The sequence below is a fragment of the Malaclemys terrapin genome, chromosome 1 (assembly GCF_027887155.1).
Source record: "Malaclemys terrapin pileata isolate rMalTer1 chromosome 1, rMalTer1.hap1, whole genome shotgun sequence".
Classification (NCBI taxonomy): Eukaryota; Metazoa; Chordata; order Testudines; family Emydidae; genus Malaclemys; species Malaclemys terrapin.
Genome location: NC_071505.1, coordinates 336,410,665 through 336,855,172, shown reverse-complemented (window position 1 = coordinate 336,855,172; position 444,508 = coordinate 336,410,665). Strand labels below are relative to the sequence as shown.

The 444,508-nt window shown below is 46.3% G+C and overlaps 8 protein-coding genes across 20 annotated transcripts; 2 read left to right on the top strand and 6 right to left on the bottom strand.

Annotated features, from left to right (window-relative positions):
• Positions 1-4,872: 4,872 nt before the first annotated feature.
• Positions 4,873-58,798, bottom strand: INTS4 (integrator complex subunit 4). 4 transcript variants are annotated; one of them, XM_054015788.1, is made up of 24 exons: positions 57,959-58,798; positions 57,295-57,489; positions 50,402-50,519; positions 49,100-49,206; positions 46,084-46,269; positions 44,598-44,648; positions 43,137-43,225; positions 42,689-42,809; positions 41,889-41,960; positions 40,652-40,826; positions 37,938-38,143; positions 36,080-36,222; positions 31,660-31,775; positions 29,869-30,002; positions 28,902-29,059; positions 24,451-24,544; positions 20,251-20,331; positions 15,876-16,006; positions 14,551-14,610; positions 9,947-10,106; positions 9,538-9,681; positions 8,561-8,681; positions 6,897-7,086; positions 4,873-5,100 (listed from the first exon to the last, which is right to left on the bottom strand). In XM_054015788.1, exons 1-24 carry the CDS (start codon positions 58,010-58,012, stop codon positions 5,088-5,090), a joined length of 2,919 nt encoding a protein of 972 aa, XP_053871763.1. In that variant the 5' UTR covers positions 58,013-58,798; the 3' UTR covers positions 4,873-5,087. The 4 variants fall into 4 exon arrangements, with proteins under 4 accessions (XP_053871763.1, XP_053871764.1, XP_053871766.1 ...); XM_054015789.1 differs by having other exon boundaries at positions 57,295-57,486; XM_054015791.1 differs by lacking the exon at positions 57,959-58,798 and having other exon boundaries at positions 50,402-50,476; positions 57,295-57,368.
• A 5,576-nt stretch (positions 58,799-64,374) lies between these two features.
• Positions 64,375-71,085, bottom strand: KCTD14 (potassium channel tetramerization domain containing 14). Its single transcript, XM_054017418.1, has 2 exons — positions 70,727-71,085; positions 64,375-66,174 (listed from the first exon to the last, which is right to left on the bottom strand). Exons 1-2 carry the CDS (start codon positions 70,784-70,786, stop codon positions 65,503-65,505), a joined length of 732 nt encoding a protein of 243 aa, XP_053873393.1. The 5' UTR covers positions 70,787-71,085; the 3' UTR covers positions 64,375-65,502.
• A 16,598-nt stretch (positions 71,086-87,683) lies between these two features.
• On the top strand, positions 87,684-89,555 carry THRSP (thyroid hormone responsive). Its single transcript, XM_054017404.1, has 2 exons — positions 87,684-88,222; positions 89,223-89,555. The coding sequence occupies exon 1, from the start codon at positions 87,806-87,808 to the stop codon at positions 88,196-88,198; it is 393 nt and encodes a 130-aa protein (XP_053873379.1). The 5' UTR covers positions 87,684-87,805; the 3' UTR covers positions 88,199-88,222; positions 89,223-89,555.
• A 4,924-nt stretch (positions 89,556-94,479) lies between these two features.
• NDUFC2 (NADH:ubiquinone oxidoreductase subunit C2) lies at positions 94,480-104,289 on the bottom strand. The gene is made up of 3 exons (XM_054015787.1): positions 104,079-104,289; positions 100,722-100,865; positions 94,480-94,693 (listed from the first exon to the last, which is right to left on the bottom strand). The coding sequence occupies exons 1-3, from the start codon at positions 104,215-104,217 to the stop codon at positions 94,644-94,646; spliced, it is 333 nt and encodes a 110-aa protein (XP_053871762.1). The 5' UTR covers positions 104,218-104,289; the 3' UTR covers positions 94,480-94,643.
• Positions 104,290-106,943: 2,654 nt separating this feature from the next.
• Positions 106,944-131,051, bottom strand: ALG8 (ALG8 alpha-1,3-glucosyltransferase). Its single transcript, XM_054015778.1, has 13 exons — positions 130,941-131,051; positions 124,670-124,748; positions 123,452-123,645; positions 122,096-122,205; positions 120,790-120,857; positions 120,067-120,193; positions 117,955-118,058; positions 117,441-117,561; positions 116,928-117,067; positions 115,846-115,985; positions 112,035-112,132; positions 109,842-109,914; positions 106,944-107,967 (listed from the first exon to the last, which is right to left on the bottom strand). Exons 1-13 carry the CDS (start codon positions 131,030-131,032, stop codon positions 107,736-107,738), a joined length of 1,578 nt encoding a protein of 525 aa, XP_053871753.1. The 5' UTR covers positions 131,033-131,051; the 3' UTR covers positions 106,944-107,735.
• Positions 131,052-136,731: 5,680 nt separating this feature from the next.
• On the bottom strand, positions 136,732-160,561 carry KCTD21 (potassium channel tetramerization domain containing 21). Of its 8 annotated transcripts, XM_054015784.1 has the most exons (4): positions 155,575-155,652; positions 143,294-143,430; positions 142,167-142,298; positions 136,732-140,390 (listed from the first exon to the last, which is right to left on the bottom strand). In XM_054015784.1, the coding sequence occupies exon 4, from the start codon at positions 140,358-140,360 to the stop codon at positions 139,578-139,580; it is 783 nt and encodes a 260-aa protein (XP_053871759.1). In that variant the 5' UTR covers positions 140,361-140,390; positions 142,167-142,298; positions 143,294-143,430; positions 155,575-155,652; the 3' UTR covers positions 136,732-139,577. The 8 variants fall into 8 exon arrangements, with proteins under 8 accessions (XP_053871759.1, XP_053871757.1, XP_053871756.1 ...); XM_054015782.1 differs by lacking the exons at positions 142,167-142,298; positions 155,575-155,652 and adding an exon at positions 160,306-160,561; XM_054015781.1 differs by lacking the exons at positions 142,167-142,298; positions 155,575-155,652 and adding an exon at positions 155,730-155,815.
• On the top strand, positions 156,064-213,701 carry USP35 (ubiquitin specific peptidase 35). The gene is made up of 11 exons (XM_054015777.1): positions 156,064-156,145; positions 178,350-179,046; positions 181,444-181,579; positions 186,150-186,279; positions 190,939-191,040; positions 192,489-192,647; positions 193,129-193,322; positions 193,437-193,530; positions 204,764-204,870; positions 205,965-207,201; positions 211,737-213,701. The coding sequence occupies exons 2-11, from the start codon at positions 178,365-178,367 to the stop codon at positions 211,905-211,907; spliced, it is 3,012 nt and encodes a 1,003-aa protein (XP_053871752.1). The 5' UTR covers positions 156,064-156,145; positions 178,350-178,364; the 3' UTR covers positions 211,908-213,701.
• An 18,450-nt stretch (positions 213,702-232,151) lies between these two features.
• On the bottom strand, positions 232,152-428,775 carry GAB2 (GRB2 associated binding protein 2). 3 transcript variants are annotated; one of them, XM_054015776.1, is made up of 11 exons: positions 428,401-428,775; positions 313,444-313,744; positions 262,964-263,204; positions 253,949-254,201; positions 253,615-253,846; positions 252,460-252,554; positions 249,785-250,061; positions 246,155-246,245; positions 243,875-243,977; positions 242,544-242,669; positions 232,152-235,455 (listed from the first exon to the last, which is right to left on the bottom strand). In XM_054015776.1, exons 1-11 carry the CDS (start codon positions 428,470-428,472, stop codon positions 235,312-235,314), a joined length of 1,935 nt encoding a protein of 644 aa, XP_053871751.1. In that variant the 5' UTR covers positions 428,473-428,775; the 3' UTR covers positions 232,152-235,311. The 3 variants fall into 3 exon arrangements, with proteins under 3 accessions (XP_053871751.1, XP_053871749.1, XP_053871750.1); XM_054015774.1 differs by having other exon boundaries at positions 253,615-254,201; XM_054015775.1 differs by lacking the exon at positions 428,401-428,775 and adding an exon at positions 402,930-402,981 and having other exon boundaries at positions 253,615-254,201.
• Between the last annotated feature and the right edge of the window lie 15,733 nt (positions 428,776-444,508).

The following is a 444,508-nucleotide window of genomic DNA, read 5'->3' as shown; positions in this document are numbered from 1 at the left end:
AAAACACAAACTTCATTTTCATCTCTCTTAATTGCAATAATATCCTTCAACGCTAGGGCTATGTTGAGGCAGTAGCTCATCTAAAACAGCAGGAGCTTCTTTCTGGGTGTCTTTGCATTCATTGACATGGCAGCCAGTATAATGAGTAGATGGGTTATTCTCAAATGCTATAATTCTGAATAGTTGGTGTGGTGAACAATAAAAGAAAGCACTGACCCAGAGGCTTTAGTTCTGACAGAGGTCAATGGAACAAGTTCTTCTCTCCAAAGACACTACGAATTATGAAAAACTGTTAATGCAAGGCTGTACTTTAGTGCTTGGAGCAGGATATGGCCCCTACCCAAATCCAGCCATCATGATGTGCAATCTCCTGAGCTGCCAAAGCTTCAGAAAGCCTCAAGTAGTAGTTACTTGGCAGAAGCCCCATCACCAAACAATCTGAGCTACTTCTGGTGGTGCCCATAATGTGCACAGAAGTGATGCATATGAGCAACTCCGTTCCTACACTGATTTTCTTTCAATCTTCCCATTCACATAGCAAATGACATTTAAGCCAGTTTCAGGCTGGAGCCATATTTGTAGAACTGAGGCTAGATGAGAGCCAGCCCGGTTTATTTAAGGGGCTAACACATTACTGGCTCCTCAAGCTGCTTCAGTGTGCTCCATTCCCATCATGGTATTTGGGGCAATTAGCTCCTTTTACTTTTCCCTGATTGACTTTTATCAGACGCCTTCCCTGTACTGTACCTTCATGCTGCAGCCATCTTAAGTTTCTTCTCAGAGTAACTTCCATCCCTTTGAAGCTGGTGGTGAGGAAAGGGAGGTAGATTTCCTATATACAGTTAGACTGCATCCCCTGCCATTATGACCAAATTCCTGCATTAGCATAAGTCATCCAGACTAATAGAGCTTTTCTATCCCTATCTTCAGGGATCCCAGTTGTTATGTGAATCAGCATGGGTGGCTGTTCCCTTCAGCCCCATAAAAAGTAATTCTGTGGAATGCTAGTCACTAATGAGGCCAGAGCTTCCGTAGTCTCATAGGTAAGGTTAAGATTTTGTCAGTTATTTTTAGGAAATGTCACAGACAGGTGGTGGGCAATAAACAAAAATTCACAGGAGCGCTGGCCTGCCAGTAACTTTTACTAAATATAACAGGGGGAAGAGAAGGCTGGAGGTGGGAGGGGGAGGGAGAGAATGACATCTAGATCCCCATTGGAGGGGCTGACAGCCACAGCCCCTCCGCCATGGGGGGGGGGCACAGCCCTGGCTCCAGACCCTGCCGAAGCCACGGGTACACAGCTCCAGCTTGGGACACAGCAGGGGGCACACAGCCCCAGCTGAAGCCATGGGGAGAAGGGGGGCACACAGCTCCAGCCCTGGTTCCAGCCAAAGCCGAGGGTGAGGTGGGACACAGCCCTGGCTCTGGCCAAAGCCACTAACAGCTGAAGCCAAAGGCACAGGTCTCATAAAGTCACGGAATCTGTGACTTCCCTGCCATCCCTTACACATAGGCCAGCCAACACCTGGCTGAATTGTCATTGGATCAGGCCCCCTTGGGTTTGTCTATGCTGCAGTTGGCAGTGAGCCTCCCAGCCCCAGTAAACAGACTGGAACTAGCTAGACTTGAGCTAACATGCTAACAATAGCCAGGTGGATATTGAGGGGTAGGCTCTGAAACCCTCCAATCCCCTGGGTGGCCAACCTGAGCTGCCACCTGAGCCACAGTGTCTACAGTGCTATTTTTAGCACATGAGCGTGAGCCCAGCTAACACAAGTCTCTCTCTACCCAGCCCGGGGGGATTGCTTGCACCTGCAGTGTAGAATATCCATTGAGTCAACTAACCAGCACACTACGAATGTAAGAACTGCACAGTGGGTCAGGCCAAGGGTTTAGCAGTCCCCCCCGGTATCCTGTCTCAGACAGCGGCCAATACCAGAGCTTCAGGGGGAGTGTAGAGAACAGGGCAATTTTGGAGCTTTTGATGAAGCATTAATTAGGCCACGCTTCCTTAAACATCCCACATGGGCAGACTTGATAAATTGCGATTTCTGTCCAAAAAAACAGGCTAGATTTCAAAAGCTAAACACCTCAACTACCATATTACAGGTATGAACTCCCAGGGCAGGGCTCTCAACCACAGACACGGCTTCTCCTCTCCCTCCCACCTCCCCTCCCCACCACAGCTAGCAAGAGAGTCTGCCTCACAGCAGGCTGTGAACACCCACCCTAGAAAATTCTGTAGCACAGAGCCGCTTCTGGGCTCAATGCCAGCAAGACTCCATCCCAGTTCCTACTGCCACTGAGCAGCCCAGCCTACACATTCCTTATCTTTGTGAGGCAAGGTGCAGAATCAAGCAGCAGGGAGAGGCGGGACAAATCTGACACACTGACACACACACACTGACACACACACGATAGATAGACCGACCAGTGCTGCATAGCCCCTTCTCTGCACCACTGTGCCCTGTGAAGGCTCCTCTTAACCAAGAGAAAAAGGAGAGTTTTAACACTAGAATATCTCAGGGCTAGCCAAGCACCTAGGGTTTAATCTCTCCCTACTTTCGAGTTTATTTTCAGGCAAAATGAAATAGAAGATTTGTTAGCTGCCAGCCTCATGGAGCCCCCAAATCCATCTGCCACAAACACAGGAGCGAGTATTTTCTTCAGTATTGACTTGAATTCATCGTGGTTTGAGAGCCAGGCTTGGGAAGCAGTTACACCAGGACATCCTGGCTCTAGAAAAATAAATGGTTGCCAGGATAGTTTTAAGGGTTGCTGAAGATGTTTTAAGGGCTTCTAAAATATTCCTCTCTGTGGAGTCTTTGGGGAAGAAACCACCCCTCCCCAACAGATTGGTGCGTCTTACAAGGAATGCCATTGCTGCGTCAAACCTGGGAAGGATCAGAAGGGACTACCAGGAACCCTGTAGAATCTCACAGCTTGTCAGCTGCTTCACACTCCTCCATAGTGACCTCTATGAAGGGGAATAGCCTATTGTTTTAGTTTTCAAGAGGAGGTTATCTGCCCTTGGCTTTAGGCCACGCAGCCTCTCTCTGGCTGGCTCTCCATGGTGGCCACTACATTCATCTACACTGCTTCACACATCCAGGAAAACCTTCTACTTGTCTGGCTCAGTGTTACTGTGATCTGAAACCAAGGAAGGAGCTAGAGCTCACTGAAGATGAGGATCAGAGCTGCAAACATGTGCAGGTGCATGGCCTTTTTGGTTCTCTTTTCCCTCTTATGGGAAGGCTGCTCATCCCCAGAAGAGATCCATCCCTTTTCTTAGCTTGCACCAGGGTGGGAGGTCCCCAAGCTGAAAGGTCCACAAATAAGGTCGGAGAGCTGAAGGACTGAAAGCACGTCTGCCATGACACCAGAAGTAGTATGGCCAAGTCCCAATGCTTCATGGAAAAGTCTGAACTGTCTCCAGCATATCCCAGGATGAGAGCCTACATGCCTCAGAGCTGAGGAGAAAAAGGATCCAGAAAAAATTTACCCTGAATAGTATCAAATACAAAAAAGATGGAGTCAATATCCTAAAAGAAATAGTTTGATATGTTAAGTAAGTTAGCAGGAGTTATAAGAACTCCCATAAAACAAAAGACATAATAGGAGGACCTGGACAGATCAGAAATCTGTGCAGAAAAGCGTAGGATAACATCTGGGTGAAAATAATCCTCAGGACAGGCTAACTAGGAGGGAAAAGACTAGAAAAGCAACAGCACCCAAAAGAAAGCAAGGTCTGATAGCAAACTATAAAATAAGTGTGCAGTGCAAACAATAAGGCAGTAAGAGAGCCAAAGTAAAAATCACAGTTTGGAGCCACAGCAATTGACTTCAAGATTTGTAAAGAGTGAACTATGTATAACCATCAGTAGCTGAGCCAAACAATGACAAAAGGGGATTAGTCGTCATCTGTTTGAATGGTAGAAGACACCCAAGAGAGAGAATTCCTTAGGATTTTGCAATGAGGTGGAACTAGGAGTAATGAAATGAAAGAAAAATAGAAGATGAGCATCAGGAAGACTTTAAGGACTAAGTGGATGTGGAATCTCACAAGGACAGTGGAAGCCCCATTGCTTGAATCATTTAGAACCAGAGAACATACAGTGGGAAGCAAGGGAACAAATTATTGGCTCTTCATTCTCCCTCTGAAGTTTTATGATTCTCCATATCTGTAGTTTTGCCAATGTCTTTCAGGGCCAGATTTTCAAAGATATTTAGGTGCTTAAAGATGCATATCAGATGTGTTTTGTATTTCCCACTAGGCACCTATCTGCATTCCTAGGTGCTTAAATACCTTTGAAAATCTGGCCCTTGTTCCTTACCAAGATGGGGAAAGGACACTTTGGTCTCATATTTTACATGCCATGTAGCTGACTGTTAACACTACCCCAACGTAAGAATAAGGGATTCTCCATCATGTCATTATCTTCCTTGAGTTAAACAGAACATTTTCATTACAATGCTTAGCGATAAGGAAAGGATGTCCAGCTCTCCATTTACAATAGGACATTTCCAGAAAGGAGAATCTGATTAATCAATGGTCCTAAACCAGTTGGCTATCCATAGCTCAGAGCTTCTTAGCCCCAGAACAGCAAAAGTAACTTTTTCCCCCCTTTCCAAATACAGTGCTCATGCGCGGCATCTCACTAACAATGGAACATGATGATTTATATGAAAAACAGGCAGCAGCTGTCAAAGCTTCTTCTATTGCCCAACAACAGGCTTCACCCTGACATGGCAGGACAGCTTCTAGGGTTGATCGGGTAGTTCACTCTCCATGGCTCATTCAGTCCTTGGATTCTCATGTCCGTCTGCTAGCGAGGGTATCAGTTGTGGTGGCTTTTATAATATGGACATAAATTGAATCCAAATTTTTTATTGGGAGGACAAACTATACAAATATTGCCAAAGTGTAAAACAAGGGTAAGAACATCTGTCAGGAGGTAGCTCAATACATCAAGAATTTGCCCAGGATACAGCTTCATAATGAGAGATGTACATCAAACCCTGTCCGCTGGGAACTGAACTTAGGCCGCCACACAGCAGTTAGCTGGTAACTCTGTTGCAGGCTGTTTTCAAACCAGGGCCCTAAAGGTGAAATATAAAAACAATTTGTAAGAGCAATAATGTTACGAAGTGAGGTTTCATTCAGGAATACCTAATACAGCTGAGTGGTTGCAGGCATTTGGCTTTGTGCCTCAACTCCTGAAGTGTGCCAATATCTTAATCTAAACAAGTAGTGACCTCTTTTTTTCATTAGCACAAACCCCTACAGCAATACATGTTCACTCTTATAATAAATAGAAACCGGCTAGATTGGGGTTTTCAGTTTTATTGTAGAAAAGCACACTTAAAGGGAGTTTTATGCAAAATTATTTATGCTAATTTGTATGCAAGTGAAAAAGCATTTTTTAGCAATTCAGTTAACTTGCTACAAATACACATTTTTACAAATAATTTACGAACACAGGCAACATTTGGCTAAGTGCTTCCGGTAAAGCCTATCTGCCATAGCTGGAAATCACAAGAGGCACAGCCCTGTGTTACAGAGAGGTACAGAGACACCTTCCCAACAGAAGCATCTCTCAGGCAAGTAGAACACCTCCCAGAGCATGGGCCAGTAGACACGAGCCAAGAACAATCCTCCTGCTCCTTGACTGAAGGGCTGCAAACTGTGCCTGCCCCTTAGGTAAATCTCCATATACCTTTGATCCCACCACTTGTACCTTCTCAAAGGATAGGCACAATGTAGCTCAATGTCACTTAACTGAGTGTGACCAGCTACTGAAGCAGATCTTAGACTTCCTTTGACTACCAAAACTGATGCAGAGTTGCACAAACTGGAAGTCTAATTATCGAACCATAGCAAGATAAGCTCAGCACAAGATTACAAAAAGAGCCTGCATTATACTGGAACAAAACAGCTATTAACTCTTAAGCCTGTGCCACACATTCTTCATAAGGAGTCACACAAAACGAAGTTGAGAAGAAGAGTTTAAGTTCACTGGGTAAATATATATTGCCTCCCTATCATTGTAGGGAAAGGAAAGTAAGTCACTGATTTTACACGGATGTTGCATTGCTATTACTCTATGTTAGGTAACCAACCTAAGTCTTCAAAATAAAGTCTCATTGTTGGTGACAGATTTTTTGTTTTAAAACAGACAACATCCCAAACTTGGCATGGATTAATACCCCATGCAACGCCACTAATTTCAATGTGGTGCACAAGGTGTGAGCCAGCCCAAGTTATACAACTTTGAGAAGTACCTCCTGCACCGGCATGACAGCTCTTTAGAGAAGGACCTTTACTGGGCATACAAGGACCAATGCACGAATACACATTCTAGATATGCCTAAAACGCTGCCTGATTTATCATAGTCATAAGACACTAATATGCATCTACATCCTTACTATATATTTGCATAATAAATATTGCCAGCTGTACCTACCACTCGCTCAGGAAAAATCTCCCAGGGAAGCCACTGGGTGTTTTGCCTAGGTAGTAATTAAGGACTGCAGAATTTGGCCCAGTGGGAATATTAATGGAGGGAATGCCAATCTTAATTAAGAATTGTCTTGTTTTTGTTGCTTTGATTTAGAAATGTCTGTGTATTGAATGTAACTATTTGTGTCTTCAATGAAACCATTCACAACCATCTGCAAAAACTGGTACATTTTCTAAAAATCAACCAGCTTTTCGATAGGGGATGCCATTTGTTATTTTGTAGCTGTCTTCTTCTGAGGTATCTTTTTTTTTTATTATTATTATTATTATTAACGGTAACACTGTTTTGGTCTGATTCACTATCTTGAACATAGCAATTCGTTTACATATAACCCAACAATCCCACAAATAAAGTCTGTTAGTGATTGACTTCACCGTCTGGCAGGTTTTGGCATTATATACACTTTGACAGGTTTGCTGAATGGTATGGTTCCCTCAATGCCATATTCAGACGGTGGAAGAGCCTCCATGCTGTCAATCCAGGTGGATTTTGAGAGTCTAGTGGATGCTTTGCTCTTACTGGAGTTGTACGCCAGTAGTAACCTCACTTCAATCTGACAGGGCTCTGAAAAGAAAAAAATCCAAACTAACTAACACACAATACACAGTCAGCTGATTGACTGGACAACAAAATACCAAGCAGAAAGTGAATTTTCATCTGATTGATCTTGCATTGGTGTCATACATTGGTCACATCCAACCTCTGTGCTGGTTGTCTGGCCACTAGAGCCCCATATTGCCAGTTGCTGAAGCATGTTGCAAATGAAAAGCCAAGTAATATTGAACATAAATATCAAACTCACAGATCTCATCAGGGATAAATGCCTTTTTATATGGCATAGAGCAACAGTTCTCAACCAGGGTTGAGAGGCCCCCTGAGGGGCCGCGAGCAGGTTTCAGGGGGTCCACCAAGTAGATCCAGTGTTAGATTCACTGGAGCCCAGGGCAGAAAGCCGAAGCCCGCTGTTCAGAGCTGAAGCCCAGGGCCCTGAGCCCTGCCACCTGGGGCTGAAGTCGAAGCCTGAGTAACTTAGCTTTGCGGGGCCCACTGTGGCATGGGGCCCCAGGCAATTGCCCTACTTGCTACCCCCTAATGCCAGCCCTGGCTTTTATATGCAGAAAGCCAGTTGTGGTGGCACTGGTGGGCCACGGAGTTTTTATAGCATAGGGGAGTGGGCGCTCAGAAAGAAAAAGGTTGAGAAACCCTGGCACAGAAGAGTGTAAACATAAATCAACAGTAAATTTACTATGTGGCGTACACATAGTTCCAGAAATTCTCTGTCTTGATCTAGACCAATGAATTACCAGGATCATGTTAACACGACTGCTTGCATTTAAATCAGAATAGTAGAATCATAGAACCAGAGGGTGAGAAAGGACTGCAAGGATCATCTAGTTTAATCCCCTGCCAAGATGCAGGATTTGTTGTGTCTAAACCATCCAAGACAGATGGCTCTCCAGACTCCTTTTGAAAACCTCCAGTGAAGGAGCTTCCACAACTTCCCTAGACGTCCGTTCCACTGTTCTTACAGTTAGGAAGTTTTTCCTGAGATTTAATCTTCCCAGGTACTGACTGGTCTATAGTTCCCTGGCTCCTCTTTTCCTCTCTTTTACAGGCACTACATTAGCCCTTCTCTGGTCTTCCAGGATCTCACTACGTTCTGAGGTCTTGGGCGAATGCTCTGTGCTGAGAGGGGTGACCCCAGTTTAGTTTCTGGTGTCTCATTCTAAAGGCTATAAGGTCCATGAAAGTGTTGTGTCAAACAGCAGCCCCTCTGGTTAATTAACAAATAGTATCAGTCAGCCAGAGGAGTGCAAGTACCTGCAGGGTCAAGAGGGGACTAAGGAGATTCCTCAAGGATGTGGAAGCTCAGTGGGAGGAGGCAATGGCAGAATCCACAGAAGCCCTCCAAAAAGGTTATCTCGTGTGTGTGAGATGCACCCTATGTACCAAACCGCTGAGGTACAAAAAGATACATTCCTGTTTATAAAGATACAGCAACATTTAAGCATATAAACTCAATCTGATTATTCCTTACCTGTCCAGGCAGTATGAGAAAGGTAAACCTGAGTTATCAATCTGTGCCTTCCAGGACCAGGATTTCGAAAGTCAGATGGTTTAGGGTGGATTAACTGTGCCTGTCCATCTGGATATAATACCTATGGAAAAAGAGGCAAAACAATCCAACATTTACTGTACTTGGAATTTACACATTATGGGGGTACTTTTTTGCTACCATTAGGAAGGCAGGAATGCATAGTGTATCTTGTTGATAAGATTCCATATCCTCTAGTTTTACTGGCTATACACCAGCCATTCAGGACCATGGTATACAAAAAATATACTGAAGGTGGCACTCTCCCCTGCACCAAACACTGGGTAATTGTCCAATAGTGAACACTTTGTAGGGCTATATAATCTACTTAGTACCATTCCACATGCATCCTCTTGGCGACATTTACAAAAAATAATTAACTTCCTGCAGTTAAGTTACTTATCTCAAAGGAGAGCAATGGGCTTATATCTTTATATATCCTTGAGAAATGCCTCTTCTGCTTCCATAATTTTATTCATCCCACTACAGATTTTTCTATTGGCATTTATTAATTGTTTCTGCTAATGGTCACAATGTGCTAGGTGATTTTTGAATACAAAAGGTGGCACCATCTGAAGAGTCTGCAATCCAAGAGTGGCATGGCAGTGTTCCTGACAGACCAGTGTTGTGATCCAACATATCATACCTGATGTTCCTAGCTGTTATGTAAGAAGAGATGGGCTAAAACCAAACTCTTACAATCTTTGGGTAAGTGAAGATCTGGACTCTGTGGGTCAGGACAGTCTCTAAACGTACTGTTGTGTTTAGCTACACAAAAAAATTCCTCACTGCTGTTAAAGTTCATAATTGTTTATAATTTAGAAATACTAATATTGCTATGGTGCGCATCAGGGGAAAATGCAAACTTCTCCTCAAAGACTTTACTTTCTTGTTTCCTTTTAGGAAGAATCACTCATTACCTGAACTTTAACTGTGCTCTGAGGGTCCTGCACATGTTCCAGAGTTGCATCAACATCCAATGCCACCACGAGTCCTGATGTAAACCTCAAAGGGTTATCAGACTCGCCAGCAGGTTCAATAATAGTTGAAGTAGCTCTGTGGATCTGGGAGGAAAAGGGAAGAGGGTGGGGAGGAGAAAACAAACATCTAAGAAAACACGATGTCAACTTTTAGAAATTCCTGACATTATCTAAAAATTATTCAAGCTCCTTAACTTTTTGAGGACAGTCTTGGAAACACTGTGCAATAGCTGAAGAAATATCCTTCATGACTAGCCAACCAAATAGGCCATAAAAGCCTCCTGCTCCACCAGGACAGAGTTAACCCTGGAACCTCGGGCTGCTCTTCATTCCTCTCTGGATTACTGACCTGCTCTGGAAGAGGAAGGTGAAGGAAGGTGCTCTGTCGTAGCGTTGTTTGCAGGATCTTCACCGCTTCTGAAGGTTTGGAGGTCACCAGTCTGGGCATTAAGTCCAGCAGCTTATCCACAAAACTGTCTTGCATATGGGGCAGGTCAGAAATAAAACATCTGTGCGTGTTAAAAATATATTGAACAAAAGTCAAATGCTTATTACAGTCACTCAATGAGACTCTGCTGCTCAATTAAACCACTTATTGCTTCAGCTTTATCTTATTACCTCTATCGTGACAGTAGAAACATTCTAAAAATATCAGAATAAATGGACAAGTTTCAAGCTTGGTTTCAGCATTAGAAAAAATTGCTATGCTTCTCAGAGAAGCTGCTTGAGGCCGGGCAGAGTGGGATCTAACCTGCCTGTGTGGATCTAATCTAGCTAAGTCATCGCGTGACCTAATGCAACAAGATATTCATTTAAACAGTCACTGGGTAGATACTGCCTAACGTTTCACCCTATCAGTAAATGCTACAAACCTCTTAGGGGAGCTTCTGTGAATGGCCTTTTCTGTCAAGGCAATATGAAATAACGCTAACTACATCAAGGGTGAGCAGTTTGGCTTCCCCTTGATTGGAGTGGGGTGTAGGAAAGAACATCTGATTCAAATGAAAAAATTGAAGACAATTTTAGTAAAAAACTTAGGATGAGGTCTAATGGCCACTTTGTCTTTTGAGATGGACCAGCCATGAGGGCCTGAATTTCCTCTAGCCTTCAAGCTGCTGTTACAGCTGCTAAAAAAAGGCAGTTTTTATAGATAGGTATTACACAGAGCATGTTTCTAGGGGGCTCAAAAGCAGGCTCCATTAACCAAACTAAGACTATATTAAGATTCCAGGAAAAGAACGGGGGAGGACGGGAAGAGACACATAAATATGGTCCTTAAAGAATCTAGTTATTGCAGGGTGGTGGGAAAAAATGGTGCAACTCTAAATAGGAGGATGTGCTGATATTGCTGCTAAATGTATCCTTATAGAGTTAATGGATAGCTCTGAATGCTTTAGGGATAGCAAATAGTGTAGAATAATAGAGAACCTCTTCTAGTTTCCTGCGCAGGTCAGTTTAGTAGAGTCCTTTCTGCTACGCACCAATATGTTCCGGACCTGAGTAGCTTCTTTTAATAGTAGTTAACCATGCTGTCAGATGCAACAATGCTAGGCCTGGATGTAGTGGTGACTTTCCTTGAATGAGCCAATTGTCAAAGTACAGATATATCTGGATCCCTTGTCTACTCAGGTGAGCTGCCATGACTGCCAAGTGCTTGATGAATACCCCGGGTGTTGCTGAAAGACCACAGGGCAGAACACTGTACTGGTAGTGGAAAGTGTCCACTTGGAATCTCAGGTATTTTCTGTGTGCTGGATGAACTGCTATGTGAAAGTATGTGTCTTGTAAGTAAAGAGCCGCGAACCAGTCTTGGGGATCCAAGGATGGGATTATGGAAGCGACAGTTACCATCCTCAATTTGAAATGATGGATGAACTTGCTGAGACATCTTCAGTGTAGCACTGGGTGACAACCCACCTTCTTTGGGACTAGAAAATAATATGCGTAAAACCCCTCTCCCCTCTGAATTCCAGAAACAACTCTTTCCAGTACTCTCAGATTTAGAAGGGAGCCAACTTCTTGCTGTAACAGTATGTCTTAAGAGGGGCTCCTGAAGAGGAATGGGGAAGAGAGGTGGGGGGCAGGAAGAGTCTGAATTGAATGGAATACCCCACATTGATCTCTAAGACCCAGTGGTCTGAGGTAATTCAATTCCAGGCCACCCGAAAATAAAGAGGAAGCTACCAAAAGGGGTGTCAGGTGGGAAAGGGTACAGATCCTCCAAAGGCTCTGAAAAGCTCTTGACAGCAGCATCAGTCTTGCTGCTGTAATGGGGGACACGGGCTGTGCAACAGCAGAGGAAGAGGCAGAAGGCCTTCTACTTCTTCCTCAGTGGCTCTGATGATCTGTGTCAATTATACAGTAGAACCTCAGAGTTACGAACACCTCGAGAATGGAGATGGTTCGGAACTCTGAAACGTTCGTAACTCTGAACAGAACATTATGGTTCTTTCAAAAGTTTACAACTGAACATTGACTTAATACAGCTTTGAAATTTTACTATTTAGAAGAAAAATGCTGCCTTCCCTTTTTTGCCCCCAGTAGTTTACGTTTAACACAGTACTATACTTGCTTTTTTGTTTTGGTCTCTGCTGCTGCCTGATTTGAGGGGTGTGGTTGATTTGTCAGTTCGTAACTCTGAAGTTCTACTGTAACATGCGGAGGGCCTTCGTCTAGAGTAGTTTTGTTACCCGACATGCTTGGGGCTGGCATGCAGACTCAAGGAATGGAGAGTGACTCAAATCTTTCAGAGACCGCAGGACTTCATCAGTTCTAGCACTGAACAGGTCACAACCTTCAAATAGGAGGTCCTCAGCTGTTGTCTGGACCTCCCTCAGTATTCTAGAAGATTGTAACCATGAACTCCTGTGCATGGCAATGAAGGTGGCTATGGAACATGCTGCAGTATCTGAAGTATCTAATGTTGCCTGCAGTGATATCTGAGCCACCCAATGTCCCTCAACTACGAGAGATAACAGTTCCTCCTTATTTTCTTGAGGGAAGTTTTCAGTAAATTGTGATGCCTTGTCCCAATTAATGTAATCCTACTTTTGACAAGAACACCTGGTAATTTGCAATTTGCATCTGCGGGCTCAATGGTGTTTTCTTCTTCCTCCCAGGTAAATCTGATTTTTTCAGATCCTTCTCTTTGAGTCACTTTTGGGGATCCCTGCTATCTGGATTTTTCATGCACAGCTGCTACTACCAAGTCCCACAAACTGGGTGCACATAAAAATATTCAACCCACCTGAAGGGATTTGATAGTACATATCTGCCTTTTTTTGAAGAAGGTGCCATAGATGCCAGGGTCTATTATTTTTTATTTTGCTGGTTCTAACATTAATTGCCAAGGCCAGCCTTCTGGGCATGGAGGAGAGAAGAATGTCAAGAAGCTTATGCTTTTTCTCCTGAACTACCTCCACAGGAATTTCTACCCTATCGACCACATGACACACAAGTTCCTGAACTGTTTTGAAACTATCCGGTTGAGTGGAAGTAGAAAGGAGTAACTCCATCTGGTGAAGAAAAGGAAACCACTCCTTGGATCAAGTGCTCCTCCACTTGCCAGTGTTCTTCCTAGAGCACTCACAGAGGAAGCCTGTTCAGGTCCAGTAGGCCCTTCTTTTCCGTATCTGAGCGGCGCTTGCTGAGCATCCAGGAGAAAAAGTTAAGATGAGCCTCTCTGACTTTCAGTCTCATCTTGAAGAAGGATTGACAGGAGCAAGTTTTGAACCCAAAGGGCTTGATTGCAGCCATATGGGGAAGTCCATAACACTAATAAGAGGAGTTTTATTCATTCTAGTGTAACAATGTAATATCTTCTCCCCCATCACCTCCAAAATATATATATATATACACATACACACACATATATACACACACACTCAGTAAAGTCGCACAGTGTGCAGAGAAGTGGACATTGCAGGGGTTCCATCTTGCAGCCATGGATGGTAAAAAGGAACTGAGGGACAGTTGGGCTCATTCGGTCTTTATGCCCATGGGTGGGTGGTGGGCAAGGGCATCCAGCATGCAGGCACAACCCCAGTGGATACTGCTGGTCCAAAAAATCTGATCTGGCACATACACACCAGAAGTGGAATGCATGTGGACAATCACAGACACCACAGTGATAGACACTTTAAAAGCAAAGCCAAAAACTGCACAAGATTTTTAAATCTGTTAACTAATAATGTGAGAGGATTATGATCTTGGGGCATTTGCTACAAGCCATAAGAAGCTTTTTAATAATCCATATGGTGCATTCATTAAAGAAAACGGCGGGGGGTAAGAGGGGAAGCGCGGGGATTCTGTTTTCGGACCTACCCAGTGATTCTCTACTTACATGGTTATATTTTGTTTTTGCTAAGACCCCAATTCTACACGACTGAGCTAATTGAGTTCAATAGGTGCAGGATCAGGCCCTACATGCACAGATCTCATTGGTGGCAATAGGAGCTGCAAAGAAAGCCAGATATCCAAGATGAAACCCACTGTGTAGATTAGAAAAATTTTGCTCTCATACTATGCAACTTTGGATTTTTTTTATTTTTTAGAATTACATACATCTTAAAAGCTTAAGGTCAGTTTGACACATTCTATTTGAGATTAAAATTACATATAACATCAGAGGGGTAGCTGTGTTAGTCTGGATCTGTAAAAAGCGACAGAGTCCTGTGACACCTTATAGACTAACAGACATATTGGAGCATAAGCTTTTGTGGGTGAATACCCACTTCGTCAGACACGTCTGACGAAGTGGGTATTCACCCATGAAAGCTTATGCTCCAATACGTCTGTTAGTCAATAAGGTGCCACAGGACTCTTTGTTGCTTTTTACATATAACATTTATTTTCAGCTTTCCTGAGAAAGGATTTTGTATCAATGTTCTTGAGGGTTTTTTTGTTGTTGTTGTTTTTTTTAAATAGAAAGGGAAAGAGCAATGGGGAACTCACCTCTGAAAAGAATCCACTTCCTGTAAAAAATTTTCACACATTCCAAAAAGGGGTTCCACTCTGAAATGAAGATAAAAGGCTCTTTTTATTTTTCTCCCCCAATTAAAAACTGGTTATAATCCTACCAGCATTATAAAAGTATCTAGAGATTCTGGAACATCCTGTGCTTGTGGAAAGTGCAAGATCTTACAGATGAGAGGCCAGCAATGATAGTTTCATAAAATAAATCTTTGCGTTTAAACAGATTCTTTACCTCTGTGAAGAAAGTATTAACTTCAGCATTGTAACATGGGAAACTGAGAAGCAAATAGGTTAAGTGACTTCCCAAGGCAACTCTGTGTTACAGCTGGAAATAAAAGCTAAAAATCCAGCCTCCTAATATTGTGCCCTAACCATGACGAACTAAGGGTATGTCTACAGTGCACCTGGAAAGTGTACATTCCAGCTTGAGGAGACATATCTGCGCTAGCTTTGATTGAGTTAGCAACACTAAAAATCCAAGTGTAGCTGTGGCAACATGACAGCGGGAGGGACTAGCTGCCCAAGTACGTAATCAGCATCTTGAACTGGTATGTACTTGGGATGGCTAGACCCTTCTACCACTCGTGCCACAATAGTTACACTTCCATTTTTAGTGCACTAGCTTGATCAGAGCTACTGCAGGTATGTCTCATACACCTTCCAGCTCCAGTACAGACATAACATAAGACTCTGATTGTGCAAACACTTAAACTCGTGTGTAACTTTACTCACTTGAATAATCAAATTGAACTAAACAGGGCCACTCATCTGATCAAAGTTCTGCACATGCTTAAGTATTTGCAGTACTAGTGCCTAAAACATCCACTGCAGAAATAAGTCAGTCAAAAGATTTTTTTCTTTTCTAAAAGAAAAGACTCATTAACAAGCTTATAGAGTAATCCATTAATATAAATATGATGGTTTTTTTTTTAATATGCAGCTGACATTTTCCTATTTAAATAAACTCCAAATTTTCAGGTCTAAAATGAATGATGCTCTATCAAATTAGAAGCGATTAGATATGTATTTCATATCCTTTTGTCAGAGGAAAAAACCCAAGTGGTTTGTACACCACAAGTTGTACAGCAAGTTCATAACTTGACTTTATGCTGTGTAGTTCAACAGGTGCTTTGAAGATAAATGAAGAAACCATCTCATTCTCAACAGTCTTTTAATGACCTGTAATTCGCATATGATTATGTATTACACATGTAAGTTACCTTTGTCATTTGCAACCAAGCTTGAGAGAACTGGATTTTTGCAGTTAACCCGTTCAAGAAGCCTCCCCTGCAGGTAATTCTTACCCTCTAGTAGTACGTGCAGTCACTATAAGTTGTAACGCTTTGGCTTGCAGTCTCATGTGGTGAATAATGACCACTTGTCTATTTTCCACTCCACTGTACATAAACTCCATTTTGTAAGTTTCTTCCATAATCTACAATATAAACACCATGTGATTAACTGTGTCAGATTTTGTTCAGCTGCTGGGGGAGTGTGGTCGTCAGAGTCAGAGACCTTACTCATGCATCTCAGTCTCATAAGTCTGAGATGAATAGCATCTCAGTCTCATAATTTCAGTTGAACTATTCATGGAATGAGATAGTACCAAACATGTAAAGGGGATTAGAGTCTAGCCCTAAATAAATTAAAAGAAATACAATGCATGAAATCTTGCAAAAACAAGGATGTTCATGGGAGGTGTCTATGTGCTGTTTACCCATCCCTCTCTCTTTCCTGATGTCGTCATCTCTCCCTGCATCCTGTTTCAAACCACCCACACTGTAAGCTTTTTGGTGCCCCTAACCCACTCCTGTAATAATTGTCCTGATACAGTAGGCTAGCACAAGAGGTAAGCAAAACACAGCAGCCACAAAGACCCTGTTCGAGTTTAAGATCTAAATGGTCAGTTTCAGGTTTGTCTCGATTTTGATTTAAAAAAAAAAAAAAAAAAAAGCGTCCAATCCTCTTGCAATCAACTTTATAGTCAGGAATGCTCCTGTACGATTTCAAGCTTCAGCTACAAAACAAAACATAGACGTCATTCTGGATTCTCTAAAATATATAGTTCAAAGTTTAGGCAATAAGTTATCCCATTTGTGATGTTACATTAGTTGATTATAGTAGAACATATAAAATGTGCACAAATAAATTGGAGAAGTGCTTAGATTATTAAAGAAGGTTGCTAACTTCTCTGCAAGTAGCACTTCATATTGAAGTCAAGTACCACCAAGTTACACTGTAAGAAAGGTTGGCCTCTCCTCTCATTTTCTGGCAGTGAGCTGCATGTGCAATCAGAACAAGTAGCCTCGCCGAGGGGTCTGTGTACTGCTGGGCAGAGCTGCCAGTAAAGTTATTGCAATTAGAGAAAGATATACAAGCCTAACAGACTTTTGTTTCCACCAGTCTCTGGAGACAGCGGTTTACAGCACAGTGGGCTCTGACAGACAGTGATAGCTGTCTCTTCATTACATTTTAATTAACTGGAGACTCAAATAGTCAATATCTTCTCTCAACAGGACTAGACACTTGTTTCCGGCTTAGAGAGCTATTCAGTAACCTGGAAACAAACCTCTCTCCTCTGCTTCTACTTGGATTCTCCAGTTTGGGCTTTTCTGTGCATGTTCTCTGTCATTTCAGGGTAGCAGCATCATGGGTCTTATCAAAATTGAACATGGGAAAACCTTAGATTTGTATTTAGATTTTCAGAAAGCCTTTGACAAGCTCCCTCACTAAAGGCTCTTAAGCAAAGTAAGCTGTCATGGGATAAGAGGTAAGGTCTTCTCATGAATTGGTAACTGGTTAAAAGATAGGAAACAAAGGGTAGGAATAAATGGTCAGTTTTCAGAATGGAGACAGGTAAATAGTGGTGTCCCCCAGGGGTCTGTACTGGGCCCAGTTCTACTTAACAAATTCATAAATCATCTGGATAAAGGGGTAAACAGTGAGGTGGCAAAATTTGAAGATGATACAAAACTACACAAGATAGTTAAGTCCCAGGCAGACTGCGAAGAGCTACAAAAGGATCTCTCAAAACTGGGTGACTGGGCAACAAAGTGGCAGATGAAATTCAATGCTGATAAATGCAAAGTAATGCACATTGGAAAACATAATCCCCACTATACATATAAAATGATGGGGTCTAAATCAGCTGTTACCACTCAAGAAAGAGATCTTGGATAGGAAAGGTATAGCTAAAAAGACAGAAAATATCATATTGCCTCTATATAAATCCATGGTACGCCCACATCTTGAATACTGAGGTTAATGGTGACCAGATAATTAACACAGTTAATATTAACAAGGAGGAAGGAACACAACCCAAAACAGGGAAAGGACAGGTTAAAGAATAGTTAGATAGGTTGGATGTATTCAAGTCATCGGGGGGGCCTGATAAAATTCTTTGTAGAGTATACTATGAACTTGCTGAAGCCATCTCTGAACCCTTAGCAATTATCTTCAAGAACTCATGTAAGCACCTAGAGGATAATAGGGTTATAAATAATAGCAAACATGAATTTGACAAGAACCAATCACGCCAAACCAACCTAATTGCCTTCTTTGAAAGGTTTATTGGCCAAGTGGATGGGGGGGGAGGAAGCTGTAGGCATGATATAGCTTGATTTTAATAAGGCTTTTGACACAGTCCCACATGACAATCTCACAGGTAAACCAGGGAAATATGATCTAGATAAAATTACTATAAAATGGGTGCATAACTGGTTGAAAAACTGTACTCAAAGAGTAATTAATAATGATTTACTGTCAAACTGGGAGGACGTATCTAATGGCGTCCAGCAGGGGTCAGTCATGGGTGTGGAACTATTCAATGTTTTCATTAATGACTTAGAAAATGGAGTATGCTTATACAATTTTTTCCTCTTACTTAATTGGCCTCTCAGAGTTGGTAAGACAACTCCCACCTGTTCATGCTCTCTGTATGTGATATATATATATATCTCCTCAATATATGTTCCACTCTATATGCATCCGAAGAAGTGGGCAGTAGCCCACGAAAGCTTATGCTGTAATAAATTTGTTAGTCTCTAAGGTGCCACAAGTACTCCTGTTCTTTTTGAGGATACAGATTAACACGGCTGCTACTCTGAAACCTATAAAATGCGTGGATAACAACAAATGGGGAGGAGTTGCAAGCACTTTGGAGGACAGGATTAGAATTCAAAATGACCTTGACAAATTGGAGAATTGGTCTGAAATCAACAAGATGAAATTCAATAAAGGTAAGTGCAAAGTACTTCACATATGAAGAAAAAACTCAAATACACAATTACAAAATGGGGACTAACTGGCTAGGTGGTAGTACTGCTGAAAGATCTTGGGGTTATAGTGGATCACAAACTCAATACGAGTTAACAATGTGATGCAGTTGCGAAAAAGGCTAATGTCATTCTGGGGTGTATTAACAGGACTGTTGTATGTAAAACACTCCTGTTAATACACCCCAGAATGACATTGGCCTTTGTAATTATGTTGCTCTATTTGGCACTGGTGAGGCCTCAGCTGGAGTGCTGTGTCCAGTTCTGGGCACCACACTTCAGGAAAGATGTGGACAAACTGGAGAAAGTCCAGAGGAGAGCAACAAAAATGATAAAAGGTTTAAAAAAACCTGACCTAAGAGGAATGGTTAAAAAAAATCTGCTCATGTTTAGTCTTGTAAACAGACTGAGGGAGGACCTGATAACAGTCTTCAAATATGTTAAAGGCTGTTACAAAAAGGACAGTGATCAATTGTTCTCCATGTCCACGGAAGGTAGGAAAAATAGTAATTGGCCTAATCCGCAGCAAGGAAAATTTAAGATAAGTATTAGGAAAATCTTTCTAACTGTAAGGGAAGTTAAGCACTGGAATAGGCTTCCAAGAGAGGTTGTGGAATCCCTGTCCTTGGAGCTTTTTAGGAACAGGTTAGACAAACACCTGTCAGGGATGGTCTAGGTTTATTTGGTCATGCCTAAGGCAAGGGGGGCGGGCGGGCCTTGAGGACCTCTCAAGGTCCCTTCCAGCCCTACATTTCTATGATTCTATGGTGACTTTAGCACAGCTGATCTTGTGAGCGACCGTCAGACTAGTCAGACTCAGACTCAACTGCAACAAAATCAGCCTAGGTAGATCTTCCTCTGAAGACGACACGCAGAGAGCTTTTAGTTTCCTACAGGCATTTAAATATGTTGAATGTGGAGTTCTACATAATCATAATATCTTCAATCAGATGGTTGACTCATAATTTAGAGTCACCCAATTATCTGAGTGTGTGTAAAAAGAAGAACAGGAGTACTTGTGGCACCTTAGAGACTAACAAATTTATTAGAGCATGCTCTAATAAATTTGTTAGTCTCTAAGGTGCCACAAGTACTCCTGTTCTTCTTTTTGCGGATACAGACTAACACGGCTGCTACTCTGAAACCTGAGAGTGTCTAGTTTTCTTAAACACACACACACACACACCACCCCACAGCATCCACGCAATTCTGAATGTCTTCAGTACATGTGGAGTTACATACAAGTCAGCCTAGCATTCATCCCACACCTCACACACAATTCATGTTGCTTTTGGAATCCAAGATTACTAAAATAGTCTATTTTACTTAAATAGTAAGAGGCATATAGGGAAGGTCTTTGCCCAGAGGACTTGTCCTCATGAAGACATGGCTCCTACAATCTCACCTGTTTTGCAGCAGCTGATGCCAAAGCATTCTGTTTCAGGTAGAGAGGAGCTGCCACATTCCACAGTTTTTCCTGGAGGGCCTACAAAAGAAACCCATGGAATATTGATAAATGTCCAACACGATAATTTAAGAGTGAAAATGAAGTTATATTCTTGTGCTAACAGGGCTTGGGAACAACACAGGAAGAGGGAGTGATTTTTTTTGTCTCCCAGACAACCCCTCCTTGCTGCTCAAAAGGCAGCACTCACAGTTTCTTCATTCCTGGAGAATGTGTCGGCCTGATGCAGGGGTGCCTTTAAAAATATGAGCAAAATAGAAAATGGAGGAATCTGAAAACTCCATAAAATAAAGTAAACAAATACCCCTTATCTCCACCATAGGTTTCACATGTAAAAGCTATACTCCAAGTATGAATTTATTAGCTACTTGCCAGAATAGCTTTAGTATAAAGTATTCTTCAAAAGGTACAGGATATGGATATTGGGAAAACAAGAAACACTCCCCTATCCTGGATGATCACCACTTTCTCAGACCGAGATCAGGAACTCATCAGGTTTCAGGCAAGCATAACAGCCTGTTCTCAGAAGCTCATGGACCCACTAATATTCTAGGACACCTCTGTAGGCAGTTCCATCCCCACCAAACAACAATGGAGAAGATTTAGTGAGTTACTAAGACTACTGGATAATCACAGCTGCTGACACTGGTACCAAAGTATCTATTGTTTTCTGATGATTTGTGACAGAATCAGCAAGGGAGATCCACTGCCATGCTCCACCCCCTACACTGTCCACCTCTCCCACCCAATCTTCCCTTCCATCTGACTGCACAGCAACACCCCGGGAGCCAAGGTTCAGAACATGCAGGGTGTTCACTATCTGCACCAGCTCTTAAAATCCTGGCCCACCAGCCCCATGCACAAGGGAACAGCTTTAGTTCTACGTCTGAGACCCCCTTGATCCCAGAGAGGTTGGGAAGGGGCAGGATTTGCTCCTAAGTGCTTCTGTTCTGTCACAGAAAATACTTTAGTGGAGTGTTAATTTCCTAATGAAAGGGGCTGACGTGGCACTGGAGGGGTCTCACTTTCCAATCTGTTTAAGATTTTAAATTGTATGGTCTTTCCAGGTTTTATGAAATCATGAGTAGTTTAGAAAGATCGCTGCCTTTTCCCTCACCTGAGCCAACCTTCAAGTAGAATCTACCCACCTCCTACAAAAAAGAACTTATTTTTGCCAGGGGGTCACGGTAGCATATCCCCTTCTCCAATGTAAATAGGTTCACGTCAATCACCCCCCTGCAGGAGAGGGACTGTCAAGGTAACTCCCAAGCCCTGATTCTCTGCATGGGCAGCACATACTGCTTCTGCAAAAAGCTGCTGTCGCAGCTATTGACTAGTGCATTGAGTTGTATCTGCTTATATGTAATACTTTCTTTGGGTTGCAAATTTACTTGAAGATTTGCCTGGCCTAACATTGAGAGAAGCCAAATGGCAAATTCACACAGAGCAAAGAATGATTTTTTCCCCATTTTTATAACCATCCTCTATTTTACTAGGCAATACGGTTATTTTTTTAGAAGGGAATCATTTGCAAATCATTCATGCTTTGCACTTTTATAGTAGATATTCAAAGCATGTACACACATTAAATTAATCTTCACAAGATCCCTGGAATCTAGGTAAGTACAATAACTCCTCGCTTAATGCTGTAGTTCTGTTCCTGAAAAATGCTACTTTAAGCGAAACAATGTTAAGTGAATCCAATTTCCCCATAAGATTTAATGTAAATAGGAGGGGTTAGGTTCCAGGGAAATTTTTTTCGCCAGACAAAAGACTATATTTTTAATATATCACACACAATATAAGTTTTAAACAAACAATTTAATACTGTACACAGCAATGACGATTGTGAAGCTTGGTTGAGGTAGTTGAGTCTGGGATATTTCTCAGGGAATGCCTTGCTGCTAAATGATTAACTAGCATGAATGGAGGGAGGAGACACAACATGGCAGAGAGACACACACACACCATGTGAGAGAGAGATGCGCATTGCCCCTTTAAGTACGCTGACACCACTCTAAGTACACTGCCTTTTTAAGTAGATCAGCAAGTTGAGACAGCAGCTGCTGCCAGCAAGCTCACTCCGTCCTGAGCTCTGTCGTGTCCCCCCCACACACACACTGTGGAAATGGGGTACAGGAGCAGGGAGGCAGGGGAAGGGGGACACCCTGCCATTAGCACCCCTCTCCCCACACCCCTCTACACAGCAAGCAGGAGGCTCCTGGGAGCAGCTCCAAGGCAGAGGGTAGGAGCAGCACACAGCAGTGGGGGGAGGGACACCTGAACTGCCTGGCAATTGATAGCCTGCTGGGCGGCTACCACACAGGGAACTTAAGGGGGCTGCCGGTCCACCCTGGTTCCAAGCCCCCATCACCAGCTCCAACGGGCTGCTCTTCCTGCAAGCAGTGGACAAAGCAAGCGGCTGCCAAACAAAGTTATAAGGGAGCATTGCGCAACTTTAAACGAGCATGTTCTCTAATTGATCAGCAAGGTAACAATGAAACAATGTTAACCAGGACAACGTTAAGTGAGGAGTTACTGTATTATTCCTGTTTTATAGATGAAGAAATGAGGCAGAGAATTTAAGTTCTGCTCTATGCTAAGAAACTGACCTTCTGCTGACAACGGTTGTCCTAGTGGATGAAAACAGTTTACCTGCTATTGGGACTGTTTCCAATATGATAACAGAGAGCACAACGAAGACTCTGCTCCAAGTCTTAGGAATCTTCTCTGCATAGTACTGAAAATAGTTTTGTTCCATCGGCAGGCAAACCACTTTCACCACCAGTTCTGCTAGAACCATTACCAAAGCCCATCGTCAACAAAGGGTCAGTGATCTTGTCTCCACTGGAATTTCAAGCCAGTGTAGCTGCACTGTGCAAACCCCTTGTGTAGACAAAGTTTCCCCTGGTGCATGGTTTAGATCAGTGGAGCCACATCGGTGGCTGAAATCACAGTATAAACAAGGTCTAATTGATTTGCCCAAAGGCACAGAGGGGAAGCAGTGTCAGAGCTGGGCTAAAAACTGTAGCCCTTAGCGCCAGCTTAGCCTTGATTTTACCTAGCAGCAACTCAAGGAACCTGCAGGCCTGCATATTGTAAAACACTGGCTTAAGCAAATTAGCATAAATGAAGCATAGGCCTCTGACCTTTTGCATAGATAAAGTGGCCCAACAGTCACCCTAGATTTTGGGGAACTAGCTTGCTTAAGAGAAAAACTGGCATAAAATAAGATGAGGCAACCGTAGGAATACGGAACTGATACTAAGCTTGGATATTTTAGGATAGGATCGTTGGTAGATATTTAACCACAAACTTGCTTTAGCAATAAGGTAATGAGCATATAGGGATTAATATGCTAGCCTACCAGGTAAGGAACCCCACTATTATGAGGGTGAGGAAGTTGGATATAGACAGAGGAGACTTGGTACTTCTATGAATATTCATGCTGCATCCCTGGCTCTATATAAGCAAGAACCCACATGAAGAGGAAGCTAGCCCTCCACCCTTCAATATTTTAGTGCTATAATCTATCACCTATCTTCAAGCATTAGGGATCCAGTCCATCGGACCCCATTTGGCATGCCAGAAACAGGGCTGGTCCTTTGTCTCTTACCACTTTCTTGGCGATCTGGTGGTATGCATATATAAGCCTGTGAACATATGCTATACAAGAGATAACATTTAAGATCTCTCTAATACTCTATTAACGCTATTGCTTTGGGGCTTTCCCTTCTCTAGTAACTGTATTAATAAAGATGGTTACGGTTGTGTTTTGCTGTGTGTGTGAGTGCCCTGGCCATACACCCCAGAGTTCCCTATAAGATACTGAACTTGTCAATTTTGATTCTGTTGTATCTGATTCTGGGGCAAGAACCTTAGTACACTCCTCTCATTAAATGAGCCCCACTGGCAACCATTACAGAATCAGGCTACAAACCTCAAGAGCCCTTTACTTCCAGTCCTGTGCTCAGAGCACCACTGGATCCATGATTTCACATAAATCACTTTTCCTAAAGCAGACTTCATAAGTGGTTAGACTCACTAGCACACATGAAATATGGTAAGCACTGCGCTGGCAAACACACACAGCCAATTACAACATGATTCTAGGCCCTAGAAACACAGATGAAGCCTAACCTTGATGAGGAGCAGCTGACACCGAAGGTAAGTTGCGGAGAAGTCTGCCACCCCTGCCAGTTCTGACTGAAGTTCTCCAAGCCTCTGAAGGTCACTGGAGAAAATAAGAGAAAATGCAAAATTCAGATACCTTAAAACACCACCATAAAGCACTGTAAAAATGTCAATTTTAACACATTCCAAATCCTGCAGCAGTGGCAAGGCCGAAGTTACCTAATTCTGTATTTTACCTCTGCCCACCCCTATAACCACCCCAATTAACAGCAGCAAAACATGCACGGCAGAGCAGCCTGCACCTGGGGACCTGTTAGCTTCTCTCCCCTTCTTGTAGACTGACATGAGCAGCAGTTAATCTGTCATCCTGCATTACTCTGCATCCCTATGGGAACCATACAGCAGGGTGGCTCCAGATTTAACGCAAACACTCCAGATGTTTGTAGAGCAGCAACCAACCAACTTGTATTAAACTGCTGGGAAATCTTTCTTCTGATGCTAGCTAGAAGGGATAGCTTAGAACATACTGGATTCATATAGCCAATTATATTTGGAACACAGCTGCATTTCTTATTTTGTAAGTCTGATGCTGGGGTCGACAACCTTTCAGAAGTGGTGTGTTGAGTCTTCATTTATTCACTCTAATTTAAGGTTTTGCGTGCCAGTAATACATTTTAACATTTTTAGAAGGTCTCTCTCTCTAAGTCTATATTATATAACTAAACGATTGTTGTATGTAAAGTAAATAAGGTTTTTAAAATGTTTAAGAAGTTTAATTTAAAATTAAATTAAAATGCAGAGCGCCCCAGACCGGTGGCCAGGACCCGGGCAGTGTGAGTGCCACTGAAAATCAGCTCGCGTGCCACCTTTGGCACACGTGCCATAAGTTGCCTACCCCTGGCTGATGTAGAGTTTACAAGAGCCGGTTACTTAATGCAACACACAATAGGTAATTGCTCAAATACCAGTAGAGCAATCAGTCACACCCATGCCTAGATTATGCTGACAGGGCAAACTAAGGGCACATCTACAACACATTTTGTTTAGGTAAACTGGGGTGTAAATTTACCCCATACAAGCCTACCATGCACTAAATGTCAGCGTGGACACTGCTAATGTGCATAACAGTTCATTAGTGCACTTTAATCTACTCTTGTTTCAAAGTGGGATAGATCAAAGCACATTAATGAACTTTTACAGCGCGTCAGCAGGATCCTCAGAGACACTTAGTGTGTGGCAGATTCACACCCCAGCTTGCTGTGAATTAAATGTTTGTGTAAACAAACCCTAACTGAATATGCAGAGTTTTACTACTCCAGTTTGTGTGGAATTTTAAACAAAATCTGGGTTTCTATTAAAAAAAGAAATCTTATCTTCAGTTCTGTAGAAATCAGAGATACAAAATACAGAGTCCGCCTTCTAATTTTTCATTCTGCATTTTGCTTTGTAATTTAGTCTTTCCAGTTGTTTTTTAAATCATTGTGTTGGTTTCTTGCATCCCCCTGCTGTAGGTATGTCTGTGCAAAGGGTCTGAAAGAATCCCGATCTTTGTACCCAGAGAAGCTACTTCCTAATCAGAGGGGCACCTTCTTCCTTAGATGCAACTGCAAGAAAGCCAATTTGGGGTTTACACAGCCAGTCAAGTTTACCCTTCTCCTTGGGAAGGGAGGGGTAAAGGGAGAAGAACTGCAGACTCCTTACTGTCCAGTCATCATGTCACGCTCAATTTGTCCCCAACATCCTAATGGGAGGGGAGGGAGCTCTTCCCTGGCTAATAATCAGCCAAATAACTAGAAAACCATCTTCAAAGCTTCTGTGGTTGACAATTCCATACTTATTTCTGTATAAACATTATTAAGCCTCCACACCCTTGCAAGGCAAGCATGATCCCCACTGTACAGATAGAGAAACTGAGGCAAAGATATCAGAGATGTTAAGTGACTGGCTCAAAAACCTGTTATACCTCCACTCTCAGTCATGTGCTCTAAGCACTAGGGAATACCACCTCACTGGACTGAAAGGAAAATTGCTTCCCCAGCTACCAGTAATTACAAGAAAGGAGGAAGCCTACTGCTAGGAACTCTTTCTACCCCTCCCCACCCAACAGTCAAGGTAGCAGCATCTTGTCCACCCCCAAAATTTGTTTCAATATATTTTAAAAAGCACAGAAGTCCCTCCCTGCCTCCCAAAAAAGCCAAAGGGCAAGGATTTTAGTACAGTCCTTGTTCTGCAGTACTGCCTGTAGTCGCAGAAGGAAGGTAGATATGGAGATAATTTACATGAATTCCCAATGCACAGCTATGCTGTCTCCCGATTAAGCTGTCTCTTTGCACAAGCTGCACATGTGGCCCTCTGCCACATACACACACCAGAAGTGCGTCTTGTCGCCAGCTTAGGGAAGCATTCACAGCTCCTATGAGCTTTCCATAGCTGTTTTGTGCTTCAGAGATTTCAGATGTTCTGCTAAGAAATCACCTGCATACAGCCACAACATTTAGTTCCTAAAACATTCCCAAGACCATTTTTATTCTGTGTGCAGTAGTTTCTGAACAGCTGGGGACCAGAAACGCATCATCCACCTTTCACACTCATGTTTTAAAGAATGAATACCACATAGTTGATTCCTTACAGTGAGTAGCTGTAAAGATGATTTATGGCTACAAGTACAGCAAAGATAAGTTGGGAGAGAAAATAAACCTGTATGGAATGCTGCATCCACATTTGAGATCTTTTTCATTGCATTGTCCAGTACTTTCCTGCCACTCAACTAAGGATCCTTTTCCTGTCCAGGAGACAAGGCACACAGGAAAAAATTCTTTCCAAGTCTCTTGTTCATGCAAATCAATCAGTAGATGAATTGGAAATGGAAAAGGCAGCACAAAACCTTCATTTAAAAGCCATACTGAATCCTTATCTATACAAAGCAGACTGTGGTGCATAATAACGTTGCCTATTTGGGGGAAAATCTCTCCTGTGAATTTAGTATGGGTGAAAAGGACCAGACTATTTGACGATTGGGACTGGGGGGCAGAACCCACCAAACAGTGGAAATCTATACCCTCCAGTGAGCGAAGGGTCACAGAACTCAGAAATCAATGGAGTACAGGGGACAAAAATTGAACAAAAGGGAACAGGTGTGCAGGTCACAGGGTCAAAATGAGTGATCCAGAGTGGGCCACCGAGCAGAGAACCCATGGATATTATTGACCGTCCTAGAGACGAAAGTCCTATTTATCCCCTGCCTGCAGAGCCAGATTAACTCTCCTGTGGGCCTGGGGCTATTAGATTTTGAGGGGCCCCTGGGGGTTTGGAGTGGGGGAGTGGGCTCAGGGCTGGGGTGCGGGAGGGATGCAGCTCCAGCTGGGCGGGGGGGGCCCTCTGGGTTGGGGCCAGGGCTGGGACAGGGGGTTAGGGTGCAGTAGGAGGTTCAGGGTGCAGGCTCTAGGTGGGAATTTGGGGGCAGGAGGGGCCTCAGGGCTGGGACAGGGGGTTGTGGTGCAGGAGGGGGCTCTGGGCTGGGGTGGGAGTGCAGGAGGGGGGTGCGGGGTGCACGCTCCTGCTAGGAGATGCTTATCTCGGGTGGCTCCTGGTCAGCAGTGCAGCAAGGCTAAGGCAGGATTCCTGCCTGCCCTGGCTCCGTGCTGCTCTGCTCCCTGAGGTGACTGGCATGTCCAGCCTCTAGGCAGAGAGGCCAGGCCGTTCTGCACGATGCACACTGCCCGTGCCTGCAAGCACCGCCCCCGCAGCTCCCACTGGCTGCGGTACCTAGCCAAAGGGAGCTGCACAGATGGTGCTAGGGGCAGCGCGCAGAGATTCCCTGAACACCCCTCACCTAGGGGCCGCAGGGGCACATCGGTGAGCCGGTGCTTGCAGCTCCAGCCCGGGGGGGCGCTGAGACTCGGGGACTGGTGTCCAGTGGCACGGAGGCACGTGGCCCGCTGCTTCTTTTCATCCAGCCCGTGGCATCTGGCCCGTGGGCCTGTGAGGCCCCCCATAGCCGGAGACCCTGGGCTGCAGCCCCTAAAGCCCCTGCATTAATCCAGCCCTGCCTGTCTGTGCTGCTCCTGTTCTGTGAAGTGCAAGTTTCCCCAACGTTATCCTGTCCTGGAAGGACCTCCTCTCTAAATACAAGATGGTAGTTCTCTCTACATGCCTGTTAAAGCTATGGCCCCTATTGAGACTGTCACAGGTGTCAACTGCAACTGAACAGAAACAGGTCTGGGACCACCCATTTCACTTCACATGGGCCTAATCTTGTTCACTACATTCTCTTCAGAAGGTTCAGTCTAAGAGCCCAAACTGGGAAATCAGGCAACATCTAGAACCACAGTAGACATTTCAGAAAGCTGGGAATTAGAACAATTCTCCTGACAATGATTAATAATAATAATAATAATAATAAGCAGCTCTTATTTTCACCACTAGATCTCAAAACACTTAAAAGTACACAGCCTTACCGAATGGTGAATTCAAGCAGCTCCTGTGTGCTCTGTGGATCTAGGTGCTGAAGGTTGTAAACTCTCTCAAGACTCTGCTGCAGGAACTGCTGGGAAGGATCTTCATGAGGGGTAACACTGGGGGAAACAGGGGAGGATACTAGTTTTCTACCTGGCAACTGAGCAAAAAGGAAAACAACAAACAAAAACAAAAAAGCTAAATCCAGATGACAAAATTCACTTGGTCACAATTTTGTGTGTCACCATTTAAACAAGAATTCTACAAAGTGGGAACTACAACATACTTTTCTAGTTCAGAATTTGCATCAACACCTTCAGTTTCACATCTTCATTATACAAACACTTTGCAGTTCTAGAGACCTCGCCCCATCCAAGGATCTCAATGCACTCTACCATTAAACTTCAACCCCTGAGAAGGTGGCATCCCCATCTACAAAACAGGGATAGTGACGCACAGTGCAGTTAAAGCGTCTTTGCCAAGATCACACACGGTGCAATTCTCCCCCATGTAGAGGGGGCACACTAGGCCAATGGGGTATGTGGGCATACAGCTTGACGGGGCAATCCTACCCGTAAGTACAGGGCTTAAGTGGAACTGATGTCAAGCAGGGGCCTTGTTGCAGGTCCTCTGCCAAGGGGTGAATTTCACCCAGGTGCTGCAGAGCAGTGAAAAGAACTCAGGAGTCCTGCCTCCTAGTCACCTTTTCTATCCTCTAGATTATACTCATCTCTTTTATATGGAAAAATAAGTTGATTATTCTCTCAGACACCCCAAAATATTACAAAATCCACACTGTAATGAGTTAATATTTCATACACACGCTTCACAAATACAGAAGCATTCACCCCCCTGAGGGAAAACCAGTCTTCTGAAAACAAAAAGTTACACCAGTGGCAAGTGAACAATGTTCTCTCTAAATATTCACAGCGACTGAGAGAATGATTGGTTACCCCAAAAACAACTTACTCTCAATGGAGGGACAAGATGAGAGAGACTGTCACGAAGATAGGCGTAGTGTCTGAAAGTATGATCCGAGAACAGCGCTGGCATTGTTGGGCAAGTTTTAGCAGCATTAAAAATGAGAACCAGAACAGCAATATCTATTGAAGTGGGATGTTAAGGAAAAAATGGTCATTTTCAGATTCCTCCTGGGTAGCGAGTTAACGAAACATTGGACACTTCCTTTGCTGGAGATTATTTATAAAGTTCTGTACAACAGGAGAAGAATGCGGAGCAAAAAATCAAAACAGCTCTCTGCCTAGATACTAGGTACACCTCTACCCCGATATAACGCGACCCGATATAACATGAATTTGGATATAACACGGTAAAGCAGTGCTCCGGGGGGGGGCGCTGCGCACTCCAGCGGATCAAATCAAGTTCAGTATAACGTGGTTTCACCTATAACGTGGTAAGATTTTTTGGCTCCCGAGAACAGCGTTATATCAGGGTAGAGGTGTACTACGTTACAGTATGCTCCACTGACAGACTGGTGCAAGGACACCACCAGCATCAACCAGTTATAGTTAGGAAGTAATGTGAAGAAGATTTTGTAAACTAACATATTTTGGACTGGAGTAAGAGAAACAATTTAACTCAAATAGAGTCCTCTTTACCCAACTTTCTCCAAGCCTTTACTCAAAAGGACAAATGTATTCAATTAATTGCATTAGCCATCTGGTTAGGTGTAAACCCCTCCTTGCATTCAATTCAGATTCTCTTCAATTCCTAAAAGGGTTTATTCTAGTTATATTTGCACAGGAAGCTCTGGTGGGTGGTACACGAGACAGAAACTATACTTCACAGAAGCAGAGAGGGGAGAGAGTAGTTCCAGTGTAACTGTTCTCAGGCATTTTGAACAAAATTGTGTGTGCACGATTACAGAGATGAGCAGTGAGGAGAATGAACAGAAGAAAAATATAATTTTAAATTTCTATAGCATCTTCCTTTGCCAACGATGATGATGATTATGACGATAACACTTAGCACATACAGTGCTTTAGATGTCCCAGTGCAAACATTAACTTATTCAAGATTTAGGAGAGAAACCAAAGTGCCCCACAAACTATAAACTTATATTTCCACTATAATTTAGCCACTTCTGGAGTGAAAGACAGAAGTCAACCAGAACTGCAGAACAGTGGAAGAAGGGGAAGTTTTAGTTAAACGCTCCATGGCAAACCCTCCGCTCACTGAAAGGGCTAACGGATCTTTAAGGTTCATGCAGACTTTGATCTTTAAAGGACTTATCTGTCAGACACACACACAACAAATTGCAAGGTACCTAGTTTATTCACCTCAGAGGGATAAAGGACTAATTTGATCCTGCTGGCATTTGAACTAGGCAACATAGTTATTCCAAAACCTGATCCCACCATTGGATGGATAATAAAACAGAGTAGAACAACGGACACTGAAATAATATCTTTTATCAGACCAACTTCTGTTGGTGAGAGAGAGAGAGAGAGACGCTTTCCAGCTTACACACAGCTTCTTCAGGTCTGGGACACTAACTAACCCGAAAGCTTGTGTCTCCCACCAACAGAAGTTGCTCCAATAAAAGATATTATCATCACCCACCTTGTCTCTCTAATACCCTGGGACCAGCATGGCTACACCAACACTGCATACTGAAATAGCTGTAAGAGTTTACATCTGAAGCAGTAGAATGATCTGATTATTAGAAAAATACGTGTAATTATTCTACCAAGTCAGCAAGGACTTGTTGTCAGACAGGAAAAAAGAAAAACAGGATACAGGCTGGGTCGTCCATGTCAGGTTCTGGGGTGTCAAAGAACGGATGAGTACTCAGCAGCTCTGGGACCAGTGGAAGCACCAGAGTAGGATGCCTGCAGCCCAGGAACTTTAAGCACCTGAAAATACACCGGTTAAGAACATTTCACAAAACAGTGGTGTTATTAATACTATTTCATATTTATATTACAATAGCCCCGAGAGGCCCCAATCAGAATCAGGGCCCCAGAGAGTTAGGCACTGCGCATACACATCCAATGACAGTCTGAAGAACTAACAGTCGTAGTTTTGCTGGACCCCATGAAATGCTAATGAAACTGAAAATATAGCCTGAAAAACATAATTAGAAAAAAGAGGGAGCATCAATTAACACAGTCTACTTAAATTGTAATCACTTTGGGAGTAGGAACCTGTCTTGCTGCAAAATACCAAACACACTTTGGGGTACTATGTTACAAAAATTAATAACCATGCCACTTTACCAATCTTTTCTTTTCTTTTTTGTTAAGTATCCAGAATATGCTCTAAGAGGCTTTTAGAAAAAGCAGTTTAAAATAAATGCTTCTAAGCGTCAAAAAAAAGTTCAATTTGAATTCACATTTTCTATAGTAATAACTTGCTTGTCGCTTCTCATTTTAAAAAATGAGAAGCATACTCTCTTGGGTATTGTACATGAAAATCAATGTTTGATATAAGAACAGGAGTACTTGTGGCACCTTAGAGACTAACAAATTTATTAGAACATAAGCTTTTGTGGACTACAGCCCACTTCTTCGGATGCATAATTGGGCTGTAGTACATGAAAGCTTATGCTCTAATAAATTTGTTAGTCTCTAAGGTGCCACAAGTACTCCTGTTCTTTTTGCGGATACAGACTAACACGGCTGCTACTCTGAAACCTGTCAAAATGTTTGCTATGGAGCTCGAGTAGAACACACCCAAAAGCACAGTGTGCCCATAAACAATATAGCTGTCAACTGGTATAATAGGATCCAAAAACCAAGGTAACAAAGCCAATATTTAGTATAATCTTTTAAGTAATCAGAAATATATGGTTCAGTAGAGGTTAGTTTTTAGGTTGAACTAAACTGTACTGGAAACCATGTGAATACTTTAAAGTGGTTGTTTATAATTTGGTCACTAGGATGGTCCTTAGTGAGATTCTCCTTTATGCAAGCAGACAAGCACACATGCAGGTACAAAAAACAGTTACCCTCTCGTAACTGTTGTTCTTCAAGATGTGTTCACGTCCATTCCAATCAGATGTGTGCGCGTTGCGTGCACAGTCTTCAGAAAGTTTTCCCTTAGCAGCTCCCATCCGGTCAGCTGTGGAGCCCCATGGAGTGGCGCCTTCATAGCGCTCAATATATGACCCTGCCAACCTGGCCCCTCCTCAGTTCCTTCTTGCCGGCTATTCCAACAGAGGGGTAGGAGAGTGGGTATTGGAATGGACATGGGCAACACATCTCAAAAAACAGCAGTTACGAGAAGGTGAGTAATTGTTTTTTCTTCTTCGAGTGCTTGTTCATGTCAATTCCAATCAGGTGACTCCCAAGCTCTACACTGGAAGTGGGGTTGGAGTTAAGGAATCGCTGATTGGAGCACTGCTCTGACGAATGCTGCATCATCTCTCGCATGCTGGGTAAAAGCATAATGAGAGGTGAACATATGCACCAAGGACCACGTTGCTGCCCTGCAAATTTCTTGTATCGGGACTTGGGCCAGGAACGCCACTGATGAGGCCTATGCCCTCGTGGAATGTGCCGTAAGTGCCGGGGCTGGGATCTTGACCAGCTCGTAGCATGTGCAGATGCAGGATGTGATCCAGGAAGATATTCTTTGAGATGAAACCGGGAGTCCTTTCATCCGGTCTGCTACCGCTATGAACAGCTGGTTTGACTTCCTGAACGGCTTAGTGCACTAGATGTAGAATGCTAGCGCTCGCCAAATGTCCAATGAGTGTAGCCTCTGCTCACGGCTACTGGCACGAGGCTTAGGATAGAAGACAGGTAGAAAAATGTCTTGGCTAGTATGAAAGAGTGACACTACCTTGGGAAGAGAGGCTGGGTGAGGCCTGAGTTGCACCTTATCCTTGTGGAAGACAGTGTAGGGTGGCTCAGAGGTAAGGGCCTTTAGCTCTGACACCCTCCTAGCTGATGTGATGGCCACCAGGACGGCTAGCTTCCACGATAGATAGAGAAGGGAGCAAGTCACTATTGGCTCTACCCCCCGGCGGTGGGCGGGATTGAGGCAAGGGTCTGCCAGAGAGTCTTAATATTGCTCTGGATAATTTTTATTAGTGGCAGAGCTACCCTGGACAGTCCCTCTGGCCATGCGTCCTGTGGTCAATTGGGGGAGAGCCCAAGGTTGAAGCTCCCACCACCACTTCATCCGGGGACGAAGATGAGGAGGCCAGAGGTGGTACAGGGTCCTCCTGACCCTCTGGCTCTCTGCCCTCCTCCTGTTCAGCATCTGGGGCCCTGTGGCAACCGTAGCCGAGGTGGTAGTAGCCTGGCCTTGCAATGGGTCGTGCCTCGGAGGCGACCTGGGCTAGCTGTGGGGCTTGCGCCAAGGTCACCTCGGAACCACGGGGCATAGGCCAGTCTTTGGCTATCTGGGATGGTCAGTGCTCCGAGGCCACTGAACGGGAGCCCCTGGAAAAGAAGCCCTGGGCCTGTGGTAAGCCCAGGGGGTCCAAAAAGGCCATTGTGCCGGAGGCTGCCACTGGGGGTTGCCATGCCATTGGCGCCTCCCTCCGTCGCTTGTTGGATCTATGCCTGTTGTAACGGGAATAGTGCGAGTCACCATCCGAGTCCAAAGACACGGATCTCGACTGAGATGACCATAGTGACGCCGCATAGTGCTACGCCGGGGACCTGCGCCATGTTCATAATGCAGGGGCCAGGTGTCGAGATGCCCGGGCCAGGGACTGAAACCGGGAATCCAGTGTTAGGGACTGGTGTCTTAGATCTGTTGCCGGGGAGCGGTGCCAGGGGTATGGTGCTAGTCCTCTCTCAGAGCCGGGGATCACTGCTGCCCCCTCGTCGGTGCCAGGGAGCGTCGTGCCGCTGGTGCCGGGGAACCCTTCATGGAGTCCGCTGCTGGAGAATGGTGACTTGTGGATGGCGATCTGGAGCGGTGCTGAGGCGAACGGTGCCGGGCCGGAGAGGGTGACTGCCGCATCATGGCCAGCTTGCCTCTAGATGGCCTCTGATCACTGGGGGCTGAGGAGCCGTCATCTCTATCAAGTCTCTGACAGCTTCAAAAGTGTCTGGGGTGGACAGTAACTCCAACTCCTCCACCTGGCACTGCCCATCCCGGGAGTCGCTGTACACCGTACTCAACGGTCTGTTCATGGGAACCGAAGTCGATGGCGCCGACTCTTGTTGCCTAGACGCCGAGGGCGCCTTCACAGGACGCCCTGGTACCGCGTCTGCAGGTCCCGCTGTTTTCTGCGCCTTGGAGCGCCCCGTCGGCTTGTCTATGCCGCTTGTACAGCATCGGTGAATGTGAGCGGTGCCGGGTTGTCTGTGCCTCCTGCAGTGCCAGACAGCGCCGGTGCAGAGGGTCTCTTAGACTAAAGTCCTTCCTCAGCACCGTGTTACATACCGATGCCGGGGCACTCCGTACGGATGCGCTCGGTGTAGGGTCTTGGCAGTCCGCAGCAGACTGGGGACGAAGGGCAGATTCCATGAGCAACTGCTTCAATCGGAAATCTCGCTCCTTTTTAGTGCTGCGGTGGAAAGCCCTGCAGATCTTGCACCTATCTATCTGGTGCGTCTCCCCCAGACACTTCAGACACGAGTTGTAGGGGTCGCTCGTTGGCATAGGTTTGCTGCAGGTTCTGCAGGGTTTAAAGCATTGGGACCGTGGCACGCCCCGGGGCCTGGGATACCCCACTCCCAAACCTCACTACATACAATATATACACACTAACAACTAAGACTAACTACAACTATACTAGGCTAAGCTAACTATATGAAAGAACGCTAAGGGAAGCTCTTGCTAGGCAAGCGACCACAGTTCCAATGACCGTCACTGGCGGTAAGAAGGAACTGAGGAGGGGCCGGATCGGCTGGGTCATATACTGAGTGCCATGCAGGCGCCACTCCAGGGGGCTCCACAGCCGACCTGACGGGAACGGCTAAGGGAAAACTTTCCGACGACTGTGCACGCCCACACCTGATTGGAATTGACATGAACAAGCGCTCGAAGAAGAATCTCTATTTCAGATGTCAGTGTGAAAAATGCTTAGTACCACTTCTGTTCAGAATATTTACAGGTTAACAAGAAATCATACGAGTTGCAACTGTACCCCTCAGCTAAATACAACATTAATTGGCTTTAGGACTTGGTTATTAGAATAAATATGAAAACTAAAAAAAGTGGACAAGCAAGAAGCATGTAGAAAAGCAATACTTACTTCCATATGGACTCTCTGTCAGTAGGATATTTGGTTAGGTTTTTCAGCAGCTCCACCAATGCAAGATGGATGCCTTCTTTAGTTGAGACATTGGTGCAACACAGTAGTTCATGAAGTGCTTCCCGAATATCTCGGGAGGAATCCTAAAAACCAAGAGCTCTAACTATTAGCATGCACGTGTGTGTGTGTGGGTATATATATATTTTTAAAATATGTTGATTTTTTTACTTGGCTTGTAGAATTAGTCCCATAGGTTCCCTAAATTCAATGGCTATTTCTAGTAGGTTACAGCAAAACCCAGAGGACCATCAGTCCAGCCCACCTGCTGCAGGCTCTGTTTCTTTTGAACTCAGCCAAGATGTCTCACTTACACATGCGCTGCCTTTCACGGATGAAAACTTTTCCACTCTTCACTCTCTCAAATGAAAATCAGTAGGAGTGGTAAATATACCAACCAGTATCCTCAGGCACAAAGTCTCTCGTAGATATTTAGAGGTGCTGGGTAATTATTGCCTGGCCAAGCAGATGATGGCTGAAAACTACATTTAGCCATTTAGGAAGAAGTGTTCCTTTATTCAGCATTTGAAGCTAGAGCCTGCAGGCCCTTAATCAGGCAAAATTCCCATTCAATGGAAGAAGTTATGCCCCTGGCAGCATTGAATGGGTTTGCAAAGGTGTCACTGAAAGCCATATTCTGGCCTGCAAAATCTATTACTGGAGATGATGTATGGGATGAACAGAGCCAAGAATGACTCTCAGTTCCTAGGCTGAGTTTTCCAGGCTGGCAGTCGTGTGTGTGTGTGTGTGTGTGTGTGTGTGTGTGTGTGCGGGGGGGGGGGAGGGGGGCGGGGGGGTTAGATCTTTTTACTTTTGAACTGAACAAAGCTTGATATTGGAATCCAATGAGACAATAAATATGGAATCCCACAATGTCATTTTGCAGTCACCTTTTAAGGCTGAAAAACACTTCAAGAGGCACTTTGCTGCCAGAAGTGTCACCTTTCACATACACCGTAACATGGAGGTCCTATAGCTCTATTTATACAAGTGTTTACTATTGTACCATAGCTGAATTCCAATTTGAAAAATTACATTCTACCTGCCTAAAATACACTCTGTAGTTTCAAATGCACACATTATTCTTCCTCTTTACCAGTACTTATGCAGTGTTACTGTGTGCTGTTAAAAAGCTTTTGTGTTCTGCTCCAGAGGTGGCTGCATATCAGTGGTAGATTTTTTTCTTTTATTTACGATTTGCTGAACACCAACACCAACACCATGAGAAGAAACAGAAGCCTTGACATTAAGAATCTCAGTCTAACTAAACAAAGATAGTGCAATAGGTGATCAAAGGGTGGAAGTATCACAGGGCTGTGCAGAATGTTCGGTGTTGGTCTTGTTTTTTTTTTTTTTTTTAATAAAATAACACTGCTGAGTGGACAAAGCTTCACAAAGAAAGTGTGTTCTAAGGAGGGACTTGAGAGAGACAATGAAAACATCGCATGCAAGGTCAGGCATAGGGATCGCAAGGAAAGTATTAGCCAAAGTGCTCGGAAACCCTTCAGGATCAGAGATGCTATATAAAGCATCAATTATCACATTTTAGCTGGCATAACATGAATGATAAATCAGCGTAGAAATACAAACAACAAAAAAAGATGTAGGACTAAATTTTCAAACATCATTAGTGATTTTAGGTGCCTTGATTTTTGGGTATCCAACTTTAGCTTTTTTGACAGTTTAGACCATACTCTGTATCAGCATATATCTTGACTTTTCATACAAAAATCAAAGGTAATAAATTCTAGGAGAACAAAGACAATGACCATGGGAAGCTCTTTCCAAAGAGAACACTTGCCTCCAAGACAGCTAGCACGGTATCGAGCTGGTCCTCTCGCAGCGTTATGTTGTTGGAGATTTTTCTCATCGTGTGTATCGACTGCAATCTTACCTCTTCGATCTCATCATTAAACATGTCTACTAGAAAATCAAGACACTTCTCTGCAAAAGATTGTGAAGACTGAGCCAGCATACAGAGGGCCTCAACTGCAGCAATCCGAACCTCTGAAAGAAGGGAAAAAAAAAATCTTATTTGGGGTTATTTTTAATACTGGTCAAAAGCTATATCACCTAGTGGCCAGACCTCAAGCTATGCAAGGGTAAGAATTTTGATAGGAGACCACTAAGGAAAATCTAGAGACAGCTCTGGTGATTGAGTTAGGTATCATTCACTCCAGTTCTGAACAGCACAAGCTACCATTTGAAGTGACACTGAAGGTATTTTCAAGTGAGAAAAAAAAAAAAGTTTATTATTAGAGAGCCATGACGTGTTTTGCAGGAGTAGGGGTTTGGATAATTACATTCTGCCTCCCTGTAGTCTTCCTGCCATTTCGATTGTCTAGAGTGTTCTTCACATCCTTCCTTCACTTGCTGTGTAGTTCTCTACAAACGTTACATTTCACCCCAGGGTGACTGTGTTTCAATAGCAGAACAAGTGAACCCTGCAGTGGTTCTCAAACTGTGGGTTGGGATCCCAAAGTGGGTTGCGACCCCATTTTAATTGGGTCGCCAGGGCTGGCTTAGACTTGCTGGGATTCGGGGCCAAAGCCCAAGCCTGAGGGCTCGGGTTACAGGCTCCCTGCCTGGGTCCCCCGGCCAGGGGAAGTGGGGCTTTGACTTTGCCCCTCCCCCAGGGTGACGGGACTTGGGTGGCTCAGGCTTTGGTCCCCCTCATGGGGTCCTGTAGTAATTTTTGTTGTCAGAAGGGGGTCATGGTGCAATGAAGTTTGAGAACCCTTTGTTTAGAGCTGTGTGATCCCTCAGAAGGGAAGAGGTACCATGTGAATGATTAATATGCATGTTATTGGAAAGACCTGAAGGGATAGCCAAACAGCCAACGTGTATTCATGCTGTAAAAAACACTGTAGGTATTTGAAGTACCTCCACATGTAATTCACTAAATGAAGGCAAAAGACTCATCTAGTTTCTGCAAGCTTGTGTGTCATAAAAACGACAGAACCAAATCTGACATGTTATAAGATATTTCAATTTTTCATCCAAAAAAGCTCAGCTTGAAAACACTGAATTAAAACTTGCAAATGTAGCATGTTAGACCTATTGTTCTTGAAAAACATGGTGTGACTCCTGATGCCTCTGATTAACTGGAAAAAATACTATCACAGAAAGATGTCTGCTTATTTATAGATCCTTCCCCCTCATCCACCAACCTACTCACTACAGTCAAGGCAGCAGAGATTAAAACACATTTCATTGATATTGCTCTGACAAGGCAGACTAAGGTACAGATTAAAACTCAGTGCATGGGAAGGCTGCAATGCTGTGTATAAGGTGGGACTGTAGCCAATAGCACTTAAAGTGCAGTAATGGTCAGAGGGGTGACGGTGTAAATAATTAATTTCCACATCAGTTCACCAGATCTGTGTGTATTCTAAGTCAACCATTCTTCATTGATAGAAATGCTACCTTTGGCAGAGTATAAAATCTATGTGACAGCAAGTTGGATATTGTGGTATGGAAATCAGAATTGTTCCAAGTGAAAAATCTTTATTATTAAGCCAGAAAGAACCAAGGTTATTTTTCACATCCCAGAAAGATTTTTACAGAAACATCACGTAATTTTAATTGCAAATTGAGCAAGCCGAATACAGAAGTCATAGAGCAATGTGTTACAGAGTGATTTTACAGAGATACTTTTTAGAGCACACCGTGTACTTTCTAATGTCGCTCCATCCATGCGATAAATTTTAAAAGCAACAATCAGAAATTACAGCTCATAGAAATTTTCATGTTCAAGGCACTTCACTAACATTAACCCTCTCAATAGCCCCACGGAGATACAAGGAGTAAGAATTATTCCCAATTCACAGATGGGGAAGCTGGGGCAGAGAGGTGAAGTGACCTTGGTGAGTCCCATCAACAAGGTCAGTGTCATTGTCATAGCCAAGTTTAGAACTCCAGGGCTTGGGTCCCAATGTTGTGCTCCAAACTACAGCTGGCCAATAAAACTATTTCCAGTGAGAGAGGACAAACATGCTTTAAATTGTTGTAAGATTAACGTAGTTTCCCCCTTTCTCTAGACTCTAGAGAATCTGTCCACTTCCAGCAATTAAAATTTCCAATTTAGGACCCAATCTAGCTTACTGAAGTCAATAAAAACACATCAGTGGGAGCTGGATCTGGTCCCTGAACAATAGAAGTAGACACTCTTTTCCCCACACACGGACCTAAATTAACTGCTTATAAAAAATGATTGATTTCAGGGTACCCTAATACAGAATGCTTTGCCTGTCCAAAGTGCTGAGCTAACATTAATTCAGTCTTGCAAAGTCATGAATATTTACCAACTGGGAACAAAATCTACATGCTCACCCTCACCGAGATGGTAATGAAAAAAAAAAAAAAAAGCCTTGCAATGTATTAGTCACTTTTTTTTTTTAAATAAGATCTGTTCCAGGCAACATGAATTTTGGAAGGCTACATTATTCAGTATGTTAGCAACTTTACATTCAAATCCTCCTCTCTTTGGCTGCCACATACAAAGTTAACACTCACCATACATTTCATCTTCCAGGCCATGAACAAAAGCCCCACAAGCTCCCGATTCAATCAAGTTCACAGCGCCTGTGTCTATTTCTTCTTTGGGTGCATCGTCTCCCCATTTTCTGCCACTTGAAAACTCCCCAGAGCTGTAAAGCTCTTTGGCTCGTTCATGTGCAGTGCGCTTCCGCTGTGAAAACAAATATTATGATTGATTACAACCCAGATGTATCATAAAGACTATTACATTTTAAAGGAACTATTGGTGCATTAACTGACTTGCTCTGGTTCCATAACAAGGTTATAGCAAGAGGCTTCAACACTGATAGGAGGAAGAGATGTAATTGCAGAGAGACATGAAAGCTATCCTCCTCTTATGTGAAAAATTACTCAATATTTTGTGCTTTGTTTTCACCGGGAAAAGAATTATATCTAACGTGGTTTAATTAACATATCGTTAAACACGATTCTTTGGTTACCCCTGTTAAATTGCAGTTAAGCCCTACCACTTTAACATGACTGTCTGTCTATATTAGATACTAACTAGCATTAAACCATGTGTTAATCAAAATGTCTGCACATTTCCTAACACACTTCATTTGCCCAGTGCAGACAAAGCCTTACATTCACTTTCCATCCAACCAAGGATCTCAATACACTTTAAAAACTTTAATGAATTTAGCCCCATCATCCTTGTGAGATACAGATGAGTTAACCCCTCTTTTAGATGGAAAAATTGAGCCAAAGAGAAGAAGGATTTTGCCCAAGGTCACTATATGAATCAACTATAAAGTTAGGGTAAAACAAAAACAAAAAAAACCCAAGAGTCCCAATTCTAAGCATTAAGTCATTTGAAATGACTGCCAAGGAGATCCTGTAAGATCTTGTACTATAGCATGTTCCCAAAACATGAACACAATCTTTCTGTTCACAATAAATAAGAGAGAAACTCTAAAACAAGATGGTGTCAAGATGGCATGCTAATCCCACTCTCTCCTCAATGAAACCTCAACAGCCTCAGGAGTGATTTATTACAAGAACACAAAAGCTAATGAAGCAGTTTAGGCTTCATTTTCTGTTACATTGAAGTCAACCTGTCACAATCAATCAACTCTCAATTGCCCTGAGGCATGGAAAAGATAAACAAGTATGTTTGACATTAACATACCTGTTGTGCAATTTGAGTATGCTGGGGGGGGGGGGGGGGAGAAGAGGGGAGAGGATAAAATAATAAAAGACAAGGTTTATGTACCCTCAAATCTGACATCAGCTTCTTGTCAAGTGTCTGCTCCAAGAAATGGGAACTAACTTGCTGCATAGATCCCTGAAGAAAACAAACAAACACACATTATGTGAAGAACCAAGATGGTTATGAATGTAAGGCAATAGAAGCTGCTAAGTGACACATCCCAGCACAGCGACCACTCATTTCTGTATTTCAAGGGGGTTTATATAGTGCTCATCATTGCAGTATATAGGAGCTTTTAAGAGTTTATGAGTGTCCGCATATAAATTCATCACAACACCCCACTCTCTATCTATAGGTTTCAGAGTAGCAGACGTGTTAGTCTGTATCCGCAAAAAGAACAGGCGTACTTGTGGCACCTTAGAGACTAACAAATTATGCTCAAATAAATGTATTAGTCTCTAAGGTGCCACAAGTACTCCTGTTCTCCATCTATTAGTTGGTCCTAGCTACGGATCTAAAAACCTGGCTTTGAAGTTGGGGGCCATAAATGAGATTTTGGTTGTGCGGAGGAATCCATTCCGCGCAGAGGAGGGAACAGCTGTGAATCCCCAGCTGGGAAGCTATTTTCTAATGGAACTGCATATACGCTAGCTCCACCTCTCCCCTCAAAACTGCCTTGAAATTTTGGCAGAAATCAATTGATTTAGACACTGACATCATACACAGTATCAACCAGCAAATCCAGTAAACAAAAGTCAGAATATTAATGCTCTCCTCACATCCTTCTTTCCCAAACATAGGCAAAAAAGGCAACATACTGTGACCTTCTACCAAGAGGACATGAGAATAACAAGGAAACTTACCAACAGTTTAGCAGCTTGCACTCTAACAACCCATGAGCCATCACTGACCATGTGACATATTTTTCCAAATGCATCATCAACTAAGCGAATTTCTTCATTGGAAGAAGGAATTGGTACAATGCTGAATAAGACAAAGGCACACAATATAAATCACTGTGCTGAGACTTTGCCATGAAGGATAACACATTTTATACAAAGGCCAATGAAATAAACAGTGCTGTACTACTACTATATAACATAAGGAATCTTAGGAACAAAAAAAAAAAAAAAAAAAAATCATCTAGTCCAACATATCAACCCCCTTTTGGCTTATCAGGCTATAGGTATTTAATATACATAGCCTTTCAAACCACTACATAAGGGATTTCTCTAAGACAAAACCTTCAGAACTAGCATGCTTATTCCCTTCCTGTATAACTTTTTTAATCAGTTTGCATACAGCACATACCTCTCAGGATACAGCTGACTGAGGACCCAGATCAACTGAACTGCAGCACTGCGTACCTGTTCATAATCATCTGAGAGCAGTTTGCAAGCCTGAAATGAAGGTTTCCAAATATTAATCTTAAACCCCTGCACCAGGTTTACATTTAAGCTTCCATTAAACTCTCTTACATCTCTACCCCGATATAATGTGACCCGATATAACACGAATTCGGATATAACGTGGTAAAGCAGTGCTCTGGGGGGGTGGGGCTGTGCAATCTGGCGGATCAAAGCAAGTTCGATATAATGCGGTTTCACCTCTAACACAGTAAGTTTTTTTGGCTCCCAAGGACAGCGTTATATCGGGGTTGAGGTGTATATGATAAAGTACAGATTCTATCCCAGCTAGGTCAGGTTAGGAATCAAAATGCATTTGGTTATCTCAACCTAGTCCTACCAGACCTTTGTCCATTACACAAATCCAGTGCAATACTTATCAGATTGGTTAGCTCTGCTCAGGTGAGCTCTAGGACTGGCTGAACTACACAGAGACATGTGAAGCATGTTGCACAGCACCTGTCCTCACTACAACTGACTATGCTCCATATTATTCTCATTTTCATAGGCCTTGATCCTGAAACTTTATCCATGAAGGTAGACCCCATCCTCATCGGAACATCAATGAAACTATTTAATTCTGTTCAGGTTCTTATACTGCGTTCATCACCATAGTATGAGCACCTTCCAGCAGTACATTAAGCAATGTGACTACACACCTGCCACATGTTTGGTCGCTCATCCTCTCTTCGTGTGCAGTGGAGTATCTTGTTTTGGTAGGGTTTCCCCCCACCCCTCCCCATAAATATACCTGTTGCTATGAGTTTACATAAGAGAAGACAGGTAAAAAAATGCACTTTGCACTAGGAGCAGAAAGTGGAGGGATTTGTGATGGTGCTTAGCTCTTGGCGGCGTTCATTCCACAGTCTCAATCCCCCAGAGAAAGTTCTGTCTCCTGCACAGACAAGCTTTACTCTTAAAGTAGAGAGTTCCATGATGCCAGAGGAGCATAGTGGTCAACCAGGTCTTTGTCCCAGCGCGTCAGACAGTCTTTTAGATATCCTGGGCCCAGGCCATGGAATGCTTGGAAAACTCTGCATGTGTGCAAGGCTCCCCTTGCACAGATTAGACTGCAGGATCAGGCCATAATTACTAAATTGTCTCACCTCTTCCGCAACCCTCTTCCTCCTCCAGTAAAAGTAAGCATACATATCTGAACTATTGTAGCTGAGAAAACTAGGATTTTAAGAAGACTTGCATTTTCAAGCTACCAAAGACAATGATGCATTTAAGCTAATTACATGCGCTGACCGCAAATTACATCATCTCCACAGCTTCATTATCCTTGAACATACTTCCTTTCCTATTGAACTACTTTGTCACAGAAGCTAAAAAGGAACTTGCACAATATTTAATAAGGCATTACCTGACTGTAAATAGTCTGCTGCAATTTTAATCCTCTTTCATGTAGCTGCAGCTATAAAAGGAGAAGAAAAAACCAAATAGATGCATTACCACATGGTTTTAAATAAGATAGTCAATTTTCATTGCTATTGTCTCTGCCATTTGATTACCACTTGAATCCCATAATAATTGCTTGCTATAGTAGTTGATTCTCTGCTACATTCAACCATTACATGACCTCTGCTGAATTAAATATTCTCATCTTATTATAATAAATAATTATCTAGACTTTGGTATAAAGTTTGTCTCCATCATACTTGGTTTTTACATTAGTGCTTCCAATAACACCATCTTTCTCCATTCTGAAGAGTTGTGCTTGACAACATGAATTCTCAATAAATTCTTGTCCTGAAAACATTCTCAACTACTGACCCAGCAAAGCTGTAGAAACTTCTCTAGCAACCACAGACAATTTCTACACAGAATACTGTAGCTCCATATGAGTTTCTGAAGTATAAATAGTAAGATAGAATTATATATGTTCCCTATACATGGGAAGACTATCCGGTAGGCTGTCATCTGAAAGAAAAGCATTTATCTTTTCTAGACGGGCCTCTGCAGATTACAATTTACAAATGAAGAAAAAAATATTAAAACAGTAGCAAAATAGTCATGGGCAAGGTTTTTTGGTGCCTCCAAAGAATGCCTTCTGGTCTCAAACCACAGAACGATGGAGGCTTTTGTGCTGTGATAGTAAATTGTCCTGGCAATAAGAGTCTAGGTTTGGACATTCAATTTAACCATAAAAAGTCACATGAACACATTTAAAAAAATATCCGTAAAGAAATTTATTAAAATACAACAGAAGTGGATGGAAAGAGCAGAGGGAGATCCCAACCAGACCCTACTGAAATCCTGTATTAAACTTCTGAAAAAGAGGCAGCATTTAACAGGTGTTAATTTGAATATCCTCCATCCCCACATGGAAACGGGTTTACCTTACTAGCAGTTGCTGGACACCCAGTTAACATGATTACTGAGCACTGCAGAAACACTATTTTTAAGCATAAACTTTCTCTTGGATTTTTCAAGTTACTGAAGTAGTAGTTCTTCCATCAGCAACCTTCTGACGCTATATCCCAACAAGCATTAGTTGGAGTGGTCAGTATTGACCATAACCAAAGCTAAAGCAAGGAAAGCATATTTATTGCTAATCAGAATGTGCCTGATTTTCTTATATATACACACACCAAAAAATCTGAAGTCACTAAAATGATAAACTTCCAAAATATATATTTATCCTCTACTAATCTATTGTACAAGAATCTGGATATTCCCCTCACACTAGTTCTAGGCCAATTTAATTGAAACTTGGGTAACTTTAATTCTCACATTTACCACAATGACTTAATAAATCACCTGTTTGAGGTTTTTCTGGCTCAATTTACAACCACTTACAAGTTTTCTTGAGTTACTCCTAATACATTTAAGTGTGCAGCAGCATTTACCATAGCTTTTATAGCTGCAGTCCTAACACGAGGGTCCTGGTCATTAAAGTGGTCCCCTATTATCTTCTGGACATCTTTTGTAGCCAGGCTTTCAGCTTCTTTTGGGGCACCTTTTTCCACAGATCCAAGATAGCCAATCAGCTGGAGGCACTTGTTTCTGACACCATGGGACGAGTCCGTCAGATACTGTGTAATGGAATAGAATAAGAAATGTTTTTCTTGGTATTTTATCCTTTTAAGCAGCAAACTCTTTCACATGAGATGAAGTCTCCCAAATATGTGTGTTTTGTTTTAAAGTTACCACAGTTTTCAGGGAAAAAAATCCAATAGTAGCTTTCCTTCAAATATTTGATACTTATTTTATTCTATACTTTATCAATCCTACAGAATAACAATTTCATGAAGAAGTTTAATCAGAAATTTTACACACACACTTTACAGTTCTCTCCATAGAAAACTGCTATTTGGCAGCCAATTAAAATAAGCTGTCTCCTGGGGCATTACTTTCAAAAACAGTTGCAGGTGTAATTTAGGCAAAATATTGCACATCCTAAGCAGCACACACAAAATGAGTAACTGCTCATGCAGCAAAGATATTTGGCACTTAGAACCATCCTCCCCATTTTACAGTTAAGTGTCAAAGTTGGAATTCAAGAGTTCCTAGTTCCCAGTCTTGTGCTCATACCAAAACTGTCTCAGCGTTTATATGACTTCAGTACCTTCAAAGATACCCTTAAATTTAGTAGTCCTAACTAACTACTAGTTAGTAGTAGTCCCGCAACAGATTGACACTGAAATCAATGAAACATACACTATTAAATCCCTCCCAAAAAAGCATTTTAAAGATCTTTTAGTAGAATACAATTTCTTCTTATATATTCTCCTCCTCCAACACTTTACTAGAGGATTGATCATAAACCAAGGATAAGCAGCATATTTTAAAATTAAATTTAAAGAAGGGGAGTGACTCACTGACTCAGATAATTTTTTCATTAAAATACCAAACGGGAAATAGGTAATTATGGATAATTTATTAACTCACATGGCAACTCATTCTGTGATTTTTATTCAACGCGCTACTCCATGAATAGAATGTACTTTGGTTACAGACATAATTGTAGCAAATTCAGAATGGTCAAAAGGCTTATTGGTCAAATCAAACTTTAGAGTCGGTATATTTTCTCCCTTTAACAACAAGATTATTTTAGCTATAAACAGACACTGTTTTCTTGAGATGAGATGGGTGTGGTAATATTATTTATTGGACCAACTTCTGCTGGTGAAAGAGACAAGCTTTCAAGCTTACACAGAGCTTTTTGTTTCTTTTATCTTTACTAGGGCTCTTATGTGAGACATGAGTCCTGAGGGAAAGAGGTAGCAGGTGTGGAAGTCAGATAACATTTACTGCACAAGCTTCAAAAATAATACCCCCTAAAGCAGAGGTGGGCATACTACGGCTAGCCGCTGGCCTCTCCCCTACTGTCCCCCTCCCCCGCAGCCTCAGCTCACTGCGCCACCAGCGCAATGCTCTGGGCAGCGGGGCTGCGAGCTCCTGGGGCAGCGCAGATGCAGAGCCCGGCCTGATCCAGCGCTCTGTGCTGCGCGGCTGCCTCCAGCCGGGCAGCACGGCTATCTGTCCTGGTGCAGCCGGCCACCAGCCACCGATGCTCCCGGCAGCGCGGTAAGGGGGCAGGGAAGTTCGGGGGGTAGTCAGGGGCTGGGGGTGTGAATAGGGGTGGGGGCGGTCAGAGGGCGGGGAACAGGTGGGGTTGAATGGGGGCGGGGGTTCCGGGGGCGGTCAGGGAGAAGGGGTGGTTGGATGGGGCAGGGGTCCGAGGTGGGGGGGGGGGGCAGTCAGGAAGAAGAGGAGGGGTTGGATGGGGCGGTGGGTGGCAGTCACGGGTGGGGGTTCCAGGGGCGGTCAGGGGACCGGGAGAAGGGGTGGTTGAATGGGTACAGGGGTCCCGGGGGGGCCATCAGGAATGAGAGGGGGGGCTGGATGGGGCAGTTAGGGGTGGGGGGTCTGGGGGCAGTCAGGGAGAAGAGGTTGTTGGATGGGGCAGGAGTCCCACGGGGCAGTCAGGGAGAAGAGGTTGTTGGATGGGGCAGGAGTCCCACGGGGCAGTCAGGAAGGGAGAGGTGGGGTTGGATGGGGCAGCGGGGTGCAGTTAGGGGCAGAGGGGTCTGTGGGCAATCAGGGGACAGACAGCAGCGGGGGGTGGATGGATGGGGCAGGAGTCCCGGGGGTGGATGGATGGGGCAGGAGTTCCTCCAGTCAGGAGGAAAGAAGCAGGGGTGGTCGGATGGGGGGGGTGGGGGGCCAGCCCTCCATACAATTTCTGAAACCTGATGCGGCTCCCAGGCCAAAAAGTTTGCCCGCCCCTGCCCTAAATGCTGCAAACTAATGTCAACTAACATTATCTATGAATTCTGAGCTTCATTTCCTTTGTCTTTTTAAATATAAAAGGCCACTGTGGTCTAGTGGATTGAGGACAGGCCTACAAATTAGGGAATCTGGATTTACGTAGAACCATTGGGATGCTAGGTGAACTGCAGACAGGTAGAAAGACAATGTCCATATCCAAATTTAAGATCGTTCTATTCACCTGGCTTCTCCATGCACCAGTAATCCCATCAGGAAAACAGGAACAACTTTTGTACAGATTTGCAAATCTGTACGTGAACAAGTAAGTGGAGAGTATGAAAACTGAGATGAATACGAATTTTAACAGGTAGGTCGTAGCTGCTATTTTGGGGCTGCAAGAATCTTATTAATTCAGTTTTAGAGATTTTGAGGGTTTCCGTGTACCGGAAACTTTTTGTTATGTAGATTTTTTGCATTGCCAAACATAAAAATTCTGGTAACATCAATGATGCATGCACATATCTGGGAAGAGAGTTTCACTCTAAGTTTTAAATATGCAACTTCCTTTGATTTCAACACAAGCTACATGAGTACCTGGGAGCAGAATTTGGCCTTTAAAGCACATTTTCTTCATCAATAAGACTATCTTACCTTGCAGGCTACATCTAGCAGTCTCAGTCTGACAGCTGGGTTCTCTGTGAGTTTCGTCCCAATCACCAACAGGGTATCCAGCAGCTGAGCAAGAACTTGGTGGGACTCTGTCAGACAAAACAGTGAAGGGTTTCATCTCTCTTTACTAATGTCGTGAGCCTACAGAGATCTTACTGTCTACTGTGCAAGTAAACGGATATACCACGGTGCGTAGTACATAAATGATGTGCTCACGGGATGGAATTTCCCAAAGTGCCTAAATCCCACTGACTGGCAATTGAGAATGCCCTGAGAATGTCAGGATAGGATTTTCCACTGGTCATAAAAATAGAGAATAAGAGGGGGGAGGAAATAGTGTTCCCTCTGAGCAATAATCCCCAATCGTATACTTCGGCTGTTTGTGTTCACGTAGGAGTCTTGCCACAGTCCTTAGATCAGTGGTCACCAACCCGTCGATCGCGACTGACTGGCTGATCCTGGAGCCTCTGCCAGTCGATCATGATCTTCGCCTGAGCCCCGCTGCGCCACCAAGCTGCCTGTGGTAAACGCCTCGCAGCCGGAGCCTGCATCTCGCACCCCCTCTTGTACCCCAATCCCTTGCCCCAACCCAGAGCCCTCTCCTGCACCAAACTCCCTCCCAGAGTCCGTACACCTCATCCTCTCCTGCACCCCAATCCCCTGCACCAGCCTGGAGCTCCCTCTTGCACCAAACTCCCTCCCAGAACCAACACCCCTCAACTCCTGTACCCCAACCTCCTGCCCCAGGCTCAGCCAATGCACACCCCACAGTTGAGATTGTTACACTGATTTGTGACAATCCCTGAAGGATTTGGGATCTATAAACCACAAATGACACTAATAAAAAGTAAAACTCATGAAACGTCCAGTGGATTCTATGAGATTAGGTGCAATGTGACCATATGACCCCTGCATCCAAACTCCTTCCCAGACCTTGCACCCCTCACTCCTGCATCCCAACCCCCTGCCCCAGGCTCAGCCCGGAGCCCCCTCCCACACTCCAAACCCCTTGGCCCCAGCTAAGAGCCTGCACCCCCTCCCGCACCCCAACCCCCTGCCCCAGCCCGGTGAAAGTGAGTGAGGGTGGGGGACAGCGAGCGATAGAGGAAGTGGGGAATGGAGTGAGCAGGGTGGGCCTCAAGGAAGGGGGTGGGGTAGATCCTGGGTTGATCTTAAATTCTAAACGTGATCTTGTGCGTAAAAAGGTTAGAGACCACTGCTTCAGATGTACAAAGTCTGGAGGATTCTGACTTGATTTTAAATTAGATCTGAAGTGTGACTTACTCTCATTTTGAAGCGTGTTAATGGCATCATCCATAATGCAGTCTGGAGAAAATCCTGCCGTCTTCGATAACAAACCTAGCAAGGAAGCAATCTTCAATCTCACAGAGGCATCATTCTCCTAGGGATGAAAGGAATGATGGTCTCCTCTGCTCTCTTTTCAGCTTAAAGATCATAAAATAGTGAAACACAGGCCAGGACCCACATACAGCACAAAACCATGGATGTCAGGACTGGAGCCACCCCCTCACCAGCACTAATTACTGCAGCACAGCAATGCTAAATTTGATGGCATACGGAGATTCCCGTGGTAGCTCCCAGAACATTTCAAAAGAGTTCTTTCACTGAATATGAAATGAGTAATGCACAGACAGAAAGTATTCCCTGTTATTTTGATACTAAATTCAGATGGCTCAAATGGTTTCAGTTTTACACTGTACCTTTTCAGTCTTCAGCATGCAGGAGAGTTTTCTATTGACAACACGAATGTATTGTAACAATTATTGATGGGAAAGATAGAGGATTTTAGAAGGTGGGTAGAGGGAGTTGGGAGTTTTGGCACCCAGAATGTGTCAAAAAGTAGTGTGGGGTTTAGCACAAAGGAAGCAGCTGAGGCTTTTAGCACTGGGGAGGATGTGTGTCTTGTGTCATTGTCTACAAACACAGGAGAAAGCTGCCTCGCTGCATCCAAAGATAACAGTAAGTGTATTAGCTATGGATTTCTGCCAATTTACTCAATGGGGAAAGTTTCTGGTGATAATCACATTGCCATCATTAGGCATCAGAATCAACATCCCATCTAAATGAGTAGGAGCAGTCCACATCTCTCAGAGTTACTGATTCAGGCTGTCTGCAGAGTTAGGAAGACAACTATGCATCAGGTCATACTTGGAAATGTTCCCTACCGTAAGGGTATAAGAGAAATCTAACTAAGGGCTAGTCTACACCGGCAATGCTTTAACATGGCTTGTATAGTCGTGGCAGAGCACAGGGAGAGAGCTCTAAAAACCCACCTTCATGAGGGTCATAGCTACCACCTAGTGCGTTGTCTACATTGGCACTTTACAGCACTGAAACTTGCTGTGCTCAGGGGGGTGTTTTTTCACACCCCGAGCGAGAAAGTTGCAGCGCTGGAAAGTGCCAGTGTAGACAAGCCCTTAGACTGTGGAGTCAAGATCTGTAAGAACTAGAGTTACATTATGTGGCCAAGCAATCATGGGACCCTGAATATCAGAACTGCAATAATATCACACATTAATGTATGACATCCTATACCTTGGGAGAACGGTCCCACAGTCCCAGGCTGCACCCTGGGGATTCCGTCACAAATGGCTCACATGATTTAATGTTCTGCCTGAAACAGTGGACAATGGCAGAGGCTTCAGAGGCATCCACTCCATAATGCAATATGCCAATGGAGAACAATTCTTCATAATTCTAGCTGGAGAGCAACCTATGCCCTGAAGAATAAGGACTTAGTGCTCTTGCAATATTACTCCTGGGGGAATTCTGCGCTACTGCGTGCATAATTAATGAGCCGTGCATATTTTTAATTTTTTACACAGAAAAAAAGATTCCACCGAAATGTTGCTGCAGTTCCGCCTTTTACCCACCAAGGGCACTGCGGCAAAAGAACGCAACAGCTCCCGGCCATCAAGGAAAGAGAAAGAGCCTGCAGAGCCGCTTTCGCGGAGCCTGTCACGCCAGGTCAGGAGACAGGGGCTATGGGGAGACAGACAGCGTGGGATGCTGGGTGGGGTCAGACAGGGTCTCATAAAGGCTAGTGGTGGAGGACAGACTGGGGCAGGGGATGAATGGGAATGGAGGCACAGGGCCACAGGAGGCAGGGAGGTGCAGGGCCACATGGCAATGGGGTGCAGACCTACATCGGGACAGGGGAGTGGCTGGGTAGGGGCACAGAGACACATGGGGATAGGGGAGGGGGGTATAGAGCCACACAGGGGGAGGGGGTGCAAGGCCACATGGGGATGCAGGAACACATGGGGACAGGGGCGGATGTGCCCAACTGAATGGGAGAGGCTAAGGGTCAGCCAGGGTCTGCATGGGGGAAGATCTGGCAGGTAGTGAAGACATACTAAAAGATAAAATGTAAGAGAATATAGAAAGAAGCATGTTGAAATTAACAACCTATCTAGGTATTCATGAAGCAGTTACCACCTTGTTATGATTGCTAATGCTTTTGAGGACACTGTGGGAACAAGCTACCTCTCAGCCTGTGCACATGCACAAAAAGAGGGCAAGAAATAGTCTTCAACCAAGCATCTTGGAAAGGGAGTAATAGCAATTATAACAGGGAGCTCCCACATAATTTGATAAAACAGGATGGGGTTCACAAAATTAAATTCCAGAAGGATTGTTCTGAATTTCATACCTTTGCAGATACCAGGTTAGTTGGTTGAAAATGACCAAAGCAATTCCCCTTGTGACTTCATCAACAGGGGAAGTAATGATTACTTAAAAAGGGAACCATCCTGAGGATGTTCAGAAGCAAAGTTTCAGTTTGCTGTGCAGATCTATTATTCACACTGAGGTCTGGATGTATATATTAGGGAGAGGACTATTACCTAGGTGCCAACAAAGTATACATCTTTTCATTATTCATTTATTAGTTAGCTGAGAGCTGCTGACATGGGTCAAACTGACAGCCTAGAGTCTGAACTAAAATGTCCACAGAGCAGGTGCAACGGGGCAACAGAGCAGCTTTACAAGCTTCCTGCACACTGCCCTGCTAGTATGACACAACCATGACCCTTGAGTCCCGCGAATCTGAGGATATCTGCAGACCATGTTTGCGGATGTATGCGTATCCAAATTTTACAGCTAGAGCCCTGCAAATCTGCGGATATCCATTTTATATCCGCGGACCATGTTTGCGGATTGGATGTGGCTACAAATTTTCTATCCGTGCAGGGCTCTACCCTTAGGGACCATCTGCAGAGATAACATACAGTAGACCCCGGTTTATCCGACCCTACATTATCTGGCTCTCCATATTAACCTAACAACCAGCGCACACAGGTCCAGAAGTGAGCGATCTCTCCTGTGGCCACTAGACGGCGCTGCAGCCTCGCACTTTCCCATTCTCTGGATTATCCCAATTTTTGATTATCCAATATGGGCCCGGTCCCAATTAGATCAGATAAACGGGGTTCTGCTGTATTTCATCCTGCATGCCAACTTGCTTCTTGGCCTGTCTGCTGAAATTGCCAACCAGAATGCTAATTAACCACAAATCTGGGATGATGGTTTTACTCAAACTTTCCAGACTACTTTACTTCTTTCAGGAGTTTGATGTGTCTTGTGTACCTCAAGTTTCACTCACTTAAAACCACTTGATTAAAAAAAATCAGACATAAAAATACAAGTGTCACAGTCACACTGTTACTGAAAAATTGCTTACTTTCTCATTTCTAATTATCAAATCATTATTAAAAAAATCAACCGCAATATAAATATTGTACTTATATTTCAGTGTATAGTACATAGAGCAGTATAAACAAGTCATTGTCTGTATGAAATTTTAGTTTGTACTGACTTCACTAGTGCTTATGTAGCCAGCTGTAAAATTAGGCAAATATCTAGATGAGTTGATGTACCCCCTGGAAGACCTCTGCGTACCCCTGGTTGAGAACCACTGGCTTAGACCACCAACTCTTTTCACATAGGACACCGAGCAGCCTACAGTAGCAGCAAACAGGAGAGTTTTACAAGGGAGTTCTCCAGGTGAAGGAGGAGCAACTACGTGAACCTTGGGTGAGTTTGTTGTCTGTCTGTTTGTTGTTGTGTGCATGCTTGCTTGCTTGCTTGCTGTATGCCTGATTCATTGAAGTTTATAGTGGGGTGTGTTTGGAGGGCTGTGTGCTGAGCCTAGCTGCCTGCTAGGCCAAGCTGAGAGCTTCCTAACAAGGCTCTAGCCTGCCATCCTTTCATCCCTAATCCCTTTAGGATCCCCTGAAAAAGAAGTGGAGCTAACTCGGAGACCATGGGTTTAAAAAGCCAGCTTATAAGTGATCAGAGGAGCTAGCAAACAGGAGGCTTTTGCAAGGGAGTTTAGAGAACAAGCAGGAGAGCCAAATACACCTAACAAACATTCTCTAAACTTAGGCCAATAACCACTCTTTCCCTACCCAACCCTCCCAAAAAAACCACTCACACAACCCCCCCTGGCATCTGTACAAACAATGCAGCCAGAAGCCCAGTAACAGAGTGGGGGCTATCCAGTTTACTGCACTGAAAACAGCACGTATGAGTATCTGCCTTGTGGGCAGGTGGCATGCATATGCATTTGGTGCAAGCAGCTCATGGCCCTCAGATACAGAGTACAGGGTCTTGAGACCAGAGTGGCTGAACTGGAGGAGCTAAAGGAGACAAAGAGGTATCTAGACAAGACTTTCCAGGACACAGTAGAGAGGTCCCACCCCCATTCAAACAACCTCTGGGCCACTGAGGAGGAGGAAAGTATCAAGGAAGGAGAACATCAAACTAGAGCAGACGGAAACAATCTCATAGTGGGAACCTTCCTTCTTCTAGATTATGTCATGGCATCCTTGCACACTGACGATAGCACTCTGGGGGAGGGGACCCCTGTTATTGGGAAGCAACAGGTAACAGTAATGGGGAGGATTTGATTATTAGAAATACCGATAGTTGGGTTGGTGATGACCGAAAGAACTGCATGGCAAATTGCCTGCCAGGTGTGAAGGCTGTGGACCTCTCGAGACATAGACAGACAGACTTACGTGCAGTGCTGGGAAGGAACCAGTAGCCATGGTACATGTAGGTACCAATGGCATAGAGAAAGGTAGGTGAAAGGTCCTGGAGGCCAAATTTAGGCAGCTAGGTAATAGATTAAAGTCCAGAAACTCTATGGTAGTTTTCTGAAATGCTTCTAGTTACACACACAGGTCAGTTAGACAGGCAAAACTGAAGGGTCTCAATGTGTGGATGAGATGATGGTGTTTGAAGGAGGGATTCACATTTATTAGGAATGGGAAAACTTTTGGGAAAGGAAGAACCTATACAGGACAGATGGGCTCCACCTAAACCAAAACAGAACCAGATTGCTAGCATGTAAAATTAAAGCGGCAGTAATGCACTTTTCAAACCAAGGGCTGGGGGAAAGTCAACAGGTACAGAGGAACCAAAGGTGAAAGTAACTTAAAGGACTTACCGGTACGCCGGAGTCCTGAGCAGGGGGCATGGCCTCAGCCGGAAGAGGCGGGGCCTTTAAATACCCAGGCCCTTTTAATCAAGTTTTAAAGGCCCTGGGGCTCCGGCTGCAACTGGGAGCCCTGGAGCCTTTAAATCACCAGTGAAGCTCCCAGCTGCAGAGGCAGCTGAGAGCCCAGGGGCTCAGAGGCGATTTAAAGGGCCCGGGAATCCAGCCGCTGCGGGGAGCCCCGGCCCTTTAAATCATGAGCCCCACTGCTGGAGCCCCAGGGTAGCGGCGGCGATTTAAAGGGCCGGGGGCTCCCCGCAGCAGAGCCCTGGGTCCTTTAAATCGCCACCCTGGGGAAGCCAGTCCAGTCCGGCACAGCATACTGGCTCTTGCCAGTAAACCTTACCGTACCAGCTTACTTTCACCTCTTAGAGGAAAACACGGTTTGGACAACCACATCCATTGAGGAGGATTAAAAGGGATACTCTATAATCTTAAAAAGAACAGGAGTACTTGTGGCACCTTAAAGACTAACAAATTTATTAGAGCATAAGCTTTCGTGGACTACAGCCCACTTCTTCGGATGCATATAGAGTGGAATAAATATTGAGGAGATATATATACACACATACAGAGAGCATGCTTCTAGATGATGTCTAGAAGAAGCATGCTCTCTGTATATGTGTATATATATATATCTCCTCAATATTTATTCCACTCTATATGCATCCGAAGAAGTGGGCTGTAGTCCACGAAAGCTTATGCTCTAATAAATTTGTTAGTCTTTAAGGTGCCACAAGTACTCCTGTTCTTTTTGCGGATACAGACTAACACGGCTGCTACTCTGAAATCTATAATCTTAGTAAGGAGAAGAGGATAGAAGTTGATAAGGTACAGGTGGGAACCGAAGAGAAACAGTCAAATGAAAAAGAGTTCCATTCAATTACATCAGATGAAGGCAGACAACTAAATATTGACAGATTTTATAAGTGCTTATATACAAACACAAGAAGTTTAAATACTAAGGTGTGTGAACTTGAGTGCCAAGTATTAAATGAGGATATTGATATAACAGGCATCATAGAAACTTGGTGGACTGATGAAAATCAATGGGATACAGTAATACCAGAGTGCTCTGAAGTTCATCCACCTCCCTACACTTCAGATCCCAAGCAGCAACTTCAAAGCATTATCTATACAGTTCTTTTATTAGCAGGAGCCCGGCTAACCCAAGTCTGTCAACCCAGCCTGGGGAAGTTCGCTCCAAAACCCCATGTACTCTTAGGGCTTGTCTATACTTACGCGCTGGTTCGGCGGCAGGCAATCAAACTTCTGGGTTCGATTTATCGCATCTTGTCTGGACGCGATAAATCGAACCTAGAAGTGCTCCCCGTCGACTCCGGTAATCCTGCTCGGCGCGAGGAGTACGCGGAGTTGACGGGGGAGCCTGCCTGCCACATCTGGACCGCGGTAAGTTCGAACTAAGGTACGTCCACTTCAGCTACGTTATTCACATAGCTGAAGTTGCATACCTTAGTTCGAATTGGGGGGTTAGTGTAGACCAGGCCTTAGAAACTCCACATTCCATCACCAAACGCTTGAACCACACATCCCTCCAACCAGAACCATGTCAGGAAATATAACTGTACAAATGTGCTTCCATTTCTTGCTGCTGTAAGCGTCCTGCAGGTTGCTCCCCGGAGCCCTATTTCCCTACCTTGTAATAATGCTCCAGCAAGATTCTGACAACTCCTTCCACGCTTTCCGCCTCCACTGGCTTCCTGGCAAACTGAAGCAGGTACTGCAGGGCGTCTGCCGGCGAAGTGGCCTTACACAGATCTACGTGGAGCGCTGCCGACTTACTGGGCTTGGTCAGCCGCAGCTTCTTGGCGGAGATCTCTTCATGCTGCTGCTGCGGGGCAATGACGCGGCGTGAGGCGGCACATCCCAACAGCGGGGAGCCCCAGCCCCTCCGTCACTGGAGCAGCAGACCCACCGCTTGGGGCGGGCGGGCCCTGCCCTGCCCCAGGGTCCCCTGAGCCCTCTGCCCTGGGGAGACCCCGCTCCGGAGGCGTCCCTCGGGCCCTCACGGGGGCACCCCCCCACCGAAGGGGTCCCGGGGTGGCTGGCAGCTGCCTGGCTCCCTGGTGCTGCCCTCCCAGCACTAGAGGTCCCAGAAGAGCAGCAGCCGCCTGAGGCCTCTCCCGGAGCCAGGGCTGGGGCTGGGAGGCCCTTCAGTGCTAGGCCTCAGGCTTCCAGCGGGCTTTCCTGCAACCCCAGGCCGCCCAGGCGTCGCCCTGCTCGGGCAGGGGCCGGGCCCCTCCCCCCGGGGGAGTCCCCTTCCCAAGCCTCCCCCTCGTGCTCCAGACTTCGCCCATTACCTGGACGACCTTAGTGAACTCCTCATACACCCGCTTCTTCAGGTGCGCCGCCATGCTGAGCCCCGCCACCGCCGCCGTTCGCCTTCGGCAGGGCGTGAGCCGCCTCAGCCACCGTACGGTACCGTACCCTCCTCCTCCTTCTCCTTCCCCCCGCACCCGGAAACGAAACCATGGAGATGCTGACGATGACGGGAAAAGAAACGGTCCTTCCTAGACACTGGGAGGTCTCCTCTCTATGGCCAGTGAATCCCAGGCGAGAGGGAGGCCTGGAGCTCCCACCCTGGCCTTGAGTCAATGGGTCAGGCTGTGGTGCAGATCGGGATCCCAGGCCAGAGTCTCAGCTGGGGCAGATCCGCAGAGCTCAGGGTCTGGCTCCACATTTTTAATTTCCTGACAGATTTTTTGTTTTAATTCATTGGGTCTTTTGTTACCCCATAAAGAGATGTCTCTGGTCGTGTTCGGGGTGCTGTGTGTGTGTCACTAACACGTTTATTCCCCTCGTGGTCCAAGAGGGGCCCGAGTTGTTATGTCCTTCCAGGCATCGTGTGAGGACATTTCCTCGGGCTGTTGCCTGAGTGGGGTGACCCCATAGAGCAGTGTCCCCAAACTTTTGAGGGCCAGGAGTGAGGCTGCGGCTCCGGGGGCTGGGGCTGCAGCTGGGGCCAGGGACGGAGCCGTGGTCAGGGACCAAGGCTGGGAGTGGGAGCGGGGCCGGGAGTGGAGCCGCAGCAGGGCCATGTTGGGAGCCAGCAGCCAGGCCCCCAGTCGTGTGCAGAGCCGTGCTGTGGCTGGGGACAGGGTCAGGCGGAGGGTTGGGAGCCAGGGCTGTGACGGGATGGGGTTGGATAGGGTTACCATACGTCCGGATTTTCCCGGACATGTCCGGCTTTTGGGGGCTCAAATCCCCGTCCGGGGGGAAATCCCCAAAAGCCGGGCATGTCCGGGAAAATCGGGAGGGCTGGGTGGTGCTCGGCCGGGGCCGGCGGTGCGGGGCCGGTGCGGGGCCGGGGGCATGGTGCCGGGCCGGGAACTAGGGGCGCAGTGCCGGGCGCGGGGCCGGACGGGGAGCCGGGGGCGCGGTGCCGGGCCGGGGTCCGGGCTGGGAGCCGGTCAGCCGGGCCGGCGGGGAGCCGGTCAGCCGGGCCCGCGGGGAGCCGGGGAGCCGGGCCGGCGGGGAGCAGGTCAGCCGGGCCGGCGGGGAGCCGGGCCGGCGGGGAGCAGGTCAGCCGGGCCCGCGGGGAGCCGGGCCGGCGGGGAGCCGGTCAGCCGGGCCGGCGGGGAGCCGGGGAGCCGGGCCGGCGGGGAGCAGGTCAGCCGGGCCCGCGGGGAGCCGGGCCCGCGAGGAGCCGGGCCGGCGGGGAGCCGGGCCGGCGGGGAGCAGGTCAGCCGGGCCCGCGGGGAGCCGGGCCGGCGGGGAGCCGGGGAGCCGGGCCCGCGGGGAGCCGGTCAGCCGGGCCCGCAGGGAGCCGGGCCGGCGGGGAGCTGGTCAGCCGGGCCGGCGGGGAGCCGGGGAGCCGGGCCCGCGGGGAGCCGGTCAGCCGGGCCCGCGGGGAGCCGGGCCGGCGGGGAGCAGGTCAGCCGGGCCCGCGGGGAGCCGGGCCGGCGGGGAGCCGGTCAGCCGGGCCCGCGGGGAGCCGGGCCGGCGGGGAGCAGGTCAGCCGGGCCCGCGGGGAGCCGGGCCGGCGGGGAGCAGGTCAGCCGGGCCCGCGGGGAGCCCGGGGGTGCGCCGGGCCGCCGGGGGCCGGCAGTGCTGGGCGGGCCGGGGGTGGTCGGCCGGAGCCGGCACCCCAGGGCCCGAGCCGACCCAGGCTGGAGCCGCCGGGGAGCCAGCCTGGGCCGCGCCTCCTCCCCCCCACACCCCCATTACCTGCTTCAGGCTTCCCGCGAATCAAATGTTCGCGGGAAGCAGGGGAGGGGGCGGAGACTTTGGGGAGGGGGCGGGGTTGGGGCGGGGGTATGGGCGGGGCTGGGGGCGGGGCCGGGGGCCGTGGAGTGTCCTCCATTTGGAGGCACAGAATATGGTAACCCTAGGGTTGGAGCAGAGCTGGGGGCTGGGTGGCACTCCCTCCCCATCCCCTGTGGGCAATAGCCCAGCTGCCTCGCCACCCCCAACTGTTCCTCTGCTGCCCCCTAGGGGCTTACACCTCACAGTTTGGAGATGTCTGACATAGAGCAGTGGTTCCCAAACTGGGTTCACGAAATGTTACAGGGGATTCTCGGGAAAAAATTCCCTAATGGTGGATAGAGCTGTCCCTAGGCCCCCCTGGCAGCACGTGGCCAGCAGCCTGGAGCCCCTGAAATTCCAAGAGCTAAACAGATCAAAGCAAGAATATCTATTACACTGAAGAGATTTAAACTTCAAGACTCCTTATAAGAAATGGAAACGGAGGTGGATATTTTTTGCTATTTTTAAAATGAAATAAGCAGCTAGTATTGTTTTTAAAATTATTATGAAGAACAAGTTTAAGCTTTGTTGTAACGTGCGTTCTTTGCCTGGACTGCTCAAGACCTGAATGCTTGTGTAGGAGGAACTCTCTGAGTTGGCTTCTTAAATACTTTCATGCTGTTTCACATCTGATATTCCTTGATTCATAGATTCATAGATTCTAGGACTGGAAGGGACCTCGAGAGGTCATGGAGTCCAGTCCCCTGCCCTCGATGAAAAATAGGTGCCGTGTTTTATAACAGGCTTATTCAAAGTGATACAAGCTATGAAAGTGAGATCTTGGAAGAGTGTTGCCGTTTTCATAATGTAATAAAAATACTGTAATGATAAATAATTAATAATAAATAGTGTGTGATAAGCATGTCATAACAACAAATTTTATATTTCCAAGATCACTGCTTTTATCATTTATACTCAGGTAAAGGAGAAAATGCCTGGAAATACTCATTTTTAGGAGGGGGTTCGCGAGACTTGACATTTTAGTGAAAGGGGTTCACAAGTTGTTAAAGTTTGGGAACCACTGACATAGAGTCATAGATTCCAAGGCCAGAAAGGACCATTGTGATCATCTAATCTGACCTCCTGTGTAACACAGGGTGTAGGAGTTCCCACAAATAATTCCTGTTTGAATTGAGCAGATCTTTTAGAAAAACATCTAATCGTCATTTAAACTTTGCCACTGATGGAGGATTCACCACAACCTTTGATAAAGTATTCCAATTGTTTATTATGCTCACTATTAAAAATGAGGGTAGCCATATTTCAGAGGGGTAGCTGTGTTAGTCTGTATCGGCAAAAACAACAAGGAGTCCTTGTGGCACCTTAGAGACTAACAAATTTATTTGGGCATAAGCTTTTTTGGACTATAACCCACTTACTATTAAAAATGTAAGCTTTGTTTCCAGTCTGAATTTCTCTGTGGGAAGACTATTTCAGTTCAACTTAGTGATACAGAAGGGAAATTCATTCCTGTTACTGTTCTCAATAACATGTTTTCATAAATACCTGCACATGTACTCTGAGAGTAGCCACAAGGTGGACTTAAAAATGTTAAAATATATAAAAGACTGTCTTGCTTTTTCTTTTTTTCCAGGGGGAGGATATCTCAGTGGTTTGAGCATTGGCCTGCTAAACCCTGGGTTGTGAGTTCAATCCTTGAGGGGGCCACTTAGGGATCTGGGGCAAAATCAGTACTTGGTCCTGCTAGTGAAGGCAGGGGGCTGGACTTGATGACCCTTCAAGGTCCCTTCCAGTTCTAGGAGATAGGATATCTCCAAAAGACTAGTTTTACTGATTTCTTTATAAAATATGACTTTCAAATTCTAGGATATCAGTCTATGAGATTTACTATTATACTGTGGCAGGAGAATTATCTTTAATTGTGTTTTGTGAGTATTTGATGTAGGTTAAGTAAATAAGGGTGAAACATATTTGCTTAAGTTGTCCTGGCCTTGCCCCTCTGCCACGGTTCGAAAGCACTTAGACATACTTAACCATCTAGAGTTTACCCTTTTTCTTTTCCAAATGGAAAGATTTGAAGTTATATAAAAGTGACCCAAACTTTCCAGAAAAATTCTATCCTGGTATGAGATGTGGCATGCAAAATTTCACGGGGATGCATTTGGTTTTGCTGAAGTCAGGAGGAGGTGGAAAAAGCTTCCCATTGAAGTTTTGATATCTTTAACTATAGCCTTTTGTGAATACAAGAACTAAAAGGGGATCCAGACTTCAAGTCCCCTGCCTCCCAAAGAAATATGGCTCAGACATTAGTTCTGGATCTGAGTATGGATTCGGAACCCATTTCTCCCACAAAGTTTGGAGGTGTTCAGTTCTGAGAGGTTGATTCAGGCTCATCTCTCTCTTTCTTTGAAAAGATTAGATTCCTATACATTAATACAGACTATATCAGGCCAAAGTCATTCCTGTGTGAACCCACTGAAGTCAGTAGAGTTGCACCAGCGACATGTGAATTTGGCCCAATAATGTCTAGAAATAATTTCCCCCCCAAAAAAGAGGTTTTAATTCTGTGTTTGGGATGTGTTTTCCCCAACCTGAGCTGTGTTTTAAGTTTGTAATCAGACCCCAAACTGGGTATGTTTCATGTGCTTTTGGGTTTGGTTTGCAAACATTTTACATAGCACTGAGCTAGAACCAGAACCAGTGAAGGGTTGAGTGCCCTCAACTCCCATTGACTACAGTGGGAGTTGAAGGAGGGTGGTACATCTCAGCATCATGTTCTTTGACCATTGAAGTCAATAAAGGGAGGCTATTATTTCAATGGGCATTGGACTAGGCCTTGTAAGGAACTCCCCGAGAACTAAATGCACAAAGCATAGTGGATCAGGGCGGAAATTTTCAAAAGCGACCAGTGATAGTGGGTGCTCAGCACTTTCTGAGAACCAGGCCCCTTTAAGTGATTTTGGGCACACAAAATCGTTAGTCACTTTTTAAAATGTTGCCCAAGTCTTCAAAATTTTAGGGGGTTGAAGCTTCTCACACTTACACCAGTTTTACACAGTGTAACTGCACTGACTTACGTGAATTCAGTCCTGATTTACCCCACTGGAAGAACAATAACCAGAATGTAGGCATTTTATACTCCACTTTATGAAGATAGATTCTAACCCAGTAGTGTATAAGGAAAGCTTTGTGGTTTTTTAAGAGGATAATAAAGAAGGTAGATTTATACTATGCAAAAAGGCTTTTAAAAGTGTATTTATTTAGTATCCCAAAACACATATTGTCCTTTATAGGAGGCAACCCATATTTCAAGTGTAAAAGTAAACGTAACCATGATCTAGAATAACCAATATGATTTTCAGATATCCTGGGGGTAGCAAATAATTTAAAATCATCAGCTGTCTTGAGTATAAAAATAAATAAAAATAAATGTGTGAATATTAAGGTTTTAAAAAACAATAGAGGACCCAATGCAGCACCCTCTACTCAGACAACATTTTCACTGAAGTCAAAGGGAGTTTTGCTTTAGTAGAGACTGTAGGAACTGGGCTGTAGTTTGTACTATTGGAAGTACCTTATGGGACTCCTCCATCTAATAATAATCATGGGGTTTCATTATGTCTCCTGATGCACATATTCATTTGTAGCACTCAAAGAGATGTAACTGATGGCACAAAAAATAGCTAAACACTGCTGCATTAACAAGTAGAACATATTCAACTCAAACTGGAAAACCTTTGGGGCCGACACCATCTTTTTGTTCTGTGTTTGTACAACACCTAGCTCAATGGGAACCTCATGACTGGGGCTCCTAGTGCTACCACAATACAAATAATCAATAATAATAATATTTGCTAGAGAGTGGGTTGCCAACCTGGGCATTGACACCCTTTTCCTTTACCGCTAGAGGAGAGGTAGGGGTCCTTAAACCTTATCTGTTTTAACACAAGGTCCTGGTGTTAAAGAACCACTGTGCTAGAGCATTGGTTTTCTCAGCAGAGAGCCAAATTTTGCCTTGGCATGAGCGAGCACAGCGCCCAGTGGGTGCAGTGGCAGCTCATGTATAGAGGGTGTCAGGGCACTGCCCCACCCCCACCAAAGGCTTCAGAGCGCTCTGCAGTCACTGCAGCCTGTGGCTTGGGCAGTGAATCCAGCACCACAAACCCCACTCAAAATCCCCACCGCTTGCTTCCTCTCAGATCTTGACTGCACAGTCTGTAGGAGAGAAGCAGCAGGAGGAACTGACAAGGAGCTGTGGGAGGCCCTGGGGAATCAAGAAGAAAGGCAAGAGGCTCAGGAGAAGAGCCACTCTGCTGAGTGGGTAAATCTGTCAGTCACTCCTGGCCTAGGAGGTGAAGAAGCCTCAGGGGCTTGGGACTAATGGGGAACAGGGGCTGTGGGAGTAAGGAGAAATTCAGGTGAAGGGAGGAGGGAGACTTCAGAGGCCAGGGTTAAGCAAGGTGGGAATGAGGGGGAAGAGAAGAGCACCCAGAGTTCTGGCACTGGGGGGGGGGGGGGATTGTGGTGTGCGGGAGCCCTGGGGGTTTCTGCTATGCCCCACTTGCCCCAAAGTTCACCAGCTGCCCCTGAGTTGCATGTGCTCATATAACTCCTACAACTGAAGCCATATCATTGATCATGCACAGCTGTAGCTGAGAGACCAGTGAGTATGTCTGCACTTGCAGCTGGAGCCGTGTGATTCCCTCCTCAAGGAGTCATACCTGCGTGAACTCCCGCTGAGCTAGTCCACTAAAAATAGAATGTAGCCGCAGCAGAGCGAGCTGCGTGATGGGTTAGCCACCCTGAGTATGTTTCTTAGGATCTCGGAGGGGTATGTCCTCAGGGCGGTTAGCCCCTCCTGCCACTCTCACTACATTGTACTTTGAGCATGCTAGTTCAATCAGACCTAGCATGGGTATGTCTCCTCGAGCTGGGAATCACACACCCCATCCCTAGCTCCAAGAGCAGACGTACCCTTCAGAGTTAAGCTATATTCAGACTTAGGACTTGGTGTACTCACATATTTATTCTCTCTCAGTGACGCTTCCAGACCTAATTTCCTGCTTTACAAAGATGATTTTCTCCCAGTACTGCAAACACGACCAGAGATCTAGAAGCCAAGCCAAGTTCTTTTTGCCTATTATCGTATATGTGTAGCAACAGTAAAAATTCTGTACCAGATCCTCCAACTACTTTGTACTACAATGACAGCTGTTTCTGGCTGTAAATCTGGTTAACTCAGTCCCAGGACGATTGCCCCAGAGCTGGTGTAGAGGCAACACTACCCCCAGCCCTGGCTGCTTGCACAGAATGAGATCAGAGTAAAGAGGATGAGGCCAGAGCACCCTATATTGCTCTGGTCCCGACTGTGGTTTCAGCCCCTCGGGTCAGTTAGCAATCAGCCTAAGGCTGCTCTGACTTACACAGGAAGACCAGGCCTGTACATGATAGGCTCAGTTTTGGAATAGCATGGGGGCGGGGAGGCTTTACACCCCACTGCACACACATCTCAACTTGTGAGGTGTGCAGTTTGGCCAGATCCCAGAATCTGATCTCTGAGAGATTCTCTGTATTAAAACAACAGAAGTCTATTTATTTTAATAGCTGTTTAAAAATCACTGCCAAGAGTTCCCTTTTGCTACCACCAGGTGAACAGAAATTTGTAGAAGAAATCATAGGATTTGAACCGGAAGCCTTTCTCTGTGATGTGGGGCTGGAAGGAAATCTTGTATCCTTTGGCTTCAATGTCCATTTTAATGCAATCCAAAAGGTCAGAAATGCTCGGAGTCGCCTTCCAGGGGCCAAACTTCACCACCGATTTCTTATCCATGTCCAAGTTATTCAGGGAGTCGTGACACTTGGCTGCATCCTCCTCGGTCCTGACCACACACACTATGACGCTGGACTGGCGGGATGCTACCGCCTCCGCCCTGGCGATGCGAATCATCAGCTCAATGTTCTCGCTGTAGTTGGGCACGCGGGCCAGAAACTGCTTCCTTGCCACCACCTCCCCAAAAATCTGAGGGGAGTCCTCCAGCTGCTTGACCAGAGGCTCGATGTCATAGAACAATGCCTCTTTATACACGTCCTGGATGCACTGGGTGGGCACCTGGTTACTGCGGAGGTATTCCAAGATGTACTTAAAATAGGTGCCTGGCCTGTCAATGAAGAACCTTCCCTCTGTGTCTGTCCTGAGCTTGGGCTGGCCAGTAAACATGTCTGCCAGCTTGGAGCCAGGGTGTTTCTTCAGGGTGCTTAGCGTTGTTGTGTACACCTCCCCGCCAATGTTTAACTCCACGATCGGTGACAGCTGCAGTCACAGGGGGAAAATACCACACTCATTACATGTCAGAGCAGTGGGAAATTGGAATTAACTGTCACTGCCCCCTATTGGATGGACTCAGAACGGCTCGCCTCTGCATCTGAGTTCATATCCTGCTAATAGCTAACCAAGAGTCTGTCTAAGACATTTATATGATCCCAATTGCCATAATATCTAAGCACCTCACACTGTGTAATGGATTTCTCCACACAACACCCCTGTGAGGTAGGTGTGATGGTGTGCCCCATAAGGCTTCATGGGAATATGCTTATGAATGTATATATGATATAACTGGAATATGTTTTATGCTACATATGCCATGTAATATACCTATGTAAAGGTTATGATCTACTGAATACATTCCTCCTATTTGTATGCATGCATCATTTTTGTACTTTAAGTTAGGAATATTGGCTGTATACTTGCTTGATAGCCGTAAGTATCAGAGTGGTAGCCGTGTTAGTCTGAATCTGCAAAAAGCAACAGAGGGTCCTGTGGCACCTTTGAGACTAACAGAAGTATAGGGAGCATAAGTATAGGGATGCATCTGAAGAAGTGAGGTTCTTACCCACGAAAGCTTATGCTCCCTATACTTCTGTTAGTCTCAAAGGTGCCACAGGACCCTCTGTTGCTTTTTGATAGCCTTAGTAAAGCATTTGGTCAGCTTCTTGAGAAAGGAATGTGCAAATTAAGTGCCCAATCAAGAACCACTTAAGCCAACAATGAACTTGAAGATGCCAATCCACATTGGAGCTGTCCCAGGTATGTGGCTTGGGTGGTAAGAAACTCAGTCATGCATGAACATGTGACTTGCCCATGTGACTCCAAAACTCCATTTTGGAGCTGGACTTTGCATATGAGAGAGGAGGGGGTCTCCACCCACAAGAGAAAGTCTACTTAAACCCCTGGGAGACCCCTCCATTTTGTCTTCAGCTGGCTAAAGAGATAGCCTGTCCACCCCTAAGGATACCTGAAAGAAACTGGAACAAAGGACAGTAACTACAGGGGGTGTGACTGATTGCTGGACCCAGACTAGAAGGAGACTAGTCTGTAAAAGGAAGCTTACTGGAAGTGGTGAGGTTTTATCTGTATTCAGTTGTCTTAGACATAGACTTGCATGTTCTATTTTATTTTATTTGGTAATTCACTTTGTTCTGTCTGTTACTACTTGGAACCATTTAAATCCTACTTTCTGTATGTAATAAAATCATTTTTTACTTATTAATTAACCCAGAGTACGCATTAATACCTGGGGGTGGGGCAAACAGCTGTGCATATCTTTCTATCAGTGTTATAGAGGGCGAACAATTTATGAGTTTACCCTGTAAAAGCTTTATACAGGGTCAGATGGATTTATTTGGGGTTTAGACCCCATTGGGAGTTGGGCATCTGAGTGGTAAAGACAGGAACACTTTGGTAAGCTGCTTTCAGGCAAACCTGCAGCTTTGGGGCACGTGGTTCAGACCCTGGGTCTGTGTCAGAGCAGATGGGCGTATCTGGCTCAGCAAGACAGGGTGCTGGAGTCCTGAGCTGGCAGGGAAGGCAGGGGCAGAAGTAGTCTTGGCACATCAGTTGGTAGTTCCCAAGGGGGTTTCTGTGATCCAACCCATCACAGTAGGGAAGTGCCACTTTCCTCATTTTAGAGTTAGAAAGCTGAGGCACAGAGAGACTAAGTGACTTGGCCAAGGTCGCACAGGGACTTGAACTTGGATTTCAGGTGAGAGCCCTAACTGCTGGACCATCCTGCCTCTTTGCATTCCCCGTCAGCTCACATAACAGAGGGCTATGACTTGGTAATAGGAAGTGTTGAGGTCTCTCCCTGCTATTGTGAAGCATCAGGGAGGTGATAGCAACAAGCATGAGGACAACCAAGGATTTGTTACAGTATTAATAGCTAAAGTTTTATTTTCCTCTCCCCTTGATTTGGGTTTTCCCTTAAGAGTTGGGACAAGAGCTGTGTGTAATTTTAGTAACAAAACCCCAAATTAGTTTGACCTATTTTGGGGCATTGTTATAAATCCAAAAGCTGGACCAGATTAACTGATCACGCACCACGCAGCCATTTCTGGGGTAGAAGATAACAGTGAAGCTGTTTATCAGGGCACCCTAAAACTTTCCCATAGCATTTAGGCCATGAAGTGAAGAAAAATACGGCAACCTAAAACTACAGGGGAATTTACTCAGATTTGAATTCCTGCAGGCCATAATGTCACCACTTCTGTGAAAAATGCCTTGGGATCTTTGAATGCCCAGAGAGGTCACAATTTTAGTTTTACTTCTGATGGCTCCTCCAGCAGCACAATACCCCCAGTGCTGATTGATGAAGTGACACCTCACCCCTTTCTGCATAGCCACTTTATTTAGTGCTCAGTTAGGGTTACCATACATCCGGTTTTTCCCGGACATGTCCGGCTTTTTGGTAATCAAACCCCCGTCCGGGGGGAATTGCCAAAAAGCCGAACATGTCCGGGAAAAATACCGGCCAGGCACTTCCCCTCCCGGGCTCCAGCTGCTCTGCTCCTCCCCTGACTCTTCGGCTCTGTTTAAGAGCCGAGCTGCCTGAGCACTCCGGCTTCGGGCAGCCCCCTTGCCTCCGGACCCCGAGCCGCCGGCGGGGCGCTTCCCCTCCCGGGCTCCAGCTGCGCTGGGGAAGCGCTGGCCAGGGGCACAGGGTCTGGAGGCTGCCCGGCAAACCGTGAAGCCGGTAGCGCTCAGGCAGCCCTTTTCGCGCAGCTGGGAGGGAGGAGGGGGAGTTAGGGCAGGGACTTTGGGGAAGGGGCAGAATTGGGGCGGGGCCGGGGCTCGTGGAGTGTCCTCTTTTTTTATTTTTTAAATATGGTAACCCTAGTTCAGTGCAGCAAAATGTGTGTGTGGGGGGGGAGATGGTTTTCTTGTTTATTTAAAAGGGACGAAGCAGGTTTGTGTTCTCTAAAACAATTACACCTGGAATGCAAGTCACATGCATTATACTGCTACGACCACACCTAGCCACTCATCTGCTCTTTTTCATGCACACAGGGCTTGATCATGCAAGGATCAACTCCCTCAGAACTCATCACAAGATTAAAATTCTTTGCTAGGTCAGGTTCTGGGTGCTCAGAATTGAGCCTGTATCCAGAAAATGTAGGGGGAACATGAAGGTTACATATAAGCTTAGGTCCAAAGGAACAGTGAAATAAAAAGGGCCTGATTCTCCATTGCCCTGCATCTTGCACAGTCACTTACACCAAAGCAAAATGGGTGTACAATGGTGTCATTCACATGGGGAAGCATTTCACACCCACCTGACAGAGGCGTAAATGACTGCAGCAGGTGCAGAGAAAAGGAGATCAAGGCCCAGCAATATTTATATAGTGGAACCTCACTCCATGTTTTTACACTAGCCCACAAACCCAGTAAGTCCACCTGAAAACTAGCAATTTCACCCCACTTCCCAGCAAAGATCAAACAGCAGGGCCGGGAAGTAAGGTCTTATACTCCTGAGCCTTCGTTCCTTTTACAGAAACTTTTACAAAGGGTTGTCGTCAATGACTAACAGCAAACTACTCTGTCAAACGAAATTAACATGTTTTACATTCACTAGTGCAGCTTTCTTAACAATTTTACCATCTTTATTTGGTTATTCACTAATTAGTAACCCTTGGTAATGTGGCCTAGTGGTGACAGCATTGGCTTTGGACTCAGGAGACCTAGGTTGTCGTCCTGGCTCTGCCACTGGCCTTGTACAAGTCACGTCCCAGCTCTTTGCCTCAGTTGCCCAATCTATAAAATGGGGATTATGATACTGACTTTCTTTGTCAAGCACTTTGAAATCTCCTGATGACAACGGTTATATAACAGCTGGGTATTATTATTGGTGACTCTCACTAAGGGCTAGTCTACACTTAGTGGCAGCTATGCCACTGTAGCACTTCAGTGAAGACGCTACCTACGCTGTGGTAGGTACTCTGTCTCCCCAAGAGGCGAATTCTCCTGCTGACTTAGTGCTGTCCACACCGGGGGTTAGGTCGATTCAACTGTGTTGCTCAGGGATTTGGATTTTTCATACCCTGAACGACATAGTTATACCAACCTAATTTCCTAGTGTAGACCTGACCTAGGTGTCCTTAACATTAGCATGAATTAGCGAACCTGCTATGCTAGTCTGGTGTCGATGTTCTGCAAATCTAAAATGCTAGGATAACTTTGTTGCAATTGTCAAGTATATAACACCCCACCGAGCAAGCGAAGTTTGGGTCTTTTTTTTTTTTTTTTTTTTTTTAATTTTCCAACAAAAACAAGTTAAACCCTTCAGTTCAGGAGCAGAAATCACTGCCTAGTGCAGGCTGTGTCATTGCCAGAACTCTTGTGTCTAAGCTGGAGGCACCAATTTGCTCAGAATGGACTGGGTCCCATCTCTGGGTGCTGGCTGACCCCAAAGTCTCAGAAATGGCAAGCAGGCTAAAAGCAGTGTAACATCCAGAATGGGGCAAAGGGGGATGCTGTTCCCACCTGCAAACCACTGAGACCCCCACCAGACAGAACATTGCCATTGCCTCACCGTTTGTAGGCTGCTCGTGATTTGTTTCCCAAGGGATCGGTGCTCTGATGAAATGCTCATCTCCCCCAGGCCTGCAGGCAAAGGAAGGGAGCGGGAGGCTCAGAGGTACAAGAGGAACTTGCTGCTTGGCCCTCAGATCAGGGCTTCTCTCTGACTCTCTCCTGGCTTCTGCCAAGGGGTACAGGATAGCTCCAGGCTCCCCTCTCTAATTCTCCCTCCGCTTCTGTGCAGTGGCTCAGGTCTGTTCTCGGCTCCTGTATGTGACTCCAGTCCAGCCACTGTCCGAACGGCGCAAGTTTGCTCAGGTGCTGCTGTGCCAAAGCTTACAGGTGTGACAGAGCGGAGGGCTGAGCCTGCAAGCGGAAGTGTGTATTCATCAGTCCTCTGGCAAGTAGCGCACAACACCTTGTGAGGGGCAGGGTGGACCTGGGCTGGGTGCCCAGTGCATCCGCCTGTGATACCAGTGCAGTGACTAAACCCCAGATAATCCCTCCCAATGCACAGAGCCTGTCCGGGAGCACTGCCATGTGTGACGACTGTCTGGCTGAACTGGTTACACCCTGCTGTCCCAGCCCTTCGGCCTCCTCGCTCTGTTTAAAGACACAGTACGTGGGTTAGTCTGAACCATACATCCCATAGCTCACATGCGCTCTGGCCAACATGTTAAGACTCGGATGTCCATACGTGGCTGTGTTTCCTGGGGTGCTCAGACATTCATTAATTGGTGCAGGTAAAATAAGACCAGAGCCGAAGCTCAACTCACCCCTGAACCGTTTTTGAGAGTTCACAAATGTTTGGGTTAACATTCCCGCCTCACCCCGTTTTTGATACACCTGGATTCACCCTGGGATCAAAGGTGGAAAGTACCAGAAATTCCTTGGTTGTGGTATTGCCAGCCTAGCTGGAGTCAGGCAGCACCAGAAAACTCGTGAGGGGAGGGGATCTATGCTAATGAGATTTCCAGCCCAATTTTTAAACCACAGAGGTTCAAAGAAAAGTGAATATAAACAGGAACTCCAAAGGAGATAGGGTGACCAGATGTCCTGCTATTATCGGGATTGACCTACTATTAGGGGCTTTGTCTTATATATGCAACTATTCCCCCTCTATCTTGCAGGGGGGAAAAAGTATCCCAATTATTCCCACTTGCTATCTGGTCACCCTAAAAGGAGGGAGAGTGCTGAATCCAAGACCTGACCCAAAAACGTTGCTGAAATTCAGATCCATAGTAGAATCTTGCAGTACGGTCTCATCTCTGCTCCAGATTTTTTGAGGTGTTCCTGTTATGCTGGAGGCCAGTATGTCCTTTCCCTAGTCTGTCTGTCTGTCATTCTTTGTGCATCATTCCCACAGCTGGACTGTGTCAGTTTGCAAATGTTCATGCCAACTCTTTTTTGGTCTTGCTTTGTGTGGGTGTGCATCCCTCTCCCCCTGCGAGAACCGAGCTTTAAGGTTTGGTCCAGAAAGAAACTTGCAGCACAAAGTGAAAGAGATTTGAATTTGCCCCTGTGTCACTAGTTTTTGAAATTAAACCCATCATCAGCCAAGTCTTGATCAAAGCTAGGCCCAGGTTCCACTGAATGACTCATGCACTTGAGTGAACCTTTCATTGAACTTGGCCCAAGTCTGGATTTTATGATGCAACCCAGACCAGGTGAGTGTGACATGCCGCTAGGTTATGTTCAGAACTTCCTGCACAGCTGTAACCATTTCTCCCCAGAGATGTCTGAGTAACTATGCATTCTTTTTAGTGCAGTGCTTGGATTTTCTCTTTGCCATGCCTAAAGAGTTAACAGAGCTGACTGCAGTGAAACTTGAGATGTCCTTGGAGGTAGGAGGTTGTGTGAGTCTCTTAACACATAAACAATCAAGACTCACTGGAAAACAGTGAGAGTTGGCAGGTCTGAATTTTCTAGGTCACTGATTTTTGCAAATCCCATTCTTACATGGGGTAGCTCACTTATGCCTTTCAAACATCCTGGATTTAATTCACTTGTAAACCTGAAGCTGTTGACTGATATAAATTCCAAGTTTGTTCTGTACAGTGAGTTTTTGTTACTGGAGTCGTCGGCCTCTGTTCCAGCAGCTGGAGGATTGGAACCTCTCTACCCTTGCAAACTTTTAACTAGAGCAGTGGTTTTTAACCAGGAGTCCGGGGGCCCCGAGCAGGTTTCAGGGGGTCAATCAAAATAAACCAGAAAGGGGCCAGTGTTCGATTTGCGGGGCCCAGGGCAGAAAGCTAAAGCCCGAGCTCCACCACCGGGGGCTGAAATCAAAGCCCGAGCAGCTTAGCTTCGTGGAGCCTCCTGTGACATGGGGCCCTGGGCAATTGCACTGCTTGCTACCCCCTAACGCAGGTCCTGGCTTTTAATCTACTGGATATGCAGAAAACGGTTGTTGTGGCACAGGTGGGCCATGAAGTTTTTATAGCATGTTGGGGGCCCTCCAAAAGAAAAAGGTTGAAACCCCCTGAACTACAGCATGGCAAATAAAGGGGGGAGAGGTTAGCTTTGTTAAAGCTCATCAGCAGGATTTTGCAAAACCAAAATCAGGGGTGCTTATGGCCCTCCTCAGGATCTGAACACAGGCCCTTCAACAACACAGCACAGATCTCCCCCACTTAAGCAAAGGTGGTAGCAGTAGTAGGCTATTTTCCTCTGGTGGACCAGCTTCTTGAAGGGGTTACAGTTCCTGGGCCTCAGTCTCCATTTTCTTACTCCTGCTTTATGCTGGGGTTACTTACAGCAGCATGTGACCCTGAAGAATCCAGACCAGTGTTTGTGAAGCATTTTGAGTTGTTTGGCTGAAAGGCGCTGTGTCTCCTGAGATGTAGGATTGTTGTTACTCTGCTGCTGAGCTTGCATGGCTTGTTTTAAGATGCTGTTTCACCGTCTAGTATATGAGCTTCTCCCAGTTGGATTTTTTTGTTATGGGTTTTTGATTTCCAACTGCCAAATCACTCCTGTTTGAAATGGGTTTAAGGAACCTCCCCCGCCCCAGCTTTCTCCCCAGGGAGCACGTCACTGCAGAGTTGTGGGCATTGTACACCTGCCTCTGAAGCAGCTAATACTGGCCCCACCAGAGACAGTGGGCCCACTGGTCTGGCCTGTTTGGCTGTAGCCCTCCATGCTGCGGGGCTGCAATTTATTCCTGCAAGAGGCTTAGAACTGTCAGTGTCTGACTCCGGAACAAAGTCCTCTGCACTAGCACGATGTGGAAACAGTTGCTTTTGCAGCCTGGTGCTCTTCTCTTTTCCTCCCCATCAAAGGGAGGCTACTGGGGAAGGTGAGGGGAGAGCAAACAATGACCTGGAAGAGCACAGTCAATGTTTTTTGGGGGATGAGAGAGGCAGAGCTGAGAGAGATCTAATTCCCCCCAAACACTGACTGTGCTCTTCCATAGCTTCCCACAGCCTTTTGGTTCACGTCTCACTCTCCCTTGGGAAAGGGAAAAAAGGCAGAGAGCTTGAAAGGCTCCATAGTGACGAGGTTCCTGGGTTTCCCACCATTGCAGCTGCTGTTCTATGTGCCGCAGGGAAAGCCCTGGCAACCATTGTTAGGGCAGTTAGTTAGGTTCCTCCCTTTGGGGTAGTACAGCCTAGAAGCTGGAATGTGCATTGTATTGAACTGCAATGTCAGCCCGGATCTCTGTGTTGGGCTGTGCATTGGCAAGAAGCGCTCGGCGAGCAGTTACCCAGAGAATCATTGAAAGCTGCTTCCCCAATTGCCCTGTCCGCCAGCCTGAAGGAGAGGAGAGTTCTTAGAACTGTTAACTGAGCAGGCCCAATCTAGCAGGACCATGAAGGTCACAGCCCAAGCCTCAGGAACCTGAGGATGTGGCCAGCTGTTGATAGGTAAAACTGAGTGATGTTTGATAGAATATTGCTTTTGCCTTCCCGCTCCAACAAACTTAGCCCCCCTTGTGCCCGTGTTTGTGTCCTGGCTGGTTCCTCGTCTCTGCACAGAACCGTGAGTATTGTGTGCTGGAACTGTTCTTGGTGGCCAGGTGAGGCCCATTGTGTACATGTCCTCAGGAGGCCTGATGGCACCCTGCAGACATCACTAGTTGATTAAGCCAGTTCCAGTTGCTTTTAAACAGATGACACCACAAACCAGATCAACTCTATCTTGACTTAGGAACTCAGGCCCCCTCAGCAGGGCCGGCTCTAGGTTTTTTGCCGCCCCAAGCAAAAAAAATTTTGGCTGCCCCCCATCCCAGCCCTGGGCTCCTTGCCGCACCCCCCTGCTTCCCCAGCCCTGGGTTCTCCCCCCCGACCTGCACCCCCTGCTGCCCCAGCCCTGGGCTCTCCCCCACACACACACACACTCCCTGCCGCCCCAGCTCTGGGCTCCCCCTTACCCCCCCCCATTGCCCCACACACACACCTCCTGCCACCCCAGCCCTGGGCTCTCCCTCCCCGCCGCACCTGCACCCTCCTTCCGCCGCAGCCTTGGGTCACTGGTAACTCGCTCCCAGGGCCGGTCATTCAGCAGGAATTTTGGATGTGCACAGAACACAGACAGATTGGTTCCCATATGGTTACAGAACTACAGTAAAGTGGAACAATTTTCAGCTTGTGTGACTGGAGGATATCTGGATGCATATTATAAGACTGTCCTCCATAAATGAGGAAAAGTTGAGGTGCCTTTATTATTCTTTTGTTCCACTCTTTGTTTCTATGGGGAATTTGCCAATGCAATATCACTGTCTCCCTTTTAAACAAACAAACAAACAAAAAAGCAATGGCTGTTGAAAATAGCAATTCCAGTCCTAATAACCACTGGGAAGCATTTCTTGCTCAATTTTATCCTACTTTTTCTACAGCAAGTTACAGTGGATCAGTATATCTGATTTGGGAGAAATGAAGTAACAGCTGCCCAAACTGAGCTTGAGCACTCCTGAATTTTGAGGTGTTCAAATCTGGAAGGCAGGTGCTGGGGGGGGAGCTGTGGCTCCGCAGGGGAGCACGCAGCATGTATGCAGCAGCGTGTCTGGCGCTGCGCGAAGCCAGACATGCTGGTCTGAGTGGCACGGTAAGGAGGCTGGAGGGTTGGAGAAGGGGTAGGAGGTTCCAGGGGGGCAGTCAGGGGACAGGGAGCAGGGGGGGTTGGATGGGTCAGGGGTTCTGGGGGGCAGTCAGGGGACAGGCAGCAGTTGGATAGGCATGGGAGTCCCAGGGGTTTGTCAGGGGACAGGTAGGGGGTGGGGTCCGGGGGGGGGTCTCAGGAGGGGGCAGTTGGGGACAAGGAGAAGGGAGGCTTAGATGGGGGTGAGGTCCCAGGAGGGGACAATCAGGGGACAAGGACCAGTGGGGCTTAGATAGGGGGTGGGGTCCTGGGGGGCAGTTAGGGAGAGGGGTCCCGGGAGGGGGTGATCAGGGGACAGGGAGCGGGGGGGTTGGATGGGTTGGGGTTTCTGTGGGGGGCAGTCGGAGGGAGTGGATGGGGGCAGGGTGGGGCTACCCTCCCTCCCTGTGGAGTGTCCTATTTTTTGAATGTTAAAACATGGTATCCCTACTCACAGCGCAGCTCTCCATTCACAGCAGGCTGCAGCATGAGGTCTCAGCTACCTCACTCCCTCCCCCTCTTTCCGGTTGGTAGTGGCCAAGGGAATGCTGGGAAATGTAGTTCTTTCCCTGCTCCAGGGCTGGCTCTATAGGCAGGGAGCTAACCAAGGAACTACAGCTCCCAGGGCCCCCTGTTGGTTCTCAGCTCCCATGCTGGATCCCTGCCGCCCCTGCAAATGGGCTGCCCCAAGCATGTGCTTGCTTTGCTGGTGCCCAGAGCTGCCCCTGCCCCTCAGGGATATTCAGCCAGCTTTGTGTAGGGCAGCACTGCCTTCGTTTCTATGACCGGTGTGTCTGTAAAAAACCCACATCATCAATAAACACTGTACCGTTCCCCTTGGAAGGGGTGCTCTGGCTCAGTGTGAGGCTAAGTACAGACCTGATAGACTGGAGAGCGGATAAAGGACTTATATCCTATGACATGAATAATTTTTATGGGTTCTTGCCCCTATCTTGGAGAAGCAGTTAGTGTGTAGCCAGATGGGGAGTAGCCAAAGACTTATGAGGGAACTTTGCTGTTCGGGAAGGTTCACAGAGCAGTGAGATGGAGCAGGGCTGAGATCTCTAGGTTGTGCCCCACTTTCCCCATAGCTCCTTGGAATCCATGGTACTCAGAGGCCATCTGCTCCATGGAGCTGTAAACCCCTCCCCTCATGGACTTGTCACTAGTAGCTTTTCTCTTTTCCATGGCAGAGGAATAGTACTTAGATTGTAAGCTCTTTGGGGCAGGGAATGACACTTTGTTCTGTGTTTGTACAGTGCCTAGCACAAGGGGGTCTCAGTTCATGACTGAGGCTCCTCGGCACTACTGCAATACTAGTGTAGCATGGCCTAGTGGACAGAGCACTAGCCTGATACTCAGGAGAGCGGGGTTGTATTCCTGCCTCTGGTGTGGTGGGTGACCTTTGGCCTGGGTTTCCCCACCCATAAAACAGGGATAATGATATTCGCCTCCTTTGTAAAGTGCTTTCAGATCTTCTGATGAAAAGAGATGGGATCCTTGTGCCTATCCAATGACAAATAACTTGGCAATGCCTTTTATTGTGAATAAATAGGTGGTTTTTATATTGTATAAATATGTACTTAACAATAAACTGGAACAGCTCCAAGCTGTTATTGTGTGTCTGGTAGGAAAATAACATCAGCTGTAAACAGTTTTTTTTTTTTTTAAGCAGATGTAGTTGTCCAATAGAAGAACAGGAGTACTTGTGGCACCTTAGAGACTAACAAATTTATTAGAGCATAAGCTTTCGTGGACTACAGCCCACTTCTTCGGATGCATCCGAAGAAAGCTTATGCTCTAATAAATTTGTTAGTCTCTAAGGTGCCACAAGTACTCCTGTTCTTCTTTTTGCGGATACAGACTAACACGGCTGTTACTCTGAAACTTGTCCAATAGATTGGAACTGCCTCTTCTGTTCCAGATTGTTAGGTAACCAATAGGTAGATGAGTATTTTATAGCTCTTTCTAAAAATAAAATAAGTCCTGGTAAAAATTAAATACTTAAAGAAAACTGATGCTGTGACATAAAGTGAAATAAGAAAATTAAAGTATAGGAGAGTGGGTAGGCTAGAACTAGGAGGAACTCCTGTCTCTCTCTCTGTGTATCCACCTGTTGTCTCTTATCTTGTACTTAGATTGTCAGCTCTCTGGGGCCAGCGGACTGGCTTTTGACCTGTGTGTATAGTGCCAAGCACAATGGAATCCTAATCTATGACTCAGGCTCTCAGGCCTTACTGTAATGCAAATAATAATAATAATAATATATAATAAGTCTGCAAAGGAAAACTTGTAGACACCAAATATCAGGAAACCTCTCCTACCGGGGAGATCTGTTCGGCTGTACACTCCCATGAAAAGCCCAGGAGGTGCCCTGTTGCTTGGATTGTTTTAAGTCGGACTGGACAATAAAATGAACTCTAGGGGAGAAGCAAGGGGGCTAGATTACAAGGCTAGCATCTGTAATTCTATGGAGGTTATACCTGTTTTTAGCTCCTGCTGCTTTGTCTTTGATTTTGACAGGGCGTTCACTAAGACCCCAATTCAGCAGAGCTCCCCAACCAAACCCAATTCGGGTCACAACCCCCCACTTCCTTGGGCCATCTCTAACTTCTTTGAGGCCCCAGCATGTAAATTCAGGGTCAGATTTAAGCCCAGTGGCTCAGAGGGGGGCATACTGCCCCTCCCTCTGTCTGCAGGGGTAGCTGTGCTGGAGTTGGGGTTCACCCTGGTGATGGCAATTTTACATGCCAGCTGGGACTCTGCCATCAAGACTGCCTGGGAGATCACTGAGTCCGCTTATCTCTGGCTGGGCTGGCCTGGCCCTGCCCTGCCACCTCTTGGAGTTTTTCTAAGGACTGCAGAATGGAGCCTTGTAAGGGGGGCACAGTAGAATCTCATTAGTCTTCACTAATGTCTGGGAGACCTAGTCCAATTTACTGACATCTGCAAATTTCCAGGTCACCTTCGCAATAGGAGACCCCCCCTACACTGACTCCACTGCAGTTAACTGTCTCCTCAATTAAGGGTCATGTCATGAGCCATCATCTGTCACCACTGGTAGCTCCTAATCACTCCTGCGAGGTGCTGGCCCCACTCAGCTCCCACTGACTGAAGCAGTGAGTGAAGGATGCTGGATCAGCACCTTGCCTGGTCTGATCCTCAGTGAAACACCCCTAAATTAAACAGAAGCTGTCTCAGCCTGCACAAACATTGCTGTGGGTCCCACCCTTTGCTTCCCAGCCACTTATCAGCTCCACCCTTGTAGGTACACAAACCCCATTTGAGGTATGCCAATCCACCCCAAGCAGGCTCTGTGATGGACACCCTGGAATGTAGGGACTCCATTCCCACAATGGAAATTGCTTATCAGCATCTCCTTGCCAGAGGCGTGAGCATCACTGCTTGGTGACCCTGGTACAAAGAGCGTTATGGTTTCTGACCACCCTCTCGCAGCCGGCTCACCCTTAGCACTTCCAAAATTCTCACCCTTGCCATGAAGCCCATGAGAGAGGAAGAGAGCATACGAAACTAACAACTCCTGATATCAATTATACATAGCTCCACTGAGCTATCAAGATGTTCCTGTGCCTGAGAAAACCAGATGAGTTTATTATTGTCTCCAAATCCTTTCCTGTACCCATTTGTTCACACGCCTCCCTCGTGTCACATTAAACTTAGTGTGTAGGTGTATTGGCGCAGGGCCCATACCTTTATAACAGATGTGGGGCATTTAGTGTGTAAGTGTATTATCGAGGGTATGCTTTCCTCTGGATTATCTGCTAGGATCTGATGGGATCCCTACGAGACAGACCATCAATCTGTTCTGGTATTGCATTTCCTAGTCTCCTTTGTTTCAATTTTTCCTTCCTTCCCACGCTCTTTCCATTACTCAGTAGATGTAGCTGTGTGGGTGCTATTATTTATAACTCCCCCTAGCACAGCAGCCCTGTTAACTGTGTTGACATGAGCCAACTCGGCTGCTGAAAGAGATGTCTCCCTTCCAGTCTCTTTAGGAAAAGCAGGAGTATTCTAACACACTGGGCTGCCTCCAATCCCACATCAGAATCAGGTTGATGCTGCCAATCTGGACAGGACTGGGAAAACACATAGCATAGAGAATAGTGTGCGCCTCAAAATGGGTCAGTCCGAACAAGGGTTCAGCCAGCAGCACAATCCCTGACTCCCGCCAGACCCAATGCAGGCCACTCTGCATTGGCTGGGGTCCATTTTGGAGGAGGGCTGGGTGGGCCAGAGGATGGGCTGGGAAGAAGGTCCCCATCCAACCCCATGGCAATGAGGTGGAAAAGATGATACAGCCCCAGGCTGCGTAGCCCGCCCTGGGGGGCTATTGCAGCCCAGGGGAGACCCTTGTAGAGCTTCAGTGGAGCTGTGCCTCTGTGGAGCTGAGCAGCGCAGGCTGGACCAGCTCCTGCTGTGCTCTCTCACTGACTTGTACAGAAAAATACCCAGAAGGATGACGCAGCTACCAACCCCCACACAGTTTATTATGTACGGTCCTCACCCTGTGTGGGGCTCATTGCTGTATTAAGGCTTTACACACCTCACTCCCATTAGCGCTAGTCCAAAGCAGCACAGAGATTCCCTGCCTGTGCCCATCATCAGGGGCGGCTCCAGGCACCAGCGCAGCAAGCGCGTGCCTGGGGCAGCAAGCCACGGGGGGGCGGCCTGCCGGTCACTGTGAGGGTGGCAGCTTTCGGCGGCATGCCTGCGGGAGGTCCGTTGGTCCCGCAGCTTCGGCGGCCATTTGGCAGCGGGGACACTGATGGCGCGGCACCAGCGGACCTCCCGCAGGCATGCCGCCGAATCCGCGTGACCAGCGGACCGCCCGCAGGCGCGCCAGCAAAAGCCTCCTGCCTGCCGTGCTTGGGGCGGCAAAAATATGGAGCCGCTCTGCCCAACATGGGGGAGAATGTCTTTATTTAACCCTTCCTTGGCCCTGGGTACCTTATATTACCCTCTAACCAGTGGAATAATCCCAAGCCGGAATATAGAGTGTTAACACATTCCAGGAGAAACATCCTACTCTTCCCGCATACCTGGGACAAGCTCTGCTGAAGGGAATGAGCAACCCAGATCTGCCTGGCGTTGGGTTAACTGCTGAGGCAGCTGGAAGACAGTTGTTAAGCAAGAAGCACCTGAACCTGATAAACGGCATAGGCGAGCTTAGATGGGAGCTCCTGAGGAGAAAAGGGAGCTCCTAGGAGCCTGAACTTTGAAGAAGGGATGCCCCTAAGGCAGAGAGATAGGAGCACCACTTCTGCCTGGCTCAAGGGCAGAGAGAGAAGGGATTGCAGAGCTCTCCAGGCAGGGAGGCCGGGGAGAGAGACTGAGCAAGCAGGGGAAACACTACAGAGCTGCCCAGCCCATGGGGAAGCCTGCGGCCTTACAGCAGAAGGAACTGTGGCTGTCACTGAGGGACTTCCAGTTTGGAATGTAAGTTTTATCTGGGCTCTGGCTTAAAAAAGGCTCCTTTCAGAAGGCTTTATTAAAGGGACATCTGGGCAGAGTATTTGGCTTCTCGATCAGGCTGTTAAAGCAGAGCTGGGCAAACTACGGCCCGCGGGATCCTCCTGCCCCTGAGCTCCTGGCAAGGGAGGCTAGCCCCGGGCCCCTCTCCTGCTGTTCCCCCGCAGCCTCAGCTCACTGTGCCTCCAGCGCAATGCTCTGGGCAACGGGGCTGCGAGCTCCTGGGGCAGGGAGCAGGGGGGGTTGGATAGAAGGCAGGGGAGTTCGGGGTGGTGGTCAGGGGGTGTGGATAGGGGTCGGGGCGGTCAGAGGGCAGGGAACTGGGAGGTTGAATGGAGGCAGGGGTTCTGGGGGGGCAGTCAGGAAGGAGAGGGGGGTTGGATGGGGTGGCGAGGGGAAGTCAGGGGAAGGGGTTCCGAGGGCGGTCAGGGGACAGGGAGCAGGGTGTGTGTGGATGGGGTCCTGCGGGGGGGTGTCAGGGAACAGGAGGGTTGGATGGGGCAGGAGCAGGGGGGTGTGAGGGAGCGAGAAGCAGGGGGGGATAGAGGGTGGGGTCCAGGCACAGCCTCCTCTAACCGGCCCTCCATACAATTTCCGAAACCTGATGCGGCCCTCAGGCCAAAAAGTTTGCCCACCCCTGTATTAAAGGGACCTCATTGTTACCTCATTGACACAGCACACAAGCTTTGGTTTCTATTGCAAAGCTGCCCCATTTCCCTTACCATGTTTGCACTAGACATTAACAGCTGATTTAAAAACTATACCTGCTCTATTAGTCTTAATGGGCTGCAGAGCAGGCAGCTGAGAGCCAGTTGCTGAGAGCAGGGCTACACTTATAATGCTGCATCGCTACAGCTGTAGTGTTGTAATGAAGATGCTCCTACACCAACAGGACAGAATTCTGCCATTGGCACAATTAATCCGCCTCCTCAAGAGGTGGTAGCTATGTTGAGGGGAGAAGCTCTCTCGCTGACATAGCACTGTCTACACGAAGGGGTAATGTCAGTATAAAGCTATGTTGCTCAGAGGTGTGGGTTTTTCACACCCCTGACAGTTATACCATTGTAAGTCTGGAGTGGAGGCCAGACTTGAGAGGCACTGAGCCCCACATTCCCCCAAAATAGTTAGACTCCTCACTTCCATTGAATTCTGTAGGAGTTCGGTGCTGAAACACTTTGGAAGATCTGAATCCGAGTGCCTCCTTGTGAGTGCTCTATGCCCCGCTGGCTTGAGCCATTAGTGCATCAAACTGAAAAGTCACCTTGTTTAATCTTTTGCATCTTTCATGGGAGGATCTCAAATCACTTGAATTTTAGTTAACACCTCACTTTTTCCACAGAAGGACAAATGGAAACACAAAACATCAAGGGGCTTGGCAGTGACCACACAGCAAAGGAGTGGCAGAGTCAAGAATTGTGCCTCAAAGTCCTGACCCCCACTCAAGTGTTACCAACCCTAAATATTCAACAGCTGTGAGTCAGACTCCCCACATCATGTGTGATGTTGCACTCCATGTTTATGGAAATATGCTTAGGAGTGTGAATATAATGTAACTGGAATATGCTCTATGCAAAAGACAGGTTTCAGAGTAACAGCCGTGTTAGTCTGTATCCGCAAAAAGAAGAACAGGAGTACTTGTGGCACCTTACTTGTGGTACTTATGCATCCGAAGAAGTGGGCTGTAGTCCACGAAAGCTTATGCTCTAATAAATTTGTTAGTCTCTAAGGTGCCACAAGTACTCCTGTTCTTCTTTCTATGCAAAAGGTCTCTTGTAAGGTATCATTACAAAGCTTATAATCTACCAAGTGTGTTCATCCTACTTATATGAATGTATCATTCTTGTATCTGAAGCTAGAAATATGAAGTATTACTCTGAAGTCCTATTGTAATTATGCAAAGTGGGGGCCATTAATGATGGCTTGGAATCTTGATGGCTCCCATCAACTAGGACAATTGGTTGTGAATGGCTCTGTTTATTGCAAAACTTCCTGGGTACATGCAGGCCAGTGCTGGAAGAATGAAGGTTGGGGTCTCACAGGACATGTGAACATGTCACATGACACTGGAATCCATCTTTAACCTGGTGCTTTTCCATTTAGAAGGAGGGGTGGGAACCCAAAGAGAGACAAAGGATTCCCACTTTGGTCCAAAGCTATAAAAGAGGGTGGAAGAGAACAAAGGAGGTGGTCAGTCATAAGAAATCCCATAGTTACCACCTGAGCTGGAACTAACAAGGATTGTACAGGGGAAAGGATTGGTCCCAGACTAGGAAGAAGTCTAGTCTGTGAAAGAAGCTTATTGGAACATCTCTAAGGGTGAGATTTACCTGTATTCAGTTTCTTAATGTATTAGGCTTAGACTTGTGTTGTGTTTTATTTTGCTTGGTAACTTACTTTGTTCTGTCTATTATTACTTGAAACCACTTAAATCCTACTTTTTATACTTAATAAAATCACTTTTGTTTATTAATTAACCCAGAGTAAGTTATTAATACCTGGGGGAGCAAACAGCTGTGCATATCTATCAGTGTTATAGAGGGCAGACAATTTATTAGTTTACCCTGTGTAAGCTTTATCCAGAATAAAACAGATCTATTTGGGGTTTGGAGCCCATTGGGGTCTGGATACTGGAGATAGGTGACCCGCTGAGCAGCTTTTGGTTAAAGTCTGCAGCTTTGGGGGCATGGACCAGACCTGGGTCTGTGTTTGCAGCTGGCTAGCGTGTCTGGTTCAACAAGGCAGGGTTCTGGAGTCCCAAGCTGGCAGGGAAAACGAGCTCAGAGGCAAATTCCGCACGTCAGCTGACAGTCCCGAGGGGGTCTCTGTGACCAAACCCGTCACAATGAGATTTTAAAATAAACACATGGGGAGTTGTGGTATTTGCTTTCTGCTTTTTGAGTTATTAGGGAGCATTCAGGTCCTGCTTTCAAAACAAAACTTTGAAGTGATAATCAAGATGACCAGACAGGTTAAAGTGTTCTCCCACTGGTTTTTGAGTATTATGATTCCTGATGTCAGATTTGTGTCCATTAATTCTTTTGCGTAGAGACTGTCCGGTTTGGCCAATGTACATGGCAGAGGGGCATTGCTGGCACATGATAGCATATATCACATTGGTAGATGTGCAGGTGAACGAGCCCCTGATGGTGTGGTCATTCAATGACAGACCTGCGGGTGGCTATTTTACAACAGAAAAACTTCAAAAACAGACTCCAACGAGAGACTGCTGAGCTGGAATTGATATGCAAACTAGATACAATCAATTTAGGATTGAATAAGGACTGGGAATGGCTGAGCCATTACAAACATTGAATCTATCTCCCCTTGTAAGTATTCTCAAACTTCTTATCAAACTGTCTGTACTGGACTATCTTGATTATCACTTCAAAAGTTTTTTTTTTTTCCTTCTCTTACTTCATTGGCCTCTCAGACTTGGTAAGACAACTCCCACCTGTTCATGCTCTCTATATGTGTGTGTATATATATCTCCTCAATATATGTTCCATTCTATATGCATCCGAAGAAGTGGGCTGTAGCCCACGAAAACTTATGCTCTAATAAATTTGTTAGTCTCAAGTGCCACAAGTACTCCTGTTCTTTTTACAAGAACCTAAGTTACTAACTCTTTGCTATAGCCAACACCAGTTTATAGTAGATACTTTCCCCAGAATTCAGCATGCCTATGATAGCCCAGGTCCATCTCTAATTCCTCTGACACTCAGGATCAGGCCTTAACTTCTGTCAACAGCTGAGTTTTTAAAATGTTGAGGCTTCAGGGACCCCTAGTGGATGGAGTGAGGCCTCAGCACCTCTGAGAATTAGACCATTTTTATTTAGGAGCCTAAATAGAGACTATGGGGACAGATTCTCAGCTAGTGTAAATTAATATAGCTCATTGACTTCATGGGAGCAACACCAATTTACATCACTTAAAGATGTGGCCCTTACCTCAAGTTTGAAAATGTTGGCTAGAGGACAAGCCTGGCCTGGCAAGGAGGAGTGGGCGACTTGGTAGATCTTTGCATTCTTTACCTCGGTCTATATGACTATAAAAAAATAATTATTTATGGGATCTACAACTGGATGGATCCTGTTTTTCCTTTTAAACTGGCATATTTTAAAAATCTGAGTGCTGGTAGTCCATAAGCCACTTTATTTAAGAATACTGGGCCATATCTTCAGCTGATGTAAATTGGCATAGATAGCACCAGTGAAATCGATGGCATTGTGCTGATTTATACCAGCTGAACATCTGGCCCAGGAAGAGCACGCGTGCTAGGAAATCACAGGGAAGATTGCTTTGAGACGAGCACTGTGCCTTTAAATAACTGAGAAAACCTCAAAAGAATGGATGTAATAAAAAAAAAAATTCCAAGAGGATCCTTCCAGGAGATATTTTGGGGACTTGCTGGAGTCATTCATGCTGTAGTTTTATCATCAGTGAGACCAACCCAATGCACACAACTCGTGCTCATCTGTAAAATTCGTTCCCAGCTTTGGACTACATTTATTAGCCCACTCTTAACACCACAAACAGAAGGGAGTAACTAATGAGTCAAGCAAAAACAGGACACGGAACACTATAAGTAAAGAAGAGGTTGTCCATTATGAAAAGGATACCCTTCAAATACAGGACACCGTCGAATGCCTCCTAGCACTCCTGTGAAGTGGTGTTGTTCCCAATTCACAGATGGGGAAAATCAAGACAAAGAAATTCAGTGACTTGCCCAAGGAAGCACTGAATCAAGAATAGAGCAGAAGGCTGATGTACTAAACATGACTCAACACTTTATTTTCCCTTTGTTTCGGTGGGCTTAATTAATGGAGGCCAGGTGGGGCTCATTTCTCCCATGAATTTGAGAAGGATATTTTCAAGTGGGTTAGCTCCACTGGGCTGCTTCCCTTTCGTCTGCCACTTAAAGATCATTTGGAGGGTTTTTGGATGGCAACATAATCTATTGGCTAAGGCACTGCATTGGGAGTCAGGGGACACGAATTCTATTCCTGGCTCTGACCACAGGCATTTTACCTCTTTGTGCCTCTGCTTCCTTCCCACCCCTCATCTGCCTGCTCTATTTAGACCTCTCTGGTCACTCAGTAACAGACTTAAAAGTGGCAAAATTGCAACAGAAAAGCTTCAAAAACAGACTCCAACGAGAAACTGCTGAACTTGAATTAATACGCAAACTAGATACCATTAACTCAGGCTTGAATAGAGACTGGGAATGGCTGAGTCATTACACAGATTGAATCTATTTCCCCATGTTAGGTATCCTCACACTTCTTGTCAACTGTCTGAAATGGGCCATCTTGATTATCACTACAAAAGTTTTTTTTTTCTCCTGCTGATTATAGCTCATCTTAATTAATTAGCCTCTTAGAGTTGATATGGCTACTTCCACCTTTTCATGTTCTGTATGTATATATATCTCTTTATTATATGTTCCATTCTATGCATATGAAGAAGTGGGCTGTAGCCCACGAAAGCTTATGCTCAAATAAATTGTTAGTCTCTAAGGTGCCACAAGTACTCCTGTTCTATTTAGACTGTAACTCTTTAAGGCAGGGATTGTCTGATAGCGTATATTTGTACAGGGGCTAGCATCATAAGGCTCCAATCTCAGGCAGGCCCTCACCACACTACTATAGTACAATCCTCCAAAAAAAGTGTCTCTTCAAGCTGGCTAAAAATAAATCCTCTCAACCAGCTGGAAATATGGTTTGCCTGTGTCTGTTCTAACACAGTGAAGTCTAGGGTCACCTGATAATAGAGATCTTGACTGGATATCATATTATTCTGTCATCTCATTATTTTATTCCCCCTTTCCCCGCCTAGCTAAACAAACTTCCAACTCTCTCTCGGTCTCAATTTAATAAAATGTATCTGGTTTGCTGATCACTTGTGAGACACATGCTTGTTGAGTCTCTTGTTCTAGATATGCATATGGGTTTCAAGGTTACTCAGCTTGCCAGCAACGGCAGAGTTACGTGCCAACTTAATGAGTTAGAAAAAAGGGGAAATCATTACTCTATGAACAGCTGATGCAAGAGGTGAAGGCTGCAGACACCAGCTTTTCCAATTTGGTGGTAGGAAAGGGGGCAGGGAAAACTGTTCCAATCAGAAGTTATCTTCATGGCCATTTTCTTATCTTTCAATGACCAGATAACATGACCTATGAAATTCCTGCTTTAAGGTCAAGTTCTGAAATTTAGTTAAGTATCATTTGGGGTGAGGTCCAGTTTGCAAATACAGACACAATGCTGACCCTGAACCGATTACTAAGCAGGTTTTGAGACCTGCAGAGGCTCAGTGGTGTGATTAGCTGGAAATAGAGGAGTGTCTTTAGCTGGTATACACACCCCTTCCCTCCACTGTTAAAAGCCACCTGTCCCCTGTGCGCCTTTCACTCTCATCATAACAGCCAAGCAGCTTGAAAGGCTTCAGCACCATCAGCCAGCATCCCCGTTAAGACCTGCAGAAGCCAGCAACATTCAGAGCCGGAGAAGCCGTCCGACCACGGCCATGGAAGAGTACTTCTCTGCAATCCGCAAGATGGAACAAGCGGTTATGTTTCCCAGCCTCCTCAGAGGCGTCTACATGGAACAACAGGATGATGCATCCACTGGTGATTTTGGCAACAGGGACCTGTATGAGTATTACATGCAACTGAAATCCATCAAACTCGCGGTGGAGGGTAGACTGGCGCCTCTAAATGAAAGCAAACACCAAATCAGCAGCAGAGAAGAAGTACAAGAGAACGGAGAGGAGGCCGATCTTGAAGGACTGCTTTATCATCACTTTACAGGCTTGTATCGTGTCCTGACCCATCTGACCAGAAAAGCCAATGCCCTGATCAGAAAATACAATGAAATTATAGGACAGATCAACCAGAGTGAAATTACGCTTACCTGGTGAAACAGCCACCAATAACTTCAAAAGGTGAGACCTCAGCCATTATATCTCTATTGAAGTTTTCTGAGATGCCAAATTGTGTCCACTCCCCTTTCTCCAAAATCTAAGTGATTATCAGTCTAGTTTAACTGATAATTATGTTATCAGCACCTAAAAACAGCAGGACCCACAGGTTCAAATCCTATTTGGAGGATTAATCACTTTCTTCAAAGGTAGTGAAATTGTGCTGTATCCATTTTAACCAAATGGGGGTCTTTTACCTGCCTCTTAAAGATAATTTTAAAGAGGGATTTGATTATTTGTTTTAAGGCAGACAGTTCACATTGTCCACCAACATTCAGATGAGACCTTAATAACTAAGGTTCTTTCTTTTGCTGTGTGCAGAGACAAGAGAACATAGAACATTTGTAGTAAGACTAGTGTTTTGGGTGAGGATCCTTGGGAGTGCCATATGTTGGGACACCCTATTGGCTCTTGTGCAGTGCTGCTAGACGTACTGTACTTTGCAGAGTGCTCTGGGGTGAAAGCTGCTCTATAAAGATTACATTAATTTTCTGACATTAGAAAAATACAAGCACTTGAAATTAAGTTTCAAGTTTGAAATTACCTGATCAGTGAAAAGTTCAAATGCTTCCTTCCGTGACAAGCTCTTGGAGGCAGGGACTGTATTTTGTGCATGTGCACATGTACAGCGCTAGCACAAAGATTTTGATTCAGACCTTTAGGCACTCTCACAATATATGTAGTTAATAGGAACAGAGATCTGTTCCAGGGGGAACCTTATCTCCTGTACTTCTTGTAATAAACGGAGGATTAATGGGGGTTAGTATGTGGCAAAGATTTAAGAAAAACAGTATTGTGTAATTTAAAAAGTTAGGTATGATTCAAGCATTGGAACCTAGAAATGCCCTCCCGTGTTGGCTATTTTGAATGACAATAAATGCAGTATCAAAAGCAGTACTTCCTCAAACACATACAGAAAAGAGAACATGTCAAAATTGCTGACTATTTTGTGATTATCCCACAGGACACACTACCACCCCTGTGCTGCATACAGTTGACGTCCTGCGGCAAGTACTGCTGGTGAATTATTTGACTGACACCAAAGATGCTGGCCATCTGACAGCCAATGTTTTGTAATAACCAGAATAAATGTGATCATTCCTTGCTGTAACATGAACTCATTGTCCCTCTCAAATACCTCACATGCATGTTAATTTTCAACTACCAGGGCAAAAATCATTGTATTATGCTGCGGCTGTGTGAAAGATAATCCTCTTTTCTTACTTGTAACTAAACCTTTAAAAGTGGGCTGCTTCCACCCACTACTTGATAATAAAACATCACAAACTGAAATACTCCTCAGGCACATGTAACTCTGTACCTCAAGCATAACGGCCGTCTGTGAAGGAGACAGGGTTTTCTCAAGGGCTGGTCCAAGGCTGTGGAATGAACTCCCCCAGGAACTAAATACTTCACCAACCTCACCCCGTTCCACTCCAAGTATAAAGGTGCAGGTCTTCAGTTTGCTTCTCAAGCACCCACAGAGCACAGGGGATGTAACACATTAAATTACTTATTTAAAAACCCACTCAATTTCTCCTTTGAGAGAAGAAGAGGGAAAGAAAAAATGACATGTGATGGATGCTAGTCATGACTTCAAGGGGGCCAGCATTTTACTCATGGGTTTTTTTCCTCTCCCTACACCAGCAAAGTCATGGGCAGCCAATGATCCAGCCATGGGGGTAGGCTAGCCCCTGGCCCCTCCCCTTCTACCCGAGGCCCAGCCCCTCGCCCACAGGAGCCCAGAGCACCCCCGCCATGGCCCCCAGGCCCAGAGCACCGGGCAGCGCAGCAGCAGTGCCCCCAGCCCCAGAACACCAGACAGCCAGTGGGCCCCAGTGCCAGCTGCCCCAAGTCCCCTCGGCTGGCTGGCCAGCCCCAGCCCCGGCAGAACACCGGGAACTGCAGAAGACCTGGGGGCAGAGCATAGGTAGGACCACGCCAGCCCCCCCCGCCTATGATACCTACCACCCATGAGCAAAGGTCAGGTTGTCCAGGAATGAGGCAGGAGGGGACATACTTCAGCTCTTGGGAAGGAAGGTGATGACTGCTTCCAGCAGAAAGCACAGTGCTAGTTGATTCAGATAAGTGTTACTGGCAGATCTACTAGAGGACATTTGTCCACTCTCCCGGGTGCAGGATAAACCTATTGTTCACTAACCGCTTTAGCTGGCTGCTTGTACTTGCACAAAAGATACCACGCCAGACAAATGGAATAGTCAAAGGAGGGGAATAAAAATAAGGGGCTTCCATCACTTAACAAAAAGTTATGCCCCCTCCCTTTCCCCTGCCACGTTTTAAACAGAGCCAACGTACGCCTTGCTGATTTCACCATTTGTTACTTGTCAGTTGGTTTGCTTCTATAAACTCCCAAATTACTGTACATTGCACCATATACCCAAGCTTTTGGGTTGTGCAGCATAATTGTCTGATCTCAACACAGCTCTGGGGACGTTGTTTGTTCACTGCTAGGCAGAGGCACAATTTTTATAGATCACATGAAAGAAAGGGGTTCCGCTCTCCCATTAGGTTGTCACTGCATGGTAGTTATTTTACAATAACCCATATTCCTTCTTCCCCAGCATGTTTATACAGTAACGCCTCACTTAAAGTTGTCCTGGTTAACATAGTTCCGTTGCTGATCAATGCTCGTTTAAAGTTGCGCAATGCTCCCTTGTAACGTTGTTTGGCAGCCGCCTGCTTTGTCCACTGCTTGCAGGATTCTCTGGAAGAGCAGCCCCTCCTTGTGGGGATTAGAATCGGGGGGGCTCGCAGCCCCCCCCCCCCATCAGCTCCCCTAAATTCCCCGTAAGGTGTGTGGCTCGGCAGCTGTTCAGCTGTCCCTCCCCCCACTGCCCTCTGCCTTGGGCTGCTCCCAGGAGCTTCCTGCTTGCTGGGGGTGGGGGGGAGAGGGGTGCTGATATCAGGATGTCCCCCTGCACCTGCCCCCCCGCCCCGTACCCCCTTGTGAAGTTATGAGTGTAATATAATATCTCATTGAAAGGTGACAGGGCCAAAAAGAGTTAATTAACTCACAGACTGACCTGGCCCACAGCTGAACTTTAGAGACTGGTGAGGAAGATATGTAAGTGAATAGAGCTTTGAAATGCAAGTCTGCATTGTTAGAGATAGAAGGGTAGATGTTTGCTCAGGTCTTGTGATGTAAGCAAACAAGTCTTGTCTATTGCTATAGCTTTGATTCAAAGATCAAAAAAGGAGTAGGGGGAGGGATAGCTCAGTGGTTTGAGCATTGGCCTGCTAATAAACCCAGGGTTGTGAATTCAATCCTCAAGGGAGCCATTTAGGGATCTGGGGCAAAAATCTGTCTGGTGATTGGTCCCCCTCTGAGGAGGGGTGCGGGGTGAGGCAGGGGTGCAGGGTGCGGCAGGAGTTCGGGGGCAGGATCTGGCCCAGCGCGTACTGGGGGCAGGGCAGGCTCCTTGTCTGCCCTGCCCCCGCGCCGCTCCGGGAAGAGGTTGGAATGGGGGGAGGCAGAGGGACTGTGTGTTGCTGTTGCTGCAGGCACCGCCCCCAGCAGCTCCCATTGGCTGCAGTTCCCCGTTCCCGGCCAACTGGAGCTGCTGGGGGCGGTGCCTGAAGCAACAGCAACACACAGCCCCTCTGCCCCAGTCTTCCCGGAGCGGCGCCGGGCAGGCAGCATGCCCTGCCCCCGGTGCACATCCAGCCCGAGCCGCTCTATGTAAACACTGGGAGAGTGCGGGGGGACTGCGAGGGTCTCGCAGGCCGCAGAAAATATGCGGCCCACGTGTTTGAGACCCCTGACCTAAACCAAGCTTCACAATCATCCATTGCTGTGTACAATATTAAACTGTTTGTTTAAAACTTATACTGTATATGTATATAATGTCTTTTATCTGGCAAAAAAATTTTCCCTGGAACCTTACTCCCCCCACATTTACATTAATTCTTATGGGGAAATTGGATTTGCTTAACATTTCACATAAAGTCGCATTTTTCAGGAAGATAACTATAACGTTAAGTGAGGAGTTACTGTAATTCAAAATATTCCCCCCTCAAAGTAATATTTAGAAGGTAGAGAAAATGGACAAAGTATTTTAGTCTCAAAATTTAAAGATCACTTTTAAGCAGAAGCAGTGATGGAGGCAACCTAATTAAGGAAGGTTAATCAAGTTTCTGCCATGTGTCATCTGGAGTTAGGAATGATTATTGACATGCTGCACTGGAGCTAAACAACAAAAGCAGAGGGCATGCTAACTAAACAGAGATCAAATTGTAATGGCTCCTGTAGGCAAGAGGCATTCTAAAGATTAATTTCAGACACTGCAGGAAGCAAATGCAGTGCCTTAGATAAGATTGTTGTATGTTGGGATTCAGTAGCACTGGAGTAATCTAGACCAGATACAATTTGTTAACAGCACATCTCGGGAAACCAATTTGAGAGATTAGTTTACCAAGTGGTGTTCCCACCAAGGTCTGTCCTAGATCAGGCACTATTCAGTATTTTCATTAATTATGTGGCTGATGGAGTGGACAGTATGCTTATAAAATCTGCAGATGACCCCACGTTGGGAAGGGTTACATGTGCTTTGGAAGACAGAATTAGAATTCAAAATTAGCCTGATAAAATTGGAGAATGGGTCTGAAATCATTACGTGGAAATTCAATAAAGACAAGTGCAAAGTACTACACTTAGGAAGGAAAAATGGGGACTAACTGGCTTTGCAGCAGTACCGCAGAAAAGGATCTGGGGGTTATAGTGATCACAAATGGAACACGAGTCAACAGTGTGTTGCTGTTGAGAAAAAGGCAAACGTCATTCTGGGTTGTATTAACAGGAAGACTTGGGAGGTAATTGTCCCACTGTAATTGGCACTGGTGAGGTCCAGGTGAAAGCAACAAAAATGATAAGAGGTTTAGAAAACATGACCTATGAGGAAAGGCAGACGGAATTTGGAATGTTTAGTCTAGAGAAGTGAAGGCTGAAAGGGGACCCGATAACAGTCTTCAGATATGTAGAAGGTTGTTATAAAGAGGATTGTGATCAATTGCTTTCCATGTACAAGGGAAGGACAAGAAGTAATCAGCTTAATTTACAGCAAGGAAGATTTAGGTTAGATATTAAGATAATCGTTCTAATGATTAGGATAGTTAAGCACTGGAACAGGTTACCTAGGGAGGCTACGAAATCCCCATCTCTGGTGGTTTTAGAGAACAGATTAGACAAACACCTGTCATGGATGGTGTAGGTATACTTAATCCTGCTTCAGTGCGAGGAGATGGACGAGAACAGACGACCTTTTGAGGTCCGTTCCAGCCCAACATTTCCAGGATTTTATACAAGGATAAAGAAAAGTTTGAACAGTAACAGCAGCAAAATAGAAGGTTTAAATACAGCAACAAATTCTGCACCAAACAAGGGTCATGAGCTTAAAGCCTGACCCAAAAGTGATAAACTACAATGTGCGCCAAGGGCATGAGGGAGCAGTTTGCGCAAACTTGGAAAAGCTTATTCATGAGTTAAACTTTAACTAATTTTTCAGACATTTGTCTTGGATCTCAACTCAATATAATCAGTGGTGAGCCTGGGTCACACCACCCCATAGGTCAACAACTTTGTTTCAATGTCTAATTTTAGACACATCTGTATTTAGGCATTTAAATAAGTGGCCTGATCTTCAGAGATGCCAAGCCCCTGCAATTCCCACTGAAGCTGAGGAATTGTGGATACTCAGCATCTCTGGGGAAAAAGAAAAAACAACAAATGTTGGTGCCTGGCTCTGGATTTGGGGGCCTCACTCTAGGCACCAAAGCTGGTAAATTTGGATCTAAGTAATAACAACAGAGAGAAAACAAGTGGAGAATAGGACCCTAAAGGGGATCACGTATGGATGGATGCCTTGTCAATACTGCGTTCTCCCTCAGCCAGTATGGAAACCCTTCCTAGCAAGGCTAACTTTGGCTCTGATCCCGCAATGAGCTCCACTTCGGCAAGGCCACAGACGGAAGGAATGCGTTAACAGTAACAGAGGGCAGGGATTAAATTCTCTCTCGGGAAGAAGGGGACCTGTATTTTCCTCTACATCAACAGACTAGTAACTGACCTCCACCATTTTCTTTGGTACAGTAGTTCTCATTTTGCAATAGTTAAAAGAGGCAACTCAAAATTAACATTTAAATAAAATAAAAGCTAAATGCATTGCAAAATACTGAGATAAATATTAATAACAAATGGAACACACTAATTATTCATCGTTTTAATTATAAGAATACATGAAGGGTTGTTTTTTTGTTTTTCAACCAGTGGCATTTGAACAATAACTGACATACAATCTGCTCAAATATATTTGGGAGTGGTCTCACGAAACACGATCTGCTGAACAAGTCTGTAGTTCTTGAGAAGTTTTCAGCGAACTGGATGGAAGTCCTCCAGAACTTCAGCTAGGGTTTTCTTCTCTACAAAAGGTAATCAAGTACAATTAGGAAAGCTTATTCAGCATTTAAAGATGGTTTGTTTCTGATCAATAATCAGTAAGTGAGAACATTTGCTATAGGCCAGATCCAAAGCCATCTGAAGTCAATGGGATCCTGTCTTTCATTAACTCCAGTGGGTTTGGGATCAGGCTCTATTACAATAGCACTTTGCTTCACAAACTAAACATTTCTCTCTCCCCTTCCCAGTGAAGGTTTAATAGCAGAGCCCGGTAAAGAGATCTCATTATCGAGAACTTCATTACTTCTACAGAATGTTTACTGGCACATAATGGAAAATCATAACTAAACGCCACTTAACCAAATATATTTTGCTAGGCAGTAAACTTGAGTCCTCCTCCCTGTAATCATACACCTCTACCCCGATGTAACGCGACCCGATATAACACGAATTCTGATATAACGCAGTAAAGCAGTGCTCCGGGGGTGGAGGCGCTGCACACTCTGGTGGATCAAAGCAAGTTCGATATAACGCGGTTTCACCTATAACACGGTAAGATTTTATGGCTCCCAAGGACAGCGTTATATCGAGGTAGAGGTGTATTTGTTTGTTTACTTGCTAATTTTCTAAAATTTCAGTCACAATGGCTCTCCCAGGCAATGCTAGTTAGCAAGATTCTATTGTACTATGGAGCCATAATGTTTCTACTAATGCTTATTTCACCTGGCATGTTAGTCCACTTGAATATTCACTAAACTAGTTTGTCGATACAGTGACTTTTGCAATCAAGGTAAATTGAGGATTACTGCTCCTGGCCTAACGAAGAATGTTGCAATGAGTTCAATGGACTTTGAATCAGGCTTTTAATGCCCAGAGTTTGGGGAGGAAGTAATCAGGCTAAACTCCACTTAATATCTGATTCGGTCTGGAAATGAAGAAACCTTCTGAAGAGGCAGTTTTCCCCTCTGCCTGACTGGCAGGTTTTGGTGAACTTGGCTAGCAGAAGATGGGGTTGTAGGAAGGGAAATAAAACTATGGCAAAAGGTATGTCTTGAAAAAGTTATAGGAGGAGTTAAAACACCCCGATCCCCTCCATGACCCTTCAGAAAGGGGAAAACTCAAAATAGGTCTGTCACTAGCTTGATGCCTTTTACTTTTGTCAGACACACACAATGGAATCCTAGTGACTGATCAAGAGCTACGTTTCCATTTTTGCAAACAAATGTCATCTGTAATGAGTGCACACCAAGCCTAAATCAGAGACAAGTAGTCTATGGTTCACTATGTTAGTCTAAGTACAATTTCCAGCCTGCCTCTAAAGGGATCACAGTAGGTTCATTAGCCATTTTTCATCAGTTTCTGAAAAGAATGGTCACAGTTGCACACTAACTGCCCTCCTTTCCTACCTCTATGCCAACAGTTTTAGACTGCATGAGGAGACAATATTCCAGAACTATTAAAATTATAGCAATGGTACAAAGTTGAAGCCATGGGACAATCAAGATGCTAAAGGAGTACTTGAGGGGGATAAGGCTATTGTGGAGAAACTAAATGAATTCTTTGCATTGGTCTTCACGGCTGAGGATGTGAGGGAGAATCCTCAACCTGAGCCATTCTTTTTTAGGTGACAAATCTGAGGAACTGAGAGACTGAGGTGTCAGAGGAGATTTTGGAACAAATTGATAAATTAAAAAGTCATCAGGACCAGGTGGTATTCACCCAAGAGTTCTGAAGGACCTCAAATGTGAAATTGCAGAACTACTAACTGTAGTCTGTAACCTATCATTTAAATCAGCTTCTGCACCAAATGACTGGAGGATAGCTAAATTGACGCCAATTTTTTTAAAAAGGCTCCAGAGGCAATCCCGGCAATTACAGGCCAGTAAGCCTAACTTCGGTACCAGGCAAATTGGTTGACACTAAAGCAAAGAACAGAATTATCAGACACAGAGGAATACGATTTGTTGGGAAAGAGTCAACATGGTTTTTGTAAAAGGAAATCATGCCTCACCAATCTACTAGAATTCTTTGAGGGGGTCAACAAGCATCTGAACAAGGGGGATCCAGTGGATATAGTGTACTTAGATTTTCAGAAATCCTTTGACAAGGTCCCTCAACAAAGGCTTTTAAGCAAAGTAATCTGTCATGGGACAAGAGGGAAGGTCCTCTCATGGATCAGTAACTGGTTAAAACATCAGAAACAAAGGGTAGGAATAAATGGTCAGTTTTCAGAATGGAGAGAGATAAATAGTGGTGCCCCCAGAGATCTGTATTGGGACAAGTGCTGTTCAATATACTCATAAATGACCTGAAAAGAGGGGTAAACAGTGTGTAGGAGCAGGATTTTATAATTGTACTATGAGAATTAATGTATGATTTGATTTTATACTCTCAGCCACCCTTTTTGAATAGCAGAAAGGAATGACAGACCAGAACAATCCTTATGACTGATTATGGTCACCCTTTTGTTTTAGGATAAGTTATAATGTCTACTATGGTTTCCTATATGTATTACAAATTAGGCACTCTAGTTAAATATACATTTCTTTATTTTAAGGTTTAGAAAGTAAGAGACACAATACAAGATCCTGTCTATGTTAAGGAACGTTAGAGGAACGTTGAAGGCCTGGATCCCAATGTAAATTGTTTTGATAATAAGATTTAGGAAGGCTTAATTTACAATGCCTTTTCTTGCTCAACATAAAAACTGCTGTATACCTTTAACTGTAAAAGACTGTTTGTGTGAATGAGGAATGTATGCATCAGGAAAAGATAAGGTGTGAAGGCCACTGTTGTAGCCAAACGGTCAAGGAAGGAGTGAAGAGACTTAAATGACATCAGAAATCATCAATGCGCATCCATAATGAAGGGCAGATTGACGACCCTGAGGTGAAAGCTGGCACCCCAATGACAATTGATTAAATCGAAATAAAGGACAGGATGACCCTCTCAGTCTTTGTATAGCATAACAGGTAAGGTGGAAAATTTGTAGAGGATACAAAACATCAAAAGATACACCAATTAAGAAGTAACCCGATCACAAACTGACACAGCAAAATCCACAGACTTCAACAGAGAAAAAAAAGACTATAAGAACAGGGTGCTCTGCCATGGGGCTTTGGGTTCATCTTGCCACACTCCAGGAGCATCGGATCGTGTCTGACAGAGCCCGGCTCCCCTCTGCGACCAATCTGGCTGGCCACTAGATTGATCCAGACTCTGGACTGGTAACTGTAAACATCAACTGGCAGGACTCTGTGTGTGTGTGTGTGTGTGTGTGTATGTGTGTGTATGTGTATGACTGAAAAGCATATGCTAACTGCTGTAGTCTCAATAAATGCGGCGTTTTTGCCTTCTCCTCTATAAAAGATCCCATGTGCTTTGTATAGCATAACAGGTGAGGTGGCAAAATTTGTAGATGATACAAAACAACTCAAAATAGTTAAGTCCCATGCAGACTGTGAATAGTTGCAAAGGGATCTTTCAAAACTGGGTGACTGGGAAACAAAATGGCAGATAGAACAGGAGTACTTGTGGCACCTTAGAGACTAACAAATTTATTAGAGCATAAGCTTTCGTGGGCTACAGCCCACTTCATCGGATGCATAAAATGGTAGATGAAATTCAATGTTGATAAATGCAAAGTAATGCACATTGGAAAACATAAATCCAACTATACATATAAAATAATGGGGTCTAAATTAGCTGTTATGACTCAAGAAAGATCTTGGAATCATTGTGGATAGTTCTCTGAAAACATCCACTCAATATGCAGCGGCAGTCAAAAAAAAGCTAACAATCATTAGGGAAGGGATGGATAATATGACAGAAAATATCATATTGCCTCTATATAAATCCATGGTATGCCCATGAATACTGCATGCAGATCTGGTCGCCCCATCTCAAAAAAAAGATATTGGAACTGGAAAAGGTACAGAAAAGGGAAACAAAAATGATTAGGGGTATGGAACGGCTGCCCTATGAGGAGAGATTAATAAGACTGGAACTTTTCAGCTTGGAAAAGACTAAGGGGGAATATGATAGAGGTCTATAAAATCTGTTTGCCAGAAGTTGCGAATGAGCGACAGGGGATGGATCACTTGATGATTATCTGTTCTGTTCATTCCCTCTGGGGCACCTGGCATTGGCCACTGTCAGAAGACAGGATACTAGGCTACATGGACCTTTGGTCTGACCCAATATGGTCATTCTTATGTTCATGTGACAAAGAACAGAGTAGCTGGGCTGTCATAGTGATCAGCAATCACAGTTCAGAAAATTGAATTTCAGGAATCATGGGGGTACAAAAAATTGGCCAAAGGATGCTGTTGATGCAAACACTGCAGTTCATGGAGATTTAAGTTGAAGTGTGACTCTGTAAGAAGGCCTTCTGGAAGGGGGGCAGGGTCCATGATCACTCTCTCAATTATTCCAGAACAAAATATACAAATTTCCCCTTACCTAGTTTCCAGCTATCAAAGTGGATCTGAAAAACAAGTTGGGTTTGGTCTGCCTCATGTCATCACCACTAGAGCTCTAGTGGGAATTTAACAGACAGTTCCTACTGGTATCAAATAAGATCAGAGAATCTAGTAAAACCTTTGAAGCAATGGAACAGCCTCCAGAGGAGGTGGTAGAAGCTGATCAAATGGGATGTTTAAACCTAGAAACACAAGGGACGACACATATTCACAGAATCATAGAATATCAGGGTTGGAAGGGACCTCAGGAGGTCATCTAGTCCAACCCCCTGCTCAAAGCAGGACCAATTCCCAACTAAATCATCCCAGCCAGGGCTTTGTCGAGCTGGGCCTTAAAAACCTCCAAGGAAGGAGATTCCACCACCTCCCTAGGTAACGCATTCCAGTGCTTCACCACCCTACTAGTGAAATAGTGTTTCCTAATATCCAACCTAGACCTCCCCCACTGCAACTTGAGACCATTGCTCCTTGTTCTGTCATCTGCCACCACTGAGAACAGCCGAGCTCCACCCTCTTTGGGAACCCCCCCCCGGTAGTTGAAAGCAGCTATCAAATCCCTACTCATTCTTCTCTTCTGGAGACTAAACAATCCCAGTTCCCTCAGCCTCTCCTCATAAGTCATGTGCTCCAGACCCCTAATCATTTTTGTTGCCCTCCGCTGGGCTCTTTCCAATTTTTCCACATCCTTCTTTTGTAGTGTGGGGCCCAAAACAGGACACAGTACTCCAGATGAGGCCTCACCAATGTCAAATAAAGGGGAATGATCACGTTCCTCGATCTGCTGGCAATGCCCCTACTTATACAGCCCAAAATGCCGTTAGCCTTCTTGGCAACAAGAGCACACTGTTGACTCATATCCAGCTTCTCGTCCACTGTGACCCCTAGGTCCTTTTCTGCAGAACTGCTACCTAGCCATTCCGTCCCTAGTCTGTAGCAGTGCATGGGATTCTTCCGTCCGAAGTGCAGGACTCTGCACTTGTCCTTGTTGAACCTCATCAGGTTTTTTTTGGCCCAATCCTTTAATTTGTCTAGGCCCCTCTGTATCCGATCCCTACCCTCTAGTGTATCTACTACGCCTCCCAGTTTAGTAGAGAACAGCCCCACAATGGATAACCTACTATCATTTAGATTGTAAGCTGTTTGGGTCACGGGCCATCTCTCACCTTAAGTTAGCAAAGTGCCTAGTACAGGAGGGCCCCAGTCTTGGTTACCAAAATTAAAAAAATAATAAACTAGGTCTCTGACATCTCTAACATCTATCATTCAGTTTGCTCCTCCATAGCTATATTTCCTCTCCAGTGCTGACTATTAAAAACTTATTTCCTCAGTGAAGTAAATGGAAACAACAGAAAACCACCAAGGCAGCAGATCTGTTGAGTAAGAAAGGTCCATTTCTCTATCATAACTTTCCTGACTTTCTATATCACTTTAAATTGTGGCTCAGGTCACAGAGGTGATACTAGCCAGTTGTGGCCTATTATGAAAGATTGGATTCTGTCTTTGGCATACCAGAATTTATCACTTATTAACTAGTTTGCAAGGTCTTTCTTAAAACAGCAACTCAGTATACCTTTTTCCTTAAAATCTTCCGGATGTTGCCTAATGTATTCCATCAGTTCTCTGTCCAGTTTAGCATGAATATAGTCTGCACGTTTACTCAAATAATATCCAACACACCAGCCCACAGTGGCATACAGGACCTGACGGTGTATTCCTGCAATGTGGAAAAATTCCAGAGAAAGTGATAAGTAAAGTTATAGATATCATTGCTACACATGGAAGTTAGGATTTTTCTTTCCCCCTACTTTCAACATGCGTTTGTTAAAAATTCAGACCCATAAAAATAGCAGCCTTAGTCTCATCGGTGCTAGGGATGCATTCTGAAGGTATCAGCCTTCAACATGAAGGCTGCAACAGTCACCATGTTTAAGATCCCAACTTCGACAAAAGCCACCCAGATTGCTGAATATTTATTACAGGTGACTTTGCACAATCTGATTTTATTATTATTGGAGCCATGATCTGGAGATTAGTAACTCAGATATAGGAAGAATCCCCAGGAAAAAGAGGAATGATTACTTGGGCTATCAGGATATTGATGGAATTAGATGCCTAACTAGGATTAGGACAATGCTTGCTCACATGCACAGAGCTGATCACCAGGAATGGGGGCAGAGGGGAGGAATTTTCCCAGGTACCATCAGGGACTGGGCAGTGGACATGATGGTGTTACACCTTCATCTGAAACATCTGAGCAAGAATCCTCAGTCAAGATCAGATAGACATACACCTAGATCCCTGGGACTATAGAGGAGGAAGTCTTGACGGGCTCTGAGTCTGATCATATTCATCTTCCATAATAGAACCAGGGGTACATGATACAGATGAGACTGCCACTATCAAATGTTCAGGATAAGCCAAGTGGAAAACGAAAAGATTCCCATCAGAGTCCACACCTGTCAGCTGACACTAGCTGTCTAGAGGAAAAGCCCCTCACAGGAAATAAGGAAAGACAGAGGCATCATTGGTAAGAGTCCCACATCTGCCTTCTAGGCCCAGGGGCAGTGTCAGGACTGGGGGTGTATTGGGGGGGGATTAGATACTTCAATGAGGTGTAGATTCACCCCATCACAGGCACCGGCTTCCTCGAGGCCCCTGTGGTGCTCAACCCCCAGCTCCGCTCAAGGCCCTGCCCCCACCCGACTCCTCCTCCAAGTCCCCATCCCTGCCCTGCCCCAGGCCCTACCCCACCTCCCTTCTCCCAACCCCACCCCGCCTCTTCCCACCCAGTTCTGCCCCCTCCCCTGAGCATACCCCATCCCCGCTGTGATGCTCTGTACCTCGGGGGTACACCCAGCACCCCCATGTCCATCCTTGTAAAATGATTTGTGTGGTATCCAATGCAAAGTTTGTCATATTGGGTGTTTTCGGAAGGCTCATGATGCACTGAGCATTGTTGTTATAGTGATGTTATAGTAATTGTTACAGTAACATTATAGGTTATAATTTCATGTATATAGTTATGAGGCTGAAAATGTAGCCTCAGGGCTTAAAATGAGCCCAGGCAAAAAACTCTCCAAGAGCAGAAAGAAAGTTCACACCTCATCAGGGCAGGTATGAAACAAATCCAGCCCAGCCTCCCAGGAACAAAGGACGCTGGCCCAGGCAGCAATAAAAGAATCTGTTTGAGTGACTCACCCCCCTTCCTTTGGTCAGTTTGGGACTGCGATGAGGTAATGCTCACCTGACTCTGAAGGGGGGGGGGGGGGGGACAAAGACAAGAGGGAAGAAAGGACATGATAAAAGGGAGAGACGTTTGCCATGCTCTTCCTCTCTCTTCCACCTACATCTACAGACACCATACCAAGTGACTGAAGCGCTGATCAAAGGGGAGAGCCTGGCTGTAGAGCAACCAGCCAGCCTGTGGTGAGAAGCATCTAAGTTTGTAAGGGCATTGAAAGTGTGAAGATCAGCTTAGAACGTGTTTTTCTTTTATTTCATTTGACCAAATCTGACTTGTTATGCTTTGACTTATAATCACTTAAAATTTATCTTTGTAGTTAATAAAGATGTTTGTTTAATCTACCTGAAGCAGTGCATTTGGTTTGAAGCATGTCAGAGTCTCCCCTTGGGATAACAAGTCTGGTACATATCAATTTCTTTGTTAAATTGATGAACTCATATATGCTTGTGGAGTCCAGCGGGCATAACTGGACACTGCAAGATGGAGGTTCCTAGGGTTCTGTCTGGGACCAGAGATATTGGCTAGTGTCATTCGGTTGCACCATCCAAGGAGCAGCTTACATGCCAGAGGCTGTGCATGAACAGCCCAGTAGTGGGGGTTCTCACGACAGTGCAGGTTAAGGCTGGCTCAAAAAGTCAAGGATTGGAGTGACCTAGCAGATCACCGGTCCAGATAACACAAGAGAGGAACATCACACCCGCTCCTCCCCCTCCCACTCTGTGCCTCCTGCAAGCTGTGGAACAGCTGATTGCAGTGGGCAGGAGGTGCTGGGAGGGAGGGGGAGAGGAGTTGGCTGCCAGTGGGTGCTAAGCACCCACTAATTTTTTTCTCAAAAAGAAGAACAGGAGTACTTGTGGCACCTTAGAGACTAACAAATTTATTAGAGCATAAGCTTTCGTGGACTACAGCCCACTTCTTCGGATGCATATGCTCTAATAAATTTGTTAGTCTCTAAGGTGCCACAAGTACTCCTGTTCTTCTTTTTGCGGATACAGACTAACACGGCTGTTACTCTGAAACTTGTAATTTTTTTCTGTGGGTGTTCCAGCCTTGGAAATTCTTTAGGGCAGGCGCAATCTTCTTGTCGTGTGTTTGTACCATGCCTTGCACAATGGAACCCTGGTGCACAACTGGGGCTCCCAGGCCCTACCACAATAAATAAAATAATAATAAATCCCTTCTTCCACCAGGAGCTATTCACTGGTCCCTCCTAGGTCACTGCCTACAGAATCCCCTATCACACACACAATCCCCACCAGCTCATCCACCTACTGCCTCCCAGACAGTCTCTCCTAAAGCCCAAAAGGCAACCTCAGTCCTGTTCCACCCCCCAGGCAGCCTCCCTCCAGCCCCCCCTCCAAGAACCTCCCACCTGCCCCTCCCTCCAACAGCCTCATAGCCCCCCCCACCAGCCAGCCTGCCTCCCTCCCTCCAACAGGCTCTCAGCCCCCCCAGCCACCCTCCTACCCCTTCCTCCAACAGCCTCCCACCTGCCCCCCCTCCAACAGCCTCATAGCCCCCCCCAGCCAGCCTCCCACCTGCCCCCCCTCCAACAGCCTCATAGCCCCCCCCAGCCAGCCTCCCACCTGCCCCCCCTCCAACAGGCTCCCAGCCCCCCCAGTCCGAGTTCCAGCCCCACCGCAGGCCCCGTTCGCCAGCTCCCCGCTGCCCCCCGCCCCTCACCAGCTCGTACGACCGGGCGCCGGTTGAAGGCGTTGTCCAGGAGCGCCGAGCCCCAGCCCACCAGGCCCAGCCACACCGAGTTCTTGTTCACGATGCGGGGCGGCGGGAGCCCCCGCGACTCGTCGGGCAAGAACACCATGGTGCCCGGACCGCGCACAGCGACGCACCCGGGCCCACCAGCTCAAGGGCAACAGCCGGTCCCGCCCCCGATAGCGCCCCGCCTGCCCGCGGCAGCCGGGACACCAAGGTTCCGGCGCTCTTACCGTCCCCCACCCGGAGCGGTGTGCAGTGGAAGGGAGGAAGTGGGGGCTGCTAGGAGGGGTCCTCGTTTGGGGCCCCATTGCGGGGGAGGGTGTTTCTAAGTCCCCGAGATTTACTACGTGAATCTTCAAACCCGACCAGAAACATCCCCCTCTAATCGCCTTAGTGGTTCAAGCAGTGTCCAGATCGCCGCTGGTTCAGCAGAAATCCGGCCACAGCTTGCTAGAGGCCCCTCCCCGCTGAAACAGAAGAGGGCGCAGACCAGACGCATTTTAGCTGAAGCCCCTACTCCAAAGCGTGGGGATTCAGCTAAATTACAGAATAACCCCTACAGGCCGTGCTCAAATTTCTGAATTCAACCCCCCTTTCCTATGGCATCAACCTTACAGTTCTTGTCCTTTTCTGAGCTATTTCTGGCCCAACAACTCTTTAATGATCAGTATTAACTATTTGAGCCATTGGGCCAGACAGAGAATGACTCTGTAGCCTGGTGATTAGGGTACACAGCTAGGAGGTGGGAAACCCAAGATCCAGAGCCTCTGCTTCACTGACTATGTATCCACAAGGGAACAGCTTCATCAGATGCCCGAAGGACCCTGGATCAGAATATCCCATAGCTCAGTAATTAGAACATAGAATATCAGGGTTGGAAGGGGCCTCAGGAGGTCATCTAGTCCAACCCCCTGCTCAAAGCAGGACCAATTCCCAACTAAATCATCCCAGCCAGGGCTTTGTCAAGCCTGACCTTAAAAACCTCTAAGGAAGGAGATTCCACCACCTCCCTAGGTAACCCATTCCAGTGCTTCACCACCCTCTTGGTAAAAAATAATTTTCCTAATATCCAATCTAAACCTCCCCCACTGCAACTTGAGACGATTACTCCTTGTTCTGTCATCTGCTACCACTGAGAACAGTCTAGATCCATCCTCTTTGGAACCCCCCCTGAGGTAGTTGAAAGCAGCTATCAAATCCCCCTCATTCTTCTCTTCTGGAGACTAAACAATCCCAGTTCCCTCAGCCTCTCCTCATAAGTCATGTGCTCCAGACCCCTAATCATTTTTGTTGCCCTCCACTGGACTCTTTCATTTTTTCCACATCCTTCTTGTAGTGTGGGGCCCAAAACTGGACACAGTACTTCAGGTGAATAGAGGGGAACGATCACATCCCTCGATCTGCTGGCAATGCCCCTACTTATACAGCCCAAAATGCCGTTAGCCTTCTTGGCAACAAGGGCACACTGTTGACTCTCATCCAGCTTCTCATCCACCATAACCCCTAGGTCCTTTTCTGCAGAACTGCTGCCTACCCACTCGGTCCCTAGTCTGTAACAGTGAATGGGATTCTTCCATCCTAAGTGCAGGACTCTGCACTTGTCCTTGAAGGATAGGAGATCCCTTTTCAAATCCTTTCCCCCCTCCTGCTGTGGGGGAAATTGAACCTCACTCTTCCACATCCCAAGTGAGTGCTCTAACCACTGAGCAAGAAGTTATAAGGCAGGCACCTTCACTTCCAGCCATTTTGTGTGGTATGCAACCCATGTTTAACTCATTATCACAAGAAAAGATATAGGGCTTAAACCACCAGACTGCAGAAGAAATTGCTAGTTGCTAGCAGAGTTAGGCACATCCCTGCAAGCTGGATGAAGGAACCAGTCTTGGGATCATACAGCTATTAACAGCACTTCCCCTTGGCTAGTTTAGGCAGCTCCCCACCTACTGTGGTAGCTTCTGTGGTTCACATACCGCTCTTCCCCCCCATGCATTGTTTCCGGGGCCTAGGGACCTAACTCAGGCCTTATCACAATGCTAGTCCTGTGATTTTTTTCTAGGCCCCTATCAGGTGTTGTGACAATGAGCATCACAAAGCCGACGTCCTTTTGGGAATCTAGCCTTAAGTGTTAAATACACTTCAAGACCTATATATAAAACAGTGAAGTATTTATTCTCTCTTCATATATGAAGAGGTCTGTGCTACTAGTGACTGCTCTGATGTCCTTCCACCTTTATAAAAAAAAACAACAACAAAAAAAACAACCCCAACACATTTTTAGCACTCAAATAGTGACAGCTGAAAACAGAACGGCACCTTTACTTACCACATCAACTACTAATTTAGGTTCCTACATTCCACTCTAAATAAGGGCCGGAGTCCTCTTTCAGGCTAATTGATGAACTAAAAGTCTGTTTACAAATCCCCAAATCAGGGATTGGGGGATTACAAAGTTTGGTGCAGGGGGACTCTGGTATCTGGTACTAAGATTAGGGTATTTTAGGGAAGGAATCATCTCCTTCCAAGTAGTGAGGGCAAGCATCATGAGTTTAAAAAAAAAAAAGTGTTTGGCACAGTCCATCACCTGTGTAACTAGTTTACATACTAGCATCTTCAAGGATGTGAACATATCAGGTTAGATGAACATGTGCTCTACTACTGCAGAACCACCAGACATCAGTACACTGCCCTAAAGAAAAGGCATTTATGGAGAAATTCACATTGTGTGGATACACCTAATAGCATATCTAACATTTTTTAAATTTTCTTTTTTATTTTGTAACAAGTCATGCGAAATCATGCAACAGCAATAAAGAAACCCAATATTCCCAACAGGATGTTCCTTGTACTTTTATTGGGATTATGACATCTCTGTGTCAGAAGAATTGGCTATCATTTGGTAGCTATCATTCTCCAAGATGGTTAAGGATAGCCAGAATGCTGGAAGTTACCTGGGAGGTAGGGGGATAAAATGGAGAAAACCAGTGCAGCAAAAATAGACATAAATCAAATAGTGGCATCAGAAGTAGCATATAAGATTTCAGCACTGGGTTTCACAAATGAGTCTGGCAAAAAAACTGATCAGCATACAAATTCCACACTGTATATTAGTTTTACTCCTCATTTGTACAAATGCCCCTCCAGCTCCAAAGATACCCAGAAAGAGGTTTTAATGCAGAAATATAAAAAAGTATTTTATTTACATTTTCCACAGTACATTATTATAATTATGTTCTCTTCTATACAGCAGTGATCCCTTATTATAAGTAGCCATATGGGTTTCTGGCAAAATCCCTCATTAACAAGGAAACCATACACATTCTCTTCAGAGAAGTAATCTGGACATTTTAAATGGACAATTTTAATACAATATTATTTTCAATTAAATTTCACAATTTATTCAGGGCAAGTGGCATCTCACCATGCGCTGTGCAACATTTCAAGGACCTATTCTGATCAGAGGGACAATAGTTGACAGTACAGAGATGCTGAAAACCAGCAGACATGGAGAAGAACGGTACACAGTACCATTGCCTTTTCAAAATGTGCATGATCTTAGAAGACAGCTCCCCCTAGTGCTGGATAATCCTCCTGAAGGATTTACTTGGAATTGGTCCCAATGCTGCTTTATTCTGCCTTCTGTCTGACAGTTACCGATTCAGTCAAGACAGAGACATACAGTTTGAGCCAAGCATATGTGATGCCTAGAGCACAGTATACGGAAGTAAGCAACAAAGGGATAAAAGGGAACTTCAGTTTCCAAGGGGTCAAAGGAAACACAATTTCACAAAAGATTTCCAGAGGCACTAGTTCAATGAGGTAGATAGTTTCCAGCCAGTTAAGCAGAGGCCCCTCTTTTCTGTGGGGGGAAAAAGAAAAAAAAAAGATATTAAACATGTGATTTCAATTCAGTTTTCTGTCTTTTTCAGTGAGCATTAGATATGTTGCCCTTGTCAAGTCTTTGTCTTGCCTATCTGCTATGCACCAAGTCACAACATGTTTTTAAACAGCACAATACGCCAGGCAGTGAGAACTTCAAATATAGCCACTTACTAAAATACAGTGCTTGATAGCATGTAATTAGCATAACATAAAAACTAATTTCTTTATAATCCTGGATTATAAAACTCAAATACAAGATTCCATGTTTTAGCATCTTTGAATCTAGACCATAAATCGCATCAGTAATTATTTCACTTCACTTTGCCCCACACCAATCCTGCCAACATAAATGAGCCATGAGATCTTCCACAGCTTTTGATGCACATTCACTGCATGCCAGTTCTTCCACATTCAGGTAGTGGACGTCAGGTCATTATTTCTGGCTGTATATTTCTAGATATTATTAGATCACCATAACTGAAAGAAAGCTTTAAGATGGTTCATAATTCCTACACAAAGACAGATATTTCCACTCTAAATATTCTTTAAAATATATTTCTTACTACAGGTAAGCCTTTATTTAGGGAGGGGGTCTCATAGGACACCATCCTTCTTGAACAAATCAAGGTTTCAGATGATCAGGAGCATCAGCCCTACAAATCTCAAATTAAGCTCTATCAGAGGCCCTAAATTGTATAGGCACAGAACTTCAGCCCTGAAGAGCTTTGCAAAAGTGGATATTCAGTCAGTACTGTTCTGGAGGGCATAGAAACCATCAGTTAACTGCAACTCAGAAAGAATCAAGGTGCTGCTGTGCTCTGTTGAAAAAGTTCACCTCTGGCAACAAGCCCAGTTTTGTATCTCCATACCTCTACAAATGCTGCTTCATCCCATCTGCTAAGGGGATTTCATTAGAACTTAAGCATTGTCATTGAGATTATAACAGTTGCCTCATCTGAAGAGAGTCCCTTGCTACCTAAGACACTACTTCCCCCAGAAATCGCAGCTTTCCTCTTGGGCCAGAGACTGAATGAAACCTCTCCTCTTCAAAGCATTTGCAAAACAAAAAACAAAAACAAAACAAAAAAACCCCACCCAAACAAAAATCAAAAACAAAAAACCAAACAAGAACTGAAGAAAGCCTGGCAGAGCATTCAAAGGGTAGAAACCAAAGAGCAGGATGGAGAACGGATTGCCTTTTCCACACAGATTCTTCTGTTTTCTACAGCCCATGTACATCCCTAGACAGTATAGAGATATGCACGTTAGAATTGCTAAGAGATATGTTAGTGGCCTGGGAGATACTCTACAGTGGGGTCTTCAAGAAGTTAATGTTGATCTCTCTCGGCTGGTATTTGTCAAAACATTCAGCACTTTGACAAATTATACTGTATTGTTAATAAAGTACCACATGTATTATGCATCTTTTAACATAAATAGACAAGTATATGAAAATGTATGCAAATTCAGTGGTGATGAAAGCTGCCATATGACAGCTTTGGAGACTGAAATCCTCTAGCTATATAACAGGTACACCTTAGAAGGGGCATTACAATGCATTGACCCCGACGTGGACAGACTGTTTCCAGGGCCAAGTGGATAGTTCTGTCTCTGTGCCCATTCAAACTTTGGCTTCTCTTGCAACAGGAGTGTCAAATGTTTTTGATGTGGACACCTGCCTACTGCGAACTGAACTGACACCTCACATTTTGGCCATTACTGACATGGATTTGAACTAGGGGTATTTCAGTTCCAACCTCCTAAACCATCCAGCCCCACCACTACTGTCCCCTCCAGTAATACAGAGAGTGTTTCAATAGCCTAAAAATAAAATATTTGCTTAGTTGTTACCTGAACAGAGCCCTCAGTGAAGAGAAGCTATAAACCGTGAACAGCAGCATGAGCAGTATTTTAGTTGCGATTTCTGAAATAAAGAACATTTTTGAAAATTCAACTAACTTGCAATGTTTTTGATTATTTTATAACTTACAGTATCCTTAAATTACAGATACAATAATTTAAAGTACTTAGTACTAAAGTTTGAATTATTTATTAAAGGTAATAAGAATCATTCTCTCCAAAGGGGAGTAGCAGAAGTCCCATTTCTTGGAACATTTAAAATTAGACTAGTAGATGTACTATTTGTTAAGGAACAAACCTGCATAGGCAGCATGATGATCAGTGACACAATAGGTCCTTCCCCTTTGTAACATCTACTATACAAATTTCTTCATACTGAATCATTAGTTTCAGTGATTAGTGCAATGTATACTAGAACTATATAAATTAATGGATTGATACTTAGATTCTGTCTTGTTTGACTAAGAAAAAACAAGTCTACTGGAAAACCTCCCCCCGCCACCATAAAACCAATCGTACCCAATTATCTGATTAACTAGGAAAAAAGTATGTAAAAGGCAATGTAATATCAGATGGAACTAAGAGTGCAAAGGAAATTTCTCACTTCTCAACACAGCAACCTCTCCATTTTAAAGAGCAGCATCACCAGATATGAAAGGGAGTCCAAATCCAGACACCCTCCCAGTAGAAGGATGCTTATCATTATGTAGAAACTTGAAGGCGTAGAACCTCTAGAATGTGGCAGAACCAGGAGGGGATAGCAAAGACAGGCTACATGATTCTATGAGAATTTTCCATATCCATCTTTATTCAAATACTGTAGTAGTCTGATCACTGAAATTTTTGCCCATTGAACTAATTCCCCACTTCTCGAGGCTTGGGGATTTTAGATTTGAGGAAAGATCACACTTGTTCAGGGTAGATAAAAATCCATAATTTTTAAAAAAGATAAATCAGATTTGATTTAAATTGGATTTTTTAATTTAAATTAAATACAGGTTTAATCTTGAAAAAATAAACCTATTTAAAATTAAATTTGAAACAGACAACTTGTGTTAATACCGAAACTTATTATTTTTACAATTATTTAAATTAAATACAAAAATATTAAGCAGTATATGTTTGCTGTCATGGCTTAAAGAAATAAAAAAACTGAACTGGTGGAAGACACTAGCTAAACACCTGGACCAGAGTTTAATGAAGTGCTAAACCAGCTTTTGACAGCAGTAGCCTCTTCTGCAGTTGCAGAGAGACTATTTTCATTTTACTTTCTTCAACTATTTCAGTCCAATGACTAGTTCATTCATAGTTAAGAAACCAATCAGGAGTTGAAAAAAGCAGGAAAGCTTGTTTCCCTCTTCCAATCTACGAATAAAAACTGGGGTGACAGGAGGAGATCTATTAGTTTGAAAATTGTTTCTGGTCACCATGTCCTTCAAAAACAGATAACACCTCCTTTGCTTAATGAATCAGTAAGTTTTAAATGTAAAACATGTTTTGATAAACTTTTTGATAATTATTTTCTCATGTATCCAGTACATTTAAGATGCTGGTTTTGAGCATTTTTAATTGCATTTCCATCCAAACAGAGCTTGATGCAAATCACAAGTAAAAAATTAATCTAGTAAATAAATGCATCATTCACCATTTTCTAACATAATAAAAAATGGAAAAAATAAGAATCTGAATAAATGTAAGCTGAGCTATATAATTGCTTAAATAAATGTGTATAGATATAGTGTATCCTCCTGGTTAGCAAAAAGCACCAAATGTATTGTAAAGGCTATATTGAGTTGCAAATCAACATGTTTTAATGGTTATCAACAAATGAGAATAAACCTTTCTTTAGGAAAATAATTAAAAAGTACAAACATTATTTAAATTAATGATTCCTACTTGCTGATTTAAGTTGGCAATTTAAATCATCCATCCCGCACTTGTGTGCACAGCCCAAACCCTAAACTTCGCTCTTTAGTGTGTTTCTGTTACTGCCCAAAACCCAGTATCTCCTCCTTCACAGGGCACCTTTCTGAAAGTGGCTTTTGGACACACAATATAATGCCCAACACTGTGTACTTAGACGGTTTCTAGCAGCAGAGCGATCACTGGAAAAATGGAAATAAAAATAAATCAAAGTGGGGGGGGGAGTGGGAGGAGAGAGAGGGGAGATGCATGGGACTTTACCTGGTGGCGTAAACAGCAATGGGAAGAGTGAAAAATGTCCTGTAGTTGTCAGAATCAGATAAATGCCAGCACGTTTTGGACTCTCCACAGACAACAAACTAAAATAAAAGAACTTTGATTTACCATTTGCCTCTTAAAAACCAAGCCTAATTTTACCAGAGTACACAAGTCATAGCTGACAGACTGAAGCCAGCACAACAGCTGCACAAGCAGTTTAAGCAGCTACTGCTGCACTAGCGGTGGAGGAAGTAAAATGGTACCCAGCAGGGGCCACTCCTTACACTTGGCAACCCCTAGACCCAAAACTGTGTAAGGGAGACATGCTCCCCCACAGAACCCAACTGAAGCTGCTGAGTAGCTGAATAAAGTAGTTAAAGGAGGGACATTCAGGCTCTGATGTCAGACTTCACTCAGCGTTCTTTCCCGTGCCGAGCGAATGTTCATGCCAATCCCCTCCTGCCCTCTCCTTTGTTTTTCCAGTTATGTAATCCCCACACACCTAACACAACCTCAGTAAATGGATTTAAACGAGGGCTGTCAAGCGATTAAAAAAAATAGTGATTAATCATGTAATTAAAAAAATTAGTTGTGATTAATCACACTGAAAAAATAATTGAATACCATTTATTTAAATATTTTTGGATGTTTTCTACATTTTCACATATATTGATTTCAATTACACCACAGAATACAAAGTGTACAGTACTCACTTTATATACATTTTTGATTAGAAGTACTTGCACTGTAAAAAAAAAGAAATAAGTATTTTTCAATTCACCTAATAAATGTACTGTAGTGCAATCTCTTTCTACATTTGTAAGTGCAGCTTTCATGATAATTATGTACAAAAAACACTGCATTGAAAAATAAAAATGTAAAATTTTAGAGCCTGCAAGTCCACTCAGTCCTACTTCTTGTTCAGCCAATCCTCAAAAAAAAAAAAAAAACACCCACAAGTTTGTTTACATTTGCAGGAAATAATGCTGCCCGCTTCTTGTTTACAATGTCACCTGAAAGTAAGAACAGGTGTCTTCATGGCACTGTTGTAGCCAGTGTCGCAAGATATTTACATGCCAGATGCGCTAAAGATTCATATGTCCCTTCATGCTTCAACCACCATTCCAGAGGACATGCATCCATGCTGATGACGGGTTCTGCTCGATAACAATCCAAAGCAGTGCGGACCAACGCATGTTCGTTTTCATTATCGGAGTCAAATCTCACCAGCAGAAGGTTGATTTTCTTTTTTAGTGGTTCAAGTTCTGTAGTTTCAGAGCGTTTCTCTTAAGACTTCTGAAAGCATGCTCCACACCTCATCCCTCTCAGATTTTGGAAGGCACTTCAGATTCTGAAACCTTGGATCAAGTGTTGTAGCTATCTTTAGAAATCTCACATTGGTACCTTCTTTGCATTTTGTCAAATCTGCAGTGAAAGTGTTCTTAAAATGAACATATGCTGGGTCATCATCCGAGACTGCTATAACATGAAATATATGGCAGAATGTGGATAAAACAGAGATGGAGACATACAAGTCTCCCCGAAGGAGTTCAGTCACAAATTTAATTAACACTTTTTTTTAAACGAGCGTCATCAGCATGCAAGCACATCCTCTGGAATGGTGGCTGAAGCATGAAGGGGCATACAAATGTTTAGCATATCTGGCACGAAAATACCTTGCAATGCCGCTACAAAAGTGCCATGCAAATGCCTGTTCACACTTTCTGGTGACATTGTAAAGAAGAAGAGAGCAAGCATTATCTCCAGTAAATGTAAACAAACTTGTTTGTCTTAGCGACTGGCTGAACAAGAAGTAGGACTGAGTGGACTTGCAGGCTCTAAAGTTTTACATTGTTTTGTTTCTGAGTGCAGTTATGTAACCCCCCCCCAAAAAAAATCTACATTTGTAAGTTGCACTTTCATGACAAAGATCGCACTACAGTATTTGTGTGAAGTGAATTGAAATATTTTTAATAATTTTTCCAGTGCAAATGTTTATAATCAAAAATAATATACACTGATTTCAGTTACAACACAGAATACAATATATATGAAAATGTAGAAAAACATCCGAAATATTTAATAAATTTCAAATGGTCTTCTACTGTTTAATTGTGCGATTAAAACGGCAATTTATCGTGATTAATTTTTTTTAATCGTGATTAAATTTTTTGATTTAATCGCATGAGTTAACTGCGATTAATCGACAGCCATAATTTAAACAGAACCAAAAAACTGAGGAACTAACCTGAAGTTTACAGCCATCATGTTGTTCACTTTGCTTGTATGTTCTATCCTTCTCCCCTACCCTTTATCTTGTCTATTTAGTTGTAAGCTCTTTGGGGCTCAGATTGTCTCTGTCTGTACAATGCCTAGCACAATGGGGCCCTGATCCCAACTGGCCTCAAGGCAATGTCTTAAACAAAATAATGGTAAATAGCAAACTGCTGTTTCATCTGTCAAGTGACAGTGAAGCTCAGAGGCCAAAAGATAGGCCTTCACAAATATAGCATACTACAAAGTGAATCTCAAATCTTAGCTATTTAAAGAGAAAATCTGCTTAATCAACTACTAATGCTTATGGATAGGGATCCCTGTATTTCATAGCTACAGAATCCACTCAGGCCATAGAATTGTGCTGCAGAATCTAAACTTGTATTAAAAAATGAATTTTCAAGTCCTGTTTGTGAAGCAAACCTTGAAGTAAGTGTAATCCAATGCCCTGATGCATGTCTGCATTTGCAGGCAGCCTGAAACAATAGCTCAGAAGTGTGAGCTATCCCAGTCATCTCAATGCATTAATTCTAAAATCGGAAGGTGACAGGCCAAATGTTAATTTTGTTCCTGGTCATGCTTACTCAACAATTCTAAATCACTGACCATGCCTTCTTGGATACCAGAAGTCCCAAATATCCCTGTATCTAGCTACCAAGACTTCCCCATAACAGTTTCTATGATGCAGGTATGTGTGAATATAAAAATCTGTAGCACACAATGAATGTTATGTTGTGGCTGTAGTACTGATTTTCACATTAAATCCAATTAAAAGCTCCATTTTAAATTTAATGGAAACTGCCACAGGATTTCCAGCTGAATGCACAAGAGTGCCACTGAATTTAGGCTCAGTTTGCCAGCTAGCATTGCTTTTGGCAACCTAGTTAATGTTTTGTATTACCCTACAAAGTTTACTAAGTATCTGAGGCTAAACAAGTTAATTTATTGTCACACTATGTACAATACACATGCCCAAATGTTCAAATGGAAAGAAAGATAGAACTACTACATGCTTTCCTATCTGGAAGTCATGACTCCTGGATTCTACTCCTGCTCCACTCTTGACTTATTAAGCAATTTGTTGAAAGCCACACAGTTTCTTTGTGCTTCTATGCCCATTTGTAAAGTTAGTATAATACTTATCTCAAAGGGCTATTGTGAGGATAAGCCACCATTAGTAAAGCATGACGACGTCTTTGGATAAAAGGTTTTCCATGAATGCAAGGTATCTTTTAAAAGGAGATGAATTGCTAGGAGCACCTGAAGAGAAATGCTACTTTTTAGAGCAGATTTGTGTTATTTTGCACCATTGAACAGTTAATACGTTCCACTTCAGAGGGGGCTATATTTAAGGGGCGAATGAAATGATTCTTATATGTAAAGTGAATTAGCGTGCTTCAGTTTGAGAGGTTTTACATATGATATGAATTCTCTAAATTATCATACTGAAAACCAAGTGACAATCCTCCTTTGAAAAGCTCCTCAATCATAGCCTGCAAGCAAATGAATCTGAGGAACTACCACTTAACAGGTCACTTACCTCAAAGGAAGAATAGCGAGGAGTATTGCTTTTTCATGCACATGCCAGCCAAACATGAATGAGCTCAGTGCACAAAGTATCAGGCACTGAAGAAAGCCTCTGGGCCCTTGGGGTTTAAACCAAAGACAGAAAACAGAGGGCTAGAAACAACAGGCAAAAATAAGACTTCAGTGTAAAAATTCACAATCCTGTACATAAGCTATTGCCCATATGAAGCTTTATGATGTTATTATTGAAACACACAAATGAGCATCCAGCTCCTGCTTTTACCACAGCACCGCTTTGCAGCATCTCAGGAAGGTATATATTTCTGGTGTGGATATGTAGTGCTGATGGAAGGTGTCAAATAGCACAGAGATTGAAGTCTTCCATCTATATAACAGTAACAACATGGGCAGCAAAAATGCAGACTTCACTCACACTGCCAAATGAATGGTGCTTTCCTGATTGTGCGGAACTGCCTCTGGGAATTTAACTGGAACCACCAACACACTTCACATAAGTGAACATCTAATGGCTGTTTAGTATCCTTTGGCCACCAATATCCTGTTTGATGATCTAGGATGAAAGGATTCTACATCCAAATACCAGTCACCTGAGCCTTCTGCTCCTCACTCCATTAAAAAAGGTGGGGAGTTGAAAAGTGAGGGATCAACTCCATTATTCCTGGCTCCAGATAATGCTATTAGGAGCTCAGCAAGTTTTCCAAACAGCTCTGCCAATGCATCTCAGTCCAGTCTTGATACATCCCTTGAATTTTGCTCAAATCATTAGCTACAGAATTACTTCCAGCTCAGTAAGCAAAGTGGTTTTGACCAGAGTCCCTGTTATAGGTCTGTCTGTCTCTGAAATACTCTATAGTTGACATAGACCATGGCGTCTAGGAATACTCAGAGAATGCTTTGTTATGCAAATTACTACTGCCTCAACATCCACCCTGACTGCTCTTTTCCAATACAAAGATACCTAGTTCAAGAGCAAAAATATATGTAAGTATCAGGTACATTTATGTTATTCAATCAAGGGAAAAGGGGACATGGAAATTAAAAACATATCAAAGATTATAATTTTTTTGAAGTTACCAATATGGAGATGAAGGTACAAATGAGTGTGGCTAGTGGAGTCACAGAAGGAAGGACAGTGTGCTGGAATTCTTGAACCAATCCGCCTGTCATTGAGGCTTTAGGAATCTTTTCAGGATCAAGGAATTTATATTTTATACCTACAAGTGAACATAATGTTTGTCAAATAGCATAGGTACATTTTCAGCTATACATACACACTTAATTTTTATGAAAAGTGTATAATATATGTATATAATATTAATATATAAATCAATATAAACGGCAACAGTTATGTGAACACAAAGATACGGCAGAGATTTCACACAAGTTTCAATAATCAAGCTATTCTTCTACAGCAATTGGGAACCTACTGCTATGCAATGCATAGTGCTGAAAAGCAAATGATTAAATCAATCTTAAAAACAAGCAACAAAATTTCATTCATTACATGAATTCAGAAAGGGAATTTGAGTCCCACAGGGGGCATTATATGCAAGTAAGCACTGAAAATACAAAACTAGTTTACTGTACCAACAACTGCTAATGTTTTGTCCACTGCATTGTACAAAGCCCAAAAATTAGGGGCCCAATAAGCATGGCAGAGGCCTCTCTTGAAAGGGAAAAGACGTGAAATGACTTGAGGTAGTTGGCCCTGTAGGGAACAAAAAGAATATATGAGGACCCATGTTCAGAGATTCTTCACAATTTTTTTAAAATTGTTCAACTTTGTTTCTAAGAACTTGCGTACCCTACCGTTTAAGGCAATGTAACTTACGTTGCTCAGGCGTGTGAAAAAGCCACCCCGAGTGATGCAAGTTACATTGACCTAAGTGCTGTCCACCAGCACCAGGTTGGTGGGAGATGCTCTCCCGTAGACATAGCTTCCACCTCTCGTTAAGGTGGAGTAATTATGCTGATGGGAGAGTGCTCTCCTGTCGGCATAGCGCGTCTTCACCAGATGTGCTGCAGCTATGCCGATGCAGCACAGTAGTGTAGACTAGTCCTAAAAGAAAGGTTAGAGGGCTAGGGAATAAGGAGTCATTACCAGTACTGCAAAGGGTCCCAATGAAAGAGCAGAAACAAGGCAGACAATCAATCCCAGCAAAATTATGCGAAGAAAGCTGAAGCTGCTCCACTTGAGGGATCCATCTACAGAAAATTAATATTCGTATTAACAGAGATATTTGGGGAGGTATGGGAAGAGGAATGGGAAGCAAACAAATTGACTTTAGTAGTAAAGAAGCTAATACGAGTATCACCCTTTAAGTGAATATTTTCAGACAGTAAGTAGTATATTGTCCAACAACTAGGTTTACAAATCTCAAAGTTATACCCATTTCTCAACTGCTAGAGAGCTCTACTTTAATTTGCTAGTTTATTATTTGTATTATAACAACACCTAGAAGTCTCAGTCTTGGACCAGGACCCCACTGTACTAGGCGCTATACACACACAGAACAAAAAGACAGCCCCTGCCCCAAAGAACTTACAAGCTAAATATAAGAGAAACAGATGGATACAGACAAAGGAGTAAAAGGAAACAATGACACAATTCTGTCAGTGTGACAGTCAGAGGTCTGAGCACACCAGTAGCTCAACCACTGTCAAGTCTTCTCTAGGCTTCAGAGCAAAAGTAGAGTTTTAAGGAAGGTTTTGAAGGTGGATAATGAGGTAGCTTTGCAGATGTTTAAAGGGAGCTTCCCACAGCCATGGGAGAAAGCACAAAGGTGCTTGTTTGACCTTTAATAAGTGGATGATGGCATGATTGGCCAACTGGAGGTGGGAGTCTGCTTTTCAATAATTAATGAGGGAAGATAGATAGGGTGGGGATATATTGTGAAGGCCATTGAAAGTGAAGACTAGTAGCTTATGTTTGATATGAAGGGATGAAAGAGGGATTGTGAAGGGATGAAAAGAGAGGGGGTGACCTGGTCAAAACGACAGACTAGGAAAATTCTTTGCACCAGCATTCTGAATGGCTATCAGCAAGGCAAGACTGCATTTGTCAAGACCAGAGAAAAAGATATTCAGCAACATGAGAGATGGTCTCTTGAATTGAGACAGTTTGATCCAGCAAGTCTCTCTCATTTCTAACTATTTTGACATTAGTCTAACAGTCATTTTGAAAATGTAGCAATAATGCTGGTTTTGCTTTTCCAATAACAAATGTTATCCAGTTTTATAATAGATTGTGAAATACATAGATTTGCTATATTTATAGAAAATCTTAGGCAGCTATGGTTTAGAATGAGAATGCCATTACTTTCAGCTTAGAATGCTTACATTTTTTACACACCACTTATGAAATACTGTGCTCTAACTGCTGCTACTTTATGAGCTTGCATCTTCAACAGAATAGAAGGAACAAAGATAGCCCTTAGCAATATTTAGTGTATGCATGAGGAAAAGGACACTTATTGCCATGATAAATTCAAATGGACCATTATTTCAAAGTAGGTCTTATCAGGAAAAATTAAATTCAGTTTACCTACATCTATTCTTTCTGATACCTAACTTGAACTTTATGGTCATTGACTTTATTCTGGTAATACAACATAAATGTAATTTTGCCAGTGAAATGTAAATATCTATGACCATTAGTTTGAGACTGGTGACCCCTTTGGAAATCTTACACATAGCCTGCAGACCCCCAGGGATCCATGGACCACCGGTTAAAAACCACTGTTCTATGGTAACGACAACCTTTCACGGACCCCTTAGACACAGTCTGCGGACCCCCCGGGGTCCTTGGACCACAAGTTGTAGGATGGCTAGATCAATGGTTCTCATCTCTCCAGAACAGTTTTCTATAGCACTCAAATTGTTCCTAGTCTTGACTTGAGTCTTTAGAAGTACGGAAATGACTTGTGAGAAAGAGAAGCTTCTACCAGAGCAACTTCAAAACCAGTCTCCAATAAAATACTTTAAGTCAAAGCTTCTATTTCATTTTCATCTACAGAATAAATGTGGACTTATCACTACCCCATCACCATACTGCTTCATGCCAAGGTAATATGTCAGACTTATAAAAGAGAATTTCAAGGACAATAATGACAGGTTAGCACTTAATGTAAATGTCATGTCTTTCTACACCTCCTGGGCCCCCTTCTCACACATCATTAATACAAAACACATTGAGGAAGGATCAGTAACTTACCTGCCTTATTTTCAGTGAAACAATAGGATCGTAGCAAATATACACAATAGGCTGGGGCTACATAGATGTAGATGTGTTTGAAATGCAGGAGAACAGCAAAAAGAAGAGCACCCTCCAAATGCCTTTTCTAAATGGAAAAAAAAAGTTGTAGAGATGGAAACCCCATGAGAGCTGCATTTAAACTCACCCTACCTTAACACTAGCAGTTTCAAAGACGGCCTTCTTCCATTGCCTAAAGCATCAAAACATTTCATGTATGAATGCAGGGATGGGTATTCTTTCCATTTGCCTAGAATAAACAACTAGGCCAGCGCAGGGTAGATTCAGGTCACAAGATTATTCTCTTGACCTTAAAGGGTGTTTGGAGCCCAGGGGATCCCTCATATCTCCCCAGCCTCAGAGATAAACCCCCTTCCTCAGGGTAATCTTTCCTGCCAAAGGACTGGTAGCTCCCTCATGTAACAACTAGGAAGAAGTTGTGTATTTAAACAGCAATACATGAAGCTCATTCCCTCACAGGGGGGCAGATATGCTCTCTCCACAGCACAACTAATATTTTATGGCCAAGTGAACTAAAAACCAGAACAAATACTAAGAGATCCAATTCTAGTGGGCAGCAGTTCAGAACTGCTCCCACTTATTAGAATAGGAGCAGCCCCATGATTAAGGTTAAAAGTCTTGTCACAGGACAACAAAAACATTGCAACTTGATTTTATGGTTACCTGAAATAATCGAGCAACAGAAAGAAGCATCAATCCAAATAAAAAACCATTGTACTGAAAGTGAATATCTGAACTTGTGTCAAGGAAGAAGTTTTTTACCGTTAGTTTGCTTGGACAGAATCAGAAGTCCACAATCAGCAAACAGATCAAATGGAACTATAATCAAGGAAACATTCCTAAATTATTACTCCAAGTTGGCTATAAAATTACCTTTTTGTTATCCGTTCTAATTAGAAAATATAAAAGCTGCAGAGCTTAACCTCACTGAGAAATTCTTGGTTACATGCAGGTAATATAGCAAAGTGTTAGGTGTATTATGGAACTCAACAAAACACACTATAAACAAGGTTATTATGCTAAATGGATGCAATTATACTCCGCTATCCTCTTCCACCACCATTTTCACTTGATGAAAAATCCCCCCTTTTCGCTGAAGTTTTAAATGCTAGTCTCTTACCAGAAGGGACTTAAATGTTTGAAGCAGACATATTCAAGTGTTTGAGTTGCCTATGGAGAGGGCCGTGATGAAAACTATCACAAATGGTTATTTTCTGCTGCCATGCTCCTTCTATATTTCTTCACTACATATAACTGAAAGAATGGTAATGGCATGCTGGAAACTTGGCATGGAAACGGACCTCACTGATGAGTACATATTCACGGTAAAGGATGGAAAATATCACTTTAATCTAAAGTCATGGATGTTCAAAAATTGCAGCTAAAAATATAATGACAGAGTTCATACTTCTTGAAATGCACTGCCACTAACAAGTGCTCCTAACTAGATCAGTGCACATTTTGCCAAGACTGACTGATGCCTGCTAGATCTGTTAGTTAGCATTATCATTTTCTACTTCCTCCTTTCTTTTAAATGAAATGTTGAAAATCAAAGGCAAAGAAAGTTAATTCAAGTTCTAGGTTGCACACTAACAAATCAAAGTCTGAAAGAGTCTGCTAGGCTGACTGCCCCAGAGTCGTGGACCCTCTGAACCCTGGAGAAGTTTAACCGTCTCTGTGAAACTTCAGGTTTGCCAAATCAGTAAATAGCTCTAGTTGTAATCCAACTCTTTGGAGCTATATAATCATGATCAGAGAACTTTTACAAATAAACTTTGAATATATTGTTACAATGAAACTTTACTCAGCTGAGACCTCCCTGAAACCCAAACAGTAACACAAATATTGCAATCAAGAGTGATGTTATTAGTTCTGACAAAGATATTAGATACTGCCAGTGGTTTTTGTACATATTGTATATGATTTGTTTAAAATCTTGCTAGATTTTGACAATTAACTGAAAGGATACGATCCACAATTAATAAGCCAAAGTTCCATAAGAGCAGAACAGCAAGAACAAACATCGGTTTTTCCAGAAGTTCTTTTCCAGGTCGTTTCCCATTTACATATCTGCAGCATCTGAATGAAAGAAATCAAACAGTAATACAGAATTATTTATTTTAACACCAATTTATATTATTAACACGGAAGATGATCTCTTCAGGGAAGTTCTGCCACATGCCAGTTACTAAAAGTGATAGCAAATTCTTGATAATTCATTCAAATTATCAAAGAAAAAAATAATTTATAATGACTTATATGGTATAACTGGAAATATGTTTTTCCTCAAATAGGAACAGTTTATTTTTTTAAACACAAAACTCTGAAGGTCTGACAAATTCCCCAAGAAGAAAGTATCAAACAGAATTTAGAAAATTATAAGGGCTTTAAGGTTAAGAACAATAATTTTAGATTTTTTCCTTGTCTACGTTACAACCATAACCTTTTATTATTAAATCAAGGAATTTTTAAAATCTAATTTGTTTTTTTGCATTCTCTCACCTTGGAGAAGGAAAATATAATAGTCAGCATAACTTTTATTTACTTTACAGTCAGTAAGTTTTATTACCAGGTTCTCATGCATTACCACACTACAGTGTTTGGAATGCAACATGCAAGTTAGTATTTATTTAAAAGTTATTTCCATTGGACTTTAAAAAATACAGAATCTATGACCATACTCTTACTGAGTGGAATGTTGTTGTAAGACTTTGCTATTTCTAAATCACTCTGGTGGGCCACAGGTTTTTGTTCAAAATACATGCTCTCTCCCCGCCCCCAACGTGACAGATTACACACACTCTTTGCCCTCCCCCAAATCCATGGTACATTTAAATATGCTATGAACTTTTATTAAGACTGCTTAACTAATTGCCAATAAAAAGTTAAATTTGGAAGACAAGACCAACAGCAAAGAATGGTTTAATATGTGACAAGATGTTAAAATTACATGAATGAGATTCTTTCATGTTTAGAATCGTAACAGGGTGAAAAAAGACTTAGGTCATCCAGTTTGAGCTTTGAATTCCTTCAGAATTCTTAAACTACCAAGTACATTACATATAAGAGAAGGTAACTAATGTCTAAAATAAATGTAATTGTGCCCACAACATTAGACTTCCCAGATAAAAGAGGAAATAAGGTCTTCTATCTTAGCTACACGCCCCCACTTGTTCCTTTAATAGATTTAGCCAACTGTGTTCTTTCCACACATTTGCAAGTCTATATGTAGACACCTTTGTGATTACAACCTGCCCATTTCTGAAAACTCAATACTTTAAACAGACACCCCACTATCCCCAGAGAACAGAACACTGAGACTTACTCATGGGCTGCATACACAAAGAGAATATCTGTAAAGATGACAGAAAGTCTTTGGAAGAAGACTGTTGCCTGACTGGAGTAGTTCAAATTTTGGATAACCAGCATTTCCTGGTCAAAGTATTTGGCAACGTGTGAAAGTGCAAATTCAAACCAAGCAAAGAACGGAGGATAATCCAAGGTCCACTCAGAAGTTGCCTAAAAACAAAATAAGATTTACCAATTTAGAACTGAAGATCAAGACAGCTGCTCATAGAGATTTATATACAGAAAAGTTTGTCATATGGGATTAATTGGTATGTTCACTCCAGCAGTCAGTATCAAACAAAGGCTAATACCTTTGATTTCAGTCCTACTTCACAATGGAATTGAGCAATTGTACAATTCTGAAAATGATTTCAGCAGCTCTGCTATGAGATGGTAGTGTTTATGGAGGAACTGGAAGTCTTTTGGTGTTGGCAATGGGTAGGTATGGCAGAATTCACATTTCATTTTTTTATAACTGACTGATAATATCATTGTTTATTTAAGCATTTTTTCAATTTTGATCAGTTTAAATAATGATAAATTATTGGGACAGGGTGGACAGAATCTAGTGACAGTAGGCATTGAGATTCAAAAAGAAAGCTTTATAACTGTTAAAACACAAGTTATCAACATCACATGTCAAAATATACAAAGTAAATATCCTTAAAACCAACTAATATGTTCTCAAGCAGCATTTTTCTTATTTTGCTTACCTGTACATTTTTATTATTATCGATACTAGAGTGAAGGCAGTATAAGAACCTATAACAGAACAAAACAGCTGTCTCCTCACAAGCGTACCAATTATTTTTCTAATGTGAACTGATGTCCACTGTGAACTGCTTCATACGGGTTCTTTCATACTGTTCCTGCTAAGCTAACAGACTGGCATGGCAGTGAGCTGACACAGTTTAAGCTTTAGTAAAGCTCTCCCGAAATTTCTGAGACCAAGTAACACTGTGTCTTACAGTTCTGGGTGCCCTGAGGAGTAGATCTCACTAACACAATGAGGTCCTGATCCATGATTGGTATCCCTGGGCATTACTGCAAAACAACCACCAACTGCTGACCATCAGTATCCATGATGTATATTTTCTGTGAAGAAAGGACTTCATTCGGGATGTCAGAGTGGTGTCTCTAATAAGCACAAAATTCACAGACAATTAAAAAGCAAATGAACAGAGCAAGAACTTACTTCATAGTACCACTGAGAAACTGGTAAATTGTGAGTGATGGCAAGCCAGTTTCTATGTACTTCAAAATCTGTGGAATGACTGCAAAGAATATGGACATTAATAATAAGGTATGTACAGATTTAAAGATTAAAAAAATCTTTTTCAAAGTATTCAACCATTTATAGGTACACAGAAAAGAATCAGAAAGAAACTATTTGTGTTGCTAGTCCAGTGGATTTAGCTGCATTAAAATCATAGTAGTAATTAGGCAATTCTAAAAAAGCAGCCTGAGTAGTAACTATAAGAGAGCTTGGGTCATCTTGGTTTCTACAAATTGCTAACAAGCAGGAATATTAGGATCCAGTTATAGCTCTCAGTTTTGCTTGGCATCAGGAGCTGAAGTTCCTATTTTGAAGTAATGCAATTTTAAAGTAATAGAATCATAGAAATATAGTGCTGGAAGTCAAGTCCAGCCTCCTGTGCTGTGGCAGGACCAAGTAAATTTAGATCATCCCTGACAGGTGTTTGTCCAACCTGTTTGTTTGTTTGTTTTTTTAAACTTTGAATGATAAGGATTCCACAACCTCCCTTGGAAGCATATTCCAGATCTTATAGTTAGAAAGTTTTTCTGAATATTTAACTTAGATTTCTCTTGTAGAAATCTTGCAGATTAAGACCATTACTTCTTGGCCTACCTTCAACTGACATGAAGAACAACTGATCATTGTCTTCTTTACCACAACCCTTAACATATTTGAAGACTTATCAAGTCCTTCATCTTCTTTTCCCAAGACTAAATAAGCTCAGTTTTTTTTAAACTTTTCCTCATATGTCAGGTTTTCTAATACTTTCATCATTTTTGTTACTCTCCTCTGGACTCTCTCCAATTTGTCCAATCTTTCCTAAAGTGTGGCACCCAGAATTGGATACCTTACTCCAGTGGTTCTCAAACTGGGGGTAGGGACCCCTCAGGGGATCATGAGGTTATTACATGGGGGGTCACGAGCTGCCAGCATCCACCTCAAACCCCACTTTGCCTCCAGCATCCATATGGTTTAAAAGTGTTTTTAATTTATAAGGGGGGGGGAAAATCACACTCAGAGGCTTGCTATGTGAAAGGGGTCACCAGCACAAAAGTTTGAGAACCACTGCCTTACTCCAAATGAGGCCTCACCAGTGCTGAGTAGAGCAGAACAATTACCTCCCATATCTTGTATATGACACTCGTGTTAATATACCCCAGAATATTAGCCTTTTTCGCAACTTCCATCACATTATTGACTCATTCAGTTTGTGAGCCACTATAACCCCCAGATCTTTTTCAGCAGTACTACCACCTAGGCAGCTATTCTCCATTTATTAGTTGTGCATTTCATTTTTCCTTCCTAAGTGAAGTACTTTGCACTTGTCTGTACTGAATTTCATCTTGTTGAATTCAGACCAATTCTCCAATTTGTCAAGGTTATTTTGAATTTTAATCCTTTCCTCCAAAGTGCTTGCAACCCCTCCCAGCTTGTCGTCATCTGAAAATTTTATAAGCACACTCTCCATTCCACTTTCCAAGTAATTAATAAAAATATTAAAAAGTACTGGACTCAGGACTGACCCCAGTAGGACCCCACTAGATACACCCTCCCAGTTTCACAGCAAACCATTGACACTTTTGGAGTTCAGCTTTCACCCTGTTGTGCTCCCACCTGATAGTAATTTCATCTAGACCACATTTCCCTAGTTTGCTTATGAGAAGGTCATGTGGCACTGTGTCAAAATCCTTACTAATATTAATACACCGCTACCCCGATATAACGCTGTCCTCAGGAGCCAAAAAATCTTACCGCATTATAGGTGAAACCGCGTTATATCGAACTTGCTTTGATTCATAGATTCTAGGACTGGACGGGACTCCGAGAGGTCATCGAGTCCAGACTCCTGCCCTCATGGCAGGACCAACTACTGTCTAGACCATCCCTGACAGACATTTATCTAATCTACTCTTAAATATCTCCAGAAATGGAGATTCCACAACCTCCCTAGGCAATTTATTCCAGTGTTTAACCACCCTGACAGTTAGGAACTTTTTCCTAATGTCCAACCTAGACCTCCCTCGCTGCAGTTTAAGCCCATTGCTTCTTGTTCTATCCTTAGAGGCTAAGGTGAACAAGTTTTCTCCCTCCTCCTTATGACACCCTTTTAGATACCTGAAAACTGCTATCATGTCCCCTCTCAGTCTTCCCTTTTCCAAACTAAACAAACCCAATTCTTTCTGCCTTCCTTCATAGGTCATGTTCTCAAGACCTTTAATCATTCTTGTTGCTCTTCTCTGGACCCTCTCCAATTTCTCCGCATCTTTCTTGAAATGCGGTGCCCAGAACTGGACACAATACTCCAGCTGAGGCCTGAGTAGCGCAGAAGAATGACTTCTCGTGTCTTGCTCACAACACACCTGTTAATACATCCCAGAATCACGTTTGCTTTTTTTTTGCAACAGCATCACACTGTTGACTCATATTTAGCTTGTGGTCCACTATAACCCCTAGATCCCTTTCTGCCATACTCCTTCCTAGACAGTCTCTTCCCATTCTGTATGTGTGAAACTGATTGTTCCTTCCTAAGTGGAGCACTTTGCATTTGTCTTTGTTAAACTTCATCCTGTTTACCTCAGACCATTTCTCCAATTTGTCCAGATCATTTTGAATTATGACCCTGACCTCCAATGCAGTTGCAATCCCTCCCAGTTTGGTATCATCCGCAAACTTAATAAGCGTACTTTCTATGCCAATATCTAAGTCGTTGATGAAGATATTGAACAGCGCCGGTCCCAAAACAGACCCCTGCGGAACCCCACTTGTTATGCCTTTCCAGCAGGATTGGGAACCATTAATAACAACTCTCCTAGTACGGTTATCCAGCCAGTTATGCACCCACCTTATAGTAGCCCCATCTAAATTGTATTTGCCTAGTTTATCGATCAGAATATCATGCGAGACCATATCAAATGCCTTACTAAAGTCTAGGTATACCACATCCACAGCTTCTCCCTTATCCACAAGGCTCGTTATCCTATCAAAGAAAGCTATCAGATTGGTTTGACACGATTTGTTCTTTACAAATCCATGCTGGCTATTCCCTATCACCTTACCACCTTCCAAGTGTTTGCAGATGATTTCCTTAATTACTTGCTCCATTACCTTCCCTGGCACAGAAGTTAAACTAACTGGTCTGTAGTTTCCTGGGTTGTTTTTATTTCCCTTTTTATAGATGGGCACTATATTTGCCCTTTTCCAGTCTTCTGGAATCTCTCCCGTCTCCCATAATTTTCCAAAGATAATAGCTAGAGGCTCAGATACCTCCTCTATTAGCTCCTTGAGTATTCTAGGATGCATTTCATCAGGCCCTGGTGACTTGCAGGCATCTAACTTTTCTAAGTGATTTTTAACTTGTTCTTTTTTTATTTTATCTGCTAAACCTACCCCCTTCCCATTAGCATTCACTATGTTAGGCATTCCTTCAGACTTCTCGGTGAAGACCGAAACAAAAGTTATTAAGCATCTCTGCCATTTCCAAGTTTCCTGTTACTGTTTCTCCCTCTTCACTGAGCAGTGGGCCTACCGTGTCTTTGGTCTTCCTCTTGCTTCTAATGTACTGTAATTGACCCGCTGGAGTGCACAGCCCCGCCTCCCTGGAGCACTGCTTTACCACGTTATCCGAATTCGTGTTATATCTGGTTGCGTTATATCGGCGTAGAGGTGTATATATCCTATCTACTGATTCCCCCTACCAACTAGACCAGTAACCCTAACAAAGAAAGAAATTAGGGTGGTTTGGAATGATTTGTTCTAGACAAATGCATGCTGGCAATTCCTTTATAACCTTGTTATCCTCCAGGTCATGTATTAGCTATTAGAAATATAGACATAAAACAATAGAGAACATACAACATACATCGCTAAAGAAAGATCTATTTTGCATAGGACTAATTTAGTTTATAATGTTTTACCATTAGCATTACTACTTATTACAAACCTTACTCTAGTATCAGGGGGTAGCCGTGTTAGTCTGTATCTACAAAAACCTTACTCTAGTTGCTCGGCAACAGAAACTATTACAAACAAACAATTTGTACTACAAGATGACTTGAAAGTGTAAAGAATTTTTTAAAATTAAGTATTGGCATGAGATTTAAACATTTTGATAACACCATTCCCACCTTAATGAACCCATTGCAAAGACGCACTGCAGAGCATATTCATATTGTACAGGGAGCCTGACAACTGAAAACAGTCCCAATTTACAGAAAAGCTGACTCCTGTTACTCAGAAATGTAAAAGCTATTAGATACAATATTGGAAGATTCATGTCAGATGCTGTTCTGATCTGAAACAGCTGTCTGCCAAATTATTAAAGTTGCATTATAAATATGTAATGCTTTTGGTTACTTCAAGGGTAAATTGTCTTAAAGTTCTAGTGTTGTTACAAAAAGGTCAGTTTTTTAGTCCTTTGCTTGCGTTACAAAATTAACAAGAAATGTATTTAAAAATCAAACCGTTCTGCTTTATAATTGCAGAATCAAACTTCACATGAACATAAGAGAAAGCTTTTATGGAATACGAAACAGATCGAAGCATCAGACAGTATTAATAATGAGCTACTCCAACTAATACTTATGAACATACTAAGGAAATGAATATGCTCATATTTAGCAAATGGAAGTGTTCATACTTAAGTTTTAAGTTTGAGTTAAAAGCACCTGTGCTCCATTCATTTATAAACTTTTGAAAATCCCACTCTGTAAATGTCTGAAACAACTATGTAGTTTAAGAGTAGAAGCATCTTTTGTTTACTATTAAACTTCTCACAAAAAGTAAGAGACTTCACACTGTATCTTTAAAACAAATATTAAGAGAGTTAAAAAAAAAAAAAACAAATGGCCATAGAGGTTTTACTCAAGGCTGTCTATTTTGCTCTTCTTTGAGGAAAGAAGAATTCATACTTTGATCCTCTAGCACAGATTTGAAGTGAGGTTTTAAGAGGTCAAAACAACCATCAGGCTGCTTAGGAACATTCTTAATACCCTCTACAGAAGGTGCCAGGTAACATTGCTCTCAACTCTCTGTCATCATTACAAACCCAAATTTATTCCTAATCAGGACAAATAAAGAAGATGGATTCTCACTTATCATAATTTGTCTCAGAAGTGATAAATTATTAAACTGAAGTACAATATTAGAAAAAATAAATACTCCCACAACGCCACATCAAATAAGTGTGCAGTCCTATAAATAAACTAATGGAAATATCCCATCTCCTAGAACTGGAAGGGACCTTGAAAGGTCATTGAGTCCAGCCCCCTGCCTTCACTAGCAGGACCAAGTACTGATTTTGCCCCAGATCCCTAAGTGGCCCCCTCAAAGGATTGAACTCACAACCCTGGGTTTAGCAGGCCAATGCTCAAACCACTGAGCTATCCCTCCCCCCTATTAAATAGCCTCCTTCCATCTTGGGGCTTGGTAACTTGAAGTCATCAGTATCTGTGCTAAAAGCCTAGAAAATTTGAAACTCATATGCAGAATTTAGTCTCACTTTAATGGGTGACAGATAAGGCCACTAGTGTCAAGCACAAAGTAAACCAAACGTGGGCGTTGGAAAAGATAGTTGACTCTCAGGTGACCTGATGTCCAGCTCCTCCAGCACGGAAAGAGTTGGAGGCAATTTGCAGCCCAAACCAGCACAAGCTAGTACAGCATGTAACTATTTATGGGTTGCTTTGGGAGTGTAGCCTCACTGCCAGGCCAGGAAGTTGCCAGCTAACTCCATAAACCCCGGGGCCCCGTTCTCTGGGTGCGTGTAAGGTAGCTGCACCCGGCTGTGAAGAGCCGTTGCACTAATACAGGATCCCTGGCAGGAGCCCCAGAGCAGCCCCCACACCCCAGGACGGCGGCATGGGGAGGCTCGGCCTCACCGCAAGGCAGCGCCGGGAGGCAACGGGGGGTTCTCCCGCAAGGCGGCTCGCGCCAGGAGCCCCTGGCCCACCAGCGCGGGGAGGGGCGGCGGCGCCCGGGGCACCACAGGCTGTTACGGCCACGCGACACGGCCCGGCTGGTAACCAAGGCAACCAGGGACCGGCCGCCTGGCCCCTGAGGCGCCACAGCTCCCCCCGCCCAGGGGCTGCGGGGCGGGGGGGGGGCGGGTGGAAGCACTGGCCACGGCTGCCCCGGGGACGGGGCGGGACACGGACACACACAGAGACGTGGCGAGGGGGAGGCTGGCCCGGCCCGGCCCCGCGGCCCTTACTAGGTCGGTATGAGGAGACATTTGAGAAGGGAAACCCCGAGCGCCAGAGCCAGGAACCAGCAACCGCCGCTTCCACCCGCCGCCGCCGCCATGACACGCCGCTCACTGACAGCACCGCGACCACCCCTGCGCACGCGCAGAAAATATCCGCGCGAGCCCGCCCGCCTAGATTGTTTGAAAAAACATAATCTTGCGACCACATCGCGCATGCGCCAGCGCCCCCCCCTCCCCAGGACGCGTGCGAACTGCGCACTCCGCATGCGTTAGCTCCCTCCGTCTCGCGCTGAACGCTCCCTGGGGACAGGTCGACTGCGCAGGCGCTAGTGGGGTGTCTGTAAAGTGGGTTTTGCTTCAGTCCTGAATGAATATAGTACTATCACGCTGGGGCATGGGGTCAGTACTCACTGAAAGGGGAGAGCAAGCAGCACTCTTCAACGCCACTTCCTGCACCAGGTGGATTTTACCTGGTCTCCCACCCAAGTACTGGCTTGACTTAGATTAGGGTGAGATAGATATGAAAGAATTTCAGCCATGACGTATTAGGCCTGCAACCCTTAGAGGTGTGCAGCAGCTGCATAGTTTAACTACACATAAGCACATCCTACTGTGATTAGAGCGTCTTGTAAATGCTAATAATGATCACACCTTTGCAAAATTCTACTTGCCTATTGGAGTAAAAAATCATTAGTTTTCTCTTCCCCTATCATACTCACTCCCCAGGGGAAAGGAAGGGAGAATCAATCATATTCTACCTGCGGCCAATACACTTTAAGGACAGTTTTGCAAGGCTGCATTAATAATGATTAATATGCAGCTGACTCCAGTGTTCCAGTGATTGCCTTCCCAGCAGTGGAGGATAATGATGAGCTGAACTGGGTGGGAGAGCAGCAGGCTCCTCCCCTCCCCCTGAGCTGGTGCAAAAACCAGCCCTTCTCCCACCCAAATTATATCCTATGTGCCCAGAATTATTTGTGTGTCCAGTGGCTTCTGAGTAACTTCCAAAGCAAGGCTTGCACAGTAGGATAGAGGGGAAAGCATTGGTGAACTCACTGCAGCTGTAATGCTTACCGCTTCCTGTCATCATTAGAAAAAAACCCACTAAAGAACACATCAGTTCTGTTGGAGCTGAGCTAAAGAACTTATCCCCAGGAGTTGCAACTAATTGGTACAACTAAAGCCCTAGGTGGCTGTGAGATAGGGTGACCAGATATCCCGATTTTATAGAGATAGTCCCGATATTTGGGGTTTTTTCTTATATAGGTGCCAATTATCCCCCACCCTCTGTCCTGATTTTTCACACTTACTATCTGGTCACCCTACTGTGAGATGTTTTTTATAGGTTTGCAGGCTCAAGACTTTTGATGCCTACAAGAAATTGCCAACTGTTACAGAGCTGGGTGCGTTTGTGTGAAGGTGACACTTGCATGTCATCTTGTGAGCTCTCTGGAGCAGGGAACCATCTTATTACACATTTGGAAAGCACCTAGCGGGTGCTACATTAATGCAAATCATACAAACAGTATTTAAATTGGTTTCTTTTCCTTCAATGCAGCTGCAACATCAACATCATATAGGTTGTTGTTCAAATTTAGGGACTGTGAAGAGCCATGGGTTGAATAGCAGTGTTGCAGTATCTTTGCAGGAATTGGTGCTAGAGGACAGAATTGTTCACAGTATAATCGATCAAACCTTAAAGGGTCTAATGCAGTAGTTCTCAAACTTTTGTACCGGTGACCCCTTTTACATAGCAAACCTCTGAGTGTGACCCTCCCCCCTTATAAATTAAAAACACTTTTTAATATATTTAACACCATTATAAATGCTGGATGCAAAGCGGGGTGTGGGGTGGAGGCTGACAGCTCATGACCCCCCCTATAATAACCTCGCAACCCCCAAGGGGTCCTGGCCTCCAGTTTGAGAACCCTTAGTTTAATGCATCCATACTAGCCTAGCTTATAGCCTAGTATTTAAAATGGCTTGTGCTTCTGCTTCATGTCCACATTAGGATTATTCTAAACCAGTTTGGTTGCATTGCCTTCTGGGTAGGTATTGCAGAATTCCTAGTGCAGCTCTCAGCACTAGAGCCTTCTGGGTGGTAGTATTATGATAATATGCTATATAAAGTCCTAGAGAGAGGGAAATAAGCTACAGCTTCAGAAAAAAAGCATTACATTTTCATTTGCAAACAAATTTATGTCCATCACTGAATCTGGCGCACCACTCATTACATTTTATTTACTTATTTTTGAAATACACTTTTAGTAACATTATTCAGAAAAGAGCAATAGTCAGAAAAAGGTGAAACAAATTTAAAATGCACCATAAACTCTGTAAGAGTTAGAGGAAATAAAACAGCTTCTGATATTTTTCAGTTAAGCAGCTCTCTTAACAAATCTGGGACAAATTCTGGCCAACTAGAAAATCCTAAAGCCAGAAGCAAGAAAATGGGGAAGAGAGTGCCCAGCAGCCCATTCTTATACCCCTAGCTTTCTTTAGAATCCATGGATCTATTACACCACTTCACTCCTAATGTTGTCTAGGATAGGAGCCATCAAGGAGATTAGGGAGCATGATCTGCATGTTTATGGACCTGATATACAGCCCATCCCACCCAGAAAAGTTGGATCTGGATGTTATTTGAGAATTTAGCCTGTAGTATTAAGAGAGTTAAATATTTAAAAATAAATCAGTGTCATTTCCTATACTTTAAGTATAATGGCATCTGGGAAAACATCAGTCTCTTTCATAGCTTCTCCATTTGTCTATGAAGCATCAATGCATAAGATGATCCCAGGTTTAATTTACAAAGCAGTGTTAGTAGAGTCCTTATTGCATGGGTTGAAGATCAAATTTCCCACTCCCTATAAACCTAATACGTAGCTCATGGCAGCCCTTTCTCCATAATGGTAGAGTGAGGGTAAATCTGATTAATTGCAGGTGTTTATTGCCAGCAAATTCAAACAGGCAACAATTTCTATCAGCTATCAAGGCAGAGAGTAGTACAAGCAGCTAGAATTGTGCATACATTTGATTACATTAATGTATGTGCAAATTAGGCATTGGTCTCTGGCTCCTGGCAAGTTACCAATGTATCTCTCAGTGTCACATTGTTTGGACACCTTCAAGTTACAGAATGATAGATGATCTGAGCTGAAAAGGACCAGCAGGGTCATTCCAGTCCCAGCCTCCTGCCTGGCAGCCTTGGGAGCAGGATCGTCTTTGAATTATTAATCCCACTAGGATATTATCTACCCTATTTCTGAACATATCTAGGTCATTTATTCCCCTCTCTCTCAAGACAAGACCTCACACTTCCCATCTTTAGCTTTATACCGCTACTCCTTATGTCACCACCATCACCTACAGGAACAAACCCGACTCCTACCTTCTGTTCACCTCCCTTAATGCCTCCTGGTTATAGACATTAAGTTCCATCTCTTCAGATGTCATCTGTTCTAGTCCCTTCATCATCTCAGAACCGTCTCCAACTTGTCAATTTCCATTTTCAGTGAGCCCCGTAGCATATGCAGAATTACAAGAGTAGTCCTTCCCAGTCTCTAATAAACTGCTTCATAGTAACTTTGTCATACAAGAGATCCCTTTGTGTTGTGCATACAGCCCTGGCTGGCAAAGGCATTGCATTATGAGCTCATATTTGATTTATTAACTACCCTCTCTGGTGTTTTTCTGCCCTATTATTTCCTAATGGTCTCCCTTTGGTGGGGGTCTCAGCACTTTATTGAAGTATGATTGAGCCTCATTTTGCCAATGGAGGAATTGAGGCATAGAGAGATTAAGGCCATGTCTGTACTACCGCGGCCCAGCTATGGTGCTGGAATTGTGCTGCTTAGTACCATAGTGTAGATGCTTCCTACATTGATGGAGTGGATTTTTCCATCAATGTAGTCAATCCACCACTCTGAGACGCGGTAGCTAAGTTGATGGAAGAATTCTTCCATTAGACCTGGCTGCATCTACACTGGGGTTTAGGTCAACCTAACTACAACACTCAGGGTGCAAAAATGTTCATAGCCCTGAGCGATGTAGCTAGGTCAATCTAGTTTTTAACTGTGGATTAGGCCTAAATTACACATGGCGAGTTAACAAAAACAACAAAGAGTCTGGTGGCACCTTAAAGACTAGCAGATTTATTTGGGCATAAGCTTTCGTGGGTAAAAAACCCACTTCTTCAATAAATCCACTAGTCTTTAAGGTGCCATCGGACCCTCATTGTTTTTGTGGATACAGACTAACATGGCTACCCCTCTGATACATGGTGAGTTAGTGGGAGTCAGTCTCTATAATGCCTTTAAGAAAAGCAAGTGTAAACCTCTCCCATATGAGCAGGCAGCATTTTCCATCCACTTTGCCTAGATGTCAGTGACCCTAGTATATAGCAGTGGGGAACCAGGCTCAAGTGTTCTAGGCTCTCAATCCATGGTCTACAGTTTTTGTACCAATTTAACTTTTTCAATTGGAGTGGGATTTATTTTTTTACCAAATCAGCACAATGCCTGGTGGGCACAGTGATACCAGTACAAAATAGCCTCATACCGGTATAGCTTGTTTCCCTCAACTTATAGGAATAAGCTTCATTGGTATAACTGCATCCATATCAAGGATGGGGAGAGGTATAGTACTGATATAGTTAAAAATCAGTGTAACCCCCTCTAATGTGGATGGAATTTGTATGTGGGGAGTCTTTGAACAGGCCTTTATTCATTAAACCGAGATCTCCAGTCCCACCTGGATCACCCTGAATATGAACATTGGACTATAACCTATGGACTAATTCTGAATGATCTCTTTGCAACAACTACAAAGCTCACCATCTCTGCTATAAAACTGATCTCAGAATGGTACTCATGTCTGTATGTATACTGATCTTTTAACCAATATTCTCTCTCTTTACTTTTTAAATAAATCTTAGTTTAGTTAATAAGAATTGGTTGTAAGCATGATTATTGGGTAATATCTGAGTTATATATTGACCTGGGTATGTGGCTGGTCCTTTGGGATGAGAAGAACCCTTTTGTTTGATGAAATTGGTTTTAAATAAACACTCATCATTAAATCTAGGGTCAGGGTGTTTAATCTAGGACTGGAATACCTAAGGAGGCTGCATTTCTGACTTCTTGTTAGCCAGTGTGGTGAGACAGAAGTTTACATTTGTTGCTGGTTTGGTATATATCATGGAAGAATAACCACCAGATTTGGGGTGTCTGCCCTTTTTCCCAGCAGCTTGTCCTGAATTTGGTATTCTCAGTTGTGACCCACTGAGGCACAGTGACAGTATTCTCATCTCATTCCTAATGACATGGGTCTGTAGCTCTTTATGCCCATCTAATCTTTCTCAGACGCAGCATCTGCATTAAAGATATTTTCTCACGTACAACTCCCTTTACGTAGATCCTACCACAGAAGAAGATATCACCCTGATTTATTAGTACTAATACTTAGCATTTGTAACACCTATATGTTTCACAAACATTAATTAAGCCTCATAATACATTTGAGGCCCATAAGTACTTTCCCCTCCATTTTACAGATAGTGAAATAGACGTTGGAAATATTGGGCCAGAGTCTGAGCTGGTGTAAATGATTGGGGCTCCACGGACTGCTGTAGAGTTACACCTTTCAAAGCTTCTTGAATTAAAAATGTACAGAAAAATAAATTCCTACAGATTAATATTCCTTTTCTCCTGACAGATGAAAATGGTGTCTGCATATCAGGTATAATTGAAATTCTGTGGTTAGAGGGTAGGATAAAAACCTCCCCAGAAACTCTATAAGCACTACTTCCAAATTAATTTTATTTGCTTTATGACACAGCTTTGGTTAGAGCAGGCAGCTTCTGAGATCTTGCAGGTCAAACTATTCAGAGGATGTAAAATGATGAGTACTGTATAACACATTAGCATCCAGTTTAACTATAAACTCTTTGTATAAGATAGATTCACACAGGAATCACTTTGCTTCACCACTGACATGCAGCTACCTCTGGTGTGGAATATGGCCGTTGTTTAACACCGCACAGCAGTTTCAGACAAGGAGGGAAGAATGCTACTTGATCCATTTGAAACGGCAAGGGGATTTTAAATGGAAAGAACATCATTTTTCATGTTGGATCTTGGCCAGGAGATCAGGATTAAAATCCTCAATCTTCTGAAAGTTTCCAGATGATTTTTAATGGCTATAAAGGGTCAGGACCTCCATTTTACATTTCATCCAAAAGGCAACATCTCCCACAGCATGGTGGCTCCCATATCACACAGCTGCATTGGTACAGCACTGATTCATTGGGAGTGGTGTTGGTGGCTTGACATGTAACACCACTTGCTGCAGTATCTGGGGTTTTACCATCTACAGCCATTGCAGCTTGGGGTGGTAAAGTTGAAGAGGTCTTATACATTTTAACAAAATACAACTCCTATACCGTGGTTACATATAAACTGGGTTGGTACTGCGCCATATTACTTTAGGAAGCAAGGACTAAGATAAGGCTAAGCTTTGTAGAAACACAGACCTGATTTAAAAGCTTCTGGAGACGGTAAAAATGCTGGTATGGATGCTAGTTATTGGATGCCTTACAGATCACTGTATTCTCCCTTCTGTCTCATTACAGATGACAGATGGTGAGCGATATCCAGAGGTTTGCCAGTGTAGTCAGTGCTTGAGTGTGACAACCTTGTTCAGAAAGACACATCCCAGTGGCCCGCCACTTCCCGCAGCTCCCATTGGCTGGGAATGGCAAATCGGGGCCACTGGGAGCTGCGGCAGGCCATACCTGCAGATGGTCAACGTAAACAAAATGTCTCGCGGCCTGTCAGCAGATTACCCTGATGGGCCACGTGCCAAAGGTTGCCGACCCTTGGCGAAGCCCCATCGCATAGGGTTGAAGCCCAGGTCCCAGAGCCCCGCCACCCGGGGCTGAAGCCTGAGCAATGGAGCTTCGTGGGGGCCCCTGGGGCATGGGGCCCCAGGCAATAGACCTGCTTGCTACCCGCTAAGGCCGACCCTGGCTTTTAGATGCAGAAAACCAGTTATTGTGGAACAGGTGGGCCGTGAAGTTTTTAATAGCATGTTGGGGGGGAGGGGAGCTTCAGAAAGAAAAAGGTTGAGAACCTCTGGTGTAGACAAGGCCTTAGTTAAAGTGCTTGGCCATTTCCCCCCCTTCCACCATTTCTACTGGGCTGGTTCTCCATTTCCCTGCCCCTTGTGTAGTCATTTACACCCAAGCACAGAGGGTGTAAAATGCTTCCATTCTGACTGGGTAGTCTTTTACAACATGCACTTGGCACTGGTGTAAACAAATGCACATGGTGCAAGGCAAACGAGAATCAGGCCCCTGGTCTTTACTGAAGAACAGTAATTAGAAAACATATCATGCATAATCTTATAGAAGGGATGGTTTGTATTCCAAAAGGCAAACTATGTTTCGTTCAGCCCTTAATCCTTCATTACCCATCTGCCCTGGGGAGCATGTGCCCAAAGAGAAGGTGTGGGACATGGGTAGATGTGGATCAAACTATTTAGAAGACATTTGGGGCTGACACACTCTATTCTGTTAATTGTCTCCAGAACAAAAAATGTTTTCAGCAGTATCCTCCAGACACACATACCCTTATGAGAAAGACCAAATCTAGTTACCTTTCATGCATTAGAGCGTAATTGGTAAGGGTTTAAGTGTATCCACAGGGCCAGCACAACCCATTAGGGCACTACAATTTGGGGGGCAGTGACCGCAGCAGTATTTCGGCAGTGGGACCTTCCACTGCCTCTGTGGGGGGGCGGCGTTTCGGGGCAGGACCTTCCGCCGCCTAGGGCGGCAGGAAAGCTGGCGGCGCTCCTGTGTATCCAAAGCATGTTTAAACAAAACCCACATAGACAGCATTATTCTGTCTGCAATGGCATCCTTCGTCATTTGCGATACTAACTGCCCAGTGCAAACATGGCTACTTCAATAGAAGAACAGGATTGAGGATTCATTACAGGGAAAAGAAGACTTCAGTTTGAACACTCTAAGCCAGATTCTCTGCTTCCTTGCATGGTCATTTATACCTGTGTAAAGTGTGTGTGTGAAACCTCTATCCTGCTGACTTGGTAGCATTCTACATCCACTCTGGCCAAGTAAAATTGGCTACACAACGTGCAACGTGGTGGAGACTCAAACCCACTGCACTTATTACAACTCTGCAGCTCTGGAATGCTGCATTGGATGATCTCAAGGTGATTTGTAAACCTCATTATTTAAGCCTCACGGCATTCTTTTGAAGTAGGTTAAATATTACTATCCCTGTTTTCCGATGGGAAAACAGAGTCAGAGAGAAGTTAAGTGATCTGCCCACAATCACACAGTGAGTCAGTGGCGGAGGCAGAAATGGAGCCCAGGACTCCTTAATTCCTAGACCCTGCTCAAGCCAATAGACAGCATTCCATCCACCTAGAATACAGACATATTCTGAAAGGACATTGGTAAATTCAGTACAGGAAAATCAACTCACAGTTAGTGATTCTTAGTACAGATTATCACATTATTTTGTATTAGGCTGTTTGTTACAGTGTCTCGAAGTGGGTCTTAAAATAAAACACTGTGTTTGGTTATGTATTTCCTGATACCATCACAACAGGCTATTTCTACTTGTACCGAATTAGTCGAATAATCTTATTACTCATGAAATCAGAGGCATGGGGGTGGGAGGAATCCACACAAAACCCATCACTCATGGCTATTTTTAGCACCTCTTCCACAAATACCTGGAAGCTATTAATTTGTGTATTAGCTGGCACCACCCAAAGTCTCTTTAAGTTCTGTCTAGTGTACTCCTCTTCTGGCAGGCCTTCCACAGTCGCGACCCAATCCAAGGTCAAGTGGTTGGGGTCCTGCAGGTAGCTGGATATTGAAGACAGGTTGCCATTGAAGCAGTAGTAAAGTCTGGAACCCAGGAGCTTCAAGAACAGAGATGACGTGCTGAATATGTGGGCGCTAAATACTTCCATGCTGGAGGAAGACAGGCTGTAGATCTGGGGCGCTTCCCGAACAGTGAAGTGAACTGTCTGTGTCCTCTGATCCAAGGTGATGTTGAGCATGGCGTTCTTCTCAGCTTTGGAGAGCTCCACCTCCTTCTCTTGCAACGCTTCAATCAGTGGCTGAACCTGATAAAAATCTGCCTCCCGTCGCAGCAAGCCCATTTCCTGGAAGTCCTCAGGGAGGTCCAGGTGGGAAGTTCTCAAGAAGTTCAAGATGTAGCGGAACACTTTGCCATCTCGGTCAATGAAGCAGTTGCCTTGGCTATCCCTTTTGGTTGGCATCTTTCCACTGAACATGGCGCCCAGCATGGAGTCTGGAAAACTAGTCAAAGTAGACAGGGAAGTGGTGTACAGTTTTCCTCCAACGTTGAGTGTTATAGGTTCTGACATGATGGAAAAGTCACAATGCTGGGAATAACACTGGGGGGGAAAAACAAGACAACGCATTTAGGGATTCAGAACAGTCACTTTGGGGAATATCCTTGATTTACAAGGATATATATCTATTTCTATGTCGATATCAGTATGAAAACTACAGAAGTTAGAGATGGGTAAAGTTTTAGAGGTCATCTTGGACATATGGAGGAGAAAGACAATCTTGTTCTGGCTCCCAACAGACATTCAGAAGGGCTTTGTCCCGTTCATTTTAATAATGGTCTTAAATGAGGTGCTTCCATCACTTCCCATCCAAAATGAGGGCAAAATCCTGGCCCCACTGATTTCAGTAGGTCCAGGATTTCATCCTGGGTCCACCCAATCCCATATCCCTTATGCACCCAAAACTTCCACTGAGCCACACAGAAGTTTGGGGTGCATAAGAAATAAGAGATCAGGAAGCTTGCATATCTTTGGTGTTCCCTGCATGTGCTCCATTGAGAGTGCAAAGGTCTTACCGGACCCACAAAAGTTATCATAGCAGAACATCCCAACACTGCTTTGTGTTGTCTTCACCATATTACACAGGTGTGCGATGATGACAAGTCCTGATCACACAAATCTCGCAGTGCACAGTCAGGATGTTGTGCTGCCAAACACATATGGCTGTCGACAGCTCCATTCAATAATTAAGTGGCTCTCCAGTTCTTCAAGGTTCACTACTATCCCAGTCTAACAGGTTTCACCAGTCGGAAACATTCCGGGCCATATCTCCAACTAATGTAACTCAGTGTAGCTCCATTGCAGTCAATGAAGATATATGGATTTTCACTAGCTGAGGATCTGGTCCTCAACCTATTGTTTCCTTTCCTCCGTTTCATGTTGTTCCTTCTAGCTGGGCATTCACAGTCCAGTCTAATCAATGGCTCCCCCTCCTATCCAGAGATACAAGGTAGCTGTCTTCTATAAGCTCATGCTGCAATATGTGTGGTCATTCCATAGACAGCTGCCGAATTGCTCCCTGTAGAATACACTTTGAGTGCAGGCATTTCAGTAACTTAAATATGGAATAATGAGAGATACTGTGCCACCATTATTAGCTCTGTAGTCATAATAATACACATAGTGACAACAGCAACAGAGAGTCCTGTGGCACCTTTAAGACTAACAGAAGTCTTCTGTTAGTCTTAAAGGTGCCACAGGATTCTCTGTTGCTTTTTACAGATTCAGACTAACACGGCTACCCCTCTGATAGTGACAACACGATCTTATACTGTAAAATCAATTCTCCACTGGCTAATACCAAAGATAGTAATTGTGCTTGTCTCTCCTTTCATCCAAGGATCTCCAAGCACCTGCAGACATTTGTAAGTGAAGGTTCACAATGCCCTTGTGAGACAGGTGATTGTGATGACCATTTTACAGAGGAGGAAACTGAGGCACAGAGTGACTAAAGCCTCGATTTTAAAACATGTGCGCGCTCAACTCAAGACTCAGCCTGGTTTTGGAGAGCCACTGTGCATGCATTACTTAAACAGGGGCTGCGGGCATTCAGCACCTCTGATCAAGATGAGGTGTTAGATATCTGAAGCTGAGCACCCAAGAAGGGAGACACCCCTCATTAATGGACACTTACATTTTGATCTAAGCAACTTACCCAAAGTCACAGAGGAAGCCACTGCAAAAGCCCAGATCCAATTCCGAGCCTTTTGTCTAAACCACAAGTATAGCCTTCCTCCTTCATACCTGACATTTCATTAACCCGTGATGTACATTAACCCATTAATGGATGGAAGGAATCAGATCTGCTTGGGCACATACCAGCTCTCTGAGCCTGCGGAGCTCTTTGCGTAGAAGATCATTGGTTAGATGCCTGTGTATAGCTGGAGATGAAGGTCTTGAGCTTTAGTACCAGCCCCACATGTATTTAATAAAGTTGGGCAAGAAGGACTCCTGCATATAGACAGACACAATTCACCACAAACCCCACAGAACCTGTGGCACATTCCCATTATTAGCCACAATGGGATGTTTCCTGGGGAAAAATAATTAGTTCCTAGGATAAAACTATCTTTTCCCCAACCTTAAACTCTGCTCGCCACTGAAATGTCAGCATATTCCACTGCTCATGGAGAATTCTATCTACAGCTTTCTGCTTATGCAGAGTAAGGAGATGAGTTAAATTATACAAAGGGGTGGCCTGGCTCTCTAGTTCAATTGACAGCTATGTGTTTTTCCAAGAACTGATACTCTGGCTGTAAAAAATTGTTATGAATGAAATGTGACATTCCAAGATCTGCCCAAGATGAATGTTGGTTTTTTTTAAGTTTAATCAAAGAATAAAATCCCTGTATGCTATTGCATGGAACACAGAGAACAAGCCCATTCCTTGTGATACCACCACATTTCTCACCCTCTTTGCTGGTCCTGACTAGTTGAAGAGAGAAAAGTGTGATGTTTTCACTCAGTTTGTGGAACAATCTTCACTTTGGCACCCTTGAGTGTCAAGAATTATAAAGTGAAGGTGACTGGTTCAGATGATTAGTGATAAAATATAGAGCCTTTTGCCTCTAGGTCCTGGTTCAAATCCAACCAATGTTTATACCAGTGGTTCTCAAACTACTGTACTGGTGACCCCTTTCACATAGCAAGCCTCTGAGTGCGACCCCCCCTTATAAATTAAAAACACTTGTTTATATATTTAACACCATTATAAATGCTGGAGGCAAAGCGGGGTTTGGGGTGGAGGCTGACAGCTCACAACCCCCCCCATGTAATAACCTCGCGACCCCCTGAGGGGTCCCGACCCCCAGTTTGAGAACCCCTGGTTTATACTGACACAAAGGCTGTTTGGCACCCTATATATGAGGAGGGTCTCTCAGTCCAGTTCCGATGGACATCACATAACTGGCCCCTTTGTTGTAAGTCTGAGTGGAAGGGAAACTAACCTGCACTTTCATCCTTGAAGGTAGTTACTTCCAAGTCCATATGAAGAACAGCTATATCCCAAATAGAGCATGTCAGTCTCCCAGGAGATCATCATTTTTGCAAGCACTGGATTCATTTAAAAAGATTTCTGGATTGACTAAGACATAAAAATATTTTTAAAACCCTAAAGCGGATTAAGTTTTCAGATTTTTTTTTTTTTTTTTTTTGCACTCTGTAGCCAGTTGTCTTGTAAAATTGAATTTACATACAATGGGCCCAAGGTCTGATTTCGTTCCACTTTTCATTTCATTTATAAAGCTTCCTATCTTTGCAATGCTTTGCAAACAAGACAAATCTTATTATCTGGCAGCCCAGGACAACCAAAAACCCCAGTGCAAATGACATTTAATTAGTTGCTAGCTGCTGAACACACCACTGATTTGACCTTACTAACCAATGCATCTGACCCTAGGCTGAGAATGAAAAGGGGCCTCTTGCCTCACTTTCCCTGTAAACATTAACTAAAGGCAGATGAAATGGATGTCCTGGCAGTCTAACCTGCTGCTTTGGTGAATTTCTCACCGGGGCATGATGTGTGGGCCTCATCCTGTACTTTCAAGATCATGCACATAGCTAATGTAATAATAAATAACACCTAGCTCTTATATATCAGAGGGGTAGCCGTGTTAGTCTGAATCTGTAAAAAGCAACAGAGGGTCCTGTGGCACCTTTAAGACTAACAGAAGTATTGGGATCATAAGCTTTCGTGGGTAAGAACCTCACTTCTTCAGATGCAAGACTCTTATATAGTACTTCTTATCCAGAGATCTCAAAGCCAGCTCCTCCAAACTGCGCTGCAGAACTTAACTGTCATTCAGTAGCATTTACAAAGGAAGTGAGGTGAGCAGATGACACTCAGTCTTGGATCAGCAGCAATTCTCAGCAGATGCACCCACGATAACTAAGTGCAGTTTGAATCAGGAGTTTCTCTTCAAGTCAGAGACCTACCACATCACAACTTAGGGCTTGTCTATATGGCCACAGTGTGCAGGAAGCTGGGATGTAAATATACAGTGTAATAGTCTGCCGCACACGCACTGTCCACGTGGACCCTGGTAACACACACTAAAAATTCCATACTGTGCTTTGGGGTATGTCTACACTATGGGATTAATCCGAATTTACAGAATTCGAATTTTGGAGACAGATTGTATAAAGTCGAATGTATGCGGCCACACTAAGCACATTAATTCGGCGGTGTGCGTCCATGTACCGGGGCTAGTGTCGATTTCCGGAGCGTTGCACTGTGGGTAGTTATCCCATAGCTATCCCATAGTTCCTGCAGTCTCCCCCACCCATTGGAATTCTGGGTTGAGATCCCAGCGTCTGATGGGGAAAAACATTGTCGCAGGTTGTTCTGGGTACAGCCTCACCCCTCCCTCCATGAAAGCAATGGCAGACAACCGTTTCGCGCCTTTTTTCCTGGGTGAACACAGGAGACGCCATACCACAGCAAGCATGGAGCCCGCTCAGCTCAAGACAGCAGTCATGAACATTGTAAACACCTCACGCATTATTGTGCAATTTATCCTGAACCAGGACCAGAAAAACGAGGCGAGGAGGAGGCGGCGACGGCAGCGAGGCAATGAGAGTGATGAGGACATGGACACGGACACAGAGTTCTCTCAAACCGCGGGTCCTGGCGCTTTGGAGATCATGTTGTTGATGGGGCAGGTTCTATCCGTGGAAAGCCGATTCTGGGCCCGGGAAACAAGCACAGACTGGTGGGACCGCATAGTGTTGCAGGTGTGGGACGATTCCCAGTGGCTGCGAAACTTTTGCATGCATAAGGGCACTTTCATGGAACTTTGTGACTTGCTTTCCCTTGCCCTGAAGCACCAGAATACCAGGATGAGAGCAGCCTCACAGTTGAGAAGCAAGTGGCGATAGCCCTGTGGAAGCTTGCAATGCCAGACAGCTACCGGTCAGTTGGGAATCAATTTGGAGTGGGCAAATCTACTGTGGGGGCTGCTGTCATGCAAGTAGCCAAAGCAATCATTGAGCTGCTGCTATGAAAGGTAGTGACTCTGGGAAATGGGCAGGCCATAGTGGATGGCTTTGCTGCAATGGGATTCCCTAACTGTGGTGGGGTGATAGATGGAACCCATATCCCTATCTTGGCACCAGAGCACCAGGGTACCCAGTACATAAACTGCAAGGGTTACTTTTCAATGGTGCTGCAAGCACTGGTGGATCACAGGGGACGTTTCACCAACATCAGCGTGGGCTGGCCGGGAACGGTTCATGACGCTCGCATCTTCAGGAACACTACTCTGTTTAAACAGCTGCAACAAGGGACTTACTTCCCGGACCAGAAAATAACCGTTGGGGGTGTTGAAATGCCTATAGTTATCCTTGGAGATCCAGCCTACCCCTTAATGCCATGGCTCATGAAGCCATACACAGGCAGCCTGGACAGGAGTCAGGAGCTGTTCAACTACAGGCTGAGCAAGTGCAGAATGGTGGTAGAATGTGCATTTGGCCGTTTAAAAGGTCGCTGGCGCACGTTACTGACTCGCTCAGACCTCAGCCAAACCAATATCCCCATTGTTATTGCTGCTTGCTGTGTGCTCCACAATCTCTGTGAGAGTAAGGGGGACCTTTATGGCGGGGTGGGAGGCTGAGGCAAATTGCCTGGCTGCTGATTATGCGCAGCCAGACACCAGGGTGATTGGAAGAGCACACCAGGAAGCGTGGCGCATCAGAGAAGCTTTGAAAACCAGTTTCATGACTGGCCAGGCTACCGTGTGAAAGTTCTGTTTGTTTCTCCTTGATAAAAACCCGCCCCCTTTATTGACTCATTCTCTGTAGGCAACCCACCCTCCCCCTTCAATCACAGCTTGCTTTCAAAGGAAATAAAGTCGCTATCATTTAAAAATCATGTATTCTTTATTAATTGATTATAAAAAGAGGGAGAGAACTGAGAAGGTAGTCTGGTTGGGGTTTGGGAGGAGGATCAGAGGGAAGGAAAAGGCCACTAAAAAAAGGTTAAAATAATGACAACCTTTTGCTTGGGCTGTCCACTGGGGTGGAATGGGAGGGTGCACGGAGCCTCCCCGCCCCCACGTTCTTACACGTCTGGGTGAGGAGGCTATGGAACATGGTGAGGGGGGAGGGTGGTTATACAGGGGCTGCAGCGGCAGTCTGTGATCCTGCTGCCATTCCTGAAGCTCCACTGGACGCCAGAGCATGTCTGTTTGCTCACGCAGAAGCCCCAGCGTTGCATCCTGCCTCCTCTGATCTTCCTGCCGCCACCTCTCATCTCGAGCGTCCCTCATGTCCTCATGTTCACTGGCATCTTTCCTATACTTTGAAACGGTGTCCTTCCACTCATTTAGATGAGCTCTTTCATTGCGGGTGGATTCCATGATTTCCGTGAACATCTCGTCTCGCGTTCTCTTTTTCGGACGCCTTATCTGAGATAGCTTTCGGGATGGAGGAGGGAGGCTTGAAAAATTTGCAGCTGCTGGAGGGAGGGGAAAAAAGGAGAGAATTTTTTAAAAAGATACATTTTACAGAACAATGCTTATACTCTTTCACGGTGACCAACACTATTCACATTACATAGCACATGTGATTTCTGTGCAAGGTCAAATTTTGCCTCTTAATATTGAGTGCCTGTGGCTTTGCTGCTACAGATCACAGACGCAGGTCCGGGCAACAGAATTCGGCTTGCATGCGGCCATGGTAAGCCATTGTCTTTCGGCTTCTGCGCCCTCCTTTCCCACATACCAAGCAAAGCTCGTTGAGTGCTGCGGTTTTCCTGTTAACCTTCAGCAGCAGAAAACAAATTAGTCCCCCCCCCCCCCCAATCCAATTCTCTGGGATGATCGTGAGAAGCTCAGCGCCAATCCCCCTCCCCCCACACGCTTGGCTTACTACAGGGAAGGATTTCTTTTCAATCACCTCTGTCCCCTTAATTAAATTCCCGTATTTCAACCAGGTTACCATGAGCGATATCACTCTCCTGAGGATTACACAGCGAGATAGAGAACGGATGTTGCTTGAATGCCAGCAAACACCGGGACCATATGCTGCCAGGCTTTGTCATGCACTGATACCAGATTACTTGCTACTAGCATGGCGTGGTCAAGTGTCCTACCATGGAGGACAGAATAAGGCTGCACTGCCCAGAAACCTTCTGCAAAGGCTTTTGGAGTACCTCCAGGAGAGCTTCATGGAGATGTCCCTGGAGGATTTCCGCTCCATCCCCAGACACGTTAACAGACTTTTCCAGTAGCTGTACTGGCCGCGAATGCATCCCAAGTCCTCAGGGCAAATTAATCATTAAAAAACGCTTGCTTTTAAACCATGTTTTATATTTTAAAAGGTAAACTCACCTGAGGTCCCTTCCATGGGGTCATGGTCTTGGGTACTGGCTTGGGAGGGTACTTTAATCAGGCTGAGAAAAAGATCCTGGCTGTTGGGGAGAACGGAGTGCTGTGTGCTCTCCGCAAGCTCATCCTCCTCCTCCTCCTCTTCTGCGACCGCAGAATCCTCAGGTGTGGCTGATGAGATTACCCCCACCTCGGAATCCATGGTCAAAGGTGGGATAGTGGTGGTGGCCCCCCCTAGAATTGCATGCAGCTCAGCGTAGAAGCAGCATGTCTGCGGCTCTGACCCGGAGCGACCGTTTGCCTCCTTTGTTTTCTGATAGGCTTGTCTGAGCTCCTTGACTTTCACGCGGCACTGATCTGAGTCCCTATTGTGGCCTCTCTCCATCATGCCCTTGGAGATTTTTTCAAAAGTTTTGGCATTTCGTCTTTTCAAACAAAGTTCTGCTAGCACTGAATCCTCTCCCCATATAGCAATCAGATCCAGTAGCTCCCATATGGTCCATGCTGGTGCTCTTTTTCGATTATCGGCCTGCATGGTTACTTGTGCTGATGAGCTCTCTGTGGTCACCTGTGCTCTCCTGTGCTGGGCAAACAGGAAATGAAATTCAAATGTTCGCGGGGCTTTTCCTGTCTACCTGGCCAGTGCATCCCAGTTCAGATTGCTGTCCAGAGCGGTCACAATGGTGCACTGTGGGATAGCTCCCGGAGGCCAATACCATCGAATTGCAGCCACACTAACCCTAATTCAAAATGACAATATCGATTTCGGCGCTACTCCGCTCGTCGGGGAGGAGTATAGAAATCGATTTTAAGAGCCCTTTATTTCGAAAGAAATGGCTTCGTTGTGTGGACGGGTGCAGGGTTAATTTAACGCTGCTAAATTCGAATTAAACTCATAGTGTAGACCAGGCCTTGATCTACTGTGGTTTCAAACAGCGGCAGATTAAAGTGCATTAGAAAACTTTTAGTGCACAGTCCACGGAGTCAATCATCGCATGGCAGGCTAGTGCGCTTTAGAATTATCTCTCATCTCGCCACACACTAACTCTCGATGTAACAAATCCTTAGAAACAGCAACAATTAATTTCTTTTGTTGGTGTTGCTAAAAATATCCAGTCCAGTCATGTATTTTTGCAGATATTGAAATACGGAACCCAGGTTACCATTGGACATGTCACCTTAATAAAGAACTTCCTGCCTGTCCAACTGGATTGAGAAAGGGGGCCCAAGACTTCTAGATAAAAACGTAATGGGAGGGATTTTCCCCACTGTTTATACACTGCTGTGGCCCCTTAGGCAGCTGGGGGAGCATTCCATCAGGACAGGCATGACAGAGAACAGCTGTCGGCTGTCCTGGGCAAGGCCCAGAATAGCTGGTGTATTAAGTAGAGGGGAATCTCCATAGCTCAGAACATTACAGAGACCATGGAGCTGCCCACAGCTAGCCTAGGCAAGGCTGCGGAAATTTAGAGCAGTTCTCTAGGCTGCCTAGGTCACACCAGCCCAGAACTTAAAGCACCTTTGTGTCCTCTTCTCTCTGTGTGCTGCACCTACTGAGGTACAGTGTGACAACAGCAGTCTTGGCTGACACACTGGGGATGGAGCCTGAGACCTCCAGAGCTAAAGCATGAGTCTCTATAGCTTGAGCTAAAGAGCCAGGCTTGGTAGCTGGAGGCTGTGACAGACACACCATCCTTTGTGGATGGGGGACAAAAGAGTGGAGTGGGGACACATAACACACACTGAATAGTGGGTTACACCAGTACAGAATCTCACTTCAGTATATTTAACCCTTCTATAGCCCCTGCCATTCAAGGATCTCGAAACACTTCACAGTACAATCAGTAACTAACCCTTGGGAGGCAAGTAAATAGCATTATCCTCACTTGGTGACCAGATGTCCCGATATTAGGGGCTTTGTCTTATATATGCCACTATATCCTTCCCGCTCCCTCACTCAAAAAAAAGTGTCCTGATTTTTCATACTTGCTATTTGGACAGCGAGGCAGAGAAAGTTTAAGTTGTGTGACCTTGGGCAAGCAGCATTTCAGTAGCAGAGACCTTTTTCTCCCAACTCCTAGTCCTGTGCTCAAGTCACTAGGCAGCATTTCTCTTAGAACAGAGTGACTGAGACGTGCAGTGGATCTGCGGTGCCCGTTGTCAGCTGTAATTCTGAACTGCAGCCTCTTTGCTGAACAGAGCCAGGACATACTGTACGCATGATCTGCTAATACAGAAAACCATAGGCGCTCACTCCAGTTCTGCTAGCTCTGATGAGCTTTGAAACGGCATCTTTGATGGGTTTTTATCAGCACTCTTCTGAACATTGACCTCCTTTAGCAAAAACAAATCAAAATCAAAATCTCAGTTTGTGGGAAAAGCTTATTAGAGACATTCAGGCCATTTTCTATCTGTTTTGATATCACGGAGCTTTCTTCTAGTCTACTGCTTTTGACTTGGCAATAGTGTTTACAAACGTTGCAGAGGAAAGAGTTTATTTCCCAGATTCCTTTGACTAAAATCAGTGCAGTATCAGCTTAATACCCGATACATTCTCCATCAAAGGCTTAAGTCCTGTACTTGCAGGGGGACAGACTCCTTGATCCCATCTTTCCCCTAAAATTAAGCTGTTTCATCATTTTTCTCAGTCTTTTCTGTGTTGGAGTTTCTTCACACTCCTTTTGTGTTTTTTTCCCCACTCCTCCCCCCAAAATATCCTTTTTATTTCTGTCAGTTGTCCTTTCCTCCCTTCCTCTGCCCCATCCCCTGTATTTTCCCGTTTCCAAAGGTCATGTGACCCTCTCTTTGGTCAAGGCGGGCTTGACATGGATGGTGGAGCTCCCTCTGTTGCTCATGCAGTTGGCCTAAGGTAGTTGCAAAAAGGCCCATCTCTTCCTCTCCCCAGCCCTTGCAGTGGTCACAGTCCTTACTGGCACCGGGAGCAAGCTTGGCCCTGAATATGGAAGTGGTGTCACAGACCACCAGGCCAGCCCCACTCTGTACAAGTCTCACATCCCATGCCAGCTCCTTGATCCTCATCGTCTACCCTTCTGTCTCTCTGCTCCCCATATCTTTATATTCTCCCCCCCCTTCAGTGTATCTCACTTCCCCTCTCTACCCTTGGATCACATCAATACTAACAGGAGCAGAGTGAAACTGATGTGACGCTGATGAATTTCAGTCTACTGCTTGGGAAACAGCAGGTTGCTGGGTCAGTGGAAGATACACATTAGCTCATCTCTTCTCTTCCAGCTGTGTAACTCAGATTGCTCTGTAGGTGAATCACCCCACTGCTCTTGCACTACACTATCCAGCAGGAGCAACACAGTGAAACCGCCTAGTCTTGCATCAGTTTTACTCTGCTGTTGCCAGCCCCAGTGGGGAAATGCTTCATGTAGGATCAATGGTACATGCTTGAATCTCCCCAGTGGGATTTTCTTGCAGGAGAATTTTAGCAATGCACAGATGGGATGGCCACTATACTACACCATGTTCAACTCTCTAGATACTGGCAGACAGCAAATCAAAATGATTTAAAATGATTGCATGTAGGATGGGTTTACAAAAAGTACATACTGCCAGACGAATCTGACTGCATTACTGGAGCCTAATTCTAGCAAGAAAAGCAATCTGATCAATGCGGCCAGAGTCAACAATCAGTCTCATCAATGCAGCCAAAGTCTCACTGGATTCAGTAGGACACCTCATTGGCAAAAGGGCCTCCTTGCCTGGGTCAGATTGCACCTTAATGCAGGAAGGGAAAGTGGTACATGCAATCTCATTGGATTCTGGTAAAGCATTTTATACAGTGGACCACAAAATCTGACTCAAAATTCATTCAGATTAGCTTTGGTAGAAACATAGTCATATGGATTAAAACTACGTAAAGGACCAGCAAAGGACAATAGTAGTAAAACAGCATGTTATCAAGTCAGAGAAGGTGCCTAGTCAGATACCACAAGATACAAGTCTGGTCCTGTTGAACATCTTCACTGATGTTTTGGAGAAATGCATCTAGAGAATGTGAATGAAATCTGCATGATACCAGATAGGGAGGAGATGCAAATACCAGTGAGGAGAGAGGCAACCAAACAGATCAGAAAGTAACAAAGTGAGGTTTCAGTCTGGAAAAAATGCAAGTCGGTACCTCGGAGGACAAATACGAGTATTCACTGGGAGAGAGACCTATGAAAAGCAGTCATGCAGAGAGACGCAAAGGGGGTTATGCTAACATTAGACATGAATCTACATGGCAGAGAGAAAAAAGACCACTAGCATTTTGGGCTGCAGAGGCATTGTCTCATAGAACAGAGAAGTAACAGGCTGTGGGCCGTCTTATCATCAGGAGGAGTTTAACAAAAAAGGAAGAAATTCAGAGCAGTAAAATAACAGGCATCTGTGAACTGGTGGGATTGGATTATAATGAAAAGTTAAGAGCGCTAAATATGGGTAGTTTAAGAGAAATCTCTGGGTACCAGACAGTCGGCAAAGGATGTATACACCAGCAAGGGAGATGAATTATTTAGGGTGGTACAATGGAGTATAACTAGGAGTTATAAAATGAAAGTAAGAAATGGAACATTTATGCTAAGTATCAGGATGAACATCCAGACTAAAAATCTATTAGCCTTTGGAATAATGCCCAAGAAGTGGAATCCCAATCTCCTGAGTCATTTTAAAGAAGAATGGACAAAAAAGCTAGAAAACGTATTACAGGGAATAATTCTGCAGTGGCAAGGAATGGATTGGCTCCATCTAATAGGTAGCTGTGGAAAAAATTTTGAGCATCTGTTCATGGGCAGCTAAGACTTTAAATATGGTGGTTTTATAAGAAAACATGCTTGTTCCAATTATTAGGCTCTGGTCTCATTCTCCAGAGTACATTCAAATGAAATGTCAGGGCTGCTGCGATTGTTCAAAGGCAATCCTTAGAGGCATTATGCTTGTTCTGTTTTGGGCTATGTGCCAACATTTCTCATTTTTAGAATGCATTGCTCTCACTTGGTCTTATGCTTTATTTTGTTGCTTTAGCATTCATTAATTAAAATGTCACTTGCCAACAGGGGTCTAAAACTGTGCATCAGAACTGAGACCATTGCAATACTCTATTTCACATTCAGGTAAAAATTCCCATACTTACAAAATACCTAGATGCCATGATCAAGAGCCCCCTGCTTTGAAATCTAGATCTGGTTGGTCAGTCTAACCTGCCATTCATGCTCCCTGCTGCTGAGCACTCACCATGACTGTGTCCATCAATGTGTTTTATTCCCGGTCTCTGTTCAAGACAGTATTATTATTAGCAATCCCTAGAATCCCCCGTGAAGTATCAGGACCCCATTGTGCTAGGCGCACATCAGACAAACACCACAAAAGACAATTCCAGTCCCTAAGAATTTACAGTCTAGGTGTGAGGCAGGGTGTGACAGGTAGACAAGACAGACCAACAAGGTAGGAGTGGGAGGAGTACCAAAATGAGCAGAGTTTAGTTGAAGAATAGAAGTCTCAGCTCACCCCTTACCTAACCAATGCCAGCTGACAGTGATCTGTAGGTATCACAGCAGAGGTAGGTTTTATGGAAGGATTTAAAACAGCATCTGTAGAGAATAGCTTAATGGGGCTGGTAGGCAACTATTGTTGGGCCATTCACTCATATCTGCCTCAAGTCCTGAAGTGCAGGCTTTGCCGTATATATTTGCGTGGGCTTAGTTTGATTGAGCTCGTTGTAGAAGACTCATGCTCTCCCACTCCAGTGGTGCAGGACAATATGAGCACTGTTTCCACCAAGAGCTATCTAACTTGAAAGACAGAGGGCCCTGGTGGTTAACTGCTTTGTTAAACCTGCATGTGCCCTGTCTTTGCTATAGGTCTGATTTTGTGCAAGTGGAATTTTCGAGGCAGTCACTAATGCAGGGCCTTCACTTCTTTCCTTGCTCACCCTGGATCTTGATCCGGGGCGGGGGAGGAAGGGTTGGTCAGAAGCTCCCAGCAGGTCCAGGCTGGTCATGACCATCCTCCTTTTCTTTATGGCCAGACGAAAGGGATGTCCTCAAATTCTTTTTTGTTGTTACATGGCGCCACAATTTGGAAAAGGTTGGGATCACTGGTCTAGCAGATTGGGGAGCTTAGAGGAAAATATGGTGGGTATTATCAGGGCCTCATCTTGGAAGGCCCTTTCCCTAAGTAGACATGGGAGAAATTTCTCTGCAAAACAAGCACACAAGCAACATAAGCATGAATGTTCATTTCATCACATTCCCCAACTTCCTTGCCTTTAGCAGTCAGCTTGGCACCCTTCCTCAATCATCAATTTAACACTGAGGAGTGGCTCAGCATTATCCAGTGCCAAAGAGGTGCATAGAAAACTGCTTTAAAGCATCATAAGAGGTCACCAGCAGCGCTCAGTTCTGGCCACAGTGCAGGCAATTTCTGTTTAGAGGTAGACCTAAATGTGAAGGGATAAAGGTTGTGGATACTGAAACCAAGCAGAGGGTTACCCTGGATGGGGGACAAAGGAGAGGAAGACAGGATTGGAGCCCACTTGGGGAAGGGGGAAATGGAGAGGTAAAATAATGGGTCAAATTGAGGCAGAGGAGTGAAATAATCACTATATGGAGGACAAAGAAATGAAGCTCAGTAATTGCTGAGGGTGTTGGGAGGAGGGCAGGGAGAAGATATCATGGAGGAGAGAGAAAAGAACCAGTTGCAAAGTGATCTGAGGATCAGGGCGAAAGCGGAGTGTCACCCACCCCCTCAGAAAGCCTCAGGGGACCATTCCATTTGGTTTTTGAAGTCACATATTTAGGGAGGAAGCAGCCCACTGCCAAATCAAACCCTCAGTATATTCAAGAAGCTAAAGCAATCCCCCCTCCCCACATCAATTTAATTATACTTTCCGTAAAGCATTTCATATGCTCTTCAAAGTCCTGGCCAAATTTCCCATGGGGAACTGCATTCCACCCACCTAAAATCCTCCGGGTAGCTACAATGGGATACTATATCATCTCCTGTGCTGAATTGCTGGGGAGGGGTGTAGGTAGACATATTAAGTTTGTACTAATTGAGTGGTTACCTAGTTCCTGCCTATCCCAATCATTTCCAAAGGCAGCCCTGCCATCATAGATAAGATTATCACTGACACAATAAATGCAGTTAGAGAAAGAGAGAGATGTAGCTGTGTGTTAACACACGAGCCAACAAAAAACAAAGCTACCCTGGCCAGTTGTCATCAGAAACTAAACCTTACCAAAAGCTTAAAAAGTGCACATGGTTCTATACATGGACAACATCTCTCTGCCTGTCCCTATATGTTATTAACCGCCGAAGGTGGGCACAGTCCAGTACTAAGCAAACTGAGCCCTGTATGTAGGGCGTGATTCTCCTCACAGACACGTGTAAATCAAAAGTAATTCAAATGGCGTTACACTGGGGTAAAACTGGTGTGGGTGGAGAATCAGGTCCACAGCTTGGTATACGGAGGCAGCTGTTGCTAACGAACCCCCATCATCATTTCAGTCCATCCGGGTTAGTCACTGAGAAGAGGGATGTGTATAAGGACCCCAAAGCACTAGCAGAATTAGGCATCTCTAGTGCCTTAACGCTTCCTTCCCACATTACAAACTGCTACTATTACCCAGCAGCAATGCGGGATTGTTAGCACAAGGGGCTGGGAGTCGGGCTCGACTCCCAGCTCTGCCACTGGCCCTGGGCGAGTCACTCCACTGTTCCGCGCCTCAGTTTCCCCTTCTGCAAGAGGGGGGTGAGGACACTCACCTGGGGGGCGGGGGGGAGCGAAGGCTGGCACGGGGCTGTGGAGATCCCAAGGGCTAGTCCGGGGCTGCGGGGCACCGCTGTCTCCAACAGTGCACAGCACCGGCCTGTGGCCCGGGACCTAGAGCGCTCACCTAGGAGCCTTCTTCAGCAGGCTGCAGCGCCAGACCGTCCTCCCCAGCGGGGGCGGGAGCCAGGGCCGGGAGGGGACCCCGCAGAGCCCAGGGCTGGCCCCGTGACTCACCAGCCCCGCAAGCATCCCCCTCCTCGGGGGGACTGCAGCACCCACCTTCTCCCCCGCGGTCCGCTGGCCCCTGTCCCAGGCGCGGGCGGGGGGGAAGCGGGGCAAACCCAGCGAGGGTCGACACGGCAGAGGGAGACGGCTAGAAGGCAGGATCTGGGAGCCCCGCAGCCCTCCCTGGGACTTGTAGTTCTCAGGGCTCCAGGTCTACAGCCAGGCCATCGGAGAGGGGAACTACAACTCCCAGCAGGCCCCGGGGCAGAGCCTGCCACTCACCAGCTGGTGTTAAAGGAGACGCAGGCTGTTATTATTGTCTCGGAACAGCTCCAGCGGCGCCAGAGGCTGCGTTTGGGGTAAGTGCTGGGTTGCAGCAGCCCTGGCACCGTGGACTCTGCTGCTACTGCAGTAGTAGCAGCAGCCGCCGCCGCCTCCCCTTCTTTGCGGATTGTTTGCAGTGCAGTAAGGTATTTATTTGCATGGCAGGCAGGATTGCAGAGGGTGGGGTAATAAGGATGCTGAGAAATATTTCGTCTGTGGCATTGGGAGGGTGGGCGAGCGTCTGTGTGTTTTTTCGAATGATTGCATTGCATGGCACTGACAATGCAAGGCAGCATCCTGCTTGAAGTGGGTGGCTAACTTGGGCAAAGGTTTTCATCAGGACAAAGCTTGGGGGCGAAAGAGGTTGTCTTGCATCCTTTGAGAGAAAGGGGATTCTGGGGAGAGAGAGAGATGGGTGATATTCCCATTCTGTGGGGTGACACTGCACTCTCTAATACAGAATGTGACAAGTACCCCGTAATGAGCTCTGTAACAACAGCAGTATTGGTCTAGATCCAATCTATACTCAGGCTGAACTCTCCTTGACTTTGATAGGAGTTTTGCTGGAGAAATAAAAGCAGGCTTTGGCAAGTAATTTGTATGCCAGCTTATGAAGGATCTCGAAATGCTTTACGAATTTAGGGATGTATGATCGTTTGTATGTAAACATCCGGAGCCTTTGTAGAGTCCATTGTGAGAGATAGAAAAGGCCAAATAGACCATCAGATCTATCACCTGGCCAGGGCTGAAGCTAAAGGGATGTATCACATATTAATCTGTTATTTTATGTTTTATTATGGGGAAACATGATATAGATCTTTTCTGTAGTCTTTATAAAGTTGGCTATAGTCTCCCTGTGCACGTCTTACTTCTATTGTGAGAGAGAACCCCAGGGTTTGTGTAGGATGGGGGTAAATCTGGGTCTAAAATGAATGATGTATGTCATTGTTATGAAGGCACAGTTTACAGGTGTGTCTTCTCTCAGCCAAAACATTGGAGGCATCTATATCTTAGAGTTTTATACAGATAAAGAAAGACAGAAATTTTAAGGGAGAGGAGAGATGTTTAATCTATAAATACCTTAAAGAAACGACAAGCAAGACAGAGGGGAATTATTTACATTCTCCAAGGACGGTCACAGAAGGCGTGTCGGTGTGAAAGTCAGGGCACATTAAGGAAGAATCCAGTGACCCAAAGGGGTCCTGGGCACATCAACCAATCAGAGCAGTTTGATTGGTGCCACTGTCTTGCTTGGATGGGAAGCAAATCATGACTAGGGAATCAAAGGAAAATTAGTCTATCTGGGCGATCTGAGGACAGACTATGCCAGGAAAGCATAGTCAAGTGGTTAGAGCACATTCTGTTCTATATTCCCTGCTCAGACACTGATTTTCTATGAGACCTTGGGCAAGTCTCTTTTGAGCTTCAGTTTTCCTACCTGAAAAATGGGATAATAATCTCTCATGGGGGTTTTGGGAGACTAAATCCATCAACATTTGTAATGGTCCTTGACGAAAAGGTGTGTAAATGTAGAATATTATGTACATTAACTCCGCACTTAACGTTGTAGTTCTGTTCCTGAAAAATGCGACTTTAAGCGAAACAATTTTAAGCGACTCCAATTTCCCCATAAGAATTAATGTAAATGAGGGGGTTAGGTTCCAGGGAAATTTTTTTCATCAGACAAAAGACTATATATATATAGTATATATATAGTATGTGTGTGTGTGTGTGTATATATATATATATATATATATATATATATATAGATTCATAGATTCTAGGACTGGAAGGGACCTCGAGAGGTCATCGAGTCCAGTCCCCTGCCCGCATGGCAGGACCAAATACTGCCTAGACCATCCCTAGTAGACATTTATCTAACCTACCCTTAAATATCTCCAGAGACGGAGATTCCACAACCTCCCTAGGCAATTTGTTCCAGTGTTTAACCACCCTGACAGTTAGGAACTTTTTCCTAATGTCCAATCTAGACCTCCCTTGCTGCAGTTTAAACCCATTGTTTCTGGTTCTATCCTTAGAGGCTAAGGTGAACAAGTTCTCTCCCTCCTCCTTATGACACCCTTTTATATACCTGAAAACTGCTATCATGTCCCCTCTCAGTCTTCTCTTTTCCAAACTAAACAAACCCAATTCTTTCAGCCTTCCTTCATAGGTCATGTTCTCAAGACCTTTAATCATTCTTGTTGCTCTTCTTTGGACCCTTTCCAGTTTCTCCACATCTTTTTTAAAATGCGGCGCCCAGAACTGGACACAATACTCCAGCTGAGGCCTAACCAGAGCAGAGTAGAGCGGAAGAATGACTTCTCGTGTCTTGCTCACAACACACCTGTTAATGCATCCCAGAATCATGTTTGCTTTTTTTGCAACAGCATCACACTGTTGACTCATATTTAGCTTGTGGTCCACTATAACCCCTAGATCCCTTTCTGCCGTACTCCTTCCTAGACAGTCTTTTCCCATTCTGTATGTGTGAAATTGATTTTTCCTTCCTAAGTGGAGCACTTTGCATTTGTCTTTGTTAAACTTCATCCTGTTTAACTCAGACCATTTCTCCAATTTGTCCAGATCATTTTGAATTATGACCCTGTCCTCCAAAGTAGTTGCAATCCCATATATACTATACACACACACACACACACACACACACACATACTATATATATACTATATATATATAGTCTTTTGTCTGGTGAAAATAATTTCCCTGGAACCTAACCCCCTCGTTTACATTAATATACATATACACACACACACACACACACACACAGAGTATAAGTTTTAAACAAACAATTTAATACTGGTACACAGTGATGATGATTGTGAAGCTTGGTTGAGGTGGAGGAGTCAGAGGGTGGGATATTTCCTTTACTGCTAAATGGTGAACTAGCAATTGGCTGAGCCCTCAAGGGTTAACTCTCTCACTCTACAAGGCAGCAGGAATGGAGGGAGATATGCGCATTTCCCCTTTAAGTGCACTGCCTTGTTAATTAGATCAGCTTGCTGAGACCGCAGCTGCTGCAAGCTCCCTCCTCCTGAGCCCTGGTGTGTCCCCCCCTGCTCTATGGAAGATGGGGTAACTGGGTGCAGGAGCAGAGGGGAGGGGGACACCCTGACATTAGCCCCCCTCTTCCTTCCCTCCCTCCCTGCACAGCAAGCAGGAGTCTCGGGGATCAGCTCAAATGCAGAGGGCAGGAGCAGCACATGGCAGTGGGGGGAGGGACAGCTGCAATTGGTAGCCTGCTGGGCAGCTGCTGCACAGGGAACTTAGGGGGGCTGCTGCTCCACCCTGGTTCCAAACCCCCACCAGCTAGCTGCAACGGGCTGCTCTTCCTGCAAGCAGTAGACAAAGCAGGCGGCTGCCAAATGACGTTAGAAGGGAGCAATACACAACTTTAAACAAGCATGTTCCCTAATTGATCAGCAACATAACAACGAAACAACGTTAACCCGGACGACTTTAAGTGAGGAGTTACTGCATTGTGCGGGGGTTGAACTGAGAGGACGTATCCAGCGAGTGAGAGGATGAAATGCTGGTGGATCTGAGCTTTATTTAATGTTATCACACCCATGTGGATGAAAGAAAAAGTTTCAACTAGATGTTAGAACAAAGTTCATAGCGCCAAGAACTGTAAAGCAATGGGCTAGACTCCAAGGGAGTCACAGTATCAAGGGCTCATGGCACTATCACTGCAGAGATCTGAGGACAGGTTAGCTAAAATATTAGTGGGTGAGGTCCTGCAAAATGTTGAAAGTCAGAATGGATGATAATAATGATGTAACAAATCTCTGACCACCAGGACCTTTACAATGGTACTGTGCTGCCCACCCTGGCATTTTGGAACTTCATGGCACTCAGAGACTCCTGCTCCTAAAGCTGCACACCCCTGTCACTAAAGAAAATCTCCACCAGCTCTTTGCAATATAGGGCTTATGCTGCACAGTATGTTGAGGACAGATTCTCCTAAACAAAATAAGTCGATGCAGTTATTTAATTATTATTACCATACTGCTCATTTAGCATCATCGCTCCCCAGCTCTCCGAGCTCTGGTCAAGTGAAAAAATTACTCATTGCATTTGCTGACACTCAGTACTACTTTAAAGGTGAAATTGTAAAAGGAAGATCTGCCTATTTCAGCTATTTATTTTTTATCACAACTGCATCTAAAATGATAATACCATAGAGTAACAACTATATTTTTTGCTCAAACATGAGAATTCAAGAATAGTCCAGAAGGAAGACAGGCAGTCCTTAAGAAAGAAGTATGAAATAAAAAAGTTTACCAACCGGAAGATCCTGCATGTTCAGACATGTTTCTTTCATAATCTTCAATGCAGCTTCCTCCTGAGAAGGAACACTTCTCCTGATGTTGTTTCATTCGGGCAACCAGGCCTTGTATTTCTTTGTTGCACTGTTTGCATTTTGCACGCATGCCTATCTTACCCACAGGTAGAGGAACTTCATTAAAATATTCCCAAAGTGAGTCTCTTTTATGGCCTGCTGCCATTATAGGTTTTCCCTTCTAGTGAGAGAATGGTATGATAGATCTCAAATCAATGAAGGCTACACTCAGAAAGACCTCAAGACTTCTGGAATATGCTGCTTAGGGTTACCATATCTGAACTTTCAAAAAAGAGGACACTCCATTGGGGGGTAGCCCCGCCCCCTAAGCACTCCCTCCCACTTCCCGCCCCCTGACAGCCGCCCTAGAACCCCCGACCCATCTAACCCCCCCCTGCTCCCTGTCCCTAACTGTCCCAACCCCTCTCCACACCCCTGCCCCACTGACAGCCCCCCCGAACTCCTGACCCATCCAACCCCCCGCTCCCTGTCCCCTGACTGCCCCCCTTCTCCAGCTCCCTGGCCCCCTTACCGTGCCACTCGGCAGGTGTTTCTGGCTCCGTGCCCCAAGGAGCGCCCCGCTCGAGCGCTGCGGAGCGGCGTGCTGAGGCTGTGGAGGAGGGGGGGAAGCGGGGGAGGGGCTCTGGCCGCGGCTGCCAGCCCCACCGCCGCGTTCCCTCACAGGCGCACAGCCCTGCCCCCCAGCGCTGCCGGGCGGTGTGCTAAGGCTGCAGGGGATGGGGGGAGCCGGGAAGGGGCTTTGGCTGCCGAGGCCCCAATGCGAGCGGCGCTCGGCTGCCCTGTCAGCCACTTTTCGGTTGATAAATAGCCGACCGGGGGAAATCCCGGACATTTTTAGATTTTTAGAAATCCCCCCTGGATGGCTATTTAAAGAGCGAAAAGCCAGACATGTCTGGGGAAATCCAGACGTATGGTAGCCCTAATGCTGCTCAAACAGTTTCACTTTTGTTTCTACTGCCTGTCCCTCCCTTCTCACATTTATCTCCAGACTTCTTTTCCTTGTCCAGATCTATTCCATCCCCAACAATCTTTTATTCATTGAAATTTTTGAAACTTTGCACTTTTAGAGAGAGGTAAGGGATTGACTCTGTGTACACAAATTTGCAGAGGGACAATAGGGTTGAGGTCTGTTATTTCTCACCTCTATATAGTATTTATTTTTTAAAAAACATTTTTGCTGTTAACAAGCATGTTATCTCTGGAGACACAAATCCACAGTTTGAGAACTGCAAAACTAAGCATCTCTGATAGTATCTTCTAGACTGAGCACTGATTCCCATTGGGTAGATAGAAAGATTAACCTAAATAATCTATACAGAAGCCCCAGAAATCCCATAAAATTGGGTCCCTAATCCATGAACTATTGGAACTCATTTACAAAACTTTTCTTAAACATTAAATGAATATATTGTCTCATACTATTGAATAGAATTTATAATCCCTATTCCATGATGAGATATCTTTGAGCTAGAATGTATCTTAATTAAAACTATCTTTAGATAGGTTTTTTCCTCAAAAAGCATTTTATCAAAAAAATCTGATTTAAATAAAAAAAAATCTGATTTTTTTGATTTAAAAACAAAAATCATTGATTTTTATCCATCCTGGCCTGTGGCTTCTCTCAATGGTTTCATTGTACAGCTGATTGCCCTAGATGGGTAGGACCCTACCAAATTAATGGCTGTGAAAAACGCATCCCGGACTGTGAAATCTAGTCTCCCCTGTGAAATCTGGCTATTGTAGTGGGAGGGTCAAGGTATTGCCATCCTTACATCTGTGCTACCTTCAGAACTGGGGGGCCAGAGAGTGGAAAGCTGCGGCTGCTGGTTGGGCACCCAGCTTTGAAGGCAGTGTCACCGCCAGCAGCAGCACAGAAGTGAGGGTGGCATGGCATGGGGGCGTGTTGTCACATTTTGCAGGGAGAAGGGCCGGCCTTAATGGTGGGTGATGTGGGCAACCACTCAGGGCGCTGTGGTCACACCCCCGCCCCCCAGCCAGCCCAAGGCCCCTTTAACCTCCAAGTGCTGGGCCCAGAGCTGGGGAGGGGCAGAGCTGGGAGACCCCAGCCAAGGGCTCCTAACTGGCGCCGAGCTCCAGCTGCTAGTTCTGGCTGGGCTGGGGAGGGATGGGATTTCCTCTTTATCTGCAAGGGCCACTCCTAGGTCAGACCCACCTCTGGGAACCTCCCCCGGCTGCAGGAAGTTCTGCAGCTGCTGGTTGGGAGCCCAGCTCTGAAGGCAGTGCCACCGGTAACAGCAGCGCAGAAGGGTGGCAATACTACATCCCCTCTACAGTAACCTTGCGACCACCCCCGACAACCCACTTTTGGATAGGGACCCGCACGGTTACAACATCATGAAATTTAAGGTTTTAAAATCTTATGATGGTGAAATTTACCAAAATGGACCATGAATTTGGTAAGGCCCTATCGATGGGCCATGAAGCAGGCTGGATAGTGCTGATGCCAGTCTGTCTGGGGGTGTCCCCCAGATTCACAGCACACATTTGAGATATCAATATATCACTATCATATTTATAACTCACAGTCAAAAGATGATACATACATATAAATAAGCTTATCATATTTAGCAAATCATAACTTTTCCATTGATACCTTACATGGCATAACTTGTGTGACTCATTGCAATTTTGTAATATGGTTATCCGTAACATTCTAAATGGTGACGCATCGTCCATACAGCGTTACAGCTGTTTTTGTGCATTTTTAATTGAATTTGAATTTCTATCCAAGTAGCACTTGACAGACTGAAAGTAAAACATGAATCATTTAGTAAATAAGAAATGCATCATTCACCATTTTCTAACATAATAAAAATGTAAATATTAAAAAATTGCTTAAATAAATGTACCGATATACTGTATCCTCCTGGCTAGCAAAAAAGAAGCACCAAATTTAGTGTAAAGTCTACATTTAGTTGCAATTCAACATATTTTAATGGTTATAAGCTAGAGAGAATCAACCTCCTTGATATTTATTCCCTGATATAGAGAGCATTCATGCCCCCAGTCAGCCTTCGTTTTGCTAGGCTAAAGTACACCTGCAACATATAATTAAAATTCATTATTTAAATCAAGGTTTCCTGCTTGCTGATTTAAATCACTTTGATTAAAATCAATCCATTCTGATGGGTCTTAGGGTTAAGGCACTGGCTTGAAAATCAAAAGATCTGGAGTAGTTCTGATTCTGCTGCAGACTCTCTGTGTGACCAGGGCCAATCACTTCATCTTGCTGTTTCCTATTTGTATAATAGGGATAATGATATTTCTGTTGTCTGTTTTGTCCATTTGGAGTGCAAATTCTTCGGGGCAGAGACTTTCTTTTCCTATGTGTGTAAACAGTTCCTAGCACAATGGGGCCATGATCTCAATTAGGGCTTCCAGGTGCTCCTGCAACATAAATAATATGGTTTAACACAGGGATTGGCAACCTTTGGCATGCGGCCCACCAGGGAAAGCCCCTGGCGGGCTGGGCTCATTTGTTTACCTGCCGCGTCCACAGGTTCGGCCGATCACGACTCCCACTGGCCGTGGTTCGCCGCTCCAGGCCAATGGGGGCTGCAGGAAGCGGCGCGGGCTGAGGGATGTGCTGGCCGTCACTTCCTGCCACCCCCATTGGCCTGGAGTGGCGAACCGCGTCCAGTGGGAGCCACGATCGGCTGAACCTGCGGACGTGGCAGGTAAACAAACTGGCCTGGCCCGCCAGGGACTGCATGCCAAAGGTGCCAATCCCTGGTTTAACACCTTAGGCTGTTATAAGAAATTGAATGTAAAAATAAAAATAAAAGAATAGAAGGATAAAGAGCAATTGTATCAATTATACTTTGGGGCATATGCACAGGGCCGGCTCTAACTTTTTTTCCGCCCCACGCAAAAAAGAAGAGTGCCGCCCCACCCCCCGCAAGCGCAACGCTGCGCCGCCATACCCCCCCCAGTGCCGCCGAAATCCCCGCCCCCCAGCACCACGCCGCCTGAATCCCCGCCCCCCGAAGCCATGCCCCCTGCGAGCACCGCGCCAAACCCCGCCCCTCCTCCGAGCACCAGCCCCCGCCCCCTCAGCGCCGCGCCGGACCAACCCCCGCCCCTCCTCCGAGCACCAGGCCCCGCCCCCCCAGCGCTGCGCCACGCCAGCCCCCGCCCCTCCTCTGAGCGCCAGCCCCCACCCCCCAGCACTGCGCCAGCCCCCGCCCCTCCTCCGAGCGCCAGCCCCCGCCCCCCCAGCGCTGCGCCACGCCAGCCCCCCCCCCAATAAATAAATTAATAAAAACCTGAGCGCCGCCCCGGCCCAAGGTGCCGCCCCAAGCACGTGCTTGGTCGTCTGGTGCCTGGAGCCGGCCCTGCATATGCAGATTGCTGACCTGGAATTATTTTACATGTGTGCCATAACGATTGTGATTTTGATGGAATAACCAAGCCCCTCTTAACCTAAGATGATAGATGGGTCTGCAAAATACAAGAGATAAAAGACAGGTAAACTTAAAATAGGAGGAGATGTGGACATATTGGTGAGGGATGAAACCATGGTGATGGTATTTAGCCTCTGTAGGCAAACTGAGACTTCCTCAAATCTATTGCAGATTCTGTGAATTTTCTTTTTCAACTCTGTGACTTGATAGGAACAGTTCTCTGTGACTATCTGATACACACTAGTCAAGCTGGATTGGTTAGATGTGATTGGTGAGATAAATCACATGCTACTGTTTCTCTTCCCTGATTGGATGAGCATGCAAGCATCCTGGTCCAAATTTAAAATTCCCTTTGCATGTGACTTTGAAGTACACTTCCTGCCAACATTCATCAGCACAAACTTGATTACTCGGATGTTCCTCTGAGTGTGAGCATTGAGAGCTCAATCCTGCAAAGTGCTAAGTACTCCACTGAGGTACTGTACTCTCTCAATTCCCCCTGACCTCAATGGGTGTTGAGGGAACTTAGCACCTCACAGGAGCATTTCAGCAGCTTGCAGGATTAAGGTGTAATTGCCCATTATATTGAGTATGCATCAAGAATAACAGTAACATCTAGGTTGACATAGCAGAGACAGTTTGAAGTTAAGGACAAGACAAGGTAGTTGGGTGTGGGAGAGGGTGCAAGTGCGAGCTCCGGGAGGGAGTTTGGGCGCGGGAAGGGGTCCCAAGCTGGGGCAGAGGGTTGGAACATGGGAGAGGGTTCGGGGTGCAGGCTCTGGGCAGCTCTGACCTGAAGTGGCTCCCAGGAAGCGACGACATGTCCCTCCAGCTCCTAGGCAGAGGGGTGGCCAGGAGGCTCTGTGCACTGCCCATGCCCGCAGGCGCCACCCCCGCAGCTCCCATTGGTTGCAGTTCCCAGCCAATGGGAACTGTGGAGCCGGCGCTCGGGACGGGGGCAATGCGTGAAGCCCCCATGGCTACCCCTTCACCTAGGAGCTGGAGAGACATGTCACCACTTCTGGGAGCTGCAGGGAGCCTGCCAGCCCCTCTGCGCCGCCAACCGGACTTTTAACAGCCCGGTCAGTGGTGCTGACTGGAGTTGCCAGGCAGGGGATTGGTGTGCAGGAGGGTGTGAGGGCTCTGGCTGGGGGAGCGGATACCTGGCAACCCTAGTCATAGCCTTGTTAGATTTGAAATAGGAGAGCTGACACTGAAACACTGCAAAATGGTCTAAGGAAACTTTATTGAAAATCTACTGCTAGAAAGTGTGGGATGGGATGAATATATTTAAAAACAGCCAGAGGGATTTCAATTGAAATTAATCCCAGTTAAAGAAACACTGCCATTGTGAAAAATCCTATACTAAAAGAATCCCTTACTATGTTAAAAAGATCATCTTCGATTATTAAAAATAAAGCCGGGCTGCGGGGGAAGGAGGTGGTGAGGGTGGGCACAGAATCCAAGCTTCCTATTCACCGTTGATGCTGGTTAGTTACATTATTTTGTTTACAGTCAATTTAACTTTCTAGTTCTGGCATATTATTAAAGTGCAGAGGTATTTGTATGTGTCCAGCACTGCAGAGACACATTTTAAGGTAAACAAAGTACATATTTTAAATGTTGGTGAAAACATGTCTATTCATATTAGGTTTCCTATAAATCCTATGCTTAGGTCCTAAACTATGCCCCTTAACAATCTTTTTTTTTGAGGGGGCAGATGTGGGAGTACAACAGACCCCAGTGTGGCTAAATGGGAACATAGGGCTCCAAGCTGTATGGTGCTGAGTGCCCTCAACTCCTACTGATGTCAGAGAGAGTTCAGTATTCAGCACCTCCCAGGAGTGCCTGAGTAAGGGCTGCATACAATATGCAGAATTTGGCTTGCGATCATCTGGATTTGGAGATACGTAGTTAAACAACATTTCAGGAGCATGTTGCCTGGAGAGATACAAGATCCGGAATTTTCAAAGGTGCCTAAGGGAGGTTCTTTGATTCTTGCTTGCTGCTTGGCTGCACTCATGGACGTTCTTGGCTTTTGATCATGCCACTATAAATAGTGTGCGTGGCCAGAGGCATAATTTAGAACCACGCGGGGCAGACATCCTATAAATCTGTATTCCATGCGTTAGTACAGTGAGTTCTGGGGAGAGCAGGAGGCACAGAAAATATTGTGCAGACCAGGCCTACCTTGTTCATGGAACGTTCTCTATGCACATCACTCCTGTTCTGCTCTTTGAACATTGCCGCTCGCCTGGGGAGCAGACCGGCAGTTCCTCTTTCATGTGACTTTTATGTGACTTTTGCTGCAGAGCTTGCATCATGCCCTTTCCCCCTGATGTTGGATCCACCTAGTGGAAGGGAACCTCTGGCCCCTATTCTAATCATCATTAATACTTTGTACCTCTGTAGCATCTTCCTTCCACCCCCGGAACTCCACGCTCTCTGCGGGCATCAGTAAACTAATCCTCACAATACTTCTGTTACCACTCCCAGATTACTGAGCAGGAATGTGAGTATAGAGAATTCAAGAGCCACATTTTCAAATCTAGCCACTGACTTTGGGCACCTTGTTTTTTGAGTACTCAGCTTGAGACCCCTTGAGCCTGCATTTCAGAGGCGCTGAGCACCCTTATGGTGCTTTGAAAAATCAGGCCCTAAGTATCAGAAGCAGGACATCCTAAAATTGAGACACTCAAAATCAGTGACTAGTTTTTCCCCAAATGACTTGCCTAAGTTCATACAGAGAATCGGTGGCAGAGCTGAGCCTGAAACCCAGGACTCCAGGCTATCAAAACCACCATTATCATCTATCACATCAAAAATCTACATTAAAAGAATGTTGAGGTTGCAAAGTCAAGCACTTAAAAGTTAGGAAATGCCAGAGTTCAGGTTGCTTGTGCAATATTATTTCAACCTCTTGAGCATATGCATTATGATACAGGCTTTAATTACATGATCACCTGGCCTCTTTCACTGCGCAAGAAGGATGGTCCTCACTGAATGAGTAGCTGTTTATTATTTATTTTAATCTCCAATTTGTAGCCCCCGGCATTGTTTGCTGTACACCATCCAAACTCTGTACTGAGTACAGAATTATTAATGTTCTCATGGGCTTGTCTGTGGCACTGATCAGTGTCGCATCTGAGTGCTTCACACACATTAACAATTTTAGCTTCACAAAACCCCAATGAGGTCAGAGTGTCGCACAGTGGTTCTCAAACTTTTGTACTGGTGACCCCTTTCACACAGCAAGCCTCTGAGTGCGACCCCCCCCCAATACATTAAAAATACTTGTTTATACATTTAACACCATTATAAATGCTGGAGGCAAAGCGGGGTTTGGGCTAGAGGCTGACAGCTCGCAGCCCCCCATGTAATAACCTCGCGACCCCCTGAGGGGTCCTGACTCCCAGTTTGAGAACCTCTGGTGTAGTGTTATTCCCACTGTACACATGGGGCATTGAGTACATTGCATTATACAGCCCTTTATAAGTGCAAAGCATGGCTCCCACTGACTTCAGTTGCAGCTGTGAGGGCTCAGCGCTTCTACAGATCAGACCCGGGATCTCAAATTGGGCACCCAGAAAATGAGGAACAGACTATTAGTGACCACCTGGGAAAAGTTTGGTGTAAGTGACTTGTCCAATATCACACAGGTGCTCAGTGGCAGAGGCAGGGAGATAATTCAGTTCTTCAGGGCAGCATTCAACTGCCTTAATTATGAGATCATCCCTTTCTGTTCCTATAGGCCCTGTCCCTCATTCACTGCATTGCACACCTTCCAAATTCTGCAACAAATGAGGCAGAGACCTTGCAGACAACAGCCTCCTTCACTACATAACCCTGATTCTTCCCCAGAGCAAGTCCGTTCTGTGCACTGAATGGAGCAGGGGTCCTGTGGGACAAATAGTGCCTGATCATGTAATTAAAGACTATCATAAAGTAGATGCATGAGGGGAGCGAATTAAGGTAGCACAAGCAGCCTTAATTCTGGCATTTCCTAACTTTTGAATGTTTGACATTTCTGCCTGGATGTACTTTTAACATAGGCTTTTTTTGGGTGTAATACACGGATAGAGATAAACTATTTAAGGGCATTTTTAAGATCCCCTTGCCAACAAATTGAGGCAGAAGGCACCTAATTGGGAGCCTCTGCTGCTGCCCACTATTTTGGCTGTCACGGGTTCCAGTGAATGATAAATCAAACAAATTTTAATGCATCCAGAGCTTCCTCTAGAGCTGGCCAACGGCAGCATCACCTACCACAGGAACACTTTGTTTCAATTCATTACTCCCTTCCCTCCCCCATCCTCTGCTCCCATCAGCCAATCTCTCCAACCACACTACCAGCAACCTAGGTGGGGGGAGGGAAGCTCCTTATAGTATTTCCCACTAAGCTTGTTCTGAGGAATGGCAGAACTGTTTTAGCTGAAATTTTCCAGAACTGTTCAGTGTGAGGCAGACTCCCGGCATGGAAAATTTCAGCCCAGATGGTTAAAGTTTGGCAAAGTTTTATAAGCAACTGAAAACAGGGACTTAGACTGGAAAGTGTTGGACAACCTTAACGACAAGTGTTGCTGTCTTCATTGCTTATAAGAATTTATATTGCAATAGAGGTTTTAACTCATTTGGGGCCCCATTGTGCTGGGCTCCATACAAATATACAGTAAATGCTCCAGTGGTGATAATGATAAACAAAAGTGAGTAAACTAACCTTAACTAAACTCCATGTTCCCCAGCCGAGACGTGCGTAAACTCAGTTTGCCCTTGAGTATACTCCTGAAATACTTATAGTCTAAAGAGTAGACAGGGGGATGAAACAAACAGTCAGGGACAGGAAGGACGGTGTAATTAAAATAGGCTGTTTAGCAGTAGGATGATCCTTCCTCCCTGCTTTTAGTCTCTCTTACCACGAGATGGTCAGTTCTGTCATCAGAGCCAGCCCTTGGTCTCTACATCTCTTCCTCTCATTGTAATAGTTTCTGCTGAAACACCATCACGTGTGGGTTTCTTATTTTTTACTGCTACCCTGTCCCCATTTCCTACAAACCGAATGTGTGCTTGATCCATGGACATGATTCAGTCACTGAAGGCATTTAAACTAGGAGCAACAGCTAACTGTCTCTTGTTTACAGTATGGACTTAGTGGCAGAGCAGGACTGGTGCACTAGGGGAAAATAATCCAGTGAATTTGCACAGGACAGTCAAAAGCAACTAGCACAAAACAGAAAGGCCAGGATCACAGCTCAGTGGCCACATTGTAGGGCCAAGCACATTTGGGAATGATGCAGTCATGTACGTGCTGGGACCGCCTTGTATGATTTCACAGAGCAAAAGAGCCAGCTTCCAGCAGAAGGGAACAGAATGAGCATGGAGATGTTTCCTGGCGTGTGTGCAGTCATGGGGGTAGGTCATAATTTGGATAAGTGGAATGGTTTAGTTGTTAGTTTGCTGGTTAAGAATTCTGGAGACGGGGTTTTGTGTGTGTGTCTTTGTGTTTTGGCTTGGAATTTTTCCACTAGTAAACAGTTGCTCTATTCTTAGGAGAAAACGTTCTCTAGCTCGACCACAAGATATAGGCTGATGCAGGAATTACTGAGTGGAATTTTCTGGACTGTGTTATACAGCAGGTCAGACTAGGTGATCATAATGGTCCCTTCTGATTGGAAAAAATCTATGAAAAAACCGGGGTAGTCCAGAAAAAATCCACAGTTCTAATCTGATTCTATAATATGGCCAGAAAAGATCACTTGGGTCAAACAGTCTGACACCTTTTCTGTACAATATATAAAAGTTAGAGATGGAAAAGACCTATTATGTCATCTAACCCTGCCATTGCAGTGCTGCCTTCTAGTCTTCGATGTCAGAGGCACTCAACCTTTTTTGAATCACACCCCACTTTAGGATTTTTTTTAACTTGGAGGACCCCTCTCTTCCCTCCCCGCCCCAATAGTGAGAAGGACACTGCAAATATCTGTGCCAGGTTGCAACACCACTCACTCGAAGGCTCACCGTATCCTCTGAGAAAATTTGCCGTGACCCTTCTCTTGATAACCTTTGTTCTCTGGTATATTTCTATGCCATTCCCACTAATGTTTTGCACTGTTATAGCATCATACGTTTTAGGAGCTTAAATGCTTTACAAACATTAATTAATTAAGTCTTGCAATAGCCCTGTGAGGTAGGAGGTATTATTATCCCCATTTTACAAGTGAGGAAACTGAGGCACAGAGAGGTTAAGTGTCTTCCTCAGGGTCACACAGGAAGGCTGTGGCCGCACCAGGAACAGACTCCTCCGCTCCTCACTCCCAAACCTGTGCTTTGACCAGTAGAAAATGGTTTAACTCGGCTGTGTAGTCTAGTCATGTAGATTTGCAGTGCTGGGTAAAAGTTGAAAGGAGGAGTGATCTTCCAGTTAGGGGTGGGCTGGGCTGGGATGCAAACAATATAGATTCTGTTCCCAGTTCTGCTACAGATTTGCTTTGTGACCTTGGGCAAGTCAGTTTATCTACCCTACGCCTCAGTTCCTCATTTGTGAAATGAGGATAATTCTTCCTTTCTCCCACTCAGTGTCTTTCTTGTCTGTCTAGACCAGTGGTGCCCAAACTTGTTCCTGGAGCAGCGAACTGCAGCCATTGGGAGCCACGATCGGCCGAACCTGCGGATGTGGCAGGTAAACAAACCGGCCTGGCCTGCCGGGGCTTTCCCTGCACAAGCGGCAGAACAAGTTTGGGAACCACTGGTCTAGACTTATCTCTGCAGATCGAGAACTGGCTCTTACTGTGTTTGTACAGGTAGCAGCAAGGCACTATAATAGATTTGTCTTAAAAGATACAATTATTTCTATCTGTTTGATTAAATAATATTTTTTATTGTTTTCATCCAGTGCCTGGCTACAAATCTGACTTTAACGTTCTGAACTGTTCTAGTGAAATCCTTGTTCTTTCAGCAGGTCTCCCTTCTAATCCCATATATGGTGAGTTCAGGCAGTTACAAACGGCAAACTCCACCTGACTCGGCAGTCTCCATCTCTGGCTCTCTGGCTCCCTTATCACTTTGACTGTATAACACAAAAACCCAGCGTTTCCCTGATGAGCAGCCAGGATTTGCATTATTCTCTTCCAGTAAAGGCTGGGCTGGCTGGCAGCACTATGGAAAACAGAGAACCCACACGAGCTGAGCAGTATCCCGTCATAGGCTGCTGTACCTCAGTGGGAGTAAATCCAGCGAGAGCTAGAGAGGGCTCTAAACATTGAAGGTAGAGAGAGAGGAAGCCAAAGAAGATAAATGTAAACAGAGCTGAACTCAAAAACCTCAGACATCTTGTTCTGTAGTTAGGGGGATGGTAAATTATTGACCGGGGGAGGGTTCTAAGTAAGTTTGTTCATGGCAGGTGCTGCCCTGACAGCCCAGGAGACTGAAATCCTCTCTATCCAGGTACCAAGTTGCAGCCATCTAATCTATATGAGAGAGTGGGGGAGGGATAGTTCAGTGGTTTGAGCATTGGCCTGCTAAACCCAGGGTTGTGAGTTCAGTCCTTGAGGGGGCCACATAGGTATCTGGGGCAAAAACAGTACTCGGTCCTGCTAGTGAAGGCAGGGGGCTGGACTCAATGACCTTTCGAGGTCCTTTCCAGTTCTAGGAAATAGGATATCTCCATATCTATCTAGCCCCTCTGTTATAGGGCACACCTGCCATGTAGCACCCCCTGCTGGTCCCCCATGGTGCTGCAGGCACTCCCTGTCTTGGTTTCCCCTCCCCACACAGATTGGAGATGGTGCCATGGCTTAGTCCTCTGGTCCAACTTAACCCTTTCCAGCATAGCAAAAGTCCAACTAAAAATCCCAACAAACAAAAGGGGTCTTCTGTCCTTCCAGGGCTTCTTTAAGTTCAAATCACCCTCTGCACCCTGTTCCCAGCCCCTTTCTGGGCTTTCCCCTACTCAGGTATAGAGTACTGGTTCCCCCTGGAGTACCATTCTCCTGCAGACCCAATTCAGGATTTTCCACACCAGACTGATGCCCTTTTATGAGGAGCAGCTGGCTATTAATATATCACCAGAGCCCCCATAGTCCTGCCCTTTCAGGCTGGGAAGCAGCTAATTAATTATACCAGAGGTGGAGCTGGCCCCACCTCCCTTTAAAGGGACCAGTCACTCTCTGACACCTCACCATAGTATCTGAGCAGAGACATCTGTTGGTCCTGTGTTGATTAGAGGCTGAATCCACAGAGTTGTTTGCAAATCGCATATGTATAACTGCCCCTCCCCCCCGAGTTCTGATCAAATGTGCAGAAACTGTAAGACTGCTTGCCCTCCATGGAAATCCTCTGCCTAGCTTCAGAGCACAGAGCACATCCAGTAACTATCACACCCCTCCTCTGGATGTCTCTGGGCTCTTCAAACTGAGTTTCCCTGCGTGTGTGCAGAGACACAGAGGATTCAACTAAAATCCATCTCTCTCCTCACTGCTTGTCTCCCTTTTTTTGGACTTACAAAATGAGCATCAAACGGAGCAGTATAACGTCCATGCAGCTATGCCAGTTTACACCAGTAGTGGATCTGGCCCAGTTTCTCCACCCCATAATCCACCATGGAGTGTCTTGGTGTGTATGCATCTGTTGGTCTCTCGGTGCCTCTTGCGAAGTGTTAAGCACTCTCAAGGTCTATTGAAGCCAGCGGGAGTTGATGGCACTCAGCCCCTCTTAGGATCAGGCTCTTAGTATTTTATCTTGCATTTATTCAAAGGACAAATACATGACTCTGATGCAATCTTCTCTTGACGCTGATCATCTCTGGTGGCCTTTAACCTTAGTCTCATCTCAAGCTCTTTCCACCTCTGGAATGCTCTCTGGTGATTTGTTGCCTTCTCATGGCATGCCAGATTTCTATTCAGATTTTTCCAGTCCTTTGTTCCTGTAGAACCCAATGTGGCTGGAACATTCGACTGGAAGAGTTTGCAACAAAAACAGTATGCAGCATTCTGGGTTTTTGAGTACATAAGCCATGGCCTCTCCACTTTGTTACCATTGGGGATTTCACGCCAGTAATGTGTTGGATGGAAACTTCTATTTTCATTGTCTTTGGGGAACATGAAATTTTTCACTTGCTGTGGCCCATGCAGTACAAGAAGTCCCTCGGCTACTGCTCAAGTGGGTCCACAGTCCTGGATCATCTAGACTTCAGGAACTAAACTCAGCTGCAGCCATTTCTTGCGCCTCCACCACACTATTCTCTGATCTACACTTTTCTTCAGGAATGTGCATGGTTACATCCATTTGATATGAGATATGGATACTGCTGTAGCTGCCAGGTCACCTGCACTCTGTCTAACTGAAAGATCAGGCATCTCCTCACCACTCACATCCTCACTGGGGCCGGAAGGCTCACCGTGAACATTTGTGTCTATGTATCTCAGGAGAGCTCCTTCCTGCTTAGATAGAAAAGCTTCCTTTGCTTTCTTTCTTTTTCTGAATGCTGCCACAGAGGGGCGTTTTCTTCTTTCACTCATGACTGCTATATATATGTGCCAGCTATAGTGGCTCTCAACACTCAGTTGAAGGGGACAAATAAGCAGGCTGGTAGCAGGGCCTGAGTGAGGGAAGATATCAGCGTCTTACAGGCCTAACTGGCTCCTACTACTTCAGTTGATTGCCTGTTCTCCTCAAGTGGGTTCAGGGAAGCAGCAGGAAACAGGAAGCTCCCTGAGAAGCTGGTGTTAATTAGTCCAGGCTCCTGGGGGTGCTGGAGAGGTACATAAGAGGCTCCTCCTCCTCTCTCTCCCTGCAGCTCCTGCTGCTTTCTGTTATTCCCTCTCCCCTTTTCTCCTGCCTGCCTGTTATGTCTCTTGTCCCCTCCTTCCTCCAGCACAGCACTCCATCATCTCTGTGCAACTAGAGCAGAGAGAATACAGATGCACCAGCAGCAGACACAATTTTCTACACTCTGGGTCCTAGTGCGCCTCCCCACACACAGTCTGTCACCTGAGGCGGCTGCCTCAGTTCTCCTCATGGTAAAGCCAGCCCTGGGTCTAGTGGGCAGAACAGGCATCCAGGTTGGGGAATGAAGCCAAGGGTCAGCCCCAGAGTCAACTGCCAATTACCAGAGCCAGGTGTCAAACCAGAATCAGAACCAGGAATCGAAGCTGAGAATCAGAGCCTAGGTCAGATGACAAATGCCAGAGCCAAGGGCCAAGCTGGAGTCCGGGTCAGAAGTCAGAGGCTGGGGTCAGAGAGCCAGGACTGCTCATTGAGGATTGGAGGTGAGGTGTAAGGGCAGGAGGAGAGGCAAGGATCAAGCACAGAGCAGGAGCCCGGTGGGAACAGGAGCCAGGAGGCAGGCACAAGCAGAGTCCAATGCAGCTACAGCAGGCAAACCCCTTGTTGCGCAGACAAACGGCCTGTTCCTCCTCCTGGCTTAAGTAGCGAGGTTGGACCAATCAGTGGAGTCAGGTGATCTTCCCATCAGAGCTCCCATGGGTGGTGCCATGGCTGAGGTTATAGCTCTAGTAGCTTCTTAGCCCACTCAGTTTCAGTAGCCATTGGATGTGGCAGCTGCCTGGCGACTCCTGGGCCTGGGTTCAAGACCCAGAACATCAGAGTCACTCTCTCCCCATTGTACTGCACATCAGAGTCTAATATCTTGGCCTCACTTTCCAGGCCCTACATCAATGCAGGCCTAGCATAGGCTTCAGAGCAGGTCTCCTTCCATGCCACTCCACCAGCAAGTCAGTGTTTTCACACATCCCTCTGCAAGAACTTACTAACCCTCCTAAATCATTAACTGCTGATCTGTTAGATGGGGGCAGGGAGGGAGTCTCTCCTTGGAGCAGAGGTACCAGCCTCTCTCTCCTGGTAGCTCCTCCGGCTGGTGACCTCTCTCTGGTGTACCAGCTAGGAGACACAAATGAGGAGGCTCCTCACGCAGTCAGAGTGCTGAGGAAGAGGCAGGGCTGGGGATCCATGGAAGGCATTACCCATAGCTGCTTCCCCCACAGGATCAGGAGAACAGTGGGTGGTACGGGAGATGGCTGGTGGGGGGTGGTACATATCCCACAATGGGGGGAGGGTGGATGTGAGAGTGCAGGGCTTGAACATCCATATCCCCTGTCAGGGTACCCCAGCAGTGCCTGAAATGCTTGAGCTCATGTGGGACAGGTTAACATCCTCAGCATGGATGCCACTGTGCTATTTCTTCTGAGGGTCATACCTAGGGTTGCCAGGTGTCCGGTTATCGACTGGAACACCCGGTCGAAAAGGGACCCTGGCAGCTCCGGTCAGCACCACTGACCAGGCCGTTAAAAGTCCAGTTGGTGGGGCTGGCAGACTCCCTACCTGGCTTTGGGCAGCTCCCAGAAGTGGCGACATGTCCCTGCAGCTCCTAGGCACAGGGGCGGCCAAGGGGGCTCTATGTGCTGCCCCTGCCCTGGCTCCGCAGCTCCCATTGGCTGGGAACCACAGCCAATGGGAGCCAGGGGGTGGGGCCTGTGCACGGAAGCAGTGCACACCTTGCAGAGCTGCCTGGCCACCCCTATGCCTAGAAGCTGAGGGACATGTTGCCGCTTCCGGGGAGCCCCCCGAGGGAAGCGCCACCCTGAGCCCACACCCCTCATCTTCACCTGCGTCCCAACCCCCTGCCCCAGCCTGGAGTCCCCTCCCGCACCCAAACTCCCTTCCACAGCCTGCACCCCGCACCCCCACCACACCCCTGCCCCAGCCCTAAACCCCCTCCCACACCCAAACTCCCTCCCAGAGCCTGCACCCCCTCTCGCATCCCTGTCCCAGCCCGGATTCCCCTCTTGCACCCTGAATCCCTCATTTCTAGCCCCACCCCAGAGCCCACACCCCCAGCTGGAGCCCTCACCCCCCCTGCACTCCAACCCTCTGCCCCAGCCTGGTAAAAATGAGTGAGTGAGGGTCGGGGGAGAGTGAGCGACAGAGGGAGGGGGGATGGAATGAGCAGGGGGTGGGGCCTTGGAGAAGGAGTGGGGCTTTGGAGAAGGGGCAGGGCAGGGGTGGGGTAATGGTGTTCTGTTTTGTGCGATTAGAAAGTTGGCAACCCTAGTCATCCCAGTGCATCAGCCTCTACCAAAGCCCCAGGACTGGCTACCATTGGAACTGTTTATCAGTGTCTCACAGACCCTGTACTGCAAAGAGCTAAAGAAGATTCCTCTTAGTTCAGGTGGTAGAGGCCCATACTTCCGGAGCAGGGAGATCTGGGTTCTTTCCCTGCCGTGACGTTCCGAGTGATCATAGTGCCTGGCACAGAGACAACAAGTAGCCATGGATTTGTTATGGTTTTACTCCTAACAAAACAAATGGGAGGAAATGAGATTGCAGAGTCCGAGCCCAGGTGCAGAATCACGTGCGACAGATCTGCAGCTAACAGGCCCTTGCTCAGTCTCGTGCTGAGATTTTCCCAGGCTGACAGCTGGAGATGGGGAGTGAGTCACTGCAAGCTGTGCAGGGGAGTTGGTTGCAATGATGATCTGGAACGGTAGGTCTGCAGGCATGAATAGAAAATGGCCTCCAATTACGGGGACTGGGAGGCTGTGTGAACTCAAAAAAGAGTATAAGGGTGTCTTCAAAATTGGGAGTGTTTTCACCTGTGTCATCCCAGGCTGCTCTTTAAAATACATATCTGGCAATTTAATCATCTGACACACACAAAAAGACCGATGGATATCTTTAGCCACGGTAAAGACACTTCAGCACAGTGACCAGAGCCGGGCACCTCTAGGGGGCAGAAATGACACGAGATCGTCAGTGTTGTCCAGGAAGTAGATGTCGATAGTCATGCAGATGACAGCAGGGTAGCGTTGCAGAGCTCTCCAATTCTTGGATCTGGTCGAGCTGTGGTTGCTGCAGGACCCAGGTCACTTTTGCAGCTGCCTGATCTTGGGGCCAACTTGGCTCCTGGTAAGAAAGACCTCAAGGCTGGCTCTTCGTTGCAGCTGGCTGGCCACAGCCCAAAGGGGCTGTTACAGCACCCAGGGATTGCTGAAGTGCAGTGGTGCTCCGGCCACGCCCCTTCCCCAAGCCACACCCCCTTACGCCAGGAGCAGGGGAGGGTTTAGCGTAGAGCCAGTTTTACACTCTGCCAGAGGAATCCCCAGGGAATTGATTAAGACAGCTGTATGGCCCTACTCTAGTGATACAGTTTGGCCCTGTCTAATCTGAGGATCATCCCCGTATCTCAGAATCAGCTCCGAGTTGTGTCTTTATTGCTTGATTGTCACCCTGCATATTAGGAGAGGGACCAATCAAGGTGTTTCCTCCTCTAATAGGACTCTCTCAATGTAATATTATATAACATGGGAGGGTGAGGAGTGGGAGCCGAGGAAGGCATACAGGCTAAAATTTTACAATCTGACAACGCTGCTCCGAAATCAAGAATTAGGCGCCTAAATAAAAGTGGCTGGATTTTCAGAGGTGCTGAGCAGCCAACCCCATCCCTGCTGAAGTCGGCGGGAGCCATGGGTGCTCAGTAGCTTTGGGTGGTAAAGTAAAACTGGGCTAACGTGCTGCTGTTTCACACTGTTTCAGAGTCTGAAAGCAGAAATGGACAAGATACTAGAAGCTGTGATGATGTCTTCCTACCCCAACAACGTGAAACAAGGGCTCGTGAGACGCGTCATCGAGGCAATAAAGCAGCCCATGGACAGCGAGCAGTGCTGGTCCATGCTAGAACTCTCCACCAAGCTCTACCTCATGGGTGACACCAAGTTTAAGAGAGAGATCGGCAAAGAAGTTTTGGAAGTTTATGGCCACTACCACCCGGAGGAGTTCGAGGAGTTCTTCAACGTCCGATTCCTCCTGAGTCTCCTCCAGGAAGGTTACGGGCCTGCGGGGAGAAGGAGCCCTTACGTATTAGATTATATCCACCTGGGACTGCAGTTCATCTTGGAGAGCCCATCAGCTAGTGACATTTTCAGCCTGCTGAGGATTGAAGTGCTCCGCAAAGTCTGCGAGCGGCCTGGGCCCAAGCAGTGCGCTAAGATCAGTAAGCTCTTATCCCTGCATCCTCAATGTGTTCCCACAGGCAAACACCAGATTTTGTTTTGCCAGCAGCTGATACGGTGCATCGGGCAATTCCAGTGCATCTCAGAAGGAGAAGATGACATCATGGAGTTTCTAGACCATGTGAACAAAGTGAGCGGACTGTTGCAGAAGATCTGGAGAGCTCAGACTTCCTCCATTCTGCCATCCTTGAAGGAGCTTTTTACTATCATTTCTTCAACAGGTAAAAACAGTACAGTGTGTTTTCAGCCGTGTGCTAATAATGAAATAGAATGTCTTACATCAGGGGCTGGCAACCTTCAGCATGCTTCCCGTAGCTCCCATTGGCCGGGAATGGTGAACCGTGGCCACTGGGAGCTGCGGGGGGGGGGGGCCATGCCTGTGGACGGTCAATGTCTCGCAGCCCACCAGCGTATCGCAGGTTGCCGACCCCTATCTTACATTTTACATTGTCCTAAAAGATCTGGCATTTCAGGAACTTACTAAAACAGATACACAGCTGCATAGGCTATAAAATAGGAATGGCATCATCTGCTACTGACATGCAACAGTAAGTCCACTCTATGCATCTGAAGAAGTGAGGTTTTTACTCACGAAAGCTTATGCCCAAATAAATCTGTTAGTCTTTAAGGTGCCACCAGACTCCTTGTTGTTTTAGTAAGTCCACAGCCACCCTACCCAATCGTTTAGGTCAGGAAGTGATGAATATATTATCCAGTTGAGATTGCAGAAGAAATTTAGGCAGAATTTTAATTACGCAAGCTGAAATTTGACCAGGGTGCTGGTGTAAAACAGTGATATAGTGCCCAACTCAACTACAGGCAAAGCCAGTGGAAAGATTCCCATAGTGGGGCTCCTGAGTCCCTGTGAGCAGTAAATGCCCATTCTCCACTCCCACAAACTCCAGTGTGAGCTGGGCACCTCTCTGCCTGGGTGCTTTAGAACCTCACCCTTGGCCTTGTGCCTTGAAGCATGCCCCCGGGTGTAAATATCCAGGGATCATCCTGTGACGGGCCACCCTGGAGTGCAACCTGGAACTGGGGTACTGCTGAGCCCTCTCACATTGTGACATTGTGACAAGCTCCAAAGCCCTCCAAGCTTGTCCTCACACAAACATTCACAGGCAGGGATCACATCCAGCTGTGTTCATGAATGCTCTGCCAGCCACTGCATGAACCAACAACAGAGAGACTCCAGCCAAAATATCTCCAGCTCCCCAGCCTAAGACCCAGAGCTATACCGTCCTGCCCTGGTCAAAAGCCTGACCAGCATGAATTTATTACCCAGTCCACCCCTCCCTTGATGTGAAGAGGACCATGCACAAGCCTTTGTTAACTGAACTGAGGTTTTCCCTGCACTTCAGGCAAACCACACTGTTTAGGGTAAAAATATAAAATAGATTTATTAACTACAGAAAGATAGATTTCAAGTGCTTATAAGTGATAGCAAACAGATCAAAAATGGTTACCTAAGAAATAAACAAAATCGCAATCTAAGTCTTATACACTAGATAGGGTTTGAATCAAGCAGTGTCTCATCTTGTTAGATAGTATAAACAGTCCATCAAGCTTCCATGCACAGGCAGGCTTCCTTCTTCCCTGCCTGGGACCCCCCTTCCCCTGTTCAGTCTTTGTTCCACAAGTGTTTCCAGGTGTTCTCTGGTATGGAGCATGAGGACCCGTGGTGATGTCTCTTCCCCCTTTTATAGTTTCTTCCATATGGCGGGAACCTCTTTGTTCCAAGCCAAGTTTCCAGCCCAGTTTGTGGAAAAATACAGGTAGGAAAATGGAGTTCAGTGTCATGTGATCTGGTCACAAGCCCTTGCGTGCTCCCGATGAGTTGCGGCAGCCATTGTTCACGGGATGACTGAAGCGTCCCCAGGACAGTTCATCAGATGAACATAAGCTTTCCCCATGGCCCATTGTCTTTGTTGATGGGCCATGCAACTTGAATAGGCCATTCACAGTGTGCTCGCAGACTGTATGTAAAGCTTTATGAGTGTTACCCAGGTGCAAGCACATTTGAAATATAAATACATAGTTAATATTCATAACTTCAGATACAGAAATGATATATTTATACAAATAGGATAATCATATTCAGCCAACTATAACTTTTCCATAGACACGTCACAAGGCATATCTTGTACAAGATGCATCATAATCATATCACTATGGTGAATATGAGGTGTGGAGTGTCACATGTCCCATTGGAGGTTGTAGAGAACGAGTAGTATAAAGCGAACATAGAGAGGGAATTTGCTTGCATAGGAATCTAGGGGTTGGGACCAATTGGCCAGCTATTAGAAAAGCAATAGCACACTCCAGGGGCTAGCATTCATTCGCATGTGATCCCTGCCCCTCTTTCAATTGTGTGCCTCACAAAACACCCACGTGGTGTCTGCCACGACCGCATGCCTTGTGTGCCGTTAAGAACATAGGAACTGCCCCATCCCAGAAAAGATCAGTGTTGAGTCGATGGAGCTATGCTGATTTACATTAGCTGGCCCTTTGCATAGCTAGAAAGGATTCGACCTTTGCAGTAGAGACAGGATATTGTAAACTGGATTTCCCAGCGATTTCCAGCTTTAATGCTGTCTGTACTTACTAATGTCTTACAGAGGAACAGGAAGCTCCATCGAATGCCTTAGCCAGCGTGGTCCAGTACGTTCCACTAGAGCTCATGGATGGTGTCATAAGAAACCTAACCAATGATGACAGCATAACGGATATGCAGATGATGACTGCGATCAGTAGGTAGGAGATGTGAGGAGGTACCGGTGACTGAACGTCCTGGAAGATTCTTGCTGTGCATCCTCAGGCCAGAGAAAGACCTGCCCAATAGCTACATTCAATCCTTCCTAGCAATTTCATCCCAGGGCTCAGACTTACGAGCAGAATGCTCTTTGCTGGTATCCTGTACAGTCCTAGTGTGAAGGTTTGAGGTGCGGGGGGGACAGGAGAATTTTGCTATTCCTCCTCACTACCCTCCAAGCATGCAGGACTCTGGAAATAAGGACCAAGATTTTCAACAGGGACTTGTGATTTCTAGGTTCCCCACTTGAGACACCTTAAAAGGGCCTGATTTTCAGAAAGTGCTGAGAACCTGCCCTCTGAAAATCAAGTCCCTTTAAGGTGTCCCAAGCTGGGCACCTGAAGTGGAGGCACTGAAAATCACTAGGCACTTCTGAAAATCTTGCCCAAGGTGAGTGCAACTGCTGGTGCTTTTTCACTGGATCTTTATTTAACTGGGTGACGTATCCCTGGCTCGCACCCTGGCTGTGAAAATGGCTTCAGCCTGAATTCAGAGCTGCTGTTTTCCCTATGGAGGGTCTGGGCATCACAGATGCTGGTGTTGGTGGCTAGTAAGGCACAACTGACTGGCTTCTGGAGCAGCAGCTCCCTTCTACCTTAGCTCCTGTGAAAGTCACAGCGATAGAACGGGGAGCTCCACATGCTTGGAAAGCCTGGAGCACGGAGGAACTACAGAAGGTGGTGGGCTATTTAGTAATCTGTTGGTGACCTAGCTTGAGAGAGGTTATAAAGGGAAACCAATGTTGTACTGTCTCCCATTTCCTGCCTGCAGTTGAGCCCCTGCTGACCCTTGCCTGCATGCAAGGGTGCTTGTCTGGTCTGTCAGATTCTCTCTCTAATTGATGTCCAGTTCCCCCAGTGTCCCAGCTTTGCATTAGCACTTATGGTATCTGCCTATATCTGGGCCGGTCGGCTAAATAGCAGTTGCACAAGGGGAAAAAAAAATCCATCTTCCTAGCTGTGTTTATTCCTGAAATAGATTCCAGGCTCCCTTCAGCCAAACTTTGTATGTAGCATAAGGCTTACAGCAACCAAGGTTCAAAATAAGAAAGGGTAGAACTTCCCTGTATGTTGCCTGGACATGGTTTTAACCTCTAGTTTGCAGATTACATAGTAGGGTTTAGCCACTCAATGCACAGCCAAGTACATCTTTTATCCTAGAATGGCAGAACTATCTCTTTTGGTTGCTCCAGTAGTGGAATGAAGGGGGGCTGGATGGGCAAAAAGCCAGAGGACCTTTTTCTCCTGCAGGACAGTGGTTCAAATGTGCCCTAACTTGGTGAAATGGAAATTAGCTGCCATCTAATGGTGCTTGGCTGCCAACTAATGGTGATTGGTGGTAGTCTCGGTGCAGATCTTGGAGTCACACAAGAGGTAGCCCCCTTGTTAGCAGACTCAATGGAGAAGCCAAGGAGTGAATGAGCTGTGGAGGCTTTGATCACTAATCGCTTTAGCACCCATTAACCAGGGGGTGGGGCTACTCAGGAAGAATGAGGGTTTACAGAGCCAGCTCCTAAGTGACCAGAGGAGCTAGAGAACAGGGCTGAATGAACATCTGGCATTCTAGAGGTGGTCCTTCAAGGTCAGGCTTGGGATAGAGTCTCCTCTCTGGGGTCACCAGCGTCCTCTGCAGGCCTGTGTCCAAGTCCCAGAACTCCTCCCTCTCCCAGGTTCCTTGAGCAGGCTTGGCCTAGGAGAGTCTTCATCGTGGGGGCTCCTCAGAGAGGCCACTTCCTGCTTTCCTTTGATACCCACATCCACCTTGTCCTCCAGGTTAAGTGTGTTCTCTCATGAGCCCAAGTACAAACACTCCTCCATAAAGGGCAGGCTGAGCAGGTACCCTCAAGTGGAGCTGGTCTTCTCCCTGGCTCCCTATGCAGAGCATTAACCCCTTCCCTGACTGTTTTAGTGCCGGGTGCATCCATCCCATCCCAGGTTACATGTCGGGAGCTAGCACTGTTCACTGGCATAGCCGTTATACCTGGACTGTGGATAAATAAGAGGCTTCTGCATATACGTCCCTTTCACCTGCACAAAATTTTCTTTGACTTGCTGGGGTGGGGTTTGTTTTCATAAAGTCTAAAGTGATCCAAGTCAAAGCGCGTCTGTATTTCGGTGCTGTTTCCAACCCCCATGGTCCTTTCTTTCTTTTCATGGGGAGCTAATCCCAGATGCCGCTGTGGACTCTAATCGATAATTCCACTAAGAGCTCTGGATTCCAAAAATAGCCATCGCAAAATCAATTGCCTCTTTCCTGTAAAATCCTCTGTTACAATGAATGATTACTCATTGCTACCGAAACATTAAGCAGAGCTCGTGAAATGTAATTAGGCTCACTTAGGAGCCAGGCGGAAGTTTTGGTGGACTGTTTATAAACTGATGGCGCTCCAGAGAGCTACATTAACATCATTCTTTCTTCAAAGTGGAATTACTTTGAAAGTCACATAAAGGGGTTTTATTTTTGTGCATGGAACCATCTAGCTCAACACATAGCAAATATAGTAATAGTTTACATGTGTAGACAGCCCCTTTCATCTCAGAATGCTTTAGAAACTACATACATGGAAAAAAATCTTTCAGTGATGGGTGAAGGCAGCCACCTTTGGGGTGGGAAGGTTCTAGCTAGGGGATAATCAGCACACAGTACAACAGCTATGGGGGGAGTGAGGAATGGGATATTTTGGCCAAGGACATTGGAGAAAAATGCCTCTTGCAAAAATTGTCCTTGGACCTTCAGTACCTCTAAGGACTTTTGCTCCTCTGGTTATACAATGCAGTTCAGTGGATTGTTTCTATCTCTGTCCACATAGTATTTGTGTGGCTACCTTTCAGTGGCATTATATTTATTCCATCTGTAAAATGAGGATCACGATACTAACCTCCTCGGTAAAGTGCTTTGAGGTCTACTGGTGAAAAGCGCTGTCTAAGAGCTAGGTGGAGTTCTATGTAGAGCCGGCTGAAACTTAGAATTTCTGGTTCGTGGGAAATTTCAAAAAATTTCATTTCAGAACCACAGACACGTGGTGTTTCTGAAACAAAATGTGTTCCCAGGACCTGCGGCAACTGACTGAAATGAACATGATTCTGCTCCCTTCCACCGCTGCTCAAGCGGGGTCTCTCAGGGTTTTTTTTGGCTCCAGGTTTTGAATATGGGGACAGAGCCCAGTTAGAGCGGGGGCTTCTGCGCTCCTCAGCTCCATGGCAGGAAGGCAGGAAACTCTGCCATGATGGGGCTGCCCCAGAGCTGTGGAACCTGGAAACCTGGACTCCCCATCACCTGCCAGGAACCTATGCAGGGTTCCATCGGAAACCTGCCTGTGATTGGATGAAAGCTCATTGAACCCGAGATGGTTTCATGAACACACACAAATGATGATAAAATATTTCCTTTGATAATAATCTAAATTTACAAATAGGCAAAGCAAGAAAAATGCTGCCTGAGAATTGATTAGAGTTTGATTTAAGGTTATTTTCACTGTATACTTTGACATGTGATATTGACTAATAATTGTAAAGCTTTAACTTTTTGAATCTCAACAGATACTGTCATTAAATAATTAGAGTCTGAGCCCCCACATAATTTCCTGCAACTATACACAATTAAATAGCTAAAAATAGAAAAAAATGCTTCAAGATAAACATTGATATTATCTGTTGACGTTATAATAAAAAATATTGAAATTCTGCCAAGCCTAACTATAAGCTGATCCTAAATCCATTGAAACCCAGCTCAGGAAAAATTTCCTAACCGTAAGAACAGTAGGACATTGGAACAGATGCCTAAGGAGGTTAGGGATGCTCCTTCACTAGAGGTTTTCAAAAGGAGGCTGAAGCCATCTGTCTAGATGGTTTAGACACAACAAATCCGGCATCTTGGCAGGGGTTAGACTAGATGACCCTGGCAGTCCCTTCTAACTCTATGATTCTATGGAATCACCAGTGGAAAGACTCCCCTTCCACTTTAATAGGTTCTGTATCAGGCCTTTTTAACGGCTATGTAGTGCTGACTGAGGGTACATCTACACTGCCTGCCGGATCTGCGGGTAGCAATCGATCTATCAGGGATCGATTTATCGCGTGTAGTGTAGACGCGATAAATCGATCCCCGATCGCTCTCCCGTCGACTGCTGAACTCCAGCTCCGCGAGAGGCGGAAGCAAAGTCAACGGGGGAGCGGCGGCTGTCGATCTCATGCCGCAAGGACGCGAAGTAAGTGATTCTATGTCAGTCTAAGATACGTCGACTTCAGCTATGCTATTCTTGTAGCTGAAGTTGTGTATCTTAGATCGACCCCTCCCCGCCCAGTGTAGACGAGGCCTGAATTACCAAAATCCTAATCCAGCAGTCACTGGGCTTAGTGTAAAACATGGGATGGTTTATTTGGGGGCAGTTTCTTTTTGGGTTCTCCCAAGCTCCTGGATAGGATTTTGGAGGTGACGGGGTTGTCCGGGACATCCTGGATTTTATAATGCATATGTTAAGTCATTATTCCACATATTTGTTTTCCATTGTAGGATGATTGACTGGGTCTCTTGGCCCCTAGGGAAGAACATCGACAAATGGATCATCGCTCTACTGAAGGGTTTGGCTGCAGTGAAAAAGTTCAGCATCTTGATTGAAGTCACTCTTTTGAAAATTGAAAAGGTCAGTGTGCCCTTCAGACATGGCTGCAGCCAGAGTCTCTCCTTCCCTCTTAGAACTGGAGCTTCTCTGTCCTGCCTTTTGATCAAATTTGACTGAGACGACTATTGACATTAGTGCTGCAACCAGGTGATTAAAGGGGTCACTGTAGAATTGGATATTCGGTGCATTGGAGCTGTGCTAGTGGCTTGTACCCACTGGAGTTTGTAACCACCTTACCTTACTATCTACAGAACTGGTAGCCTGGAATCTGCCTTGTATGGCTTTCTAGCTAGCAGTTCTTGCCCCCACATACAATGGATATATAGAAGTGGGAGGCAGAGCTGCCTAATTGTTAGAGCAGGAGACTGGGAGTCAGGAGTTCGTTGCCCGATTCTCATTGGCTCAACGTGTTTCCTCAGACAAGCCAGTTACAGCCACCTCTAAAATGACTGTGGATTTTGGATACCTCATTGTTGGAGGGCCCAACTTGAGACACTTAGGACCTGATTTTCAGAAGTGCCAAGCATCCGGAGCTCCCATTGACTTTAACTGCTGTGGTGAATGCTCAGCGCAGTATGAAAATCAGGCCCTGGGTGTCTCAAGTTGGGTACCCAAAATCAATGGCCACTTTAGAAAATATTACCCCTGCATCTCTCTGCCTCAGGCTCCCCATTTGTACGATGGGGGACTGTGACAGGTTTGGTCACAGAGACCCCCTTGGGACTGTCACCTGATGTGCTGAGACTACCTCTGAGCCCGTTTTCCCTGCCAGCTTGGGACTTCAGAACCCTGTCTTATTGAGCCAAATACGCTAACTTGCTACAACACAGACCCAAGATCTGAATCACATCCCCAAAGCTGCTGACTTAACTGAAAATGACTTAGCGAGGGCTCCTGTCTTCAGCACCCAGACACCCAGCTCCCAATGGGATCCAAACCCAAAATAAATCCGTTTTACTCTGTATAAAGCTTATACAGGGTAAGCTCATAAATTGTCCGCCCTCTATAACACTGATAGAGAGATATGCACAGCTGTTTGCTCCCCCAGATATTAATCACTTATTCTGGGTTTATTAATAAACAAAAGTGATTTTATTAAGTATAAAAAGTAGGATTTAAGTGGTTTCAAGTAATAACAGACAGAACAAGTAAGTTACCAAGCAAAATAAAACAATACACGCAAGTCTAAAGCTTAACACATTAAGAAACTGAGTACAAGTAAATCTCACCCTCAGAGATGTTCCAATAAGCTTCTTTCACAGATTAGACTCCTTCCTAGTTTGGGCCCAATCTTTTTTCCAGTACAGACCTTGTTAGTTCCAGCAGGCATCTTAGGTGAAAAGCAGGGGATTCCACATGACTGGGACCCCTTTGTTCTGTTCCACCCCCTTTTATAGTTTTGGCACAAGGTGGGAATCCTTTGTTTCTTTCTGGGTTCCCATCCCTCCTTCTAAATGGAAAAGCACCAAGTTTAAGATGGATTCCCGTATCATGTGACATGGTCACATGTCTTGTGAGACCCCCTAGTCTCCATTCTTCCAAGACTGGCCAGCACGTACCCAGGAAGTTTTGCAAGTAAACAGAGCCATTCACAACCAATTGTCCTAGTTAATGGGAGCCACCAAGATTCCAAGCCACCATTAATGACCCATACTTTGCATAATTACAATAGGACTTCAGAGTAATACTTCATATTTCTAGTTTTAGATACAAGAACGATACATACATACAAATAGGATGAACACACTCAGGAGATTATAAGCTTTGTAATGATACCTTACAAGAGACCTTATGCATAAAGCATACTCCAGTTACATTATATTCATACTCAGAAGCATATTTCCATAAACATATGGAGTGCAACATCACAGGGACAATACTTACCTACCTTGGAGAATCAGCCATGGAAGGCACTATTAAAGTGTAAAGTGTTACTGTTAACTGCAAGTACCTCTTGAATGAACCAAACTGAGAATGGCAGGGGCATATTTAAAATTGGCTTGTGATGCGTTTAGCTGCTGGGATTGTGGAAGCAATGGGTTATAGATCAGCTTCGGGAGTGTTGGCATTTTTTGCCTGTTATCTTGTGAGATGCCGATCTTGAAAGAGGAGGATATGGTTACTAGCCCTCTGCTTTCAACGCACAGCCTCCAGTGATTTGTCTGAGGGGCTAAAGACATTTGAAACAACATGGCAAAGAAAGTGAGGATTAATTTAGAAAATGTAACATCGCTTTGCACTTGTTTAGTGCCTCCCATCTGAGGAGCTCATCTTGGCATTGTGGCAGCCCTGATGAGGGATTGGGCGAGGCACACTACACATTTGCAATAGAGAGTCTCTGCCCCAAAGAGCTCATGGTCGTGGTGGGTGGAGAGACACAGCGGGTGCCCACAACTGGCTACTGGGGGCAGGGCAATGCACAAGTGACACAGTTATGTTTGGCATCCCGAGTAGCAGTGCCAGCACCTTGTTGAGTGGTGAGCCTCCAAACGCTCCTGTGAGCTGGGAAGCTGTTATCCTCCCCTTACAGAGAGGGAAATTCCTGGCCCAGAGAGGTCCGATGACTTGCCAGAGTTCAAGCTTCGAGTCCATGGCAGAGCCAGGAATAGAAGGTGGATCTGCTCACTCTCACACATGTGCTGTAACCACAGGCTCATTACGGTCTCTTTTTGTGAGGGACTCCTTCCCACAGCACGAAAACCTCTCGGAGATCTTTCTTTGCCCCTGCCCTGACCCGTCCATCAAATCTATTGTTGTGCAGCCTCCCACATGGCAATCCCAGGAACGGGATGGGGCTTCTTGTCTCAGGAGCATCCCTTCGCACTAAGTCTATGCAGTCTAGGTCCTGATGACAGGAAGCCCCGCCACCCAGACCTTCCCTTTCTCTTGCCCTGTACCTCTCTCCTCTCCGTGATCTTCGGCATTGCAGGGTGTCTCTCCTTGCCATGCCCAGTGCCAGTGCCAGTGCTCCTCCTTCTTTCCTTCCCCGCTTCGCCTGCCTGCCAAGTGAGCCATTCCCTGTCTGGTACTGGAGAGAAACAGGGTGCTCTGGAGATGTGTTGGCTCAGCAGCAGCCGCCGCTTCTGGGCTGGCAGGGCAGCCAGGAAAGGAAGCCAGGGAATGCACTGGCCTCTGGGATTGCTGAAGCGTGAGGATGTGGGATTCAGCCTCTGTCTCAGGGAGAGGAGGATAAAGAGACAGACCTCTCCCCGCTGCTCGGTGCTCCTTGCTTTGCTGCCACTGAGCTGAGTGAGCCCCTCAAGGCCCAGTGGGGAGACAGCAGCCTCCGTCTCGTCTCACCCAGCCGCCATCAGCCGACGCACCTGGAATCGCAGCACTTGGGACTCAGCCGGGTGTGCTGGCAAGGCTGCTTCTGCTATAAATACACTTCAACTTGACTTCAAGAATTGCTCCCGCAGAAGTAGGAATCTGGAGGGTGCAGGGAACAGAAGCTGTTTCCCCTGGGAGCAGCTCTTAATTACCGTGCCCAGGGAGCTGAGCTGGGCAAGACGTTAATGAGATCCCTTTTATTCCACCTGGGCTGCAGTCACCATTTGTGCCTTCGTCTCCTCTCACGGTCTCCCCGGTGCTCGGCTCTCCATGCTGCTGCCACTCCCCGTCTCCATGCAGAGAGGTCTCCATATCAGGGCGGCTTTCTTGATTTTTAAAACTCTCCAGTCTCCCTCCTGGGCCTTGTCTCTGTTTTCATCACTCCCCTAATATTGACTTCTGCAGCTCCTGGCGTCTGGGTTGTGTTCATGGCTCTGCCACAGACTCCCTATAACAATATTTCCCACACAGTGGGTCCTGGCCCACCATTGGGTCACAGGAAGGTTGCCACGTCCAGGGCCGGATTAACCCATCACTGGGCAGGGGCCTAGGCAAACGTACAGTTCTTGTCCTGTACACAGGGGAGGCTGCGGAGTGGAAGGTGGGGTTTGGACAGCGATGGGGGCTGACCCCCACTCTCCTCTTCAGACACCGTTGCCTGGTGCTCAGGGTCGCAGCATCACACAGGTTTGGTCCAGCCAGAGGTTGGCGTCTGGTCGCAATACCACTCACTCAAATTTGGCCCTGCCTCCCTCCTGTCAGTTTGAAGGGTTGGCCAGGCCAAACCTGAGTGGCTCTGCGATCCCATCATGCACCAGGTCGCAGGGAGACCAGGACTGGCTCTGTAAGACGGGACGCTGCAGGGTGAGTGCAGGGCGGGCTCACTTTCCAAGACTTCAGTCCCCCTCCCCCAATTCTCCTCCACGCAGGGATTAGCTGGGAGTAGGCTTGCAGTGCTGGGATGGTGTGTACATATCGTGTCTGTTTAGAATGTAAGCTCTTCAGGGCAGGGATTGTCTCTCAGCCTCAACTAGCTCAAGGAGTCTGGTTATAGTCTTTCATCATCCCAGAACTAGAATTATCCCTAATCTTCCGGGCCTGCGTCTCAAGAACATCCCTCTACCTCTGCTGTTATTAGACCCTGTGCAGTCTAAAGTTGTATTCCATGGCACTCTCCCCATCCATGCACCAACCAGGCCTCACCCTACTTGGCTTATAAGAGCAGATCAGAGAGTTTCCTGAGTCATGCAGAGGTGTCTCCACCAATCTTAATAAGACCTGAGGCCACCATGTTTATGTGGTGCCTTGGTAGTGTGTGCACTTTGCATTTCTGTGCTTTTCCCTCCATAGGTCTTTTCCAAGTTGCTGTACCCCATTGTGAGGGATGGAGCGCTGTCCGTTCTACTGTACATGCTGCTGAGTTTCCAGCACTCGCATGAAGCATTCCACTTGGTAAGGCTAAATCCAGACTTTAACAAGTGTGTCATACAGAACATATCATACCTCAGTTCAGTATGATGAATGTAATAGCTAAGGTAGCTAAAAAAGAGCCTGGAAGCAAAGACACTAGAGAATCATCTTCCATGGCCAGAGGTTCTCAAGATTATTTTCATGGCATACCACAAATCTGAATCCAGTCCTTCCTCAGGTGCTCCTCAGAACCTTTTGCATCCATCTCTGCAGCAGATTGATGGTGGCTCTAGGGGAACCAGAGTTGGTGTATTTGGAGTGCTCTGAGCCTAAGGAGTTGATTGCAAGGGACCAAGCAAACATGCTACAGCAGGAGACCAGGGATGAAGACTGGGAGCCGGTTCCTACCTTCTCCCTGACAACTCCTCCCTTCTTTTGCTTAGCAAACATAGGAGGCAAACTTGTCTGGCTTCCTATCCGTTTATATTGGCATGTATGTGTTTGATGAAGTCTGAGAAATGCTCATACAAGAGCTTAGGAAAATATTGATCGCCAAAAGGTGTTTGTTTCCCTCCCCAACAAAATTTCCCATTTTTCTCAATTAATGAAATTGCCACAAATTAGCAAAAAAAGATTCATGCTTGAAATGAAAGAAGCATGCAACTGTTTTACAAGGCAGAGACGGTGTTAGAGATAATTTCATTCAAAAATAGTAATTCAGGACAGATGAGGTGAAATCACAGGAAACAAATTAGTGAGAAATGTTGCATGAATTTTTAAACCAGGGTCTAGCACATTTGTACATTTGGGAACAATATATTAGTTCCATACTGTTACAGACCCAGCAGGGGGCACTTGTGTACAATTCTTTTGGGCTTGGAATCTGTAAAATAAGAGCTGCGTTTTTGCTTTAATTTCCTCTATAAAGAGTGGATTTAAAACAAAATAATCAATTTGGCTATTTGGACATCTCTTCCCACCCATCCGGCTATAACAACTGTAGTGTAGTTTATAGAGATTGCAATAAAATGGTACAAATCACAGATTAATCAAGATAGGTTCAGTTAGCAATAGATGTAGCTCATAGTTTAAGGTTAAGCTCCTTAGTGCTCCATTCTAGCACGCAACATTCCATTCCCTAGTAGGTGTGTGTATGGCCAGATAGCACAGACTAAGAGAGAGGATGAAATTCACCCTTGTGCAAAGGCCTAACACAGGGCCTAGGTAACACAATTAAGCCCCAATTAAGCCCTCAAAATAAGGTTTAAGATCCTGATCCTGCACCACTGAAGACCAGGGGGCTTTGCTGTTGACTTCAATAGATTCAAGGTCAAGCCCTAAGTGGGATTTAAGTGGTGCACAGGCCTTGTGTGCTGGCCCTCTGGAAGGGGTGAATTTCACACAGATACCTTAATCCAGCGTGCTGTGTGTGGTGTAGATGCATAACTAGTCTGAGCCTTATGTCAATGACTTAACTTTGCTATTTTTAGCTTCTTCCCCACATTCCCAGACTGGTGGCCTCTCTGAACAAGGAAGACTCCAACTCCGCAACAAGCTGCCTGGAACAGCTGGCCGAGCTGATCCACTCTATGTTCTTCCGGTTTTCAGGATTTCCAGATCTCTATGAGCCGGTCATGGAAGCAATCAAAGTAAGGCATGCAGTTCTAGTCTAGTCCTCTGAACCGCATGTAAACTAGCTTTAGTTTGCTGTTCAGTACAGAGCAACTTTCTCATCATTAGAGATGGGCCTGAAACATATCTGAGCTCTCCTCACTCTGGGGGGGAAGGGGATGCTTCAGATTCTGAATCTGGATCTTATTTGGGTAGCATGGCCCTGTCTTTGGGGGAAGGACCATCTCTTCCTGTGGGTCTGTGCAGTGCCTAGCACTGTGAGGTCCTGATCACAAGTGTTGCTTCTAGCCACCTCTCTAATCCAAATAAAATAGAGTAAGTTATACTATGCTTAAGCAAGTCACAGTGGGGAGTCAATACTGCCCCCTATGAGTTTCCAGTGACCTGAATTTCCCACTGAAGCTTTGCCGACGAGTTCCACTGGTACCTGTTAGTGATTCTTTATTACATCACAGGAAGTAAAATGGATTTTGACAAAAATCTCTGGTTGTTTCTAAGGCTCTTCCAATTCCAAATGAAGACCGAATTAAACATTTACTGGGACAAAATGCTTGGACCTCCCAGAAGAATGAACTGGCCTGTTTCTACCCACGTCTAGCTTCCAAATCTGATACAGGGAAGATTGGGTTAATTAACCTGGGGAACACCTGCTACATGAACAGCATCATTCAGGCTCTTTTCATGGCCTCCGAGTAGGTTTCCTTTCCCTCTTCTCTATCAACAGTGCTGTGAGTTTGTCTGTTACAGAAATTGGGTTTCCCCAATGGCTAATTTTCTCTGTCTGTATTTTTGATTTGCTTTTAAAGCTTTAGGCACTCGGTGCTGAATTTAACCGAAAGCAATTCTCAGCCCTTGATGACAAAGCTCCAGTGGCTCTTTGCATTTCTGGAGCACAGTCAGGTAATTATTGCACGTTCTTGTTTGTATTGTTCACGATAGAATGACTCATCTGGGTGCTACACCCTGCCTGGTACAATTGCTGATAAGAGGCCTATGTGTCTTGGTGCAGTTTATAAAGTGCCCAATTTTGTTTCTGTTATGTACTCCTGGAGGAATTCTGTGCCACTGTGCAATGCAGAATTAATGTTCTGTGCAGAATTTCATGTTTCCCCTGCAGACCTGGGACTGTAGAATTGTTGGCTGCCAGTATGGGCTGCTGTACTCTGCAGAGCCTGACTCTCCAGCTCGCAGTGAGTGGCATGCCCAGCCTGGTGGGGATCTAGACTCTGCATGCTCGGGCTGCCTGGCTTGATCCTCATCTGCCCAGGGATGGGAGAAGGCATGGGAGACCTAGCTCTGGTAAAGGGTGAGGAAGGGCAGGGCCGCACCACACTGTTTCCCCCGACAGGACATTAAAGAAGTTGTGGGGAGTAAAGGCTCTGGGAGGGAGGGGGTGCAGGTGTCTCGGCCAGGGATGCCCTATGGCTGGACTCTGGGGGAGGGAGGTGCAGGTGTTTGGGCTCTGGGGGGCTCCATGGATCCCTCTCCAGTACCCTGCAACTGGAACTGGGTTGACATAGGGGTTTCTTTAACTCTCTACTCCTGGGAGAATCTTTTTTCTTGGGGTCTGTATTGTTGACATACTTGTTGACCGGTATTTTGAAATAAATTACCCAAATAATTGAAACTGGAGTGATTATATTGTGTTATTTTGACAAATAAAATATGCAGAATTTTACAGAAGTTTAAAATATTGTGCATAGAATTTTTAATATTTTGGCGCAGAATTTTCCCAGGAGTAATTATGGGTTCAGATTTGGAAAAATATATGTGGTGGTCTCTCCCAAACTCTCTCACTCATGAGAATGGGCAGTCTTCAGATTATAATCTCCCTTGGTTTGGTTGGTGTAATAGTTAATATTAAAATTTAAATATTCATTCGATTCAGTGGGTTTTAAAGATGAATGAGTTCGCAGCTTTTAGAGCTCTTGTTTCAGGCTGCCTGCAGACTCAGACAGACATCACAATAGTGTTGATACATGGCTCATAGTTTGAAGATTATTTTCACAACTTTAAAAGCTCAAGGCCAAGATTTTCAAAAGCAACTGACGAGTGATTTTGGGTGCTTCCGTTTTGGATGGCCAATTTGAAGCCTCTTAGAGAGGCCACTGAAAGGTGATGGGTACTAATTCCCAAGCCATGGTCATCAGAGAGCTGGCTCTTCCTCATTTCCAGATGCATTGAAAGAAGATGAGAATGCATCAGTACTTTTCTGCTGTTGCTTTTCCATGCTAGCAACTGCTGTGGTTGCCACACGGGTGTTACTCACCGGCTAGTGGGAGAGGAGGTGGTCTTCACAGTTCTGAATAGAAGGGCATGTGCTCCACACAATTGCATGGGAAGGTTGGTGTCCACAAACCAATGGGCCCAAAGATGTGGCCATGCTTTGAAAACACTTGAGAACGTCCAGCACTGGGGATAACCTCGGATGTACTGTCAATGCTGGGTAAGAACTAATGTTGTCACACTTTGCCTAAGAGCTTGCTGCTTCATACTGTCTTCCTTCTCATTCAATCAGCTGCATGCCTACTGGCTAAAATACGTGGTTACTCTTATTATCCATCTGACCCTGGAGCCGGGGGGGCATAACATGTGGCAGTGCTTATATGGTCAATCACACTGTCTCCCTAATAGCTTCTAACTATTGTCTCTTCTCATGTTGATCTTCTTTCAGCTCTTAAAATCTCTTCTCATGCGGAGCTGTGTCCCCATCCATATTAATTAGATAGCAGCTTCCTCAAGGCATGAGTTACATTGTTCAGTAATATAGTACTGCCTACAGTGATCAGAATAACGGGTGAAGTTGTTTTATTTTTATAAAAGGATTTGGATCAAATTTAACGAAGGATCAAATGAACTGGTGACTGAATTAAGTGGAAGTCTCTGTACTAGTATATAAATAGTTTAAACATGGAAAGAAGAGATGAATAAAAGGTGACACGAAGAAAATATATAAAATAATGAGTGGGCTAGAGAAGGTAGATCAATTGAATTGATGCTCCCAAGAGCAAGGAGACATTCAAGGAAATTGAGAGGTAGCCAGTTCAAAACTGATAAAAGAAAATACTTTTCCACATAATGTGCAGTTAGTCTGAGGAACTCATTACCACAAGGGCAAGAGTGTAGAAGGATTCAGCAAGGGGTTTGTTTAGGCATTTCTATGGACAACAGGAATATACAAAGTTACCCTCGTATATCATAGTATAAACAATTAGATGTTGGGGATTAGAAGTAAACTTCCCTCCGGCCAGGTTATCCGGTAATCTCCTCCAGCAGGGTTTCTTCCTCTGAAGCAGTGGGTACTGACCACAGAGTGGGAGATGAGATACAGGACTAGATGGACCCACTGGCCTGATCCATTACAATTCCTATGCTCCTAAGAATGAAGAGTATCAGAGGGGTAGCCGTGTTAGTCTGGATCTGTAAAAAGCAACAGAGTCCTGTGGCACCTTTAAGACTAACAGATGTATTGGAGCATAAGCTTTCGTGGGTGAATATCCACTTCGTCAGACGCATGTAATGGAAATTTCCAGAGGCAGGTATAAATATGCAGGCAAGAATCAGTCTGGAGATAACGAGGTTAGTTCAATCACGGAGGGTGAGGTCCTCTGCTAGCAGTTGAGGTGTGAACACCAAGGGAGGAGAAACTGCTTTTGTAGTTGGCTAGCCATTCACAGTCTTTGTTTAATCCTGAGCTCATGGTGTCAGATTTGCAAATGAACTGAAGCTCAGCAGTTTCTCTTTGGAGTCTGGTCCTGAAGTTGTTTTTGCTGTAAGATGGCTACCTTTACATCTGCTATTGTGTGGCCAGGGAGGTTGAAGTGTTCTCCTACAGGTTTTTGTATATTGCCATGCCTGATATCTGACTTGTGTCCATTGATCCTTTTACGTAGTGACTGTCCAGTCTGGTCAATGTACATAGCAGAGGGGCATTGCTGGCACACGATGGCATATATAACATTGGTGGATGTGCAGGTGAATGAACCGGTGATGATGTAGCTGGTCTGGTTAGGTCCTGTGATGGTGTTGCTGGTGTAGATATGTGGGCAGAGTTGGCATCGAGGTTTGTTGCATGGATTGGTTCCTGAGTTAGAGTTGTTATGGTGTGATGTGTGGTTGTTGGTGAGAATATGCTTAAGGTTGGTGGGTTGTCTGTGGGCTAGGACTGGCCTGCCTCCCAAGGTCTGTGAAAGCGAGGGATCATTGTCCAGGATGGGTTGTAGATCACTGATGATGCGTTGGAGAGGTTTAAGCTGAGAACTGTAGGTGATGGCCAGTGGAGTTCTGTTGGTTTCTTTCTTGGGCTTGTCTTGTAGCAGGAGGCTTCTGGGTACATGTCTGGCTCTGTTGATTTGTTTCTTTATTTCCTTGTGCGGATATTGTAGTTTTGAGAATGCTTGGTGAAGATCTTGTAGGTGTTGGTCTCTGTCTGAGGGGTTGGAGCAGATGCGGTTGTACCTCAGCGCTTGGCTGTAGATGATGGATCGTGTGGTGTGTCCGGGGTGGGAAGCTGGAGGCATGAAGTCTTTGTTTAATCCTTAGCGGTTGGTGGGTTTTCGGTATAGGGTGGTGTTAACGTGACCATCACTTATTTGTACTGTGGTGTCTAGGAAGTGGACCTCCCGTGTAGATTGGTCCAGGCTGAGGTTGATGGTGGGGTGGAAGCTGTTGAAATCGTGGTGGAATTCTTCCGGAGTCTCCTTCCCATGGGTCCAGATGATGAAGATGTCATCAATGTAGCGTAGGTAGAGAAGGGGCGTGAGTGGACGAGAGCTGAGGAAGCGTTGTTCCAGGTCAGCCATAAAAATGTTGGCATATTGTCGGGCCATGCGGGTGCCCATAGCGGTGCCACTGGTCTGGAGGTATATATTGTCACCAAATTGGAAATAATTGTGCATGAGGATAAAGTCACAGAGCTCAGCAACAAGTTGTGCTGTGTCATCATCAGGGATACTGTTCCTGACAGCTTGTATTCCATCTGTGTGTAGGATGTTTGTGTAGAGAGCCTCCACATCCATGGTGGCTAGGATGGTGTTTTCTGGGAGAGCACCAATGCATTGTAGTTTTCTCAGGAAATCAGTGGTGTCACGGAGATAGCTGGGAGTGCTGGTGGCGTAGGGTCTAAGCAGAGAGTCCACATATCCGGATAGTCCTTCAGTGAGTGTGCCAATTCCAGAGATGATGGGGCGTCCAGGATTTCCAGGTTTGTGGATCTTGGGTAGTAGATAGAATAACCCTGGTCGGGGCTCTAATGTTGATTTGTTCCTGTGTTAGTGTAGGGAGTGTCCTGAGCAGATGGTGCAGTTTCTTAGTATATTCCTCAGTAGGATCTGAGGAAAGTGGCCTGTAGAATTTGGTATTGGAGAGTTGTCTGGCAGCCTCCTTCTGGTAGTCAGACCTGTTCATGATGACAACAGCACCTCCTTTATCAGCCTCTTTGAGTATAATGTCAGAGTTGTTTCTGAAGCTGTGGATGGCATTGCGTTCTGTATGACTTAGGTTATGAGGCAAGCGATGTTGTTTTTCCACAAGTTCTGCCTGTGCACGTCGGTGGAAGCATTCTATGTAAAGGTCCAGACTATCATTTCGACCCTCAGGAGGAGTCCATGTAGAGTTCTTCTTTCTGTGTTGTTGGTGGGAGGGTATCTGTGTATCAGTGCACTGTTCCGTGTTATCTTGAAAGTATTCTTTGAGTTGGAGGCGGCGAAAGTAGGCTTCCAGATCACCGCAGAACTGTATCATGTTCGTGGGGGTACTGGGTCAAAAAGAGAGTCCCCGAGATAGGACAGACTCTTCTGCTGGGTTGAGTGTGTAGCTGGATAAATTGACAATATTGCTGGGTGAGTTAGGGGTACCACTGTTGTGGCCCCATGTGGCAGGTAGAGGAGGAGGAGAATGAAGAGGAGGCTGAGTTGAAATGTGAAGAATTTCCACTTCCACATGAGCCCTCAGAGAGACAGAATAACATTATCCATGATGAAATGTAGCCAGGACTCTGCGGTGAAAACGCTCCTGCTCATGGAAAATGCACCATGAGATTTTAAGGCATGTATGTGGCTGACACCTTCATTTCAAGTCTGATTTGAAAGAGTAAATAACACAAATGAAGCATGCACTTATACAACACCTTTCCCTTGAGAATCTCAAAGCACTTTACAAATGTAGGCCCATTTCAATGACCCTGCTTTACAGATGGGAAAATTGAGGCACGGAGAGGTTAAGTGACTTGCCTGAGGTCACACAGCAGGACAGTGGCAGAGGTGGGACTAGAAAACATGTTTTCTGAGGCCTATTCCCTTACTCTAACCCCTGAATGCTCCCTAATTGCAATGCACCAATGAAGTTTGCCCTGGTTCCTGAGTAGAAAGGCTATTTGTCTGGTTTAAAGCGGGACCGACCTAGTTTTGTAAAGTTCTGTCCCTGTCTGGGAGTGATTAAAACCAGACGTGGCTTTGTCCGGTGAAAATCTGTCTCCGCCGGAGGAGGCTAGTGGGGGCGGTGCCAGCTGCCCTTCCCTCTCCTTGGCTGCTAGAGGCTGCACACCAGGCAGCCAGCCAATACTTTGATGGGGCTAACAGCTGGTTAGACTCTGCAGGCCGGGGGCCAAACTGGCCTCTGTGCTGTCCCCTGTCAGGCTTTGGGAAGCCAGCAAAAAGGCGGTTACAGTAGTCAGCATTTTGAGATTATGAGGAGGGACCAGTGTTTGTGCAGGGTGCACAGGATGAAAAAGGTCAGATTTTAGAAACAGCAGAGAGAAAAACACAGCTGGATGTGGGGGCACGGGAGAGGGAAGAATCAAAGAGGACTCATAAGTTAATGGTCTGAGTGGCAGATACGAAAGATGGTGATATCTCAACAGTGAAGGAAAATGCAGGAAGGAGTTCCATTTTTTTGATCGTGTTAAATTTAAGATGAAAGGAAGACAGCAAGGGGGGATGTCAGAGAGAGATCGAGAGGGCAAGGCTGAAGTACAGGATTGAAACTGAATTAATTAGAAAGAATCATAGAGTATCATAAAATATCATGGTTGGAAGGGACCTCAGGAGGTCATCTAGTCCAACCCCCAGTAACTTTTGTGCATCAAGGCCAAGGACTGGGGCCTGGTGGCTGAGGGGAGGTTGATAGACTGTTAGAACGGAGGGCTTGATATTAAAAGTAACCTCAGATTCTAGCAGGAACTCATGTCTGTTCCTGGGTGGTACACCAGTAACCTCAGGCTCTAGCAGGAACCCATGTCTGTTCCCTGGTACTGCACCAGTAACCTCAGGTCTAGCAGGAACTCATGTCTGTTCCCTGGTGGTGGACCAGTAACCTCAGGTCTAGCAGGAACTCATCTCTGTTCCCTGGTACTGCGCCAGTAATCTCAGGTCTAGCAGGAACTCATGTCTGTTCCCTGTGGTGCACCAGTAAACTGTGTGAACAAAACCATGAAAGACAGTGTGCTTAAAAGGCTCTTAAACCCAGACTCCAGAGCCTGCCACACTTGACTCTCCCAAGCAGAACATGTGACTCCATCATGGTCACGTTGCTGCCTTGGGTTTATCGAAGACGTCAGTGATGCTCATGCGCCAAACAGAGGAGAAACGTATATGGTTTACAGCCAACTTCTGTTCTGGATGAGCAGCCAACAACGGAACAGTCTTTCTCTAACGGTGCCCCGAGGGCTCATCTGAAAACAGTGGGAGACTTTCTAGCAGAACTGCTGCACCTGCTATCAGCACTTGTGTGGCACCACTGCCTCTGCACCTATTCGGAGCAGTGGTGGAAGCAGCACATGGATGTATCTCAGAATAACCCGCTTACGTTAAATGCATATTACTGAGGCCATTCAAAAGCAGCTGGAATGTCTGGCTTGTGTTAGGATCACCTCAGTGGGCCCCACATGTAGCTATTCCTTGGAGAAAAGGGTCGCAAGTAGCAACATAACCAAAGGACTGGGGGATTCTAGGTTTGCTCACACCTGCTGCTTCACTTAGAGCAGAGGGTCAGATTCAGGTCTGGGGTAAGCAGGTGTGAACTTCACTGAAGCCAGTATTTTGCATACAAGAGTCAAAAAAGAAGCTTCTTTAGTGTACCCTGCTGGGCCTTTTGGTATCGGGCTCTTTAGGTTCTTATATTGTGCTTGCCCCATCACCGTAGTAGGGGAACACATGTCAGTCTATCTGAACCATAGGAAATCTCTGAATCTTTTAAAAAATCCTGGTCCCTGCTGGAAAATTAATAATCTCCATGATCAGGGTGACGACACCACTGTTCATACAGATAGCTTGTTCCCTCAAACACTGATTCACAATCAGTTCTCCGCTGTAGTCGATAAAGGCAACATCGTCTCGGAGTTTGTTTATAGTCACCGCGCTGTGAAACGCAAGACGTCTTTTAATCCCAAATGGCCGAAAGAATATGAGTTCATTGCTGAAAGTAGGAACGGAGAGCATCGCAGATCTTGCAGCCTGCGTAGGAGTGATGTAGCTGTCAGCAATCATGGAAAAGGAGATTTGAATCAACACATTTCTGTTTGTACTTTTCAGAAGAACTCATGCAGTGCAGCTACTTCAGCTGATATGCAGAACTTCTTCAAAGCAAGCGTGTCGCCTCATGCCGATAATGTGACTGCTGCTGAACTTTGCAAAGTGGTCCATGCTGTTATGCATCACCATTTTTAATGACGCATCAACGGTAGCGTAAAAGTTAATAAAACTATTTACCATGACTTGTCTGTGGCTAAAGACTTGACTTGATGAAAAAGCAAGGCAAAAAGCATTGAGCAAGAACATTTTAGCCCCATATTCAGTTCAGAAGCATTTAGAAAATATTAAGAGTAATGATCTATGTTTCTATTTGACCACTGATTCTTTAAATAAGGGAGCCAGCAAAGTGTTTTTCTTTAGTCTTAAGGTATTTCAGCTTTGAAAACAGGATTCTCCTGGATTTAACAGTGATAGTCAGGAAACTGTGCAAGCCTTTGCCACAGAAACATTTGGAAAACTCAAGGCTTTTGACCTCAGTTTGCTGAAGCTGTCAGCCTATGCAGCAGATAATAACAATGTTTACCCGAAACTAGGGCTGTCTATTAATCGCAGTTAACGCAAGCGATTAACTCAAAACAAATTAACTTGATTACAAAAATTAATTGTGATTAATTGCAGTTTTAATCGCACTGTTAAACAACAATAGAATACCAATTTACATTTATTATAAATATTTTGGGATGTTTTTCTACATTTTCAAATATATTGATTTCAATTACAAATATCCGAATACAAAGTGTAGCGTGCTCACTTTATATTATTATTTTTATTACAAATATTTACTCTGTAAAAAAGATAAACTAAAATTAGTATTTGTCAGTTCACCTCAGACAAATATTGCAGTGCAATCTCTTTATCATGAAAGTGCAACTAACAAATGTAGAATTTTTTTTTTACATAGCTGCACTCAAAAACAAAACAATGTAAAACTTTAGCGCCTACAAGTCCACTCAGTCCTACTCCCTGTGCAGCCAATCGCTCAGACAAACAAGTTTGTTTACATTTACAGGAGATAATGCTGCTAATTATCTACAATGCTTCTTATTTACAATGTCACCTGAAAGTGAGAACAGGCATTCATATGGCACTGTTGTAGTCAGCGTTCCAAGGTATTTACATGCCAGATAGGCTGAACATTCATATACCCCTTCATGCTTTGACTTGTAGATTGCAAGTCTTATCTTTTTTTTACAGTGCAAATATTTGTAATAAAAAATAATAAGATAAATAGTATAAAGTATAAAATATTTGTAATAAAAATAATATATATAGTATATATATAATATACATATGTACATAATATAAGTATGTATATATAATATACAAATAATATATTTGTAATAAAAATAATATATATGTGTATATATAATATACGTGTGAATATAATATATGTATGTATATATGATATACCAATAATATATTTGTAATAAAAAATAATAATATAACGTGAGCACTCTACATTTTGTATTCTGTGTTGTAACTGAAATCATTATATTTGAAAGTGTAGAAAAACATCCAAAACTATTTACAATAAATTTAAATTGGTATTCTATTATTGTTTAACAGTGGGATTAAAACTGCGATTAATTGTGATTTAATTTTTTTCGTCATTTGACACCCCTACCAGAAACTGAAAAATGCCAACCGGGATACTATGGCAGCCAGATGCTTAGCACACATTCTTCATAGCACAACAGAGTACGCTGCAGAAAAACGTTGTCCATGTCGAACATTTAATTCTAAAGGTTTATTCCCCCTTCAGCGTTTCTGCTACTGGAACAGAACAATAAAAGGCGATTTGTGACCGTGAGGTGGAAGAGTGCAGTCTATTGAGACACGTTACCAGGTGGCTGTCTCTTTTGCTGGCAGTCAATAGTTTACTGAAGTGCTGAAACCCACTACCTAGTGATTTCTAGTGTTTAGGAGAGGAGGAGTGTCCCAAAGTAATCTGGAAATACTTTGGTAACAAGGGGGCTACCAGTGAGGTGGCTGAATTATATTTTCTCTTTGTGAGCTATGCTCTGAAGCTATTCATGGGCTGTATTGAGGCTTTAGAAGCCAAGTGCTTTAGTGTTCTTTCAGAGTGGTGCATGAGCTTACGAAGGGACTGAATATGAAACTGGAGGGAAGGGTTAGGGACAAGTTCTTTGGATACATGTGAATTCTGTGCTCCAGGGACTTACTCAAGATATCCTTGGAAGGTGTAAAAAGGGCTTCACGACCTTTATGAAAGAACAAAGAAGTATCTGCATGACAAGTTTGACTTCATTTTGCCTTCACAGCAAAGTGTCCAAGTTAGCTCTTGAAAAACCCATCAGCTTTGAAGAATTTTTCTGAAGCTGTTTGCGCTTGTAGTGTGAAAGAATGAAGAATTTGGCACGATAGAAAGCCTAATCTCTTCTCTTGCATGAAAGAATTGCCTGCCTCGTGAAGAGAGGTACCCGGAAAATTTCACCAAAGCACAGGGCAACTTCAAGAACTTGAAGAAAATCAGCTGTTACATCTCTTCGGTACCAGGTGGCAATGCTCACACGGAGACGGTTTTCTTTCTGATGATCACAGCTTGGTAGGGTGACCAGACAGCAAGTGTGGAAAATCGGGAAGGGGGTGGGGAGTAATAGGGCCTATATAAGAAAAAGACCCCAAAATCGGGACTGCCCTATAAAATCCTGGGACATCTGGTCACCCTACAGGTTGGACAAATGAAAGGATGCAGAGGTCATGAGAGCAGAGCGCCATATATGTGTCAATTCAACAGAGGAATGCAAGAATATGTACGCTGAACAAGAACAAAGAACTTCTGAAGGCCTGGAATGGGCACCGATAAAGGGCTATGGTATTCTGTGAATCAGGCACACCACACAATCTGCTTCTTGCTAGCAAGCCTAACTGTCTTTACATTGTCACATTGTTCCCTACACACAAACGAACACCGTCTTTTATTGAGAAAGTTCTGAGTGACGTAATTTTTCATGCCGTTTTGTGTAATCATACACAGAGTTGAATGCAGGGTTTGCAGGCTGTTGCATTGTCGAGCTTGCCAAAAAAATCAGAATTAGTCTTTTACGATAATACACAGGAATGTGGCAATGTTTTGGTACAGGTTTTATTTGCTAACATATCCACATGTGGGGTCACGCCGGCGGGAGTGGGGTTGCCCTATATTCTGGGGATGTGTCAGTGGCCACCCTACTCCCGGAGTTTGCAGTGTACCGGCATTCTAAAGAAATCTTTTTATTGTCCTGCTAATGTTACACTCCAGGGACAGTTTTAAAACTGGAGTTTTTGTTAAACTTAGTATCACCTCCCCCAAAACAAACGCAGTTTGCACAAGCCCCGCTCAGTCTTTTCAGAGCACACACCACTCTGGTGTAACCAGAGCTGTCCCCTTTGGCCCCCGTAGCAGACCTTCAATCCTTAAAGGGACAAGGCACTCTATCCCTGACTTTCGCTGATGAGTGCTACACTGCCTCCCAACAGGTTTCACTGACTGACTGTCTGCAAGGGCCTGACCCAACTCTCATTGATGTGAATGGAAAGTGATGCCCAATGGGAGTGGGATCTGGCCTTAAAAGCTTCTCTTCCTCTCGTTTTGTTGCTGCCAGCGACCTGCTATCTCACCTGAAGGCTTCCTCTCGGCCTCCTGGCCTCCTTGGTTTAGCCCCGGAGCTCAGCAGGACTGTTCCGAATACCTGAAGTACCTGCTGGATCGGTAAGTGGCAGCCTTTGTACACATTTAGAGTGTAAACTCTTTGGGGCAGGAGGCAGTTCTCTTTGTTCTGGATTTGTACAAGGCAGGGCCTCCTAAACACAACATGATAAATTATAACAGAGATGCAAACAGCTGTTCGTCTGGGTCATTGTGCTCATCCCCTGCCAATGTGGGATTGTTTCCTAGAGAGAAAGTTGGAAGGTTTTCATGAATGATTTTGGACAACTAATATCAGTGATCATTTCCAAGGCTTTCTAAACATTGTATTGACTCACAGGTGAGTAATGTACTGGTGCTGGGGGTCTGAGTGAGTAAGGTTACCCTAGAATGGCTGGGCTACTGAGGCGATAAGGAAGCTAGTAATGTCAGCTAGGGCCCAAGGGGGTTCTTTTGTTCACATGATGGAGCACTGTGTTTGGAGCTGAAGGACAAGGGTTCTAGTCGCAGCTTCAATTATAAAGCCCTACTTTAGGCTCTCCTGTGTATAAACTTTGCCTTGAAAAATCAGTTTGGCCTGAAAATTGCCACATTCACCCTGAAGGCAAAGGGGATTGTCTCAGCCAAGTGTGTGGGAAAATCTGACTATTTTTGAATGACAAACGTTTAAATAAAAAAACGCCCCTTGTTTGAAATTTTGACTTTTGTCTAAAATTTCTCTCTCTCTCTCTCTGTAGCTCAAAAGCCACAGATCCCCTTCAAATCCCTCCCAGCTGCAGGTGGGCACGCAAAGTTGCTCTGGCAGAAATAGGGTGTGTAGCACATGAAAAGTGTATACACCCCAAATCCCATCCCCTCACCGCCACTCAGGCAGAAAGACCATAGCAGGCAGGATCCTCTGTGCCCACACGGGATGGAGCTGCCAATCTTTACAGTGTGGGGAGCCACCGGCTGTGCTGAGCCCTAACGAGACAAAACTCCATAGAGTGAAAGTCTTTGGCCGAAAGTGTTGAGAAGCTGAAAGTACATCAACCTCCTAGAGGGTTGGGTGTGAAACAAATAAGTAGTGAGAGGCTGTCTATGGAGGAGGGACCACACGTTGGAGGTTACTGGTGTGTTGTGTTATTTCTAATGCAGGTTTTTTTCCTCTGCCAAAGGTTACATGAAGAAGAGAAAACTGGGAAAAGAATTTACCAAAAGCTTAAAGAGTCCAACTTGATGCCTCAGGCTGAGGAGCGCCACTACTTAAACAAGACATTAATTGAGAAAATGTTCGGGGGTAAGATGATGACAAAAATCCGCTGTCTGAAGTGTCTAAATGTCTCCTCCCGAGAAGAAGCCTTCACAGACCTGTCCTTGGCTTTCCCACCGTCCAACAGACACGTGCGTCGGCAGAGCCACATAGCGGTTTTACCAGTGGAAGAAATTGGCCCACAGATTATTGAGCCACCCATAAAACCACAGAGTCAGCTAACGGAATCTCCAAGGAGGCAAAGGAAGCACCCCGTGTCTGGAGAACCTCCCATCCAGCTCTTGCCAATAGAAACAGTAGGGTTCCAGGAAGCAGAGGGACAAGAGACTCCTTTCATCTTGAGATCCGACAGAGATCATGTCAGCTTGGAGAAAGCGAAAGATCCACTGTTGGCTTTTGGAGAGCAGACCTGTGGCTCCGAGGACTCCAGATCTGTCCCGGACTTGATCAACTATTTCTTATCACCGGAGGTGCTGACATCCGAGAATAAATATCACTGTGAGAAGTGTGCTTCCCTGCAAGATGCGGAGAAAGTGGCCGAGCTGACGGAGGGGCCACACTACCTCGTCCTCACCCTGTTAAGGTTCTCCTTTGACCTGAGGACCATGAAGAGGAAGAAGATCCTGGATAACGTCTCAATTCCATTGGTGCTGAAGCTGCCGGTCCTGGTTGCCTCGGAGGACTCCGGTGAAGTAGGCCAGGACAGGAATGACAGGGCTGCCTCATGCAATGGATTTGTGTCCGTGGAGTATGATCTCTGTAGCGTGGTGGTCCATTCCGGAGTCTCCTCAGAGAGTGGTCATTACTATTGTTATGCCAGAGAGTGTACCAGTACTAGTGCCAGCAGCCAGCCAAGGGACGGGGCACAGAAAAGCACGTCAGACAAGCAGTTGGACTTTGAAATCCAGTGGTACCTCTTCAACGACACCAGGGTGTCCTTTTCCTCCTTCGAATCGGTCAGCAACGTGACCTCTTTCTTCCCCAAAGACACGGCCTACGTGCTCTTCTACAGGCAACGGCCATGCAAGCAGAGCTGGGCTGTGCACGAGGCCGTTTCAGATGCCGTCCGGCTGCACGGGGAACCTTCTCCCAATAAAGACTTGATGGAAGCCATTTCCAAAGATAACATCCTGTATTTGCAGGTAACTTCATTTACCTTCAGCACCATGGTTTAGGGGAATGATTCTGCTTCCATCGAAATCAGTGTCAGCTTTTCTCTTGGCTTCAGTGGGAGCAGGCCTGTAGGTTACACACGTGGCTCCCAAAAGCTGAATCTCACCTCCCTTTTAAATCCAAATGTAAAGAGTTTCATTATTATTTGTTTAAGAGTAGCTCCAACTGAGATCAGGGCCCCATTGCGCCAGGCAATGCACAAACACAGAGTGAGACACTCCCTGTCCTGAAGAGCTTACAGTCTAAATAGACAGGTCAAAGGGTGGGAGGGGGAAAATAGGCCCAGAGGGGGAAGCGACTTGCCCAAGGTCACACAGCAGGTTGGTGGCAGAGATAGGATTAGAACCCAGATCTCCTAAATCCTAACCTAGGGTCCTATCTTATGTGTTGCTTTCAACTGGGCTTGGTACAGTAAGCACCTGGGACTGCTATGAAGGATGCTATATACATGTATGCTGACAGGCATTTTCATTCATTACCATCAAATCTGAGTGCATTGCCAACAGCGGCGAAATAATCCCCTTAACACACCAGTAACGTAAGGATTATTCTCATTTAAAGATAGGGAAACTGAGGCACAGAGAGGCAAAGTGACTTGCCCAAGGTCACACACAAGATGGCTGTGGCAGAGAACATCCATTTCCTGCCTCCTCGTCTTATTCCTTAAGTACATTCCACCCATTGCTCTTGTGTGTGTCGTGTTTTTTATACCAGACAGACCGTAGGCATAAGGGCATTCACTTAGTGTGGCTACAGCTCTATGGCTATTTGGGGAGAATCATCCCAACCAGCTACATGTACATTTCTCCCTCTCATGCCCGCCTTGCTGTCAGCATGGTCTGTGCATTTGTAGCCAGACTTCAGCTGGTTTCTGGGACTAACAGTGCACTGTCTAGAGTGCTGCTGACCTAGCCTGAATTGTACAGAAGGTTTTGGCATGGCTTCGTTTAGGTGTTTGAGTGACTTTAGTCCTCAGATGAGGTGCTGCACTGCCAGCCCTTGAGCCAGAAGGCCTCCCTCGTACACGCAATGGCTACAGCAAGAGTAGCGGCAGCATAAAGCTTCCTCCCATCCTGCCAGAATAATAATGCCTCAGGGCCGATCCCTCCAGATCAAGGCTAAGGATGGGAGGGCAGTTCAGTCTCCAGGCTCACTCGGGTGGAATGGTCCTATGGAAGGTGAGTGGTAGGCAGGGATGCATGCTGGACCTCTCCGCACTACGGTGGGGTCAGTCACCCTCCTTCCAAGCAAGGCCGGCTCTAGGCACCAGCAAAGCAAGCAGTTGCTTGGGGCGGCAGATTTGCAAGGGGTGCATGAATCCAGCATGGGAGCTGAGAACCAACAGGGGGCCCTGGGAGCTGTAGTTCCTTGGTTAGCTCCCTGCCTATAGAGCCAGCCCTGGAGCAGGGAAAGAACTACATTTCCCAGCATTCCCTTGGCCACTAGCAACGGGAAAGGGTGTGGGAAAGGAGTATGGAACTGAAATCTGCAGCTTGCTGTGAATGGTAGGAACAGAGCCAGCTCTAGGTTTTTTGCCGCCCCCCCGCCCACACTCCCTGCTGCCCCAGCTCTGGCCCCCACCTGCACTCCCCTGCTGCCCCAGCCCTGGGCTCTCCCCCACCCACACCCCCTGCCGCCCCAGCCCTGGGCTCTCCCTCCCCCCCCCCCCCCATGCCTATCCAACTGCTGCCTGTCCCCTGACTGCCCCCCCCCGAACCCCTGACCCATCTAACCCCCCCTTCTCCCTGTCCCTTGACTGCCCCCTCCCGGAACCCCCTACCCCTTCTCCAACCTCCCAGCCTTCTTACCGTGCCACTCAGACCAGCGTGTCTGGCTTCGCGCAGCGCCAGACACGTTGCTGCATACATGCTGCGTGCTCCCCTGCGGAGCCACAGCTCCCCCCCAGCACCTGCCTTCCAGATTTGAACACCTCAGAATTCAGGAGTGCTCAAGCTCAGTTTGGGCGGCTGTTACTTCATTTCTCCCAAATCAAATGTACTGATCCACTGTAACTTGCTGTAGAAAAAGTAGAATAAATTGAGCAAGAAATGCTTCCCAGTGGTTATTAGGACTGGAATTGCTATTTTCAACAGCCATTGCTTTTTTTTTTTTTTAATTTTAGTTTTATTTGTTTAAAAGGGAGACCATGATAGTGCATTCCCCATAGAAACAAAGAATGGAAAATAAAGGCACCTCAACTTTTCCTCATTTATGTAGGACAGTCTTATAATATGCATCCAGATATCCTCCAATCACACAAGCTGAAAATTGTTCCACTTTACTGCAGTTCTGTAACCATATGGGAACCAATCCTGTCTGTGTTCTGTGCACATCCAAAATTCCTGCTGAATGACCCGCCCTGGGAGCGAGTTACCAGTGACCCAGAGCTGGGGCAGCAGGAGGGTGCAGCTGGGGCAGGGGGGAGAGCCCAGGACTGGGGTGGGGGGCAGCCAAAAATTTTTTTGCTTGGGGCAGCAAAAAACCTAGAGCCGGCCCTGCTTCCAAGGGACTCTCTGCTGTGACTGCCTGTACAAAGGCGGTGTGATGGGGTTGGGGCGGGAGCGGGGGGGGGGGGGGGGGTGAGCCCTTGTCTATAGACCAAGGGTCGGCAACCTTTCAGAAGTGGTGTGCTGAGTCTTCATTTATTCACTCTAATTTAAGGTTTCGCGTGCCAGTCATACATTTAAATGTTTTTAGAAGATCTCTTTCTCTAAGTCTATAATATATAACTAAACTATTGTTGTATGAAAAGTAAATAAGGTTTCTAAAGTGTTTAAGAAGCTTCATTTAAAATTAAATTAAAATGCAGAGCCCTCTGGACTGGTGGCCAGGACCCAGGCAGTGTGAGTGCCACTGAAAATCAGCTTGCATGCCGCAGGTTGCCTACCCCTGCTATAGACCAATTCAATGAGACTTTACTGCCAGGGCAAGCCAGACAAGGGTTGCCACAGGGCAAAAGAAGGGGGTCGCCTGTCAGAGGTGGGTATGACCCACTCAGGACCGTGTGAGGTTTGATCCCCTATGTCCATTTGTCATTCATGCCCACTCCTGTGTAATGGCAGGTCTGTACAGAGCCTGACCCTTCCCCCAGGGTCAGCAACAGCTTTTCATCATTGCTTTATAGTGTGACATAAAGAGAGAAATTTAGGCCTATCGAGGGAACTGGCGACTTTACTGAGAATATGTAACAGGAGAGTGGGCTTATGCGGTTAGGGCCAGTTCCTCAGCTGGTGTCAGATCAGTTAGTTTGATTGAAATCAGCTGCGCCAACTTACAGCAACTGAGGGTCTGACCCTCATGTTCTCCAAGAAGTCTGGAAAGCAGGAAGAAGATGCGTGAACTCGGAATAGAAACAGGACAATCTTCCTTAACAGTTTGAGTTTAAACTTTCATAAGCAGCAGGGGTATCCCATCAGAAGTAACAGGACCTGTTCCAGAGAGAAGAACCCAATAGGAAGGAATTCCTCCCTTTACTCAGTTAGGGTAGGTCTACACTTACCTCCGGGTCCGGCGGTAAGCAATCGATCTTCTGGGATCGATTCATCGCGTCTTGTCTAGACGCGATAAATCGATCCCGGATCAATCCCGGAAGTGCTCGCCATCGACGCCGGTACTCCAGCTTGGCGAGAGGAGTATGCGGCATTGACGGGGGAGCCTGCCTGCCGCATCTGGACCCGCGGTAAGTTCGAACTAAGGTACTTCGAATTCAACTACATTAATAACATAGCTGAATTTGCGTACCTTAGTTCGAAGTGGGAGGTTAGTGTGGACCAGTTGGCATTGACTAGCAATTGTCCCTCTTGTTACTTGTTCTCTGTCTGCTATTGTGGTATGAAATAGTCACTGCTTTTCATTTATGCTCCTCTGTCTGGGTTCTTCCCCCTCTCGCTGCTGTCTGTGCTTCACGCACCGAGATAGCAGAGCTGTGATCTCTAGAACAGTCAGAAGAAAGGACATAACTTTCTTATGTATCTCGGAGATGCAGACTCACCCACAGGAGGTCTTGGTTGGGGTATGTCCCCAAGGTCTTCACACCTTTTACAGGCTTCTAAAGCAGAGTCAGGTTTCTAGGGCCCAAGCCTGCCAGACACCGAGCATCCTCCGCTCCTGCTGACTTTAAACAAGTGTTTGAGGACCTTGGCGCCTTGCATGATCAGGGAGGGTGTTTTTGTTTCTCTTCAGCCTACTGTGAATTCAGTAATGGGCATTGATGGTGGCCGGGACCACCTTGCCACCTCAATCAGAGCTTCTACTAGAAATATCAGCTGTCGCTTCCCCCTGTCACGCAGAACCTAGGAGCCCCACTTCCACGTTTCATGCCTTATCCACTAGACCACACGTTCTTTTTGGTTTAGGGCCAGCAGCTCTGTGTCAGGAGCCAGCCTCTCTACCTCGAGAGAATCTGGGAGCAGCTTTCTCACATGCCGTCCTCTGATGTGCCTGGATCACTAGACTTCAGATAAACAGGCTTGGCTTGTTTTTTTTTTTTTTTCCTTTCTCCCAGGAGCAAGAAAAGGAAGCAAGGAACAGAGCTGCCTACATTTCCACCTTGCCCAAATTCCCTCTGTGGTGGAGAGATTTTGACAGAGACAAGGATGACGAAGGCTCCTCCGGGGGCTGCGGTCCAGCTGCTGGGGGCGGAGGCTCAGGCTCGTTTCATGGACTAGTCTTCTAAAGGCGCCACTGAACCCGAACCCGAACTACAACCAACAAGCAAGAAGCCCCGCTTCAACTTCATTTCTAACCAAGCCGCTGGGCCCACGGCGGCCAGCGTCTCCTCTCACCTCCTTTGAAGTCAGCGTTACCAAGGAGAGGAGTTTGATTCCTGTCTAAGTAGAAGGACTTGCTGCCGATTCAGGGAACACATTGCTGGCTGGAGTTAAATCACTAGCACATGGAGATTCCCGTTGCTTTCTATGCACTTGGTCTGAACGCCTTAAAATAATATTACTAGCTGCTGAGCTCTGCGGTGACGAGCTACCGACTGATAACTAAGGGAAGTGCCACTTTCTTAACTGTAGCATCGTCTTGCCTGCTGGGTACACCGTCGATCAAGACTGGGGCAGGGAGAGGTGCAGGGAAACAGGACTCTTTTGGAAGAGACCAAGTGCAGCGCCAGTGACCCAAATGCACAGCCCAAATCTTCCACACGGAAATGGGATCTATGGCCAACATCTTCCAGAAGGGCCTGGTGATTTTCAGATGCCTCAGGTTTTGGGTGCCCAACTTGCCATACCACTTAAAGGAGCCTGATTTTCAGAAAGTGCTGAGTACCTGCCCTCAGAAAATCAGGCCCCCTTTAAGGCATCCCATTTTGGGCACCCAAAACCTGAGACACCTTAAAATTGCTAGTCACTTCTGGAAATCTCGCCTTGTTGAGATCACTGGGTGCAGCAGCCACAGCTCCATCTTAATCCTAGAAGCCAGGCTCTTTGATTCAAGATGGAGCATGGGATGCCAGTATAATACACTGGCCTAGTGTCTGTGATCACGACTCTCTCTAGTGGCTGGTCCCCAACAACTCTTATAGTCTGCTGCTTACTCACTTCCTGCAGGGCTGACTCCTCTGGTGTGAGTGGGATGGAGTTGTGCTGTTTATGCCAGAGGGGCTGGGTTCAATTCCCACTGCTGACTGTGGTGCGTGTGTGAATATTGTGTATCCATAGAACAAAAGACCCCCCAAATCCTGAAATTAAATTCAAATGACAAAAACAGGAAGTCTATTAGAGAGGCTAAATGCAACAGATCAATTGTGGAAGGAGAGCTATTTGTTCAGTTCTGTTTGCCCAGCACTAGCACAATTTCCTCTCACTTCTAATCATTCCAGCCCCCGTTCGGTTTTTTCTGAAGGATCAGCAGATGCAGAGTCCCACTCCAGGGCTCTTATTCAGGCAAAACTCTCATTACAATTAGGGCGTCGCACCTTTCTGTAGTGAAGTGTGCGCATCTTTGTTCCACCATGAGGGAATTGCACTACACGAGAAGAGGGTCTGTCTGGCAAAGTCTCTCCTTTTCACCTCGTGTAGCGGTGGCAGGACCGCTCCATGCTCTGCAGTTGCAAGGGGGCTCTGGGAACTGCAGGATGCCTCTGAAATCCCTCCCCATATTTTATATATGCTAATTCCCAGGAAGAGAAAGCTGTGGTAAGATCGGCTCCTCTTCACTTCCATCTGGGAGCAACTGTAGCAAGATTTAGTTGCCTCCTCTTTACGCAGTCTGGAAGAGTGAGAACCCAGAATTCCTCCTTAGTCTTTCCTCAGTGGCCTAGCGGCAACTTCTTTGCTCATCTTGAAGAGAGGAAGAGTGGAGATGGTAACTCTCACTGAAGGCAGCATTCAGTGCGTGTTTGACCTCAGTGAAAGGAACTTATAGTTGAGTAAAACTAGGGTCACAATTTTCATTTTCAGAGGGGTAGCCATGTTAGTCTGAATCTGTAAAAAGCAACAGAGGGTCCTGTGGCACCTTTGAGACTAACAGAAATATTGGGAGCATAAGCTTTCGTGGGTAAGAACCTCACTTCTTCAGATGCAAGTAATGGAAATCTCCAGAAGCTCACCTCACCCTCCCTGATTGAACTAACCTCGTTATCTCCATACTGATTTATACCTGCCTCTGGAGATTTCCATTACTTGCATCTGAAGAAGTGAGGTTCTTACCCACGAAAGCTTATGCTCCCAATACTTCTGTTAGTCTCAAAGGTGCCACAGGACCCTCTGTTGCAATTTTCATTTTGGGTGCCCAACTGTGGGCCTGATTTTCAGAGCTGCTGAGTATGCGCAACTCCAGCTGAAATCAATGGGAGCTGCAGGCGCTCAGTACTGCTAAAAAATAACCAGGTTTTAAGATGGGCACCTAAATAAACTGAGACACCCAAAACCAGTCGCCACTTTTGAAAATATTTGAAAAGCAGTGAAATGGCTGATAAATGGAAAGAAACTCTCAAGCTTCTTAGAAGCCATTCAGGACTTTCACACCATTTAACTATATCAGAGTTCATGGTATTGCGAGGTAAAGGCAGGAAATAATGGGAAAATAATCAGGCTTGACTCGTGAAACTCTTAGATTTGGGGTGAAGTTTTCAACAGTGGCGTCTGCAATCACTGGGAGTTAGCTGACCTGCTCAGGCAGGTTTGAATTTCCCAGTAGGGGCTAGATCCACAAAGGGACTTAAACTCAGCGTCACAACACCTAACTTTTAGGTACCTTTAAAGGGGGTTCCACTCGCCACAGGTCCACCTCCTTGGAGGTAGGTCTGGAAATTAGCGCTCTCCCCATCTGGCTCCTCCTGCTGTTGGTTACTCACGCTGTGGCTCATCTCTCTCTTCACATCTCAAGGTGCTCTCTCTCTTTGTGACTCAGCCAGGTCACTATATGGTTCCTCCCCTTTCTGGGTAACAAAGTCCCACTGGGCAAGCTGCCTGGATGCTGTCTCAGATGGTCTCTGTTCCACATCTCCGGGTCATGTGCCACTTTGCCAGTTCTCCCTCTATGCTTCGTTCCAGCCCAGGGGCCCTATGACCAGCAGCCAAGGTCTGCACTGTCCCATTCCTTGCTACTGTTTCCCTGGGCTTCTTCCTACCCAGCCTTTCTTAGGCTGGTTTCCCTCCAGGCGCAGCATCTCAGGATAACTGGCCCTTCCTGGCCCATGTTAACCCACTCAAGGCTTGTGTGGGCTACACACCCCATCACAGAACCCTGCCATCTAGTGGAGTCTGTGGCCCTTTGTTAGGAGCCCAGACTCCCTATACAATGCGTGGGGAGAGTTAGGCACCTAGGACTGGAATCCACAAAGCCAACCGCCAGCGTAGGCTCCTAAGCCCTTCCTCATATGAGGAGGGGGAGGTGGTGGTAGCAGTCCCCGCCCCTCTGTGCAGCCCACTGTTTGAGCACTCACCCCACCTGTGGGAGGCCTGTATTCCAAACCCCTGCTCCAATGGATGTTTAGTTATACACAGTGGAACAGCTTCAACAGAAGAGATTGAGAGAGATTGAGGGGCATGCCTAGTTTGATAACCCTGTTGGAGCTTAGATGTGAGCTTGGTGCCCGGGCAGGTAGATTGCTGCATGCCCAGAGGTGGATTTTTTAGGCATTTTGGTGCCTTCCAGCGGAACTGTAGGCACCTAGAGAGACTGTAGGTGCCTAGAGAATTAGGCAGCAGCTGAGCAGAGCTTGAGGATCTCAGTTTTGGATTTAGATGCTTAAATGGCAGTTATGCACCTAAATCCCTTTGTGGAGCTGACTCTAGGGCCTGCCTGCATCTTTATATGCCTAAATACCTTTGTAAATCTAGCTGTAGGTGACTTAGGAGCCCATGTCCCATTTAAGCTGTTGACTTTCAATAAGGCTTCGTTACGCAACACACAGTCAGCCTGTGTCACTCATTGCCAGGGGATGTTGTGAAGGCCAAAACTATAACTGGGTTTAAAAAAGAGTTCAAACCCTATGTTTTGGGTTCAAACCCCATGCTCTGGGCGTCCCTAGCCTCTGACTGCCAGAATCTGGGAGCGGGTGACAGCAAATGGATCACTCAATAACTATCCTGTTCTGTTCATTCCCTCTGAAGCATCTGGCACTGGACACTGTCAGAAGACAGGGTACTGGGCTAGAGGAACCTCTGGTCTGACCCAGTATGGCCGCTGTTATGAGGCTCGTAAATGACTATATCATTTTGTGTTTGTAGTGCTGCAACTGGGCCACTGGAGCGCTTCAGTGTAGATCCTACCTACGCTGACAGGAGGGGTTCTCCTCTTGGCATAGATAATCCACCTTTCCAAGAGGTGATAGCTGGGTCGACGGAGTAATTCTTCCATTGACCTACCGCTGTCTACACCGTGGTTAAATTGGTTTAACTACAACACTCAGGGGTGTGGTTTTTCAAATCTCTGAGTGATGTAGCTGGGTTGACCTAACTTGGTAGTGAAGACTTCTTCCGTCAACTTAGCGACCGCTTTTCGGTGATATGGATTATCTACGCCAATGGGAGACTCCCGCCTGTTGGCATAGCTACTCTGCACAGGGGCTACACAAGGCCCCTGATTCTCCTCACACCCGTGTCAGGCCAGAGTCTGGGAATAATCATCACTGATTAGGCCAGTGCAATAAGTGGCTGTGTGAAATGGGTATTGTGGGCTAGGAGTGTGGTTTCTGCCCACTGAAGCAGGGCCTACTTACGGCAGTTGGGGGTCTATGGAGGTGTCATTTTGTTGGGGCAGGGACAGGAAGTGGGGGTGTCTGAGGGCTTGTACTACACTAGCATTTGATACCTCAGTGCAGAACAAGCTGATTACACTCCCCTAAGAGTTCATCTGAATCTGCTTTTAATTCCCTGCCAGTAACGCTTCATCAGCCTGCCCTGGCCTGCTCGTATGCTGCGCTACACTAGCATCGGAGCCATGAATGAGGGCTGTACTCCCAAAACAGCTCTGGGCACTCATTTGATCCATTAGCAACAAGGCGGGCGGGTGGGCGGGCAGGAACAGAGATGGCACATGACTCAAGGCAGTTTTCAGAGGACAGATGTGTCTCATCCTTTGAAACTCCAGGGCACAAAGGAAAGACCATTATTAAACCCAGGCTGTACTGTAAAATACTGAGCATCTACAGTCAGTTTTTTTCTTGTTATGTATATCTGTATCAATATAGATAAAAAACAAAAAATGACAAAGGATGCAGGACTGTGACCACTATCGCCGCAATTCTGCGACAGCCTCACTAGATCATTTCTATGGGATTATTGCTGCTATTTGACTGTGTCTTCTATTTCTTTCAAATCATTATGTAGACAGCTATGTCTATTGAGTGATTTTAAGGAATTAACAATTTCCCCTGCTCTTTACGGTTATTGATAGTAAGAATAGGGCTCCGGGGGAAGAGGTTTAAATAAACAGCACTAAATGATACACAAGTTGCAAAAAGGATCTCCGTTCCCCTGCTTTTATATATATCATAACAGAAATAAAGGACTTGCAAAAATCAGAATTGTATTCCTACTAAGTTATTAGCTGCGCCATGTTAAATCCAGTAGAAAAATTCTGCTCTGAATTACACTGTTGTAAACCTAGCATATAGCCCCATTAAGGCCACTAGCTAAGAACAACCATTTTAGTGGAAAGAACGAGGAATACTTGTGGCACCTTAGAGACTAACAAATTTATTTGGGCATAAGCTTTCGTGGGCTACAGCCCACTTCATCGGATGCATGCATAGGAAAATACAGGAGCTTGTGCCCAAATAAATTTGTTAGTCTCTAAGGTTCCACAAGGACTCCTCGTTCTTTTTGCTGATACAGACTAACACGGCTATCACTCTGAAACCTGTCATTTTAGTGGAGTTACTCCAGATTTACACCATTACAAATGAGATCAGAATATGGCCCAAGCTCTGTAATTATATAGTTTAAAAGTAACCCAATTAAAAAGTACAGATATACTCACTATTACCAGTATATTGTGTAACCCTTGTGTCCATGAGGGATTCCAAATGTTTGACTTCTACGAAACTTCGCTTTATTATTTGTCTTACAGTGGCACTAGAGGTGTCATCTGAGATCCAGGCCTCCATTGTGCTGGGTGCTGTACATACGCATTGTAAGAGACAGTCTCTGCCTTGAAGAGCTTACAATTTAAATAGACAAGAGGGACAACAGGGTGGAAGAAATGAAGTATGATCACCCCCATTAACAGATGGGAAACAGAGACAGAGTTTAAGGGCTTGTTTACACTTAAAACTGCTATCGTGGCACGGCTGCGCCTCTGTAGTGCTTCAGTGTAGACAGTACCTGCGCTGACACACTGTATATGTAACCCACACACCTCCTGGGTGTGCTGTTCTGTCCCATCTAGTGGCATTGAGACCACTTAGAGAGGGAGATTGCATCTACAGCCTTAGCTAACAGCCAGTTGGCTTTTAGCTCATGCAGTAGAGGCTCACGCACTAAGCTCCGTAGGCCCTAGGTTCGATCCTGCCTGCCCACAACTGGGGGCTGTCGGTGTTACATATAGATACGCCACTTCCCCAAGAGGCAGTATATAGGTTGATGAACTACACAAGGACTTAGATCAGCTTAACTATGCTGCTCAGGGGTGCAGATTTTTCACACACACCGTCCCCCCGACCAATGTAGTTAAACCAACCTAATTTTTTTAGTGTAGACCAAGCCTAAGTGACTTGTCCAGGGTCAAAAAGGAAATCTGTGGCACACCTAGCAATTAAACACAGATCTCTGCAGTCCTGCTACAGAGCCTTAACCATAAGGCCATCCTGCCTCTCTAAGGGTGGGTGAGAAGTAACTTCTAAAATGTCCCTTACTATAAAAAAGGAGGTTTCAATCTTGAAAAAAAGATGCCCTTATAATTGTATTTATTGCTAACTTGCTGGGTTCAATCCAGTTGTCCATGACCACATTGTTTTCAGTCTCAAGAGATGGGTCAGTGACTGTCTGGGATGGTGACTGAGCTACCCCAGAGGTGGTTCCTGAAGGTAAAAGCTGATGCGCAGTGAGAGAGCATGAGGAACTTTGCACTGGCTCTGGCCATGTGTTAAGCTTTCTGCAGCTCATCTCCAGAACATATTTCACCAGTACCAAGTTCACTTTAACAAGAGAAAGACGCCTGGTCTTGATTCTGTTTCTGATACGCAGAGGCATAGCCCTACCTACCCTATGCACCCCTACAGTCCTACACCTTTATTTAAGAACATAAGAACAGCCACACTGAGTCAGACCAAAGGTCCATCTAACCCAGCATCCTGTCTTCCGACAGTGACCAATGCCCCAGAGGGAATGAACAAAACAGGTAATCATCAAGTGATCCATCTCCTGTCGCCCAGTCCCAGCTTCTAGCAAATAGGCTCAGGATACCATCCCTGTCCATCCTGGCTAACAGCCATTGGTGGACCTATCCTCCATGAATTTATCTAGTTCTTTTTTGAACCCTGTTATAGTCTTGGCCTTCACAACATCCTCTGGCAAAGAGTTCCACAGTTGGCTGTACTGTATGTGAAAAAATACTTCCTTTTGTTTGTTTTAAACCCGCTGCCTATTAATTTCATTTGGTGGCCCCTAGTTCTTGTGTTATGAGGAGGAAATAACACTTCCTTATTTACTTTCTCCACACCAGTCATGATTTTATAGACCTCTATCATATCCCCCCTTAGTCATCTCTTTTCCAAGCTGAAAAGTCCCAGTCTTATTAATCTCGCCTCATATGGCAGCCATTCGATACCCCTAATAATTTTTGTTGCCCTTTTCTGAACCCTTTCCAATTCCAATATATCTTTTTTGAGATGGGGCGACCACATCTGCACACAGTATTCAAGATGTGGGCATACCATGGATTTATATTGAGGCGAGATGATCTTTTCTGTCTTATTATCTATCCTTCTGTTAATGATTCCCAAAATTCTGTTCGCGTTTTTGACTGTCGCTGCACATTTAGGGAATGTTTTCAGCGACCTATCCACAATGACGCCAAGATCTCTTTCTTGATGGTAACAGCTAATTTAACCCCCCATCATTTTATATGTATAGTTGGGATTATGTTTTCCAATGTGCCTTACTTTGCATTTATCAACATTGAATTTCATCTGCCGTTTTGTTGACCAGTCACCCGGTTTTGAGAGATCCTTTTGTAGCTCTTTGCAGTCTGCCTGGGACTTAACTATCTTGAGTAGTTTTGTATCCTCTGCACATTTTGCCACCTCACTATTTCCCCCTTTTTCCAGATCATTTATGAATATGTTAAATAGGACTGGGCCCAGTACAGACCCCTGAGGGACACACTATTTACCTCTCTCCATTTGAAACAGGTATCTCACGGATGTATGCATAGTGTGTTTAAATATTCGCAAGGCATCTGCTAAGTTCTTGCATTTCACTTGTTTGTGTCTGACTAAAGAAGAAATTATTCATATTTGATTTAATCATTCCACGTGTGATTGTAAACCTAAAGGAACTTTAGTATTCTTTATATATAGGTGGAGTAGCACGAGATAGGGTTGTCAACTTTATACTCGCACAAATCCGAACACCCTTGCTCCACCCACCCTGCCCCTTCTCCAAGGTCCCGCCCCTGCTCACTCCACACACACACCCCCGTCCCTCGCTCTCCCCACCCTCACTCACTCATTTTCACCAGGCTGGCTCAGGGGGTTGGGGTGCCGGGGGGGGGTGTGAGGGCTCCGGCTGGTGGTGCAGGCTCTGGGTTGGGGCTGGGGATAAGAGGTTTGGGTTGCAGGAGCGGGCTCCAGGCTGGGACCGAGGGATTCGGAAGGCGGGAGGGGAATCAGGGCTGGGGTAGGGGGCTGGGGTGTGGGAGGGGGAGGGGGAGGTGAGGGCTCCAGCTGGAGGTGCGGGCTCTGGGGTGTGGCTGGGGATGAGGGGTTTGGGTTGCAGGAGGGGGGGTCCGGGCTGGGGCAGTGTGTGTGTGGGAGGGGGGTTAGGGCTGGGGTGTGTGTGGGAGGCTCCGGGAGGGAGTATGGGTGAAGGATGGGACTCCAGGCTGGGGCAGGAGGTTGGGGTGTGGGAGGGGATTTGGGATGTGGGGTCCCAGTGGCACTTACCTCAGCTCCCAGGAAGCAGCCTCCAGGTCCCTGCAGCCCCTAGGCGCATGGGTGGCCAGGGATGCTCTGCCTGCTGCCCTCACACCTGCAGGTGCCACCCCTGCAGCTCCTAGTGGTCGCGGTTCCCAGCCAATGGGAGCTGCAGAGCCAGCACTCGGGGCGCGGGCAGGGCGCGGAGTCTCCCTGGCTGCCCATTCTCCTAGGGGCCGCAGGAAGCTGGCGTACGCTTCCAGGAGCCATGCGGAGCCAAGGCAGGCAGGGAGCCTGCCTTAGCCCCAAACCCCCGCTGTGCTGCCAACCAGACTTTTAACAGCCCAGTTGGTGGTGCTGACCAGAGTCGCCAATGTCCCTTTTCAACCAGACATTCCATTCGAAACCCGGACGCCTGGCAACCCTCGTTCCAGCTCCCTCTCACGCGCTCTCTGGCCTTGTCTTCACTACTAAAAACGTTGTGTTTTTACCTCAAGCTAACTAACATGCCTGAGCTATTCTGAAGTAAAAATACAGAGAAGACCAGGCACTTCAGCTTTACTGTGAGGTAACTAGGTGATGTCAATCACAAATAAGGGGCTAAGGCTGCCTTGTCTTCACTGTGTTTTTACCCCTGTGTTAGCTACCCACCACATAAAAAACACACGGTTTTAGTTGTAAAGACAAGGCTTGTGATGGGAAGGGTTTCTTACATAGCATCTCACTCGCTCTCTCTCTGCACTGTCCCATTCTGCTTAGAGGATCATTCCCACAAAAAGATAAAAGGGCCTGACTTTCAGAAGTGTCAAGTACCCCCAACTCCAATTGAAGTCAGTGGGACCTGTAGGCCTTGACACTGCACTGCCTGGCACCTTGTGTTTCTATTTACCTTTGTACCAAGTCAATGTAAAATATTACCCAATCCAAATGGTATTTGGCAGTCATGGTAGCTTGCCACAAAGACTAAACTCAACTGTAATATGAAGATCTGCACTAATCTGTGGTGAGTGGCATTTCATCAATAGTGCCAACCCCAACTGTTCAAAAGTCATGAATCAGGCTCACCAAAAATCATGAGATTGGCTTTAAAATCATGAGATTATGTAAAAATAATAGACTTGGTGTTCTTTTTATTTGCCTTCTGCTTTTTGAGCCTTTAGAATGCACTGGGGTCCCATTTTGAAGTTTTATCCACAGCCACTAGGGCTAGAAACTTACTTTTTCTTTAAGAATGAAAGCTGAAACCATAACATAGCCACTTGACTCCAGGAGCTGGGGCTTTAAGGAAAACATTAATTATCATGAGACTCATGACAATATCATGAGAGTTGGCAACACTGTTTCATTTTGGTATGAAAAGCAGTCAGAGATTTGGAGAATACCTCTGCGCCTGCCTCCCCATTTCCCCTTTTATTCTATTCCTAAGAACAGGGGTTTGCCCTGGTGCGTTGGGCCAAAATATCCCTCCCCACAGTTGAGACACGGGCTGAGCTCAGTTTAGTAAGAGTGAGACAGGGAAAAGCACAAACAAACTGAGACGGAGAAAAATCTCCACAGGAGGAAATAAGTGTGAAAAACTGATTGTGGCAGAGAGAGAAACTGATTAACATGCGGACAAGATCTTCTAAAAATGCAGCATGAAGGAGAGTGAAGAAAAGGCACATTAACCCATAGGCCAATGGCCTGTCCCATATTATTTATTACACTGAGGCTAAGCCTTCCAGATGGGATGCAGTGGCAGGCACCAGGCAGGGTTTTGGCATGCTGGGAAGCAGGGTAGGTTGGGACCCATTGCACCTTTCCCCTGTTGAGATTCCTTTTGTACAATAACCTGTGCTCCCAGTGCGACCCACTTTACCTCAGACCATGAGATAAGTGTGAGCCTCATTTTATACCCAGTCCTGGGTCAGATCTTGAGCTGGTATAAATCAGCATATCTCCATTAACTAAAACAGGACAATGCCAATTTACTCCAGTTGGAGAACTGGCTGGTTGTGTCTCACCAGAGGCCAATGCTGTCTCATTCCTGCCATGGTGCAGGATACATAAGAACGGCCATACTGGGTCAGACCAAAGGTCCATCTAGCCCAGTATCCTGTCTTCTGACAGTGGCCAATGCCAGGTGCCCCAGAGGGAATACACAGAACAGGTAATCATCAAGTAATCCATCCCCTGTCGCCCATTCCCAGCTTCTGGCAAACAACCTATAACTATCCATAATTATGGCTAACCCATAAGAGACTTCTTCCAACACAAATGATTTTATGAAAGGTCAAAGATGGTGCCTGAGTCCATTTGTTCACTAATTGATGTCTTTACCCTCAGATTCAAATAACATTACAACTCAGGAATTGTGGTTGTCAATTTTTTAATTTTTTTATTTTCCTGCTGCTTCTCTGCTGTGATACAATAGTTAAAAACAAGATCAACTTTGCTTCAGGCATGTACCATGTTTATTAACAGCAAAAACATATTATCTAGGGTAAGCTCAAGAGCAATTTACAGGATAAATAAGTGTTTCAAGTTATTCTTTTTTTAGAAAAAAACCCATGAATAAATTAATAACTTAAGTGATTAGTTGTCCACAGTGATTTGAAAAATTAATAACCAACTCAAACAGCGACACCACAAGACACACACTGTACATTTTGCCACTGATTATTTTTGTCCTTTCTGACTTCTACAAATGGAAAAAAATACCCCACAATCCTGTTTAAGAACAGTCACACACTTTGGAACACACAAAATATCACTGAGAATATGCTGCAGATTCAACAGCTTCAAAGCTGCCAGTCATACACGCCTCACAGCAGTTAAAAAAGCTATCCTAACGTAAATGGGTCCAGTTTAATTACCATTGACGTCAATGGGAGTCTGTTGAATTCAGTGGAAATTGGATTGGGCCTTATTGATTATTCAAAGGATCTGATCCTGAATTTACTGAAGTCAGTGTCAGAACTCCCATTAATTCCAATGGATGCAGGACCAAGTCCCTAGTTACATTCCCTATATTCATTGCTCTCCAGCCAAGAGCTCTTAATTGCTCATTAAAGTGGCAGACGTTTTCTTGTATGATATGACAGCAGAGCTTCAAAACTGTGTAAAAAGCCTTCTCCCACCACCTTTCTTCACCTGCACAATTTAGGATTAGCGCTTTTAACGGGTTTTTATCCAGTAGGACATCCTGGTTCCAGGATGGAATTGTGACATTTGGTGTCGTAACATTAAGGTGCATCATCATCATGTAGTGATCCAGTAATGTACAGACTACTGACAGCGCTTTGCATCTCCTGACATTAACTAATTAGCCCTCACAACACCCTTTGAGATAGGGAAATACGTACTACTATCCTCATTTTACAAATGGGAAAGGAAATGAGATCCAGGCAGGATAAGTGACTCACCCAAAGCCACAGAGGGAGTCAGCAGAAGAGATGGGCTGAGAACTCATGACTTGTCTTAGTGCCTAGTCTTTGATCAGCCCTCTAGAGCAGTGGTTCTCAACCTGCGGCCAGTCAGCACAGAGCTGCGGCCCATGTGACATCCTCGGGGCCATATAAGTAGTATTGGATGCAACCCACATAACACATTCTGGGCCGCATATGCAGCTCATAATGGTAGCTAGATTGAGAACCACTGCTCTAGAGTGTAGCCCACACTCCAATTTGTTTGTGCACCCTACCGTCTAATGAGTGGCCATACAGAATAGAAAAGCCCTACTACCGCTAGTGAGTTGACAGAAAATCTAATTTTGCTCAAATGATAGAGCTGACAGTCCTGGGTTCTATCTGTTTGTGTTGCAACTGGTGATCCTGCCATCTGTATGCACGGGGGAATAAATGTTACAATGGTGTCACATTGGGCTGGCTTCGAAAATATCTCACGACACTTTGGCAGCCCTACAAGCCTTAAATATTGGGTCTTTCCCATGTGAACCAGTGCTGTGGTGACCTTATCAACAATACATCCCAAAGAACTGTAGAGACGGACAAGAGGACAGGAGACCGAGGACAGACCAACAGAGGGAAGGATGCCACGGACGTGGCCATGGAAGAAATGATTTAATAAAACTACAGCTGTCAAGCTGCAGGAATATCATTAACAGTCATATTATCAGTGCATAAATAACAGCATCTTAGTGCTTTTCAGCTCTGAGCCAAAGTACTTCAACTAAAATAGCGCAGGAGAGCCCTGAAAGGAAAAACTGCAGTGGAATTAAGGTAGTGGTTGATACAGGGACAAGAACTTGGGGCGCACTGGAACCTTCAGGCTTCAAATATACAAGCTCAAATTTACCTCGACCCTGTGACTTGAGGGTGGGTAGGTCAGAATTCTCTCGTCACAGCTATGGCTACCAATCAGCACTGGTCCTGTTTCATACATGTTATACTGAGGAGGCCTAATAAGGTACTATATAGAAGCCAGGGCTGACTTTGGGCTGATTCTAAACAGAGCTCATACATTAGTGGAGAATCTCCACTCCTTTCTGTCCCCTGGGAGCTCCTTAAAACAAAGCACTGTGGCTTGATTGTGAGGTATGTTAGTAGAAGCCTTATTGATCATGTTGGCATTGCTTGGGCAGTCACACTGCAGAGACTAAAGTACTTTCCAGCATGTACCTGGTTCTCTATAAAACCTGGGTAGGATTCACTGAGGGGGGCCAACATTTTTTTTGGTTGTTCCAAAGGCCTGGCCAGGAATGTAGCTGGGATCTTTGCAGGACATTACTGTCTCTGCCCTCTTTCGGGGAATCCAGTCCAAATCCACCTTGGAACTGCACAGTTTATCAGCCAAAAGTAACTACTACAATATGGAAGTAAAACTCACAATACCTGGGTCTGAACTTCATCGTCTTAGCTGATTAGCTACATCATAAGATGGGATACAACAAGTGCGACACCATTGAAACAACATGTGAATTCCCCTTCTGCAGAAAATTCCCCAGTTCTCTCACTCCTGGGGCAGAAGGAATGCTCTAGAGATTTGGAAGTTTTCTCTGGCTAATTTTAAAGCACCCAAAACCCTTCACAGCAAGAGACACTAAGGCCTGGTCCAAACTAGCCCCCCATTTCGAACTAAGGTACGCAAATTCAGCTACGTTAATAACGTAGCTGAAATCGAGGTACCTTAGTTCGAACTTACTGCGGGTCCAGACACGGCAGGCAGGGTCCCCCGTCGATGCCGCGTACTCCTCTCGCGGAGCTGGAGTACCGGCGTCGACGGCGAGCACTTCCGGGATTGATCCGGGATCGATTTATCGCGTCTAGACAAGATGCGATAAATCGATCCCAGAAGATCGATTGCTTACCGCCGGACCCGGAGGTAAGTGTAGACCTACCCTAACTAACACTTGGCTCTCACCATCTGGTTTCCATGTGCACTCAGAACAGGGGGAACCAGCGTGTAACTGAACAGAGCTGCTGGGGGTCACAAAATAATTGTGATCCCCACTTCCTGTCATCACATCCCGAAGTTGCCCATTCACAACATGTCACCTAATGATGCAACGGGCAATCAATAAACAATAATAATGTGCAGGTCCCCAGCACCATCTGTCTGTGCATCTCAGTGTACTTCACTGAGGCCAGTCAAGTCACCTTTTCCATTTTCCATGGCAGGCAATTGAAGCACAGCAAGAGTAAGGGTATGTCTACACTGCATTCAATACATCGCAGCATGGCTGCAGCTGGCCTGGGTGAGCTGACGCGGGCTTGTGGGGCTCCGGCTGTGGGGCTATCAATTTGCAGTGTAGACCTTCAGGTTTGGGCAGGAGCCTGGGTTGCGAGACCTCGCAAGTGGGTGAGAATCTCAGACCTCAGGCTCCAGCCCGAGCCTGGATGTCTACACTGCTATTTTTAGCCCAGCAGCCGGAGACTGAGTCAGCTGACTGGGGCTTGAGACTCGGTGCCGTAGGTTTTTTTATCACAGTGTAGACAGACCCTCAGGGTACGTCCACACTACCCGCCGGATCGGCGGGTAGCGATCAATCTATTGGGGATCGATGTATCGCGTGTAGTGTAGACATGATAAATCGATCCCCAATCGCTCTCCCGTCAATTGCTCAACTCCAGCAGTGCGAGAGGCGGAAGCAAAGTCGACGGGGGAGCCGCGGCCGTCGATCCCGCGCCGCGAGGATGCAAAGTAAGTGATCTTAATTCGATCTAAGATACGTCGACTTCAGCTATGCTATTCTCATAGCTGAAGTTGCGTATCTTAGATCGATCCCCTCTCTCCCCCCAGTGTAGACCAGGCCTATGAGACTTGCTCAAGGCCACAGTGAGTGGCTGGCTCAGCTGAGATGAGAAGCCAGGTCTCCTGACTCCCAGTCCTTGCTCGTCTTGCTGATACAGACATAATAAAGCGATGTCAGGAGGTGGCACCACGTTTGTTATTGTGGGGCGACTCCCCTTGTGCCAGGTCTGGGCTTGGGGCTTCTCCTCCCTCAGAGTTGACTGCTGGGAGGGTGGAAAGGCTCCTCTGCATCTCAGCGGCTTGGGAGGAATTGCACGGACTCTGGCCTCTTTCCTCACAGGACCCTGGGCAGAGGGAGAAGAGCCCCTCTCGGCTCGGAGCAAAGCTCTGGCACCACACGCCGAGTGTCAGCCATGTTGTCTCCTCACAGACAAAAGGGGACACAGAAACGGGATCATCCGGAACGCTACACCATTCCCATGCAGATACCAGGGCGGCTGTTTATCCCTATTTCAAAGCACCTCTAAGAATCTGCGCCCCAGTGCTACACTGTCTGTTGGTGAGGGCTCCTCGCCCGCCACCTCTGGGCTGTTACCAAGTGTGCTCTTGCTGACAGCTGGCGTTCTGTGGGACCAGCTCACCTGAACTTCATGGGATAAGGCCCCACAGATGGATGGGGCTCAACTTGCAGGATGCCAAGCAAGTTCCGCTCCCCATTGAAATCAATGGAGCTGAAGGTGCTCCGCCCTTTGCAGAATCAGGGCCTGTGTTTTTAAAGGGCTTTAACTCATTAGCAATCCTCACCACATCCCTGTGAGTCAGGTCTGTTTTGCTGACCCCTTATTATTCCTGGGGGAAACTCAGGCAGAGGGGTTCCCAAAGGAAGGGGTTAAGTGTCAGGACCAGGACAGACCTAATATCCAGTTCTACTCTCAGACCATTAGGACTTGCTCCTCCTCTTACATAATTCCCCAGAGAGACAGGCCAGGGAACCCTTCACATGGCTGGCGTCCATAACTAAGCAGTGTTCTAAATTCATCCGGCTTGATTTAAATCACCCCAGCCGACAGCAACCACACAGTACAGGGCGAGAGCTTGGCTCTGTCTGTGAATCGTGCCACTCTTCCCCTGTACAATACACACACTCCTTTTCTTTCTCCTACTTCAGCGCAAGCCTAATTCTAGAACCCAAAGCAATTTATAGCAGCAGGCAATTCATTTCCCACCCAACACTGAACGTCAACCCTAAACAAATCAGCTACAGGCAGCTAATGCATTTCCAAGGGTGTGGATAGCTCATAGCTGGTAACTTGCAAGAAGTGATACATGCTTTCAGATACATGCGCCCTTAAAAAATATCTGCTGAACACGGTATGGCTGAGGGTTTTGTGCTATACCTTAACAATAAAAAAATGGCACAGCGCTTGACAAAAATTCAACCTCTCTTCATCACCACACACCCATTTTTTTTTAGGTGGGATGACAAAGGCGGGAGGCCTTGGCATGAGAATCAGGCCGAGCCTTTCACTGGCATTTAAGATTAATTATTTTCAAGGCATTGCACTCCCTAAAATACCCAGATCTAACCAAGAAGCCACTCTTCCTTGGCTTGTCCCACTGCAGATGGGACGCACTAGACTAATTCCCTCAGGGCGAAGTCATTGATGCCCAGGCATTTAAAGCTGTTAGTTTTCAGGCTGGGTTAAGCAGAAATGCTGCACAAACATTGACCAGGGATTGAACAACCAGGAGTGAGTTCTTTTGTCACAGCAGCTACCTAGATCAGGTCAACATACTTAGGCCCCTCAATGTACCTTTCTTTGAAGGCAGAGCACCATAATGCACAGAGGCTGCAGGTTATTATTGAGTATGCACTGACTATGTGCACTGTGCTGTGTAACAGACATGTGAGGAACACGCCACCTTCCTGAACAACGTGAAAGGGAGAACATAATGAGTGCTCACCAGTGAGCAGAGCAGGAGATGCACCCAGCAGTTTCAGGAGGTCTGTAGCTGCCTTCAAAGTAAAGCTGAACACACACACACACGTATGTACTAAAAATTTACTTGGACGGGGTGGGAAACTTTGATCACCAACTCCAAGTCTTGTTCCCAGTCACAACAGTAGAGATGTTTGCATTTGACTGAATGTTCTAGTGTGGAATTAAAGCAATCACGTGCACAATGGGACTGCCACACAGAACAGCTCATCTGCTATTGTATCTGATGTGCCACTGACATCAGTCATAAAATGCCCAGGCTGCTCCTGTTTCAACTCCCTGGCTTTCAAGATCTACAGTAGCATCCTAATAGTACGTGGCCATTTGGCAAGTTCAACTTCTCTCCAGCCTGGTAGATGTGAAGAGAAAATGAATTTCTGATCATGCATCTTCTGGTGAATTCCCAAAGCTCTGAATATACGTGCATGCAGGCTACAAGTCACACAGGCAGGGAGTGTATCAATGAGCACAGAACCTGCTCTAACATCCATTCAAATCAATAGGAGTCTTTCCATTGACTTCAGTGGGCTTTGGATGGGCCCAATATTTTGTTAAGTTTCCTGTCTGAAGCTGGCTTCAGTTTCATCTCTATAATAATGACATTTTGTTGAGAGGCCTGCCTGTCCGAAACTGTAGGGTGGTACTGCTGTGTGCTGTTAAAATAGCAGTTGTGATGCACACCAGAAGTGGCTGCATTCCACTGGTGGGTGAAATGAACCTAAAGGGTTAATAAATTAAAGGGACGTTGTAAGGCCAATAATCATATCTTGTTAAAAAAAGAGTCTTTTCTGTGTTAATGATAACATTTTAGAGCATTAAAATTGAAAGAATTTTTAAAAAGTTATTTGTTTCCCAATGCGTATGCCATTTTTGTTGTTACATTTTGCAAATCCCTTCAACTGGGTGAGTGAGAATAGCTGAATCAGTTTTGCTTTTGTTTCCATTTATTTCCACTTCCTGGGTCTCAAGAAGTACCACAGTGCTGCAATGTTTAGACTACAAGGGTTGCCAATATCCTGTTAATGGGACTATCGAATTTAATGGGAATCTTTACACTGACTTCTGTGGTCTTTGGACCAGGCCCACTGAGCTCTACGATGAAAGGGGCTATAGAAACACAACGTATCATGCTCTTCTTGTATTGTCTCACTGCAAAAAGATTCAGACGCTGTATGCAGGACAGAGTAGCTTGCTGGCAACAAAGCACTCACAGACCTATGAAAGACAGAGATCTATGCTGGCCCCATCTATTCGTTTTTTCCTGCAACACCACTGTGATTAGTATTCTTTTTATTTGGACCATTATGACACCTGCTTTATTTTTCCTGTAAATTACCATCATGGCAGCCTTGCAAAATTTCCTTATAGCTTCTTCATGATCATCAGCCTTTTGCATGGTCAAGGGTAGGAGAGTAGAAGATGTGCCTGGGCTGGTAAAATTTCTGGACAGTTTTGCAAGGCAGCATAATGGTCTCAAAGAGCAGCATCCTACAATGGGATCCATTAGGGTCATGCAGTGCTCATTGCAGGGTGAGGGGAGGGGCAGATCTGGAAGAGCTGTTAATACCCAAACAATAATAATTAGCAATAATTATTATCTTGCATAGGGGTGGGAACTCGGGGTACGGGGGGTGCTGCAGCACCCCCAGGTTTTACACCGGGCTCTGCTCCCGGCCCCATACTTGGGGTCCTGGCTGCCAGCTCCGGGGCTCCTCTCCTGTCCCGTGCCCACCCCCAGCCTCGGCCCCCCTACCCCCTCTTGGGGAGACATGGCCCTGCTCCCGGTCCCAGCTCTGGAGGGTGGGGGGGTCAGACAGGGGTAAGGGGGCTGGCTTTCAGCACCCCCCACTATTAAAAGTGTTCCAGTGCCACTGGTTGCTTGTTGATGCTGAAGGAACTTTATTTAAAAACTGAAAAAGAACAAACTCCTTGGCAAAGCTGCGCTCCCCACTCAAAGTGAAATGCACCCCAAAACAGAAAGCCCAGCCAAAGCCCTGCGCCTCACTGAGGGCCTTCATCTGGGTCCTCTGCCCTGGATTGCATGTCTTAAGGCACCTGATGGGCCCGATTCTCCTATTGCTTACACTGGACTATAACCAGGAGTAGCTCCACTGATGTCAATGGTTTGAGTTGTATGAGCCCCCCTCTCAGTGTGTAAACGTGGCTCAGTATTTTAACTCTCCTTCCGAGGCATTCCTCACAGCGAACACGTGGACTGGGCTTACAAGCCTGGAGCCAAACATCCCTGCCCTTCGGAGCCAGGAGGCGAGGCTAGACCTCAATTTCACAGCAGGGCCCTGTCCCAAAATAGGCCTTAGGCAGGACATAGGCCTCATGCTGGCCTGCTGCGCAGGGGCAAATTCCACCCAGACAGCTACCATGAAGCCCTTGGATGGAACGGCCCCTGAGATGAAGCTCGCTGACTGTTGAATATTGGGAGAGAGCTTGACACTGTTTGTGTCAAGCACCGTTCTGGAGCAGATACTAAATGTGAATAAGTCAGTCCAGGCTCAGGGAGAATTAATTAATGTCTGCTAAAAGGCACCAGATGGTCAGTCCTGGAGACAGACATTCTCTATGGATGCACGGGCCAGGCACGGTTTACCGCCATCCTGCCCTGCCAATAGACCTCAGCCCTATCCTGGGGAACAGAGGGTGTTCAGCCTTCGTATGTATTATTCTGATACTGTGGGTGCACCTGAAAGCCCCATAGCACCAGGTGATACATTTTATTCGGCCTAGTGGCTTTCAGAATGATGCTTCTAGGATTGCACCAGGAGTTATACAATTAAGGCAAATGCCTGTGTAATGAAGGCATTGGAAAAATGTGACCGGCGTCATTTATAGTGTCAGCCTGGGCTATGTTATTTGTGGTGTGCTCTTGTACGTTTCATTCTGTGTCTTTTAATAATCGGGCGTAGGGTTTGTTTTTAATTGGCATTCCAATTTGAAAGTGTTTGCAAATATCATGGTACGACCGTGCATTTGTAATACACTGGCCCTGTGTGTGCGCATGTGTGTTATCATGTCTCCCTCTCATAGCTAGCCCCAGGGCCGGCTCTAGGATTTTTGCTGCCCCAAGCAAAAACAATTTTGGACGCACCCCCCCCCGTTTTTTTCTTACCCCACCCCTGGCCCTGCCTCAACTCCGCCCCTTCCCCAAATCTCCAGCCCTGCCTCCTCGCCCCAGGCTCTCAAGCCTAGGAGGGAGGGAGGGAGAGGGAGAAGCAGCGCGTGCGCCGTGGCCACTCGGGGTCTCCTCCTCCCTCCCAGGCTCTCAAACCCAGGAGGGAGGGGGAGATCCCGAGCGGCCGCGGCGCGCGAATCAGCTGTTTCGCGCGCCACGGCCGCTCAGGATCTCCCCCTCCCTCCCGGGTTTGAGAGCCTGGGAGGGAGGGCGAGCAGTGGCGTGCGAGTGGCAGCAGCAGAGGTGAGTTAGGGCGGCCGGGGCACATTTTTAGGGGCGGCATGGCCCACGCCAGAATGCCGCCCCTAAAAATGTGCCGCCCCAAGCACCAGCTTGTTTTGCTGGTGCCTAGAGCCGGCCCTGGCTAGCCCCAGTGACTACAGCAGCCAGCTACTTACTACTAATGGAGAAACTCCTGTCGCTCAAGTGGTAGGGACCTGTGGTTTTGTTGCTGGCAGTTCTGCATTCTATCCCCTGCTGATGATGGCAATGTCTGTATGTGGCTTTAGTTCAGCACACGTGCACCTTGGCAGTCATACGAGCATGAGGCTGCAAGGAAATGCACAGCTCTCACTTGTAAACATGACGTGTGCATGATTTTATAGAGGAGCATTGGCCGTCCATCACGATCGCTGCCTCACAGGCATGCTGTTTGTGTATGCACAGTAGCAGTGCTGGCTACAGTCAAAGAACTGGGATTGGCACCACTACGACTTTAGAACCAGCCTTGCAATGTCCACTACTCTACTGCTTTTGCGTCAGTGCAACACAATATATGTGATGTTGTCTTGACAATCCCCCCCACATGTTACTCAGCCAGAGTTAGCACATTCAATGGGCATTGGGTGCCTAACAGAGCTGGTTGGGAATTTTCCATCGGAATGGTTTTCTGATGGAAAATGCCTATTTTGCAAAATCACAATTTGTTTTCTGTGGGAAAATTTCAATTTTGCCAAAAAATTTCAATTTTCCATTTGGAAAAATTAAAATGTCACTTCCCCAGCTGTGGGCCTGGAAGGCTTCTGCTGTTTCGCTTTCTGCCTGTGGGGAGAAAGTGAAAATGACAAGAGCCTTCCCTGGTGGGCAGCTGGGAAGCCAAGAAATGCCACTTTCAGTTCTCCCCCTGACTTCCTGAAAATCCCTTCCTGTGAAAATGTCATTTTGGACTTTTGATCCCAATTCAGGACAATTATAAAAACAAAAAATGAACTTTTTCATGGGAATGGATTTCCATTTTCTGGCCAGCTGTAGTGCCTAACTCGTTTAGGCCCATTTGAAAATCTCATCCTTTGTCATCCATCCCTGTTGCCAATGGGAGGGGGGAGTAGGGGCCGAATAGATACTCTGAGTTCTTTAATCATTGCGTTTATTATCTTAACCTCTTGGTTTATCCTTCTGTTCACTCTTAGCTTACAGCAATGCTGTTTGTCCAAATCAGCGCTTAGCATGTTTCTAGCATTCTGTTTGGCAATCAGACCATTACATGTCGATCATTGTTCCTCCATATTGTTACGGGGTCATGGATTGTTATCCATGCGTTTACAGATTATTATCCGGGCAATAGGTTCTCCCTTCCTTCTCACTCCTCTCAGAGGGGCAAGGGCTTAGAAGAAGATGAACCCAAAGTGCCGGATGAGTCAAGACCCTGGCCCTCACTGCCCTATGTATACTAGGTACTCATTGTTCATTTCAGCTGAGGATTGTAAATTTCATCAACACCAATTGCTACTGTAGTGTTGACCAAGTGTTGAGGCACCGCACTGTGCAAACCACCGGACTGAGGCAACCAGAGATGGGGGAAGAAGGCACAGGTCAGTTCTTAGGGTCCAATGCACAGTCGTTCCCTACAGCACGTTCCTCACTGCTTTAGGTTACTCAAGTGATGGGACCGCCTTGGCTCCTCGTGGGAGACTATTCCCCAGCTGAAGATCTCACCAGTAGCCTACATTTCTTTCACTCAACTCCACTGCATTACACCTAGCTGTCCCTCCTTGGGCCTCTTAAACAATTCCACTCCTTCCTTGGTACAGTATCTACGCCCTCCAGATCCTTGTTGACAGTCCCATATCCCATTCCTCTTACTCATCATTAAGCCATACAAGTCACACATGGGCCTAATTCTCCACTTGGACTCAGGGGAGCCTTTTCCTGCTCCCATTGCAATCAATGGCGAAGCTTTTGCTGACTTCAACGGCAGCAGAATTGTCTCCCAATGGGGCTGCAAATGCTGCCGCCCTGGGCAGAAGTTGACCCTCAGGGCCAGAGCCAGAGCCTATTGAAGTCAGTGAAAGGATTCCCATTGAGTTCAAGCCTCTAGTCCTTTAATTCTGCTTTCACAAGCTGATCCTGCCTTTCACAAGCCTTTCATTTTGGGGACTTTAGAACCCCCCACCCTCCCACATCAACACTCATTTAAAAAGAAGAGGCACCTCAGTAAATCTTGCTGTTTAATACATTATGTGTGTGCTGTGGGGGAGGAGAGGTCAGCCCTGGAGGTCTAAGGTCGTCTCAACCAGTCGGTCAGTCTGGGCGTTTTGCAAGCTACAGAATGGCCACAGGTATTGGCACACAAGCCATGCTGCCTGATGGAGAAGCGCCCCCTGCAGGTTACAAACGCATGTCGGTCATTATTGACAAGCGATTTGATAATAAAACAAGTACATATTAGACCTGGCGGTTGCCCATTGTTTTTGAAGAGGTTGAAAAGGTCAGGACCACCCAATGGTATGGAGCGGGAATCTGTGTCCTGTAAAAGATGCCACCAAACCAGTATACATTCGGCACAGTTCAGGTGTACAGTACGGAAGAAGACTGAGAAAGATACTACAGTGTTAGCAGGTACAAGGTGGCTTTAATAACAGCTGTAAGCAAAAGACATGCTGGGCATTTGTGACCCCAGTATTGCTAAGTTTGAAGTTCCTGAACAGTATAGCCAGCAGCTAAAGTAATAGCACAAACCCAGCCACTGCAAGTACTTGGTCTTTGTCACTGGCAAACAATATCTGCCAAGTCTTCCCCTGAAATTAAGTTTCTTAAAAAAAAAAAAGACCCAAACAACAGTACTGTAGAAATGCAACCCCAAAGTGAGCTCGCATACCCAGGGGAACCCCAGCCTGGGAAAACCCGTTGGACATTTGCCTGTCTGGATGGCTGTCCCCATCTGCCCCGTCCATTACTGCTTCATGCTCTTAATGGGCTCTGCTGATTGCCGGACGTCAGTCCACTCCTGCATGGTGTTCTGCAGGGCTTGTGTCTTCTCTTTGTCAACCTGCACATAATCGACCTTCTCGTCTGAGGCGACTGACGATGTGGAGGGCTGGGTACAGGGGAGAAGAACACAGTGTGACGTAGTGATAGTACATCTACCTACTCTGCTGGCCTCACCTCTGTCCTCTCGTACAATCTCACCCCTCATACTGCACGAGCCTTCTCTGCAGCTCTTGCTATCTGGAACCACCTGCCTATATCTCAGCCTTGGTAGCTCTTCATTTATATGACTTACAAATCCTTGCTTTAGATCCCTCTGATTTCTTAATGAGGCCTTCATCAAAAAACTCCTATTGACTTAACAGGCTTTGGAGCAGGCCCAAAGTGAGAGCCTGGTCTGAAAGAAGAGTGTAAAATGGCACCCTGGGTTTCCGTGTTTATTGTCTCTCAGTGACTCTGTGTCAAATGTGCTCAGTTTACAAGCAAAACAATATTGCTTTCTAACTGCCAGCGCTGCAAACACAGCCTGGGATCTGAGAGTCCAACTGGGTTCTTTCCTCCTCAGTAAGGCCTGGTCTACACTACGGGTTTAGGTCGACTTTAGCAGCGTTAAACCGAATTAAGCCTGGACACGTCCACACAACGAGGCCCTTTCTTTCGAATTAAAGGGCCCTTTAAACCGGTTTCTTTACACCACCTCCGACGAGGGGATTAGCGATAAAACCGGCCTTTGCGGGTCGGAATTGGGGTAGTGTGGACGGAATTCGATGTTATTGGCCTCCGGGAGCTATCCCACAGTGCTTCATTGTGACCGCTCTGGACAGCGCTCTCAACTCAGATGCACTGACCAGGTAGACAGGAAAAGACCCGCGAAGGTTTGAATTTCATTTCCTGTTTGCCCAGCGTGGAGAGCACAGGTGACCACGCAGAGCTCATCAGCACAGGTAACCGTCATGGAGTCCTCCCAGGATCGCAAAAGAGCTCCAGCATGGACCGAACGGGAGGTACGAGATCTGCTCGCCATATGGGGAGATGAAGCAGTGATAGCTGAACTCCGTAGCAGTAAAAGAAATGGAAAAGTATTAGAAAAGATCTCCAAGGCCATGAAGGACCGAGGCCATAACAGGGACACACAGCAGTGCCGCGTGAAAATTAAGGAGCTAAGGCAAGCCTACCACAAAGCCAGAGAAGCAAACGGAAGGTCCGGGGCAGAGCCGCAAACTTGCCGCTACTACGCGGAGCTGCATGCGATCCTAGGGGGTGCAGCCACCACTACCCCAACCGTGTGCTATGACTCTCTCACTGGAGAAACACACAGGGAAGACGGTTCGGGGAACGAGGAAGATGACGATGGAGGTACTGTAGGTAGCTCACAGCAGCAAGGAAGCGGAGAAACCGGTTTCCCCAACAGCCAGGATATGTTTGTGACCCTGGACCTGGAACCAGTAACCCCCGAACTCACCCAAGACCCTCAGGGCACACAGGAGACCTCTGGTGAGTGTAACTTTGTAAATATTTGTAAACATTACAAAAAAAAAGCAAGCAAGTCTGTTAACGTGTATGGGGATGGGGCGGAAATCCTCCAGGGACATCTCCAGAAAGCTCTCCTGGTTGAAATGGGGTGATTTTATTAAGGGGGACATTCAGAGGCGCCCGTTCCTGCTCTTCTGACCAGAAATGTTCCCCGCTGTTAACCACGCGGTGGGGGGGAGGGGTGAAGTGATCATCCCAGAGAATCGTGTGTGTGTGTGGGGGGGGGGTGGTTTACTTGTGTTTGTGCCGCATGTTAACCGGGAAACCGCAGCCCCCTCCTTTTACATTGAAACCCCATTTTAAATGGACAACCCAATTCATCCTTGATATGGGAAATGCGCTGCTGTTTGCAACCTTTCCCGCATGTTAAGAAGGTTAAAAAAGCCAAAACACTGTGGCCTACGATGGCTGCCTGCAAGCCGAAATATGCGACCTTGTAATGAAAGAGTGTACCCATTGTTCCCTAAAATGTGTCCTTTTTAACCACCTCTCCCTTCTCCTCCACCAGCTGCAAATGTTTCTCCTTCGCAGAGGCTCGTGAACATTAGAAAGAGAAAACGTAAGACGAGGGACGAGATGTTCACGGAGCTGCAGATGTCCGCCCAGGCTGATAGAGCACAGCAGAATGCGTGGAGGCAGTCAATGTCGGAGATGAGAAAAGCCCAACATGAACGAGAGGAGAGGTGGCGGGCTGAAGACGATAGGTGGCGTCAGCTTGCAGACAGACGGCAAGAGGCAATGCTCCGTCTGCTGGAGCATCAAAGTGATATGCTCGAGCGTATGGTTGAGTTGCAGGAAAGGCAGCAGGAGCAGAGACCGCCGCTACAGCCCCTGTGTAACCAACAGCCCTCCTCCCCAAGTTCCATAGCCTCTTCACCCAGACGCCCAAGAACACGGTGGGGGGGCCTCCGTCCACCCAGTCACTCCACCCCAGATGATCGCCCAAGCATCAGAAGGCTGGGCTTCAATAAGAGTTAAAGTTTTAAAATGCAGTGTGTCCTTTTCCATCCCTCCTCCCCCACCCATCCCAGGCTACCTTGGCAATTATCCCCCTACCTCTGTAAGGAACTAATAAAGAATGCATGAATGTGAAAAAACAATGACTTTATTGCCTCTGCAAGGGGGAGGGGAGGGTGGGGTGGGGTGGTTGGTTTACAGGGAAGTAGAGTGAACCGGGTCGGGGGGGGGGGTTGGAGGGTTCATCAAGGAGAAACAAACAGAAGTTTCACACAGTAGCCTGGCCAGTCACAAAACTCGTTTTCAAAGCTTCTCTGATGCGCACCGCGCCCTGCTGTGCTCCTCTAACCGCCCTGGTGTCTGGCTGCGCGTAATCAGCGGCCAGGCGAGTTGCCTCAACCTCCCACCCCGCCATAAAGGTCTCCCCCTTACTCTCACAGATATTGTGGAGCGCACAGCAAGCAGCAATAACAATAGGGATATTCTTTTCGCTGAGGTCTGAGCGAGTCAGTAAGCTGCGCCAGCGCGCTTTTAAACGTCCAAATGCACATTCCACCACCATTCGGCACTTGCTCAGCCTGTAGTTGAACAGGTCCTGACTCCTGTCCAGGCTGCCTGTGTACGGCTTCATGAGCCATGGCATTAAGGGGTAGGCTGGGTCCCCAAGGATCACGATAGGCATTTCAACATCCCCAATGGTCACTTTCTGGTCCGGGAAGAAAGTCCCTTCCTCCAGCTTTCGAAACAGAGCAGAGTTCCTGAAGACGCGAGCATCATGTACCTTTCCCGGCCATCCCACGTTGATGTTGGTGAAACGTCCCTTGTGATCCACCAGGGCTTGCAGCAGCATTGAAAAGTACCCCTTGCGGTTTACGTAGTCGGTGGCTTGGTGCTCCGGTGACAAGATAGGGATATGGGTTCCGTCTATGGCCCCGCCACAGTTTGGGAATCCCATTTCAGCAAAACCATCCACTATTGACTGCACGTTGCCCAGAGTCACTACCCTTGCTATCACCAGGTCTTTCATTGCCCTGGCAAATTGGATCACAGCAGCCCCCACCGTAGATTTGCCCACTCCAAATTGATTCCCGACTGACCGGTAGCTGTCTGGCGTTGCAAGCTTCCACAGGGCTATCGCCACTCGCTTCTCAACTGTGAGGGCTGCTCTCATCTTGGTATTCTGGCGCTTCAGGGCAGGGGAAAGCAAGTCACAAAGTTCCATGAAAGTGGCCTTACGCATGCGAAAGTTTCGCAGCCACTGGGAATCGTCCCATACCTGCAGCACGATGCGATCCCACCAGTCTGTGCTTGTTTCCCGGGCCCAGAATCGGCGTTCCACGGTATCAACCTGCCCCAGTGACACCATGATTTCCACATTGCTGGGGCCTGTGCCTTGTGAGAGGTCTATGGCCATGTCAATTTCCTCATCACTCTCGTCGCCGTGCTGCAATCGCCTCCTCGCCTGGTCCGGGTTTCGCCTTGGCATGTTCTGGCTCTGCATATACTCCAGGACAATGCGCGTGGTGTTCATAGTGCTCATAATTGCCGCGGTGATCTGAGCGGGCTCCATGATCCCAGTGCTAGCTATGGCGCCTGGTCAGAAAAAAGGCGCGAAAGTAGTATCTGATGGACCAGGAGAAGGAGGGCGGGAGGGAGGGAGGGAGGGAGGGAGGGCCAAGTGACGACATGGCGTACAGGTACAGGAACAGGGAGAAACACAAACAACTGTCACACAGAATGGTCCCCCCAAAGATTAAACTGGAAACCCTGGGCTTAGCAGGCCGTTGATTTCACGGAGGAAGGGGAAGCAAATGAACACAGAATAAATCTATTTTTTACATCTTAAGGTGGCAGCCGACGCTGCAGCATGAGTGACAGCCATACCAGTATGATGATGATGGGTACCAATCATAATATACCATCATCTGCCAAAAGGCAAGGGGCTGCTGCTGTGTAGCAATGCAGCCCCATGTCTGCCAGCCCCACGTCCGCCAGCACCCAGCATCGCCCTCGGCCTCTTCTGGGTGCTTAGCAGACAATATTGGGCAATTGGCAGAAAATAGTACATTATGACTGGTAACCGTCATCATCGAGACAGTAGCATGTCTGCCCAGGTGGCCATGATTGACAGCCACTCCAGTACGACGACGACGGGTACCAGTCATAATATACCATCGCCTGGAAGGGGCTGGTGCAATGCAGCCCTACGGCTGCCAGCCCCACGGCTATCACTCATGCTACACCGTCTACTGCCAAAAGGCAGTTAGCAGCTGCTGCTGTGTAGCAATGCAGTCCCACGTCTGCCGGCACCCAGAGGACATATGGTGACGGTGAGCTCAGCTGTGCTGAGCGGGCTCCATGTTGTCTGCACAGGTAACCCAGGTAACCCAGGTAAAAAGGCGCGAATCTATTGTCTGCCGTTGCTGTGACGGGGGAGGGAGGGGCCTGACGACATGTACCCAGAACCGCCCGCGACACTGTTTTGCATCATCCGGGCATTGGGATCTCAACCCAGAATTCAAAGAAAAGGCGTGAACCGCTTCGCGGCTCGAGCTGTGGCGCAAACGTAGTATCTGACGGCCTAGGGGAAGGAGGGAGGGGGGCCGAGTGACGACATGGCGTACAGGCACAGGGAATTAAAATAAAGAACGGTGGCTGTGCATCAGGGAGAGACACAAACAACTGTCACAGACTGGTCCCCCCCAAAGATTAAACTGAAAACCCTGGGTTTAGCAGGCCGTTGATTTGACGGAGGGAGGGGGAAGCAAATGAATACAGAGAAAATCTATTTTTTACATCTTAAGACGACGGTGCAGCGTGACTGATAGCCCTCGGCATCTTTCTGGGTGCTTGGCAGCAAATACGGGGCGGTGTATGACGATGGTCTTCAGGCCTATTGCACGAGCTGCTGCTCAGGGAAGACTCTGCTAATGTGCGATGACCCGACTTGTAATAGGCCGGCTAACAGTCATAATACACCATTTACTGCCAAAAGGCAAGCCCCACGGCTGCCAGCACCCAGATCGCCGATGAAGGCTACCAGTCTACTGCACCGTCTACCGCCAAAAGGCAGTTAGCAGCTGCTGCTGTGTAGCAATGCAGTCCCACGTCTGCCGGCACCAAGAGGATATATGGTGACGGTGAGCTCAGCTGTGCTGAGCGGGCTCCATGTTGTCTGCACAGGTAACCCAGGTAACTAACCCAGATAAAAGGGCGCGAATCTATTGTCTGCCGTTGCTGTGACGGGGGAGGGAGGGGCCTGACGACATGTACCCAGAACCGCCCGCGACACTGTTTTGCATCATCCGGGCATTGGGATCTCAACCCAGAATTCCAAGGGGCGGCGGAGACTGCGGGAACTGTGGGATAGCTGTGGGATAGCTACCCATAGTGCAATGCTCCGGAAGTCGACGCTAGCCTCGTACTGTGGACGCGGTCTGCCGACTAGAGCACCTAGAGCATTTTATTGTGTGGACATACACAATCGGCTGTATACAACCGATTTCAATAAAACCGGCTTCTATAAATTCGAACTAATTTCGTAGTGTAGACATACCCCTAAGACACTGTTAGCGACACAGTAGAAGGACTAGAATCCAGCCCCCCCTCTCTTAGCTGTGTTGGCTCTGCAGGGCTAATAAGGAGTAAAAGATTATTTTTGTCATTCAAAGAAGCAGGTGCGGCTCCAAATTCACAGAAGGAGCAGATCTGCTGAGTGAGAAGATGCTGTTTTTACGTAGTTGCTTTTCAGAGTACTTTAATTTTCTTGTCCCTCTGCAGTTGCTTAACTCTTTTAGAGAAACACAATCGAAAATCCCAGATCCAAACTTTGGAGGTTCAGAAAATCTTAAACTGGATCCAGACTAGATTTTGGTGGCTATATGCCACCTCTCAAGTATGTGTATTGTTTTGTTCTGTAATCCATGTAGTTGGCATGGAAGATACTATATAGCATACAGGTGAATTGTATTTAAGATACATATTTGAACATATTGAAAGCCACTAATTCCATTCCATGTTATCTAGAAGCCATTTTGCTGGTGTTTCCCCTCACTAGTCCATCTGCTCCTGCCGGCTAGTCCTCATTTGGCAGCATCTTAATTGGCTCAGCAGAATTTGGCTCATAGATGGGGACTTCACTTTTCAAAAGTGACTTGTGATTTTGATGCTCAACTTGCTGCACCTTAAGGGCAGCCTGATTTTCCATGGCTGGGTGCTCAGCACTTTCTAAAAAGCAGTCACCTTCAAGGTGCCTCAAGTTGGGCATCCAAATCACAAGTCATTTTGGATAATTTAGGTCAGGGCACTTTGGAGATCCTGATTCTGAAAATGTAAGAAAGGAATGAGGGGACCTAATCCAGCTCCCATGGAAAGGGGCATCTTCCCATTGACTTCAGTGGAAGCTGAATTAGGCCTAATATAGGATCTATAGTAGGTGGGCCAAATTCCGCTCTCATTTACAACCATAAAAGCCGTTGCCTCCAATGATCTTAGTTACACCTCCAGTACAGCTGCGAGTATGTGAGTAAGGGTGGAATTTGGCCTAGAATAATATACAGGGCCAGATCCAACACCATTGACATCACTGAAGTAGTGCCTCCTTATCTCAGCCGAGAATCAAGCCCCTATTGTTTGTTGAGCTGGTTTTAAACCATTAAAAATACATAATATTTAATTAAAAAATTAAAAAAAAAACAAACAAGATACCTTTCTGTGTGGCCCAGGTGAGTTTGGCTGGAAGTCCAGGGCTAGATAATCCACACTCCCCGAACTCTTTTTTGCTGCTGGGCTGTTGGTGCCACTAGGAACCGGAGAAGCAGAAACAGGATTTTGCTAATGTAGGAAAGAGATGGGAGAAAAAAAGGGTTAATAAAACAAGGAGAATACAAGGGACCTAAATCCAAAATCCATCACTGGTAGCACTTTAAGCGAGGGCCTGGCCTGAATTCTCCCCTCACTTACCCCTCTGCAATTTGGGTCAAGAGCCATGAGAACAGCACAGTGGACTGAATTCAGTGGGGTCCCACAGCCCAAATCACATGCTTAACTTGATGCACCTGAGCAGTCTCATTGACTTCAATGGAACTAGTCACATGCCTGAAGCTAAACATATGCTTAAGTGCTTTGCTGGAACCAGGCCTTAGCATGGCCATAATTGGGCCCAGAATCATCATTACACTTCGCTACACTGCACTGCAGGTAGATTTAAATACAACTGTATGCAATGTGCTGTAGGCATGTTGGTCCCAGGATATTAGAGAGACAAGGTGGGTGAGGTAGAATCTTTTATTGAACCTTCTGTTGGTGAGAGAGACAAGCTTTCAAGCTAACACAGAGCTCTTCTTCAGGTCTGGGAAATGTGTACATACTCTGAATACATTTCCCAGCATGACGAAGAGCTCTGTGTAAGCTTAAATACAGTTGATTAATAATAGGTCATGGGGTAGCAGTTTTGTAAGAGACACAAATTCTCCTGTCTCTTTCATCAGCGTCACTGGTTATAGCAATGGGAACCTGCTTTTTCATGCTTGGGCAGTATAGATGGCTCCTGCCCCAGACACAGTCAGAGAATGCAAGCACTTCCTGTGGGAGAAGGGTCTAAAAATCAATCTAAAAATAAACAGGTACAATAAAATGTGGCATGGAATTAAAATAATAGAGTTTTTGGTCCTCCAGTTCCCAGAGAGGACCATGATATGAGGTAGAGTAGTACTTAATAAAGAGAGGGTCATTTTTGAGTTTTCTGGTGCGGGAAGGAGAAGCACACGGCATGTCTGTGTCCACTCTCATTCTCTGCTCCCACAACGTAAAACAATAATTAAAAAACAATAGAATGTTCCATATAGATACATGTTAGAAGGCCATGTTACAAACAACCGCCCTGTAATCCATATAAGGATATATATTGTCCTTATCACCATAGATCTGAGTATCTTTAACACTACAGTCACTACCCGTGGTTTGCATTTATAGAGCCCAAGTCACTGCAGGACAGAGGTGCCTTGCTTAGGAAGCTTGATAGTGCTAACAGGACTTACCATGGCCACGTAGTTTTCCTCGCTGTCTCCCGAGTCAGTGCTGGTGATGCTCTGGGTGGAGACTGGGCGGCAGTATTGTGAGGCGCTGGAGTTGAAAGTCTGGCTGTAATGAGAGGTGCCGATGGGTTAGTTACAGTCGCAGGACCCCACTGCTCACCACTTGCTAGGGATGGGGTCAGAGTTGCAGAGACTGAACTCATCCAAGACTGAACTTTCCTGCAGCTCATGGATGAGATCCAGGGTTTTGGTGCCACTTAAGAAGGACCATTTCTAAAGTTTGTCTCCACAACCCAAGCTTCCCATAGTTCAGGGAGGGTCCAAATTTGGGCCTTTAGCTCTGGCTCATTTCTGTTTAATATCACTGTGTTTCTTTATGTCGCCTCAATTCTCCTGCTATCGTATTACTAGAGTCCAGGCTCCATAAACTCTTTTATCTCACAGGATGTATTTAATTGCAATCCCCTTATGACAGCACATAGAGCCCCCGAGCTTCTCGCGCCATTTCCCCTCCATACTAATCACAGCTTCAAGATTGCGTTTACTGTGCAGTAGCCTACTTGCATTTTGATGGAAGGCTAAACCTTGAAGGCCTCATCTTGTTTTCAGTCAACCAGATCTAATTACTGTATAAGGAATAACATAATGCAATCAGAGGCTGTTACTGAAGTCCCCATCTTAAAAGGCTATTGGTTGCCTGGCAGTAAAAAAGGGTCATAAAATTAGTCGATAAGAGAAAAATCCATTAGCTTCTGTGGGGTCAGGCGTCCTGTCAATCAAAACCCAAGCTCTGTATGTTTCCTAATGTAGTGATCTGAGCACAGAGCTCTCATGCCCTGCAGTCAGTCTCCAAACAATCCAATTTATTATAACAGTCATAACAGCTAATGTCCTCATATGGGACAATGTCAGACTATGAACTAGTGCCAGAACTGGAGTCATGTGAATCCCGGCACTTTTGGCTTAGAGGGTTTGGTATGAAGCTCTTTAGTTCCAATTTGCAGAGTTCCTCACAGCAGAGCTTTGCTTTAAGGCAGGGGTCGGTGTGCCGAATCTTCATTGATTCACTCTAATTTAAGGTTTCGCATGCCAGTCATACGTTTTAACTTTTTTAGAAGGTCTCTTTCTATAAGTCTATAATATATAACTAAACTATTGTTGTACGTAACGTAAATAAGGTTTTTAAAATGTTTAAGAAGCTTCATTTAAAATTAAATTAAAATGCAGAGCTCCCCGGACCAGTAGCCAGGACCCAGGCAGTGTGAGTGCCACTGAAAATCAGCTCATGTGCCGCCTTCGGCACACGTGCCATAGGTTGCCTCCCTGCTTTAAGGGCTCTCAAAGCAAAACTCAGTCAAAACCTTTTGAGTGCCATCCTGTTTTGCATTGACACTGTGGGTTTTAGCTAGTTTTGATATGAAACCATATATTGACTCCAGGTTCGGCTGAGTCTGGGATCACTCAAAGTTTTTGTAAACCTCAGCCAGCCAATGACCACCCTTGCTCTGAGTTTGGACCAAAACTATCTGACTTAGGAGTGGTTTGGTTTATGCACAATTCTGAAAAAGGCAACAATCTCCAAATGAAATTAAACATTGGACTTTTGGTAATTAGCACTTTGTAATGCACTGGATTTCAATGTGGAATTTGAGGCAATCCTCCTGTATTCACAGAGTTTTATCACACCACCAGGTAGAACATTAGCAAATGCTGATACATTTCTCTGAATGGGCTAGAATTGGGGCCAAGACTGGGACTTCAGATCTCAGCATCAACATGCTTTGAGAAAGTCTGATCCAGATCGAAACTTTGCAGCTGGCCGTGCTTATAAAACGGACCAAGCAAAAACCCTGAATCCAGACATCCTCAAGCTTTTAGAAAATTCAGATCTGGCTCCAGACTTTGCAGCTGGGGCCCATCTCCAGCTCAGAATCAAAACACAAGCCTTGCAAGACAGAAGACACATCCCGTTAACAACAAGAGACGTTAAAGAGACCAGCACAACAAGAACCCAAAGGCGCTTTTTGGTGCTGCCTACATTGGAGATCTAGGGTTAGTTACATCTCAGTGACGCTGGTGTAAATCCAGCGTCTCCATCGACTGCAATGGCCATATTCCAGAATGATGCAGATATTACTGAGACTAGAATGTGGCTTCGGGTGCATTAGCTATGCCATCACAATCTATCACCCTGAAGCTAAGTAAGTCCAGCTAATGTGGACACGGCCTGAGCTTGGTCCATGATGGTGTTGCAGGAGTTAAGACTCCCCCCAATGTACTCACGTTGGTCTGGACCAAGATTTGGTGACCGGCGATTTGAAGGGAAGCTCATCGATAACCGTGTTGTTCCTCAGGTCCAGAGGCGTTGGCTTTGCTGTCACAGAAGGAGGATTTATACATCAGTGAACGCGTTCTTTAAACTCTCCCTAACACTAACTCACTGTATTTTAAAAAATAAAATGCAAAGACGTCCACAGTCACATGGATGATCAACACTTTGATCATCAGATGATCAACTGTCAAGGAGCATTCCAAGCCACAACGTTCCGGCAGTCATTCATGCAAGGGTCACGGGAAATCAGAGCAGAATTCATCCCTCCCATGTGCACACCCGACTCCCACTGCCTCCAATGGGAGTTCCATCGTATGGGCCCCAGAGGGGTGAATGTGTCTTCTATGAGAATGATAGGACCCAAAAACACCCAGCAGGACAGCATGTAGGCATGGCTTATTAAAGAAACACTGATGCCCATTAGACTCGGAAAAGCCTCCCTCTATTGATCGTCAGTCAGAAATTAACATTATCAACATGCCACTTAATTGCAGTGGGCTCTGACCAGAAGGTTTTCCATGAAGCATTTTAAAAGGAAATCTGCCCTGTAACATGTAGCTCATTACAAAGGAGAGGAGAGCGCTACTGTCCAGAAAGAATGGGAATAACTAACAGTAATAATACAGCACTTTGTAACAATAGGCGGCTACCATGTTGATACTGTGAAAAAAGACAACTAAGGAGGGATATGATAGAGGTCTATAAAATCGTGAATGGTGTGGAGAAAGTGAATAAGGTATTTATCCCTTCATATAACACAAGGACCAGGGATCACTCAGTGAAATGAATAGGCAATAGGTTTAAAACAAACATAAGGAAATACTTCTTCACACAACGCACAGTCAACCTGTGGAACTTGTTGCCAGGGGATGTTGTGAAGGACAAAATTATAACTGGGTTCAAAAAAGAACTAGATACGTTCATGGAGGACAGGTCCATCAGTGGCTATTAGCCAAGATGGTCAGGGATGCAACCCCATGCTCTGGGTGTCCCTAAACGTCTGGGAGTGGGAGTGGACGACAGGGGATGGATCACTCAATAACTGACTTGTTCTGTTCACTCCCTCTGAAGCACCTGGCATTGGCCACTTCGGAAGACAGGATACTGGCCTAGATGGACCATTGGTCTGACTCAGTATGGTCGTTCTTATGTTCTTAAAACACAGACTAGTGGCCTAATCCTGTCATGTGCTGGGCACCTCGTTGCCTGTTGAAAAGCACCCTCACACAATCAGTATCTCACAGAGCCATAGATTTTATGCCCAGAAGGGCCCATTAGAGCATCTAGTCTGAATTCTTATGTAACACTGGCCTGAGAATTTACCCAGCGATTCCTGCATTTCATCCCCACCGCACTGGGCGGCAGCTTCCATCTGAATGTGTGAGAAACCAGGAGACTTTCCAAGGTGCTCTGAATTCCAGTATATTTCATTTTCCAAATGGTGAATTTAAGCCAGGGCCGGTGCTACCATTAAGGCAAACTAGGTGGTTGCCTAGGGCGCCAAGATTTGGGGGCGCCAAAAAGTGGTGCCCCCAATTTTTTTTTTACAGCATTCCTGGGCTGGGCTGCCAGCAGTGCGCTGACATGTGCGGTTCAGACTCCCTCTCCCAGCACAGCGGCCGCGCCATGCAATTATTGTCATTGCTGGTGGGGGCGGTGTGCTCGGGGAGGGGGCGTAGCAGAGGTGAGCTGGGGTGGGGAGTCCTGCGGCAGTCCCATCCCCCCGTCCTGACGCACACCCCCCCAGCGGCAGTTCCCCACCCCAGATCATCTCTGCTACGCCCCCTCCACGAGCGCGCAGTCGTCGCTCCACTTCTCCCGCCTCCCAGGCTTGCAGCGCCAATTAGCTGTTTGGTGCCACAAGCCTGGGAGGGGAGGAGAATTAGAGCAGGGGCGGCATGCTCAGGGGAGGAGGCGGAGCAGAGGCGAGCTGGGGTGGGGAGCTGCCGCATGGCTCCCCGGTGGGGGGGGGGGCGCCTCAGGGCAGGGGGAGGGGGTAGCTGCCGCAGGGGAAGGGGGGGACGCCTCAGGGTGGGGAGGGGCAGGGAACTGCTGCAGGGCTGGGGCGGGGGGAGCAGGGTGGCCTGACACTGGCCCTGATTTAAGCTAATGGTTAATTAATCAGTTATGACAATTGAAAAACATGACAGCCTAAAAGGTCTCCTGCTGTTTCCTGAACTCAGATGATTATTGGTGTTATGGCAGTGGCTACAGAGATGGTGCTAGGCGCTGTACATACCCATGGTGTACCTCTCCACTTTGAGCTGGAGGTATAACTTCCAGAACAAGGAGACATACCCGCGCCGCGTGAGCCCTGATGGAGCTAGCATGCTAAAAGTAGAATGCAACCACCATGGTTAGCTGCGCAAGCACGTACCTCGGGTAGCTAGCCCCTCCCACTGCTTGTGCTGCCGCGGCTGCACTTTATTTTTAGTGCGCTAGCTCGGTCAGAACTAGCAGGGGTATGTCTCCTCAATTACACTGCCGGCTCAAAGTGCAGAAGTACCCATAGCAAGAAACAATCCCTGCTGCAAGTCTAAACAGAACTGGTATCCCCATTTTACACAGCAGGACTAAGAGACTAACCCAAGGTCATACAGGAAGCCTGAGACAGAATCAGGGCTTGAACGTACAGTGCCAGACGCCAGTGCCTTAACCACACCACCACCTTCCCCACAAAAAGAGCTGTGGTGCCTAGTGGCACCACATGAGGAGGATGGAGCTCTGTACAGTATTTCCCACTTGGACCTTTCACTATAATGGCAGGTTCTGGGGAGAGACCATGCACAGCTATTAAGGCAGTGTTGTTCCACCTCCCTTTGAAGACAATGGGGATGTTAGCAGGCCCATAGTAGCTGATTTGAAGGTACATTTTTTGGTATACAGATTACTTGCTATGGGACAGATTTCTTCTGTTTCTTAAAGGATGAGGGAGGGGGAACAAGAACCTTTCCAATTATAGGGCCTTGTGTAAAGGCCAGGAAGAATTCCACTTATTGTGCATAAGGGCTATGAAGACTGTGCCATCCCTGAAGATGAAATTGGAGTAGGGAGGGGTAGGAGTAGGGGTAGGGGTAGGGGGTGGGGCTAAGGCTCTGTCCCTGTACACAGATCCTGGTTAGAGCTGCTCAGAAATTGGAATTTTTGTTTCATGGTAAATTCCAAAACTTCAGTTTTTTCCCCCAAATCAAATTGAAAAACCAAACTTTCTCATGGAACAAAAATTCCCCCAAAATTTTCGATTTGGAAAAAGGTTAAAAAGTTTAATTTTTTAGACATTTATATTCTGTTCCGTAAGTAATTTTCCGAGTTGCTCTAACAGTGGCCAGTGCAGCTGGCTGGCTGGCTGTGCTGGGGCAGGGACCGGTGCCCCACACAGGGCCATGGCAGTCAATATGTTCTGGAGGGTTCTGGAAGGCAGTGAGTTCCCCTCCCGTGTTTGCTTGGAGGCTGTGCACTACTGTTCCCCCATGGTTATGTGGCACAAGCTGATACCTCTATTCAGCTGTCTGTAGTATTATAACTAGTCACAGTAGAGTTCCTCTCAAGTACAGGTGTTTCTGTCCAAGAACTGGTCTTACCTTTCCGGTCAGGTTTGAGGTTGCGGTTGACTGGAGGGGGCTGGATTTCGCTCAGCCGCCTGTGGCACTGGGAAATGGCTCCTCCTTTATGGACTGGGAGGGTCGTCGAGGACAATCCCATCAGGTCAAAGTGGTGCGGCCCAGGGCTCATGGGGATGTAGAGATTCTGGGAATTGTCATTCGCTTTCTCCATGTTCAGCAGGGACGAGGAGCCTGGGTTCATTGGGACATAATTGTCCTCGCAGTCAGCGCTGTGGGAGCGAGCCACTGTGGCTTGCTGGAAAGCACAGGGGAGGTCAAGGGTCAAGAAGATATTTAGTGAGGTATGGGATACGAGCAGCAGTATTCAGCGTTACTCACTGTGGCCTAGACCCCAGAGTGTAATCCCTCCCTATCACAGTGAGCAGACATTTACACTGGCGATGGGGTCAAAGCTGCCAAATTCACACGTCAGCCATTGGACCTGAACGACAAACAGTTCCCAGTTCAGGGGAGTTCTGGTGCTGATCCTCAACCTCTCTTTGCTCCCATTCAGCTGTAATTTCTGGGCTAGCCTTTACTGATAGAGAGAGGCAGAGTTACCTTTAATATTACAATTGATTTCCAGCATTGCCTAAGGGGTGCTAGGCACTTTCCAAACAGGGAAAGAGGAAATAATCCCTGCCCCACGGAGCTGACAGTTCCTGTCCTCCTTAGCGGGTGTCTTTCCCTGACCCAAGTGCTCCATAGCACCTGTCAGCTTTCTCCCAGCTCCTGGTTTTAATAATCCCCCTGTGCTAGTTTCTACTTGGGTTAAGGTGAAGCCCATCCCTTTGGTATCAGGTCTCCCCCTTTCCTTAAGGAATCTCCAATAAATGTAAACCTCCCTCTACAACATCTTCTCATCCTCGCGTTGAGACCCTGATGGTTCTCTGATTAGCTGGCCCAGGTGTGGTCCAACACCCTAATTTAGCTTCCAAGACCTCCTTCCTACACCTCCCTATGTCATTTGTACCAATATGTACCACAACCACTGGGTCCTCCCCCAGCACTCTGTGGATGTTTGTCTTCTAGATGTCCATTGAGGCCCAACTTCACAGCCAATAGAGAAGTAAACAAGGCCACCTCACCACATTTCCACCTATCAGTATTTCTAATGACCACGTCTCCAACCACAACTCTATCCAGTCTCCGGATGTGACCTAAGTACATGAGGAATTATCAGTTTCCTCTACCTTTCCTGGAAAGCAGGTCCCATACATTGGCCCCTCCACTCCACCTTAGCCACCTCCCATCATGACACTGGCTCCTTCACAGGGATAGTTGGGACAGCCTGCTGTGAGGTGGACTGGCGTTACAGTGTCCCTATAATGTCCTGCAAATAACTCTGCCTCTCAATTCCTCCAGCTCAGGAACTCTGGCTTTTCAAGATGCTGTAGTAGGCTCTGAGTATCACAAGCAACTTGAGCTGGGAGGATGGTTTGAATTCCCAGATCTGGACCCCTTCTTGTGGCCTCAGAGCATGATTGCAGAAGCTTTGCAAATTCAGAAAGGAGTTTTTTAATTTCCACTGTGAATTTTGCACACAGCTCTGATAATGATCTTTATCAAAACATCTCACTGAGTTCCAAGTTCAGGGTGGGGATTAAAGATGGGATGGTGGAATCCATCCAGATAAACTCACGCAAATGTCAGACTGAACTGAACCTTCTTGGAGGTTAGAAAATACTTCGAAAATACTTCAGCTAACTGTTTTTCATGCATCTCTGCATGTCCTGGCTCCAGCCATGACAGAAATGCAGCGCAAGAGGCTGGTTTAATGGTATTTCCAGTTCAAAAGGAAGCAGGAAATATCAGAATTCTCATGATAGAGTCTGTGCTGGCAACATTTCCAGCCCAGCTCTGCAGAACCATAGATTCAGATTTATAGATTATATTTCCAGAAAAGACCATTAAATCATCTAGTCTGACCCCCTGTATATCACAGGCCCTTACATTTCACCCAGTTACCCCTGCATAACTTGTGTTTGGCTAAAGCATGTCTTCCATTAAAGCATCCCATGTTGACCTGAAGACATCAAGAGATGGAGAATTCATCACTTCCCTTCGTAGTTTAGTCCAATGGTTAAAACGCAGGATGTTTCAACAAGCATCTGATGCTTCTCTGAGCTGAAGCGTCAGTCAGATACGGTTTGTGTAAGCATCCAAATCAAATCTCAGTTCTGAATGGTGTGAGCTTATCTAGCTACTAGTAAACAACTGTTAAGGTGGTCATCACCAGGGTTGAACCAGAGACTTCCAGGGCTCCAGCATGAACTGAAGGACGAAGGCTTCAATTCTGCTTTCACTGAAGTCAAAGCAAAACTTCCCTTGAGTCAATGGAGCCAGCTCAAGCCCTAGGTCCCCAAGCTGGTAGCTGTAGCAGATTCACAGTGACATTTTCAGTAAGGCACGAAATTCTATACTTGCCATGGAAGGCATGACCGTGCATGTATGTTGTATGGACGCCATTTTGTAGAACAAAATGGCATCCTCCATGCGCATTCAGGGGCCGGTCGGAATTGTACCACAGGCAAAGCCAGTCCTGGGGCATGGAATGTGTGTGTCGCATACATGGATGGCAGACTCACTTCCTCTGTGGCTGAGAGGGACACAGGACACACACTGATGAGTGGGTGATAGTAGCATCAACTTACCAGATATGAGTTGAACCCATCATTCACAGACTCTGCTGACTGAACTGTGCTGCTGCCACCATGCTGGGGGTATTCGTAAGTCTCACAGGAAGAAGCTGAAACACAAATCATGGATTCACAATACACACGGCGCCTGCTTGTGACTCCTCTAGTTCTAATAGTGCCCCTGACACATGTAGCCCTCAACAGCTCACCTTTAGCTATGGCTGGTTATTGCTATACAGAAAATGATGTGTGTTTAGGTTAGCAGAGCATGGGTAGCTGGGCAAGGAGTTTGGAAACTGTGCAAGACTTCTCTCTTTTTTTTCTATCCCGTCTCAAACAGCTCGGTCTAAGTACTCCACAGCCGTTTTATTCATTTATCCTCACTGATGGTAGTGAGGGCGGTAGCAGCATTTGGCTGCAGCTGACCTAGCTCAGTCTGGAATGGGTGTCCTGGAGGGAAAGGCCTCACCTTACATTAACTATTCTCCTCGGCCAGTTAGTTCCTTGCAGCTTCACAATAAACATTTTAAAAGTCCATGGTCATGTGTGTGTCCAGCTGGAGAAGGCCTGACTCTGATTTTCAGAGGTGCTGAAGAACCGCAGCTCCAGTCAAAGTCAACAGGAGCTGGAGCTGTTCTGGAGTGCTGAAAATCAGGCCTGGAGGGCACTGAAAATTACCTTTAGTTGTCTCAGGTTGGGCGGCCAAACTTCGAGGCCTCCAAAATCAGTGGCAACTTTTGAAAACTTTGGCCATAAATTGAATTAAAAGTCAAATGTACCGGCAGGAGCTGCAAAAACAATGGGCCTGAACGGCGGCATTTTGATCTAGATCTGAACTTCCTCAAAGTTTGGGGGTGACTGAATCTGGGGTTTCGGTTCAGCCCTTTATACAGACAAGAACCAACTGCAGAATCTGGACATACCCAAAAATTCAGGGGTGTTCATATATGCCACAAGCCCAACCTCTTAATATGTAGCACCAGCTCCTCGGTTGGAATAAACCAGTGCAGCTCCATTGATTTCGGTTGAACTATGCTGATTTACACAGGCTGGGCATCTGGCCCCACCTCTCTTTAATGGAGTCAGCATCTTTGGCTGTACTGTCCAACTTGATATCTGGGGAAAAGACGCCTTGCCCCACCCCCACCCCCATTTAAATGTAACACTTACCTCGATGTAGTCTGCTGTTCTCCACGGCTGGTAACGTGTTCCTCCTGGGAATGGTAGCCGCCACAGAGACCATACCTATGCTTTCACCATTCGGAGGGCGCTGCTGGGGGCTTCCCCACCGTGACTCCATCTGCCCTGGTTTAGGGGGCCGGGGTGGGGGAGCAGCGGGTGAATCACTGGAGGCCACGGCCAGCGTGTTGTGGTTCTTGTCCAGCGTGAATGTCCTTGGGATCTGGTATACAGAGAGAGGGGTGACGGGAATGTCATAGGAGTCCGTGGAGAGCTCCCCAAACTCCTTGCACAGGGTGTTGTTGGGAGTCTTAAAGGTATAGACCTCCTCATTATCCGTGTCAGAGCCCGTGAGGCTGGCTTTGGTGTGAGCGTAAGAGCCAAAGCTCCGCGGGAGGTCGTAGGCGCTGTCCCTGAGCTCCGAATTGTGCCTGCTGGGCTTCGGCAAGCTGTAGAATCCATGGACTTGCCCACCGACCCCGTTCACACAGTGTCCGTTGCCCTGGGAGAGCTTCTGAACCGCCGTGTCGCTCCTCATGAAGAACGAGGACCGTGTGGCTTGGGAGAAACTGGCGCTCCTAGGAAAGAGGAAAGGGTGTGGCTTAGATCTCCGAGGCAGTGTGGCCAATGGTTACAGTAGGGGTCTGGGAGTCAGGAGAGCCACTGACTTGCTGGGTGACCCTGGTCAAGTCACGTGCGACACTCCCTGTGCCTCCCCAGCCTGTACAAGTGAATAAAGACACCTGCCTCATTTGGCTCCACCACAGAGCGAAATCCCCTGAGGGGAAACCTGGGGGCAGCAACAGGAGGGGAGGAGGAAGGGAATTCAGAGGCACAGAGCTTTCATGGTTAACCTGGGATCTGAGGTGTAGGGGGCCAGCCCTCTGCTGTGTACTAGGTTGGGCAAACTCCACCTCCCTGATGGTACAAGTCAGAGCCCTTCCCTGTGGAAGGAATGACTTGGTTGTGACAGAATGCACTCCTGTGTTCACACCCTTTTGTTATCATTTTTGTACAAAGAATGCCTTGTGAGGTACCATTGGAAAACTCATAATTTGCGGGTCAGTATTGTCCTGATAAAATATGTGTGGCAACATTGTATGTGAAGTTATAAGATTTCCCTGTGTGATGTTATTAACCTATGTTCCAAACCCCACAACCCCACCCAAACAGAAGTTGGCAAACAGGTCTGTCCGAAAACAAAGGAAAGTATGCTTTGCTTCATTTGCATTTAAGCAGTAAACAGAGTCATCAAACAGGGAGGGAAAACAAAGGAAGTTCAAACAGGTGAAAAAAAAAAAGCTAGCAGGGAACATCCTTCCACATAGACTCTGTGTCTGCTGGGTCTCAGCTGGAAATGTTTTTCAAGAGGGGGACTGAACCTATAAAAAGGGACAGGGCACCTCCCTCCTCCAAGCACCTGTCTCTCTCTCTCTGTCCCTGTCCAGCGCATTCACCGCACCTGAAGAGACAAAGGAAGCAGCGGTTGGACTCTGGGAGAAGGGGTCCTGACGTAAAGAGTTTGGTCAGTAAGCCTGCTGAAATCATGTGGTGAGAAAACTTTGCTTTGAATCGAATATAGTTTCTTAAGTTAGGCATCAGGAGGCGTTTTATCTTTATTTTTCTGGTAACCATTTCTGATTTTTATGCCTCATTACTTGTACTCCCTTAAAATTTCTCTCTTTGTAGTTGATAAACTTGTTGTATTGTTTTATCTACTCCAGTGTGTTTAAGTTGAAGTATCTGGGTCACTCCATTTGGGGTAGCAAGCTGTGTTCCCTGGAAGGTACACGCCTGTGCGGCCCCACAGGGGCCCATCAAGGGCTGCACACCAGCAGTGCTGGCATGCAGGATGTGTAGGGTGGGTGGGGGCAGTGGGGTGAGGTGGGGGTGGTGGTGATGGGGGTTTGGAGGAGCTTGGGGCATGCAGGGCTACGGGGGGGGGGGAGGGGAGATGCTTTTCTCCTGGCCCCTGCCCCAATTCTGCGGCGGGGACGGGAGAGACACATCTCTACCAGCCCGAGTCCGTGGCTGCAGCGGGGACCGGAGAGACATCTCTCTCCCAACTCTGGGGCTGGAGGAGTCCTCTCTCTCCCTGCTGCAACCCCGGAGCTGGGGGAGCCTTGGGAGTCAAGAGACTTTGGCTCTTTCCCCAGCTCTGCCATTAAGTTTCTGTGTGACCTTGGGAAGTCACCTCACCCCACACTGTGCCTCAGTTTCCCCCTTTTCCACATGGGAATAATGATATTGACCTTCCTCTGTAAAACACTTTGAGATTTATAAATGAAAAGCACTAAATATGGTTGGCTTTTAGATTTGTGTTTTAAAAGGTAATGACCAAAACTAGGACTCATGGAAATATTTTTGTGACTGTTTTGTCGGATTTCCAATGACAACAATTCCCTGTTGTGGATTTAAACCTCCCCTAGCAGTGTTTGCAAAGCTTTTTGTGGGCAGGAGGACAGGTGGTTTTTCTAGGGGGCTGATGCTGCAAAGTATTACTCATGTAGCTGTTACGCATGTGAGTGGCCTCATGGAAAGAAGTGGGAGAAGTTCATGTGAAGTGAAAGTTTGTTTGTAAAGTGCTGTGTAAATTTACAGAGCTGTGTGTGTTAATAACTGAGACATTGGAACATTGTATGTGTGCATGAGAATCTGAAGACGAACTTGACTGTGCTACTTTAATTGTCCAAGATGATCCAGTGTAAAAATATAAACAACATGAAGATTGAATAGTCGATAGGACTTTTAAAGTGTTTTGTATTGTTAATAAAAGAGGATGGTAGCAAGGGGAATTTGCATGTTTTTAAAAATTATTTTGAGCCTTAATGTCCTGATTTAAAAAGAAACATTTACTTTGATTTCTAATATTGCGGTATTATATTTTACATTCAGATGAGACCTTTACAGATGAAGCCTTGTCTGAACATCAAATATCTCAAGCATTTTGCATAAGAGGAAAAGATTCTTCCTAACCAAAATTCCCCTTCTCTTTCCAAACTACTGCACAGTGCTCTCTGTGCTGTTGGCCTAGCTGGCTGCTGACTTTCCTCCCCAGAGGTGGCTGCATTTCAGTGGTGCATTTATATGTCTAGTTCAGGGGTCGGCAACCTTTCAGCAGTGGTGTGCCGAGTCTTCATTTATTCGCTCTGATTTAAGGTTTTGCGTGCCAGTCATACATTTTAACATTTTTAGGTCTCTTTCTAAAAGTTTATAATATATAACTAAACTATTGTTGTATGTAAAGTAAATAAGGTTTTTAAAATGTTTAAGAAGCTTCATTTAAAATTAAATTAAAATGCAGAGCCCCCCGGACGGTGGCCAGGACCCGGGCAGCGTGAATGCCACTGAAAATCAGCTCGTGTGCCGCCTTCAGCACCCGTGCCATAGGTTGTCTACCCCTGGTCTAGTTTGTGAAGCATGAACTGATCCTTGTGGAAGGAGGCATAGGAATGAACAGATAGGTACTGCAGACGTCACCTGAAGACAGACCTTCCCTAAGACCCAGCTAGGTGCTAGCAGTAGGACGTTGTGAGCTCTTGGTGGGATAAGGGCTGCCATGAAAGTACAGCGGTGATGGCGCACATCCGCATATTACCTCCATATTGATTCTGCACATAACAAAATTCATTCTGCACATGGACGGAAAAAAATAGAGGGAACATTGGTAGCAAGTTGTGTACGTATTATTCCCTTAAAGGAATAATGGACCTAATATATTTGCACTGTCCAGGATTGGGCTGGGCAGTTCACGGCATACATTTCTGGGGGAAGATCAGGGGCTGGGGGTGTGTTGGGGTCACTCTGCAGCATAACCCAGGCTGGTAGGAGTCAAGGTGTGGCTGGCTGGCTGCAGCACACACACACACACATCACTGGGCGTGACTTGCATGCTGGAGGCTGTTTGTGAGCAGTCCAGGCTGGAGGCTACAGCAGCAAGCCATGGCAAAGGGCACCCCAGGTTAGAGGGCAGGGGTGACTCATTAGCCTGGATTGTACCCTGGTATGTCACAGTGGTTCAATACCATTGTTTGGTAGCTGGTAGTGCCCCTGCATCCTGTCACAGAAGCACTGGCCCATTTTCCTGCTCCTCTTTAATAATGTAACATTGGCCTGGCCTGGCTCGGCTCGGGCCCTGGTTCCGGCTGAGCGGCGCCGGCCGGCAGCCGAGCACCGCCAGTCCCAGCGGCTCCGGCTCCGGCCCCAGCGGCTCCAGCCCAGATCCAAGCCCCACGACCCCTCCCTATTTTCCCGGACATGCCCGGCTTTTTGGAATTTCCTCCTGGACGGGGATTTGAGGACCAAAAAGCCAGACATGTCCGGGAAAATCCAGACGTACGGTAACCCTACCACTGGCTCTGATGGGAGGTTGGGTGCCTGGAGCAGCTCCACAACTGGGCCTTAGCTCAACTAGATCAGCCCCTTAATTCAATTAGCGACTGTTCCAGAAGGGCAACTTTTGCATCTTTCCTTAAAATACTCTTCAGCCTGCAAACAGTCTCTGCCGTCTTCTCATCATCTGTTGTCCTCCCTCACCTATACTTGCTTTTGTTTATTTTGTATCACTTAGATTGGAAGCTCTTGAAAGCAAGATGCCTTTAGCTGGGCTTGCAAAGCACTGTGTAAATCTGCAGTGCTATAGACGTGGGTGTTCAAAATAATACCAACACACAAGCAAATGTAGTGGGCATAGAGGACTCCTTGGTTGTTGCTGTGCTGTGTTGCTCCGCATGCTATGGTCATGCTGAATATCAGGTAGCCCTCCAACCCTCCCGCTCCTTGGATTTCAGTGGAGTTACCGCAGTTTACATCCTCTGAAACTCTGGCCCAATTCTGTATAACTTGGTGACAGGACAAACAAGGGTGTGCAAGCAATACATAACAAATATCTGCAGGGTGCAAGCCCCAAAGAAGGAGAGGATTTATTTAGGGTGATCCAAGAGGGTGCAACTAGAAGAAAAGGGATGAAATTTGGCAAAGGCAAATATAGGCTGGATACAGGGAAACAGAACCTGCCTGAACTCTAGGATGCGGATGATCTACAAAGAGAATGGCGGGAAGCCCCATCACCTGGGACATTCCATACTGGAGACAGAACAGCTGATCCATACATCCAGGTGTTTGTGGGGTTGTAATTGGGTGCTGTGGGCTTGAGCTGCTCCTGTCATTTCCATACACTATCAGTTTAAGCTGCACGGGCATCAGCACTAGAGCTAGACAAAACTTTCACAACATCACCCCAAACCAGGGGGAAAGCGGATAGCACCACCTATAGGTAAGACTGCCCTAAGCTTTCTACTATAAAACCCTATTTTCAGTTGCTTATAACTTCGCCAAACCTCAATGGCTGCTGAAGCAGAACTGAGAGCTGGGAGATGGACTCTCCTGTGCTTTCAGCACTCGCCTGTGTGGGCACCCTTAATTTATTTACCCCTTCACATAACCCAAGAACCAGGGGTCATCCAATGAAATTAATAGGCAGCAGGTTTAAAACAAAAAAAAAAGGAAGTATTACTTTACACAACACAGTCAACCCATGGAACTCCTTGCCAGGGGATGTTGTGAAGGCCAAAAGTATAACTGGGTTCAAAAAAGAATTAGATAAGTTCACGGAGGACAGGTCCATCAATAGCTATTAGCCTAGATGGTCAGGGATGCAACTTCATGCTCTGGGTGTCCTAAGTCTCCAACTGCCAGAAGCTGGGTGTGGAAGCCAGGGGATGGATCACTCAATAATTGCCCTGTTCTGTTCATTCCTCCTGAAGCACCTGGCACTGGCCACTGTCAGAAGACAGGATCCTGGGCTAGATGGACCGTTCTTATGTAATCCTGGCATTTCCTAACTTTTCTGTGCTTGACTTTGCAACCTTAACCTTCTTTGAACAGTTTCTGTCTGCCTGTGATTCTATCTGTTACTTTCCTGTTATTTATACACATCATACAGCCTTGTGTTGCATCAGTAACAGAGATATTAGGAGGAAATAATATTCAGTGGCATAAGTACAATGGTTCAAGTGGTACAGTTGCACCAGGGCCCATGAGGTTATGGGGGCCTATCCAGATAGAGCGACACTCCAGCACTTCAACCGGGTGCACAGAGTCACAATGCTGCTCACTCAAATTTTGCCCTGCCATCCCTCCATTGGAGAGAGGGGAGGCCAGGCCGAATCTGAGTGGCACTGTGATTGCGTGCATGGGTGCTCAGGTTTGGTCCAGCTGCCTCTCCACCATGGCCAGGAGTGTGGCCTGGCCAAATCTGAGCGAGTTGCATTGCAACTTGGCACATGGAATCGCAGCACCACTCATCACTCCAATTTGGCTTTTGCCATGTCAGAGTAGGGCAGACAATTGGCATTTGCTGAACTGATGGATGGCTGGGATTGGGTCAAGCTGGCCTAGCCCATGTCGGAAGCAGGCGAGTGCACAAGGGAGGGCAAGCAGGAGCACCCCCCCCAATAATCGATGGGGGCACAGAACTCATCCAGCCCTGGGACTGCAGCGGGAAGAGTGAGCTCCTCGGCCCTGGGGTTGTGGCAGGAGCTGACAGCCCCTCTAGCCCCAGGGCCACGGTGGGGAGAGAGAGCTCCTCCAGCCCCGGGGCCGTGGCGGGAGCTGACAGCAGGTGCCCCTCCAAAAGCAGACAGGTTTAAATTCCTGCACATGCCTCTGGTCGGGAGCAGAGCACTGAGCTGGGGGATGAGAGGTGCTGGTGTGACCCAGAAGATCCTGGGGGTGGTGGGTGAGGGGCTGGAGGGGAGTTGGTGGGCTATGGGGTGAGTGGGGAGTGTGGGGGAGCTGCAGGGTGAGGGGTTGGGGTGAGTGGGGTATGTTGGGGGCAGTTCGGTGAGTTGTGGGCATTGTAGGGGAAATGGGGGATGTTGTGGGGTGATGGGTAGTTTGGGGACAAAGAAAATTTTAGATTTCAGAATTGGGAAATGGGCCCTTAGCCTCTTCTGGAACCAGGGTCCTGTGTGGCCTTGTTTTGCCACTGATAATAGTGTTCCAGAGAAGATTTTGCCTGCAGTAAATTACACAGGGGAGCTACAATTTGTTTCTGAGGTGTGTAACTTTTGTATACTGGGCGGGCAAAGGCCAGCGAGAAGATGGTTTTGTTTCTATTTTAAGGTCTGGGCACCTCTCCCACAATGTGTGGCGATAAAGGTGCTGCTGTTCACAGAAACCATCACAAGATGGCGCTAAGAAATAGACTCATTTGACAAAGACTGAGCATCACAAGACAATGCTGAATTGCACCAAGTGGATGCTCAGCCCCCCTGGGAAATTGGTTCCGGGTATTTTGACTCTGACAGTGACTTATGCCAGATGCCCCAGAGGAACAGCCTTGCTTTGCCTTTCATCTGAGGATCTGAAAGTACTTTGCAAAGGGTAATTTGTCAGTTCCCCCTAACGTCGCTGCCACATTGCTATTATTATCCCCATTTTACAGCTGGGTAAGACCCAGAGAGGTTACATGGGAACAGTACCAAGGAGCCCTGACACCTCACTCTGGGCTGTAACCATGCGTCAGGGAAGGAATTTTCTTCCAGACCCCTACTGGAGATCAGCTGATACCATGATCATGACGGTTGACAGTCCTTATTATTTTTATCCCAGCTAATGTACCTGCAGCTGCGTCTCTGGGCACTCAAAATATTTCTATAGAGTCCAGGTTAGAGCAGGGCAACATTTTTCGAGTGTAACTTTTTCCAGCGAAAAATACTGATTTGGTGACATGAAAATGTTTTGCGAATTCATGTGCTGAAAACGAAACACAAAACTTCTTAAAATCTGGGCAGGTTTCATTTCAACCTTTTCAAAATGAAACACTTCAATATTTTCAGTCTGAAGCAACTTTTTGTTTAGAAATTTCCTATAATTTTACTTTTAAAAACAATTCAGAACCAATTTAAAAGGCTCAAAATCAAAACAAAACATGTCGTTCAACCCAAAACAAATTTTCGTTTTACTTTTCGATTCACTGAAAATTTAAAAAATAATTGTATCCACTTCAGCCTGAAACTATTTCCCCCTCTCCTCCCTCCAATTTTTTAGACTTATCAGTGAATCGAAAAATCCATTATTTGCACAGCGCTAGACCAGGTCGCTGGTGTAAGGGATGGTCTTATTCCTATTCCAAGGACGTCTAGCCTTTGTTATCTTTCCTCCTTGTCTCAGATTCCTCTGTCACTAGGCTTGCAGAGGATGTGTGCAGAATGGTCTTTGGTCTCCAAGAGGTGTCTAACAGCTGGACCATGAGGAGGGTCATTTATAATGTTTCATTAATTCCATCTGAAGTAAATTTTTTTTTATTGTTAGTGAAAGACAGATGCAGCAGGGAAATTCTGTGGGGACTCAGGAGAAGCCCCCGATCCCAGCAATCCAGTTGTGCTGTGACCTTTACTCTCCTCTCATTCTCTCAGTGGTCCCTCCTCATTGCTTATACTCTGCAAACCGGTTCTCCACTGTTTAAGGCAGCCCTTCCGGCTGGGAGGTGGGATGGCTGCCATTCTCCCATAAATACTGCACTGAACGCAGCTGACAGCTGTGATGCAAACCCAAGGTCTGGGTTACAGCAGGTTTGCACAGTCACCGTATGAAACGTCAGAAGGGTGTCAAACTGCAGGCAAAAGTACAACTGGGTTCAAAAAAGAATTAGATCAGTTCACGGGGGATAGGTCCATCAGTGGCCAATAGTGCCTTGAAATGGAAAAATGGTTATTTTGTCCAGAAAGCTTTGCCTAAAGGTTAAAACTGGAAACGATAGGTCAGATTCTTGCAGTGCGGAAGGGCTAGAAAATTCCTTTGGCTGGCATAGTCACTTCTTAACCGCCCCCTCTCAGGCACTCCAGCATAGGGGGCATGTCATGGACATAGAGAGGGAGAGAGGGCGTGGCCACAGTTCAGCTGCATGCTGGCAATCCCTAGCATTGGAACAGCCCCCTACAGCTGGGTGTAATGTAGATGACCCCCAAGGCTGCTCTAAATTATGCCATGGGCCACCCCACCCCACAGCAGCTGTGGGGATCGGGGGAACATGAAGATAGTTTAGAGCCATCATTACCCTCTCTTCAGCTGCCTCGATTTACTGGTGCGCTAAGGCTGACATCATGCCTTTGATCAAGGCACAATTCTCATTGATGTCAGTGATAGATATGTCAGATTAAGTGATTTGTCCAAGATCAGGTAGTCAGTCAGTGGCAGAGCTGGAAGTAGACCCCCCAGAATGCCTATGCTGTAGCCAACCACCAGCACTCCCTCTGGATATAGCTCTGAGGATGGAATATCATTGCTGATGTTACAGGGTTTCCCCCTATGTTTGCCCATAGGCCTCCTACTGTACCTTGTATTTTCTGATTTTCGGCTCATACACTGGTGCAGGAAGAGATAGTCCTGTGGGGCGCTGGCAGACAAGGTGGTCTGGACGTGGTTGGCAGGTGAATCGAAAGTGAACAAGGTAGGTTGGCTGGAGTGGGCAGGAGCTGACGACTTGCGTTCTCTGAGCAGATGGTGGTTGGAGCTGTTTAGCTCAGCTGGGGAGGAGCGCGGACCATGGCTCACCAAGGGAATGTTCCTCAGAGTGTCTGTGTGAGAAAAATACAATGAGGATTATTAGCACACAAACCGCTAGCCCTTTCTAGCCATAGATCTACAAGCACCATACAAAGGTGGAGGAGGAAAGCAAGACATACAGTGGCCTGCCCAAAACCACTCACTGGGCTAAGGACAGAGGCAGGAATAGAAAACCCATCACCTGGCTCTGTAGGAAGGTGGTCTACCCCCAGTGACACCCCCCCTTGCTACTCAATTAGGTACTTACTTTCAGTCATCAACATTATACCTGTCTAGAGATCTCAGCTGTGAAGCACTTAAAAATAACACAGTGCAAAAGCCACTAGTCCAACAGCAGTTTTGCAGGCAATCCAACCACTGAATGGGCCATGGGAGTCTAAACTGTATTCTCACCTCCAGATTATGACTGAAACATATTGGCAGGGGCAGCGTGGGCAAGCTAGTGTTCCCACCCTCCAGGTTGTGGATAAAGACAAGATTTAATTCTCCAGGTTGCCCATCAGGTGCCTTTCACAAGCATTAATGATTCATGCCAACCTTGTCCTTAATAATTTGAACTTTAGATTCTTAGGAAAATGCCCAGGTGTTCAGGGAAAGGGAGATGGTTTTGCATATGGTTATTAGTGACATAGTCATGCAGGAACCCCTCATGTTCCTCAGCATAGGGAAACACAGTTATTTGTGCTGGTGTTAAGTTAGTGAGTATCCGCCGACAAAGCCACCTAGGTGATGTACACATACAAATACATCCAGGAACTAGAAACTGGGTCCAATGGTGCAACTATAAACTGGCAGCATCAAACACCACCTTCTCTGCAGGCGAATATGGAGAAACAGAAGGAATTATGTGGTCGTGGAGTAAATGGACTGAGGGCCTGGTCATGTGTGGTGATGGAAGTCACGTAGCAGGAGGTTCTCAGCATTTGACAGGAATAGGATCCTGTTTATCCTCTCATTTACTCCAGTGAAAATCAGGAGAATGTTCCCTGAAGTCAAGGAAGTCACACTGGTGACAAACCAGCATGAGAGGAGAATCAAATTCAGGGTCTCTGCATAGGAAAGAATTAAATCAGGCTCCCACGGAAGGACTCCTAAGGGCCTCCCTAAACAACAAGTTCTTTAGTTCCCAAGTTCTTACCTTCAAGCTTAGCCCCAATTGATCCTGAGGAGGGAATACAAGAAGGAGGTGGCTGGCTGCATTTGCCTTGCTGGGACACCCTGAGGTGAGGGAGCCTGATTCTTCCCTGCCTTGGGTAGCCATTCACACCTGTGCCCAGTGAGTCCACAACGTTACCAGCCTACAGTGGAAGCATTTTACACCCTTTTTTTGTGCTCACTTTGCATAGGGGTAAATGACTACACAAGGCACAAATCTGCCAGGAATCAGGCCCTAGCATCGTCATGAACTCACTGGAACATTAGTTTACAAATGGGAGTTTTTAAATAATGAGTCGTGTTTCTCATCCAAAGAACTCCCCAGAGGCGTTAGAGACAGGTGTTCAATACGCCTCACCACACACCGGTCTGGGATCATTATTACATCCTAGTTACAGCAGGGTAAACTGAGGCACGGAGAAGTGAGGTGTCTTGTCCAAGGTCCCATATTGAGTCAGTGGCAGAGCAGGAAGGCATTCCAGAGTCCTGATTCTCCTCTCCTACTGGTTTTATGGTGTAACTCTATTGACTCCAATAGAGCTATTTCTGATTTACATCAAGGGAAGTGGGAAGAGATGCAAGGCCTAACTCAAAGTCCCCTTCTCTAGCCACTACCTAACATTGCCTCTGCACTATTGTTGAAAGAGAAAGTATGTTTTAAAATACTAACTCTATTTCCACCCAATGCCCCTACAGCAATCCCACTGTCATCCCAGCTCTCCGATAAATGTGCTCCAAGAACTTGAACCAGGCATGAATTTTTACAGCCAGGCTGTAAGCCCCATAAAAACAAGGGACAATATATATTGGAAAAGCAGAACCAGTTTAGTTAAAGTGGTTTCAAGGGCTCCCAGGCGAGACACGTAATCACAATGCATATAAAACTCTAGTCATATGGTACTGAAGTCACCATTTTTATAGCTGTGATTTTAACTAATGTAGTGTTGATGGGAAAAGTGCCTGATTGACAGTCCTGGGGAATTAAATCCTCTCTCCATGGAGCCAGCACAGCACAGTCAACAACAGTGCAAACTGCTCGTTTGCCGCTACTGTGCTCTGCTGGGACACCCATAGGGATTCATAGATATTGATTATGATCAGCCGGTCTGTCTTTCTGCAGTGCACAGGCCAAAGAACATCACCCACTAATTCCCATTTTGACCCAAGTGGCTAATCAAAGCCTGTGAGTGTTCCAGTTGGGATGAGAAATAGATGATAGAGGTTGATATTTCTTTGATGCAATCTTGTTTATTTACAAGGAATGTACAAAGTCCTGCTCCTCCAAACCCAGGAGGAACCCAAACCAGGGTTTGTTGCTTACAGCCTTAAACCTTTTTAGCCAGCATCAGACCCAAAAGCTCTCTCTCCAGCTTCTTCCAGGGCTGTACCGTACTTATAGGCCTCTGCTTGAATTTACAATACTCAGCAAAAACTCTTCTGCCCACACAGTCTAAAACTCTCGGGCAGGGTCACATAACCCTTTTGTTTTAGGGGGATTGTGATTAATTTATCCTTACAGTTATGTTAACTGAAGAGTTCATTCACGTCCATTAATCTCAACAAGGTTTTAACTCAATCCATAACAAGGTTTCACCTAGCTCACACACACACAGACCCTGAACGACAAACAGCATAGGCGCTGACTCTGTGGGTGCTCTGGGGCTGGAGCACCCACAGGGAAATATTAGTGGGTGCCTGGCACCCACCAGCAGCCAAGCTTCCCCCCCACCTCCCAAGTGTGCTGTGTCCCCGCTCCTCCTCCTCCATCCCAGCACTTTCCGCTCTCCCACCGCCTAACAGCTGTTTGACGGCGCTTAGGACACACAGAGCCTCCATGACCAAGCCTCCACCTAAGGGCCGCAGGGACATGTTAAATAAATAAATATATGGAGATATACTTATCTCATAGAGCCAGAAGGGACCCTGAAAGGTCATCAAGTCCAGCCCGCTGTCTTCACTAGCAGGACCAAGCACTGATTTTGCCCCAGATCCTCAAGTGGTCCCCTCAAGGATTGAACTCACAAACTTGGGTTTAGCAGGCTAATGCTCAAACCATTGAGCTATCCCTCCCTCATGCTGCTGCTTCTGGGAGCCGCCTGAGGTAAGCGCTGCCCGGAGCCCACACCACTCCCGCACTCCAAGGCCCTGCCCCAGCTCTGAGTCCCCTCCTGCACCCAAACTCCCTCCCAGAGCCTGCACCCTGCACCTCCTCCTGCATCCCAATCCCTAGCCCTGAGCCCCCTCCTGCACCCCAAGCCCCTCATCCCCAGACCCACCCCAGAGCCCTCACCTCCAGCTGGAGCCCTCATCCCCTCCAGTACCCCAACCTTGCTCCATCCCTTAGCCCACTCCTGCACCCCATCCCCAGCCCTGAGCCCACTACTGCACCCCAAACCCCTCATCTCCAGCCTGCGCCCCCAGCTGCAGCCCTCATCCCCTCCAGCACCCCAATCCCCTGCCTCAGCCCAGACCCCCCTCCCACACTCCAAACCCCTCATCCCCAGACCCACCCCAGAGCCCGCACCCCCAGCGGGACCCCTCATCCCCTCCAGCACCCCAACCCCCAGCCCAGAGCCCCCTCCCACACTCTGAACCCCTCATCCCCGGCCCCACCCCAGAGCCCGCACCCCCAGCCAGACCCCTCATCCTCTCCTGCACCCCAATCCCCTGCCCCAGCCTAGTGAAAATGAGCAGTGAGCGAGGGTGGGGGAGAGCGAATGATGGAGGGAGAGGGAATGAAGTGAGTGGGGGGTGGGGCCTCAGGGCAGAGCAAGGGTGTTTGGTTTTCTGCAGTCAGAAAGTTGGCAACCCTATGTGCTGCTCTGGTAGTGTGCACCAGACAGAAAGCAGGTGTAACTAGCTGTTTGAAAATCCCACACTGTTGGGGAAAGTCCAGGTAGAGTGAAGTCCAGATAACTGGCCACCCCAGCCTCCTAGCGTCGGTGTAGAGTGTGCGTCGGGGGCGTGACTGCGGACGGGGGTGTGTGGCTGGAGTGCAGCTCCTACATACAAGATAAAACCTGCAAAGGGAGACTCTGATCTCTGTTATGCTGGCAAATACCAGTGTAACTGGGGTCAGAATTTTCCCAGTATAACCCAGGCCTGCTTGGTGTGCTCCTCTGTCCCACTCTAGAGGCACCTAGCCCCACTACAGACTCATGAGTCTGCTACAGCCTTAGCTAAGAACAGGGGTTCTCAAACTTCATTGCACCGTGACCCCCGTCTGACAACCAAAATTACTTCACGGCTCCGGGAAGGGGGACCGAAGCCTGAGCCCCACCAACCTGGGTAGGGGGGCCAAAGCTCAAGCCCTCCCACGTGGGGGCACCAAAGCTTGAGGGCTTCAGCCCCAGGCTGTGGGGCTCAGACTTTGGCTTCAGCTCCAAGCAGGGCCGGTTCCAGGCACCAGCTTGGCAAGCAGGTGCTTGGGGCGGCCACTCCGGAGAGGGGCGGCAGGTCCAGCTATTCGGCGGCAATTCGGCGGACGGTCCCTCACTCCCGCTCGGAGTGAAGGACCTCCCGCCGAATTGCCGCCGCAGATTGCAATCGCGGCTTTTTTTTTGGCTGTTTCAGGCGGCCCAAACCCTGGAGCCGGCCCTGGCTCCAAGCCCCAGCAAGTCTAACGCCAGCCCTGGTGACCCCCACTTTGGGGTCCCGATCCATGGTTTGAGAACCGCTGGCTAAGAACTATGTGTCTTTTAGCTCACACAGCAATAGAGGCTCATACACTAAGATTTGGGGTCCCAGGTTCGATCCTGCTTGCTGATGACAAGGGTGTGTTGACGTTACACCCAGGGCTGGCTCCAGGCACCAGCTTACCAAGCAAGTGCTTGGGGCGGCCACTCCGGAGAGGGGCGGCACGTCCAGTTGTTCGGTGGCAATTCGGCGGATGGTCCCTCACTCCTGCTGGGAGCGAAGGACCTCCCGCCGAATTGCCGCTGCAGATCGCGATCACAGCTTTTTTTGTTTTGTTTTTGTTTGGCTGCTTGGGGCGGCCAAAACCCTGGAGCTGGTCCTGGTTACACCAACTCTAAAATGAGATTTTGATCAGTCCACACCCTTTTCTCTTCCTCTGTGATTATTAGTAAGCACCTCCTAAACAATCCATTGTGTTTAACCCTCACTTATCGCAAGGTAAGGGTTGCTTCTCCTAACTTGACCATGGGATCCTATTGAAAGAGAATGTAAGAAACTGGGTGATGTAAGTGAATGTTGCTGTTATAAAGATCATGTTCCACCTGGGACATCACTGGAAGGACAAATGAGGGTTAATAGATCTTCAGCTTTTATCTCTGTTGTCTTCTCTAGATCCCCAAATCTGGGCCAGATTCCAATCTAGATTGAAGTTAATGCTGCTACTCTGGATTTACACTGGTAAAACTGAGATCAGAATCTGGCTTTGTGTCCTTGTGACACGACCAACAGAGAGAAGAAAAGTGGCTCTGAAAAAAAATGGCCCCTCCTGAGGTGATTTTTCAGTCTCCTAAATCATGTCAAGGTACCAAATTGATCTATCTGCTGATCTTTCACTGCTGATGTATTTTCCCCCATCATACTGTGAATTTCTATTGAGACAGAAAAAGCACATTAGTAAAAGTCTGGGAGCGTGGCTCAACTTTATTGTGTGGTTTGTGCTAAACACAAAAATGATCAATATTTAACATTGACATTAATGGGGTTGGAGGAGAACTTAAAAAACCTAACTCTTGTTTTCTTTGCATGGATATTAAAAATTCCTCGGTGCTTTTCAGGGGAGTAGACAGTTGCCTCAGTGTCCTTGGACACTTATCATTATTACTAAATATTTATGTTGCTATAGTAGCCAAAGACCCCAATCAGAACTGGTGCCCCACTGTATTGTGGACTCTGGAGATACAGTCCCTGCCCTGAAGCCCCTAGAATCTGTGAGCTGGGTTGCTGGCTGCATCAGCGCTGGCACCAGCACAGAGGGAATGCAGTTTTTGCCTCCCCTATTCAGTGCCTGCTGAGATGGGGGTGGCCTCTGGCTAGAGCAGCCCAGATGACTTCACTGTTGCATTCCCTGCTTCACTGACCTGTATGGGGCTTTGCAGGGACACAGAATAGGCAGAGCACAGATCTACTCTGGCTACATCCCAGATTCATCCTCTCCCCTCTCTGGCCTGCCGCTGCAACTGGGGCTGTTGCAGAGGCAGTACAGGGTGCCCCTGCCCAGAGGTATTCCTCAGGGGGAATTTATGTCTGCCCCGCAGCCCCTTTGCACCAGCCTAGCTGACATAAATGGGCTGCATGGCAATGATAATGAAGACAGGCAGCATACTAAAGGAGAGGGAGAAGGATACAATCAAATTGTATCCTATTTTCTATACATACAGACAAGTCATAAGAACGGCCATACTGGGTCAGACCAATGGTCCATTCAGCCCAGTATCCTGTCTTCTGACAGTGGCCAATGCCAGGTACTTCAGAGGGAATGAACAGAACAGAAAATCATCAAGTGATTTCAGGAGAGTAGACAAGTGATTACCTGACACCTATTCTTAGCTTCTGGCAAACAGAGGCAAGGGACACTTCAGACCATGGTTTTGCATCCCTGCCCATCCTGGCTAATAGCCATTGATGGACCTATCCTCCAGGAACTTATCTAGTTCTTTTTTTTTAACCCTGTTATAGTCTTGGCCTTCACAACATCCTCTGGCAAAGAGTTCCACAGGTGAAATACTTCCTTTGGTTTGTTTTAAACCTGCTGGCTATTAATTTAATTTGGTGGCCCCTAGTTCTTGTGTTATGAGGAGTAAATAACACTTCCTTATTTACTTTCTCCACACCAGTTATGATTTTATAGACCTCTATCGTATCCCCCTTAGTTGTCTCTTTTCCAAGCAGAAAAGTCCCAGTCTTATTAATAATCTCTCCTCATACTGAAGCTGTTCCATACCCCTAATCATTTTTGTTGCCCTTTTCTCTACCTTTTCCGATTCCAATATATCTTTTTTGAGATGGGGCAACCAGATCTGCATACAGTATTCAAGATGTGGGCATAGCATGGATTTATGTAGAGGCAATGTGATATTTTCTGTCTTATTATCTATCCCTTTCTTAACGATTCCCAACATTCTGTTTGCTTTTTTGACGGCTGCTGCACATTGAGTGGATGTTTTCAAAGAACTGTCACAATGACTCCCAAGATCTCTTTCTTGAGTGGTAACAGCTAATTTAGACCTCGTCGTTTTAGATGTGTACTTGAGATTAAGTTTTACAATGTGCATTACTTTGCATTTATCAAGTCTTGCTGTTATAAATAAAAAGTCAGACATCCCCATCTGCCCCTCATCCCAGCCACCCCCAGTGGACTGCCCGCCTCTGTGGAGATGCCTGTATGAAAAACAAAAGGATCCCAGTTTCATAAGTATCCACATCATCAGGCCATGGTGTATTTTGATTGTTGTTGCACAGGCCTACCTGCTAAGGCAGCCATTTTACGCCACACCGTAAGCTGCCTCTTCTCATCTCTCATTTCTACCTCCTTCATACCAAATCTCCCCTAGGGCTACTGCTGCCCGACAGTCGTGGGAATGAGGCATGTTAGAATTCAACGGCCTTGCGAGTAGATTTGATTGTTGGGGGCCATTCCACCAAAGTGATTTGGCATCTACCGAAGATGTAGGGAAGCTGATGAGCGCACTAAAAAATAAACAGCAATTTAAGGCAGAGCTAATGGCTCCATAACTCTCTCCTTGATTGCAAAGACATTAAAAAAAAAAAAGAAAGAAAGTCAAAAAGCAGGTGGCGGGGGAATGAGCAGCACGCTCCAGTAAAAGCATGCCGCTCCCTTAAGGGACGCCATTCCATTGACATCCACATTGATTTTCAAAATGAATTCCCATTACGCTTCCCGCACTGACCTGGACACCGAGCGCATTAATGGGAGTGAATTCAGCACTCACTCCATTAGGTTTGTGAGATGAACTCCATAAATAGCAGGTGAGAGATGGATTGTTATGTGGGTCTGGGAGGGTATTTCAAGTGCCAGAAAAATAAACCCAGCTGCTACACCGTGAGGCTGCCAAGATATATTTTTGTTATTAAATAGGAAACTGTGCTTTAGGTCAAACATCAGCGATGGGTACTTTCAGGGAGGGGGGGGGAGGGGAAAAAGCATGCAGTGTTAAAGGATTCACCTGACATGATCGGGATTATCTTTGATCCATGCTAACATAGCTCCAGCACTTAAAGAAAAGCCAAGGCCTTAGCATTTCTATACTGGCTGGAAATGGCAATTGGTTAGAGGAAGGCTGATCTTGTGAGCTCTGGATTCCAATCCTAGCTCTCCACAAATGCCCTGAGTCACCTTGGGCAAGTCATTCCCCTCTCTGTGCCTCAGCTCTCCATCTGTAAGGGAAGGATAATAACGCATCCTTTGTCCATGTAGACGGTACGCTCGTCAGGACAGGGACTGTTTGTACAGCCCCTAGTACAATGGGGCTCCAATCACAGCTGGCATCTCTTGGCCCTGCTGTAATACAAATAATAATACCAGCTATAGGGTACGTTTTTAGCAAGTACAAGCCTGCTGAACTGAACAGCATTCCCTTTCTCCTCAAAAATACATACCTCATGCACGGTTGACAATGCGGCGGGGGGAGAGAGGAGGGGATTGGTAATAGGCAATGGAGTCCTGACTTTCTCCACCATGAGTTCAAAGCCAGCCCCAGCTGGCATCTCCAAAAGCTATAGCCAGTTAGTAGGTGGTAGGAAATAAGCTGACAGGCTCTGTTCTGAGTGGGCAAGGTCATTGCCACGGACACTTCTGCTGGCAGGGTTGCTACTCCAGAGAGGTGCAGGCGTAGAGCCTACCTTTCCCCTAGGGGCTAGTTCATTGGGGGAAGCTAGCATCAGCCCTGTTTGCTGTGCTGTGCCCATTTCCAGGATGGGCAGAGAACATCAGTTTCCAGAGCCTTGCCTACAAGGAGTGTGTTATTTCCTACCATTGTTCTAGCCCCAGCGCAGCTTCTACAGTGCCAGCAATAACGGCAGAGCTGGTGTAGATGGGGCACTGGTGTCTTTAACCACTGAGTGGTCTAACCCCAGAACGCTAGGGCTTCCACCTTTGCTAGCCCTACATTCTCCGGAGAGACAGTGCAGGGTGGCCACTCTAGCCCCCTGCCTGCAGTATTATGGGGTAGCGCCTAGTAATACCAGAGTTAAAGTTGCAGCAGTGTTTCTGTTTACAGCTATTTGAAAGTGCTCTTAAATCCACAGGCTGAGGCAGGCGGCCACGAAAAAATCCTTGTGCCACCCAACTGTGAGTCTGCTCCCCTTTGATCCTTCCCCGAAGGAGTCCCTCAGGCAGCTCCGAGGACCGTGCCTTTGTGTGCAACCAGTCTCAAGTAGTCCTTGGATCAATGAATCACAGAGCACAGTGAAGTCTCTATGAACAGGCGTGATACACTGAAACTGTGCCAGGTGCGGGGCAAATGTCAGGAGTAGTTAGGGAGGGCTAATGTACTGTCATGCTCCCAGTTCCTCATGCCATCCCCACAGGGGCAGAGTTAAGGTTGTGTGGAAGTGTCATTTTAACCTCACATTTCCTGGTTTTCCAGCCCTTCAGTTTTGGGAGTTAAACTCTCACGATCTGGCAAGGCAGGGGGAGCACAGGGCACAGCTGAATGCCTACGAGGGTCTCTCCATGGTAGCAGCATTGTTTTGGATGTGAACCGCTCCTCAAGTTCATGCTACAGATGCTTTGGTGATCCCTTAAGGAAACACAGCCCGATGCTCAGCTGGTGTAAATGGATGTAGCTCCATCCAAGTCAATGTTGTTGACTGACACCAACTAAGGCTATGGCCCTGTAGAGTTCATAGTTAAGATGTGCATGTTAGGCCTTATGTTATGGTAAGGAAAAAACAACTGAGACGCCATCCCAGAAGGAAAAATGTGAATCTGAAACTGTGGCTCGCTACAGTATTGACTAGGCTGGGAGCCAGGAATTTTTTATGACTGTTTTTCAATCTAAAAAGTTGGTATTTCCCTCCTTGTTGACAGCTTTAAATTCCCTTGCTTAGAGCTCTTGACTATTACTGGGTACACATATTTTTACACAATGTTCCCGTGCTTATCTGAGTAAAATAATTACTCAGTCTCCTTTGGAAATTATTGCTCAGAAGGTAGTTTTTTAACCATGGCAGCTGATATAATGACAGTTCTCCCCTGCCTAGAGCCAGATATTGCTCTGAAACATTTCCCATGTTCACTGACTTGAAAAGGTGCTTCTATGGAAGAGCTGTAATCCCTTTTCACAGTCAGTTATATTCAGGAGCTTCTTGTGGGCACAGTTAGGGTTTCCATACACCGTGAGTGTTTTTTACTCCTCTGCGTAGTGCCATTGAAGTCAGTGGGAGTGTTTGCATGAGACAGGACTGCTGATGTGAGATGGCATTTGCAGGGCAGATCCTGACATCACTGTGTTAACTGATGCTACGCCCATCTGATACCATAGGCCTGCTTCTCCTCTCGCTTATGTTGCTGTGAAGCAAGGTTAACTGCAGAGGAGCCAATGGAATCATGTGGCTGTGTAATGGGAGTGGAGAATCAGGTCCAACATGCCTTGGGAATACGGATCCTGCTTTCGAGCTCTGTTTTGTGGATGAGGCTAGGAATTGCCCTTTAAAGCAAGCTAAATTTAGAGAGGCAAATTAGGGTTCAGGCTCTAGAAGTGGATTAGCAGAGCGACCAATCAAATCAATCTATGAAGTCATCAGCTCTTGATGCTTTTGGTTTATACCCCTGTGCCTCCATAATGGCACATGGGTGCAAGTGGGGCAGGATCTGAGGCTAAAATAGGGAAAGAACAAGTTAAGAATTATTTAGACAAGCTAGATGTCTCCAAGTTGGCAGGGCCTGACAAAATATATCCTAGAACACTTAAGGACCTGGCTGAAGAGATCTCTGAGCCATTAGCAATTATCTTTGAGAATTTGTGGAGGACAGGAGAGATCCCAAGGGCAAATATAGTACTTATCTATAAAAAGGGGAATAAGAATAATCCAGGGAACTATAAACCAGTCAATTTAACTTCAGTACCCAGAAAGATACTGGAGCTCATAATCAAACAATCAATTTGTAAGCAACTAGAAGATAAAGTGATAAGTAACAGTCAACATGGATTTGTCAAGAACAAATGAGGTCAAACCAACCTAATATCTTTCTTTGACAGGGTAACAAGCCTATGGATGGAGAGAAGCAGTAGATGTGATATATCTCAGTTTTAGAAAGGCTTTTGATACTGTCTCACATGACTTTCTCATACACAAACTAGGCAAATATAGCCTAGATGAACGTACTATAAGGTGAGAAAAAACATACTCAGAGAGTAGTTATCAATGGTTCTCAGTTAAGCTGGAAGGGCTTATCATGTGTGGTCCCACAGGGATCTGTCCTGAGTTCAGATCTATTTGATATCTTCATAAAGGATTTGGATAATGGCATAGAGAGTACACTTGTAAAGTTTGTCAATGATACCAAGGTGGGAGGGGTTGCAAGCACTTTGAAGGACAGGATTAGAATTCAAAATGATCCTGACAAACTGGAGAAATGGTCTGAAGTAAATAGGATGAAATTCAATGAGGACAAATGCAAAGTACTCCACTTGAGAAGGAACAATCAATTGCACAAATACAAAATAGGAAATGACTTCTGGGGAAGGAGTTCTGCAGAAAATGATCTGTAGGTCATAGTGAATCACAAACTAAACATGAGTCAACAATGTAATACTGTTGAAAAAAAGTGAAAGTTATTTTGAGATCTATTAGCAGGAGTGTTGTAAGCAAGACATGAGAAGTAATTCTTCCACTTTACTCAGCACTGATAAGGCCTCAACTAGAGTATTGTGTCCAGTTCTGGGCTCCACGCTTCAGGAAAGATGTGGACAAATTGGAGAAAGTCCAGAGAAGCAGCAAAAATGATTAAAGGTCTAGAAAACATGTCCTGAGAGGACAGATTGAAAAACTTGGGTTTGTTTAGTCTGGAGAAGAGATGAGTGAGGGGGGACATGATACCAGTTTTCAAGTATGTAAAAGGCTGAAATAAAGAGGAGGGTGATAAATTGTTCTCTTTAACCACTGAGGACAGGACAAGAAGTAATTGGCTTAAAATTGCAGCAAGGTTGATGTAGGTTAGGTTAGGAAAAACTTCCTATCTGTAAGGGTAGTTAAGCACTGGAACAAATTGCCTAGGGAGGTTATAGAATCTCCATCACTGAAGGTTTTAAAGAATAGATTAGACACACTGGTCAGGGATGGTTTAGCTAATACTTAGTCCTGCCTCAGTGCAGGGGACTGGACTAGATGACCTATAAAGGTCACTTCCAGTCCTATGTTACTATGATCATATGACACTTGCATATGATGGGAACTTGCAAAGCCTGAGACATGGCTCTTGGCTCACCTCTTGCCCGGTTCTCTTCCTGTTGAAATTGACAGTATGTGTATTTTTTTTTAAATGGGGATAGCAATATATCACCTTCTAGGAGTGAATCCAGACAGTGGTGAGGCTCAGGAGGTGTCTCCTTTGCCACCTGTCTGGAAGGATCCGTCTTCCATTCACGGTCACATTCACCGATGCAGCGCCTGCACCACTGACACCGAAGGCATAGTGCCAAATCATTGGGTGAAATCCTGGCCCCTCAATGGGAGTTTTGTTCTTGACTTCAACAGGGCCAGCTTCCAATCTAAGGGCGTTCTACAGTGCAAAGTTAAGTCAGCATAACCACTTTGCTGAGGGCCGTGAAAAATTTCACACCCTGTACAATGTAATTAAGCTGATCTAAGCCCCAGTGTAGACACCACTAGGTCGTAGCATTTCTAGTGTAGACATACCCTAAGTATAAGACAAGATGTGGTTACAGACAGGGGGAGTAACAGGAAACAACGAGACAATATTGGTCAGCATAACTGTCCGGGTCTCAGCGCACCAGCTGCCTGACATCAGTCTCTCTCAGGTCACTTTGCTTCTGCCAAATGAGTGTGCTCTTTCCGAGATCTTTTTATTTACCAAATCTTCCCTCCTCCCCCTGACTCTATCACATTTGGAAAATCTAATATGAAATGGGGGAAAAAACCCATCTCTCCTCTTCAGAAAATTGACAGAGGTCTGGAGGGGAGAAGTAAAGTCACCTTATAAATGTCCATCTAACAGCTTAATGGGAAAGATGATCTCAACATTTTTTCCTTCCCCACTTCTTGCTGGCAGATTTTGATCGCTGCCTTCTCTTCTTTCATTCTGCACATTCTCTCATCGAACTCAATGCCCTTTAAAGTTAACACCACAATTCCTACCTTGTCTCTTTTCTTCGGGGACCATTAAGACCTAGAAAGTCACTGGGTCGTTGTAATTTTAAACCCAGCCCAAGAGCAGTGTCGAAACTTGAACTCAAACCCCCCCGAGTGCAACGCTAGAGGAATATGATGAAGTCATTGCATTAAGCTCAGGAGGAGAGATTTTCAAAGTTACAGTGAATGCTATTTCCTAGTAAGATATTCTCGCATCTGCTTTAGGGCTTTCTATAGCATCCATCCCCATAGACATAGTTTCTGAATGCTAGCACCGGCTGCTCACCTACAGCAGAAGTTCAAAACTCACAAGTAATCTTCTGTTGAAATATGAAGCACAGTGGACAACTGATGCTCGGGCATGGTTGCTGTTGTGAGATGCTGAGCATCTTAACAGTTTCAGTGGGAGCTGAAGATGCTCACCATACTGCGATATATCTGTGTTATACCTGACAATGATTCTATGGGTCAGATCCTCAGCTGGTGAAAATTAGTGCAGCTAATTAGTGCAGCAATATTGACTTTGATGGCGCTATTCCAGTTTATACCAGCTGAAGATCTGGCCCATAGATTCAACTACTATCCATTTCATGTATTTAAAGGAAGCTAGGTGCCACAGGAAACTGATAACGGGCTACAGCTTTTCACCTCTAGGTTACTGGTTCAAATGCAGGGCAGGTTATTACTATTTGCATTATAGTAGTGCCCAGAACTGCAGCTGAGATCAGCGCTCCATTGTTCTAGGTGCTGTACTAACACAAACTAAGAGATAGTCCCTGCCACAAACAACTTTCAGTCTGAATAGACAAGTCAGACAAAGGAAGTATCTCCATTTACTAGATGGGGAACTGAGCAAAGAGAGATTAAGTGATGTGACCAAGTACATATGGGAAGTTTGTGGCAGAGACACGGATTGAATCTACAGCTACTAAGGTGCAGTCTGATGCCTTAAGCATAAGACCATCTTTCCTCAGTAGTGAATGCAAACTGGTGGCCAATGCAAAAAGAGCTGGTGGTCTCAGTCCAGTTCCCAGTGGAGAGATGTCCACATTCCACTGTCATTGGCACTCAGCAGAGAGGCCAATGATTGAAATATCCTCTTGCCCCCTAAAGATGGTGCATCAATCAGCACATTCATAGGACAGTGAGAAGTTTGCACTGCCAGTGTTAGTTCTTTGGGTAAGGACGGCTGTCGCCTGGGCTGTCAGTTCAACACCTTTCCCAAGCATAAGATTTTGTTTCAATAAATAAGCGATGTTACATGTGAGTTTGGCTTTTGCTGTTTTGTTGTGTGTTACATTTGCTGAGAGGTGGGTAGAGAAAGAGAGATCAATGTAAATAAAATAACATCCCTGGGTGCAGAAGTGTCAGCAATCTCCTCGGATTTGTAAAAAGAATACAGAAACATGAGACCCTTCCAAAGCAGTGATAGCCTCAGAGGAGCATGGGAACGAGGAAAAAATATCACAGCACTGAAGAGAGAGAGAGAGAAGGGAAAAGAGCCAAGTCAGATCATCCTGACCTCAAAGCATTAAATATCTCAGTTATTTTAACAGAAATCAATTATTTGAAGGACAAAGAGGGAAAACGGAGAGAGGCTGCAACATAAAAGGCAAAGCAATGTGCCCGCCTGACCGGCCTTGCATAACCTTGTTGCAATTCACATGAGATTCCCTGCTCCACCCCCCAGCAGGAACTGACTGAGAAGCAAATCCAAATGCTAATGGCTTCCCTGGTATTCAGATGTAAAATACAGGAAGCTTATTTAAAACCCAGAGCCCACTAGCTGCTTTAGGACAGCACAGAAGGCTTACTGTGTTGATTGCTACCAATCAGTTACCAGGCAGAGTTTTTCTGGGGTGATGGTTCTGTCTTATAACAGGAGAGATGGGTTCGAGGCCCGAGTCATAAGACTTGCATCCAGATCCAGGATTAGATTCAGATCCAAAAGTTCAGGTCAGGACTCTCTCTGTTCTCCTACGGTAGATTAATTCCCCTGAGTAAGGAATTACTGCACTGCATGTGCTATGCAGGAGGTCAGACCACTGCTGATTTTTATTCTTTGTGTTGTGGTAGCACCTCGAAGCTCCAATCATGAACCAGGATACCATTGTGCTAGGTGCTGTACAAATGCAGATGGTCAAAATGATGGTCATAATGATCCCTTTAAAAATATATAGGCCTGAGTCTCCACTGCCTCACACTGTGTGCGGTCATTCACACCTGTCCGAACATCACAAAACCACAACTGTTGTTTGACACCCACATTCTTCAAGTGTAAATGACTTCACAAGGTGCAAAGTAGTGGAGACACAAGGTCCCACATGCTCTTGCTCCTGCTCCCATTGACGTCAATGGAGAAATTCCCATTGACTGCAGTGGCGGAGAATCAAGCCCTATGTTAGCAAAGGGATGTGATGAAGTTGGCTTACTAAAATACCCCTGAATACTGAGGCTAATTTTAATAAAAAAAATAAATAACAGATTCTCAGTACTGTGATGATCAACCTTAAAGGGATAATGCCAATGTTTGTAGACCTAACATCTGGTCTACAGAACCTTCCCCCCTTTGATATGCTTGCAGGGCCCAAGGTAACAATGTGTACGTATTTTTAAAAAATGGGTGCTTCAGGGCTCAAGGAAAAGACAGACGAATATCAGGGTCTGCAGCCTGGCACTTACAAGCAACCTTGCAGTGACAAACCTGCGTATGGTCTTATCTTACAGCCCACATGTGGGATAAAGACCTGCAAGGAGGGAAAATAACAGTGCGGGGAAATATTTAGGACGAGGCAGGATTTATTTATTCTGCATAAATGACATTTTTTTATTACTTTCCGTTTCATGAATCATCATTTCTGTTATGCACAATAACAATATGTTGAGAAGGGATTAAAAAAAAAAAAAAAAAAAAGGCTAGATCTGTTTAATTTGGAATGGAGAGGAAAAAAGCAGAGATAATAGAAATCTACTGTAATTGTATAAAGTAACGAGTGGTCAAGAGACAGGCAGTAGGGGAGCTCCCATTTACCCTTTCCCATAGTACATGAAGGGACATTTAATACACAGACAATAGAATACATTTTACAGAATGAGCTAAATTCTGCCTTTAGATAAACATGCGACTCCCATTGAAGTCAATGGGAAAGCCAATTGGTATCTGCAGCAGAATTTGACTGGATGTGTTATTAGCGTGTGGAACTCCCTGCTGCAGGATATTATTGTTGGGATCCCCTGAGACTCTCTTCCACTTGGTTCCCAAAAATTCAGTTTGACTCCGGAATTGGGCACTCAGGTACCTTCATTTGGCACAGAGCAACACTATGCCCAAGCTGACCAGGTTTAAACACAGTGGGTGGATGGTACAACACAAATCCAAAATTAGACAGCAAAACACTTCCTTACATATATCTATACTAACACTTGCATTCCTGACTATACATTGCATCATATGCTTCATGACTGGCTTGGTTACGTTTCACGAACCAATCCTTGTACAGCATGCTCTGTCCATGTACTGTTATCTTGTCCCTAGTATCAACCACTTTTCTTGGCTAGACTGACTCCAGGCTAATGTTTGTTACAAATTAATCTTCCATTCACCTTCCCAGTCATGCCCACTGAGAAATGAAGTCTTACTTATGTCATGTAACTCATGTCAGGATAAGTCTACAATTATTGAGGCAAATTGCTTGGTAAGAAGCATTAACAGGGATTAGACATTTATGTTGAAAAGAGGCTGTTTCCTCTTCTGTGGCCCCAATAAAGCCATGGTAGCACTAACAACCTGTCCTCTCCTGCCATGTTAACAGTAAGTACAGTCGCTGTGTTTTAAAGGGTCAGGCACAGGACCACTATAGGCTACGGCCTTCCCTGGTTGGCCAGGGAGAACTGACTTCACAGTCGTTAGCCCAGCCCTGTCAGAGTAGCAGAGGCTTGATAGGTAGGGTAAATAACATGCCCCCAAATTCATTTCCACTGGGAATTTTTATTTGACCAGAAGCAGAAATAATGATCTACTTTAATTGTTTTTTATTTCCCCGCTGAGGCTGGAAAATACCACAGGCTTCATGCAGTGCCCCCTGGAAACTCCTCGTGAAGTTACTGCCACTTCCAGAGCAACCAGAACTAAGAATTGCATGAGACAGGAGAGATGGTCTTGAGATCATGACAGTAGGGTGGGATTCAGGAGAGCTGGCTTGTATTTCTGGCTCTGCCACAGGATTTCACTATGTTCCCCCAACTGAGTCACCTAAAGTCAGATTTCCAACTTTTCAATAGAGCTCAGCTCTCATTTAGGGACCCAAAAGTCAACTCAGCTTGCACTATGATACCCAAGAAGCCAAGCTCTTCTGAAAATTCTGGCCATGATCTTGCTGTGCCTCACTTTCCCCATCTGAAAAACAGGGATAATGAGTAAAGCTGGTCAAAAACTTTCCACTGAGACAGACACTTTCTGTGGGAATGTGCTGATTTCAAAGAAATTTCATTTCGGGGGAAAAAAGTAGAAATGTGAGTTAACGTATTTGGACTGGAACATTTGGATTTTTCCTTCTGAAGTGACTTTTCATTTAGAAATGTATTTTATATTATCTTATAAAATAAAACATTTGAAAGACACTTGACAATCAAAAACAAACAATGAGATTGACTGAAAATGAAGTTTCATTTTGCAGGAAATTTTGAAATTTTTGAGCTTTTCATTTTGATTTACAATGAAAAAAAAAAAATCCAAATGTTGGAATTTCACCTGGAATGGAAATGCCAGTTCCTGACCAGCTGTCTTATCTGTTCAGCCTGTCAGAGCCTCAAGGCTGCCCAGAGGATTCAGGGGGCCTGGGGCAAAGCAATTTCGGGGGTTCTTCCATAAAAAAAAGTTGCAATACTATAGAATACTATATTCTCGTGGAGGCCCCTGTGGGGCCCGGGGCAAATTGCCCCACTTGCGCCCACCCCCCCTCTGGGCAGCCCTGCAGAGCCTTGGGGCAGGGATGCTCTTACTCTGTGTGCGCACAGTGCTTAGGACAACGAGTTCTCTTCTGGCTGGGATGGGGACTCTAGGCGCCACTGAAATACATACACATAATAAGCGTACCAATACGTTGAAGGGTCTCTCTCTGGGGCTCTCCCACTGAAACAAGCTGCTTTGGGGAGATGACCTAGAAATAAATAGATTTTTATTTTGCTCATCATCTATGATTGTGAGTTTCTGCTTTTGTTGGGCCCTTCGTGTGTCACCTGATTTCCAAGCAGCCCTTTGGTGGGTCTAAAAATGTTTGGCAAGAGATTAGCCATGGACAGTGGGATCAGGCCGGCCTCACCAGCTACATGGTTATTATGGGTAGACAAGAAATTAAGGTTTGGTCATTCCCCTCCCCCGAATGGAACCTATTGATTAGATCAGATTGGTTAGGCTAGACAAATGAGAACTCCAGCAGAGCAGCTCACAGCCTCTGTAGCTGTATGTGTGAGGCAGTGTGGGATAGTGGCTAGACACTAGGACCAAAAGGGCCTGGGTTCTATTCCTTCCTCTGCCACTAGCATGCTGAGTGACTTTGGGCAAGTCACAGCACCTCTCTGTGCCTCTGTTTCCCCATCTGTAAAATGGGGATATTGACAGAGACCGCCTTTGAGATCTACTGATGAAAAGCACTATAGAGTAATGTGTTATAAGTATTATCGCTATGACAGCCTTTCAGAGTGTGCAGAGAACACCACCTCAGCGCCCAGCATGGGGTCCTTGGCTCCAAGCCCTCTGCATGGGGAGCTCAAGGATGGATAAGAAGCTTTTGCACAGAGATGTGAGGAACACACAGTAAGCAGAGAGCAGGTGTCTCTCTTTGCTTAAACAAACATCACTGCACTTCTAACTTGATGACAGGGTGCTCAGCAGGGAATGAATTAATTAATGAGACTGGAGGTTCTGTGTCTTATAGCCAGTTTCAAGGAAACTGGCAATGGGTCTTAAGGCTTAGGGAAAGGGTGTGAAAATGTTAACCACGTGGAGGTGTGAGACTGTTCCAAACTGATTTGCTTAATTGTGAGATATTGCCATTTCCATTCAAGTGAATGAATGAGAGGCAAAGATATTCTCACTTAATTTGTATAGAGAATCTGCCCTCTACTGATCTCCAAGTGCTCTACAAATGTGTTTCGATTATTTATCCCAACACCCTATGAGGTAAGCATTATTACTTAAATTTTATAGAGTAAATGGAGGGACCGTGATGTTAAACACCTTGGCCAACACCACACAGAAAATCAGTGGCAGAGTCAGGAGTAAAACCCAGGAGCCTTGCCTTCCAGTCCTCTGCTCTAAGCAACACTCCCTTCTAGAGGTGGGAATAGAACCCAGGGGTCCTGACCCACAGTCCCCATCTCTAATCATGGCTAGACCTCGCTGCATCCCAGAGTCAGAAACAGAACCCTGCAGTCCTCCACTCCAATCACAGTCACTTTTGAAAATGGGACTTAGGCTCCTAAGTCACTTAAGGATTTTTGGAAATTTTAGCCCCAAACCAAACTAGAAACAAGAGCCTATGAGCCTTTTTTCAGATTTCCATTTCAATCATCAGCAGTTTCCTCTGCATTCAGAATCCATTTCTTTGATCATGACTAGTCTTTCACCTCTCTACCCCATAACTGCAATACACACTTCTAAGCAGGGCCGGCTCCAGCTTTTTTGCCACACCAAGCGATGAAGGAAAAAACAAGAAAAACAAACCCGATTGAGCTGCCACCGAAGAGGAAGAGAGGGAGTGAGGGACCTGCCGCCGAATTGCTGCCGAACACCCGGACGTGCCGCCCCAACAACGGACTGAGTGCCACCCCTTTCTATTGGCCGCCCCAGGCACCCGCTTCCTTCGCTGGTGCCTGGGCACTCATATACATTTAGGCCCATTCATTGGTCCTTTAGTCACAGATTCCACAATTTCCTGCTTGTTGCAGGAACACTGTGACTCCTTTCTCCTGCCAGCCCCTCCACACTGCAATGAGATGAAGAGTTGCTGCTTCTACCGCTTCTAGCTAGTGTAGACAGGGCATTAGCGTCTTCACGCTGCTCAGAGCAGAGCCAGAGAACGCATACAAACACCACGTGAACCTAGTTTCCTGCAGTTCTCCCTCCACTGCTACCATCTGTGGAGCTGCAGTATTGCTAGGGCCATACTGGGGCTCACATCTCTTGTAGACAAGGGCTATATGTTTTGCAGAACAGCCTGGTCATTTTTTCTTCCCAACACCATGGGTGGGGGTGGGGGGAAGGACACCACAACCCTGCCCCCTATGCCAAACCTAATTAAATTAACAGCGTTTGTCTAGACTATGCTGCAACTCTCCCATGAGGTGACTATGTCTTTTATGCAATGCTTGGTTCTTTTTATTTGGCCTTAAATCTAGATGATGCGAGTTAGGCCTAGATGATGCGAGTTGAGCCTGACCTGCTCACTTGCTCTGTTTACAGGAGCATAGGACTTGGGATATTGGATTGAGACCTGTGGTCCATCGAGTTCAGTAGCCTGTCATTGATAGCAGCCAGTTCTAGAGGCTTCAAAGGTGGATGCAAGAAACCTAAATACCTATGTAGTGCATTCTCTTTGGAGCGAAGGCCTCCTTGTGAAGGTTTATCAACCCAACCACGCAATTATGGGTTGAGAATGTATCTAGTCTACATGTCGGAGTCAGCCAGGAAGTCCTGCAGCAAAAATAGGGAAGATAAGACTTGATGTTCCTAAGATATCTGAAGGAATGGATAAGAGAAAAAAAAAAAAAAAAACCTTAAAGAAATCTGGGGTAGTGGCAGTCTTTTAGTCTGTCTGTACAGCACCTAGCACAATGGATCCCTGATTGGGGCCTGTAGACATTACCACACTATAAATAATCAGTAATAAAAACCAAACAACCATCCCAGCTGTCCTTATACATTATAAAGGGAAACAACTGAATGTATCATTATTATGTATATTACAATTGTTCTTAAAGGACGACTTACTAGCTACATAGGAAGAGACAGTCCCTGCCCCAAAGAACTAAACAGACAGAACAAAGGGTGGACAGAAAAACTGAGGCACAGAAGGATTAAGTGATTTGACCCACTGCAAATCAATGACATGAATAGAACTCAGGTGTCCAATGCTCTAACCATTAGACCAGGCTGCTTTCCCTCCACTTTTATGGAAATTCTCACCACCCCTACACATTCTCTCCCTGACCCGGCTAAAAATTTCCCACTGCTTCTAGCATTGGTGTAGCTGCTGCCTTTGGTTCCTGGCATTTGTAACACTGTAACAGTTAGACTGGCTGTGAGCTGGTTTAATTGATATGAGGTTAAAAATGACTGCAACCACAGAAGCTTAATCTACTCTACGACTCCCAAATTTGGGACACTTTTAGAATGTCTTCATATAGACAAGAACTTGGAGGGTTTTTCCTAGAGCCATGGAAAAAGTACAGGTTTTTTTTAAACCTAAATGCAGTGTAACCAGAAGCACTTCAAAGTCATTACACACACACACACACACACACACACACACACACACACACTAATATGATAATGTCATTAGAATGGAATGTTGCATTGCAGGTGATTTAGAAACATATTCGCTTTCAAAATATTAGTGTTTAATTTAAAGTGGTCTCCAAGGCAACAGGAAACAAACTGGAATAATGTCAGACGAAAACCTCCTTCATGCCTGAGAAGTGCTGACAAGAGATTCCACATTGCACATTTTTTTGTTTTCAAACTCTCAGGCTGCGGCTGCTCTGAGGATTGGTGATACGGGGGAGAGCAGTGGCTGTGATCAGATCTGGGCTGATCATGGTCAGATATCATTCCCATCAGGTGGCTGTTTGATAGCTTGGGTGAAGCGAATCTGGTGTTCTCAGTCAAGGGTGTTATCCCATTAAAGTCCATGCACCTGGTTCTCCTTTCTCATACACCAAAGCTTCCCAAGCACCTAAAGGCCCAGATGGCGTCACATACGGGGCTCTAATCTAAGCTTTCTCAGCAACAGCTCAAGTTGTGGGTGCAGGGATACCCAGGTGCTCCACTGTAGTAACAGAATACACCCCTGGGAGCACACAATGCAGCATGAGCTTGGATACCCTTCAAAAGGGAACAGCAGCTGACTCCCTGTGACCAGAAGCGCTCCACTGGCCAGTACAGAAGGGGCAGCATTGTCCCACCATGACCCTTTTAGGATGTCCAATGTGCACCCTTTGACCCTGGAAGGAAAGATGGCTTTATGGTTAAATCAGTGGACGAGGATTCAAGAGATGTAGGTTCAAATTCCAGCTTCACCAGATTTTCTCTATGACCTGATAGAAGTCACTTTTTATTATTAATGAATGATACTGTGGTAGCCAGAGGCGGCTCTATGTATTTTGCTGCCCCAAGCATGGCAGTCAGGCAGCTTTCGGCGGCATGCCTGCGGGAGGTCCGCTGGTAACGTGGATTCGGTGGCATGCCTGCAGGAGGTCTGCCGGTGCTGCGCCTTCGGCGTACCCGCCGCCGAAAACGCAGGACCAGCGAACCTCCTGCAGGCATGCCGCTGAAGGCAGCCTGACTGCCGCCCTCATGGCGACCGGCAGGCCGCCCCCTGTGGCTTGCCGCCCCAGCCTCCCCTGGTGGTAGCACCCCGGAGTCAGGCATTGTACAAGTACAAAACAAAACAATGGCTGGCCTGCCTTCGTAAAACTTTGCCTCTCTGGACTTCAGTTCTCCACCAGGAACAATAATCTTTCTTTTGTCTGTTTTATCTACTGAGATTGTCAACTCTTCGGGGGAAAGACTGTTTCTTACTAGATACTGCACCTAGGGTTACCATACGTACGGTTTTACCCGGACATGTCCGGCTTTTCGGCAATCAAACCCCCGTCCGGGGGGAATTGCCAAAAAGCCGAACATGTCCGGGAAAATGCCGGCCGGGCACTTCCCCTCCCGCAGCTGCTCTGCTCCTCCCCTGACTCTTCTGCTCTGTTTAAATGCCGAGCTGCCCGAGCGCTATGGGCTTCAGGCAGCCCCCTTGCCTCCGGACCCCAGCCGCTGGCCGGGCACTTCCCCTCCCGGGCTCCGGCGGCGCAGGGTCCGGAGGCACGGGGGCTGCCCGAAGCCGGTAGCGCTCGGGCAGCTCGGCTCTTAAACAGAGCCGAAGAGTCAGGGGAGCAGCAGAGCCTCCGGTCGCAGCGGCTCTGCTCCTCCCCTGACTCTTCGGCTCTGTTTAAGAGCCGAGCGCTACGGGCTTTGGGCAGCCCCCATGCCTCCGGACCCTGTGCTGCTGGAGCCCGGGAGGGGAAGTGCCTGGCCGGGGGCGCAGGGTCCGGAGGCATAGGGGCTGCCCGAAGCCCAAGCGCTACCGGCTTCAAGGTTTGCCGGGCAGCCCCCAGACCCTGCGCCCCCGGCTGGGCACTTCCCCTCTCGGGCTCCAGCTGTGCTGGGGAAGCGCCGGCCGGGGGCGCAGGGTCTGGGGGCTGCCCGGCAAACCGTGAAGCCGGTAGTGCTCGGGCAGCCCTTTTTGCGTGGCTGGGAGTGGGAGGGAGGAGGGGGCGGAGTTAGGGTGGGGTTGGGCGGGGAAGGGGCGGAGTTGGGGCGGGCTGTGGGTGGGAAATGGGCGGGGCCAGGGCCCCGTGGAGGGTCCTCTTCTTTAATTTGTTAAATATGGTAACCCTACTGCACCTAGCACAATGGTACCCCCATCTTGTCTGGGGCTTAATATTAGCAATTTAGACCATAGGAAAGTCTTTTAAAGCTCTGATGTAAGAGGGGATGCATAGAATGGCTGGAAGTTCACTCAACTAAGAAAAAAGCGTCACCAAACAGACTCTCAGCTCTGTTTGTAATTAGCTGGGTGCTGGTGGGTATTAAAACATCTGTATTGGTTTGGCAGAGATTTGGGACTGAGGTTCATGCCAAAGATAAAAGCTGGCCTGGCTTGAAAGCAAGGCAGAAAAACATTAGCATGATGTTCACACTCAGAAATGCAGAGCTACTCACCACTGCTACAAGCATTAACAGAGCGAGGAGGAGACTTGCAACACCCCTCCTCTGTGGACACACCCTTTGATGATGATTACAACAACTGGGACTGCTCCAGTCAACCTGCTGGGTCTGGTATGTAAGTGCCTCCCTTCCATTAACTTCCTGGCTGTGCTGCTGTTGAGAGTTGCACTTTTTAAAGGGGACACACTTCCCATTGCCTTTGTAGGTTGATAACTTATGGCTCTCTCCCAGAAAACCACTGATTGCTTCCTTTCTCCATTGACTTTTCTACAGGGCTGTCTCTCTAAAACCAGTCCTACAAGGCATAGAGCTCCATGCATTTCCACAGACTTCAATGGGAACTGATGGTATGCAGCACCTCACAGGATTGGGCTCTTAATAGAGAAGGAACCAAAAGGACTCCCCAGAGTGGCTCAGACATAAGCTCTGTATAGTTCCATATCCCAGCTTTGGCAGTAATCAGGTGTCTTTCACCAACTTGTCTTTCTCACCGACAGAAGTTAGTCCAATACAGATATTACCTCACCCACCATATCTCTCTAAGGGTACGTCTCCACTACCCGCCGTATCGGCGGGTAGCAATCGATTTATCTGGGATCGATATATTGTGTCTCGTTAAGACGCGATATATCGATCCCTGAACGCGCTCACCGTCGACTCCGGAACTCCACCAGAGCGAGCGGTGGTAGTGCAGTCGACGGGGGAGCCGTGGCCGTCGATCCTGTGCCATATGGACCCTAGGTAATTCGATCCAAGATACTTTGACTTCAGCTACGCTATTCGTGTAGCTGAAGTTGCGTGTCTTGGATCGATTCCCCCCCCCTCCCCCCAGTGTAGACCAGCCCTAATATTCTGGGAGCAACACTGCATAGCAGCTAGGTGTAAGAACCCCATAGCAGCAGAAATGGGATAATCTGCCCCCCCCCTTCGATCTTTTCCTGATTTCTAATAGATTGGCTTAAATCCTGAAGCATGAGGATTAACACCCCTTCCAAAATTTTGGTTAGCATCAATGATGATAACCCTGGGTTTTCTTGTTATTTGAAATTTGTTCACTCCGTTGTCTGTTGGTTTGCCAGAGCATGTGCAGCACTGATGATACCAGCAGGAATTGACGTCGTGTTGGAAATATCAGGCCTGGTCACTATGCACTGCCCCACTGGCACAAAAGGGGCTTTAAACCTAGTGGACTCATCCAGTTAGTAATTTCTCAGCATAAGGGGATTCCTGGGATAGCACAGAGCGGGCAGGGTGGCTCTATGCCACCGTGTCACAGCCCCTGGTGTAAAGGGGTGTGGCCGGGCCAGAACACCCCTGTGCTCTGGCTATTCCTGGTTGCCAAAAGGACCCCTTGGGGCAAGAGATCGCTGGGTGTAAAATAGAGCAGGTCAGAAGCTGCTCTAACTTACACAGGGAGCCAAATTGGAGAGCTGCAAAGCAGCCGTAAGGGGGAACGTAGAGCTGAGAGTGTGGTGCAGGTGGACTTTTAGGATGGATGGCAAAAGGAGGAGGCCATGGGAAGGGGGCATTAAATGAGAGAGTTGTGGCCCACTTTAAATTTGTGGTTCTGAGGCCCCTCTGAATACTCATGCCCTGAACTGCAGCTGAATACTCAGCAAGGGCAGTGTGGACAGTGCTGTTTGAATGCGTCACACTGAAATAGTGGCTGTTTTCCTTTTAAATGCATCGGCAATGGCATTGCGAGTTTAGCAGGAAAAGCAGTGGAATCCAGAGACCTGTCCCTAGTGGATTTTAAGTACGTGAGACTTAGGGCCTCAATTGCTTGTCATGGTCTCCTTAAGAGAAAGGTAGACAAGCTCTAAGTGCAGTGGGAAAATGCAATCAAGGGAGCAGCAGTAACTATGGAAGCAATTGCTACAAAAACAATTAAGTTGAGATAATCAGTAACATTTAGGGAAGTTCACAAGTTCACTGCTTTGGTACTATGGGCAATATTCAAATAAATACAGTGTAAGGTATCGGAATGTTTTTCCTCAGATAGCTACATCTTTCTGTTTCCCATTCTTCACAAAACTGACTCAGTTAGCACAGAACCTAGATTCCACATGTGGAACTCATGAGAACTTCCCCCCCCTTAGTTAGCAGAAAGACATGTAGTTTTAAAAAAATTAATTAGATACATGTTAGTCCTAACTCTGTGACTGGGGTACTTACTATCAATCCAGGTAGGAATTGTGGTCTAGTGGTTAGAACAGAAGACTAGCTGCTATGATTCTTGGCTTCTGTCCCTGGCTGTGGGACACTGTGGACTTAACCATTTGGTGCCTCTTACCTATCCTTACACCAATGGGCAAAAGTATGGGTCCCTAAGATGGACAGAATGTAATGGAATTTTCTCTCTCCACAAACACTGGGAAGAATAAACCATGTTGTAATATGTTTTCATCACAACTGTGCTACACAACCATAGGAACACAGGACTTGCCATACTAGATCAGAATAGTGATCCGTTCAGTCCAGTGTCCTGTCATCAGAGATGCTTCAGAGAAAGGTGTGAGAAGAACCACATAATGCAAAATCATGGACTTTAAAAAAAGAAGAACAGGAGTACTTGTGGCACCTTAGAGACTAACAAATTTATTAGAGCATAAGCTTTCGTGGACTACAGCCCACTGTTAGGCTGTAACCGGTCCTTAGGAACTAATACATATATATCCCCTAGTACATTCTAAAAACGTATCTGATGGAATTTTGGTGATTCTCATATCCACGCAATTGTTTGATCCTTTGAAAAAACCTAAACCATTTTATCTGCAAAGTGAGACCCTATGCCTTATATAATTCTGAAAATATAGGGCGGGGGTCTGATCTCACATTGGTTGTACCCATTCTCCCCTCACTGAAACTGGTGTAAACTGGGAATAGCTCCATTGAAGCCAATGGGTTTCCATCACTGTCTTCCCCCCAACATCCTCTGAAGATTGAGGCATCTCTGCAATGTCTTGCCATTCTAGGTTCCAAGTCAGGTATGTACTGACCTTGAAGCATGTGTATAAATCCCACTGACTTCAATTGAATTTAAGCATGTGCTCACAGTGAAGCTATTCCCTGGAGTTCCAGCAGAACCACTGATTCTCCCACAGGTTCCTGCTTCTGATATATTGGAGAATTTGTTGCTCTTTGCTTCTATGGCTGAAGCTGTTTGCACCTTCAAATGCCCATCTAGGTTTCCTAATTTCCATCTTACCCTTCACCTTCCTCCTCCTGGTGCAGTCACACCCCTGTGGGACACCACACCTTGCCTGCCGAGCATCTCTTTCCAGGCTTGGGGGAATACAGGCGATCAAATCCCAGCGGCTTCCTGCACAGGATTAGTGGGGAGAAAGGGGCTCGTCGGGCCTCCTTATCCCCAGGGCACCTGGCCTGACACAGGCATCAATTAGCTCTTAACTCATCATTTATAATTTTTGCTTTATCTAAGGTACTTATATGCCCCCATTGCTGTAGTACCTGAGTGCCCCCACAGTCTTTAATGTTGTGATCCCACAACACTTCCGTGAGGTAGGGAAGTGCTGTTATCCCCAGGGGGAACTGAGGCACAGAGAGACTGGGGGCTAGTCTTTGTTAGGTCAGTATAATGACGTCGCTCAGGGCGGTGGATTTTTCACACCACTGAGTGATGTAGTTATACCAATATAGGTCTGTAGTGTAGCCCAGACCTCAGTGAAGCACAAGCAGTCTGTGGTGGAGCAGTGAGCTGAACCCAAGTCTCTCAAGTTAAGTGCCTTAACCACTGACCCTCCTACTTCAAGCCAAATTGCTTTTCTTTAAGGCCCCTGGAAGTGGTGGCGTTGGTTGCTCTGAGCTCGGGCACAGCCATGGCTGGGTACCTAGGGAGGAAAGGGAAGGTCGGCTGATGTGACCAGACAGGGGAGAAGGAGAGTGGTAGCAGCTTGGGCAAACAGTCCAAGGACACAGAGCTGCAGTTCCCCTTCCCAGGCTGTCAGAAAGCTGTCTGAGAGCACTGTGGGCATGGTGAAAGCTTGTCTGTTTGGGGTTTCCCACCCCGGATGGTCCCATTTTTCAGCAGTCTGTCCTGCGAATCTGGAGACTTAAAACAACACACTTAAATGTCCCATTTTATGTTCATTCTCCTCAGCCCTCACCGAGGGTTTCTAGGCAGAGCTGTCTGGTGGTACTAGAGAGGCATTACCACCGCCATAGCGGGTGGTGGGTGGCACTGGCACCAGCAGGCCAGAGTGGGGTCTGGCTGGCTGCAGTGACCAGCCAAGCCGGCAGGAGCAGGACCAGCCCAGGAGGAGAGGGGAAGGGTGGGATGAGTGTGGGGAATGAGGACTGACAGGTGTCCCCTTTTCATTTTGATACTCTAATCCCCATAGACACGGAAGCTTCCAGCTGTGGCTACAGGAGTGCAGAACAGTGCAAAGTATTAAGCGTTATGGGTATGACCCTGCCCTTTCTTACACTGGTGTCAATCAGGAGTAACTCGACTGGAGTCAATGGAGGAGAATCCGGCTCTATGGGCCGGATTTCCCAAAGAGCTCAGCACCCATTTAGGAACTCAAATAAATGCCCTGATTTGCCAAATTGCTCAGAACACTGAGTGCCTGTTGGGTGCTGAGTCCTTTGAAACACCTGCGTGTAAGTGTTGAAGTGGGAGCTGCTGGGGGCTTTTTCCAAATCTGGATCTTATGTAGGTGCCCAAGCGGAGAGCTGAGCTCTTTTGAAAATACAACCCTAATTATAGGTGCCCAACCCTTGAAAGTTTGACCCCAGGTCTTCATTTAATATGCTTTTTGGTCTGTATTGTAAATGATTAGGCACAAAGTGCCAGGCCCTCAGCGAATGTAAATTGCTCTAGGTCCACTCACGTTGATTGGATCTGGCTCAAAATGCAGTATTGTGTCAGAAGAAACAGAATGCTAATGCTTATATTCTATATCTAGATAGTATGTTCTTTGAAGCAGGGGCCATCTCTGTGTTATGTTATACAGCACAATGGAGGCCTGGTCTGTGAGAGAAGCCCCTAGGTATGACGGCAATTCAAATAATAAATATGAATAACAACAACAATGCCACTGAAATGTCAATTCAATTGTTTTTTAAATAACTCAGTTGAGAACCACATCGTCATTACAGAAGCAGTGTTATCTTGACAGATAAAATCAGTAATAAATGCTATTACATTCATAAATAAGATCAAACTGGAATGGAACACCAAATGGTGTCGCTGAAAGTTCATGCAAATCTGGAGTCCCATAAAGCCACTATTTCTCAGCCTGTCTGGTCTGTGTGGTTTTGTCTGATGCCTTTGTGAGAACTACCTCTTTAGTGAGGTTTGTTTCTCATTGAAATAAGAAAGCAATGGGGGAAAATAAAAGTAAACAAATCTACATCAAGGTCTGGGAAATGAGAGTTAAGTCTGTCCTGGCTTTCATCTCACGCTTTAATGAATGAGGCTCAGGATCTCTGAAGAGCGGCTGATATTAAAGGGCTTAAAAGGATCAGCATGAAAACAAAAAACAAACAAACAAAGAAATGGAGGAAATCAACTGGTAGATAAGGCAGCTTGAAAAAATGTAATGATGTGAAAAGCCACCCTAAATTGTTAGATTAAAAAATACAAAGTCATTTCATCTACAAAATCTCTCTCTCTATCTCTCACTCACACACACACATTCTCTCTCTCTGCACTGTGCAATCCTGCAATGATAGGTAGGGATCTCAGACTGCCCCCGGATCAGGCATGCGCAGGAATGACAAATGGGCACAGAGGCTCAAACCCCACCCACTGTGGATGGATCTTACTTGCTTTTGGCAGGTATCTGAGGAGTGCGTCCCTTTGTGATACTTAAGCAAGCAACACTTGTAAAGTTTGTCATGTTGCCTTTAAGTCTGAACGGTGTCTGTGTTGACTTCAGTGCAGGCACTCCAGATTCACACCAGTTTGAGATCAGAATTGGGCCTTATATAATCCTCATCTTTTACAGACCACCAGGGATGGGGACTCTCAGGTACCCCTGTTGTCAGGCCTTGCTGCAGCACAGCTGAGGTGTGATACCTCCAGATGGGCTGTTAAGTGCTGCTGGCAGGTGCCGGGGTTGGGCTGGTGTCTGCTATTCCCCCTGTTGGATCTGAGTGGGGAAGGAGCGGCCAGGAGGAAGGGCAGGCCCTGGCAGTAGAAAGAGCAAGTAGAGCCAGAGGGGAACAAAAGGTGAGAACTCCAGTACTGGCCCCCCCAGACAACCCTACTCATCTCTCACCTTCTCCCCACCCCATACCTCAACACCTACCAGCTCTTCCTCATCCCAAACACTGAAGCACCCGGCAGCCCCCACCTGCCTATATAGCATCCCTGGCACCCTCCAGGCCCTCCCCAGACACAGCTGCCAAGTTTTGTGCAGCTTCATGTCCTACTGCTGCCACTGCTTGAGGCGAGGCGTGCTGATGCCAGTTTATGGTTATATGCAAATTAGCTCATTAAATAATTTGCATAGCCATTTGACTGCCCAGAGCGCAGAATGTACAGCTTCTTGCCAGCAGATCGAGGAACGTGATCGTTCCCCTTTATTCGACATTGGTGAGGCCTCATCTGGAATACTGTGTCCAGTTTTGGGCCCCACACTACAAGAAGGATGTGGAAAAATTGGAAAGAGTCCAACGGAGGGCAACAAAAATGATGAGGGGGCTGGAGCACATGACTTACGAGAAGAGGCTGAGGGAACTGGGATTGTTTAGTCCCCAGAAGAGAAGAATGAGGGGGGATTTGATAGCAGCCTTCAACTACCTGAAGGGGGGTTCCAAAGAGGATGGAGCTCGGCTGTTCTCAGTGGTGGCAGATGACAGAACAAGGAGCAATGGTCTCAAGTTGCAGTGGGGGAGGTCCAGGTTGGATATTAGGAAACACTATTTCACTAGGAGGGTGGTGAAGCACTGGAATGCGTTACCTAGGGAGGTGGTGGAGTCTCCTTCCTTGGAGGTTTTTAAGGCCCGTCTTGACAAAGCCCTGGCTGGGATGATTTAGTTGGGAATTGGTCCTGCTTTGAGCAGGGGGTTGGACTAGATGACCTCTTGAGGTCCCTTCCAACCCTGATATTCTATGATTCTATGACTGGGCCCAAGTGGGATATGTATGCACTGGATGCAAGGAGAGCTCAAGGGGTAAATACAAAACGTCAGAGCTGAACTGGTGGAGTGGAGAGAGATGGATTCAGGAAGACTGAATATAGGGACATTCTAGAGGGAGCCAGAAGCCAGTGTCACGATGGGAGGGGGCCAAAGTGGAATGGGAGGGATCCAGTGCATAAGAGCCATCTTCCCATAGTGGTAGAAGTTGTTCCTTCCTTGAGCACTGAAAAGGTCAAGGTCACTTCAGGGCTGACGAGAGAGGGGAATGGGGGTAGGAGGAAATTGTATTTGGGCTCCCAGCTCAGGATCCCCCCAAAATATCTGTAACATCTGTGTAAATAAAGTGAATTGGACGGAGGTGGGGCCCCAGCAAACATGATCTACCATGTCCCCAAATTTCTCTTGATGGGCTTGACTCCAAGGGAGGGGTATATCATTGTGAGATGCAGACGGGCTGTGGCTACTAGGGGATCCGTCCTTACGGAACGAAATAAAGGGGAATTGGAATGTGAGTTTTGTACTAGCTGGATTATTCCCAAAGTGCCTCTCGCTCTGTGCTTTGTACAGGCAGTGCTGCTTTTCCAGTTCTGTTGCTAAATGTCTATCAGCTGTTTTAGCTTCAAAAGACTGGTGTGGTTTTGGTTGTTTGATCTTAGACTGATAGTGTCTCCTTTTCCCATGGTCAGTTAAGAACTGACATGCAAAGAGCTTGTGAGAAGAAAAGCCAACGCAAAGCTGAGAAATAATAGATTTTTCAAATGTTTTTTAGATATTTGCACCTGTTCTAGGTGTATGAACTCTGGGCAGATCTGAAATACAGGTGAATGCTGCTTCCTAGGCTTAGTGGAACTGCCATTACCAAGCAATATTGGTAACTGATTTTTTTAAATGAACAAAGTTCTCAGACTTCAAGTTTTTTTGCCAGTTAAAAAAAAAACATTTCCATAGAAAGTCTGTGCTGACCTTAAACATAGCAGCTGAGTCCCTGGCCTCATTGAACTCAATGGGATTCTGGCCAATAAGGCCAGGATTTCATCCCATGGGTCCAATTCTCACCAGCGCTAACTTGATACTCAGAGGAGGGCAGGATGAGAAAGATGTCTCTAAGCCACTTTTCTGCCTTCCCTGCCCAATTCTGGGTCATCTGGGGGCAAAATGGTCCCTGATGTAACTAACTCCCAATATCCCTAAGGCCTTACGAGTGTGAAGAAGGAGGATTTGAGGACTGGTTGGGCTTTTTAAATGTGGAGCATAAGTTTGCCTTCCCATTGGTAGCCTCTCTTATTATTTGCATCTGATAAGAAACTTCTTTGTCTGCAAAACTGGGTGGGAGTCCTATGTACACATCCTGCAGGAGTCTGTCTGCAGCCTTTAAAGTGTCACAGTTCAGGGAAACCGCATCTGTATTTCCCCTCAGTGGTCCAGCAATGGCCCCCATTCTCATGCTTCCAGCTCCCCATCTGTTGCCTCTCTTGAGTGAAGCCCTGTGTCCTGCTCTCTTCTGCCTGGAGTATTTCCAGGCTGCACAGTTCCCTGCTTTCACTGTGTTATTCCCAGCACAGACAGGTTTCCCCTTGGGCACCTGCTGGTTACTCTCCTCAGAGACAGGTAACATTGTGATCACCCACAATTCTCATTACCACACAGATCTTTCTAAGCAAGCCTACTTTATTCTTATGGGGAAAAGCACTACAAAAATACCAATGTATTAAAACCCTAAAAGAACCTACACGCATGCTAATAAGATTACCAGAGATCACCCGAACCTTAAGGTGGATTCTGGTAGGGGCAGCCCCTCAAACCCCCACCTAAAGGGGGGTTCCTGGTGGTTACAAGTTCTTCACAGCTTCAGCCTAGAACAAGCATGCTCATCACAGGTTTAGGCCACCCTTTACATGGTTCGGGGGTCTTTGATCTGGAGTTTCCCAGAGCAGATAAGTGGGAGACAACGGGTTTTCCTCTCCAGGGCAGAGCTTCAGAAAGGAGAATTTAAAGAGGGACAAGGTGGGTGAGGAAATATCTTTTATTGGACCTACTTCAATACAAGTGCGGTTGCCCTGAACTGTGACACATTCAAGTCCTGCATCTTGGCTAGGGTTAATATACGTCCGGATTTTTCCGGACATGTCCGGCTTTTTGGGCCTCAAATCCCCGTCCGGGGGGAAAACCCAATAAGCTGGACATGTCCGGGAAAATAGGGAGGGAGGGATCGGCGATGCTCAGCTGGGGGCTGGAGCCGCTGGGGCCGGCAGTGCTTGGCCGGGGCCGGCGGTGCTCGGCCGGGGGTGCTCGGCCGGCGGTGCGGAGCCGGGGGCTGGCGGTGCTCGGCCGGCGATGCGGAGCTGGGGGCCGGGGCCGGCGGTGCGGAGCTGGGGGCCGGGCCGGGGGTGCTCGGCCGGGGGCGGCGGTGCTTGGCCCAGGGGCCGGGGCCGGGCCGGGGGTGCTCGGCCGGGGCCGGCAGTGCCCAGCCGGGGGCCCGCAGTGCCGGGCTGGGCAATGCTCGGCCGGGGCCGGCGGTGCGGAGCCGGGGCCAGCGGTGCGGGGCTGGGCAGTGCGGGGCCGGGTGGTGCTCGGCCGGGGTTGGCGAGGCCGGGCCGGGCGATGCTCGGCCTGGGGCTGGGGGCTGGAGCCGGCGGTGTGGGGCCAGGGTCGGGGGCTGGAGGTGCAGAGCTGGGGGCCGGGGTCGGCGGTGCTTGCCCAGGGGCCGGCGCCCCAGGGCCTGAGCCAAGCCGGGCGGGAGACGCCGGGGCCAGAGCCTCTTGGCCTGGGCCGGCCGGCCACCGGAGGGAGCCGCTCGGCTGCGGGGGCCGGACTGGGCCGTGCCCCCCTGCCCCAGCTTGCCTGCTGCTTCAGGCTTCCCGTGAATCAAATGTTTGCGGGAAGCAGGGGAGGGGGAGGGAGGGAGGGCGAAGCGTCCAGGGGTGGGGGCAGAGTTGGGGCGGGGCTGGGAAGGGGCGGGGCTGGGGCAGGGGGCGGGGAAGGGGCGGGGCTGGGGCCCGTGGAGTGTCCTCTTTTTGGACCCTTAAAATATGGTAACCCTGTCAGGGGGTTAGACTAAATGACACTTGCGTACCCTTCTAACCCTATGGTTCTATGATTCTGCTGGTGAGAGAGATAAGCTTTCGAGCTTACATAGAGCTCTTCTTCTTCTTCAGGTCTGGGAAGAGGGTCATTTGCAGGCCCGGCTCCAGGGTTTTGGCCGCCCCCCGCCGCCCCAAAAAAGGCGCGATCGCGATCTGTGGCGGCAATTCAGCGGAAGGTCCTTCGCTCCTAGCGGGAGTGAGGGACCGTCTGCCGAATTGCCGCCGAATAGCTGGACCTGCCGCCCCTGTCTGGAGTGGCTGCCCCAAGCACCAGCTTGCCAAGCTGGTGCCTGGAGCCAGCCCTGGTCATTTGCATTCCCTAAGTACTTCCTAGGAAATCCACTTTATAGGACTTTTTGGAACAATAACTGTGAAAAGCAACGAAGAGTCCTGTGGCACCTTAAAGACTAACAGATGTATTGGAGCATAAACTTTCATGGGTGAATACCCACTGCGTCTGACACATGTAATGCTGTGAAGTTCCTAATACCTTAGCCAGTCTCCTAGAGAAAGTACATACATAAAGTAACACATACACAACTGTGTTTTTAATACAATGGACCCAAAGATGTTAAACTTAATTCCATAAAGTTCTTTCAGGATATTGTAAGATATTGTCAGACTGTCACAAGATGTAACCCAATATGAACTCCCCAAATGTAGATCTTCCTGTGATCTGGTGAGTGGTCAATGCAAAGGGTCAAACCCTCTGTTAGAGTTAAATCCTTTTTCCATCTGATTTATTCCATCTCCTTGTTTCCTTCCCCCAACTCCCACATGTCCAGATCCCTGGACCATTGAAGATTAATAGATTCTAAGGCCAGGAAGGACTGCTGTGACATCTAGACTGACCTCCTGTATAACACAGGCCAGAGAACTTCCCTGAAATAATTCCTGGTTGAACTAGAGCAGGTCTTCTAGAAAAACATCCAATCTTGATTTAAAAATTGCCAGTGATGGAGAATCTACTACGACCCTTTGTAAACTGTTCCAATGATTCGTTACCCTCACTGTTAAAAATGTACACCTTATTTCGTCTGAATTTGTCTAGCTTCAGCTTCCAGCCATTGTATCTTCCTATACTTTGGTCTGCTACATTAAAGGGCCCACCATCAAATATGTGTTCGCTGTGTATTTATATAGACTGCATGTGATGAAGTAGATCAGCCTTTTTGAGTAATACTGCTGGGTAAGGGCAATAAGGCCATTCCATTCCCCTCTCCTCCATCACTGACTAAACCTAAAGCATTTGGCCCAGAGCTTTGTACGAATTTGGCAATTCATACCAATGGAGATCTGGCCCTTTCCAGCCCACAAAACTTATATTATCCACCTCCGCTCCCTGATATTTTGAAATTCCACTAAAAAATGATAATTAAATCCAACATCATCCTGTCCCAGTATTGTCCATTCAAGATCACGAGTCCCCAAAATCATGATTTGGCGTAAAAATCATGTGATAAAACATACACCTGGAATTCTTTTTATTTGCTTTCTTGTTTCTGAGTCTTTATGGTTCATGATTTCAAGTTTTCTCTATAACCAGGAGAGTTAGAAACTTACTTTTTTTAAAATTAAATGTATGAAGGGGGGTCAGACTAGCTGATTATAATGGTCCCTTCAGGCCTTAAAATCTACGAATCTCTCCTGATATAACAACATGACTCCAGGAGCCGAGGCTTTAAGAACACCACAGAGGAGAACCTCAGCTGGTGTAAATGAAACTATGGCAACCTACACCAGCTGAGAATCCACAAGACTAATACAATAGAACCGCAGAGTTACGAACACCGTGGGAATGGAGGTTATTCGTAACTCTGAAATGTTCACAACTCTGAACAAAACATTACAACTGAACATTGACTAAATACAGCTTTGAAACTTTACTATGCGGAAGAAAAATGCTGCTTTTAACCATCTTAATTTAAATGAAACAAGCACAGAAACAGTTTCCTTATCTTGTCAAATCTGTTTTTAAACTTTCCCTTTACTTTGTAGTAGTTTACATTTAACACAGTACTCTACTGTATTTGTTGTGTTGTTGTTGTTTTTTGTCTCTGCTGCCGCCTGATTGCATACTTCCGGTTCCAAATGAGGGGTGTGGTTGACTGGTCAGTTTGTAACTCCGGTGTTCGTAACTCTGAGGTTCTACTATATTGCAAGACTCGTGATCAAAATGGCAAGAGTTGGCAATTTGGCGCCACGATTTATTGAGACTGGCGATTCTTGGAGCTATTTAACTAGAGATGATCCCAAACCACAACCACAACCCCAGCCCCCAACACCCACTAAACTCTGGGGAAATTAAAATCCAGATCTGAGCATAGCATATTGGGCCCAGTTCTCTTTTCATGGAAAAATGTACATGGTCAAGTTTGCTGGAATACACTTTGCTTCCAGTCAGGGTCATAGAAATAAATTGTTGCAAGGAGGTGCTAATGTAAGGGACTGAGCAGCAAAAATGTAGATACTCTCCACAGAATATCAGAGTGCTGGACTTGCAGTGCCCAGATTATAAACAGGATGCTTCTCAGAACAGCCTGCCCAAATCCCGTCAAGCAAATCCCTCTCCAGAACGCAAAGGAAATGTATATCAAAGAGATGCTGAAAGGTTAGAAAGGCTCTGAGGACTAGTACGCCAAAACCTTGACAACGGCGAGGCTGTTGATGTGCTGAGACCGTTGCCTATCATGCTAATCAATATTATCTCATTGTTTCCTTTTTATTCCCCCATCTGTCTGCATCCACCTGTTCTCTCTTGTAGATTGCAAGGGAACAGGGAGTGTCACTTTGTTCTGTGTTGGAACAGCATAGCTCATAGGAGCTACGGTATTATAAACAAATAATAACACTGATAGTCACTGTTTGTTTCTTTCTTTCGGGGGAAAAACCACACTTGTTTGTGGCGCTCTCCGCTTTTCAGGGTTGTGACTCATTTATCACCTGAACTATCTAATCCCTGAAGGGAAAACCAAAAGAGCAACAGCACTTCAATATACTTAAGCAGCTCCTTTGTGCCAAAAACTGCTCCATCTCTGGTATTGTTTACACTGAAATGAAAGCTGAACAGTGCTACGATCTTAAAATAACTCCCTGTTTGTGACTCAGGAAACCCAGGGTCAGCAAAGTTTACAACAAATTTAAAGGGGCAGCGTAACTTCAAGTAATGATTTTGAACTCTGAGACTTAGATTTTTAGAGTTTGGCTACATTTCTTACGTCCTTAGGCATTCAGCTAAGAACCTGACCCACAGCCGACCAGAATCAGTGGGAGTCTTTCTGTTGTCTGTTTCAATGCACTCTGGATCAGGCCCGGGTCAGAAATGCAACCCAAACACTTGCTCTACCAGAATCAATGTGGAGATCACAGCTGTCCCCATTACTAGGAAAACCCAGTACATGATAGAGAGCAAGGAGGGGCTTGACTCAAACATCCCTATCTGAACATCCCCAAATTTTGGGGATGTTTTATAGCCAAAGCTAGATCCAAAATTCACAAATTCCTCCCCTCTCCCTCCAAATCTGATCTTTGGAGTGTTCAAAAGAGAGATCTCCACTTCACTTAGGGGCAGGGAGTGTTGACTGGTAAAGGGAGACAGATTACAAAGAAGGTAGGTAAAGAGGCTGCGTAATACTGGATCAGCGTATGGTATAAATGATACAAAAGGGGAAGAAGTCAGCCAATCACCGGCGTCTAAATGAAAGTGGGCTGATTTTCAGAGGTGCTGTGCACCTGCGACGCAAGCTGAAGCCAGCTTCCATTGAAAATGCTATAAATCAATTGATATTGTGATGCTCCGTGCCCCAGAAAGTCAGGCCGATTTCATTTAGGTGTCTAAATATGAAGCTAGGTTCTAAGTGTGAAAATCTTTGGCCTTTACTCTTTTGTCCGCAAAAAGGCCCTTGACAATAAGGGCCGAACAGTCAAACACGGGCACAGTGCTGCAACTGCAAACAATGCAAGGTGACTCGCGGCACTTAACAAAGCACGTATGACTAGTCTGCAGATCCCCAATGTGAGCATGCCAGCTGGGTAAATACACTTGCACCCAGGTAACCAAATAATGACAGGGTTTGTGGGAACACACGCATTTTTCCATGCCCACTTGTTCTGCTCCCTTTTGAAAAACAGGCCTTAACCTGCTATGTATGTAATCTACTCTTGGCCACCGCCCTTTAAACCACGCATGTCAGATCACCCAGTGCCCTGCATCGTGAGTGCTAGTGTGAAAAGAAATGAACATGTGCCAGGCACAATGGCAAGGAAGTAGTTGGACTTCACTGCAGCTGTTAATGTTTCCCCGGCATTTGAATTTAGCTTGGCAGCACAAGAGGCAGCAGCAGCAACAGAGCAAGGACTCCACAGTAGTTATTTTTGTTCATGTCACCTTGTCACTGCTGTCTTTCACAGGGGTGAGGTCTGAGGGTGGCATTTCTGAGGGTACTGAACTTCAGGTATTCAAGGGAGGTTATATATGGAAAGCAGAGGAGGCTCCGTCTCCATCCGTTGAACTTTTCAAAACTCTCCCAGATTCTAAAACCTTCTACCGACTTTGTCCCATATACTTCATTAATCTCCTCCCCCGTTCACACCCCTCCTGCTCTGCTATCAGCAGCCTGCTCGTGGTCCCTCCATGCATCCTCTTTGCTCTTCTGTAGCTCCTGCCATCTGGACGAGTCTTCCTGGATCTCCTGGCTGTATCTATTCCCCGTCTCGTCTCAAGTCTCATTTGCAAACATATCTTCATCACCATTATTATTAGTTAACATTCATAATACAACCCCACTAAGCTAAATGACAATCCCTGCCTCCTGGAGCGCACGGTCTGAGAGACAAGACCGAGGAGGCGGATGAGACAAACAAGTGGGTGGGTCGGAGAAGATGAAGTAACGAAAACAATGGCATGTTTTAGCACAGACTAGCCGTGTGCGTAATTCTTAGCCAATCAGGTGCAGTAATTATGGTTTGTCACCTACCAGGCTTTTACCAGACAGCAGTTTCCTGCATGTATCGTGCCAGAGGTGAGGTGTGAGAAGGACTTGGAAAGAGGATGAGGGGGTGGTTAACACAGACTCGGAGACCGCCCTATGGATAAGGGGCAGTTTGGGAGAAAGAGCAAAGGTATTTGTGGGAGAAGCTATAAGGAACTCATGTAGCCTGTGCAGGGCTTGTAACTGAATTAGTATCGCTTAATCCCTACTGTTCATTGCCCACCAGAGGCTGCCCACACCAGCTACATAAGAACTCAGCAAGTGCCAGTCAGCGTCTGCTCAGCGCAATGGCTGCCTGGCTCCTCACCAGCTAGGCACTGTGTTGTCTTCCCGGAATAAAGCCTGGTGCCGTTTCAGCTGAACCTGGGTCTGTTGTGAGTGTTAAATTGTTCCATGATAGCAACAGACCAATGAACAATGGAGGCTTGCATTGTGGGCACGGCGAAGGCAAGTGGGTAGGGCAGGGCTAAACTGTGGCGAGCATGGAAGTAAAAGCAAGAGGTTTGTGTTTGATGGAGTGGAAGAGGGCAGCCCCAGGAGGGAATGAAAAAGTGGGGGGATATGGGTGGAGTGACAAGCCAGGTAGATGAGTCAGCAGTGGAAGATGATTTCTGTGTATGACGTTATTATTTATTTTACGGAGGAGCCTAGAAGTCCCAGTTATGGAGCAGGACCCTATTGCGCTAGGTGCTGTACAAACCCAGAACAGAAAGACAGTCCCTGCCCCAGACAGCTTACAGGTGGTTCCAGGGGATTCTCACTGTGCTGACTGATGTCCCCTTCCTTGGGCCTCTTACTTCATCTCTCCAGCTATTATCATTATGCAGCCCTCCGTATTGCCAACCCGGATTGCTCAAAAATCAGGAGTTAGGACCTCACAATTCACGTGTGTGAGATTTAACCTACAATATATTTAGGATCATTGTTATATAGGCCCTCTGGTTTCAGCCATTAGGGGTCACATTTTTCAGCCTTTACTCTGCAACCATGAGGGCTAGAGACATACTTCCTTTTTTAATCAAAGTTTAGAGTCTCACACAATCACATGCCTCCCGGGGCTGGAGGCTTTAGAAAGGTCACCAAATACTGTGAGGAAACTTGGCAACACTGAACACTAGCATAGAGAGGGAAAGTGACTTACACATGCACTCTCTCTCTGCCTGTCCCATTGCTGAAATACAGCCACGTCGGGCTGGGCTACAGCGTCTGTTCCCATACAGTGCTATGGGACAGCCAGTGAAGATACAGAATACCATATCCAGCTGGAAATGGCTGTGGGTTTATTCAAGATAATCTCACAGGCCCTCATAGAAACTCTTAAGAAGAAGAGCATCCAGCTTCCAGATCATACAGACAAGAAGGGAGAAGAGAGAGACAGTCATTTCTGCTGGGGATGCTAGAGCAGGAAGCTACCAAAACTTTTAGTTTAATGCACAGTGGGACTGAAAACGTCTTAATTTTTCAGAGCAGAAACAGCTCCTGACATTTCTAGATTACATCTGTATGTAGTTAAGACCCTGCAGCTGGGAGGAGACACAGCCCAACAACAAGAGTCCGGTATTCTCAGCTCTCCTTGACGGAACGCCCTGCCCTTTGAGGACCAGCTTAAGGCAGACTTTCCTCTGTGGCTCAGACCAGCTCTCCTTGGAGTCAGCAGGAGCTTTGCCATTGATTCTGAATGGCTGCAGGCTGGGGGCTTCCGCCTGTCTGTGAGTGCCCATGAGTTAGACAAAAGAGCTGCTGTTGCATTTGTGTTAACAACCTGCCTGACATGGAGAGAAACAGCTTCTGATGCTGTGCTGCCCAAGAGCCCGATCCTACAAGCCCTGCCCACGGGAGTGAACTTTGCTCATCGATTTCAGTGGGACCGCTTGAGGGCTGGACACTACTACTTTCCCAGGCCAACTCTCTCCTCATTAATCGTCCCCTTGTTCCCAGCAGTGCCAGCAAAAGAGACTCAGCCTCTCCATGAAAAGTGAATGTGGGTTTCTGGCTGTGACGTTCAGTGAGACAATAAAAGCACAGAGAGTTCTTCTGGTGATTGAGCTGACCTTTGATTCTAAAGCTTTAGTGTTGGGACCATAGGTAACTCAGGAGTCCTCCACCTCTCTCCCAACCTCATCTCATCAGCGCTTGCTGTTGCGTGCAGAGCAGGGGGAGAAACCCAGGCACGTGTCCGTCTGAATAGACAACACGAGGCAGAAAAAACGGGTTCATTCAGACTAGTTCTTGGTGAGCCTGGCCTTTTATTCCTAGTGTTCCCACAGTCTCTGCAATAAAACCAGGGGAATGTCACAAGCCGGAGGGTTTGGGAAAAGGACATCAACAGAGGACAATGTGGGCAAGAAATAAAATCACACGTAAAACCCTTCCAACTCTCTTTCACTGTGTTACTACATTATTAAAACTGACTGAGAGAGGTCACTGCTCATAAATTCAGACTAATGACAAAAGCTAATCTTATTCCTTCTCCAAAACCCCGACTTTTTCTCTCCTGGAATCTGATCCTTAGACTTGGGGTAGGGACCGTATCTTCTTCCATTAATGTATTATTATTGTTATGGTTTATATTACAGTAGAGCTGAAAGACCCGAGCTGAGATCCAGGCCCCCTTGTGCTAGGCACTGTACAAATACATAGTAGGAGACAGTTGTTCCGTCAGTGTAAATAGGCAAGAGGCAGGTGTGACGTTGCACTCTATATGATTTTATAAAAATATGCTAATGTTGAATATAATGGTAACTGGAATATGCTTCATGCAAAAGGTCTCTTGTAAGGTATCATTACAAAGCTTATAATCTACTGAGTGTGATCATCCTATTTGTATAAATGTACCACTCTTGTATCTAAAACTAGAAATATGAAATATAACTCTGAGGGCCTATTGTAATTATGCAAAGTGTGGGCCATTAATGGTGGTTTGGAATCTTGATGGCTCCCATCAACCAGGACAATTGACTGTGGATGGCTCTGTTTGCAGGCAAGCCTTCCTGTGAGTCAGGCTGGGAGGAATGAAGGCTTGAAGTCTTACAGTGACATGTGATCATGTCACCTGAACTGGAATCCATCTTTAACCTGGTGTCTTTCCATTGAGAAGGAGGGGGTGGGAACCCAGAGAGGGACAAAGGATTCCTGCCTTATGCAAAAGATATATAAATGGGTGGAACAGAACAAAGGGGAGAGCCATCATGAGCAATCCCCTAGCTACCACAAGAGCTGGAACAAGAGCTGTACCAGGGGAAAGAATTGTGCCCAGGCCTGGAAGGTGTCCAGTCTGAGGAAAAAAATTACTGAAGTATCTCTAAGGGTGAGGTTAACTGTATTCAGTTTGATTAGACATAGATTTGCATGTTTTATTTTATTTTGCTTGGTGATTTACTTTGTTCTGTCTGTTACTACTTGGAACCACTTAAATCCTACTTTCTGTATTTAATAGAATCACTTTTTACTTATTAATTAACTCAGAGTATGTGTTAATACCTGGGTGGGCAAACAGCTGTGCATATCTCTCTATCAGTGTTATAGAGGGCGAACAATTTATGAGTTTACCCTGTATAAGCTTTATACAGGGTAAAATGGATTTATTTGGGTTTAGACCCCACTGGGAGTTGGGCATCTGAGTGTTAAAGACAAGAACACTTCTGTTAGCTGCTTTCAGTCAAGCCTACAGCTGTTAGGGGACATGATTCAGACTTGGGTCTGGGTTTGCAGCAGGCTCAAACCAGGCAGGGCACTGAAGTCCTAAGCTGACGGGGCAGGAAAGCAGGGGCAGAAGTAGTCTTGGCACATCAGCTGGCAGCTCCCAAGGGGGGTTCCGTGATCCAACCCGTCACAGTGGGAATGGAAACAGGCAGAGGAAGGCAAAGTTACTTGTCCAAAGTCACACAGTGAATTGGTATCAGGTCTGGGAATAGCACCGAGGTCTCCCAAGTCCTAGGTCAGTGCTCTGCACTGGTCCAGTCTCTCTCAACATACAGTATCATGCATACTCATGGCCACTTATAAAAAGTGAATGTTAGATCTCCAGATACATATTTTATTCAAAGAAAATTAAATTAGGCACTTACAATCCCCCCCCCTCCCCTATATATGCAAAATACACCTTGGCTGGGTTTTGGCTGGAGCCCTCATGCGATCCTAAAGAGGGTTAATGACACAAGAAATATCTTTAGCAAGACTCCTCCCCCCCCACACACCAAACAGAACATATGAGAAAGTACAGTTCACAGCTGAGATCAGGCTGCCTGCCCACTGGGGCAAGGGAAATACAGATGGTTAGAAATAGAATAAAATAACAATGAGCTTGTATTTCTTCAAAAGGCCACGTCTAAGTGTCCCTGGGAGTCCTACCGAATCATAGAATATCAGGATTGGAAGGGACCTCAGGAGGCCATCTAGTCCAACCCCCTGCTCAAAGCAGGACCAACCCCAACTAAATCATCCCAGCCAGGGCTTTGTCAAGTATAGCAATGAATGACTTTCACATAAAAGAGGGCAATATAGTCTACTAAAAAGTACCAGCATAGGTATGGAGTGAAAACCAAGAACCCCTTACTATAAAATGTACAACAAATGTTATTACTCCATGCTCCAAAACACCTCCCGTGCCATCCCACACATGCTGACTGTACACGCACATACTCCATAAAATGAGAAAGGGAACTGTCGCAGGGTGACTGGCCCCATTGGATCCAGCCCCATCTGTGCCTCATTCAACCTGTCTGGGGAAAGCTGTCACAGCCAAATGACAGGTAGGTTATGTGGCTAAACCAGTTGTGGCCTGATAATAAAGGAGAAGCCTCCAGAGAGGCAAAGGAGGAGAGAGGGCGGACCGCTCAGAGAGGAGGATGCCTGCCTGGCCCCAGAAGGAGGGCTGTGGGCCCTCTGAACCAAGGGGGAGAAGAGGTGTACTGTGAAGCAGAGCTGGAAACTGGCTACAAGTGGGCTGGGGGAAGATGGCCCTAGTCACAGCACAGGTCCCAAGGAGGAGAGCGGTGGGACTTCTGAACCAAGGAGAGGAACCTTGCCTTAACCACAACATAGGCACTAATCAGGAGAGCTGTGGGAATCCTGAGACGAGGAGAGGAAGCATCTGGGGCTGAGGGGCCAAACTGTCTGCATTTAGAACACACTTAATAAGTAAGACCCCACAAGGGGGAATTGTACTTTAAGTATCTTGGTGTGTGTGCAAATTATTGCAAGACCCTGAGGACCCTAAGTTAAGCCCCATTGGACCAGCTCAGCAGCTGGCAAAAATCAGCAAAGCTCCAGTGTCTTGGCCTTTGGCTACACCCATTTACACCAGCTGAAGATCTGGTGAAAGGATTTTGACCTAGGTTACGGAGAGTCTCCCAGGGGCCCTGGCAGGGGTCCTAGGCACTATGGCAGAACAGATAATAATTTCACAAGTGTGTCAAACTGAGTGCCAGAGAGGTCAGATGACCTGCCCAATGTCGCAGAGTGCGTTAGAGAAATGGAAGAGACCCAGGACACTCCCAACGCTTTGATGTAACCACTAGCTAACATTCCCACCCATTGAATTGTGATTTACTCACCGTCTCCCAGAGCTCTGCAGCTGGTCGATCGGATTAATGATCAGGGCTTGTTCTGTATCAATGAGCACTGGCTGAGCCCAGAGGAGGATTTCAGCTTACTTGTAGTGCTACATAAATCAGGGTCTGTAGCAGAGATGGAGGAGGTGGCAGAGGTGTAGTCAGGGAAGGCTGTTTGTTCCACTGGATGGGACATAAGGTTGGGAACCAGGAGACCTGGGTTATTTCCAATTGGGATCAGACTTGTTCTGTGGCCTTTGGTAAGTCCCATGACCTCTCTGTACCATCAATCACTGCAACAAATGGAGCCAATGTGCTACATAGAGTGAGTGTAGCAAAAATAGAACTGTACTGTCTTCCTGCCGCTAAATCCCTGCTGTCACGGGAACAGTACAATATGGATTCTCACTGTATGTCGACTCATCATTAAGTAGGGTAAATTTGGTAGGGGTTTGATTGTGCTCTAGGATGGATTAATCAGGCCTGAGACCGGGATAAGCATCATAAAGCTTGCACATCACAGGGTCGCATTGCATTCAATGACCTATTGCGATGCAAATTCAGTGTTCTTCTGGAGTGAAGGGCCCAGGTCCATGAGCAGAAATGGGAGAGCACAAAACCAGAACTTGGCTCCAAATAGCCAGGGGATCATTGTGCACTGGCTTTCAGTTAGCAGGTGTGGTGATTACCAGGTGCAGTCTGGTGTTTGTTTTGTTTTGTTTTTTTTAATAGCACCAATGCAGCTTTAGTGAAAGCTCTGAATAATTCCATGGTGCGATCTGAATTTGAACATCTCTTCTAACACCTTGGGATGTGTCTGCTGAGTTTGACAGTGCAGACCATCACAGCCCTTTTTCAGACTGACTCAGGAATTGTGCTTGGCAGGCTGGCACTGCATTGAATGGCCTCTTTTCCTACAGCATTCACCAACAGCTATTTTGTGTCAAGAAGGGATTTTTGTTCTTCTTTGCTGATGTCACTCCAGGGTCCTTCAGGGGCCTACTCGTGGACCTCTGCAGTTTAACAATCCTTGTGCTCCCTTGGGGGTGAGTTTATTCATAAGCACAGGCTTGTTTTTCATTATGAGGTTGATGATATCCAGACTTATATTTTGCTTAAGTCCAGTATTGATTCTGCTATCTGTGGCTTGTTTTGCTAAATAGAAACACTCTGTCTGCAATACAATTTCTTCCAGCTTAATGCAAGCAAAACAGCAACTACTATGATCGGGTCTGCTCTAGCTCTTGAAAAAGGTGTCTGCTGTTAAACTGAATCCTGATGGCCATGAAATTATCATCAGATCGGAATGAAATTTATTTAGCCTGAACTTTCTTTGTAAATTTATGTTTGCAAGATTATCGAGGGTTCTTTATACTATGTGTCAACCGCTGAAGGTTGGGTTTGTGCTCTTGTGATGCTTTGTTTGCTATCCTGCCTGACAACCTTTCGGCAGGGTTTAGTTTGTGCAGATTGCAGCTGCTCCATTATTGACCAAAATGAATTAAAGTTGGTTACTATTATTGGTTGCATTATTACGATAGCATCTGTGAAGCCCAAGCAACCATCAGGGCCTCCTTGTGCTAGACATGTAGCAAAGAAGATAGTCCTTGCCCTGGAGAGCTTACAATCTGTGTATCAGATAGGATGCATCAGGTGGAAAGAAAAGACTGACCTAGCTACCGCCGCTCATTGAGGGTGGATTAATTAAGTTGATGGGAGCATAGGCGTCGACTCCATGGGTGCTCTGCACCCACTGGCAGCCAAGCTCCCCTCCCCCCTGCCCCGCCTCATCTTCCCCCGCTGGGCGCTCCGCATCCCTGCTCCTCCACCTACCTCCCAGTGTTTCCCACTGTCCACCACCATACAGCTGTTTGGCAGCATTAGCATGCTCCGGGAGGGATGGGGAGGAGCGGGAACAGAGCACACTCAGGGGAGGAGGCGGGGAAGAGGCGGGGCCAGGGCGGGGATTTGGGGAAGGAGTTGGAATATTGTCAGGGAGAGGGTGGAGATGGGGTGGGGACTTTGGGGAAGAGGCGGGGCAGGGGCGGAGCCTGCTGGAAGAGGTGGCGTGGGGGCAGGGCCAGGGCAGAGGAGGGGTCGAGCACCCATGGGAAAGAGGGGAAGTCGGCGCCTATGGACGGGAGAGCTGTCTCCTGTTGGCTTAGAGCGGCTACTCTACAGAGCTTACAGCAGCGCAAGTGCATTGATGTAGCCATGGCCTTAGGTGCGTGCGTGTCACCCAGCTGTCTGAGCAGACTTAATGGGTCAGTAAGGGGACTGGCTGAGGCCAACCCATAGCAATGGAAAATGCGAGAAGACCATGGAAAACCCCAATGGCCATAACATTGACACACCTGGCAATCAATGACCCAGAGGAAGGGGTTTTTCCTCACCTCTCAGCTGGGGTTGTGAACTCAGCATGGCCCTGCCTGGAGAAAACAAAGCACCGGGAGGTGACCGGCAGGGAATAAAGAGTTGGTTTCTGAAAGAGGCTGGTGGCTGTCTCCTGGCACTAACTAAGGAGGTCAGTGAGAGGGAGAGCCTGACATGGATTTCACCTCAGTTTGGCTGGTGAATTGCTTTGGCTTGACCAGAATGGCCTATGCTTTAATCTTGGTGTCTTTGTGCTAACCTAAGGGCTTCCAGTGCTGTGGGCCAGTTGACTAATGAATCCTACTCTGTTTTGAAAATGCTGCTTAGGTGTAAGTGCAAACGCTTGCTGGGGTGCATTAGTCCCTGAGGAGTGGACACGTCTCTGCCAGGCGTGTAGCTCAGTTGAACTCGTGGGGCAGAACTCACAGTGTGAAGCAGGCGTGCTGGGGCCCAGAGGCTTGAGGCGAGGAGGTGGTGAGGCTGCGGGACCTACCCTGAAGGAAGAGTGGGATCCCTTGGGGGTCTGCCACACTTGGGGTACCTCCAAGAGACTGTTTAGAAGCTGGGGCCTAGCCCCAATCCTGCAGATCTGTGACATCGTGATAGGGAAGTGGTTCCCCAAACTTTTCTTGTTGCACCTTCCCCTTTTCCCTCTCTGTGCCCCGTCCAGGAGCTGAAACTGGGGCCACAGCTGGGGGCAGGTCTGGGGCTGGGAGTGGAGCTGCAGCTGGGGGCCAAGGCTGGGGGCGGGGCTGAGACCGGGAGTGGCGCCATAGCCGGGGCCCAAGGCTGGGGCTAGGGCTGGAAGCCAGGGCTGTGGCTGAGGGCTGAGGCTGGGGGCTGAGTGGTGCTCCTTCCCTACCCCCCATGGGGGCTGGCTCGGGCCCTGCTGCGCCCCCCCTGAATATTCCTCTGTGCCCCCCTAGAAGGCGCATCCCACAGTTTGGGGACCTGTGATAGGGAGTTTTTGATGGACATATTACGCCATCCTTCATCTATATTCACTGGCAGTGGGCTCAAGGCAGCATCGATTCTGAAGGTTCGCCCTTGCCTGCTGCTCCTTTGTTTAGCTGGTTCAACAGTCCTGGTTGCCACTGCACCCCAAGACATGGGCCAGAAGTTGATTGTTATATTCGGGCTCCCCAAATGTCCTTAGGTCAGGGTTAGGTAAGTACCCAAAAGGCATTCGCAACGCAGGGGACACCAGCAGATATTAGAAATAATAATGGAATTGGGAGACACTCTCAGGATCCCCCTGCTGCCTGAGTATCTCAGCCTGTGCCCCTTTCCAGACGGCACTGCCTTTCTTCCACGGCCCTTTTAGCTGCCTGCATTGTATGGGAACCTGAAGGGCTTTGTGGTGTCTTTTCACCACACTACAAATGTTGTACGGTGTGACATTTCAAAGAAACCTCCCTGCTCAGCCACTGCCTGCGGTGAACACTGACAGGGGCTGTGCTAACACGGCAGGTCTGTGTAGACGCTCTCTGGGTAACCCAAAGAAAACCGGCAACAGCGACACAAACCAGAAAACAACAGTATTGTGTGCAGCTGCGGATGCCTTTAGTGCTGGTGAATCAAATGTGGCTCTCCTATTACACAGAACACCACCAGTTTTTACCTCTCAGCTGCTGCCAGTGTCTCACCTGGGTCCAACAGGGACCATGTTTAGGGATGGATAGGGAACTGATTCCCCTTGACCCAATCACTCCTTGGCTAAGCCTGCCAACTGCAGAGGTGGGTTCTGTCATGTGGACAGGATACAATGTTTCTTCTAGAATCTTCCCCCATTAGCCTGTCTCTTCCATTTGATCCCACCCATGTCAATCAGCTAAACGAAACCTTTCAAGGAGAGGATGTCCCACTGCCAAGGCCCAAAGCCCTTGAAGAGACTGCTGACAACAACTGAGAATGTAGAAAATATACCTGAGAAGGCTCAAACCTTGGACAGAGAGGTAGAAAGATGGGAAAGCCAAAATCTTATGAATGGTGTGCTCTACTGCATGCCATTCGGACCTATCTGAACGTTACATCTCATCTGACTTAGCCCATTAAACCTCCCGGATGTCTCAAAACCATGCTCTCCGTTACATCCTAGCTATCTATGGTTTTATAAGGTCACTCATCACCTTGGTATGGAAGGGAACTGAAGCATGGAGAGTGATTCAGTGACTCGCCTAAGGTCACCTGGGAAGCCTGCGTCAGAGCACTTCAATCTCAAGAATCCCAAGTCAGTGCCTTTAACCACAAGACCATCCATTACTCTGCCCCTGAAGAAATGATCAACATCAGCTCCTGGAAACGGCAAGCTGAGCGAGCTTCAGTGTTGGGGAAAGGATGGAAGACAGAAAGCTACAGTGAGAATTAATGAGGGAGCCGGCAGGGTCAGAACCTGCTGCCACGCTGTGGAAGTCAGAGAAGTGCTGGAGGGCTGGGAGGAATCTGGAACTCCTGGGTGGGGAACACCGGAGAAAACTTCCCATTTAGAAATTAAAAGGCCCATTCCTGCTCCCATTGACAACAGTGGGAACAGAAACAGGGCTCAAGCCCTCTAACTCACACTCCAATCTAACGGAGAAGCTGGATTCCCAAGGGGAAGAATTGGGGTCTAGCCTCCTTTCTAGAGCACAGTCTGACATGTGAGGCCATATTTCATATTCCAGACATAACTCTCACTGTACCTGCGTTCTCCTCAGACTGGTTGAAGCCACAGATCTGGCAGATACTGCGAACCCACTTGTTCATGTCCTCCTCTGTCTCGGCCACCAGGTAGAAAGTCCTGTCGCTGGTCTTGATGTCGAAGACGTAGCTGTCCTGCAGCTCCTTCTTGTTGAAGGTCAGCCCTGCATCCACCTGTTCGCAGAAGTTGAGGTTGATCACACGCAGAGGCTTCTTGGAGTGGTCATTCTTGTAGTACTCCAGGACGTCCGGGTCACCGCTCATCCGACCGCTGCGCAGGATGAACCAACGTTTCTTCCATGCCTGAGGACCAAAGAGAAACAGTCTTACCCCTCCGAGAATACAGAGATCCCACTGGCCAGCATTCCCCATCACGCAAGTCACTTAAAACTGCACCGGGGAACACACGGCAGCGTTGGGCAGGCAGTGCGAATGAACTGGGAGACGTAAGTTATATGACAGAGTGGTTATGGGTTGATCCTGAGAAGTCCTGCCTACCACATCACACAAAGGGGCCCCAAGTGACTTGCTGAAGACCACGGAAAGTTTCCAAGTCAGGACTAGAATTTAGGAAGTCCTTGATCACGCTGCTATATTCAGCTGAGTGTCCCATGAATGTCTTGTGTCTCTCTGGGTATGTCTACACTGCAATCATGATGTTTGCCACTTATGGACAAGCCTGCCCAGAACCCCAGGTAGTTACTTGGGTACTAGCCTGCGCTGAAGTCCATGGTACCACGGCTTCACTGTTACGCTGCCCACACTAGCTAGGTTGAAGCTAGCTAGGGTACGTCTATGCAAACTGCACTCACACCCTGTGATTGCAGCATAGTCATACTCTCAGCGCCAAGTGACCTGCGGGAAGACGTTAGCAGCAATAATCACGATGAAATACATTTCAGTAATGCAAAAGCACCGCATCCCCTTTGGACACAATGCTCCAGGGAGGCTGCCTTTCTTAGACATCCCCGAGAGGCGTTCTATCGAGGCTTTACAGTAGCAGGGTATGAGTCAGAGAGCTGCCTATCCCATGCATGTTTAAATGCCAGTATTTGAGAGGCAAACAAAGCCAACGTGAAGCTGCTGTTTTTTAATATTGGGAGTCGTGCCAGGAAGATCTGTGGAGAATCCAAGCTTCACTTGTTTGCAAAATCTTCTGTTTCCTGAAATGTATCAAATTCCATAGCAAAGAAAATGTTATTGGTTCTCAAAGAACCATCCCTGACAAGGCTACCCCTGTGAACAGCCTGTGGGGGTTTATGGTGCCCTCAACAAACTGGAAAATCAATGTGACTCACGACCCCCCAATTACTCACGTAATTAATATTTTGGCGCCCCCAATATTTTCCTCCCCTAAGCAAACACCTGTTTTGTATGTAGGAAAGTGCTGGCTGAGTGAGACACGCTTGAAGGGCTGGTTTTCAGGTCATATGCTTTTTGCCAAGAAGCACATGTGTTTGCAGAATGCATATTGGCCCAGCTGCTGGAGGCAGAGAACAGGAATTAATCTGTGACCTGAGCTGGAATTTAAAAAACCCCAAACAAAAGTGGGCTGTCACGTTAGCTCTGAAGCAATCTTGTGAAACATGCTCAGAAGAGACTGGTGTGCAGCCTGCTGCTTGGGTTTGGGGGATGCCTAACAGGATTACTTATATTTAGCATTTTCTAGTAGGGCTAAATTGTGGCTCTAAACAATAGTCTTTATGGGGATGCGGTACGGAAGTCCCCCAGCCCAGCAAGAGCTCATCCGATTCCAGCCCAATTTTGCAGGCACTGTAGGTTTGTATAGAGGTCCTTTAAGTACTGAGTGCTCATCCCAGCTAAATAAAATCCACGAGAAGCAGAGTGATCTCATGGCTGCAGTCCAGTTTGAGGACTCCTAAGTCCAAATCCTGATTGTGACAGATTCCCTCTGTGGTCTTGGGCAAGTCACTTACCCTCTCGGTGCCTCAGTTTCCCCCTTCTGTGTGAGGCGAATAATAATCCTGCTTTATCCAGCTCACAGGAGTTCTGGGAAGGTAGATTTGCTCATGTTTGTATGTCATTTTGAAAACACAAAATAAGTGCTAAGTATTATGATTAACAGAATTTAAACCCAGATGGGATGATTGTGATCCTCTAGTCTGACCTACCTAACACAGATCATAGATTTCATCCAGAGATAGACCTTCCGAAGTTTGTCCAGCGCTATCCCCACATACTTCTGTATCCTGTTGCTATTATAAAATGGCACGACAGTATGGAAAGCTCTTCAGGAGAGGAAATAATTGATTTCTGGCTCCTCCTTAAGATTGTATATTATGATCTTACAACATGGTGAACTCAGCTCTCAAGGAGTCAGTCAGCACCATTCAGGATCTGGCCCTTGTGTGGAATCACCATGCTTGGAAGTAGAGTTGGGCCCAAGCTGCAATGTCTGACTCCAGATCCAGGGCAGATGGAGGGTTTTGGTTTGGTTCATTACAGACATGTGGAGTTCAGATCTCAGTCAGGCTTCTCTCCTCTGTTCTGACCCCTTTGTGCTGCTCTGGCTGGATTCGGACAGCCGAGAACTTTCGTTGCATGGGGGGAGCTCTCAGCCAGCTCCAATGCATGGGCATATTGAGGAGGGGGGCATGTATCTGATTAGCACATGGTATGCTTCAGCATCCCCAACTAGACCACTGCCAGCTGACATAGGTTAGAGTAGGTCATAGACTGCTGTAACCTAGCCTGGGACTGGTGTGGATTGTCCCAGAGAATCAGGGAGCCAGAACCAGCTCAGTGATGGTCCCCTGCCCCCTCTCTTACACTGAGTGGATTGTGGTGCAGGAGAGAATCCAGGCTCTAAGTTTGAACTTCCCTAAGGTTCAGGGTTGTTTGGATCCATGGTCCCGGTTTGGGACCATGCCTCCTTGGGAGCTTCAGAGACTTAACCAGCTGTGAATTCTGTTCTGTAACAAATCTTTATTAAACCTTTCTGAGTGTATTCTTCCCCTGTCTCCACTGTCTCTGTTAGTATCCATGCGTGTAGGAAAATGCAGGGCCAAATTCTTGACTGGTATAAACTGATGCAGCTTCCTTGACTTCGTTGGAACTCTGTGAGTTTACACCACCTGAAGATCTATCCCTTCCTCTTCAATCAGTTGCATTAAAACCATTTACATCATACATGCATGAAGGAGAACAAATGTGTTTGTGAGAGATAAACTTGGTGTCAAACTTGCATTGCATTGACAAAGCTGCATTTGTTGATAAATGGTTTATTGCAGATAGCTCGCTGACCATTTGCCAAGCTAAGTAGAACTGTTTTCATTTTGTTCCTGAGGTTCACATGCTTTTTTGTTGAATAAATGTCAGTTTTATCTATAAAAACCACAGGCAGTGAACCCAAACTCACCCAAAATATTTTGTTTAACAGGCTAAAAGAAAAAAAATGTAGGCACACACATAACAAAACCCATGACCACATGCATTCTGGACAGACCCCGTGCTGCCTTGTGATTTTGGTGGCTTTTTTAAAGCCCCAGCTCTTGGAGTCATGGTAATCTCAGCTCTCATTTTTAAAAAAGTTAATTTTTAGCCCTCATGGTTATGGAGAAAAGCTTGAAAATGTGAGCCTTAATGGCCCAGAAACCAACAGGCAAATAAAAAGAATCCCAAATTTATTATTTTAAAAAACCTCATAATTTTAAGACAATCTCATGATTTTTGAATGGTTGGGATTGACCATGCTGCAGACACAATGCATCATCTGCATGGACTGAACTCAAGTCCTCCAGCACCCAGGGCCTAGCCCAGCGCCTGAGGTAAGATATTAATTACCAGGCGTAATGGCTCTAAAGGTTTCAAGTAAATTTGACCCCTCTGGTACCAAAAAGTTGTCCAACCGAGGGACACTTTGGTGGCTTGCCAGGAGCCCAAAGATTGAACCTAATTTCCATAACATGGAGAAGATTGCAGCCACCGTCATCTTTAATACAGGGATGGAAACTACAGCTCTGATCATGCAATGCTTCTGATCTGAGTGACGTATTGAAATGGAACATCACTTGCTGGGACCTGTAGCAGGCTACACAGCCATATTAATGATGAGGGTGACTATAGTGTGCATGATCGAATTCTCTGCACCTTGGCTCCTACTGATATAACCCAATTACATGCAGCCAGCAAAAACAAGAGTAGGAGAAAGGAAGCAGAAGTTTTAATTGGAGGGCAGGCACTAGGTTGTATATATTCTGTCTGTCTTAGAACGGTAGAGGAACCTAATCATGCTGGTATCTAAATACTGCCAGGGCAGAACTGGTACAGCATCATGAGAAAACAGGAGCGGTACATTGAAAACCAGTCTGGAACAGTATTTGCTTTGGCAGCTGTCGTGTTATCCCAGCAAAAGGAAACTATGGCCACAACCCTGCATGGCTGTGTATCCATAATAAATAATAATACTTCACACTTGAATTACATCAGCTTTCATTTATCAACACCCCACTGACAAGAAAGTTGTGTCCGTGTCACTTATATTGGAAGTGATTCAGGCCAGGGACCTAGTCTTGTCTTTGTTGGTAATGAATCATGAATAATACTGTAGCTATAAATAAATAATAATCATAATTAATAATAAAGGCAAAAACATCACTCAGTACACTGGAGATGATGTCAATTATAGGAGATGTGCCGTGAGCCAGCCCTTATCATGCAATGACTTAGAAACTGATAGCATCAGCTGGTATAGAATTCAGATTTTCTTCTCCAGAAGCAAGGAGGATCTTCCTTAGCTATTATACCGTAGCAGTACAGGACTCAGCAGTGCTGATTTCATCCAGTAGACGACAGTGGTGCACATACACACTGTACATCTCAGAACAGTACTTATTGTGTCCACTTCATTCTGGTCACTGTTGTAGTGCATTCTGGAAGGCCTGTTCTGGTATTTAGACTAGCTCTGTGAGAATTCAGTGACCCAATTAAGAAAGAGAAACCTCTGCAGTCATTTCTCTGAACAATCAGATTTTCACTTCTCTTCTTATAAAGACTTATAAATAGCCTTTGTTTGCTTCTCCAAGATTTGTAATCTAATTAGTTTTGCGCTAATTCTCAAACTGGCTGTCGAAGCCAGGAAACCAGGCACAGTACAATCTTACAAATGCAGTGGAGCAGCGAATTGTTTAGCACTACAACTCACCAGGCTGGCTTTCAGATTTCAATTCAGCTTGGGAAACAATCACAGTCTTCTCTTTGCCATGACTGCTACTAGAGGAACTAAATATATAGAGGTGTGTGTGCACGCCCCATATGCAACCATTACAGAAAAAAACAAATCGCTCTTTTTTATCTCCTATTTCTGTGGTTCTACAATAACAAGACCGCATGCCACTGTCCCTCACAACAGCTTTCTATACTTGCAAACATTTACCCCTTTAGCCTAGCTCCATGAAGAGAATGCATCATTAGCTTCTGGGTAATAATACTTAGCACTGAAGAGCCACAGATCTCACACCACTATACTGGGGGATTATTATCCCCATGTAGTACATGGAGAAACAGAAGAAGAGAGAGGCAAGGGGCCTGCAGCAGAGCTAAGTCCAGAATCCTGATGTACCCTAAGCATTCAAAAATCATGAGTCAGCCCTCCCAAACCATGAAATTCTTTTTAAAAAGATTTTAAAAACACCCAATACATTTGGGGTTCTTGAAGAAGAAGAAGAAGAAAGGGGAGGTTCTCACATAATCATCTGACTCCAGGAGCTGAAGATTTAATTAAAAACATCAACTAGCGTGAGATACGGCAGCACTAGAAAGAGAATTTCTCATCATCACTGACATCAAACCCATTACAACTTCTCCACTACTTTGTTCTGTATCTTATCAATGGACAAACCCATCCAAAGCCCCCTGTAGTCAATCTGAACACGACCTCAGATTGTTGGTAAAACCTGGTATCTACTCATACAAAGAAAACATGCCCCTGCCTGTGAATCTCATTTATTTTCTTCCAAATCAGTTTACTGTTGTGTTGCTGTAGCCACGTCAGTCCCAGGCTATTAGAGAGACCAGGTGGGTGAGGTAATATCTTTTATCAGACCAACCACTGTTGGTGAAAGAGACCAGCTTTTGTGCTTACATAGAGCTCCTCTTCATGTCTGTTGATATTTTTACAGAAGGAGCAGTTTGCAGTTTCTGTGTAACCTAATCTAGGTTGGCATTCATAATGCTCATCACCATAGCTACTACACTGTACTCCTCCTAGTCAAATTCCTTTAAGTTACATTGTGTCCCCACCAGCTAAAGAGCTATTTATCAGATTTTACAGGTCTAGCGGGAATTAATGCCTTGTGTCAATTGTCTTTGGAAGGGAAAACGATGCCTGCATTGAAGTATCATAAAAGCAAAGGCTTTGATGCTTTAGATTCTGATCTAAACCCCACCGAATGTCAATGGGAGCGCTTCCATTGGCTTAATGGGATCAGGCGAGATGGATAATGGGCCAAATGCAGAGGGGATGCAAGTGAGGTTCCTTGATGCTTATTTCAGGCCTGATTTAATTCTCTTTGAACTTGGGGGTGAGTTTTTCCACTAACTTCGATGGAGCTGGATCAAGCCCTTAGACTCTGAATTTTGCCCATTGTGTCCATCATGAGTGAAGTGTCCATAGCAGGCAGAGATGATACAGTTTTCCTGCCTGTCTGTTTGTGGGAATCATTCTTTCTAATAGGCTGAGGAGGGATCTTTCCCCTACTTCTTTGAATTTTGTACAACAAAGTCAATGAACGTCTGTTGCAATTTCTCCCCCATTATATTCTTTACAAAGTTATCTCTTGAGTTTCCATTGTGCCTTGTGGCTTCAGGATCTATTTCCACCATGTGATCATTCAGACTGTGTTTTCTAGGAGAGGGCCTTTGCTTTGAGTATTTCACTGTTGTAATGTAGCCTGCTTGAATGAAGCCTCTCTGAAGTGATATAGAGCAATATCATATGCTGCCTTTATGGGTTTGGCAAAGTATGTTGAGCAGTTAATTTATCTGGTTGTTTCATGGGGCTGGAGGTTATTACCATTCAGATTTAGCTACCTTAGGTTTTCTTAGAGCACCCCAACTTCCTAGTGTCTGGGAGAGATGGGAAGGGAAAGAGTGGGATGAAGTGACTTGCCCAGAGCTCTAGGATAAAGACCAGGGTTGACAACTTGGCCTCTCTGGCACAATGGAACTCTGTCACAGCCAGGTCATGGGTGGCTAGACCTAGTATTCAGAGCCAGAGTCCTCAGTGACAGGAGTCAAGGGTCAGCTGGGTTGGGATAGCAGGAGATCAGAAGCAGGAGACAAACCGGAGATAGGAACTAGAGAGAGGATGGGTCAGGATACCAGGGGGTCCGAGGCTGGAGACAAACTGGGGAACCACAAGTCAATCTGGGTCAAAATGCCAGGAATTCAAACCAGGGAAGCGGGAGCAGATAGCAGGTGTAGCAGGAAGCACAAGACGCATGCGAACACTCCACAACAGAGTGAAGCCCAGTTGTTCACACCGCTTCCTTTTCCTGATGCTGGCTTCAGTCGGGCCAGCAGGCCAATCAGCCGCTCTGGGACTCTGCCAATCAGACGTCAGGGTGGAGCCTCACACTGGGGCTGGGCTTCATGGGTCACGACTGGAAGGAGCTCAGATACTACAGCAATGAGTGCAGTATAAACACCTATAGAGCATAGAAGATGGGCACACAGCAGGTCAGTGGAAGAGCCAGGAAAAGAACGCAGCCCTTTGAAATCCCAGCTTTGTGCTTTAGCAACTGGTCCACACTGTATCTCACTAAAAACATTCCCTGTTCCCAGGAGCAGCGCCAGGGTTTTTGCCGCCCTAGGTAGCAGCGCACCTCCTCTGAGCATTCGGCGGCGGGGGTCCTTCTGCTCCTCATCTTGGGGGCACTTCGGCAGCAGGTCCCGGAGCGAGTGAAGGACCCGCCACCAAATTTCTGCTGAAGGCCCGGAAGGACCCCCTGCCGCCAAAATGCCGCCCCCCAAATCCTGCCGCCCTAGGCGACCGCCTAGTGGAAGCACTGGCCCTGCCTGTTCCCAGTTTTGTTTTCAATTTTCAGTTTTTGCTTATTTCTGGTCCCCTCTGTTTCCAGTGTGTATGAAACCTTTGCCTATTTCCATTTCCCTAGCTATACCAGAGCCTCTCATTTCACTCCCATGTAGCTTGATCCAAGGGTTAAATTTGTTCAATAGCTTTTTTTTTTCAAATGGAGTAGGGCCAGTAGCTTAACAGCTATAATGATGTTTGTGTGGTATAAACTTCCACTGTGTGGTCCTTTGTTCATATCAGGCATCTTCTCCACTAAATTATGGCTGTTTAATGGCCTTTAGATCATTTTAAAATATTTTGATTCCTCATACCTTACTTCTTTTTAAGGCAATTCATGAAAAAAGAAAAAAATAACAAAGACCTCCCAGCACAATGTATTCGTCTCAGCCTCTGATCATCAGGACGATTACTTAATTGTTACATGAAGACCCATCTGTGCCTATTATAAGAGGATTCTACTGAACCTCTTAATAGAGCAAGGACATGTTATCCCTCAGAGAACTGTCCAGTTTCCAGATGGATGATACTTGGAAACTGGCTGTTTTATGGGTTTGAGGCCAGATCCTCAGCAAGTGGACGCTTCATTGGTTTTATGGGCTGAGTGCACAAGGCTGGGGGGTGCTTTATCCACAGACAGGAAAAGATTTTTTGAGGCATGCTTGGCTGAGTGAATGAGGAAGATTCCTGGTAGGGGGTAAGTAGACTGGGTCAAGAATCTTCCCTCCTCTCTGCCAGGGACCTCCTTGGTGTGCTCCCCATGTGACCTGTTACCAACCAGACAATCAGATTGTGAAGTAGGGAGGTGGAGCTGGATTCCGGAGGAAGATGTCCATAAAGAGTGGGTGCAAGAAGCAGATACTTGGAGGCTAAGAGGAAGGAGACAGTGGCCCAGGAAAGAATGTTTGCAGGAGAGGGTGCGTCTCTTGGGTAGGCAGTTTAGGAGAGAATCAAGGTATTTGTGGTGAGGGTATGGGCGAGGGAGGCAGGAGGTGCCAGCTGAGGCACACTTAGTGATGGAGGGGTTAATGCAAGTGTACATTTTCCATTCTGAACGGGAGGTAGGTAATAGCTTGCCTGGCACATGCTGTGTAGTACATTGCCTTCCCTGCCCGTGTCCTAGTTGACATGAAGGGGGAAACTGCAGCAAAAAGTGCTGATAGCATCTAAGCAGGGCATTCAAACTGCCTTTTACTGGTGAGGCAAGGAATGCACTGATAATTATTCAGTCACAGCAACGGCTGATAAGAAGGCCATGGCTATGGCCATTACAGGGAAACAAATTTGATCAGAGAGGAGAGCATGTGCTCTGCTTAGGGGGCAGAACGTGGTTAGATGAATGGGTCCGCCTGATCCAGGCACTGTTTCCACCCATACACGTGGTCACCAGAATTGCCAGCATGGCCTTCACTGCATTCAGGGCTTAAGTGTCCTGCCTGCCCTTACCACTGGGAGTGTAACCCACTTTAGGACTAGAGCAGGGGTGGTCAACCTATGGCTCCGGAGCCACATGTGGCTCTTCAGAAGTTAATATGTGGCTCCTTGTATAGGCACCGACTGGGGCTGAAGCTATAGGCGCCAACTTTCCAATATGCCTGGGGGGGGAGAGGGGGGGTGCTCACTGCTCAACCCCTGGCTCTGCCACAGGCCCTGCCCCCATTCTACCCCTTCCCACCCCCTCCCCTGAGCCTGGAGTGCCCTCGCTCCTCACCCCCCCCCCCCCGAGCCTCCTGCATGCCACGAAACTGCTGATCGGGAGGGAAGGGGAGGTGCTGATCGTCGGGGCTGCCAGTGAGTGGGAGGTGCTGAGAACGGGGAGGAGGGAGCAGATGGGGGGCTGCTGACATATTACTGTGGCTCTTTGGCAATGTACATTGGTAAATTCTGGCTCCTTCTCAGGCTCAGGTTGGCCACCCCTGGATTAGAGCATGGGCCTCTGTCCCCCTTGTGGCTGGTGCACATAAGAGGTGTATGATTCTGCTGCAGCAGGCAACTAAAGGATTTAAGAATAATCCTGCCCCTATCAAAATCAGTGGGAGTTTTGCTGTTGGCTCCCCTCATACCCCCCCCCCCTTTTTTTTTTTAGCTCAAGCAGTAGCGGAATCACTTCTGGCCATCTTTCGCCTGGTGTGGAGAACTGGACTCTTGCCAACCACCTAGAAGGATGGTATCGTGATGTCATTTAGAAGGGGAAGAGGTGGTGTGGCGAATGTAAGAGCCACAGGCCGATCTCCTTGTTGTCCATGCCAGGGAAGGGGTTTGCTCATGTTCTGCTGATGTGTTTGGAGCCCCTGCTACATTGGAAGCATCGCCCGCAATAGTCAGGCTTTACGAGGAACAAATCCACATTAGACACCATTTTGGCCCTCTGCTTGTTGTCAGAGGTACAGCATGAGTTCAGGAAGCCGCTGCCTGTGGCGTATGTCACACTTAAGGCTGGGTTTGATTCGGTTGACCGAGTCGTGCTATGAAAGGCCTTAAAGGGTGTTGGTGTCCCAACCACTCTGCTGGACTTGATTAGCAAGCTGCATAACGGAACCACTGCCCATGTACGTCTTGGAAATCGGATGTCAGCACCTTTTAAATCAGTATCTGGCGTCTTGGCCCCTGCACCCTTTTGTCAAGCAATGGATTTCATAATGCAGCATACCCTGTGTGTATGTGTCTGAGGACCCTCTTGAAGTTCGTGTCTCACAGGGAGCTGAGCACATTGTCAGTGTGTAACGAATCCTATAAAAGGAGGACTAACACAGCCTATAGGGAACTGGCAAGGAGATGGGCCTAGTACGGCCTAGTACAGTCATTTCCCACCTCTAGATGCCATGGGCTGGATTCTGATCTTACTTCTACCAGTGTAAAATCAGGAGCAACTCCACTGACATCAATAGACTGATAACCAGTGGAAAATCTAGCATAGAGGGGAGGAGAATCAGGCCCTACACTCCCAGGTCTATATGAGCAGACAACAGTGAAGAGAAAGAAACGGGGCTCCAAATCCCGCCTGCTTTCACCATGACAGCTCTGTAGTTAATGTGCACGTAAATGGTTTTGTGTCTGCATGAGTCTCCTTTGCAGCAGCCGCCGCTAATACCCCCTCCCCATTTTTATCCTGTGTCTGTGACAAACCCCTTCACATAAAGGGACTAACACCCCATTAAACACATTCAGCCCACAGCCATTGGCCTAGCAGCTTGGCAGAGAGCAGAACTGACTGCGTTTCCCCTGCCAGAGGAATTCACACTCCAGTGATGTAGTGGAAGAGCCTTGACACGTCTAATGGGATGCTGAGCGGCCTGACTTGGGGGTGGGCGAGAGGAGTTGAGGAGTCCGAGATGGGTCCACAGTCTCATGAGGAGGCAGTGGTACAGCACAGGGAATGTGGAAACGGCTCCCCAGATTTCCAGCTCTGTCTGGGGAGGTGAGAGGTGGGAAAACACAGCTCCAGGGGCAAAGGCAGGGCAGGCCATTCAATCCTCCAGAGCTGCTCCCACTGCTTTCTAGGGACTCTCACATTGCCACACTTCAAAAGAAACAGGGTAAAGCCACTTCTCTGGAGGAAAGGTCTCTGCTTGGAGGGTGTGGATGTAGTTAAAGGGGAGAACAGACAGGTGAGCCTCCCCTCCACCCTTGGTGCGGAACACTCTAAAGTAAAGACTCTCTGGAGAAGACATAGCTAAGGCAGTGACTGGGGTCAATTCCCAGAGCTGCCACAGACTCCCTGAGTGACCTTGAGCAAGTCACTTGAATTTTTCTGTGTCTCAGTTCCCCAGCTGTAAAATGGGGAGAATGATCCTTCTTGTCTCCTACCCTTTCTCAGGCTTGTCTATTTAGACTATAAGCTCTCTTACTATGTGTTTGTACAGTGCCACGTGTATTGAGGCTCTGGGCTTGCTTGAAGCCTCAAGGACCCTCTGGAATACCAATAATAATAAACAGAGGTTCAGCACAACAAAGGCCCGGGTGTCAGCCAGTCTGGAGAGGTACTTTCACCATTGGGAGCCAATTATAGAAGAGTTGGGAGGACTGCGGTGTGGATTTGGACATGAACACACTAGGAGTTGGGGGCAGAGCTGAGAAATGAACCCACAAACCCGTACCCTGGCCAATAGAACATCCCCTACCACGTTGCCAAACACCATCACGACGCAATGTGGTCACAGCACCGTGTACGCTCGTAACATCACAATGGAGTTGTCCTTCATTGCCACAGTTGCTTGGAGCCTTGGGCAGCAGCACCATAGGAAAAACCACAATTACACAGGGCATGACTTCACATGGGTGTGTTGCAGGCTGTAAAGGACCGGAGCCTTTATCATGGAAGTGAAGGGCAGTTTTGAGAGAGATTTCATTGGGTTATGGCGGGTAAGATACTGGCTGCATTCGTAGCTCTGCATTTGAACATTAATCAGTGTGCCAGTGACAGGCCTGAAGGTCTGTGTTGTTTCAGCAACCAAGTCTAGTCTCAGTCCTGGTGTGTTATCTAAACTTTTCTGAAACTGACACAGAAATTCAGGCTAAGCCAGCCTGAGGTTTGTCATGTTGTGCAAAGCGTCTGTGTATTGGATGTATAACCTGTATAGTCTGGAAACTTTTCTAGTATTCACTGCATTAGTATCCATGCGTTATCAGACTACACTCAATCCCTTCACAATCTGGCACTGATTCCACAGTCCTGGCAGGATTATTCTTTGGAAACCAAAAGAAACAGACAGTGGTGAATTTCACTGAAGACAAAGCCTTTTCTCTTACTGTCAGTGAGGTCCCTGCAGCACCACTTTGTGAAAACAGACCTGACCAAGTACAATTTAGTAACGGGTTTGTTGTCGGTGTTTAGTTTACCAAGCTTCAGGGCCAGATTCTGAGCTGGTCTAAATCCGCATAGCTCCACTGAGATGACATCCATTTACCTTAGCTGAAGATGGGGCCATTAGTAACTTGAGGCAAGCCTCTAGGTATCTGAGTTCTCTGGCCTAAGGGAGCTGTATAAGAACACAGCAAAGTGCTGAGTGAATTGGGGTATCACCTTGTGGCCCTTGTGAAGGGTGCGGCTATGTAATGCCTGCCTCATAAACTCAGCCAGGCACAGCACGAGGAAGACAGCAGCTCAGTCTGGTAGAGTGAGTGTGGTCTATTAAATAGGATACTAGAATGGGAATCAGAAAACTGGAATTCTACCCTGACTCTGCCACTGATCTGCTGTGTGACCTTGGTCATGTCACTTTGCTTCTCTGGTGATCTTCCCATTTTTGGTCTGTCTTAGCTGTTTAGAGTTTAAGCAGTGTAAGGCAGAGACTGCCTCTCACTGTGTACAGCACCTAGCACAATAGGGCCCTGATCTCAATTTCGGACTCTGCATAATACAAATAATAATTATAGATTCATAGCTTCCAAGGCCAGAAGGGACCGTTGTGATCACCTAGTCTGACCTCTTATATAATACAAGCCATGGAACTTCCTGAAAACAATTCCTAGAGCAGATCTTTTAGAAGAACATCCAATCTTGATTTAAAAATAGTCCATGATGGAGAATCCACCATGACTGTTGGCAAGTTGCTCCAATGATTAGTTCCTCTCACTGTTATACATGTACGCCTTATTTCCAGTGAATTTGTCTAGCTTCAACTTCCGGCCATTGGACTGTGGTATAACTTTGAAGAGCCCATTATTAAATAGTTGTTCCCCATGGAGATATTTATAGACTATCATCAAGTCACCCTGTAGCCTTCTCTTTGTTAAGCTTTTGTAAAGGGAAATCATGCTTCACCAATCTATGAGAACTCATGAGGGGATCAACAAACATGTGGACAAGGGGGATCCAGTGGATATAGCGTACTTGGACTTCCAGAAAGCCTTTGACAAGTTCCCTCACCAAAGTCTCTTAAGCAAAGTAAGTAGTCATGGGATGAGAGAGAAGGTTCTCTTATGGATCAGTAACTGGTTACAAGACAGGAAACAAAGGATAGGAATCAATGGTCAGTTTTCACAATGGAGAGAGATAAATAGCAGGGTCCCCCAAGGATCTGTGCTGGGACCAGTGCTGTTCAACATATTCAGAAATGATCTGGAAAAAGGGATAAATAATGAGGTGGCACAGTTTGCAGATGATACAAACTTACTTAAAATAGTTCAGTTCAAAGCTGACTGTGAAGATTTACAAAGAAAGCTGGCAAAACTGGGCAACAAAATGGCAGATATAATTCAATTTTGATACATGCAAAGTAATGCACATTGGAAAACATAATCCCAACTATACCAAAAGAAACAGACAGTGGTGAATTTCACTGAAGACAAAGCCTTTTCTCTTACTGTCAGTGAGGTCCCTGCTGGGGTCTAAAATGACGGGGTCTAAATTAGCTGTTACTTCTCAAGAAAGAGATAGATATGATATAGGTCTATAAAATCATGAATGGTGTGGAGAAAGTGAATAAGGAAGTGTTATTTACCCCTTCACATAAAACAAGAATTAGGGGTCACCCAATGAAATTAATTGGCAGCAAATTTAAAAAAACAAAAGGAAGTATTTCTTCACACAACGCACAGTCAACCTGTGGAACTTGTTGCTTGGGGATGTTGTGAAGGCCAAAAGTATAATTGGGTTAAAAAAAGACCTAGATAAGTTCATGGAGGATTGGTCCATCAGTGGCTATTGGCCAACATGGTCAGGGACGCAACCCTGCTTTGGATGTCCCTAAGCCTCTGACTGCCAGATGCTGGGACTGGATGACAGGGGGTGGATCACTTGATAATTGCCCTGTTCTGTTCATTCCCTCTGAAATACCTGGCATTGGCATCTGTTGGGAAGACAGGATACTGGACTATATGGACCATTGGTCTGACCCATTATGGCCGTTCTTCTGTTCTTCTATAAGCTAGAGATTGAGTTTCTTGAATTTGTCACTCAATGCCAGATTTATGCCTTACATGCCCCTAGGCACAGCATCTTCAGTGCCCCCCTCCTGCCTACAGCTGATCTTCGTATTTTCCATAAAAAATAAAACTTTTAACTTACTTTTAACTTTTCGGTACCCCTAGAATGCCGGCGTCCCTAGGCATGGGCCTACTGTGCTTAATTGGAAATCCGGCCCTGCTGTCACTAGAAGGCAAGTTTTCTAACCCTTTTATAATTCTCGTGGCTCTTCTGAAAACCCTCTCCATCCTTCCTGAATTGTGGACACCAGAACTGGACACAATATTCCAGCAGTGGTTGCACCAGTGCCAAATACAGAAATCACCTCCCTACTACTTGAAATTCCTGTTTCTGCATCCCAGGATCCTATTAGCCCTTTTGGCCACAGTGTCACACGGCAAGCTCATGTTCAGCTGGTTATCCATGACTACCTCTCGAAATCTTTTTTAGAATCACTGCTTCTCAGGGTACTAACCCCCTTCCAGTAAGTATGGCCTACATTCTTTGTTCCTAGACGTATGATTTTACATGTAGCCATATTTAAATGCATATTGTTTGCTTGAGCCCAGCTTACTGAGTGGTCAAGATTACTCTGTATCGCTGACCTGTCCTCTATATTATTTGCCACCCCCCGAATTTTTGTATCGTCTGCACGCTATATCAGTGATGGGTTTATGTTTTCTTCCAGGTTCCAACATGAACTCTGGCATTGATCTGGAAGCAACTCCTCAAGAATGCTGCTTGGGCTGAATCAATCCTTGGTTAAACCAGGGATGGAACTGGCCTAAACACCCATTAACATGTCATGATTCTGGGGAAAACATCCAGACAGAGGGCTCACAGAATCAGGCACACGGGTTTGACTTCTGCATAGAATCATAGGTGGTAGGGCAGCAAAAGACTTATTAGATCATCCAGTGCTTCTGCCAGCTTGTCCCTCTAGGGCTTTCTACAGGGCTTGTAAGTTACTTATATAGGTAGCATCGCCATAGCCTCTAAGTACCTCACGATCTTTCGTGTCTTTTTCCTCACTACTCCCACTGGGGGAGGGCAGTATATTATCCCATTTTATAGGCAGGGAACAAAGGCACAGAGACTCATCCAAGGAGTTCATGGCAGAGCACAGAATTTAACCTGTGTTCCCCAAACCTCAGGGTAATGACCTAACCCCTAGACCATCCTTCCTCTTATTACAATTAACACACAGGGTGGCCATTACAGGATAGACCTATGGCGTAGCTTAGGCAAGGAGAGATAAAGACTGTATGGCACAAGATGTACGTGTGTGTGTGTGTATCAAGGCCACAGACATTTGAGTGTGAGTTTTCCTCAAGCCAATTGGATGGTTTTACTGGAAAGCCAAGCTCGCGCTGATCCAGTCGGGAAGATCAGATCAGATCAGCAGGGCCCTTTCAGATGTCTTGAATTCCGATGACGTGAGGCTGAGTCATGATGTTGCAGTGTCACACCAGGTCCCATAGAAGTGAGCAGAATTATTATTGAACAGTTCTTCCAGCTGTATAAGCCATGCCGCTGTGTGTGAAAACATTTCCCCAAGACTCACACAGAGGAATCTGAGATTGGTTCTTTGGCTCAGTCCGGAGCTCATCTGGCTTTGTACAGAATACTTTGTAATAAGCGAATGCTCTGTTATATTATCAGCCAGCTTTTGTTTCTTTTATTTTTTTCATGCCAGCCTTGGTGACTTGGCCTACTCTAGACAATCAAAGCGAAGCTTTTATCAAGTGCTATTATTGTTTTTTCATCCACAACAACAGTGTTGATTATAGCCAGGCTTCCTGTCTTAAGAGGGACATTGACCTAACTGTGGCTGAGCTACCACTGAATTCCTAATGAAATAAAGCCTTTCTTTCAATAACTCACACTAGGTGAAATTCACCCCTGTGCAGAAGAGCAGCAGAGGGTCTAGGCATCAATTAAATCCCATAACTTTAAGGCTTAAATGAGGCATAGGTCTTGAGCTGGCTCATTGCATGTGGATACTTTTTACCCTGTGGGTTCACAACATTTCGGATGCTCATAGATGATGCGGAACTGACGTCTCTGGAGAGAAAAGTCCTCAACTTACGGAGGCAATGGCAGTCCCATGCTTCCCACTGAATCGCTCCATTCCCACTAATTTGCCTTAACCCTGACTCAGAGGAACCACATCTGAGCAGAGACAGAGACGGGTAAGGGAGGGGCTAGCAGCGAGTATGGAAAATCCATGCAGATGTTACTGTTAATGTAATGCCAGTTAGGTCTTAGGCTTTCTGATGGACCAGTGCAGGCACGTGAATGAGAGTGCAGCATCCTATTACCATGTGGACATATGCTCGCTATGGCCACCAACTCCTTTTACAATAGATCATGGCGATTCTCAGTCACTTCCAGCATCGTCTGGGTTCCAGCTGTTGTCCCAGAGCTGAAAGGCATTGTAGAACATTGCTAGTTACCTAAGCCATCCATCTCTGACCCCCATAATCTAAAGGACAGTTCTCCAAACTACATGCGAACAATTTGTCCTCAGTTGACACCTGTTTACACAGCTAGAGTACCTTTTAATCCAACAGGGCTTTGGCTAGCAGCAGGTGGTGTTTGTTTGCTTTCAGTCTGTTTAGTTGTAACAGCTCATCATCAATGTGCAGACAGCAAGAGAGACAAGTGATTCAAAGGCATATCGTTCCATCGTTCAGTTAGAGGTGCTATAATTATGCCTAATGACTTAAGCAGATTCTCCACTAATATAGCCTATACAGGTACAGCATCCTTTATACATCCCTGGAAAGCAAAATCCACCTCCCCCCCCCCCCCCCCCCAAAATCATCAACAGTCTGGCTAATATATAAAAAATCGTCACTTTGTGCTCCCAATCTCGCTAGCTACTGCTCAAAGCTAGTGAAGAGCTGTCTCTCAACTCCGCCTATACATTGTCCATGTCCTAGATTCCTCAGCCCCAGTCAGATTTCAGGGTAGGACACGGGAGAGAGACATTACTGTTTGCATTGACGATAGATGGCCTCCTCTTATCCACAGACAAGGGACATCCATCCATAATCACACTGCTGAATCTTGACTTTGGCATTTGACACAGTCAACCACCAATTACCGCTGTCCCATCTCAGAGATGGGTGAATAGGAGGAAAGTGCTGAGATGTGCCAATCTTTACTCTTGGAATGAATCTGGAGGGTCATGATGGGCAACTTCCCTATTCTGGTTCCACAGCCCTCACCTCTGGAATCCCACCAGCCCCAAACCTCATCTCAACCGTAGTCAATGTCTATATGAAGCCGTTGGGGGACCTCAGGAGACCCTCTGGACCCCCCTGCCAGGAAAATGTAGACAACACCGAGCTCTGCATTTCTTTATGATCAGACGTTAACAGCCCAGTTTCCCATCTATCCCAGTGTCTGGGAGCCATCAGCATGTCCCGATTTTATAAGGACAGTCCCAATATTCTAAAAATAGAAGACTGAGAGGGGACATGATAGCAGTTTTCAGGTATCTAAAAGGGTGTCATAAGGAGGAGGGAGAGAACTTGTTCACCTTAGCCTCTAAGGATAGAACCAGAAACAATGGGTTTAAACTGCAGCAAGGGAGGTCTAGGTTGGACATTAGGAAAAAGTTCCTAACTGTCAGGGTGGTTAAACACTGGAACAAATTGCCTAGGGAGGTTGTGGAATCTCCGTCTCTGGAGATATTTAAGAGTAGGTTAGATAAATGTCTATCAGGGATGGTCTAGGCAGTATTTGGTCCTGCCATGAGGGCAGGGGACTGGACTCGATGACCTCTCGAGGTCCCTTCCAGTCCTATAATCTATGAATCTATGAATCTGGGTAAAGAGCAGTTGGCTGAAACTGGACTCAGAGAAGATGGAGATTATACTAGTGGGAGAGAGAAACATTATGACAGAGGAGAGCAACAAAAATGATTAAAGGTCTAGAAAACATGACCTATGAGGAAGACTGAAAAAATTCTGTTTGTTTAGTCTGGAGAAGAGAAGACAGAGGGGACATGATAACAGTTTTCAAGTACATAAAATGTTGTTACAAGGAGGAGGGTGAAAAATTGTTCACATTAACCTCTGAGGATAGGACAAGAAGCAATGGGCTTATATTACAGCAAGGCAAGTTTAGGTTGGACATTAGGAAAAAATTCCTAACCATCAGGATAGTTAAGCACCAGAACAAATTGCCTAGGGAGGTTGTAGAATCTCTGTCACTGGAGGTTTTTAAAAACAGATTAAACAAACACCTGTTAAGAATAGTCTAGTTATTGACTCCCTCAGGGAACTGATGGGCAGGATCCCCTGGGAGAATAACATGAGGGGGAAAGGAGTCCAGGAGAGCTGGCTGTATTTTAAAGAATCCTTATTGAGGTTGCAGGACCAAATCATCCCGATGTGTAGAAAGAATAGTAAATATGGCAGGAGACCAGCTTGGCTTAACAGTGAAATCCCTGCTGATCTTAGACACAAAAAAGAAGCTTACAAGAAGTGGAAGCTTGGACAAATGACCTGGGAGAAGTATAAAAATATTGCTCAGGCATGCAGGAGTGAAATCAGGAAGGCCAAATCACACTTGGAGTTGCAGCTAGCAAGAGATGTTAAGAGTAACGAGAAGGGTTTCTTCAGGTATGTTAGCAACAAGAAGAAAGTCAAGGAAAGTGTGGGCCCCTTACTGAATGAGGGAGGCAACCTAGTGACAGAGGATGTGGAAAAAGCTAATGTACTCAATGCTTTTTTTGTCTCTGTCTTCACGAACAAGGTCAGCTCCCAAACTACTGCACTGGGCAGCACAGCATGGGTAGGAGGTGACCAGCCCTCTGTGGAGAAAGAAGTGGTTTGGGACTATTTAGAAAAGCTGAACATGCACAAGTCCATGGGGCCGGATGCGCTGCATCCGAGGGTGCTAAAGGAGCTGGCGGATGCGATTGCAGAGCCATTGGCCATTATCTTTGAAAACTCATGGTGATCGGGGGAAGTCCCGGATGACTGGAAAAAGGCTAATGTAGTGCCCATCTTTAAAAAAGGGAAGAAGATGGATCCAGGAACTACAGGCCAGTCAGCCTCACCTCAGTTCCTGGAAAAATCATGGAGCAGGTCCTCAAGGAATCACTTCTGAATACTCTGAGGAGAGGAAAGTGATCAGGAACAGTCAGCATGGATTCACCAAGGGCAAGTCATGCCTGACTAACCTAATTGCCTTCTATGACGAGATAACTGGCTCCGTGGATGAGGGGAAAGAAATGGATGTGTTATTCCTTGACTTTAGCAAAGCTTTTGATACAGTCTCCGACAGTATTCTTGCCAGCAAGTTAAAGAAGTATGGGCTGGATGAATGAACCATAAGGTGGATAGAAAGCTGGCTAGATCGTCGGGCTCAACGGATATTGATCAATGGCTCCATGTCTAGTTGGCAGCCAGTCAAGCAGAGTGCCTCAAGGGTCGGTCCTGGGGCCGGTTTTGTTCAATATCTTCATTAATGATCTAGAGGACGGTATAGACTGCACCCTCAGCAAGTTTGCAGATGACACTAAACTGGGAGGAGTGGTAGATACGCTGGAGGGTAGGGACAGCATACAGAGGGACCTAGACAAATTAGAAGATTGGGCCAAAAGAAATCTGATGAGGTTCAACAAGGACAAGTGCAGAGTCCTGCACTTAGGATGGAAGAATCCCATGCACTGCTACAGACTAGGGACCGAATGGCTAGGCAGCAGTTCTGCAGAAAAGGACCTAGGGGTTACAGTGGATGAGAAGCTGGATATGAGTCAACAGTGTGCCCTTGTTGCCAAGAAGGCTAACGGCATTTTGGGCTGTATAAGTAGGAGCATTGCCAGCAGATTGAGGAACGTGATCATTCCCCTCTATTGGTGAGGCCTCACCTGGAGTACTGTGTCCAGTTTTGGGCCCCACACTACAAGAAGGATGTGGAAAAATTGGAAAGAGTCCAGCGGAGGGCAACAAAAATGATTAGGGGTCTGGAGCACATGACTTATGAGGAGAGGCTGAGGGAACTGGGATTGTTTAATCTGCAGAAGAGAAGAATGAGGGGGGGTTGATAGCTGCTTTCAACTACCTGAAAGGGAGTTCCAAAGAGTATGGATCTCGACTGTTCTCAGTGGTACTGATGACAGAACAAGGAGCAATGGTCTCAAGTTGCAGTGGGGGAGGTTTAGGTTGGATATTAGGAAAAACTTTTTCACTAGGAGGGTGGTGAAGCACTGGAATGGGTTACCTAGGAAGGTGGTGGAATCTCCTTCCTTAGAGGTTTTTAAGGTCAGGCTTGACAAAGCTCTGGCTGGGATGATTTAGTTGGGGATTGGTCCTGCTTTGAGCAGGGGACTGGACTAGATGACCTCTTGAGGTCCCTTCCAGTCCTACACTTTCCTGCAAATCTGCAGATATCTGCGGACCATGTTTGCAGATCAGAGATCAGATATGGATACAAATTTTATCAAGATGGTTCACAGTCTTGGGGTCTTTCTGGACTTCCCAATTTCACTTAAGTATCCAAATAGCTATGGCTGCAAAAAAAAATAAAAATAAATAAAAATAAAAAATTTCCTTCCAGGTACGGCTGGGCAGAAGACTGTGATTTGTGATCATATCAGACTGTGATTTGTCCATGGCAATCCATGGATTTGTATCCTGTAGACTGGATTATTGCAATTCATTTTATCTAGGAATTAAACTGATGACCCTGATGAAGCTTCCATTGAGACAGAACAATGCATATCACCTACTGAAAAGTCCATCACCCTGGTGCTCTGCTCTCTGCACAGGATCCCAATGAATTACAGAATCTAATCAAAGTTTTGGTCTCATATGTATCCTCCCTCCACAGGACTGACTCCGGTTACCTAAGGAACAGCATCTCACTGTGCAGCCATGGCAGCCCACTGAAACAAAGGAACTGGCACCCTCAAGAAGGGTGCATCGTCCATGCCTTAGTTCAAGCACAGAAAACAAGTTGATCATGACTTCCTCCCACCCCTTGCATTAAAAGAAGAGGACAGAGAAAATCCAGGCTGCAGGTGGAATGCCAGTGTGTTACAGAGCCTCCAGTTAGCCAAAAACCTGCAGAAAGAGTGAAACCGGGCAATACTTTCTAGATATGTTTCCAGGAAGAATAGATTCGAGAGGCCAGCAGCAACTGCTGACAGCATCCTGCTCATGCCCCCTCAAGCTTCACCCTTGGGACAGACAGCTGCTTTCAGCATTCCAGGTGAATGCACCATCAGACAGTTCACGTGGCAGCTTTCTATGTGACTGGTTAGCCTTTTCCAAAGGCACACAGCCAGCTCCTCAGCTGGTGTGAATGGGAACAGAGCCATGGCAGACAGCAGAGCTACATGCTGTATTTGAGAGATGTTAAATAACCTTCAGTGAGTTGCTCTTCTGCCTAATTAGAATCTCTTTTCTGGTTCATTGCGGTTTTCCTTTTCTGTCCCTCCTGCATGAATGTTGTGCTGCAGCTGGAAAGTCCTTCTTTATGGGTGCCCAATAGGCATTGTGGCTCACACAGTTTGTTCCTATTTCGCTAGCGACCCCAGCGTTCGATAGGTTTGATTGACTGTGTTGTCAGCAGCAGCCAGCTGAAAACAACAGTGTCCTTTGGCGACGAGCATTGGGAAATCCTCCTGTGGTGCAACCAATGTGCAGATACCCATTGCCTCTGCCTGAACCGTGGGGGTAGCAGTGGGAATAATCTTGCTGGAGAAAAGCTTGTACATCACTCGGTGCCATCAAACCAATGTTCCCTCTTCTGTGTTTTTTCTGCTGGGTGAGGAATGATCATGGCAGAAGTTTAATTCCCATGGGGGAAATTCACCCCGCATGCAGTGGGGACAGCCACAAGACCTATGCATCACGCATGTCTTGCTTAAGCCTTATTTTGAGGAGATGACTGTGTATAGCTCCCGGAACAGGAGAGAATTCTGCCATAAAAGTTGCATGCCTCAAAAAGAAGCTGTACAAAAATCAGTGCCTGCCATTATAGATTTTACTAATAAGGAACTAAGGGTGCCAGATGAGAGGTAATTAACGAGTAGTGAGAAGGAGTGTGCTGTCCCTTTAAGGGACAGGGTGGAGCCTACAACCAAGACAGCCTGGGTGTAACCAACGGGGCCCTGCCTCACCCAAGGGCTGGGCTATTTAAACAGGAACAGGAAGCTGAGCAAGGGAGAGGGGATTAGGAACCATGCAGGCTGCAGTGGATGGTGGACTGTCTCTCAGGGCAGGTCTACACTACAGCTGGGATCTATGCTCTGAGATCGATCCACTGGCAGTCGATTTAGCGGGTCTAGTAAAGACCTGCCAAATCGACAGCAGATCGCTCTCCAATCGACCCCTGTACTCTACCCCTGACGAGAAGAGTAAGGTAAGTTGACAGGAGATTTTCTCCCATCGACCCCCCACAGTGTAGACCCCGCGGTAACTAGACCTAAGATACGTCGACTCCAGCTACGTTATTCATGTAGCTGGAGTTGCGTAGTGTAGATCAATTTACCGCGGTAGTGTAGACATAGCCTCAGACTCCAGGTGACCAGCCTGATAAGATTCAGATACTTTATTTTGTTGAGTTTAAGTTTAGGAGCTCTGACCTAGGGTCCAGAGGTGAGGGCTTTATACACTGTTGTGGCAATTGCTCCTTCCCTAGGACCTTAATAAAGTGGACATGCTGTTTTGTTAGTTTGTTTTGGCTTCCCCTCACTCAGATCTTTTATTGTGAATGCACTGAGGCCCCAATTTTAGGATACAAAGGTGCTGCACATCTGCAGTGCCCCACCAGGGTGCAAGGCCTGCGTGAGGGGAGCACATGGCCTTTTACAAGAAGCCACAAAGCAAAAGGAAGGCAAAATGCTATGGAACCTTGCTAGCTCGCGCGGTCTGGGAGACCCACCGCAATGATGGAATTCTGCAAACTAGAAGGAAAACAAACCAATAAAGGAACAGAGAATATGCCTGGCCAAACAACATTTTGCGATGCATTTTCCAAGTGTCAGTCATTTGTAATGGTTTCAAGTCGTGCAGCGCAGTGGATCTTGTAAAAGCAATAAGATCTTTGCCGAGAAGTAGGGAGTAACTGACGGTACAAACGATGGGGTGTGGAGATTAGCAGAGTAAGAATTAGTGAGTAGAGGTGGGTGAAATGTTGTGCCTGAAACTGTTTTTAACCAAACATACAGAGATGGTGACACTGAAACATTTTGCAGATTGGTGTCGATTTTGCCAAATTCTTCATTTCAAATGAAACGTCAGAGTTAATCAGTCGTGTCCTTTATGATGGGGTCAGCCATGTGGACTCAGTTGTATAATGTGACCGAGGGACCCTGCACTGTGGAAATCTGTGATGAGTGACAGCACTTCTCAAGGCCATTCATGCTCATGGCCACTGCTGTGGCCTCAGTTCTGTACATACAAAGATACAGTTGCTGAATGTTTTATTCTCCTTTGGGTTCCCTTCCTGGGTAATTCAGAATAGAAAACTATGAAAAGTGGCCCTGGATGAATTAAAACTTCCTATCTAGGGTAGAGATGGAAAAGACCCTAATACACTTATGATAGTCTAGCTTCCCCTACCTGTGCAGGATTGCCTACTGCAGTGTATGCTCCACTGATTTGTCCTGGCTGGCTTTAAATGACTCATATTCTAGGGCTTCCACCACTTTCCCTTCACTATCGGGAAGTATTTCCTGGTATTCAGCCTGTTCTTTATTTCATCCTATTACTCCTAGTCATGACTCTATCCATCCATTTAGCTTCTTATCCCATACCCAGCACTGTGATAGGTGAGTGTGATACAGATGCTAAGAATATAGGAATTACCTACTGGATTGAACCAGTGGTCCATCTAGCCTTTGACAATGGACAGAACAGCTATTTTAAAGGAAAGTACAAGAAACCCTACAGCAGGCAGTTATGAAGCAATCTGTCTTCAGGTATGAGAGGGGTAGCCGTGTTAGTCTGGATCTGTAAAAAGCGACAACAAGTCCTGTGGCATCTTATAGACTAACAGACGTATTGGAGCATAAGCTTTCATGGGTGAATACCCACTTCATCTGATGCATGTAGTGGAAATTTCCAGAGGCAGGTATAAATATGCAGGCAAGAATCAGTCTAGAGATAACGAGGTTAGTTCAATCAGAGAGGATGAGGCCCTCTTCTAGCAGTTGAGGTGTGAACACCAAGGGAGGAGAAACTGCTTTTGTACTTGGCTAGCCATTCACAGTCTTTGTTTAATCCTGAGCTCATGGTGTCAAATTTGCAAATGAACTACATTGGTGGATGATCATCTGGACCCATGGGAAGGAGGCTCTGGAAGAATTCCACCACGATTTCAACGGCTTCCACCCCACCATCAACCTCAGCCTGGACCAATCTACACGGGAGGTCCACTTCCTAGACACCACGGTACAAATAAGTTGACGGTCACATTAACACCACCCTATACCGAAAACCCACCAACTGCTATGCCTACCTTCATGCCTCCAGCTTCCATCCCGGACACACCACACGATCCATCGTCTACAGCCAAGCGCTGAGGTACAACTGCATTTGCTCCAACCCCTCAGACAGAGACCAACACTTACAAGATCTTCACCAAGCATTCTCAAAACTACAATACCCACACGAGGAAATAAGAAAACAAATCAACAGAGCCAGACATGTACCCAGAAGCCTCCTGCTGCAAGACAAGCCCAAGAAAGAAACCAACAGAACTCCGCGGGCTATCACCTACAGTCCTCAGTTAAAACCTCTCCAACACATCATCAGTGATCTACAACCCATCCTGGACAACGATCCCTCGCTTTCACAGGCTTTGGAAGGCAGGCCCGTCCTCGCCCACAGACAACCCACCAACCTTAAGCATATTCTCACCAGCAACCACGCACCGCATCATAGTAACTAACTCAGGAACCAACCCATGCAACAAACCTCGATGCCAACTCTGCCCACATATTTACACCAACGACACCATCATAGGACCTAACCAGATCAGCCACATCATCACCGGTTCATTCACCTGCACGTCCACCAATGTAGTTTACACCATCATGTGCCAGCAATGCCCCTCTGCTATGTACATCGGCCAAATTGGACAGTCCCTACGTAAAAGGATAAATGGACACAAGTCAGATATTAGGAATGGCAATATACAAAAACCTGTAGGAGAACACTTCAACCTCCCTGGACACACAATAGCAGATTTAAAGGTAGCCATCCTGCAGCAAAAAAACTTCAGGACCAGACTTCAAAGAGAAACAACTGCTGAGCTTCAGTTCATTTGCAAATTTGACACCATGAGCTCAGGATTAAACAAAGACTGTGAATGGCTAGCCAACTACAAAAGCAGTTTCTCCTCCCTTGGTGTTCACACCTCAACTGCTAGAAGAGGGCCTCATCCTCCCTGATTGAACTAACCTCGTTATCTCTAGACCGATTCTTGCCTGCATATTTATATCTGCCTCTGGAAATTTCCACTACATGCGTCAGACGAAGTGGGTATTCACCCATGAAAGCTTATGCTCCAATATGTCTGTTAGTCTATAAGGTGCCACAGGACTCTTTGTCGCTGTCTTCAGGGAAACTTTCCTCCCAGCCCCCATTAGTCAGTTGTTAATTTGAGAGAATATGTACCCGAAAAAGCATCTTATCAAACTGCTTAGTTTTTGCCTGATCCAAAGCTCACTGAAATCAATGGGGTTTTTCCTTTGACCTCAATGAGCTTTCGATCAGTTCTTTAGTTATTTGATTAATCATTAAACGATTTTTGACCATGATGCTTGGATAATTGTGGTTGAGTTTTGCAGCCGTTTGGGTGTTCTTGGTCTCTCAAAAACAGCAATAAGGGGCTGCAGGAGAGAGAAGTAGTCCTATGAAATGGTCAAACAAACATCCCTAAAAACAGTAACGGAAGCACCTACAAGGAATCCCCCGACCTGTCAATCCATGCTGTAGCCAATTGCCATCATGTTCTATCAATGCCAGCCCCATGCACTGATAGAATGTTATGGCCCTGGTCCTGCAATGGGCTCTTGGCAGATGGGTCTCTGGGCCTGTGCACTGTCCTATTCACTTCACTGGGGCTCTGCACTGGGGCTGGATCCAGCTGCACAGAGCTCCCAGCAGGGTCAGGGCTAGGGCCATCCCTAGCTATTCTGGGGCCCTACTCAGCCCCCCCCCCATGGGGGGGGATGTGTGGGGCCCCAGGTCTCCGTGGGGGGGGCTGGCCCCAGGCATCCGTGGGGGTGCAGGGCTGGTTTTGGGGGACATGGGGGAACCACCCCTCAGCACTTCCCGCCACCAGTGAGTGCAGGCCCGACCCTGCTGCACACCTCAGGGAAGTGGGGGCGGGGCTGGGGCAGAGCAGGGGCGGGAAGAGGCGTGGCTGGGGTGGGGCAGGGGCAGAGCAGGGCAGGGGCTTTTGGGAAGGGGTGGAGTGGGGGCGGGATGGGGGCAGAGCAGGGGAGGGAAGAGGTGGAGATGGGGCAGAGCGGCGGGGGGGCCAGGAGGAAAAGGCGAGGCAGGAGCTGGAGCAGCATGCAGCTGCGCAGGGCACCAGGAAATTTGGGGCAATTTGGTGCCCACATTTCCTGGTGCCCTACGCAGCTGCGTACTTTGCCTATGGGTAAGGACAGCCCTGGTCAGGGCACATGTTTGTACAACTGAGCACACAGAAATCAGGAAGTGCTGGAATTAAGGTTCTGGCCAGGTAAGGTGCTCATGCAAGTTTTGCAACAAGGACGAACCCTGTTGAAGTCGATGGGAGCTGCAGGTGCTCAGCACCTCTGAAAATTAACTCATAAGGGTCGCAGGTTGGGCCCTCAGGAATCAGTGGCTACTTTTGAAGATATTGGCCTATGAGGGTCGCTCAGGGCCTCAGAGGAAGCCATGTCTCAGGTGGGATTAAAACTCAGGCTTTCTCGGTAGGAAGGTGGATCTATTAGGAAGGGCAGTAGCCCGGGACTCAGGAGGTCTGGGTTCAATTCACAGCTTCGATACAGACTTTGGGTGTGACATGAGGGAAAGTCACTTAGTGTCTCTGTGCCTCAGTTCCCCATCTATAAAATGGAGATAATACTGCCCTGCTGCACAGGAGCATTTGTGAGGGTGAAATCCAGGGCCGGCTCTAGCTTTTTTGCTGCCCCAAGCAGCAAAAAAAAGCGCTGCCTCCCGAGCCCCCCAGCCGAGCGCCGCGCCGCCCCCCCCGCCGAGCGCCGCCAGAACCCCCCCCAGAGCGCCGCCCCCCCCACCGAGTGCCGTAGCCCGCCCCCCCCCCGCGCCGAGCGCCCCGGAACCCCCCCCCCATGAGCGCTGCGCCGCCGGACCCCGCCCCCAGCCCCTGCCGAGCGCCGCCGGAACCCCCCTCCAGTGCCGCGCCCGCGCCATCCCCCCGCCGAGCGCCGCATGCCGGAGCCCGCCCCCCCCTGCCGAGCACCGCCAGAACCCCCTCCAGCGCCAAGCCCCGCGCTGCCCCCCCCGGCCGAGTGCGCCGGAGCCCGCCCCCGCCGCCGGAACGCCCCCCACCCCGCGCCGCCAGAGCCCACCCCCCGCCGACTGCTGCGCCGCCGGAGCGCCCCCCCCCGCCCCGCAGAATGCCGCGCTGGGCTCCCCCCGCCGCCCCTTACCAGGTGCCACCCCAAGCATGTGCTTGGGTGCCTGGTGCCTGGAGCCGGCCCTGGTGAAATCCATTAATCATTGGGAGGCACCTAGATACCGTGGGGATGGGCAACAGAAATGCACAGACAGAATTCCTGGCCCCCAGTCTTGAATTAAGGCCACTGGATGATCACAAGCTGCTTTACTCACATGAGTTTTAGTCCCATTTGGCCAAATTAATTTCTGAGTGTAACTCCATTGGTTTCAGTGGAATCAGACCCATTAGCATTAATGGGACTAGGTACGTGAGTAAGGCAAAGAGGGTTTGGCTCTACAGCGGCCATCTGAGTCTACTGTGGGATTTTCAGAAAGGCCAAAGCCCCCTCGCCTACATATTTCCTGCCACTGCCATGTGATGCTTGAGATTGAAAGCCACAAAAGGCAGGGGGTTCAGAAATGAGATTGCATTGCTCTCCATCCCCTCTTCCTCTGCCGGAGTCCCTCTTTCCCGGATGCCCTTCTTTCTGCCCATGCGTGATGTCCAAAAGGATGTTTTGGGAGAGGATAAGGCTCTGAAGTGCAGCTTATCATCAGTCCATAGTGCACCCAGGTTTTATTTTTCCTCCTTAGCATTTGCAGGTGTGAAATGGGGTTGGAGGGACGAGCGACATGCTAAGTGGGGAACTATAGTGGGACTTCATTCCACAGATCAGGCCCAGTTCTGCAAGGCACAGGGCGCCTCTGGTTCTCAACTCACAGCCTGGGCATCTGCAGCGCTACCGCGAGTGCAGTCGAAACCAAAACTGTCCACGGGGAGGTGTCGGTTTCGACAACTCTCCCAATTCAAATGTGTTTGGGTGGGTGTGGGGGGGAGTTTTGAAGTTGAAGTTGTTGAAATGATGGTTTTAAAGTGAAACGTTTGGGCGTTTGGTTCAAAACAGCTTTTCATTTTGAAAAGTTAATTTATACTACTAAAAATTTATATATATTTTTAAAAGGTCAAAATGGAAAAAAATTGAAATTACTGAAAAGTTTCAATCGACCCAATCTGATTTTTTCCCCCCAGATTATCGGTTCACAAACATTTTTGAGATTTTGACTTTTTGTCCTGATTTGGGACAGAGAAAAAAAAAATCAAAACCTTGAAAACGCTCATGGGATAGGAAAACCATTTTCCACTCGGCACTTCTCAGGGGGTTCTCAGAAGCCTAAGGGAGCCACAAAAGGTTAAAGGAAAACAAACATGGATAGAAACAGAGTTGGAACGGAGGATTGAGAGACAACGAGAGAGAGAACGCACATTACCCCCAGCCTCCATGATCCCTCCTTCTTTAAAGTATCAGAGGGGTAGCCGTGTTAGTCTGAATCTGTAAAAAGCAACAGAGGGTCCTGTGGCACCTTTAAGACTAACAGAAGTATTGGGAGCATAAGCTTTCGTGGGTAAGAACCTCACTTCTTTAGATGCAAGATCTGAAGAAGTGAGGTTCTTACCCACGAAAGCTTATGTTCCCAATACTTCTGTTAGTCTTAAAGGTGCCAGAGGACCCTCTGTTCCTTCTTTAAAGTAACCCAGAGAAAGACATCGTTCCACTAAGTGATGTTTAAGCCTTGTAAGCACAGTTGATGCAGTTAAAGAGCCCCATCAACAGCAAACATTCATGCAGCTCAGTGTCCATGGATTAATTTGAAATAAGGAATAAAAAGAGGGAAGTTATGAGGAATGATCCACCCATCAGGCTTTCAGCCATGGGAAGCTTCTCACAGCATCACTGTTATATAATGGACTGGGCTCCTGGGTTATTTTCCTGGGGGACTGGTTCGTGCTCCATGGGAAGGAATTTTAGTCTCGGAAAAAATCCTGAGGCTTGTTAATCTTCAGCAAAAGGCTCGTGTGCTGTTTTGTTGTCATAGCACAAGCCTGTCTCTGCTTGGATGAAATACTGATTTGCCTCTTGCCCTAGAAGTGAGACATTAAATCCTGCCAAGAGGGCACTGCTAATAAATGAAGAGGATGGTACTGTTGTCTCTGCACAGTCATCCTTAGAGAGGAAGGGGGATCTTCAGGTTGAGACATTGTGTGAGGACTTGGGAGATCTGTGCTAAATCCCTGACTCTGCTACAGGCTTCCTGTGTGACCTTAAACAAGTCACTTAACCTCTCTCTGTCTCAGTTCCCTTCCATTGTCTCTTTAAATTATTATGATTATTCTTTCTGTTTATGGTAATACCCAGCTAAGAACAGGGCCACATTGAGCTGGGCGTTGTACATAGTAGGAGACTGTCCCTGTTTGAAACAACTTAAAATCTAAATAAACAAGACAGGCAAAGAATGGGAGGGGAAAGAGAAGTGAAGGCTTATTGTACAAAACAAAGGTTTGCTGGCATAGCTATGTCTGCTCAGAGCATGACAAAAACCACACCTCCTAGCTGACATAACACCCAGCATAGATGCAATTCTACCCACAGAAGAGTGCTTTTGTTGGGATAGCGAATGTCCTTCCGGGATGCGGGGTACCTATACCGCCAGAAGAACTCCTTATGCCAGCATATACCACCTCTCCACTAGGGAGCTTTGCTGCCATAGGTATCTGTGTGTAGATAAGCCCAAAGACCTAATCGAGGTCACACAGCAGGTCAGTGGCAGGAACAGAACCTGGGGGTCTCTTGACTCCCACTTCAATGCACTAGCCACTAGATCACCCTGCCTGCCCGGTCTTTGCAACAGAGACTCACTCTTACCCCTTGTACCACTGGAGTCCAATCATAACTGCGACATCGAGGTGCTACCATAATCGAGGTAATAAAGAAAAACAACACAGTTGAGCCCCACCTGTTTGTATTTCACTGCCTCTGCCCGCATTGGCTCTATCTGCTTTAGCATGTAGCACTTATTGTGGCTCAGGGAGAGCGCTGACAGCTGATGGGTCCGTGCAGCAGAACAGAACATGTGCGTAAACACGTCACTCAGGCCCAGAGCAGTGCTGTGATTAAGGACAGTATGTTCCAATTGGGAGGCAGCCTCCACCAACAGCAAAACTAGAGCAGAGGAGCGTGTTACAATACTGTATTCCTGGGCAGGGCTGGTGTGGCTCGGATGTCAGAAACAATCTAATCACACTCATTTACAGTTGGTGCGATTGTCATTCGCTGAGGGCAGGCAATAGCTTGATGCCCACACAAGATAGTCCTGCCCTGAGGAACTTACAGTGTAAACAAGACAGATGCAGAGTCCAGAGGGGAGCCCAGAGGAGGGACTGGCTAGGAATTGTTTTGAGGATTATTAATATTATTGCTGGCTCATGTCATGTGGGCCTGCCAGGGAGAAGGGAGCCTGTCGGAGGGACTGGAACAAGGAGATGGTGGAGGAATTTTGAGCTCAAAGGACTGTACAAAATATAGCCATATATAATACCAAGGGGATGCAGCCACTCTGCACAGCAGAGAGGACAAGAGTGGCAGCCCTTCCAGTATGAAAAGCGCCAGCGGATGTGGCACATGTACATACAGCAGGCAGGATCTTGTGGCCTGATTTTCAGTGGCACTGGACACCTGCTGCCCCACCTGACTTCAGTGAAAGCCACACCACTGTTTCTGATCTGAAAGACTCCCACAGAGTATCTTCACGGAACTCGGTTAATCTACCCAGGGAGGGAGAAGGCCTGACTCAGCCCTGCTGCGTTGGAGCCTGAATGTCCAGGGAGCCATGTCACATTTGGGCCAATACACTCCCCCCTCTTGCTGTTCTGAAATAGAGGTTCTCTCAGAGGAACAAGGCAGGGTGATGACAGCAGTGCAGTTGTGACAGGTAAGAATTGACACTAGGTATTTTCAAGGTAAACTGCAAGGCAAAAATGGCCAGCAAATTGGGATCAGATCAAGGGGCCCAGTAACTGCGTTAACCTGGCCTTAGAGAGCGTATGAAACGGCACGTTTAAAAATCTGTCCGCTCCTTCTATGAAATTGTCCCGGTGCTCTCTTGTTTGCCGAAGGTATCCCAGGATGGGCCACTCTGTGACATCACAAATGCTACCGTTTAAAAGGATTGTAAAAGAGACCTTTGGTGTTTGTGTCGCCGTATTCTGGGATCTCTTCAGCCAACCTGCAGTTACCAAGAAGTTTCACAAAAGGGGGGCAGGGGAAGGGGAGGAAGGATTCTGAAAAGATATAGTAAGCTGTATTTCTATGCCCTCCATAGCCTGTTTAGTTGGATCATCTAGATCCATCTGAACAGTTTCCTTTTCCCCTTTGCAGATCACCTTTAATTAAAATGGAGTCCTCCTGAAATGGCATGAGGGTATGTCTACACTACCTGCCGGATCAGTCGATTGATCAATTGATCCAGCGGAGGGTCGATTTATCGCATCTAGTCTAGTCTAGACACGATAAATCGATCCCAGAGTGCTCTTCCATCGACTCCTATACTCCACCACCATGAGAGGTGCAGGCGGAGTCGATGGGGGAGTGGCAACAGTCAACTCACCATGGTGAAGACACCGCAGTGAGTAGGTCTAAGTACATCGACTTCAGCTACATTATTCACAGTGCACAGACAATCCAGGAAGTTTTTGGAAAGTGTAGGGGACAATTTCCTGGTGCAAGTGCTGGAGGAACCAACTAGGGGCAGAGCTTTTCTTGACCTGCTGCTCACAAACAGGGAAGAATTAGTAGGGGAAGCAAAAGTGGATGGGAACCTGGGAGGCAGTGACCATGAGATGGTCGAGTTCAGGATCCTGACACAAGGAAGAAAGGAGAGCAGCAGAATATGGACCCTGGACTTCAGAAAAGCAGACTTTGACTCCCTCAGGGAACAGATGGGCAGGATCCCCTGGGAGAATAACATGAAGGGCAAAGGGGTCCAGGAGAGCTGGCCGTATTGTAAAGAATCCTTATTGCGGTTGCAGGAACAAACCATCCCAATGTGTAGAAAGAATAGTAAATATGGCAGGCGACCAGCTTGGCTAAACAGTGAAATCCTTGCTGATCTTAAATGCAAAAAAGAAGTTTACAAGAAGTGGAAGATTGGACAAATGACCAGGGAGGAGTATAAAAATATTGCTCAGGCATGCAGGAGTGAAATCAGGAAGGCCAAATCACACTTGGAGTTGCAGCTAGCAAGAGATTTTAAGCGTAACAAGAAGGGTTTCTTCAGGTATGTTAGCAACAAGAAGAAAGTCAAGGAAAGTGTGGGCCCCTTACTGAATGAGGGAGGCACCTAGTGACCGAGGATGTGGAAAAAAATAATGTACTCAATGCTTTTTTTGCCTCTGTCTTCACGAACAAGGTCAGCTCCCAGACTGCTGCACTGGGCAGCACAATACAAGGAGAAGGTGGCCAGCCCTCTGTGGAGAAAGAAGTGGTTCAGGACTATTTAGAAAAACTGGATGTGCACAAGTCCATGGGGCCAGATGCACTGCATCTGAGGGTGCTAAAGGAGTTGGCGGATGAGATTGCAGAGCCATTAGCCATTATTTTCGAAAACTCATGGCGATCGGGGGAGGTCCCGGATGACTGGTAAAAGGCTAATGTAGTGCCCATCTTTAAAAAAGGGAAGAAGGAGGATCCCGGGAACTCCAGAAGAGAAGAATGAGTGGGGATTTGATAGCAGTCTTCAACTACCTGAAGGGGGGTTCCAAAGAGGATGGAGCTCAGCTGTTCTCAGTGGTGGCAGATGACAGAACAAGGAGCAATGGTCTCAAGTTGCAGTGGGGGAGGTCCAGGTTGGATATTAGGAAACACTATTTCACTAGGAGGGTGGTGAAGCACTGGAATGCGTTACCTAGGGAGGTGGTGGAGTCTCCTTCCTTGGAGGTTTTTAAGGCCCAGCTTGACAAAGCCCTGGCTGGGATGATTTAGTTGAGAATTAGTCCTGCTTTGAGCAGGGGGTTGGACTAGATGACCTCCTGAGGTCCCTTCCAACCCTGATATTCTATGATTCTATGAAATCTGGTACCTTCACCAATACACCTGGTACCAGCCCTAAATATAGGTACCGCACCTAGGAAATAGGTATTGGTGAAAGATATGTTGCCACGCTGGCTGTATGAACAACCCAAATCCTAATACTTGTTATATGTGAACAGAGGCTGATAAGCCAGAAACTATTTAACCACCATAACGAAAACTGTTAAGCCCCACAGTGCTCAGCTCACATGGAAGAACCAGACAGGGCTGGTTCAGAAAAATCTATGATCCTAGCAAAGTCACCCATCTAGCAGCAACTGTGATGATCTCAGGGTTGTGAGTGGAGACGTGGGCTTTATCCTGTTGGTTCTGCCCTTGACTTGTTTGTGTGACTTCGGGGGTGGGGAGTTAGTGTCTTTTCAACTCTGTGTGAGTCAGTGAGCCTCCTACTCCGGTCTGTAAAACAGGCAGAATGATGCTTCCCCACCCTTGCAGAGTGCTACGACATCTACAGACACAAAGCGCCCTGTAAGTTGTTATTATAAGGCCCGAATTTCAGTGTGACGCTTCCTGGAAAGCTCCTACCCCATGCCAGCAAATCTTCCCAGAACTGGGGGTGAGAGTGGAGGGACGGGGAGCAGGACGTTTGGGTGCAGGGAGTTAGTTGAGGTTTCATATGAAATGGGAGGAGAAGCTATTCTGCCGTGTCTCAGGGTCATGATAAAGGGGGACTGGCCTAATGCTCCAGACTCTTAAGTTACCCCCATCAGACAGCTCTCCTTCAGCTGCCTACACTCCACAGCACGTGTCACAGGAGCCTTAGCAGCAAATAGTATCCCACTGGCACTGCAGCCTGTCTCCGGTGGGCTGGTGCCCCATCACCGAGGCGTTCCCTGCAGCTGCAGGTTTGGCAGCATTGTCTGAACTGGCCCTAACCTAAGACTCCCCATAAGCAAAGGCCATTTGTTATAGCCCTGCCTGCATCAGGATAGTGTGGACTTTGCACTGTGAAGTCTCAACGTTTTGCATGATACATCCTCCCAGCTGGAAGTTGCGCCATCCCCAGGTTTTGGGACCCTGATATCCTGTATGCTTAGCTTGAAGGGCATGGCATGGCCAGGAGAGGTGGTAACCCGGATTCCCAGCTCTCCTGGACTGATAGCAGCAGGGAGTGCCACAGAGACAGGCAATCAGCTATTACATTGATGGGCACTGCATAAGGATCTGAGGATGTAAGGATGGGAGTGTAGATGGATGGATGGATAAATGGATAGAGGGGTTCACACAAGGCTATGGCTATCGCTCAGTTGCGACACCTTCCACTGAGTAAGATGCTCCACTGAAGGGGCTCTGTGGAAGCCTGGTGACTGCAACATGGAGGCTTTGGCCTTATGGAATAAAACACAAAGCAACGGTCACATCTCTCCAGCCTCTGCCAGCACTGCTGTTTCTTCCCTGGTGCCAAGAAGACATGTTCTGTCAGCACAATCAGTGTTGTGACTGTCTGGGAAGGTTTTTGGGAGCAAAGGTTAAATGATGAACTCTGGTTAACTCTAGCAGCCTGCAGGGCATGGGTGACCTTATGTAGTAAACAACTGGCTGGACACCAGGAGACCACAGGGACTTCACAGCCAGTCTGCTCCTCGCGGGCACATTTCCAAAGCATGAATCTTTGCTACGAGACTGCAACAGCCAGGATGCACTTGCTGATGGAATGAGCTAATCGTTATGTTGTGGGTTACACTGCAAGCAGCCATTTCAAACAGCCTTGGAGAGCCCTGCATGGAGCCACGCAGGGGATAGTGATGTCTAATCAATAATAATGCTTTGCATTATAGCACTCCTTCTGAGTGTCAGAGCACTGTACAGACAGCAATTAGCTGAGCTTCCCAGTACCCCGGTGGGGCCTGTAATCAGCATTTACACCCAGGGAAACTGAGGCACAGAGCAGTTAAGTGACTATCTCAAGCGAACCAAAGCAAAGCAAGAAATATCATCGTTTTATGCCCAAACCCCAGCACAGGTCAGAGTAGGCTCAGGTGCTACCTTACTTGTGCCCACCTGCCTAAGGCCCAAAAAGGCTGGGGTAGCAGCGGGAAACAGCTGGAGCTCAGGGACAAGGCCACTCCTGCTTCCCCACAAATGCCTCCAACATGCATACTGGGACAGCAGTGTCGATAGGCCGGCTCTATGCCTCCTGGGAAATGCCCCTCTCCTGGGGGAAACTCACCAGCCTCCTGAAAAGGGCTATAGCACAGCAATAAAGTGAACGAAGGGCCCAATTCATCCGTTCAATTTCAAGGGTAAATGATGCAGTGAGAATGACACCGGACATCCCTCTGCCATCCCATGTTAACCTAAGTAACGACCCACACCTTGCACAACCTGCTGCTGTAGACTCATGTATATGACAGCCAGCTAAAATAGCGGAGCATCTTCTTTCAATTCTGTGGCAGGATCAGTGTGACCTGAAGCAAGAGATTTCCCCTCTAGCCATTTTGTTGGGATCTGCTTTGAGTCTGGTGGAAAGACGACTCCTCTGAGGACTCTATAGATGATGAACACAATAGCTCTCAAGAGCAGCAATGCCTCCCAGAGTCCTTTCCACCTGCTTCTCTGGGGCTTGCAGGTTGCATGACTACAAACAGCTTTCCTCATTGCACAGACATGACATCAGCATTTATGCCCCAAACTATGAGATGCTATTCTGACACCTTGTAACAGAACAGCTGTGCACAGAGACTGACGTTCTGATCTCAGGAGCCTGTGATTCAGGAAGTATTTGGATGCCTGATTATGAATCCCAGCCCTTATGTGAATCACCCCAAACGTCTCTTTCCCTGACTTTTCAGATCTATGATCTCTTTTTTCTCCCACTTCCAGGGGGCAGAGGATGGGACTACTGTCATCAGGATCTTCATTAACTTCCAGATAATACCTAGTCCTGCCTCAGTGTAGGGAACTGGACTAGAGGATCTATTGAGGTCCCTTCCAGTCCTACATTTTTATGATTCTATGATTCCCTTTGAGATCTTTGGATTATCATCGTCTATTCCCTCTTCTCTTCTCTCCAGGCCTGCAGGAGGAATCGGTGATGGGATCTCAGCTCCCCTCCCTAAGAGCCAGGGGAAGCAGCCAGTAGAGGTTTTTTAACTCATTAGTGAAGGCCAGAGGAGGGGGAGACTCTTCTCTTCAGCAGGAAGTGGAGTTGTCTGCCTGAGCCATTGGCGCAATGGGGAAAATACACATCTGCACACTGCAGGGCTGCTGCTTGGGGCAGTAAATCAACACAAAGACAAAATGCTTTGCTAACCAATCACATAAGAACGTAATAACGGCCATATTGAGTCAGACCAATGGTCCATCTAGCCCAGTATCCTGTCTTCCGACAGTGGCCAGAGCCAGGTGCCCCAGAGGGAATGAACAGAACAGTAATCATCAAGTGATCCAACCCCTGTCACCCTTTCCCAGCTTCTGGCAAACAGAGGCTAGGGACACTTCAGAACATGGTTTTGCATCCCTGCCCATCCGGGCTAATAGCCATTGATGAACCTATCCTCCATGAATTTATCTAGTGCTTTTTTAACCCTTTTATAGTCTTGGCCTTCACAACATCCTCTGGCAAAGAGTTCCACAGGTTGATTGTGCGTTGTATGAAGAAATACTTCCTTTGGTTTGTTTTAAACTGCCTACCACTGGCCCTTGCTTTCCTCCAGTTAAGAGGCTCTTGGTGCACAGAGCATCCTGCTTTGCTTCAGAATTTCCATGTGCACGAGAAGTAGCTTGGTAAACTGGAATAAGGTATAGCCAGCCCCTCTGGGGGGAAAAGTTAATGATGGACAATCCTCAAAGGGCTAAAGCTCTGAGCTCATGAATCCTGCTCCACTGAAGTCAGTGGCAACACCCATGTTGCCCACAGGATGAGGCGTTCCATTTTGATAGGTTTTGGAGTTCATTGAGATTTGGAGGCTTTTGAGATGGCAAAACAGGGCAGGAAATGTCACAAGGATTGTGCTCCTTCCTGTTTCCAGGGGGTGAGCATGGCCTCTCTGGAAATGCTTCTAGCCCTGGCCTGAAGCTGGTATTGAAAGATCCAGAGAACCTGCATAGAACATTGCAAAGGAAAATGTGTTTGAGAGACACGGTCAAGTTGACTTCTAACCAGGGGTATCTTCTGTATAAACAAGGGGCCAGACCCCCAGCTGGTGTAAATCAGCATAGCTCAATTGACGTCAGTAATGGTTTGCATCAGCTGAGGATCTGGCCCAGGTTTTACAAAGCCCTAGATCAACAGAGCTGTGTCAGTGAAATTTCTCTAGAGTAATGTTTTCCAGTTAGATTTCAAACACTTCCCCTGAGATGCTGCAGCCCAAATATGGAGGCTTTGGGCTCCTGGTGAGAGCCAAGGGAGTGAGTGTGATTAGAAACACTTTGGGATCCTTACCAGGCCAGAAGCCAAAGTCCAACCCTTCAGTTCATCCCCCACTAATTGAACAAAACAGACACCACCATAGCGTGAAGCACGTGCCCTTGGAATCTGGCCTTGGCAGCCTCTCTAAAGTGCCATGTATATCTCTGGTGCGTTTCAATACCACCACCACGATGTCGGGTCAGATAGCTGGGGTGAATCAAAGTAATCCCACTGACTTCAAAGCTGATTTATACCAGCTGGGGATCTAACTCATAATATCTCACTGCTCATATGCACCGAAAAACCCTTTAACAATCCTTGGCCGGATCCTCAGCTGGTCTAAATGGGAGAAACTCCACTGGCTCCGCTGTGCATATTTCCACAGTAATCCTGACTGGCCATGGAGCTATCTGCCGACACGATCAATATCTGAAAAGTATTTCAGAAGGCAGTGGACCTCTTCCCCCTGCATGTATTATTAAAATCCCTGTTGTTCAATGTATTAAGGACATGCAGCACTTTGCATTAGAAAATGACCTCTTTGCTGACCCACTTAAACATCTTCCACTCAAACGTAAACACATCAGAAGCGCTGAAGCAAGAAAGAGGCAAGTGTCAGCAAGCAACATCCTCATGTGGTCCTAGCCAGACAGCTCAAGGATGGAGGTGTCGAGATTCATTGGCATGAGTGGATGACAAATGCTACCTACGTGATTGGGAAGCTAATGCAGAGATGAAGGATGGCCTAGTAGCGATCCTTGGGAGACCTGCATGCAAGTTCCTGCTTCACCTCAAACTTCCTGGGTGACTTTGGGCAAAATACTTAGGGCTAGATTTTTAAAGGTTGTTAGGCACCAATAGGAGTTAGAAACTACGCACTTTTGAAAATCCCACTGGGCATCTATGTACATCATTAGGCACCAAAATACCTTTAAAAATCTGGCCCTTAGTCTCTCTGTGGTTTATTTCCCCAACTGTAATATGGGGATAACAGCACTTTTTCTAGCCTGCCAGGGTACTGGGAAGTGCCCAGATACTGTAGGAATGGGGGCCATATAAGTACCTTAAATATGACATAAAGGTATTATTTGCCTTCAGTGCATCCAGTACAAAAAGCAGCAGCAAGACTTCTCAGCAAGCCAGGCTCTTGAGAGCACATCACCCCAGCACTCAGTCCTATGGGACAGGGCATCAAGTTTATGTGTATGAGCTTTTCAAAGCCAATATGCTTTGTGTTGCTTAGGACTTGACTAGACTTTTTAGTCAATTGCTATTAACTCCAGGAACTTAATGGGTCTGCGAAGGTTACAGAGGACACCTGGCTTTAAAAACTTCATACACATAACTTCCCGCCATCCCAGAGGGAGAGGAATGGAGGGGAAACCTTACATGACAGAGGCTACTACGTCTGTTTATTCTTAAGCCTGCAAGACTCTCACATAATCAAGTGGTGTGCATGGTACAACCACCAGAATAGAATACTGGCCTGGACACAGGTCTAGGAGCCAGGAATTCTTGAGCTTGGGTAGGTCTCTTAACCTGTCTGGTCCTCAGTTTCCTCTCTGCCTTTCCTACCAACCCTTTCCTACCTCAGAGGGGTGTTGCAAAGATGATTTCGCTAATGTTTGCAAAGCATTTTGAGCACGGAAAAGTGCTTCGCATTGCTACGTGATGGGCTGAGAAGTACTTCTCTGCTTAAAACATTTCTGTGATCTGGGAGGTGGCAAAGGGCTGTGGGAACCTGAACCTGCAGCCGAGAGTAGTGGAAGGAGGAGACGATGAGTTTTATTGCAGCATGTGTTAATCATTCCTCCAAAACAGGAATGGGGTGGGGGAATCAGCAGCTGGGAGGAAGACTGGTGGCAAAGATGATTTTGAGATATATTTACAGTGTTAAATCATGTCTGGGACTGATCCTGGGGCGGGGGTGCAGTGTCTATGCCAGTAAGGCCAGCAGGAAGCATTCTCCATGGATAATGTTCTGAAGGGTCTGACCTGGTGAGCCAGGGGTAGCACTCTGAGGTATCCAGCAGGAGACCTGGGTTTGTATAGCAAGAAAGATGCTCTCCAAGGGGGCTGAAGTCAAGAGCTTCGCTGATGCTATCTGTTCCCAGGCTGGGTGGTCAGGTAGCAGCTGTTGCAGACTGCTATTGTGTGGGTTAGCAAGGACTCTCTGTGGAGGGGCCTTGACCAGATCTCTGAAGGGAGCCCTAGCCCTGTTCTCACACCTAAGAGAATTCAGCGTGGCAGATGGACCTTGCCTTGCGGCTGGCTGGAATTAGTTCCTACCCAGGAGAGGCAGGTGATCTGCCCTGCCATGCAGGCGACATCGAGTAAATTGCCATTTGCAGGTCTGAGATTGACACTGAGGTGATTCAATGGTAAAAAGGGCAGAGAGGGTGGCTGTAGCCAGGGGCTGAACCAGAAAGGAGGGAAGAGCTTGTGCTCTCCAGACAATTGCGGAAGCATTGCCCCATTCCCAGCATTCCCCCATTTATGACATTCCCTGTTCACCTGACTCTGAACTTACTGACACGTGTTTGACAGCCGCGTAGCGCCATTGTCTTCAGTGCAATTATTCCTGGCTGACATCAGCATAAGTGAGACAAGAAGCATGGTCCAGGTGCAGAATAGCTAACAGCCCTTATGCAGCCACAGATCCAATACATTTCCTCACAGTGTTCTCGGGGGTTAATTAGTATTTTCAAAGTCCTCATCTGACAGGCACGATTATATGTACGTGCTAAGTATTAATCACACAGGGTAGCTTTGTGGCCACAAAGAAGTCTGCGGCAGGTGTGCAGCTTGATGGAATGGTGCCGCACAGGCAGCAGGGTGAGTGGAAGTCAGTGAGGCTAACCTAGCTGCAGATTCTTTGGCTCATTGTCACTGTCAGTGAATGGAGACAATCTGCCCTTTTTTGGGTGAGTCATGTTTTATGCAGCCTCGGTTTTAACCGTATCCCAGGCTGTTCCCCCCGCAGCAGCACTGTGTGCTCCCCGGCCAATGCCTGGCATGGGTTTGAAGTCAGCTGGGAGACGGGATTTCTCAGCCTGCACATGGCTCACCCTCCTCCTGACTCAGCAGCTCTTGCGTTGTTGTGCTGACTCACCCTGCCCCTGGTATGACTGGATATGCTGGGGTGACTCAGCAACAGCAAGTGGCTGTGACTGGGCTGTTGGGTTTTGCCCAAAGGATTGGGGTGAGCATACGGCACAAGGGAGGGGAAAAAGAGAGAGAGAGAGAGAGAGAGAGAGAACACAAATCACACCAGTCTTAGCAACTTAACATCTCTAGGCACTTCTAGGGTACCAGATAGCAAGTGTGAAAAATTGGGACAGGGGTAAGGGGTAATAGGAGCCTATATAAGAAAAAGACCCCAAAATCAGGACTGTCCCTATAAAATTGGGACATCTGGTGACCCTAGGCACTTCTGTTCTGAGAGTCCAGGTATGTTCTGAGTCACTCTGGCTTTAGCGTATTGCACTAGGATAGCCAGGCACGGTTTATCCAAATCACTTTTAGGTAACAATCCAGGGAACTGGATAGCTCGGGATCGCTAGCTGAAATCAAATCCTTTCATCTCTTGCTGGCCGATTTTAATCTGTCCTGAGCCTTTGCCCAGAGCTCAAAGCTGGGGAAAGTTTAGTTAATGTCTCTCTCCTATTCCTCCCCCCCACATCTGCTGTTCATGAGTGGCTGCAATATGGGGCTCCCCGGGTAGTTCCCAAACTGTGGTACACCAGCTTGATGGTCCAGCCATGCAAAGTCATGGTATGTGAACTGGGAAAGTTTGGACGCTGTGGCTCTTAAGTGCTGAGCTCCATCTGGGGCACTGTTTGGCACAGAGGCAAACATGTGCAGAGGTGTGAGTGACCGGACATGAACACACTAGCAAGCGGCAGTGGTGCTAGGAGGTAGTGCAGCTTACTGGCACGCCAGGTAGGAGCAAGGGAGATGGAGGAGTGTGTGCTGATTCCACCCTTTCAATGTCCTTTTCTAGCCATGAATGCTCAAGTGGTTTCAGCAGCTGAGTAAATACATCTGAGCTGAAACCCATTTTAGATTCTTCCTCTGCCTCCCTACATCCATACCCTCCTCCCACCAGAGAAGATGAGGAATTACAGCTTTGTTGTTCCCACTCCATCATGATGATCATCCTCGGTGAATATACAGAGAACTCCTGTTCCTTCAGTAGTGGGTCTGTGTGTAACCCAGATGCTTTTATACAGCAGCCACAAGAGCCCAGGGAATCAGAAGAAAGGCGTTGGTAGTTACTAAGCATTCTCAGTCTCTCTTTGAAGGCCGTGTTCTGCATCAGACCCAGACCCAAGATGCAGCTACATCTCACTTGGCTGAGCAGGAGATGGGGGGCAGAGGGGCAGCCTTCCTCCCAGAGTCATGTGAGGAAGACAAGGACACAATCTAGGCCCTAACAAGGAAGGGAGGGATAGCTCAGTGGTTTGAGCATTAGCCTCTTAAACCCAGGGTTATGAGTTCAATCCTTAAGGGGGCCACTTAGGGATGCAGGGCAAAATCAGTACTTGGTCCTGCTAGTGAAGGCAGGGGGCTGGACTCACAATGCCCTTTTGGGGTCCCTTCCAGTTCTAGGAGATAGGATATCTCCATATATTATTATAAGGGCTGTTTCTAAACAGCAATATCCAATGGTTGTTTAATAGGAAGCGTGGCTTTCCGTAGTGTGCTCCTGTTCCTGCAGGGTTAGTTTCCACACACTACGTTCACTGCTGGGCACCTCAATTCCACACACATGTCAACAGACAGGACAACATTCCAAGAAGAGCAACGCAACATATGATTAAGGGGCCAGAGAGACTGGGTTGATGAGCTAATATGTTTAGCTTGGCTACACAACAACTTAGTAGGGACATGATAACTGTCTGCAAGTATTTGCAGGGTGTAAACACTAAGGAGAAAGAGAAATGGTTTAGATTTGTACTAGGGACTATAATGAAGAAGAATGGGGTGAAAGGAGAATTCAGGCTGAATATCACATCACGTTTTCTAATAGTAAGCTCTATTAGAGTGTGAAATAGTCTCCCAAGGGAAACAGTGGAAGCTCTGTCCTTCGAACCGTTTAATGTTAGACAGGACACACCAATAGGCTATAGGGAACAATCCTCTTTTGACAGCGAGGTAGATTAGATTTTCCTGTGAAAATTTGTCTTGTTAAAAAACAATTTTCCATCCAAAAAATGCTTTGTTAGAAAATTTTCAGGCAGCCCTAATTGTTACACTTTGGCTTTAGATCTCATCTGAAAGACCTCCCACCCCCCTCTCCTCCTACGCAGTAAACTGTGAGACTGATTTTAATATAGCCCTAGAACAGGTCCCTGCTTTCTGTTTCAATTTGCTATGCACATTTCTACAGTGCTCATTGCTGTGGTATCTGGACCCCCACACAAAATCCTTTCACTGGTTCCTTCCCTTTGTGTTTCAGGGTAGCAGCCGTGTTAGTCTGTATCCTCAAAAAGAACAGGAGTACTTGTGGCACCTTAGAGACTAACAAATTTATTAGAGCATAAGCTTTCGTGGGCTACAACCCAGAGTTTCTAGGCATTATTTAGGTTGTAAGCTCAGGGACTTCTCTGTGTTTGTATGATGCCTAGCACAATGTGCGTCTTGATCCTAAAGTTCTACTGCAATAACCCTGATGAACAGATAACTCTAAATTTCAGCCCTCTTTTCCAAGACTGACTATTTAAAATCTCGCGGTACGAATCCTGCCTGGATTTAAACCCCTTGTAGTGCCACTGCACCTTCTTGGAAGGGTGGATTTAAATTTAGAATTTTTGGCTGCATATTCATAGACCGTGGAACTGAAAATAAATCTCACTTAGCCTAGAAATGCCTTTGGCCTCCCAGCCATAAGCACCCCTGCCTTTTATAGTAGAACGAAATATCTGGTTTCTGTAGTTATTCCAGTAAGCACTCAGTAGTCTTTATTTTTAAATCAAGCAAATGTTATGTAGAATAGCAGGGCATGGTTTGTGGGGATAGTGGTGGAGTCTAGGCTTTGGGGGGGGGGAAGAAGGGGGGGTGTAGGGATGTTAAAAATAAATCTACGAGCAATAAGAAAACCTCATGCCAAATGGCATTCTGTGCCAAGCTTCAGAAAGGTTAGGTGGTAAATGTGATTAGCTTTTAGATGCTGCAGTGAGTTGGACTAAGGGTACGTCTACACTACCTGCCGGATCGGTGGGTAGTGATCGATCTATCGGGGATTGATTTATTGCGTGTAGTGTAGATGCAATAAATTGATCCCCGATCGCTCTCCCGTCGACTGCTGAACTCCAGCTTGGCGAGAGGAGGAAGGAAAGTCGACGGGGGAGCCACGGCCAATGATCCTGCGCCGCGAGGACGCAAAGTAAGTAATTCTAAGTCGATCTAAGGTGCATCGACTTCAGCTACGCTATTCTCATAGCTGAAGTTGCATATCTTAGATCGATTGCCCCCCCACCCTCCCCAGTGTAGACCAGGCCTAAGAGTGAAAAAGGGCCTGGAACCAACAACTGCTAATATAATAATGAGGCTCTGTCCTGATAATCTGATGGTCTCAAAGAACTTTGCAAGCATTAATCAGTCATCATGCCAGTCAGGTAGGTGGGCATCATTATCCCTGTTCTTCAGCTGAACATACTGAGGCACAGAGAGGTTATGGGATTGGCTCAAAGACACACATTAAGGCAGTTGGGTACTGCTAGCAAGAGACTCCAGGACTTCTGGTGAACATGGACTCATGTAGCATGCACAGACTCTCAGACCTCACCCATGGCTTTCCCACAGCCTCCCCGAGACACTCCTCAACCCCAATTGAGATCTCTCCTGGAGGCGCCATTCATTGGGAGATAAGCAGGGGTATGCACAAGGAGGGACAAGCGGGGCATGGGCCCCCCAACAAACACTGGGGGCACAGAACTTCTCCAGCCCCGGGGGCCACAGGGGCAGGGAAGAGTGAGCTCCTGCCAGGGCTGGGGGGGTGAAGGGGAAGGAAGAGCGAGCTCCTGGGGGGGAAGCACAGAATGTGCCCCTCCAAAAGGGGTCAAATTTAAATTCCTGCACACACCCTGCTCTGGAGCTAAGAGTTTAGCTTGAAAGAGACCAAAGCCTTTAGGTGCAAGCAAGTGGATACCTGACTAGCAGGAAACTGGGCAGGAGAGGTGGGGTGGGGACATGGCTTGGGGCATCTGGGTTGCAGCCTGGCTAAGAGGCTTATTCCTTGGGCTCGCAGGGTTGGGTACATTTTTAAAGGTTGGTATTTATATGGCATTAAACAGATGTGTATGAAGTCTCAGCCAGCATTGGGATCTGGGTAGATTTCCTTTATCCATGGTTCCGTCTGGAACAGACTGAAGAGCACGTCCATAATACAGACCGCAGAACTGCCCCTGCTCTAAGGAGAGTCTAAACTGCTTTATACAAAGTAGAACAGCAACATCAATCTCCCAGGAACTTGCCTTCAAAGGGCCTCTTCATCTTTCTGATAGCAGCGCTCAGTAAAGCCCTATTACCCACAGCTTAATAAATCAGACCTCAGTCCCTAGACAACGTTCACCCATGATCCCTGGAGGAAGAAGGAAATGAAAGGCAACCTGTATGGCTTTGCAAGGTATGATTCTTCCCATCCATTTAGAATTTATTTTAAATGAATGAAACGACGCCTGCAAGAACTAAGGCAGGTTTGAATTCCATCAGCACTCCAAGGTGGGGGGATTTAGGGGCAGAAATGCAGATACAGAAGGAAGCAAGTTTGGTGCAAGACAAACCCAAGAAATCAGGTTTCAGAGTAGCAGCCGTGTTAGTCTGTATCCGCAAAAAGAACAGGAGTACTTGTGGCTCTCTGTGTAACAGCAGCCCGCCCTTCAGGCTTGTTCAGTCAATGCCAGACTTCTGATGTCAGGTTTCTAGCTCGTGTTTCATTGGCTGACTGTGTTGCCCATCACTCAGTATTCCGCAAAGACGTCCTGCTCATGTTGTTGAATTGAGCTTCTCTGTGAAGCCAGTTTGGGACTCTTAAATTTGTTATTAATCTAAATGCAGACAGAAAATTGCCATGTCAATGGGACGGCTGGGAGTAGGGCCCTACCAAATACACGGCAGTGGAAAAACGCATCACGGATCTTCCCCATGAAATCTGGCTATTGTAGGGGAGACCTTGGGTGGCTGGAGAGTGGTGGCAGCTGCTGGCCAGGAGCCCTGCTCTGAAGGCAACACTGTTGCCAGCAGCAGCGCAGGAGTAAGGGTGGTTTGGTATGGTATTGCCACCCTTACTTCTCCGCTGCTGGTGGCGCTGCCTTCAGGACTGGGTGCCCAGCCAGCAGCCGAACTCTGGCTGCCGAACTCTGAAGGCAGCAGCACAGAAGTAAGGGTGGAAATTCTGTGACTCCCCCTACAATAGCCTTGTGACCCCCTCTCCATGACCCCTGTTTTGGGTCGGGAGCCCGCATGGTTACAATACCGTGACATTTCAGATTTAAATCTCTGAAACCATGAAATGTATTATTGTTTAAATCTCCTGACCGGGAAATTGACCAAAATGGACCATGAATTTGGTAGGGCCCTAGCTGGGAGAGAGGAGCAGATCACTGTTGTAAGGTCTCTATCTCTGATGGGATGGACTCATGCCAGCCAGGACAGGCCGTTGCTATTTTGTGTTAAAGAGAGAGGGCTCTGCTGAACCAGAGGGCTCGTCTGTAGCCATATATCATAGCATGGGGTATGGGGAATAGCACGGGAAATGAAAAAATAATGGCAAGGTTACAATAGGAAGATTCTTGTATCAGCCTTTAAAGGCCTAGATTAGGGTTTCTCAAACTGGGGTCCACAGACCTCCCAGGGTCCACGAGTCATGTCTGGGGCCACCGGCCCCGCTGATCAACTCCTCCCCCTCCTGCCTCCCAGTGCATCCTGCACGCCACAGAACAGCTGTTTAGCGGTGTGTGGAGGCGCTGAGCGGGAGGAGAGGAGCAGGGATGGGGTGAGTTAGGGGGAGGGCGTGGAAAGAGGTGGGGAAGAGGAGAGTCAGGGGTGGAGCAGGGACGGGAAGAGATGGAGTGGGGGTGGGTCCTTGGGGGAAAAGGTGGAGTGGGGGCGGGGCATGGGGCTGAGTGAGGGGCTTGGGGGGGGGGTCTGTGAAAAATTTTAAATCAAAATAGGGGTCCTCGGGTTGCTAAAGTTTGAGAACCGCTGCCAGCTGTAGGTGAGGGCCTACAGCCACTCACCCTATAGTCTTGAATAGAGAAATGTGACATGCGACATGACTCTTCCTTTGCTGTATATGTATGTTATCTTACATACACAAACAGGCTGGAATTCATTTTAGTTTGGATGTGGAATGTTGAGTCTTTAATGAAATTGCCCCAAGGAGGGGAGGGGAAAGGTTTCTGCATGACTCACACTTTATGGACCTTTTGACCCGAGTGATGTGAACAGGCATTGAATTATCCACAGCTGAATCTCCAGTAGATCACTGAATGTGCAAACTGCACAGTAAAGGGGGACCAGTCCATTCTTGGCTGGACACACCCATGAGCTGGGATCGGAGACACCCTTGCAGTGGATCTAGTGGGTGGGAAGGGGCTGTCTGCTGGTGAAGTAATGCTCCAGGCAAGCACATGATGAAGTCAGATGCTGATAAAGGGGGGATCCACCTCATTCCCCTGTTACAGTCACATCATCTACAGGGTAATTTCCTTCCTTCACCAGGGCTATTGCACAGGCTAACCAGACAAAACCTTACTTATGCAAAAGGCCACATCTGGCCCTTCGACGTGTGTGCTTGGCGCTTACAGAGATCAATGGGAGCTATGTGCCGTGCAATAGCTAAACATCGAATTTGACCCAGAATATTAGCAATCCAAGATTAGATTAAAACTCATTTCACTTGAGGCCTGACGTGATTATACGGAAGGCAGCATGGTTTGGTGGGACTGGGCCAGGTGGCAGGAGCTCTTACAAATATCCCTGGCTCTGCCATGGACTTGGGTAAGTTGCGTCACTCTCCGTGCCTCAGTTTCCCTCCCTCTTTGTCTCATGTACTTAGATTATGAACTCTGTGGGGTGAGGACTGTCTCTCACTATGTGTTTGTACAATGCCTGGCACAATGGGGTCCCAATTTCAGCTGGCATCTCCAGATGTTACTGTAATACAAGTAATAAAGAGTAATGGATTTGGAAGGCAGCCACACATGAAAGGCAGGAGGACTAAATTCCCTGCCTTTCCATTTCAGCCAATGCTTGCTCTGGAATGGGAAACGTTCTAGGCCCAGATGCTGCTGTCGGATGCATGCATCTCAATGGAGAGCCCTGAGCACATAGGTGAGAGGGCTCAGGTAGAATATGATGAGAACCAGAAGAAAAGAGAATTTGGCTTTTCAGGTGCTCAGAAAACAGGGGGAGGTGAAACCTTTCCTGTCTGATTCTCACAGAGATGTAATTTAAAAAAATTCCACTTAGCTAGGGTTACCATACGTCCGGTTTTTCCCGGACATGTCCGGCTTTTCAGCAATCAAACCCCCGTCCGGGGGGAATTGCCAAAAAGCTGAACATGTCCGGGAAAAATACCGGCCGGGCACTTCCCCTCCCGCGGCTGCTCTGCTCCTCCCCTGACTCAGACTTTGGCTCTGTTTAAGAGCCAAGCTGCCCGAGCCAGCGCTACCGGCTTCGGGCAGCCCCCCTTGCCTCCGGACCCCGAGCCGCCGGCTGGGCACTTCTCCTCCCCGGCTCCAGCTGCTCTGCTCCGGCGGCGCAGGGTCCGGAGGCAAGGGGGCTGCCCGAAGCCGGTAGCGCTGGCTCGGGAAGCTTGGCTCTTAAACAGAGCCGAAGTCTGAGTCAGGGGAGGAGCAGAGCAGCTGGAGCCGGGGAGGGGAAGTGCCCGGCCGGCGGCTGGGGTCCGGAGGCATAGGGGGCTGCCTGAAGCCGGTAGCGCTCGGGCAGCTTGGCTCTTAAACAGAGCTGAAGTCTGAGTCAGGGGAGGAGCAGAGCAGCTGGAGCCGGGGAGGAGAAGTGCCCGGCCAGCGGCTCAGGGTCCGGAGGCAAGGGGGCTGCCTGAAGCCGGTAGCGCTCGGGCAGCTTGGCTCTTAAACAGAGCCGAAGAGTCAGGGGAGGAGCAGAGCAGCTGGAGCCTGGGAGGGGAAGTGCCCGGCCAAGGGCGCAGGGTCCGGAGGCATATGGGCTGCCCGAAGCCTGAGCGCTACCGGCTTCACGGTTTGCCGGGCAGCCTCCAGACCCTGCGCCCCAGGCTGGGTGCTTCCTCTCCTGGGCTCCAGCTGTGCTGGGGAAGCGCCGGCTGGGGGCGGAGGGTCTGGAGGCTGCACAGCAAACCGTGAAGCCGGTAGTGCTCGGGCAGCCCTTTTCGTGTGGCTGGGAGGGAGGAGAGGGAGTTAGGGCGGGGACTTTGGGGAAGGGGCGGAGTTGGGGCAGGGCCGGGGGTGGGGAAGGGGCGGGGCCAGGGCCCGTGGAGTGTCCTCTTTTTTTATTTTTTAAATATGGTAACCCTAACTTAGCTCTTGTTAAATACAACAACACTTTGTCTGTGTATAGTTCCTTTTATCTCAGAGGTGGGGCTCGAAGCACTCTACAGCCTCATAGCATATCTGAACGGGTAGGGAAGTATTAGGACTGTCTTTGCAGGTGGGAATTCTGAAATGCAAAGAAATGGAGCAATTTACCCACAGTCCCAGAGGGAGCCAGTGGCAGAGTCAAGAATGGAGCCCAGCAGGAATCCTGCTCTAACCACTAAAGCTAAATTTTTACCCCTTGGCGTTCAAACTTGAAAAATTAAGTGCCTAACATTTGGCATCCAAATCCAGAGTGAGGCTGAAATATTCAGTGGTCTAAGAGAGTTGAGTGCCCAACTTCCTTAGGCCCCTTTGAAAATCCCAGATGTTAGGCATCTAAAAGGAAGAGGCTGGCTACCCAACACTGGAGGGATCCCAAAGTGTCCACTTTGGAAAATGTGGCTGTAAATGCCAGGTCTGGTGCTATAAAAATCCCACCCTAAATGACACAAGCAGCACAAGCTCCGTTGACCTTCAGTGGGGCAGGTGCTCTTAAGGGCTTGTCTATAGGAGTACTTAGTTTGCGGCAAACTGAGGTGTAAATCTACTTTGCACTAACCTGCTGCTCACTAAGTGTCCATGTGGACCTTGCTGCCATGCACTAGTACACTTTGATCTACTCTGCTTTGAAATGGGGATTTCAAAGCACACGAGTGAACTTTTAGTGCGCAGCAACAAGGTCATAGTGAGCACATAGTGAGTGGCAGGCTAGTGCAAGGTAGATTTACACCCCAGCTTGCCATGAACTAAGTATTCCTATAGACAAGCCCTTTGTTACTTAAGTGCATTTGAAAACACCACACATGGACTGTGGTTGAGCAGATACAGCGTATTCCCATCCCTTACTTTTTGTGCTCATGGTGATGCATCTCTGCAAACACTACAATGGAGAATGGAGAATAGCACTCCCGAGCCCATCAGTGTCACATGGAATCCGTCCCTCCACAATGGCTTTCTCTCCCCCTTCATCCAACTTTGCACAATGTGATCCTATTCACGAGATGGTTCCCGGGAGTTCCAAGGCCTTCTTGGGCTGTCAAAGAGCCTTTGAATGGGTGGTATGCTCTTGTGTCAGGAGCTAATGAGGCTCTAAAGCACTAGCCTCTTTAAGGTTCCTCTGCCTTATGCAAAGTAAAAACAACAAGGAAGCTCTTGGATTTTAGCTCTTGGATTTTCCTTATTTGCATTAAAATTCCCTGCAATTGTTGCATCACTGGTTTCAAAATGTGTGGTTGCTTTGGATGGAATATTGATATTTACTGGTACAGCTCTCTTAGCTGCATGGCACTGGCATATAGTAAATTGCTTCCATTATCTAATTACATCCTCTGATTAGAGATACATTTAAAAGCAGTTGTGTGTAACTGTAAGAGACGAGCATAAACATTTGTACCGAATAGCAGTCGTTTTCTCAGAACTGATCATCTAATTCCATCACCGGCCTTGCCTGTGTGCCCCTGGCTATATCTGCTTGCAAAGCAGAGGAGGGCACACATCATAATTAGACATTTTTTCACCTGATCTCAGCGCAATTTGCTAATATTAATCACGCCTCACAACACTGCTGCAAGGCACATACGCAGTGCTACAGGCAAATCTGAGGCACAGAAAGGTTATGAGTTTACTGAAGTCACTGGGAACTCAATTCTCAAAGGTGATGTGTGATTTGGGTGCCCAAGCAGAATTCCCTCAAAAGCAATTCTGACTTTCAGCAAGCGCTGGGTCTGTGAGTGGTAGGTTCTAGTCATAGGTTTGTGGAAGTTTCTGCTTTCATTCTGGGAGATTCCCATTCAGACTCCCTCTTTAAATCATACTTCTTCCAAATGCATAGCCCTATTTAACACACATCAGATCTCACAGTGTTGCTTGACAATTTCAAAGCCCAACTCTACCTATTCCATGTTTCCCATCCATATACATCATCCAAGAAAGTTTGCCTCAGCATGTCACAGTGAGCTTTAGTACCCACACGGGCAGCAATGCAAAGATTATTTTATTATTTTACATTACTTTAGCACCTAGAAGCCCCCACCAATATGGGGGTCCCCCTATGCCTAGTAAGAGACAGCCTCTGCCACCAAGAACTTATACTCTACAGCAGGGTTTCTCAAACTTCATTGCACTGCGACCCCCTCCTGACAACAAACATTACAACACGACCCCAGGAAGGGGGACTGAGCTCGCCCAAGCCCTGCTGCCCTGGGGTGGGGGGCCAAAGCCCGAGCCCCACTGCCCCAGGCGGGGGGAGGTGCAAAGCTGAAATCCAAGGGCTTCAGCCCCAGGCAGGGGGCCTGTAACCTGAGCTCCGCTGCCCAGCTTCGGCTTTGGCCCTGGGCAGTGGGGCTTGGGCTTTGGCCTCAGCAAGTCTAAGCCGGCCCCGGTGACCCCATTAAAACGGGGTCATGCCCCACTTTGGGATCCCGATCCACAGTTTGAGAACCGCTGCTCTATAGGATCAGGCATGGATGATGCAAGACATATACAGGGTTACATGCAAACACAAACATCATACCTAGTTAAGAACACACTTGCACTTTCCATGCATGACCCCTTCCATGATGGGTGGAACGGAGGATGCTTTTAAATGTGAAACCTGTGCCGGATCTAAGGGATTCCCAGTCCACCTTAGAAGAGGAGAAGAAATTGCTGAATAATCTTATTCTGTTCACACTTCTTCCCTTGAGTTCAGTTGCTGTATGAAGGGATGGGGCCTTTTCATGTGTGGGTCTGTTATTTGTCTAGATCCAGCATGTGAGTTGGAATATTTGGGTAAATAAAATTTACCAGTGATTTTAAAAAAAGGGAAGGTATTGTTTAACTGGAAAAGTTGAAAGGGAAGATTTGCCTGTGATATTACACTGAGGTACACAGCCCGGACCCGGTTGCAAACCAACGTTTCTTGGACACTCAGTTACGGTAGTGGTTGGGGGCTAGATAAGAAAGGACAGATTTGGCAACTTGCCACAGTCAAAGAGGCTTTGACTTTGAAACATGTAGGTCTCTTGTGTTTGCTTTATCCATATTTGAAATAAACAAGAGTTTACTGAAGTAGACTCGGGTTCAAGCTGCAAAAATCAGACCCTGATCTGGATTGCAAACATCCCAAAGTTCAGAACGTTCAGATCTAGGATTACACAGGAGCTGCCAGACTGGATCAGACCCAACTCCATCCAGTCCAGGGTCTTATCTCTGACAAAAACCAGCACCAGGTGTTTCAGAGAAGGTGCAAGAAACCCCATAATGGACAATGGTGGAGTACCCTGCCTATGGGGGACATTTTATCCTAACCCCGGGGAATGGTTTACTCGGGCCCTGAAGCATGAGGTTTTATATCCCTTCTACTATTTAAATCTATCTAATGTACTTGTGGCTGATGCATTATATTGAGGCATGTAGGTTCCCTACTGGGGGTATGTGCTTCCCTCATTAAGTGTCTTTGGTTCAACAATTGCCAGTGTAGATCGCATTCTCAGGATGGCACTTGAGCAAAACAACTACACCCACTTACGTCATTTTAGGAAAGTATGAATCATTAACCCTTAGAGCACTGAAGAAAAGTAGACTTGACTTGATAAATTACGAGGACGAGCTGAAGAGGAAGATACTGCAACTCAGCTCCTTACTGCACTGGGTGTATGGGCAAGTGGTGTTGCAGCATAGAGAGGATAAAGGATTTACTACCAGAGCCAGCTGAGGGAGACCAGCTTTAATCCAAGTGGTGGAGTCATGTATGTTCAGAGCTGAAGGTCCAGTGTCCAGTCCTAGTAGGTGTATGAGATTATCTAGCAATGGGAAGAATCTGTGGTGCAGGGCTTTGCTACGCCATCTGCAGTCCCAGAAAACTAACTGATCTAGCGCTCTCTGACTGCCCTAGAGCGGCACCCCCGCTTCACACCCCCCCCCCCGCACACACATTTCAACCCATACTTGACCACCTCCCCTACTAATATTATTGCTTTTGCCAGCTTGGGAGGCAGGGGGCACTAATGAAGGCAAAATCTCTTACCCTGTGAGTTTGGACCTAGGAAGATTGTTTAGTCCTGGGATTGTTTAGTCTGCAGAAGAGAAGAATGAGGGGGGTTTGGTAGTTACTTTCAACTACCTGAAACAGGGTTCCAAAGAGGATGGATCTAGACTCTTCTCAATGGTAGCAGATGACAGAACAAGGAGTAATGGCCTCAAATTGCAGAGGGGGGGGGGGTTTAGGTTGGATATTAGGAAAAACTTTTTCACTAGGAGGGTGGTGAAGCACTGGAATGGGTTACCTAGGGAGGTGGTGGAATCTCTTTCCTTAGAGGTTTTTGACGTCAGGCTTGACAAAGCCCTGGCTGGGATGATTTAGTTGGGAATTGGTCCTGCTTTGAGCAGGGGGTTGGACTAGATGATCTCCCGAGGTCCCTTCCAACCCTGATAGTCTATGATTCTATGATTCTAAGACCATGCAGCTGCATGAGAGCAGGGCCTTGTTCCCCCATATGCCCATGCACAGGCATTCGGTTCAGGCTACAAATGGGCCCCTAATGACTTGCCTGCAATTTGTCTGTTTGGGTATCTAGTCCCGAGAGCCTAACACACTGGTCGTGGTGCTTTCGACATGCCCAGTGCTGCACGGCCATGGAAGAAGCAATTGCTGGTCTGTTTTCCTCCCTCTCCTTATTTTGCCCTTTTGTCATTAGTGTTTTGGAACCTCGGGGTGGAAAATGAAAAATAAACAAACAAACAAAAAAACCCCAAACATCCAAATGAACCTTTGCAGCAGCTGCTGCTAGAGAAACAGCTTCAGCTTCTGCCCTGTGTTACGTTGCTGCAGGGCCTTTCGTTTCTGCCAGCCCCCAGGAACAACACCAGGTTAGTAAGAGTGAAAGTGGCTGTGTCAGCCAGACACAGAGTCTGCCACAAAGTGTTTGGAATGAACAGTGGGGGGTAGGTGGGAGTAGGAGTGCCAACTTTCTAACCGCACAAAACCGAACACCCTAACCCCATCCCTTCCCTGAGGCCCTGCCCCCTGCTCACTACATTCCCCCTCCCTCCATCACTCGCTCTCCCCCACCCTCACTCACTTTCACTGGACTGGGGCAGGGGGTTCGGTGTGGGAGGGGGCGAGGGCTGTAACTGGGGGTGCTGGCTTTGGGGTAGGACCAGAAATGGGGGGTTCAGGGTGTAGGACGGGGCTCCAAGCTGGGGCAGGGAGTCAGGGTCTAGGAGGGGGTGAGGGATCTGGGTGGGGGTGCAGGCTCTGGGGTGGAGCCAGGGATGAGAGATTTGGGGTGAGGGAGGGGACTCCAGGCTGCAGCGTGGGGCTGAGGGATTCAGAATGTGGGAGGGAGCTGCGGGTTGAAGCAGGGGGCTGGGGTGCAGGCAGGAGTACGGGCTCTGGGCTGGGGCCGGGGATGAGGAGTTCAGGGTGTGGGAGAGGGCTCTGGGCTGGGGCAGGGGGTCAGGGTACAGGTGGGGGAACGCTCCAGCTGGGGGTGCGGGTTCTGAGGTGGGGCTGGGGATGAGGGGTTTGTGGTGCAGGAGGGAGCTCCAGATTGGGGGGGCTCCAGGCTGGGGCAGGGGCTTGGGATTGGGGCACAAGCTTACCTCAGGTAAGGCTGTTTCCCGCAGGCACTGCTCTCCTCCCCCCCCCCCCCAATTGGCTGCAGTTCCCAGTCAATGGGAGTGCGGAGTTGGTGCTTGGGGCAGGGGCAGCGTGCAGAGCCCCGTGGCCCCCCTGCCTAGGAGCCGGACCTACTGGCCGCTTCCGGGGTGCAGCGCAGTGTCAGGACAGGTAGGGACTAGCCTGCCTTAGCCCTGCAGCACCGCCACCCAGACTTTTAATGGCCCGAGCCGCCAGGGTCCCTTTTCGACCAGGTATTCCTGGCAACCCTACGTGGGAACCTGTGGGTCAGATGGGATCTGAGAGTGAGGGCTCAATTCTGGTCTTTCTTACCCCAGTATTATGTGGCCAGGATTCCAGTGGAGTGACTCCTTATTTACACCAGGTGCGTGCGAGAGGAGAATCAGGTCTTCTGTGCCATACACTGTCACACCTGATCTGCACCAGCTAATGGCAATAAACCTGCCCTTGTACGCTACCCCTCCCCCAATATTTCTTGCAGTAGCTTCAATATTATGGTGATTGCACTTAAGTCAAGGGAGTTTTGCTTGGGTGCATCTCTGGGTCCTGCTCCCAGCTACTCTGGGAGCACAATATCCAAAATAACTCCATTGTATTCTGCCTTTATGCTGGTGTAATTAAGAGGAGAATCAGCTCCATGGTCTTTATTTGCACCCTCCCTGCGTGGTTCTGAAAGGAACCTGTGGCTTTCTGAGTCCTATCAATTGGCAGATTCCCCCCCCCCCCCTCCTTCCTTTCCAGGGACAGCCAGATACAATCACCCAATGGGGGAGGAGGAAGGATGGTATGTTTTGGATCTACCTATAATGTGAGGAGGAGATGGGGTCTGGAAGGGGAGCTGCCCCAATCCATTCCCTGTCAAGTCAGACAGTCCCACGGCGGAGCTGTCTACATCCAGCTGCCTATTTATTTTGGGGACGAGCTTCCCGCCTCTGTTGCCCTTTTAGTGCTGCAGGAAATCTTTTCTTGGACATTAAAAAAAAAAAAAAACACCATCCACAACTCTCATTTCCTGGAGTCTTCCTCTCTGTATTGTGTCTTCTGATGGATCCAGTCAGCAGTTTTCACTCTGTCTCTTTTTATACAGAGGCAGAGCTTGATGCTGCTGCTAAGTGACCACAACACTGAGAGAGAGAGAGAGAGAGAGAGAGAGTGTGTGTGTGTGTGTGTAGGTCAGTCTCATCACAAGTTCCGGAGCAGAATACAAATATCCTTTTTGTATCTCCTCACCCCACCCCGCTTGCCCCAGCAGATGCTGTAAACATTGCAGAGCCAGAGAACAGGCTGATCTAGAAGCAATGCAGCGTTAGCTCTTTTGTTCATTGTCAGGCTTGATAAAAACGTTCCCTTCCCTCTGCACAGGCCATGTCATTGCATCAGCCAAGCGTCCCCCCCACTCCCCCCATCTTTGTGACAAATGCAGTTATGTGGGAATGTGGGGCTCTTTTAAAAGTAAAGTGGGACCCTTGCCTTCTTGCAGTGTGCTGCCTGCTTTAGCTCTAGGTGCTGTTACAGAGTGAGTCACACACACTGTGCTCTCTCTTCTGGAGACTTTTGATATTTGAATTTGCTGCCACCGAAAAACTCACTCAATGTCATCCAGATTGAGAGTCCAGGTCTGCTCTTGCTCTATGGAGATAACCTAACAGCCTTCTGTACTGGGTTCAAGCTTCGGGTCCTCATCTTCCACCCCCTGCAATACTTCTACCAGCCTCTACCTCCTTTTGTGTGAGCAAAACAGACCTTTGCTCGCATTGGCAGTCATACAGGTATTATAGTATATTGGCTAGTTCGAGCTATGATTTTTCTCTTGCTAGTGTCCCCTTTTAACAAGCAGGATACCTAAAGACACCTAACACAATGTACATGTCAGAAGTTTCTTTAAGCTTGGCTTGACCATTGAAATCAGAAGTCTTTCCATTGACTGCAGTGGGCTTTGGATCAGCCCATCTCTGCACAACTGGGGAACACATGGTCTCCTCTCTCTGGCCAATACACATGCTCCAGCCCTCCCGCAGGAAACACAACATTTTCTTTCTATATGAAGGCAAGTGATCCGGTGACTGGGAGCCAAGAGGAAGCGTTTCCTCTTCCTCTCAGGATGTTTGCCCTTATAGCTGCTCTCTTTGACTGGCTTGTCAGGAGCGATGGCCAACACAGAGGTGTTCCTCCCAGGCCTTTGCAACAGCATGTATAGAGACTCTCCTGTTAGCACTGCACTTCTGCCAAGAGTCTAAACGGCTCTGAACCAATAGTGTGAATTATTTGGCCCCTGGAGACCTCAGGATCAAACAGAGCCAAACCCAGGGACAGGAATTGAGTAACTGAAGGGAGACTGTAAACAACTAAGCCTGATTCTCTGACTAATGGGGCAGATGCTCCTTTATTAACCATAATTACTGATCCTGCAGTGAGCCACATGGGTGGAGCTGTACAGCTAAGCGGTGTCCCCGAGTCTCGCTGAAATCAGCGGGTCTCAGCGTGGGTCCCATTGCAGGATCCGGGTCAAAGTTAACCACAGAGCAGAAACACAAAATCTGCTTTCCCCCCCTTCTTTAATATTCTTTGCACTGAATTGAGTAGGGTCCCACACTGGCAACCCTTAAGACCAGAGCCCTCTGTTTAGGTCACAGCATAGGACTGAGAGTCGGGAGCCTGGGGTTCATTCCCAGCTCTGCTACAGACCCCTTTGTGACCTTGGGCAAATCATTTCACCTCAAACTTTGCAGATGCAACTCTCTCTTTTTTTAAGTTTGTCCCTTTCCTGACCCTCTAGTCTATTTAAGTTCTGCCGCCTTGTATGATAGATGTTCCTCCGAGTGGCATAAAGAACTTCTCAACCTGAATATTTATAGGCTAGACAGGAGCCATTTAAGTCCCTGTTTCCTCTGCAGTCCATTATGAAAGAGTTGAAAATCTATTTTACAAATGAGTTAGGTGTCAACTGAAAAGAGCTCTGATTGGCTGGGGAAACAGAACCTGTGAATATAAATATCACTTATACTTTTATAGCATCCAAGAATATAGTGTGTGGGGAAGAAAGAAATTACACTTTGGATGACAGACAGAAAACCAAACTCTATCTAAGTTTTAGGGATTATTATAACTTTACATTTATTTAGCACCTTTCATTGTGAAGAATACCAAAGCTTCGCAACTATCTTCAGAGACCACTTCACTAAGTGTTAAAATGCTGCCATTACTTGTGTGGAACACATCAGCTGCTTAACAAAGCACAGTAACAATGAACCAAGGTAGACCAGCCCATAGTGCATGAACTGGCCAAACCAGAAATGGGAATATGAATTATTAACCCTTAGAGTGCTGACTAGATTCCAGATGGGTGGCACCCTGGGAACCTGCCATTTTATAGGTTTGGGTGACCAGTGGGGGTAAGGGCAAAAGTCTTGGGACAGAGGGAGAGTTTCCCCAAACAGGGAAGTGGGTTGGGATTCATGTTCATAGCAGGTCCTTCCCTGCTCAGCCTTCCTGATGCTGGGAACCTTCCCAGGTGCCCAGCATATGGTCTCCAGGCAACCCACCTCCTGGCAGCTGGCTCAGCCGTTGCCAAGTCTGTTTGGACAGCAAACTCTTTGGGGCAGGGTCTGGCCTCTTAGGATAGAGTCATGGAGTCAGAGGGTTGAAGGCCAGAAGGGACCACCAGAACTAGTCTGACTTTCTGTAGGTTCAGCCCCTAACACAGGGGTGGCCAACCTGTGGTTCCAGAGCCACATGCGGCTCTTCAGAAGTTAATATGCGGCTCCTTATACTGGCGCCAAGTTTCCAATGTGTGGCGGGGGAGGGGGTGCTCACTACTTAACCCCTGGCTCTGCCACAGGCCCTTCCCCCTCTCCACCCCTTCCCGCCCCCTCCCCTGAGCCTGCTGTACCCTTGCTCCTCTCCCTCCCCCCTAGAGCCTCCTGCACGCCACAAAACAGCTGATCGGGAGGTGCAGGGAGGGAGGGAGAGGCGCTGATCGGTGGGGCTGTTGGTGGGCGGGAGACACTGGGAGTGGGGGGGAGCTGCTGACATATTACTGTGGCTCTTTGGCAATGTACATTGGTAAATTCTGGCTCCGTCTCAGGTTCAGGTTGGCCACCCCTTCCCCTAACACCCCCGAGCCCTGATCTAGATGGGAGTCTCTAGGTGTTACTGAATACAAACATTTAATAACAAGGACACTGAAGCAACACTTGTTTCCCAGCTAAGGCTGGCTGCATGGTCTGGTCTCTCTGGGTTAACTACATGCTGTGTAAAGTGGGAAAGTGCAGCAGAATTACTCGGGGACTTCATTCTCTTCCCCTCCTCTCTGAAAAGCACAAAGAGTCGAGATGGGCGGTACAGCACGGAAGGGAGACTTGTTCCTGCACAGTGTTCTTATTTCATTGCCCCTTCAGCACGCTCACCCTCCCCCCCGCCCCCATCCTGGCTCTTCTGCATGGCCGGAGACAGATCCATTAGGCAGTATGGTTTGATGGATTAATACGAGCGACGAGATGAAGAGGCTGTCTGCAGGCAGGGCCTGGCTGCCTAGATTCTGAACGAAGAAGGGAAGGGCTGGCTCGCTCATGGGATGGATGCAAAGTGGCAGTGGTTAGACTCTGCCCAGAAAGCTAAGCAGAGCTTTGCTGTGCTGCACAGAAATATTCCCGTCGGGCTGTGGGTGACTGGGCCACATGCAGGGCACTGGAGCGTAGCAACCTGTTTTGGAGAGTCTTCCCTGGGAAGATCCAGTGAGAGACAAAAATGTTGTAGACATGTACAGGTTCAAAAGCTGCATTGACTGCATTCCTGGGCAGGTGGAAGACTAGTGCCTGACCTATAGAGCTATAACAATGTTTCTCTGCTGATGAGTCGCACCCCCCCACTTCCCCCAGGGTACATGAAAGGCAATGGGGCACTGAAAAGGTTATTGCAATCTAAAGAAAGAAAATCTCACTCCCCCACTCCCCACATATCCTTAGCCTTCAGTATTCTCTGTCAGCCTCTCGAAGCACACACACAAACAAATGTAAGGGGCAGGGTTTGTGAGAACTTTGGACTTTGAATGGGGTTGGCCAACGTGAAAAGGCTGAGAAATACCCTCTCTATCACCCTTATGGCACTAACACGCCCTGGCCCCGACTGCCCAGAGCGCTTCCAGCACGCCCCACTTCTCTGCCATCAGCCCTGACCCCCTGCTCTTGCACATTACCAACTCCACATGGGTGCTTCCATGCCCCCGGCTTCAGCTCCTTACGCCTCTCTGGGAGAAGCGGGCACCTCAGGCGTGAAGGCTCGGGGTAGAACTGGTTGAAATTTGGGATTTCCGTCCCATGGGAAATTCTGATATTTCAAAATTTGGTTTCATAGATTCATCCATTCTAAGGCCAGAAAGGACCACTGTGATCACCTCACTGACCTCCTGCATAGCACAGGCCAGAGGACGTCCCCGAAACAATTCCTGCTAGAACTAGAGCAAAGCTTTTAGAAATCGAATCGGGGTGAAAAGTTGTTTTGACTTTTATTATATATCATAATTTATAATTTACCAAGTCAAAATGATGAAGTCATAACACAATGTTTTGCTAATGTCTAGTGAAAACTTTGACAAAATGGATATGTTCCTGCAAAAGGTTTCAGTGAACCGACATCTTCCAGTGGAAAATGGCACCACTGGAAAATTTCTGACCAGCTCCTACTTGAGAAATAATGAAATTTCCCACAAGGCAGTAGGGGTAACATGTGCGAGGTCAGGACTGGCTCTACACAATGGCTAGAACAACACTTTCCCTGCACAGTGCCTGCCTCCAAACCCTGGAAAGGGATTAGCTATGTGGTGGGGGAGGGAAATCATTGCCCTGCCTTTGTCTCTGAAATGCAGCCCCCACTTCCCACCATTGCTAGCTCCCACACAGCTCCACTATAGCAGTAACAGCGCTAGGGTAACAGGGCTCCAGATGGCCACTGGTTTTTAAAGCACCATGACACATGTGCCTGCTCTGGGCAGGGTTAAATGACATGGTGTGAAGTTTACTGGTAGCCCTGGGAGGCCCATCTACACTAGTGCTGTTGCAACCACAAGTGGAGCCGTGGGGGCATTAGCAATGGTGGGAAATATTTGCTGAAAAATCCAAGTCTAGACCCATCCACAGAATCATAGACTATCAGGGTTGGAAGGGACCTCAGGAGGTCATCTGGTCCAACCCCCTGCTCAAAGCAGGACCAATCCCCAACTAAGGGTTTGATACCTTTAAAAGTACTTTGCACATGTAAAATTACAACCCCAAGCATTTACCAGTTATGAGTCTGGCCCCCCCAAAATCATGACATTGGCTTAAAAAATATCACAAGGTTTTTTTTTTTAAATCAAAAAAATCTTGTATTTTGGGTCTTTTTATGTCTTCTGGCACTGGAGACTTAAGAACTCATGCTTTCAAGCTTTTTCTCTGCAACCATCGGGGCTAGAAACTACCTTTTATTTTTCAATGAAAGCTGAGATTCTCACATAATCACATGACTCCAGAAACTGGAGATTTAAGAAAAAACACCATGTATCATGCAAATTGGCAACACTGTTAAACCTTCAGTACCCTTTGCTGCCACATCCTACTCCACAGGTGGCTGCATTTCAGTGAGAGGGTTTTTTTTTTTTGGGGGGGGGGGGGGTCAAGTTTGTTGGGCTAAAAGGTCAATAGAGATGAAAATATTATGATCAATGGCAATTTGTCTTGTAAGTTGGGAGCTTGGATTTCTGAAAACACACCCTTTGCCTTGCAAGTCCATCCAGTCGAATATCCGCAGCACTCATTGATCCCCCTGCCATGCCCTCCTCTCTCCCCGCAGATCCCAATACTGCACTCTTGTACATAGAGTTGTAGGATGGGAAGAAATCCTTTCACTTCCCTGTGTCAATCAGCTGACATCCTCAAGACAGCCAGCGAATACTTAGATCTTGCTTTGTTTCCAGGATTAGCAGTAAGCCCATATGTTTTAAAATCCCACTTGTGACTTAAACCACAACTGACTTTATTAAAAACCTTTGAGGACTTTTATTGATGGTTATCATTTTGGGTAAAATGGCTCTTGCGGCGCTCTGGATGTACTTTACCTTTAAGGCTGTTGTGGAGAACACAGACCAACAAACCCAAGGCAATGTAGCAACACTTCAGGGAATTTTGCTGCTCTAAATGAACTGGACAATGCATGGCTCTTCACAGACAGGAGCCACTCGCAAATTAAACTGTCACCAACATAAATATTTTGCTGCCCTAAGCAACCACCTGCCCACCCTATCAGACACAACCAGCCCTGCAGACACAACAGTTTGGATAAAGGTCAAATTCTGCTCTGCTACCCTGGCATAAGTGGCAATAACTCTATTGACCTCAGTGGAGTTACTCTAGACTTATAGTTCAGCCCAGAAGTGCTAGACTGATTCAGTACGGCATTCTACACAGACCAAGCTGTGGACCTGATCCTGGGAGGAGCTGAGCACTATCAACCATTGTTGATTACAATGGAAAATGTGGACACTCTCAATGCCCAAATAATACAATACCTATACTGCAGATCTATACCTAAGTGTTCTCCACTACATAAGGGTGTTTGTCACTTTCAGTATTATAACTGACTCGCATGGGCCAACAACGTAACTCAGAGCACAGGACAAGGAAACATGGGTAAACAGGGGGAAAGTGCTTGTGAATGTTTTGGCAGATTAGAAATCATGGCGAAGAGGCTTCCTGCTTTCCCCAGGCAAGGTTTCCTAAAAGACTGGTGTTTATTTGCATCACATCACCGCCGCCTGGCATTAGCACAAGAGCTAGGTTATTACCACAAAGCCATGCTAGGGGTGCCAGCATGAGGTCGAAATGTGTCTTTTTTGCTGGTCTCTTTCTCCTTTCACTGCTTCCAGGTGTGCTCAGGACTGGTAAACAGAACAATGCTTAACACACCCTCACCAAAGGGGCAGGCTTGTAGGAACATTCTCCAGAGCCGTGGAAAACTTTCAGAAAACTGCAATGTTTTGCATACAGAACTGGAGCAAAGCTTTGCATCTGGCCCTTATTTCTAAGATGCACCAGCCCAAACACCTGGACTCAAATCTCCTATACTTAGACAAAGATCACAGATCTGGACCCATCGGTCTTAAAAATAACTTTATACACAGAGCTTGGAGCTACCAGATTAAGAGAGTATAAAAAGGCGATTGGGGACAGATTTCACCCTCAGAAATTCTTCAGATGGTTATATGGTGCTAATGATAAGATAATTCAGAAATATTTCAAACCTGATACAATAACATGCTGACTGTGATTGCAATTTAGTATGTATTATCAGGTTTTTCATTGCTTTTCGCTCAGTAGAATGGATTCCTAGTTTGCATTTATTACTGCCATTACATGTTCGATTTTAATAGAGGGGGTGCTCGCAGCTGTCACGACAGGCTTAAAATATATTCTTTATGTCAAACTGCACAGCAGACATTTCCTCCTTGAGGCACTGACAGGTCACCTCCCAAAACCAATTAGCTAATTGCCTAATATTACTCCCTGAGGAGCAAGAGAAATGACTGACTTGTGAATGAACTCTGTCCATAGAAAATGCATGTTCTCTCTCTCTTTTTTAAAGCCCTAATTTAATCTGTATAACTACTTCCAACAAATGAAGCAGTGTGCCTGCCATTTTATGGCACACTGAATCTTTGCCAGTGTATTTTATTTATTTTATTTTTTTTTAAGATAAAGAGGCACAAAAATGAAGTCTTTGCACTTCCTAACAAGGATGGGCAACTTACCGTAGCTAGAGGGGAAAGGTGAGAGGTTATTTATTGTTAGGTCACTCTAGGTTTCTATTCCCAGCTCTGCCATTATTTCATTGTGGGCTCAAAGCAGCTAAATACCAAGGCCCCGATTCAGCAAAGCACTTGCTTACATCCATCTGTGCTGCACTGACTAAGTAAAAATGGCATCTCACTCAACAGAACTGCTCCTTTTGTGATTGCTAAGTCAGACCTGCCGGCTTTAATGGTCATAGTAAGGGGTTTTATTCCTGTTAGCCCTACAGAGCCAATACAGTGAGGAGAGAGAAGGAACAGATTCTATCCTGCATATTCAGTGAAAATTATATGGCCTCCTGAAGGCATTTTGCATGCAGTCTGGTCAGCTATCCCTAGGAAATGGTGGGCACAGTATGCAGGGATATGTATGCAGATATAGCATAGGAGATGGTAAAATGGACAGAAAAGCCTGTTTGACTTGATGGTGTCTGTGTAATAGGAGATATATGGTTGCAGAGGCAAATAAACAAGACATTGGGCCTTTCTGGTGCAGCTCCACGGATTCCTTAGGCAGTTCCACCAGAGAATGAGTTTGTTACCTTGGCTCTCGATGTCTGAGGGGACGTCGTACGAAGGGAGAGCTGCAGTTCAGCTTGTTCTGAGAGCAAGTCGCTTTGTCAGCGCTACTGCCCAGTCTCACTCAAGAGCTGGAGGCAGGAGTCATGGCCTGAGGCCACGCCTGCTCCTCTCCCGCCACCTGGTTTTGCCCCACTCACTTGCAACAAACAGCCTTCATTCAAACAGAGCCCGGGTCGCTCAGATGAAAGCCACCGAATAACAGCAAACAGGCAAGAAGGGACCAGGGGACCAGTCCTTGACACTGTGATTTGCTTTAAATAACATTCCTAGTGCCTGGATACCATAGTGATGGACACCCTATCAATACTCCATACACCAACAGAGGGCAGGACTCCGAACAGAGCCTGTATGTCTGGGTTTAGTCCCAGCTGCCACTGCCTCATTATGTGACCCTGGACAAAACACAAACTTCTCCAAGTCTCAGTTTCCCTATCAGGAAAAGCCTCCAGCTCCAGTGGACAGACCATACCTCTCTCCGTCACTATCTGCATCTACCTGAGACAGGGGTGCAATTTGGCAGCTACTATTGTGACTGAGAAATCCTCTTCGGGATCCCCTTTGCTCACCCCGCATGGGGAGAGGGCTAGAAAAGGTGCCCTAAACCTAGGGTGTCTCATACACTCGTGGCTGGATTACTGCATCCACTGGGATCACTCTGCCTGTGGACAAAGCTATAAAAAGACAGTGACTTTTGCTACGTGGAATGTTCGCACGCTGATGGATAACAAAGATAATGTATGTCCTGAAAGAAGAACTGCTTTCGTTGCCAGGGAACTTGCGAGATATAACATCGACATCACTGCCCTGAGTGAGATAAGATGCCTAGATGAAGGTCAACTGAGAGAAGAAGGTGGAGACTCCACCTTTTTCTGGAAAGGAAAATCTGCAGAGGAACTGATGTGGACATCACAAGCTGGGAAGAGCAAGCCATCAACTAACCCAATGGTGCCATATCCTCCACCAGTGGAGGCAGTGGCCCGATTCAAGGAGAAGCACCTTGTCCTTGAAGCTGAAAAGAGAGAGAGAAGGAAGGGGAAAAAAATAACTGTCTCCCAGCAGGCTGCTGGCCTGCAACAAAACGTATGTACCTACTGCAGGTGGATTTGCGGTTCCAGGATTGGACTCCTGAGTCATCTCAGGACCCATATGTAAATTCATGGTAGAGATCGTCCTCGAATCGAGGGATCGACAATCAATCCTCAATCACTACCTGCATCGCCAGCCTGCCAACTCCCTGGTGGTGGCCTGACCTCAAGATGCAACACATTTCCTCCCCTGACACTTCCCAGCTTGAGGGAGGGATCGAGAGCCAGCGACCGGGAGAGACAGGACAGAACAGGAAAGCAGGGAGCCTATGCGTTCCCTGGGGAAAGGTACTAATCTGGGACACTGGAGACCCTATTCTGCCACAAACTTCCTGCGTGATGTTGGGCAAGTCCTGTGATCTGTCTGTGGCTCAGTTTCTCATTTGTAAAATGGGGATATCTGCACCTCCCAGGGATGCTGTGAAGACCAATACCTGAAAGAGGGTGATGTGCTCAGGTATTACAGTAATGGTGGTCATATAAGTACATTTGGTAGAACATGGGTAGTTTGGGGCTTGCTCCTTTTAGGATCATAGGACTGGAGGGGATCTCCTTGGGTCATGTCCAGTCCCTGCGATCACAGGCAACCCCATCCTACAATCCCTTCTGCAGGTTAAGTGCTGGCAGCCGGGCTTTTCATGAAAACGGGCAGTCATCACACACACTAAGGACCTGATCCAAAATGGAAAGGTTCCCTCAGACTCCAATGGGTTTTGGATCAGGCCATAAGGGAGGTGTGTCCGTAAGCACCCCTGTATCCACATCCTACACGCAATGATGTGTGCACAAAATATACCTTGCAAGGTATCGTGAAAATTCATAGCACTCTAGTCATTACTATCTTTTAGGGCGACCAGATAGCAAGTGTAAAAAAATCGGGACGGGGTGGGGGGTAATAGAAGCCCATACAAAAAAAAAAGCCCCAAATATTGGGACTGTCCTTATAAAATCGGGACATCTGGTCACCCTACTATCTTTGTAAAATGCATGTGTTCACCTTATACGTGAAGTTCTGAATTCCCTCTCTTTAATGTTACTAGAACATGTTTAAAACCAGACAGCCTAGCCTAGGTAAAGGTGATAGGTCTGTCCTGAACAAAGGAATGTGGGTTTACCTCAATTTACATATTAGCCTAGAAACCCTCCTCCTCTCCCCTCCCCACCCCATCACACAGTTGGGTATTAGCCCAGATTCCTAAGGGTTAAGTGTATTAATAAAAGGAACCTGCTTTGACACATCACTATCAATGTCTCCTTTTTTCTTTGGAAAATGCTAAGTCACAATTTAGCAGGAGTCCAGGAGAGAGGTTGCTTAGGAACTAAATTACTTCTCATTCTTAGACAGTGATTATAGCTGGTGCTGAGGTCAGTGTGGGAGCATTAGAGAGGAATCCAAGGTTTTCAGAGACTAGCCGTGTTATGTTAGATGTAGGTACCTGGTTATGGAATCATTGGAAATAGATTTTCCTGATTCTGCTATTGCTTTAGTCTTTACAGGGGAAGCCCAAGTATATAATCCTTCCTTGAAGAAAAATTTATTGAAAAGTAAACTCAGGGGGGAAAATGCAGGCTAGAAAATATTTAAGGGTGTCTCAGAGTAGTAAATGAGATCAGATGCCTTTTTTCACAGCTTCAGGGTTAAACTAATCAAATTTGAGGTGAGGAAGGAAATTTTATAATGCTAAATTGCACTTATAAGGTACATTTCAACCCAGGATCTCAGAACACTTTATGAACATAAATGACAAGATGTCTGAGAAGTTGATAATACTGCATTATTATTAAAGTTGGCCACAAAATGTTTTTTCTCCTGTGAAAAATTTCAGTGAAGAATGGAAAAAGTTTTTGTTTTCATCAAATTTTTCTTTCGAAGGTTTTTGATTTTGTAAAACACAGAAATCCAGAATTTTGACATCCAGAACAAGTAAAATTTCAGCCAAGAGCCAAAAACAATTTAAAGTGGGACAATTCTTGCAAAAAATTCTCTTTTGACATACAAGCCAGGTTTCATTAAAAATATTAACCAACTCTAATTATGATCCATATTTTAGAGATAGGGAAACTGAGGCACAGATTGATTACATGCCTTATGCAAGGACACACAACGGGTGAGTGGCAGAGTGCAGCACAGAAGTCTGGATTCCCATCCCCTTGCCATAACCACTAGACTGCAGTCTGCCCAGAGTATGGGCAAGGTCTGAAGCACTGAACAGGTAACATCTGTTAGGATAAGGTTGGGATAGTCCATGTTCTCCATTCCCTGTGAGCATGTGGAGGGTGGATAAAGATGAGTAGCTCTCAGCTTGTCTTGTCCCATCTTCTTCTCTCCCTCTTGGAGCAGTAACTTGCTAGCTTGAACAGTCTAGGGAAATAAGCAAAGGACCAGAAAATGGAGTTTTTCTCCTTTTCGTTTTGTTGTGTTGTTGTTTCTGTGGCATGCACAGAAAAAGGTTCTGTGTGCAAGTGCCCGGTAGCTCAATGGCAGATCTTAGCACCAACAGTGAAAAGACCTGGGGTAGAATCATGGCCCCCTGGAAGTCACTGGGGACAAGATTTCACACTTGGACTCTATCTCCATGGACAGCTCCCTAGAGCTGCCTGGACTGGGTCAGTAGCGCATCCGCTGTTCACTGGGATCCCTTTAAATTGTGGCTCGGATGTCACACCATTATCACCGCAGGCATGTTTATTTCTTCCTAAACATTTCCAGACAGGGAGGTGCCCCGACACGGCTGCTGTCATGGCATTTGAAAACCAGAGGGAAAACACAGAAAAGGCCTGATAAATAAGAACTTCTGCACAAACCCTCCCTCTCCACTCTACATCTTAAAATCCTCCAGCAGAGAGGTCAGTGCGGAAAACATTCATCTCCGCTCACAAAACCGACCGTGGAACAAGTGGCAACATTTCCCTCCCACCCCAGCTACTGGGTAGAGAGAGAAAAGAGGGACCAGAAGAGCTCCCAAGAGGTAAAGCCTCCTGTGTGATCGGCACATCAGCCTCTCAAAGAGAAGTTGCACAGATGCTGCATATTCCACACATGGGTTGCCCAAAGAAACTCTTTGAGCTTAGTCACCCCAGGAGATATTTATGAGTCAACAGCTTTGTAGCAGTGAAGTAATTGATATCGGTAGAGTAAGCCTAGCTTTTATCTTCCCACTACGTGTATCGTAGACTCTTGGCGAAAGACCTGTTAGAACATAGGAGCCATGCCCCTGCCACGGCAGGATTAAATGGCTAAAGTGTTCAGATTTTCATCACTTTCCTCGGTCCCTTCCACATTCTGATCGATCAGGAAATTCTTCTTGATATTCTGCCAAAATCTTCCCCACTCGAAAGGCCATGCCATTAAAATCAGACATCACTTGTGTCTGTATTTCAGAAGCTGTGAGCAGACCTAGAGCCAACCCTCCACCTTTAAAATGGGGAAAATAGCACTTCCCTGCCTCATAGCCGAGTTGTGAGGATAAATCCATTAAAAGATTGCGAAGCACTTGGAGTTCTATAGATAGAAAGTGCATTATAAGAACTAGGTATTATTATAAACACCAAGGCTGGAGAGGAAGCATTTAGGGTGACAAGGGGATACACCTCATTGTAATGGGGTGCAATTCTGGGAAGGAAAATCTACAGCAACAACAGGGAAAAATCTTCCTAACTGCTGTGGGTGGGATTTTAAATTCAGCCTCCTAACTCCCTGAAGGTATTTGAAAATCCCTTCCTACATCTGTTAGACTGGTAAAGTCCCATGACCCAAGACATTTAAATTGGACTGGACAAAGCACTAAAAAATATACTGACTGTATTGTGCGGAGCAGTCCTACATGGGCTGAGGATGTGATGGCACGCTCTCTAATAGATCTTTTTCACCTCCAGCTTCTGGGACCAACATCCAGTGTATCAGGTTTTTACTCTCTTAAGTGAGATCAAAGTTAAAAAAAAAAATTCCAGCTAAGAATCAGCTCTCAGACTTACTCAAACCAGCTTCTAATGTCGCCATTCATTCATGTAGAAAAAGCTCCTGGAGTCTGGCCTGAGTAAGAACTGGAGGATCTGGTCCTCACGGAACGTGTCTCTCATTCCCATATATAAATGTTAACAGAGACATTCTTTTGTAACAAAAATCTTATAAAACTTGTTCTCCAACTTAAACAGAGATAAGCGTAGTATTTTACACAAATGCACAATCATTAACTGGTCTATGGAAGTCCCTACTGATAAGCCTTGCAAGCAGTCAGTTTCTTTCACTTGGTGATATTGATCATATTGTGGTTGAGGCTTCTCTACTTTTCCTCATCCTTTTCTGTCTTTTCAGTTGATAGTATCAGTTCAAGTCTTTCATCTCATGTTTAGATCCAAACTTCTGGTTTGCTTACAACTGTACAAAATACTAAGCTTTTCTCTTTCTTCTTCCCACCTATTTTGTTTTATTTTCATTTCCATAATCTTTTTTGGGGGGTACAAATAGCAACTTTCCAGCAAGCACCTTCTTAGGGAAAAACATGTCACACTGGGCAGGCAGAAATGCTCAATTTCTATACTTATGCTTGAGCCGCAATCTATGAGAACAGCTTTTAGCCATGGGGAAGACTCAACGAAGAACGGAGATGACTGGCCCCCAGATTGAAATAGAGAGACTTTTCCAGGGCCGCCCAGAGGATTCAGGGGGCCTGGGGCAATGCGGGGGAGCTGTGGCGCTTGTGCTCACCCGGTGGCGGTCTGGGTCTTCGGTGGCATTTCGGCGGCAGGGGGCCCTTCAGTCGCTCCGCGTCTTTGGCAGCACTGAAGGGCCCCCCATCCCTGAAGACCCAGACCGCTGCCAGGCCCAGGGCCTGAGGCAAATTGCCCCACTTGCCCCCCCCCCCCCCCCCCCCCCGACAGCCCTGGACTTTTCTATACGTAGATGGTAGCTCTTTGGGACGGAGACTGTCTTTTTGTTCTGTGTTCATACAGCACCCTAGCACAACAGGGTTCTGGTTCATGACTGGGGCTCTGAGTGGCCATTGCAATATGAATAAATATTATATGAAGAGATGGTTGCAGGACTACCTTATTATTAAACCGTGTGCACTATGCTAGTGCTCAGAAAGGCCCACTGAGAATATCAGGGTTGGAAGGGACCTCAGGAGGTCATCTAGTCCAACCCCCTGCTCAGAGCAGGACCAATCCCCAGATAGATTTTTGCCCCAGATCCCAAAATGGCCCCCTCAAGGATTGAACTCATAACCCTGCGTTTAGCAGGCCAATGCTCAAACCACTGAGCTATCCCTCCACCCAATGACTTGCCCAAGGTCACAGCTAGGCCTAGAACCCAGGCCTCAAAATTCCTAGTACAATGCATGACCTACTCATTCACACTTTCTCCCATCTTACAGCTCATTGCAAGTGAACATGAAGCATTCCTTAGGCCTGTATTTTCAAAAAGGGCCTCAATCCTTGGGTGTGCAACTTTAGACACTTTGAACCTGAAACCCCACAGCTCTCACTGACTTGCTGGAGTTGTGTGTGTTCAGAATCTGTGAGAATCAAGCCTTAGGGCAGCTCAAACAGAGGTACCCAGAAAGCAAGGCAACCAAAACTAATGGTGACAACTGAGAGTTCTGGCTAGCAGCCCCTACATTCTAGGGCTCTGTGTTAGTGTGATGATGTAACATTCGGCTCCATCACAGCCAATAACCCATGGCCAGGACAAGGAAACAGAGATGCAAGTGCAGCAGATCCTACAAACATGCTCAGATCACTATCTGCTCACTTGTAATAAGATCAGATCAGGTGGCCTAGTTCCCTGCTGTGTTGTAATTTACGGTTTGACTTGAAACAAACAAATAACCTAATCCAATAGCACATGATAGGCCCAAGACATGGACGACACAGCTGAGGACACTGCAGCTATAGAGCCAGAAATGGAGCACATGCTTAAGTGTCATTAACTTCAAAGTTCAATGCTTTGCTGAACTGGGGCTTACGTTCTTTGTTCCAAAGTCCTAAAATAATTTACATTATACCAGGAGCACTACTAATTCCAAAAGGGGAAGTGCATACGGGATTGGGGTGTGCACTGTAGGTAATTAAATTACATTTGTCACCTAGATACCACACCAATGAGCATATTAAAAATGCAGACAGGCATTATTATAGCATATAATTTGTATATTGTACCTTGTTATTACAGCAGTGCCTGAAAACCCCAATCAGGGATCAAGGCCCCATTGTGCTTGGTGCTGTATAGAGAAGGGCATGGAACCAGAGAGAGAGAGAGAGAAGGAAAAGCTACAGACCCTCCTCAAGGAGTTTACCGCCTAGGTGAGATGGATACCACTGCAGTGTAATTCTGGGAGAAGGTTCTAACCAAACATGGAAGCCAGCTCTGAATACCCCCGAGGGCAGCACTTTAACAAAGGTGCCAGAGAACGTATTTGAGCGAGACCTCGGTAGGGACTTTCGGCTTTTGTGCCAAAATTTCAATGGAATTTCTGTGCTCTGATTTCACTCCCTGTGCCCACGTGGACCATGAGGTTTTTATGATGCCAACTCGTGGCACTTGAATCATGGAGCTTGACAGTCAGTGAATCCTGAAAAGGAATCCATTCAGTTCCGCTGCGTGGGAAAAGCCAGCTAGAGATTTGCAAATAGATAGGGAGCCTCATGAGTTAAGAGTGCAATTTCCCCCACATGACATTGGATTTTTCAAATGAATGGAGTGCTGGAGAAAGTGACGACACTGGGGAATGAAGTCCTCTGGATAGAGAACAGGTACAGCATGGGTACCAGCACGATACATGCTTCTGCCACAACTCATTCAGCCACTGCACCAATGCAGTTCCTCCAGGAATGGCATCTCAAGGCGTTCTCAGAAGCCCTCTGGTTGTTTCTTACCTATACAGTGCCTCAATTCTGCCGTGGAGTGACAACCTCTAGAGTGAGGCAGTTTGTCTCAATCTCTGTTCAATCTTGGGGCTTCTTCACAGACCCTGCCTGTGTGGCTGCCAGTTAATTCCAGCTGCGGTGGGGGCTGTGTAACGCCCACTGATTCCTTTCACCCAGCCTAGTGGGTGGAGCCCTGGGCTAGACCCAGTGACTTAAAGAGCTCCATACACCCCATTGCCAGTCCCACCATGGTCTCAGTTAGTGTGGCTTTCATAATAATGCCACGTATTCATTGTCCAGTTGCTCCATGATGATTAAGAAGGGCCAGAAGCAGTAAAATCACTGTCCTACATCAGCAGAACTTAGTGGTGTTTGAAATCACAGGAATTCCACTGCTGCCCAGGAGCTCCCGTGTTCACCCAGTAAGCACCTCAATGCTCTACTGGGGCCCACTCATTGCTTCTTGCCTATGCAGGCATTGAAGTTCTCAAGCTGGGGAAAAGGGCTTTGGATAAGATGCATAAGGGAAGGAATTATCCTACCCAAACAAGTGAGACAGAGCCCCGAATGGAGAGGGAGGAATGATGCATTGGAAAGGCTGTACACTAGTTTCAAATTGCAGTGAGAATGTAGGAAGGTAAACTGGAGGCCTGGGATTTGGCTAGGTCATGAGAGATAACACCCCTATTCTGATCATGAGACTGTTGACAGCTAGAAATGATCAGAATTTTGGTTTGTCATCTCTTCTGTATGATAGTGCCTCCAGCAGCGTATCCCCAGAGGTATTGGTTTGGTACTGACTCACCACCAACTGAATCACTCTACTGCTTTGTAAAAAGAACAGGAGTACTTGTGGCACCTTAGGCCTGGTCTACACTGGAGGAAGAGGAATCGATCTAAGATATGCACCTTCAGCTACAAGAATAGCGTAGCTGAAGTCGACGTATCTTAGATCGACTTAGAATTACTTACTTCGCGTCCTCGCAGCGCGGGATCGACGGCCGCGGCTCCCCTGTCGACTTTGCTTCCGCCTCTCGCCGAGCTGGAGTTCAGCAGTCGACGGGAGAGCGATCGGGGATCGATTTATTGCATCTACACTACACGTGATAAATCGATCCCCGATAGATCGATCGCTACCCGCCAATCTGACGGGTAATGTAGATGTACCCTTAGAGACTAACAAATTTATTTGAGCATAAGCTTTCTTGGGCTACAGTCCACTTCTTCAGATGCATAGAATGGAACATATAGTAAGGAGATATATATACATACAGAACATGAAAAGGTGGAAGTAGCCATATCAACTCTAAGAGGCTAATTAATTGAGATGAGCAGGAGAAAAAAAACTTTTGTAGTAATAATCAAAATGGCCCATTTCAGACAGTTGACAAGAGGTGTGAGGATACTTAACATGGGGAAATAGATTCAACCTGTGTAATGACTCAGCCATTCCCAGTCTCTATTCAAGCCTAAATTAATGGTATCTAGTTTGCATATTAATTCAAGTTCAGCAGTTTCTCGTTGGAGTCTGTTTTTGAAGCTTTTCTGTTGTAAAATTGCCACCTTTAAGTCTGTTACTGAGTGACCAGGGAGGTTGAAGTGTTCTCCTACTGGTTTTTGAATGTTATGATTCCTGATGTCAGATTTGTGTCCATTTGTTCTTTTGCGTAGAGACTGTCCGGTTTGGCCAATGTACATGGCAGAGGGGCATTGATGGCACATGATGGCATATATCACATTGGTAGATGTGCAGGTGAACGAGCCCCTGATGGCGTGGCTGATGTGATTAGGTCCTATGATGGTGTCATTTGAATAAATATGTGGACAGAGTTGGCATCGGGCTTTGTTGCAAGGATAGGTTCCTGGGTTAGTATTTTTGTTGTGTGGTTGCTGTTGAATATTTGCTTCAGGTTGGGGGCTGTCTGTAAGCGAGGACTGGTCTGTTTCCCAAGATCTGTGAGAGTGAGGGATCATCCTTCAGGATAGGTTGTAGATCTTTGATGATGCGCTGGAGAGGTTTCAGTTGGGGGCTGAAGGTGATGGCTAGTGGCGTTCTGTTATTTTCTTTGTTGGGCCTGTCCTGTAATAAGTGACTTCTGGGTACTGCTTTGTGCGTGCTAGGTGGAAGGATACGGCCAGCTACTTTTGGGGGTAACCATCCTCTCCCCTTGCCCCTTCTAACACTTGCCTTGGGCCAGTCTCCTGCCTCTTGGTCCCAATTTAGCATCACTTTATGGTCACAACAAATATTTCTGCTCTTTGTTTTTCCTGATCCTTGTGGGTCAGCTATTCCCATCAATGGTCTCTTGCTCCTGGCTGCTAAGGGTATGTCCACACTGCAGCAGAGAAACAAAGCCACGGGCAGCAAGTCTCAGAGCCCAGGTCTACAGACTAAGGCTCACGCTATGGCACTAGAAATGGCAATGCAGATGTTGCGACTCGGGCTCTGAAACTCACCCCCTTCCCTGGGTTTCAAAGCCCAAGCTCCAGCCTGAGCGGGAACATCGTCACTGCTATTTTTAGAGCTGTAGAATGAGCCCAGCACTGCAGACCCGGGCTCGGAGACTTGCTGCCCTGGGTTTGTTTTTTTTAAAATGTAGACGTACCCTCAGCAGCTGTATGCCCCAATGGCAGCAGCAATGCATATAGGTTCATGCATAAGTTAAAGGACGATTTCCATCACACCCTGCTGCCAGCACACAGGTGTGAGGAGGTTTCAACTGACCACACCCTCCGCCCCAAACGCCATCCCTCTATTTGCAGTGCTGGGTGAACACAGCGTACCTCATTGCCCCGCACCCTTGAAACAAGAGGAGAATCAAAGCAGCAGAGGGATTTATATGCAAGTTACACATCTCTGGCTCTATGTCAGTTGAGTCCATTTCCCATCCCCTGCCTAAAGGCTGGAACAATCAGCCGTGTCACATGGTGGGAAAGAAGAAGGGGGTTGGTTAGACAGGAGTCTGGACTGGAGATGGCAGAAAAATAGAATGAAAAAGAAAGAGAGATGGAGGCAGCCCTGGGACAAGTGAGGCACCCCTTGTAATCGCTGTGCAAAGAAAAGTTTGGCCACCCTCACTATATATGACATATATCAAGTTAGGAGGGTGGAATCTCTCTGGCCATATTTTAAATCCATTCCACATGCAAATACTTAGCCTGCCAAATACAGCTCACATCTGCAGGATCGCGTGTTTTTGTGCTGGGGGCTGGACAGTCCATGCACCAGCCCCATGCCACGAAGAAAGGTCGTGGGAAAAAGCATAAGGAATTGTTGCGCAGAAACTCCACAGCCTGTCGGCTCAGCATCCCGGTGTACTACAGTCGTGAATACAGCAGTGTGTGGGGGGAAGGGGGAAAGAAACGGTGTGTGAGAGAAAGAAAATGGAGATGAGAGAGAGTCTATGTTTGCTTCTCATTTAAAAGCAAAAATCCAGTTCTGCTCTCCCTGTGTCCTGCCCTTTCCCATTGGCGCTGGAGCAGAAAGGACTCCACTCAGCCTTCTGGTCCAGCGAGTTAAGAGACATGTGGGTGTGGTTGGGAAACGAGTGGGTGGACGCGCTGAAAGCTGTGAGAATTCAAAGGTGTTTCAAAGCACCGGGATTCAAACTGTGCTATCAAAGGGCCTCCCTCCCACGAGAGCCCGGCTCTGCTTCCTACCTGTTCATCCAAAAACCTGAGACTTCCCACCAACGCTTGGGAGAATTTTCTACCGGAAAATCATTTCCTCCCCTGCTTTTCAAATCTATGTAAATAGATCTCCTCCCCTCCCCCTTCCCAATACCCAAGCTCTCAGCTCTGCTTTACAAAACACAGCATCCATATACTACAGGGACACATGTTTTTGTGCTCATTTGAGCTAAACCTCCTCCACAAATTTCCCTTTTGCCAAATGTTTTTGGGTAGGAACTTTGGAAAAATAAACTCCCCCAGCTCAGCTGGGAAAGGGAAGGCGTCAGAAGCGATCCGGAGCTCGGACAAGCTTTGCCTTCCCTTTTGGAAGTGCCTTTAAATCCCCTCTGAAATGCGTGCCGACTTCTGTAGGGGACTTACTGGAAACAAGCGTCTATTGTATCCAGTCGATATTTAAAGGCTTCTCTGCAGCTTGACATGGGAGAATATAAATCCAGGCTTAAAGGACATCGGTGGCTTCCTCTTTGCCTGCCGGGGAAGGGGGAGCAGCAGCCCTTTTATCTTCTAAGTCAGTGGTATCAGCTTGCGTCACTGTGCCAGAATTATTACCAATGGTCATGAGACGCACCAGATTGACAGCTCTGGAAACACAAGCATCCTCCGTTTACTCACAGAGTAGGTATAGCTAGGGCTCCGTGTCTGTCACGGAGGTCGTGGAAGTCACGGGTTCCGTGGCTTTCTGCAACCTCCGTGACTTCTGCAGCGCCTGGTGTGGCTGACCCCAGGGCCGGCTGCTCAAGTGGCCCAGGAGACAGCCATACCAGGTGCTCTTGGAGTAGCTGGCCCCAGGGACCGCCCACGCAGCGACCAATGCAGCTGGCCCTGGAGATCCCCTGAGCAGCAGTCCCAGGGCAGCTGGAGCAGCGGTGGGGGGGGGGGGGTGGCCAGTCCCAGGGGACGGCTGGAACAGCCGCTGCTTGGCGGTCCCTGGTAGCTGGTGCCACTGCCCCCTCACCCCCCCGGCAGCGACCCTTTGGCACTCCTGAGCAGCAGGCCCCCCTTGGATTCCCCCCCCCCCAGCAGCTCACCAGCCCACCCCCCAGCAGCAATCCCCCCCGCCCCCGGCTAAGATTTTGTTTGGGGTATTTATGGTATAAGTCATGGACAGGTCATGGGGCCGTGAATTTTTGTTCATTATCCATGACTTTTACTAAAAGTACCCGTGATTAAATCGTAGCTGTGGGTATAGCACAGGCAGAAGCGCACACTTGCCCAGTGGGTTTCAGCCATGCCCTAGGAGTCGTTAGAGCTAGAGTGTGCATCTCCTGGGGGAATTATGGTCAACTCGGGCAAGGCACCCCAGCATGGCAAAAACTCATCTGCTCCATACTCACAATAAGCTATTGAGGTCCACCCTGTAGTGATATTCGTGTTATGGGCACCCACCAATTCCTTATAGGCACCAGGGATGAAGTGTGTCTTGAGAAGACATTTGGAAGAGGAGAGAGTGGTGGCATTATTAGTTCACAGAAGCCTCAACATCAGGGGCAGCATGGGAGAAAGCCCAAGGCTGCTATAGTTGCCTGCACACTAAGAGACAGGAGAGGATATATAGGGGTAGGCAGAGCTAAGACAGCCTGGGTGGGGCAAACAAGAATGGTTGCACCTGGAGAGTCAGGATTGTCCAACAGTTGGGGCCCTATTTTAGGACGTAGGAGACCTGGGATCAAGTCCCTGCTCTACCACTATCTTCCTGTGTGACCTAGGACAACTTATTTGGTTGCTGTGCCTCAGTTATCCCATCTGTAAAATAGGGATAATTATACTGTACTTTCCTTGGTAATGGGCTCTGTGGTTCCTGGATGAAATTTGCTATGTACCTGCTAATTAATAACAATGAATATATAAAAAGAACAGGAGTACTTGTGGCACCTTAGAGACTAACAAATTTATTAGAGCATAAGCTTTCATGGACTACAGCCCACTTCTTCGGATGCATATAGAGTGGAATATATATTGAGGAGATATATATACACACATACAGAGAGCATGAACAGGTGGGAGTTGTCTTACCAACTCTGAGAGGCCAATTAAGTAAGAGGAAAAAAAACTTTTGAAGTGATAATCAAGATAGCCCAGTACAGACAGTTTGTTAGTCTCTAAGGTGCCACAAGTACTCCTGTTCTTTTTGCGGATACAGACTAACACGGCTGCTACTCTGAAACCAATGAATATATAACACAACAGATCCTGAAAGGACACATCTTAAATAAATAAGCAAACAGCAGCGGCAGAAGGAGAATAGAAATTGAATCAAAAACACTGATTAATAAGTTGAGGTCAAGCTAGATGATCTAATGGGCACTTCTAAAACTGTATGAATATCTCACTCAGATATCCTCACCCAGCAAGCATGAATGTGTTTGTAACACATGGAAATCTAAGAGGTGCTGCCATGTTAGGAATCAGAGTAATTTGTTATGTAATTAGAAGTAATTCAGAACTGTCCTGATCCACCAGCTCACCAGCTCTCAGCTGACTATCAGAAACAACAAGAGTTCATTTTTTGCTTTTAACTTAAAACATAGAAGGTGAAATTCACCCCTGTGCATTGAGTCAGCGTGAGGCTTAGACGCCACTTACATCCCACTTATGTTCTGAAAATAAGGCTGACGTGGGACCAAGTGGTGAATTTCATCCAGACTGCACAGGCTGGGGAACTGTAAATTTTTCCCTCCACACATACCCCATGAAGATTAACATTTGTGAGCCATCGCTTGGAAATGATTCCCATGCAACACAATGCACATCAATCACACCCACAAACAGTGGAGCCGGGGTTAGAACCTCAAGCAGATATTGATTAAACATATTTCCAGATTGCAAGTCTGCAAAGCAGGCACTCATAATGTCAAAAATAAATCCTTAAAGGCCATCTCAGTGACTCCCAACCGTCCAACACGGCCCTCTGGCTAAGACTACTGTCTGTTGTTGTCTGCTCTGTTATTTCTTTCCATTCTCCAATTCAGAATTTGGGACAACATGTATGTTTTGCGCTAATTAACTATTGACTGGGGATTTCACTTAGGAGCATGTACAGCCTTTTCTACATTCAGTGCTGTCTGTGTTTGTGTCCGTTCCTTTTTACTGATGGATTCTTTCAGTTACCTTTGTGCATCTTCTGCCGTTGAACAAAATTACTTAATGCAACAATAAAACAAGTCCCACCTTAGCCTTGTGTCATGTTGGATACCTGTAAAGTTGCCATCTAGCCTGAATTTCCTGGGCCAGTCTTGAATTTCAGGGGGCTGTCTGGAGAACATCGAGAGCTGGCCTTCTCCCTGCTGTACATCCCATGAAATCCCCATGGATGTTGTAAGTCAGGGTGGATTTGGCCCACTTGCAGGAGGAAATCAGAAATGACAATTTATTTGGCACAGCCCAATGACATTGCATCAATACGGGAGGACATTTGTTGTTATTTCCACAGTGTTGTAGGAGGACATGGTGATTTCTATGGAGAATTATGCAAAAACAACATGAAAAGAAGTCTCTACTCTGGAGAACTTGATGTATATATAGGTCCAGTAGATGTAACTGTTGCGTGGGCACTATAGCTGGCAGGGAGTATGGAGCACATAGGTTTTGGGAAAAGATTTTAAGGAGACAGGCATGCAGCAATTCTCAAAAAAGGGCCATATTTTTGGAGTTTAAGATATCCAGCCTACAAACCCCCACATCAAACATCATTTGAAAGCTAATTTTATGTATGTTTAGATGAGATTGGATGTGGAGCTGTTGCATGGTGACATAAGCCTGTAGGTGAGGTGAAACAATAGCACCCGAAATGCAAGTGTCACATTTTGCAGTTCCAGAACGCTGCAACAAGACTATGAGTACAGTTTTTACTGTTTAGGTTAATTTCAACATCTTAATGTGGTGTTTATTGGTCAAAGCTGCCAACCAACAATATTTTAACAGATTTTTATTGGTTTTGTATGGGCACATATTTTTTTCCCCTCAGAAATGATGAAGCTGTTTAGCACGTGGCAAAAATGGCAAATATCAACATTTTGCAATATTAGCATGAAATGTTTTCACATTGCAAATTCTTACTTATCAAGGTGTCTCACAAGCAATTATAATAGTTTTCTATATTTTCAGTTGATATTTGCTGACCAGGTCAGTCTCATACTGAAAGTTGCATGCCCATAGTTTATACTGCATGTGAATTCCTTATCCATTTGTAAGCTTTTGTACATACAATGGTAACATCTAGTCTGCCTGGTAGGTTTTAATTTGTAATTGTCTATGCATGCAGTACTTGCCTTTGAAATATTTTAGAAACTAGCTTTTTAATTCAATTACACAGACAGGTCAATATTAGTGTTAAATATAACAATACACTGCTTCATACTGGGTTTCAATCAAAGTGCTCTCTAAAAATGGCAAATTTGATACTAACATATAGATCTAATCTATATCTACTTTACCACAAGTCTATATATTGCACTAAATGAAAAATGGTGATAGTGCGGCTAACAATATACTTTGGGAATTTTACTTTGGGGAAGTTACAATATATGAAGACAGAAGATGTAAAGCTTACATCAAAGAGAAAAAAACTTTCCACAAACTCTGAAAAATGGATTATTTGTTTAAAAAAAAACCAAAAGAATGGAAAATTATCAAAATCCACCACTGCTAGACAGAACTCTGTGATTCTGTCAGCAGATGCAATGAGTGATTAATTGAATTGGCGGTGACTGGATGAGTTTTCTCATTTAGATGATGTGCTACCAGTGCTCTAATAGGGGTTGCTTTCAGAATTACACAAGCAAGTCAAATTTGGCACATGTCAGAGTTGTACTGAACCCAGGAAAGAAAACAGGTTCTGAATCTGATCAGAGTTCATCATGCAGACCAGCCAAAGACTCAAAGGACAAAAGTGGGATTGTAGGACTGACCAGAAAGAAGCCAGCCCTTGTCTGATGGACGCTCACAAGATGTATCCTGAGTGACTATGCAACAGTTATGAGAGAAAGAGGTGGCTTAACAAGAAGTAGTGGAGATAAAAGTCCACAAACAAGTCTTTGCCTCTGCATGGACACGGGATGAAGAACGTGTTACAGCTCTTGCCAGCCATGTCATCAACAATAAGGCAAACCCATTTGACTCAATCACGACGAGAGGTGCGTGTCAACATATCTACTGGACTGCATGTAACATCAGATTTACAGGAGACTCCACTGAAAATAGCAGATGTTAGTGAAGAACAATGGAGAGATCTGTGAGGGATGCCTTTGATTTTGAAGAGACACATAACTTCCTCAGCTCAGTGAAGAAATCCAGCATCAAAACATTTGCTGTCATGGCCAAGAAGACCCAATTTAAGTTTGGTCAGGGAGGGACAATCACAGCAGCTATCCATCCAGAACCTGTCCATCCATCCACAGAGCCCCAGCCTTATCAAGATGCAGAGATGATGTTTCAATGGTAACTGTTCTTAATCACCCAAGAGGACCTGCACCTCTGTTCCATCAGCATGGAAAAGGGACAATGAGAAGAACAGACAAAGCTGAATTAGGGGGATCAGCTGGAAGATCAAGAATCCATGAGCTAAGGGCATGCAACAAAGAAACCACTCTGTACATCAGAGATGCCATGGCCGTCACACAAATGAAGGCTGGTGACAAATTCCACACATTAAATGGATTGGTTGCTGAGTACTTAAGGCAGGTCCTAAAAGGATTTGACAAAGCTAATTCTGTAACTGAAGTCTTTGATGGATATGACAACAGTAACTGTGAAAACTGCAGAGACAGCGCTGGAAAGGATCTAAGGTTGGATGCAAGAAATACCAGGTGATTGATGGATACTTTTTGCCTCCATGGGAAAAGTTTCTAACTGTGGCATCCAATATGCAGTCACTTGTAAAATTCCTCTGTGAATATATGGTTCAAAATGCACCTGAGTAAAGGAGCGTATCCAACACAAACTCTCCTTGCGGAAGACTTTTTCAGTGGTGAAGTAGCAAAGTCCATCACGATTAGAGGTGTTGAAGAAACCCAAAACTAGTACAGTTCTCAAGAGGAAGCTACACAAGGAGGCTTCTGAATGCTGTGTGTGCCAATATGGCTTTTGAGTCTCTTGGTGTCAAAGGAACCATAGTGATTAGGTCATTTGATACAGATGTTTGGGTCCTTGCTGATCACTTACTTTTAAATAATGGAACACACAGATAACACGTGGATTGAAACAGGCAATATTAGCAGCACCAACAAGCATTGCTTCATACTCATGCATGCAATTTGTGACGCACTCACTCCTGACTTCTGCAACATACTTCTTGCTGTATGCTGGTTAACAGCCTGTGTCTCTGGGCCATCCCGATTTGGTATTGGGGAGAAATCTGTGTTTAATGTTGACAAAACAAAGGGAGCTTACTGCTCCAGAGAGCTTGCCAAACTGGGAGAGAGTGATGGACAAGCTGCAATTTCTGCAGCTAGGAAGTTGGTAGCAGTGCTGTATGACTGGAGTGAGAAAGAAAAGGAGACCACCGAGACCCGAATTGCTTGTACCTCAATCTAGCCATAAGAAAGAACAAACACTGGCCAAATTCCCACCATATGAGGACAGTTTTGAAGAGGAGGTAAAATAGTCATCTTGGCAAACAACGATTTGGAGGTCTTTGCATATAGGTAAACCAGATATTGGATCACCATAGCAACACGGATGATGGAAAATGGAGGATGATGAACTATTTCCTGTATTCCTCAAGGGCCCAATCACATCTGAGTCCTACAAGACCTTATTTGTGCCTGTACCAGTAGGGTCACTGCACAGTCCAACTATGTCTGGAGTCAGAACAATCTTCCCTGCACAGAACTGTGTACATGCCAAGACAATGAAGACTGTGGTAACCCAGGCACTTTTGACAGAGATCATAAGGAAGAACAAAATGATAATGATGTTGACTAGAAATGTCACCAGTCTTATTACATTTCAATCATAACTGTACAAATTTATTATTAGATTTTATTTTACCCTTTGGATTGTTATGATGCTTTAAGATCAGAAAGAAATCCAAACTGATGCCTTGAAATAATACATGGAGTCATTAAACTAACAGAAACTAATGCAAATATTTCAAAGTGGTCATTTTAATGTGTTGATGGTATAATTGTTTATCCCTGTTTCTATGGTAACAACACCACTTGACAGCTCCACATCGTACTTCATCTTAAAGCAGACATAATAAGCTTTCAAATGATGTATGATGTGCCTATGTGTAGAGAGGGTAAGTTAAAGTGACTGAGTCAGTGTCTGCCACTTGCCTACAAGGGAAAGCTTTTTCCTTTCCCAAAGAAAAGATGACCAATGTTAAAGGCAGCAACACAACCATCAAGTCCCCATGACTTTAGCCCAAAATTTACAAGACTTCCTAATTAAACAGTGATGCTCTTGATTTCATTAGTTAATATTACTGTCATAGGGCCAGATGCTGAGCCTGCTTCTATACTTGCATCAAGCCCAAAATATTTCCATGGGTGGGTGGCAGATAGGTGACAGATCCCACACTAGGTGACTGCATCCACATGCACCGCGGAGATGGCCTTCTCAGCTATTCTTTTGTATAGCAACCTGGGGGTAGGAAGGAAATGGATTTAGGACCCTGGGACAATTGCTCAGCAGGGGTGTAAGTTTGTGACCCTCCAGTGACTTCAATGGAGCTAAGCCAGTTTATAGCAGCTGAGGACCCAAACCACAACCCTGTTTCCAGACACCCTGAATTTAGGGCAATTCATACCTGGATCTGAATGTCATGCTAGAGCATCTCTTTAACCTGTATAAGCCACTCGTGGTAAAAGACAGGCACGGCTATAATTAAAGAATCACATCAATGGACCAAAGCCCAATGTCTTGGCCCGTGTTTTACCTGGCCCTTGTTAGGCACCTCAGAAATACCAAATTGCAAAACTCTCATTGACTTCAGTGGGAGCTCTGCCTGAATAAGTCCTTCAGTACCTGGCCTGATATTTGCAGAACACTAGAGAAGCACAAGAAAGACAAGCAATGTTTGTTTTGTTTTAAGATGATCACGGAGAAGTCAACCAAGGATAATCCCTGTGGGACTTGCTACTGTTGGAATAATTGTGTCTACATTCCACAGCGAGACTGGCTGTGGGTGGCATCTTGAGCTACCGCAGAGGAGACTGGGCAGACTTTGTTTGCATTGGCACCAAAGGGAGATTTTCTTTCAGAGAACTAAAAAAAAACAAATAAATAGCCCCCCACCCCCAACCTTCCCTTATAGCCTGAAGATGTAATATTTTACCAAAGCTCACAAGGCCTAGAAAACAAAACAGATAGATCCAAATGGCAGGAAAAATGCTGCTCAGAGCAGAGCAGATAACTGAAAGTTAGGAAAACGCTGGAAGGTATTCTTTGTTCCTGTACTTCTATCACTAACATGGATCTTTGGAATGCAGACGTAATGGCAAAGGAGGAGTAGAGAACACCTACAGTATCATGGTGAATACTGGGAGGGGCGTCAGACGGAGAAGCCATTCGGAGTGGAAGGATGGTCTTGAGGTTAAGGCACTAGACAAAGACTTAGCAAATGTGGATTCAGTTCCCAGCTCTGGCACAGACCGAGGCCTGGTCTACGCTACAGGTCTATGCTCTTGTATCTGTCACTCACGGGTGTGAAATATCCACACCCCTGAGCGATGCATTTATACCGACCTAGCCCCTCCCCCTCTCCCTCCCCTCCCCCCCGTGTAGGCAGGACTAGGGAGAGCTCCTCCCGCCGACACAGCTACCGCCTCTCGGGGGAGGTGGATTAACTGTGCTGACTGGAGAAGCTCTCCCATGGGTGTAGCAGTGTCTTCACTAAAGCGCGGCACCAGTGCAGCTGTGCAACCTTAGCACTGTATATGAAGACAAGTGTGTGACCTCGGGTTAGTCATTTAAGCTGTAAAATGTGGATAATAATCCTTTCGTCTGTCTCACCTATATGGTTTGTAAAGTCTTTGGGCGGCAGCTGTTTCTGACTAAGCAGATGCGCAGTCAGGCACTGATTTAGGTCGGGGCCTCTACGTGATAATGCAGTATAAGTAACAGAACTGTTAAACACCATTCTGTGCTACTAGCACAACATACCCTGCAGTGAACTAGTGTGGAGACCTGTAAAGCAACTACACTTCCCAGACCCCAGCAGGTAAAATACAATAATCTTCTGACCTTGAACCTCTTAGCAGTGTGTTTTTTTCACACCAGGAAATTTGGATTCCTGATGACAAGAGTGTGAAAACTAAAACTAGGACATGAACCATACAGGAGACGAGAAATGGAAGGCCAAGCACATTAAAAAAAAACCAGGAAACAAAATGGAAGACAGCCTACACAGAGTGAGAATTAGAGAATGATTCTCCTTTCCTTCTGAGCACAGAACCCACTGCCTTTAGAATCACCTGAGAGAGGCACAACTTCTGATTAAAGGCTCTCAGACACAGTAGAACGGTCCCAGTCCCAGTCAGACAGCCTCTGTGCTGTTGAGGAGAATGAAAGTCTCAGGGAAGAAGAACATCCAACTGGAGCAAAGGGAAACAATCCCATAGTCGGGACCAGGGTGGGCTCCAAGTTTTTTGCCACCCCACGCAAAAAAAATTTCCCGCGCGCCCCCCCTGCCCCGCCCTGCCCCAACTCTGCCTCTTCCCCGCCCCATTCCAACCCCTTCCCCAAATCCCTGGCCGCACCTCCTTCCCAGGGCATGCCGCATTTCCCCTCCTATCCCTTCCTCCCAGACTTGCCTGGGAGGGAGCGGGGAGAAGCGGAGTGGTGGCGCGCTTGGGGGAGCAAGTGGCAGTGGAGCAGAGGTGAGCTGGGGTGGTGGGAGCGGTTCCTCTGCCCCCCCCCGGTTACTGCCTGTGGCCTTCCCCACGCCCCCCACCACCACAGCTCACCTCCACTCAGGGCCGGCTCCCGTTTTTTTGCGCCCCAAGCAAAAAAAAAAAAAAAAAGGAGCCAAAGTGCTGCCCCTTGGAAAGTGCCGCCCCAAGCACATGCCTGGAGCGCTGGTGCCTAGAGCCGGCCCTGGTTGGGACCCTCCTTCCAGATGATGCCGTGGTAACTTCTCACACTGAGGATACCTCTCCGGGGGAGAGAACTCCAGTTATTAGGAAGAGACAGGTATTTCTAATGATCAAATTGCCCATTACTAACATAGATAGCTGGGTTTGTGATGACCGGGAGAACTGCATGGTGACTTGCCTGCCTAGTGCAAAGGTTGCGGATCTCTCGAGACATCTAGATAGACTTCGAGATAGAGATTCTTTATGTCCTAGTAAGGAGGAAAGGATGGAAGATGATAAAATACAGGTAGGATCTGATGAGAAAGAGTCAAATGAAAAAAAAGTCTCATTCAATTACATCATGTAATGGCAGACAGCTAAAAAGTGACAAATTTTTAAAGTGCTTATATACAAATGCTAGAAGTCTAAATAATAAGATGGGTGAACTAGAGTGCCTCGTATTAAATGAGGATATTGATATAATAGGCATCACAGAAACTTGGTGGAATGAGGATAATCAATGGGACACAGTAATATCAAGGTAAAAATATATTGGAAGGTCAGAACAAGTTGTGCTGATGAGGGAATGGCACTGTATGTGAAAGAAAGTGTAGAATCCAATGAAGCAAAAATCTTAAATGAACCAAACTGTACCATAGAATCTCTCTGGATAGTAATTCCATGCTCGAATAATAAGAATATACCAGTAGGGATATATTACTGACCACCTGACCAGGACGGTGATAGTGACTGTGAAATGCTCAGGGAGATTAGAGAGGCTATTAAAATAAAAAACTCAATAATAATGGGGGATTTCAACTATCCCTATATTGACTGAGTACATGTCACCTCAGGACGAGATGCAGAAATAAAGTTTCTTGACACCTTAAATGACAGCTTCTTGGAGCAGCTAGTCCTGAAACCCACAAGAGGAGAGGCAAGCCTTGATTTAGTCCTAAGTGGAGCACAGGATCAGGTCCAAGAGGTGAATATAGCTGGACCGCTTGGTAATAGTGACCATAATATAATTAAATTTAACATCCCTGTGGCAGGGAAAACACGACAAAGGCCCAACATTGTAGCATTTAATTTCAGAAAGGGGAACGACACAAAAATGAGGAGGTTAAACAGAAATTAAACGGTACAGCGCAAAAAGTGAAATCCCTGCAAGCTGCATGGAAACTCTTTAAAGACACCATAATAGAGACTCAACTTAAATGTATACCCCAAATTAAAAAAACATAGTAAGAGAACCAAAAAACAGCCACCGTGGCTAAACAGCAAAGTAAGAGAAGCAGTGAGAGGCAAAAAGGCATCCTTTAAAAAGTGGAAGTTAAAGCCTAGTGAGGAAAATAGAAAGGAGCTTAAACTCTGGCAAATGAAGTGTAAAAATATAATTAGGAAGGCCAAAAAAGAATTTGAAGAAGAGCTAGCCAACGACTCAAAAAGAAATAGCAATTTTTTTTTAAATACATCAGAAGCAGGAAGCTGCTAAACAACCAGTGAGGCCATCAAATCCTTAAAAAATGGGAAAGCTCCTGGCAAGGATAACTTGAATGCAGAATTGTCCAAGGTAAATCCTGAGTTAGCAATATCTATCTTGGCCCCTCTATTTACATCAGTCCGGGAAAGGGAAAAAGTACCAGATGAGTGGACCAAAGGGATTATAGTGAAGATACCAAAGAAAGGAACTCTCAGTGATTGTAATAACTGGTGTGGTATCACGCTTCTATCTGTGCCAAGCAAAGCATTGTGTAAGATCATAGTCCAGTGTATATCAGAGGCAATTGATAGCGTTCTCGGAAAAGAGCAAGCCGGTTTTCAGAACGGGCGTGGATGCATAGACCAGATCTTCACTCTACGAAACATATTAGAACAATGCTTAAAATGCAATGGCAACTCTACATAAATGTCATAGACTTTGAGAAGGCTTTTGATAGCATTCACAGGACCAGCCTATGGCGCTTTCTGCGGGCATATGGAAACCCTTTCTGTATAATCAACATCATCAAAAGCTTCTATTTCAACTTTACAGGCAGTGTTGATCACAGTAAGCTCAGTTTTGAAGTCAAAACAGGAGTACGTCAGGGGTATGTCATGTGTGCAATCCTCTTCAACGTTGCCATTGACTGGGTAATGCAGCGTACAACAGAAGACATGCTAAGAGACATTAAATGGACACTCTTCTCATCCCTTGAAGACCTGGACTTTGCAGATGATCTCACTCTCTTATCACATACCCCACACCATATACAAGAAAAAACAACTCGACTCAATGCATTCAGCTAGCAAATTGGACTGAAAATCAACCACAATAAGACAAATATCATGACCTTTAATATTGCCTCACCATCACCAGTACGGATGGAGGATTATGTTGTCACCAATGTAGAAACATTCACATACTTGGGCAGCACCATCAGCCAGGACAGTGAAACAAGCCAGGATATCTGGAACAAAATCAATAAAGCCAGGAACACCTTCAGGAGCTTAAATACAGTCTGGAAATCATCAACATACAAAACAAAACTCAAGATTTATCAAAGCTGCCTACTTTCAACACTACTTTATCGTGCAGAATGCTGGGGAATGAGAAAGTATGACATGTCCAAACGATCTTCATTCCATACAACCTGCCTCAGAAAAATCCTCTGCATCTTTTGGCCCAGAACAATCTCAAACCAAGATCTATTGACACAGTGCAGCCAAAAGGATCTGAGCACAATCATTGCCAGGAGGCATTGGAGATGGATTGGCCATGTGCTTCGGATCGAAACTGATTTCATCACCAGAGTAGCAACAAGATGGACACCTGAAGGCAAGTGAAAACGAGGCCGCCCGAAAACAACATGGCGAAAAGCTGTGGAAGATGAGCTGAAAAACCTGGGGCACAGCTGGGGAACCATTGAAAGACTTGCCAAAAACAGACAAGAGTGGAGAAGTTTCATCGCTGTCCTAAATGCCAGAGGTGTAATGGGAACATGATGATGAAGCCTGACTTCAGTATCAGGCAAATTGGTTGAAACTATAGTAAAGAACAAAACTGTCATACACATAGAGGAACATAATTTGTTGGGGAAAAGTCAATATGGTTTTTGTAAAGGGAAATCATGCCTCACCAATCTACTAAAATTCTTTGAGGGGGTCAACAAGGATGTGGATATAGTGTATTTAGATTTTCTGAAAGCCTTTGACAAGGTCCCTCACCATAGGTTCTTAAGCAAAGTAAGCTGTCATGGGATAAGAGGGAAGGTCTCTCCTGGATCAGTAACTGGTTAAAAGATAGGAAACAAAGGGTAGGGATAAATGGTCAGTTTTCAGAATGGAGAGCGGTAAATAGTGGTGTCCCCCAGGGGTCTGTACTGGGACCAGTAGCATTCAACATATTCATAACTGATCTGGAAAAAGGGGTAAACAATGAGGTGGCAAAATTTGCAGACAATACAAAACTACTCAAGATAGTTAAGTCCCAGGCAGACTGCAAAGAAGTACAAAAGGATTTCTCAAAACTGGGTGATTGGCAACAAAATGGCAGATGAAATACAATGTTGATAAATGCAAAGTAATGCACATTGAAAAATATAATCCCAACTATACATATAAAATGATGGCGTCTAAATTAGCTGTTACCAATCAAGAAAGAGATCTTGGAGTCATTGTGGATACTTCTCTGAAAACATCCACTCAATGTGAGCGGCAGTCAAAAAAAGGAACAGAATGTTGGGAATCATTAAGAAAGGGATAAATAATAAGACAGAAAATGTCATATTGCCTCTGTATAAATCCCTGGTATGCCCACATCTTGAATACTGCATGCAGAATTGGTCGCCCCATCTCAAAAAAGATATACTGGAATTGGAAAAGATTCAGAAAAGGCAACAAAAATGATTAAGGGTATTTGGAATGGCTGCCTTATGAAGAGAGATTAATAAGACTGGGACTTTTCAGCTTGAAAAATAGATGACTAAGGGGGGATATGATTGAGATCTATAAAATCATGACTGGTGTGGACAAAGTAAATAAGGAAGTGTTATTTACTCTCTCTCATAACACAAGTACTAGGGGTCACCAAATGAAAGTAATAGGCAGCAGGTTTAAAACAAACAAAAGCAAGTATTTTTTCACACAATGCACAGTCAACCTGTGGAACTCCTTGCCAGAGGATGTTGTGAAGGCCAAGACTATAACAGGGTTCAAAAAAAGAACTAGATAAGTTCATGGGGGATAAGGTCCATCACTAGCTATTAGCCAGGATGGGCAGGGATGGTGTCCCTAGCCTCTGTTTGCCAGAAGCTGGGAATGGGCGACAAGGAACGGATCACCGTTTGATGATTACCTGTTCTGTTCATTCGCTCTGGGGCACCTGGCATTGGCTATTGTGGGAAGACAGGATACTGGGCTAGATAGACCTTTGGTCTGACCCAGTATGGCTGTTCTTATGTTCTTGGTTTGGGGTCCTCTCAAATGGGGGGCCTGGAGCAAACTGCCCCTCCCCCCCCCGCCACTTCCTGGACATCCCTGCTAACATGCCAGAAGTTATTTAAAGGCAGCAAGTCAAATTTACATTCAGGAAGTGATAGCAGCAGCTTTGCAACAGATGTGGACCTGAGACACAAGAGTTTGGTTCAGGTCCAAACTTTCCAGACATTTGGTGGGTGTTTGGAGTTGGAACACCGGTTGTTGTTTCATCCACTAAAGAAATAGGATTTAACCTTGAAGACCAGACTCAGATCATAAAGTTCAGGGGCATTTGCATGTTGCCTTTTGGTTCAAAACTCTCTAAGTGGTAGGATAAAAATGTATGGGTATCTCATGTTACATCAGCACCACCACTAGGGATAGGTCAACCAATAAAGCACAAAACCACCTGAAACACAAATCAAAGCCTTTTTGAGGTTTAAATAAGTTCTGTTGGCTGCTTTTCTATCATTATTTTTCATTTACAAATGCTTCAGTGGTCTAGGAAATGCCCCAATTCTATGAGAGAGGCCGTTAGGACAGTAATTCCAGCCCAGCAGGAAATAATAGAAATCTCATAGGAGAGGTATTTCCATGAGAGCTGCTCAGTTTTGGGTAGGCTGGATAAGCTTCCAAACATGTATTATCATTTGTATTTCATAGCCTGTAAAGAAGCCCCATTGTGCTAGGTGCTGTGCAGACACGTAGCAAGAGACAGTCCTTTCACGGTCGAAGGGTGGTAGGGGAAAACAGAGGCACAGAAAGGCAAAGTGACTTGCTCAAGGCCACATCAGTGGCAGAACCAGGAGTAGAATCCAGGTTTCCTGACTCCCAGACAGCTGCCCTGAAAACTAGACCATGCCACCTCTTATAATGAGTTAGTTTGACCTCAGACTCCAGGTTTTCTGTTGGTCACCCCTGTCAAGTTATTGACTTGAACTGGGACCGTATAGAACATGGCTGCAACTAAGGTCCTGTAGTGGCACCAAATCTTGTAGAAAGGGGTCAAATGAAGTGTCGAAGACAAGGTTATGGTTTGCTAGTTATGATTATGCTGTCTAGATGTGTGTATCAATTTTGTAGTTGAAGTTATGAATATCTATACTGTCTGTATTTCAAACTGATGCTATGCTTCTGGGTGACATCCCAGACAAGTTGGTGTTAGCTCTGCCTAGCCTGCTTGATGGCCCATTAAGGACCATCAGCTATACAATTGACCCATCAAGAGAAGGCAGATACGCCTTGTAACTCAGCAAAGTATGCAGGGACTTGCCCATGTGACTCCAGATGCCATTTTGCTGTAATTTTCCACAGTAAGAACAAAGAGGTGTTCTTACACCTGGAAAAGACTATAAAAGGCTAATGCTTCATCTTGTCTTCAATCCTGCTTCTTACCTCTGGAGGGACTTTGCTACAAATGGAAGCTCTATACAAAGGACTGATGACCCATCCCAGCTGTGGATGTACTCGAGACTTGATTTGAACCTGCAGTTTATTCTGTCACTGCTACAAGCCTGAACCAAGAACTTTGCCATTACTATATGTAATTGATTCAATTTAACCAATTCTAGCTCTCATCTATATCTTTTTCCTTTTGTGAATAAACCTTTAGATTTTAGATTCTAAAGAATTGGCAACAGAGTGATTTTTCGGTAAGATCTGATTTGGATATTGACCTGGGTCTGGGGCTTGGTCCTTTGGGATCGGGAGAACCTTTTTTCTTTTATTGGGGTATTGGTTTTCATAACCATCTGTCCCCATAACGAGTGGCACTGGTGGTGATACTGGAAAACTGGAGTGTCTAAGGGAATTGCTTGTGTGACTTGTGGTTAGCCAGTGGGGTGAGACCAAAGTCCTCTTTGTCTGGCTGGTTTGGTTGGCCTTGGAGGTGGAAGAACCCCAGCCTTGGGCTGGAACTGCCCTGTTTTAAGCAATTTGTCCTGAATTGGCACTCTCAGTTGGGTCCCACCAGAACCAGCATCGTTACAGCCCCTCACTAAATTGACAAGCGACCAGGTGTGTTGTGGCATCAGACATCCACGTGATTTGTGTGCTGTGAGGAATGACGCTGCCAACATTAAGTAACACTCATGTAAAGGGCTTTGGGAGAAGAGTCTGTGTTGTTATAGATATGTACAATGCCTGACCCAATAAGGCCCCTCTGGGCATTACTGCAATTTCAATAACAATCATAGAAATGTAGGACTGGAAGGGGCCTCAATGGGTCATCCAGTCTAGGCCCCTGCACGGAGGCAGGACTAAGTATTATCTACCATGGCTGACCGGTGTTCGTCTAACCTGCTCTTAAAAACCTCCAAATCTCCAATGACAGAAATTCCACAACCTCTCTATGTAACTTGTTCCAGTACTGTATTTAACTACCTTGACCGTTAGGAAGTTTTTGCTAATGTCTACCCTAAATTGCCTTCGCTGCAATTTAAAAACCATTGCTTCTTGTCCTATCCTCGGTGGATAAGGAGAACAATTTATCACCTTCCTCTTTATAACAACCTCTTATGTACTTGAAAACTGTTATCAGCCCCCCCCCCCCCCCCCACACACACACACACACACACTCATTCTTCTCTTCTCCAATCAATGTATGTTTTTTCCAATGAGTGCATCCAAGATAAGGGTATTACACTTACCATCAAGTACACGTCATCTTGGAACACCTAAGGGCAAATGGGTGAATGAGTCCCAATCCATATTGCTATACTGGATTGATCAGCCAATCTCCTTCCTTCCTTTGTAATGCCCATTTTATAAAGGCAAAACAATGCACATCCCATAACTTACTCCATCACACTCTTAATGGCAGGACTTAACATCTATTAGAATCCTTAGTCACAATGGAAATGTATTGACAACCACAAACCTACAGTAAATTACCTTAACAGCCTCGAACGGTTGCTCTAATGGCCAAAACATCGTCGTCAACTACCAAGCTACCATACAAATATATTCATCCCTATTCTACAGTGTTCTGGATATCCCTGCACTGAAACAGAGCGGCAGCAGATTTACTTTTGTTAGGCAGCTAAATTGAGGCTTCTTCTGTCTCAAGCAAAACACACATGCAGCGCAGCACGCGGAATCTTGGACTGGCCCCCCTCCGCTGACATGCCCCATGTGGCAGCAGCCCAGCACTATACTGAGCACTCTGGTGCCAGCTGCTCCGCTTTCCCCCTCCTTTCCCATGTATGATGGACTTTCCAGTCATCATATTTTCCTCTTTGGCAACCAGACTGAAATCTTTAAACACACACACTAGGCCAAATTCATTCCTGGCACTACCCCCCTTGACTTCAATGAAGCTACACTAGGGTGAATTTGGCTCATAAAACTTTAACTTTTTCCGATACAGGACCGCAGGATGGATCATTCCAGGACAGACATTAGAAGGATTGGATGAAGGTTAGGCTTGTGGCTAAGGCAATGAACGAAGCTTGAAGAAATCTGGGGTTAAATTCCTGGCTATGTTATAAACTTCCTGGGCAAGTCATTCAATCTCCCTATGCCTCAGTTCACCAGCTGCAAAATGGGGATAAGAAGTTGTTATCAATTGCAGAAGCTCTCCTTGAAAGGAACAGGGCAGGTCAACACCTCTCAGAGGTATCGTAGCAGGTTTTCTGCAGATGGCACTGCTTCCGTTTATGCTTCGTTCACATTTTTGAAGTTCTCTCTGCAACCATAAGTGCTAGAAACATAATATTTTCTTTAAATGACAGGTCAGTTTTTGGATCACCATCCTGCAGCAAGAGGGGCCCAGATAATAACTACCTAACCCATGGCGCCAGAGTAAATTTGGTAGGTATTTGTACAATGCTATGGTGACAGGAATACCTAGGTAGAGAGATGAGTATTAATGACACATGTAGCTGGAGAAGGAGGACAGAGAGAAACAGTAAAAAAAAAATCCAGTCTTTGCTGTAACGCTTTGTATAGAGGGTGGTGTGGGAGGGGAAACAGAGACAGAGGACTAGCCATCCCATTTACTAGTCATAACAAATGAAGCCAAGGGATATGCTAAGGTCTCTCAATCAATGCATTTAAAAGATGTGATATCATTGGACTTTTTGGTTTGTTTAAATAGAGAACTCCGGAGATTATCAGAGAAAGGCTGAAGAGAAATAATAGGGGTAGAGTTTGGGGCTGGGAAGCTGAGATCATTGACTCAGAATAGGAAAACATCATGTTATGGTAAATGGCTAGGGAGAGAAAAATGTAGCAGGATTAAATAGTGGCTAGGTGTGCACATTAAATAACAGAGTCATATCATACAGGGATGGGAACTCAGGATCCCACTGCAAGGGGAGGGTAAGAAGGGACAACAGTGTAAAAGGAGAGCATTAGGATCTTCTTAGCATTATTACTTAAGCGCTGAACAGGTGCTTGCCCTGCGTAGTAGTTTGCATGCAAAGGAGACAATCTTGCCAAACATGCGAGAAGTCACTTTCCTGTAGATGCATGTGGAGGAGGGGGGAGAGAGAAAGGAGGAGTATAGCAAGGGGAGAAATGCCTAATTTCTAGCTGCCAAACCAGGATAGTTATTCTCTGGTGGATTCTGGAATCCAGCCTGATCAGGGCGTCCCAATCAGGAGCTGTATTTCTCTTTGCTAATTAAATACTTGCTGAGGATGAAAGACAGCGTTATCGGGCAATGGGGCAATCTTTTATGAGAATAGCCTGAGGAGCCAACTTACTACACTGGGAAAAAGGGATTAGAAACATGCTGGCTTTTGGGCCTTGGTTTCCCCATTCCCATGCGCATACTCTCCCAGACACATACAGGGTGGATTAGAGGGTGAAAGGCAAACGTCTGACATAAAGGGTCAGTAATGTAGGTGAGGCTGACAAAGCTCTGGAGGGTGATCAATTCGCCCTGCTCAGAGGGAGAGTAATCAGTTATTTCATTTAGTGTTTTGTTATATAAATACACACACACCTCTTGGGGAGGGGAGTGAGGGAGGGGAAAAACACACAAAAAGCCCCTCCTCTGTCTTTTGGCCCCGCCCCTGCACTCTGACCAAAGGCAGAATCCAGTCTGGGTTGAAATCAAGAGTCAATGCTGTCGAAGAGGCATAATGTAAAGTAGAAAGTCATAAGCCTGTTGCACTTAGGTTTTCCTTTCCAGGAAAGTTCCTGCAAGAGGGCAGACCCATTGCTCAATCAACCTCACTGGGCACTTTACTATTAACCTCATGAGCAACCACAGAATGGGCCTGTTTAGATATGAGGCAAAGAGAAAACCAGGTCTTTGGTAACAAGTTTGTGACATCCGCAGCATTGATGGCTGCAACCCTGCCATCACCATCCTTGGCTGGGAGTTTGTCAATTCATAAACGTGGCTGCTGATTACTTGCATGGGAGACTTCCAGGGCGGTACTTTACAAAGGATCCTGCAGTACTAGTGATCCAACAGATAGTGCTCTTTCTTTTAAGAGTGTTGGACCAACATCCTGGCATGCTAAGGAGCACTGAGACATCTTTTGGGCAAAACTGACATTCTGGTCACATGTGGCCATTAAAGATCCCATGGTTAGAGCTGGTCAGAGAATGAATTTCCTTCCCCCATCCCACACCCTCACAGAAAATTTCAACTTTTCAGTGAAAAATTAATAAATAACACCCCCGCCCACCAATTTCTGTCTGAAACTTGAAAATTTAAATTCAGAAATGCTGCCATGGTGCGTCATGGGATTTGTAGTTTGAGTGACTCATCCCCCTTATTCTCTTTTGTGGGGTAGGCTACCTGGCTGGACTACTTCTTCCTCCCTTCTTGTTGAGCCGCCAAAGTGCCTCATGGGAGCTGTAGTATGGCTGGGAACCCAGACCCTAGAGAATGGGGGCATGAGGCCTCCAAACTACGACTCCCATGAGACAGTGTGACAGCATTTCTGAATCAGCATTTTTTGGTTTATCAAGGAAAGTGTAAATTTTCCTGTGAAAACAGACACTTTCTGTGAAAAATCTCATTTAGCCAAAAAGCCAATTTTCTGTAGACAGACAGTTTTGACAGAAAAATTTTGACCAGCCATACCTATAGTATTGTTTGTGTGTGTAAAGGTGGTGAGTAAACTCTGGTGGCCTGTCTGAATTGCAGTTGAGTTGGAGTTGGTGGCGGAACACCAAGGAGGAGATGGGAGCGTATAAACTTCCCAGCAATTGAACATGAGATGTGTCAAACCTGCTTATCTCTCTCAGCCTCAGCTAGGGTTGCCAACTTTGGTTGGATGAAATCCTGGAGGTTTCATCACATGACATTATATTTAATGAAAAAGATTATTTTTTAATTCCAGGAGACTCCAGGACAATCCTGGAGGGTTGGCAACCCTAGGCATCCAGGAGAGCCTGGTCCTGCAGTTAGTGGGAGTTCCGGAGACACAGAAAAATGCAAGGACAGACTTTACAGCTTTTTATTACAAGGGCTAAATCTCTAGGGACTCCAATTCTGGGTGGTGCTGAATCAGCCAAATCCCATTAGGAGTTGAGGGTGCTTATCACCTCACAGGAATGGTCCCAAGTTAGCTTTCTTAACTACTGTGAGTTTAAAAAGGGCTATGGATGAAGCACGACTGAAATCTACTCCCTGAGGAAGGAAGGAAGGAAGGATGTCACATGGGCTCAGTGAAAATATTCCATACATCTTTACAAGTTAGCCATGAACTATATGACATTCCAAGTGGCCCCATAAACATCCTATTTATAACATTTCTTTTTTAAAAGTGTTTTCATCCTGCTTCCCTCACCTCTCCTGTCTGACTGTGGCACAGGACATCACATCATCTAACTACTAGCTGGGTTCTGGTTTCCACATGTCCAGACTTCAAAATATGGTAGCAAGTCAGCAGCCATGTAGGACTATTATGGTTGCCACAGCATAGCAGCCACTCAGAACTCCATGGTGGCAGCCGGGATCAAACCCAGCTTTTCCTGATCCAACAGCACACGACCAGATCACTTCAATAAAAGGAAACTAGCTGCCGGCAGTACAGAGGCTATGACCCACAGCTAAACAGTTCTGATTCTGTCCAGTAGAGGGCAGTAGTTTACATGCCAAAAACTACCTCCATGTATTTACAATAGTGTTGTAGGTCCTCAAAACACTGTACAGAAATGTTTATTTTTAGGAATGAATTCATTGCTCATGCTAGGTCATATTCACAACTGACAATAGATTAATCATGTTATATTAAAGTCATTGTGTGTGAAACAGGTTTGTTTTATTTAATAAGATAAATGGATATGTATACAATAGAAGCCACATCATGAAGTCTCTTTTTATATACCAAAGAACAGAATGAGACTGCAGCTGCAGTTGCAAACAGCCTTCCTCTACATTCAGCTCCATCTTCAAATCCCACTGCTGCTGCAGGGTCTTCCAGCCCTGGACCCTTATACATCAGACCTTATTTGTACCAGCTGGCTGCACTGAATGTTTGATTCTCAACCAACATATTTTCTATGTTTGATGCACATGGGCTTGGGCCTGCAAACCCTCACCCAAGCTGACTTCAAGGAGACCCATTCATATGAGCAAAAATTCATAACTGGCCCCCATCAGTCAGTGTGATGCACATGGGCTGCACCCATCCAGAGCCCCACTGATTCAGGGAGGTCTTCACTTTGACATAAGCACATAGCAACTGCCAGACTGGATCAGACCCATGGTCCAAGAAACGCCGACAGTAGGCAGAAGATCTCATCCTAATCTCTACTAGTGAGAGATGTGGGGTTAAACCCCCAAGACATGAAGGTTCATCTCCCTTCCCATCCTTGGGTTTTTGTTTCTTGGTTACAATCAGTTATTCCAGCTCTGGATATTCTTGTTATCCGCATACCATGTCTAAACCTGCTTTGAATCTTGCTAAGTTTTTGGCTTCCACTTTATCCTATGGCAGTGAGTTTCACAAACTAATTACACAGTTTGCAAGAAAATGTTTTCTTATCGGTTTTGAATTTGCCACCTTTCAATTTCACGGAATGTCCCTTTGTTCTTGCGTAATGAGACCAGAAGTTCCTGATCTACCTTCTCTAAACCATTCATTAATTTAGGTACTTTTATCATGTCTCTTCCTTTCTAAGGAAAACCATCCCAATCCTTTCAATCCCTCTTCCCAGGAACGTTTTCCCATGCGCCTAATCATTCTTGTGGCCCTTCTCCAAAAAAACTGGTGTTAAGGATCCACCCCCTGTGACGGGTTGGATCACAGAAACCCCCTTGGGAGCTGCCACCTGATGTACCAAGACTACTTCTATTCCTGTTTTCCCTGCCAGCTCAGGACTCCAGCACCCTGTCTTGCTGAGCCAGACACTCCCGTCTGCTCCAACACTGACCCAGGGTCTGAATCGCTTGCCCCAAAGCTGCAAGTTTACCTGAAAACAGCTCACAGACATGTGCTTGTCTTTAGCACTCAGATGTCCAACTCCCAATGGGATCTAAACCCAAATAAATCCATTTTACCCTGCATAAAACTCATAAATTGTTCGCCCTCTATAACACTGATAGAGAGATATGCACAGTTGTTTGCTCCCCCAGGTATTAATACATACTCTGAGTAAATTACTAAATAAAAAGTGATTGTATTAAACACAGACAGTAGGATTTAAGTGGTTCCAAGTAGTAACAGACAGAACAAAGTCACCAAGCAAAATAAAATAAAATGCGCAAATCTATGTCTAATCAAACTGAATACAGATAATCTCACCCTCAGAGATGCTTCAGTAAGTTTTTTCTCAGACTGGACACCTTCCAGGCCTGGGCACAATTCTTTCCCCTGGTACAGCTCTTGTTCCAGCTCAGGTGATAGCTAGGGGATTCTTCATGATGGCTCCTCTCTCCCCTTTGTTCTGTTTCACCCCTTTATATATCTTTTGCATAAGGCGGGAACCCTTTGTCCCTCTGGGTTTCCACCCCCCCCTCACTGGAAAAGTACCAGGTTAAAGATGGATTCCAGTTCAGGTGACATGATTACATGTCACTGAAAGACTTCATTGCCCACTTGCCAGCACACACATATACAGGAAGACTCACAGGTAAAACACAGCCATCTGCAGACAATGGTCCTGGATAATGGGAGTCATCAAGATTCTAAACCATCATTAGTGGCCCACACTTTACATAATTACAATAGACCCTCAGAGTTATATTTTATATTTCTAGTTTTAGATACAAGAGTGGTACCTTTATACAAATCGGATGATCACACTCAGTAGATTATAAGCTTTGTAATGATACCTTACAAGAGACCTTTTGCATGAAGCATATCCCAGTTACGTTATATTCACTTATTACCATATTTTTCTAAAACTATCCCAGTTACATTATATTCACTTATTATCATGTTTTTGTAAAACCATATAGACTGCACAACGTCACACCCCCACATACCACACTGATGGCAAGGAGCTTTTCTTCCAACAACATGGTCTCTAAGTACAGCTGTGCACACTGTCTTTGCTACACAAATAAGCCCCAGACCATTGGAATCAATGTAAGCCCTTCCATTGACTTTGATGGGCTTTAGATCAGGCCCTGAATACCACCACACTACACACATTTGAGCTGTAAGCAGGGTTCTCTTTCACAGCGAGGCAATGCCAGTTGGTTCCAAGGTCTACAATGCAGCCACATATACCTGTATTCAAAGTCAGCCCTTACATTTCACTGTTTGTGCTTGTTCAAACCCCCCCACCCCCCCCCGGCTCATAAGGATTCTACAAACTTCAACCCTACCAGTCAGAGTGCACCCAGCGTCTGCATGTGTGCTAATAGCTCTGGATACTATAATGCTACACTGGAGGTGGTGACTAAGTTCAGCTGCCAACTTCACTTCTCTATATCCTGACATCACGGCTCTGATCCCTGACCCGTTGAACAATGGACAGTTCTATGCAGCGTGGTCGCACGTTCTTCCCACTGGAATCTCAGATCTGACGTTATGTGCAGTGAAGAGTATGCGAGGAACATGGAGGGGGAAAAAAAAAAGACATCTGGCCCTCAAATCATTGATTCTTCTTAAATCAAAGCAAATGATATATTCCTATAGGCTTTCCATATGGATAGAGCTATTTACAGACCGTACGAGACAGCTGAAAAATGCCAGAGAGCTGCAAGCTGTATGTGATATTGACAGAATGAAGGCAGTTAATCTATTTTCCATTGGCAATGAGCATGTATAATTAATATTATGTATGCCCCACACTGTGCTAGATATCGTTCCTAAACACGGAGTGTGCAACCAGTGTGGGAGGTTTATGTAGCCACAGACACACAGGATAGCTGATGGAGTCACATGGTAGAAAGGGCTGAGCAGCATGAATTTGGGAGGCACTCCATAACTGGGAACAGTCCACAACTGCAGGGAACCTTCCCTTCCCAATTGGGCACATCGCCCATCTAGTGGGAACTGTGGAGTTTTCAGCAATTTGGAAAAACAGGTGGCTCAATAAGAACTTAGGACAAGATTTTCAAAAGTGACTAATGATTATTATTAATCGTGGTTATTACCATAGGGCTCTGTAGTCTGGGCACTGAAAAGCACAGAGATGCAGGCAGTCCCTGCCCTAACAATCTTACAGTCTAAATAATGGCTGACTTGATTTTTTAGGGGCCCAAGTGGAGACACCTTAAAGGGGCCTCATTTTCAGAAAGTGTCTTCCCAAAGACTCACTAGACACTTCTGAAAGGTTTGGCCTGGAGCCTTAATTTAGGCAGCCATTGTTTAAATCTTGGTTCTGGTTTTTAGCCCTGCAGTATTTAAAGCCACGGCAATTTTATTTGTAGGAAACCTATCACTAGCCCAGGAGTGAATCTTCCCATCCTGGGCCTTAGATGGGAGTAATTCTGGGTGAGAAATTCCACATTTTGGACAGAGAAATTCATTTCTAGGCACTAGTGTAATAAAAGCAAAGAACCACCAGACTGATACAAAGATTCCCTGATGCTCCCAGGTTCGTCAGTGAAATCACACACCAGCTGAATACCCTGAAGAAAGGAGATAATAAATATAAAAAAGGGCAGCTCCAGAAACAAAATCCCCCATGGATTGCTACTCACGGAGAAACAGGCATCCTTGTCCAGCCTAGACAGCAAGATGTGCATTTACACAGTTCCTGCTTAAAGGGCATATCTTTTCCACTCCGCCTCAAAAAATGCAGCTGAAAGGTAACATATAGCCGCTTGCTTTGGAGAGCGTCTTTGACAAGAGGAAGACTGTAAGATCTCTGGGGCAGGGGCTGTCTTTTAACTTGGTGCTGCCCCGGTACAAATTATTACTATGATCTATGGCCTGTGTCATGCAGGAGTCAGACTGGATGATCTAATGGTCCTTCTTGGCCTTAAATTATTATTGTTCATCAGTTTTAAAGAGCTATTCCTCCCCCTATACCTACCCACTTAATTATAAGAGGAAGGTAAGAAAGCGACCATTACACCAATGACCACTTCTATCTGGCTTTTCATGCTTCTGCCCAGTGGCAGACTGGCTACTTTTTACAGTTATAATGACAATTGGGATCTAATTTCATTTTGTAGCAAGATGATCAGAGTTATTTATTATGCTCTCCAGACAAAGTCCTGCTCAGATTTAATAAATAAATGAGAGAGAGCAACCATGCACGTCCCTTTCATGCAAATAAAGAGATCTGGAACATTTTACATCAACCTTTTCAGGGCTTTGACTCAAAAAGCTTTTGCATAAATGCATCCAGCCCCAGCGTGATATTAACATAATGGTGCACAATGGCGGTTTGGAAATAAGCTGATTTCCAGTGCTGACAAGCCATCAGCTGGGACGGGAGGCTGTAAAAGCTAATCTCCCAAATTGCCCTCAGCCTATTTTAATTCTGCTATCTTGTAAGTATTGCTTGGTGTTTGGAAAAAGTTACTGTAATGGTTATTGATTTAGTTAGACACTGATATACAGTGGAAGAAGAATAGGGTGTTTCTTTAATAAATCTATTTTTATTAAATTAATAAGAGGCTTGGGGAAGTGTGGTCTAGTTTATAGAGCACAGGACTGCTAGTCAGGAGATCTGGGCAGTATTTCCAGCAGGACTACCCACGGGGAGAGGAGGGGGGGCAAGTGGGGCAATTTGCCCCAAGCCCTGGGCCCCACAGGGGCCCCCACGGGAATGTTGGTAGCTTCCCCCTGCCCCCGCCTTCGCCTTTCCCCATCCCCCAGTGCCTCAGCGCGCCACGTCCAGGAGTGGCCCTGGACAGCGCTGCAGCGGCGTGGCTCCGGCAAGGCCTGATCTCCTACCGCTCAGAGCCGCGTGGTAAGGGGGCGGGGCGGCGAGCTCCGGCGGGCCGAGCGGCAGGAGCTCCTGGACGCGGCTCGCTGAGGCTCTGGGAGGCGGGGGTAAGCGACATGGTAAGCCCCTCTGAGCTGGGCACCCCCCCAGCCCTGACCCCCAGCTCCGAGCCCAGGCCCTCTGAGCCGGTCACCCTCCGACCACTGGCTCCAAGCCCAGCCCCTCTGAGCCGGGCACTCCCCGACCCCACCCCCACCCCAGCCCTGACCCCCAGCTCTGAGCCCAGCCCCTCTGAACTGGACACCCCCCCCGACCCCATCCCCCCACAGCCCTGACCCCCAGCTCCAAGCCCAGCCCCTCTGAGCTGGGGACTCCCCGACCCAGAGCCCAGCTCCCCACCCAGCCCTGGGCAACAGTAGCGCCACCCCCAGGCAGCGACAGCCCATTGGCACCAACCATCACCATCACCCAGCGACAGCCCATTATGTAATTGCAAATGTATACATACCATTAAAGCATTTAATGTTTTTAAATAGTGTATTTTGTGTATTTTCAAATTATTAAAAATTAGTTTTTGAATGTATTTCACTGGTTATTTTTTACATTTCCAAATACATGTTACTATAGTATTGCAACTTTTTTTTATGGAAGGGAACCCCGAAATTGCTTTGCCCCAGGCCCCCTGAATCCTCTGGGCAGCCCTGATTTCCAGTTCTGTCACGGACCTCTGGGTGACCTTGAGCATGAAGGTCACTTCCTCTGACTGTGTGCCTATTTCCCCTCATAGCCCCTGTCTTGTCTATTCAGGTGAGCACTATGGGGCAGGGACTGTCTCTTACTATCTACTTTTACAGCACCTAGCACAATGGGGCACTGATCTCTGCTGGGGCCTCTAGATGATACAGTAAGGTTACAGTAGTGTCCATGATGGGGAGGGTATGAACATTCATGGATGGTCCCTGCTCTGAGATGCTTATAAACTGAAGACAGACAGAGCTTATGGGAAGCAGAACATAAGGGGCAGTTTATATACAATCCAGTTACATGCATACACTGTCAGGGCTGCCCAGAGGATTCAGGGGGCCTGGGGTCTTTGGTGGCAGGGGGCCCCCGCCACCAAATTGCTGCCGAAGACCCAACACTTTGGCAGTGGGTCCCGGAGCGGAAGGACCCCCCCGCCATGGGTCTTCAGGGCACTTTGACGGCGGGTCCTGGAACGGAAGGACTCCCCGCCGACGAACTGCTGACGAAGACCCGGAGCGGAAGAAGCTCTGGGGCCCCGGGCCCCGCAAGAGTTTTCCGGGGCCCCGGAGCAAGTGAAGTACCCTGCTCCAGGGGCCCTGAAAAACTCTCATGGGGGCCCTTGTGGGGCCCGGGGCCTGGGGCAAATTGCCCCACCTGGCCCCCCCTCTGGGCGGCCCTGTGCACTGTATGTATCATGCAGGAGTGGGTCTTTGAGACGGACTGAAATATGAATAGATAGGAGCCTTGCAGATGAGCCCAGGGAGGTGGCAACATGCATCCTGGTGGTGAGGGGGAATATGTAGAAGACAACACAGATGTGGTTCAGTGGTTGGGAACCAGCCTAAGACTTAAGGGGACTTGGGCTCCATTCCCTGTTCTGCCACAGCATCTTTGGCAGATCACTTAGTCTCTCTCAGCCTCAGTTCCCCGTCTATAAAAAGGGGATATCAGCACTGCCCTATATCACAGGGGTATTGTGAGGATAAATCCACTGAAGCTTATGAGGTTGCTCAGACCCCACGGTAATGAGGCCACGGACATACACCATTGAGAGGTAACTGTGCAAGAAGCTGACAGACAGGTGGACACACAGCTGTGGGTCTGGGTGGCAAGCAAAGCTTACAGGTTGACGGGACTTCATTTATAAACACGACTGAGATCAGCAAAGGCTGCAGAATGGGCTCTTAGTTTGCAGCTTCATATGAGGAAATAACAGACCGTATTTATATGACGCCTCTCCACCAAGTGATATTCAAGGTGTGTCACACGATACAGCAATTAAAATCCCATAAAATTACAAAGCCAAAGCCCGGTGCAGTGTAATATTCACTAGCACGTTTCTAATGCTTGTTTTAACCCCTTCCCGGCTGACGTCTTGGGGACAGCGGGTATATACCATGGCAGGGGCAGGAGGGATGAGGTGGAATGGGTGGGTATCTAGTATCATAGCAAGCACAGTTAGGAGGAAGAGTGCCAGGGTCAGGGTAATTGTAGAAGGAAAGAGCTGTGTGTCCTAGTACACAAAGCAGGGACCTAGGAGTTAGATTCTTAGATTCCAAGGCCAGAAGGGACCATTGTGATCATCTAGCCCAGTGGTTCTTAACCTGGGGTGCAGGCACCCCCTGGGGGTGGGAGACGCCCTTTCTGGGGGTGCGAGACATGCCAGATATTTTTAGAAGGTAAATAATCGAAAACACAAATTAAGCACAGGCACTTAAGTACAACTACTTTGTTTAATCAAACCTATGTATTTATTAACATGATACATTTTTTAATGATTACTGTAATATACAAATAAAAAAATATTTAGGTGTAAAGAACTGACCTACTTCAACGATTTTTTAAGGGGTGCGAGAACATATTTTGAGAACTAAAGGGGTGCAGGCTACAGTAAAGTTTAAGAACCACTGATCTAGCCTATCCTCCTGTGTAACAGGGGCCAGAGAACTTCCCCAAAATCACTCCTAGAGCAGATCTTTTAAGAAAGACATCCAGTATGGATTTAAAATTTGTCAGTGACGGAGAATCCATCACGACCATTGTTCCAATGGTTAATTACTTGCACTTGTAAACATTTTTGCCTTATTACCAGTCTAAATTTATCTAGCTTCAACTTCCAGCCACTGGCTTTCTCTGCTCATATTGAAGAGCTCACAAATAAATATTTGTTCCCTATATAGGTACTTAGAAACTGTAATCAAGTCACCCCTTAACCTTGTCTTTGTTAAACTAAAATGGATTGAGTTCTTTGATTCGATCACTATAAGGAATGTTCTTTCTCTGAACTCTTTCCAATTTTTCCGTCATCTTTCTAAGAACTACAGCTGTGCAAATAATAGCTTTTTCAGTTCTCTGGCAACTCCAACAAATAAAAAAAAATAATAATTTCAGGTCAAACAAAATGTTTTATTCTGACACCATCGAAATAGTTCATTTCCAATTCTGACCATTTTAAAAAGAGAATTTTGAAACAAAATTTGTATCAAACTAAAAAAAAAAAAAAAAAGAAACATTTTGAAAATGTCAAAATACAACATTTAATTTTTTTTATTTTTTTCCCCAACTGAAACAATTTGGTGAAACTGACATGAATTCGCAAAACATTTTGGTGTCACCAAATCTGCATTTTTTGCTCAAAAAAGTTTTTTATCCAAAAAATGTCACCTGGCTTAAGTTAGGACTCAATACCACCACTGCTGCAGTGTGTGTCCTTGAGAAAGTCATACACCTCTCTGTCAAATGGGGAGAATGGTGCTTACCCACCTTTAGAAAATGCTTTGAGATCTCTGGATGCAATGACTTAGTAGTATTGGTTTCAGAGTAGCAGCCGTGTTAGTCTGTATCCACAAAAAGAACAGGAGTACTTGTGGCACCTTAGATATATATATACACATACAGAGAACATGAAAAGGTGGGAGTTGTTCTACCAACTCTAAGAAATTAGCCTCTTTAGAGTTGGTAGGAAACTCCCACCTTTTCATCTCCTCACTATATGTTCCATTCTATGCATCCGATGAAGTGGGCTGTAGCCCACGAAGGCTTATGCTCAAATAAATTAGTTAGTCGCTAAGGTGCTACAAGTATTCCTGTTCTTTTTAGTAGTATTGGTTACTTTTATTAAAGGGGGATTTAAATGACCAGCAGGACTTCAGAAAGGAAGGATGGCCTTGTGTTGAAGACAGTGTAGACTGCTGGCACCCAGGAGATCCAAGTTCAATTCCCTGCTCTGCCACAGACAACCCTATGTGACCTTGGTCAAGTCAGTTGATGTCTCTGTGCCTCACAGGCAGTAATAAGCAACAAAGAGTCCTGTGGCACTTTATAGACTAACAGACGTATTGGAGCATAAGCTTTTGTGGGTGAATACCCACTTCGTCAGACGCATGTAATGTTTCTTTTATCTATTGTGTCCATTAGATTGTAAGCTCTCCAAGGCAGGGACAGTCTGTCACAGGGTGTTTCTACAGCACCTTGCACTGTGGACCCCCAATCCTGACAGCCCCCGTATGTCAGTAATACAAATAAATAATTTGTAATATTTGCTCTGCATCTAAGTCACTAATATCTGCTTTGGTCCAGTAAACAGCATTGCATCACCCACTGCATGTGACATTTGTTTGTGAAAGGCCATTTAATATCACTTCTGGTCTCTTCCAAAGAAAAATTAATCCAGCTTCCTGTTATACTTTCCTTAAGTGCTGTTTGTCTTTCTTAAGTTCAACTTACATTTTGCCATCATCAATCTTTTATGTCCACAGTGGACTTTGCCAGGGACATGGGCCAGTCCTGATGTCATGACGCAGGCTTGATAGAGAGAGAAAAATTCTTTCAAGCAACGTTACCAATGCCAAAGCATGAGGCAAATACATATTGTGTAAATTCAGCCAATATAACTCCTGGTCTCCAAGGATGGGGAGTTACAGATGTAAATTCCAGTGCAACGAAATAAGACTATAACTCTAAGTCCTCCCCAGTCAAATATAATGGCTGGCTATAAAAAAGGCCTCAGTATTTTTATGACCAACAAGTAGAAGAAGGGGGGAGCAGAACAGCCAGTTGTAGTGCATCACATTGTCTGGCCAGTTTGGGAATCACATCTCCATACAGCATTGCATCATTGGTGTGGTGCAGCACAGACACTATAAGGAACACTCCTCCGCTGGTGGAGGAGTTGTGTTTGCTGACCTGATAGGTCTTTTCCAGCTCTAACACAGGATTATAAAGGTATGTTCCTCTTTCCTCTGGAACATCAAGTGCTGGCTGCTGCTGGAAGCACTTGATGGATCAGAATTCTGATCCTAACCATACGTTCATAAGGGGCAATTTGGATATAGAAGTGCAAATTCACAGCTGACATAGGAGACACTCAGTCAACGTCAATGGTGTTGGAATCTCTTTCACCAGGGATGAGTTTGGCCAACAATGTCTGTGGTGCCCTACACAGGGCCTGAGGACTTCATACATGTCGTAGGGTGACCAGACAGCAAACGTGAAAAATTAGGACGGGGGTGGGGGGTAATAGGAGCCTATATAAGGAAAAGACCCAAAAATCGGGACTGTCCCTATAAAACCGGGACATCTGGTCACCCTATACATGTGTTTAAATGGCCACCAGTCAGGTCACATGTTGGCAAGAATCCACCGAGGTCTCTCTCAAGTGCCTTTGCTATTCCCCTCCATGCAGACTACAACCTCTAACACTCTCTAATTTCATGAGCAGCCATTAAGACGTCAAGCCCTGAAACAATGTATATTTTGCTAGATGCCCATTTCTTGGTGTTGCGCTGCACAGTTAGGGGCAGGGGAGGTTTCTCCCCAAGTGCATAGCTCTATGCAAGCAGGTGCCTTCCCCAGCCTACTCTGAAACATAGTCCAAAACTGCAGAGTCTCAACTCACCGCTTTCCTTAACAATAACATCAAGTTCAGCTAAAGTGTTCTTCCCAGGCATGGCTGCTCCCCAGTTTCTTACCACAGTGCTGCTCAGCTCACACCCTAGATCTTCTCTTCAGGGAGCCACTCCCACCTCTCTTATACCCAGGTGAAAATAAATGAGCCACCTGCCTCAATGAGTCAACAGAACCCACTTAACCCTTTCCTAGCAGGATCAACCTCTGCTAACAGGTTGCAGTGACTCAGGAAAACCTTGCCAGCCTGTTACCTTCCCATTTATCGCATGTGCTTGCATCAGGAAGGAAGAACAGGTCCTTTTGTTACTGGAGATCTGGTGAGACTCTGTGCCCCGGTGCAGAAGTGACCTGTGATGTACATTTTACATACTGAAGGTCTGATTCGTCTCCGATTTACAGCAGTGCAAGTCTACTGAATTGAACTGAGCTACGCTGGTGCAAGACCAGTGACAGGGGAGACTCAAGCCCCTTACTTTTGTTTAAAACAGACAGCTTAGCCAACCAGCACAGATAGTAACACTGCAGTGTGAAGATAAGCAGGGTGGAGTGGAATGGTTTGATTGGAGGATAAGAGAGAGTTTACGCCCAGAATTAAACAGCAACACAGTAACTTTAGGAGTGGCTAAGTGCTCTTCTATAATTGCATACTGTATCTTCACTCCCTCTGACCTGAAATTGTTAGGATTCTTACTATTATGATATCAACCCCAGCTGAGATCAGATCCCGATTGTGCTAAACACTGTATAAACACATAGTAAGGCACAGTCCCTCCCCAAAGAGCTAATAGCCTAAATAGGCAAGACGAAAAATGGAAGACAGGAACTGTAACTTCTGATCCTGATTTTTATATTCATACAGCACCTTTTGTGCAAAGGGCTCTCAAAGCACTTTACAAAGAAACAACACACAAAGGATCAAATCCCCCGCTGCTGAAATGCAGCTGCTTCTCAAGTGAAACAGCAACTTCTGGACAATGCAGGATGTGAAGAGGCAGATCATTACCCCTCTGAATCTGGAGGGAGGTTATGAAATTGTACAAGGTGAAATTTGGATAGGTCCCTGGGTTTAGCACCCGCCCCCTTACCGAGGGTGCCACAGAATCTAGAGAGATCAGGATCTTTGTTTGGCACCACTTTCCACAAGGCAACACCAGGCCTCCCAACTGCACTTCAGCAACACGCCCCTACCCAGACACCCAGGGAAGGGACACGCTTCTAGGGGGTTTCTAATCATGTTGGACAATAAAAATAAAGTACCGTTACGGAAAAGTTTGTTGTGTTAATACAGTCAAATCCTGAATGAGCCAAATCCCAGCTAATGACAACTCATGGTCAGAGAGGTCCTCCTGGGATTTGAATTTTGAGAGTAAATCATGGCAGTAATAGAGGGAACGATGCAGCTAATTCAATAGGGGGCGCTCTTCCCTCTCAATCAGTACAGAAGCCAATGCGGTGGGAGGACCTCTGTTGCTGGGGCTGTTGTCTTCCTGAGGAGATGGAAAACTGAGGTCCTCACTGCTTGTTTTCATGACAGAGCCCACAGCACATTGTACAAGAATAGAGGTGTTAGCCTCGGATTCCTGACCACACTGGCGCTCTCCTCCTTCCATGTGAGGAACTCGAGTATGCATGATTGGGCTACACCTTTCAGACCCCTTGTCAGGTAGGTATGGTAAACATTATCACTACCATTTCACCAGGTTGGAAAACGGAGGCATAAAAAAAAAAAAAAGCGAAGGCCAATGTTTTCCAAGCCAGTCATTGACTTTTGGGCACTTGTCTGGAAACACAGAGGCCCAGACCCACAAAAGTATGGAAGCACCTAACGCCCATGAATTTCAATGAAAGTTAGGCACCTAAATACCTTTGAGGATCTGGGCATGAAGATCTGGATTTCAGTGGGGGCTGTGAGTGCTCAGGGCTTTCAAGATGGGCACCCAAGAGTGGCAAAACAGTGGCCACTTTTGCCAATTGTGGCCAAAGTGACTCTCTACACGACACAGGGTGAGCCAATGTGAGAGACTGGACTAAAATCCACATCCAACTTCCAGTCCCAGGAACATGGTATCCCCTTGAGTGACATTTGTTTATAGCTTCCTTCGTCACATCCCATCTTTAACACATTGAGAAGCATTGCTGTGCAATGTTAAAAGCTAAGACATTTCACCCCAGAGATGGCTGCATTTCCAAGGGAGGATAAGGTGTTTTCTAAAACATATGTGGTTTGCAAAGTGCTGTGGGATCTTGCTGGATGAAAGGCGCCCTTATATGCACAAATCTTTATTGTTAGCCTCCAGCATTTCACACCCTCGTGCACAGCATTTAAAAGATTTACTCGGCTCTTGCTGGAATGCCGGAGCACAAGGGCTAAGTGAGTGTTCTTTCATTGGACAGTTAATGACATTTGATGAGTTAAAGGCACTGGTGACTCAGTGTTGGCAATTTATATTTGTAGGAGGAGGGTGCTTTGCTCCATTAACCTAAAGGCAGCCTCCATTGCTCATTACATAAAATGAATCTGTCCAGCTGCTCGAAAGCCTAAATAAATACATTGTGTTTTAAGGGTTTGGTCTTTTAAAGAAGTCTAATGTAACAAAATCCAATTGTTTAAATATATTAAGACTAAAGTAACATGCCTAGTGGTTAGAGAATGGGACTGGGAATCGGAGGCACTGGATTTGTTCAGCGGCTTTGAGCAAATCACACTGTCTCTGGTTGATCCTGACATACTGCAGTGACAGGCATGGTACAGGAACCTAAATAGATCTAATCTCACCCCCAGCATAAGCAGATGCAGCACCTCTGAAATCTATGGAGCTGCGCCCATTCACTGCTTGGCTAATTTTGAGTCATTCCCTCAGTTCCCCCTTCTGTAAAATGGAACTAATAATATCTGCCTATTTTCATATCTTTGCTATGATGCTTAAGCAATTAAAGGAGCTGCAGCTCAAGGTAAGTCCCAGTGACACCCATGGTCCTTTATGTTTGCCAGGTGAAAGCAATGAGAACCCAGGGAATAGTTTTGCTGATGCAGCCCAAGGCAGACTAGAGTCTACTTTGCTCTCCCAAAACTGCGCTGGCTCTGAAGGGCTAAAAGCCAGCGGACACTTATTTTTGTCACTACAGTCAGCAGATCTTACTCTGAATTCACCCAGGGAGTGGGTCTGCTGAGTCAGAAGATAGCAGCTTCACACACCCACTGTTCAGAGCCATGCGATGACACACCGTTACACTAGTGCCGTCCGGAGACATCTTCAGAGGGAGAGCACAAAGCAATGGGATTTATTTTAATAAGTCCAGAATGTGGCATAGCTGCTGTTCAGATTCTTTACAACTTACAGGAACTGTTTGATCTCAACGACTAATGATAGCACTTCGATAGCCCTTTACATCTTCAAAGCCTTTGGCGAACGTTAAATAATTAACGCTAATGACAAGGGGGAGCTTAGGAAATAAAACCAGTTCTACCAAGATATAATATCGCTGCACTTCAGGGCAAAGGTGTTCAGAGCTGTTCTTAAAAAGAAAGATAAGGGAGAGTTTAAAGGATGCCGCTCTTTGCACAGACACAGGAGTGAACGGTAATGAAGAGATAGGGTATGTCTACACTGCAAAAAAAAGGTGTGTTCTTAACTTGGGTTAAAAAATGTAGTGAAGACATGGCAAGTCTGCTTTTTCCTGTGTAGACGACACACACGAGTAGCAGGAGACAGTGAACCTTGGAAGAAGAAAGTTAAACTGGACTCAGCCATTCACTGTGAAGTATCTAAACTAACTCTTGTCCCTTTGGCTGGTGTGTTCCTTTCCTATGGCTGCTTCCTCACCAAGGGATAAATCCCAGCCTCCCAGAGAAGACAGGATGGAAACGTAACCCTCCCGTCCTTCAGTCCTCCTTGGTTCCAGTGGTGGACTCGAGAAGGGTGAGTCTCTGGTAATGCTTGAAGGGTTGGAAGGATCTTCGCTTGGAAGCAAACACTTGCAGAGGGTATAGTCATTCTGGCAGGTGTAAAGACACTAATGTGCCTAAATACCTTCGAGAATCTGGGCCTGAGCTCAGATGGTTTCCTTGTGCAAGGCACAGAAACACCAAGCACCTTCCCTGGGGGCGGGGCACTGTTTTGAGTCTCTTTAACCAGTCAGGGCATCCTGGTGGACAACATAATAATCTGCAGCACTTGGTGTGGGCCAAGTTCTCTGCTGGCGTAATTCCACTGACTTCCATGGAGTAACATCAGCAGAGAATTTGGCTCTGTCCCAGGATCCCATCGGAGGGTCTGTAGCTATGGCGCTGCGCTCTGCACTGTGTGTAGGGGTGGGGGCTCCCCTGACCTGCAGAAGACGTGGGAAGAGCCAAGGGATCTACATCTATAGTCCTTATTATAGAGTCATTGCTCCCCCTGCCCCCAAGGAGGGGGGTTCGCAGCTGCTCTAAATCCTCCTTTGTCCGGGACTCCCCAGGGGCACAGCCCCCTTGGGGAAGGGGGAACACTAGCCCCCAAATGGACACTCCAGCTCACTCTGATCTCAGCGCCCCATCCGCCTCCCACCCCTGCTGCCTGCATCCCTCCTAGCAAAGCCTGGGGCGCGATCCTCGTCTGGCATGAAGCCGCCTGCCAGAGCAGGGCTCCCTTGACTTGAAAGGCGCTGCCCCGACTGACACCAGCTGAGCAGCTGCTGCCCTGGGACTGGAGCCCCGGGCTTGGGCTTTGTCTCAGCGGGGCTCCTGGCTCCGTCCACGTGGCTTTCTGCAGCCCCCGGGCCCCGCTTGCAGGCTTCCCAACGAACGGGCACCGGCCCCAGCATCACCCTCCTGGCCCCGGGCACTGCTCCAGCCACTCCCGCCCCGCCGCCCGCAGATCGCCGCCGGCCCCGAGAGACCTGCGAATGTGTCCCAGGACCGGCCTCCACCTGGTCTGTGCCTAGCCCCAGCCCCGCCCCTGCAGCTCCAGTGCCCGCACCGCCCGCCAGCCCCCGGGCTGCAGCACGCACCGCAGATCAACTCCCTGCCGCCTGCATGGGCGTTTGCAGCCAGGAGCCAGCGCCGCGCCCGGGGCGGCAGGTGCGGGGATGCGGCGAGGGAGGCTCCTCGCCTGCCGGGAGCCGGGTATCCGCGGTGCGGGACTGCGCGGGTCAGTCCAGTTAAGCGGCACCGACTCCGTCCCGTGGGCTGGGGCGGGACTGCCCGGCTCCGCTGCGGGGTCCCGCTCTGCTCGGGGCTGAGCATCCCACTGCCGTGGGTCAGCCCCAGGCTGGCCCAGGCTCCCCGCACCCCGCCAGGCGCCTCCCCCGCGGCTGCCAATCCCGGAGCTCCTGGGGGTCACCGCGGTGCCCGGCGCCAGCGACGCCCCGCATCCGAGCCCTCCCGCTGGGTCGGCTCCCAGCTGAGCGCCCTGCCCCGGCCGGGGCACCCCCAGCCCGGCACCCCCCGCTCCCGGGCAGCCCGGGCTACTCACGTATCGTCTCAACTTCTTCTCCGGGGGCGACTTGCGCAGCCAGCCGGCGCACACCACTTCGCCGCCGCTCATCCCGGGCTGCCCCGCCGGCTCTCCGCGGCGCCGGCCGCATGCACCCGGGCAGCTCCCGCCTCGCTACGCGCCCAGCCCGTCCTCCGCGAAGCAACTCCCCGGGCGCCGCGCCGCGCCGCCGGGGCCGCCTGGAGCGCCGGGGTCAGTCGGGCGCGGCTCAGCCGGAGCCTGCCCTGGGCCGGGTGGCAGCAGCCAGCGCCTCCGCCCCAGCGTCGCTCGCTGCGCGCCTGGGACTCCTTGTCTTATCCAGAGATCCTCGGTCGGAGCCTGGGCTGGCTCCGCTGGGCTGACACACGCACCCTTTCAAACCCCGCCAGCTGTTCGGAGCTGGGAAGCAGGAAACCGCCTCTTGCGCCCCACACACCACGCCTCCCTCCCGCCCGCCCCGCCAGCCTGTTTGCAAAGATACCAGACTGGCTGGGTCGCAGCTTCAGCTTCCAAGGCAAGGTCAGCGAGGGGATGCTCAGACACGGGTGGGGCTGGGTTTCAGCCCCCGCCCCCTCCCCGGCCCGCAGCGATTTTGACACGGCTCCCTGCGGTAGAGGGATTCCCGGTCCGACAGTAACAAGAGTACCACTAACCCAGCAGGTGACAGGCTGGATCGAAGCAGGGCTCTGCCTAATGCAGGAGCCTGGCCTCCATGGACTCCCCTACCAGCTGCTTCAGAGGCAAACACCCTGTGGCAGGAGGCGAGGGGTTAATCTGCCCCTCTGGGAAATTCCCTTCAATTATCACCCCCAATAGGTAGAGGTTGGTTTGTGCCCAAGAGCTGGAGAGAAATGAGGGAGCCATCGCAAACAACCGGGGGACCAAGAAAAGAGTCTGGACCCCGGGATGCCTGTGACGGCCTCCCTGCAATTAGCATGGGGGGAGGGGATCGATAACCTGTCATATTATTGATTTTTAAATAATGCCACAGCGCCCATTGAAAGGGGATATGACTGCTACTGGTGACTGGTCGCTGGGTTTCATGTTACAGTGTATGATGTCCTCGCTGAAATTAGCAATGCCCTGTCAGATCTGGAAATATTGTACCTGTTCCTGTTCCCATTGAAACTCCCCTTCACCCCAGTGGTAGCCGGATTGGGCCCTAAATCTTCATTCGTTGCCTCCCCTTCTGCCCCCGCATTCTGAATTTCTTAGTGGTTATAAAGACAGTTGCATGGCCTGAGAAGCTAAAAGATGGAAATGGCTCTGATCCTGATTCTCTGCTGCTGGGGTCTCTTGGTCCTACATACCTGCAGTGCCAAGTGACTAACAGAGCAGCAGCGTGATTTAGTGCATAGAGCAGAACAGCCCTGTGCTCTAGTCCTGGCTCTGCCTTAGATCTGCTTAGGCAAATCATGTCACTGCTCAGTGCCTCAGTTTCCCTTTCCATCCTTTGTCTACTTGCCTAATCTTTATGGACAGGGACTGTCTCTTAACATATGTTTGTACAGCACCTTGCACAAAAGGGCCCTGAGCTCAGTTGGGGACTGTAATACAAATAAATACTAATAATACTTGGCACTTATACAGCACCTTTCATGTAGGAATCTTCAATCACTGTAGAGTCTGTAATTAAACCGTGCAATGCCTGCGTGAGGTAGGTCTGACACCCATTTCCCAGTTAAGGGAATTCCTATATTAACAAAGGCTACAGTATTTTGCGTCTATTAATCCTGAAGGAGAACACCTACAAGGCAGTCTATGCTATTTATTAGCAAGCTAGAAAAACGGATGTTTTCGGGCTCCCAATTTTTCTTCTTTTGTGGTTGACACGTAAGCATCTAAAAATGGGGTCATCTCCCCACTCAGCATCCGAGTTACATTTCTGCTCTAAAGCACATTGAAGCCAATGGGAATCCTTCCACAGACCTCAATGGGCTTTGAATCAGACCCATGGTGTATAATGGCACCTTGGCCGTGAAAACACGTAGTGCCAAATTCTCAACTGGAGTTAATTGGCGTAGTCTATTGCCTGCATGGATCTACCCTGATTTATAGTAGTTCAGCATTTGGCCTGTAATCTCTCTTTGGTTTCAATGGGACTTTGGGTGTTTATTGAAAACAGCTCTGCATTGGCCCACATTCTCCTGTCCGTTATACAAGTTTATATAACTCTGGATTAACTCTAATGAAGTTGATGGAATTACTCCAGATTTACACTGGCATAAGTGAGATCAGAACCTGGCCCAATGTCTTTTATTGCTAATATATGGAGCCATTACGGGGTGTGTGCTAATGATTCATGAGTTAAGACCTCATTCATACCCCATATTGACATGGGTGCACTGAAACTGGCCTTAAATCTGATATTACAAAGAATCCTGTCTGGATTTTGATGTTAACAAGCCCCATCATACATAGCGTTGATATGTACCATTATATACCATATACCTATACAATGATGTCTCAGGATTAAAGTGGATCAAATAATATTCATAGAATAAGTTATTCAACAAATTTGGTGACGTTTTATGGATAAATTATCCCATTTCTCCCCTATTTTTTATCCACTTTACTGAGCAGGTTAAATCACAAAATATATTTGAACTCATTGCAAAATCCATCCAGATGAGATACCTGATGAATTATTTCCCCATTTCTTGCCCATCCCTACTGAAAAATCTGACAGCACACATCTGGGCGCTGTGATGTGCAAGCCAGGTGGAATATACAGAGCCGAAAGCACTATTTCCATCTTGAACATGTTAGGATCCCTAAAATGAAATACAGGCCACATGCAGGCGTAAGCACATACACGTCAGAAGCAAAGATGTTCCTTGAGAAGGCTCTTATCACATGCCTGTCTGATTCTGCTGTGACTCAGTATTGCAAGCCTGAGAGTGGCACGCAATTTGGCAATACGTATATGATGCAATATGCGTGCACTCAAGCTTCGAGCTGTTTATAGGGCCATGGACCCAAACTCTATCCCAACACGCTTGCCAGAGTTAAAGAGAAAAGGAGAGTATGTGGTGTGTGTTATGAGACAGCACAGGTATAAGGGCCTCACACTGGGTTCCCCACTGCCTTGTGTTGTTACCCTTGACACTTGCAAAGTGAAGGCTGTTCTGATGTGCACATGGAGCTGACTACAGAAGGTGCAAGCTGCCCTTGCAGCCAGCCAGGGGACTGAACGAGGGGCCGCTTAAAGCTCTAGAGCTTGAGCTGAAGAGCCAGCTGCCTTGGCTGAGAGCTGTAACAGACTCATAGCCTTTGTGGAGCGGGCACAGGGAGCACACACGGATCAGGGAGGTTACCGAGGCGGTGGAGAATCAGTATCGGCCAGTAAATCCAGTGGAAGAGGAAGCTAACAGGACGAGCAAGGGAGGCTAGATGGGAGATGAGCGGATGAGCTTGACTCAGTGGATTGCAGAGTAACAGGAAGGCCACTCCGGACAGCAGGCGCTTCCAAGGTAGAGACTCTGGGTGACACATGCTAGGCCCAATGAGCGGGGACAATGGTGAAATGGGATGACACCCTCTAGCACAGACTTTCTTATTGATTATCATCACCCTGATCTTACTCCCTGGCATTTAGCTGTATGGGAACTGACATGCCTGGAACTCCGAACTTCTAGGAACCATAAACTCCTGCACACTTCCAATTTGTACTTTCAAATTATTTAAATGAGGAGCTGCGCCATCTACTGGAGGAAAGCTGATGCTTCAGGCAGAATAGCTTCCCTCTAGCTCTCCAGCGGGTTATTGCTGTTTAAGCAATAAGGATAGAGGCGCAGGGCATTTCCTGGAGATTAAGGAATAGGCAGCTGCAGTGCTTTGGGCTCTTAACCCCACTCAGTCGCTAATGCCCTGTGTGGAGATCCTTATTTGTGGGATGATGCTGAAGGCAGAGGGGGAACCAGGTGATAAGAATCAGTCGGCCCAGACAGCGTTTCCCTCCTCTCCAATTCCGAGCGTGCGAGCGGTCTCACGAGCGACTCACATGGCCCCCCATCCCTGTATTGTTTGTTTATTTATTTTGCGGTAGCACCAAGACCGTGCTGTGCTTGGCCCTGTGCACACACACAACAAAGAGAGGGGCCCTGTCCCCAGGGCCTTACAATCTAAAGGCCCCGTGGACGTCATGCTCTCCAGAGAAGGTATCTTCACCAGCTGCAGGAGATCCACAACCACCACAGGCTTGGCTGAGACTCAGGCAGAATGCCAGGGGCTCTGCTCCACCCCAGCATGCCCTCATCCACAGTAGGGTTACCATATTTAACAAATTAAAATAGAGGACCCTCCACGGGGCCCTGGCCCCGCCCCTTTCCCACCCCAGCCCCGCCCCTTCCCCGCCCTAACTCCGCCCTCTCCTCCCTCCCACTCCCAGCCACGCAAAAAGGGCTGCCCGAGCGCTACCGGCTTCACGGTTTGCTGGGCAGCCCCCAGACCCTGCGCCCCCGGCCGGCGCTTCCCCAGCGCAGCTGGAGCCCGGGAGGGGAAGCGCCCAGCCGGGGGCGCAGGGTCTGGAGGCTGCCTGGCAAACCGTGAAGCCGGTAGCGCTTGGGCTTCGGGCAGCCCCTATGCCTCCGGACCCTGCGCCCCCGGCCGGGCACTTCCCCTCCTGGGCTCCGGCGGCACAGGGTCCGGAGGTATGGGGGCTGCTCAAAGCCCGTAGCGCTCGGCTCTTAAACAGAGCCGAAGAGTCGGGGAGGAGCAGAGCCGCTGCGGGAGGGGAAGTGCCCGGCCGGCATTTTCCCGGACATGTTCGGCTTTTTGGCAATTCCCCCCGGACGGGGGTTTGATTGCCGAAAAGCCGGACATGTACGGGAAAAACCGGACGTATGGTAACCCTAATCCACACCCACTATGCAGAAGGGAGCGGGGGAATGGGTAGCACAGAGATGCCTGTGCTGGCTCTGTGCCAAACAGAGCCTCTCTTGTGTCAAGGACAATCCTTGCTTCCCCTTTGCGGTAGCTCTCCAGCTGCACTGCACTGCTGAGGTGGCCCAAAGCAATCAAACCCAGGAGCAAGTCTGGGGCCCTGCATGACTTGTCCAAATCTGTGACAAGGCCAGGAACTAACTCCACGTCCAAAGCCCTAGCTGCATTGCTAGCTATTAGTCTCCTTGTTTAATTAATTTCCACATTCTGGAAGGCACCTCAGATACTGCAGTGCTGGGTGCCATATAAGAACCTGAATAGAACTGAACCACGAGACCATCCTTCTGTCTCCAGTGACGTGCAGCAGCTCCAGCACTAGTGCCCATTGTCCACACACTGGGAAGAAAATTAATGCTGAGTGCTTGTCACGTTATTGACTTGAACTGGGACCATATAGAACATGGTTGCAAGCAAAGTCCTGTAGTAGCACCAAATCTTGTATAAAGGGGATCAAATGAGGTGTCTAAGACAAGGTTATGGTTTGCTAGTTATGATTATGCTGTCTATATGTGTGTTGCAATTTTGTAGTTGAAGTTATGAATATTGGCTCTATACTGTCTGTGTTTCAAACTTATGCTATGCTTCTGGGTGCCATCCCAGACAAGTTGGTGTTATCTCTGCCTAGCCTGCTTGATGGCCCATTAAGGACCATCAGCTATACAACTGACCCATTGAGAGAAGGCAGATACGCCTTGTAGTCTTTTCCAGGTGTAAGAACACCTCTTTGTGACTCCAGACTCCATTTTGCTGTAATTTTCCACAGTAAGAACAAAGAGGTGTTCTTACACCTGGAAAAGACTACAAGGCGTATCTGCCTTCTCTCAATGGGTCAGTTGTATAGCTGATGGTCCTTAATGGGCCATCAAGCAGGCTAGGCAGAGCTAACACCAATTTGTCTGGGATGTCACCCAGAAGCATAGAATAAGTTTGAAATACAGACAGTATAGAGCCAATATTCATAACTTCAACTACAAAATTGCTACACACATATAGACACAATCATAACTAGCAAACCATAACCTTGTCTTCGACACCCCATTTGACCCCCTTCATACAAGATTTGGTGCCACTACAGGACTTTGGTTGCAACCATGTTCTATATGGTCCCAGTTCAAGTCAATAACGTGACAGTGCCCATTAGCTAATTGGATGGCTTGAAGCATCCCATGATAGTACATTAAAAAAGGCTGAGGCATGGCATAGCTCACATGCCGCACTGGCTACTTCATACAGACAGGGCAGTTTTATGATCAAGACCCAGGTTGCCAACTCTGCCACTGGCTTCCTGATGCAGGTTGGCACTGATAACTAGAAGCCCTCACTGGCTGATGGCTGTGATGTAAACAGATGGTCTCAGACTCAGCCCACTGCCTGTGTCTCTGGAATGGTAACTGGAGGTGTCCCCTCCAGGACAGGTATTAGTGGGGCAGTATGTGAAGGGTGCTTGAGCGGCGATGCTGTTCCTGTTCCGTGGATAAAGGTGGCCCAGGATGCAGGGCAGCCCATGCACTCTATTTGAATTGCTCTATTTGTAAATCTAGATTTAGCAGGTCCAGTCTAGGGCTCAGTCCTGCACCCATCACTGTATTGGATAGGGTGCCTTTTGGTTCATTTATTTCAGATCATTTTCTCTGGAGATGAACCAACCCCTTGGGTGCGAATGCTCTCAAACTTTGGCTCAGCATCAGAACTTCGAGCCTGTGCCTCCTCTCTATGATGAGCGGAACCAAAATTCCAGATCCAAACACTCCTGACTGGATACAGATCCAGGCTTGGCAGCTGTGATTCAATCTCATTTTCACTTGTCTTGTTTCCACAGGGAAAAAAATGGAAGCGATGCCTGCATAATTTTGTTTCTCTCAGCATCACTGTAGAAGGCAGAAGCAGAGTGGATAAAAGCACTAGCCTGGGACACTCAGGCAACAGTTGGTGCTTGTCTCAGCTCTAACCGTGACCTTAAGGATGAAGGTCCCTTCATCTTTCTTTAAACTGTATGCTCTTCTGAGACAGGACTCCATGCATTTACAGCACCTAGCACAATGGGGGCCGGATTTCAGCTGGGCCTCTAAAGTGTTAGTATAATACAAATAATAATAAAGTAGGATAGGAAAATCCATGCAAGTCTCTCCTGCCTTCTTAACTGATCCAGGTATATTTCTCACATCCCTAAGCATTATTTCGGAAGCAGATGGTGCTCTGTGGCACAGCAAATAAGCATTTACCCTACTGACACCCAGCGAGGCCTCCCTGCACGTGATCTTGAGAAGTGGCTTCACCCCAAGCTAAGAGCTGTTGTCTGGCTTTTCAGCATAATTGGATCTAATCAAGTTTAATTTTGTTGGTGCTGTAACTCCGAAGACTTTTGTAACTGGATTACTGTCAGCTCAACGATCATGTGCCATTACATCTACTGGTCAAAACAGAAGCCAGAATAAAAACAGATGCTTGTTAATTTTTTTTTTCTTTTAATGCCACCCCTTCAGGATATGAGGTTGCACTGTGCATTTCACATAATGAACTAAAAATTCTATTAGAAAAGGAAGTAGTTGCTGCTCAGGCCTTTCCTAGAGAGTGCAAATAATTTAGAAAATGCTTCTCTACGTTTGTTTCCAATAATAAACCATGCATAGGGCTTACATCTGAAGATCAGGGCAGTTTACAAATATCAATTAAGGCTTACAAGCTCTGAAGCATGTACACATTGTTATCTTTACTATACAATGGGGAAACTGAGGCCGAGAGGTTAAGCAGTAGTCCATTTTCACACAGTGAGTCAGCGGTTGATCAGGATTAAGTCTCAGGAGTCCCATCTTCTGGTCTATGGCACATTGTAACACAGGCAGGAGCAAGGAAGACAGAGCTGCACCAGAGTAAGGGCTTTATTAATGGTAGCTCAGAGTCAGCACTGCCACTCTGTGTACTGAAACCAACTATAATAGGCTTAAACGGCCTGATTTTCAGAGCCTCCTTAGCTCCCACTGACGCAGAAGCACCATTCTAGAGTGAGAAAGCCTGTTCTTATGGGATGGCCAGCCAAATCCTTCAGAAGTGACATGAAAGTGCAAAGAGGCAAGGCTTAGCGAGAGCCAACAGCTAGAAGCTGAAGTTAGACAAATTCTAGAAATAGGGCATTGGGCATTTTAACATTGAGGAAATAATTTACCTAGGGATGTGGTAGATTCTCCAGCGCTTGCGGTCTTTAACTCAAGACTAAATACCTTTTTCAATGATAGGCTCTTGCTCAATCAGAAGTTATGGGCTTGATGTCGAAGTGACTAGGTGAAATTCTCTGGCATGTGCTGTGCAGGAGGGCAGATTAGATCATCATAATGGTTCCTTTTGACCTTAAAATCTTAGTTTGGGGGCTTCAATTTTTGGGTGCCCAGTGTGACGCACCTTAAGTGAAACTGAGCGGGTGCTCAGCACTCCCTGACAATCAGGCACCTTGACGGTGTCTCACGCTCAGGCCAAGGAGACAGATTTTTGGATGCTTCTCTGTATGGTTTCACTCACTTGGACATGCCCAGTTTGCACATAGCCCCATAGCATTGCATAGCAATTTGGAATAATTCATTCCTAAAAAGCAGCCCTTACACATAGCAATTCTCATCCATAGATCTCAACATGATTTTCAGGTGTGGTTAGTATCATAGCGCTCATTCTACAGACCGGCATACAGCGGCCCAAAGAGGTGAAGTGACTTGCTCAAGAGAATACAACTGGTCAATTGAGCCAAGGTCTCCTGACTCCCAGCCCTATGCTCTGGCTTCTAGACAATGGTTGCTGAGTGGTAAGTGAGGGAGGCCTGAATATAAATATCTCTTTTCAACCAGATGGACACTGAGTTTCTAGTATTCTGCGAAACAAGCGTTTCATAATACAGAATCTCTGAGGGTTTAGCATACGCCTTCATTCCCCATTACCATCGCCTTGTGTACTGTGGTAGCCCCTAAACGCTACAGTCAGGGATCAGCGGCCCATAGTGCTAGGTGCTGTACACAGTCACTCACAGCCCTAGAGAGCTTACAATCTAGTCCTGTCATGCAAGTCCTTTGAGAGGTTCATTACCAAACGTGCACATGCTGCTGTTTCAACGGCTGAACTCTTATGTCATAAGTCGCCACAGATAAGAAGAAGAGGGTTTGAAAGCACCGTCGGTCTTGTCTGAGGCCACCTCTATAAACAAGGTTCCCCAACATGACTTGCGTTGTGGCTGGTATTTTGAGAGTAGGTAAAGCGCCGACCTACGGGTTTATACAGAGAACACTACCCAGGACTGTCAGGGTACGTCTACACTGCATTTAAAAACCTGTGGCAGAGAGTCTTAGAGCCCGGGCTTACAGACTCAGGTTCATGGGGCTTGCACTACAGCTCTAAAACACTGCAGCTCGGGCTCTGAAACCCATCCTCCCCCTCCCACCCGGGCTCTAGCTCCGCCCAAGCCCAACTGTCTACCTAGCTGTTTTTAGTGCTGTAGCATGAGCCCGAGTCCGTGGTGCCCGGCTCTGAGAATCGCTGGTGAGGGTTTTAAAAGGCAGCGTAGACATATCTTAAGTGGGCAGGTGGACCCACATGGAGAATAGTTATGGAGCAGCCCCACTGGTAAGGAGAGTCCTTTGTTGGTGACTCTGTTGTGCCTGCGTGATATTGTTCAAACTGAGCATCAGAGCTACTCCCTTGCTAGACTCTGACCCAAGAACTAGCACGTTACCAGTTATTGACGTGCCAAAGTCTCTTCAAAGGAAAAACACTATGGGCCAGCTGGTGTCACCTGGTTTTAAGGATTCACACTGATTTACATCAGCTCAGGATCTGGCCTTATCTGACTTCACTTGGGAAGTAAGGCCTCTAGATCCTCAAAGGTATTGATGAGTTTAGCTCCCATGTAAATCAGTGGGAATTAGGCCCAGATCCTTACAGGTATTTATCATAGAATCATAAGACTGGAAGGGACCTCGAGAGGTCTAGTCCAGTCCCCTGCACTCATGGCAGGACTAAGTATTATCTAGACCCTCCCTGACAGGTGTTTGTCTAACCTCCTCTTAAAAATCTTCAATGATGGAGATTCCATCACCTCCCTAGGCAATTTATTCCAGTGCTTAACCACCCTGACAGTTAGGAAGTTTTTCCTAATGTCCAACCTAAACTTCCCTTGCTGCAATTTAAGCCCATTGCTTCTTGTCCTATCCTCAGAGGTTAAGAAAAACGATTTTTGTTCCTCCTCCTTGTAACAACCTTTTGCGTACTTGAAAACTGTTATCATGTTCCCCCTCCGTCTTCTCTTTTCCAGACTAAACAAACCCAATTTTTTCAATCTTCCCTCATAGGACATGTTTTCTAGACCTTTAATCATTTTTGTCGCTCTTCTCTGGATTCTCTCCAATTTGTCCACATCCTTCCTGAAATGTGGCGCCCAGAACTGGACACAATACTCTAGTTGAGGCCTAATCAGCGCGGAGTAGAGCAGAAGAATTACTTCTTGTATCTTGCTTGCCACACTCCTGCTAATACATCCCAGGATGATGTTCGCTTTTTTTGCAACAGTTACACTGTTGACTCAGATTTAGCTTGTGGTCCACTATGACCCGCAGATCCCATTCCACAGTACTCCTTCCTAGGCAGTCATTTCCCATTTTGTATGTGTGCAACTGATTGTTCCTTCCTAAGTGGAGTACTTTGAATTTGTCCCTATTGAATTTCATCCTATTTACTTCAGATCATTTCTCCAGTTTGTCCAGATCATTTTAAATTTTAATCCTGTCCTCCAAAGCACTTGCGACCCCTCCCAGCATGGTGTGTGTTCTAAGTTCAGCAATGAGAGCTAGGAACACCAACTTGCTGTGATTCTGCTTCCCAGCATAACCTCAGGCAAATCACGTAAGCTGTCCCTGACCTTGTCTGCACTAGCATTTTGCTTCAGATTTCCCACTGTTGCTCTCAGCCCTCCTCTCCCCCCAGTGTGGCTAGACCAATTGTAGCACTAACATAGAGGCCACCAGTATTTTAAATCATCACATCTAGACTTGCTCTGAGCCAGTCTATTGCCAGCTTGCCACTGGTCATATTTTCCCCATATGATAATCTTGGGGTTTATTGTATAACAAACCAGTGAATGAGAAAGGAATAAAACTTTTAATTCAACAAACTAGAGAGCGTCTGTGGTGAACGGCTGCCAACAGCTACGCTGTATTCTCAACCCCAGCTTCCAAGGCACATCACAAAATTCTATATTCAGAATATTGTCCCTTATGAGGGAAAGTCTCTAAATTATAATCTTGAACAAACACATCTCTGCATCTTCCCTCCTAACCCCTCTCCCCTGCCAACAACTATCTAATAACACACACATTCCATTCTCAACCCATCTAGTACATTATCATAAACCCAACGCATCAACTACCTAGAGAGGAGAAGTTACCAGCACATTACTCTGGAGTGAGTCTTTACTACTTACTTTCCTCAAATACCCCTTCTCTAGGCAGGTTAGCAAGTCTACAGGTCTTTCAAGATGTTTAATCTCCGGCTCTGATCTTCTCAGTACCAGCCTTTCATTAGAGTCTGAGTTGTTCTCTTGTTCTCCTTTGTGTGTAGATGATAAAATATCAGTCAGATGGGAAATGCCAGAGTCCACATCTACTGTCGATGTTTTGGAACTTTCTGGGATTATTCTCAGATTCCTTCGATTACATCGAAATGTATCCCCCTGGTCTGTCTGGACTACGTAAGATCTCGGATGCAGCTGTTCTTTAAGGGCATCCCATCCCTTTGGCCCCAAGTATTAGATGTGTGATACCTCAGGCACACTCTATCACCTGGGTTAATCACAGGCCCTTTTGTCAAAATAATATTTCTGCCTCCACTTCTGATTTTCTTTCATTTTCCATATGGTTTCATTGTTGTGAGATTTCAGCAAGTTAACAGTGATTGGTAAATTAGATCTGATCTTTCCTCCCATTAACAGCTGAGCTGGAGAAGAGCCATTCTCCAGAAGTGTACTTCAGTAAACCAATAAAGCTTTATACTAATCACCCCACTGTTGGAGACTTTTTCATAATGTTCTTTATGGTCTGTATAGACCCTTCCATTCGATTGGGGTAATTTGGATTTGATATTTTGGGAGGAAAATCCCAATCTATGGCAAAATGCCGAAAATCTGCACTGTAAAATTGCGACTCATTATGGCAAAAGACTTCCTCTGGAATTTCACGTCTGGAGAAGATTCCCTTCATGTTGGCTATCACTGATTTACTGTTAGTACTGTGCGGTGTGCACATTTCCGGATACAGAGAATAATCCTCTGTGACTATTAAATAATCACAGGTAAATAATTTGATTGCCAGGTAAATAAACCAATGTCTACCTTCTCATAAGGCCTTGGTGGAACTGGATAAGGTCTCAGTAGCTCTGCCTATTGGCATGGCTTGTGTATTTCAGCAGGAAAAGCAGTTTCCTACCACATGAGTAATGTCAGGATTGATCCGCCGCCAATACAACACTTCTTGTGTGCATCATTTGCATTTCTCAATACCTAAATGACCCTCATGGATCTTCTGTAGCATTTCTTTTCAGAAGCTCATTGGAATTACAACCTTACTGCCCTTGAAAATGACTCCATCTATCCCAGTAAGTTCATGTCTGCATTCCAATAATCTCTTATACTTGGACAGCAAAAGCTTATTTCTTCAGGCCACCTTTAATTATCACTTCTCCAAGGATCTCCAATGATTCATTTTTCTCCATTTCACCTCTTATTTGTTGCAGTTTCCTGTTAGCTATGGGAATTGACTTTACAATCAGATTCACGTAGGCTTGCAACTCTATCTCTAAGGTCCTCCCTGGTTTTGTAGTGGGAGTCACCACTCTGGAAAGTGCATCTGTAGTGAACACAAATTTACCAGGCATGTAGGTCACAACCAAATCACACTTTTGCAGCTTTATCATCATTCTTTGAATCTTTACGGTACGGTCATTCAGTAGTTTGCCAATTAGTGTTACAAGGGGCTTGTGGTCCATTTCAACATTCACTGTCTGGCCATAAATATACTGATTGAATCTCTCACTAGCAAACAATATTCTTAAAAGCTCATTCACAATCTGGGTTATATGGTTTCTGCCTCAGTCAGTGATTTGGATGCATATGACACTGGCTACCAACAATCCTCATGTTTCTGTAAAATCACTGCACCTAACCCAGACTGTGAAGCATCTACTGAAATTTTAATAGGTCTCCCTGGTACATAGAACTTCAACATTGGTTCTTGTATTGGTTGTTGTTTTAAACCTTCCCATGACTCCTTATGTTCTGCACCCCAACACCATTCATTTTTATTCTCTAGGAGCTTTCTCAAAGCCACTGCTTTGGTGGGTAGATTAGGTATGAATTTTCCAAGATAATTAACCATTCCTAGGAACTGTTAAACATCTTTCTTTGACTGGGGACATGATATCATTTCAATGGCTGAAACCTTCCTCTTGTCAGGTTTTACACCTTCGTTGGAAATAACATCCCCAACAAAAGTCAGTTCTGTACCCCTAAAACATATTTCTCCCTATTCAGTTTGAGGTTTGCAGCTCTAGCTGCATCCTGGATTTCCTGAAGTCTACAATCATGCTCATCTTTCGTTGATCTCCAGATGATTATGTCATCCACTGAGGTGTCGACACCATTAATATGTTCATAGATCATATGTACAGCTTTATGATACACTTCTGGTGCTGAAGCTATGCTAAAGGATAAGCATAAGAATCTTTATATTCCAAATGGGGTATTAAATGTGCATAGCTGTGAGCTTATTTCAGTTAATTTTAGCTGCTAACATCCTGAGGATGCATCCAATCTATTGAAATACCGCGCTTTCGCAAATTGAGCCATACTCTCGTCTCTTGTTGGTAGTTTGAAATGTTCTCTTTTTATAGCCTTATTGAGGTCTCTTAGATCTAAGCGTGTGTGTAGCTGGCCGTTACTTTTCTCCACAATGACTAGGGAGCTCACCCATTCCGCTGGCTCCTGAATTTTCTGTATTGCATTGCTTCCATTCTTGCAAGTTTGAGTTTATCCGCGTGCAAATGGCATCTTTTTACATGGATAGATAACTGGAAGGACCTGCTTGTTTATCTGGATTGTATGTTCATCCTCCAAGCAACCCAACCCTTGAAACAGGTCATGATATTCCTGAATGAGGGCCTCATAGCCAGGTTCAGTATCTTGTAGTGAAAGCACCTGTTTTACCAGATTGAGTTTTTCACAGGCAGCCAAGCCTAAAATTGGTGTCACCTCCTGTGGCACTACCATGAACGGGAACCTGTACATGTTTTTATGATTGATGCTAGCAATGCACCTCCCCTTCACTGGTATACTTGTTCCAGAATAACCAGTTACTTTTATTTTTGTTGGTCCCAGTTTTGCTCTTATTTTCAGTCTCTCATAATCTTGTTCACACAGAATATTAACTGAGCTCCTGTGTCCAGTTTCAGTGGAATAATTGTTCCATTCACCGTCATAGGCAGTATCCAGTCCCTCTCATAAGGCTCGATCCCAGTACGTCTGTGTAAAACTCAACATGTTGCCTTCGGCTAAATGCACTTGACATCCCTGCATTTGGGATCCGCAGCATTTTGCAAAATGATTTTCCTCCCATTATGACAGTTTCCGAAAAGCAAAACACAGTTTGGGGCCATGTTGTGAGCCACACCTTCCACATAACTGTTTAAACCCAGTCTCCCCTGCAGCAGTGGTTTTCACAGAGAGTGGTTCCACTTTTTGATTTGATCCTTTTGGGCTATATTCTTGTGTACTTAGCGCATGGATAAACCCCCCTCCCCCCCTTCTGGTGAATTCAGCTTTTTTGGCTTGTGCTTTCACAGTTTCTGCTGTTCTGCATATCTGGAGAGCTTTTTCTAAAGTTAAACCTCCTTCAGGGAGCAGTCTCTCTCTTAACACATAGTCTTTAATGCCACAAATGATTCCATCTCTAACCAGAGAATCTATGATCTCACCAAAGGCAGAGGTTTTACTGAATCTCCTTAATTCTGTGACAAATTGCTCTACGGTATCTTCAGTTTTTTGCATGCATGTAAAAAATTCTCTCTCTCAAAGGTTTCATTCCTTTTTGACATGCAATGTTCCTCAAATGTAGTCAGTATTTTGCTTAACTTCATGCTTTCACCTTCTTCAACCTTAAAGTTGTTATTAGGGCTGTAAAGCAATTAAAAAAATTAATCGCACTGTTAAACAATAATAGAATACTATTTATTTTAATATTTTGGGATGGTTTCTACATTTTCAAATAGATTGATTTCAGTTACAACACAGAATACAAAGTGTACAGTGCTCACCTAATATTTATTTTTGATTACAAGTATTTGCACTGTAAAAAATAAAAGAAATAGTATTTTGCAATTCACCTAATACAAATACTGTAGTGCAATCTCAATCATGAAAGCTGAACTTATAAATGTAGAATATGTACAAAATAAACTGCATTCAAAAATAAAACAATGTAAAATTTTAGAGCCTGCAAGTCCACTGCAAGTCCTATTTCTTGTTCAGCCAATAGCTCAGACAAACAAGTTTGTTTACATTTGCATGAGATAATGCTGCCCACTTCTTGTTTACAATGTCACCTGAAAGTGAGAAGAGGCATTCTCTATTCGATAACAATCCAAAGCAGTGCGGACTAACGCATGTTCCTTTTCATTATCTCTGTCAGATGCCACCAGCAGAAGGTTGATTTTCTTTTTTGGTGGATTGTAGTTTTTGCAACGGAGTGTTGCAATTTTAAAACTTCTGAAAGCATGCTCCACACCCTGTCCCGATCAGATTTTGGAAGGCACTTCAGATTCTTAAATCTTGGGTAGAGTGCTGTAGCTATCTTTAGAAATCTCACATTGGTAGCTTCTTTGCGTTTTGTGAAATCTACAGTGAAAGTGTTCTTAAAATGAACCACATGTGCTGGGTCACCGAGACTGCTATAACATGAAATACATGGCAGAATGTGGGTAAAACAGAGCAGGGGACATACACTTCTCCCGCAAGGAGTTCAGTCACAAATTTAATTAATGCATTTTTTTTTAATAAGCGTCATCAGCATGGAAGCATGTCCTCTGGAATGGTGGCTGAAGCAAAAAGGGTCAAACGAACGTTAGGCATATCTGGCACGTAAAT

What these genes read in the sequence shown, in the direction of transcription:
- INTS4 (XM_054015788.1), bottom strand. Translation starts at nt 58,012, where the DNA reads ATGGCGGCGCACCTGAAGAAGCGGGTGTATGAGGAGTTCACTAAGGTC. An exon ending in CTGCAGCTATAAAAGCTATG is followed by an intron (nt 44,649 to 46,083) that starts GTAAATGCTGCT and finishes CTCCTTTTATAG; the next exon opens with CTGCAGCTACATGAAAGAGG. An exon ending in AGAGCACAGTTAAAGTTCAG is followed by an intron (nt 8,682 to 9,537) that starts GTAATGAGTGAT and finishes CTTTTTCCATAG; the next exon opens with GTATTATATCCAGATGGACA.
- KCTD14 (XM_054017418.1), bottom strand. Translation starts at nt 70,786, where the DNA reads ATGAGCATTTCATCAGAGCACCGATCCCTTGGGAAACAAATCACGAGC. An exon ending in TCACGAGCAGCCTACAAACG is followed by an intron (nt 66,175 to 70,726) that starts GTGAGGCAATGG and finishes CTGTGACTGCAG; the next exon opens with CTGTCACCGATCGTGGAGTT.
- THRSP (XM_054017404.1), top strand. Translation starts at nt 87,806, where the DNA reads ATGGAAGAGTACTTCTCTGCAATCCGCAAGATGGAACAAGCGGTTATG.
- NDUFC2 (XM_054015787.1), bottom strand. Translation starts at nt 104,217, where the DNA reads ATGGTGTTCTTGCCCGACGAGTCGCGGGGGCTCCCGCCGCCCCGCATC. An exon ending in GCGCCCGGTCGTACGAGCTG is followed by an intron (nt 100,866 to 104,078) that starts GTGAGGGGCGGG and finishes TCCACATTGCAG; the next exon opens with GAATACACCGTCAGGTCCTG. An exon ending in GGAAGATTTTAAGGAAAAAG is followed by an intron (nt 94,694 to 100,721) that starts GTATACTGAGTT and finishes TACCTTTTGTAG; the next exon opens with AGAAGAAAACCCTAGCTGAA.
- ALG8 (XM_054015778.1), bottom strand. Translation starts at nt 131,032, where the DNA reads ATGGCGGCGGCGGCGGGTGGAAGCGGCGGTTGCTGGTTCCTGGCTCTG. An exon ending in TTTGTGTATGCAGCCCATGA is followed by an intron (nt 122,206 to 123,451) that starts GTAAGTCTCAGT and finishes TCTTTCATTCAG; the next exon opens with ATGCTGCAGATATGTAAATG. An exon ending in CTCGCTATTCTTCCTTTGAG is followed by an intron (nt 112,133 to 115,845) that starts GTAAGTGACCTG and finishes CTTTTATTTTAG; the next exon opens with TTTGTTGTCTGTGGAGAGTC.
- KCTD21 (XM_054015779.1), bottom strand. Translation starts at nt 160,341, where the DNA reads ATGAAAGAAACATGTCTGAACATGCAGGATCTTCCG. An exon ending in TGAACATGCAGGATCTTCCG is followed by an intron (nt 140,391 to 160,305) that starts GTTGGTAAACTT and finishes TTTCCCCCCCAG; the next exon opens with TGTTATTCCCAGCATTGTGA.
- USP35 (XM_054015777.1), top strand. Translation starts at nt 178,365, where the DNA reads ATGGACAAGATACTAGAAGCTGTGATGATGTCTTCCTACCCCAACAAC. An exon ending in CGCATGAAGCATTCCACTTG is followed by an intron (nt 191,041 to 192,488) that starts GTAAGGCTAAAT and finishes TGCTATTTTTAG; the next exon opens with CTTCTTCCCCACATTCCCAG. An exon ending in CTGAAGTACCTGCTGGATCG is followed by an intron (nt 204,871 to 205,964) that starts GTAAGTGGCAGC and finishes CCTCTGCCAAAG; the next exon opens with GTTACATGAAGAAGAGAAAA.
- GAB2 (XM_054015774.1), bottom strand. Translation starts at nt 428,472, where the DNA reads ATGAGCGGCGGCGAAGTGGTGTGCGCCGGCTGGCTGCGCAAGTCGCCC. An exon ending in CGAAAATCAGAAAATACAAG is followed by an intron (nt 254,202 to 262,963) that starts GTACAGTAGGAG and finishes CCTCTTTCCTAG; the next exon opens with GAGCGCCAGTTTCTCCCAAG. An exon ending in CACCTGGGCCACACAGAAAG is followed by an intron (nt 235,456 to 242,543) that starts GTATCTTGTTTG and finishes CCCTGTACCCAG; the next exon opens with CCCTCCACATCGTCAGTCGC.